General features: G+C 41.5%; 2 protein-coding genes and 1 pseudogene across 8 annotated transcripts; all 3 read right to left on the reverse strand.

Moving 5' to 3' along the window:
* Positions 1-3985: 3985 nt before the first annotated feature.
* On the reverse strand, positions 3986-376181 carry LOC124789885 (6-phosphofructo-2-kinase/fructose-2,6-bisphosphatase 2). Of its 4 annotated transcripts, XM_047257404.1 has the most exons (11): positions 98132-98272; positions 80306-80757; positions 60664-60789; positions 47154-47314; positions 44817-44951; positions 38997-39150; positions 37904-38007; positions 37184-37402; positions 31292-31526; positions 29567-29694; positions 3986-5471 (listed from the first exon to the last, which is right to left on the reverse strand). In XM_047257404.1, exons 2-11 carry the CDS (start codon positions 80394-80396, stop codon positions 5385-5387), a joined length of 1440 nt encoding a protein of 479 aa, XP_047113360.1. In that variant the 5' UTR covers positions 80397-80757; positions 98132-98272; the 3' UTR covers positions 3986-5384. The 4 variants fall into 4 exon arrangements, with proteins under 4 accessions (XP_047113360.1, XP_047113359.1, XP_047113362.1 ...); XM_047257403.1 differs by lacking the exons at positions 80306-80757; positions 98132-98272 and adding an exon at positions 375953-376181; XM_047257406.1 differs by lacking the exons at positions 80306-80757; positions 98132-98272 and adding an exon at positions 296947-296989.
* LOC124790937 lies at positions 304923-305039 on the reverse strand (annotated as a pseudogene).
* A 4714-nt stretch (positions 376182-380895) lies between the features above and the next one.
* Positions 380896-557711, reverse strand: LOC124789884 (chromodomain-helicase-DNA-binding protein Mi-2 homolog). 4 transcript variants are annotated; one of them, XR_007016183.1, is made up of 39 exons: positions 557541-557711; positions 556887-556990; positions 554601-554729; positions 554017-554146; positions 543174-543319; positions 542044-542196; positions 533314-533469; positions 516238-516504; positions 482755-482951; positions 481206-481329; positions 478281-478478; positions 469339-469499; positions 468992-469166; positions 462178-462299; positions 458576-458745; positions 458411-458496; positions 458007-458315; positions 457647-457886; positions 457359-457481; positions 447696-447883; positions 447342-447518; positions 442142-442265; positions 441839-442027; positions 440259-440411; positions 436463-436606; positions 433579-433672; positions 424380-424421; positions 424064-424158; positions 423736-423827; positions 417290-417488; positions 417028-417207; positions 413920-414369; positions 413457-413677; positions 405165-405330; positions 395572-395766; positions 395296-395491; positions 390795-390923; positions 383013-383147; positions 380896-381761 (listed from the first exon to the last, which is right to left on the reverse strand). XR_007016183.1 is itself a non-coding variant. In XM_047257401.1 (38 exons), exons 1-38 carry the CDS (start codon positions 557575-557577, stop codon positions 381754-381756), a joined length of 6072 nt encoding a protein of 2023 aa, XP_047113357.1. In that variant the 5' UTR covers positions 557578-557711; the 3' UTR covers positions 380898-381753. The 4 variants fall into 4 exon arrangements, 1 of the variants encoding a protein (XP_047113357.1); XR_007016184.1 differs by having other exon boundaries at positions 417290-417476; positions 554601-554732; XR_007016182.1 differs by having other exon boundaries at positions 554601-554732.
* Between the last annotated feature and the right edge of the window lie 19005 nt (positions 557712-576716).

Raw genomic sequence — 576716 nt, forward strand, 5'->3', positions numbered from 1 at the left:
TTCACAGTTAATTCTCTATCAATAATCCGCAGCAAAACCAATTACATTCATTTCCAGTCACAGAAGCCCACAGGATATAAACATTGCACCTGAGAGCGAGCAGATACAGAGGATAAATTGTTTGAAATTCTTTGGCTTACATATAGATAACAGGCTTAACTGGTAACACCACATCCAGGAAACCCTGAAATGGCTTAATTCAGCAACAATGTCTCAAAATCTGCTTACTTTGGCTACTTCCATTCAATTATGTGTTATGGAGTAATCTTCTGGGTCAATTCATCACTATCAAAAAATGACTTTACAAGTCAGAAAAAGGCTGTCCAAATTTTGTGGGGAGTGCCTCCAACAACCTCATGTCACAACCTTTTTAAGCAAATAGGAATACTAACCACTACTACACAATATCTCTTTTCATACATGACATTCATGCTTCACAATCCTTCTCAATATGAACAAAATGAAACATACCATCATCATAACACAAGAAGGAAATGTGACATACACTGTGACCTGAAAAATTTGTCTCTGTTGCAAAAAGATGTACAACATACAAGCACAAAAATCTTCAGTGCACTTCCAAGTAATATTACATGTCTACAAAATAATAATGTGCTATTTAAAAATAAGCTCGCGTTCTTGCTTGAAAAAAGTGTCTGTTCTCTAGAAGAATTCCATAGCAGAGATAGCTAAGACCATTTACCATGCCATGTATTATCGAGAATTTAATATACCTTGCAGCTTTAATTAGATTAATTGGTGATCTGTAAGTCCAGAAAATGGGAAAATGGTCACTTTTACTCTGGACTCTGGGGGGGGGGGGGGGGGGGGAAGAGAGAGAGAGAGAGAGAGAGAGAGAGAGAGAGAGAGAGAGAGGAGGAGGAGGAGATGATATGTCTAGATACAACCTGAAAATTGTATTTTAACCTTTGTTTGCGAGTGTGATTAGAACTTACTGATTGTGTTACTTTATTATTATTATTATTATTATTATTTTCAATTTTTATTCTTAATCTTTGTTTATTGCCCTGATGGAAACAAATGCAATAATGAATTAAATGTTTTGCTCATTCCACATCCATGCGTTACTGCGCAAAAATGGATCTATGGAATATGTATTGCAATAAAATAAAAAAATAAACACACTTTCCTTTCTAGCCTTAGCCACAAAACATTGAAACTATGGAAGATAACTAAGCTGAAGCTGTTAGAATTGGTGCATCTCCAGCAACTTTTCACTCATTTGGAAGGGTTAACTGCAATCTAGTCTTCTGATGTAGCCTTACCATTAGTAATGCAAATTGCAGCTTGCAACTTATATGTTGCAGCCAGATGCCAGTCAGTGATGTATGGATATACAACATCTGGATCAGCATGCAGTTCCAATCTGTAATTTTATTATTGGCTAAGGACACTTTTAGCATGTTTTCCAACAATTGCTTCCCACTACTAACAGGTACAATCCCTGTGTTTTAATCACCACTGTGTCACCTCACTTGGTGTCGAGCCCGGTGGTCTAGCGGTAAAGCAGGTGCCTGGAAACGGAGTGGTAATGAGATCATATCCCTGTCAGACCACATTTTTTTCAGTCCGTGTCTTACCTAGCCTTCACCTATCAACGATGTGATGTGTCTCCAGAAACTACATGTGATTTGGATCCTACATTCAACAGTATGTCCCCTTCTCCCCAGTTGGATAGCTGGGTTTGGTTAGGGCCACATAAGTCACCAAAGTGGCCTCCAACTGAAACACTTGCAACCAATCATTGACACACACAAAATCATTTTCATTATTATTATTTTTATTATTAGTTCATCTTAGTAGGTTCTTTATGTACTCACAGCAGTGAGTGTCAGGCAACATGAAAAAAAGAATTACGATAATTTTATGGTGCCAAGACAAATTGTTTCCAAAGAAACAATGGTTTCTTGAAGTTTTCCTGGCAGGCCTCATTCACCCATTCACCCCACAGTGTAAAATGCTTTAAAAATCTTGTAAGTGACTCACCTTGAGAATGGCTGAAAGTTTGTCAGTCAAAATATTGGTACACGAGTTGATAATGTCCTGGATGCACTCCCAAAAAATGATGGAACAAAAGAGTGTTTGTTGATACTGTAAAAGCAACTGAAGACTACTATATTGCAACTGAATACTTCTCTTTTGAGCACTGATGAATGTGCCACAAGTCCAGTGAATCAGAGCAAATAAACCAATCTTTTATTTAACCAGCAGCTTCAAGAAAATTAAAAAATAAACTTACCCAATCTTCTGATAAGTATTTTGGTCCAAAATAATGTTAGTGTGTCTTTTTGTGTTTGTGTCTGTGAACGTGTTCTTGAGCAAAGGACATTATTTCAGTGGCAGGGAAGTGATGCATTTCCGAACAATGCAACGTGTACATCAATCTCATTTTTATGCAAATAGCTGTCAGTTTGAAGAAAAGAAGGGATGAGGAGGCAGAGACGTTAACACTGAGGTCTCTAAAACATAGGATGTATCTCTGCAGATGCTGTCCATCATATTTGCAATAATATTGATCACAACTGAAAATGTATGAAATTGAGTGCACTGCATTTTCATTTGTTTCATTATCTTATACTAATTCATCTTACATAATACAATTAAAATATAAACTCTTATTATTATTTTCTGTTAAGAAAGACATTAAATGCTACATCCTAGCAGTAGTCAACAGGAAAGGATGAGGTTAGCGAGGACATGAAAGAAAAACCATAAACTTATTTCATACAGTTGAAAAAGACTTTTTCTGTTATGTATATGAATACATTAACAACCATGACAAACATATTTTACAAAGATATCATTCAGAAGTTATAACATTTGGAAACTCAAGAGGATTCTAGCTATTAAAATATCACAAAATAGCTTCTGCTTCCACTGTTTCTTGTTTTGGCACATACCAGGCTTTTAAATCATCTCATAACCTTAAAAAAAGACACTTAACACTGTTTTGAAATTTTTATTTTTGTAAATATATAACAAGACCAGTAAAATTTATAATTACAAAACAATAAATAGAATATGTAATGTAGCCTTTAGATGTTCAACCTTTGGTTGTATAAAACTGTTGTAATGTTCAAAGAGTTTTACTTTGACTGTTAGGATCAATATCCATCCAAAATGCAAAATGTAATTCCACAGATGATTCCAGTCATATAAGACTGAAAAATAAAAGTGATACAATTAACTGAGACACAATTTCAGATAACCAAAATTCATATCCTTACAAAATATATCTTATTTTCTTTCTGAAAATATTACAAATTTACATAGATATATTATTTCATACTATCTTTCATAGTATAAAAGTGTTTTTCCCTGCTATGCCTCATTTCATTCGGGAACTAACTCAACTCAGTGTATTAGTCCAGCATTCACAGTGTCCAGAACTCCAAGTCAAGTTATGTGTCTGAATAACAAATGGTAATTAGATTTAACTGTATTGTTCATGATTAAACCCACCAATTTAATTATCTCTTGAAATTAAGCTCTGAAACCTTCATTATTCAATTTGGCATTAACTGCTGGAGGGAAGAATAGGACATTCATTCAGCACCATCAGTGAAAGACACCTCAACTCACTTCTTGCTAAAGCGCCTCCTACATCCCAGAAAGTGCAAATTATTTTACATAATGACTTAACAACAATAACTTCATTATCTAAGATGCTCTACGATCAGTAGAGATAAACAATATGTCCAATAAAAGAAATCACATCAATTAACACAAGGCATAAATAAGTTAAAACATGCAAACAATATTTTGTATAGTTGATATCACACAGTTTCTACTTACATACTATAAACAAAGAAGTCAAATATTAAAGTCTTAAATATTACCATACAGAACAAAACATATTCTTTAAAGTTCATTAAATAAATAACAGTCCCTTGAAACTACACGATATGTTACTGATATTCATTCTACACTCTGATATGGCTTTTTACTGTAATATAACTATACTGTAATATAACTAAAACATGGATTTACAAACCCATTAGTCATAGAAACAATGAAAAAAGCTGTAGTCAGCTCCTGGATCTTTCTTTTTACACCCACAATATCATTACTTTGGAACTAAAGAAAACTTCAGCAAAGCTTTACACAACAAAACATTTCATGTTTGTCACAAAAAGAGTTCTTTTTTCTATGCAGTACAGGTTCTATGCTGCAGGCAAAGTTACAGAAACAAGAAAAGTCTACCTTGCTTCACAGAGTTCAAACAGTTGCCACTGTGACAGTATTTTTAGGCTTTCTGGCAGTAACTCTATGTTACCAAACCTATGCAGACATACTGCATGCTGGATAACAGAGTAGAAAGCTTACAACTGAAGTGACCTGTCAGTAATCTGGTTGGTAATTGCCACAATCATACAAAAAGTTAATGCTGTTGACTGTGACAGTGTTGATTTCATAGTGTCTTCCACCAGTCATTAAGTTATTTAAGAGTGAAAATTAATTATTTTTCTTTACTGTAGTAGTCCCGCTACTGCAGTATCATTCAGCACATGGGCATGTCATGATCATTCTTTACTCATCCAAATGACTGAACACAATATAATCACTTACTTGAGTAGCACCCATCAAACCAACTTCCTTTTGTCTTACACAGCACAAAATACATAAGTGCACCTTAAATTGGCCACATACACTGTAACATGTACACACACTCACACTTGTGAACCACACATTAATGAGGCTATTAATCATCCTAATAAAAAAATTATGACAAAATATTCATACACACTTCACAAAGATATTTTAAATTTGTCATATAAAAACAAAGATACATTAACATCTACAAATCGTATCATTACTGTAGTCACAAAGTGATTTTATTTTCTAAAAGGATGAGACAGAGTAAGTGTTCAAATATGTAACCAATATCTTTAAAACTAACAACTATCAGGATTGTCAGACCTTGCACTGAGTTAAATGTATTGCATAGAGCAATCAATCAAATAATACTGTAACTGTCAAATACAGTTTTTTTAATACAAGCAAATGACAAAATTTAAAGCATATCACATATAAATTGAACTAATCTTTTAGTAATTAGGAAGGGGTTGAATTTTGTAAATCTTGCAAATAAAATCAACATTTAGGTACACATGCTGACAATCCTAGAAAAATCAACAAGAGACCATCAGTTTCAACCATTATCAATAGATAAGGGTATAAAAGTCTCTCAGTGTTTACTTATCCGTAATTAAACATCTGGAATCAGAATACCAATGACTGTGTTATACCTGTTAACACACTTTTAATTACTTGTTATGAAATCACATTTATATTTTGTAGAGTCAGTTACAATACTGGTCCATATGTGAAGCCATTTCTGGAGCTAGTTCTTCCATCAAGCATCAAGATGCGTCAGAGTTGACCATCACAGAGGGCACAATACGTCCAAAATTTGCTCGCTTGAACCTGTCCTCTAGCGTCCCAGGAATCTGATAAACCAAAATGTTAACATTACAGTCCTCTGCGGATTTGCAGTTAAACTGTATGTTTTATGTGATGGAGCTCATGTACATAGTATTATTTGAGTTTCTTGTCAGTTACTTAAATATTCAAATGTTACTTTTGTAATACACATACAGTAAAAAAAATATCAAATGATAAATGATAGTTACATTGCTAACACTGCTTTAATGAATATTTATCTTTATAAGAATCCTTATAGGAACATCAAAATTAGTTGAAGTACTGCCGTTCAAAGATCTTCTTATGTCAAATCAATATCACAGTACTGACTTTCTAAGTGTTATGTGTCTCTCAGTCCTTCATTATAGAGTTGCCAAAGTGCATGATAAGTTTATAGAGCAAAATATTTTCTTGATACATGTTATTTTAGCAGTATCACTTTTAAATCTTTTCTCCCCTAGTAGACTTGTCCTATACGAATTTCCTTTGCGTGATTTTTAACCATACAACTGATGTCATATGTTTCTGAATATATTACTACTGCAATGCTCTTTTGATGTATGTACCCAGGAATGAAATCTAACAGCACATACAAATCTTTCCTTACGAGTCAACAACAAGTTAACAGATATGTACAAAAGTCATCACATGTACTAGCTGTTTGAATCCTGACAAAAATGGGAGTAAAGTGGCAAGGGGAAGGGATAATTAAAAATTGGAAAATAATTTTTGCCAAAATCTTAAGCTTTCTTTTTTTTTTGGGGGGGGGGGGGGAGGGAGGGTGGGGGGGAGGGAGGGATGACGTAGGAAGAAGAGGGAAATTACGAATTTAATACCAGCAAGAAATAAACCTTGACAAATGTGAGCAGTTGTAAGTGTTAGAGGTAAACAATAGAGAGATTAAGAATAGAAGAGAACGCAAAACAAAAATGGGGCAAACAGAGGTTACATGAAGGACAGAATAGTGAAGGGGAATAATTAAATCAAAGAGAATAATTGACACCAAAATGAACTGTAAGATGCAGAAGAGTGACAGGAAGTAAAATTTTATTAGGGTTGGAACTTTAATAGTGGCAACTATTTATTTACAGCTCGTACAAAATAGAGATGTGTTTCATAGTTTTACTGACCTTCAGAGTATTCACCAGCATTGTGATAACCCATTGCCAGCGATGTGGAAGTCATACGATACTATTAGCAGTGCCAGTGGTGTTGACAGTTCGAGCGGCACGGTCTATTGCCTGATGAATTTGTATCAGTTCTGAAGCAAATGCTGTGAAGTGTTTCCTTCAGTTTAGAAATCGAGTTGAACTCATGAGGGCTTAAGTCAGGGGAGTGCAGTAGGTGGTATAGCACTTAGCAGCCCCATCAGTCCAGCAAATCAGTAACAGCTTGCACTGTATGTGCTTGAGCATTGTCCTGCAAAATGATGGTCAGGTCCTGCAGAAAGTGTCATCACTTCTGTCTCTAAGCCGGTTGTAGGTTGTGTTCCAAAAATGAACAGCATAGAGACAGAGGAGATGACACTTTCTGCAGGACCTGACCATCATTTTGCAGGAGAATGCTCAAGCACATACAATGCAAGCTGTTACTGATTTGTTTGACTGTTGGGGCTGCTAAGTGCTATACCACCTACTGCACTCCCCTAACCCCTCATAAGTTCATCTTGATTTCTAAACTGAAGGAAACACTTCACAGCATTCACTTCAGAACTGCTACAAATTCGTCAGGCAATAGACCACGCCACTCGAACTGTCAACGCAACTGGCACTGCAAAGAGTATCCTACAACTTCCACATCACTGGCAATGGGTTATACACAATGCTGGTGACTACTTTGAAGGGCAGTAAAACTTTGAAAAATGTATCTATTTTGTACGAGCTGTAAATAAATAGTTTCCACTATTAAAGTTCTAACCCTCGTATAAACTAATTCTTGAGGAAATAAAGAGCTGGTACCATCAAGTGTGTTGTTCCCCACCCCACAAACACACCTACAAAATCTGTCACACCGAAAGCTCTCTGGCTTCAAAGCCTGCAAGTTTCTTAAACAATTATCTACCTGTTGCAATCCGATGGCAAACTGACATTTATTCTTGTATTCTTAGTGCAGGTTTGATTTAGGCTATTACTTTTATTAGAAACATAGCTTTCATTCCATGCATTTTAAAGTTAATTACTTTTTTTATTTTGAGCCTGAAGTAGTTTCTCAAGTGGGGAAATTACATGATGTAATGCAACAATAATATTGTGGAATTTTCAATCATGAAAATGAACATCTAATTCTCATCTGATTATCTAGGCTTATATTTTATCCATTTAATTAAATTGCACAATAGGATTGCAAAAATGATTATCTTAGAAAGAGGGATGGAGGGTTCTTTCTTCCATTCATGTCAAAACTGAGACACTACAAACCTCCAATAACTTTGTTGACAACAGGATATTAAATTTCTCTGACATGATTTTGAGTACCAACATTCAATTTTTAACAATGCACAACAGTAATTTCACTTCTGAATGCAAAAAATTTTAATGGTAAGAAGCTAATCCACAACAAATGCATCTCTGTGTATGGTGAAAGGTGAATACTGTAGTCTCACTGCTCTGAAGAGAACTGCTCGAGTTTGTAGAAACCTCAGCTTCTGTCTGACAGTAGCTATTTAGTTTTACAGAATGACATGTCCTAATGCCCAGAATGATTTTACTCAGATTCAGTTCTAGTATTTGCATGGCTTCCCTAAGTTACTTGAAGTGAATGTCTGGACAGTTCATTTACAAGGCCATTGGTAATTTCTCTCCCATACTTGTCAGATCAGGCGAGAACTGTTTCTTTCCTTTCCTTCAACCCCCCCCCCCCCCATCTCACCTTCTTCCTTTCTAATATCCTCCATTTTCAGTCCTAATCTTTTCTTCTAATTGAAAGTTATGTTTCCTTACAATTTAAGAAACCCTAAACCGAGCGTGTCAACAGCATAGATGACTGAAAACAGAATACAACCAGTCTTTATAGGAAAAATACATTTTCAACACTCACATTTTATCTTTATGGGGAAATGCGTCAACAGCACTCTAAAACCTGTGAAACACTGGTCAGATGCAGAGAGGAATAAATATTTTCTACTAAGTCAGCTATATGAATTTTCAATGCTGCTAAGTTTGTTTATGGTAGTGCTTTCCCATTAATGATGGTACACAACATTTTGTCATCTTGAAGTTTTCTTCAATTGTCAGTAACTTTAGCATTGATGCAGGAAACTGGATAGACCCAAGTTCCAGTCTTCTTCAACAATAAAATTTCAGTTTACATTTATCTCCTTATGCCAAAGAGAAATATATACTCTGCTTTAAATGCCTTACGATTTCTTTCCAATTCTCCTTCCATTTGTTCTAGATGATTTATGTGGTGCTTATATTTAGTTTTAGAAAACCTACTAACCTATATAAACATATGCATCACTGTGGTTGATAAAATTTATTCAGGGGCACATGTATATTCATAATTTCAAGATAAATACTGGTACAAACTTCAAAACCATGTTCCTAGGACCAGGTGGAGAAGGAAAGTCTGTGTAACCATAGGCTTAAAACATTTATTTTTGTGATGCTGGAGCTTTGAATATCTGTGACATGGCACTGACATTATGACAGAAACCCTGACACAATTGTGCCTACAAGAATTCAGGCGAAGAAGACACATCAATATGCTCAGCTTCGTCATCACTGCTATGCCACTGTGAGGCAGTGTCAGGCTGGTAGTAAATCATTTGAAACACAGACAGTGTGACAGACACATGTAGTTCAAAATAAGGAAAAGTCAGCCACTCACCTATAGCGGACTAATGTGTGGACCACAGAAAACATAATATAAAACAATGTTCACATTAACTTTCAAGCTCTTGCTCTTTTTCTGCTAAAAGTACATGCATTCACACATGGAAACATACAGTACCACAGCCATGGTTCTGTACATTTGTGTGTGTGTGGGTACTTTTATTAGAAAAAGAGCAAGAGCTCAAAAGCTCATGTAAATACCGTTATCCATTACACGTTTCTATGCTCCACACATATCAGTTTGTAATATATGAGGGGTTGCCTTTCTCTTATTTTACATATTGTTCCTTGCAGGAATTTCCATTAGTTTACTTAGCCTGCTCATAACAAAGTCATGACACTAAATTTATCAATATGGTATAATGTAGTTTATGCATGATGGGTCAACAGCCCAATTCCTTTTTCATGTGAAATGACATATAGAAGGTGTTTCCAACCACTCTCTAGACCTCATCCCAATTGACTTTTTCTTGAGGGACAATACAAACTATTTGGTTTTTGCTAGTCCAAAGAATAGTGTTTCACCAGATCCAGTTATTGAAGCACCTGAGAAGGTCTGTGATGTATCTCAAACATTATTAATGGGAACAACAATGTGTTGAAAAGACAGATTCCTACTTACCCTAAAGAAGATACATTAAGCTGCAACTTAAAATGTTTTCTTTATGGTAAGTAGCAATCTATCTTTTCCTACATTGTTGATATTCCTACCTGGAGCTTCCAGTGTTTGATCATTAATAGAAAGAAAGTCAATGTTGCTCAGTTTCAAAGCTTTCAGTGAAATGGCTAATATATATTGTAACAATGAGTATGAGAGAAGTACATGAACAGCATGTTTCAAACATTTCATCTTGAAACAGTGAGGTTTGGATTTATATATTTATTTAGATTTCTGTTCTTCTCCTTGTCTCATGAACATCCTTCCATAGTCATACCATCATTTATTTTACACTCCTGTATACTGGCATAGCAACTTCACTATATTAATTAACAATCAGTAATATTTCAAGTAAATCAGAGATTCACAGAGTTTTCTTTGTGGTTAATTACTTAATCCAATTCTGCCTTAACAAAAAGGTACGTAACATTTTAAGTACCTAGATAGTTTGCAGTTAATGTTGGGATAAAAATTTAAATAATGCTAAAGCTATCTTTGAAAAATAAACTATCACTAGACTCTTTTTTCGACGCTACAAAGTAAGTTTTTTGTTCCCCCCACCTCTCTCCTTTTATGTGTTCTTTTTCTTATTGCTCCTCTACAAGAAGTTTTGCTTTACAAATTGTGTCTTAGGTGCATGCTTTAACATTGAAGTAGTATAATATTTAATTAATACCGGTCATGACATTCAAATGAAGACACATGTATATTACTTTTCTGGTTAATGTTAGAGCAATAATTTTTGCACTGAAAATCACTTTCAAATTCATTTGAAGAGTGGAGTTAATCAGCATACAGATTCTTGTAAATATGGTTGAATGAGTCATTTCCTTTTCAGCAAACACCTTACAGCCCCATCACACTCATATAAGAATAACACCCAGAGAGTTACATACCTATTTGCAATACTGGCATGAAATTTCACACTCACTGGTGCACACTCAGTTACATGCTCAGTATAACAACAAAACACTGGAACAACTACCCAATCCTAATGAAGTCAATAAAGTCAGTTAAATGTTTAGAGAGCTGTAATCATGTGTAGTTATAATTATAGCACTCATATAGACTGAACTAGGACAGCTCTAAATAACATTACTAATGAGTGCTTCCTCCCTCTCCCCCCCCCCCCCCCACCACCTTCCGTCCATACAAGTGATACAAGGAAAGTATGGCAGCCAACAAAAGAAGGGAAAGAAAGAATCTAGCTCCTTTCCTAGATAAAAAGCAAGTCAACATCAGAAAACTGAAATGCTATAATATCTGTGGCAGCAGAATGTAAGAAAAAGAAATTCAGTTATGTAAAACTGACATAATTGAAATTTAACCTCGTAAGATAAAATGACAGTTAAAGATGTGAGTCTGAAATGGAATGAGGAGTAATGGAGACACACGACACCAATCCAGAATGACGTAAAAATAATAATAAACCTTTACTTGGATCAAACTGCTGAATTCTGAACTGGAAAAACAAGTTTCTGAAACAAAGATTCTGAGGGATGTTCTCCAAGAGAGTAAATTGTCTTCTCTGTGTTTCAACCTGTATTCTGATTACATATTTAAAGAAAATCTTGTTAATTCTAAAGCTAGTGTGTGATTCTAAGGGCTCAAAATTAGTTCATTGAGGTATGCAGACCACTACAACTGTGGCTGATGATCTTGGTGGACTGAAAGCTTTGCTGACTAAAAATATAACGGCAGTGAAACAGTGGCTTAACATCAGCAATTGATTAATTATTGTGCAAAGATATCCTTCACTGTCTTCAGCAACATTAAATAAGTCTCATTACAGTTGAATGGTCAAGTGACTGAGAAGAAGGGATATTTTAATCTATATTGATTTAATGACTTGATGGTTTTTAAAATCAAATTAATCAAAAAATACTTTAATCGTTGTGAACTTGAAGGCTAAAGCAAGCAAAGTTTACAACAAAGTGATGAAGCAGCACAAATAATTTTCTTTAATCAAGCAGAAAAACCTGAGTCATTTAGACATATTATGAGAAGATACAAATGCTACTACAGTTAGTGCAAGAAAAAATGGAGGCAATATTTTGTGTTAAATGCAAAAGGAATATCATGGACACACAACATACAAGAGTAGACAGGGGTTTAAGTTTTCAATGGTTATCCCAGTTACCAATGGTTATTCCAGCTACCAAAATAAACTAGCTTCTCCTCTGCAACTGTTGATGTTTGGAAACCACAGATTGAAGCTGATAATTTCATCAGTCTGGCATAAAAAAGGCCCATTGTTTTCAGGGATTACTCAAAATACATAAAGGCCTTGAAAATACCTTTATTGGCAAATAGTTGGCTAGAGAAGCAGAAAGGACATACAGTTAAACCCCAAACTAATGAACCAGCTTTTACAGAAGTCCCGCCTTTTAGAAATGCTTCCATTGCTCCTGCTGAAACTCACATAAGAACAATGTTATAATGAACTCTGCTTTAAGAAAAGGTCCCCTTTAAGGAACTGAACATTAGAAAATTTAAATCTTGTTTTTACCAAAGTTGGTAAGTTCCTGATTTCTTTCAGTTTCACACTACATGAATGCAGTAAATGGTAATTGATTCTTTCATTCTATACCTACTTAGATCACAGCTGTTTGGTCAATAACTCTACCTCTCTTGTAGCGTTATGGCTAGATGTGCTGAACGAGTCGGAAATTTAATTCCACCTTGACTACAGTGCAACTTCGGTCACATGATCTGATGTCACAGTCACTTGATCTACAAAGGACAAGGAAGTGTATTTGTTTGTTAAAGAAGAGTCAAAGTTTTACTTTTGTGGAGTTATGGCCTGCAAACACAGATAGCTTACAATTCTGACAATCATCCACTATGTCAAAGATAATCTTAATATAAAACTTTCTAACATGGTGAAGAAATATGATTTAGCACTATCTACACCACTGGTATACTCCAAATAAGGAAGCATTAAATACTGAAGCCAACAATTCCTCTGGATCCAAATGGGAGAACATTCATATTTCATCATACACTGTAGTGGAAAATGTTCTCTTACAATGATTCCAATAAGTGGAAACATGCTCATGAAACCATCCTGAAGACTGGTGCTGAAAATTTCAGTGCAGTGAATGGCTGGTTGGATCATTTTAAAAGAGTTACAATCTGTCATTTCAAAATATAAGTGAAGAAAGTCAGACTGTGGACTCAGAAAGTGTAAACTATTGGAAGAACATTACGCTGCCACAACTGACACAAGATTTTAAGTCTAGAGATATTTTCTAGCCTGGTGAAATTGGCATCTGTTATAATTTACTTTTGGCATAAACATATACCATTAATGGAGAGAAATGCTATCACGGTAAAAGAAATAAAGAAAGAATGAAAATGGTATTGGGTGTAAGTAAACAGAGACGGAAGTGGAAAGTAACCTCTACTAATAACAGAAAATTTTAAAATTCCCAAGAGTTCAAAAACTTAACTGTCCTTACAGTTACAACAGAAATGTCTGAATGATATCAGATTCCTTAGGTATTTAGGCGTCAAGATGGGTGCAGCATGAAGGAAAATTATTATTGACCAGCACCATGTAGATCCCAAGGAAGCGTAACTTCTGAGGAGTGTAAGTGTTCCTCTCTCTGAACTATAGAAGTCATCTGCATCCACTAGACCTGTGCATAATACACCCTGTTAAAGCCAAGTACAAGGTAGCAGCTTACAGAAGTCACTTTCATTCCCTGAGAGGAAAGAAGTGATGATATTCCTTGTTCTACAGGCTACTCGTACGTTTACTGCTGCCGCCAATTCTGTACCACAACAGGCTGTATTAAACTGTAACACAAAAGCTGGCTGTGGAACATCAGTTGCTGCTGAAGATGACATTATTCCAGAAGAAGAATGGGATAGGATTACTGATAAGTCTCAAAATGTGACATTCCAGGATTTAGTTTGCCATGATGATGTCCTTACTTCCACACATGAAATGGGTGCAAGTGAATGTCTGAAATGCTTGTGAAGGAATGCTGTGAAGCAGGAACTTGTGTTAGCAATGATGATTATGAAGAAGAAGGAGAAGAAAAGAGAAGACAACTGCTCCAAGTTTCGTTGATGCTGTGCAAGGAACTGATATTGTCAGCAATTTCTTTTCCTCTTTTAATGTACATGAATCAATTTTAACTAATATCAATAAATTGGAGCAACAACTTCTTTACTCCAATATGTTGGAAGGACAACACAAACAACTCATCTTGATTTTTTTTTAAAAAAGTGTGTTCTGTGAAAAGTGTAATAACTATATATGTGTATTGTATTTAAATTTGAGTAGAGGATAATTAAATGCTTTAATTATGATTCTGGGTCACTCCTTCAGTACACTCAGGTGAAATTCCTGTTTAAGGAAAACTATTTGGGTCCCCAGAGGTCTGTTAAAAAAGGGTTTTACTGTAGCATCCTGCTGGACTACAATGCAGGGTTACTAGTATCTATTTAGTTTGAGTCTTTCCGAGAGTCATGTGACATTATTCTCTGATTATTCTAGATGACCTAATTTCTTTCACACGTTGTCTAATTTAAGATTCACAGAAATCACCATCAATTTTTAAGTTTAATACACAAAAACAAAATACTTAAACGGTAATAATTGGCAAATTAATGTAGTAGTATAAACTCCCAAATATGTACACTAAATTTTTTAAACATATCTTCATACCAAGAAACCAGATTTTCTTTGTTCAAAATACAATACTATTTACTGCTTTTTCGTTGTTTCCAAATAGCTTCAAGTTCCAAGGTACAGCTGTACAATTGTGTTTCAGTCCGGAGTGTCATCAAATAAACACCTAGTTGAACAAGATCACTTTCATTGAGGGATTTAATGGAATAGTATGAAGTTTGGAATGAGCATAGATATAGGATTTGCTAAGCAAGGCATGCAGTTAGCATCAGTATTCCACTATAAACATGCTTACAAGTGGGCAAGAAATGAATGGAACAGCACAACCTTCTGTCATACATTAGTGTATTTATTCACAAAAGATCACAAAGACCAAGTATAAGTAGATTATCTGAGTCAACTGTTCTAATTCATTCCCAATACTAACATTGTCAAAACTGAAGATTACAGAAAGCTATCAAATTAATAAGATCATTTAACATTTCACTGGTGTTCCAATGACGACATCCTGAGATTACCGCTCCACTTCCTGAAAAATAACAACAGGACCAGGTCCCACAGCATTTTTGTCAGTCATTAGTTGCTTAGATAATTTAGCACACAAGAAGGTGCAGAATACAAAGTCATCTGTGAGTTAATAATAATATTAAGGCTAATTCTACATATTACAGTCTCAAATAATGAAGCAGATCAGAATGAGCAATAATTCTTTTCTACCAGCCTGGGAATAGAAGTATCAGAGCTTTCTAACCTAATCCATTCAAACAATGAAACATTTATTGTCTTTGACTCAAACCTTAAAAACTTGGTCTACCTCACCAAATGACTGCAATGACCGCACATTTGTTAAATAAAAATATATGTCTGTCTCACAATATGTTACAGTTAGAACTATTTGTTTCCTCTTCTTTTTACATTCAAGTGTTGTCTATTATTATTACTCATGTCATGGCTAGTGTTCTGTAACATGAAACACATGCATGCATTCAGCAGAAGACACGAAACACAGAAGTTGGACAGAAATATGGAAACACTAAAAACAAAATGCATTATCATGTCCAATATGGTGTATGAAACCATTGGCATTTGAAACAGCTTCTAGTCATCTAAGAATGGATAAATACAGGGCTTGTATGGTTTTCAAGGCACTATTATACCACTCTTCCTGCAAAATACTGGCAAGTTCAGGTAATGATGGTGGAGATGGATAGCAACCACGCACCCTTCTCTTCAAAGTAGAACACAAAGGCTCATTGATATTGAGATCTTGGGACTGTGGTGACCAAGGGAAATGTGACAATTCATCCTCCCACCCACATAACCAGTCCTGGACAAGACGAACTGTGAACAAGAGTCCTATCATCTTGGAACACAATATCACCATTGGGGAACAAACATTGCACCATAGGGTGGACCTGATCAGCCAAAGTGGTCACATAATCCTTGGCAGTAATGATACCTTGCACAGTAAGCATGATGCTAATGGAATGCCATGACATTGTTGCCCGAATCATCGCAGAACTCCCACCATGTTTACTCTTGGGACATAAATGTTGCCAGGAGTTGACAACAATATAACACAAGCCTCATGACATTCTGCCATTGTTCTACAGTCCAGGTTTTATGGCTTCAGTGCCATGCTTTCTTGTTAAGGTATTTGGAACGCTCATGAGAGGTTTTGGAAGTCCAGCTTGCCCTGCAATTCCCAGCTTATGGAGCTCTCTTCATGTTGTTTTGGTGCTGACAGGATTCACAAGTGTGCGGCATTCCATTCTGCAGTGACTTTTGCAGCTATTGTCCTCTCTATTTTTCATCCCAATCCTCTTCCATGACCATCAGCCTCAATCATTAAATAACTGCTTTTGTCCACATTGTAACTTAGCACATGATTTTTTTTCCACTTTCCCCGCATGCAGTATAAATCTTCGATACGGTGCCTCTTTACGCATCAAACATTTCGACTACTCTGATTATGGGTGCAACCATCACATGTGCACCAACAATTTCATTATGTTCAAATTCACTTAGCTCCAACACAATGCACTCAAAACTACACAGAACATTTGTTTCGACCATGACTGACACTTGCAATGTATTGAAGACATTGCACAGGTGCCGTTCGTGGTCAAATACAACAACACATCCTGCAGGTTTGGATAATATCTGCATTTATATTGAAAAACGGATTTCTTGCTATGTTTACATATTTTTTTCCAACCCCTTGTATTTGAATATTTCATAACATATTCTTCCCTTTTCAATTGCCCCCTTTCTAAGTTTAACCTTGTATGAACTGTGATGTTATTAAAAGGGCTTGGCATCTGAACATGAAAAGTCAGTCATGGTTAGGAAGAGGGAATCATCTTATATACAAGGGTTGAATGAGAAGTAATGCCCCCACCTTCATTAATTTGGTTTGGATTGGAATATTTTAATAAATCAAATGCAGAAATAATCCTTAGAATGTGATGTTCAATTACCGATATTCACTTTTCCACATAATCACCAGACAATTGGATACATTTCTGCCAACAATGAACAAGTTTTCTGAAGCCGTCACAGAAGAAGTCAACACTCTGTTTTCACAACCACAGTGTCACAGTTCTCTCAATGTCTTCATCAGAAGCATAACAATGTCCCCACGGATCGTTTTCATTATCGGGTACAGATGGAAGTCAGACTGTGCTAAATCTGGACTGTATGGAAGATGCTGTACGGTGGTGAGATTCAATCTCTGAAGTTCTGCTGTGTTGGCAAGTGAAGTGTGTGGTTTGGCATTGTTATGCTGCAGGAAAACATTTCCCTTTCCTTTCGGAACCTTGCTAGCTGCCGTTTCAGAGTTTGCAGTGTTGTGATGTAATGCTCTGCATTAATTGTTGTTCCATGATCAAGGAAATCAACATGGATAACACCATCTGCATCCCAGAACACTGTGGCCATGATTTTCCAGCTGAGGGCTGCGTCTTTAATTTCTTTTTCTGGGCAAGTCTTTGTGGCGATATTCCATAGACTGATGTTTCATCTCTGGGTCATAATGGTGTACCCATGATTCGTCTCCTGTCACAATTGAATGGAGAACGTTCTCATAATGTGAGAGGAGTTCCTGGCATTTCTCTGTGAGTGGTACGACACAATCATCCTGAATCAATCTGTCACCATTTTGCTTGTGAAACTCGGTGGTTGATGTCAAGGGACGTCCAACTCTGTTTGTCACGCAGGTCAGATGTTCCCGCCTCAGCATCTTTAAACTGACTTGCCCAATGACGCAAAGTACTCACATCAACACAATCTCCATAAACTGCTTTCATTCTCTGATGAATGTCCTTTGGGGTGACAACTTCTGCTGTCAAGAATTCAATGACTGCACATTGCTTAAATTACATTGACCAACTGTCTGGGCAGGGTTCCATACTTTACACTGTAACAACACAACCGTTCAATGCTAAGGTTTCCTGCCAACTGGAGCTGTAGAGAAGAGGCTACAGAACAAGCCAGTACCTGCCACATACCAATACTGCCAACTGTTGAAGAGTTACTAAGGTGGAGGCATTACTTTTCAGTCAACCCTTGTATTTCCTTGACATTATCAAAATCAAATAAAATTCTTATTCAGTCATTTAACTGTTAAAACATTTTCTCCTATTAAAATTTTACCACTGAGACAGCACCAGTTCAAGTCACTCCATGGTATCATGAAAATAAAGCATGATGTTTAACCACTGATACAGCTGTCTTAAAAATTTGCAGTGAATTGATTTGTACAACTATTTGTAGGGAAAATAACTATGCAAGTGCCAGATAATCTGAATCACGCAACCTGCAAAGGCCATCCAACAACTAGACTTTAAAATGGAATTCTTTCTTTAAAAATCGTACATCTCAGCTGAACGCCACATTGATAAATTTACTGTTGTTGTTCGCATTATAATAATGTGTAGGGTCTACACATCATAACGTCTTATCATATATTACATAGGTCATTAAAGTAAACAATTTTTCATCATGAGAATAAAAATACATTTTGTCTTATTTCTGAGGCTAGCAGTATGGACTACCTCACAGTTAATATATTCACTCATTTACATGTTGCAAAAAAGTTCATGTTTTTGACTTTAATCTTTTTCCACAGACATCAGTGGGGCAGTGAAGCAGTATTTCGTGTTTATTGAGATAATGATTCCTCAGGTAATACAAGGCTATCATAAGAAATGGCTTTTCAACACACATTAAAACTTTTTAGCTTCCACTGTTTCACCTCAAATGGGCATTCAACTAACTAATGGATTGACCTCTCCAATGATTACTTGAAAGCTGCAAGGTGTTTGCCAGGTAATAATATAAGGTTATCACATAAAACAAGAATAATTTCAGTACCCAATTCTCAGAAAATTAAAAAATGTATTTTTTTTTCATCAAAAGAAAGCCAAAAACACAAAACAAACTGCTGAAGCTGAATACTTATTTGAAAACGGTGAAATTATTTTTTAAAACATGGCACTTTTGTAGGTATGCAGTACTTGTATTAAGATGAAATGGTAAGCCATAAGCAGTTCGTAATCTGCACACAAAAAAGATTCTTATAAATATGATCTAATAGGGATTTTGTCTGTAGGCTTCTGACAAAATGAGCTTCAGCTGTTAATAGTTGTGGGTTCTCTGGCTGTAAGTCTGGGCAAATTTCCACCAGCCAGTACCACTGTAACAAACTACTAGACGGAACCCAGTTCTATCCCCAATTTGTGAAGAGATCAAATATAACTTCAAAATACTGAAAACCAATATCCTGTTGAAAACTCTGTAATAGTGTAACTATGGAAATGCACTTCTAAGAAGCAATAAATATGGTGAAAAGACCGTCTTGTACCTACAGAAGCAAGCACAGCCATAAGAAGACCAGGAAAGGGGAGAACGTCGTGGGGAGGACGACACTCAGATTGAAAACAACTACTGTGGCACCTCTCATTGCTCTCAATAACACACGAAATCTTATTACTGTCTATTCTAAACTGACCGGAAGTAAAACCCAAAATAAATTTGCGAATACCAATGAGGTTTCCAGAAAAGCCTCTCATTAGCAAAACAAATAACTGGAGTGAAAATGATGTCACATATTGAAATAACAAACAAAAATTCATGTACATATTCTCTCTCTCTCTCTCTCTCTCTCTCTCTCTCTCTCTCTCTCTCTCTGTCTCTCTCTCTCTAGCAGACTTCTAGAAGCCATCTTCAGCAACTATTGTGCATTATTCAACACTCTTATAATAATGGGAATTCACAAAAACTGTTAACAGTAATAAAACCATGACTGACTAGCGTGATGTGCAAACTGAAATTCAAAGAATGCTTATCTTATTCCTTTGGAACCAAACACTTTGGCGAAAATCTAAATATAAATGAACAAGACAAATGGGATTTTGCAGCAAGAGCCATGGAGATGATGATAAATGCATATCAGAGCACCCAAGACATACCTAAAGTAGTCCTTAAATTATGTTCAGCAGCCTGTCTAAGGTTTAAAAGCAACATTATATCATTTCTGTGAGTAGTTTCGGCAACATATCATTATATGGAGCACATAAAACAAACTGCTTACAATGACATAAAAATTATTAAATCATGATACAATACATTTTGAGGTGGCTGCTATGCATTTGCATACATGTAGCCATGAATTTGATAGTTGAGATGTACCAAAGTTTGCATAACACATTTCAACATGCATGTAAGCTATAGCACTGAATCTTCTCACATGCATTACTCAAAGAGCACTGCACCTAATAACCTAATAATTTTTCCACCATCCCAAGCTATATGTGCATTAAATTTTCCAGGTGATGATTTTTGCTGCAAGTAGTTGCAGAAAGAGATGTTCAATCATACATAGCAAGCATAATTTTGTTCTTAAATACAAGAACAGTGCTTTTCTATAAATACAGAAATGAATGAATATAACATTGTCATCCAGACAAGATCTCTTAACATGTGCAAAAGACTGATCTTATACTGTGTTGCTTGCTTAACTGGAACTGAAAGAGGGAAAGATCTTGCCCAACATATGTGACACAAACTACGAAAACAAAATCTACATAAGAAAGCTCTCAATCCCTTTTTCTCCACGACAGAGAAGATTACAAACACAATGAACAGCTGCAGACCTATCTTACATGTTCATATATGATTGATAGACAGTGTCCAGTGGATTATAAACTTCTTTGGTGTATTTTATTCAAAGTCAGAAGCAACACTTTGCTGGTACATTCTTCATTTTGTCATCTACATTTACACTGGTGTCCAAAATTAAAGCAACAAACTGCTATTTCCCCGTCCTGCATTTAATTCACAATATAGCCATACGAACTGTCAACTGATGTCATTATGATCATGTTCTGCGCAGAAGATGGCATTCTGATCAATGGACAACCACGTCAGCAATGACGTCAGGACTTCTATCAAGCAGTGTAGTGTTTGCAGGGTAGTCCCACACCCACAATCGCTATATACAGTTACAGGCTGTGCAGTATGACACAGAGAAGATGCCTGCTGACTCTTGTTGTGGGGGACCATAAAAAGAATGGATGCAGGGGAGTCACAAACTGATGTAGCTCGGTGGTTTAATGCGAATCATTCTGTTGTTTCTCGGATGAGACGACAATTTATAGAAACCAAAACTGTATTCCGGAGACCAGAACAGGGCCGACCATGTGTGACATCAGAAAGAGTGGGCCATTATTTGGCTGTAAGGGCAAAAAGGTACTGCCTTACTACTGCACTGCAACTGGCATCTGACCTCACAGTATTCCCTAACTCGTATTGAGATATATGGTGTACAGAAGGCTTCAGCAGAGTGGCCTTTACTGTTGGAGACCTGGTGTCTGTTTACCTCTGGCATTTCTTCACAGCAGGGAATGTCTAGAATGGAGCCGTCATCATTCCACCTGGAAGGTTGAATGGTGGGCCAATGTTCTTTTCATAGATGAGTCCCGATTTGGTCTGGAGAGTGATTCTCGATGGATTCATATCTGGAGGGCATGTGGAACTCGATTTCAGCACCCAAACATTGTGGAAAGAGACCAATATTGAGGAACATCCCTAATGGTGCAAGCAGGGATTATTTTGACCACTCGAACACCTCTTCATGAAATTGTACAGGTGAATCAGCAAGATTTAACTGCTGTCAGGTGCCACAAGGAAATCTAGGGATCTCATGCATGGTTGTTGCGAGGTGCTGTGAGCCCAGACTTTTTACTGATGAATGATCTCATGCGTGGTTGTTGCGAGGTGCTGTGAGCCCAGACTTTGTACTGATGAATGATAATGCTCGGCCCCATAGAGCATGGGTGGTCTATTTTTTTTTTTGGAAATGGATGACATTGCACGCATGGCATCGCCTGCTCACTCTCCCGATTTGAATCACACAGAGCCTGTCTGGAACGCACTAGGAAGATGGGTTGCATCACATAGCATCCACCAACCACCAACCACTCTCAAAGACTTGTGAGCACCTCTGCAGAAAGAATGGACATTATTGCCTCAACATGAGATTGATGATATCGTTCACAGCATGTCCTACCATTTTCAGGCCTATATTGGGGCCAGAGGTGGTCACATCCCATACTGAGCACATTAACCAGATGTCAGAATGTGTGTGCAAATTTGCTAAGGTGGAAAAAAACTGAATAATACTTTTGTCTACGCATGCTGTTTTGTGGTGAAATAAACACAACCTAGCAAAATTTCCATTTTTTGCTTTAATTTTGGACACCAGTGTATATCCATACTCCACAAACAACTCTAACACTCTTGGTAGAGGAAGTTCCTATTGCACCAGCTGCATCCGTCATGAAATGTCTCTAAGACATTAGACATTCACCAGATAACATGCACAGTTAAAATCCTGCAGGATAATTATCATAACTTTTGTGGCTTCCCAAGTAGAGAAATTGTCAACTAATGTGAACTGGCATATGTATGCCATTTAAACATAGTGTAGATGACTGATTAATGAGTAACAATCAAGAGAAGGCTTGAATAAATGATGATATGAGATCATAACCAATGGAGTGCACAGAAAAATAATGCCAAGTCTGAAGTGCCAAGAAATGAAGTCTTCTGATCTACCCATACAACTACCAGATTCAAGTGATTGGAACTTCACTATTTAAAATACATTCTGTATTTTGCCATCTACATCCACACCCTGAAAACCACTGTGAAGTGGTGCACTGAATCAGTTATTATAGCTTCTTCCTGTTCCAGTCACAAATGGAGCATATGAAGAATAACTGTTTAAACACCTCTGTGCACACTGTTAATCTAGTCTTGTCCTTGCAATTCCTCTGGGAGTGATACTTTGAAGGCTGTGATATATTCCTACATTTCTCACTTAAAGCTGGCTCTTGAGACATATAAGAAGAGTTTCACAGGATGTGTACTCATGGAGAATGAAAATTCAGCCATAAAACACTGACTACACCACTTACTTATTATTTCTCTCCAGGCACAATCACAGCTTTTTATCTGATGGAGAAAAACATCACCTATGTTTGCTGATTAAGAAACTACATAAATGGAAAAGGCCTGCACAAACATAAGACAGTAGTTCTAAAAATAACAAACTTTCTTAATTTCTTGTAAGCTATCTGATGGGTCAGTGTTGATATGTTCCTGAACAAAACCATATTACCTTCATCTTAGCTGAACAGCTAGATTATAAGATCCGTGGACAGCAATGGCAGTTAGCTAACATTAACCCCTTGTTTTTTAATAATCAAACTGAAAGAACTGTAGACAATAATGGTAATCAGAATTCCACTACTGCCAGTCCCAAGTCTAGGGTGTCATCGTGCAAGTGACAAGGAAGGAGGAAGGAGAGGAGTAACACCTCGTAAATAAACCCGGGTCCATCTGGCTCTGTATGGTTGCTCCCGGTAGTGGCCCCTGTCTAGGTTTACTAGGTGAAACCTGGTCAATGGTTCCAAAGGTGTAAGAGGAAACTCAGGTTCCCAATGATGACAGAGCGGAAGAACTACCTTCAGAAATCACAATCTCATTTTCTTGTGACCCTCGGGCTACTCCCAAAACAACTTTTTTCAATCATGGAAGTGTGAGATGTAAACTATTTTACCCCTGGTGAACGATCCACGTGTACATCAGTAGACGACATTCAGATTCTGTGGAGTCTGCAACAATGCTCAAAGACATGTCGGAGCGTCTTGGAACCTCATCTAAATTTCAACATAAACAACCAAAGTACTCAGCAACTTTTAATGTTAACTCATGCTGAAGACCGGAAAACTAAAAGATCTTACGAATATGCAAAAGAATCACAACATACTCATAGCAGCCATTCAAGAAACATGATACATGCGATACAGGTACCTTCGACTCCAAAGGTTTTACAATATACAATGGGAGAGTGGGACATATAGTGATGAAAAATGTACCACATCTTAGAACAGCCTTTATAAAAATCTTGAACTCAGTATTTGACTGATTCCCCATCACCAAAACTCTCAAGTCTTGCATTCACAAGCACAAACAAAATCTACACAATCATCGATGCCGATGCCCCTATAAATGAAGATAACAAGAAAACCAAAGAAAAAGTAGAAGCCCTGTGGAATCAACTAGATGACATTAGTCAGAAAATTCCAGAAAAAACATCATCATTTCTCTTGGAGACTTACTTATATATAAGAAAATTACTGGAAATTATCTTGGCCATGAAAGGACAAACAGAAATGGCACCAGGCTAATAGAACTTTGCCAAGTGCATCACCTAATTCTTAAATCTACAGCTTTCAAAAAAAACTACCACCAAAACAAAAGACATAAACATCCCCAAATTCCAACCTAGGGGAATTACAACTTGATAATATAGCAATCAAGAAAATTTCTCACAAAGAAATCATGAATGTTACAGGACTCAGGGGTACAAACTTGGATTCAAACCACTACCTCTCTAAAATTAAGTTCAAAGTCATCCCAAACAGAAAATGCAGCATGAAACAAACCAAAGATAAAAAATACAGCACTGAAAAAATATTAAAATCAGATGAATTCACAAAAGCAACAGAAACAATTCAGACCCAAAGATGCGAGGATATCAAGGAAAACATTACTATGGCCGAATGGATAGCACCGATCATAAAAAGCAAAAAACATGCCTGGTGGTCACTAGAATGTGCTGCTCTCACTGAAACAAGAAAACAGGCATGGCAAAATTGGCAGTCACAGAAAACATAAGAAAGCAGATTAAGTTTCATTAGAGTTACAAAAGTGGTAGATAAATGTATAAAAGGATTACGAAGATTGATGGAAGCAAAACTCTTCTCCAAATTCGTGAAGAATTTACTAAAAACAGCACAAGAAGCTTTTACAGAACGGCCAAACAAAGGTTATCAAGATACAAGGCTCCCACTCTCCAATTTTGAAACATAAATGGGACCATCACTCGCAATAACACGAAAAACGGCAAGATATTATCAGTCTACTTTGAGAAGCTCCTGAATTGTGAACCCATCCTTGAAAAATCTGAATCCATCCCAAATAACAGTGAGAGGCCGGATACAGAACCATCAATGACTGAAGAACTACAAAAGGTAATTTCAGAACTGAAGAACAACAAAGCGTCCAGAGAAAACCAAATAGTGGCCGAACTGTGGAGAAAAAATGCTGACAAAAATGCAGTTACATCCCTTCAATGTGTTGTTGATAAAATCTGGAAAAAAAGAAGAGATCCCTGCAGAATGAAGAAAAGCTCTCATCCACCCTATCCACCAGAAAGACTTGAAGACAGACCCAACAAATATAGAGGAATATCACTGCTGGATGTAACATACAAGATTCTTTCTAAAGTCCTTCCAAACATTGGATCTGCTAATCAGGGAATACCATAGAGGATTTAGAAAGGGCAGATCATGCTCGGAACAAACACAAAACCTCAAAAACATTATGACATACCAAAAATCAAGGACAAAGACATATGTCATCTTTTTCATTGATTTCAAAAAAGCATATGATTTGATTGACATAGACTCTCTATTAGCAGCCCTGGAAGAAATGAGTTTGGATAAGAAAACAACTAATATCATAAAAGTGACACTTACAAATACATTTTCAAAAGTTAAAGTCATAGGTGAACTATCAGATCCCTTCCAAAGAAAAATGGGGATGACACAGGGGGATGGCCTCTCACCATTGCTGTTCAATTATGTGCTTGAGAAAGCAGTCAGAGAATAGAACACAAATATAAAGAGTGGTATAAGATTAGGTTGCAAAAACAAGAACCTTAAAGTAAACTGCATTGCCTTTGCAGATGATCATGACAAACATCAAGAATTCAAGTAAACACCATAAAGTCCAAGAACAAAAGATTGAAATAGTAAAATAATTTAAATATCTAAGACAATGGATTAGTTGGATTGCCGGGGAAAGCAAAGCAATGAAATCCACAAAAAAAAAAAACTTGAACTGCCCTTCCAACTAACAAAAGATACATACAACACAAAATTCCTTTCATGGGGGTCCAAAATTACACATTACAACACAGTAACTGAGCCAGAATCACTGAATGTAGCAGACACACTAAACATGAACTTCAAAGGCCAAATGGAGAAACTTGAGATAAAGGAAAGAAAAATTTTAAGAACAATCATAGGACCGAAATTCCAAGATATAATAAAATAGTATACATAAAAAATGAAACTCTCTACAAGGAAATCGGAAAACTTTCAGATCTTTTTGGAATGAACTCTAACAGATAAAACAAACAAATCTTTGACTTTTTCCATGACCACAAAACAAAAGCCAACTAGTTTAATAAACTCAAAAAGACCTAGTAGAACTAAAGATTTCAGAAAAGTCACTAATCAATTGAACAGCTAAATTAATTACTAAAGATGAAAATATAAAGTTCCTAGACAAATCTACACAAAAATCCAAACACATCTCGAAAAAAGAGAGGAAAAGAAGAGCGGAAATAATGAAGAAATACTGGCCACTGAGACGAAAAACACACAAAAAAGAAAATAACAACACACAAACAAATGTTTGATCCACTATTCCCCAAAGAGGGTGAAACAAAAGAAGAGAATGGTAATTAGCTAGTAATACCAAACCATCTTATATGTATCATTTTTGTTAGCTTTGACAGTCCGCTAACAACCAACAAACTGGATGATTAATCTCCTTGCTAATTATGATCTCTGACAGATCAATTCCACCGTTCATCTAAATCAGGCTGGTTGGGACTATTTAATAGTACACTACCCCATTCAATTAATTTTTCCACTGTTCACATGACTACATGTATGCACTACTTTACCACCACCCAAATAAAGAATAAATGGGATAAATAATGTAGTTTCACTGGAGAATATGTATTATTGCTTACAGTGTTTGTGCCCTATCAGTTCAGTGTAGGAACAATCATCTAAAAAAATGCTGAACACAATGTTTCCTTCTCTGAACATTTTTCATCTAAGTTTTGTTCTTGCACCATTTTCATCTGGCATATGACTTTTTCTCTTCTTTGTCTTTCATTTTGTCAATTAACTTAAATTCATATGTCCCTCCGTACCCAAGGTCACAAATTCACACCTGTGCTTTGTTGCTTGACGCTAAACAGCTAGGTCAATTCTTGGAGGTGGAAGAAGATAGTTTCACAGCCAATCTGTGGCAAACATGGAAAGGGTGACAAAGTTGTTAATCACCAGACTTTACACCAAAGTCCTTGACCAAATACCAGACCACAATTTCTCATACAATGAGAACATTCTATACTGTTGATGGTGACCCTTCTAACCTATGGGCCCACTAAGCTAGTTGACCCCTTCAGTGCTATAGGAAACAAACAGGGTATGTGGTTGCACAGGATCCCATACTCTCCCTTCCTTTTCCATCACAAACAACACAAACACTACACTCCATGCACTGTCATTATGGTAACTATATTAAACAATCACATTGAAGGCATAACATATGTCACAAAAGAAAAGTGGCATAAGTTTGCAAAGGGCAATACACACACTCACTTTCAGGCTTATACTGGTAAGGTTTGTCATGAGTGTTATGAGAACTAAGTTGGCAGACTAGCAGCTGATTTCTCAGCATCAGAAAGTTCCTAATACAATTACAGCTTCAAATTAATAACAAATCATATTGTCAGGGAAAATATGTCATTATCTGGAACAGTTACACATATACACACGGGGAATAAGATATCATTCTATGTGGGTAGCTCATAGTGATCTTTAGTGTGCACAATTCTAACAATTCATATTTATGACAATGTAGGGAAAGATAGATTGCTACTTACTATAAAGAAGACAAGTTAAGTTGCAGGCAGTCACAATTAAAAGACACTTCCGTAAAGCTTTTGGCCACAGCCTTCATCAGCAAGGAAAACATGCACCATTCATACACACAAGCAAGCACCACCTCATACACACAGCTCGGAACGGAATGCAGCTATTATGCCGGATGCAAGCAGCAATCTGGAGGGGGTGGCGAAGGGAAAGGGATAGTGGTGAACAGGTGGGTGGAGGGATGAACGCTGTCTGGAGGTGCATGCAGGGACAAGAATGCCAACAGGTGCGGTGTCAGAAGATTGTGGGGCAATGAGATGGGGAAAAACGGAGTGGAGGAAATATGGGCAGGCGCATTGGCAGAGGGTGGCAAGCAAAGAGGGTGGAAGACAGGAGTGGGGAGGAGATCGGCCCCACCAGAAAGACTTTGTCTATCCTTTCCCCTTCCCCTCCAGATTGCTGCTTGCATCCCACATGATAGCTGCATTCTGCTCCGAGTGCTGGAGTTGGCAGTCATACACGTATGAGGTGTGCTTACTTGTGTGTATGAATGGTGTATGTTTACCCTTTGATGATGAAGGTTGTGGCTGAAAGCTTTATGTATGTGTCTTTTAATTCTGCCTGTCTGCAATTAACATGCCTTCGTTACAGTAGGTAGCACTGTATCTTCATCTACATTACTAACATACCTACCTGGAGTTTCCATTGTTTAATTCATATTTACAATTTGTTCACCTGTTTGTGGCTAATAATTTTATCGGCTTCTCAACTAATATACACTTCAGACTATGGTACTGATCAGTCTGTCATCCCAACAATGACTTCATATACACATACAATTCTATATTCACATTTTTTTGGCTTTGGTAACTCACAATCAAACTGCCACCTAACCTAACCTAAATGTTGTGCAGTCCTATGATTCAGTCTGCCACCATAACCAACATTTCGTATTTCATTTATAACTATTTACCCATAACAAGCACAAAAGTAGTGTATACTTGACTAACAAAATCAAAATATGAGGCAAACACATAAAAGCAGCAATTCTTATTTCCCGGCATAGGGGCATGAACAATATGATCTGTAATGTGCAGAGGAATGTATGGTTGCTCCTTCATAAATTTTAGCTACAAAAGCTATACAATTAATATGAGTAAAGGAAGACTCCCTGATTTAGGTGGCTGAACCCTACAGGATATCCTAGCTAACAATGCCACATGAATTTCAACTTGGAATTTCACATGCTTCTTAATTGCTCATCCTTCCCCCCCCCTCCCCGCCCCCCCCCCTCTCTCTCTCTCTCTCTCTCTCTCTCTCTCTCTCTCTCTCTCTCTCTCAAAAAAACTCTTCACCTAAGATATTTTATTTCACCCTTCACTTTACACTCTTACAGTCTGCAATTTCCGTACCAGTTAACTTGTACATTTTTCAGGCAGTACATTGATCATTGCCAATTTATTTTCAAAGTAAGTGGTGATGTATGTTGTTTTTAAACGTGGCAATGAAAAATGGTTATTTCCATAAATTAAATATCAAATGAAGAGATCATATAACATATCATCTAAACTTAATGAGAAAGGTTCTGCCTAAGAACTCTCTGGAGGAGAGATTATTATTAATAGTCAATGACCATAATGCAATGGAAGTCACAAATGAAAATAGTAATACTAATGCTTACCTTCGGTTTAGGACGATGTGTGTCAACTGCATCAATAGGAAGCTTTATGTGCTCAACTTTGCATCCATATGCCACTGGTGTTAGCTTAATGATTGTATGTAGAGGAACTTGCAGGTACGGTAGCTCATCTGTTGGAATGAGATTACTGATTTAATCATTCACAAATATGGTTTGCTGGACAAAACTATAACAGAATCTTTTAACACTTTAAGATAAAAAATTACAGTGAACGATGAAAAATTCAAGTTTGTCAAAGAGATGACACCTATTAAACTAAAGATTTCTGCATGCCATTTTTTCCTGACTGAACTTTTGTTTTTATGCTGGCAATATTTGACTTTTGGAGTGAATCTTTCTCTCTGCAGTACAGTATGCACTGGTTTGAAACTTCCTGTCACATTAAAATTGTATGCCAGGGCAGGGTTTAAAGCCAAAACAATGCAATTTTCAGACAGTGCTCTTATCAACAAAGCTATCCTTGCATGACACGATATGCCCACACAGCTTCAATATTATTAATAATCTCTTTCCTACTTTGCACAGTTCACAGAAGATCTTTGCATACATAGTTAGACCCTCTTTAGTTTTTAACGTAGTACATTTTGTACCAAGTTTCACTATATGTTGTATCGTTCACTTGAATTGATCTGTGATCTTGAAACAAAATTTTTCATGTCCACTGCATTGGAATTTTAAAATATAATCACCCAGAATAGATGAAGAGTTGCCCTGTTACAAATTTAGGGGCTAAAGGCATGTGACAGCAATGACATCTTCACTAGGACAGACAAAGCAACTACCTTTGACTTTACAAGAATGAGACATATTCTAGCTGGCATGTTCATCAGCCAGTTTTGAGCTTTATTCCCAAGTTTGAAGGCTGACATTATTTTTACAGGGGCTCTATTAAATCCTTGTGAAATAGTGTGATCATTTATACAGTTTCTGACTGTGGAATTTCTATCAAATATTTTATTTGTTTATTGAATTCTTCCCTTCAGTGCAGTTTATCAAGCTAGTGTTTTCTTTCTGTATTTTCTTCAGCTATCTTACACTGTTATTGTTTTGTATGGTAAGCATAATCTTTATTTTATTACCTTCTAACGTTTTTTGTGTTAGCAATCCCATGTGATGATATTAGATTAGCTACACACTATGAGATGGCAGAAAATGTTGAAAGTGTGGTAAGAAAACAGGAAGGAAGGACAATACCCACAGACAATACGTCCTAGAGTGTCAAAGGATACCAGCAGCAGTATAGCATTATAACTATTGAGATATTCATGTTAGATAAAATATCTTGAAACAAAATTATTACATGCAAAGCTTTGAAGTGAATCAAATCTACTGTTTTGTTGACTGGTTGCTTTAAGGTTTTGGTCACTTTCAAAAGAACATATCAATATTTCACTTACACCGCTACCTATCACTTACACCGCTACCTACATCAAACTGAGGCTGCAGATGATAATGCAGCAGCTAGAAACTAAATTAAATACTGTAGTACAGGAACAGCATAAGCTGAAACACTTTGATTACATCTACAATAGATAAAGAAAACTGAATTATTCAACATTTGATAAGACCAAGAACACACTTAAAAAGGAAGTATGTGTTGTCAGTTACTCAAAGATGTCAGTTTCTTAAAGAGAATTTAAGCAAAATTAACATAATTGTTACATGAATATGCTGAAAAGCGAATTTTCTTCTATGCTGAGAACATACCTGCTGACTTGTCAAGGAAATAAGCAAGCAAACAGCGTAACACAGCTTGATGACTGACAACCAAGACATTGCCCTGACGTTCCAATTCCATGATGACCGGTTCCAGCCGTGCCACCAGATCTTCATAAGATTCTCCCCTTGGGTAGCGATAACTAAATTTGTTTTGGTCACGGGCAGCAAAGTCTTCAGGGTATTTCTCAGCTATTTCTTCATATGTCATCTCTTCACAAATTCCCTGCACAACAGGTGACATAAGTTTATCATTTTCCTTTACAATTGTTCAAAAAAAATTTTTCTGTCGAATACCTGTATGAAAAATGATCACTACAATGGAACTGCAATGAAATATAGAAGATTTTTTTCGTTAGTCAACAAGCTGGAGAGAAAACTGACTTGACCACTTATATCATCTGTCACTATAATTCCACTACACAATTAAAAAGACTTGAATAAGCTTCTGAAGTTTATTACTCCACTTAAGCTACACATGCCCACCTTTTAGCTTCTTCCAAAGATGTACAAAGCTAAGCATTCTGTTAATTTTCATGCAGACTTGTCTCCTTATCTATGGTTTAGAATGGAGTTATGTAAGAAGTTGTGAATCTACCAATTCAAAAAAATAACAGATAAATAAATAAATAAATAAATAAATAAATAATAAAAACCTAGCTCAAGAGCCACTTATTTTGAAAGATATCTAAATATTTAGATTCACGGACTGAAAAGTAACAGCGTGGACTGGTGTGTACTGGGGGCCTCATTGTAAAGCTGTGTGACTAGTAGTAATGTACTGTACTACATAAAACTCATTTTTTAAAAGAATACCATTGTAATCAAGTAATACTAAGCTACCAACAGCAGAAAAATGGCAGCTACTGGCACTTGACAAAAATATGAAAACATGTCAAGAAATGCATGCCTGAACACAAATACAAATGCTAACCAAACCTGCAGGTTGCTATGTTGTATTACACCCAAAACGGAACCTATACAGTATCTTCAATACATTGCAAGTGTCTGTTGTGGTCGGAACTGTGTTCTGCGTGCATTGTGTTTGCACTAAGGGAATTTAAACATAGGCAAATTGTTGGACCTTGTATGATGGGAGCTTCAGTAGCCAAGGTAGACCAAGCGGTTGATGTTTTAAGAGGCACTGTATCAAAGATTTACACGGCATATAGGGAAAGCTGAAAAACATCATCTGCCAAGTCACAATTTGGACAAAAGTGTTGTTGACTGATTGAGATGGATGGTCATGGAAGATGATTGCAGCAAAAAATAAGAGGACAACAGCTGCAAAAGTCACTTCACAACCGAATGTCATACTTGCGAACCCTGCCAGCATCAAAACAATAGAAAGTGCCAGCATCAAAACAATAGAAAGTGAACTATGTAAGTGGAGAATTGTAGAGTGAGCTGAAATTCCAAAACCTCTCATAAGTGATGCAAATGTCCATAATTGGAAAATGTTATGCCAGTGCCATAAAACCTGGAATATTGAGCAATGGTACAATGCCATTTGGTAGGATAAGTCTTGTTTCATGTTGTCTCCAACTTCTGACCAAGTTTGCATCCCAAGAGTGGAAGATGATCTTGGTTAGGTGATGATTTGGGTAGCCATACTGTGGTATTCCATGGGCCCTATAGTTACACTGCAAGGTCTCATTACCGAGCAGTTCCATCCCCGGGTACAATGTTTGTTCCCCAATGGTGATGCTGTGTTTGAAGACAACAGAACCCTTCTGCACAGAGCTGGCATTGTTCAGGTCAAGTTTTGCAAGCACGAGGATGAATTGTCACATCTCCTTGGCCTACACAGTCACATACCTCAATATTATTGAGCCTTCATGGTGTACTTAGGAAAGGAGGATGCATGTTCGCTATCCACATCCATCGTTGTTACCTGAAGTTGCCTATATTTTGCAGGAAGAATGGTATAGGATTCCCTTGGAAACCATATAGAAACTGTTTTTATCCATTCTGAGATGACTGGAAGCTGTTTTGAATGTCAACAGTCTTCCTACACCGTATTAGCCATGGTAATGTGTTGTGTTTGTGGTGTTTCCATATTTCTGCCCAACCCCTGTAAATGGTATGACTGAAGAGGCAGCAGCTATTTTCAAAGTGGCATCTTTCTTCCTAATTTACAGGATTAACTTTATCTGTCATGAGCATGAATAGCATAACAATACTACTGTTAACACAGCATAGAGATGAAATTTATATCATTGCCTTGTCTTCTGTTAGGGTGTACCTTCACTCATTCAACACACCTCATTGTTCTCCTTCTTGATGGGATCTGCTTTAGTTGATCAGTATTTGCAACCAGTTCTCCAAAGCTTCATTCAAATACCAAAGACTATAAGATATTCCATAATCTATGCTTCTCCCACTTTTACTTTTTGCCTACTGGCCACCCAATATAACAGACTTCTCTCTACATCAATATTTCCCAGTGTACGAATAAGAAAGGATAGAGTGCTACTAACCACACAGAGCAGGCATTGAGTCACATACAGGCACAATGAAAAAGAATGCTTGAAAAGTTCAGCTTTTGGACTACATCTTTCATCAAATGTAGAAAGAAAACACACAGGGCAACTGCTGTATCCAGGCACTTAGCACCTTGGTGACCGGATACGACAGTGTCTGCAGAGTGAAAATCTCATTCTGCAAACATCCCCCAGGCTGTGGCTAAGCCATGTCTCCACAATATCCTTTCTTTCAGGAGTGCTAGTTCTGCAAGGTTCGCAGAAGAGCTTCTGTAAAGTTTGGAAGGTAGGAGACGAGGTACTGGCAGAAGTAACGCTGTAAGGATGGGGCGTGAGTCGTGCTTGGGTAGCTCAGTTGGTAGAGCACTTGCCCGCGAAAGGCAAAGGTCCCGAGTTTGAGTCTCGGTCTGGCACACAGTTTTAATCTGCCAGGAAGTTTCATGACAGTGTCTGTGTTCCTGTGTGTGTTTCTCTACTTCTGATGAAGGGTGTAATCTGAAAGCTGAATATTTCTACCATTATTTTTCATTGTGCCTGTATACGATTCGATGCCTCCTCTATGTGGTGTGTAGCAGCCTATCATTTCCATACTGCAGTTATTTCATCCAGGACTTTCCATTGTTTGATTTCCCAAAGTACATGGTTAATCTCTAGCTGAACATCTCTTGACCTTTAACCACATGAAAGGAATTCTGTGACATCCTTACTTCTCACCTTCATAAATTTCAAACCTGTCAGAACTCTTTTGTTTTGGTTTTGAGGGGTAGATATACTGAATAAATGGATATAGTGTAGGTCATAGGAGCCACTTGAAAGTCCTCTTTTGCCAACTTTTCCATGGATCAATTGGAGAAGACAGTCTTAGAAACTCTCTACATTTCCTCTGGTTGCAAGAACCTGACAATATTTTCACCATGTAAACTCTTAATTTGCTTTCACAGAGGATTAATCTGTACATTTAATCTTCTAAATGACATCCCATCTTCTTTGATACTGACATCAATCTAACCAACTGCTGTACACATATTGAAATAAACTAACTTTTATGCCAGGCATATAACTTTCTACAGTCATATCCTAAATTGAAATACATGTCACCCACTACACCTCTCCTCCAACTTTGTGTTGGGTTGTTTTGGGAGAGGAGACCAAACTGCGAGGTCATCGGTCTCATCAGATTAGGGAAGGATGGTTAAGGAAGTCAGCCGTGCCCTTCTCAAAGGGACCATCCTGGCATTTGCTTGAAGAGATTTAGGGAAATCACAGAAAACTTAAATCAGGATGGCCGGACGCGGGATTGAACCGTCGTCCTCCTGAATTCGAGTCCAGTATGCTAACCCCTGCGCCACCTCGCTCGGTCAACTTTGTGTTAGCCAAACCAATTTTAATCAATTCATATACTCTTCCTGAATCTATTCCTTGTCTCATTTTTCTAATTCTCGTAAAAAAAACATTGAGAGAGTTAAGAGTTGTGCATCTAGAAAGGAATAAGATTAGAGTTTCATGTGGCATCAGAAATGAGATTCCTAAAGGCAGAGAACATATTGGACTGGGGAATAACAGGAAAGGAAATTGGCTATGCTCTTTCAAAGGGATTAACCTGTATTTGCCTTAAGCAATTTAGGGAGATAATACAAAACCTAAATGTGGATAAACAGGGATTTGAAATGCTGTTCTCCCAAATATGAGTCCAGTGTCTTACCACAGCATCACCATGCTCAGTGTGCACGCAACCGGAATTTAGATTTTTATTCCAGCATAATCACCACTAAAATCTCAATGAAAATGATTTGAAACAGAACCTACTTTTAACATTTAGTAGCCTAAGGTACAATATATCTTTTAAAATAAGGTGCATGATCGTGGCACCCATTTCCTTGCTTAAGCCACCCAATTGCAGAATCTTACTTCATTAGCTCCTGACATTATCTATCCAATCCTTTCCATTCAGTCCCCCCCCCTTCCCTCTCTCCCCAAAAAATCATACTTTGTCTATTTTTCGTCCACTGTTTATTTATACCTTTACTTTTTTAAGCTTTTATTTATTTTTGTTTTTATAGGTCATTTTTCATCTTTTTCTTCCATTAAGAGACACTTGTTGCCTACTCTTTCCATCATTGATAATTTCATCTGTTCTTTTTCTTTAAAAAAGTCCTGTTTATTGCTATTATGTCACTATTCATTTTCTCTTTCAACTTGTCCTGGTGCTGCTTCTTTGACCCACAGCTCTGAACTACTTTGTAATAAATCCCTAACTGAATTTTCTCCAACTCTTTCCAATCTTTTGCAAGATGAAGACTATTACTTTGTGTGACTCCTACTCGTTGGTGAACACAAACTTTTGATACAGAGGTACAAGTTACAAATGCCGTTGGCGGCTAACCACAAATTTTAATATGCATAATGAGTAGGATGTAAAAAATGTGCAGCAGGTACCCACATTATTCTACAAAAAATTACTTAAGAACCTTTTCCCGTCCCTCTCTCTCCGTTCCTCTACATAATTACGGTAATCTATTCCGCTGTCATCAGTAGGCACTTCTACAAGACTACAGAATCAGTAAGTTGTTCACATAAGTTTAAAAGAACTGTGCTTATGTGATTGTTCCAGATTATATCCCCACAAACTATTACACCTAGGTATCTGTACAGGCTGACTGATTCCAACTGTGGCTCACTGATATTGTAATCGTAGGATGCTTCTTTTTTGCATTCTGTGAAGACCAGAGTTTTAAATTTCTGAACATCGAAAGCAAGTTTCCAATCTCTGCACCACTTTGAAATCTTGTGATGGTCTGGCTGAATATTTGTGCAGATTTTTTCAGACATTTCTTCCTTGTAGATATCTGCATCATCTGCAAAAAGTCTAGGGTTGCTACTAATATTGTCTGCCAGGTTTTTAATATACAACATGAACAGTAATAGTCCCAACACATTTCCTGGCGTCACACCTGAGATTACTTCTACATTTGTTGATGACACTCCATCCGAAATAATGTGCTGGATTGCATGATCCCTACCAAGAAATCCTCAATCCAGTCTGAATTCAGAGTTTTTATTCATTACAGTATCCTCATACACTTGCAGAACCAAGTGGATAACCAACAACTCTCTGAGGTACAGTGCTTTTTGAGGCACTTATAAAATGCACTTCTTGTGGCATGACATGTTTCAAAACTGACCGACTCATTTATGTACACAATGGCAATTATTTGAGAGTTTTGTCCCCTCCCCAGTAAATTTCTGCAGGTGCCCATATTCCCGAGTCAAATGCTTCTTCAGAGTTAAAAAATGCTGCATCCATGTGATTGCCTTCTTGCCTTGATCCATGGGTTCATTCAGTTCAAACAAAGGTGAAAACATACAACTCTAGAAAAAACAAAATACATGAAATACTTACAGCGTCTATTTCATTAAGAGCTTTCCACCTTTCCTGTGGAGCAGGTATATTGGCAACTGTCTGTATGGTTCTCTTAAGCCAAGAAGTCCAAACACGAAGGCCAGGTATATCTTGCTGCTGAATGTATGCAGACAGTGCAGCTCCATACTGGTGCCCCCTATAGGAAAGCTCAGAGTCTCCACCAATTCGTCCTTCTAAATTCTGCTCACTCTCACCATGCTGAAATATTACAAAATAACAAATATTTATCATCTAATGAGTGTACACACTTTTCTCATAGTTTTCAAGTAGCAATGTTTCTAAAGCACTGTAACAGAAATTCCAACTAATGTTACTATTTAACTTTTGTTACAACATATAAGAAAATTCTTTCTATTGCACTTACTTCATCACTCCTATAAGTGTATAATAAAAGTAATTTTTATAATGAAAGCAAACTAAGAAAATAATTTAATTCAATAGAAAAGTGTGGATGTACAGAGGTGAAAATCAGACTGAAGTTGAGATACAATTCCCCTGATTAAATCTGTAATTCACGGTGGCAATGATAACAGATGCACTAACTGCAGTGAGCCAAATTCTAAAGACCAAGAAAACAATGTTTTGATTTTTCAGCCACAATGAGGAAATAAATGTTACATGATGAATGACATTTAGTTCAAATTATAGTTTCATTCATAAAAATGGGTGTTACTAGATTTGTAGCATCAAAAAACTTACCCTTGTGAGATAAATAGTACGAGGTGTTATATGTATGTTCATTAGGTAGTAAACAATTCGACTCTGTATATGTCCCTCATGTTTATGTACTACCACCTTTTCACCTGTAACACAAAATTGAAATTCATGATTTTCAAACGCAGTTTCACTTAAAATGGTCACAAAAAATAATTTAAAGACTGTGTTTTGCGTATTGGTACTAAAATATTTGTAAAGCCATAAACACTAACCAAAAAATAAAGCTTTCAATTATTTTCTCTTTTAAATGAAACATCTGATAACTTTCTGAATGAATGCTTAAGATAAAATGTACAAAGTTGTTACAACTATAACACACTATTGTCTTGCTTCTATTTGGTTTCAACCCCTTTCCTTACTGTAATACAAAATTTGTATCATTAACACTCATTTGGTGTCTTGCACAATCCACAGCAGCAAGGTTAGTGCACAGAGCACCTTTCTCAGCTGACATGCAAAAAATGCACAGCTGTCTGTATTGGTTCAGCCTGCAAAAATAACTGCCTAAAGGGATGTATAGGCATATGGAAACATTCCTTACCAGCAGTGCAAAGCACTATAGTCCACATTTCTGTGCATTCACAGAGCTTACTGTATAACTGATATGAAGTACCTAGGCACTTGCAACATTACTTCTCATTTAGTCTCTCCTTAACAATGTCTCTTTTCTAATAATCTACAAATGACCATTTTCCATAGAAAAAGTTTCTTGATACATACTGTGAACAATATTTCACAATTCCTTCTCATTCCTTTCCAACTGTTAAATTCTATCTAAATGTTTTAATTTTCTGTTCTACATCTCAAACATTCTATCCAATCACAGTTCTTGTAGATACCTTTGTTTCCATGATCTCACTTAACCATCCCCATGATTTCATCTTCATACCTCTATCTCTTACAGTCCCCCCTCCTGCTTCTTTTGCACCTATAGTTCTTCATATCTTGATCTCATCCCATGCCTTTGACTTTTGGCTTTCATACTATCCATCATTGTCCAAAATAAAACACACACACACACACACACACACACACACACACACACACACACACACAAAACATGAAAGAGTTTTACCTGTATTGTATATTTTCATGAAACTAAGGTTGGATTCATATTTCTCATCCAAGGGCTGATATCTTTCCTGGTAATGTTCTATACGTTTCAGAAAATCTTTCAATGCCATTTCCTTATTCATGTTCTGATAGTCTGGGCTGCTTACTTTCACTTCCTGTGTTGAAGAAGAAATGGTTTGAATATTATTATTACATAAAAACCTTTTTAAGAAAATATTACATACTAAATATTGAGCAAGCAGTAAAGGAAACAAAAGAAAAATTCGGAGTAGGTATTAAAGTCCATGCAGAAGAAATAAAAATGTTGAGGTTCACCGATGACATTGTAATTCTGTCAGAGACAGCAAAGGACTTGAAAGAGCAGTTGAATGGAATGGACAGTGTCTTGAAAGGAGGATATAAGATGAACATCAGCAAAAGCAAAACGAGGATAATGGAACGTAGTCGGGTGATGCTGAGGGAATTAGATTAGGAAATGAGGCACTTAAAGTAGTAAACGAGTTTTGCTATTTGGGGAGCAAAATAACTGATGATGGTCGAAGTAGAGAGGATATAATAGGAAGACTGGCAATGGCAAGGAAAGCGTTTCTGAAGAAGAGAAATTTGTTAACATCGAGTATAGATTTAAGTGCCAGGAAGTCGTTTCTGAAAGTATATGTATGGAGTGTAGCCATGTATGGAAGTGAAACATGGGCGATAAATAGTTTGGACAAGAAGAGAATAGAAGCTTTTGAAGTGGGGTGCAACAGAAGCATGCTGAAGATTAGATGGGTAGATCACATAACTAATGAGGAGGTATTAAATAGAATTGGAGAGAAGAGGAGTTTGTGGCACAACTTGACTATAAGAAGGGACTGGTTGGTAGGACATGTTCTGAGGCATCAAGGGATCACAAATTTAGCATTGGAGGGCAGCGTGGAGGGTAAAAATCATAGAGAGAGACCAAGAGATGAATACACTAAGCAGATTCAGAAGGACATAGGTTGCAGTAGGTACTGGGAGATGAAGAAGCTTGCACAGTAGACTTGGCTACTGTTTCTATGTTTCGATACAGTGTATCGATACGTGGAACTGTTTCAGTGTTTCGGAATGGCTACGGTTCACTGTTTTGAATCAGTGGTGTTTCATTCCGCCCCTGTCTCGGATAACTGGACCAGATTCGATCTCGAGCCAGACACAGAAACTGTATCGTTGTTTCAAAATAAGGCTGTTTCAGTCCACCTGTGCTTGGAACGGACTAATTGTATTGAAACAGTGATCTTTCATTCCGTGTCAGACGAGATTCGGGCTCGGCACAGGTACTGAAACACATTTTACATACCACTTCATGAAACATTTTCAAGAGTGTAGAAATCTTTTTGCGATGCAATAGCATGAAGCTTAAGATATCCGAAAATAAAGCTTCGTTTCTAGCTAACTGTCATATTCCGAAATGGCATAACATCTGCTTTATAAACACTAACCAAACAATAAAACAATGCATACTATTCACATTCAAAATCATAAATATGTGAAAAACATTCAGTTAAATTACACTTTTTGATAACATACGCTTCTCTGTTCATTTACAGTAATCATATTAAAAAACGCAAGTAAGCCTACAACATTTTGAATATAAAAAGGCGTAGCGTGACAGTTATTAGACATTGGTACACATAAATTTGATGTAGGTATAACTGCAAGAAATCTGTTTGACATATCATTGATAGTGTAATGGTGAACGGGAACGGCTAGGAAGCATGGTGAATTTATAGTAACAGTTCGAAGCACCTTGAAAGACAATTTTTTTCTGCTATATTTTGTTATTTATTCGAATTATTTGGCGTTATTTATGAGTCTATAGTCACTGTGCCTATTATCCACAATGATTCCCTTTGTGTGCATGGATATTAGCAGGCTGGGTATATTACCCATACTAACGGAATGTGGGAATCCCAGTAGCATATCCGTTGTTTCTGCAGTTTGCTCCCACCTCCAGTTCCGTTCGTGGTGGCTCTTCTGTCTTCAGCTATGGCTGTCCTCAGCCAATTGAAAAGTATGAAAGTCACACGACATGAAAGCAGTGCATTTGCTGCAGGAAATACAAAACTGCCAAGTGATAATTTCATACTTTCTGCGATATGATTAGCGCTCTGGCACCTCATTTGTGTTTCTGTGGACATACTTATACAGTAGACAATCAAGATAATACAATGTGTAGGTTTATTAGATTACAAAACACAAACTGTTTCACTGCTTCGAAACAGCGTATCGAAACATTACATTGCACTGTCTCATTTGTTTCGAAACAGTTACGTGTTTCAGTTTGCCCATCTCTATTGCACAGGATAGAGTAGCATGGAGAGCTGCATCAAACCAGTCTCAGGGCTGAAGACCACAACAACAACAACAACAACAACAACAACAAATCCAATGTAAATTGAGAAAGGCCTTTTGCTTAATGAACTGTGTATATTGTGGCAGAACCCTATACGGACTTTCATGTATTAAATTGTGTTATTTTTTGCAACACAGGTGGATACTTTTTCTACGCTGTTGATGGTTTTGCAAATAGTGATATAAGTGATATAGCAATTTAATTATAAACAAATTGCTGCTATCATTATTATCTACTAATTTAAGAATGAAGAAAACAGCTTCCATCCTTATTATTCTTAAGAGAGTGTGTAGAACAGCTTCACACAGGTAGTGCAACTAAATTTAGCCTTGCATTATTACAAAGTTATGCAACTCTGTACTATGCAAGACAGCATGTGTTTCAAAATGCATAACATGTATATACATAATTGTGGCTGGTGTCTTATGCAGCTTGGCAGCTGCCTTGTGGATTACTGAATAAATAAATATGATGCAATTAATTATGATAAAAGCTTTATGGACATTCACAAAATATGTGAAGTCATTTTCATTGTCTAATGAATCCATGTACTCAATAAATAAGCTGACTGACAAATATGAATACCCCACATTGTAGTCATACAAAGATACTTGGCAGAAGTGGTTCATTGATCCCTTTCCTTCAAGTGTTGGATTGTGAGGCAGATTTTTATTCCATGCAATTAAAATAATTAAGGCCCATGGATTAAAGTGTTGTGTTACAGATGCGTACAGAAATGGAAGGAAAACAGACTGTGAAACATATTCACACAATTGACTGATCACAATCAACAGTGTCTTGCACTCTCAGTTCTGAAAATGCTGCAGACACCTGTGGAATTCAACTAGGGCATTGATGTATAATTTGATGTTAAGGACTGTAAACATGTCAGCTGCCTTTGATGGCTGAACATAGACAGTTGATCCTTATTCCACAGACAGAATACAAAACAGTTAACTCTGGACCAATTACATTAATACGCTTCTGTAATTTCATCCATGAAGTCATGATCTTCTCCACATAACAAAGGCCTAGAAATATAAACAACCTTACCAGAAAAAGTGTGGAAGCTTAAAAGCTAGCATGACTTTATGATTTGTTACACAGGTAGATGCACTACCCATTATTCACTTGTAAGTAACAGGTTGTCTTTTCTATTTTTTATTACCAATCTTTCTACTTCCACAAACACTGTATATCCACAATCTATTTGCTCAATTCTTTTGTAGCTGTTAGACATTATACATGGTGAACTCAAACACCACTGATAAAACATTGGAGGCTATTCAGAGATATTTTCTGAGTAATTTGTGGCAGAAGGGACCCGTGGTTACCAGCGAGTCTTTATGGAGTAAAGATGTAATTGTGATTTATTCAGTTTGCTACTGCAGTTTTCTTTGTTTCTGTGAAAATACCAACATAACAGTGATACCTTCAGAACAGCAAAAAAAAGCCTGTAATATTCAGTCATCAAAACGTAGTGACAGGCTTGATGGTCTTGTGGTAAAGCATGTACCTGAAAACCGAGAGGTTGTGGAATCGAATCCCAGTTGGACAATGGAAATTTTCTGTCTGCCTTTAATCTAACATTCGCCTCTCATCGATGTTAGGAGTCACCCGTGATTTGGATTCCATGTTAAACTGTAGGTCCCCTTTCCCTTGTCGGATAACTAGGATACGTCAGGGACATGGAAGTCATGAGATTGGCATCCAATTGAAATACTTGCATACAACCACTGAGCCCCACACAGTTAAAGTGCTACTGTAAATGATTCATTCTTTCAGAGCTCTATATTTTCCAAAGTATTACATGTGTAAGTACAATGGAAGCATGAATAGAACCGTAAACTCTACAAGTTTGCATTTTGTACTCCACAAATGTTCTATGAGTGCCCCTCTAGTCACTCGTAGTCAAGTCCATTCCATACATTATGTAGCCACATCCTCTCCATGGTCTTTACAGTAACATTGATTTTTTGTCTACTGTTCCAGTGTTCTGAAATTGGCATATGTGAATAAAGTCCTTAATGTGGCCCAAAAGAAAAAAATTCTTGGAATCACTAGTCAGTTGTGGAAACAACCAAAACTGCAACATATCAAAGCAATGCATACTTGGCACAGTCTTCCCATAGAAGGGATATGGCCCATACAGCTTCGTCTGTGACAGTGCACAGAAAACATTGACCTTTGGTGAATCTCATTCATTCACCATGATTTCATAAGGATTTTCAGTGACTTACACACTAACACTGTGGCTAATAACTTCTCAAGATAAATGGAAGGTTGCTCAGTTGCTGAATATCATCTTATAGGTGAAACGTTCAATTTTTTGTTTTGTTTCCATTTTGTCAAGGCATTGACACACGAAGCCAGTTGGTGGACACAATGCAAATTCAGTAACTTTACAGTTCTATTCCATGCATCAATCATATTTCTACATATAATCTTTTGGGAAAAAGAAATTAGAAATGAATGACTCATTTATAGTAATCCTGTATTATCAAAACAAAACACACAAACTATACATATTTACTTATGCAAAGTTACTGTGATGTGATTACCATCGCTGTCAGAACAGCTCAGCATAGTGTTGTGATGTTCTTTGACATTCAGTTAACCCATACATGAACTGCATATCAACCAACTCTTCATTGGTAAACCTATCCATACTTCTATGCTTCACTGTTATCATACAACTAACACTTTGTGAAAAACAAACCTGAGAGAGAACTGAGTGTATTGAATTCAAGCTTCAAGGCAGAGTGTAAAGTGGGCATTACTGTTGTCGATGACAAGTACTATGAATGGCTGGATCAAGTTTGCTGTCAATAAGACACACAGAACATTCCAACAACATTTGTATTGCTGTGCAGATATTTTTAGTGCTATACACAAAGATAAAGGGGGAAAAGAAATCAAACAAAATGCAATCACTCTATAATAAACTAACAGAGACCATGGAACCCTTATATCAAAATATTCAGAAAGTATTCCTGGACAATCTTCAAAATGTTGTTGGTGTGTTTAGGTTCATGCTGTATAATAAAGAAGTAGGTAATGCCAACAGCAACATTTATTGAGCAACATTTAACATTCAACTTTCAGAAATTACATTTTCATTAACAGTTCAAGAGAGGACTGAAGAAAAAGATATAACTGAAGAATGTTTCTCCAAGATTTGGAGAGAGGAAAGGCAGGAAAAAGCTATAACAATATAATTAATATTTGAAAATAAACATGTAGAGAAAGAAAGAAGGTGCTCATGAGAAAATGACTGAGTTTGAAGAATTTAATTTATCACGAGATACCACAAACTGAGAGCTTGTACATTGATAAAATAAATGGTTTCTTAAAGTCCTCAAACTAAATATTTCAAACTAAGTCAATGACACATAGTGATCATATATACCCTTTACATAAAACAAAGAATACTTTTATACATACCATTATATTTTGCTCTATTATCTGAGGATCATCACACACAGATTCCACAAAGAATAATTTGAAACCCATCTTATTTACAACTATTTCATGTATCATTCTTCGACGGTCAGCTGTGGAATTTGTTGCATCAAATACCTGAAACAAGTATTTTATTCACAACCAGTTTCTACAACATAAATAGCTAATAAGTGACATTTAAATTTTAGGCTTCTTTCTTTTGATACCACTTTGATACACAATTACTTGTGAGGAAAATAAAAGTCTACAAGAAATTTTTCTTCAACATATTTTGACTTGAGAGGTAGAAATCTTTAGAACTCTCTCAGTGTGTGTTAAACATACGTATACAATTGTTGTAAAGTAACACATGATATACTAAACCTTTAGGATCAAAATTATACAGACAACTGAAGATCATAGACTACTTTGTGATGAGGAAGAAATTCTCAGAAATGAATATTTAAGGCAGTGTAAGCTCCTGCTAATGTTTCTGCAGTGATGTCCCAACCTCACAAAACAACACACTATCATCTGTGGTTTGTCCACAGAGCAGTTTATCATTGTTTATTGTTCTTGACCTTGTGCTTAAGATGGAACAAAACTTGTTCAGGAACTCTTAGACATAAATTTATTGCATGGTGCACAAGGATGTAATACTCACAAAACTGAATGAATGTACAAAGAAAAGTTGTGCAGCAGGTATAATTATAATAGGTAGTCATTTAGAAATTTCTAACAAACTGGGTGACTCAAGTTATAGAAATATGTCCAGAGTCCTTAAAACAATTATTTGCCCAGTAAAACTTGAGAAGATGGCATCAAATACTGTACAAGAAGAATGATCAATAAACACAGTGTGAAGAGTACTAGTGGGACAACACTTACACTCCCATCATAAACAACATGTGCAAGTAATTAGGCCAAATGAGCTCTGAGTTCAGTTCGGTCAATTGATTATCCACCACAGAACTTCGATGCCAAACTAATTACAGTTTGTACCATCCACGGATCGGGACTATTTCAACTATGATAGTGTTTTCAACTGTTGCAACAGCCTTTTCTGGAGTGGTAAAAATCAATATGCCTCACTCACCTCTAATCATCAGCAAATGATCTTCATCGACTTGTGGCACAGAATTGTACAATATCGACTAATAGGACCTTATTTGCTGCTGCCCCATTTTAACAGTGCATGTAACATCACGTTCATTCAAGATGTGCAGCCACAGTTGGTGGAGACTGTAAATCTTGTTGTACATGAGAGCCTGTGGTATCAGTGTGACAATGCATCATTCCAATTCAATATTAATGCTAATAAGCACCTCTCAACAGCAGAGAAGCTCATCACTGAATTTGAAGACAATGTTCTATTCCATGCCCAGCATTATTGCCAAATCTCTCACCCACAGATTTCCTGCTACGGGGTAACCTGAAGCAGCTGGTATTATGAAATCCCAGTAGAAACTGAAGATGAACTCACAGGCAGCATTTTTCCTTCTATTCCATTGATCAACAGACAGTGATAATGTTTATGGAGTGTGATGACACATTATGTGCTATTGTAATGTGTGTGTTCTGACTGGCAGTCATCCCTTTAATACCTGTAGCTGCAGTACTCTCAAGTTTTTGCTACAAGATGTATATACATGTATTGATTTCTGAACATTAGTTAATTGTCTTGCAGATCACAGTTTAGAATTCTCCACCTCCTGTATAATTATGATCCTAAAAGTTTGGGTCACACTGAGTGAAACAACAACAACAGGAAAGCATCTATTAGAAGAATTACATATTTAATCAGGCCAGATTGTGGCACATTGGAAGTAGACGATTTACCTAGGTAAAAAAAAAAAAAAAAAAAAAAAAAAAAAAGCAACCAGACACTTTTTTGGATTTTAGATATGATATATTGAACCATCGTCTAATTTCAAGCCACTGCTGGTTCATCGTCACATGGAGGTGTTGCAGGAACATTATATTGTGGACCAACTGTAGCTAGGCTCTGTGGTGATGGGACTGGTGAAAATCACTGCAGCATCTAGCTGCACTTAGCTCACAATAAAATTTTCCTGTAACACCTCCACTGATGATGAGCCTGCAGTGGCTTGAAAACTGGTTGCATATTTATACCCAGAAAAATTGCCCATTGAGGTCACAGTTGCAGTTTGTATCCATAATGGATATACTGAAATGACACTGGAAATAATTTATGAAAGTATATTTGAAAACGTAAATACTGAATTATTGATTTGTAATAACTATAACTTGAGAAATGTGATTACATATTTTTATACAAGCAAAGGCAGTTAATAAATCAATAATTGTAAAACAGCTCACCGCCACTTCTCCACCACACTCCAGCCAGGAGCACACATCTTGCAATGCGTCAATTGCACATTGTGTGCGTATGGCCATTGCCTCTTTATTGTCTGGTCTAAAGAATTCATGACTTTTGTAGGCTGTCGTTGCATGGCGACGGTATTCTCCTAAATTGAAAACTGTGAAAAAGGTAAGTAATTGGTCACTCTGACATGTACAGCAAAGAGATATTTGTATATTGTAAAGTGATGATGAAGGCTTTAATTAACATCTAAGTGAGACTAAAGTAACTACTTTCTACACTCTATAAATATATACTAGTAGGGGCCTTAGGAGTTGTTAAGACTGTGAAATTTAGCCTGTTATAAAACAACTAACTCACAATAACAAATCTAAAAATAAATAAATAAATAAATAAATAATAACTTTAATGCTATAGACATTGGAACAATGTATGAATTATGACCCTACGATTTATTGTAAGATTTTACATAGTCTATCATTAACTGCCAAAAACCACTAATGTCTAATAAAAGACAAAAGCAAATTAATCTCACCTATGTGATACTGTTATGGGAATTATAGTTGAGATTACTGCTCATTTTGTAGAAGATGGAGGAGCACTCACTGAAGAGATATTTACTGAATAAACAATTTAGAGCTGATTGACAAAGATAGTTTTTAAAGTTGTTTCCTTGAGAGATATCCCCTTGACCCAATGCATGTATCAGTCCAGGTAGATTTAGGGATTCCATTTCCTACATTCAACAAGGCCTCCAATTTCTTCAAAATATTCTCTTATGATGAAAAGACATACAGTAGAAGTTCCATTTAGGATAAGAGGGACAAAACAAGGCATATGGACACAAATGGGGGTGTTGTGGAACAGAGGTGTGTGTGGGACACAGAACAAATCCACTGTTATTACTAGAAAAATAGAGGATTTCTTAACATGGTCACTAACATAGGGCTGTGCATTGCTGCGGTACAGATGCAGTATCCATTGGAGTATTGCCACTGGACATTTTTATGCAAGATCTTCAAAACTACCTCTGGTAACTATTATACCTGCATTTTGGGGGAGATCTTCCAGTCGATAAAGCATTCCACAGAAGATGGCAAAAAATCAGCAGTACCATCCCTACAGCCCAAACAGACTTTTCGATGTCCTCCATCAGTCCTACCAGATGCCAATCCAATACGGTGCAGCGATACTCCAGATGGACAAGTGTAGTGTAAGCAGTCTCCTTAGTAGACCTGTTGCATCTTTTAATTATTCTGCCAATATATCACAGTCTTGGTTATCTGTCTTCACAAATTATCTATGTGATCACTCCAGTTTAAGTTATTTGTAATTGTAATCCCTAAGTCTTAAGTTGAATTCACAGCTTCTTAGGTTTGTGTGATTTATCGTGTAATTGAAATTTGGCTGATTCTCTTCACTACTCATGTGGATGCCTTCATATTTCTTATTATTTACAGTTAATTACAACTCTTTGCACCACACAGATATCTTGTCTAAATCATTTTGCAAGTGGTTTTGATCATCTGATGACGTTATAAGATGATAAATGACACCATCAACTGCAATCAATCTTCGAGAGCTGCTCAGTGTGCCTCAAACTGTTTATATAGATTAGAAACAGCAGAGGGCTTATAACACGTTCTTGGGGAACACGAGATCTCACTACTCTTTTGCTCAATGACCTTCTGTCAGCTACTACGAATGTGACTTTTCTGACAAGACATCATGAATTCAGTCACACAACTGAGATGATACTCCATAGGCACATGGTTTGATTAGAAGTTTCTTGTGAGAAACAGTGTCAAAAACCTTCCGAAAATGTGGAATCTATTTTGAGATCCCCTGTTGATAGCAGTCATTACTTTGTGTGAAAAGAAGGCTATGTCTGCCGGCTGCGGTGGTCTAGCAGTTCTGGCGCTGCAGTCCGGAACCACGGGACTGCTACGGTCACAGGTTCGAATCCTGCCTCAGGCATGGGTGTGTGTGATGTCCTTAGGATAGTTAGGTTTAAGTAGTTCTAAGTTCTAGGGGACTTATGACCTAAGATGTTGAGTCCCATAGTGCTCAGAGCCATTTGAACCATTTTTGAAGGCTATGTCTGTTTGACAAGAATGATATTTTCTGAATATGTGCTGACTATTTGCCATACATTGTTTTCTTCAAGGTAATTCATAACATTTGAACACAGTATATGTTCTGGATTCCTACTGCAAATCAATGTTAGTGTTATGGGTCTGTAATTCAGTGGATTACTCCCATTTTCTTTCTTGAGCATTGGTGTGACCTGCACGACTTCCCAGTCTTCACGCATGGATCTTCTGTCGAACATTCAATTATATACAATTGCTAAGTACGGAGATACTGTATCAGCTTACTCTGAAAGGAACCTAACTGATATATATGCTTCTAAGTTACTCATGTTGGCATCTGTTCTTGATTATTTAGTATTTTACTGATTGATTTCGCAAAACAAATTCTGGTTTACTATTAGCTCTTCACAATTTCAGCACAATGTCTTATTCACATCTTCTACCACACTAGTGAGTTTATGTTCTTGCCAAGATGTCACACCATAAACATTAAATTTCAATTATCTGGAAACACAGTTTTGTCTTCTCAACTTTATGAGCGAAATGACAAATGCCTTCACTGAAGAAAAGGCATACACAACACTAAGAAGCCAATTTAAGAGAGATACATTTCAGTTGAGAAATTAAAAGGTGATTGGTGGAAAATATTTGAAACAAGCAAAATTAAGACAGACATTTTGCGAAATGACTTGTTCCCTGTGCAGAAACAAAAGTTTTGGTCTTCAGCACAGGACAATTCCACTGCATTGCTCTAAGGGGCCACTGTATCAGTTGACTGTCACCTGCCCACCTGCAGCATAGATTATTCTCACTGCTACCTCCTACCTATATAGCATGGCACTGCAGTCTTCACACTCCAAAGGCACAGGGAAAGTTCTTCATAAACACAGGTGTGTGTATAAAATCCATTAAATTATGTTGGAAGAATCACATGACGAAGCAAAAAGATCATTAAAAAGTGGGCCTGAGAGCACTGCAGGACCACTAGCTATCCCAACTGCACAATAAAGGTAATAAAGGGGAAAATATAGCTACAACTACTTTGCTATACTTCACTAATCAGGGAAGATGCAGAAGAAGGGGAAGAAAATATATTGAGGTAATACTGACACTAACTGGCTGTCAGGGAAAGCACACAAAATTTCCATAACACTTATTCCTTATTTTACACTGTCAGTATCACTGTACATGATGTTGTCCACCTTGCTTCACTTTAACCCATTTTCTTGTTTCATGAAATTTTCTTCTGGTAGTGGGTGGTTGGATTTGCTTTGCTTCAGTTGATCTTTTGTTTTTGTGACTATTTCTTGTTTGAATGAGAAACTATTGACTCTGAATCTCTATAGCTACATCTCCCCTAAGGCTGCGTTCACACTGCCGGCCGGGCCGAGCCGGGCTGACGCGTACTGGCTCGGCTCGTGCCTAGCCAGCTTAGGCCGACGAGTAGTGCATTCACATTGCGCGCCGCGCCGAGCCGGGACGGCGAAATGGGGGAAAATCCACTTCTCCGATTTTCACGTTTTAAAAATTCTTAGCGGTATATAAGACTTCGCCACATCGTTTTATGAACTTTTTTTTCCTTAAAAGCGTTACTTACGTCGTGAAAAAAGAAAAAGTCTACTTTTCGTTTCGCGTGATTTCTTAGTTTCGTAACGCTTCCCAACCGATTTTGAAGAAAGTATGCGGCTAAAGAATCTGATTTTTGTACACGTGGTAGTGCAACATCTTAGCTTCGTATTGAATCATTTATCTTTCCACATTTCTTAACAGTCGTTGTGAAATGATGCTATTTGTCAACGTTGTGCACTTGATTTACAAATCTTGTAGTGAAAAAGTTATGTAGCGGTTAGCGTACTGTTAGATCCGTTTTAGACCATACATTGTTGGGAATGAAATGTAGCTAAAAGTACCAAAAAGTTTTTGAAATGATAATGATACTGATATCTGTCTCTGGTCTCAAGTAATGCGAGCTATTCAGTGGCGTCAGTGCCGCGTCCGCAAGCCACGGAGTTCGCGCGGTTACAGCTTGGTTTGTGTAGTCATATAATGCAGCACAGAAAAAAAAACTAATTACTAGTGATCAGCGCAGACCTAGTGCCGGTCCCTCTTATTATTTTAATGGTCTCATTCTCTAGATAAATCCAAATGTATAAGAATTTTTCCCTCGGCTACTGGACTGCTATGCATCACAAAAGACAAACAGTTATTTGTCATCAACATCCTACAATTAGTATGATGTACTCGTACATTTCGTATTTCGAACTAAAAGATAACTGAAGCGCAATTCTGTAGTCTCGTTGTCTACTTTGACAGAAAAAATAATGGAGAGTTAATGGAACTACTGTAGATCGGCACAGATGTGCGTTTTATTGTTCTTAATTTTTTTTTTTTCTTCCTTGGCGGGCTGCGCTGCACTGTCAAGGTAATCCCCACTCTTTGGCTAAATGGCTGGCGGGAGGCCAAATAAATAAATTTAAAAAGATCTCCACCCTTCGCCAGCTGACAAGCAAGTCAGTAGAAAACGCAGCTGCAGTCAACAGTTGCTCGCCTTTAGCTAGTCTGTGCTGTCGTGTAGAACAATGTCTTCACTCTTTTATTGGTATTGTTTTGACTCTGCAGTAACTCGTCGAGTTTTGAAGTACAGAAGAACTAGGAGGTTATGGATTCATCCTATGAATAGCGACAGACATTTAGGAGAGTTTTTTCTTTATATGAAGAACTTAAAAACTATCCTGAAAAATTTTATTCAAATTGCAGAATTAATCATAATACATTTCAGTATGTGCTGCAGAACATTCAAGACAAAATTTCTAAACAGAACACAAATTTTCGCAGAAGTATAACAGCAGAAGAAAAATTGTGTATAACGATAAGGTAAGATTCGTTAGTACACACTTTTTGGTTTGCAGTAGAACTTTGTACAGCATTCGCTACCTCCAGTTAATTGTAGTCATGCTTTTGTATTTTAAATTTCACAAACGCTAACCTCTGAGGGGAAGAGAGTTTATGGGACTCTTGAGAATCATTAGGAAGTAATTAGCTTCGTCATTTTGGGTAATGTCTTGCTGTGCCTTCAACGAAGAATCGCAGAAATACTCCTTCAGAATTTTCCAACTTTTTTTCTTCTTTTTTCTTCATGATGCAGCGCTTGGCAGTGGTGATGGTTCATCATGTGGAGCCACTGATGACCTCACAGAATTCTTTTCATTACCTTGTAAGATAGACAGATTGATAGGCGAAGAGTTTTGAGATAATGCCCTTTGACTCAGTGGTTCTATTTCCACTGATAAGGAACTGCCACAGCATGACTTTACAATGCATTATCATCTGGTAGGGACACATTTCCGTCCCTCAGTGACACTCATATCTGTCTCCGTTTACAAGTAAATGCGAACTATTCAGTGGCGGCAATGCCGCGATCGCTGGCAAGCTATTGTTGTAAATGCATGTAAATACGGTAGATTGAATAAATGAAATAAAAGTAATTTCGCATGTATCATCATCATAAACGTAATTTTTCCTCACTGATTGTGAAATGTGAGGTAACATCTTAAAATAAAAGACGTGTGCACTCACACTTGTGAAGAAAGCAGAAGGGAGACGTGTGATGCGCGTACTGCAGAAGCTGTTGTGCTGCTCCACAGGCTCGCGCCTGCGGTCGGCTCGCGCCGGCAATATTAAACACTCGGGATATCGTCGGCTCGGCTCCGGGAGGCTCACGCCGTGTCGGCGCGGCCCGGCCGCCAGTGTGAACACCGCGATTCAAAACCAAGTGTTTGATATCGAAGCGGGCGGCGGCCCGGCCAGGCTCGGCTCGGCCCGGCCGGCAGTGTGAACGCAGCCTAACTCTTGGTAGACATTACCCACAACTCAGCCCATACCACTGATGTTGTCCATTCCCTACTGTGAGGTCTACGCAGGTAAAGGCCACATTATTTTACATGTACTATAATATCACACTCCACACTACAACCTGTTGAAGAAAGAAGCGCACTGAAGAAAACTAGTATCTACACCACCCTAGATCAAGATAGATGTAAGAATCTTTCCTGAGAAATGCAATGAAATTGCAGAAAGAACCAGTTACACTTCATTAACTGTATCTGTGATAAGACTGATAAAACAGATCATCATCATATTCACAGTCAAGTGCTTGATTTCTTCAAGAAACTCAACAACATCATCAGTAAATTTAATCCTCGTACATGGGTGATAGATGAAGAGAATGGCAACCTTATAGGAGAGAGAGAAGATGCTGACTGCACTGACCCACGCTACCCGTACAAAGAACAAAAGGGAGACGACGTCTCAGGTAGGAGCCCAACAAATTATTTCCAAGCCCCCAGCAGGTTGCAGATATGTTTCTGTCCACACACTAAGATTCTGCATAAATTTCTGAGTCAATGTCTGTGTGTGCAATAAATCATCACAAATCTTGTGCGTCACATGACAGTTTCAATCTACTAACAACCAATCATTTGTCTGTCTGTCTGTCTGTCTGGGAAGGAACTTACAGTGCCAAGAAGCTACTCTCTCATGAATATTTTATACTCAGTCTAGGATAGTTATTTGTAATGAAGGGACTTCCTTCCGTGACCAATGTCGCAACCTGACTGGTGGTGGAGAGGGGCAAGCAATGAGGTCATCGGTCCCACTGAATTAGGGAAGGATGCAGAAGGAAGTCAGCCATACCCTTTCAAAGGAACCATCTGCATTTGCCTGAAGAGATTTAGGGAAATCACATAAAACCTGAATCAGGATGGCCGGACACAGGTTTGAACCGTCATCCTCCCGAATGCGAAACCAGTGTGCTAACCACTGTGCCACCTCACTTAGTGTAAGATGATGTTGCGAGGTAGAAACAGTGCTGCGAGAAGTTGTATTTTGGATTTAACAACAGTACAGAAAGTCCAGGAGTTGAACTACTTTCACTGGACTCTACAATTTTACACAGCAAAATAGACATCACAATTCAACATGTGAAGAGCTTTAGATTCCCTGCTCTAGACAGCATATCTGATGAGCTGATCAGCAAGGTGGGGCATAAAGGTGTTGACATGCTGCATTCAATATGTAAAAGACGAAGGGAAGTTGGGAAAGATTGGTGAAGTCTCTCTTCATCCCCCAACACAATAAAGGGACAGAAACTGCTCCATCTGCTAAAGTACTGCTCTCATATCCCACAAAAGCACAATTTTGCTCTACTCCGTAAACCAGCATTTGAAGCCATACATTTGGCCTCAAATATCCACAGAGCTAGCGGGTTTTGTTGAAGGAAAAGGAAATGAGAAGATTCTCAATGTATGACAAATAATGAAGAAATCATGAGAGTTGTGTGTTCCTGTCTTCGTCTGCTTCCTTGTCTATAGGAATGCCTTTGATTGTGTTGTCTGGGAAAAGTTGTGGCAGATACTTGCAGAGTTTGGAGTCCTACCACAATTGCCAGCAGTGATCAGAGGTCTATGCAATAATGACCTCACAGCTGTGATGTAAGCAATGACACACCTGATTTCTTCACTGCATCAAAAGTTATAACAGAGTGTTAGGCTCTATCCTCCCCCCCCCCCCCCTTTCAACTGTACAACATATATACTGAACATGTCATTAGGAAAGCTCTTAATGTCAAATTTGGGGATAGCCATCCTTTAGATTATAAAAGCAAAGTTCCTCAAATGGGATAATGTAGTCAACACCGTTTGGGATAATAAAGCCACTGCTGAAATTAGTAGTGAATTTGCTTGAAGATTCTCCATTAGAACAGATCCAAATACCACTGCAACTGTACATTTCCTGGGAGTCGGAAAGGGTGGAAGTGCTTGATACATCTCGTAACACTGAACTTTGCAGACCAACAATATATGGACATAAAAAGAATGCTATTTGCATTCAGAAACTGAGTACATGAAATATGAAAGTGGGTCATCCCAGTGCCCAAGACCATGGCTTCACTTTAGTCAGTTTTCATGGTATCTTTTCAGTCATCACAGAACACAAAACTCAAAACAACCAAGAATGTGTCCTTTTATGACTTTTGACAAGAATCAGCATACAACAGTGAAATACGAAATGTAGTAAGCATTGAGTATTTGAGACTACAGATAGATCATAACCTTAATTGAAAAACCCACTATCAAGCATCTTATCCTCTCCATGTCCCATCCAAATGACACCACTGGCAGAGGATGACAAGAATTGGCTGGTCCCGGTTGGTACGCATGTGCCACTGCCAGAACGCCTCTTCATCTCCGAATAACTACTGCAACCTAAATCCATCTGAAAACTTCCTTGGCATCCCTCTACAATTTTTACCCCCCCCCCCCCCCCCCACACACACACACACTACCCATCAATACTAAATTGGTGAATCCCTGATGTTTCATAATGTGTCCTACCAATCAATTCCCTCTTCTATTCAGGTTGTGTCACAAATTTCTTTTCTTCCCAGATCTATTCCATACCTCCTCATTAGTTACACGATTTGTCCATCTAACTTTCAGCTTTCTTCTACAGCACCACATTGCAAAAGCTTCTATTTTCTTCTTGTCTAAACTGTTTATTACCCATGTTTCACCTGAGTTTCCATTGTTTGATATTGCTCTCAAGTTCATCTCCCTTGCATAGGCTCTCTGTATACTCCTTCCACCTTTCAGCTTCCTCTTCTTTGCTTAGGACTGGTTCTCCATCTGAGCTCTTCATATTCATACAGCTACTTCTCTTTTCTCCAAAGGCCTCTTTAATTTTACTGAAAATAGTATCTATCTTTCCTTAGTGGTATATGCTTCTAAATCATTACATTTGTCCTTTAGCAATTCCTGCTTAGCCATTTTGCACTTCCTGTCTATCTCACTTTTTAGACATTTGCATTCTCTTTCAGCTGTTTCATTTGCTGCATTATTATATTTTCTTCTTTCATCATTCAAATTCAACATATTCTGTGTTATCCACAAATTGCTACTAGGTCTTGTCTTCTTACCCATTTGATACTCTGTTGTCTTCACTATTTCATCTCTCAGACCTACCCATTCATCTTTTACTGTATACCTTTCTTCTGTTCTAGTCAATCATTGCCTAATGCTCCCTCTGAAACTCTCACCAACCTCTGGTTCTTTCAACTTACCCAGGTCCCAACCCCTTAATTTCCTACCTTCGGTTTTAATCTACAGTTCATAACCAATAAATTGTGGTCAGACTCCACATCTTCCTGTGGAAATGTCTTACAATATAAATCTGGTTCCAAAATCTTTGTCTTAACATTATACAGTCAATCGGAAACCTTCCAGAGTCTCCAGGCTTCTTTCACATACATAACCTGCTTTCAAGATTCTTAAACCTGTTTGCCATGATTAAATTATACTCTATGCAAAATTCTACCAGGCAGCTTCCTCTTTCCCACAGTCCATATTCACCTACAATTTTACCTTCTCTTTCTTTTCTACTAACAAATTTAAGTCCCTCATCAGCATTAAATTTTCACCACCCTTAACTATCTGAATAATTTCTGTTACCTCATCCAGTGGTGGTTGCTGTGTAAGAACACAAAAGCATGTGAACACCCTAACTTTCAACACCTTGTGGATTTATTGGTTACTTTTCTTTGAATGCTGTTAACGTAACATAGATGCTGCACTTAAATCTACCATGCTACTGCTCCTCTAGACTCCATTAAACTTGGCATCAGGGTTGCGAGCACACCTTCAGTTGTGCACATTTTAGGAGTTTTCACACACCTGCAACTTGCATGACGTAATTGCCGTATGGACCAAATACATACAGATTTGATAAACAATATGCACGGCTCACGATGTGGACAGCTAGCCCTTGCCACTCAACTAGAAGTTTATGTCTGTGCTGTGCCACAATGTGGCAGACTTTTATCCCCGTTCGCTCGGCATAAATCCTGCTAGGTGACAGCACATTCCTCAGATATGCTAATTCACTCACTATATACTAAAATTAGATTGGACATTAGTATGTGTTGTACTGACAGTAAACCTATTTTGTGGGTTAATGAATTTCATCACACAGTAATCAACTGGAGGTGAGAATCGTAAAGGTATAAAGCACATCACCGTCAATTGTGAGATTGTAGTATTTATTCATGCTTCTGATATCTGTAGATCTTATGGTAAGTCAGGTTTATCTGTGCCGTAGGCCCACATTGTATAAATGAAAATTCACAAAAAACTGTATCACTGGTTTCTCTGATACTCACTTAAATGTGGGATCAACGGCAGTGTGGTTTAGACTCTTACAGAGCCTCAACTGTATTCTAGTCAAGTGACCATGTTGCCAGACATTAGTGCTCGATTTTAATCGTTTCCACAAATGGCAGTTTGTGTTTGGAGTTGGTTGGTTACTGTGGAGGACTTGGCTTTTGTGTGAAGTGTAAACATGAATTATGTTGAATCTATTTCAAATGCTAATACAAAAATAGTGCTGTGAGGACGCATCATGAGTCGTGCTTGAGTACCTCAGCTGAGGTAGTGAAAAGCAAAGGTCCCGAGTTGGAGTCTTGGTCCGGCACACAGCTTTAACCTGCCAGGATGTTTTTTCATGTCAGCACACATTCTGCTGCAGAGTGAAAATCTCATTCTGGGAACAGAAATTAAATTACCAGGAAAAGCAGGTAGAGCACTTGCCCGCGAAAGGCAAAGGTCCCGAGTTCGAGTCTCGGTCCGGCACACAGTTTTAATCTGCCAGGAAGTTCCTTACCAGGAAAACAGACGCAAAGGAAGTAGGGTTCTGAGAACAGATCCTTTGATTGAGACAGTGACGAAACCAAATAAGCGTGACTACAAGCGAACATTTAACAAAGGAAGCGTACAGCTAGCACAAGTTGTTGTGTAGGTGCAGCAGAAGTAAATTAGTGAACTAATAAATCTGTTAGGGATCTTGTACATTTGTCCGAAAAAAATGGAACAGCACAAAAACTCCCACTCACACAAAAATGTGACACGGAGAGTTGCAAAAGCTTACACATTATTTTGTTATTCCCTAAACTGTACTTCATTATGTGTTGTTGTTGTTGTTGTTGTTGGGGTCTTCAGTCCAGAGATTGGTTTGATGCAGCTCTCCATGCTACTCTATCCTTTGCAAGCTTCTTCATCTCCCCGTACCTACTGCAACCTACATCCTTCTGAATCTGTTTAGCATATTCATCTCTTGGTCTCCCTCTACGATTTTTACCCTCCACACTGGCTTCCAATACTAAATTGGTGATCCTTTGATGCCTCAGAATATGCCCTACCAACCGATACCCTCTTCTAGTAAAGTTGTGCCACAAATTTCTCTTCTCCCCAATTCTATTCAATACCTCCTCATTAGTTATGTGATCTACCCATCTAATCTTCTGCATTCTTCTGTAGCACCACATTTCGAAAGCTTCTACTCTCATCTCGTCCAATCTGTTTATTGTCCACTCCATACAAATACTTTCAGAAACGACTTCCTCACACTTAAATCTATAGTCAATGTTAACAAATTTCTCTTCTTCAGAAATTCTTTCCTTGCCATTTCCAGTTTACATTTTATATCCTCTCTACTTCAACCATCATCAGTTATTTTGCTCCCCAAATAGCAAAACTCATTTACTACTTTAAGCATCTCATTTCCTGATCTAATACCCTCAGCATCACCCGATTTAATTCGACTACATTCCATTATCCTCGTTTTGCTTTTGTCGATGTTCATCTTATATCCTCCTTTCAAGACACTGTCCATTCCATTCAGCTGCTCTTCCAGGTCCTTTGCTGTTTCTGACAGAATTACAATGTCATCGGCGAACCTCAAAGTTTTTATTTCTTTTCCATGGATTTTAATTCCTACTCCAATTTTTTCTTTTGTTTCCTTTACTGCTTGATTAATATACACATTGAATAACATCGGGGATAGGCTACAACCCTGTCTCACTCCCTTCCCAACCACTGCTTCCCTTTCATGTCCCTCGACTCTTATAACTGCCTTTCTGGTTTCTGTACAAATTGTAAATAGCCTTTTGCTCCCTGTATTTTACCCCTACCACCTTCAGAATTTGAAAGAGAGTATTCCAGTCAACATTGTCAAAAGCTTTCTCTAAGTCTACAAATACTAGAAATGTAGGTTTGCCTTTCCTTAATCTATTTTCTGAAGATAAGTCGTACGGTCAGTATTGCCTCACGTGTTCCAAAATTTCTAAGGAATCCAAACTGATCTCCCCGAGGCCGGCTTCTACCAGTTTTTCCATTCGTCTTTAAAGAATCCGTGTTAGTATTTTGCAGCTGTGAATTATTAAACTGATAGTTTGGTAATTTTTATATCTGTCAACACCTGCTTTCTTTGGGACTGGAATTATTATATTCTTCTTGAACAAAACAATAAAATTCCACAAAACAATTCTTTCTTTTGTCAGATAAGTTATGCATATTATTATTGGAAGTGGCTGTAGTTGTATAAAATTGTTGATAAGTGTACCTGTTGTACAGTAGATGTTATTAATTTCACACTCCCAAATTTATCTGAATCTAAAAATTTGTGAACTCAAAATGTATACTCATGTGCCGCCACTGATCTCATTATATATTTCTTCAATCTCTTCATCATCTATGGAGCTAGTTGGCATATAAATTTGTACAACCGTGTTCATAGTAGCTTACCAGCTCGTCTATTTTCTTTTTCATTATTATACCTACTCCTGAATTACCCAATTTGATTTTGTATCCCGCCAGCCACTGAATGTCACTAATTCCCACTCTAACTTTGACCTATCCATTTCCCTTTTTAAATTTTCTAACCTATTATAGGTGATTTAAAAGTGAAAAAACTATTCTGCATATTTCTATTCACTAATGAGTTATTGAACAATTTTTTGAGGAACTTATACTGACAGCAATATCATTTTCAGAAGGGTGTTGTAGTAATTCTATCACATGTTAATTCTAGAATATCTTGCAAAGATATCTTGAAACAGTTGGTATTGTTTGGCAGAACATTCTCCATTAGATCAGATTCAAGTATTTGTACATTTTCTGGCAGGTGGACAAGGGGAGGTATTTTAACTACTTTTTGGGAAAAGAATAGTACTAGCAATGACAAAGGACATGATGTGCACACCTTGCAAACCTTATGTTTTACTGTGGATAAATGAATCATATAAATTATGTTACAATATCCAGAATAGTTATTTGCTCACTAGCCAATTTTTACTTCTGCTAAACCTCAGTATGAAACCTGTCTCTTGTAGTTAGCTCTAAGAGCTTTCTCAGTGACGAGACAGAGTGATCAACACACATTAAATGGGTGTCACCAATAACACATTATTTTCAGCAGACATTGTCATTATAGCAATGAAATTTTCTACAAATAAAATCAAATAATCACTGACAGGGAAAATAAATAAGTTTCAAGTTCTTTCAGTTAACTTATTCCTTCAACTTACCTTTAGTGTTGATGCCAATCCAGTTCAGGTATCGTGAAAGCTTTTTGGAGATGTATGTTTTGCCTCTGGCAGGCAGCCCAACCATAGCAATGACATGAGGACTGTTGACATAGTTGGCACGCTCTCCTAAAACAAAAGAAAACACCCACAGGCATTAAGCCTTGAACTATCTCTCTGGGTCTGTCATGGCACTAAGTGCCAAGAATATAAGTAGCAAGAAGCATTGAAGCAAGTCATTTGAGATGTCCGAGTGGTGCTGAAAAGTTATTCCCCTCTAGTTTGCAAATATTTTTAATGTAATCTTGATTCTCAGTCAACAAAACAGGATAACATCTTTAACACATAAATAATTAAAATAATAATTTGTAAACTTCTCAGAAAATATTACATAGTACCATCACCTTTTAATCTATGCTGTACTAACAAAAAAGGGCAAAGGAAGCTTTCTATGGAGTTAGGAGGAAAAACAGCTATATTTAAGCTATAGATTATCATACTATAAATAATATGAATTCTAGAGAATTGATGGGAAGTTCATTTAGAATTTTACAAAATTTAACTCTTGAAAATTGAAAATAATCCAGTACCGACAGCCTTCTCTTTCTACATAAAAGATGTTTGCAAGCAACATTTTCACACCACTGAACAAAGTATAATAGTAGAAGAAGAAAAGATAAAGATAACTGAACATGTAGATAATAATACAGTCTTATTAAAGTCAGAGGAAGACATACAATTTATGATGTATTTTGGCTAAGATTACAGAATGGAGATAAATGTAGGAAAAACCAAAATGGTAAGTGTCAGTAAACATGAAAGATCTGGGAAAAAAAGAAAAAAAAAAGATTGGGATGAGAATCCTTATAACAAGTGAAACCTTTTAGGTATTCAGGAAGTATAGTGGTGGAAAGTGGAACTTGCATGGAAGAAATAAGAAGCACAATATATACGGATAAACAAGATTGTGAAGAGGAGAAAGGTCTGTTGGTAGCAGAAAGAATTTAGGTAGAGCTATGAAAGACATTTGCAAAGTAATATATCTGACGTGCATTAGATGGCAGCGAACTGGGGACAAACAAAATGAAAGAAGAAAAATACTTTGATAGTTTTGAAATGGGGTTGTGGAGAAAAATGCTTTAAGTTATGTGGATGGATAGAATGAGAAATGAAAATATACATAAAAACAGCAAAGATGTGTCTAAAGGAAATGATCAGAATGAGGAACACGCCATGGCTGGGTCATTCAGAGTGAGGAAACTGCCTCTTCCAAAGAACCATCACAGGAAAGACAGCAGGAAATAGAGGGAGAGGAAGATGAAGGCTTGGAATGCTGCAAGACAACAAATGGACAATGTTACCAGAAGATTAAAAAGGAAGCATATCAGACAGATATAAGAGGAGAAAATTCAGTTGATGCCTGTTCTGAGAGAGAAATACCAAAGAAGAAAACTTGCACAATTGTATTGAGATATGTGTGTTATCAAATAATTTAAATGCCAGGCTAACCACTAATCAGAAGAAATACTGAGTACAGAAAGCATACTCTGCCTCTGAGGATACCAGCGATAATGTAATACAAACATACGGAAAATGGAGTGTTAAAAAGGCTAACATAACGTCTATTGAGAGGTGCAACAACTACCAGAAATTTATGACTGATGATTTGTTACAGTCATAGTTGCTATATAACACAGTTGAGTAACAGTTTCAAGCAGTGTAATGTATACATATTAAAGAGGGAGAGAAGATACAGGAAGGTGTCTCTATTGGCATCACACTATAGCTCAAATAAAATAACTTTGTGACTCACAGATTACAGTGATGTGGCAATGTTGTTAGCAAGCACCCAGCCACACATGACAAGTCTCTACACTGCCTACAAAACAGGCAGCACAGTGAAAATGTGAGCTTGAGAAAGGATTACTTAATTGAAATCTGTGATTGTTGCTTTTGAAAGATTCAAGTGTTTATTTTAAAGCTCCTTCGGCTTGTGATACGTTCTCAAATATTTGCCACATCAGTATACTGTTTCTTCACCCTTAGTGTTGGGCATCATTTTATGGCACAATTGATTTGGTATCTGGTCTCCCAATCATTAATAGTATTAGAAGCAAGACTTTAAAACATGTATAAATGAGCAATATATTTAGCATATCTTTGGAACAGGATTTAATTTCAAAGGGAAAAAGATTACTGTCATGAGAGGGCTTGTGTAGGAGACCTATGACTAATTTGCAAGTAAACTCTCTCAATTGTGGTGATACATGATTTTAAGATTATTAAGGAAACCAACAGATATAGCAAATCACTTGACTGCACAATCATAACCAAGGCTATCAGCAGTCAGACATGTCATTCAGACATAAAAGATAAAGCAATCTTATCAGTCATGTAACAGTAAGCATAAATGGCTTGCAATGCTTCACAGAGTGACTTCTGTCACACTCTGTATCACAATCAGAAAGGAATATCCACAAAAAAATTTGTACAATGTTTCACACTTCTGAAACATTTACAAAAACTGATAGTATGAATAAATATAACGCAAACAGTAAGATGAGACTGATCACATCCATCCGTCCATTTGCTGAATTCCAAGTACCAATTCCAAATGTGAACATATTTTACAACTCTGTCTTTGCAGCTCAAAAATAAAAATGTATACTTGCAAACTCAGTCTTTAATTACCTCAATGCTGGTGGGATCTTCCTTCCTTCCTTCCTTCCTTACAAATAAACTAACAAGTTCATTCAAGAAATGAATGGAAGAAGTAACTAACAGATAATAAATCATATTGCAGCACAATAGATGCTTTAAAGGAAGACTGCAGAACAGTTGGTGAAAAATGTATGAGTTTTTAACTGATAGTTTGGGAATACAAAACAAAGTAAAACCAAATTCTGCCTGTGTTTTCTTATCAATCTACTGCTCATTAAAGCAGATATGAATCACTTTGTCACAGCATAAAAGATCTCAACAACAGCTTCTTATTTCCATTATTTTATCTTCAAATATCACTACTTAGTTCAGGGGAGTGTATCACATTTTTCCTACACAAAACTGGACATGACACAGGTAATTTTGTATCTTTAAGTAAGACAATGTCACAGAGGTAAGGAAACAGAGAGAAACCTCAGAAAACCATATATTATATCGGAAAGAGGCACTGCCCTGCGATTTTAAACTCGCCAAACTGATTTATTACATAAAATCAGGATACCACTATTCTAAGATTATTAAATGAACATGTGTTCCATTTCACTGACTGGATTTTATCACCGTTCATGTTTCTAAAATTCACCACCTATATCCACACCACGTCTCAAATTCAGTTTCTGGCAACTGTGCATTTCCTCTTTTACAGAATTCATAGTCCTTGAAAAATTCTCACAATAGGGGAATAAAGCAGTATATTTTTCTATACAAAATATTGCTTTCTCTGTGGCAATGAGGCGAGAATGGACCGTAATAGCGGCCACTTTGTCTCCAACCAAATTGTTTCAAACTGGCTATCGAGTAGCCGATATTCGTGCTGTTGTGTGAATTATGCCTCAAAGAACTAAGAGATATCTACAGGTCACTGAAGGGAATTGTTTCCTGATACGTTCATAATGCAATGGTAAAGAGCAACAAGTCACTGAATGTAAAAATTTTTCACGTACGATACATGACCCCAAAAGCATTACCATGTCTTAACTGTGTGCTGCGCAGCAGGTGGGGGCGGGGGCATTGTCGTGAAGCAAAAACACCACCTCTGACAACCTCCTGAGACGCTTCATCTTAGGATCTTCCCTTAACCTCATCATGAAACTATTTTGCAACGTCCTTGGTTTACGGTGCACTATGCAGTGTTCTTCAAGCATGCACACAAAAAATGTATTCGCAATTTTTAATATGAGTAGCTTCAGCTACACATATTGGCCACATATGAGATTTGTGCTGGACGGACTCGAACCTGGATTTCCAGTTTTACGCGAGTAGTCGCCTTAAACACTTCAGCTATCCGAGCACGCCTCCTGGACCGACTTAAAAATTACGCTCCTGTACATTATCTGTTAGCACCACACCATCATTTAAAAAAACCAGCGCCACATTGCCAGACGACGGCCCTTTTACCGCGGTGGCGAATCCACTTGCTCTGTTCCTTTATCTCGGAGTCATACTGATATACCCAGCACTCGGCCATGGTGATTAAGCGGACAAAGAAGCCATCTGTAGCATTTCCTGTGCTGCCTCAGTACCACGGGCTTTCTCAATGGACGAGAGCAGTCGTGGAACCTGGCAGACGATCTTTGTCATGTTCAAAATAGAGTACAAGATCTCGAAAACTGATCCATGACTTATTTCTCGCTTTTCCCACTATCATCTCGGTTGTGTTAATGCGGTCTTTGAGCACCAGGGTCTCATCACTTGTGTGACCCATGGTTATTACCACGCCATACTCCACTTTTAATCAGTGGGCTGCGCTATTTTGTTTCGGCTCCTCTAGATGTAACGGGGAGATTTCAGTGTGTACGAGGAGTACAGGCAAATATAGCAAATAAATAAATAATATATTATGTAACTTAGCCAATAAATAAAACTTTATTGCTATCCCTCGTACTTTCCGATTAGGGGGTTCTGTTCGTACGCGTTAATGCGAACTGGTACGATGCTTCTTTTGACGAAAAGCTTGCACAGTATTTCCTCTCTGTAAACCACAATAATTCGTCACAGTTTTCTAATCATAACTTTTCAAGCTGGTGACCACATAAAGCGACTGAAATCGGTACCCTTGTAAAAAACTGTAGCAGTCTAGACGTTTGAAAAAGTTTTATCCATAACACGGAGGCAGCGTTTTCCTCAAGTTAACCATGCTAAATATCACAAATGTGTATGGTTGCGCGTGTATTCAAACTCATTGCTCCACTGTCTCATCCACTGCGCCACATAGCTCAGTTACACAATGTCCTGTTTCAATTGTCACTTAGGTCTAACTCGCAGGGATGACTTGGCACCGTGACTGTTTTGTCACTCTTGTCCAGTGTGAGGATAGATGTCACTCTTGTACAAACAAAAAATGTTCAAATTTGTGTGAATTCCTAAGGGACCAAACTGCTGAGGTCATCGGTCCCTAGACTTACACACTACTCACTCTAACTTACTCTAACTTACAATTAAACTAATTTACGCTAAGGACAACACACGCCCATGCCCGAGGGAGGACTCGAACCTCCGGCGGGAGGGGCCGCCTCAAACCACGCTGCACTTATCCAGTCTGTGGAAATACGCGTAGCAGGGCTGTTGACAAAATATCGGTATCGAAATGGCAATATCGAGGCCAGACTTTTTTATATTTTTTAGCCATTTTTCCTAAGTATTTGAAATTGTTCTTTAGAAATTGTAGTAGAACGTAATTTTACCTTCAGTGTGAAGGAGTCTACTATGTTTTGAAATTCGAATGAATGGGGGTGCGAGGGAGGGAGGGGGGGGGGGGGCGGTGTGAATGGAATAACAAGATAACCGATTTGAAGAAAAAGCAAACCACTTGCTTAGAAAAATTACGCAAAATTTTTATTTCTTCACATCGGCATTCTTCAAAAACAGTTGCTGAAAATGATGAGCAAAAATCTAAATGACAGGGGCGGAGAAGTGTGAGGGGAAATGCTGATGTAGTCTGTGCTCGACGCTACCAACAGAAACTGCAACGTTTAACTTCACTATGCAATTACATTACAAAATTTCTTTTGATATTTTCGAAGTTCTTGAAACATTGTGTAAAACTTTCCACTTATTAGCCAGTCACTCCAAATGGGGTGTACACAGCACCCTTTTTATCGTATTTTAAGTCTCATGAATTCTCAAATAATGACCCTCTCTTCTAAAGCCATATAGACAAATGACGCTTGGATTTAAAAAAAAAAGTTAAGTTCAGTGACTGTCACCTTTCGCGGGCGCACGCCAAATTTAAGAAATGACGCGACAATAACTCTTTGTCACCGTGACAAAAATCACCCGTGCGCGCTAGGCCTTACTACGACCACCGAGGTTTCGATTTATCTTAGGGTTTTCTTTTTGTGCGCTACTCCTTAGTACGAGACCGAAGTTTCGATTTACCTCTCTTTTAAAATCACTTCGAACGTTTGCTGGCATGTTTCTTTCAATAATGCCTTGGCCGATTTGCTCCCCTCTCCTTGTCAATCTGAACTAGTACTCAGTGTCTATCTCAACGTTGACGCGAAATACTCAGAACTAGCGAAGAGGCTACTTGAATCACAATGCAACGTGAGGAGAAATGTTAGTTGCAACAATCCCATCTTGCCAGGACTTATCTCCTTCCATTTTAATCAGCCTCATGGTTTCGATTTGCAAAGGAGAATCTAGACATCACAAAGGAAGCGTTCGAACCAGCCAGAAGAGATGCAACTTGCGATTCCACATACGAGAAAGACATTTCCATCCCCTAATGTGAGTGTGATAACAAATAGGTTACAAATAGACACAGTAAAAGTTAAATTGTCTCAATGTGTTGGATGTTAAACGATGACCAATTAGTGATACTGGCGTCCAATTGACGTTTCTTTTTTATTTTTTTCCTGTGTCAATACGTAGCACGAAATTGTTAGTGTAGAAGTATAGCAAGAGCGACAGTAATAACTGTGTACTACGGAAATCAAATTAAAGAGTAGTAATTTTCTATTGGCAACGGCCTTGCCGCAGTGGATACAGCGGTTCCCGTGAGATCACCGAAGTTAAGCGCTGTTGGGGGTGGCCGGCCCTTGGATGGGTGACCATCCAGCCGCCATGAGCTGTTGCCATTTTTCGGGGTGCACTCAGCCTCGTGATGCCAATTGAGGAGCTAGTCGACCGAATAGTAGCGGCTCCGATCAAGAATACCATCATAACGACCGGGAGATTGGTGTGCTGACCCCACGTCCCTCCTATCCGCATCCTCCTCTGAGGATGACACGGCGGTCGGATGGTCCCGGTAGGCCAATCGTGATCTGATGACGGAGTGCTTTTTTTAAATTTTGTATTAAAACGTCACACTAATTTAAAATTAGAGATGATAAACAAAGAAGGGGGATCTCCCCAGATGTTCATTGCGGTTCAAAACCTCAGATTCACCGCTGGAAGATGCAGATTGTCTAGATGATCATGAAAATAGCGTCAAATGAAATAAATCGAGTCTGCACATAGTGAACGTCAGTTTCGTACAAATGGCTCTGAGCACTATGGGACTTAACTTCTAAGGTCATCAGTCGCCTAGAACTTAGAACTAATTAAACCTAACTAACCTAAGGAGGCAGGATTCGAACCTGCGACCGTGGCGGTCGCGCGGTTCCAGACTGGCGCCGCCAGTTATGGACCCAGCAATACAAGGGAACATATCAGGAGCTCTGAACCCAGTCTGCTGACGCGCGAATAAGATGGGAAAGGAGACGGGGAGGGGGGGAGAGAGGGGGGGATGCTAGTTAACACAGAAGTAATTAGGTTAATATAAGATAATCCAAATTTTAAAGTTCTTTACTAGCAGTTACCAAATATACCCTGTTAGTCCAAAATGTTTCGAGACTGGATTAATAAAAAAAATAGAGAAACGTTTAGATGATACTTTTAATGTTTCAGATGTTGTACATAGTTATCTATCACTTCAGTACAACACACAAAACGTTCATATAACGATGTGATACCGTTATTTCAACTCGAGCGTCACATTGCCATGAATGTCGGCTTATGTCGGTGATGGCCCTACGTGAGAATTTCTGCATTTTGTCGTACTGACAACACCAAGTCTCAGATTTTTTTCTGAAAAGAATTGTCCTCATTCTGGAAAATGTTTTCAACACCCGGTTTAGAGATGTTGCTCCATTGCGATTTGTGACGCAGCAACGTCATGGCTGCTCACAGCTGATTGGTCGAATGCACATCTGTTGTTTATGGTTTTTGGTTCAAGCTGCTACCGTAGTTACTGCGTTGAAGTCGCTCATACGTCAGGAATAGATCATCAGTTTCGGAATTATATGGACGGACGGTGTAAGTTGGATAATAACTTTAAAACACACAAAATTTAATTTTTCTGCCAGCACTGGTGGTAGAATCAACGTTACATACAACACAGCGTGGGTACAAGTTCTGATGCGGGGCTCACTAGGATAACACACAGCGCAAACTGAGCGAAACTGCAGTACGATGTGGTGGTGTTCATAGGGATCACGTTGATCATCTACAATGCAAAACTGTAATCTGAAGATAAGGTTGGGCTCCTAGAAGTGCCATAGCTAGTAAATATAAATTCGGTAAGTTTTGACCGGTTTTTTTCGTTGCTTTAGCAATGTAACGTACCTTTGCGCACAAGTTATTCACAAATATGGTTATGTGGAAAAACTAAAACGGTTACTAACTAGATGGCGATAAGTACACGCAAAATCCGTGCTTGCTCAATGACATTATTTGACAGATAATTTGTCTGACGCTTGCTTTTAATTTGATTAACGTTTGGCAGCGAAGTCAACAACTTACGCTCTACCTACACTGCAGGGAGCTAAGGGGTCGTAGACTTTATGATAGACGGTATCAGGAATGGCAAAGGCGGGTAATTACTTTCTATTTTTTGAACGAGTGGCCTTTAACCAATACCAAGGAGGGGGGCGAGTGTAATTTACGTTCATCTTTTGAAAATACTGAAATCTGGATAATACTTCATATTTTAAAATTTTGTGAAAAATATTAATTGTTTTTAATTAAGTCTTCTACCAGATTCCATAAATGTTTTATATTTTTCACTTAAACTCAATCAAAAATTTAAATGTTAATAGTAGCTGTGACTTTTCAGAACGAATGCCGTATTCTATATTTTCAGGTGCAGGATTCTACTTACACATCAATACGCCTTCAAAAGTCTGTTATGAGTAAAAGTCAACAAAAATAAACTAAATTTGTATTTTAAATTTTTTGTTGTGGTTGGGAAGTAGTCCCCTGATACTACACGTAATTTAAAGTGCACTGTTATTGCTAAGAGTATGCTAAGAGATATTTTGAGGTTCTTGACCATATGTACCGATCAGTACCTCTCTAAAATGTACGTTTTAATGTAAGTCCACAACAATTAACAAATATTGTTTTCTTCTATTTTTTAGGGTAGGTATAAAGTATCCCCCCACCCTTCCCCTGGTAATGTGTGTTACTGAAAATGCGTTGGTTTTGCTAGGATCAAATCCCGTGGTGCTACGAAACTCTGAAAGAAGAATATTAGAAATGGTGTAACAGTAACGCGGTCGAGGCAAGTCTTTGCTGTGAGTCATTTCATCGCGTTTCTTCCCTAGACTCTTCAGTCATGGACTGCTTCATTAGCTCCCTTTCTTCTCTAATCTCTCCATTTCCCCTTGTTGTTCAACGTCAGGCATTCTGAACTACAGAGTGCGGCATTTTCACTATTTTAGTACAATGCTTCATCTCTACTTTGTAGGAGATAAGTTTTCTGTAAAATCTATTTTGCGCTGACCTATACGCTAGTTCTATCTTCTTAGCTCTCTCTTAGTTTGCTTCTTCATAAAGACCAATTGGATGAATCCATACACCAAGAAAATGGATACAATAGGAAGACGATCTCTTCAAAAGCGAAGCTAGGGCGGTGTACTCATTGCTGACGACATAAACACTCCATGAATCAGAACGCCTAACATCGAACAAGAAAGGGGAAATGGAGAACATAGAAATGAAAAGACGACGAAATATAAAGAACAGTCAAATGAAAACGAGATACTTGGAAAGGAGTAAGTAAACTGTTTATCATTTCAAAAGTATCGCCATAACTTAATACATTTATCCCACTGTGAGATAAGACGCTTAATGCCTTCATAGAGAAATGTTTGCCGTTGCCTACGGAACCATGATTGTACTCCGGCGTGCACCTCTTCGTCCGAAGCAAATCGACGGTCAGGGACGTTTGTCTTTACTTCAGGCCTCCAAAAATAGGTGAATCGCATGTGGAGACATCCGTACTGTTATGATGTGTAAGGGCCCGCCTGTTGCGAAGGTTGTTTCGGCTACACTGCGGAAGTTTCGCTAGGAATCCCTTGCACATCCGCCATGCAGTCCCGATCTCTCCCCAGACTATTTCCATATTTTTGGAACCCTAAGACAGACATTCAGACTTGGGGGTACGGAGTATTTTTAGTATTTGGAAGTCGAATTACAACTTGTAACTAGCCATTAAAAGTTTTCAGGTCTGATCATATTAAAAATCTGCGTAATACTGATTTTTAAATCGTTTTCTTGGAAGAAAAACTCCTGAATACACTATATTTTTCCCCTTTCCCTGAGAACTGGGGGAAGGCAGGGGGCTTGCCAATAGGTATGGACGCTCTTGTAAATCGGTGCTACACACTAATCATTTGATTATTTATTGTTATAAGTTTGAAACGCTTTCAAGATCTTGTTCTCATGGCGCCTGTATTTTTATAAGCAAGAGAAGCTCCGTTCTACTATTTTTAATCTTTAAAAAGGCATTAGAGCATTATATATGCTATGATACGTTATCTTCACGTGATTATTAATATATAGGTGCCATTTCTTTTATTTCTGTTTCTTGTTTAAGAACTTAACTTATCGCGGAGCGCAATATAGTTATAGTAACCCGTCTCATAATGCTCAACGGACTTACGAAAGCCAAAGAGAATGCTCACATGTATGAAGTCAGATCAGATGTCACTCATATAGAACAGGAAACAGAAAATTCCTGAGCTTTCCATGGATATGATTGAATTAAAACAATATCTCAGCGTTGGCAAAACTTTTTTCAACAATATACAGCATGGTAGCTACTAGGGAACGGCATGAAAATAAATTTTAAATTGCAGTTGAATCTTGGGTACAAGAAAAAGCTTTCTGTAAAACAAATGACTTTATAGACAATGAAAAGAATTATAATATATTAGAAATATGACTATGGACACATCAAGTTGTTGTTTTGGTTACACAAATGGTATCATCATCATTTGTATGATTATGTTGGCATTGGCGATTCTTTTAAAACATCATAGTTCTGAAGATGATGACGACTTGGTAAAAAGCGGAAACCGGTTATTACATCATTTATATTGATGTGGTTGTCGGGTGGTTCAAAAAAATGGCTCTGAACACTATGAGACTTAACTTATGAAGTCATCAGTCCCCTAGAACATAGAACTACTTAAACGTAACTAACCTAAGGACATCACACACATCCATGCCCAGGCCACGCCTAGAACCGCTCGGCCACTTCGGCCGGCTGTCGTATGGTATGGCGGGCGACAGCCAGGTTCGTATCTCACTGCTGTCCTGGATGTCTCCAGACACATCTTCCGCATGGAATCTTATTGACTGGAGTAGTATTGTTTTCTAAATGAGCCCTGGTGATCTGCGAAGATCTGTGTAGAGACGCCCCGGAGCCTGGCAACCAGGAGTGGTGGTCTGGGGTGCAATTTTTTTCACGGCAGGATCCCTTTGGTTGTCGTCCGCGGCAACCTTACAGCACAGCGGTACGCCGACGATATTCTATGCCCCGTTTTGTTGCCTTTCATGACAAGCCGCCCTGGGTTTCGTTTCAGCAAGATAACGCCCGCCCGTAAACACGAGAATTTCTACTGTTTGTCGTTGTGCTTGCCAAACCTTGCCTTGGCCAGCAAGGTCGCCGTATCTCTCCCCAGTGGAGAACGTTGGAGCAGCTGGACAGGGCCCTCCAGACATCTCGTGATTTTGACGATCTAACTTGCCAACTGGACAGAATTCGGTACAATATCCCTCAGGATGACATCAAATAACTCGCGTCAATCAATGCCAAACAGAATAACTGCTTGCGTATGGGCCAGAGGTGGACCAACGCGTTAATGACGTTTTCAGTGTGTGAAGATCTTTCTCTTGAAAAAAAATCATCCAGTTTTTTGGAAATTGCATTCATATGCTTGTCTGCCGATTTCCATCCCATTCGTATAACTACTTCGTGGTGAATCGTTTTTATTTGTCTTACAGTGTATATCTGAATTTGAAACTGAAAATGAATGCAAAAGGTTGTAATCGGTAATGACAATGCATCATAATTGTTTTAACTGTTGTATCAGTGTAATCGTCGTTAGCTGATTGTTTATCACACGGCCAATCCAGTTAGGATTGTCATACGTCCGGTCCTAGTTTTGAGGGCATACGAGAGCGTCCACGGAGGAGGGGTGTGTTATACATCAACGAGGAGTAAATCCGGACCTTTTTGTGTCTGGAGAAATTCGACTGACTGTTAATATATTTTAATAAATCTCAGTTACATTTCATTACTAAGAACTGAGGCTTATGTAGTCCCGTTAGTTCCATATTAAAAAAAAAACAGTGCCAAGCACGCGTAGACGCTGTGCTATACATACATTTTCCATACTTCTTCACTATGGACAATGAGAAGCCGACGACAATCGACTATCGCATTCGACGCCCCTCCCGCCAGACAGCTGTGCGCAGCAAACCCAACTGCACCCCCACATGTCCGCCCTCCCAGACATACCGTAGCATCTCGATACTGCAGAACTTCGACTTACAGACATCTGTATCATTTATAATTGCTAAGATTATTTTAACTCGTCATGATTTTGTTTGTATCAAAATGGTTCAAATGGCTCTGAGCACTATGGGACTTAACATCTATGGTCATCAGTCCCCTAGAACTTAGAACTACTTAAACCTAACTAACATAAGGACATCACACAACACCCAGCCATCACGAGGCAGAGAAAATCCCTGACCCCGCCGGGAATCGAACCCGGGAACCCGGGCGTGGGAAGCGTGAACGCTACCGCACGACCACGAGATGCGGGCTGTTTGTATCAGCCAACTTTCAAATGTGTGTGAATTCCTATGGGACCAAACTGCTGAGGTCATCGGTCCCTGGACTTACACACTACTTAAAGTAACTTATGCTAAGAACAACACACACACACACCCATGCCCCAGGGAGGACTCGAACCTCCGGCGGGAGTGGCCACCCGACTCGTGACATGGCGCCTCTGACCGCGCGGGCCAACTTAATTGTTCACAGACTGTAAGTGCCGGGGAAATAATCGAATTTGACCCATATGGGCGCAGTTTTCGAAGTTTCTGCCCGGGATCAACAATTCGAAAGATAGCAGGCCTACCATCAGCATGTCCATCTGTCAGCGACAGTTTAACACCACGCAATACGTACTCATATGCAGAGTGTGACAAATAGGTATGGGCAAACTCTAGGAAACATTACTCACACGTAGAGGAAGAATATGTATTACATGGACATGGGTCCGAAATGCTTTGCTTTCATGTTAGAGCTCATTTTCTACACACAGCAACAGAACGTACCATCGTTATATGAAACGTTTTCTTACATCAAATATTCAACGTACCCTTTGGTTATAGTATGAAATACTTTCCGAAACGAGGTATTCACAATGTCCCCCATTTGCAAGGATACATGCATCAACTCGCCGTCGCACAGAATCCCTGGATGCGCTGGTGTATCCCTGGGAAATTGCCTACATAGCCTCCCACAATACGGGCACGAAAACTCTGTACATCGTGTGCCGGGGTCCCGTACAAATGAGCTTTCGAATTTCCCACCTGCCCAAATGCCTGCTGGGTTCAGGTCCGGATAGGGTGAAGACAAAGGAATTGGCCACCTCTACTTATCCATCTATCACAGAGTATGTTATTTAGAAGCCTACGAACATTAAGCGAAACGACGAGCCGCTCTACCGTGCATTAAGTACATGTTTTATCGCACTCGTAAGGTACATGTTCTAGCAGAACCGGTCGAGTATTCTCATTTGTAAGTTTCTCCGTTGAGCCTGAGTGGAAGAATATGGCGCCCCAACAGTCATAAATAATGCCGGTCGAAACGTTGACAGACAAACCTTGTTGATCACGTTATTCTCCAGGAATGGATCAGAGCACGAGGGATCCAATGCGACTGCGGGTTGATGCATGTATACTTCTAAAGAAAGGCATTTTGAAAATTTAATTTAGGAAAGCGTTTCATACATTAATCAAGAGAGAATTTTGAACATTTCAGTAAGAAAACGTTTCCTGTAATGCTGTTAAGTTCTGTTCGTGTGTTTTTACAATGATTAATGTGATTATGAAGAGAAGCAGAAAATGAGCTCCAATGTGAAAATAATGCGCGTCCGATTGGTTCAAATGGCTCTGAGCACTATGGGACTCAACTGCTGTGGTCATCAGTCCCCTAGAACTTAGAACTACTTAAACCTAACTAACCTAAGGACATCACACACATCCATGCCCGAGGCAGGATTCGAACCTGCGACCGTAGCAGTCGCACGGTAATGCGCGTCCGTATCTATGTCCACATAACATTTTCTTGCGCTACTTGTGAGGACCTTTTTCCGAAAGTTTGGCCATCACTTTTTGTAACACCCTGTATATTTTCAGATTAATTATTTTACTTCCATAGATGTGTGGAGGTAACGCATACTGTAGCTCGAATTTTCGGCAAACAGGACTGACAATTGCCCGCCCTCGCAGGCGCTGTCTTGTGGAACCTGTTTCGAATTTGATTATAAATGATTAAGCTCTCATTAAAAAGTGTAATGCGTCGCCAAACAACATCATAAAGTTTAGAACTGAGGATAAAACAAATCAAGACATGTCCCATGCCATACAAGTGGAATTACGCCGCTTGGGAAAGAGTGATACACGTTGTGCTTCGCGGTGGAATCTTGAAACCTAACAGTGAAATTTTCGGCAGGAGAGAATGAGAAAACTGGCATATTTGAATGGGTCAAACATTAAATCATGAATGAAAATTTTAGAGGAATGCGTCGAAACATAGTAGACAGCAGTAAATGGGTTCAAATGGCTGTGAACACTATGGGACTTAACATCTGAGGTCATCAGGCCCCTAGAACTTAGAACTACTTAAACCTAACTAACCTAAGGACATCGCACACATCCATGCCCGATGTAGGATTCCAACCTGCGACCGTAGCGGTCGCGCGGTTCAAGACTGAAGCGCCTAGAGCCGCTCGTCCACACCGGCCGGCTCATAAATACATTTGTACGGAGATGGCACTAGCTAATGCGCTCAGTGTGTCTCGATTGTTAAGTGAAAATGGTAATTACGCTACAACAGCGCGCTCCATGTGTCATACGGTATGTGAAATTTTCGACTGTCGTATAGGCCCAGCGAGCTTTCATACGTCAGCACAACGTTACGGGCCTATTCTTTTTTTGTGGAGGAGCTGACTGGCACCATTATCCATCAACAGCACGAAGCTCCACCGCATTGGGCACTCATAGTGCTGGAACAATGGAACTGGTGCTGGTGCGACCGTGGTGGACCTATCATATGGCTTCCTAATAGTCTCGGAATAATGCCTACTTTTTTGTTTTATTTGGGACTGTGTAAAAGTTAACAGTGTATTCACAAAGACCACAGAATCTGGCCAACCTGCGGACGTAAATTACGGCGGCCTTTCAGCGAATCACTCCAGAAATGCTACACGTCATGTGGCGCAACATGGACGCGAGGTATATGATGTGTGCCGCATTCGCAATGGCGACGAGTTGAGTGCTACTGTGCTGTGACGGAAATTTCAGGCGCAAACTCCAGACTCTCCTCCGCTTGTATGTACCATTAACAAGCAATAAATTTGAATAGCTTCTTGTATACAGTGTTTTAGTTTACTGACATCTCAAACGGATCATCCAATATCTTGAATAAGGTACCGATAGTACACAATGAAAACTTCAATTTGTTAAATATTACAGAAGAAGCAAATACTGTTTCTTAAAAAAAATATATAAAGTGATACAGACAGTGTTGCTACATGTGTAACTTTATAGTAGAAACCTAGTGATTTACACATTATAGAAATCCACATACTTCCAAATCTCCCTTTGATAATGGAGTTACTGCTTACTGGAATTACGAGGTTTTCACAGACAGATCGAGTTTCGAGGTTTGCACTGCCTACCATCGATACTCCATATGAAATTATTATTAGAACAGCGTAATGTAATCTCCTCATTACACTGTACTGTCCATAAAGCTACGCTTACTCTGTCGTTTTAGCGTAACTCAAAGTCTTATGTTAATCCTCTACAGTTATAACTACTGCTGACTGTGTACTCAGTGTTGCTTCAAGCCAAAATAAATAAATAAATAAATTTTAAAAAATCATTAATAATTTCAAGGACATAAGCTCAAATGACAATATTGTGCCTCAGGTTCGTAAAACTGCACAGCAGACCATAGTAGAGCACGACAGGAAAATAAAACGCTCCTTCCAAATTGTAATACGTAAAATGTGGTTTAATAGATTAGAATTGCGTCGAATGTATTCTTTACGTTCTATCAAATACATGCAATTTTTATGTATGATCTCTTATTTCCAGAGCTTTAATTAGGCAGTTTAGTAGGGGGCCCCCTGAAAGTGCGCGGCTCATCATCTGACTGGTAGTCAAACTGGTCCCTACCACCCACTACAGCTTTCATGGTGGACGGAAGGATTTTAGAAACGTTTTCATTAGTTTATTATTTTATTCATGGCTGTAATTTTCAGTAACTGTAATAAATATTTTTCACAATAAAATTTGGTCGTCAGTCGCAAATATATTTTTATTATGCTTCACCAGTTTCGACAAATTAAAGTGTCATCTTCAGAAACCTACGAAATTAGGGATACTGTAAATCTTTAGATCTTAGCTGTATATTTATGTGAAATATAAGAACTATATTACAGAAACTTACTTAGTACTTGTTTAGGAAATGTCAATATCTTCTTCATAGATGCATAATGTCATGATACGTCCAGAAATGTACATATTGTACGTGATTATTTTAAATACAGGTTGAACCTTTTAATTTGAAATATATAAACAATTTCACCTAAATTCAAGAGTTGTTAAATGATCAACTTGCATTAAAAAGCAGACACTATTTTGATTGCATATATGTAATATAAAGGAGTTGTATATAACACATTTGAGGGAAAAAACAGTGCTACGACATTCACATCAGAGCAGTTCTAATATATAAAAGGAATGAGTTAATTTTCACATTTTATAATACATAATATGCAATCAAAATAATGTCTGCTTTTTAATGCAAGTTGATCATTTAACAACTATTCTAAATTTAGATGAAACAGTTTAAAGATTTCAAATTTTTCTAATAGGTACATTTTTTAGACCTAGTCAAATGTATGCAAAATTTCTATATTCAGCAGAGATGGAGGATTGACTTATGAAGTCTCGCCGATCGAATGAAACAACCAAGTTTACTGTTACCAGTCACCGTTTATTTAAATCCAAAACGCATTTGGAAGGTTTAAACGTCCATCATCGGGTGGATTTACATGCTTTAGTATGCCCTATGTGTGTGTTGTGTTACGATTTGGGGGTAACTTGTGGCACTGTCTGGTGGAGAAACAAAAGCACTATTTAAGAACATTGTTTTGAGGAGGTTTTTTGACTAAGAGTATATTTAAAGGTGAAAAGAAACAAGTAAAATAGAATAACTCCAGTGGTGACAGGCTACTTTCTCTGCCGTAACACATCACATGTAAACTGTCATATTTTGTAAAGAAAAATGGTGTCTGAAAATTGCTAGGTGCAAAGAACATACAGTAAAACAAAAACACTATCTCCAAGTACAAAGAATATATATCAACATTATTTGGAGTAAGTTTTAAAGAATTGTTGAGTTCTTAGTTTGAGTTGCTGAATATTTTAAGGGATAAACAAATCCTTTTCTGTCAAATTTATATGTCTTAAATTTCATACTCGTTTATATAATCAGGTACATGTTGCAAACTTCAAGTAAATACTTACGTTGGCAACAGTGGTAAATTATACATAAATAACAATTTTGGCTGGGATTCACGGACAGGACTGAAAGGATGGAATGGAGACAGAGACAGAGAGAGAGAGAGAGAGAGAGAGAGAGAGAGAGAGAGAGAGAAACTTTTCAGGAGCAGGGGTTCTTAAGGTTATATCTGTTACATGTAATGACTAAGTAAGGTTGTAATTCTAGCCGTCTTTGTTGAGTAAGTGTTCACGAATGCGGATCTTAACTTTCCACTCTGTCTGACCTATATAATAAATCTGATATGTATTATTCTGTAGCTTATAAGCTCCATTAAATTTTGGCAAAGTTTTTGCTAAGTAATTATTAGTATATGTTTTAACTTAGTGTAACTCTGCTTAATAAATTCTACAAAGTAAAGTAAATTCCCTAGTATATAAATCATCATTAATTTGGAACCGGTGAGAGGTTAGAATATGTTACTAGTAATATAGAAAAGTAAGCGGTAGGTAAAGAAGATTGACTATCCCTGAGTTATACGAATAAAAGGCCTCCGACAACTGTTGTCAAAGTAGCTTTAACCTAGATACGGCTGTTATCCTTCAGAGAGGATTTTTGCAAAGAAGCCTAAAATTTATTTTACTACTTCATTATTCTACCTTCAAACAGATGACTTTAGTATATATTTTATCCAACCTATGCATACCATTGTTTAAAAAAGCATTTGGCTCTCACTGTTGAGTCAACAAAATTCTGTGTGTATGAGACAACTAGGTTTGTTGAAAATGGATAATCTGCCTATCCTTCTAGTTGATGAGTAAGTATAACTTCTCTGTGGACGTATATATTACAGAAATAAATCTTCACATATTCTCTCAGACAGTCATATCAATACAGTTAAAGATAATATGAGTATTTGCATGCCCAATATCCTTCAGTGACTCTCTCTTCAAATACATCCTTTTAGACGGACATTAGCTTTATGCATACAAAATCAGGTACATTGTGCCTTTCTGTGTTTTGCTGTAACGTAAGTACACACGTGAAATCAGATAAGTCAGTATACTAGTGGCTTCATGGTGTGACAACAGCGTGCTGAGGGTGGCAACAGTCTTTGATACTATACATGTAATGTGGCATTACATCAGCAGAAAAGACTAACAGTAATTCAACAGCCAAGAGTCATTTATCACTACAAGTTTATGGGTGAAACTGATAGAGCTAATCAAAATGTTTCACTCTACAGAGTATGGTATTTCCCCATTATTGCACATTTTTGTCGATGTAGTCGAGGACAGCTCATGATAGCTATGGTAGCTATGGTGCATTTCGTCGAATTGTCACTGGAGTTCTAGAATTAAACTGCCTTGTTGCTATGCAACGGGCATGACCATCTAAAAATCACAAAAATTTATTCTAGACACAAGCTGGAACATTATGTTGCAGACTTGCCACCGGATCCTGATTCGAGAAAGGCGAAACAGCTTCACTGTCGCCAATCTCAGAAAACAATCTACAAGACAATGTAGTGTACCACTTCATGTACCTTATTTCATACTGTTCCACACAAAAATAATAGGACAACATTGATCTGACGCTTGAATAGCAACACTGTATTAAGTGCGTGTACATACAGCAGAAGTTCTTCGATAAGGGTGGTGTATTTTTCAAAAAACTATGCAAATAAAAAGGTAAAACTATTATATAGACATAATTTTTACTATAATTAAGAGATTGATTAAAGTTTTTGATAAAATGGAAACAAAAAATAATTCAGCCTTAGCATGCAGCACCAAAAGGCTACCAGCAACAAGGCAAGAAAAGCGGCGCATGCGCAGAGCTCACCTATGCGGATGGAGACCTTGCGTTGAAACTGGGAATTCCTCCTCTGCATCATGCCCGGGGGGAGCAGCAGGTTCAGGTTAAGACACTCCATGGCGCGAAGGCGGCGCGTATCTCGCACTGGTCGCTACTAGAGATGCGGCGGGCGCACCGCCGTCCGCACACGCTACGGGTTCGCAAAGCATTGCGATCGCGACCGCCTGAACGCTTATAGCAGCTTGGCCCCTACCCAGAGCTTTGTGCACACAAACGCGCGGCCGCCGCCACCACCACCTTCGTCCGTGACCTTCGAACTCCCCGGAGTCAAAATCTGGGGGGCGAGGAGGTATCTGGCGGGAGTCCTTCGCAAGGGTGCGCCGGATCTGCACCGGCCCTCGCCGATGCCTCCGTGGCCTCTACTTCGCCTTGATCTCTATCGCAGCTTTCAGTCGCACTAGGCCCGACGTGACGGAGGGCTGCAATGAATAACACTTCGCTTAACGAGAGCACACACCGCCGGCTCGTTCAAGGAGATGCTGGTGAGTCAACGACGAAAACCTTGGCAGGCGTATTTTATAACGCCGTGGCCTCTGCTCTAACTGGTACTCGGTTATGTCAACTGGTCAATAAACAACTATGTACTATAGTAACCACTCGCTTACAGCAAACTGCACGCATTGCCCTATCACACAACTTATTTTCTGTCTTTGCCATCTATTGACTACCTACACAGAGCGATTAAAAACGACTTTCCGACTCTAGCCCCTTAATGCCGTGTGTTCCAAATTCGCATTATACCAAAGCGACGCTATCAAATTAAAGGTTAATTGTTTTGAGCGTCAGTGTCGGCAGGTGCAGATTGTACACGAAGCTACCAATGCCTCTGACACGTGCTGCCATTTTCTGAATGTTCTGGATACTTTTGGAGCGACTTGCTGCTCGCGTCTTTATTTATGACACATTCTCATCATTCTTTGGAGAATTATAGCTAGACACAGAGGTAAGTTCAGTCCTGAAAGTGTGACTGAAATCACATTTTAATGTCGAACTATTTTCACGTGGAACATTAAGGTATTAAGGGGCTGAACTCATAGTCGGTGACCCTCGTATGGGTTGTCAACTGTCTTTTATTGAGGGTGTTTTCAATTTTACGCTTCTTCTGTGTAGGTGGTGTCAGTGCAAACGTGTAGAGCGCTAATTGCATGTTCCGTGCGGGCCTACAGTCAACAGAAGAAGTCATTTTGATTCTCATTGAAATTAAATACCACTAAGGAGACTCATTAGTAACGCAGCCAAAAAATTAGGCTGCTGCGACATTAAGTCCAAGGAAGTTTATTTACATTGACATCCAAACGCGTAGAACGGATTCCGTATTTCCAACAGCAAATATTGTAGCTGCTGTGTGACGAGACTGAAGATAGTGCTGACTGGCTATCCTTTATGAAGAAGGGTAAAGCCTAATTTCAACACAGGAGACGCTTATATCCTTCTGCCTGCAGGTGAGTTTTATTTGTGCATACTAACCACAAATGCAAAAATTCCCTGGGTAAAGTATTCAATAGGCTTATAGATTTTTGCTGTAATGAGTTTGTCACTATCCTCCCTAAGAGAGTTGCACAAACACATTTTTCCTGTTTCTAGACTAACACTATTTTGCCCGAAAAAGTGCGGATTATTTTTCATGACTTTTGCCAACGTCCGTAAACATCATTTAAAGCAATATCGTACGAAACTAATTCGAGCCTGATATACCGAATATAAATGCATAAGGAACAAAGATTTGGGTTCAACAATCAGTCGACGATGCGTTATCTGCTTCTGCATTGTGATATACATTCACAAATCTTGTGTGTGTACTATTTAACATTTTTGGTACTTATGCGTAATTTCCTGTCTGAGTTGTTGACCAAGATAGTTGATAGCGTAAAACAGTTTCGCGCGTATTACTTGGTGTGAATAATATTTTTTTTAACATCTCTTCTTGTACAGGCTCCTCCTCTTCCAACTGACATCCGTAAGAAAATCGTACTCTTGTCTATACGAAAAGCATTAGTAAAGTACTACTTTGTGCTATCGAAAACGAAATAGCTGATTTACAGACACCATTAAACAACCAACACCGATATTTCATGGTGGTAACAAAATCGGTTCAGGTCTCCTACGTAAATATGGGAGAGAAACAATATTCCGTAAACTGTGTCGTCCGCGTACGTGCGTGTGCGTGAGAGAGAGAGAGAGAGAGAGAGAGAGCACGACACGTGCCGGAAGCAGTTCTATTTCTTTGAGAAAATATCGGTAAAAGAGAACTGTGAGTACATTTTGTAGCGTGGAAATGTCAGAGCGCAGATAGCTCGACAAACGGAGAGGAAGAGAAGGAAGGCGTTTTGGCACTAACGGCCAAGACCAGGCTGTAGAGTAAGCCTTCCGCAATCGCTTGGCGCCTTTCCCAGTGAACTGCGAGACTGTGTCTCAAGCTCAATTACTCTAGCACACGTCTGTGATGAGCAAGTGTAACGTGTAGTTATATCTGTGCTGCTGGTGAAGTTAAGGAAAAGGGAGAGAGTGAAATCTGGTTCTGGCTAACTGCCTGAGCTGAAGCAGTCCTCGCACTGAGGGCTGTTTGAATCCCACCGGTGTGGTACTTCTAGTGGAGGCATTATGACCTTGCCTTCTGCCAACCTGAGAAGGGCTCTTAGCGCACCATTTATACGCCTACAGTTTAACGCGTAGTTCAGGCCACAGTACATCTCACCTTTTCACATATCAAGAGTTTTGCTGTCGGTGAAATACGTGTGAAACACAGAAAAAGAGACCTAGGCCCAACCGGGGCAGGAACATAGGACATTTACTCGCTTAGCCAAAAAGCCAGCACACTGCCTACACTTGTCCCAAAGCATGGGAAAGGCAACCAGTCTTAAAGAATTCAAGAATAATCCACGACAAAAAGGAAATAAAGACATTAGCTGCCAGTGGGCGCAGATTTATATCAATGGGATAAGTTGAAAATTTGTGCCGAACCGGGATTAGAACCCGTATCTTCTGCTTACTAGGCAGATGCGCTGTCCACTACGTCATCCGGACAAAGTGAGCACCACAACCGCATGGACTGTCCTAGAACGCCTCCCATCAGACCCAAATTCGCAACTTATACGACAAACTTCTGATGTAGTGCCCCTGTTCGTAAGCCTTATCCTCATTACTCGCGGCATCTCGCCAATTCCCGCAAGAGTTCGAGCATGGTGTGATTCTGCAGTGAAGGGACCATTGCCCGTCATCGCCCTAATTATATATGTGATGTCTGTTCTTTTAGACTTGGAATTAAGCAAATTAGCTGCCATTGGGCACTGATTTATATCAATGGGGCAAGTTGAAAACTTGTGCCGGACCGCGATACGTGATTCATTGTGGCTGCAGGATCAAAATGGTGTCTGTTCTTTCATACATGTCCGTGAGAGCAGACAGCATCCACATATCTAAGGCGATAAAGAACAATATCCCTTTAGTGCAGATGCACAGCAAGCTCGAACTATTACGAGAACTGGCGACATGTCGCGAGTAATGAGGCTTATTAGCAGGGGCACTGCATCAGTGTGTGGTATCAGTTGAGAATTTGACGGGAGGCGTACAAGGCAGAACGTGCGATTGTGGTGACGCGTCTGGATGGCGTAGCTGTCAGCAACATCAGGAGACCCAGGTTCTAGTCCCAGTCTGGCACAAAGTTTCAACCTGCTCTATTGATATTGATCAATGCCCACTGGCAGCTAAAGTCTTTAATTCCTTTGTGAATTGATGCATAGCGGCTGCAGCGTCAAAATGGAGTCTTAATTTGGATATGTCCGAGAGAACACACATATAATCACCCATGGTCAGCATGGTACGGCACTGCGCAAGATGAGGGATTGTGTACCATCTGCTGAGTAGGAACTGTGAGTGTCTGTCTTAAAAACTTGATCGATGATACCGATTGTCACTTACAATCTTGGCTCCAGAGGGCAGACCGGGAAGCCATCACCTCCACGGTCAGGGCAAAAAGTTACGAGCCTGAATTAATAAAAATGGGAAAAAGTTAAGATGGTGGTTTTAATGCTTCAGGAATTCTACAGTCTCTCTACCCCCCCCCCCCCCCCCCCCCCCGCACCCGCTCTTCCCGCCTGATTACAACGCACAGCTATGTGAAACTGCCATATAAGTTCTCCTTTGGAAAGTCGTTAAACTCGCAAGTCACATTCCCGTGAATGTCATCAAAGCGATGACCATTCATGCGAATTTCTGCGCTTTGTCGTTTTGTGGCAAGTTCGTACTGGTAACTCTAAGTCTCGTCACCCGTGATGATTTTTTCCAGAAAAGAACTGTCTGCGTCTTGGAGAACGTATGGAACACCTAATTTGGAAATATTGTTCCACTGCCATTTGTCACTCAACAACGTTAACCAAGTACAGCCAAACGTCCTCTACTTAACACTGCCTGCCCACAACTGACAGGACGAATGCATGTACATCTGTTGACGTCGCTTGTACGTCAGGATTAAAATCAGTCTCGGAACTTTTTCGAAGGACGATGCATACTGTTTGGAGGATTACGATGAAAGGACGAATACGAGTGTGTAGCGTCCCGTCGACGACCAAGTCGTTAAGGACGGAGCGCGAGCACAGATTGGAAGAACGAAATCGGTCCTGCACTTTTTAAACGAAATGTCTCGCCTTTTGCCTTAAGCAATGTAGGGAAACCACGGGAAACCTAAATCTAGATGGCCAGATGCAAATGTGTACCGCCGTCCTCCAGAATGCGAGTCCAATGGTTGACCAGTGCGTGGCCTTGCTTGTACAGTTATAGCACAGGAAATGTACATCGTGTGAAACTAATTCTGATCTACAACATGCTTTCTGCACTAATAAAAAATGCTGTCATTAATGTGTGGCAACAGAACAAACAGAAAGGCATCCAAACAAATCGGCAACAGGCCATCATCATTTTTACAGGCTACGGAAAAACTCCCTATAGTAGGGCGCGCTGGCCGCTAGGCTGTAAGACCTTCAATGGAAGAACCGTTACAGACTCTGTATAATGCCAGGTATGAACTAAACGATGAAAATGATGACGAAAGAACTAAGTGTCTCTTTACATCAACGTCACTCCTTTCTGAAGTGAATATTATAATTAATCACTACTGTAGTATAATGATGATCGTGATCAAAGTCATACCACGTATCAAAGATAGGCCTTCGCCAGTCTTAGTGAACAAATACGAACAGAACATTACGTGCAACATCCCAAAAATGTTAACTACTACATACAGAAGACTTGGGAGCGTGTATCACAGTAGGAAAGACGCTGAATCAAACGTTCGATCAATCGCTAATGTTATAACGACTGAAACAACACGAAACAAAGTCAGGTTGCATTTCATCTTTCATTTTTCAAGGGAGCTGGAGTGTATCCAATAAGAAGAAAAAAAGGCAGATATATTTTAAAAAAGCGACTTATATCTGTGTCGTCCATTGCTGGAGGAATGCAGAGGGCATTCCCTGCTCCGAGGGCACGACTTACTCAGCGATAAACAACTTCTCCGTAGATACCGAAACGGACTTTGAAAACAATGATACTGAGAAACACAGAGTAGTCTCTCTGTTGACATTACGAAAGAGAAACGTTAAGAGCGCAGGAAAACACACGTTTCTCAGTTCACTGACAGACAGTCACAGTTACTTACATACCAGTAAAGAACGCTTTAATATGTATGTATGTTGGTATGCTTGATGTGTTGATTATTTTGTAGAAAGATAAACTAAATATGATGGAGGAAGGCTTAATCATTATACACGGAGTTCAAGCTCAAACTGTGTAAGGAAATCGATGGCGTCCCTCTAAAAGGAACAATCCTGGCATTCCCCTTCGTCTAAGGAAACCACAGGAAACAGATTTTTTGTTTGTTTGTTTGTTTAGGGCGCTCAACTACTAAGGCCATTAGCGCCCAGTCACAAACGTTAGTGCACTAATAGCGTAGAAAAACGCAAGGGGGCAACACCAGAAAGTACTTACAAAGACGCAGATAAACAAAATAAAAGAGTTAGATCTTTTTGGACAAGTCCGTCAATGTAATAAAACTAAGGATACGAGCAGCTGCTCGAGCGTAATCAGCTAAAAGTTCCTGTAAGGTAGACGGCAGACACAGGACAACACGAGAGTGAATAAAACGGGGACAAGACAATAAAATATGGCGCACCGTCAATAGATGACCACAGCGGCACTGCGGGGCGGGGTCACCGGACAACAGGTAGCGGTGGCTAAATCGGAAATGCCCAACCCGCAACCTGGCCAAAATGACCTCCTGTCGCCGGGAATGGCGTGAGGAGGTAGGTCGAGCCGTCGGGATCGGTTTGATGGCCCTAAGCTTATTTTCATGGAGAGAGGACCAAGCCTCATGCCACAATGATGAAACGCGCCGACAAAGAACCCCACTACCATCAGTTGATGGGACACGAAAGGAAGCTGTCCGAGGCAGGAGGACAGCAGCCTTGGCCGCAGCATCAGCAGCTTCGTTCCCAGGCACACCAACGTGGCCAGGAATCCACAAAAAAAGGACACGAGCGCCGGTATCAGCTAGCGACTGAAGGGACCGTTGAATTCGTTGCACGAGAGGGTGGTCCGAACGTGGGTCACGGAGACTCTGAATGATGCCCAAAGAATCAGAGCAGATGGCATAGGGAGAATGACGATGGCGGTGGATATGCTGAACAGCCTGATAGAGAGCAGAGAACTCAGCTGTAAAGCTTGAACACTGGTCAAGGAGCCGGTATTGAAAGGTATCATCCCCACCGACAAAGGCACATCCGACGCCACCAGTAGTCTTGGAGCCATCCGTGTAAATAAAGACGTTATTAGCGAGCCTCGAACGAAGTTCGACAAACCTCGAGCGGTATATCGAATCCTCGGTCCTCTCCTTTGGAAGCGACCTGAGTTCAAGGTGAACGCGAACCTGCGCCTGGAGCCAAGGTGGCGTCAGGCTCTGAAAACCAAATTGGGATGACCGCACGGGTATCCGAAGCGCTGTCCTTCCGAATATGAGTCACGCATCTTACCACTGCGGCACCTACCTCGATAAACTAAAGACATTATGTACAGGGGTTGGACAAAAATATGAAAACACCACAGACACGACACATTATCATGCCTAATAAGGCATTCGAAACAGCTTCCATTCGTCTCAGAATGGATACATAGGCTCTGTATAGTTTTCAAGGCAGTCTCATATCATTCTTCATGTAAAATAGTGACAAGTTCAGGTAACGATGATGGAGGTTGATAGCGGTAGCCACTCTTCTTTCCAAAGTAGACGACAAAGGCTCAATATTATTGAGACCCTGTGACCTTGGTGGCCAGACGAGATGCGACAATTCATCCTCGTGCCCATAAAACCAGCCCTGGACGGTGCTACCTGTGTGAGCAGGGGTCCTGTCTTCTTGGAACACAGCATCACCATTGGGGAACAAACACTGTAGCATGGAATGCACCTGATCAGCCAAAATGGTCGCATAATCCTTATCAGTACTGCGACTGTGCAGAGTAACCACGGAGACCGTGGAATATGACAATATGGCTGTTCAAATTATTACCGAACCCTCGTCATGTGTCCCTTTTGGGACATAAACTGAGCCAGAAGTTGGAAACTGTGTGAAGCAAGACTCATCCGAGCAACTGACTTTCTTCCATTGCTCCACAGTCCAGGTTTTATGGCTTCGGCACACGTTTCCCTGCCAGTTACGGGCATCTGCGTTACTGATGAGTGGTTTTGGAATCCCAGCCCGCCCTGTAATTCGCTGCTTACGGAGCTCCCTTCCCGTTCTTTTGGTGCTACATTCAATTCTGCAACGACTTTTGGGCTGTCGTCCTCTTATTTTCCGTCACAATCCTCTTTAATGACCGTGTCTCACAATCATTCAGGACACAGTTTTGCCCGCGTTGTTACTTAGTGGATGATGTTTTTCGTCTTTCCTGTATGCGGTAGAAATATTCGATACGGTGCCTATTGAGACGACAAGCCTTCAGTTCCCTTGGTTACAGAAGCACCCACGATAAGAGCACCAACAGTTTACCACGTTCGAATTCACTTACCTTCGACCCAATGCACACTCAAAACTACACAGAACACTGTTCTGTCCATGACTGACACTTGGAATATACTGAGGACATTGCACGGTACCGTTCGTGGTCAGATACAGCACCACAATCTGCAGGCTTGGCCAGCGTCTACATTCATATCCAAGCGTGCATTTCTCGAAGTGTTCCCATATTTTTGTTCAACCCCTGTATGAGAAATTACCAGATGTGCTCGTAATATCTACAAACAAATGGTGAACTTTTACTTTCGTTTCTAAGTGTAACATACTAGAGGCAGACGATATTAAAGCTGAAAGACTGCTCGCAGACAACATCTGTGTTTCGAGTGAGGTGTGACGGGGAAAAAACTAATTCTAGAAGGAATTTCCATTTACTGTAAATTTATTACTCTGTACATTGGTCACATCGCTACAACTGCATGCAATATGATTTTATCTGACCTATCTGAGATTGGGGAAATCTGATCTGACCGCTATGTGAAGTACGTGTATTGTGAGCGGTTATTCGGCTATATATATATATTTCTTATCTGGGCGGAGAGAGAGCAAGTCAGCAGAAGTGATCCAGATGGCAGATTCCCACGGCACACCGTTTACAAGATAAAAATGAACTGCTTTATCACATTCACGAGAGGTCGCTCGCTTTGAATGTAGGAAGAAGTAGTCTACAGTGTATCGTAGCTGACAGATCACGTTAATGACTACGAGAAACCAGATGATGTCGACGTGGTTACTGGCTGACTTCGGCCACATACTTAGCAAATTTCACAGCTATTTTTGTAAATACTGATAAAGCTTTAGTTACTGTGCTCCGGTTGTAGAGAGATATTGTATCTGATGTATGAAGATAGTAACTGTTCTCGAAAGAACAGGTACCACTAATGACCGTGCAGCTTCTCTAGAATAAATGATAATTAATTGAAACCCTCAGCTGCCGAGAGGTGGTGTTGATAAAGCTCGATGGGGACAGCTGAAAATTTGAGCCCCGACCGGAACTCGAACCCGGGATCTAAGTGGATGGGCAAACATCTTTAGGTACATTTCGTATGTAGATTGTGGACAGTTGGGAATGTGGGTCTCACGGGAAGCGTGCAAGGGATAAGTCCCTGCAGTCGCGCTATTCATCTGTGTCCTCGGTGGCCTATATGGATAGAGCGTCTGCCATGTAAGCAGGAGATCCCGGCTTCGAGTTCCGGTCGGGGCACACCTTTTCAGCTGTCCCCATCGAGGTATATCAACAACACCTGACGGCAACTGAAGGTTTCAATTAATTATCATTGTGTCTTATGAATATATTATATCATGCAGTGGGAGAAAAGGGGCGTCGTCATTATCTCGGCAAATAAACGAATGGATACACACAGTTTAACCATGCAGCGAATAGCACTCCTATTGCATACTATCGCTTTCTGTTCCATCTGCTTCGAAATGGGTAAAGACTGGAATAACAGTGTCAAGATATGCACTGAATACTGCAGATCATCGTCAGAGAACTAGTTATATGTTCCCGTAGAGTAAAGAATTGCAATAGTGCAAGAGATGGTTTGAGCGTTGTGAAAGAGAAGACCTTTCTACAAGACATCAATAGGCTTATAAGGCGAATAGTAAAGCAACGGTCGGTTCGAAAAGCAAAGGTTTCAAACAATTTGGTATCTAAGGGCTGTTAAAGTTCAACAAAATAACCAGTGACTGTCATCAAACTTATACCTGCTAGTGCAGTGGCGTTCTTACAAGGAGGTGGCTACTTGGAATCCTGTTAGTGCAAGAAATTTTCAGCATCAATATTTAGTCACACCTATGTGCCCATACACTGTTATTAAATCCCCCCTCCCTCTCTCTTTCTCTCTCTCTCTCTCTCTCTCTCTAAAAATATCTAACAAACATTGACTCTAAAGTGTATACCATAAGACCTGTGAGCACTCCTTTCATCTTCGATGCCGTGAAGCACGTCTCTTCCACTGCAAACTGTTTGCTTTCCAAATCTTGAAAGAAGGCAGTATCGCTCAAAATAAGAAAAAAAGTACAGTAAACATAGACTCTAAAACGCTTACCTTAAGATCAATGAGCCCTTGTTTACTAGAAGAGATGTGTTTCACAGTAGTGCAGATAAACAAGTGCTCATAGCCCTGAAGGTATGCATTTTTGAGCCCACGTTTACTAGACATTTTTTCCTTGTTTTGGTCCATGTTAATCATCCCTGAAAGTTTGTCGGTGCAGTTCTGGTTAACAGAGGGGGGCTGTCAATGTTCGATTGTCGTGTTAAACTACTGCCTGCACACGGCTTTACCCTCCCCTTTATCAACAGCAAACACGCAACACTACAACTGACACGTACGCTTCACTGGTCTACACTGAACAGTAACATTTAAAGGTGGTCGAAACTAATACTGCGGTTATCACAGCCAATAACTTCTATTACCCTCATTCCGCGTAAGTATCATCCGTTCAACGTCCGTAGTATGTTACAGCCACGGATATTTACAACCCTAGAATAGAAATTTATGTGCCTTAGAACTACACAGGAAAGGAAGGAAGGAAGGAGATTTGTTTCACACTAGCGAAGATGAACAAGTGCTTTTAGCTATTAAGGTATGCATTTGAGAGACCATGTTTACTGGACATTTTTTCCTGTTTTGGCCTATAGTATCACCTCCGAAAGTTGCATGCGCTACATTCTTAGCAACAACGGTACCGGAATGTGTATTCCACCGTCAGCGGTATCAGAATTACTTTCGCTAGTTAACTTCGGACTTGTTCGTTTCCGAACCAGGAAACCTTACCTCAAATTGATACGTTTATACGTCTCCATCATCTTGTATATACATCCAATTATACGCACCGGCGCCTGTAACTTTTACGCTATGTAGCGTCGTTGGCCGACGTTTCCGGACATGGGTTCCCATGTAAAACTTGATCTACTAAGTCCCCTCTACAATCTCTCGAATTGTGCAACATGGATTGTGAAGCACCTGCAGCAAACAAGCCATAAGTGAACAGATTAATGAATATACTTCAAAGAAGATCATGTTCTTCAAGAGATCTCTATTTCGAAGTGATAGACGGGTATCTAGTTACCATTTGTTTCTGTTCAGTTTCAATAAGGCATCCAAACACATACATGAACGTGTGTGGCAGTAATTAAGTTACAATTAATCGTCTATGAAATGTCGGCTGACAATCTACGCCACACCACGCAGATGCTGCGGCTCCACTGTGGCGCTCAGGCATGTTGTTGTCAGTGTGCCAGAGAGGAGAGTGGTGCGACGTGGGGTCCCTCGACCCAGATTCAGCCTGCGGCTACCGGCTGTCGAGTTGTTACCCACGCGGGAAGCCCACCGGTTAGAGCGGACTACTGCCTCATTGCTCAACACCTCCGGCGCCCGTTAAACCGTTATCTGCCGTGATAAACATGAACTACTGCCCACCAGAATTGCAACACCGTGTCGCAATTCTACAGCGGCACCGTCGTCGCCTGTCCAGAATTCAGATTATAGTTCCACGATATTGCTGCTCTCCCTGGTCAGTGTCCCACGACTGTCGTGCGAATATGGAATCGACGGGTTCGGAAGGGCTGTACTCAACGCCATGCAAGATCTCAGCAGCCTCACGCGACTAGCGCCCGAGAGGACAAACATGCTGTTCGCTCGGCTGTGCACGATCGTACAGTCATGTCATCTATCTTGAGTCAGATGTTGGATTGTTTGCAGCAACTCAAGTATCCTCACGAACACTACGACGACGTCTCATACATCACCTAAAAATTTAATCATGCGTTCATCCTATTCTACAGCATCAGCACAATAAGTAAAATTCCGTTATTTGTTACCCTTTTTGATGCTGAAGTTTTAATGGCTACTGGTGTATATACTCCCCTTGTCAGAAAAGTTCCTGGACAAGCATTTTTTTTTTTTTAATTTATGAGTTTGCAATATTAAAAAGAAACAAGTGTTATTTTGCCTGGTATTTGTGCATCCTTGAAATGACCTTAGCCACCAACTCACTAAGTGGCAGGGCTGTGCTTAGCAACACACTGTTCGGGTTTATGAGACATTAGTTGCAGTGACACAACTGATGCTGACTGTAAGCAAAGAGTGAACATTAAGTTCTGCAATAAGCTCGGGAAATCCCCTACTGAAATGTGGACAACGATTAAGCGAGCAAATGCAAACGAGGCACTTTTTTAAGAAGTCGTGTTTTCGAATGGCACAAAACATTTCCTGAAGGCAGAGATCCAGTGCAAGGCGATCCCAGATCTGATCGCCAGTCTACAGCACATACAGATGCAAGCGCGGAGCGTATAAGGCAGCTACAACAAGAAGACCGTCATGTAACTGTGCGTGCGATATGAGAAAACCTTAATTTGAATCATGATGTGCGTCATTAGATCTTATGCGAAAATGTAGGAAAACGGAAACATAAGGCAAAACCCGTCCATCACAAACTAACAGACGAACAGAAAGAGGAAGAATTTCTACTGAACTACTGGATAGAGCCAGACGTGATCGCACAGTTTGTGTCAAAGATCATTGCTGGAGATGAAAGTCGGTGCTACCACTAAGACCTTCACACGACGCGTCAAAGTGCTGAACTGCAGAGTCCTGGATCACCAGCCTCGAAAAATGTCAAGCGACAACTTCCGAGAACAAAGACCATGTGGATCGCATTCTTTGACAGTAAAGGATTAGTTCACCATGATTATGTTCCTCCAGGTCAAACAGTGAACCAAACTCATTACATCGAAGTCTTGAAACGTTTGCTACAAGCAATTCGACGTCGCCGCCCTGATTTGAGCCAATCGCAGGATTGGTTCCTACTGCACGACAATGCAAGACCCATACTGCTTTATTTGTTACCGACTATCTGGCCACATACACTTTTATTGCCATCCCACATACGCCGTATTCGCTCGACATCTTGCCTTGCGATTTTTTCTCGTTTCCGTGAGTGAAAAGGCAACTGAAAGGAAAGCTTCATCAAGATGTCGCAGACATCTAACGGGCTGTGACAAATGACGTTACAAGCGTCGCAATTGAAAATTTCCCTGCTAGCTTCCAAGATATTCAGAAACGTTGGCAACTGTGTATAGACAGCACAGGGGACTATTTCTAGAGGAGCTAGGATCATTGCTTTCTAAGTGCAATCTGCTATTTTTTAGAAACCTCTCCTAGAACTTTTCTGACAAGGGGAGCCTCTATAGCATGTATCAGATAAGGCGGTTTTTTCTATAACTTACGAAGTAATAAATAAAACGAAAATTTATTCAGATAACGAAACGCAAGAAACGTTACTTTATGCTGAGATATGAATATAGTTTATTTGGTTATTTCCCAGAGACTTACAGCAATGAGTTATAATTTTTTAAATAGAACATTATTTTTATTATCTAGCTAATGTATTTAAACCAACTGTATACAATCAGTTAAAATCTAATTTCTAATAATTTTAGTTGGGGAGCTAGAAACGTTCAAAGTCTTAGGGGTAGATGCAGCTTACTGTGCTTTACTGGTTGTGTAGTGGTTGACGTTCTGGTGTGCATTGTTCATTTAAGTGAGGTTTTTAAAAGACTGACCATGTGCCTGAATGCATAACTCAGAGCAACTTCAAAATGACCTACAGACTAGATGCAAATTTGCTGGTGTCACGGAGCGACTAGCATCCTCGATACGCTGTTTGAAGTACCTGGAGTTTGTGTATTCTAGGTCAATATCTGTGGCAGACCACACCTAGTTTGTCTGTGCAAGAATATGTTGTACAATCTAACCAAAGCGAACCGGGGAATCTTGTCGCTCCGCGACGCCAGCAAACTTTACATCTTGTGCGCAGCTCGTTTAGAGGGCGCGCAAATTGTGCTCTCAGGAAGTTTCAGCCCTCTCTTAAACGAACATTCCGCCACCAGAACATAATCAATTGTGTACAGCAAGTTGCATTCACCACCAAAACTTTCAACGTTTGTAGTTCCCAAACTAAAATTGAAACAGTATCAACTGACCTCTATCGACGGCATGTTCAACTCTAAACGTCCTTCCTTCCTAAAATTGAAGTAATTTGATTTAAATTGATTTGTACACTGCCGGGTTAGATATGTATCAGCTACAGGCTAGACAAGAAATATTCTATTTAATAAATTATAACTTGTTGTTATAATTCTATAGAAAATAACTAAATGAACTATGTTCACAACTCCGGAGAAAGAGTATTGTTTCTTAAGTTTACCCATGTAAATAAACATTCCTTTCACTAATTATTTTGTAAGTTATAGAGAAATACACTTTATCTGAACCACCCCGTATATGATTTGGCGTATGCTCCCTGATAATCTACAGTCTCTTCGTCACTTATACTGCCGAAAGTAGTCAGGCATACCAGCGGTATTTTGAAGGGGAGGGAGGGAGAGGGAGGGAGGGAGGGAGGGAGGGAGGGAGAGAAAGAGAGAGAGAGAGAGAGAGAGAGAAGAGTCGGAAAGAGAGCGCGCATGTATACTGTCTTCTTACTCATTCCTAAAACGTTCCGTCAAAAGTGGTGCCGGTTCTTCGAAATATACAAGCTCACCAGCTCCGTCTTCACAAACACGTCAGTTTCTGTTGGGCAGCCACCACAAATAACAACATCCTCTCGCCATTATTACGACTTGTCCATTACTTTCCACCATCCTCTTAAGCACGTCACATATGAACGAGGTACCCCACCTGCGTTTTACAAGTAACGTGTTATATCTGTTTAGTGACTGCGTGGGTGATGGACAACAAATCTACAGGTTGAGGGTTCGATTTCCAGCTATTTCAACTCTGTATTGTGTTGAATGGTGTTGAACGGTAATTCGGATTCTTAGTTGCATTTTGGAACTCCCTCATAACTCGCTATGTGTGTGCCGATTCGCATGTCAGTTTAAGGAAAGAGCAGATCATGGACCAGCAGAATCGAGTCCAGTAAAGCTATGTTCTTCAAAACAACTTTGGTGTTGATAGCTGCTTCACTATTATTACAACTTGCGTAAGTTGAAAGAGCGAGTCCAATGTTGCCAGTCTGTAATAGCAACAAATTGCATTTCACGCGAAGAGGAATGTTTCGGATACTACAGATTCATCGGTTCCCAACACCATCAATTCGCGGTGAGTCCGAGACGCCCAGAGAACTGACTCGTTTGTAGACATTGAGAACGTCTGTAACAACTGAACTTCACGGTGACAAAAGTAAAAACGTTCCAACAGTTTTATCAGTTACGGTGCGCTAACCGCAGACACAACACGAACGCCCCCTAGAGATTACGTCTGTTTCCACAGCGATAACAGTCCAGAAAAACAACCTGTTCACCTTCTACATTGCTATGTACCGTGTACATAGGTATTAAAGCGGAAACACACAACAGGAATTAGGTAAGGTAGGCAAGCTTTAGCAAGTCAATGATCTAATCTGCATGATAAACAGTGAAATTTTCCGCAGCTCTTACGCGTTCGCTGCTGCACATGTGCGTGTGCTATATAATGAAGGAGGGCGGCAGCAGTTACACTCAATAACAAACACTAGGCTCAGGCAGGAAAAGTAGGATGCATCTCAAATTCACAATTACGTATCAGCAAGTTTGGCTCTGTTGCCGCCGGCCGGAGTGGCCGTGAGGTTCTGGGCGCTACAGTCTGGAGCCGAGCGACCGCAACGGTCGCAGGTTCGAATCCTGCCTCGGGCATGGATGTGTGTGATGTCCTTAGGTTAGTTAGGTTTAATTAGTTCTCAGTTCTAGGCGACTGATGACCTTAGACGTTAAGTCGCATAGTGCTCAGAGCCATTTGAGCTCTGTTGCCTAAGTAGAGTTGCTCGGTTTTCGCAAGCAGGCTTCTAATGTTGTCTGGCTGTTAAATGTTTTCTGCTAGATACGTGCACTGAAATGAAGTATTTACACACTAAATGATACTTCGTTGGAAGGCAACGATTGTGCAGTCATGAAGAAGCTTCAAAAACAGAAAAAAACAACAAGGGTAAGAACCAATAAGAAGAAACTATTATCACTTTCCGAGAGAGAGCGCTATAACATTTTTTTATTATAGTCAAAGTAACGGGAAATAATTGCAGAATGATCTGTGACATCAAATTCCGTTCTCTGTAAGCGAAAGTGCCTGTACGTACAAATAAATGAAATGAAAGCGTTATCTCGACCGGACAATCGTGCAGGTGACTGAGCTCTTAGGCGGGAAGGGAAACTTTTTGTAAGTAGCTTTGTTGTAATAATGTTGTTGTTTATAATGTATGACTGATGTGCCATTTTATGGTAATAGGTAACAAATAAGTTACTATTTGTAGCGAAACGAATGACAATACAGACAACTGGCTACACCCGAAAACAGAAAATTTCAAATGTAATCCACTGATCTATCTGAAACTAAGGGAGTAAGCCCCCGAAATTTGCCGTGGGAGGATGTAAGCGACTGACAGAGGTAATTGTTTTAATTTATATCTTGTTACAGTTGCGAGAAATACTATAAACTTCAGAGATGAGCAATGTAAATACATATGTACCATCTGGTTGGAGGTTCCGGCTTGTAAAAATGGTTCAAACGGCTCTGAGTACTAGGGGACTTAACTGCTGAGGCCATCAGTACCCTAGAACATAGAACTACTTAAACCTAACTAACCCAAGGACATCACACACAGCCATGCCCGAGGCAGGATTCGAACCTTAGACCGTAGCGGTAGCGCGGTTCCAGACTGTAGCGCCTAGAACCGCTCGGCCGCCTCCGGCTTGCCACTGATTATGACGACAGGACGGACGATTGCGAAAATACCTGTGGCTGGCTGCGAATGTTTCTCATTAATACAATGTAGCCTACGGAGAAACTGATACCTTCGAACATGTGAGGCGTACTCCGGATGTAGATAAGAGCAAATCATCTGAAAATTCCTCCTAAAGACGACGACTTAGTGATATGGGAAAGACGGCGTTCATTTCTGTACTGACCATATAACTAGCATTTTATCCGTCACTTTCTTTTAATATTAGACAAGTCAGAAGCGCAGAAATCACTATCTGAAGCGCCAAAGAGATGGTATCAGTAAGACAGACGTAGAAAGAAAGCTTAGATATTCTGCGTACGTAAGTAACTGCCCACTTTCTTTAAAGCATATAGGTCTACTATATCTTGTAATAGTTGCTGGCAACAAACGAAAAGTGACAGGTGAGCGGTTTAAATACATATGTATCATCTGACTATGACGACAAAGGTGGAATATTTCGAAAGCTCAGCAGTAAAATGCTAGCCTACGGATTCAAAGCGCACGAGTTCAATCCCTGGTCGGTAGTAGGATTTACATCTGTCGTTGATAACTTGTTTCATCTCTGTCAATGCTTTTTAATGTGAGATGTTGCGCCGTGTTTCAGACTCCAAGGTAAACTTTAGGTTACCCCATAACTGGTTGGCCAAGTCAGTTCGAAGACCGGAACAATGGAACAGCATACCAACTCTGAGTACACGTAGTGAAACACTGCGGTGTTACACCAACCCTACTAATGCCGTTGATAATTAATTTTTGTCATTAATAAACTACATCACGCGGGAGACGGATATCACGCATGTGAAGTGCCTAGCTTTGTTTGTACGCGAGTCACACACTCTTGTGCAAGGTACGAGCAAATCATGTGAAAGAAGCTTTCGAAAGAACGACGTCGTTCAGACACGGTAAGGACGCAACTGCCCACAAACAAGTACGCAGCACAGAGGGAAGACGAGTTGAGCGACGGACTCACGCGGCAGGTGTGGCGGTGGCTGTGAGGAGCGGAGCGGAGCAGGTACTCGCTATCGACACGCCGGCGGTCCGCACGCTACTGCTACTGCCGCCGCCGCAGCTCCAGCTGCCTCGGCGGCCATAGCGCGTCACGCTCGGAGGGCGTACCCCGCGCCTGGCGCCGGCCGGCAGCATCCGCCACCTCTCCCGACGCATCCACGGGCTAAATCTGATGCGTTGCGTAAAAACCGACGCACGCCGCAGCTGCTTTTGCTGCGGTCGGATTGAGTCAGTAAAAACTTGCGCCGCGTCCCATGTGTGTGTGTGTGTGTGTGTGTGTGTGTGAAAGCGAGGCCGCGCGCGCGAGCGAGCGACAGAGAGAGAGAGAGAGAGAGAGAGAGAGAGAGAGAGAGAGAGAGAGAGACTACCTGATGAAAAGTATCCAGATACTTAGTAGTGTGCAATAGTATGGGTTGTGTTCACCCTTCGCTTTTACACTGTTGTTGTTGTGGTCTTCAGTCCTGAGACTGGTTTGATGCAGCTCTCCATGCTACTCTATCCTGTGGAAGCTTCTTCATCTCCCAGTACCTACTGCAACCTACATCCTTCTGAATCTGCTTAGTGTATTCATCTCTTGGTCTCCCTCTACGATTTTTACCCTCCACGCTGCCCTCCAATGCTAAATTTGTGATCCCTTGATGCCTCAAAACATATCCTACCAACCGTTCTCTTCTTCTAGTCAAGTTGTGCCACAAACTTCTCTTCTCCTCAATCCTATTCAATACCCCCTCATTAGTTGCGTGATCTACCCACCTTATCTTCAGCATTCTTCTGTAGCACCACATTTCGAAAGCTTCTATTCTCTTCTTGTCCAAAATGGTTATCCTCCATGTTTCACTTCCATACATGGCTACACTCCATACAAATACTTTCAGAAACGACTTCCTGACACTTAAATCTATACTCGATGTTAACAAATTTCTCTTCTTCAGAAACAATTTCCTTGCCATTGCCAATCTACATTTTATATCCTCTCTACTTCGACCATCATCAGTTATTTTACTCCCTAAATAGCAAAACTCCTTTACTACTTTAAGTGTCTCATTTCCTAATCTAATCCCCTCAGCATCACCCGATTTAATTTGACTACATTCCATTATCCTCGTTTTGCTTTTGTTGATGTTCATCTTATATCCTCCTTTCAAGACACTGTCCATTCCGTTCAACTGCTCTTCCAACTCCTTTGCTGTCTCTGACAGAATTACAATGTCATCGGCGAACCTCAAAGTTTTTATTTCTTCTCCATGGATTTTAATACCTACTCCGAATTTTTGTTTTGTTTCCTTTACTGCTTGCTCAATATACAGATTGAATAACATCGGGGAGAGGCTACAACCCTGTCTCACTCCTTTTGCAACCACTGCTTCCCTTTCATGCGCCTCGACTCTTGTAACTGCCATCTGGTTTCTGTACAAATTGTAAATAGCCTTTCGCTCCCTGTATTTTACCCCTGCCACCTACAGAATTTGAAAGAGAGTATTCCAGTAAACGTTGTCAAAAGCTTTCTCTAAGTCTACAAATGCTAGAAACGTAGGTTTGCCTTTTCTTAATCTTTCTTCTAAGATAAGTCGTAAGGTTAGTATTGCCTCACGTGTGCCAACATTTCTACGAAATCCAAACTGATCTTCCCCGATGTCCGCTTCTACCAGTTTTTCCATTCGTCTGTAAAGAATTCGCGTTAGTATTTTGCAGCCGTGACTTATTAAACTGATAGTTCGGTAATTTTCACATCTGTCAACACCTGCTTTCTTTGGGATTGCAATTATCGTATTCTTCTTGAAGTCTGAGGGTATTTCGCCTGTCTCATACATCTTGCTCACCAGATGGTAGAGTTTTGTCAGGACTGGCTCTCCCAAAGCCGTCAGTAGTTCTAATGGAATGTTGTCTACTCCCGGGGCCTTGTTTCGACTCAGGTCTTTCAGTGCTCTGGCAAACTCTTCACGCAGTATCATATCTCCAATTTCATCTTCATCTACATCCTCTTCCATTTCCGTAATATTGTCCTCAAGTACATCGCCCTTGTATAAACCCTCTATATACTCCTTCCACCTTTCTGCCTTCCCTTCTTTGCTTAGAACTGGGTTGCCATCTGAGCTCTTGATATTCATACAAGTGGTTCTCTTCTCTCCAAAGGTCTCTTTAATTTTCCTGTAGGCAGTATCTATCTTACCCCTAGTGAGACAAGCCTCTACATCCTTACATTTGTCCTCTAGCCATCCCTGCTTAGCCATTTTGCACTTCCTGTCGATCTCATTTTTGAGACTTTTACACTACTGGCCATTAAAATTGTTACACCACGAAGATGACGTGCTACAGACGCGAAATTTAACCGTCAGGAAGAAGATGCTGTGATATGCAAATGATTAGCTTTTCAGAGCAGTCACACAAGGTTGGCGTCGGTGGCGACACCTACAACGTGCTGACATGAGGAAAGTTTCCAACCGATTTCTCATACACAAACAGAAGTTGACCGGCGTTGCCTGGTGAAACGTTGTTGTGATGCCTCGTTTAAGGAGGAGAAATGCGTACCATCACGTTTCCGACTTTGACAAAGGTCAGCTTGTAGCCTATCCCGATTGCGGTTTATGGTATCGCGATGTTCCTGCTCGCGTTGGTCGAGATCCAATGACTGTTAGCAGAATATGGAATCGGTGGGTTCAGGAGGGTAATACGGAACGCCGTGCTGGATCCCAACGGCCTCGTATCACTAACAGTCAAGATGTCAGGCATCTTATCCGCATGGCTGTAACGGATCGTACAGCCACGTCTCGATCCCCGAGTCAACAGATGGGGACGTTTGCAAGACAACAACCATCTGCACGAACAGTTCGACGACGTTTGCAGCAGCGCGGACTATCAGCTCGGACACCATGCCGCCGTTACCCTTGACACTGCGTCACAGACAGGAGCACCTGCGATAGTGTACTCAACGACGAACTTGGGTGCACGAATGACAAATTGTCATTTTTTCGGATGAATCCAGGTTCTGTTTACAGCATCATGATGGTCGCATCCGCGTTTGGCGACATCGCGGTGAGCGCACATTGGAAGCGTGTATTCGTCATCGCCATACTGGCTTTTCACCCGGCGTGATGGTACGGCGTGCCATTGCTTACACGTCTCGGTCACATCTTGTTCGCATTGACGGCACTTTGAACAGTGGACGCTGTATTTCAGATGTGTTACGACCCGTGGCTCTACCCTTCATACGATCCCTGCGAAAACCTACATTTCACCATGATAATGCACGACCGCATGTTGCAGGTCCTGTACGGACCTTTCTGGATACAGAAAATGTTCGACTGCTGCCCTGGCCAGCAGATTCTCCAGATCTCTCACCAATTGAAAACGTCTGGTCAATGGTGGCCGAGCAACTGGCTTGTCACAATACGCCAGTCACTACTCTCGATGAACTGTGGTATCGTGTTGAAGCTGCATGAGCAGCTGTACCTGTACACGTCATCCAAGCTCTGTTTGACTCAATGCCCAGGCGTATCAAGGCCGTTATTACGGCCAGAGGTGGTTGTTCTGGGTACTGATTTCTCAGGATCTACGCACCCAAATTGCGTGAAAATGAAATCACATGTCAGTTCTAGTACAATATATTTGTCCAATGAATACCCGTTTATCAACTGCCTTTCTTCTTGGTGCAGCTATTTTAATGGCCAGTAGTGTATGATGGCGGGGACTCTGCTAGGAACTTTCAGTGTTGGGTCTGAATGTGAGTGGAGGAATGGCAACCTCCTCATGAGCCGAAACCGGAGTAGGTAGTGATGGACTCTGGGGTCTGGAGCGAAGTCAGTGTTCCAACTCATTAACAAAGGTGTTCCACTGGGTGTAGGTTGGGACCCTGAGCCCAAGAGCAATGTTATTGTCCACAAACCATTGCCTCGTAGATGCTACTTTATGACAGGGTTGCATTGTCATGATAAACAATCATTGTCTCCCGACTCTTCCTCTACTGCATACAGTACACAATGCTGTAAAATGTCTTCATATCCCTCCGCCTTTGGCATAGACAATAAAGTGGCCACACCAGAACCACGAAGACGATCCCCATGCCGAAACACCAGCTGCTACGCATTTCACACTTGGCACCGCACATGGTGACAGGTAACGTTTCCTGGCACTCGCCAAACCGAAACCCTTCCACTGCATTTTCACAGGGTAAAGCGTGATTCGTTTCTCGAAATCACTCGTTTACCGTCATCCACAATCCAGTGGCGGTGCTCTTTACAACCATATCAAGCGTCACTTAGCATTTTCTTCAGAAATGAATTGCTTATGAGAAGTTGCTAGACCATTATACGGCCGGCCGGTGTGGCCGAGCGGTTCCAGGCGCTTCAGTTTGGAAACGCGCGACTGCTACGGTCGCAGGTTCGAATCCTGCCTCGGGCATGGATGTGTGTGATGTCCTTAGGTTAGTTAGGTTTAAGTAGTTCTAAGTTCTAGGGGACTGATGACCTCAGATGTTAAGTCCCATAGTGCTCAGAGCCATTTGAACCATTTTAGACCATTATACGTTGTTGTTTGTATTTCCCTACGCACTGTCACTGCGCTAGCTGAACTGCCGGCAGCATTTTGGAACTCACGAGTGATTCCTTTCGATTGATTTCGTGCGAAAACGGTTTTGTTGTTATCTCTGAACTTTAATTCCCTTCGCAGAAATCTTCTTAGTTCCCTTTATTGTTTGGTCGGCGCACAGATTTAATAACATGGGGAATAGGTTTGAACCCTATTGCTCTTCGACTCTTAGAACTGCAGTTTGGTTTTTGTATGTAAGTTCCGCTTTCTCTATGTTATTCGTCGAACTTTAGAATCCCAAAAAGGCCCTTGAAGTTTTAATTGTCTTGAAAATAGTTTATAAAATGAATGTCAACAAAAGTAAAACACGGCGGAAGGTCTCTCTCGAATTAAACATGTGGTGACGAAGGAATCGGGAAACGAGACACTAAAAGTAGTAAGCGAGATTTGCTACCTGGGCAGCAAAATAAGTGACGATCCCGGAAGTAAAGAGGATATAAATGCAAACTGACAATAGCACGAATAGCTTTACCGAAAAAAGGCATACAATTTTAAGTGTTACAATGTCTTTCCTGAGAATTTGGCTGGAGTGCGCTTTGAACGAAGCATAGACGTTAAACAGTTCAGTAAACAATCAAGAGATACCGAAACGAGTTTAGGAGACTTAACTAAAAGCAGGAATTGGTTGCTAGGACACATCATGAGGACTGATGCAATAGTTTAATGCTGTAATGATGGAGGGACATTGGTGGGGGGGGGGGGGGGGGCGGAGGGAGAGGTAAAAAACTGTAAGCAGGTTCAAATGAATGCAAGCCATAGTTACTGTGCTGAGATGAAGATGTTTACGCAACATAGACTGGCTGCAAGCCGCATCAACCCAGCCTTTGGACGAAATACCACGACAGCGATATTAAAGACGTAGTTAGTAATGTAGACGCCAACTGGCTTACCGAGTGCTAACATCGGTTAGCGTCACATCACCGAAGTTCGGCGCTGTCGGGCTTGGCGAGCATTGGGATGGGTGACAGTCCGGGGCTACCGAGCGCTGTTGGCAAGCGAGATGCACTCTAGCCCTTGTGAGGTCAATCGAGGAGCTACTTGCTTGAGAAGTAGCGGCACCGGTCACGAAAACTGACAACGGCCGGGAGAGCTGTGTGCTGGTAACGTGCCCCTCCATTGTCGCATCCTATGTCGCCCATCTGTGGAGGATGACTCGGCGGTCGGTCGGTACCGTTTCGCCTTCCGAGGCCCGTTCGGACGGAGCTTATAGTAATACACGCAATATGACGCGTATAGTTTGGCTGGCTTACTCGCATGGTCGAGACAAGCACGAGAAATGACTCTCAAGATAATCAATGCGAGTAATTTCCGCGCTCTTAAATAAAAAGTAATAGTAGTGTTAAAAGGTAGCTATACTGCTCGACGTGATAGATATGAACGTCGGCATAAGACCACGTCCGACATGCATTTTTCCTGTACTTAAGTCAACAATTTAGACAACTGCGTGACTGTACATGTACACTTAGCCTACATTATCACGATTTACCTTAGAAAAATAGACATAAAACTTTCCGACTTGGAAAGATCTCAATAATTACTAAGAAACGGACATGTACACAGAAACTGACTGTGTCACCACCAACGCTGATTTAACTAATCGGGCCACAAATGAATCGCTATTTCCGCGAGATAGGTGTGAAATAATAGGCGACTAGGGTAAGTGGGTGGAAAATAAAGGAAGATTAGTATATATTAAGCACATGAGATCCCTAGGGACGAAGCTATCCCTATAAAGTTTCAAGAACCTGTATTAAGCTAGGAATGTGGCACATACAACTCCCTACCTAACGCTCCAGTAGGTACTCATAGAAGTGCTTAGACTATTATTACAAAGCGCGAAGAAGCATTTAAGCGGGCACCTTCCTCGCGCTCCGTATGCAAATGGAACGAGAAGAAAGTCTTCAATGTGAGTACCCTCTGCTATGCACTTCACAGTGGGTTACAGAGTCTAGATGTAGATGTATTTTTCAGTGTAATATCATACCAAACAATGAACGCTATTTGATATTTTGATGATCCTAATATTGTAGAGGTTCTGTTTTGATGCTGTTGTAAACGTTTGGTAAGACTGAGAGCAAACGTCAGTGCCAGATGTCGGAGCATAGACCCACAGACTTTACGCGTGCGTACTGCACTGTCTGCCTTGCTAATTTTGTTTGTGTGTGTGTGTGTGTGTGTGTGTGTTTTGTTTATTTCCATCAGCTACATTCCTATATACACTTGCCAGGGACACAACATTGTTAAATATTATGATTGACATTGCGCATAATCACCACCAGCGTAATAGCGGATGTAAGCTAGGAGCGTTTCGCAACTTGGATACTGGTACTCTTGCGTCACGAATTCTTTGTAGAGACGCAGTTGCTCGGTGCTGAACAGTCCTACGCTGAAACAGCGGAGCCAAGTCGGAGCTTGTTTACCCCGTCCCGGAATGCCTATTCAGGTATGCTTGCGGAGCGTGCGTAACCTACGTTGGGTCTGCACGTGAATGCTGAACAGTTTAGCCACGCCAGTGCAGCCAGGAAAGCTGCTCTTGGAAGTGACTGTACGACGATACGAGCAGAATTTTTCACAGGATTGAGGCAACAGTAAAATCACACATGATCCGAATTTAAGTTACGGCAAACAGCGTAAGTACGTTCTGACATCAACATCTCATCTCATATACTTGTACAAGGCGCAGTCAAATGAAAACCGAACACCCGTCACAAGGGAACGATGGAATGGCTCCACTCAAAAGCAGTCTCCATACGCGTTAAGACATTTATCCCACTGGGAGGCCAGCCGTTGTGGACGAGCGGTTCTAGGCGCTTCAGTACGGAACCGCGCTCCTGCTACGGCCGCAGGTTCGAATCCTTCCTCGTGCATGGATGTGTGTGATGTCCTTAGGTTAGTTAGGTTTAAGTAGTTACTAAGTCTGTGGGACTCATAGTGCTTAGAGCCATTTGAGCCATTTGAACCCACTGGGAGGCGAGACCATCAATTACTGTTTCGTAGAACGCGATCGGCCACTGACGGACCCACAACCATAACCATTCTCACACTTTCGCGTCCTACACAAAACTGAGGTCCACCCATGACTTCCTTAGGTCGCCAACGATGTGAAAATCACACGGAGGAAGATGTGGACTGTACAGTGGGTGTTGCAGTGTTTACCAAACAAAAAGCTGAAGTGTAATCTTCGTCCGAGTGGCAGTGTGGGTGCGGGCGTTATCGAGCAAGAAGATGCTTCAGCCCGATAGCATCACTGGGAGTTTTGACTTTACGGCGTATCGCAATCTCTGTATAGTGTCTTCATAACGCTACGCGCTGATTGTGGTTCCAAACCCGAGTAACTCGTCGAGCAGAGGGCCTCCAGTCTGAGATGAAAGTCATTACGACTTTACAAGAACTTGTCTGAATTTTTTTGATTTCTTTGGCGGTGGAAGTGTGGGATGCTCCCACTACTAGATTTGTCGTTTGTCCTCGGGCTGTCGGAATGATGCCGGACGGAAGCATCCTGTTGCATGATAACGCCCGCCCCCACACCGCCAAAAGAGCGAAGGCTACGCTTCAACAATTTGGTTGGGAAACACTGCAAAATCTTCCGTTCAGCCTGGATCTTTCACCGCGTTGTTTTCACGTCGCTGGCGACCTGAAGAAAGACCTGCGTGGACGTCGATTTTAGTCGGACGAGGAACTGCAAGAGACGGTACGGTTGTGGATCCGTCGGCGGCCGACCGCGTTCTACGAAACAGAAACTGATCGTCTCTTCTTCTAGTGAGATAAATGTCTTAACGCGTATGGTGAGTAATTTTGTATGGAAACACTCCATGGTCCCGTTGTGGTGGGTATTCGGTTTTCATTTGACTGCCCCTCATATAACACGCTATTAAATTTTAAAATTTGGTAAATAATTTATCTACAACGTACTGAAAGCAACGCATTACGTAGCAAATTGAAAGAGCTACCTCATCCATGTTAAGAGGCGAGCAAATATTTGGCTACCAGCGCTGTTGTAACATGTGTGGGTATTATCGTTTACTTTCCCTTCCAAGTGTTTACAGATGTCTGAACTTCAAGTATAATGCTGCCTATAGCTACTCTTGGTTGTAAATTACACATGCGTTCGTAACTCCACCCACGGTCGTTCGTCTGCAGCCAAAGCTACTTGAAGCAAGCAGTCTGGTGCCAAGGTCAGTGGAGTTCTACTTCTCACCGGATTTCGCAGTAAACAGATTTCTAATCGAAAGAATAAGATTTGACTGCTCTATTAATAAATTTCCTCTTAAACTCTACAATGGCACAATATCAAACATTTCGAACAAATTGTTCCACTTCAATGTAAGCATTTGCGATAGCTTTTCCTGAAAAGGAAATATATTAAAGATAAAACAATAAGTTTTAAACCGCAATGAAAACAGTGGAACACCAAGAGCTATGATAATGTCCAGCGAAAGTTAAGCTCGCATACGACATTATTTATGATTACGATTACAATGAATGAACTTTCGGCGCACTCAACGACGTTTCGAAATTATGACAAAACAATGCAGGAATACCGAACTGCTCTCTTATTTTCATTCACGTTAACTCCTTCACACACTACTAAACTATTCCCAAATGAGTACACTGACACAAGTTTTAAAATGTAGTATTGAAATACAGTCGTAAGAATATGGTGAAACACCAAAATCAGACGATCCAATCATTATGGTGATACTCAAAACGACAATCTAATACGTTAGACACGAAGTCAGGCAACAGAGAAAATAATAAAAAGACTGCTCATGGAAGATTATCTGAGAACTTGATATCCTTTCACAATATAAAATTTAGTCAGGAAAATACGGAATAAGAACCAGCAGGGGTAAAGAGCACCATAGCTTTATACTAAATTTTCTTTTTTCTTTGAAATCAAGGCCAATTTCAGGCAGCTGTCGACGTTCAAGTAAGCACACACACATTAAAAGATATACAGATATATAACTTGGTTTCTTCTTACACTGAGCGTAAAAAAAAAGTTAAAACTTTCAAGCTGTGCACATTATTCCACCTAGCGTACGCAATTATTGTACTATGCTGGCGTTTCGCTTAGGGGAAAACACTTTTGAACAATAGCAAGCAACTGACTGACTAGAAACAGTGAGTGCAATGGTACTTTCAGTCCTTTAAAGTAGAAGAAGCTACTTGGAGTCATGTAAGGGGAACAATAGAGAACAGCTACGATTTTGTTGCCCAGGCTCGAACAAATGAAGAAGCCGCTTGGAACCATGTACGGGAAATATTAGAGAATGGCTACGATTTTGTTGCCCAACTCGAACAAGTGAACATACTTGTTAGTCGGAGGGTCTCGTTATGGATGAATCGAACACTTTTTGTTAACGTCCTCGCTTCTTTAGTTCGACCTACTGCCTCGAGAAATCTGAACATTGGGCAGCCACGTAATTCGATTTCAAAACTATTTACCTGACTTCAAAAAAATATTCAAGCACCATGATCAACAATTTAAACAGATAAACAGTAGCTACCCCGACGTGTACTTTCGACAAAGCCCTGGACTTGCACCCAATGACCTTTTCGCAAGCAGCAGTACCTCGAAAAAAGCTTCAAAGTGTTACCAACAGACGCCCCCGGCTACAGATTTATGTCGTAAGCGGATACTGGTGTCAAGCGCAGTTCACAGACTATGGACTGCTTTGGTGTTGCTGGCAGATAACCCGTCGACTTTTACTCCTTACTCTGTGAAGAAACCACACACTGTAGGGCGACGTTCACCTCATTACAGCGTGGAAAAAGAATGTTTTTCGATATGAACGATTCTGGCACGCAGTTAATTAAAACAAAAACAGAGCTCTGCGCCTAAGTTCAGAGTTACGTTTCGGTCCCAGAACAAAAAATTACTCCCATTTTTCGAATTCGTTTCTTTCTGTAAGGACCTTTGAACATCCTCTGCACGACGTTCACGGAACCACCTCTCCGCTTGCAACAGTGTAACCTAATCAGACGTTGCTCTTTACACTTCAAAGAACGATAAAAAAGACCATTTTACACTGATGAGCCAAAACAATAGGATCATCTGCTTCACAGTGTGTTGGTCCACCTTAGCTACGCAATACAGCTGTGATTCCGCGTGACGTGGATTCGCGTCTGGTCCTAAGCAGTTTTCGGGAGATATGTGGCAGCAGATATCTACACAAATCTCGTAAATTATCGGCCGGTGGTTTGCAGGCATGGACCAGGCTCCCCAAAAATGTCCCAGATGTGTGCCATCGGGTCAAGCCGATCAGGCGAATTTGGCGGCCAAGGGATCAACGTGAATTCACTATCACGCTCCTTAAATTACTGTGACAAGATTTTGGTCTCGTGACATGGACAGTTATGCTTGTGAAAGATGACATCACCGTTGGGAAAGACATCAAGTATGAAGTGATGAACGTGGTCCGCAATGAAGTTCACATAGTCCACAGCCGTCGTCGTGCCTTCGATTACCACTCTAGGTCCCATGGAAGCCCACGTGAATGTCCCCCATAGCATTATACTGCTACCACCGGCCTGTGTATGTGGTGGTGTTCATGTTTCGAGCGCACATTCGCCTGGATGGCAGACAATCCGCGCAAACTAAGACCACCTGCAACAAAAAAAAGCGAGAGTCATACCAGGCACACGTTTCCATTGATCCACCATCCGATCTTGATGATTCTATGCCCACTGCAGTCTTAACTGACGATCAAGTTGGGTCAACATAGGAACACATGCGATCTTCTAAAGCGGACACTCATATTCAACAGTGCGCTCTGGAACGCTTGCGCTTGCAGCAACACTGTACTCTGTCATCACATCTGCCACAGATCGTCGCCTATCCTGCTCTACAGAGCGTTCAGTCCTCCGACCTCCACGTTCTGTGATGGGATGTGGACGTCCAATAGCTTATCGCCTACGTCTTGTTTCAACCGTCCTTCATCCACGTTCCACAGATGATCACGACTATACCATGCGAACAGCCGACCACCGTAAATGCTTCCGATGTGCTCTTTTCAAGGCGCTAGTCCATAACAATCCACCTTCGTGAAAGCCGCTTTTGTCAGTGGATTTCCTCATTTGCGGCCTGCCACTAGAGTGATTCTCCATTCTTCACTTCTTCAATTATACACTTTAGTTAACGCGGCAGGTGCCCGCAACGCCACCAGACGTCATTCAGTTTGGCGGTGGGCAGTTGTGATAACGTTCTGACTCTTCAGTGTAATTTCCCGTTGATTTGATCAATATTGGGGGCTTGCGCATACCAGTCCCGAAAAGAAGCACCTTTGAGGCAACAGTTTACGGACGACTGCATTCCTGAACTGGATTGGCCTGCCCACAATCCTGATCTAATCCCAATGTAACACCTTTGGGATTAATTAGGACGCTGACTTCGCTCCAGATCCCAGCCTCCAACATCATTACCTTCACTAGTTTCGGCTCTCGAGGAAAATGGGCTGCCATTCCTTCACAGACATTCAGACACCGCATTGAAAGCGTCCCCAACAAGGTTCCATCCGCTATAAAGGAGGAGGATTCCCCAAGGTAGTGTTATAGGCCCTCTGCTATTCCTGATCTCATGAACGATTTAGGAGGCGATCTGAGTAGCCCTCATAGATTGTTTGCAACTGATGTTCTCTTTTATTGTCTTGTAAAGTCATCAGATGATCAAAACAAATTGCAAAATGATTTAGATAAGATAACTGTATGGTGCGAAAAGTGGCAATTGACTCCTAAATAATGAAAAGTACGTGTCATCCACATGAGTACTAAAAAGGATCCGCTAAATTTAGGTTACGCGATAAATAACATCTAAGGGCTGTAAATTCAACAAAATACTTAGGAATTACAGTTACGAATAACTTGAACTCGAACGATCACACAGATAATGTTGTGGGGACACCAAATCAAAGATTGCGATTTATGGGCAGAACACTTAGAAAATGCAACAGACCTGCTAAAGAGACAGTTTACACTGTGCTTGTACGGCCTCTTCTAGAGTATTGCTGTAAAGTGTGGGATTCGCGTGAGATAGGAGTGACGGAGGACATCGAAGAAGTCAAAAGAAAGGCAGCTCATTTTATTATTATACGAAATGGAGGAGAGAGCACCCCGGATATGATACGCGAACTGGGGTGGCAGTCATCAAAAAAAGGCGTTTTTCGTTGCGATAGGATCTTCTCGTGAAATTTTACTTAGCGACTTTCAGTTCCAGGGTGTGAAAATATTTTGTTGGTGCCCAACAATATAGGGAGAAATGATTATCTTCAAAAATCAAGAGAAATCAGAGATCACTCGGAACACGTGAAGTGTTCGTTTTTCCCGCGCGCTGTTCGAGGATGGAACAGTAGAGAAATAGATTGAAGGTGGTTCGGTGAACCCTTTGTCAGGCACTTGATTATGAAATGCAGAGTAACCACACAGATGTAAATGTACCCCACATTAATGTTCACTATAAGACAACTGGATACTTTTGATCAGGTAGTGCACATAGGAAAGGTATGGATTAACAATAAGCGATTTAGCCGAGACGTCTTTCTTGAACTCTCCAGTTTTTATTGTTGATGTTTTGGTTCCGAGTTTTATAATTTTGTTTATCAATATCAATGACGTATATATGCAGACTAAAGCGACGAATGAAAATTTGTACCATGGCCTGGAGGCTGTCCTAGGGTGGCATAGTGGTTAGCGCATCTGCCTGGCGAGCAGGAGACACGGGTTCGAATTCCGACCTCGGCACAAATTTTCATTCGTTGGTTCCGTCTGCACATATACATCATAGGAGTCTGAGACTTGTAAATGTCTCTGGAACCATAGAGTTTCATTTGATTTATCAATATCACTGGAAAATTTTCTGCGTTCCTACATATAAATCTGCTTAACTCAACGACAGAGAAAGAAATCATACATTCATATACTATTTATTTGTTTCGTCAGATACTGCTTTAAGACAGCGACATCAGTTTGCCTGCATAAATAATTATGCAGTTGATCAAGTGATCGAATCTATCTCTGAACGATGCGTAAATATATCCTCCTAAAATGACAATAATGAGCGGGAGGCAACAATCTATCCGTGTGATTTACAGCGAATCGGTGTGTTGAGCATAGAAACACCTAGCAGGAAACAGCATTCACACCAGCTTTCGAAGATTAGCTCTCTTTCTAGCGTAAGTACACACATTCACACAACCACACAGAAAGGCAGGTTGTGTGGTTGTGTGTGTGACTGAGTGTGCTTCTGCTAGAAAAAAGAGCTAAAGCTCGGAAGCTGGTGTAAAACGTGTTTTCCGTTACGTGTTTCTGAGCTCAAAGCATCGATTCGCTGTGTGTGGGTGGTCGCCTTTCTCTTGCTTTACATATCGCTCCATCCACGAACATCCATTATTGTTATCCGTATGATTTCAGTGCAGGCGTTGTCATGTTTTACTCCTTTTTGCAACAACTTTATCTCTTACTTTAGAATGATGATTACACCATTTCTTTTTTTCTGTATAATTTTAAAGAGCACATTAAACCATACGTTTCCTTTTTGTAAGTAAACATGCAACAGCCCCGGGTGCGGTCTAACGCACTCCTTTCCGGGCGGGAAGGCATGCCGGTCCCCGGCACGAATCCGCCCGACGGATTGCTGCTCGACAAGTATTTATATTTACGTGCTTGATGGAACGTCTTCTTGGCAAAATTTTCCAATTTTGCAGGAGACTGCACATTCGTGACACCATAGAATGAAACATAGACTACATTTAAATAAGTATTGTTTAAGTGAAGGATTGTTTTAGGATAAAATATTTTTCTATTTTTCTGATTTCTTTTCTGGTGGTTTTTTAGAACGCGGTGGTATTCTCCACACTCTGCAGCTGCTAGTGGCTGTGAAACGCGGTCGGAAAACCAGTGAAAGGCTGAAAATTGTTGCTGTGACATTTATAGTTTTATAATGGGTGCGTTAGGATCTTTACTTGGTGGCCCAGCGATTTGCAACATGGATCAAATGGTTCAAATGACTCTCAGCACTATGGGACTCAACATCTGAGGTCATCAGCCCCCTAGAACTTAGAACTACTTAAACCTAACTAACCTAAGGACATCACACACATCCATGCCCGAGGCAGGATTCGAACCTGCGACCGTAGCGGTCACGCGGTTCCAGACTGTAGCGCCTAGAACCGCAGGGCCACACCGGTCGGCGCGACATGGATCCTCGACCAAATTATTTACTATTAGTTCCTAACTTTCCTATATTTACAGATAACTGGCTTGGTGACTTGGTTCAAACGGCAGAGGAATTCAAGGTATACCAGCAGCTGAACAACTGTGCATTGTACAAATCATTGCTTGGATGTATGTTTTGCTGTATTCTCTTCGGTACGACGTTTCCACTCACGTAGCTCTTCTTATCATCAACCTTATGGCTCCGTGCCTGAGTGGCTGCCTGTCTGACAACTAATCTAGATATTTAGGTTTTAATCCCCCGCCAGTCCTATGATTTTAATGCAGACACCGTTTCTTTTAACCCTGCCTTGCACTTCGTTTGTGGCGGTACCTATCTGTGTGATTTCCGAGCTGTTCAGAAGCGTGGCTCCATTCTGCTCTGTCATTGACCATGCCGAACAAAGCACTGCCGCGGTCAAACCAGCCTTCTGGTCGAGGACAGGTTCCACTTAGGGATCATTTATATCAGCAACGTTTTATTGGCTGTACACAAGGGCAATGACTTCAGCCTTAGCACAAGAGCTCTACTGACATTAACAATGAGCACCAGTTAGCGGGTATCTCTGAAGGGAGCCGCAGCTGTACAGGGGAGGCCGTGGGCTGACAAGCAGGAGGGCGACGTGTGTTGGCGGGGACGCGTGGTTAACGACGGGCACCGCTGCACGACGTGTCGCCTTGGCCCGCTCCACTTGTCAAGTCCTCGCTGCAAAAATTGGAACGCCCTCTCCAGCAACGGCCCAATTCGCACACGTGACTCCACGTTGTTGCAGGAGCCCATTTCTCGCCTCCATGTTCGTACACCTTGCTGTAACAGCGCCGGTTGACAAGGGAGCAGTACTACCAATACGGGCAATGCTGCCTCAGCTCTGAGGCCGAGACGCGTAGAGAATATCTGCTATCTTGAACGGACAGTTCTACATCTACATACATTCTCCGCAAGCCACCGTATGGTACGTGGCGGAGTGTACCCTGTACCACTACTAATCATTCTCTTTCCCGTTACACTACCGGAGAAACGACTATCTACATGCCTCCGTACGGGTTTAATCTCTCTTTTCTTACCTTGGTGATCCTTTCGCGGAATATAAGTTGACGGCAGTAGAATCGTTCTGCAACCAGCTTCAAATGCCAGTGCTCTAAATTTTCTCAACAGTTTTCCTCGAAAAGAACATCGCCTTCCCTCTAGAGATTCCCATTTGAGTCCCAGAAGCATTTCCGTAATACTTGCGTATCGTCCGAACCTACCGGTAACAAACCTAGCAGCCCGCCTCTGAATTGCTTCGACGTCTTCTTCGTGCGGATCCCAAACACTAGAATAGTATTCAACAATGTGTCCTATAAGCGGTCTCCTATAGAGATGAAACACATTTTCCCCTATAAACCGAACTCGACCATTCGCCTTCTCCACAACAATCCTCATATGATCCTTCCATTTGCTATCGATTTGCAACGTTTCGCCCAGATACTTTAATGATGTGACTGTGTCAAATAGCACACTACTACTGCTATACTTGGACATTACGAGTTTGTTTTTCCTACTCATCTGCATTAACTTACATTTTTCTACATTTATAGCTAGCTCTCATATATCACACACTAGAAATTTGATCTAAGTCGTCTCGTATCCTCCTGCAGCCATCCAACATCGTCACCTTCTCGTACACCACAGCAAACAGTCGCAGACTGCTGCTTACCCTGTCCGTAGATCTTTTGTGTATATAGAAAATAACAGCGATCCTACCACACTTACCTGGGGCACTCAAGACGATACCCGTGCCTTTTGTTCCCGAGCAACTCGCGTATGTGGTAACATATTCCATATGCTCATACCCTCGTGAATAGCCTGCAGTTGAGCACAGTGTCAAATCCTTCCTGGAGATGTAGAAATATGGAATCTGCCTCTTGCCTTTCGTCCATAGTTCGCAGTACATCACGTGAGAAAAGCGCAAGCTGGGTTTCGCACGAGCGGCTTTCTGAAATCGTGCTGATTTGTGGACAAAAGCTTTTCCCTCGCAAGAAAATTTATTATATTCGAAAGGAGAATATTTTCAAGGATTCTGCAGCAAACCGATGTTAAGAATATTGGCCTGTAATTTTGTGGGTCCGTTCTTTTACCCTGTGCCCTTTTTGTCCCAGTCGCTTGGCACTTCACGCTGGGCGACAGATTGCTATTAAATGCTATAACTAAGGCAGTAGTAGCGTCCGAGAATGATGAAAGTGATTTGAAAACGGGAAGCTAGTTTAGCATTGCCACAAATCCACCAAAAAATCGCCTTTCCAACCTAGAGGCAAATAACGGATTCGATTAGCGCTGGAGTACGATTTGTGATATACAGGGTGATTCAAAAAGAATACCACAACTTTAAAAATGTGTATTTAATGAAAGAAACATAATATAACCTTCTGTTATACATCATTACAAAGAGTATTTAAAAAGGTTTTTTTTCACTCAAAAACAAGTTCAGAGATGTTCAATATGGCCCCCTCCAGACACTCGAGCAATATCAACCCGATACTCCAACTCGTTCCACACTCTCTGTAGCATATCAGGCGTAACAGTTTGGATAGCTGCTGTTATTTCTCGTTTCAAATCATCAATGGTGGCTGGGAGAGGTGGCCGAAACACCATATCCTTAACATACCCCCATAAGAAAAAATCTCAGGGGGTAAGATCTGGGCTTCTTGGAGGCCAGTGATGAAGTGCTGTGTCACGGGCTGCCTGGCGGCCGATCCATCGCCTCGGGTAGTTGACGTTCAGGTTTCATAACTAACCTTTTTCGTAGGACTCTCCATACAGTTGATTGTGGAATTTGCAGCTCCTGCTAGCTCTGCGAGTCGATTTTCCTGGGCTGCGAACAAATGCTTGCTGGATGCGTGCTACATTTTCATCACTCGTTCTCAGCCGTCCAGAACTTTTCCCTTTGCACAAACACCCATTCTCTGTAAACTGTTTATACCAACGTTTAATACACCACCTATCAGGAGGTTTAACACCATACTTCGTTCGAAATGCACGCTGAACAACTGTCGTCGATTCACTTCTGCCGTACTCAATAACACAAAAAGCTTTCTGTTGAGCGGTCGCCATCTTAGCATCAACTGACGCTGACGCCTAGTCAGCAGCACCTCAAGCGAACAAATGTACAACTAAATGAAACTTTATAGCTCCCTAAATTCGCCGACAGATAGTGCTTAGCTCTGCCTTTTGTCGTTGCAGAGTTTTAAATTCCTAAAGTTGTGGTATTCTTTTTGAATCACCCTGTATATACACCATCCCCATCAGTGACGGTAGAGTTTCCATTTAGTTTCACGGGAGGTTATGTTGCTTCATGATTATCTTTTTTCGGGTACGATGCTCTCTCTGAGCAGTCCTATCGCTTGGTGCCTTTTCTTCTCTTGTGTGATGGAGATGAGATAGGCGTCTTTCGTTTTCTGGTCCCGTACAAGATGGACACAAATATATTTCGAGGAGGTCCTCCGCCACATATCGAACCATAACTTTACCTCTCAATAAAAAGGTGAACCAAAAGTGTATGGCTTGGTTGCCTGGTCCGGGAGACCCTGAATGGCAGGTTCAGCGGCCTAATTTTCCTATCCTTCGCGCACAATGGCATCTTTCCTTAGTGAAGTGTAACAGTTGTATATCTAAGTGTATCTGGTAAGTGTGGGTGACTAAGATGGGTGTGTCGGTAGTGTGGTGTCATGTTTGTGATGGACGATGGTGAGACAAAGGAGATGGTAAAACCCCGATGCCGGTACATAGGCTACTTCTCTCGAGTAGCACCAAGGGGCCGCCGACCTTAACGCCCCCATCTGACTGACGGATCACCATCAACAGTGCCATATGCACTCACTTCACGAGAAACCGCGGAGAGGTTTGAAATTTAATCCACGACATACCGCGAACACTGGTGATCACGGATTTTACGCACCACGCCTCCTCTCCTTTGCTGTAAAAAGTTAACAGCACGCATCGTACTTAAGCAGTTACTCATCCAAATACTGACTACACCTGACGTTGCTTAACTTCGATGATCTGAAGAGAATCGGTGTATTCCACTAGGCACAGCCGTCTGCATAAATACGTGAGTTCTCCAAATGGCTCTAAGCACTATGGGATAACATCTGAGGTCATCAGTCCCCTAGACTTAGAACTACTTAAACCTAACTAACATAAGGACATCACACACATTCATGGCCGAGGCAGTATTCGAACCTGCTACCGTAGCAGCAGCGCGGTTTCGGACTGAAGCGCCTAGAACCGCTCGGCCACAACGACCGGCAATATAAATACCGCCTTCCGCATTGCCTACTTGTGTTAACGAGACGCTGCACATTTCTCTGTTGTACAAAAATATACCGCTGTACCTATAATATTTGCTTCGCGACTAACCAGTTTCCTGAGCAATACCAAACATAATCTGGCGACGACGTTTCAGAGTAAAAAAATAGTGTTATAATCTGAAAGATAGGGAAGGAAGGTTCACGTACAAATAGGTAAAAGTACATATATAAATAATTACAGCTTGAATTTTGACCAGTGTAATCGTGGACAGGGTACTGCTTCTTACCCAAGGAAGATTATATTCATTTCTGTTCATGCTCAAAATCTGGAAGAAATTGGAAATTTGTGGTAAGTTCCTATGGAACCAAACTGCTGAGGTCATCGGTCCCTAGGCTTACACACTACTTAATCTAACTTAAACGTACGCTAAGGACAGCACACACACACACACACACACACACACACACACACACACACACACACACACACACACACACACACACACACATCGCGCGCGCGTGCGCGCGCGATAAGTAAAATAGATGCATTTTTCCGGATGTGGGCGCGAGTTATCTAATGCATCACATCCAGCAATATGTCAAATGACATCCACCAGCGTTCGTACGTCGGTATTAGGGAACTGCCACACACATTTTGGTCACTGGACGGATAAATTAATCACTATCGCCCTTGACGGGACGTAACTTATTATTAAATAAAAAGTTAATGTCCACATAAACTGTTTAATCGCTCTGTCGGTGTAGAGTGACAAGTAATTATCAGCAAACTATAAATATTTCTTGGCTTATAGCTGCTCCTCAATCCAAGCCAGTGCAAACTAATATAACCGTTAAGGAGTTTATTTGGGCATTGACTGAAGCATACTTTATCCGAGTGGCATTCAATAAGTAACGACACTTTTTTTGAGCAGGTTGGTTTTATTTAGCATTGCAATATGCCATATCATTCCCCATTCTTTTGGGTACAAAACTATGTTCAACATGATTTCCATTCAATGCGACAGCCTTACGCCACCTTACTGGCAGTGCCTGTATGCTCGCTTGGTACCACTCTACTGGTCGACGTAGGAGCCAACATCGCCCTGCGTCAATAACCACCCCATCATTCACATACTACGGCTTCCAGCGGAGTGCATCGTTCACTGGGCCAAACAGATGGAAGTCGGAAGGTACGAGACCGGGGCTGTAGGGTAGATGGGGAAGAACAGTCCCATGAAGTTTCATGAGCTGCTCTCGGGTGCGCAGACCTGTGTGACGCTTTGCTTTGTCATGGAGAAGGGGAAGTTTGTTTGCATCATCTCGAATGAGAGTGTCCGCACGTTCCAACATTGCAGGAGTACAGCTGCGTGCGGCAGGCTGGCACGCGGGAGATCGGACAGGTTTGCGCGACCTTGCTGCGATGATGACATACCTCTCGCCCGACGACTCACCGTGCTTTTGTTCACTTCCAGGTCTCCGCAGACAATCTGCAAGTGCTTTATGAGTATCTGTGATGCTCTGGTTTCCCGCCTAAAGAAACTCAATGGCAGCTCCCTGCTTGGAACGCATCTCCGTTACAGACGCAATTTTGAAGGTTATGTATAACGCCGCCACCTAAAGTTCATGAAAGTATATAGGCTGAAGCGGGAATATTCCACATTGTCCCACAATATTCCGTATTGTAAACCGAAGCTGGCGGAGAAAAAAAATATGTTGAGTGTGCCGCGTGCGCGTTCCATCAGGTGGCCGGCGGCTGAAGGTCGGCGAGCAACAGGTTCGCGAACTGACCAAGCCACTCCGCTAAGGCCAGTGTGCTCTGCTAACGGATGAATGGCCAACGTCCCACTACCACCATTCAACGACCGCGCTCGCCATCAATCTTCCTATCAGCCCTTTCACTTTGCCATTAAGAGGGTTAAGTTTTATTAGGCCAAACAGAACACCTACCTGCTTGGCACAGACAAGCCACCGACATAAATTACTTGCTTTTATCATATTGGTACAGGTTTCGTAATAACGTTAAGTCAATCCGATCTGCGAAATTGTACTAGGGTTTTTTAAAAGTCGTCATCTAGGTATTTAGTTCAATTGGTTAAACTGGAATGTCAAGACTTAACGCTATGTAATGAAAGGTTTATCGCCACCAGAAGCTGAACAGAAGTTAGTAATGGTTTATAAGACGTCTGCTCCTTCATTTTCAACAGTATGCAGGGTGTTACAAAAAGGTACGGCCAAACTTTCAGGAAACATTCCTCACACACAAAGAAAGAAAATATGTTATGTGGACATGTGTCCGGAAACGCTTCTTTTCCATGTTAGAGCTCATTTTATTACTTCTCTTCAAATCACATTAATCATGGAATGGAAACACATAGCAACAGAACGTACCAGCGTGACATCAAACACTTTGTTGCAGGAAATGTTCAAAATGTCCTCCGTTAGCGAGGATACATGCATCCACCCTCCGTCGCATGGAATCCCTGATGCGCTGATGCAGCCCTGGAGAATGGCGTATTGTATCACAGCCGTCCGCAATACGAGCACGAAGAGTCTCTACATTTGGTACCGGGGTTGCGTAGACAAGAGCTTTCAAATGCCCCCATAAATGAAAGTCAAGAGGGTTGAGGTCAGGAGAGCGTGGAGGCCATGGAATTGGTCCGCCTCTACCAATCCATCGTTCACCGAATCTGTTGTTGAGAAGCGAACGAACACTTCGACTGAAATGTGCAGGAGCTCCACCGTGCATGAACCACATGTTGTGTCGTACTTGTAAAGGCACATGTTCTAGCAGCACAGGTAGAGTATCCCGCATGAAATCATGATAACGTGCTCCATTGAGCGTAGGTGGACGAAACTAAAATGAGCTCTAACATAGAAATTAAGCGTTTCCGGACACATGTCCACATATCTTTTCTTTATTTGTGTGTGAGGAATGTTTCCTGAAAGTTTTGCCGTTCCTTTTTGTAACACCTTGTATATGTATATATGCGGACTGAAGCGACGAATGAAAATTTGTACCAAGGCCGAGATTTGGACGCGGGCTTCCTGCTCACTAGGCAGATGATCTAACCACTATGCCACTCTGCCACAGAGGCTTTGCACAACTGCACGGACTACCGTAGCACGTCTCCCTCAATCCAAATTCCCATTCACGCCTCAACCCCCCTAAACTCGAACAGCATTGCGGAGGCTCTCCCAACTGTATTGGAATATGGATGGCGCAGTGGTTGAGCATCTGTCTAGTGAGCAGGAGACCCAGGTTCTAATCCCAGCCGGCCGAAGTGGCCGTGCGGTTAAAAGCGCTGCAGTCTGGAACCGCAAGACCGCTACGGTCGCAGGTTCGAATCCTGCCTCGGGCATGGATGTTTGTGATGTCCTTAGGTTAGTTAGGTTTACCTAGTTCTAAGTTCTAGGGGACGAATGACCTCAGAAGTTGAGTCCCATAGTGCTCAGAGCCATTTGAACCATTTTTCTAATCCCATCCTCGGAACAAAATTGCATTCGTCGCTTCAGTCTGCATACATACGTCATAGATGTTTGAGACTTGGAAAGGTCTCTGGAACGATATAGTTTCATTTGAATTAAGAAATAGGTGGCTCGATTCAAATCTGGCCGTACTTCTCTTACAAATGATCCTGTCAAGCACGTTTTACAATTGCAGCCACTGATGAACTATCGAAAAAATACAAAATGTCATTTTGGACACTTGCCGATTAAACATGTAAGATGAACCTAATGCAAAAGCACGATACACAAAAATGTGACTATAAGACAGGTAATTGGAAATTGGGCGCTCCATTAGTTGAATACTGTCGAGAAGCATGTGCGAAAAAGAGTGTTCTCGGCAGCGTTTGGCTCGTTCTGAAATCAATCCATCAGTCCGCAATTTTGCTATCGTGGATAAAAAGTGTATGTCCAGTCCACTCCATAAAGTAAATAGGAAACAACCGTATAGAAAAAAGAGGCGAAAACCATTTCATCTGCTGGGAGGGTTACTGATACGTTTTTGTGGAATGCTATGGAGATCTTCTTACTATGTAACATTCAAAGGTTAAAACAATATCTAATGAATACTACGCTAGTCTGTGTCCTCTGAGTCTTTCGCGTTGTTGTTGTTGTTGTTGTTGTGGTCTTCAGTCCTGAGACTGGTTTGATGCAGCTCTCCATGCTACTCTATCCTGTGCAAGCTTTTTCATCTCCCAGTACCTACTGCAACCTACATCCTTCTGAATCTGCTTAGTGTATTCATCTCTTGGTCTCCCTCTACGATTTTTACCCTCCACGCTGCCCTCCAATACTAAATTGGTGATCCCTTGATGCCTCAGAACATGTCCTACCAACCGATCCCTTCTTCTGGTCAAGTTGTGCCACAAACTTCTCTTCTCCCCAATCCTATTCAATACTTCCTCATTAGTTACGTGATCTACCCATCTAATCTTCAGCATTCTTCTGTAGCACCACATTTCGAAAGCTTCTATTCTCTTCTTGTTCAAACTATTTATCGTCCATGTTTCACTTCCATACATGGCTACACTCCATACGAATACTTTCAGAAACGACTTCCTGACACTTAAATCAATACTGGATGTTAACAAATTTCTCTTCTTCAGAAACGCTTTCCTTGCCATTGCCAGCCTACATTTTATATCCTCTCTACTTCGACCATCATCAGTTATTTTGCTCCCCAAATAGCAAAACTCCTTTACTACTTTAAGCGCCTCATTTCCTAATCTTATTCCCTCAGCATCACCCGACTTAATTAGACTACATTCCATTATCCTTGTTTTGCTTTTGTTGATGTTCATCGTATATCCTCCTTTCAAGACACTGTCCATTCCATTCAACTGCTCTTCCAAGTCCTTTGCTGTCTCTGACAGAATTACAATGTCATCGGCGAACCTCAAAGTTTTTATTTCTTCTCCATGAATTTTAATACCTACTCCGAATTTTTCTTTTGTTTCCTTTACTGCTTGCTCAATATACAGATTGAACAACATCGGGGAGAGGCTACAACCCTGTCTTACTCACTTCCCAACCACTGCTTCCCTTTCATGTCCCTCGACTCTTATAACTGCCATCTGGCTTCTGTACAAATTGTAAATAGCCTTTCGCTCCCTGTATTTTACCCCTGCCACCTTTAGAATTTGAAAGAGAGTATTCCAGTCAACATTGTCAAAAGCTTTCTCTAAGTCTACAAAATGCGTTAGCATTCCTGAATTAAACCTTCATGGTTTTCAGCTCGCGTTATTTCGAAGAAAATCTCGAGCTTCCGATAGCTGTCTCCACCCCTTTGGAGTTTTTTTTATACTTCTGATGACGTCAGCGGGGATGACTACTGAAAGATCGAGTGTTTCATCCGAAGTGACGCTACTTAAAAACCAAGAAGATTTTACTCTGGACCAATTGGATGGAAAAATGGCCTGGTTCCCAAAAAGATAAACGAAACAGCCTTTTCTTAGAGGAACTAGAACTCGACTCGCCATGCCATCCAGATTTGGCGCCACCCTCTTCCACCTGATTTGTGACTGGAAAACTTTTTTGGGTCGAAGGAAGGAAAGAAGTTAGGGTTAAAGGTATTGTCAACAACGAGATAATTAGAAAAGTAGTACACGCTCAGTATGAAGACCGCGTCCTTTTCAAACGATCCATCCCAGAATTCGTGACATACGATGTAGGGAACCACGGAAAATTTTAACCAGGGTGGCCGGACAGCGATCTGAAACCTGTTCCTCCTTAAAGCGCATCCAGTGATCTCAGCCAATTTTTGAGCATTTATGCAGCCACAGACGACAGAACTATGACGTGTTTTCCGTAACAGCACTCCAGAGTGATATCTGCTCATTGAAAAATGTTGGATAAGATGCATTCACCTAAGAGGAGCCTACACCGAAAAATGCCTTTCTTATTTAAAAATCTTTTAGTCTACACACAAAAAAAGTTCTTGCTTTCTCATTTTCCTCGTTCTACCTTGCAACAAATCTTAAGAAGTCAACTAACCATACTGACTGATTTTCAAGGCAGCATATTATTCATACTTGTCGTTATCAGCCGAGTGCTAATATGTTCTACAACCTTTTCTCCCCCCACCGCCCTCGACCCCCTCCCACTTCTCCCATTACCAAATTGTCATTTACTTGGTGCTTGGTGTCTCGTGATGCGTCCTATCAAACGATCCCTTCTTTTAGTCAAGTTGAGCCACACATTTCCTTTTTAACCGATTCGATTCAACGCCTGTTTATTAGCTATCCGTAAGATAGCTTTCAATTCTCCCCTTGTTTGTAATGTTTACATTCACGTTTCAAAAAATGGTTCAAATGGCTCTGAGCACTATGGGACTTAACTTCTGAGGTCATCAGTCGCCTAGAACGTAGAACTACTTAAATCTAACTAACCTAAGGACATCACACACATCCATGTCCGAGGCAGGATTCGAACCTGCGACCGTAGCAATCTCGCGGTTCCGGACTGAAGCGCCTAGAACCGCAAGGCCACCGCGGCCGGCATTTACGTTTCACATGCATATATGTTTACATCCCAAATACCTTCAGTCAATATTTCCTACATGGTACGGCAACAAATTTCTGTTCTTCAGAACTGTGATAGAATGGGATATCGCTTGGATAGGGTTGGATTTGTAGATATTTTTGTACAAGTTCAAGATAAATCTAGGATGATTTGAACGTAAATTAAGGTCTAAATCCGCCCCTGCTACGAGACTATCTTCAAATAATATAGCGTTAAGGATCACGCACGTTGTTGATGTAAGAGCCACGCTGTATTTAATATTCAAAAAGTAAGCGACAGTAAATGGGACACGCAAAGACATAAAGAAGTAACTGTATCACAAAATTTACTATAAAATAGGTTCAAGGACGTAAGTAACTTACGGGAAACGATGTAAAAACTTCTCTATCAATATCCCAAAGTAATCGTTTGCGCAGTGTATAATTGTGATGACATAAAAATTGCAAAATTTGTTTACCACGTCGCTTGAAGGTTACGGAATACAATTGAAAATCACTTCTATTTTCGCTGAATCTGTAAAAAATCAGAATTAAGTTCCTCACTTATAACACAAGTGAATTAAAACGTGGACATTTACTTCGCCGTAGTACATTAGAACATTACATGGTCACTAGCCCAACTTTCTGAGCGTCATTGCCGGCCGGAGTGGCCGTGCGGTTCTAGGCGCTACAGATGGAACCGAGCGACCGCTACGGTATCAGGTTCGAATCCTGCCTCGGGCATGGATGTGTGTGTCCTTAGGTTAGTTAGGTTTAATTAGTTCTAAGTTCTAGGTGACTGATGACCGCAGAAGTTAAGTTGGATAGTGCTCAGAGCCATTTGAACCTTTTTTTGAGCGTCATTTCCAATTGACGAGTATGTCTCTAGGCAGGAAAAGGAGAAGAATACAGCAAAGTCGTCCACAAATTTGTTGCACCACACAGGAATCCTAACTATGGACGTTATATTGCTAATTTCAATAGCTAATTGATGGTACATAGCACGCAACGTTAACAGATACCTGTCTTTTGTTCAAACACGCCTGAAGGAAGCCCACTAACTTAAAATTCAACTACGAAAAGAACAGTACGGACATGGACAGATGTTGCAGTAAACCACATTCGCGGAGATGTCTTGGTCTATAATTCCAACTCCCATCGCAGGTCTTGTCAACATCGATAACGAGTTTTTGTAAATAATGTGTGCACAGGGCAGCCTACTGCACATCTGCCGTTGCAAGGTCAGGTTATCAACAGTGAACCTCCTAAACCCATGGTGGAACTGATTAAGTAGCATCTACAATCGAAACAGGACGACAGTTAATTAACCGCTTTGCGATTTCCCACGGATCTAGGGACGACAAGACCTCGGTGACTAGTTGGGTCAGTACAGTACTTCGCAGGCGGGGGTGTACACAGCATACTCATCATGTACACAGAAAATGTTGAAATAAACGTTTTGTCTCATCTTAATAGAAACCTCAATGAGTGGGGCTTAGTCGTACCAAGAAAAACACCCCAAAAACATCATAGAACCACCTCTTGACGGAATTACACGCTCCAGACTTTGCGGGATAAACGCCTCATTGAATTACAGGTGCACTCGGCGGCCTGCATTATTTGGAGAAAAAAAAAAAATCTCGACACGTCAGATCACTCTACACGCTTTCAGCCACCTAAAGTCTGGTTTCTGTGTTATTTGGGCCTTTGAAGATTTGCCCTTGTGAGTAATGACCATTTGCGAGGTACCCGAGTCCAAATGCCCACTGCATGTAGTTCCCTTCGAAATGTTCGCTGTGAAACTGTTTGAGGTGTATCTGAATTCGTTGACAACACCAATTTCTGTCGGGGTTGAAACCGATTGTCGGTAACAACGAGTGAAACTCGTCTCCGATCCCTGTCGCTTAGAATCTATATACGATCACTGTTATTACGACGTGTTACACTGCGGCGAGTGGTTTACGTTGGACAGTCCGCGTTGATACAGAAACAAATTGGCGAACCTCGTTCACAGTGTACTTATGGCACGTCCAGACGTGACAGCCCCTTTCTGCCGCCACGGGCATGTCGATTCATGTTACCGTACAAATTCCAGATACCTGTCTGGCACATACACACCACATCACTGCCATGACTTACGTCAGCGGTAAAGGGTCACATGACCGCCTGGAACTAGTCCACACTGTTAACAGCATTCCATGTCGCAAAGTGTGCTCCTTTAAATGGATGCCGAACATTTATGCTCTGAGCTTACATACATCATCTCTTATTAGGTTTCACTGGCTTTGTGTTTTATGAGCCAACACTTCCAACTATTTGGTAAAGTTGGAGCATCTCTATAAGAAATGAAGCACGATTAATGTCCATCGACGACAAGATTATTAGAAGTACGGCTCAAGTTCGAATTGGAGAAAGAAATCGGACATCACCTTTCAAAGGAACCATCCCCGCATTTGCCTCAATCGATTTGGGGAAACGACATCTGTTTGGTCGGATGGACGTTTGTTCCATTGCCATCCCGAATATGAGTTCCGTGTGCTAACTGCATTGCCTCGCTCGGTGTGTTCTAGACGTAATCCCATTCTTTATTTATCCTTCAGTGTAAAACTTCTTGATGCAATCATGTCGCACATTATCTCACACAGATCTGCACAGAATAATGGAAAAAATGATTTTACCACCAAGAGGAGTCCAGCTTGACACTTACTTTGGAACGGTTAAGAAAACTATCACCAAATTGACAGACATGTATCCTTGTGACGCCGAGTGTAAAGCCCAAGGGACAGAACGGAGAACCGAGTGAACTAGGGGCGACACATAGCAAGAGAGTAGTACACCTAGCCAAACAAACAATTACACACACACACACACACACACACACACACACACACACACAAAACAATCATAGGATTAGGTAATACAGTGTTTGTTACCTTAAAAAGTTGGTTTCGTCAATTAGATTTCAGTTTTGACAGCACTTGGTCACAAGTCAAGATTAAGTATTTTGTGTATGATAAATTTATTAAAAGTGCATAACTATGTTTCATTCTGATAGGGTAGTAATTCTGTAAAAATTAGCAATTCCGCTTCACTGTAATGTACTCACATATTTCGACAATCTCCTGACAAATGATCAGGGTGGTAAGTATTGTATTCAGATGTTTTATGTTTGTTTTTATTTTAGATTTTCTAACTTGTTCCACATCCACGAGGATCAACTCATTTTTGGATCTATGGAACGAAAACTTAGTCTGATCTAATCTAATTTAATACAAGAGAGACGCACAGAACGAAAGGGAATATCGTGAAGGGGTCAATGTGTAAGATTATATCAAACAATTTCTGTGTCTCTCTGTGTCTCAACACGATAATAGGACAATGTATCACCAAGACGCAAGTATGAAGCGACTCCCTGCGTTTACAGTGGTACGCTTGATTGGATGATTGCTCTTACTTTTCTTGGCGCGTTAACTCTCTCCAGGCGAAGACGTCACTCCAAACATAACAAGACCGACGTATATGTCCATTAATCCACATTTAGGACCTCAAAATAATGTAAACAGCTGAAAGATGATAATGGGTGCGGCGTTGTAACAGCTTTATCCTAATCCTTGGAATTTGTTGCAGAGTGACTGCCGAACGTAAATGAATCATAGGCAATGCTACTGGAGATGGTGTCACTTTGCCTACATCCGACCTGTGATCCGGAGCACCCCATCAGGAATAAAGAAGACTTTTTGTTCAATCTGTAAATCCCATCCTTGTGCAACATAGCATCTTTTAGACACGCAAAGCGCTGTCAGTGGCGACAGTAGTGTTACTGGTATGTACTAAAAAAAAAGAAAAGAAAAATACTACGACCCCATAAGAACTGAAACGTAGACTTTAAGTCATAAAGTATCAAAGAAGTCATACACCTTAGGAAATAGTTCCAAATGTATAGCGGCAATCAGCTGCGCTAGTAATGAAGGGAGAGAAAATGTGTGTTCGATTCTCTTCTAAAACCGAGCACAATTGCTCTTCAGTGCTGAAGTCGCCATCGCACTAACCCTGAACACACCGACAAACGTAAAATGGGTGGGGCACTGTTTTCTTGGCAGAGGCGATCTTATGATGGTAGATGTCATATAATCACTAACTGTTCCTTGGAAAGCAACAACCAAACTTTGAAAACAAGGTTCCGGAAGAGCTGTCTTCAAATCACGTTCTGGCCATCCTGACTTAGTCTATTAGTGGTTTTCTTAAACCACTTCCTCCATCCTTCTCCAACGGAGCTATTAGCGTCTGTTATTACTTTAGTTTCTAATCTTCCATCCTTTGCTTATCACAGCAAAACCATCCTCAACTGTAGGACGCAGGTCGTCCGAAACCCATTCTTGTTGTACATTTCACCGTACACAAAGTTGACGCGTTTCTATTAGAATGACTTCTAACTGTACACTGACAGACAGTTCTAAATATTCCTGCGCATACTAATACACGTGTGGCGGAAATGTAAACAGCTGTGTAAGTGTAATATTTGGGTACCTATTTCGGAATTATCCTTCGTGTTGTTTGTGATTATGTGTGTTTTTTATTATTTATTTTTAACGTTGTTTGCGCGCCAACCATTACTCCACATTTAGCACCTCAAATGTCGAGAGATTTCCCTTAAATAATAGTAAAATTTAATAAATAAAAATTAAAGGCACGTGGTCACGTAATTTAAATTTCGATATGCTATTTAGTTAAGATTCAAAGAACTATATGACCAAAGAACTCTTTTTCGTATACAAACTGACAGGCAAGTTTAGCCAGTGTTGGCGAGCAGAGGAAATCAGGCATTTCTCTATGCATTAGGCCATGATTTACGGAACATTAATTTTACCAACCACGTCGCAATTTTATTACTTCGTAATTCACAGCCACTGTAGCTGCTGCAACGCCAGATCCTCCCGCCAACTTCCAGATTCCACAGCCAAGTCAGGTAAAGATAATATGTTGGAAGTTCGGTTCTCCACATTAACTGTCATCCTCACTACAGTTGCCCTTGCTCTTTCCTACACTTACCAATACTTCTGACCTCGGTATTAATCTAAAAGAGTGTTCGTCACGTCAGTGGTCCACTATGGTCAGAAGCAATGATTGTTGTGCTCATCACCTTAGGGACAGATCTTATTTTCAATTTATGATTAAAATTTCTGTTTAGAATTCCCATCAATCCGTAAGATATAGTACCAGTTTTGGCTGTAAACGGTACTCTATTTCGTCATTGTTTCCTTTCTGGATGAGTCTCACTTTTTATTGAAGAATACAGCCGTGTTGTTTCTCAAATCTCTCTCTAGTTATTGTCTGTGCCCTTACTGTGGTGCTTTGTTGAACCCACTATCCTCAAGCCCCTTTATTTTTTCAGCTTCCATTAACTTCTGGTTTGCTGGTGTGTTATTATCTTTGTAGACGTACTTGATAATGTTAAACTAGGCAGTAGTGATTAACAAAGAACTATTTTAAAATAACGATATGGTAGCAACGATGCCGTTCTTTAATTTGTTCCTATCAAACAAAGTGGAAAATAATTCATCATAGTGTTTTATTCCAATCAGCCCTAGTCTGGGCTATATCTGCTGGTGGTGATCAGAGGATTGGAGAGTGGCATCTAATCGTGCACGTTTACTTCCTGCAGCTCAGCTCATGCCGAACTGTCATCTAGATATCAGCTTTTGGACATGCTAATCCGAGTCTGAGGTTTCGCATGTGCTGATCGTTCTTTGTGGCAATTGATACTCTGGTAACGTCCGCCCCTGGTAGCTGAGTGGTCAGCGCGACGGAATGTCATACCTAACGGCCCGGATTCGATTCTCGGCTGGGTCGGAGATTTTCTCCTCTGAGGGTCCGGGTGTTGTGTTGTCCTTATCATCATTTCATCCCCATCGACATGCAAGTCGTCGAAATGGCTTCAACTCGAAAGACTTGCACCAGGCGAACGGTCTACCCGACGGGAGGCCCTAGCCATACGGCATTTCCATTCTGGTAACCAGGCAGCTATCATTCAATTACTAGTTTTGTTCAGTGATGATGTCCTGTAAACACTTGCGTATGCCATCTACAGTGACGATAATTATTTCTCTTATCGCGTCGAAGGTAAACAACAGTTTAACAGAATCACAACAAATCTGCATTAAAAAAAGTGAATGTCCTGCTGGTTCACCGACTCATCATCGCCCAACCAAAACCGCTAAGAATAGAAACCTGAAATTTTGAGAGGGTGTTGGTCTTCTTACACTGTAGGCATCCTTTAAAAAAGGATTTTTTCGAAATTCCACCCCTAAGGCGCTGAAAGCGCGGATGAAAGATTTTTTGAAAAACAAATCATTATTAAAGAACTATAACGCACTTTTAAAGCTACATCTGTGAAAATTGGTATCTGAGTTATCGGCAATTAGGAAAAAAATGTATATACAGGGTGGTCCATTGATCGTAACCGGGCCAAATATCTCACTAAATAAGCGTCAAATGAAAAAACTACAAAGAACGAAATTGTCTAGCTTGAAGGGGGAGACCAGATGGCGCTATGGTTGGCTCGCTATATGCCGCTGCCATAGGTTAAACGGATATCAACTTTTTTTAAAAAAAATAGGAACCCCCATTTTTTATTACATGTTCGTGTAGTATGTAAAGAGACATGAATGTTTTAGTTGAACCATTTTTTTCGCTTTGTGGTATATGGCGCTGTAATAGTCACAAACATATAAGTATGTGGTATGCGGTAGCCAGTGCGGACGGTATTTGCTTCGTGATACATTGCCTGTGTTAAAATGGACCGTTTACCAATTGCGGAAAAGGTCGATATCGTGTTGATGTATGTCTATTGTGATCAAAATGCCCAACGGGCGTGTGCTGCTCGGTATCCTGGACGACATCATCCAAGTGTTCAAAATGGTTCAAATGGCTCTGAGCACTATGGGACTTAACATCTTAGGTCATCAGTCCCCTAGAACTTAGAACTACTTAAACCTAACTAACCTAAAGACATCACACACATCCATGCCCGAGGCAGGATTCGAACCTGCGACCGTAGCAGTCCCGCGGTTCCGGACTGCAGCGCCTAGAACCGCACGGCCATCATCCTAGTGTCCGGACCGTTCGCCGAATAGTTACGTTATTTAAGGAATCAGGAAGTGTTCAGCCACATCTGAAACGTCAACCACGACCTGCAACAAATGATGATGCCCAAGTAGGTGTTTTAGCTGCTGTCGCGGCTAATCCGCACATCAGTAGCAGACAAACTGCACGAGAATCGGGAATCTCAAAAACGTCGGTGTTGAGAATGCTACATCAACATCGATTGCACCCGTACCATATTTCTATGCACCAGGAATTGCATTTCGACGACTTTGAACGTCGTGTACAGTTCTGCCACTGGGCACAAGAGAAATTACGGGACGATGACAGATTTTTTGCACGCGTTCTACTTAGCGACGAAGCGTCATTCACCAACAGCGGTAACGTAAACCGGCATAATATGCACTGTTGGGCAACGGAAAATCCACGATGGCTGCGACAAGTGGAACATCAGCGACCTTGGCGTGTTAATGTATGGTGCGGCATTATGTGAGGAAGGATAATTGGCCCCCATTTTATCGATGGCAATCTAAATCATACAATGTATGCTGATTTCAAATGTTCAAATGCGTGTGAAATCTTATGGGACTTAACTGCTAAGGCCATCAGTCCCTAAGCTTACACACTACTTAACCTAAATTATCCTAAGGACAAACACACCCACCCATGCCCGAGGGAGGACTCGAACCTCCGCCGGGACTATTGTTTGGTGTGCTGGGTTCTGGCGCCATATGTCAGTGTAAATATCGTATGGTATTGCTGGCTGGAATATCCCATGCGGTGGGTTCAGCCGAAAGTCGGAAAGGATGGTGTTCTTCCGCGCACTTCGGCCCATTTCCATATGGATGTGTAATTGTACATAGTAGCCGAGTGTAATGGATGCGTGTATAGTACACTGTTGTCTGTGTTGTATGATGATGATGATGATGATGATGATGTAAGAAGTGAGAGAGAGAAACCCGGTACCAGCACATAACCTACTTCTCTCCAATAGGACAAAGGAGCCCGCCGAGCATGACGTCCCCATCCGACTGACGGATCGCCATCAACGGTAGCACATGTCGTTACTTCATGAGACATTGCGAGGAGGCTGGTAATTTAATCCAGAACATTGGCGCAAAGATTATTTGGTGATCAGGAACATTAAGTTACCACTCCTCCTCCCTCTTCCCGCCAAAAACTGACGATGAAAATTTCTACCACCATCAGTATTCAAACAGGCTTATCTCCGAATCGAACGCCACCGCACAGGCGAGCTTTACAGACGTCGTCTACGGAGGCGGATCGGGACCACGTGAAGTGCCAATACATGAATAGTCTTCTATACCCTTGCTCCAACTGACCGTACACCAAGGATACGGCCTAGTAGAAAGTGGAAGACGTTTCCCAGTAGTCCTCACACCACAGCCTGACAGTTACTAGGGAGAAAGACTTGACACACCCAGAGTCGAATCGAACTAAGCACCGCATTGGCGGCTGCTGGTCTGATGCAACAGCCAGAGTGAATGTGGTTTTTTGGCATTATTATACCTTTGTCCAGGAAATTTCGTGCTGTGCCTCAGTAGGAAAATAACAGAAAAAAACCGAAACGCACGTAATCTTACGTCGTTCACATGCAGATGGCGTACACGGCTTTCCTCCTAGGCGTTTGTGGCTGCATGACGGGCATCTGTCGAGAGAATTACAATGAAACCAATTTCCCTTTGGTGGCTAGGTTATTTCCCGTCGGTAGCAGGCACTATCACAAGAAAGACAAAACACTGAAGCAAAAGGATGGGATCACTCTGAAGGTTAGGTTCCTTCAGAAGAATGGAAATTTTATTTAGCAGCGCATGAATGATCTGTATTACCGACTGTAAAAAAAATGCTGAGGTACTAAAAATATATCCATAATTTTAATAATCGCTGAGCCTCTTTTCTGTACATGAATTACGCAATTTCAGCGTCCGTCAAACTCAACATTACACAGCAGCTGGACTCCTCGTACATATGTACTTGATAAAAATGCAGCTATTACAATTATTTACGCACGGAGAGAAGAAAACTAAAACGGACTTGGCATCATGGAACGTCGGGTTGATGTGGGAACACGGTGCAGACGCAACCTAAGAACTATTGCTATCGTTGCTGACGTAATCACGCTTAGGTATCGCGCTGTCGCCACCAACCTTGCGTCAGCGAAGGTCTTTGCAAAAAGAATCGTCGTAAACAAGACCGCCTTCACCCACAACGCTTGCGCTCAAGTTACTTTTGCAGCTTATTCTCGGACTAGTAAGTACATCTGGTTGTTATAATAAGTTAATCTGTGTGTGTAGAAAGACAGATAGTATAGGTATTGCATCCTTCTAATAGCTAGGGCAAAGAATCACACGATACATATCAAGAAATTCTATTATAAAAGAGCTGTCTTGGCCAATTTGTGCTCTTGAAGTTTTTCCGCACTGTAGCAGCATACGTTGCACTCACAGCTTGGATCTTCCTTCGTATAAGGAAAAACGACACTTGTTTATCATTCGATGTTGACATATCGACATGTAATCCCTCTCAGTTACGAAGTATGTGAGCCACCTTCAGTAATTTCTGACGTACGTAAGCCTATATGGGATCAACTTTGGCCATTTTTCAACAGCGCCTCTATCGCTTCCAAGCTTGTCAAGGAGACATTATTCTAACAGGGCGTGTTCACACTTCTAATACAATCAGACGTTTCCCTTTTCAATGACGGAAAATTGTCACGTTTTCGCAGATGAAATTTCTCCTCCTTATACGAATAGTTAGTGGTACAGCGCATGAGGCACCGAACTGCAAATACAACAAGCTCACGACTATCCTGATTAAAGCGGACACAACACTACGCGGAAACTGATATTTACTGTAATTACAAAACACGCTATGTGCCACATTTGAAAGCCTACTGGATTAGTTACGTTGTAATCGCCGGAAACTGACAACTTATTTACAGGTAACACACGTAAACACACTGCATTTCGAATTACTAGCTTTCAGTTCACTATCGGGACAGAATCGTCCATTCTTTTCTGTTTCCGTTTTTTTTTCCACTTTCTTCTTTACGACAGTCTCATTCTCTGCAGTGCAATCATCAGTATCGAGAGATAAATTTCAACCTGCTTGCTGTAATAACAGATCCATTTCGGTGACTCGGTGTGCCTGATAACATCGTCCTGTCGCTACTCCTCTAATAGCCACGGGGGATTAGGCTGGTTGGTTAATGTGAGAGAAGACCAAACAGCGAGGTCATTGGTCCCAGCGGATTAGGGAAGGATGGGGAAGGAAGTCGGCCGTGCCCTTTCAGAGGGACCATCCCGGCATTTGCCGGAAGCGGTTTAGGAAAATCACGGGAAACATAAATCAAGATGGCCGGACTCGTGTTTGAACTGTCGTCCTCCCGAATGAGAGTCCAGTGTGCTAACCACAGCGCTACCTGGCTCGGTCCTATTCCACTACTGAACACTTAGCTTACTATATCCGCGTCAATCAGCTACTCTAATGTCACTTGAGAGATGTCACTAATCAACCAGTCGCGGGTATTTTTATGCTCTGCATCTTCATGACGTGAAATTTGTATTCCTAATCACAATATTCGTTCTAATTACAACAGAATACCTGAGGATTCGCTCTTTATTTTGTCAAAAATCGCCAGGCTATGCAAGGATAATCCGCAGCCGGAAAATTCACAGTTGTATGCGACATTATCATTACTAGGAAAGAACACTGTAATTCAAAGTATAGTTTATCATTAGCGACGAAGTCAAAGCTGCACAGCGTAGTACCAAACACAGCACCTTAAAACAACTGTAGTAACAGGTAGTCACTGTTTACACTTGCACACTTTTCCATACGACATCGTCTTATAGGCACACTTCACTCTGTACTGTATTTCGACCGCTGCAGTGCGAGCGCGGTTACTTTACGTCGAAGCGAACCGCGTGGAGAGAGCTTGGCAGAAACAGTCCAGTTCCGAGAAAACGAGGCTCGAATACTCTGAAAAGCGGTCTTTTTGCGGCTGTTCCAGACCGAGTGAGAAGGCGGCCAACGGCTGGCTCCTTACCTGTGCCGAAGGTCTCCTTGTTGAGGTGCTTCCAGCCGAGAGAGACCTTGGTTTCCATGGCAGCGGCGGCGGCGACGGCAGCGGCAGGGGACGCCTCGCAACGAAGAGCGGCGCTGGCAAAGTCTGCGGCAGCGAATGGTGGTGGTGGTGGCGCGACCTCGGCTAACCTAAGCCGCCGACTCTATCAAGCGGGCATGCAGCGGCCAGGCGCCGACCTCCGCCACACACAGAGCGCAGCACGCGCTCGACACATATCTGCCCACTGACCGGCACACAATTGCTCTCCTCACAAATCACAATCTTTCCCAATTTACCGTCGACTCTGTCGCGAAGCTCACGCTTCAGCTCCGACAGACGCGCACATACTCAGCTAATAGCTCCACACCTCGTTACACTCAGCTGCCACTGTAGAGAGTCGGAAGGTACAACTACTTCCTTAAGTTCAATTCACGAATTGAGCGTGAGAAAGTGCTACCAGTCTTTAGTTACTTTCATTGTCCTTGCAGGAAACTACGTGACGTAAGAAGCTGAAGAACTTTTTCTTTGGGACTTTTTAAAACTATTAAATGATATTTCATCTACAGGTCATCATTACCGGTGGCATCATTACCGGTTTCGATCTTATTACCAAATCGTTGTCAGATGAAGAGTGGAAATGTCAACACTGTAAGTGCCATTTCTCCACAAAATGCGTTTTCAAATTTGTTACGTTTTCCGTGCTCTGTAGCACGTCCCTAGACTCGTTTCAAGTTCCAAATCATGGAGAAGATGTTGCGAACGTTTGTCACTAGATGGCGCATGGTCTTTGTACGAAGCAGTGCTTCCCTCTGGCGTTCGAAGTATCAACGTATCCTCCAATTCCACGCACAGTTTGTGTGGTAATCAGAGTGCATGTAAACTGTTCTTTGTATCAGTAAAACATCTTTGTAATGGAAAGACATACTTTGGGTTTCAAAAATAGTAAAAAAGTTAGAGAATGAACACACAAAACAACGTGTGTCTGGAAAATGTTAAGAAAGCCATTTCTTCCTTAGCAGTGCTGGAAGTTCAACAGTGAACTTTACATCTCATCTCAAGTTGGCAGTGTGTAAGAAACATTCATCAATACTGAAAGTTTTTTTTCCCCTCGAATTTACTTTTCGCACTTTCTTGAAAAAAATGTAAAAAATGTGAAAAATGGTTTTTGTAACTAGGGTTCTACTAGTTAAAACATTACTGCTCTATCCCTGTACTTGTATTATCACAAATAAAACTTAGTGCTTCATTATTAATGGCACTTGAGACAAGACTTTCTTATTGGCACTTAGAACCAATCAGTTCCCTGGTATTGTACCTAGAACGTTCTTAATAAAATATTTATTTTCTAATTTGCCTATTTTATGCAGTGCTGAGGTGAGGAGCATAGTTCTATGGTATCAGAATACTTCAATTTTCTGGATACAAATAAGTTATATACTAAAACAGATACATTGTTTCTTGTTTCATGAGAGACTTGACACTTTGAACGTTTGACATATACACTATTCAGAAGACTTGTTCAAAAAGAAAGAAAAGGGGGGAACCGTTGAATATTAGGAAACTAAATTACAAATGAAACCGACTTCTATACACACAAGCACCTAAATACGTTACAACTGAAGAGGACCAGAGACGCGCACGCGATGAAAAGATAATTGCGTTGTGCTTGTTAGAACTTAAGGCTACAGTTGTCTAAGTAATTATATAAAGTTAATAACTCTTAATGCGCAGTTATTAGATTCGTAATATCGCAATTATTGGATCCGTAATATTCGCAATACAAAACTGAATGAGAGAGAAAGCCTTCTCATAGTGAAACACACACTTTTTAACTACTGATATATGGAAACTAGGCTATTATTTCTTCAACAACTACGCTGTTGGGGATGTCGTTCTTCATGTCCTAGTCAGTTCATACTTCTCAGCGCCTCTGTTACACTGTCCCGGGAGTCATACAAGCATTTCACTATGTTTTCCCTTGGGTGGGCTTCTAGCTCGCAGTTCGTTTACATGAAATAATATTTTCATCACACTTTCGAGCATTTTTTTCAGCTGCAGATGGCTGCATTGCATTTACTCATCAGCTGTTGAATATTAACAATGCCGTGATGCTAATTAAAAAAATGTCCTCGTTGTTTCTGGAAACTTGCATTTTCCGTATAGCACAAAATATGCCTGGTGCACTTATCACAGATGTTTCCCATTAGCACTTGCACACTGAGTAATCTGTTGTTACATTAACAACGTGTGTTTTCACGTCTCGCACAATATACTTTACCATACAACCACGGAACACTCAATATGTCATATACTGAGAAAATAGCTTTCGTTGGTCAGTTTTATTGCACGCAAGTCATTTTCAAATGTTTTTAGGTTCCTTACAACACGTCATAACATGAAGTCATACGACGTGCTGTATGTAATTTTGACATCGTCACAGTACACATCTGTAGGTTCGTTGATCGAACGAAGCATGTGATGCAACCTTATTCGCAATGTGGACTATGTGTTACAGCTCATAGTGGTATAGCTTAGGGCTATGACATACGTTAAATCACCCCAAAACGACTTAAACATTGCTTGTGTAGACCTGTCTGATGATAATGTCAAACTATAAGGATGTAAATATTCCAGATGCTCTTCTTTGTGTACCCTCGACGTCTCTAAGTCCAACAAGATACAAGCACCACTCACTGGAATAGTATTCCAGAATAATCCCTTACAAATATTTTACAAGCACTGTCTCCCGTACACAGATTACTGTTTCCTGGTGTCAAATAGAAGACCCGACCCCTGCCATTCGCAATACCTACTACTGAGCGCATTTCCATTTCATATCCCTCACCGAGCGGGACGAGGGATTTTACAATACAATCGCTCTGTACGTCTGTCGTCCACCGAAAGCACTCTGCACTTTTCTCAGAACAGCTTTACGGAACAGGCAGTTTCCTATCTCGAGCGATTGTGGTTGTGTTGCTCGCGGTGGAATGTATAGGACGCTCAAGAGCGAGATCATCAGCACCTGTACTCAGTTGATGGGAGACGAATGTGACTTCTTTTCGTGAAAAATATACAACAGATGGTACCATATAAAATGTAATCTCAGCCACCCTGGGAGACACTCTCACACACAGACTATACTTACACAATATCTAAAATGTCTAACATGGTTTAACAGGGGACTGTGCCTACTTGAGCAGTTGGAAGATAAACAGGCGAAGAAACCACCCTGCAAACACATTAAAATCCCTACTACCTAAGAGGCCACTGAGAAGGCCAGATATCGCAACCACTCAGCTATCGTCTAAATGATAATACTTTCAAATGGTTCAAATGGCTCTGAGCACTATGGGACTTAACATCTGTGGTCATCAGTCCCCTAGAACTCAGAACTACTTAAACCTAACTAACCTAAGGACATCACACACATCCATGCCATAGGCAGGATTCGAACCTGCGACCGTAGCAGCCTCGCGGTTCCGGACCGAGCGCCTAGAACCGCTAGACCACCGCGGCTGCCAGATAATACTTTCACCTGATTCATTTTATTTCCTCTGAATACACTATTGCAGATTTTTCCCCATTTTCAAATGATTCATTACTGTATTTTCGAAATTAGTTACACTGCTTGTTGCAGCTGTGTGGTTTCACTGTGTTTGAAACGAAGTGGCCGATGTCTAGCATTACAGATCCTCAGGTAGACAGCGGCAAACTTAATGGCCTGCACGTTCGTCCTGTCTGCACAACTAAAATAATTAGTTTATCATAAGTCGTATGACTTAGTCGGCTTATCAGCCACACTTCGCGAACTTTCTGCTCCGCGCTGGGCCCACGGGTTCAAATGGTTCAAATGGCTCTGAGCACTATGGGACTTAACTTCTGAGGTCACCAGTCCCCTAGAACTTAGAACTACTTAAACCTAACTAACCTAAGAACATCACACACACCCATGCCCGAGGCAGGATTCGAACCTGCGACCGTAGCGGGTCCCACGGGAAATCAACATTTCAATCAAAAGGTACCCATGAAGGTCGTGGGTCTCGGATCTAACGAACAGAAGCGCTGAGTATTCATTACGGCGTCACATCTTTCAGTGTCTCCCTTAGCTCATCCGAATATGGTCGTTGTTGTGTGACTTTGGCGCTCTTTCATTGTGAGATTTTAACCACACGTTAGTTTTTGTAGTAAGGATAAACGAAATACACCGAAATTACTTGTCAGCCTTTAAAATTATCATATGCACGCATCAAAAAACGTTTTGCGTCACCCCGGTTCCCAGAACTCCTGAAGAAAGACGTTTACTGTGAATATTGTATCACAGACACAGTCCCTCTGACTGTTCAGAGATGTCACTAAACCCACCCAAAGATGTAAACAACCACGCATGAGCAGCGTCTATTAGACGGAGAAGGTCCGACAGCCAACCAGTTCCAGTCATTCCACCAGGAAGGAGGTACACGGCTCGTGTTGTCTGTAGTTTAACCATGCCTAGACGGTCAATATCGCGGAGGAACTCTGACAGCAACGCCACCATGTTGAATAATGCTTTTCGTGCAGCCACAGGACGTCGTGTTACGACTCAAACTGTGCGCAATAGGCTGCATGATGCGCAACTTCACTCCCGACGTTCATGGCGAGGTCCATCTTTGCAAACACGACACCATACAGCGTGGTACAGATGGGCCCAACAACATGTCGAATGGACCGCTCAGGTTGGCATCACGTTTTCTTCGCCGATGACTGTCGCATATGCCTTCAACCAATCGTGGGAGGCGTGTTTGTAGCAGCAAGGTGGAGAGTTTTGGGGTGGCATTATGTGGGGCCAACGTACGCCACTGGTGGTCATGGATGGCGCCATAACGGATGTACGATACGTGAATGCCATCCTCCGACCGAAGGTGCAACCATATCGGCGGCATACTGGCGAGGCATTCGTCATTCGTCTTCATGGACGACAATTCGCGCCCCCAACGTGCACATCTTGTGAATGACTTCCTTCAGGATAACGACGTCGCTCGACTAGAGTGGCCAACATGTTCTCCAGACATGGACCCAATCGAATATGCCTGGGATAGACTGAAAAGAGCTGTCTGTGGACGACGTGACCCACAAACCGCACTGAGAGATCTACGCCGAATCGCCGTTGAGGAGTGGGATAATCTGGACTAACAGTGCTTTGATGAACCTGTGGATAGTATGCCACGACGAATACAGGCATGCATCAATGCAAGAGGACGTGCTATTGGGCATTAGAGGTACCGGTGTGTACAGCAATCTGGACCACCACCTCTGTAGGTCTCGCTGTATGGTGATACAACATGCAATGTGTGGTTTTCACGAGCAATAAAAAGGTCGAAAATGATGTTAACGTTGATCTCTATTCCAATTTTCTGCACAGGTTCCGGAACTCTCAGAACCGAGGTGATGCAAAACTTTTTTTGATATGTGTATATTTCAACACTGATGCGAGTAAGTTGTGGATACATCACATTGCACAAGTATACATAGCTTAGAGGCTATATGAAATGAGAAAGTAAAATAGGGAAGACGAATACAAAACTTGGATTTGTTCCAAGGGTTCTGGGAAGGTGCAGAGCACCTGCATAGAACACTTTGTACAAGACGTTAGTGCGAACAGTTCTAGAGGAATGTTTCACTGTTTCTCGTCCTTATCAAGTAAGCATGACAACAAACATCGAAAGAATTCACAGATGTGTTGGTAGGATTATAACACATCGGTATAGTCCAGCCACGAATGGAAAATGGTGTATCATGATACCCTCCTCCCACCACCCTATAAACACTTTAGTAAAAGCGTTTATATCTTTATATTTATTAATTTCCAAGTTTCACAGTTAATGTTGAGAGAATAACGTGGGATCAAAACTAGGAGCCTCGAAAATAGTAAAGAATTCTAGTTCTGTGTTTAACTAACTACTTTTTAGTTTCCTGACTGCCTGCGGAGATCATTCCACCCAGGTAAAAGCAGCTATTCTCACCTTGACCATACCTGATGCCGACAACAAAACAGATACGGCTCTGATTCCACAGGTGTTATCGGTAATCACGGGAAGGTAGTAAAGCAGTCGCTCCCATATGGATCGCGAAGACAATACTAATTACAGCGCACACAAAGGCGTTTAAGCAATAGTTCTTCCAGCGCTCCATACGCTGGGAGAAACCCTAACAACTGTTTCATTGGGAAGTAACCCCTGCCATGCACTTCACGGCGGTTTGCAGAGTATGAATGTAGACGTAGATAGAAAGAAAAATACTCTCCACTACGAAAAAAATAATGACTGACTCCCCCAATCAAAGCTGGGAATGACTTAAATGAGCTAGTTTCTCACACTCAAATAGCATGCATACCTCTGTTCACAATCATAGCCTTAAGTTAAACACTGATAATAGTGAGTACTGTAGTATCCATCACTATTTCCAGGGGAATTTTGCTTCATTATATTATCTCTGTTATAACAGATATTAAAACGCTGGTGTAGATCTTCTTCAAGCATTTGTTTTATCCCTCGAATCTGTTAACGAAAACTCTCTTGTCTGGACGTGCTGGTGAGCATTATGTAATTTTTGCTGCTGTTGTAATTGCTCTGCATTGTTTATTGGATTGCCGACCCAGGGCCTATTCCACTTCATGATAATGAATAATATGTATATAAAAAGCAGTTTGAAAGTATTTATGCCCAGGATCTCCTCCCAAGCCCTTGGATCATTATCGTCCAAATTTGGCACACAAATGGCAAACTTCATGAGTATCAGCACTGCAGGATTTGTAACCTCTTAGCTCCAAAAGGAGCAGAGGTAAGAGCAAAACCTGTTTTTCCAGCCGTGTCACAGGCTGTCCTGCTCAACATGTATTGCCTGCCATATCAACCTGCTTTGCAGAGCAGCCTACACATCAGCAGCAAGAAAGGTTTTCCAGCCCCTGATATATACTCAGTCTTTCACTACAAACATTTTGTGCTTGAGCAGTACTGGCCTGTCTTATACACATGGCAGCCTCTATGTCATAGGCAAAAAAAGGTGTTGAACCCCATTATGTATAGGCTTCCCTGCATGTCAGGTCTTTTGTGGGAGAACTGTGGACTTCTTCTGTAGGGGTCACATGTACTGATGGACCGGGCTAGGGGGAAGGTTGAGATGGGTACAGGAGGGGATGTACCGAGAGATGAGGGGAGAAGGGGATGAATAGGGAGAGAGGGGTGCGGCAGGGGTTGGACAGAGAGGGTGCTGCAAAACGGCAGGGGCAGAGAGAGGGGATGGATGGGAGAGAAATAGAGAGGGGAGGAGAAATTGGACAGAAACAGTAGAGGTGGAGTGGGGGATATGGATGAGGGCAGGAGGAGGTAGAGAGAGAGGAAGGAGGAGATGGACAGAGAGAGAGGGAGGATCAGGGGAGAGAGAGGAGGAGATGGGCAGAGAGGTGGGGAGGAGGACATGGCTAAAGAGAGGGGGCAGCAGGAGAGGGGGGGAGAACAGAAGATGGATCAGGAGAGAGGAGAGGAGATGGACAGAGAAAGGGGAAGAGAACATGGGCAGGGAGAGGACATGGGCAGAGAGGGGGAGGAGATAGGATGAGGGCAGGTGGAAGAGGTATAAATGTGTGGTGCACAGGTGGAAGAGCAGGGAGGAGATGACTGGTAGATGCAATAGGAAGGAAGAGATGAAGACAATGAGAAAGTAAGGGTGAAAGGTGCTATACATGAGAGTAAAACAGAAGTAAACTCACAGAAGGGCTAAAAGTAAAGCACAGGAAAATGTGATTAGCTGACCACTTACAAAAAACGTGAGTGAGCCAGCCACCCTGTTAACATATTAAAACCATCTCCATAAAATTTGCGGAAACAAGTTGGATAGCTCACAAAATCTTAAAACTGCTCTTGCGTAACCACAAGTGCAGGAACGAAGACGAAGAACGCAAGGCCAGAGAAGGCGGTGAAACGACGTTGGCCAATGGTGCACGGAATAGCACCGCACCACGACAGGAGCGCCCTCAGGCCCAAGTAAATATAAGCGCCGCTCCTCCCAGCCTCAGCTGCTCAGATCGGCTCAATACACGGTCATTGGTGCAACGTATTCTGGAGCATAACATGGCCTAGAAGAGAGTGCTACGAGAACAGTTAGTTGAGATTCACAAACTGTGTAAAAGACTTGCCTGAACATTGCATATGTCACAGGACTCTGATTTACGTTGCATGTCGCCCATCGCTTGCGACACCTTTGTAAATTTAACTATTATCAATCTGCTTTATAGAAATAAAACTACTAATGTTATTTGCTTGAACTGTTGTATAGAATTTCCAGAACGCAACATCCCTTACGCACCCTATACGAGACAGTGGACAAGATACAACAAAAGAACCAGCGACCGCAACGGCTCCAGCGACCTACAGAATGCAGTAAACAAATGAGGATACATTTCTTTGTCCATGGATACAGCATGCAGTGAACATCTCTTTTAATGTAGTTACTAAAATCGTATTCACAGTTCTGGGCAAGTGCAGCCTATACTTGAGCTTTAAGGAAACTAGTTTGTGTGTGGTACGTTTGTAGAATGCTTTTACAGCGATGTTCTACCTTTCTGCTTACAAGTATAATGGAAGCCTATTATTTCACATAGAAAATGGCAGATACGATCTGTTAATGTCCGGAAAATGGAAACAACCGTCGAGCCCAAGTCCTATATTACATTACAAGCTCTGCTCTTCACAGAAACAATTGTTTACTGTGTTCTGGAGGTCGTTCATTAATACGAAAGAGCTTGCTGTAGACGTGTTTCACAACAGTGAAGATGAACGAGTGCTCATTGCTCTTAAGGTATGTATTTTGGAGCCCATGTTTATTAGAATCTTGTTTTGGTCTATCCTACCACCTCTCAAAAGATTGAATATTTTTAATATCTCGTATATTTGACACCTACAATTCGCTTTCGGCGTTAATAAATGTGATGTTATTCTTTTGTTTACAAATAATTGTACTCGTTTTGGTTATCTGCAATAGTGGTTGAATATTTATGCTGGTAACGGCCATAATGAATAAAAATCACATGAATACGGACGTTTGGTCAGAGCTGCTTCATCGTGCTTCTTTTCTCACATTTTTGTGAAGGTTAAACGCACGGCGCTGCTTTCACTCAGTTTTGTTTACTGCGTTCATTAGTCAGTCTCCCTTCTTATTTACCTCTGAAGACGGATGGAGACAGAGGACGTGCCTTTTAAGTATTTCTGAGGAGCCAAGTTTAGCAACGCTTGGCAACGTCGCCTCAGCTGATACCGGCCACGTGACGGCGAGAAACCCGCCAATGACCTTGCACAATGGAAGAACAGCTAACGTCATACGAACGGCTGCCAAAGGCGATGTTCTACGCGTCAGCCGACAGTTCGCTCGCGGCTGATAGACTGATGGCGTATTCGGCTTCCATCACTTCGCTCAGCACGGCCAACGTCTTTCTACCACAGCCAAAAGATACATTTTCCGCTCAACTGTTAACGTGTTCATGATACTGTCAACTCGTAAACCTTACTGTCGCTGTGATAGATTTACGATAATTTCGGTAGTCTGCTGCGAGGAGAACAGAGCGATCTTTTCGTAACTGAAATAGCTTGTACTAGTGAACACATTCAGTAACGGACGTATTGTGGTCGTCATTTAATATGAATAGGTTTAGTAACAGGGTTGTGTATGTCACTTCTTGTTCTAGTACTACGTGTACGTAAATACTCTGTAAACCATCGAGAAGCGCATGACAGAGGGTACTCGGCACCACGCCGCATGATATAGTTACTTCCTGTTGCAATAGCGCACCGAGCGTGGGAAAAATTACTGCTTTAACACTGGGAAGGATACGTGAAGTAGACACTCGTGAATGGATACATCGAGTACTTGGTTACCCCAAAGGAATTTTAATATCTAAGGAGGTCAGAAACAGCCTGAAAAGCTTGCAAGGGTGTTGCAGAATGGGTTGTGCTGAGAAATAATTGTTAAGAAAAAAATTCGAAACGTTGCACCGTTTCCGAGTTAATTACCATCGAAACTGGCTAATCAGGCCGTTGCGCGCGCAAATTCAAGCGGCCTGCCAGAGACGGTGTAGCCAAACGTGTTCTTCGTTTGGTTTCCTAAAACCGAACAAGAGAGCGATACAGAAATTGGACATGGGACGGCAGTAAGGATCGAACCTGGCCCAAATGCTGAGCAGTCTCATGCGTTGTCATCTACGCTATGAGACAAACTGATACTAATTGTATGTGGCGGGCCAGTTGGATTGGCGCGTGCAACGGCCCGATTGGCTAATTTCAATGCTAATTAACTCGGAAACGGCTCAACGAATCGAATTTCTTCCATTAACAATTATTTCTCGGCACAACCTACCCCGCGACACCCTTACAAGCTGTTCAGACTGTTCATGACCATCCTGTAATTAATTGGATCACTCTAGTAATGAATTTGTTTTAGCATTTGTTTTTACTTGACAATTTAGCGTTTTTACATAAGAACATACACACACCTCTTAGTACACACGCTTCTTACATTTCGAGCAAACAACATATTATACATATTAAGCACATCTGCTTCCGTACTGACTCTTTGATTCTCGAAAGATCTTGAATGTTTGACGTACCATAAGAATTTCAAAGAGCGTATTTCAGTCAAGACTTTCAAAAACATTCTCGAAATCTTCAAACGCTATAAGCGTTAAGCGTGTCGCTTCATTCTAACTTCTAAAATTTGTAGTATCAGTATTGCCTTGAGTATTACCTACTAGGTTATTTACTTATCATGTGACTACATGCGTCCTTATAACACTATCTTTGAGTACTCTCTAAGCTTCCTTCAAATCTAACATTCTTCCTCACGACGCCGCTCTCAGCTCTAGTTCCGTTTGTTCGCCAGTCGTGAATACAATCGCAGAATTGGTTTTATATTCCTTAACTTCGTATTCCAATCTTTTCCTGATCGCTGGTTTACTGCTGATTTTAATACTTTTTTTTAAGCTTGTGATAATCTTAAATAATGTTGCGTGGTTCGAGCGATGGTCGGCATTTCTTTTCGTAAGTATGGTAACTGTTGCACTTCTTGTGAAATCTGCTGGTTGTACTCCATTTTCAGCGGGATATTGTATCTTTCTCAACAGAGCGTAAGCATCAGAGAAGATGAAAGGTCGAAAACAACATACGCACCGTTAGTAGTGGAAGTAGTGGATTTCGACTGCAGCTTGGGAAAATCACCAGGTGGCGAAGGTCGAAGCGACTTACAACGCACTTAACTTCGCTAATTACGTAGTTATGCAGGGTTGCTACGCAGTAACTATATAGCCTTAATGGAGAGTTGGGGGGAAACTTCCTGGCAGATTAAAACTGTGTGCCCGACCGAGACTCGAACTCGGGACCTTTGCCTTTCGCGGGCAAGTGCTCTACCATCTGAGCTACCGAAGCACGACTCACGCCCGGTCCTCACAGCTTTACTTCTGCCAGTATCTCGTCTCCTACCTTCCAAACTTTACAGAAGCTCTTCTGCGAACCTTGCAGAACTAGCACTCCTGAAAGAAAGAATACTGCGGAGACATGGCTTAGCCACAGCCTGGGGGATGTTTCCAGAATGAGATTTTCACTCTGCAGCGGAGTGTGCGCTGATATGAAACTTCCTGACAGATTAAAACTGTGTGCCCGACCGAGACTCGAACTCCGGACGAGATACTGGCAGAAGTAAAGCTGTGAGCACCGGGCGTGGGTCGTGCTTCGGTAGCCCAGATGGTAGAGCACTTGCCCGCGAAAGGCAAAGGTCCCGAGTTCGAGTCTCGGTCGGGCACACAGTTTTAATCTGCCAGGAAGTTTCATATCAGCGCACACTCCGCTGCAGAGTGAAAATCTCATCCTGGAGAGTTTGGGTGTTTCCCGTTCACCTATCTCTTTCATTAATACGATGTCGTTACTCGCTTGATAATCCGAGACGATACGGAAGAAGGCTGCACACGCCATACAACAAGACAAAATGGTTCAAATGGCTCTGAGCACTATGGGACTTAACATCTATGGTCATCAGTCCCCTAGAACTTAGAACTACTTAAACCTAACTAACCTAAGGACATCACACAACACCCAGTCATCACGAGGCAGAGAAAAATCCCCGACCCCGCCGGGAATCGAACCCGGGAACCCGGGCGTGGGAAGCGAGAACGCTACCGCTACAACAAGACAAATGAAGTGCCTGGATGCAGACTGTCCAATCATAACAATATAAATAAAAAGAGGCAAATAATAATTTTCTTGATGACATAACAAGAGCTAAAAATACTGGCGCGTGAGGAATGTCCAATACTAAATTTTGAGACATATTGACATTTTCTTTAACTCTTTGGATGTGGGCGGAACGTTACTGCATCTCCCGAAACTCCTAAAATTGCTACAAAGTTTAACTAGTAGATTGTGGAGAGACGCAAGGTACCAGCAGTCCGCTTTTAATTGCAGAGACCCCAGGAAGAGAATCTCTCAAGGGACTCTGGATAATAGTGGGAACAACCGGTTACTCGGACAGGAACAGACACAAGAAATTAACGCACGAAGAACACCGCTGGTAGCCTACGGAAAGTGCATGATTCCACGAAAAGAAATATTTCGGCATGTGTTGTCTGCAGGACTGTGTTACTGCCACGTGCTAATAGTAAAACAGGTTGTTTGGTCTATAGGCATCTCGCTGTGGCGATCAAAAGGGTTTTCTAAGGTTCTTACAGGTTGATGCCTGCGCTGCAAGAAATGAATAATACGTTCGTTCTCTCTCGTACAGGGGGATGGAACTGGATTTAATAACGAACATGGGCAAATTGTCGGTAAAATGTCGAAAGTTACTTTCCTCAGTCTGGTGGAAGTAAATGGATGGCCAATAGAAAACCATGTCACTAGGTACTTTGTCTCCTCTGATTGTGTAAGTGCAGGGGGAATTAAAAAGCTATTGAATGGTATGCGCCGTCAAAGAAGCTAAACGAATCGACGGAGTCTCGCGGAATTACAGATGATTCTCCCTCGCACAGAGGAAAACGTAGGGGTGAAACTAGATTAATAATAATGAGTAAATCGCAAATATAAAACATATTTTATCTATAACCTGGATGATGAATAATGTGCTGGCACACATTTTTTAAACACAAACACATTCAAAAATAATTTTGTACCGTCTCCAAGGCGTAAAGCCATGCGGCCCTCTTGATGCTATTCGCGAATAAAATATTATGCCCAAGAGATTCGCCCACTTTCATAATAGCTCATAGCAACATAAACATAACACTACGAAGCACAAGCGCACATCACAACATTCATATAACAGTCACACTACTGCAAAGAAAGAAGGGGATCCTATCTCAGTATTTAACTGCTTTCCCCGAACATACACTGCACCGTGCACTTCATGGTGCATCACAAAATGCAGTACTACCACGTCATGGTAACCGTGAACACGCATTAAAACCTTCACATAGGAACTAATACGCACAATGCCACTGTATGAGCATAATGGGAATGTGTAAATTCATTGACAAGCCATCGATAAATCCAGTTGGCTACAAGTAAATCTTAATAAGTAACAAACTTCAGTAACAACAAATGTGAAAAATAATAAGCTAATGGTTTTACAAGGGAAGCAAGGAAGATAAAACTGAAAAAAATGGATGAGTTAGTGGAAGAAGTTGGTATCTTTAGGTACCTAGGATGCAAATAATCAATAACATGATATATATTAAACCAAGGGCAACATTTCAAAAGAAATGGTTTAGAAGGCATCTTTTCTGTGGTCCATTAAATAAACAGTTATTTAAGCTAAGACTAGCGTAGTGGTTTGTATGAGCGTTGCCCTGTAAAGGGCAGAAACATAAGACACTAAGAAATTCATTAAGGCCCTTGTGCTGCGGAAATGGATAAGAATGGATGTGCGAAATGCATAGATAAAATAAAGCCATTAGATTGTGTTACACAAGTTGAATGAGAAAAAACAACTCCTGGAAACAATAAAGGGGAGGAAAATAAATTGGCTAGGACACTAGATTAGAAAAGACTGCGCCATATAGAGTGTACTACAAGAATGGTGACTGGGAAGAGGAGCAGATGAAGTAGAAGATGCCAACAAATTGACAGCATCAAGATAAATGTATCGTACGCAGCTAAGATGAGGTTCGCGGAATACTAGAAGGACGTGAGAGAATGGTAAACTTGCAATGAACGCGTAGAATACAACACCATCATCAAACTAGTTAGTCGCATTATTTTAGCATTGCGTATCCTAGATAATGTCTCAATGACATTTTAAACGAAAGGGATGACACACACACAGAGAGAGAGAGAGAGAGACAGGTAATTACCCTGTTTTTCTCTAGTTCTGCCTCGGCAGAAAGGTTTTAAAGATTTCGAACAGTATATTTAACAATATCTTCTGTGCATTATCAACAACGATAGCATCGCTGATGGACGCCGTCTTTCGGTTGTCGTACTATATTTCGCGCGTTTTGAGCGGAAGGTGGGTGATACATCATTTTCTTATCTACAGTAGGCATCAATATGGACGCGAATAAACAAATTTAGTAACAAACGGCGTACGAAATGCACGGTGTCTCTCAACCATCATGTAGTTCAACGCTCCACTGCAGATTGCGCGCCGCGCATGACATGCTGCGTGCGCCATCTATCGCCGAATGTGCGTACTACGATAGGCTACGTCGAACAGCGCAGTTCAGGAGAAGCAGAGGGTGTTTCACAAGAAACTTCATAATTTTTACAGTGTTTATTGAAAGACCAAATCCCTGTTCTGTAACACTGCTAGTTTGTAACTTGTTAGTGTTAAGTATGAGACTTCCAGAATGAGATATTCACTCTGCAGCGGAGTATGCGCTGATATGAAACTTCCTGGCAGATTAAAACTGTGTGCCGGACCGAGACTCGAACTCGAGTTCCAGTCTCGGTCCGGCACACAGTTTTAATCTGCCAGGAAATTTCAAGTATGAGACTTCTTTACTTTTGTCAACAATGAACTTTCCGCAGAGAATTCTCTATTGACAATTACTTTATGGTCACACTGTTTCCGCTATAGTGAATAACTGCATATGTTACTTTTGTCAACAATGAACATTCCGCAGTGAATTCTCCTAATGACGATTACTTTATGGTCACACTGCTTCCATTATAATGAATAACTGCATATACTGGAGTCATAATAGCATCTCCGCACAAAAGCATTTTATCTTATGAGTACCGGTATAAAAACCGCAGTTTCCCTATTGCTATGAATAAAACCCTCTCATAAGGAGTTGGCTACATAATCATCGCAAATTGAATTACACTTACAAAAAATGTTAGTAAGATGGGTACATACGAGATCTGTTCAATAAATTCCGGAACATTCGTAATTTCGCGCCAATTGTGTAGTGGAGCGAAATGCGGTTGGCATCCCTGCATACGCCTGTGTTTAATGTATAACTGCCGGAAATTTCATTGTTGTATGTCTGTTAGTTATTGTTCAATGCAGTATTGAGTAGAACGTTGTGTCACAAGGTTTGCAAATTTCGAGATGGCATCGTTAGACGAGCAACGCGTCTGATTAAATTTTGCGTGAAGCTCAAGGAAACCTTTGCAGAGACAAACCAAATGATGCAGGAAGCCCACGGAGGTGAGTACTTAAACTATACTCGGTGTTAAGAATGGCTCATACGATTTAAAAATGGTCAGAGAGAAGTTAAAGACGACCTTCGTTCAAGCCGCCCTTCGACATCTATCGACAACGCTCATGTCTGGAACGGCAACGAAATTTTGCGTGCCAATCGAAGACTGACTGTCCAAGAGATTGCAGAAGAACGTAACATTTCAGTTGGATCATGTCATGAAATCCTGACACACCTCAATTCAGGATTTGCATCGTGTTGCCGCCAAGTTCGTCACACGGCTCATGAGTCAATACCAGAAAGACTTCCACCTCGCAATCTGTGAAGAGCTTTTGTATCGCGCAAATGAGAACGAGATGTTCCTTAAGAGAATCATAACTGGTGATGAGGCATGGGTCTACAGTTGTGTTGTTGAGACCAAGGTTCAGTCTTCACTATGGGTCGGGGAATGTTCTCCAAGACCAACAAAAGGTCGTCAGGTCAGGTCGAATGTCAAAGCCATGCTGATAGTTTTCTTTGACTTGAAAGGATTAGTTCATCATGTATTCGTGCCACAGTGACAAACTGTTATTGATCGGGACGTGTTGCGACGACTGCTAGAAAATGTGAGAAGGAAACGACCTGAAATGTGGCGAGACAAATCATGGCTCTTGCACCACGATAACGCACTCATACATTCATTCCCGTTGGTGCGTGACTATTGCACAAAAAATCAAATCATGCTGCTTCATCCTGCGTACTATCTGCGGACTTCCTTTTAATTCCAAAGTTGAAAACCCCGTTGAAAGGAAGATTTGCAACGATAGACGAGATAAAAGAAAATTCGCAGATGGAGCTTCGCGCGATCCAGAACAAGGCGTACCAAGACTGCTTCCGGAGATGGAACCGACGTTGAAAGCAGTGTACCAATTGTGGAGGAGATAGTTTCAAAGGAGACCATGCACAATAAGTAAAAGGTATGCGTAGAAAAATTTAGTGGATAAAGTTCAGGAATTTTGGGACAGACATATAAACATTATGAGAATATTCCGTGCTCCACAACACAATGAAATGGAATGAGTTGTATTCAATCAACAAATAAAATGTTCGTATTTAGACAATATTTAAGAGCTGCTTTCGGTGTTTGTCTACAAATGTAGTTTCAGCAAATTGTAGCTTATCTCAAACGGGCTAATCACATAGGCAGTGTATGAAAATATTTTGCTAATGTTTGAAGTAAAAGTAAAAAGTAACACAATAAATAGTACTGAGCATTGTATAACAGCATGTTGAATGTTTCATACAAGGTAACCAGTGCAGTATGTGTCTTAAGATCTTTCTTTTCAGTTTAAACAGTGGTACCGGTATTATCACAGACTTTGGAAGGAAACGTTTACATTGCGATTTGCAAATACTTACTCTACTTTTTGACCATAGAGTTGAAACGTGATGAAAAACAACAACGCGTACGCATGTACGCTTTCTATTGGCAGTCCGGCTGAACAATTTCGATTCTAGAAAGCGAAGTTTCTATAAAATCGCGTTAGTGACATCTGCAAATCATCAATAGTGAACCGGATGGCGTGAACGGACTGACGTGAATGTGCTAACATATGACGCGATGGTGGCTCATGGACAATCGATACCGAGTCTGGTCATTGACATCGCGTGCCGTCTGCTATCCAATCGGTAGTTTCCGGAGCGAGGAACGAATCCCGCCTTTCTGTGATCTGCTTACCTGTTACTGTACTCAGTGACCACATTTCGGGAAATCTGGCAGTTGCCGAACATACGACACACTCTACAATACGGCAGTTCACCAATCACGCCTGAATTTCAAGGCGGAGATAACGGGGGAAAAGCACACGCCCACGCCAATTCCAAAGACCTGAAAGTTGAATGCTATTTCTATAGTTTACAATAGCCTCATTAATAAACGAACGTGTGTAACAAGTTCTTACAGAAAGCTATTCGGGTGCTAATGTCTTTTCAGCTATAAATAAGTTACCAGCATAGTAAACTTCATACACTGCTAAAACCGAACCCATATTAACATCACTGATGCATTAAATCTGCTTAAGTTATTAAACATGATTTCTGACTGTTTCAGCCTGAAACATTCCAGCGGTTTTCGAATTCTTGTTTTTAAACCGAAAGGATACAAAATTTCATAATTACTTCACAGGAAGCGAAACTGTTATTGCGACAATAGTCTCTGAAGAAAGAAAGCAGTAAACTGAAGTGTGTGTGTGTAACACAACTGCTAGATGGTTATGCGATTTCAGATTAACGCCAAATTTAAAAAAAAAATTGGAGCACACACTGGAACATCGTCAGAAGACATATGAGGGTAATAAAATTGGACTTTAACGGACATAGTATGCATCGAAAAATAATTTACGTAACTGCAAACAACAACTTTTGATTTTTATATGAGGATAGGGTATGCATCATAAAAGAAAGGAAAGTAGGATTTAAACGTTAAAACAACTAGAACCAGTGTAGTATGCATAAGTAAGGTGCCATATTTTAGAACATTATTTCGACCACTGATGGCGCTCTTCTTCCGGTAGCAGGATGTTTGTTTTGGTTGAAGTTTGTTTGTGTCGACGCGGCTCAGGCAGGGCGACCTGCAGCTCACGGCGGGCATACGGAGCGTTTCCGGTACACGAGGACTCTCAGGGTGTAGGTAGGCCGTCTCTCACTGAATACTGACGAAGAATGTTGTTGTTGTTGTGGTCTTCAGTCCTGAGACTGGTTTGATGCAGCTCTCCATGTTACTCTATCCCAGTACTTATTGCCACCTACATTCTTCTGAATCTGCTTAGTGTTCAAATGGCTCTGAGCACTATCTCAGGTCATCAGCCCCCTATAACTTAGAACTACTTAAACCTCACTAACCTAAGGACATCACACACATCCATGCCCGAGGCAGGATTCGAACCTGCGACCGTAGCGGTCGCGCGGTTCCAGACTGAAGCGCCTAGAACCGCTCGGCCATTTGCTTAGTGTATTCATCTCTTGGTCTCCCCCTACGATTTTTACCCTCCACGTTGCCCTCCCAATGCTAAATTTGTGATCCCTTGATGCCTCAGAACATATTCTACCAACCGGTCCCTTCTTCTTGTCAAGTTGTGCCACAAACTACTCTTCTCCCCAATTCTATTCAATACCTCCTCATTAGTTATGTGATCTACCCATTTAATCTTCAGCATTCTTCTGTAGCACCACATTTCGAAAGCTTCCATTCTCTTCTTGTCCAAACTATTTATCGTCCATGTTTCTCTTTGTTGTCTCTGACAGAATTAGAATGTAATCGGCGAACCTCAAAGCTTAATTTCTTCTCCATGGATTTTAATACCTACTCCGCATTTTTCTTTTGTTTCCTTTACTGCTTGCTCAATACACAGATTGAATAACATCGGGGAGAGGCTACAAGCCTGTCTCACTCCCTTCCCAACTACTGCTTCCCTTTCATGTCCCTCGACTCTTACAACGGCCATCTGGTTTCTGTACAAATTGTAAATAGCCTTTCGCTCCCTGTATTTTACCCCTGCCACCTTCAGAATTTGAAAAAGAGTATTCCAGTCAACGTTGTCAAAAGCTTTCTCTAAGTCTACAAATGCTACAAACGTAGGTTTGCCTTTCCTTAATCTATTTTCTAAGATAAGATTATTGCCTCACGTGTTCCAACATTTCTACGGAATCCGAACTGATCTTCCCCGAGGTCGGCTTCCACCAGTTTTTCCATTCGTTTGTAAAGAATTCGTGTTAGTATTTTGCAGCTGTGACTTATTAAACTGATAGTTCGGTAACTTTCACATCTGTCAACACCTGCTTTCTTTGGGATTGGAATTATTATATTCTTCTTGAAGTCTGAGGGTATTTCTCCTGTCTCATACATCTTGCTCACCAGATGGTAGAGTTTTGTCAGGACTGGCTCTCCCAAGGTCGTCAGTAGTTCCAATGGAATGTTGTCTACTCCCGGGGCCTTGTTTCGACTCAGGTCTTTCAGTGCTCTGTCAAACATCACGCAATATCGTATCTTCATCTACATCCTCCTCCATTTCCATAATAATGTCCTCAAGTACATCGCCCTTGTATAGACCCCCTATATACTCCTTCCACCTTTCTGCTTTCCCTTCTTTGCTTAGAACTGGGTTCCCATCTGAGCTCTTGATATTCATACAAGTGACTCTCTTTTCTCCAAAGGTCTCTTTAATTTTCCTGTAGGCAGTACCTATCTTACCCCTCGTGAGATAAGCCTCTACATCCTTACATTTGTCCTCTAGCCATGCCTGCTTAGCCATTTTGCACTTCCTGTCGATCTCATTTTTGAGATGTTTGTATTCCTTTTAGCCTGCTTCATTTACTGCGTTTTTATATTCTCTCCTTTCATCAACTAAATTCAATATTTCTTCTGTTACCGAAGTGTTTCTACTAGCCCTCGTTTTTTTACCTACTTGATCCTCTGCTGCCTTCACTACTTCATCCCTCAGATCTACCCATTCTTCTTTTACTGTTTTTTTTCCCCCATTCCTGTCAATTGTTCCCTTATGCTCTCCCTGAAACTCTGTACAAACTCTGGTTTAGTCAGTTTATCCAGGTCCCATCTCCTTAAATACTGACCGCGAATTTCACACACTTTTGAATAGGCGCATATTCTACTGGACACAGTTTTCATATATCCTTGTAAAATAGCCTGCCACGTGGGTATATACAAACGAAGTAAATTGTTGGTGAAATGAGAGTGAGAGTACCGGTACATGCGACAGTCTAGTCCAATTTGGTGTTAAGCGAGAAAGCATGTTAGTCTCTAACGGATATCTATTTTTGTGGCACATCCAGTAGCCACGTAAAAATTTATCGCCACCATTTCTTTCCTCTGATACTCACACGATATAATGCTATACTTTCGCCCATTCGGTCATACCCCTCCATATTTTCGTATTCTCCAATAGCCCAGCTACACGGATTCTTTTCTTATCTTGTCTGGAGTGTCTCTTCCAAGACATAGCATCTTTTGGTATACTTACAGCCAACTAATACGATTACACATTGCGAGATCCACAATTAGGAGATAAAATATGGCAGAGGACCGTTGCACAGGGAACTCCTTCATCATGATCATAACGGACCCGTCCAGATATCTTATCAGGCATGGACTTCTTGGGCGACAGGAAATGTTCTCAAACTGTTCGTATCCGAGAACTCCGCTAATCAACAGATGAATTTTCGCTAAAGAAAGCAAAATAGGACGATGTTACTATAAGACGAAGCACGCGCTCGCTTTGGAGTAGGGTATTGGCCGCATCTTTACCAAGGAAACCATCCAGGAATCTGACCCGAGCGATTAGACCATTTCTGTCTATCGTAACATGTGTGTCCTGCAACAATCTGGTACAGTTTTCTCTTATTGGCAACAAGGCATCCATTTGAAATGCCTATTGTTGTATGTCTCTCAGATAAAAACGCTCCATAATTGATATTTATGCGGGTTTCTGCCAGGAGTAAGCAGGGAGAAGTTAGTGAATGTCGCTACAGTCACTGAAGGCTTTTTTCGAACACATTATGTCTTGGAGTAAGTGTTATTTTCTATCGCAATATATTACACAATTTTTTCGACTTTGGATTGATTATAATGATAAATGTACTACAATTTATGATACATGATACCTACAAAACGGAATTCATTGCTATGGTTCTTAATCAAGTTTTTAATTGTTATGTTACGCTAGGCTGAACAGTCAATCTAATGATTGCTTCTTTTTGCAGATGCCTATGCATGACATCCTGTCTGTTCTTGAGGAGGAGGAAGCAGATGCAACAGAACTATTTATTGGGCCTCCTCGATGTATATCGAACGACCACTCTGGTGAAGAAGATGGAGGCGGAAGGACAGATAATCTAGGACCAAGGCAATTTCAGGCTAGAGCAGGGCGGTTTTGATTAAAAAAAAAAAAAAAAAAAAAAAAAAAAAAAAAAAAAAAAAAAAAAAAAAGAAAAAATAGGGTCGGCTTTGAACCTGAGAATGCTGATAAACCAGAAGATATCAATTCAGATGTAACAGAAAAGCTACATATCTTACAAACCGTAATACGGGAGTGGAGAAGGGAGGATCTGCAGTGTTGACGATTTCCTGAAAAAGATCGTAGTAAATACAGAAGCTGTTCTCCAGATCTGTGCTTTTAATTGTTTAGGAATGATGGAATAATTAAATTTCTCATCACTGAATCAACAAAATATGTTTTGTTCAAGAACTGCACAAATACCGGCCGGCCGGAGTGGCCGTGCGGTTCTGGGCGCTACAGTCTGGAACCGAGCGACCGCTACGGTCGCAGGTTCGAATCCTGCCTCGGGCATGGATGTGTGTGATGTCCTTAGGCTAGTTAGGTTTAATTAGTTCTAGGTTCTAGGCGACTGATGACCTCAGAAGTTAAGTCGCATAGTGCTCAGAGCCATTTGAACCATTTTTTGCACAAATACCAAAATAACACGAAGAGTTAAAATGTGTTTTAGGAAAACTAAATCTCTCAGTCTATAATCCTCCAGCTAGCAAAAGATGTCACTGGGTTTGGGGTTGGAGTGGCGAAATGAAACGGTGCACATCACGGGAAGAGATGGATGTGAAATAACTATAAGATTCATTCAGTCATGTGATAACACGAAAATCAGTGTATATAATAAAATGTGGAAAATTCGTTCATTAATAAATATGCTAATAGAAGAGTTTTCTCTTCACTTTCAGCCTGAGCAACATTTTGATTATGATGGGAGCATGATTCAGCATTGTGGCAGGCATATATGTAAACAATATCTGAAAGGTGAACCCATTACATTTGGGTGCGAAACACAGACATGAGTTATCTAGTGGGTTATCAAATATACAGAGGAGCTGATGCACAAAGGAAGTACGAGAGAGCATTTCGAAATTAGATTCACTTCCTAGAAAAAGTAAAAGTCTGCCCTACAAGTTTTATTTTGACAATTTGTTTACATCACAAATATTGTTTGTATGGTGCAACTGGGACTATGCATGTGAATCGTTAGCCTGAAGAATGTACAAAAGGAATGAGACGAGATTTTGATTACAAGAGCAAAGGAAGGTGGAATGACCATTACCAGGTGGCTACATACTACTTCAACCAGCCATGCCATCAATCGAGTCAGCTCTGCGGGCCGATACGCCGGACAGGAGAAGAAAAGAATTCTTGTAGCTGGGCTATTGGAAACTATAACAGAAATATGGAGGTAACTGACCGAATAGGCGAAAGTATAGCGTTATATAATGTATAGAGAAAAGAAATGATGGCGGTAAACTGGATGTGTCTATACATAATGGTTGGCTTCTCTACAGGAAGACGGGAATGAATGTATCACAACCGCAGTTTCCGCGCTACAATGTGAAATGTTACCTAACTTCCAATGCAACAATCCATACAAGTCCTGCTCGCCTTGGAGGTAATCGTTGCTTGGTAACTACGGTGCCACAGAAAAAAAAAAGAGTGCGCAGCAGAAAACTACTGAGGCACTTCAGGAACAATGTGCTGAAAAATGTGATATTTGTTTGTTTACAGAGTACTTGTAGAATGTTTTCCTGATGACAATAGAAATATGAATATTTAATATGTAAAATTCAACAGTGAAAATTAAGTCAGGCAGAAAGAGATTAAGGGAAACTATGGAAAACCTAAAACTGTGTGTTGAAATGACTCCCCGTCTTCCCGAATGCGCGTCCATTGTGTCACCACTGGACCAACCCATTCGGCCCAAAGTAAAGTCACGCAATTTGTTCAGAATAGTACAGGAAGGATTTCGACACTTGAAGCACTTCCTTGAACTCTCCAAAATGCGTAAGAATTAATTGTGTTATAAAATACTTAGGACGAAAAATACAATGACGAATTTCAAGGGATAAATGGGAAGTTAAACTAATACTACGAGCAGAAATCGGGTAGAGAAATGAAAATGTTACCGAGTCACTGTGTGATGAAGACAGATGCCGTGTACAGAAATCCTACGGTAACAACCCGTCCAAAAAATGGAAATAAAGCCTTTTTCGTTTAGATATATGGAATCACCTGAATATTTAGATACGTTGCGTATCAGGAGAAAAAATTTTCTGTTAGTTCTGTTGCTTTTTTCTACTGCAGCTACGTCATCGATTCGTCTCCTTAGGAGGCACAAAAGAGATTATCCAAGGCACATTCCAGAGGCCATGGGCTCTTCAGTCTTACTTTCCACTGTTCTCCCTTAGTAACCCATTGTTTAGACTGTTGTTTGGTCTCAGGAGTATAGTAATGTACCCATGTTTCATCCACAGTGACGAAACGAAGATTAAAGTCCTGCGGATTCTTCTTGAACAGCTGCAAACCATCCTTATAACACTCACACGATTCCGTTGTTGGTCAAGCGTGAGCAATCGTGGAACGCATCTTGCGGATGGCATTCCCATGTCTAAGTGTTTATGCAAAATATTATGTAACCGTTCATTCGAGATGCCCACAGCACTAGCAATCTCACGCACCGTAACTCTTCTGTCATCAATCACCATATCACGGATTTTATCAATGATTTCTGGAGTCGTAACCTCCACAGGGCGTCCAGAACGTTCAGCATCACTTGTGCCCATATGGCCAGTCCGAAATTTTGAAACCACTTATAAACTGTTCTAATCGAAGGTTCAGAGTCACCACAATGTTTATCAAGCTTCTCTTTAGTCTCATGAGGCGTTTTACCTTTCATAAAGTAATGTTTAATCACCACACGAAATTCTTTTTCGTGCATTTTTTGACAATCACTCGACTTACTTGATCCACACGAATGCCAAACACAAAGAAATAGACCAATATGGCTCAAACTTTGTGTGCGTTCTTTCCAAAGATGCTACTAATTAAACATGACCTCGATGTTGCCGGTAATGCAGTCCCTCGGACTTTGCACGGACTTTTCAAACGCCCCTCGTATATGAAAACTGTTAAAGCTTTTTAAATAAAACAAACGGTATTTCCATTCTACATCTTTATTCTTCGTGTCTAAATATTTATTTCTCAACATAGTCACCCTCGCGACGAGCACATTTCTTCCAACGAGAGAGCAGTTTGTTGATGTTGATACCGTCACTGTAGAATGTTTCACTTCGTTGACGGAGCCATAGCCTCATTGCTTGCACCACTTCATTGCTATCAACGCGAAGGTGAGGTGTTTGGTCTTAAGTTATACTTTCTGATCGTATATTAATTGCTGTTGTAATAAAGTTTACTGCACCAAGAATGTTGGAAAAGATGAAAATCAGATGGGGCCAAGTTGGGACTTTATGTAGGATGATCGATGACAGCGAACCCAAGGCGTCGGATTGTTGCAATGTCACGGTGCTCGTGTGTGGCCTGTAGTTGTCATGTTGTAGGAGAGGGTGCTTCGTGTGTGGACGAACTCTTCGAATTCGATTACAGCATGCAGTTTCTCACGCGCCGACATAGTTAAAGTTACACATCGCCATATTAAGGGACTACAATGAAGAGCCCTCTAGCGGCAGAAGGCTGCAAATCAAGACGGAGAACGTTAATCGTTTGTTTTATTCAAAAAGTTTTAATTGTTTTTTGTAAATAATTCGGAGACGTTACTTTGCAGCACGCCCTCGCATAACAGTTGACACAAAGGTAGACAAAATGTTTGAGAAGCTAGGAGTGGGCGTAGGCCTTCATTAAATCGACACGGAGAGAGTAGCAAATGCTGCACTTCAGACTGAAGATATCACACACGAAGCCAGAAAAAATGCGCTGCTGATTACTAAGCACCTACAATGTAGCAATAAAACGATAGGAATCCAGTTCTCACCTTAAACTTTCATTTTCGTCATTTAAAAGTAACAATGGGCAATATTCAGCGTAACTATTTCAACACGACTGTTCCTATGTCATGCTTATTAAGCAAATAACACGTTCCGCAGTGGGTCTTACTGAAATTTTGATAGGGTAAGATTCACGAATATAAAAGCGAGTTTTCACCATTATCTTCGCTTTTTGATACCAATAACTATTATTTAGCTTTTATTATAGTTCTTTTCTTCTCGCTATTAAAGGTGTAGGGATTTTAAACAAATAAATACCATTCGTGGCTTGTCACTGTAATAGGCAATCTCTGAGCTTCGTCTCACAACCTGTTACCCATCCAACGTATCTGATACGTGCGTGGTTCCGTGGTGGCTCTTTAAATTGTTGTATCTTCTGATGTGAAGTTATTAGCGCTAATAGTGAGAAATCCGTGATTCAGTTTGCTTAGTCCTTTGCACAAAGTGAGTTGTTAGTAGCGATAATGCTCATTCGAAAATAATACTGTTGTACGGTCTTCCTGTGCAAGCCTCTCCACCTACGAACGACTACTGCAACCTACATCTATTTGGGCTTGTTTACTGTAGCGAAACCTTGGTTTACCTCCACAAATTATTGTTACACCCACACTTCCCTCCATTACCAAACTGAGTAGTCCTTAATGCCCCAAGATGTGCCCTTTCAACAGGTCTCTTCATTTAACCAGGTTGGGCCATAAACTTCTCCCTCCACCCTCATCCAGTTCCATTTAGTACCTCCTCATTAGCTTCTTGATCTACTAATCTAATCGTCAGCATTCTTCAGTAGCATCACATTTTAAAAGCTTCTAGTCTCTTATTGTCTGAACTTTTTATCTTTAACGTTTCTCTTCAATACAGCGCTACACTCCAGACAAATACATTCACAGAAATTTATATTCCATGTTTACAAATTTCTCTTTTTCAGAAATGCTTTTCCTGCTGTTGCCAGTTGCATTTTATATTCACTCTAGTCCTGCCATCATCACGTATTTTGCTGCCCAAACAACAAAACTCAACTACTGTTTTTAATGTATAATTTCGCAAACTAATTGACTCGCCATCGTTTGATTTAAATGGACTACATTCCAATATTATGCTGCTGTTCAAATTTTCAAGACACTATCCATTTCCTTCAGCTACCCTTCCAAATATTTTGCCCTCTTCGACAAAATTATAATGTCATCGGAAAACCTTAAAATTTTTGTTTCTTCTCCTTTACATTTAATTCTCTCCTCAAATTTCTCAATTGTTTCCTTTACTGCTTGGTCAATGCACAGACTCGGTAACATCGGGGATATGCTACAAACGTGGCTCCCTCCCTTCTCCTGCTTCCCAAGGGCGCCCATACCCAGGAACACCCCCCCCCCCCCCCCCAGCTGTCGGGGAAAAATTTAATGTAATCAGGTGTTTTCCTTTGAATAAAATGATTTAAAAGTCGGTGTTAACGCAGGTTTTTAACACGGGCCGAAATGGAACCTTTTCATTGCTACTTACAAGTCGCCATTAGTCTTCCAAACTATTGAAAATACTTCATACCCGGATGTTGTTGCTTCCCCTTGCATTTCCTTCGACTCTAGTAACTGCAGCCTAGTTCCTGTACATGGATAACCTTTCGCTCCATGTATTTTTTACCTGCAAACCTCAGAATTTCGAAACGTTTAGTACAGTCTACGTTGTCAAAAAGCTTTATCTAAATCTGCAAATGATATAAAAGGAGGTTTGCCTTTCTTCAACCTATCCTCTAAGTAAAGTCTTAGGATCAGTATTACCTCGGATGTTCCTATATTTCTCTGGAATCCAAGCAGGTGTTTTGCTGTTCGTTTGCAATTCGTGACAGTATTTTACAATCGTGACTAATTAAACTGAAAGTTCGATGATACACTATCTGATACAAAGTATCTGGAGATCTATTAGCGGGCATTAGCATGGGGTGCGTCAACCTGTCGCCTTTATGACGGTTTGAACTCGGTAGGAAACACTATCAATGAGGTGTGTGAATGGCTGTGGAAGATCGGCAACCCATTCTTCCTCAAGACCCGAAACCAGAGAAGGTAATGATGTTGGACGCTGGGATCCAGAGCGAAATTGACGTTCTCACTCATCGCCAAAGGCGTTGCATTTGTTTCATGCCGGGATTGGGGGACGGATGAGGCATCCGTCAAAACCAAACCCTTGCGTCGGATTGCCACAGGGTATATCGAGATTCACCATTCCAGATCACTCGTTTCTAACACCCACTGTCCCGAAGTCGCTCCTTACACCACCTCAAGCATCGCTTAGCACTGACTACACAAGTATGTGGTTTATGCGGACCTGCTCGACAATTTAACTGAATTCCTTTTAGGTTCCTACGCACAGTCTGAGCTACCAGGGCTACTGGCCGCAGTTTGGAACTCATGAGTGATTCCTTCCGTTGATTTCATGTGATTTTTTTACAGCCACCCTCCACAATGTTCCACGGTCTCTGTCCGTCTGTCCATGAGGTCTGCCTGGTCTTCGTTTAGCTGTGGTCGTTCCTTCGCGTTTCTACATTAACGTCACGTCACCAACAGTCGACTAAGGCAGCTTTAGAATTATTGAAATATCTCTGACAGATTTTTTACCCATGTGACATCTAATGAATAATTCACATTCGAAGTCACTGAGCTCTCTTGCCAGTCCCAATCTGTTGTTACAGCTTCTCCACTGACAACACAATACTCCCCACCTCCTTTTATACAAACGTGTCCGCCTCAAACGGTCAGTTAACCATCACCTAGAGGTGTCCAGATACCTTTGTTCAGAGAGGATATTAATACCTGACTTCTGTGAAATTCTAATGAAAGTAATATATCACTTGAACCGTCATTTGCACGCATACGTTGGGGAGTCTCTGAGGCAAATCATGTGGAGGTGACTTGAGTAGTTGCCGTTAGCCACAGCCATCTGGGAGGAGCAGGTTGATTAGAGTACTGGCAGCGTCCCGTTGTTTCCTCCCTTTCCTCTTTCCGCACGTTGTATTACACTCTCCCGCTAAAATTGGGGCTGTGGTTGGATGAATTGAAACCGGAGATAAGCTGGTTTGGTCGTTGCTTGTTACGTCCTTCGCGAGGAGGTATGTGCACTAATTGTGTTGGTGCCCTGGTACACAGAGAAGATGCACCGAAGCTCAGTGACATTATGCGCAATGTTCATAAGATGAACGTCATTGTTGCTCCGTATTGCTGAGGTGTTGAGAGCCGAAGAATAAATGTGTCAGATGTGGTCACGATCTCTTTCAGAGGTTAACTGAGTATTAGCCCTGGTGTTGATGATCCTAAGGAGGCGCACATACTTGTCGCCCTAGCTGCGGACGACACCAGCATACGTACCAGGATGCATCTAAAAGTAATGCCACCTCTGTCACAAAATATTTAATAATGAACTTGCAACAGAGGAATTAGTACAGATTATAGCCTGAGCTGTCATCTTCAGAACACTACCGTTTAACATGGTCACCATGGATTTGTACACATTTGCCAGGCATCAAGTCCAGTTTGGAAAACCTCAAGAGTTTTTTCTTGACCCGTTTTTTAAGCGGTTGATTGTGAACTTCTACGTGCCTGTCTGCTCGGATCACATCATCAGCACGTCTTCATTTGGCATCTGCGACAGATGTCTGCCGGCCCGTGCGCGGTTTATCTACAATGTCCGTTTCTCCGTCACCAAACTACTTCGCCCAACGCTGCATATTGCTGATGTCCGTGACCATGTTCCCCCACACACTTTCTTCATGGATGAGGTTACAAGAATTTCAAAATAATTGGTCAAGGAAACAAAGCCCTGATTTTTTCCAGTCTGGTTTTGGTGCCTGGATTCAAAGATGGCGCAAATGTGTACAAAAATGCATGGTGACTTTGTCGAACGGTAGTATTGTGTAGAAGACCCTTAAGGCTATGATCTGCACTCTTTCTCTGATATATGTTGGCTAATAAATTTTTACAACACAGAAGGCAGTATTTTTTGATGTACCCTCGTACTAACGCTTGGGCCGCCGCATCGGACGAGCATCCTTAGCGATAGCATCACAAATTTGAACCTACATTTCACCCAGAGCGCCAGCTAAAACCATCGGAAGGTTTTTTTTCTTCAAGGAATATGAATTTGGCGCCCCTGATATTGTTCTTGTCAATAGTAGTTCCGTACACCGTTAGCATTTAATATGAAACACACTTATTTCTTGCAACGACTATAGGCACTGTTATTGGTTGCAGAAATAAAGTTGACGGTTAAAGTTCGCAATTACTCTATTCATAAAACATTTTTTGGGAGCAGTAAAAGCGATAAAATTACTACACACAATACTTACTTTGATACCAATCGATCTTTAGTATACTGAAATCGCGTAATCGAAAATAATATAGAAATTCTGAACATTAATGGATGTACGCGTTAAATGCTATTCGAATTTACATATGCTATCTGTTCGATTCCAACAGAGCCAGCCGCTATCGCCCGCATCGCGTGCGACAATCGAGATCCGTACGGCTGCTTTCGTGCCATCTGTCGGCGCCGTAGCGCAACTGGTGGTCCGGGCTCGGATGTGAAGGCAGCGCAAAGACTGGCGGTGTTACCACGTATCGACTTGCAGCAGCGAGATGCGCGCGCAGCCTGGAGCATAGGTTCAGCTCTGGAATTTTCCAGTGTGCTTTCGCAGACGTAGCTCACTGACACCGAGCGGTCGATAGCACTATGCTCTTCTCTGTTGTCGCATGTGACACACATACTGATGCATTGCATCTTTTGTCAGACGTCTCCTGTGATCGCACTCTCTTCTGCCAACGAACTATCAGCTGTAATTAGATTTGGCAATAACAATGTACATAAGTTCCGGGTCGCGTACCGATAAACGATATAATTACGGAGCAGTTACTGCTACTACAGTTTATTTCAGGTAGCTTCCGATAGTATTTCTTTCTATTACTTAAACGGCTAACGTAATTACGTGTCTTAAAATATTAAGCGAAGACTATAAATACACACTTAGAACAACTAAAGAAGCCTTTATAGAAAGACATTTTAGACAAGCATTGAAAGGTATCCGTACTCCGGAGATGACAGTTTAATATGGCTAGTCTATGTTTTTAAACGACAATACTAAAATCGTAAACAACTCTATTAAAATAACGTTATGAGGGCGATACTACCGTTCGCAACCCCCCGCCCCCACCCATTCGTCCAACCTCATGGTTTTAGTTAACAAAATGGCTAGAGCGTAGCTCGCTAGAAAACAGATGAATACTTCTTGTGCTGTCTGCTAAAAATTCTAAACAAATCTTTATCGAAGATATAATATTGCTGCTACTACACCGAAAGCATACCACACGTACAACTGTATTCGGAACACGACAATGTAGTGTGCAGCAATGGGAACTTTGTTTTCCTGGATCGATTCCCCCGTACCTGTTTGCACACTTTCGTATGTCTGAATTCCTTTAACTTTACTATTGTGATAGCTTCCACGATGTTTATGGGCAATGTTCAGCGTGTTCTACTGGCAGCTTCAGTTCAGGTTTCGAGGGGACTAGAAGTCTGTTTCGAATCACCACCTTCTCTGTAAGGTTTGTTTGATAATAGCCTGAAGGAGACGAGCAATATTCACGAATGCTAAAAGAGTTGTCAGCGGTCTCCTTCCTCCGAAATGAACTTCATGCGATAGGACTGTTCTGCTTTAATCTGTCCGCAGCAAGCGAGCCGGGAAGGATCTCCCTTTGTGTTTCCAACGGGCGATATTTAAGTGAGCGTTTCAGTACTTAAGCCATTTTAATTAATTAAGCGATGTGGTTTTAGACAACGGTTTGCTTGCACTTCAGAGACGCGCCAGACTGTTGTCGTAGATCAGGTGGCCGCACGACGCACGGCGCCACACAGCGACACAGAAGCGAACTACGTCGCCGCGCGCCAGTCAGCCGGTACAGCAGGCGCCTGCGCTGCCGGTAGCTTATTAGCTGCACGCTAGTCTCGTCTCGTCTAGTCTGCTATTTTCACGGCCGCTGCCGTCTGGGCGGTGTGGAGCGCCAAGACAATCACGCCACCAGCGCAACTATATAGCGTTTCGACGCCACAAGTTGCCTGTCTTGGCAGCCACAAGCGACTGTCGCAACTGCGCGGAAATATGCATCGCAGGCGCCATCCAGCGCGCTTTTTCTTCCAACAGCAATGCACGGGATTCTGGAAGGCGTAATGACACACCTCCCCCAGCCTAGAATTAAATCTTTCCGTCTAACAGCGTGATATTTATTATCCTCATTTTTACTGGTATATTTCTTCCTTTCATTCAATCGATTAGAAAGCTCTTTGGACTTGCAATCTGTAATTCCTAAATCACTTTCAAATGTCATGCTAAGAGGAAGAAAAAGACACTGGAATGGCACTGATTCATTTCTAAAAATTAACAGTCCACAAAATATTCAGTATTTTTGTCCCTATGCATTAGCCGTTAACTGCCTGTGGATTAAATTCAACAGTGAGCCGCACGTTCGAATAGTTTTGCCTCCAGGATAAGAAAAGTTATGAAAATGTTAGAATTCGGTACTCATATATCTACAGAAATAATTGGTTATTTGCACGGAAGTAGAAATACTGTGCGACCAGTGTGGTCACTTCGGTAAACAAATGGCGAATAATATTGTCTGCAAATACGCAATAAACTGTTACATTAGTTGTTGTCATATCTACCGCAGGCTGTATTTCCAACAAGTAAAATATTGTGCCATGACATTATCGTTTGTGGTGGGTGTCGATGACCTTTCCTCCCGATCAGCATCACCCAAGTCTGTGCGGCCTTGGTCAAATTATTGGCACCGTTTTCACTATGGCTAGACGCGACACTGCATTAGGCCTACATGCCGCTACAATTTCATGGTAAATCTGTATGAAATTTAGACGTTTTGCCCATAATAACGTACCGTCCCGTGTACTTCAACTTTTGAGTGCGTTTGAAATTGCCGCGCCATTCACTCGTACTCGTTCAGCAACAGAATTGTGTCTGCAGGAAAACCGGAACATAATATTTGTGTACAGTATAGTCTCTCAATATTGTTGCGCAACGGTCTTAGCAGGGGCGAAGTATGGAACTTCATTCTTGAAGTCCTGAGGTAATTTCCGTCTGCTTCAAATGACAGAATTTAACCGCTGGCTACGAAGTTAAAAAACTGTGCAGTTCATCGTAGGAAAATGGGTATGATGCGATATGGCAGAGCGGTGCGACACTGGACATTCAGTCGGTAGGACGGCGGTTTAATTTAATCCAGTTTAGTTGTCTGCATGTTCCACTGATGTTAGATTCGCCCTCTCGCTACGACGTGGGCCTCGCCCCGCGGTCTAGAACCTTTTCTTTTTAATTAATTAAGTGGCTCGCAGACAAAGATTCCAACGAAGTGAAACTACGTTGCAAACGCTAAGATACAGCTTGTCAGCAGAGCTGGCGATTATTCGTAACACATCTAGAATGGGATGACTGAAACATCGTTGTAACTGAAAGGCAGAATCAGTTCCCTTGCAGCCTGTTCCCTTTACTTTATAAACAAACACGTTTAGCCACAGAACATATTCCTAACGTTGTTATTCTCCAAACGGAGAATATTTTATAGTAATAATTCATTAAGCTACGAATTACAAGAAGCTCTTACGTGACTTTAAAACTAGTCGCAGCGAAGCAGTGAGGCGAAAGCCGAACGTGGGTAGGCAATGTATTCCTTTCGTCGACATTCCGCTGCGCAGCACACATAAACGCCACACATGCCGTCAGCTAAAGCGTAATAGCCCAGGAAAAGTATAGCAGCTACAAGGCAAAATTAACTTCCATTTGTCGAGATCCTATGATAGTTTCTTGCCTTCTCCTAAGCGAAAAAAAAGTGACGAAGTAATCTTTGGTGGCTTATGTAGGTACGATATGCAGTCAGCCGCTGTTTTTAATTTAATGCTATTCATAGTAGCGTTAACGAGTTATCCCTTTCAGACCTGAAATTTTTCTAGATGAAGCAAAATTTTTATTTATGTGGTAATGCTCTGAAGTAATTTTTTAATGATTTTAGATGCAAGATTTATACAAAAATATGTACCCGTTTTCAAAACATATTTGTGCAGTTGGCTTAATTTTATGAACTAAAATAACTAATTACTGAATATTCTCTATTGTAATAAACAGGAAAATTATCATTAAATAATTAGTATGCAAAATAACAATAATAATATTCACTTATTCAGTGGAATACAGCGAACCAACCACATGCGTGCATTCTGGTGGTCACGAGCTGCTGTGGAATTTCACGAGCTGCTGCACATTGCTGCATTGACTTGCTGAATTTCTGCATAGTGATGAACACTTGTTGGCAGCACTTGCGCACGATGGACGGCTCAACATTCAAAAATGTGTACTTCAGGTTACCATTGGGAAAAAATACTTCGGTTGCAGTTAAGACGCAGTAAAATTCAGTGTACACCATTGTAGCAAGAGGGTCTGAAAGGATTTATTGAGCTGTTGCACATTACAAACAAAGATCGTTATGTTTTTGTATACTTAAATTAGACCCACTCACCCTCCCACCCAGCCACTCACACACACACACACACACACACACACACACAGTATTCGGGTGCACTTGATTCTACAGCAAAGAAATACTGAACGTAAATTAAGAAAGAGTATGAGGATGCTGGATATTACGCGTTGCCACATCCCAATGTTTGAGATGAATACTTTAAATTGTTGTTGTTGTTGTTGTCTCTCTATGCCATACAGTAAAGCTGCATGCCCTCGGGAAAAATTACGGCTGTAGTTTCCCCTTGCTTTCAGCCGTTCGCAGTACCACAACAGCAAGGCCGTTTTGGTTAGTGTTACAGGGACAGACCAATCAATCATCCAGACTGTTGCCCCTGCAACTACTCAAAAGGCTGCTGCCCCTCTCTAGGAACCACACGTTTGTCTGGCTCACAACAGATACCCCTCCGTTGTGGTTGCACCTACGGTACGGCTATCTGTATCACTGAGGCACGCAAGCTTCCCCACCAACGGCAAGGTCCATGGTTCATTCATATTTACAAGCATTGATAATGGACGCAACTGAACACTGCCAGCTGTAAGTGTATCCATACATTGGCAATACACGTGTAAAAAAAAAAAAAACAGATAAAGAGTTCCACATAAGCATCTTTTCGTTTCATCATTTCGTTAACTTTCAGCTATTTTAGCCAGCACCACTACAGTAGTTTCTAGCTGTACCTGTCCAGATAATAACCTTCCTGTAATAACTCTATTTGATGATGAGGCTACAGTCGTTCGAAAAGCAGTCAGTGGTGCAGTAAATCATGTTAAATTTAGAAAGGGAGTGACTGCATATTATATCTACACACTCCGCCAATTTAAACCACAGTTGCATTTTGCCCTCCAAAAGGGTCATAATGGACAAAGTACTCTATAGCAGCGAGTCGCCGGCCGGTGTGACCGAGCGGTTCTAGGCGCCTCAGTCTGGAACCGCGCGACAGCTACGGTAGCAGGTTCGAATCCTGCCTCGGTCATGGATGTGTGTGATGTTCTTAGGTTAGTTAGGTTAAGTAGTTCTAAGTTCTAGGGGACTGATGACCTCAGATGTTAAGTCCCATAGTGCTCAGAGCCATTAGTACCATTTTTGAACCAAGCAGCGAGTCTACACCTTCATTTCTCCAAAAATCCCTCCCTTCACACCACCCGCGGATGATTCCGTCAGACAATGAAAAATACTCACTGAACCGTATTCAAACAGCCTTTCAGAGGACTAAATTAGCGGAAAAGTGTAATATCGATATCTATGCAACGCAAGCCATCGACTATGTTGTTCAGAAAACATACATGGTAGCCATGCGGTCTAACGCGCCTTGCAACAGTTCCCACGGCTCCCCCCCCTCCCCCCCCCCCCCTCGTCGGAGATTTGCGTCCTCCCTCGGGCATGGGTGTGTGTGTATTGTCATTAGCGTAAGTTAGTTTAAGTTAGATTAAATAGCGTGTAAGCTTAGGGACCGATGGCCTCAGCAGTTTGGTCCCGAAGGAACTTATACAAATTTCCATAAACTTTGTTTTTTCCCGCTGCACGTAGCCCTCAACGCCTTTAATCGAACTACCAAAGCAAGAAGTATTTCGAAGTACTCTTATTTTCTCACAGTTCGTTCGGTCGTGCGAGCCAAAGGTACTCGCTCATTTAACAAATCACTAAATAACTCAGACTGCTGAAAAAGAAACAAAAATAAGGATTAAAAAATTAGGATAGTATACGCAAACCAGAGAAGCACCTCACTTTCCCAGATTTTTTAAAGAACAGAACACACCTGCCTAAGACAGCTACGTTTTAAGAAAACATAGTCTTTCATACACCTCAGTGTCTATGACGTCATATCTTCTGAACTACGCGCCGTACAGTGATATAGTTCTCCAGGCGCATACAGAGGTATAAGGGGTGTTTCAAAAAGATTGACCTATTTTGGAAGATAATACAGGTAGTTAAGAAATATGGGAAGTACCAGCAAGGAAATGTGTGTTGTTCGAATCGGCGTGGCCTAGAGTTTCAGAAAATCGCCGTTCGATATCACGCGCATCTTCGTGGTTTGCAGTCAGTCAGGAGTAAGCTCGACAGAAGGCGTTTTAAGCTCTGCATTTGCAAAGATTGTGTCAGTGATTTCGTTCCAGCATGCTTTTTGTCGGCGTTTTGGCATTGATCCTTGTGCACCCAAAAACATTCGTCGTTGCCTATTGCTAATTTGAAGAGACAGGATACTTGTGCAGAGTACAGTTCGACCTCGCACTTCTGATGACATAGTTGAAAGAATTCCGCCAAGTCTTTGAGCGGAGTCCACAGAAGTCTACTTGCTGCGCAAGCACAGAACTGGCAATGCTTCGTACGACTGTCTGCCGAATGTTACGCCGTCGTTTGGTCTATCAACCATAAAGACTACAAGTAGTGCAAGGTCTTCGGGTTGGTGATAAAAGGAAACCGTTTGACTTGAGCAATGCTCTGATAGAAGGCGTGAAAGACGATACATTTTTACCACGGTTAATTTTCAGTGATGAAGCAACATTTCATGTTAGCGGTAAAGTAAACAGACATAACGTGTGCTGTTGCTGTTGGTAGAAACATACAGCATTTATAATAGCACAGCTAAAACTTGAATATTTCGTGAGTATTTTACAATTCATCCCATGTTTGTAGTATGTTTTTGTCAATGAATGTGGAGTTTTGAAATCAACTCATTTTTTAAACACTCCTTACAGAACTCTCATGACATTACTGAGCACGAAAGAGACTCAGCTAAAGTGAACATTTTTTGTGCCATTTCTCGTGAAAAAATGTACGGTCTCTTCTTTTTTGAGGAACACTGTGACTGGAATGAGCTACCTCAAATGCTGCAGAACACACTGTATATGGATACTGTCTGCGAAATGTGCTGCGAATAGAGTTAGTTAGTAAAGACGCAATAAAATTAATACGCCACGTCTGTTGCTGAATTTTTACTGTATGAACTGCGAAGATGCAGTAAGCAATAAACTTTTCTCCTTCATAAACGTTTCTCCTTTCACGATTTTGTGGGGGTTTTAGAGAGAAAAAGTTTCGAAAGGGTTTGAAATTAGGTGTAAAGGTTGTTGGAATTTACTAAGTGTTCTGATTCTGAAACACTACATGAATATAGTCTGGATAATTTGCGCGTCGTGACTTACTCTGCCCCGAAACATATACACGGTTTCTAACTGTAATACTTGTCTTACTGTGTTAAACCCCTGATATACACTTGTATCTTTTAATGAGTAGATTATGACAGCGACTTAAGTTTTTAAATTAGATTAATAACTGTATAAAATGTTTAAAATTAGTTGTTGTTACTCCTCGAAGCTGTTAGATAGCGAACCTGCAGTTGGGACCATGCGTCCAGTTTAGCCGTTTAGTAATACACAAACGCAGCAACCGACGGGCTCTAAGCTACTACAACGTATTTGAGAAAAAAGCCTTTCAAGTTATATTTATCACTCACAATTTTCAGTTCAACTGGAAGCCTATTCAAAGTGGGGGAGTGAGAAGGAAGATTACGGTTTAACGTCTCGTCGACGACAACGTCCCTAGTGACGCAACATAAGCTCGAATAGGAGTCCTTTTCGAAGGTATCACGCCATCATTTGCGACTTACGGAAACCAGGGAGAAACTAAATATGGATGGCCGGACGGGGATTTGAACCGTCGTCCTCCCGAAAGCGAGTCCTATGTGCTAACCAATACGCCACTTCGTTAAGCTTTACGGGGTTGAATGAAGAAGTAAATTAGCAGCAGTCATGATCTTGCAAACTACTTTACACTGCGACATAGCAACGCAGTCGTTTATGAAATTATACAACAAGTCAGTAGGCTACAAAATCAGCAAAAAGAAGTGACATTAATCTGGGTCGAAGGCCATAGTGACATCCGCGGCAACCATCAGGGCCGACCCACTGGCTAACTGTATCAGCAAAGCCATGTCATCCAAAGCTATCACAACCAGACTTCATATATACACTCCTGGAAATTGAAATAAGAACACCGTGAATTCATTGTCCCAGGAAGGGGAAACTTTATTGACACATTCCTGGGGTCAGATACATCACATGATCACACTGACAGAACCACAGGCACATAGACACAGGCAACAGAGCATGCACAATGTCGGCACTAGTACAGTATATATCCACCTTTCGCAGCAATGCAGGCTGCTATTCTCCCATGGAGACGATCGTAGAGATGCTGGATGTAGTCCTGTGGAACGGCTTGCCATGCCATTTCCACCTGGCGCCTCAGTTGGACCAGCGTTCGTGCTGGACGTGCAGACCGCATGAGACGACGCTTCACCCAGTCCCAAACATGCTCAATGGGGGACAGATCCGGAGATCTTGCTGGCCAGGGTAGTTGACTTACACCTTCTAGAGCACGTTGGGTGGCACAGGATACATGCGGACGTGCATTGTCCTGCTGGAACAGCAAGTTCCCTTGCCGGTCTAGGAATGGTAGAACGATGGGTTCGATGACGGTTTGGATGTACCGTGCACTATTCAGTGTCCCCTCGACGATCACCAGTGGTGTACGGCCAGTGTAGGAGATCGCTCCCCACACCATGATGCCGGGTGTTGGCCATGTGTGCCTCGGTCGTATGCAGTCCTGATTGTGGCGCTCACCTGCACGGCGCCAAACACGCATACGACCATCATTGGCACCAAGGCAGAAGCGACTCTCATCGCTGAAGACGACACGTCTCCATTCGTCCCTCCATTCACGCCTGTCGCGACACCACTGGAGGCGGGCTGCACGATGTTGGGGCGTGAGCGGAAGACGGCCTAACGGTGTGCGGGACCGTAGCCCAGCTTCATGGAGACGGTTGCGAATGGTCCTCGCCGATACCCCAGGAGCAACAGTGTCCCTAATTTGCTGGGAAGTGGCGGTGCGGTCCCCTACGGCACTGCGTAGGATCCTACGGTCTTGGCGTGCATCCGTGCGTCGCTGCGGTCCGGTCCCAGGTCGACGGGCACGTGCACCTTCCGCCGACCACTGGCGACAACATCGATGTACTGTGGAGACCTCACGCCCCACGTGTTGAGCAATTCGGCGGTACGTCCACCCGGCCTCCCGCATGCCCACTATACGCCCTCGCTCAAAGTCCGTCAACCGCACATATGGTTCACGTCCACGCTGTCGCGGCATGCTACCAGTGTTAAAGACTGCGATGGAGCTCCGTATGCCACGGCAAACTGGCTGACACTGACGGCGGCGGCGCACAAATGCTGCGCAGCTAGCGCCATTCGACGGCCAACACCGCGGTTCCTGGTGTGTCCGCTGTGCCGTGCGTGTGATCATTGCTTGTACAGCCCTCTCGCAGTGTCCGGAGCAAGTATGGTGGGTCTGACACACCGGTGTCAATGTGTTCTTTTTTCCATTTCCAGGAGTGTATACTTAAAAGGGCGATGCGTATGAAGGTGGGACGAGGAATGAAGAAGAACCACCGACAAGCGGAAACAATATAAGGCGATGCGCCCTGTGATCTCATAAACGTATTTGGTAATGCTGTAAACGGTGTCAAGAGGATTTTATACAACCACTGCGTGAATGAAAATCGATCACGGTAGTTTTAAAAAACACATCACTTTGTACTAATAGAGAAAAAGAAGGCATGAACCACACAATATTAGGATGTAGCAAAAAGACAGGCAGGACAGATCGGAACTAAATCTACTGAGAGCTGGCGGGTTACGATACCACTCATTTGGGAATAACAGATGTTGAGGTTTACGAACTCACATACACAACTCTCGAGGAATTACGAGTGTTCATATAAGCTGCCACGGCGAAATTTCGATCCTGTGAGTGCGGCAAAAGATTTGTTTGTTTCTTTGATTGTTTTTTACTACCCACGGAAACGGAGCCGAAACGAAGAATCGCGCTGCCTGGGGGACGGACCCCAATTACCAATATATCAGAAGCTAAACTCAACACAAAGTGTAGTTTATACGCACAGTGCGATTGAAAAATCGCGCACAGTAACATACATGTTTCTATAAATGGGAGTTGCATTGCATTCATTCGATCAGCCACCGCAGCTATTGCCGACAACAAAGACACTAATGTAATAAGTACAAGTCATGTTACGTCTCTTGTATTGCGCAGTTTATTGCTTGGTAAACACGTCGTTTACCAAGAGCAACGAGTTTTTATTGTTGAACAATATTTTGTCAGCATGTGTTGTAGACGCATTTTGTGAGAGATGTCCATATGCTCCAGCGTCAAACAATTCAACAGATCAGTTGCAGCCAAGAGGAGAATCGGGAGGTGACGGACTTCTGAACTGGCTGAGATAAGGGGTGTTCCCCCGCAAGTTTGAGGAGACTGTCCTGTCTCGTACATTGGATGGTAGTGCTCAGACAGCGATGTAAAGGTTCAAATTTCGTGCAATCATGTTTGTAGTGTGCAGGAACTGAAATTACCAGAAAAGCATCTAACGTAACTGAAATGGGTTCCGTCATTTATGGACATCCATGGAATAGTAGAACAGGACCCTGTTTTCTTCATCGCTGAGGCATGCTTTTTCCTTCGCGAATACATTAACAGTCGAAACACAAGACTTTTGTTAACCTAAAATGCCCATTTGTTCCAAGAAACACTTTGCGCTGTCAGGAACTTTGAGTGTGATATGCCATATCCCGTCGTTGAATACTGGGCCCTACTATTTTTGAAGCTAGAGTGAACAGTGTTGTGTACCAAGATATCGTTACACAGTCCACGCCGCTGCTTAATCCTTTCGGTCATGGCGTCCTCCATATAAGGACACACTAAATAAATGCTTAGTACATTAAAATTCGTTAAATTTTACCATTTGTGATTTTTGCCCTCATATTGTCACATGCAGAGAGTTTAGTTGAGAACAGTGTCGGCATCTCCTGTCAACCTGTGGTAGTGCAAAACAAAACTGAATGTGCGCAGTCACATGGACGCTTGCCAATAATCTTTGTACCTCCCATCAGCCGGTTAATATCTCTGAGTTTAGGTAAAAAATTATTTGTGCGTAGAAAGGTGTTTTCTTGAAGGTGAAAACTAAAGGTGTCTTTCAGAACGAAAGGTAAGTGACATATTTATAACTTCATACATGTCTACAAATGAGGACGTTGTGATTGAAAGGTTGTAATAGCATAGAAATTTAGGAAATTATTTCGCTGTCTTTTTAGTCATCTTACGGTGATTTCACATTGTCCCGAGCCCAAGATAGACGAAGGCCGCTTACAGAAGAAGTAGTTATAGAGCTCCTTAATTCATCTGAAACTGACGATCTATCCGATGATCCTGGCGATGATTTTGAACAGGGGGGTAATGATGAAGGTAATGTTAGACGTTTTACATCACACGATATATTGAAAGCTGAGTAGCCTAGACGCAAAGCCCGCTAACTGCATGATAAGTGACGCAGATAATCACGAAACACTAGTCCCATCCAAAGGACAATGCATTGCCAGCGAGAATGTTATTGTTGCGTACGAATTTGTTACAGCGCAGCCAACCTAAAGCTCAGTAAGAAAAATATCTATTCTAATAGCAACAAACTGAAAGATAGCTTTGAATGTCCAGATCGGTAAGTCCGATTTCTGTTCTCGTGCTTTTCATCCGGACATGGCAGGGCGACAGCCACGCCTATTGGGCATTTAGCGAGCTTTGCACCCGAAGACAACACGCAGTTAGTTGCTTTTGAAACCGAACACTATTTTCGACAGCCATTTTCGACGGTTTATAGCCGGTTTTGCAACCTGAAACACATTCCACCACGTAGGCGCTGAAAAAATTATACATCCGTATGCCCACTTCAAAATCGACATAAAATGAATTTTTTATTGTCAACAAACTTCACCAACAGGCGTATAGTTTAAGATATTTTATTTTACTCTGAAATGAACCCGTTTCGGCAATTCATTTTGCGATCTTCAGGCTCCATACCCTTTTATCCAAATAAACGAACTTATTGTATAGTGCCATAAAACACTCGATATCGTGAATTCAAATCCTTGTGCAAATGCTTCATTTGTGTAATTTATGTATTTCGGTGAAATAAAATCAAACAAAATACTTCGACTTTTCGACTTATACCGCACCCACTTTAACACAATGTCCTCATTTGGGGACACGGGATATTTTATACATCTGAAAAATCATAATTTAATTCGAAGAAAATGGCACTGAGTACTATGGGACTTAACTTCTGAGGTCATCAGTCCTTTAGAACTTACAACTACTTAAACTCAACTAACCGAAGGACATCACACACATCTATGCCCGAGGCGCGGTTCCAGACTAGCGCCTAGACCGCTCTACCACCACGACCGGCTAATTCGAAGAACTGGACAGCAAAGCCGTGATTTTTTTCAGGAGAAAAATAATTCGTGACCGAAAGGGCTAAGTCTGAAGGATGTTGTTGGTTGCAGCAGGACGCTGCCAACTGCCACACATTTAATGACACAATTCACTTCTTTAGCGGAATTTTTGGTGGTGGAATCATGCATAAAGGATTATGGTGCCCACGTTCTTCCGATTTAACGTCGCCAGGCTTCTTCCTGTGATCTAGCGGTTCTAGGCGCTCAGTCCGGAGCCGCGCGATGGATGTGTGTGATGTCCTTAGGTTCGTTAGGTTTAAGTAGTTCTAAGTTCTAGGGGACTGATGACCATAGATGTTAAGTCCCATAGTGCTCAGAACCATTTGAACTTCTTCCTGTAGGTTTATCTTAGAGGAAGGTTCAAATGGTTCAAACGGCTCTGAGCACTATGGGACTTAACATCTGAGGTCATCAGTCCCCTAGAACTTAACTAATTAAACCTAACTAACCTAAGGACATCACACACATCCATGCCCTTGGCAGGATTCGAACCTGCGACCGTAGCGGTCGCGCGATCCCAGACTGAAGCGCCTAGAACCACTCGGCCACATCGACCGGCTTAGAGGAAGGATCCATTAAAACAGACCGCACACGCTGGTGGAACTGAAGATTAAAAAAGGGCTAACAACGGAGAGTAACAACATGAGTCAACGTGCTCCGCAAAGTTGCATCAAACACAACAAAACGAGTTCGTGAATGCATGACTGGGCAGGTCAACCATTTTTTAGCGTATGTTTCAAATAATGGGGTTAAGGTTATGGAATAAAATATATACTGTAAGCACACACAAACGCACTCACACTTTTAGATGTGTGCGACTTTACGATCATTCTGTATGTTTCTTTAGTTGGAAAATAATACGTCCTCTGTTGTAATTGAGTTTAATTTAATTTTTGTACATCAATAAGCACAGTGTACCAGTACACATACAACTTTTATAAAAATTACTGACGAACCTGGCGTTGCCCAGATTTTGATTTTGCCAATTTTCTATTAGAAACGGAAAGAAATGAACTATGTTTGTAGTGTAATACCGAAAAAATTTGATTTACATATATTCAGGAAAACACCTTTGAAATTATGAAACAGTCGTACAAAGAAATATGCATAATGTGCAAATGTTTCAGTACAGCTGCTTCGCATGTCTACAACACGATTTTGTAGTCTACAACAAGATTTTGTAAACGTCTCTACGGCAACGCCTCTTCATAGATCTACAGGTGGCTATTGTTTTCGCATACAGCCGTTCGCGCTTCGCAGTTCAAAGGTATCACAAATGCTGCCAGGTGTCAGGGACTTCATTAAGCCAAGTCGAGGAGTGTCTTGGTAGTAAAGAATAAATCTAGTAAAACTTCATGCATGATGAGGTACTTTTTCATGCATCTCAATGTCGTCACATCCCTTAAACGACGTGTCGTACAATGATGTATTTGTCTAGATGCATTCAGGGGGATATGTGGATTCCTTCTGGGAAATATGTTGCGAACAGAGTTAGTAACAAGGAAGCAAGAAATTTAAACGTCATACATGATGCGGCAGTTTTTGACACATTTCATTGTTTATGACGTCATATCTGCTGCTCTACGGTAGGTAGATGGTTTTTACCTCGACAGCGATAATTGGCTGATATGTGTACACACAACCCCCCCCCCCCCCCCCCACACACACACACACACATTTTCCTAATACAGGGTGGGGCAAAAGTCACTGGATTTAAACAAAAATTGAATTTATGTTTCATTACAAATGCAAACAATCCTTACAATTATTTTTTACGTTCGAACTGTTTTACTTCATTATTATATCTTTGAAGTTTTTTATTGGAACACTGTTACAGACACTATGGCATACCGTAGTACCACAGTCCAAATCATGAAGTGCGTCGAGGATGTAGTCGTTTAGTTCAGCAACGGTTAGATGCTTTTAAGATAAACAGAGTCCTTGACGACGCCCCATAGGAAAAATCCATGGGCGTGATATTTGGTGAACGAGGAAGCATGTCAATATCTGTCCTTCTATCAATCACTTTTCTTTCGAAAGTTTCGTTTAAATAATCGTGGACGGCAGTGGCATAATGTGGTGGAGCACCATAGTGTTGAAAGTAAATTTCTTGAAAGTTTTCAGTATACGCCATCCCTGATACCAAATAATTTTGAAGCACATTCAAATAGTTCTCCTGTCACTGTTCCTTCAAAACAAATATGGTCCAAGAACCCCAGATTTGCCGCTCCCCCCCCCCCCCCCCGCCCCCCCGCCCCGCCCAGCCACCCAGTGACTTTTGCGCTACCTTGTATCCATGGATACCTCTTTTGCTATCAATAGATGTAACTGTTTTCATAGATAACTGACATTGTTACTAATATGAATAAATTATGGTTAGCTGCATGGTGATGAAACCAAAAGCCAATAAATCACAAAAAAACATTTTTCTCTGCTAAAAAAGCGGGTCGTGCCAAGACTAGCTCGTTATTTCATTTTTTTTTTAAATTCCATTCATGTACAACACAAGATCTTTGCGGCAATTTCGTCGACAGGTGGACGACAGTTCAGCGACGGCACACGCTGGTACCTTTCTGGTCGCCTGTGTAAAAATGTTACATAAGGACGTTCGCGTACGAATCTGACGGTAAAGGCGCGTGCTGGTGACGGAACGTGCGGGCCAGGGGCGCAAGGCAGGTGCGTCAGCACTCGCCACACGGCGGACACGCGCCCACCGAGTGATCCGAACCGTGACGCGGTTTGCACCTCGCCGGCTTCGTGGCTCGCACCCGTCTCCAGACTCGTGGACTCTCCACCCACGAGAGATGACTGTGGAACGCTCCTACAGCTTATAGCCGCAGCTCCACCGTAAACGGGTCAAACAAAGTGTATCGAAAATGTTCGGTGAATGGTAGAAATGGAAACAGAAGATCCATACAAAGTACAATACCACATCATAAAGTTACCTCAATCGGACGCAGTATACGTTATTCCATGTTTATACACTGAAGCGCCAAAGAAACTGGTACAGGCACGCGTATTCAAATACAGAGCCGCGCGAAATGGCTGCGCGGTTTGAGGCGCCATGTCACGGATTCCGCAGCCCCTCCCGCCGCCGGAGGTTCGAGTTCTCCCTCGGGCATAGGTGTGCGTGTTGTTCTTACCATAAGTGCAAGTCTAGGGTCCGATGACCTCGGCAGTTTGGTCCCTTAGGAATTCACAAACATTTGAACATTTTGAAATACAGATATATCTAAACAGGCAGAATACAGCGCCGCGGTCGGCAACGATTATATAAGACTACATGTGTGTGGCGCAATTGTTAGATCGGATACAGATGTACAATTGCAGGATATCAAGATTTAACTGAGTTTGAACGTGGTGTTACAGTCGGCGCACGAGCGATGGGACACAGAATCTCCGAGGTAGCGATGGAGTGGAGATTTTCCCGTACGCCCATTTCACGACTATACCGTGAATATCAGGAATCCGGTAAAACATCAAATCTCCGACATCATTGCGGCCGGGAAAAGATCCTACAAGAACTGGACAAACGACGTCTGAAGAGCCTCGATGAACGTGACAAGTGCAATCCTTCCGCAAATTGCTGCAGATTTCAATGCTGGTCCATCAACTAATGTCACCGTTCGAATCATTCAACGAAACATAATCGATATGGGCTTTCGGATCGGAAGGCCCACTCGTGTACCCTTGACGACTGCACGAAACAAAGCTTTACGCCTCGCCTGGGCCCGTCAACACCGACATTGGACTGCTGCCGACTGGAAAAATGTTGCCTGGTCGGACGAGTTTCGTTTCAAATTGTATCGAGCGGATGGGCGTGTGCGGGTATGGAGACAACCTCATGAATCCATGAACGTTGCATGCCAGCAGAAGATTGTTCAAGCTGGTGGAAGCTCTGGAATGGTGTGGGGCGTGTGCAGTGATACGTCTAGATACAACTCTGATCAGGTGACGCATACGTAAGGATCCTGCCTTATCACCTGCATCCATTCAAGTCCATTGTCCATCCCGACGGACTTTGGCAGTTCCAGCAGGACAATGCGAAACCCCATGCGTCCACAATTGCTACAGAGTGTCTCCAGGAACACTCTTCTGAGCTTAAACATTTCCGCAGGCCACCAAACTCACCAGACATGAACCTTCTTGAGCATATCTGGGATGCCTTGGAACGTGCTGTTCAGAAGAGATCTCCACGCCCTCGTACTCTTACAGGTTCATGGACAGCCCTGCACAACTCATGGTCTCAATTCAATCCATCGCTACTTCAGACATTAGTCGAGTCCATGCCACGTCGTGTTGCTGCACTTCTGCGTGCTCGCGGGGGGCTACGCGATATTAGAGAGGTGTACCAGTTTATTTGTCACTTCAGTGTAAAATTTTCAGCGAAGGGCTCTTTAAAAGACATCGAAGTATTCTATGGAAAAGTCGTTGTACGTTCATGGAAAAGTAGCGTAGCTGGGCACACAGAATGTGGTAACTGCCTACCCAACTCGGCCTAGAACTGGTTGCTTCAGTTGTCCTCCACTGCGATTACCGTGAACAACTGGATCCCGGTCACATTCGTCTGTGAAGCATCCAGCGGTTTTCACACGTCTTGCCCTGTTTACCAGACAATTTACCCATCACACATCGGGAGTATATCTGCTCCTCACCAAAATTTTTGTGAATGAAGATGTTAGCATAGTCCTTACCATTCGTATATTACAACTATACAAGAGTTTCATTTCCTGGCACGATAATTTCCACGTTTTCACAGGTTACCAGTTTCGAATACCACTGATTATATTCAGGATATGATACATCTAGTTCCTTCATGATAATGTTCTAAAAATGCCGATTCATGGTCCACATCGGTTAGTGTCAATGTTCAATAAAACTGTTGAAACATTATGTAAATCACGACGCCTCTCTTGACAATATGTCATTTTCTCCAAAATGTTTTATTATTAGAAATGTTTCACGAACAGGTATCACATACTCTATGGATTACTTTTCAATACAGTCATGTTGGGGTATGGAATGGGGAGCTATGTTCGTGATGGGACCGTACACAACGTGGTCAGGAACAGTCTGAAAAGCTTGTAACGGTGTTGCAGGTTAGGTTTTTCTGAGAAATACTTGCTAAGAAAAAAATTCGATACGTTGCGCCGTTTTCGGTCTAATTACCATTTGAAGTTAGCCAATAAGGTGGTTGTGCGCACATATACAAGCAGCCTGTCAGCGGCGCAAAACGTATTCTTCGTTTGGTTTCCCGAATAAATGTAGCTTTTGCTCACCACTTCCCAAAAAGGCACATTTTAACTGGTAATGAGCATTTCAACAAGAGGTAGTCACAGCCCCATAGATTCCTGTACTTACAGCATTTAGCGCGTGCAACTGCTTGAATTTGCGCACGCAATGATCTGTTTAGCTAATTTCGATGTTAATTGAATCGGGAACGGCGAAACGTATCAGATTTTATCCTTGACAATTATTTGTCAGCACAAACTACACAGCACGCCCTTACATGTTTTTGACACTGTTCCTGAGCACACTGTATACTTGTATGGATTTCGTTCTATGACGGTAGTAATGGGTGTGATTTTTAATGAGTCCCACTATTCGCAATTTGTAAATGATGCCATATGACTAGTATAGCTGTGACGCCAAATGAACTATTACACATCAAGACTGTAACAGACTCGCATAGGCTACATTTTGTTATTGATACCATAGTATTATTTTTGTCTGCTGGGTTCAAACTTTATGTTAGCTTTGCAATTGAACTGGCAGTAACGGTAAATATCTTTTTTTGCTCAACCAGCAGCTTATCATGATGTGAAGGTTAACGCTGTTTTTCTAAATCACTTAACCCCAATCCCAGGTAAAAGTTCCAACCAGACCATACTTATACTCTTACATCTGAAGAGGCTTTCCGACCCGAATAATCTTCTCGTGGATTACATTTTCAACCCCAATCATCCACCTTTTCTGTATTTGTTTTCTCCACAGCACCGGTGCTTCCCTCATTATTTTGACGTTAGTTGAAATTTTATAGAAATTACATTAAGAATACTTAAGTGTTACATCTTTTTTTAACATATATATCAAGAGTGTAAAGAGGTATTTATGTTCCTGGCGTCCTGGGACACACGAATTCGCTAGTGGTGATAAGTAATTAAAGGATCAAGGCTCCTTCTGAATAGAACGTATTTCACTACTTGCCATACATCTGCACTGAAACGTCGGTGTAACTTCCTCCTGGCTGGCTGGCACACCAAAGAGCGGCAATGCTGCGTGACTTTGTAACGCCCACAATATCGGGCAAGACGACACTAGTATAAAATGCTATTTCCCTATAGAAAGAGTGAATAAGAATTTGTAAAACACTTCACCTCCAGCTCGATCCTAACACGAAATCCGTCTGTTTCCCGAGAAAGATTTTGCTACGTAGTACTAGTGTCGCTGAAGCAGCTGCTCACGGGAAAAAAGCTTGCGACAGTCCAAGGGCAACTTTCCACTCGAGGGTGACCGAAGGAAAAATAGCTCGGCGTTACGAAAGTGAGCCCTCGTTAACCACCAGTCCTAAAACTGTCCACGGCCCGTTTATTTTGGCGCCGAAACAAATCTCCGGCGCACTTTGTCTACGGTAGCCGTCAACAACCTCCTGACGTCTTCGATGGGAGATTGGGAGTGTCATCAGACGGTTCCCTGGTGTCCACCTGCTCTCGTTAAAAACTATAGGCAGCGGCAGTGTTTACTGCGACATACCTGCACAATTCTTAAGCAGAATACTCACGAAAGGGTACATGTTACTTGGCTCTCAGTACAATCGAGATACAGTGCCACAGGAAAACGGAACGTCGCTACCATAAAACCACAGAGACAAAAAAATTAAAATTTAACATCAGAGAAAGAAAACGTGCAATGTAAACAACGACCGATGCTTTTATACTCTGAGAATGACAGAAGTAGAAGCAAAAGGCTTATTATTTAATTTGCGACTCGCTGATTTGCAAACAGTTGGCGATCTGTTAGTTACTAGGGGTAGCCATTTAATCATCACCTGGAAAAAATAAAGTGGAGTATAATGCGTTAATTCATTTTCTGCGTTTGAAAGGGGACATGTGTCGCAGTGAAGGGTGAATATGTGGAGGCGGACTAATACGGTTACCAAGTTACACAGTTGCATCTTAATTTTTTTCGAGGTGGTAATTAAATCTTTATGACTATCTTTCACACTTCTGCTCCTCATTCTTTCAAGAAATTCAGTATATTGTGTAGACCGTTTGACCAAAATAATCTACAGAAGATTACAAGGAATATTTTGCAGCGCAAAACTCCAGTACGAAACGTTTCAACTTTTTGTGCGCGTTCAAAGCTATCCATATCGGTAATGCGATTAAGGTATATCAGATTTTGTCACCGAGTAACTTCGGCCTACAGAACCCTATCGACCCAGGGTGACCACTTTTAAAATCCTGATTACTAAACCCTCGTGAAGTCTACGATTCCGGTTGGTATTTCTTAGCAGTTTCCGCCAATCTGGACACTTGAGCGATACGTGTTCTTGAGTAGCTTCAAGGCAAAAATTATCGTTAGCAATGTCTGAATTATTTACGGCCCGACTCCAGCGGTTTGTTGACAACTGTGCTTTTCTTGTAACTATTACGAATGTTTAGTAACAGTGTGCCTGTTTTCTAACAGTCGGCATATTTGTTTAATCGCTTAGAACGACAAGTGTGGCATCTTAGCTGAAGAATCAATCTGCCGGTCAGAAGAGTACTAGTTTATATCACAATGGTCCTCTCCAGTGCTAATTTTTTGCTACTGAAATTAGCACAATACGGATGGAGCTGAGTTTGATTTTGACACTAACGTACTGGGTGATTTGATTGCAGAAGCTGATGAAGACAACGGAGTATTTAGTAAAGAGGAAGATTTTCTTGAACAAGATAAAGTTGTGTCCATATGTGATTGTGTAGACCCAGACATGAGGAAAACAATGTGAAGAAGAAACCTTGGGTGACTGTGGAAATCGAGCTAGGTCTAGCTTAGATTGTAATAATTGGGTCTAAAGCAGAAGATACTCTATTCATACTCCTGGAGTTATAATATTCATAATAATTTGTAACTAGTGCGTAACATAAATGACTTCTTTTCCAATAACATTATGAGCAGTAAAACCGCCATTGCAGGGTATAAAAAAGAACGTTTTGTATTCATTTTGCACATAACACACCTTTGGAGTTCTCGTGCATAACCTATAACTCAGTGGTTCCCATAACCCATAACTCAGTGGTCCGGGAGCTATGCCAGAGTGGTCCGCACGATGCTATTAGAATAAAAAATATATTAAATATATTTCGTATGATAAGGATATTTCGTATGATGAGGATACTTTTAAGGAGTTTGTTATACTAAATTGAACACAAAGATTTTGAGCAATAATCAGAAATTTAACAATAACAGTGATGGCTAAACTGAAATAGGTTTATGCTCAATATTTTTTAATAATGAATATGTCAATGTTTTTTCTAAGTACCAAAAATAGAAAACCTATAAAAAGGCTTTTTTAGGTACTTGATACTGTGATATGACAAGGTAGCAATCATGCACGATGAGGGGGTCCTCGAGAAAATTTTGTTGGAAACCCCTGCTATAACTTATGAATTACTTGAGTAAAATTTGGAGTTGTAACATTTACGATGGTCCAAGTAGCAACATCCCCTCTCTCCTCTCCCTCATTTAGTGCTCTAGGGTTAAGGCGGCCGCTATGGTCTCGGAACTGTCATGTACAACGGCGGCTGCGGGTTCGATTCCCTCCTAGGAAATGGCTGTGGGTTTTAAACGTGCAGTTAGTATGTGTTTTTATGTCCAGGTCGAGACAGAATCAATAATCTTTCTTCTTCTTATTCTATTTATTGTGTCTACGTCCCGCATCGGTGCAAAGTAGGCATGGTTATTAACGGATTTGGCATGGTTATTCTAAGGGGTGGGTGGCCGAACGTCACCGCGTTACCCCCCCCCCCCCCCCCCCCCCCTAGGACGTAATATGTGTACCTCAGCTGTCTGCATGATAGTGCTACTCATGGGGAAGCGAGTGAAAGTTTCCTAAAGGTTTGACAATCGCGCAACTGAGGGAGGATTTGGGAACCAGCCCGGTAATCACCTAGTGGGACGTGGGAACCACCTAAAAACGACAGTCCGCCCGGCCGGCACACCGGCCCCCGTCGTTAATCCACCTGGCGGATTCGAACCAGGGTCGGCGCACCTCCCAGTCCCCGAAGCGGCTCTTTACAACGCAAGGCTATACGGGCGGATAGGTACGATCAGTAATGACAGAAATAAATTTTGCTTCTTCCTCACACGTTCTAGAGCACGAATGAGTGAGTGATTGCATTCAATTGAACAACTGTCTTAAGATGAAACTAGCAGTCTTCAAACATTTGAGCTGGATGAATGGCCGTGTAGGTCGGTGTGTGTTACCCGACTACTCTACACAGAAATCCCTGGAATTACCAGCACGTAGTTACTGCAATGGTTGACAAGAAGCAAATATCGCCATATCCTGCGTAAGAAAATACTTGATATAGAGAGGTACATTCCACTATGTGACTAACACCGGTGGAGAAGACGAAATCCAGTTACACAACACCGATATTCAAATTACCTAGCAAAGCAAGAGGTTTGCATCTTGTGTTTGAAGAAGAATAGACATATTCAGATAACGCAATTGCGAGCGTACAGCTCCCGGCAGACAAGAGATCCGCGACCCGTTTTCGCAGATATGCACTCTTAATTCTGTTAATCTTTGTGTCGCAGAACCTGTAGAATATTCTAACTGCTTTTACCAGCACTGCCTCATTAGCATATTCCCCGTTTCCGAAGACATACGCGTTTCTTAGCTTTCCAACCATATACAAGCCGGATAATTCACCTGAGAATTCTATGTCTTCCAAGGCCTCAAGTTTTATAGTTAAGGAAGATATCAGGAAATGCAGACTGAAGTGAAATGCCGAAATTTCTGAAGCTGCTCATGAGATCCAGAATGCTGTTTGTTATTGTGCCAAATAGGACAAGTAAAATATCCGGAAAAAACAGATATCTGCGTCGTCTCCATTGGTATCTCTTAGTATATCTGGGATGCACGAAGTTTGTACATAGGACGACAGAACAATCCTCTGGAGTGAATGTAGCCGAACTAATTCAAGCGCATGTATTTCAAAGGTCTCGGTTTTTACGTGTGTAAAATTTGCACTTAAAGAAGTGCGACAGATTGAAATTCGACGGCATGACGTCCGAGAGTCGCATGCTCTTTCTGACAGTCGAAGTTTTTTCTTATATCACAGTCTTAAAACATTTTAAGCGAATGTCTCTACCTGACTGGTGGCAATTGGAATGTAGAAGAGTACTGTTGGAGACCGAAATGCCGCTGTATGTGTTCCAACCGAAGTAAGGTATACATATTCTGAACGTTCATGTTATGGGAGACGCGTGGCTGAAGTTTCCTTTGTTCCCTTTTATGCTCTATGCGTCACAGTCTGTCTTAGTACACATATTGCCAAAACTTCCGCAGTAGTTTCACAGTATAGAGAGTTCGAAAACCAGAGACGAAATTTGAATCCTGTGAGTGGCGGAGGGGTAGGTTGAACGGGAGGGTGGGAGTGGGGGCGGGGCCTTAAAAGGTTGTGCGTAAAGGATACAAAAATAAAAAGCTATAAGAGAGGGACAGATTACAATTTTAATATAGTAAAGCAAAAAGGACGATCAGTTATACAGAGCCTATAAAAAGGTCATCACTCATTCTTTATTTGTGTCTCACTATAGCCGACATATTCGTCGCAAGTGTATGCAGCAACTATGTTATTTTTTAAAACATATATCGTTTATTTTTCCGTCTCAGTTGCACATTTTTACGATATTATTGGTTTCGATGACACTATCGTCATCTGTAGTTGCGGAAGCAAACCGCCGTGTCTACACAGGAACTACACATCAGAATACAGATGAGTAGTTGCTGCTTAGATGTGACGTGTTGCAAACGGAACTGCATAGCTCTCAAGATGATCGAATGTCATCGAGCTAGCCATATGGTAAAAATGTGCAAGGAGCCGGAAAAATAAATGATATAAAATTTATTAATTATTTATGCCTGCCACTTCTTAGTCGTCACAGTTTCTGATGACAGTCCTTTATTATTGCGAAGGCTAAGGATAAGTCGCCTCTTTTTAAATTATTAGGTAGTTCTCTTCAGTGACAAACATCTCTCACTTAACGTAGAATTCGTTTACTGGTGCACGGAACAAATCTGCCAACATATCATTCCTTGTCATCTGCACAATTTTTCAGAAATCTGCTTCTCTGAACATCATGACCAGCACTGGTATACGTGCATAAAGTTTTACTGGATTTAGGCTAGCATCTTACTTCGGTAGAGCAGAAATGGAGAAAGGAGGGACTACCATATTCATCAGGAATTGTTATATTTAATTATATAAACATTAATAAATTTTGCTTGAGGCAGCAAATGGAAACATGTTCGACAGAAGTAAAATAATGTAACGAATCACAGTGCTGCAAAACATGTTCATATCCTTCCACATTTTGCATTTTCTTAAGCGCAATAAGGGGAGTGCATCCTAACTACGATAAACATCGCTATACAGGAACACCACCTCCTCCGTACTTCGCTGTTGCCACTACCATTGCCATCATTGATGGCATGTTACTGGCATTCGTCAAACCCAGATCCCAACAACGAATTGCTATAGGATATAGCGTGATTCATCATACCAAATCACTCTTACCAGTAATTCAGTGTTCCGTGGCGTCGCTCTTTGCACCAACTCAAGCGTCACTTAACAATGAACATGTGGTTTATGACTCGACCACTGTACCCCCATCCTTTTAAATTCCTGCGCACAGTCATTAAGCTATTTGGACTGTTGGTAGCACGTTGTAACCGAGTCATTCCTTTTGCTGATTTCATGCGATTCTGTACAACCACTTTCCGCAACACTATATGGTCCTTTTCCGTCTGTACATGAGTTATACACTGAAAAGGCAAATGAAGTGCAACACCTGCCCAATATCGTGTAGGGCCCCCGCGATCTCGCAGAAGTGCCGCAACACGAGGTGGGATTAACTCGACTAACGTCTGAAATAGTGCTGAAGGGAACTGACACCATGAATCCTGCAGGCCTGTCCATAAATCCGTAAGAGTACGAGGGTTTGGAGATCTCTTCTGGACAGCACGTTGCAAGGCACCCCAGATATGCTCGTTGTTGTTGTTGTGGTCTTCAGTCCTGAGACTGGTTTGATGCAGCTCTCCATGCTACTCTATCCTGTGCAAGCTTCTTCATCTCCCAGTACCTACTGCAACCTACATCCTTCTGAATCTGCTTAGTGTATTCATCTCTTGGTCTCCCTCTACGATTTTTACCCTCCACGCTGCCCTCCAATACTAAATTGGTGATCCCTTGATGCCTCAGAACATGTCCTACCAACCGATCCCTTCTTCTGGTCAAGTTGTGCCACAAACTTCTCTTCTCCCCAATCCTATTCAATACTTCCTCATTAGTTATGTGATCTACCCATCTAATCTTCAGCATTCTTCTGTAGCACCACATTTCGAAAGCTTCTATTCTCTTCTTGTCCAAACTATTTATCGTCCATGTTTCGCTTCCATACATGGCTACACTCCATACAAATACTTTCAGAAATGACTTCCTGACACTTAAATCTATACTCGATGTTAGCAAATTTCTCTTCTTCAGAAACGCTTTCCTTGCCATTGCCAGTCTACATTTTATATCCTCTCTACTTCGACCATCATCAGTTATTTTGCTCCCCAAATAGCAAATCTCCTTTACTTCTTTAAGTGTCTCATTTCCTAATCTAATTCCCTCAGCATCACCCGACTTAATTCGACTACATTCCATTATCCTCGTTTTGCTTTTGTTGATGTTCATCTTATATCCTCCTTTCAAGACACTGTCCATTCCATCCAACTGCTCTTCCAAGTCCTTTGCTGTCTCTGACAGAATTACAATGTCATCGGCGAACCTCAAAGTTTTTATTTCTTCTCCATGGATTTTAATATCTATTCCGAATTTTTCTTTTGTTTCCTTTACTGCTTGCTCAATATATGCTCAATAATGTTCATCTCTGGGGAGTCTGCTGCCCAGCGGAAGTGTTTAAACTTAGAAGAGTGTCCTGGAGCCATTCCGTTGGAATGCACAATGGACATGAATGAATGCAGGTGATCAGATAGGATCCTTACGTACGTGTCACGTGTCAAAGTCGTATCTAGATGTATCAAGAATCCCATATCACTCCAACTGCACATGCCTCACACCATTACAGAGCCTCCACAAGCTGGAACAGTCCCCTGCTGACATGCAGGGTCCGTGGATTCGTGAGGTTGTCTCATACCCGTATACGTCCATATGCTCGATAAAATTTGAAACGAGACTCGTCGACAAGGCAACAGGTTTCCAGTCGTCAACAGTCCAACGTTGTTGTTGAAGGGCCCAGGCAAAGCGTAAAGCTTTGTATCGTCAGTTATTAAGGTTACACGAGAGGGCCTTCGGCTCCAAAAGCCCATATCGGCGATGTTTCGTTGACTGGTTCGCACGTTGACACTTGTTGATAGCCCAGCATTGAAATCTGCAGCAATTTGAGTAAGTGTTGCACTTCTGTCACGTTCAACGATTCTCTTCAGTCGTCGTTTGTCCTGTTGTTGCAGGATCTTTTTCCGGCAGCAGCGATGTCGGAGAGTTGATGTTTTACCGGATTTTCGCTACACTCGTAAAATGGGCGTACGGGAAAATACCCACTTCATCGGTATCTCGGAGATGCTGTGTCTCATCACCCGTGCGCCGACTATAACGCCACGTTCAAACTCAAATATTGATTAAATATTTATTGTAGCAGCAGTACCCGATCTAACAACTGCGTCAGACACTTGTTGTCTTATATAGGTGTTGCCTGTTTACATATCTCTGTATTTGAATACGCATGCCTATACCAGTTTCTTTGGCGCTTCAGTGTAGTCTTGGTTTGCCTGTGGTTGTTCCTTGGCGTTTCCACTTCACAATCACATCACTGGAACAGTCGACTTGGGCAGCTTTAGAAGGGTTGAAACAGATCTGATTGACACCCAGTGACTAGGCCACGTTCGAAGTCAGTGAGCTTTCCTGACCGACCTATTCCGCTGTTTTTATTTTTCCGCTGGTAACACCTCCCCGCAACCTCTTATACTGGCGGGTCCGCCTCTAGTGGTATCCAGTGACCAATTCCGCGTATAATAGGGGCGTCCGGCTACTTTTGGTCACGCAGTGTATCTGTTTAGCTAGGAGACTTACGTTATCTCTTACGAGGGTATGTCAGCAAGTAGTTTTTAAGCGTACATTTGTTAAGAATATAAGGTAACTGATCTCTGACAACAATACCGTAACGGAAGTACGCAGTCATCACATGCAGATTAGAGTAAATGAAACATCTGTACCTATTTTTAATACTTACGATGTTGTTTAATAAAGTACCATTACGACGAATGTATTCTTGAAGTGTTCGCAAAAACACACTTTTATATTACTGATTCATTACTTCCGCTAGTGCACTGTTATAAGCACGTAATACTATTGTTATTTGTAAATCATAATCGATAACGGCAATTTTCACCTGAAAAAAAAACGGCAGTCCTGCTGCGGTATCCGTAGCATACGGTCAAGGGTAACCGCCTCTAGTTTAAAGCCATGTTGTGCATCCTTCAATATCTCTTCACTGTAGGTCTACATAACAAAGACGTACATCTAATTTTATATTGGTGCAAGGATTGTCAGTTCGCTCCTGAGTACCGTGTTTCGTTAAAAATACATGTCAAGGTGACGTGAATGAGTGCGAAATACAAACACTGCTCGCTCCACAGCAGAACACTATGCGGCTGCGCAGGCGCAAGATAATTACAAAGTGCGGTCACACCAGTGTGGCATCTTATTTAAGCACGACAAAGGTATCTAACATCCTTACAAATACAGGCCGAATCCGAGTGGGTACATTTCCACAGCTGACGGCAGTTTCCAGACATACTTAGTCTGCTTCTATGTCAACGCGAGGGGATGCGAGGAGGGGTCGAGTTCGTATCTGCCCAAGGTGGCATCGACTTATCTAATTCCATTCATTTGTTTTGAGGTGGCCTTTGGTCGCCTTCTCGGCTAGTCTACCTTCTCTTCGGCCAGCAAACGCTCCCCTTGTCCCTTCGTTCGTGACGAGCGAGATAGCGCAGTGATAACACAGTGGACTCTAATTCGAGAAGACGACCATTCAAATCGCCATCTGGCCTTCCAGATTTATGTTTTCCGTGGTTTCCTAGGTCGCTTAACGCAGACGTCGGGGTGGTTTCTTTGGAAAGTGCACGCCCAATTTCCAACCCCGTCTTTCCCGGTATAGCGCTATGTCAGTAATGACCTCATCGTCGACGAGGCGTTAAATCCCACTCTTTCCCCCTTCGTTAGCTTGTCAGATCTCATTAACATGGGCAGTCTGTATTTACGTGTTTTGCTTTTATTTTTCTCTTCGTTCAGGATCTGTTATTAACACGAACGTACCTAATTTTTATTGGATACAGGAAAAATGTATGGGGCGGAAAAAGGAAAGGATGTCTCAACGAAGTCGGCGTCATTAGAGACTGGTGGACAATGATGGTGAAGGAAATAGTAGTGGTATTCAGCTGAGGTGATTTAGTGAAACCACGCTAAACTTCAATCGGGTAGCGGATTTGCACGCAACTCCTCCCGAACACAAGTCTTGCCTCCAACCACAATGCCACATCGCTGAGTATACTTGGAAATAACATCGAGAAACGCGTTAAAGACCTGATGAGGCAGCATCAACTTACAAACTGTTGCACGAATTAGGAGCCAGCTGCAAATACATATAAATAAATACATGGTGTCCCAGGAGAAATAGCCAGTACTCAAGGACAGGAAGGATCATTTGAATCATAAAAGCCGTCAACATGGGCTCTAAAGTGGATATTTTAAGAGCTGTGAGGACCACTTCGATAACGTGACACACATCTCTTCTACTGCACACACTTTGTTTTCCACATTTTGGGAAGAAGTAGTACGGACCAAAACAAGAAAAAATTGTCTAGTAAACATGTGCTATAAAATGCTTTGAGCATTTGTTTACTAGAAGACGTGTTTTACGGCAGAGAATACTAGGAAATATTCATCTTTTACGGTGTGCACTTTCTAATCCCACATTCAGTGGACTTCCTTTCTTGCTTTGGTCCATACTAACACCTATGAAAACAATGGACGCAGAGAGCTTGAGATTTGTTTGAAAGAGGTCATTGCTCTTAAGGTATGCACTTTAGAGACCATGTTTACTGGACTCTTTTGCTTCGAATGATCGTTCTTGTTACGCCTCTGAATATGGACCACCCCCCCCCCCCCCTGAGACAACCTGTATAATAAAGAAAATAACTGCGCGTGTCACTTCGAATGTTTATTATAGAAACCAGGTCCGATCTTTGTTACAGACTATCCTCAGATGCTACAGCTAATAAAATAAGAAAAAGGGCTACGACAAGCTGATCTAATGCGACATTTAAAAAATGAGAGCGCTGGCGTGTGCTCTCAGCTAACAATATATCACGTTATACAAACTCTGACAAAAAAGTAAAGCACGCACAAGACAAGGAGTCGGATGTCAAGGTAACTTCGTATATACAGGGTGTTTCAAAAATGACCGGTATATTTGAAACGGCAATAAAAACTAAACGAGCAGCGATAGAAATACACCGTTTGTTGCAATATGCTTGGGACAACAGTACATTTTCAGGCAGACAAACTTTCGAAATTACAGTAGTTACAACTTTCAACAACAGATGGCGCTGCGGTCTGGGAAACTCTATAGTACGATATTTTCCACATATCCACCATGCGTAGCAATAATACGGCGTAGTCTCTGAATGAAATTTCCCGAAACCTTTGACAACGTGTCTGGCGGAATGGCTTCACATGCAGATGAGATGTACTGCTTCAGCTGTTATATTGTTTCTGGATTCTGGCGGTACACCTGGTCTTTCAAGTGTCCCCACAGAAAGAAGTCACAGGGGTTCATGTCTGGCGAATAGGGAGGCCAATCCACGCCGCCTCCTGTATGTTTCGGATAGCCCAAAGCAATCACACGATCATCGAAATATTCATTCAGGAAATTAAAGACGTCGGCCGTGCGATGTGGCCGGGCACCATCTTGCATAAACCACGAGGTGTTCGCAGTGTCGTCTAAGGCAGTTTGTACCGCCACAAATTCACGAAGAATGTCCAGATAGCGTGATGCAGTAATCGTTTCGGATCTGAAAAATGGGCCAATGATTCCTTTGGAAGAAATGGCGGCCCAGACCAGTACTTTTTGAGGATGCAGGGACGATGGGACTGCAACATGGGGCTTTTCGGTTCCCCATATGCGCCAGTTCTGTTTATTGACGAAGCCGTCCAGGTAAAAATAAGCTTCGTCAGTAAACCAAATGCTGCCCACATGCATATCGCCGTCATCAATCTTGTGCACTATATCGTTAGCGAATGTCTGTCGTGCAGCAATGGTAGCGGCGCTGAGGGGTTGCCGCGTTTGAATTTTGTATGGATAGAGGTGTAAACTCTGGCGCATGAGACGATACGTGGACGTTGGCGTCATTTGGACCGCAGCTGCAACACGGCGAACGGAAACCCGAGGCCGCTGTTGAATCACCTGCTGCACTAGCTGCACGTTGCCCTCTCTGGTTGCCGTACGCGGTCGCCCTACCTTTCCAGCACGTTCATCCGTCACGTTCCCAGTCCGTTGAAATTTTTCAAACAGATCCTTTATTGTATCGCTTTTCGGTCCTTTGGTTACATTAAACCTCCGTTGAAAACTTCGTCTTGTTGCAACAACACTGTGTTCTAGGCGGTGGAATTCCAACACCAGAAAAATCCTCTGTTCTAAGGAATAAACCATGTTGTCTACAGCACACTTGCACATTGTGAACAGCACACGCTTACAGCAGAAAGACGACGTACAGAATGGCGCACCCACAAACTGCGTTGTCTTCTATATCTTTCACATCACTTGCAGCGCCATCTGTTGTTGAAAATTGTAACTACTGTAATTTCGAAAGTTTGTCCGCCTGAAAATGTACTGTTGTCCCAAGCATATTGCAACAAACGGTGTATTTCTATCGCTGCTCGTTTAGTTTTTATTGCCGTTTCAAATATACCGGTCATTTTTGAAACACCCTGTACGTACATCATGTGGGGAGTTGCAATTCTCTGTGACAGGTAGAACGGCCATCACTGTGCGTTACTACTGTTCCTGTTTAGTGTTGTACATAGTGTGACAGGCACGGTAGATAAGGCGAGTAAACAGCGTCAGACTGGGTGAAGAACACGAAGATGCCGCGCACTCTAGTGAGGCAGTGATCAGCACCTGAGTGAATTGAGAGGGGTCGCACTGTGGGTCCCCATTTGGTCAGCTGGTCGAATCGTGCTATATCAGGTTTGTAAACAATACAACAATTGCACTGTAAACAATACAATATTTCCCTATCAGCCACCACGTATCTGAAGTAGTGAGTGACTTCGGGATCCATCATCATGTCAAGATCGGCCAATAGATAGGAAACAAATGGACTAAACAATGGAAATAATTGTCTTGCGGAGGCGTTGACAAGAATTCGCTTGGCGTGATGTACAAAAGTGCTGGATGGTTCAAATGGCTCTGAGCACTATGGGACTTAACATCTGAGGTCATCAGTCCCCTAGAACTTAGAACTACTTAAACCTAACTAACCCAAGGACATCACACACATCCATGCCCGAGGCAGGATTCGAACCTGCGACCGTAGCGGTCGCGCGGTTCCAGACTGAAGCGCCTAGAACCGCTCGGCAACAGCGGCCGGCAGTGCTGGATTGACCGAAGGCAATTTGCAACACATTCTCTAACATAGGCTCATACTAGCTGCAGCACTTCCTTACACAATTGAATACACAACATAAAATTGTTCATCTACGTGCATACTAATAAGAAGTCTTCAATAAATGCTCCTACAAATTAGCCTCACTCCCGGAGGTACAATATACTACGCATATTCTACCAATGTTAATTCTGTACAGTTTATAGAACGCGCGCGCGCGCGCACACACACACACACACACACACACACACACACACACACACAAAGAGAGAGAGAGAGAGAGAGAGAGAGAGAGAGAGAGAGAGAGAGAGAGGTGTATAAAATTATCGACTGACGTCATGTTTCTTTTAATTCCGCAGATTTAATACATCGGTAAAGATCAGCTGATTTCGGACTGTACGTCCATTATGAAGTGATTATTACATATACTTAGCATGTAGAAATGGATGTTAGAACCAAATTACATCGGCATCTGTAGAAAACTGCATCAGTTGCCAGCACACACACTGAAATTTATTTACCAGTAAACTGGGCATTTCCTTATTCTGTAACTTAGACATAGAGATGGCGAAGAAGTAGCGTTCAGACCGCGGCCACTGCCGTAATATAATTAGTATATTACACTCTTTTTGCGAACTATCTGTCTCAACTGACCAATGGATCATGATCGCCGGCCGGAGTGGCCGAGCGGTTCTGGGCGATACAGTCTGGAACCGCGAGACCGCCACGGTCGCAGGTTCGAATCCTGCCTCGGGCACGGATGTGTATGCTGTCGTTAGATTAGTTAGGTTTAAGTAGTTTTAAGTTCTAGGGGACTGATGACCACTGCAGTTAAGTCCCATAGTGCTCAGAGCCATCTGAACCATTTGGATCATGATCGTAGAGGCTGTGACAGTTGCATATATTTTTATCTAATAAATACAAATTAACGGAAAAATTACACCACTTAATAATTTTATGCAGGTTGTGGTCCCTAGTGCCAGGATATTATTAAAAAACATGCATGTAAATTTGAGTTGACAGTAAAGTTGCGTCTAACGACTCAGATATGCGACTGCGCCGTTCCCTTTGTTCTCCAAATAACCGAATGCATGATGAGCGGGGTGCTGCCACATTGCATTTAGCGTATTTCTCGCGCGACGCGGTGATTATTCTACGACCTTGCGAAGCACTGCGTAAGCGGACGTGAATCAACGAAGTGGACCAGCAACGTTGCTTCTCTTGATGTATGCATGAATTCTGACACGTTTGTTCGCTTATGTTAATAGTACGGAAGACGATAGCAAAGTGCGTACAAAACCATTAACAAACGGGTGCACTAGGTATTACTATTCCGCTACACGACGAGGAGCATAAATGACCAGTATGACGTTAAATGCCAATTTCACGAGCTCACAATTGGTAAAAACGAAAAGAGGAGGAAGAAACACGGAGGGCAGCATTTCCTGTGGAGATAACTCCCTGGACTACGATGTAGCGAAACGAAATTTGTGGTCATTGGAGCGTGAGGGGGTTTTATCTGTCGACAACAAGCGCTCTCTCTATGGCAGGTTTCAAAGCTTGATCACATCGAACAACAGTCATAAATTTTATCAGTAATGATTTAGTTAGTTTTCTCAACCTAACATCCCGGAGAACACAAAATTTGACAGTCAGAAACCACTGACCTGGTACAACGTTAGGAAAGATTAGCTGTAATATTCAGAGAATATGATTCTCTGCTAGGATCATTCAGCCTGGGCGGTTTGATGCGATCTGTTATCACGTACCTGAAAGAAAAAAGAAATGATACCATTAGTTACCTTTCAAAAACAGATTACACCAGTGTTATGTCAAATACTAATTATAATACGTGTCGTATAACACATAGGAAGAAACAGCTTCATTACACTAACAGCAGTGGTATGCTGACAAGCAAAAGTTTCAAACGGCAGAATGACTTCTACTACAGTAACATTTCAAAACCCGATGCGTGCTGCAGGAAGATGATCGCCATCAAATGATAATTATTATTATAGTCGATAACATGAATTTTTATTGAAATGAAACACCCCAATTGTCAAATACGTTCCACTTCTATTCACACAATGGGCTCAGACTCAATTACGATTCATTTTTAGGTGTTAAGTACTTATGCCGAAGACGTGTCGGTTATAGAGTAAAATATTTAATATCGGATGAGCCAGAACTCCACCAACAAACTTTCAGAGGTGGCGATGTGGACCAAACAGGAAAAAATGTCTAGTAAACATGGTCTCTACACTCGAGTGTCCGGCCTTAAGTACACCCACTTGAAGGTGGACAGAGACAAATGTCGTCCGAAATTATGTTTATGCGTATTTAAGGCACTCAAAGGTGAAATTTTAGCGTCTGTAATATGTTCGCGTCCTTCACAGCTGACTGAAGAGAAGCGGAAAATTTATTTTCGAACTAGTTCAATGGTGTGCTCATGAATGAACCAAGCAGGCGACAATCGATGCGAGAGATAACGTGTAGATAATAACTGCTATATAGTTGTTGCCAATTATCGATTACAATCACGGGGCACTGATTAACAGTCAGTAAATTTCCCAGCTTCCTGGCAATCTACGAGAAAGTAGTGTGAGAGGTAAGTGCACTCACGAGCAACTAAAAGTAGGAAGGAGAAGGAAGATTAGCTTGCAACGTCCCGTCGTCGAGCAGACGATGAGGGGCGGAATACACATTCAAATCAGGAAAGAACGGGCAAAAAGTCAACTATGTATTTCTCAAAGGATCCGTTCCGTTACCCCGCGATACAGGTAATCCGCGGAGAAGCTAAATCTGAATGGCCAGTTCACTGTACAGCCGCTGCACCGCCACACTTGGTCAAATGACAGAGAGGCGGTTTACTGACGAGAAAACGCTCCAGTAGTGACGGTGAATGTGAAACAGGCCGGTGTGTCACGCGACGGCCGGCCGGAGTAGCCGAGCGGTTAAAGGCGCTACAGTCTGGAACCGCACGACCGCTACGGTCGCAGATTCGAATCCTGCCTCGGGCATGGATGTGTGTGATGTCCTTAGATTAGTTAGGTTTAAGTAGTTCTAAGTTCTAGGGGACTTACGACCACAGCAGTTGAGTCCCATAGAGCTCAGAGCCATTTGAACCATTTTGTCACGCGACTGGACTGTCGTCAGACCACGTGCTGCCCATCGGAATGGCAACTGAGCGCAAGGTGGGCGACATCAGCCCGCCTTATTTCGGTCACACTGTGGATACCCTCCACATGTGACTTTGTACGTTCCAAGCCGTACACGTACTGGGCATTTCACGTGTAGTCTCTCAGGAGTTATAGTCAGTACCTCGCTCAGGATGAAACCGCAGCTGTTGTACTTCAACACAGCTACATATATACCTCACTAACCACTTTATGGTGTGTCTGTGTATCAATGTCACTCTCCCCCCCCCCCCCCCCCATCCCCTCTTTTTCTTGTTCCAGTCGAGAACGGTTTGTGGGAAGAACGATTGCTGGTAAGCCTCCGTGTGAGCTCGAACCTCTTTAATTTTACCTTCTTGGTCTTTTCGCGAGATATTCGTAAGAGGAAGCACTGTACTGGTCGAATCTTCTAGAAATGCAAGCTCTCGGAATTTTAACAGATCACCTCGTGACACAGAATGTCTCGGTTGCAGCAGGAGTTGACTGAGCGTCTCCGCGACGCTTTTCGCTTACTTTAACGAAACGCGCTGCTTTTCTTTCGATCTTCTCTCTTTCCTCTCTCAGTCCGCTTTGACACGGATCCCAGACTGACAAGCACAATTCACGGATTTGTCGAACGGTGGTTTTGTTGGTGGACTACATTGCCTGAGTATTCCTCCAATGAATCTCAGTATGGCGTCTGCTGTACCTGTGATGAGTTTTATGTGATCGCCTCACTTTAAATGGCTCCATACGCATACTCACAGATATTTTATGGATGTTAACTGCTTTCAGTTATTGCTCTATAATCGTATAATCATACACCAATGGGTCTTTCTGCGAAATACGTGACGTTAGTTTATGTTGAGGGTTAACAGCCAATCCCTGGACAATAGATCGATCCTCTGAATGTCTTCCTCCATTTCACTGCAGTTTTCTAGCGTTGCGACTTCTCTGTGCTCAACAGATTCATCTGCAAAAAGCCTCATGGATCTTCCAACGTTATCCACCGTCATTTGTATTGTGAAAAGTAATGGCCATATAACACTCCCTTGGGCTACCCCCGAAGTTCCGAAAACAACGATCGCAAGAATCTTAGCTCGCTATGTTCATTCTTGAGAGACAGAAAGTAGCGGTCACGGGCAGCAAGGTTAATACCGTGTTCCTTGATTCGGAAGGCATTTGATACAGTTCTGCCGCCTAATAAATAAAATATGAGAGTTCGGTATGATTGTACGGAAGCGTTTCTAGCAATCATAAACCAGCATTTCATTCTCAACACAGAGAATCTGTATGGGTCTAGGAAAAATTATTTGATACTTTTAGTGCGATTGCGAAATGTGGTACGTTAAAAACTTATTTTTTATTTAAATAGTTATTTTCTGCTCTTTAGTCTTGCGTCTGTGAAAGTTTTCAATAAAAGTTAAAGATTACATGTGTTGCATTTCAGGTTTGGTTCAATGTATTTTCACCTGATAATATCTCAAACAGAAAAGTGTTATAACTTACTACTAATAGCACAGGGTGATTCAGCTGCTCCTGCCGGCCGGTGTGGCCGAGCGGTTCTAGGCGCTTCAGTCTGGAACCGCGCGACCACTACGGTCGCAGGTTCGAATCCTGCCTCGGGCATGGATGTGTATGATGTCCTTTCGTTAGTTAGGTTTAAGTAGTTCTGAGTTCTAGGGGACTGATGATCTCAGATGTTTAAGTCCCATAGCGCTCATAGCCATTTGAACCATTTGAATCAGCTGCCCCTGCCGCTGTCGTTTCATTCAACCCGTAAAGCTACTGGCGGCTTTCAAAAAGAACACGCGGGGTTCTCATATTCTCTTGCTCGATACGCGCTTACTAGCCGTCCCACAGAAAAAATGAACAGAACTTGTTTTGTAGGAAATTTAATGCACTTAAATACGTTTACGCTAGAGGCTCGAGTTATTCCCGAAAAACATGCAAAAGTGACCTTGCAATGCACCTCCACTCATCCCTTACCAATCGCTATTGTTCATGGTACTCCCTCCTACCACTGTACAAAACTTTCCGACACCACCTGCTCCCGATATTCAACCTTTTTGGTCTCTACTGACTGGGCTATTATCCCGCCGGTATAGTTGACTATTTCATTAACGTTATTAATTTGAAAGTGCCCGTGAGGGTAATGAAAAAAATGACCTTTGTAAACGTATACAGAAATATAAATACGTTGACAATACGTTCCGAACTTAACATTTGTTTATTTCATGCTCTCAAAATTTACAAAACTGTTAGGTAAAATTTACACAAACGTCAGTTTCATAATTTGCAAGTGATCGGCTAAGCCGGTGGCGTAATAAGAACAGCCAATGAATATTAAAAAAAAGGTCGAATGAGGGACATAATTCGTCCAGTCGCAAATTTTTGCACAGTGATGGGAGTGCCCTGAACAACATACTAGAAATCCTGTCCGGTGGGGGCTGAGAGTGGGGGAAGGGGTGCGTTTGAAGATCACTTCTGTAGGCTTTTCTTGAATAACTGGAAAACTACGGCATCTACCGAAAACGTATTGCAGTACAAAATATAACAACATTAAATTTACTATAAAGAGTCCTCTTCATTTCTTCTGTAAGACTAATAATTTGCACGTACCGAGTTGGTTTTTGGTCAGATATAACTTCACGAGTTGCATAAAACGCCATCGGTAGGGGCAGCTGAATCATCCTGTATATTAATCTGTTTGTTATTTTCCTAAAAAAATTGTATATGATTTTTTATAAGAAGTTTATTGGTAAACTAGCTTCAAAAGTGCAGCTTCGACCTTACAAGCATTTGTCACATGTATTACACAGATCTCCTCCTCCCCCATCTTTCTGTCCATCCCCTCCTACCCCCTCTGTCCAGTTCCTCTTCCCCGTTTCTCTGTCCACCACCTCCTCCCCCTGTCTTTGCCCATCTTCACCTCGCACCTTTCCTCCTGTCACCTTATCTGCTCATCTCCTCCTCCTCCTGTCTCTGTCCATCTCATCCTCTACCTTTCACTGTCCATTTCCTCTTCCTCCCCCTTTCTATATCCCTCTTCCTCCCACTCCCTGATCAGCCATGCGTGTCTGCGCGTATATCCCCATAAACACATTGTGGTACTATCTGCACAACACTCCAGTCACGCAGGGTAGCCAGTACAGAAGTTACAAACTTTCTTGACCCCAACCTTCAACCCTACCGAATAGACTGACAAGAAAGCGAGTTAATATTGCTTCGTCATCTAGTTCCGAGCTATGTTTAAAATTTGAAGTCTCTAGGTAATCGGGAAGTTAATTTAAAATGAAGTGCAAAATTTGTCAATGCAACACACACACACACACACACACACACACACACACACACACACACACACACACACTTCTCTTTCTCTCTCTTTGGAAATTTATGGTAAGTTCCTATTGGACCAAACTGCTAAGGCCATCGGTCCCTAGGCTTACACACTATTTAATCTAACTTAAACTTACGCTAAGGACAGCACACACACCCATGCCCGAGGCAGGACTCGAATCTCCGACGGGGGAGCTACATATACTGTATGTATTATAAGTTACACGCTCTGTTTCTTATCTCAAGTTTCTACATGGAGTTAATAGATGTCCTTAAACCAATCATTCACTCCTAACTTGCCTCACAGTGTGACTTTGGAACGACAGGTGTGACCAACAGCACTTCACCTCTCTTTTATCATACATGGTAAATACATTTATCTTCGAAATAATTTAGCTTTGAATTAGGGAAAGGTTTAGGTGGCACAAGAGATATGTATCGTTTTCATATAGCACAATTAATTTCTATACGAAACATGAGTATTCCGAACTCCAACGCTGCACATACGCGTCCAGTGGTGCATATTTTCTTGTATTGTCTCTACGGCCGCGCGGGATTAGCCGAGCGGTCTGAGGCGATGCAGTCATGGACTGTGCAGCTGATCACGGCGGAGGTTCGAGTCCTTCCTCGGACATGGGTGTGTGTGTTTGTCCTTAGTATAATTTAGGTTAAGTAGTGTATAAGCTTAGGGACTGATGACCTTAGCAGTTAAGTCCCATAAGATTTCACACACTTTTTTTTTTGTCTCTGTGAACTTCGTGGGTTAGAATATCATTCTTCTTGTAAAGGTACAGCGCAACTTGTGTGACGAGAAAGATGAAAGACACCAGGCTTTACAGTTCACTATTGTTATAAAATGTTAAACTCACAGCTGTTCGCTTCGTTAAGATTTTTTGTTACTAGTTAATTTATTACAGAGGCAGTTCTGCGCTGTGTTAAGAGGCGTGTAACGAACGGAAATGGCGTGATATTTTGTCCCAACCATCCAACTCACATTTCAATTTCAGAACACACGATGATTAAAATTCATGCAGGATTTTCATATTCAATGGGGCGATAGCTCCTCTGCACGGAAACCTCTTGAGCAGCAACGCGGTGGAGTGTACCTGACTGGTTATCACATACTGCACAAGAATTATTTTACAGAGAACTGTGTGAAATATTGCGAGTACAATTTATAAGTGATACTTTTTACCAAAACATGTGTTTATATTAGCTTCTTGTCTTACTAACTGTAAAACGATTTTGAATAACGTGACGCAGTACTGCACCGCCATCTGCGCTGATACAAATTAAGTCACAGTAATATCAATATCGGATTCTGACGACCAAGAAAGGCAAATACTACGAGATTACAATAAGTAGCCCTCGGACTGAACAGATTCAGTAGTTAATTCACTGGACTATAGTGTTTGGGGAGACCCGATTCAAAATCAAAATCGATAGATTATTCGTGGTTACCTGAATAACTGGAGCTGTCCCGCAATGATTTGTTAGACAAGTCAAGGCTTCTTCCTTTCCCAAATGAGTGCGATTGAGCTGCTCTGTTATCTACAAGGACTATGACGCCGACAAAACGCTGATCACATCTTTCTTCCTTACTTTATCACTCACTGCATCTTACACTCGAATGTATAAGAATTCTTTTTTTTTAAAATATTGCTGGTGACAAATAGGAAAGTTAAACTTTTAATTTTTTCATTAAGCAAGATGGGTTTGGAAAGGTAAGAGTGCCAGAGAGGCAGTACAGACACTGCGATTGATAATGGCAGCACCATTCAAGAAAAATCAAGACACGTTCATAGGATTTGTCGACCTTGGAAAACGCGTTCAACTACGCAAAATAGTGTAATATGTTCGAAACGCTGAGAACAATAAATATCAACTGTATGGAAAGGCGTGTTATATACAAAATATACAAGAACCAAGAAGGAACAATAAGAATGGAAGAGCAAGAAGGAAGAGCTAGGATTAAAAAATGTGTAAGACAGGAATGTAGTTTTTTGTCCCTGCTGGTCGTTCTGCAAATCGAAGAAGCAGAAAGGCCAACTCTCTCTCTGTCCTAACAGGCCTCAGAAGTTGCAACGGTACTTTCCCGCCGCCATGTCATCCTCACCCGACAGGCGTCACTGGATGCTGGTATGGAGGGGCATGTGATCAGCACAACGCTCTCCCGGCCGTTGTCTGTTTCCGTGACCGGAGACGCTACTTCTCAATCAAGATTGTTCTCAGTTGGCCTCACAAGGGCTGAGTGCAACGCCCTTCGGTGATCTGACGGGAACCGGTGTCACCACTGCAGCATGGTCGTTGGCAAAAGAAAGGTCAATGAATTGTATTAAAATCAAGGGCGAAAGTGTATAACGATTAAATTTGCTGATGCTGTAGCTAACCTCAGTAAAAGCGAAGAATTACGGGACGTGTTGAATGGAATGAATAGTCGAATGAGTACAGAATATGGATTGAAAGTAAACCGAAGAAAGACTAAAGCAATGAGGAGTAGTAGAAATGAGGTTAATGCTAAACTTAACTTCAAAATTTGGGACCACGGTGTAGACGGAGTTAAAGAATTATGCTGCCTTAGAGGAAGAACAACACATGACGGACGAATCAAGGAGGATGTAAGAGGCAGATTAGTACAAGCAAAGAGAGAATTCCTGGCCAAGAGAAATCTGCTAATATCAAACATCAGCCTTCATCTGAGTAAGTAATCTGAGAGAATGTACGTTTGGAGCACAGCACTGTATGGCAGTGAATCATGGACAGTTTGGAAGCCGGAACAGAAGAGAATCGAAGCGTTTTAGAGGTGGTATTAAAGAAAAATTTTGAAAATCTGGTGTACTGATAACGTAAGGAATGAGGAAGTTCTCCACAGAATCGACGAAGAAAGGAATATATGCAAAACGCTGAGGACAAGAAGGGACAGAATGATAAGACGGATGTTAAGATATCAGGGAATAGCTTCCATGGTATTAGAGGGAGCTGTAGAGGGTAAAAACTGTATAGAAGACAGCGATTGGAATGCGTCCAACTGACAACTCAGGACAGGGCGCAAGTGCTACTCGAAGCTGAAGGGGCTGACACAAGAGAGAAATTCGGGGCGGGCAGCATCGAACCAGTCACAAGATTGATGGCTTAATACTCCTGCTACCCGGATATTTTTGTTTCACTGAGTACCACTGAGGTCAAAAAGAACCCTAATAACTTACTCAGGATATATCGGAAGTATTTTAATGAACTAACATAAAAACATACATTAAGCTGTTCAACGTAACTGCCATCACTCTATTTTCTGAAATGTTAATTCAATTAACAGACAATTTAAAGTGGGGTCATACTGATGCCAGTTGTATTCAGCGCAAAACCTTCAAGAAATTTTAATGTGTAGTAAATATAAAAGTGAATTAAACATCATTAGATACATTAGACGCAGAGGGAGAATTCTTATATTTTGAAACTAATAGTTTTGTAAACAAGGAAGAAATATATTTCGATGTGCCTATGGGGCCATACTGACTCCAGTAGCATAAGGAGGGTTAAATAAGGAAAGACTATGTTGGGAGGGCGCAAAAGAATCGCTGGCAGGTTTACTTCTTTGACAGTTAAATCGCAACCATTCTCATCGGACCCAGTGAATTCTGATACATGGAGTACAGTTACATGATAAAATTAGGTTGAAAATAATTCTTTCGATCCCGAGTGCATTATGGAAAGGCCGGAACCTGTCAACTACCACAGATGCCACTACAGGCGACATAAAAGCCGATTGCCCTTGCTAGTAAACGGGTTTTTCTTCTTCTTTTACGGTACTTTAGGTTCTACTCTCGCATCTTAAAACTACATATGAAGTTCCAAGAAGTATCCTGCAGTCCTCTATAAACACCCAGGTGGTTTAAAGCGTTGAATCTGACTCAAACGTTACAGAAATGCAAAGTCATTAAGGCCATGCGCACCAACACAGTTCTTTCTGACAATGGATTATTTTTTGGTGCCTAGCGTATCAACGGCCGCTGAACGAGTTCGCGGTGGATTCCACTGTGCTTAACAAATGCGCCGCAGTCGCCTGAAACGCGTTAAGTGCGCTAAGCTAATGAACGGAGTGTGGACCGACGTTCATTATTCTAGCCGTGACGATGTGGTACCAATCAATAGAGAATTAATGTCTCTCATGAGTGTTCTCTCATGAGTGTTCTTCCGGCGGTTTTGTACAGCCCGCCTGGTAGGCAACTGTGAAAGAACGTATAATACCGTATCTCAGCTGGTCTAAACATCGATGATACGTTAGCTTTAACTGCATTGTCACACCATCTCATCCGTGAAACACTTGCGCCAGGTGCGCCTCCTACTCTTTTTATTTTCTTATCTACAATACAATTGCTATAAATATTCCTTCACCGGTTTGCAAAACATATACTTCACACGCATTGCTGCTTTATTGCCAGCGATATACATATTGGCACAATTTTGAAATACGAATGGATGGTTTAAGATGGGCAAGTCTAGAAGATATCTGTTTAGGACACATATTTGGGGGATACCACTTATATTTGTTTAGAGACTACCTATGTCACAAATCGATGGCGCTAGAAGTGCGTGTCCCTTAATAACATTAGAGAGACAGGTCAGGCATTTAGAAACGAATTTCTGTACACCGAAGACACTGAAATCCATTGGAAGGAACACAATACAGAAACCGATACTGTTTAAAAACGGAGGGGGAGAAATTATTTTCAACAGACACACAGCTTGTTTGAAGCTAACAATTGGTAGGCGCTTTAAAATCACAATTTTAAAAAAGCTCTCGTCGTTTAACGGTGTGAACTTTCCTTGCAAAAGCTATGAACGTTCTCCCTTTTCGACAAATGTGTCGCCGTAGTAAATAGTTCTTAAACTAACAACAACGTCGTACACGAAAATATCTAACGCTCCTTTTGCACGGAAAAACAATTTTTTTTATTTATGTACAAAAGCTTTCCGACCTCCGCGACTGCGTCTGTTCGCCAGCCAGGAGCTCCTCTAGACAAACAAGCGGCCACAAGAGAAATACAGTGAGACGTAGCAGTCTTGGTACAGGATAACGCTGCCCCAGAATACAAGTTGCCGATTCGATGTTTCCTGCAGACCACCTGGCTAGAGTGGTATAGGCAGGAGCTTATTGCAAAACCGCCACTCCAGAGGCATTTTAACTTCGAACGGTACAATGACGTCAAGACTGTCGGCTGTTGTTTGGCAACCGAAATAGGGCCGTAAATAGAGATGGCCAGAAATCAGTAGTGTAGTCGCCCTGAAGAGAACCGCCGCGAAGCGGGTCGAAACGTCTGTTTAATAGTGAGTTTTACTATCAAAGTAACAGGGTCTAATACCCAAGAGGATTTTATTCAAATTTATTTGTCGTTTCGCTGTAAAAGTTAACGCCTTTCCACTCTTAGATTTCCTTAAATATAAGCATCTGTTACGGTATCCAAGGTAACTGCCATTTGCCAAATAAACGGCAGCTAGACGAGCTGGAAGTGCTGAAAGGTCAGCCCCATGTATATTGTTACATTCCGTCTACAGTGCTTCCCTCAGCTTATGAAGACAGTAAGCAGAGGATTGACACAACGAATATGACGGTCGGGATGGGCTCATATTGGGGTAATATCCGAGGAATCTGAAGCCTTGATTATGTCATTCCGGGTAATTACGTATACTTCTGGCCACTTATCGCCACAAAAACTCCTCGTCCACAGGGTAGACAATCATCATGTACAGATGAAAATTCACCTCTGAGAATTGATTAGCAACCAAAAAGTGCCTTTCGTGTAAATTAATTCATCGGGCCATTACGCAGCGCCTTGTCTTCATCAAGCCACTGTTATAATTACGGGGTGACAAAAGTCGTGGACTCAACAAGACGGTGTAAGTCCTCTGCAGAAATATCATATTCGGCCATGCTGCCTATACAGCCGTCCATAATTGCGGAGCAGGATTTTGTGCACAAACATACCTCTCGATTATGTCCCATAAATATTTGATGGAATTCACGTCGGGTGATCTGGGTGGCGAAATCATTCGTCCGCACTGTCCAGTATGTTCTTCAAACCAACCACGAACAATCGTGGCCTGGTGACATGACGCATTGCCATCCATAAAAATTCCATCACAGTCTGGGAACATGAAGTCCATGAATGGCTGCAAATGGTCACCATGTAGATAAACATCAGTTCCAGTCAAAGAGAGTTTCAGTTGGATCAGAGGACCCTGCCCAGTCCATATAAACACAACATTATGGAGCTTGCACAGTGCCTTGTCGACTACTTGGGTCCATGGCTTCGTGGGTTCTGCGCTACATTCGAACCCTGCCATCAGCTGTTACCAACTGAAATTGGCACTCATTTGACCGGCCCACAATTTTCCAGTCGGCTATGGTTCAACCGATATGGTCACGAGCCCAGGAAAGGCGCTACAGGCGATGTACTCTTAACAAAGGCACTCGCGTCGGTCTTCTGCTATCACACCCCATTAACGCCAAACTTCGCCACGCTGTCCTAATGTATACGTTCGTCATACGTCCAACACTAATTTCTGTGGTTATTTGAGACATTGTTGCTTGTCTGTTAGCACTCAACACAAACTAAGCCGCTCTCAAGTCGTTGAGTGAAAGCCGTCGGCCACTGCGTTGTCTGTGGTGAGAGGTAATGCCTGAAACGTGATATTCTCGGCACCCTCCTGACACTGTGGATTTCGGAATATTGAATTCCCAAACGATTTCCGAAATTGAATGTCTCATGCCTCTAGCTCCAACCACCATTCCTCCTTCAGAGTCAGTTAATTCCTGCCGTGCGACCATAATCACGTCAGATACCTTTTCCACGTTAATAACCAGAGGATAAATGACATCTCCGTCAACGCAGTGCCCTTTCGTACCTCGAGTACGTGGTATTAGTAACCTGCGTATGTGCAATAGCTGTCCCATGACTTTTGTCACCTCAGTGTAAGTTCTCAGACGTTTCTCGCAGGACACGCCCAAGTTCACTATGAAGCGAAAGCAAAATTCAACCCAGAACAGTATCCTTTGCTAATTTTCGATAGCGCCAAGCGAATTCAAGTCTTTTTCACTTATGCACCATTGTTAATATTTTGGAAGCCCGTCCGTGGCAGTGGTCGCTGAACCATTGTGGTAGATATGAGTCTGGTTGCCTTCTGATTTATTTGGAACAAGTTTTTTTCCGTCGCAGTTGGCCTTCGCACGTCGGTAATCGCTGACATTAGGTCTAACAGCACGTATAATTCGGCAGTTGTAAGACGCGTATCAATAATGACGTCATTAGTTCACTCACAGTTTCATTACAAGGTACGGGGACTTCGTTAAACAAGGCCGCTTTAGTAATAGTGCGTCTCGGTGACCCGAAAAGTGGTAGTCCCGTTCAGCGCTCTTTAGCTGTGACAGTAGCGGGACGCTTTATGTACCTCTTTCGCCAGTGCACTTATGAGCCAAGCACTGATGCTGCGTCAAAGCATTATGACCATCGCCCACCGTGAGATTGAATGCGGTCTGTTGACATTGTGGGCACGTGATACGGTAAGGGAAGTATACAAGCGGAACATTAATAAAACCAACGAACTGCAGCGAGGATTCCTGACTGGAAATGGACGAAAGAAGGTCCTATGGACATGTGTCCGGAATGCATCGTTGCCACGGTAGATGGCGCTTATGAATGAAAGTTCCCCTGAGACCCCGTGCAGTGTGTACCTTGCGTGATTTACGCACCGTACTGTAAGCAACAGAGGATGCATATACTCGTACTTTGTCTTACACCATGTTGGCAGGCCACTCGCCTGGAGCTTGTACTAGGGTTCGTCTCAATATTCTGTGGAACCCGGTCCTCCAAATCTGGTGTACACACAGTCCACCGCCTTCCTGCACGTTCGTCTATCTGAAAGGCCCCGTGATCACACAAATGCCAAAAAAGGGCTTTGAATATTGTGTGATATGGTTGGTGTCTTTGAAAGTACTTGATTTGGTATACCCATCTGCTTGGCCGTACACAAACATCATCTCGGCTTGTTCCCGACGTGAATACCGGACCACTCTGCTGCTTAGAGTTCGCTGCGCCAATCACACAGCCTGCAACACACAAGGAACACTCGGCACGTGGTCAGAGGAACCTTCATTTCTCAGCGCCATTTACCAAGGCAACGATCCATTTCCGGACACATGTTCATAGGTCGCTTTTTTCCTGCATTTCCAATCAGGAATCCGTCGCTGCAGTTTGTCGATTTTACTAACGTGCACGCTGTCTAAGCGGAAAAGACACGAATTCGGATTCGTTTCAGCGACTATGCGGATCGTAAATGGGGAAATCCACGGACATAATCGGCTTTGACAAAGGGCAAAGCGTTATGGCCCGGCGCCTGGCACAGAGCATCTCGTAAACGGCGAAGCCACGGCCAATAAGGAAGACTCCGGAGGCCGACGAGCAAGCCGGAGGTAACCGTGTGCGAGGAACGAACATTATAACAATTCAGTGGTATTCTTCACCTTTCCTTTCACGATTCCACAACCGATTATTTCCAAAGCAGGATCTCATACTAATTTGTAACTAAATGACATAGAACATATCATGCCGTCAACAAACTGGTGAACTCCCCTTAGGGTCTCGCAGCATTGCACAAGTCCTTCAGAATTCCCCGAGATTTCCTCGTAGAGTTCTACAAGGCTTTCGATGCCGTTCATTACAAGCTGCTCCTTATCAAGTGCGTGTGTGTGGAGTATCGTCTCAGCTGTGTTACTGGATTCACGATTTCCTGCGAGAAAAGATTACAATCCGTAGTAACTGGGAAGTCGCCTGGAGAAATCGATGTTATACCTGAGATTCCCCAAGAAGGCGTTGAAGGCCCTCTGCTGTTGTTAATCCAAGCAAACCATTAAGGAGACAATCTGAACAATCCTCGTAGACTGTGTCGTTTACTATGTAGTAAAGTCGTCAGAAGATCAAAACTAATTTCAAACTAATTTCATGACAAGATATCTGCATCCTGTGTAACATGGCAAGTGACCCAGAACAAAAGTGTGATGTTCTTTACGTGAGTGCTAAAGAAAATGCGTTACTTTTCAGTTAGACGAAATTTAAAGATTGTCGATTCAACTCAATATCTACGGGTTACGAACAATTTAAACTGAACCCATGACACAGAAAATGCTGTGGGATAAGGCGAACCAAAGACAGTTTTCTTGGCAGAGCGCCTAGGAGATGCGACAAATCTACTAGAATGTCTACACTACTTTTGTCCGCGGTTTCCTGAAGTATCGCTGCTCGGTATGGGATCCTGACGGAGGATATCGAGAAGCTCAGAGACGGCCAGCTCGTTTTATACTATGACGAAGTACGGGAGAGGGTGTGTCACGGAAATGACATCCGAGCTAGGGCTACTATCATTAAAACAGCACCAACTCTCTTCTCCGAATGCGAAAAAAAATTTGTTGGCTCCCACCCACATAAGGAGAAATGGCCAACGTGGTGACAGACAATTCAGTGTTCGCATGGACAGATGTAGGCGTTCATTTTACATTTTACTCGTGTGCTATTCGAGAATGGAACAGTTCAGAAATAGTCTGAAAGTGGACTCCATTGACAAACACTTTAGTGGGAAATGCAGAACATTCATTAAGATGCAAATATTTCCCGTGCAAGTGACCAGCTGGCGTACGAAAAGAGAATGAATTCCAGAGAGCCTGCATCAAGAGGGGCGGTGAAAAATTCGCGACTGTGCGGGGTTAGCGGAAGAGATTGCCTCGTCTGGCAGCAGCAGGAGGAAGCCGCGCAAGTGCGCCGCGTCGGCAGTTGGGCGGTAATTGGATGACGGCGGAGTGGGGGCGGCGCGGCGCGGCGCGGCGCAGCTGCCTTCCGCAAGCGGCGCCTCCGTGCCCCGGGCCCCGGGCACCGGGCACTGGCCTAGGGTCGCCCTCGCCCAGCTGTGACCGCCCGGCTGGGCTGCGCGGGGCCCCCACTGCGCACGCTCCACTCCACCTGATGGATCCTCCCGCAGCGCTTTCACTGACGTCGCCGGCGCTCCACTCTGTATGCTTCCTCAAGCGTCAGGGCGTTGTGAAGGTTACCGTGTTGCCTCCTCATCTCTCGCGGTGCCTGTGGACGTGCTTCTCTTTCGGTATTTTACTTCTGATTTTCTTCATAGCTGCTATTTTTCCAAAATAAAATCGGTCGTCAGCTGCACTAGTGAAACATTTTATTGTACTTCACCAGTTTCGGCGGCATTAATCTGTCGTCTCTGGAAGTCAACAAAATTTATGAAAATACAAATAATACTGAAAGACCTAAATCGAAACAAGGCCCCGGAAGTAGACAACATTCCATTAGAACTACTGACAGCCTTGGGAGAGCTAGTCCTGACAAAACTCTACATCTGGTGAGCAAGATGTATGAGACGGGCGAAATACCCTCAGACTTCAAGCAGAATATAATAATTCCTATCCCAAAGAAAGCAGGCGTTGACAGATGTGAAAATTACCAAACTATCAGTTTAATAAGTCACGGTTGCAAAATATTAACGCGAATTCTTTACAGACGAATGGAAAAACTGGTAGAAGCCGACCTCGGGGAAGATCAGTTTGGATTCCGTAGAAATATGGGAACACGTGAGGCAATACTGACCCTACGACTTATTTTAGAAGCTAGATTAAGAAAAGGCAAACCTACATTTCTAGCATTTGTAGACTTAGAGAAAGCTTTCGACAATGTTGACTGGAATACTCTCTTTCAAATTCTGAAGGTGGCAGGTGTAAAAAACAGGGAGCGAAAGGCTGTTTACAATTTGTACAGAAACCAGATAGCAGTTGTAAGTGTCGAGTGGCACGAAAGGGAAGCAGTAGTTGGGAAGGGAGTGAGACAGGGTTGTAGCCTCTCCCCGATGTTATTCAATCTGTATATTGACCAAGCAATAAAAGAAACAAAAGAAAAATTCGAAGTAGGTATTAAAATCCATGGAGAAGAAATAAAAACTTTAAGGTTCGCCGAGACATTGTAATTCTGTCAGCGACAGCAATGGACTTGGAAGAGCAGTTGAACGGAATGGACAGTGTCTTGAAAGGAGGATATAAGATGAACACCAACAAAAGCAAAACGAGGATAATGGAATGTAGTCTAATTAAGTCGGGTGATGCTGAGGGAATTAGATTGGGAAATGAGACACTTAAAGTAGTAAAGGAGTTTTGCTATTTGGGGAGCAAAATAACTGATGATGGTCGAAGTAGAGAGGATATAAAATGTAGAATGGCAATGGCAAGGAAAGCGTTTCCGAAGAAGAGAAATTTGTTTAACATTGAGTATAGATTTAAGTGTCAGGAAGTCATTTCTGAAAGTATTTGGAGTGTAGCCATGTATGGAAGTGAAACATGGACGATAAATAGTTTGGACAAGAAGAGAATAGAAGCTTTCGAAGTGTGGTGCTACAGAAGAATGCTGAAGATTAGATGGGTAGATCACATGACTAATGAGGAGGTACTGAATAGGATTGGGGAGAAGAGGAGTTTGTGGCACAACTTGACTAGAAGAAGGGATCGGTTGGTAGGACATGTTCTGAGGCATCAAGGGATCACCAATTTATTACTGGAGGACAGCGTGGAGGGTAAAAATCGTAGAGGGGGACCAAGAGATGAATACACTAAGCAGATTCAGAAGGATGTAGGCTGCAGTACGTACTGGGAGATGAAGAAGCTTGCACAGGATAGAGTAGCATGGAGAGCTGCATCAAACCAGTCTCAGGACTGAAGACCACAACAACAATATTATTGGCATAGGGGAAACGTTACGGAATAAAAACAAATTTATCGAAGATTTTACCAATAGATGGTGCTGCAAGCTTCAGAATATGCACACCAACGGTACACAGTTGTTCCTCAGCTTGCGTCCGAGACGCCCAACATGACTCTCCACGAAGAATCACAGTAGTCCCGCAGAAGCCGTGGGCACTTAAAGACATATGGTCTGATGTCTGTTAACGATCTGGAGACAATGATTACAAAATTCTAGAAGACAGTTTCTTTTGAAGTGCAATATGGCAGAGGGAGGAAAGCAGTTGATCCGACGTCTGTCGGAGATGTGCACAGCATTCTAGGAGGGGTCGAGCGGTGGTGTGCAACCGTACAGCGCACGGGGAATTGCCAGAACGTTGAACGTGGCTGCGAGCGCGGTGCACAAAATCCTATCCTGCTTTGTTATCTATACAAAATCACCCATACAACTGAATAGGCTTCCGCGGCCAGAGTCAGTTGACATAAATTAGTAACACAAAAAATAACTGTACTGGAAAAACAACTTTTCGGCCACGCTTAGTGGCCTTCTTCTGGGTCTTACATAGAAAACCTTCATGTCAAAATCACCCGTGTTCATTAGTTGCTTCCTGCTGACCTGCCACGAAGACAAAGGTCCGTTCTGGAATTCCCTGTTCGCTAGTGGACAAGGACTGGCCATTGAACATTCCCTGAACAGACGAAGCCCATCTCGAAGGACATGTCAATATGCAGAATTGCAGAATATGGGCAACGGAAAATCCGGACGCACATCAACCAGTACCATTTCATTCTGCAAAGGTCACACTGTGTGGTGCGGGTTGACGGGTTTGTTTACCGTAAAAGATGAGTCCCGCGGATCCTGTTACCTGAACCGTCACTAGTAATCGCTATGAGTGTCTTTTGCGCACCAACGTCATTCCAACCCTTCAATAGCGTGGATGTGTGTGTAGGATCATTTTTATGCAAGATAGCACTCCTCTGCACACTGCATAACCAGTGAAGCGGCTGCTGCAGGAGCCCTTCGGGAATGCTAGAATTATCGCCTATCATTTCCCTACAGCCCGACCGTCCACATCATCTGATCTCAAACCGTGTGACTACTACTGGTTGTGGGGTTATATTAAAGATGTTGAGTTCAGTGCTCCAGGAACCTGACCCCCGAGACACATGTTCTTTCTCGATTTCAACTTGTCACAGGAAACGCTGGACAGCATATGGAACATGCTGTGCGTCAGTCTCACAACAATAAGAAACCAACGTCATTTTGATTTTTATGCGACTTTTGGCCCCAGGGTAATTAAAAATCGTTGACATTTTGCTTTTGATGCGGGTTTTGGCCCCAGGACGATTAACAACCGATTTTTCCCATCCGATGTGGGACGACCTTGCCGTGGTGGATGGGCAATGTCTCAACTACTGATTTCCGAATTTGTGCACACATGCACATTGAACAGCACGGAAAGTCTGATGTGCCACAGCCATCGTATTGCCATTCATCAGTCATTTGTAGCCGACCCCATTTACATTAAGACGCTCACAGCCCATCTATTGGTACAAGTTTTCAATTTTTTTTCCATGACGTGTCTCCCTGCGTCATAATATGCTGTTCAAATATGACATCATTCTGAGCAATATTTCTCTTTATACAGCATTTTGAAACTGGAACTCATGACAAGAGAATATTATTGAAAGACACTTTCAAAGGAGGTCTGGGTCAGCTAAGTTCCTATAAATTCGCTTAATGGCTCCATAACAACTTTAGAAACAGAGGTCTTGAGTCCACAACACACTCCTGAAACTTCAGCCTGCCGGCCGGAGTGGCCGAGCGGTTCTAGGCGCTTCAATCTAGAACCGCGCGACCGCTACGGTGGCAGGTTCGAATCCTGCCTCAGGCACGGACGTGTGTGATGTCCTTAGGTTAGTTAGGTTTAAGTAGTTCTAAGTTCTAGGGGACTGATGACCTCAGAAGTTGAAAAAAATGGCTCTGAGCACTATGGGACTCAACATCTTAGGTCATAAGTCCCCTAGAACTTAGAACTACTTACACCTAACTAACCTAAGGACATCACACACACCCATGCCCGAGGCAGGATTCGAACCTGCGACCGTAGCAGTCCCGCGGTTCCGGACTGCAGCGCCAGAACCGCTAGACCACCGCGGCCGGCCTCAGAAGTTGAGTCCCATAGTGGTTAGAGCCATTTGAACTTCAGCCTTCTGGAATTTAAACCATCATTCAGGTCCAGGTGCGCAAAGGGAATGTAGCGGTTTTCTGTCAGTTTGTAGAAGTATGAGGCCAAGACTGCTTTCTTCATGCATTCTAAATCATTCCCGTTATTCCTGATAGCCATTTCATATTACTGCTAGAGCTGAACTATTGTATCAGTCAGTCGACTCCTCAGTGGCTTGCTGTCTGACAACGTTGTTGTGTGATGAGTTTTTTTTTTCTTTAATTTTCTGAGACATGGGCCCATTCTCTTTTGTACAGGTCCATCACATTCCAGTTTCTTCATCTCCTCATTTTCCTATGGATTTTAACCAGCTACACATTTAAAGGCTTTAGAATCGCATATAAAGAGACGCACGTCCGAGATTCTGTAGTTTCAGAAATAGAGACCTATTGCAATAAAAATAAAGTACTTCTAAGCGTCACACAAAGATGAGTTGCATACCATTTTGTGCAGGAAACGGTGAAGAATACTGTAGGACTTGTTTTGTAAAAGTGTCAGAAATTTTTATTTTTTGCTGCAAACTCCTGAGCGTCAGCTTGCATAACACTAACGACCCTCGCCAAACAAAGTGCTTTGCTAGCTGATATGCCTCCAATGTTTAAGTTCACTATCGACAATTTTGTTGCGAGAAAGATCTTGCGCTTTTTCTATCGCACATAGCAACGCTTCTGTAGTAGAAAGATCTGCCAGTTGAGGGTAATTTCAAGCGTATGTGCTAATTTTATATATTTAGTCTGCTTCTCTTCTTTGTCAATTTTTTATGCAACGCTTTTGACACGAATAAATAAATGCACAAAGAGGTCGTGACCGATGTATGTTGCGATGATGAACTACTCACATCACTTCTACTTTACGCAGAGTGCTCCATGCGAGAAGGCGGCATCTAATATTTAACAACAAGCACGTAACCATTGCAAAGAAATGCATATAGACTTTGGCAGTATTTCCTCAAAGTGTGCAGGATGGCAGGTCTCTTCAAATGTGGACAGATAAAGGTAATGTCCACAGCAAAAAGAGAGTAACTGATAGTCTCCGATAACAACATTAGTGCAAAACATGTGAAAAACGTTACATAGCTTTAAACATCTAAGAGTGATACTGTACAGTTCAATTTATAAGTTCAGGAAGCCAATGAACTGTGGAAGGAATGACGTACACTATTAACAGTTTTGTGCCCTACTGAATTCGCGTATGGTGAGACGGAAAACTGATATCTACATGCACTCTCTCTCATATTCTTACCGTCCCTAAGTAACGTTTGACGGAGTCAGCACAATTGCAGCACACTCCTCCTCGGATTTACCTAATATGGATCCACGTGGACAATGTCGTCTTTCTTTCATGGATTGCCATTTTAGTTACCCTAGTATGCTTGACACCATTTCCTATGTGCTAGTGCTCTCCTCTCTCTGTTACGACTTAGCAGCGCGCCTTTGAGTTTGTTCGATGTCCGCTGTAATGTCTACCTTGTAAGGACTCCTAACCCTGTAACTGTCTTTTTATTAAGAGCAGCATCTTGCATTATCTGTCCGAGATTGGCGCCACGGCCTAGCATTATCTCCAGTCACGCAAGTAAACATTGCGTAACGGGGATGAAACTGCAGTGTGCCGACTGCCTTGACCGCCTCTCGTAGCAGATTTCCAGGCTATCTTGTGAATAGCAAGTAATCTTCTTCCTTTCAGTGCTGTTCATTCTCGGATCTGCGTCTTTCAACTGGACGCACTGGGGGAGTCTTGAGTGTCTGATGTGTACCCACTCTGGTATTTTAAATAAATGAGGATACAATTAGGTAAAGGATGCTTGCAATAACAAGGATATTTAATGTCTGTTGGATATATATCTGTTGTATATATACCCATATGAGTTCCACGACAGGAGCCATATTCGTACCATGCAGTACCACAACAACGTTTTGTCCACTAAAGTTTCTTATGTGGGGATCGGGCGAATAGAATGGCATTTAGCATGGAAACGATGTATCTCCGTGTGTATCAACTTCAGTCACGATCAAGGATTAAACCATTACTAGTTTGTTCCGCCCACAGCAGTCTGGGTCCAGCTGCCGCCCACCGTTCCTTGATTACCGTTGTGTCTTGTTGTGTGACTCTGGTCATTAAAACATACGGAGTAGGTTCCTAGATATGTGAGTGGCTCGAAGGTTTCAAGTAATAGACCTCAGTCATCGAAGACAACGGCATCGTCAAGAGTGCCCTAGGTAAGTGTCACAGGACCGTTCTTGTTCTCTATATACGTAAAAGATCTGACTGACAGGACGAGCAGCAACCTGTAACTGTTGGCTGACGACGCTGCAGCATACGAGACAGTACGTAGTTGAGCGACTGTAGAAGTATACAGGATTACTTCGTCAGAATCTCTGTATGGTGAGCTGAATAGCAGCTTGTTCTAAATGTAGACAAATGTAATGTAGCTGAATACGAAAAAAATCCTGTAATAATCGAATTCCAGTATTATTGGGGTACTGCTTGACACAGCCACGTTGATTAAATTTCTAGGTGTAACGTAGCGAAGCGACACAAAATGGAAGGAGCACGTGCGGATGGTAGTAGGGAGCGCATATGGTAGACTTAGGTTTATGGGGAAGATTTTAGGAAAGTGTAGCTCATCTATAAACGACACTGCGTATAGAATATTAGTGCGAACCAGTCTCGAGTACTGTTCGAGTGTTTGGAATTCTCACCAGGTCTGATTAAAGAAAGACATCGAACCAATTCAGAGGGGTGCTGCTAGATTTGTTACCGAAAGGTTCGATCAACAGGCGAGTATTACGAAGATGCTTCGAGAATTCAAGTGGGAAGACGACGTTCTCTTCGCGAAACACTATTGAGAAAACCCACAGAACCGTCATTTGTAGTTGGCGGCGGAACGATTCAACTGCCGCATAAGGACCACGAAGACAATGACAAAACAGGGCTCGTACGGAGACAGCAGTTTTTCCCACGCTCCATTTACGAGCAGAACAGGAAGGAAATGACTGTTAGTGGTACACTCCGTCATGCACCATACAGTGGCTTGCGGAATATGCATGTAGATGAAGATAAAGGAAGTGACTAACGAAATCACGACGCACTTGCAGCAAATAAACCATTCCTTATGTGACAGACAATGTCATCCGATACGTCATGCTCACAACCGGTGACACTACGAAGAGCGTTTTTATTTCAATGCAATCTGATGATAAGGAAATGACCACTACCAGGCTTTCTTATCATCCGTGTCATCTACCAATGACGTAAATACCTCGAGCTTCCTATGTGTAAGCTAACGGTATTACTAAATCAAGCGTGCTTTCCGAAGTCGTCGACTTGTTTAGCACACGATTTCTGCACTTGCATGGGAGTTCGTGATACACTCATTCCTCTGCATTCACCATTGTCTCGCCAATGACAGGTGACCCTTCCGATGTTCCTCGTGAGTGTTTTCCTTCCATCGCTAGCCTCTGTTCTTCGCTGAATTTACATTACTGTGCAAGCCGCTCTGGCAGTTGTTAACGTCCTGTCGCGACGACATTCCCAATTACCTTGCTGGTACTTGAAAACGAACAAAAAAAAAACGTCAAAACACCATCAGTTTGTTGCTTAAGAATTGTCTTCAAGAATTTCTGACAGTGACCATTCGCGATACTTGGCTTGCTGTACGTATTGAAAGATATATAGTTTTCTCGATTTTATTCACATTTTTTCAGTCTGTTTATCACGCACCTGTCACAAAACATACATTGCGCAGAAGTCAAGGTAGGATGTCACCGTAACTTCGCACACGTATACGCGATTGGTGGATATGTAAACGATTAGAGTTGCAAATCTCTGTGACAAGTAGAATGGCATTACTGTTGTTTGTGTTTAGTGTTCACTGTGAGGGACACGGAGGTGCCGCACACTTGACTGAGACAGCGTCGTGTTGGCCCTGACGGAGTTACAAGGGGACTCGCCGTGCTATTCCATTTGGCCTGCTGGTCTAATCGTACACCGTCCATATTTGTAACGCATTCGGCTGTGACAGTAGCCCGATGTTGGACTCACGGGAACGTGAGGGGAGAAATACTCGTCGTCAAGGTTCCGGTCGACCAAATATGACCACCACAAAGGAAGATGTGCACCAAGCACATTGTAACCCCTTCACATCTGCACTTACCATCCGAGAACAAGTAATGGCTTCCCTCCAACATTCTGTGTCATCACACACCATTGGTCGGAGACCAGAAGCAGCCACACTAGCGAATTACCGTCCCACGCATATCCAGCCGCTAATCGCAACACGAACAGCTGGTGGTGTTACTGGTAAACATGGACTGTTGATGAATGGCGTCGCATTGTGGTCAGCGATGAATCACGGTTCAGCACTATCCCGAATGACCATCCTGCGACTTGGGAAAAAGTCCCAGTCTTCCAATCTTTTGGAGAGGCACAGTCGTGTCACTCCAGGCGTCATGGGGTGCGGGGGCTACTGGGTATAACTTTACTCGCTGGATAACAGTGACTGGGGGAACTCCAACGCCACTACCGTACGTCACGAACATCCTGTGTCCTAATGTGTTACCTCTCACGTGACAGTATCGTGGTGCCATTTTTCAAGAGGATAATGCTCATGCACACATGGTACGTATCTCTATGATCTGCCTTCGTTACGTGAGATACAGCAAGATACTCATATCTGTACCTCATAGAACAGGTGTGGAATTAGCTCGGACGTCAACCCCGTCCCAGTGCCAGTATCCTGGGTATTAAGTATCATTCACAACAGCTGAAGGCCAGTGCCTCAGAAGAGGATACAATGACTTTATGAGACCTTTCCCACCGAATCAGTTAATCCACGACAGAGAAGGTGCAATGTCACAATGATTAGAAACTCTTACTGCCGAGTTCTTCGTGAATTTCACTCGATTTTGTAATCATTGAAATAACAGCACACGCTCAACCTGTGCAGTTCACTTCGCATCCTCCTCTGCTTCTGGGTCCTTCGCTTTTTTTATCAGGCATGTATGATCGAAAGTATAAGTCATATGCACATTCCTTTCAAAGAAGATTATCATGTTTTATTCTTTATAATGGTTAAAACTAGGGTACACGCGACTGGTGCAAATGAAATAAGCAATATGTTGATTAGGGGGTTACGTCCTGATGAACTGGTCAGTTGGCTGGTACACTGATGCGGACAGTTTTGTACGAGAATGCTGACAGCTGCGCAGCACTGCGCGACTCTGCTGATAAAAAGAGCGCATAAAGAGCAAGCCGAACACAGCCTCGGCGCTGCCATTAGTTGTCTGCATCGGGTGACGTAAGACTGGCATCAAGAGCGTTACAGAATCAGAGCACTACGTGATCATCTTCTAAGGTGTTTTCTTACGCCATTCAACGACAAGATTCAGACGAACTGTGTGTGACAACACAAGACACGAACTATCTATAAATATTTTTTTTCTGAAGGATAAACGCAATTTTGCGAAACGGCAGCTCTCACCAGCTCTCCATGAGTTCTAAGAAACACGTACTTTGGTATAAAGCAAACGATAGTAACAGGAAAGAATAAGACCAATAAGTGCAAACCGAACTACCATATCATTGTGTCGGTTCCAGAATAATGGAAGCAATGCGAAGGAGTTTTCTGATGCTTTACAAAGTATGTAAAAGCCCATAATGACAGTCATCTCATGGAAAAAAGATAGTGTCTCTCTTTTAATTTCGCCTTTGTCCTAAAGTCAAGGCCGAACGCCGCGCGGGTTAGCCGTGAGGTCAAGGCGCCTTGCCACGGTTCGCGCGGCTCCCCCGTCGGAGGTTCGAGTCCTCCCTTGGGCATGTGCATGCGTGTGTGTGTGTGTGTGTGTGTGTGTGTGTGTGTGTGTGTGTGTGTGTGTGTGTGTGTGTCTGTGTGTGTATGTGTGTTTTGTCCTTAGCGTAAGTTAGTTTAAGTAGCGTCTGAGCCTAGGGACCGATGACCTCATCAGTTTGGTCTCACAGAACCACAAATTTCCAAAAATTTCAAGGTCGAACGTAATCACCATTAATCTGACTGATAGATCTTTCCTTATTCGATCTCGTTTGCTGATACACATTCTGTGACCGTTTGTGGACACATGAAACGTTCCCAGACGGGACAGGGATGAAAAAGTGGAAGGATCGATGGCCATGGTAAAGAAACCAAAGGGCGCGGAACACCGGAATAAAGGGGATAACAGGTAAGCTGTTGCCAAGTGCTCTCATTCTCAAATACTGGATCAATATAGTCTGGATAATTTGAGCGTTGTTACACTGCCTCAACACATATATACAGTTACTAACAGTAATACTTGACTTATTGTTTTAAGCGTTTAACATTATATTATAGCTTTTAATGAATACAGCATTTTAATTCAGTCAGTAACTGTATGAAATATTAAAAATCAATTTTCTTTGTCACTGGCAGCTGTTGAATAGGCAACCTGCAACTGGGACTATATCCCTGGTTATCCGTTTAGTAATACAGATGTCTCATCGAGGACGACATCACTAAACGGAGTACGGACTCAGACTGGACAAGAATACAGAAGATTTCTGGTTTTGTCCTTTAGAAAGGTACCTCCCGATATTCATCATAAAAACAACGGAAAACTTATACCAGGAGTAAAAGTTGAACACCTTTCCTGCCGAATACGATGTCATTGTCAAAATCATTAATCCACCTCGCACGGAAGCTGTACTTTAGGGTTGATCATTACTCCTAACAATGAGGAGACATGCCATGTGTGCAAGCATGCCCACAAAATTGCCAAATCAGGGTTTCTATAGCGCAAAATGTAACATAGAACACATGGTAAAAAAGGTGTGAGCGATTCTTTATCGCTTTCCGTTCTTTAGTTGACAAACTTTTCTAAATCGAATCATTAGGATTCTGTCCAAACTGGCTCACAGTCAGTCTTAAAGTTATGATATAGGCCTACTAGGTAAATGAACGGGATATTTTGCGTGAAAATTTTCTGAATAGTTTAGTCATTATCGAAAAGGAAGTATGGCACTAAAGTGACAGTGAACTAAGGCGTTTAGAAGGACAGAAGTTCGTCTTCGAGGAATGTCGAATGTTGTACGTTTCCGTCGTAACATGCTAGTACGTCTAAAGTCTGCGGGATCATTTCCTTCGAATGTCAACATTGCGTGATGTCAACAAGGTGGTTGTTTACAAGTGCAAACATTCAAATATACGAATACACATACCCAGTGTAGCAGGACGTCACGGCATACAAACATAAAAGCATAGTGGCTATATAGTACTCCGTTGTATGTAATCGAGAACAGCGGCTTAGCAAATGAAGCGATTATTATTACCGTAGCATTCATACGGACCACGCAAACTAACGTGGGGAGGCCGGCATACCGCAACCTAAGCTGTCGTACAAAATATGCGGGTAGTCGTTACACGCATGCCGTTCCCGAATAGTCACGCGACAAAGGAACATGAAACAATTTAAAGCCAGTCACACATTCAGTCACGAACTGGCATGTAGTATAAATTTTCTTATAACTAACAATTACTGTTGTACATGCTAAGAACAGATGGTTAACGACTTTTATTTTTAATTTGGCTATTGGCAACACACACATCTCATTACTCTTGATATCTCAATCTTTTTCCTCTTTACAAATTGTAAACATACACTGAAATTACTATTACATTTTATTTATCTATTTTTAATGTGCGCCGGCCGGGGTGGCCGAGCGGTTCTAGGCGCTACAGTCTGGAACCGCGCGGCCGCTACGGTCGCAGGTTCGAATCCTGCCTCGGGCATGGATGTGTGTGGTGTCCTTAGGTTAGTTAGGTTTAAGTAGTTCTAAGTTCTAGGGGACTGATGACCTCAGAAGTTAAGTTCCACAGTGTTCAGAGCCAATTGAAATTTAATGTGCATTTCGTACCTCACATTAACATCGAAGTCAATACAGATTATACTAATATGCACTATTTGATCAAAAGTATTTGGATAGTTCTCAGTGGACATTAATAGATGGCGTGTCCAACTTTTGCTTTTATAATGGTTTGAACTCTGCTGGGGCACTTTCAATCTGCGTCTGAATGCCTATCGCAGAATGGCGGCTCATTCTTCCCCAAGATCCGAAACCCGAAACGGTAGTGATGTCAACAACATGCTGGGGTCTGGAGCGAAATCGACGTTCTTACTGCTCCCAAAGGCGGACCGCTGGGTACAAGTCGCACCTCTGGGCGGGCTACTGTATTTCAGGAACGTTATTGTCCACACGCCGTTGCCTCACAAATGCTCCTTTGCGTCAGGATGCAGTCTCCTGCTCATACAATCACTCATTGTCTCTGGACTGTTTCTCTGTTGTACGCGTTACACAATGCTGTAAAATGTGATCATATCCTTCCACATTTAGCTTTTTCTTAAGCGGAAAAAGGGGATTACAACACCAACTGTGACATACTTCACTATTGGCACTAAACTTGACGGTAGTTAACGTTCTCCAGACCATGCTACATTATGCCTTTCAACATCATATCACCTGGACCATCGAAACGATCATATTCCACGATGCTGGACGTAGCCTCATATGGCGAGAGGTGGGAACACACAATGCATTCAGCAACACTGGCGAAAGTGGTCTTTTTGGTGGTCTAGGTATTTTTATGTAGGGAGGCATAATGTTGAATGGGCGTACCACTGGCCATCATTACTGACACGGTACCCCTTCAACATGTGCGTCTTTTCAGGGGTACATTCGGCCCTGACTTCAGTTGTATTGATGACTACATGCGACCACAACGAACAGCGCAGGTTGAAGAGCTCATGGAACGAGAGGATAATCGGCAAGTGAACTGGTCTGCCTGTTCCCCCGACTTAAACTCAATCGAGCACGTTTGGGACGTGTTGGGGAGATGCACTGCAGCACCTGGTTCTGAAACGCTCTAGTGGAGAAATGGAACGCCCTACATCCTTACCTCCCATGAGGCCAACATGTGAGCACATTGCAGTGCATGTACTACCGTCCATGATCATCACACACCCTATTAACAACCATGCCCCGCCGTTTCTAATGTCCAGCGGATCATCATAAATCGCGGTAACTTCAGTGTAGTTATTGTCTTTGAATAAAAGTGACATTTGCGTTCATCTCATTGCGTATTTCTTCCAGTTATCTTCTGTACTACACTGTAGCAGTTCTTTCTATGTAGTATGATCCAAGTTTCGTCGACCTATGTTACTTGCTAGAGACACACAAGTTTTCCACACTAACGCTATTGCCTACAGTCAGTGACACACGGAAACTGATTTACTGCCGTAGTTTCGTTTCTTGACGGCGTGCAGGATAATATTTTGGGGTGACTAAATGGTTCAAATGGCTCTGAGTACTATGGGACTTAACATCTTAGGTCATCAGCCCCTAGAACTCAGAACTACTTAAACCTAACTAACCTAAGGACATCATACACGTCCATGCCCGAGGCAGGATTCGAATCTGCGACCGGAGCAGTCCCGCGGTTCCGGACTGCAGCGCCTAGAACCGCACGGCCACAACGGCCGGCGAGGTGACTAAGTTCATGGTCAATTTATGTTTTTAGTGTACACACGAGTTATCCAGTGATGTGTGGTGTTAATTTTTCGAAGCTCATTTATGTGCCTATTTAACGAGCTGCATTTTCTTACACCGACGGCGCATTACATCTAATCGTTTATGAAACTGTGCTTCGTAACATGAACTTGTTTAAATGGAGCATCAGCACCAATTCAGTGAACAAAAGACAAAATAACGAACTTTATGTTACAAACACCTATCTACTGTCCAAGAAGTTTATAGCACTCTGCAAAATAATCCAACAGTCTCAGTCTGAAGGCTGTTAATGACAAACTGCAGTCTTCAACTCGAGTTGAAAGCTTATCTTCTTATAAACTACTCCTCTTGCCTGCATGAATACTTAATTTCGGGAGTTTATTTCGCTGAAATGAAATGAAGCTAATGTGAGAAATAATATGAGTAATTTAGTCTTGCTTTACCAAACCACAGATTAGGTAAACCACAGAACAGTAAGAAAGTTGTTTTTATAAAAGAGGATACAGGTTTGTTCATCTGAATTAGTCCTCATGATTTGAGTTTTTCAAAATGTCCCTGCTGCACGCGAAATGATTCCTACTAATAGGACATGATATATATAGACAATAGGAAAACAGAATAATAAAACATGCAATTAATAAAAGTCAGAACTGAAATGTTACTTTCTTTGCACAGTATCAAACAAAAAAATCTACTTCTATGTTTTATTGTTCTCTGCTTTTATGACATAGTGTCACCGACAGAGATGTTCAGGGTTATAAAAATGGAGAGCATCGTTTTAGGCTTTCGGAAAAGACCAATTTAGTACGATGATAACGCGCCTAAGCACAGATTATCCAATTTGAATAGTTTATTTCAGAAACCACCTAAGTGACACTTTTAACAAAATGGAAATTTTGATGGGATGTTACTATTTCGAGATAAATACATCGTTTATTGCAGGAACAGCGTACATTCCATGTAAGGATTGCTATTAGGCAGCTGTATACTCGTAAATAATGTTTTTATTTCAGATAGAATCCAAGCACCTTCACTTAGGTTCTTTCTGCGGTAAATTCATTTCTCCACTGATGACGGTTGGTGGGCCTTCTTTTGTTTTTACGGAGTCTGTTGTTGTTATGGTAATAAACACGGAGTGATCGGGTGTGTGTCTGTAGTGGAAATATAGATGTATTTAGTGATTATCAATTAGTGCGCAGTCCTTAAACCATGTCTGACAGTTCAGACGATGAACCTAATCCTAAGCGTAAGCATGGAGTGAGACATGAAGAAAAATACAAGCGGAACGTTGTCCGGAAAGCTTGAGTGCAAGGACTGAGGTATGTGTACCACAAGGAAGCCCCATCGAACACTGTAAACTGGAAGTGTAGCCATGAAAGTCATCAGAACTTACTGAAGAATCTATACAGGCACTCTGGAATAACTTTTATTCTTTGGAGAGTAAAAACACACAAGACAACTACTTGCAAACATTGGTTGAGGCTATGTCAGTAAAACGTAGGCATAAAAAACCTAACGTAGAGGAACAAGGTCAGGATGAGATTCAAGAAAACGCTGACATGCCTATTGATGAATTATGTAACAACAAAAAATCACACTCTTATAAATACAATTTAAAACTGAATGGTGTTCTAGCTCCAGTTTGAAGAAATGTTTTCCTGCAAGTTTCTGTCATTTCAGAGAACAAAAATTGTTCAAATGGCTCTGAGCACTATGAGACTTAACATCGGAGGTCATCATTCCCCTAGAACTTAGAACTACTTAAACCTAACTAACCTAAGGATATCACACACATCCATGTCCGAGGCAGGATTCGAACCTGCGACCGTAGCAGGTGCGCGGTTCCGGACTGAAGCGCCTAGAACCGCTCGGCTACAGCGGTCGGCTGTGGATCTCGCTGGGCACAGGAGTACCTCAATATCACCCAGACAGTTTACAGTGATACGTGCCATGTGTGGACGGATTTTTGGTTTTAGGTTCCAATCAACAAAAAGAAACTTTATGACCTCATAAAATTAATGGACTACACTGTTGGTTATGAAGAATTTTATAACAGTGTCATTCAATGTCCAACAACCGAGAAGGAAATTATGACATGTCAGAGGCTGAATAAAGTCAGAAAGGAGTTTACTGTACAAATTTGGATTTTGAGGTTCACTAATGTATGCCTGTTACATTTTTATAAATAAAATGGTGTTATTTACTTCATACTTCATCTTAAAACATGAAAAGATTTAATCAATTTACCTATCTGTTTCTATATTATTGCTACAGAAATTAACAGGAAAAGTGGTTTATTTGAAAAACAACCTAAGTGCAATGTTTTTTAAAAAATGTTTATAGCATAGTAAATTTCTTTAAAATTATTTCGCGTCTCGTGCACATTTCTAGCACCTTAAAGTTTCGTTCAAAAATATTACAAGGGGATCAGACTTCAACTTACAGTGCTACACAGTTGTTGTTTTTTTTAAATTTCCTAACATCCTGGAAAAGGGTACTTAGGTGGTTGCTGCAATAATCGATTCATTTAAAGCTTACGTCGAAGATAAAATGAACAAGAGAGAGTAGCCGAAGAGAAGCTCAACTGTACGCAAAAAAACTAAATCAACATTAATAGACATCAATAAAAATCGACGGAAAAAAACAGCTGAATAATACTATAGGCTATCGTGGCCAATACCAATGAATGTAAAAAATTTAGATGATCAGGCCGTGGCATTTTCATCTTCTGTTTGTTCAAGAGTCCAACGTTTTCACCTATTTACTGGGATCTTCTTCCACAGTATTCCGTCACTTACGGACGGCATAAGAATGCTGAAGACGACTTTAGCAGAGTGTTTGGAACCATGAACTATTGAATACGTAGCCTGATCATCTATATTCTAGAAAATTTTAGTTTTAACTGAATCAGACCCGATAGGCAACAACTTCCGAAATTACCCGTGCAGTCACGAGAGTATCAAACGCTCTAAAAAAGATTGCAGCGTAAAATTAGGAAAGACAGATCTTTAACACTGCTAGGCAGTCACGTTTTTATTCCGTAATCATATAAGAACAGTGTGTCGCATGTAATCATAACAGAAGTTATACTGTTACCATAAAATTATTATGTGGAAATGAATTATTTAATATCATGAACCGCAGTAAAACTCTACCCCGCCATAACTTTTTGGTAAGCCGCGATATTATTCGTTACGAAGACCGTCTACGGCTTCATCCAATGTGAGGGCTGTAGGGATATCTAAATGTAACTGATGCTTGTCTGTTCGTAATAGTTATGAATGCTTCCAACAAGGTGAAAGTAAGTTCAATTAAGAGGCATCGCCTATAGGTTCAGGCCAATTTCGGAAACAGTTTTGTCGGAATGCTGTCAATTTTACTGTTAATGATGTTGGAGTAGCTTTAAGCTTTTTCCGGCTACTCTGATCACTGAAGGTTGAATACCGCGCACTATCACTGTTCGCTGATGATGTCTTCCGCAAGCTACGCATGTCGACAATTAGAAATAACAGCTCCTCGGAGGACATGCTCGAACTAAGAACGCAGATACAGGAAGGGAAGATAGAGACCTGAAATTTATAACATGCTAAGTTATCGATTACATTAGACAGGAAGAAAGAGTTCATCGGGATTCTCTTCGTTGTACTGATATATACGACTGTCGTGTCACACAGACGATTAATGTGCACATCATCACAAAAATATGCATTGCAAGTACTTAGTCGGCAACAGGAGCAGAGGTGGTGGCATAGCTCCTGATCATCAGACTATTTGCCAAGGTACTGCATTTCAAACCTCTCTGCAGTGTCTCACTGGCTGAACACATGTGACGTGACACTACGGTACTGAAGGCGATCCATCCGACGGATGAGGAAGTTAAGCTCGATATCTCCTTTTTTCGATAGGAGTACGCTAAGAGCCAGCACCTTTCATTCCTCTTGCATCTTGGCCAACACAAACATGTCACTACAGTTCCACGTGCACTCATACTCAAGACGTAAGTAGCTAGTCTGGTCTGTGGGTAGACCAGTGTGACTGTGGCGGTGTGATGTTCTGCTGCCTATCACCTATCGCTATCAGGCAAGAAGTTACACTCACCTGCTGATATGTTGTCCCTGGACCGTAAGGACTTCGGACTTCTGTTTCGTAGCCTGACTGAAAACTTCATTTAATACCTATGGAACAGTGGAAGAGTTACGGAAGATGCTAAGCTGTAAAATGATAAAATTAGGTATACATTCTGCAACAGGACACGTGAATAATCGAAAAGATTTGGCACGAAGCCACCTTACTGTAGAACGAGAAAAAATACATGAAATCACATAAACAGCACCTTATGTTTAACGATAATACCTTCAGTCCCAAGACAGCGAGGAACTGTTGAACGAGAGAATGATAAGGTCCTAGCCATGGGATTCGACTCACGGAAACAGGCGCAGAAACCGAACGGCAAACCTTACCTCACTGCGTTTTGCGAGGTCGCGATCCGACGCCGGAGCGTGGCTTTCGATCCTATTTGTAATCCCGTGCATCGAACCGCAGTATGCGTCCGCAGTTAACAAGTAGGTCCCCGCAGCCAACGTGACACGGGACGAGTCTCTCAGGTTGGGACACCTGTTTGTATTACCGAATTAGAGTGAAGTGGTAATTCTACGCCACCGTGTGGCTTCAGCTAACATTCAAATGTAACGGCCAAGAACTCCAAAGGAAATTGGCCATTTTGAGTATTTTCTACATTAAACAAATGGAGAATGTGAAAATTACTCCGCCTCCTCCACTTTGAAGTCTTCCGTATAGGCAGTCCCTTGGTGATACAAACTGGCTGGGGAAAATTAATCTAATGGCAAAAAGTGATTGATTTAGTTTGGTGAATTGCTTATTGATAATCCGACCGGTCCCAGATTATTAGCAATGAGTGGTTGAAATTTTCAAATAAATTTTCTGTTGACATTTTTCTTTAAGTTCTGGTACAGCCGATGTCGGCGCGCCATGTACGTTGTATGTTCTCAAAAAGTCTCTGCGTTACATGTATATTTACGACAGAACATTTGTATTTCGCGAAGAAAAGGGGCCACATTTCCGATTAATAAGCTGAACCTGCCCTTTGTAGCTCCCAGCCAACAATGCCACCCGACTTCGCAAAGCTGTCATATCTTTTAACACAGTTATTTTCCTCAATTATACAATCATCTGTGATTGTATGAATCTTGTTTCGATCCACCACAACGTTTTATCCAGGGAAGATCTTTCAAACATTTCCGGCGATGAGAGATGCTCTTGATTCGTTTATAAGCCATCATCTTTTGCGCTTCAGCCACGTGGAGCCCATTTTTCAAAAATTATTACATAATATTCTTCTCATTAATGAGAATGTTCTCTTCGAAATCTGACTACACGGCCTTGTGGAATAGTGGCCAGCAGCTAAACCACCTCAGTTTTTTCCTTGAATGGGAAGGTCTGATACGACTCCATCCAGGCTCTCGAGGTTAAATAAGAAGCTGTTTGAAATAATAAAAAGCGATATTGATAGGCAAGTCGCCGAACTGACGTCAACCCAAAGAGTGTGACCCACATGACATTTATTTATTCACAAACAGCCTCATAATGCCGGCAGTGGGAAGGACAGCAATGAATCGATAAATGCAAGATAATGTCCAGAATTTTTGAGCCTTGGTTGGTAACATGAGGAAAAGAAATTCCTTGTAGTGATATAACAGCCGATTAATTGTGGTGACTTAACGTTAATGAGATATATTACACGAATTTCTTTGTAGTTGACAACAAAGCAAGTTAGAGCGTTTGCGAAGTGACTCAAATTAACAAAGGACTTGGCAGAATGAGCCCACTAGCAGTTACGACGTAGCATTCCCTCTGACGTGGATGCATCCACTCATTCCGTTGCAGAGGGGTGTCAATCCCGTTACATCCTCTCCTGAGGCAAGCTGGCCCATAACTGTTTCACCTGGTCCTTGATATCGTCGGTACTTGCACCTGGACGGAGTTTCCGTCCAAGCTGGTACCACACAAATTCTACCGGTGACAGATCTGTGGATCTCGGTTCAGATGGTTCAGTTGGCTCTAAGTACTATGGGAGTTAACATCTGAGGTCATCAGTCCCCTAGACATAGAACTACTTAAACCTAACTAACCTAAGGACATCACACACATCCATGCCCGAGGCAGGATTCGAACCTGCGACCGTAGCGGTCTCGTGGTTCCAGACTGCAGCGCCTAGAACCGCATGGCCACTACGGCCGGCTGTGGATCTCACTGGGAACAGAAGTACCTCAGCATCACCCAGACAGTTCATAGTGATACGTGCCATGTGTGGACGGATATTGTTCTCTTGAAAAATGTCATGACATTGGCACATGAGACGCAACACACGAGGACGTAGCATGTCGGTGAGGTACCGCTGTCCTGTGAGAGCCCCCTCAGCAACTAACAACTGTGACCTGAAGTCATAGCCGACGGCTCCTCACACCATGACGTCAGAAGCAACTCTGCTGTGTGTTTCCAACCCACACCCTGGAAGAATGAGACCTCTCCGCGCAGATCCCCGCCAAACCCGCCCACGGTAGTCATCCGGGCAGTGCGGAACTGCGATTTATCGCTGAACACAACGCAACGGCATCCATCAGCAGTCCATGTTGCCCGATCACGGCACTACTCTAAATGTAGCCCATTATGTTGTGGTCTTAACTCTTTAACTGCTAGCGACATATACAGGCTGATACAGCTTGGTTTACGCAACCTGCAATGCCTTCAAATACCACCTGCAAGATTTTAATATTCTCTCGTTCGCTATGCGCAAACTATCAATCCTACAGAAAAAAATGAACAAATCTTTTCGCAGGAAATTTAATATAGTTAAATTTTGTACTGGGAAACATTTTTTCTAAAGGCCATATTTTTCGAATTACTCAAGAAAAACGTACAAAAGTGACTTTCAAAAACGTTTTCCTTGAATAACTCAAAAACCGTGGCTGGCAGCGAAAACTTATCGCAATACAAAATTTAACTACATTAAATTTCCTACAGAACGGTCCTGTTCATTTTTTCTGTAGGACTAGTATGAAAATTCGCACGTGCTTATGAAGGGTAGAAATAATATTGCAGTTCGCATAAAACGATATCGGGGACGCAACTGACTCACCCTGTATATCCGTGCACAGTCATAGTGCCTCCTGTGTTAACTATGTATATATGCGACACGAGCTGAGCAAGCCTGCAGTACTCATGTTCGATGTAAACACTTTGAGGTTTTCTTAGTAAACGCTTGCTAGAAAACAAATGCTTGTATGTGGGCAATTGATATTCAAATTCATCTCTCTTCCACTACTTGCATGAAAGAAGAACAGACGCAGTAGGTACAGCTCGTATGAACAGGAAAGGTACGCGAAAATTTGAAGCCAAATTACAAAGAGGTGAGATGGAATTTAGGCCAAAAGACACTGATATCTTTGAGGGGACATGACAAAAGAGGCATGTACATTGATGTTATGCTATACTGCTATAATCAATTCAGCTGAGAAAATAAATCACCCAACTAATACCGAAGAATTTAAACCGAAATGGGTGCAGTAGACAAATGCGACTTGCTACTTAGCTCGACGGAATGTGTTCGTAAAATATTGAGATGTTACAAAGGGCTCATTTATTGCTCCTCAGACATGTGCGTGCTAAATTCCCATGTATTTACAAAGTCCATAGCGGAAAGAATACTCCAGTCACTAGTTTTCATCTCAGCCTCATTATTGGGACATTATAGACATACCACGAAGAAAGGAAAGCATCGGGATGTTCTGAATCACATGAGAAAAATCCATTGCGGCTTCGGGAAACGCACTTTCCAAGTGTCATAAAATCGTCAGAAAAGCTACACGGACCTTTTAAGTTGATGCATAATATGCAGCTAGGACAAGAAAGGAGAACAAAGAAATCACGCTATGTAGTAAGTGGGGCTATATTGTACCTTGTTTCAAAATATATCAGGCAAAAAAGCCCCTTTCTGCAATATGTTTCTTTGTAATGTTATCTAGTCTTACGGACTTCAACAGTAAAGTATATTCTAAGCAAAATTTATTTTAAGAACTTATCGCTGAGAAGAAATATGTAAGGGCCTGCAATGATGTCGACTCAGCGCAGCAGCGCTCAGCACCGTACCGCAAGGGGGTATTCCACAGAACGTTTTATCACGTGTTTTCCCCACGGGGAAGCTGGCAGGGAACCCGCGCGAGAAAATGTCAAGACCGATTTCGCGTGGCTTCTCGCGCGGTGAGTTAAGCGTTTTGCCCTGAGTGAAACAGCAAAGCACATCTTTCCCTTAAGTTTTGCTTTACTGCGCATACCCAATATAACAGCAGTGAAGTATTATTAACTGCACATCTTTCAATGAGAAAATATCACATCTTTCAATGAGAAAATATCTTGTGCAGTGCGAGTGACGCGCGGCACAGAGTTCATAACAGATATCATTGAAATGCATAAGAGCTTTCCTTGTCTGTGGAAAATTAAATGTGCTTCTTATAGAGACAGACAGTTAGAGGACACTACTTACGCAGTACTAGTAAAAAAGTTCCAAGAAATGGATCCCAGCGCAGACGAGCAGGTTGTGATCAAGAAATCTGCAACTTGGAGGAACTCGCGAAAGAAAGAATATAAAAAGGTTACAGATTCCCTTAAGCCTGGTACTGGTACAGAAGACGTTTATCAGCCTATTCTGTAGTACTTTCAACTTTTCAGTTTACTCACAGATCAATATATTCCACGTCACTATTTCCACCCAAGGTGATTAGGTAAGTGACTATTTACATCTTCAATTTTTTGGTCCTGTCCTCCTCAGTTGCGCGTAATACTACGGTATGTTGATGATTTTCACTTATGGACCGTCTGACAGCAACTGAATAAAACACAATTTTAGTGCCATACGCGTTTCGCCTTTATTTTCTGCAAGGCATCATCAGTGGCCTGTAATATGTACATATGTTAGCTATTTTATTTACATTTTTTGTCACTGTGCCTATAGGTTATAAACAGTTCTGGTGGTTGGTATTTCCTATTAAGTAGTAATGTTTTGAACTCTACTTACAGGTTGCGTAGACAGTTTCTTACATATTATGCTCCTGTTGCATTTTTGGTCTTGTTCTTCTTCCTATGAGCGCCAATTTGCTGTTTTTTCTGCATTCCACAGCACTATGCACTGAACGCTTTTTTTAATGCAATGTTTTGGTTTCTGTTGCCGACTGTCAAATGTTTTTGCCAAAGATCGAATATTACTGCCAAACTTATGAGTGTAACTATCGAAGTATCAGTGGTCTGTTCGTGTAAGCATTTGTGTGTGCGCTTGTGTGTGTGTGTGTGTGTGTGTGTGTGTGTGTGTGTGTTTTGGTGTCATATTTGTATTTTGGTGTTATATACTTTTTTTATGTTATCATTTCCTTTATTAAGTGTAGTAAGGAGCCTGTGCTGATGTGTGTTTGTTCATTTATCACATGTTTGTTTTCTGCTATGGCTTTCTGGATGTGGAAGTTCTCTTGCGTTTGTATAAGATGTTTGTCATGGTTGCTTATTCTCATTATTTTCATTTCTTGTTCCATGTTTGTAGGATGATGGTTGTAGTGTTTTAAATGCTCTGCAAATGTGGAATGGTTTGTTTCATATTTCCAACATCTGATATGTTCTTTGTATCTTGTTTCAAAATTCCTGCATGTCATGCCTATGTATACTGCATCACAACTTTGATGTGATGCAGTATACATAGGCATGACATGCAGGAATTTTGAAACAAGATACAAAGAACATATCAGATGTTGGAAATATGAAACAAACCATTCCACATTTGCAGAGCATTTAAAACACTACAACCATCATCCTACAAACATGGAACAAGAAATGAAAATAATGAGAATAAGCAACCATGACAAACATCTTATACAAACGCAAGAGAACTTCCACATCCAGAAAGCCATAGCAGAAAACAAACATGTGATAAATGAACAAACACACATCAGCACAGGCTCCTTACTACACTTAATAAAGGAAATGATAACATAAAAAAAGTATATAACACCAAAATACAAATATGACACCAAAACACACACACACACACACACACACACACACACACACACACACACACACACACAAGCGCACACACAAATGCTTACACGAACAGACCACTGATACTTCGATAGTTACACTCATAAGTTTGGCAGTAATATTCGATCTTTGGCAAAAACATTTGACAGTCGGCAACAGAAACCAAAACATTGCATTAAAAAAAGCGTTCAGTGCATAGTGCTGTGGAATGCAGAAAAAACAGCAAATTGGCGCTCATAGGAAGAAGAACAAGACCAAAAATGCAACAGGAGCATAATATGTAAGAAACTGTCTACGCAACCTGTAAGTAGAGTTCAAAACATTACTACTTAATAGGAAATACCAACCACCAGAACAATTTATAACCTATAGGCACAGTGACAAAAAATGTAAATAAAATAGCTAACATATGTACATATTACAGGCCACTGATGATGCCTTGCAGAAAATAAAGGCGAAACGCGTATGGCACTAAAATTGTGTTTTATTCAGTTGCTGTCAGACGGTCCATAAGTGAAAATCATCAACATACCGAAGTGACTATTTGTTTATGCGTTTTCATTTTATTAATTTACAAAAGTTAATAAATAATGTTGATGAAGTTCAAGCATAATTACGCACCGGCTGTTCAAATCTGTAGTTTTATACTCACGTCTGTAGTTTTATTTTAAAAGCACGATATGTTTCGTGGGCTGGAATCGATTTTTTTCGTGTTCTTGAAAGCTTTATACAATTACGTGAAAAAATTGGTAAACTGTCTATCGCTGTTGTCAAAGACGTAAAGAATTACATGGTTTATGTCATGATGGTACACGCACATAGCAGTTGCGCGTAACTGTTTCAAAGAAATGTGTCCGACAGACGATAACTGAAAATCCTTCTCTCACGATTTAGTACCTTCCGACTGTAGGGCTTCATAAAATCATGCCTTAAGGTGAAGCCTTCATCGTCTACAAAAACATATAGCAGTTTCTGACTCATAACACAAGATGCACACGGTATTTTTAACTTATTTTTCTTCAGTTTGTCGTAAAATATCATTTGTCGATAATACCATAATAAACTCGTAATTTGCGTTTACTATCCCAAGCAACACCATGTTACGGTAGAGCCGGCCGCGGTGGTCTCGCGGTTCTAGGCGCTCAGTCCGGAACCGCGCGACTGCTACGGTCGCGGGTTCGAATCCTGCCTCGGGCATGGATGTGTGTGATGTCCTTAGGTTAGTTAGGTTTAAGTAGTTCTAAGTTCTAGGGGACTGATGACCTCAGATGTTAAGTCCCATAGTGCTCAGAGCCATTTGAACCATTTTGTTATGGTAGCCTTTACACTTTTAAAGCCGCGCGGAGTGGCCGCGCGGTTTGAGGCGCCATGTCACGGACTGCGCGGCCCCTCCCGCCGGAGGTTGGAGTCCTCTCTCAGGCATGGGTGTGTGTGTTGTCCTTAGCATAAGTACGTTTAAGTTAGTTTAAATAGTGTGTACGTCTAGGGATCGATGACCCCTGCAATTTGGTCCCTTAGGAATTCACTCACATTTGAACACTTTTAATAATACGAACCTAACTAACTTAAGGACATCATACACATCCATGCCCGAGGGAGGATTCGACCTGCGACCGTAGCGGTCGCGCGGTTCCTGACTGAAGCCCCTAGAACCGCTCGGCTTTCGCGGCCGGCCAGACAATCCACAAATTGCCACTTTTCTTCTAACTGTTTTGCAATGGAAATCCATTCCTTTCCAAACGTGGAAACTGAAAAATGAAAAAGAAAAAATACAGCTACAAAGAACCACAAGCCTTGAATAATTAGTTTGAATTTTTTTTTTTTTAAATTTGCAAGTTACCTTCATATATTCGTTTCTCAAAGATATGAAAATTGCGCCACAAGTTTCTGGTATAATTTTCGAGAGACTTGGTTGCGAAATAGGTACGCTATTCTGGAGATCAGTGTATGTACGCCCAGTAGCCAACGCTGCTGCTTATTTCTGATGCAGTGACATAGCTGTCCTCATCAGTGTCTCTTGTCTTTGTGATACAGGGCTGACAAGTGCTGGTATGTTCCATCATCATCATCATCATCATCATCATCATCATCATCATCATCTTCTTCTTCTTCTTCAAACGGACAACAATTTTGAGAGAACTCCTCGCTTCTTTGCAGCCATTTCTTCATCCAAAACTTTGGTCTCCTACTCTCCTTTTTCTCAAGCAGCCATATAGTTTCACAGGCGAAAGTACACACAACGACATAAAATAACAACGTTATCGTCCATCCCGTCCGACTTTACATAGCAGACTGGTAGTCTGTGCGGGAACAGCTACGATTGAAGAGTTTCCCCGCCGAGAAATTGCGCATTTTCCCCAGGGAGAAAATGTCCTGTGGCATAGCGATTCACGCGATTTGCGCCCAACGAACTGCGCATTCCCTCCACCGCCGCGGCAAAATGTTGTGTCGAATAGCAACGACGCAAGAGGGATGATACTGAGCGGTAAAACGTGCTGTGGAATACCTCGTTAGTCCTGATAACGCTGTCTCCTTAGCAAAGAGAACTGTTGTTAGAATTTCTGACAGCAGATTCTCTTGCATCACGATTCCTGAGGAGATGGTGTAAATGGGTTAGTGAAGGAAATGGTTCATCTGCTTAGCACCACACGCAAGGGACACATCTTGCTTATTGCAGAGTCCCGGTTACAGCATGGTAGTTTTATTGTTCGTATTATTTTGTAGAAATTGGAATTACTCTACTACTTTCCCATGTGGTCTTTGTGCGATATATTTGTTGCAAATAGTAATATGTTTACGGAAATTGTATCGGAACATGACCTCTCAGAATTCCAAAATAACGCTCTCCACTCTTTCGTTGCAGTTTGATGCGACTTAACTTCTGAGGTCATCAGTCGCCTAGAACTTAGAACTAATTAAACATAACTAACCTAAGGACATCACACACATCCATGCCCGAGGCAGGATTCGAACCTGCGACCGTAGCGGTCACTCAGTTCCAGACTGTAGCGCCTAGAACCGCACGGCCACTCCGGCCGGCTCGTTGCAGTTTGTTGGTCATTTATGCGTAAATCTCGGAATGACTGTACAAACTCTTAATTTCTTCTTTAAATCTTTTCTACGTCTTCCATCAATCCACCTTGCCAATGATCCCACAACAACGAACAATTATCAACAATTCGCAGAACATATACTGGTATCTAGTCTGGCAATGTCTGTTAATTCAGAGCCAACGATCTGGGTCGAGAGGCAAAGCGTAAGTCGCTTGCTGTGATTTTTGCTTCCCTAGCTAGTAGTTTTCGGCAGACGGCAGATTTAAATGGAGGGCAGTGCCAGTGGACGCGATAAGTTTTCCTAATGTGTTAGCTGGGCATCAGCCGACCGTGAAGGCGCGAAGTGCGCAGCTCCCGGCCGGTTTTCGTCTATTTGCAGCAGCGCGTCGTGGCGGGCGCATGGTTGCGTCACTGGGGCCTTTGGCGGTTATTACTCGCGCCGGCAAATCGTTTAGCCGGGAGGCGAACATGCGCCGCCGGACTAAGTACCGATGCGCCGTCGTACCAGCCGGCTATTTGTTCGCTGAAGGCCGCCTATTGCCTAGTCTAAAATACGTTTCAAATGGCTCTAAGCACTACGGGCCGTAACATCTGAGGTCATCAGTCCCCTAGAACTTAGAACTGCTTAAAGTTAACTAACCTAAGGACATCACACACATCCATGCCCGAGACAGGATTCGAACCTGCGACCGTAGCGGTCGCGCAGTTCCGGACTGTAGCCCCTAGAACCGCTCGGCCTCCCCAGTCTCTCCACGGAATAGAGCACGAGGCACGGCTCGGTAACAAAAATTTTATCGAGTTACCCTATCGTCAGTGACGCTGAGTACTGTTAAGGAGATCCGGTACGCACTGTAAATCAACAAGAAAAATTAGGACTTAACGTCCCGCCAATGCCATTAGACAGAGAGAAATAGTGCAAAAAATCGGCTACGCATTTTTGAAGGAAACTAAACAGTAATTTGCCTTCATGCTAATTTATGGGCGGAGCAGTAAGCCTCGCGAACAGTTTCAACTGCAAAAGTGAGTGTGGACATATCATCGTTGTACGTACGGGCCGACTGTGAAGCCACTCTATCCCTACTAAAGTCATACAATTGAGGAAACAAAAAGTTTTTCAAAAAAAATGGTTCAAATGGCTCTGAGCACTATGGGACTCAACTGCTGTGGTCATAAGTCCCCTAGAACTTAGAGCTACTTAAACCTAACTAACCTAAGGACAGCACACAACACCCAGCCATCACGAGGCAGAGAAAATCTCTGACCCCGCCGGGAATCGAACCCGGGAACCCGGGCGTGGGAAGCGAGAACGCTACCGCACGACCACGAGATGCGGGCAAAAGTTTTTCGGTCCCACTTAAATGACCATCATCATGGCCTTTACTACGCCACACAATTGACTGTAGGGAATATTCAAGTCCCATTTCACTCGACGATGGAACAAAACTAAAGAAGAATTGTCCAAAGTGTTGAGGAAGCCTTTCGAAGCGATAATCCTGATGTGTTTGCAAGATCCCTGTGTAATGCATAATGATGAATATAGAGATCCGCTGGATAGATATACTGTCTTACCAAAAGTATCCGCACACCCCTATGCAATGCGGAATTGGCCACGAAACGTGACGAGAAGCGGACCCGCCAGCACAAAAGGAAGCGGGTAGCATTGGTTGGTGCATGGAAGGCGCCGTAACGGCGGTACGATACATGAATGCCATCCTCCGACCACAATCTCGATCAACAGTGCCTTGATGAACTTGTGGTTAGTATACCAAAACGAATACAGGCATGCATCGACGCAAGAGGACGTGCTACTGGGTATTAGAGGTACAGGTGTGTACAGCAATATGGACCACCATCCCTGGAGGTCTCCCTTTATGGTGGTACAACATGCAATGTTTATATTGATCTCTATTCCAATTTTCTGTACAGGTTCCGGAACTCTCGGAACAGAGGTGATGCAAAACTTCTGTGGATGTGTTTATTTCCTTTTATGAGCTGTCAGCGATTTCGACTGCTACACGGATGACCCCAGTCCGACTTTCAGAGCTGTCTACGAAGTTTCATCGGTAGGGCGATTGCAACGTTCCCACGGACAGTAAAGGAGATACATGAAGGAGAAGTAGTGGCTGTAATTCGGCAAGCAAGCATTAACGCCGGGAGACTGGTGTACTAACTACATGCTCCTCCTGCACCGTCGTCAAAGCATGCCTCTCACAAAGGACTGTCTTGAGTCATAAGGTCTTCCTGGGGGGGGGGGGGGGGGGGGGTGACAAACAGTTCAACAATGTAAAAGGTAGGAGACGAGATACTGGCAGAAGTAAAGCTGTGAGGACCGGGCGTGAGTCGTGGTTCGGTAGCTCAGATGGTAGAGAGCACTTGCCCGTGAAAGGCAAAGGTCCCGAGTTCGAGTCTCGGTCGGGCACACAGTTTTAATCTGCCAGGAAGTTTCATATCAGCGCACACTCCGCTGCAGAGTGAAAATCTCATTCTGGAGTTCAACAAAGTGTTGGTTCAAATGGCTCTGAGCACTATGAGACTTGACATCTGAGGTCAAAGTCCCCTAGAACTTAGAATTACTTAAACCTAACTAACCTCAGGACACCACACACATCCATGCCCGAGGCAGGATTCTAACCTGCGACCGTAGCAGTCGCGTGGTTCCGGAATGAAGCGCCTAGAACCGCTCGGCCACAACGGCCGGAAACAATGTGTTGAAATAGTCAAGATTATTATTCGGTACTGATATCATGGATGAAGCAAAGCAACCCACTTCTCGTTGAAAGCCTTCGTCGAAATAACAGTTGCCAGAAATACTGCATTAAATTATAAGGCTCTGAGCACTATGGGACTTAACAGCTGTGGTCATCAGTCCCCTAGAACTTAGAATTACTTAAACCTAACTAACCTAAGGACATCACACACATTCATGCCCGAGGCAGGATTCGAACCTGCGACCGTAGCAGTCGCGCGGTTCCGGACTGCGTGCCTAGAACCGCGAGACCACCGCGGCCGGCATTAAATTATAAGCATCTGATACTTTTAGCACAATTATATTTGACAAATATGCCATGAAACTATAAAAAATAATAAAATGTGATAAACTGGATGACTGTTTCATCCACTTACGACGTTCCATATATTCAGATAACGACGATTTCCCTCCTCTGCCTAGCAGTCATTTTTAATTGCTGCTGTTCTGTTTTCGCCAGCCGGAGTGGCCGTGCGGTTCTAGCGTTGCAGTCTGGAGCCGGGCGACCGCTACTGTCACAGGTTCGAATCCTGCCTCGGGCATGGATGTGTGTGATGTCCTTAGGTTAGTTAGGTTTAATTAGTTCTAAGTTCTAGGCGACTGATGACCTGAGAAGTTAAGTCGCATAGTGCTCAGAGCCATTTGAACCATTTTTTTGCTGTTCTGTTTGTTTGGATATATACGTCGTCCTGAGCTGCAGCCATTTACCTTACATGATATCTGAATTTGCATAGCTTTGAAGAAACGTGACCCACTTGCTTATACCTATTCACTTTCATCTGCAACGAACCCTATTTTCGTGCGGTGTTACCTTCCACAAGCAACATACTTAAGTACTTACATCTGTGGCATGCACTGATTGAAATGAAAATATTTCGGTAGGATGAGCATCCACGCCTTTCACAGAATTTATACAGTCAAAGCATTTTTCCACACTACAACCGGAAGCAGTTTCACAATATCGAGTTCCATTAACAGACATCTCCGCAGCAAAAAACCTCAGCGCAACGTAGGTATATACATACGCTGCCTATGAGACACAAATCACTCACCGTGATAATGGCCATGGGCCTACGATTAGGACTCCTTTGACTCAGCGAGAGCGACACACCAGAGCGCGAAGCTGCTCACCGGCTGTGGATGACGGGACGGCAGCCAAGTCGACGCGTTGCCAGGACCAAGGCTGCAGATGACTGCACTGCGGTACTTCGAGGAAGCCGGCAGCGCCGGTGTGCGGGAACCAACCAGCGACAAGCAGGTCACGGGTTATCTGCGTTTTCACTATTTCTTAGATCGTAGCTCTGCGGCACATTCCAACTCAAGAGCCCTCTCCACTGTTTCACGATACTGTATTTGTTTCTTCTTTTTTTTTCTTTTTGGTTTGTTTGTTTCCCTGGTACTTTCTGTTTTGACGATCTTCGGGGCAGCACTTAGAATAATTATTCAATTTGTAGTACTACAATTTTTTTTGTGAACTGTGTATAAAACACTATCACTTCAGTTCGAGGCGAGCCTTCTGACGTCCTTTCTCGGTTTGGATGTCCAGTACTTCTTTCTTAACTAGTGCCTTATGCTGACACACTGTGATATGCAATACTTTGATCTAATGAAACAGCACCTGGAACACGTCCAGCACACCGACATGACGAGGCTGCAGAATCTTAAAGCAGATTTCTCCTATGCACGCAGCTCAACCTTACTATACTGATGTTTCTAATATTTGGTCTAGAATTTGTGACCGTATTGAAAAGGAACAGGCACCAGTGCCATCGTGGTTTGCCGACGTGGTAGTAACTAATGAGAGCTCTAGCCACATTATCATCTGAAAGACCTGTAGACGTTGAGATAATTGGAGCTCTGCCTGAGATGCAAGAGGACGAAGAAGGATATTCACTAGTTTATGAATCACTTGCTCAGTTTGCAGTCCTGAAAATTTCCGCTGTATACCACTTGCCAGTTTTGGCATACATAACAACACTGTCGATGAGTTCCCTCCCCATGTACTTCGCCTATAGTCAGAGAAATACTCCAAACAAAACGTGTAGCAACAAAGATATGCAACACCACATTCATCCTAGTTATCAGTACTCCCTGGTTCCTCGTTTTCTGTTTGATAACTATTGTTTTAACGAGAATCCTAGTCAGTTGGCATCAAATTACAGCATACATCAACAATCATCGCATTTTTTTACATCAGATGCAGATTTGCTGTAATAAAATGATTGGGCACGTATAATGCATACGTGCTAAAACAACAAAAAGACCACTTACAAAATATTTGTAATGTTGAATGTCTAATGACGGACATAACATTCGAAATTATTAACCTCCCCTCACATACTTCCTCCCAACTGCTAACGAAATTTTCCGAACTTGAAAATACTGGTGGAAACACATACAGAATGAATGTCTCTTCTTCACAAAGAGCCATTCAATCTTAAAATCACGCTTAAAGCGCCTAGAGGTGTATGAAATTTTATATTGTCCGGTAGTTAAATATACTTGTTATAGACTGGGAAATATTCGGTAATTGGATTAGATAGTACGTATCACTCGTGTTCTACATACCCTAGTAGACTGGTCTGCTCAGATCAACTTCGCTTTCGCGTAACTAACCGGCAATCAGTGCTATAACAGTTATCAGTAAGTTTACAAGAAACGTGTATTGTACTGCAGTATCTGACTGCCGTAAGCGCAAGTTGTTGCAGAGTTGAATGTCATGTTACACCTTACCAACCATGACAATATGGGCTATGGCTACCTGCGCTTCCAGTTGCACTGGTTGACATAATCGAATGTGGCGTAATCTGATTCCTGACGGATTTGTTTTGTTAGCCTCAAAGCATCGCAGGATATTCTAAAGCTGGAAAGAAGAAATATTTCTTCCTGACAAACACATTTTGCATATTGACACAATGATTAACTTTCGATTAAAACAAACAAACAATGAAAAACAGTGTGTTTTATGAATGATGAAATTTGATTTCACCTTTCTGCCCACATGAATAGCCATACTAATCGCTACTGGCTACCGAAAAGCCTCACGTAGCCGATCGAATGCCTCTTCCCAATAAAAAATTGGAGTTTGGTGCGAGTTTTCTGGTAGACGAATTATTGGCCCGGGATTCTTCGAGATACATAAGTTTATTTCAAATTTTCGATAAGTTCTACTCTGTCACTATCAGAAAACATAAAATACAGTTCTGCTTTTCCCACACAAAAAAATGAATGTACGTGTCACACCTCTCGTCATTCGCTTCTCATATTCATAACGCCTTCACAAAACAGCGCACATTAAAGAGGTTTGTGGCTGACTCGTTTGCAGGTATATCTGACTGATTTTATATCCACGAGGATCTTTAACAGAAAAAGTGTACGAAAGGAAACATAGAACAGTAGACCAATTAAACGAAAACATGGAACACTGTATGAAACAGACTATGTTACGGTTCTGAGCAAAATGAGTTTGCATGCCATTTTACGACCGCAAAAATGTCGATCTTTTTAGACTGGACATAATTTAGTAAATGGTCGTAATATTTACGAGAAATTCCTGTCAGAATTGTGTCCCAAGACGTAGATGGCTAAGTGGTCATTAATAAAAATACAAGCTGTATCTTTCGAAAGAAGGAAGAATAAAATATTTTAGTGTGCCGACGACGACGACGACCATGTAATTAGAGACGAACACAAAATCTGATTCAACAAGAATGGGGAAGGAAATCAACTGTGTCTTTTTACATCCCGGCTTTCAGTGCCATTCGATGCACACCGGGTGGTGACCTGCTAGATAGGGATGTAAGATTTATTTATTTCCAGTTTTCGTTCTATACTCCAAGAAGTAGAGCACGCTGCATGATATCCTGCCGACTGTGGAGTCTCGGTTGTTTTCCGTTAATTAGTAGTAGTGGGGCAGATGGGTTCCCATTTGGGAATAAATGAGAGAGAATTCCCTGTTCTGGGATTCGCCTGACAAATCTTAATTGCAAATGGGGCATAGAAACTATTAATTTGTTTCTGGCACAATATTGCCCCCTGTCCTAGAGAAAAATAAAGTTTTATGTCTATGCATGTATACATGTTTGCATATATGTATGGGTGCATGCATGCATGCTTGCGTGCTGCGTGAATGTGATATAAACCAGCGACAAAACTGATGACCATGCATGGCTGCTGTCAAAACAGAGGGCTCATACAGCAGCGAGATACTACGGTTGACAACGCTACGGGGCCAGATTTAGAACGTGCGCGCCGCACACGGAGGGTTGACCACTAGTCGAGGCTGAAGGAGAACAGGCTGGCTCCCTGCCGGCACACAATTAGTACTGCCCACGGCCCTGACACTGCCCTCGCACAGTCTCCCGTTTAGCGGCGACTCCAGCTTCGAACCCAGGACTATCCGCAGTAACGCAGCCTCCAACATGGTCCTTATAACGTAACGAAATCAATACCACATCGTAATTACAGCCGTTGGCAAAATAATATTACCAACGAATTTTTTGACTATATTTTCGTCAGCATCATGTCACGCAAATTTGATTTTTCGGGATTCTAAATCTGAAAAATAAAGTTAAAAAATTGTTCACAACGACTGTCAATGTGTTCCACTTAAGGGAGCGTGCCTTGTCAGTGTAAACATGACCACCAGCAAACTTTGGCGTGAAATACAAAATTTTGGCGAGAAGTGTAAACAAATTCTGAGTGGTGACAAATGAGATTTTTGCCGTTTCTCATGAATCAGTCTGCTTCAATTTCGTAACAGGTGTTGGAGGACAGTAGTGTGCCCTAAGTTGTTTTACCAACACAAACCACAATGGTATGACAGTATTTAAGTTCATCGGTTGTGAAGGCCATCTGAGCTATCCAAGCACGACTCACGCCCCGTCCTCACAGCTTCAGTTGTGCAAGTACCTCGTCACCTACCTTCCAAACTTCACGGAAGCTCTCCTGCGAACCTTTCGGAACCACTGGAAGAAAGGATATTGCGGAGACATGGATTAGCCACAGCCTGGGGGATGTTTCCAAAATGAGATTTTCACTCTGCAGGACACTCATTCACACACCCCATCAACCACATAAACAAATAGCAGTTCGTATTCACCCGTTTGGGTTTCTTCGGCTCAGCTCCTATAGCTCTGTCCCCTTTTGTGTGCGGGAAAGTTTTTTATTTCTTTTTATGTGAAAGAGATTCCCCTGGCAGGGACATCACGTACACTATGCATGCACTCAAAAATCTACTTACGATTCGATCGGAAATAGATCGTGTTCTTTCGAGGGAACCATCACGGCATTTGCCCTAGGAGAATTAAGGAAACCAGTCGAAAACTTAGCTCTGTATACTTGGTGGTTTTTGTTTTGTGGTTTCTCCAAGGCATATTTCTCTGCCTAACGTTTCGTCTCCCGGTGGTGGAGACATCAGATTCTATAAAGACTCAGACAGCAGCTTCAGACTTAAACAACCTCAGCACGTTTCCTTGCAGCGGCCGGTTCTTGACCTCAACAATTCACCTGGCTGAAGTAACCTGCGAAGCACATTACCTGGACGAGTTCTATCAACTAAGAACTCCTTTCAGATGAAACGGTTACACCGACAAAGTGATAAACAGATTTGGATTCAACAAAACTTTCGGATCATCCTGTATTATTTCCTAACCACGCTCACAATCCACAAACCTTGTCATATCTTAATAATTATTTAACGAGATCGCATCGATAATATGTTACAAGCTGTTTTGCACATTGTGCCTGAAGTAATGTGCAACAGTTGAAATTAAAAAAAGGGTGACGATTAGGATTTGATGTTGCACCGCGGAGGAGTTTTTTTACAGATCGAGCACAAGTTCAGATCGGGGAAGTATGAGGAATGAATCCGCCAATGTTCTTTTAGAGGAACCGCCAAGGCACACGCATAAAGCAATTTAGGAAAACCGCGGGAAAGCTAAAGCTGCGTGGCCGCACAGGTATTGGAGTTGCCGGTATCCAGAACGCGAGTCCAGCATATTATTACCACTGCACCATGTCGCTCGGTTTTACTGAAGCCGCGGAAAATGTAGACTATGTGGCGGGCACAGCACAATTTCGCGCTCATTATACATAATTTATGCGGTAACTGAAGTGAAATTGTGACGGTTAACAGTCTTTGTTTTAATAATTCAAGACAAATCTCGTCTCTGTTCCGTAAAGAGTCAACTAAAGGTTAGCAGGCATCTGCATCTACAGCTACACTCTGCGAACGACTGGGAAGAGCATGGCAGAAGGTAAGTCCCACTTCATCGGTTATTAGGGCTTTATGCCATTGCAGTCACCTACAGTGCACGGGAAATATGATTTTTTTAAATGTCTCCAATCTTACCCTCACGATCCCTATGAGAGCGACATGTATGGAGTTTTAGTATATTCCTAGAGTCATCATTTAACGCCGGTTTTTGGAAGTTTGTCGGTAGACTTCTTCGGGATAGTTTTCGTCTATCTACAAGAGTCTGGCCAGTTCATTTCTTTCAACATCTCAGTGACCTTCCACCCGCGGGTTAAAAAACAAAACAAACTAACTGACCATTCGTGCTATCCTCCTCTGTATGCAAAATTGGAAATCTGTGATAAGTCCTATGGGACCAAACTGCTGAGGTCATCGGTCCATAAGCTTACACACTACTTAATCTAACTTACGGTGAAGATAACACACACATCAAACACACACACACACACACACACACACACACGAACCTCTGACAGGGGCAGCCGCGCGAACCGTGACAAGGCGCCCAAGACCGCACGGCTACCTCGCGCGGCTCTCTGTAAGCGTTCACTATCCCTTGACAGTACTATTTGATATGGGTGCCACACACTTGGGCAAGATTCTAGGATGGGTCGCACGAGCGATTTGTAAGGAAACGCCTTTGTCGACTAATTCCATTTCCCTAGTATTTCCTGGTAAAGGAAAGCACGCAGGTAACAAGAACCAAAATACGAGTATAAGTGACATAAGAAAAAACGCTAGTTCACCTTTAATTTGCTTTTCTTGAAAATTACGTTTTTTAAAGTTTTTGTACGTGTTTCTCAGAAGCTACGAAGGATAGATTTATGAAATTGTGCACCCTTATTTCTATAAACACAATAAATGCTTTCTCAAGAGTAAATATTGAAATTCTGAGTGTAAGCTGAGATATGGAGCAAAGTACTTTGAATTTTTCATGAATTACAGAATTATAATTAAAAATTATTAAGTTTCTCCTAATCCATTTCCCGATAAACCGAAGTCTGCTACCTGCTGTACCCAATGAGCCTATCTGATCGTTACAGATCATGTCCCTACTAAGTGCTACACCCGAGTATTTGCGTGAGTTCACAGATTTCAGATGTGACTCAGTAATATTATATTCACAGGATGCTATGTTTTTCTGTGAAACGTACAATTTCACATTTTTGAACACTTAAAGCGAGCTGCCAATCATTGCACCACTTTGAAATCTTACCAGGGTCTTACTGAATATTTGTACAGTTCCGTTAAGACTATATTTCGTTGTAGGTTACTGCATGATCTGCGAAAAGTCTGACATTACTATTAATATTGCCGGCAAGGTCATTAATATAGAACATGAATAGGAAGGGTCCCAACATGCTTTCCTGGGACACACCCGACAATACTTCTACATGTGTCGCTGGCTCCCACCCACAATAACATGTTGTGTCCTCTCTACCCAGAAATCCTCAGTTCACTCCCATAATTCGTCTGATAACCCATACGATCTTACTTTCGATAATACGCCTAGGTGTGGTACTGAGTCAAGTGCTTTTCGAAAATTGAGAAATACTGCATCTACCTAACTTGATCCATGGCTTTCAGGATGTCAAATGAGAAAAGTGCGAGTTGGGTTTAATATGATCTATTTTTCGAAATCGATGCTGGTTGCCACAAGAGGTGGTTCTGTTCGAGATACCTCAGATTATGTTCTAAGATTCTATAATAAATGGATGTGAAGGATATTGGACGGTAGTTTTTGCGACTAACTTCCACTACGCCTCAAGTAAACAACTGTGACCTGTGCTTTCTTCCAACTGCTGGGCACTTTTTTGTTCGAGATATCTACAATAGATCATAAACTGAAGCGCCAAAGAAACTGGTACAGGCATGCATATTCAAATGCAAAGATATGTAAACAGACAGAACACGCCGCTAGGTCGGCAACGCTTATGTAAGACAACAAGTGTCTGGCGCAGTTGTTATATCGGTTACTGCTGCTACAACGGCTACAAGTGAGTCTGAACGAGGTCTTATAGTCGACACACGGGCGATGGGACACAGCATCTCCGACGTAGCGATTAAATGGGGATTTTCCCGTAAGACCATTCACGAGTGTATCGTGAATATCAGGCATCCGGTGAAACATTAAATCTCCGGCATCACTGCGGCCGGAAGAACGGAACCAACGGCGACTGAAGAGAACCGTTCAAAGTGACAGAAGTGCAATCATTCCGCATACTGCTGCAGATTTCAATGCTGGGCTACCAACAACTATGAACAAGTGTCAGCTCGCGAACTATTGAACGAAACATCATCGATATGGGCTTTCGGAGCCGAAGGCCTACTCGTGTACCCTTGATGACTGCACGACACAAAGCTTTACGACCCCTTCCGCCCGTCAACACTGACATTGGATTGCTGATGACTGGAAACATCTTGCCTCGTCAGACGAGTCCCGTTTCAAACTGTATCGAGCGGATGGACGTGTACGGGTATGAAGAACCTCTTGAATCCATGGACCCTGCATGTCAGCAGGAGACTGTTCAAGCTGGTGGAATCTCTGTAATGGTGTGAGGCGTGTGCAGTTAAGGGTGATGTGGGACCCCTGATACGTCTAGATACGACTCTGACAGGTGACACGTACGTAAGCATCCTGTCTGATCACTGCGTCCATTCATGTCCATCGTGCATTCCTACGGACTTGGGCAATTCCAGCAGGACATTGCGACACCCCACACGTCCAGAACTGCTACAGAGCGGCTCCATTTTAAACACTTCCGCTGGCTAATAAACTCCCCAGACATGAACATTATTGAGCATATCTAGGATGCCTTACAACGTGCTGTTCAGCTGAGATCTCCACCCCTTCATACTATTACGGATTTATGGACATCCCTGCAGGATTCATGGTGTCAGTTGTCTCCAGCACTACTTCAGACATTAGTCGAGTGCATGCCACGTCATGCTGTGGCACTTCTGCGTGCTCCCGGTGCCCCTACACATTATTAGGCAGGTGTACCAGTTTCTTTGGCTCTTCAGATTAGTTAACAGAGGGTATAACTCAGCTGTGGATTAGGTATAGAACCCGAATGGGATGCCATCAGGCACTAGAGATTTGTTCAGTTTTAACGATTTCAGCTGTTTCTCAATGCCACTGACACTCATCATTATGCATAAACATACTTCTGTTTTAAAGAGGTTTCGGACAGTGAGGAAAAAATCATTGTTCCCGTTAAAATTCATATTCCTACATACCTCTAGGAAAAAAAACATAAAAGTTTAACAATACGGGAAAATAGTGTCGGTTTTCGTACGATTTCTAGCCGTACACCTTGTTTCGATAAGCGAAACCATTTATGAAATATATGGACTGCCCGCGCTATAGGGGCGCGGTGTACATTCACCTCCCATCGCGGACAGAACGTTCGCACAGATGTCTTGAGACCCGGATGTAGCCCAAGGAACCGAAGAGTCGGTCTTCAGATTACTGTTGCTGAGCGTGGCGCGGCAGAACGTGCCCCGTGGTCCGCGTGGCAGCCGTCGGGAATGCCGTGTAACGCCAGTATTTCTGGCGGGGGGCTTGGCCTGCCGTCCACCAGGGAGCGCTCTGCCAACCCGCCTCGTCGTCAAGGACAGGCCGCGATAAAACGAGACCCCAGAGGCGCCGGTCGGCCATTGAGTAACCGACGCCCGGCCCTAATCGCTAATGTCGGTGGCACCCGTACTCCAGTTGTCCCTATCAATTCAAATCGTTAAGTAAAGATTTCCTGTGCCTTAAACTGCAATTTCAACACCCCAAAGAACGCTCTTCAAACAGTCGAATCGTTTGCTCTTAAGTTATTACTAGATTTCAAACTAGCCAAGAGAAACAGGTTAAAAATTCCCGTAGGCTAATTTTTCTATCGTTTCCCGGAAACCACATATTACGAAAGTTCGAGGGTGGCTCCCTAAAGCTGACACAGTCGATTCCTATCCTTGTTCTTTTACAATCGGAGGTAATGCTCCATCTTTAACTACGGCAAAGGAACATTAAACGATAACCTTCCTTGAAGGCCTGATGAATCCTTCGACCTACTTTGATCCCTAACATCTAACTTCCACCTCAGACAGTAAGTCTCAATTTCAAAAATTGCTCTTTGGCGTGTAAGAGGAGAAATGATGATGGCTTAAAGTTCAAACCCAACAGAAAGTGCGTCAACATTATGGGTTATGTATCAAAATTTTCTACTCAGTTTCGAGGAGTGAGGGCGTCTGACTATGGAACTGAGCGAGGCGGCGCAGTCGTCAAGGGAGGACGATCATAAAATTGACCGAAAATGTCAGTTTTCAATTCATTTTTTATTTATTCTTGCAAGTCATCGACAATAAGTTCCTAAAGTTTCAGTAAGATCGCATCCGAAGTGCCTCAAAAATAAATGTTTGACGCGACCTTCCCGTCACGCCCACTTTTTGACGCAACACTTCAATACTAACACGGTGGACAACGATTCCGTGGATTATTTTGAAGGAAACTTGCACGGGACATATCTAGAAGGCTGTGATGATATATGTACTCTTTCGTTTCGTAGATTATCTGTGACTGTTCCATGTCTTAGAAATAATAACAAACCAGCCGCTTTGCTTATGAAGAAGCAATTCTTGTTTTGCACACATTTTCATCTGCTACAGTCGTCAGAATTGCAACTTATGATGTAGTTTTCGTATTTAATTATGGGAATGTAGAGAGGATCAAGGTATTAGAGTGAATGGAAGGGAACGAAGACGCAAAGTACAAATCTGGGGCCTTCTGAAGAAGTGACATACGAAAAAACGCTAGCTTCACCTTTAATTTGCTTTTCGTGAAAATTATGTTTTTTAAGTTTTATATATGTCTTTTTCAGAATCTATGAAGGCTTGAATTATGAAAATTTGTACACTTATTTCTGTAAACCCAATAAATGTTGTCTGAAGAGCAAATTTTGAAATTGCGAGTGCAAGCTGAGATATGGAGCAAAGTGCTTCGAATTTTGCATGAATTTTGTATTATACTTACAGAGTTATAACTAAAAATTATTAAACTTCTTCTATTCGACATGTTGAAAAAAAACTCACGAGTGAAAATTTTGTAGAAATCTCTTGAATAGTTTCTGACCTAAAGGTACACATATTTTTAAAAAATTCTAAATTACATAAAAAAGTTAAATATATATAATCCAAGGAACATATAAGGAAATGCGTTAATTTCATGTAAAGCATGGTAGAAAACTTCATTGCCGTGTCTTCAAAACTGCGGATTTGGCGCATCTTTTAAATAGTGAGTGTTTTTCATGAACGTCCTCCCCTCCCCCCCCCCCCCCCCCCCCCCCCCCCCCGCCCTTAAGACGCTGAAACCGCATCCGTGAGGAGCGGTGGGTGTGATTTCTCGACCGTTATTTGTGGCCTTGTAATGTTTGTTTCATGGGCTTTAGGCCATCGTTCAACGCATATTTGTATATCTAAAAAAATCAACAGCAGCTGTAAAGACTCGGACAACCCTTTCAGACTTAAACAGGCTCCGCAAGCGGAACTGTTTATACGCATCCACACAACGTTCGGCTCGTGACGTCATCAGAACGTTGCCTAGGATCGCAGACTCGCGTCGGAGAGTGTAATGAAGCTTTTAGTGTCGATGGGTAGAGGTTGTTTGCTTTGTCTAGCACTAAGACGCACAGCTTGTGTAGTTTCAGTTCTCCTTCTTTTCTGTAACAGTCGTTTTAGTGCTTTTGAGTACTTGTCCTCGGCGATCGAACTTCCCCGAATGGGGGACTCTCGGCCCACAATGCCGTATGATCATTTCCATTTTAGTGCTTTTGAATTCCAGTGGCCTCTCCTAGCACAGAACGAATTTCGAGGTTTCCTGGTCTCAGTGCATGAACTGCAACTACCGACGGCAACTTATACATGTCTCCAAGACAACTGCTCTCGGGTTCTTTAAGTCGGGCGTTAATGCTTCACTATTATTTTATCCATTATAGTTGGAGAACACCGCAGCTGCTTTAGTAAATAACACTAGAAAATACAACCAGCCCCATGTTTTTCTCGAAATAATTTTATTACACCGTTACTTGTATCGGGCCTGAGCCCATCATCAGATGGTAGCATTCACTTCTTGTAAGTTTTACGTTTTTGCATCTTCCTGAAAAGCTCTCCTTTATATAATACAAGCCAGACGTTAGGTTCTTGTTCTTAGTTCAGTTTATGAATCAGTGTGGATTGTAAAAGAAAACCAAACCTCTGGCTTATAACATGTGAAGGAGGGCTTTTCAGGTAGACACAAACGAAAAACTTGCAGGAAGTGAATGCTACCATCTGATGGTATAATAAAATAATTTCAAGAGGCCTTGGGCTGATTGTAGTATTTCCTACAGTGTAAGTTGATGCTTCATTCTGAAGTTTCTACGTACGCTTGACGGCGGATACAAGGTATTTTATATACTCCTACTGTAGCAAGCCACAGGCATAGGTCCTTTGCAGTGTTCACATATTCGCGCATCTTTCTTGTGGTTTAAAAACTGTGCCAATACCGTGTATTCTCAATATTGTGCTGATGCGATCTGTGACTGTTTTTCTAATGGGGGGAAAACTTTCCCTTTAGTTGATTCTTTTTCATTAAAGGCTTCAGAGGTCCTTGTTGCACCCAAATTTTGTGTGAACGTAAGATTTGCAATATGCAAATGCATCTGTTTATGTGTATTGTGCATCTATTTTACTTTCTCGTTTCAGGTCCATTTTGTAACTGAACGAAGATAAGATATCCAACGCCAAGTCAAGAACCGTGATGAATGATGCGACAAGTGCCAAGATCTGTCCAGGAACGTTTAGGCTACTGCTCGTCAACGAGTTGTGCGTTTAAGGCATTAAAGAAGAAAATTAGCTCAGAGTTACTTGCAGTCTTCATAGAACTTAGCATTGTGGGAAAGTCTTCTTCTCTGATGAATCTGCTATTTATACGAGTGATCGTAAAAGGAACGCTCACAGGACTAGAGAAATACCTATTGTCGTAAGCAGTTGCCCTCCCCATTCCCCGCGCGCACACGTGCCATTGTTTGACCTTTAATGTTAATGAAGTACGTGTCAGCTCCATTCATGTTTTAATTGTCAATCAGCATATCTGTCTAAAAACAGTTAGTTCAAATTAAGGAGTTAATCTGTCAGCCGAACGTAAGTGCACAATACGATTCTGCAACCGTCCTTCTATTATATAAAGCATTTAATTTGATGCAACTACTTAAAACATCGCTAGGCGTGATCACGACATATAATGCAATGTCGTAATACTCCAGAATACCAGGAGACTGTGGGGTAACCTTATATGGAAGTGAAACGTGGATGATAAATACAATCGACAAGAAGAGCATAGAAACTTTTGAAATGTTGTGTTACAGAAGAGTGCCGAAACTCAGATGATAAAATGCAATTTGCATGAAAAAGCTGTGAGACGAGGCGGTTGTTTGGATGCACTTTTGGTAGCTTTCCTTATGTCTTGACCACAGTGTTTGGGATGAACACTACAGGCAAGAAATGAACAAAAGTTTTTGAAACGTCGTGCTACAGTAGAATGCTGAAGATTGATGGGTAGATCGGTTAACTAACGAAAAGGTACTGATTCGAATCGGGAAAGAAACGAGTTTTATGGCACAATCTGACCATAAAAAGAGATATGTAGAACGGTCTCATCAAGTAACATGAAAGAATAGTTAATTTAGTTACGGAGGTAAGCGTGTGCTTAAAAATTAAAAAGGAGAATCAATGATTGAATAAACTATGAAGGTTCAAATGTATGTCGGCCGCAGTAGTCATTAAGAGATGGAAAGACTGGTGCAAGATACACTATTGTGGAGAACTGTATCAAACCACACTTCGGACTAAAGACAACTAATCTTGGATGTTTCTCAGTAGAGCCCACATCAACACTGTAGCGATAAACTTTCAATTGAATACCTGTTGTGACAACTGGAAATTTGAGTCAGACCGGAACACATTTTCAAGAGTCTTGATCGAAAGGCAAAGGTCCCGAGTTCGAGTCTCGGTCCGGCACACAGTTTTAATCTGCCAGGAAGTTTCATATCAGCGCACACTCCGCTGTAGAGTGAAAATTTCATTCTAGAAATATCACTGTAATTATAAACGTTGACTGATCCTTTGATTTGAATGTTTTTTTAACTAATTTCAATTGTGCTATATCACTAGTCAAATGCTGCCATTGCTGGAAGTGTAATCGAAAAGGAAGCCACAACGATTATTCAGCACTATGGTTCACCTTTCTTTCTTTTTTATTGTACTGGATGCTGAAGTCATTACGCACAAAACCGTAAATCTAATTGAAATAATATATCTATCAATGAGAAGGTTGTTCCTCTAGAAGAAGTAGTTTTTAAACTCTAGCCAAATGCACACAGTTTCAAATGAAATAATTGTCCATTGTATTGATTGGCGACTCCATGGAGTGTCCTGTGCAGCACGACCAGATAATGGGTATACTTGGAAGGAGAGACAGCACTGGTCGTATTTTTTTGTTTTATTAACCGCAAAATCGATTTACGGTCACTTAGTGACCATCTTCAGTGCTGTAATATATAATTTAAATTGGTAGGCACTGGTGTCAACAAGCTTACAGTGATCACATCATGTGATCGCTGTAAGCTTGTTGACACCACTGCCTACCAATTTAAATTGGCTAACCAGGGATGGTTAGAGGACAAATGTAAGGATGTAGAGGCTTTTCTCACTAGGGGTAAGGTAGATAATGCCTACAGGAAAATTAAAGAGACCTTTGGAGAAAAGAGAGCCACTTGTATGAATATCAAGAGCTCAGATGGAAACCCAGTTCTAAGCAAAGAAGGGAAAGCAGAAAGGTGGAAGGAGTATATAGAGGGTCTATACAAGGGCGATGTACTTGAAGACAATATTATGGAAATGGAAGAGAATGTAGATGAAGATGAAATGGGAGATACGATACTGCGAGAAGAGTTTGATAGGGCACTGAAAGACCTGAGGCGAAACAAGCCCCCGGGAGTAGACAACATTCCATTGGAACTACTGACGGCCTTGGGAGAGCCAGTTCTGACAAAACTCTACCATCTGGTGAGCAAGACGTATGAGAAAGGCGAAATACCCTCAGACTTCAAGAAGAATATTCCAATCCCAAAGAAAGCAGGTGTTGACAGATGTGAAAATTACCGAACTATCAGTTTAATAAATCACAGCTGCAAAATACTAACGCGAATTCTTTACAGACGAATGGACAAACTGGTAGAAGCCGACCTCGGCGAAGATCAGCTTGGTTTCCGCAGAAATGTTGGAACACGCCAGGCAATACTGACCCTACGACTTATCTTAGAAAATAGATTAAGGAAAGGCAAACCTACATTTCTAGCATTTGTGGACTTAGAGAAAGATTTTGACAATGTTGACTGGAATACTCTCTTTCAAATTCTAAAGGTGGCACAGGAAGCGAAAGGCTATTTACAATTTGTACAGAAACCAGATGGCAGTTATAAGAGTCGAGGGGCATGAAAGGAAGCAGTGGTTGGGAAGGGAGTGAGACAGGGTTGTAGCCTGTCGCCGACGTTATTCAATCTTTATATTGAGCAAGCAGTAAAGGAAACAAATGAAAAATTCGGAGTAGGTATTAAAGTCCATGGAGAAGAAATAAAAACGTTGAGGTTCGCCGATGACATTGTAATTCTGTCAGAGACAGCAAAGGACTTGGAAGAGCAGTTGAACGGAATGGACAGCGTCTTGAAAGGAGGATATAAGATAAGCATCATCAAAAGCAAAACGAGGCTAATGGAATGTAGTCGAATTAAGTCGGGTGATGCTGAGGGAATTAGATTAGGAAATGAGACACTTAAAGTAGTAGGAGTTTTGCTATTTGGGGAGCAAAATAACTGATGATGGTCGAAGTAGAGAGGATATAAAATGTAGACTGGCAATGGCAAGGAAAGCGTTTCTGAAGAAGAGAAATTTGTTAACATCGAGTATAGATTTAAGTGTCAGGAAGTCGTTTCTGAAAGTATTTGTATGGAGTGTAGCCATGTATGGAAGTGAAACATGGACGATAAATAGTTGGGACAAGAAGAGAATAGAAGCTTTCGAAATGTGGTGCTACAGAAGAATGCTGAAGATTAGATGGGTAGACCACATAACTAATGAGGAAGTATTGAATAGGATTGGGGAGAAGAGAAGTTAGTGGCACAACTTGACCAGAAGAAGGGATCGGTTGGTAGGACATGTTCTGAGGCATCAAGGGATCACAAATTTAGCACTAGAGGGCAGCGTGGAGAGTAAAAATCGTAGAGGGAGACCAAGAGATGAATACACTAAGCAGATTCAGAAGGATGTAGGTTGCAGTAAGTACTGGGAGATGAAGAAGCTTGCACAGGATAGAGTAGCATGGAGAGCTGCATCAACCAGTCTCAGGACTGAAGACAACAACAAAACAAAAACAACAGGAGGGCTTTGGGAATTCTCAACGATGACCGATGTTCAGGCTGCAAGGGGTCCCTCCATCTGGTGCAGCCCTTACAGGAACGTCCGATGTGGACACACAAATGATTTCTTGAAGACAAAAATATAAGGAACAAAATTATATCATAAAACGTAGCATTACTTTTTATATCACATAAAAATAAAATTGGCCAGATGCGAGTAGGATTCGCGTACTGGGAGTTCCGTCCAGACTTCATTGTGTACATAGACAGTTCATGAATCGAGAATCTCGACGTTTTTTTACCCGTTACCGACATTGATACTAGCAAATTATCTGTCGCAGGGAGTCCAAGACTTTCGAGAATACTTCAGTTACAAGTTTGAAATCGGATAATAAATGGAAACAGAAATATTTTTTTCATATGATGTAATTGTAAATTAACAATTTTCTGATTTTTTTCCCGTTTACTTGTACCGTGAGACCTTGCTTACTGCCAAATTTCATGATTCAACGTCAACGGCAAGGACCCAACAGGTTTTAATGAGTGAGTTTGCGAGTGTCAAAATATGGGGCCTAAATTGCCGTAGCTTTTGATTGCATTGACTTATAAGCTTAATGTTTTTACACTACCAAAGGACCACAGACCTCATTGTGTGACATTAATTTCAACCTTGTACGTCTACCAATTTATGAGAAAGAGAGGTCTTAAGGGGTGGAGTGCCAGACAGAAAGTCGAGTGAAAAAATGACAAAAAATTTTGTGTAATACAATTACAAATTAACAATTTCGGATTTTTCCCTTTACTTGTGCTGTGAAACTTTTCTTCTTGCCAAATTTCATTATTCTAGACCAACAGGAAGTATCATTTAGGTTTTGATGCGGAGTTTGCGAGTGTCAAAATACACTCCTGGAAATTGAAATAAGAACAGCGTGAATTCATTGTCCCAGGAAGGGGAAACTTTATTGACACATTCCTGGGATCAGATACATCACATGATCACACTGACAGAACCACAGGCACATAGACACAGGCAACAGAGCATGCACAATGTCGGCACTAGTACAGTGTATATCCACCTTTCGCAGCAATGCAGGCTGCTATTCTCCCATGGAGACGATCGTAGAGATACTGGATGTAGTCCTGTGGAACGGCTTGCCATGCCATTTCCACCTGGCGCCTCAGTTGGACCAGCGTTCGTGCTGGACGTGCAGACCGCGTGAGACGACGCTTCATCCAGTCCCAAACATGCTCAATGGGGGACAGATCCGGAGATCTTGCTGGCCAGGGTAGTTGACTTACACCTTCTAGAGCACGTTGGGTGGCACGGGATACATGCGGACGTGCATTGTCCTGTTGGAACAGCAAGTTCCCTTGCCGGTCTAGGAATGGTAGAACGATGGGTTCGATGACGGTTTGGATGTACCGTGCACTATTCAGTGTCCCCTCGACGATCACCAGTGGTGTACGGCCAGTGTAGGAGATTGCTCCCCACACCATGATGCCGGGTGTTGGCCCTGTGTGCCTCGGTCGTATGCAGTCCTGATTGGGGCGCTCACCTGCACGGCGCCAAACACGCATACGACCATCATTGGCACCAAGGCAGAAGCGACTCTCATCGCTGAAGACGACACGTCTCCATTCGTCCCTCCATTCACGCCTGTCGCGACACCACTGGAGGCGGGCTGCACGATGTTGGTGCGTGAGCGGAAGACGGCCTAACGGTGTGCGGGACCGTAGCCCAGCTTCATGGAGATGGTTGCGAATGGTCCTCGCCGATACCCCAGGAGCAACAGTGTCCCTAATTTGCTGGGAAGTGGCGGTGCGGTCCCCTACGGCACTGCGTAGGATCCTACGGTCTTGGCGTGCATCCGTGCGTCGCTGCGGTCCGGTCCCAGGTCGACGGGCACGTGCACCTTCCGCCGACCACTGGCGACAACATCGATGTACTGTGGAGACCTCACGCCCCACGTGTTGAGCAATTCGGCGGTACGTCCACCCGGCCTCCCGCATGCCCACTATACGCCCTCGCTCAAAGTCCGTCAACTGCACATACGGTTCACGTCCACGCTGTCGCGGCATGCTACCAATGTTAAAGACTGCGGTGGAGCTCCGTATGCCACGGCAAACTGGCTGACACTGACGGCGGCGGTGCACAAATGCTGCGCAGCTAGCGCCATTCGACGGCCAACACCGCGGTTCCTGGTGTGTCCGCCGTGCCGTGCGTGTGATCATTGCTTGTACAGCCCTCTCGCAGTGTCCGGAGCAAGTATGGTGGGTCTGACACACCGGTGTCAATGTGTTCTTTTTTCTATTTCCAGGAGTGTATGTTACATAATTGGTCGTATCTTTAGATTCTATTGAACTTGGAAGGTTCAAAATTTTACACTCCCCAGGGACCGTAGACCACAGTGTGTGACATAAATTTTAATTTTATACGTCTACCCCTTACTGTGAGAAAGGTTTTATAACAGTCGGACGGACAGACATACAGACAGAGAGATAGACGGACGGACAACAAACTGATCTTATCATAAGCGTTTCATTTTACCGACCGAGGTACGGAACCCTGATAAATCACGAAATTCACCTATTTTTTAAGCTTTCAAAGACGGTACCCCCTTAAGAGTATGCAGATTCTGGCCGGGGCCGCTATTCGGATTTTTGAATGGCGCCACGGTAGCTTCGATGATAGACCAGAGGAACGATTCAATATGTGCATGGTGGCGAGAACAACGAAACAAACTGGGCCAAGCTACTTCAGTTAAACAAGATCCTACAAGCTCTAAGCATTAAGTAGTTCAGATTTCAATAATAAGACCACGAATGTGTTAAAACATGTCTGAATAAAACAACAGCGTGAGAATAATTTCGTGGTTTGCATGAAAAAGCGGAAGCCATCCCGCAGTTTGCTACGGTATATTTAATCACAGAGGCAGCGAGACAGTGATGGAACGGCGGCCGGTATACGGAGCCAGGGAGGTGGAGGATAGGACAAAGACGACGCTACCAATACCAACACCCGCGCACCGCCCGGCCCATTCACGGACTTGCCTGAGCTGCACAGCGGGCGGCGGCGCACGTGCCGGTCGCGTGCGCCTCACGTGGCGGCGGCGTGGTCGCGCGCGCTCGGCGCTCGTCGGCTCCGTTCGGCAGGCGCCGGGCCGCCGTCGCCGTCCGCGAGCACCGAGCACCAGGCCAGACCGCCGCCCCCTGCACAGTCACCACGTGTCAGCGCGCCGCCTCCGTTCTGTCCGGCCCTCACTAGACACACACAACTCATCATTGCTGTCCAACGACTGCATGTACACTACAATGGCTTCCGTAAAGTAGGGAAATAAAATCACTAAAATGGCAATATTGGACACATCACTAGCCACACTGCGTTAAGTAAACATTCTGTCCGTCTTTTAATTTTTTTTTTATTATATGGGGTGAAATACAGGGAGCGAAAGGTTATTTAAAACTTCTATAGAAACCAGACGGCCGTTATAAGAGCGGCGTGAAATGGACGCAATGGTTGAGATGGGAGTGAGACAGGGTTGTAGCTTGTCCTCGATATTATTCAGTTTGTGCATTGAGCAAGCAGTAAAGGAAAGCAAACAAAATTTTGGAGTAGAAATTCAAGTTTAGGGTGAAGAAATAAAAGCTTTGAGGTTTGTCGATAACACTATAACTCTGCCAGAGACAGCCAAGGACCGAAAAGAGGTCGAACGGAAAGGACATTGTCTTGCAAGGAGAACGTAAGATGAACATCAACAAAAGCAAAACAAAGATAATGGAATGTTGTCAAAATAAATCAAGTGATGCTGAGGGAATTATATTAGGAAACGCGACTCTCAATGTAATAGATGCGTTTTGCTTTTTGGGCGGCAAAATAACTGATGATAGCTGAAGTAGAGAGGATATAAAATGTATACTGGCAATGGAAAGAAAAGCATTTGTGAAGAAGAGAAATTTGTTAGCATCGAATACAGAATAAGGAAGCTTTTTCTGAAGGTATTTACCGGGAGTGTAGCCATGTACTCAAGTGATACATGGGCTACAAACAGTATAGACAAAAAGAGAATAGGTTTTGAAATGTGGTACTGCAGAAGAATGCTGAAGAATTGATGGTTAGGTCACGTAAGTAAAGAGGTGGTACTAAACAGAAGTGGGGAGAAGAAGCCGGCCATGGTGGCCGAGCGGTTCTAGGTGCTTCAGTCTGGAAACGCGCGACTGCTACGGTCGCAGGTTCGAATCCCGCTTCGGGCATGGATGTGTGTGATGTCTCTGGGTTAGTTAGGTTTAAGTAATTCTAAGTTCTAGAGGACTGATGACCTCAGAAGTTAAGTCCCATAGTGCTCAGAGCCATTTGAACCATTTGGGGAGAAGAGGAATTTGTGGCACAGCTTGACTAAAAGAAGAAGGGATCGGTTGGTAGGGCATGTTCTAAGGCAACCTGATAAGAAGTGGGGATCAGGGGAGGGGGGTACATTCTGAGACATCAAGGGATCACCAATTTAGTATTGGAGGGAAGTGTGTATATGTGTGTGGGAGGGGATCAGGGGAGGGGGGTACATTCTGAGACATCAAGGGATCAGCAATTTAGTATTGGAGGGAAGTGTGTATATGTGTGTGGGAGGGGATAAAAAATCGTAAAGGGAGACGAAGAGATGAACACGGAAAGGAAATTCAGAAGGATGTAAGTTACAGTAGTTATTCGAAGATGAAGAGCCTTACACAAGGATAGAGTAGAATGGAGAGCTGCATCAAGCCAGTCTTCAGATCAAAGACAACAATAACAACAACAACGGGGTGTCTTTACTATTGGTACAACCGAAAGAAGCATTTAGGACAATGAAAGGAGCAACTAATCCTCAGAAACATAGGTCCGCTAACCACTGGCTCCCCAATGCAATGTGTGCACAACTACAGTCAGCGCACTGTTACATTATTATTAATATCTGTACAGACAGCTTCAGACATGAAGTTTTTATTGCCTTCATCGTATGTACCTGCCATTCTTCTCACTTGTAATCCTTTATATCCCTATGTACTTAATTTGCATATAGCCCCCATACAGCTAGCAAATGTCATGGTATCTCTCTGTAAATTATTATAATATCACATCTCGATAATCACGCTGTTCATTTGTTACCTAGATATCGAGTGACGTCGCGCAGTCACCGAAAAAAAAAAAAAAAACGCCAATTGAAAATTATATCCCATTATTTGGTTCAAATGGTTCAAATGGCTCTGAGCACTATGGGACTCAACTGCTGTGGTCATAAGTCCCCTAGAACTTAGAACTACTTAAACCTAACTAACCTAAGGACAGCACACAACACCCAGCCATCACGAGGCAGAGAAAATCCCTGACCCCGCCGGGAATCGAACCCGGGAACCCGGGCGTGGGAATATCCCATTATTTCCTTGCTCTAGGTCTCATATTATTATCACTGCATAATAAAATGTGCAAGTATGCACTCGTTTTGAAATATGTAGATGTCCACATTACATCAGTAACCTAGACGTCGGGTTATGCCACGTCCATATATCCGTTATTGTAATATGCAAAGATGCTATCACTTCTATGCCCATGTTTTGTGTATCGATGTATACATTACAATTAAATAATTACGTAAAACAGTACTATAACTGGAAATTTCGTAAGACGTCTGCTGTGAAACGAAAAATATAATGCATGACATTAGAATTTGTTAAAGTAGACATTCTGCCATAATCCTATAAAGTGATCCTCATACTGTTACTTATAGTGTCTCCCATTTGATGTGGTTCCTTCAGTCTTTAAAATATGTTTAATGTTAACTGTCTTATTAGAAATAATCTTCCGATTTAAAAATTGACGTAATATTATTAGCTTTTATATTTTCCATTTAGTATGACTGGCGTTGTACTGTTTCCCATTTCAAATTATTCACTTTGTGTTCCCTCAGATACTGTTACATGTACTTATGCATTGTTAAAAAACCTAGAAATTATTTATTATTATTCATATAATTGCTACCATCTGGTGGTACTCTTGTATTATTCTGGTAGGCCAACTGGTATCTGGCAGAATTTAGCCGGCAGTTACTTCTTAATGTGCCACACCTGTATGACTCCGTGCTGCCACGAGGACAAAGTTTTATTTTTTAATGTCTTGCTCTTTTTTGACCATGAGGAAATGTTATCTTAGTATAGCTTTACTTTAAAAGAAATGTTATCATTTTCTTTTTTTCCAATTCACAGACCGTTACCATGGTACAAAAACAATGTGCGGTTTATCGCAAAGCATAACTTCATAAACTATACGCTAAATGTATGTCAAAAAAGAACTTATACGAAATCATTAATTTACGATCACATCCACAACAGTGCAATATTTTTGTAATTTTTTGTAAGTGTAAATTTTTGCTTCCTAAGCATGTCATCGAGCGTTGTGACATACTTCCGAGAATTTTCATGGGACATACTGAAACAATGAGACAACGTACGTCTTCTTTCTTCAGTATAGCGTGGTGTTTGTTTTTATCGTATGATTAATGAGCACAGGTGCTGTGTGACCAAACTCTGATTTCAATATTTAGACGGAATACTTACCTTAAGCCACCCTCCAACTCTTTGTAGGAATTCCTTTCAGAAGTTTACCAACTGTAAACAATTACGTGGAGTAATATCTCGAACAAAAAATCTTAACTGAAGCAACTTGTATGATTAAATGTACTCTCTGCTTAACGAGTAACTCGATAATGCATGGCCACGTGCTAAAAACAGAATGTACATTTACTCTGAGATACACACAATACTAATACTACAATGTTTTCGTATGGCGTCTTTACTCGATCCATAACTAGAAATCTTTGATTTTGTTCGTGAAGGTAAATGTGCAAGGATAGTAGATTAGAGGCAATATTACGCAGAGAACACGAAAACATCAGTACAAAAACATATAATCATAATTCGTTGCAGACGGAGTTGTTAATGAAGATATGAGAACGATCGGAAAAGGGCGCAGTTGGAGTCATATGTGAGAAGATTTAAGGTATGCAATGTCATGTCCGCAACATAGTTACTGTTAAGAGCTTAGGGGAGCTGCAGTAAGGAACAGTTTAAATTAAAGTGAAAATCAGTAAAGAAAAGTGTTTGTTCCTGTCTTCATTGTGTTTCAATGTCTTTCACGCATTCCTCCTTTTTTTTTCCAAACAGTTTACAGACCTGTTACGGCATCGGAAGTTCAATGTGCCAAATTTCATATCGCTTCTTGCTATATCCCTCGACCAATACCATTGTCGTTTTAATGGCAAAGGTCGTATCTAGAAACCACTGAAGGTACTTGATAGTTCACTGAACGCAGAGACGGTGTTAAGCTGTACGGAAAGCCCTACTCGGAGCGCGTATCTTTATTTAACTTACGAAACAGGAAAAAAGGGCAGAGAGATCAGCTGACGTATTTGAAGCAGGAAAGGAGCGTTGTCAGGGGCCGATAACACGGCGTGTGCCACATTTTTCGGGCTTATCTAACGCGGTAGCACCAACACTCAACGCCGAACGCTCTCCCATATGTCGTGCACGTGCGCAGGGTTCCCAGTAATACTTGCCATCTACCGCAGTCGTGCTTGTGGTGTATCTTAGACATTTACCGCGATCTTCGCTGTTTCCGGTATCAACTATGCTACGAAATTACACTCACGACTGTAACAAATTATTATGGCGACGAAAGGTTTTTGTGTTTCGTTTTCGGAGTATATTAATATTGACGGGACCCTGTCAATGCATGAAGGGTTGTCAAAACAACAGAAACCTCCTTTTTAGAGCTCCGTACCTCAATCATCCTTATAGGATGACTTCGTTGTCTGTCCGTCCGACAGTTCAAATCCATTTATTCAGTAACGGGTATACGTATCACGCTGAAATTTATGTCACATTTTAAGGTCTACGGTCCCTTGGCGATATAAAAAAGTGAAGCTTCTAAGTCAATGTAATCGAAAGATACGGCCATTTATGTCACATGTTTTGATACATGCAAACACTCTCATAAAAACTTAAAGGGCACTTCCAGATGACCAGGAATCACTAAATTAGCCTATAAGCAAGGTTTCACAGTACAACCAAAGGAAAAAATCCAAAATTATTAATTTTTAATTATATCATTCGAAAAATGCATTTTTGTCATTTGCTATCAGACAGTGTGTCCGTTCGATCGTCTCTTAAAACACCTTCTTCTCAGTAACGTAGACGTAAGAAGTTGAAATTTATGTCACATCCTGAAGTCTATAGTTCTTTGGTGGCATGAAAAGGTTAAGCTCCTAAGTCAACGCAATCAAAAGATACGGCCATTTATGCCCCATATTTTGATACTAGCCGAATCACTCGTTAAAACCTATAGGGTACTACTTCCCCTTGACGTAGAATCACGAAATTTGCTAAGGAGAAAGGTTTCTCAGTAATAGTAAAGGAAAAAAATGAAAATTATTAATATGTAATTATATCACACGAGCAAAAAATTTCTCTTGTCATTTGTTATTCGACTGAAAAATTGAAATTGAAACATTCTTGAAAGTCTTGGAATCCCTAGGATCGATGTCCTCGCAGTATCAATGTCGATGATAGGCAAAACTCGTCGAGAGCCTCGACTCCCGGAATGGATGAACTGTCTATATACATAATTTTGTACGGAACCTCAGTGCGCGACTCCTACTCGCACTTGGCCAGTTTATCTTTCTTCATTATGTCGTAGATTTCATGGTCCGTTGTAGCTTCAGCATACGCTGATTCAAGAGGAAGGGGGGAAGGAAGATTGAGGCTCATAATTCCTAAAAAATATTAAAGCGTTTATAATTACAAATATCGGAGAATACAACAGAATGAAATTAACAGTAGCAAGGAATTCTCGAAGCTACACGCTACGTTTCACACAGGATACTTTTCAGTAACTTCCCCACATCGATACACTTGCGTCTTGACTCACTGAGGAGACCACCTGCTAGCAAACAACAAATCCGACGTGGTTCGACAGTCTACAGACAGAACCAGAAAACCACAGGAGTTTGAGTAAGGAAAGACAGAAAGGAAAAGACCCTCCATTAATTATAACAGAAAGGCCGGCTACTCGAATGTAGGCGGAAACGGCTGAAAGAAACAGAATTTCCGTCATTTACTCTCTCAAATAGTCACAATCTACAGACCTGTGATCACAATCTTAGTGCTACATGAAATACTGGCATGGTAAGTGAACACTTCGATTTTATGTTATGTAAATTATGGCGGTGTGAAAGTTGTCATCATTTGTTGTTATTATTGGTTTTAATCAACTGCACGGCTCGTTTTTTCCTCAAATTTTCAGCCGAAAGCTTCTCAAATGCTCTGCTTCTTCGGATTGCAGTTTATTGGAAGCTACGCTAAAGCAATGAACTAAACAATGATATAAACAAATTATTAATACACAAAACATTGTATTTAAAATATTGTTATTATTATTAAAATCGTGAGCTTCTAGGGCACGTTAAAAGCAGGGGCGGTCGCAGATTATATTTGGGGAAAGGGAAAGCGTGGGGGTTGAGAGTAACAAACTGCGACCTCCAGAACCCAACCCTAGGTCCACGCCTAGATGTCAGTATACAGCGTTATTCGTAACTATCATAAGTACGGGGGCCTACAGGCTGGTATGCTCTCAAATGTCCCACTCAATGCCGAATAGGCAGGGGCAACAAAACCCTTGGCAACGCCTCTGCGATCTTTGTTAGCAGCTCTACCCTCAAATTCTACACCCACGTTTAAGGAGATGTAAACCCATAGCCCCCGGGCAATGCACTTCGTTACAAGGAGTGAAGCAAATGGGAGAGGATGAAAGGCGAGTTCTCCGCGCCTTAGCTGGGACTTTCGGCTATGGAAAAAAAAAAAAAAAAAAAAAAAAGAGAGGCAGGTCAGGAGGCCTTCAGATGTCAGCCCTGTCACCGGACTACTCTGCCAAGATAGTTTGGTAACCTCTTTTATATGAAAGTGGAGAGTACTCGTAAGCCTCAACGGAATAGCCTCGGAACAAAAACACAGACGAAACATAAAATGACAACAGGATTACGTACCAGGAAAAACTATACCTGGAATACACATGATATCAGCAAATGGATGAGTTATTACAAATAATAACACAAAGGAGAACAATTGCTGCTGCCGTTACGGAAACTAACAAGAAACTTAAAGACTAAAGATTTAGCAAATTACCGTATGACATGCAGCAAAGTGGACATGGAGACTAGAGCACAGCAAAGTGCAGCACTGCTGATACATACTAAACTGAAAGGAAAATTATTGTCCTATAACGTTAGTAACGAAAGGATAGTATCAGCAAGATCTGAAACGGAGAGTGGTCATATGACTATTTGCAGTACACGCACCAGAGGAAGGAATGAAGGAAGGAGCAGACAATTGTTTTATGATACACGTCAGAAACAGCTGGATAAATTGAACAGGAATGACTGCCTTGTTATAAGTGGAGATTTAAGTGATGGAGTTGGCAATAAACCAATAAGGAACGTAGCTGGACCCTTGGGGAAGTTATGAGAACAACGCAAGAGAGTTCAGATTTCCATCAGCTAAAAATAACGAACACCTTTCACAGGAAAAATGACATCGTTAAGTACACACGGAGTGCAAGAAGACTGAGATCGTTAATACACATGTAACTGCAAAACGGAAAATATTCATCTCTCATTATACGTAAACATGTGAACAGTAGATGTGATATCTCTTCAGACCTTTTCATTGTTGAATCGACAATCATTGTGTGGACAAAATGCAGAAAGGCACAAAACTAAGCACAATAAGACAATCTGGAAACCCTCTTTATGGCAAGAGGACAGTGTTAGGAGGCGTTATCAAAACAGACTGTCGCAATATCCATTACAAGTAGAAAAAGTGGACGATACAGAGGAGGCCAGCAAGAGAAGCCGTAGGGGAAACTATTACAAAATCGAAAAAGAATAGGTTGCAAACAAAAGAACCAAGCTTACCACTGCAGTCTAGAGAAAAACTAAGAACAGTAACGGCACTGAATAGAGAAACTCGTACAAATATGAGGGATAATATTATCAGCAGTTTGTATATAAGGTGATGAAACACCTAAACACAACGGGAAGAGATAGAAGACTTCGTTAAGTACTGAGAAGAATTATTATATGATGAAACAGAACAAGAGCGTGATTTTGTACACGAAAATTTAGCTTTGACTTAATATCACGGAAAGAATTAAAACAAAAGTCTGAAAACCAGTAGAAACCGGAAAGCGGATGGGGAGGGGGGGAGGGGCACATAAGATTAACATAGAGCTTACGAAATTTGGTAAAGGCGCTTCATTTCCAATGGACTAGAGTGTAAATTCGTAGCGTTTTTCTGCAAGCTTAATAAACACAATAGATACACATAATAGACACTTGAGCCGGCCGGAATCGCTGGCTCTGAGCACTATGGGACTTAATATCTGTGGTCATCAGTCCCCTAGAACTTAGAACTAATTAAACCTAACTAACCTAAGGACATCACACACATCCATGCCCGAGGCAGGATTCGAACCTGTGACCGTAGCAGACGCGCGATTCCGGACTCCGGCCGGAGTGGCCGAGCGGTTAAAGGCGCTACAGTCTGGAACCGCACGACCGCTACGGTCGCAGGTTCGAATCCTGCCTCGGGCATGGATGTCTGTGATGTCCTTAGGTTAGTTAGGTTTAAGTAGTTCTAAGTTCTAGGGGACTGATGACCACAGATGTTAAGTCCCATAGTGCTCAGAGCCATTTGAACCATTTTGAATAGACACTTGAGTCATCAATAATATATTTTCCTTCACTGTTTACAAGCCTGACAACGCTGCGGTGAATTTTCGATCCCGCGACTCTAGAAACCACGTGGTTTTGAGCCGTAGAACTCGTCGGGTCATGTTTGGAGCGCATTTTCATACGGAAAGAAAGTTCCTTGAAGGGCGGGAAAAATGAAAATCTGAGGGCGAAAGATCAGGTGAATAAGATGGTTGCGGATTGACTTTCTAACCCAAGAGATGTATAGTGCTTTTTGGCATCTAGCAGGATGCGGGCGGGAGTCATCGTGGAATAGCATCACTTCACGCAGTCCTCCAGGTTTTTATTCTCTGACTGCGTATGCAAGACGTCTCAGTTATTGGCAATAAATGTTAGCAGTGATGGATATACCTCGGGGAAGCAATTCGTAGCACACCACACTGTCACTCTTCCACCAGATAGCGTTATTTCCTGAACATTTCGGTATAAGAGACCCGGGTTCTCCAGTGGTTTGTTACAGAGAAATAATGTGACATTGATTTATGGGGCTTGTTACCCCAATTACTTTTGTTGTAGTGAAAATATCTGGTCAACAGTGAAATAGACCGTAATATGCAAGCAGTATAAATTACAAAACGCAAGGGTAGTGCAATGACCCTCAGATCCAAAAACTAATATGAGGTGTTTGCCATCGCTGCGGAAACAATTCAACCGCCTTTTCCCTTGCATTTAGAGAATCTATACCCGTGCTATCTCTTCATCAGTAAACCAATTCATACCGCTGTTTATCACTATTACTTACACATAACGAGACCAGAAAAATAAACACGAGACAGAAACTAGCAGTACCATCGAAACTTGAGGGAGAAAAGTACAGTGAGCATTACTGCTGTCAACAAGTATCTTGAGAGAATGGAACAAGTATTTTTCCAAACAAGACAGAGATCAACAAGACATGCAGAGCATATCGTCGACATCTGCACCGTAGTGGAGATATTTTCTGTGAAATACAAATATAAAGATAGAAGAGGAAGAGATAACGAATTGCAGTTACTCTGTAATGAGCCATCAGAGACCAGGGGTCCCTTGTACATTTCAGTATAAGGGACCCCTGGTCGCTGAAAAAGCTCCGAAATTTTGTCAGTTTAGCTGTATAATCTGTCGGTAAACTGAAGAGCGAGCGAGCGAGTCCCCACTCTACCAACTCAACTACGTCACAAGGCGCTTCTACAGGCTGTTTCACTACATAGTACCGGCCCTGCCGCGGCGAGCGCTTCAAATATGTGGCGAAGCCATGTACAGATACATCTCGGCTGCGTTTATTTTAGACAAATGCATTAAGACCATAAGGAATACAAGAAACGATAGCTTCTTCCGAAACACAACATTACAGAGTAAATAATAACATAAGAACGGAAGTCAGGATCCTACTACAAACATAGAACCGAATGCCTGTTCACGTGAATATATGTTACTCTATTGCTATTCGTAAAATGAACCCCATATAATGCAATGAGTCTGTAGAATTTAAGGCTTGTTCTTATTTTGTGTTTCTACTAAAAGATAGAAGTTTTCTTTGAAACTTAACAATTCATGCAACACAAAGAGTGTTTAAAATGTAAGCAAAAATTTATAATTTTGTGTGTTTTATCAGTCCGTTTTGCACTACTTTTTTATCACTGTCTTCGTAAACACGCCTCAAAAGTATGTGTTCAATGTTATGCATATTGGGTATTTACTCTGTTGTCAGCTGTCAGAAAGGTTACATGTGTTTTTGTAGCATCAACGATTATTTGTTTTGTATAAAAATAAATTACAGAATTTGTATTAAATTTTGTTATAAGAATGGAATAAAGTGTATGAAATGTTTAGAAATGGTAAATTTTGCTTTTGGTGAGCCTGTTATGAATAAACCAAGGGCAGACAATTGGTATAAACATTTCAAAGCAGGCCTTAAAGGACAGCGGTTTTACAAGCATGGATGAGATTAAAAATGCACAGTTAAGAGACCTATAAACCATACCGAAGAAACAGTTCCTAAAGTGTTTCGGGAATTGGAAAAAGCACTGGTATAAGTGTATAGTATGTAATGGGGAATATTTTGAAGAGGATAACATTGCTGTAGATTAACAAATAAAGTTCTTACCAAAAAATAAAAATTAATATGTGAAAGCACCCCGTATGTCAGGCTTTTTGCTTAGAAGTCCAGAATCGGCGTACACGTTTTGCAGGAAATTTCAGCAGTGTTTAGAATAGCTACTGCGCAAAGGTTTTAAGCAATATGTCTTAAAATCAAGTGAATAGTGACCGAGATAGAGATTTAGTGTTCCATTAGCATCAAAGGTTTTACGTGATTTTGAAACTGTCTATAACGATGGGTTTCCTCCCAAAACTATTACCTTTCCTTCGTGGCGATTCCAATAAACCATGCAGCTTATTCTTCCATTCCTTACTTATGCGTCCTACTAGGTGAGGCTGACGTTTGTGTAAATTGCAGCCCTTTGATTGGGACTGGTAATATTAGCCAACAGTTCTTTTGGGGTCGCCTCTTAAATACACCCTGTAATAACATTAGAGACGATAGAACGCTCGTCCGCAGCTCGTGGTCGTGCGGTAGCGTTCTCGCTTCCCACGCCCGGGTTCCCGGGTTCGATTCCCGGCGGGGTCAGGGATTTTCTCTGCCTCGTGATGGCTGGGTGTTGTGTGCTGTCCTTAGGTTAGTTAGGTTTCAGTAGTTCTACGTTCTAGGGGACTGATGACCATAGATGTTAAGTCCCATAGTGCTCATAGCCATTTGATAGAACGCTCGTTACTCCCCAAATGCCTCCTCTTCGTTGTATTTTGCACATTTTCTTGCAATGCTAGATGATTATCAATCACTCCCGCATATCGAAGTACATCAGTAAGTATACAAAGTTAATTCACTGGCACTGGCAACTAATATCCAACGAACAGAAACGACGTATACCACTGAACGCCGATCTACACTGCTAGACAGATATCGGGCAACAGATTTTGGGTGCCCCTGTAGGCCGGTGGAAGCGTTCTTCCGGGAAAGGCCACTTCCCCCACCGAAAGCGCTGGTCGCTCTTGAGTTTACCGACAGTCTATAGTCCACCTTGCACATTCTTCCGTCTAACAACAGATTAGAATAACCGGACAACGCCGAGTAATAGTAGCTACTCACACGTGCGACCATGTTTTGTTTGTCACCAGTAAATTTTACGCTAAAAAAATGTTGCGAAACAGACAAGTGGATTACATCACGCTCGTCAGCGTAGCAGGCGCCTCCCTCGCGTGACGGGAGGAAGCAGCGAACCGATGCAGAGGCGGGAGCGGAAGCGAAGAGCCAGCCTAGTCCTGTGAGTCACAGTCGACGCATGCAGGTCCTTACGCAACGGCCAGACTGTTCAGGAACTGTGGTCACAGTCAAGGCCGTCAGGCTAGTGCTCCGGGAGCAGGGAGTAAGGCCGACTGCTGGAGTGTATTGCGTGTTAGTAGCAACGTATCTTTCGCATTTACAGCGCGCGAAGGTTGGTACAGCCAAATCAACGACTGACAAACTGCCTGTTTGTTTTTGTATCGCATTCTTAGGCCGGCGTATGTTTGATGCTTTTTCTGACGTTTCACCAGCACGGGTGGTTGGCATTGTCATAGTTTCACCCTCCATTGCTGATGACGGACTGGAAACGAGCAACTAGAGGCACAGAGCATATCGACGTCATTTGCACTGTAGTGCGAGCTCGACTCCAGTCCACTACCAGCAATGAAAGGTGCAGATTTTACAATGTCATCCACTCGTGCTGGTGAAACGCCAGAAAAAGATTCAAACAAACTATAAAATTATACGTTGTCCTGTTGGAAGTCAGATCTGGAAGCTGGAGAGATCTGTAGAGATTTAATAAGCGTTCTTTCCACCAACCTGTCGTCTTCTAAAGTTGTGTCCCCAGCGCAGAAGACAGCTCGTCGATCGTGGGATCTTCTTCGGCTGAGGTCGCTATGTTGTCAACTCGAACGTGAACCTGTGATTGAGCTTATGGGATGCCACTTGCCAAGGTTAGTCTCTGTATCTGAGTGCAGCAAGATCTATAGTACTGACAATGATGGTAGGTGACATCTCTCATTTATGTATCCTGTTTGTTTATATTTTACATAATCACTTTTTACACTGTCTTCTACAACACTTGACATAGCTTTCTAAGTAGTACGGTAACTTTTCTCACAACTTCCGATGTAGAGTACGACATGTCCGTCCGAAAGACAGATACACGCCCGGCTCTGAAGAACACCCGAAACAGTGACTTCGTCTCCCAGGCGCGTCAAACCGACCCGACGGTGTCCGAAGCACTTCAGGTGCAATATCATTACTCTTATGTTTCTCAAAACTAGTGAAATTTAATAAACAGAAACGGTAGACTCGTAGGGTAACAATGAAAGATTGTCATACTGAAAAATGAGTTAAATGCAATGAAAAGTATACGACTAATTAATAAGAGAAGTTAGGCGTTTTGGTGCCTAATATCCGAGATGCAAGTTCAGTACAATTGGCGGACTCTCCCACGGGAATGGTACATATTGTACCATCTGCTGCTTGTACCTCACTCCATTTTTGTGTCATATGCTACTTCACGTGTATCAAGCTGCATCAAGGCTAGCTTCTAGCAAGATAAAATACTGGCGGCCACAGCCAGGAATACCACAAAACGTCACCCTAAGAAGCCGAGACAGAAGGCAACAGGCAGTATGTCAACAAGTCGCCGCGAAAGCCTTAACAAACAAAAAAAATCAAATGGCTCTGAGCACTATGGTACTTAACATCTGCGGTCATCAGTCCCCTAGAACTTAGAACTACTTAAACCTAACTAACCTAAGTACATCACACACATCCATGCCCGAGGCAGGATTCGAACCTGCGGAGTGGTCGCGCGGTTCCAGACTGAAGCACCTAGAACCGCTCGGCCACTCCGGCCGGCGAAAGCCTTAACAAACGAACGATTACCATCGTTATAGCACGCTTCTACGACTTCTAACTCGTTTTCTCCTTTACTGCTCTTGGACATAATATTGCATGACTCGTAAAAATGTGCGTAATACGCATTTTGGATGTAGCTGAGTGGCTTGGCGCAGCGATGAGCAGGAGACGTTAATATGCGACACAAGTTATGGACGATTAAAATTGGATTTAGGTTCACAGTTTACTCATTTTGCTAGCCCGATCAACTGTGTGTTTTTCCGGGTGTAGATTGTAAATCAGCTGCTCCAATTTCGCCAGCACAACGAAGTTTGAAACTTCCTGGCAAATTAAAACTGTGTGCCCGACCGAGGCTCGAACTCGGGACCTTTGCCTTTCGCGGGCAAGTGCTCTACCGCTTGCCCGCGAAAGGCAAAGGTCCCGAGTTCGAGTCTCGGTCGGGCACACAGTTTTAATCTGCCAGGAAGTTTCATATCAGCGCACACTCCGCTGCAGAGTGAAAATCTCATTCTGGACAACGAAGTTTGGTTATCAGTATCATCGTAATACTTTGATAAAGCAGGAGTACGATTTTATTAAGGAAATCGTGAAATATTTATGTAGGAGAAAGTTGTGTCAAGAGAAGATGTTTAAAAACGTAATACACGCCAATAAATACGGGTGAAACTGCGCCAATAAATAAGTGTGTAACTGTTTTATTACTCCTGCGTAAATCACGAGCGTTGTGAAAGAAAGCAGCAACTGACCACTGGTTGAATATTATATCAGCCCAATATTTTGGAGACTTGGAATGGCTATGAAAGTTCCGTTTGAGTAAATACACATTCCTATTCCAGTGCTCAGGACACATGTCCAATTACCATACACATTTAGTAGTTGCGGAGCATAGCCAGGTTTGCTAGTTTCCAATAAATGACCGTACGCTGCACTGGACTTCTAGACGGGAAGCTTATTCTTGCCTTTCCTGTAAGGCAGTTATCACTTCTTACGCGAAGGCTCTTTCCCTAACACAAGCTATGCTCGCGCTTCAGTTTACCGACAGACCATAATATCTGCAACTGGTTAGACGTGGACCGCCACGATTTCATCACCTTTGCTAATTTCTTCATCTCATCATCAGTTTTTTGCTCTATCGCTATATTTCTCCACAATTTTTGTTTCTCTACGGCTGCCTCTTGCACCAGTGAAGCTATTCGTCGATGTCACAGATGTACTCATATTTTAGTGACATAGCCAACAAACAAGCAATATTCCGCAGGAACAGCTCAAAACTAACCCCACTTAAACCTCAGTAACATAACAAGACAGTCCCCCCCGGAAATGAGCGACTAAAAACAGTCTAGACGTGCCATGGAACTTATAAATAGTAGCGAAGGCATTATGTTGTCAGATTATTCAGAAGCCAGCTGTCTCATCTATTCCACAGCCAACTACGAGTCTGATGAATCGTTACGATTTTCCCGGAAACGAGGCATACATTAGATACTTACGAAGCAAACTGTATCGGCTGTCAGGGATGGGGAAAGACGGCGTCCTGTGCTGGCAACAGCTCTTGAGTAACGACTTCCGATAGCCGCCAGCCATTTGTCATACGGGACTGTCCCGCTTCCAAGAAGAAACGAGTCGTCCGACGATAAAGACTGCAGCTCATGCTTTTGCTGGTCGCTGCATATAATATTCGAACGCTTAGATGAGTGCCAATCGTTAACCAGACTGAAGGTTGAGTTCGAAGAAATTCTCTTAACTATGGCGACGCCTTTCCTCCACTTGCCAGCAAGTACTGTAACGAAGCAATCTTATGTGATTCGCAAATGTTTTTAAAAGCAGATGATCACCGATTCGTTAAATGTAAAGGTCTCACACATTCTCAAATCCTGCATTATGAAAATACCCGTTCAGAATCGGGATGCTTGGATTACGTTACAGTAAGTTGCATGTGCTATTAAGACCATGAAACTGAGGTCAAAAACGTGCTCTTAGCTATAATTAAAGCAAAGATGACGCACCACACACATAACCACGCCAGACGAAGAATGAATCGTTCCCACGAAACATGACGCTAACACCAATTAACATCGCATCTACACTGAAGCGCCAAAGAAACTGGTATAGGGATGCATATTTAAATGCAGAGAGATGGAAACAGCCAGAATACGGCGCTCCGTTCGCCAACGCATTTATAAGACAAGTGTCTGACGCAGTAGTTAGATCGGTCACTGCTGCTACAATGGTAGGTTATCAAGATTTAAGTGAGCTACAACGCGGTGTTATAGTCGACGCACGAGCGATGGGAAACAGTATGGTTCAAATGGCTCTGAACACTATGGGACTTAACATCTGAGGCCATCAGTCCCCTAGAACTTAGAACTACTTAAACCTAACTAACCTAAGGACATCACACACATCCATGCCCGAGCCAGAATTCGAGCCTGCGACCGTAGCGGACGGCAGGACACAGTATCTCCGAGGTGGCATGACGTGGGGATTTTCCCATACGCCCATTTCACGAGTGTACTGTGGATATGAGGATCTCCGACATCGCTGCGGAAAAAGACCCTGCAAGAACAGAACCAACGACGACTGAAGAGAATCGTTCAACGTGAAGAAAGGACAACTCTTCCGCAAATTGCTGCAGATTTGAATGCTGGGAGAACCATTCAACGAAAAATCATTGATATGGGCTTTCGGAGCCGAAGGCCCACTCGTGTACCCTTGATGATTGCGCGACACAAAGCATTACGCCTCGCCTGGCCCCGTCAACACCGACATTGGACTGTTGACACTGGAAACATGTTGCCTGTCTGGAAGAGTCTCGTTTCAAATTGTATCGATCGGATGGACGTGTTCGGGTAGAGACAACCTCATGAATCCATGGACCCTGCATCACAGCAGGGGACTATCCAAGCTGGTGGATGCTCTGTAATGGTGTTGGGCGTGTGTATTTGGATTGATATGGGACCCCTGATCCGTCTAGATACGACTCTGACAAGTGACACGTACGTAAGCATCCTGCCTCATCACCTGCATCCATTCATGTCCATTGTGCACTCCGACGGACTTGGGCAATTCCATCACGACAATGCGTCACCCCATACGTCCTGAATTGCTGCAGAGTGGCTCCAGAAACACACTTCCGCTGGCCATGAAACTCCCCAGAAGTGAGCACTGTTGAGCATATCTGGGATGCCTTGTAACGTGCTGATCTCCACCGCCTCGGACTTATGAACAGCCCTACAGGAGTCATGACGTCAATTTCCTCCAGCACTTCTTCAGTCGAGTCCGTGGCACGTCGTGTTGCGGCACTTCTGCGTGCTCGCGGGGGCCCTACACGTTATTAAGCAGGTACACCAGTTTTTTTGGCTATTCAGTGTAGCTTTGTTAAGACTCATTTCGGCGAGTAAGGGTGTTCACAATTTTCTATCAGTATATAAATCATATGCAACGTAATACACTCACTGACAGATCGCGCAGAATCACACAATTGTGGGAAGTTGACTGCTACGTTTCACACGCTGTCCAAACATTCCAGATGCTTTATACGGGTCATTTAGCGGGTCAGTCCAGGTGCGTTAACCTACAGCGGTTGTATGAAAACATGGAAATACCGCGCGAGAAATGCACGCTTGAACGTAAATGTAGATGTCAGCCAAGCCCGCAGGTTGCGCTATTGTATTTTGACTGCGAACGGCACCTGTGCAATGCCCTGAAAAGGTTGCACGTGTCACTCGCAGTCAGACCAGTGTTCTGTGTAGTTGTGGGTGTATCAGTTCGGAGCTAGGCGGATGGGTACGTGGGCAAATTGTTGGTGCTCGTACAGTAGGAGCTTCCGTAAGCAAGAGAGCTGAAGTGTTTGGTGTTTCAAAAGGCAGCGTATCGAAGATTTACACAGTATTTAGGGAAAGCGGAGAAGCATCATCTACTAAGTCACAACGCGGACAAAAGTGTGAGTTTGAATGATCGTTACGGGCGAAAAATAAGAGAACGACAGAACTGAATGTCGCACTCGCGAACCCTGTCAGCATCAAAATAACAGGAAGGGAGATCCATAAGCAGGGGGCTGCAAGGCGGGCTGAAATTCGAAAACCAGTCATCAGTGATGCAAGTGCCAGTAACAGGAAAACGCGGTGCCGAAGCCTTAAAACATGGACTACGGAGCAATGAAAGAAAGTCGTTTGTTCGGATGAGTCTTGTTGCACACAGTTTCAACTTCTGGCCAATATTAAGTCCCAAAACGGACGGGAGTTTAGTGATGACTCGGCAGCCATACCGTGGTATTTCATGGGTTCCATTGGTACTCTGTAATGTCGGATTACTGCTAAGGATTATGTGGGCATTTTGGCTTATGTAAGTTCCATCCCATGGTACAATGTTTTTTTCGCCAGTGGTGCTGCTGTGTTCCAAGACGACATGCCCCAGTTCACAGATCTCGCATCATGTAGGGCTGGTTTGTGAACACGAGAATGAATTGTTGCATTTCTCCTGGATACCACAGCCATCAGATCTCAATATTATTGAGCGTTTGTGGTCTACTTCGGAGAGAAGAATGCGTGATCGCTAGCCACCTCCGTCATCGTTACATGATCTTGCCACTATTTGCAGCTGTGGGTACCGGACGTGAGTCGTGCTTCGGTAGCTCAGTTGGTAGAGCACTTGCCCGCGAAAGGCAAAGGTTCCGAGTTCGAGTCTCGGTCGGGCACACAGTTTTAATCTGCCAGGAAGTTTCATATCAGCGCACACTCCGCTGCAGAGTGAAAATCTCATTCTGACTGGAAGGTGTTTTGAATACGGACGCGTTTCCTACACCGTATAAGGCATGGTAATGTGTTGCGTTTTTCGTGTTTCCATATTTTTGACCAACGCCTGTATGAATGTAATTGTGCAGCCCTGTGAACACGGTTGCTGCCACCTTGGAAGACGAGAGCGTCCACTCAGTACCCATCATGAAGAAGTAGAAGAAAGGGCAAGATTCGGTCACCGAGACTTGTGAATTACGCAACTTGCTTCATGCTCCGGTAACTTGAATGAGCTGACACCATTCCAGTTATGAAAAAAACCTCAAGACATCACAGACCTCCAACCTGGCTAGACACTCCATACACTCAGCAGTATGCACGATTTGAAGAGAGGCAAAATCGCGACTCACCGAATCACACTACAGGCCTACAGTTACCAACTGTACAGTTTCTGTGTTGTTTGGCCTAGTGAAGACGTGCAGCTTGACGTGTGTCTGTGACGAATGGCTTTTGATACCCGACTCCAAATGTCCAGTGCACGCATTGCCCTTCGCAATGGTCGCACGGAAACGACCAGCATTCGCTGATGACAACAATTCCTGTGCAGTTTGAAACCAGATACCCCCGGTCCCTGTAGGATATTACACAAATTCTATTGTTGTTTGTGTGCGAGTTTACACCATTCCCTGAAAGCACTTTGAACGGTCCGTGTCGATACGCCAACAAATCGGGCAACTTCAGTGTCACCATTTGCACATCTAAACACGATAGCTCCTTTCTGCCACTGAGCCACCTTGGCACGTCGACGCATCTTACTGTACTGATTATATATAATCTATTTCCGTTTACACATGACTTCACCGCCATGGCTTATGTCAGTGGTGGAGGATCACATGACCGATGGTACCTGTTCTATGCTGTCTACTGCGGTCAAAAGCGACCAGTGTGCGCTCTTTCAAGGGAGTGACTAATCTTTTGTCGGCTGAGTTTACCTGTAAAATAATATTCCGGCTGTCCTTTCACATAGGTCCTTTACGATTCGCAGTCTCCACGACACGCGTGCAGTTGTTATGGTACCATTATACCTCCCGTAAGCTTAACAGCGACTGGAATTGGTGGTATTTCTGTCTCATCATATTTGACTGGCGCGAAATAGCTGCGAACGGTAAGAGTATGTTGTTGTTGTTGTTGTTGTTGTTGTGGTCTTGAGTCCAAAGACTGGTTTGATGCAACTCTGATCAACAATATCCGGACACCTGGCTGGAAATAACTTACAAGTTCGTGGCGCCCTCCACCGGTAATACTGGAATTCATTGTCATGTTGGCCCGCCTAACACCATCGTCTCCGAATTTTACTGTTGGCACTACACACGCTGGTAGATGACTTTCACCGTGTTTTCCCCATACCCACACCCTGTCATCGGATCGCCACATTGTGCACCGTGATTCGCCATTCCACACGTTTTTCCACTGTTCAAACGTCCAATATTTACGCTCCTTACACCAAGCGAGTCGTCGTTTGACGTTTACCGGCCATGTGTGGCTCGACCATGAAATCCAAGTTTTCTCACCTCCCGCCTAACTGTCATAGTACTTGCAGTGGATCCTGATGCAGTTTGAAATTCCTGTGTGATGGTCTGGAGAGACGTCTGTCTATTACACATTACGACCCTCTTCAACTGTTGGCGGTCTCTTGTCAGTCAACAGACGAGGTCGGCCTGTACGCTTCTGTGCTGTACGTGTCCCCTTCGCGTTTCCACTTCACCATCACATCGGAAACAGTGGACCTAGGGATGTTTAGGAGTGTGGAAATCTCGCGTACAGATGTATGGCACAAGTGACAGCCAATCACCTGACCACGTTCGAAGTCCGTGAGTTCCGCGGAGCTCCCCATTCTGCTCTCTCACGATGGCTGATGTCAACTGAGGTCGCTCATATGGAGTACCTGGCAGTAGGTGGCAGCACAATGCACATAATATGAAAAACGTATGTTTTGGGGGGTGTCCGGTTGCTTTTGATCACATAGTGTCTCTCTTAGTCTCCCTCTACGATTTTTAGCCCCCCTCCCCCTCCCCCCGCGTCCCTCCAATACTACATGTAAAAAGTAACATTTAGTTTTGTTAAAACTGAGTAAGATAACTAAAAGAACACGCTATGGAATATACAATTTTCTCTGGCAATGGGAGTATACATGTTCGAATGCGATGGTACTCTAATAAAATTCAATAATGTTGCCCGCAAAGAATAGTGGAATGTACGAGGAGTCTCTTGAGACGCACTGCGCGGTAGAAGTATTGTGGTGCGACTTTGGCGATTTCTCTCAGCAAACAATCCTTTCATTAACAGTATATACTGCAAGACTTTAACATCGTGTAAATATTGCTAGGAGCTAACAGGTATCGACCCTGCGCCGTCTTGGTGGCAAGTCTGAAAATATACGGATGTAGAAAGTGTGTAATTCTTGCCTACATGATTCAAAGTTTAATAGGTGGGTATTTGCAGCCGTGGAATAGTTCAGAAACTGGCAAAGCAACCATAATTACTGTCTCCTACAGAAAGAATGGTGGCCTGAGTAGTTCAAATGGCTTCGTTCCTGCATTCAGTTTTAATGCATTTCTTAGGGACATTTCCTCGTTCCTCAAGAAGAGCAATTTCCAGCTTTGGGGTAGTGTGAGGGTTGATCGTCTTGCCATATGCGCCCCTCCCCCTTCTCCAAACAATTCCCTTTGTGTTTTCAATAGAATTCACATCCTGCAGTTACTTTCTAGCAGATAAAATTGTGTGCTGGACCGCGTCTCGAGCCAGGAAGCTTACCAACTCAGCTATCAAGGTACGACTTTTCTTATCGCAGCTTTTCTTTCATAGAATTTCGCGCAAGTTCTCCTGTATGTCCTCCTCAGTCTCCTTTTTTTAGCTCAGTGAGTAAATTAACCTCTCTCTGCCTGATTGTAGCATATACTTGATGTGCTTTCTGTGTGTCACTTGTTCGTTTTTGCAGGTTCCTAGTAAGTGGCAGTATCTCCTTGATGAAAGCTTTTTATCACACTGTCAGGCAGTCTTCGAGAAATAAAGGTAATTTCTCGTTTGTTTTTAGTAACTTTGAACTATATTGTGCTTAGAATATGTTTTAATGTGCTAATATAACCTATAATATAGACAACTGATTGCTGTCTACAGCGAACACACATACAGCATACTTATTTCCATGTAGCAATGGGTCTACATTCGGCAACGACCTATAGTTTCACTTTATGGTGGTACTATTTTCATAATTTTAGGTGCTAATATTAAGTTTTCTGAGCACTGTATATATTTCAGTTATTGTTTAACATAAACGGTATTCACTATGAACATTGTTTAAAATTTTGGTGAATCATAACATTTTTTTTAAAAAAATTAGTATTTTACCCTTATTTTGTACCAGAATACTGCGCTGATAACCAATATATACACGTATATTTAATTCATAAAATACTGTGTGGTTATAAAGCCTCGATCAATTAGTAAGAAATAATTGATGCATTTAAACAATACATAATTATAATCCATTTCTATCATAGCGTGGGCCTATTGTTTTTTTCCAGAATGATCAAGAAGAATGCTTAATATAGGCGAACCTGTGGCTGTTATTATTGTGAGATTGCGCGCTTTATCTTATCTGGAGGTGCAACAGGGGTTCATATGGAAATTTCACAATGGGAAACATCTGGTTGCTTGTCAGTAAGTTCCAAAGAACTGGAAACGCTACCGATGAATCACATGCAGGAAGACCTCCTATACCACAAGAGGCAGTTCAGGGAAACAGAGAAGGAATCGAAAGAAGTGCGATTGCATCAAATTGTCGTAGCTACTAGCTACATGTGTGAAAATCAACGACTTTGTAAGTTTTACACTTTACACTAAAGAAAAAAGCGTACCATATTCAGTTGCTTCACAAATTAGACCACGAAGATTACACAGCTCGCCCAGCTGCGCATTTCGACTTGACAGTAACTGCACACAATGAACACCTCATGGATCACATTTCGTTTACTGATGAGTTACATTTCGCTCCTGCGGAAGGCTAAGAAATATCACTGTTGCATATGGGGTAACGAGCCACCTCGCGTTATCACCGAAAGGCAAAGAGACATACGATAAGTGAAAGAACGGCTTGGATTCACAACGACTACAGTTTACGGACCCTCATTTTTGCAGGAGAGAAATTATGGGAAACATTTATCCTGATATACTGGAGTAATTTGTGGCACTGCTGTGTTCCAACAGGATGGAGCACCCTCTCATTTTGGTCTCAAGGTAAAGGATTACCTAAATCGAACTTTCGCCAACAGATGGATAAGTAAAGGTGCAGAAAGAACGTGCCATCATATTCATCTGATTTGACATCGTTGGATTTCTTTGCTCCGGGTAAAGACATCCAAGATCTAAGAGCTTGAATCCGGCATGCAGCATCGGCCAGTTCACAAGATACGCTTCAGGATGTATTCAGGTCTGCTCTTCAACGATTGGAGTATTGCTTCAAAACGGATGGAGGCAATGTTGAAGTTTAATGAAAACGCACACATACATTGACAATAAACGTACAACATTGACAATAAACGTACATCTGTATTATATAAGTGCATTCATTATTTCGCAAGAATAGATCAAGACGTTATGACCATCCTGTGCAAGCTGATGACTGAGGAGGATACTGACATTCATAAGTATGGAGCAGAATTGCTGTGACGTTTGCAATATCGGAGTACTGGATGAAGTCTAGTCCTGTCTGAAATGCTCAGTTAAAAGCATTGCCAGCGAAAGACAAGCTTCTTCGTTCGCGTCCTGGCCCGGCACACAGTGCCAGTCTGCCAGGAGGTGACATGCGAAAGGCACTTAGAAACAGAAAATAACTACAAGAGTGTTTGCGTGATCATCAATCGCAGCAAGCCGGCCGGTGTGGCCACACGGTTCTAGGCGCTTCAGTCTAGAACCGCGCGACCGCTACGGTTGCAGGTTCGAATCCTGCCTCGGGCATGGATGTGCGTGATGTCCTTAGGTTAGTTAGGTTTAAGTAGTTCTAAGTTCTAGGGGACTGGGGACCTCAGATGTTAAGTCCCATAGTGCTCAGAGCCATTTGAACCATCAATCGCAGCAAGCGAAGAAATATTAGATTTGTAAACGCCTTTTCTTGCTGCAATGTATTTTATTTCTCCCAGACACATTTCGCCTTTTCCTTTACAGCTTTTCCAGTGGAATAGTTTTTCGCGTTTTAGGTAGGCATCTGCGATTCTTCTCATCCAGGCACACGTTGGAGGTGGCACTATTACTTTACTCACCAAACATACGCACGTTTTCACGTTACGAATTGTATTCACAATTTTCATATTGTTTGCGCTAATTGCTGTGCTGACAGGAAGAGACAAAGTGAACACAGAGTTTTCGGCAAAATATCTAGAACCAGTGACAGAAGACTAATAGTGCTCCAAATATTTATTTTTCGACATGGCCCGACGAGGATCATTTGGCTCTCTCTTACATCGGAACAGCGTTTCACACATGCAGTACCCTTTTTTACATCATAGTTACTAAGAAATGACAATGTTAATATGACAACAAGTATTAAAATGATCTGAGTGTCCATAGTGACAATGTGAGTAAATAATACTATCAACTAATAAAGTTAATACAGGCAGTACCTGTACTACTGCATTTGCTGCCACTAATAGTGATAATAATAATAATACTAACAGATATAAAAGAATTTATAGGTGTACAAGATAGATATTTTCTGATATTGTGAGTACTGGGGAAAAAATTAAAGAACGTAAGCATGGTCCCTGGTTGGCTGTAATGTGATTTTTATTTAATCTTGCGATTAGCTAATTTCGACTACTTGACACTGTCAAGCACCTATAAAACCAACATGGAAAAGCACTATACTGTCTGCATACATCGCAGTGTGGTGCTTTTCCATGTTCTTTTTAAAGGTGTTTGGTAATGACAAGTAGTCGAAATTAGCTAATCGTACGATTAAATAAAAATCACATTACAGCCTACTACGGACCATGTTTACATTTATTAAATATGGATGACTGTGGATCTCCACTAATACAAAATTTTAAGAAATTAAGGAGACAGCACCAGCTAAAAATAGTAGATACATTATTAACGGTCTTCTAAAGCTGGAGATGTTATTCAGTTCTCTAATATGTGGGAAATTATTCCAGAGTCGGGTTCCTACTACTTAAAAAGACTTCGAAAATTTCGAAATTTGTGCTAAGTTCCTATGGGACCCAACTGCTGAGGTTATCGGTCCCTGGGCTTACACACTACTTGATCTAACTTAAACTAACTTCCGCTAAGGACAAAACACGCACGCGCGCGCACACATACAATATATATATATATATATATATATATATATATATATATATATATATATATATATATATATATCCGAGAGAGGACTCGAACCTCCGACGGGGGAAGCCGCGCAAAAAAGGATTTCGAGTAAGTGGTTGAACGATGGAATGGGACACAAATGATTTTGCTCTAATGGGAACGGGTGTTTCTGCTATGTTGTTCGGACAAGAGCATTCAGGTTGAGGACAGATATGAGGGACGGTCTTCGTTTATAAGACAGTACAGAAGACAGCGAGTATGGAAATCATTGCCCTTGTTTGCACATAGCCAGAATAGTTGATGATATCCGATGGGAATGCTGGAGAAATGTGTTTTATGTGTACAGCAGGTAGGGTTCTCGTGTTTCATACCGGCATTAATGTAATATTTTTTGTGTACTTTTCCGTAGGCTGCAGAACAAGATACGAGCTTTGCAGCTGAATGCCTCAACTGCGTAATGTATTGTAACAGCAGTTTCGTGCTCTTCCGTTCATTTAGAAGCTGTATACCCGTAACACGGAGGCTGTGTCTCGTACAGGAAGTCTAGTAAACACATTGCTAATTGATACCTGTAGGCACTGTATAAAAGGCTGCGGCAGTAGGCATCTTCCAAAGCGTGCATCACATTGCAGTGCAGCAAGGTCGCACCTGCAAGCGTGTAACTTCTGATTAACAGTGTCGCGGCGACTTCAAGGTTGCTCAAAGTGGCGTGACATAACCACAGCCTCACACTCCAGTGCCTCGGTCGGTGCGCCGCCTGATACACTGAAAGAGTGACGCGTGAATGGCCTACAGAAAGAGAAAAGGCGAGTCGTCAAGCTTTACCTCCGCTGTATTACTCTAACTACAACGACTCTAACGACCGATGGGAAGCAGTAATCGTGTCGACTAAGAGCCGCTGTTCTCCTTGCAGTCACGATTCAGTTTTGTTTGGCTGATTCGGGCACGCGCGCCCATGCGCGCGCGCTTTGTGTGTGTGTGCGTGTGCGTGTGCGTGTGTGTGTGTGTGTGTGTGTGTGTCATTCACGGGAGCGTCAGTCTTACGAAATTGGTTCTCGTGTTTCGCAACATGTGATGGCTTAGATTTCAAAAATACTTGTTACGGAAACTGCCGGCGTTAATGGGTGTCATTATGAGCAGTTACTGCACAGGATGTATAGAAAATGCTTGGAGGAACTTTGGACAGAATCCTCCAAACAAAACAATGGGAAAACTCCCTACTAGAATATCTACATTCAGAAATGTTTCGTATTTGTGCAAGGACGTCTCATGTGATGTTACGGATAAAAATGAAGATGCCGAGGAACTTAACCAGCCTTACTATAGAACATGCCCTTGGTAATAAGAATAATGGTGTTTATTAATAATGTGGTTCTGCTACCTTTTAATCCCATCGTTCGTGTTGCACCGGATGATGTCTATATACAACGACAGGTGGATGGGTAGAGCAAGAAAAGTTCCGAGGTCTACACATTCCCGACCTATCGGGACACGAAGTAGGAACAGTTTATGCAACGGGCATTCTATAAGCAGAGGCGGTTAATATCATTCTGTTTTGGATACCTGCGAAATATTTTAATGTCTTTTTTTTTTGGATACCTGCGAAATATTTTAATGTTTTTTTTTTTTTAAAGGATGGAACAAGATATCGAACGTGTCCATTCCGATCTTTGCAGTAATTTTGAGTAAACCACTGGAAATACCCACCTGGGTTACCGAACAGGGTTTGAACGCCGCTCCTCCAGCATTCCGGTCCAGTGTCTTAAAGTGCAATATCGCCCAGGCTAAAGTCTTTCAGTAACAAAAAGAAGGCCTTTCGAAGATAACTACAAGGCTAACTATTTCCGAACATCTGTTCACCTGACATTACGCCTTCTTCTGGTGCGAGGAACCCGTCTCGAAATTTGCACTTGTGGGTTTGATGTATCTTGTGTAGATTCACTTCTTGCAGCGTTCTATTTCGGACAGATATGTATTGGGTGTAGCCTGGCTTTTTTCTCCCAAGGTAATCCCGCAGCTGTGTGGGGTGTGATGTGGAACAGTTCCACACCAGTGTTTAGCTCGACGTCCACCTGCCCTCGGCAACAGTTAACAGTTTCTCCACAGTGCGCGCTGCCTACTATCTGTTCCGCATTTAGTTCTGGTTCCCCCGTGGCTTATCAGTGGCGCCCAGAGGAGTCAGGATAGCGCGAGACTTTTATTTCATTATGGCTGGCAGGATAGTGCGGGTGCTAACGCATATCTGCAGTTGTGATAAAGTAAACACATATTCTAGTAAAGGCCCTAAAAAAAACCTTTTTTTTGCTATCTGAAATTTTATTCCTGAAACAAAGCAGTTTCACCATATCGAGACAATCTGTGAACTGAGGAGAAAACGCATGTTCTATCTCACTCTCATGACAGGTCCGCTGCTTGTGGAATACACCAGCATGTCTTTGCTTCTGCGACATATTTTATTAAATTTTTGAAACTCTATGGCCAGAACACGAAAAGAGTGGCTGTAGTGACCAAGGAAGTCGACAAAAATCAGTACTACTTTTCATAATACAATAACAGACGTAATTGAGCCATCAAGGCAGCTTAAAACGACGTGTACTGCTTCAAGCTGAAGCCAATTATTTGCTTAGCTTTCCCCACAACCTCTACTATCTCCGCCGTCCGTAAATATTTCCTGGCCTGATTCAAAATTTTAAAGCTTCAGTCTGCAAGTGCCTCATTACTACTTGTCTCAACTACACAAGGGTCCCTCCACTTAGCATGCTTCTTGCTGCATGGCTTCGACTCCCATCCAGACACTTCTAACCCAGCAAGAAACTTCTTGTGTATACTGATAGTTACTTCAGGAACACTGGAAACTATTGTATCGGTATATCACAGTACTTAAAAAAAAGTTGTCACAAATATGTTCTTGATTATCAACGATATTTTTGGTAACTTCCTTAATGATATCCGACAGTAAATGCCACTAAAGTGCGACGGAAGGAAGATTTTGCGACAACGTATCACCATGTGAACTAAAAGTTGTTCACTATTACACTAAACCACTAGGGAAAACAGCAAGAATTGAATTTTCGTACGGTGTTGAATAGTCTCTAGTTGTTATCAAATTTGACATGCAGCTCGGCGCAACACTCATCACTTTTAGAGACGACATTTCGAACAGGATAACATTTTTTCTCTTAATGTATGAGCCACATACGTCCCTTCACCACGAAGGGCGCATATCCAGCTACCCGCAGACGTTACGTCAGGCATCGTAAAGTTTACAAACAGTCCTGGACCATCTTCTTCTCGTGTGCAAGTCACGAATACTACAGCGTGAATACGTCAACGTAGACTGTTAGCTCTGACTGGACCAGGACGAGATAACGAATAGACAACGGCATTTTAAAAGGAAATATCTCGACATTCACCTTAAGGGATGTAGCCTACTTCCCGATGACCGGACGTGTATTTGAATCCTCTTCGTGCGGAATACGAGTCCCCACCTGTATTGGTTGAGCTCGCAGTGAGGCATCTACCTCTAAACTTCACATTTCCAAATCAATAGTCATAGAAGGGCTATTAAGGCATTGTAGTCAGATTAGCAATAATAATTTCGTGTGCATTAATGGGCGGGTGCAAGCCTTTCAACTGGACGCCATATCGGCGTCTTGTGTGTCCCTAATTCACCCCAGTTCTCGAACGGACAAAAGGGACCTACAGTTTAACGTGGAATCCGAACCACATGTCCTTCCTGGCGACTTCTCACATCGTTCAAAATTGGAGGTTAGGTTAAAGGTTGACTGAAATTTTCCGTGGTCCGATTGGAATTCGATCCCGCGCCCTAAGTACGCGCTTTACCGCTAGGCCACCAGGCATAATAAAATATTACTTTTAATTCTATCATACGACGTTACGTAGAATGGGCTACACTGTTGAGCTTTTTAAGAAAGATGTCTCATTCGTATGGGCAGATTTTGGGTAATCGAAAGTTTTCGTTATATTAGAGTTGAATGTTGTGGTACTCTAATCGTAATTTCCTGGTTCAGTGGCTGGAGTCGTTTTCAAGTGGGCTTGAGAGCATACATCGATGGAACTGCGAGATACGCTGGAAGGATCGCCAGGTCGGTTAGTCCATACGAAAGTAAGGGAAATCCTCTCGAAAATTTGGGTAAGTTCAAAGGACCTGTAATCGAGGTAGACTGCAAACATATAGTACGCGTCACACAGTGATCATGAGGATAAGATACGAAGGATTAGAGTGCGTGCGGATGCACACCGACAGTATTTTTCCCTTGCTCCATCCAGAAACCGAATAGAGCAGGGTGTGGCTTATTGTCGCACAACGTACTCTCCACAAAGCACTGTATAGAGGATTACAGAATACATAATTCGACGAAGATTTATAAGAATATCACATGTCGAAGTTTAACTGTACTTTTAAATCAAATATTACATTATTTACTTACATATTAAGACTAAGCGTGGCCTTTTGACACGCATGATGCAAATGAACTACCACTTGAAGAAAATTGCGCAAACATCCGGTCAGATCTTATAATAATTGAAGGTGGTGTAAATATTGGCGACTTACTTTAAATGTTCATAAATGTAAAATTTTGCTTCACAAAAGACAAACAGGTAGTATCGTAAGACAACAATGTTAATGATCATCACAACGGGAATCAACGCATAGAAATACTTAGGTGTAATAATTTGTGGAGATATGAAATGGAATGATCACGCTGGCTAAGTCGTAGGTAAATCATGTGATAGATTTCGATTCATTGGCAGGATACTGGGAAGATGCAGTTAGTCTAGAAAGGAGTTTGCTTAGAAAACACTTGTGTGACCCATCTTAGAATATTGCTCAAGAGTGTGTGTGTGTGTGTGTGTGTGTGTGTGTAAGGGGTGAGGGCATACCAAATAAGACTAAACGGTATATTGTACTTATTCAAAGAATGGCAGCAGGAATTGTCATTATTTGTTTAACTCACGGAAGAGCTTCACGGAAGTACTGAAAAATCTGAATTGGCAGATACTTGAAGCTAGACGCAACCTATACAGCAAAAGCCTACTCGCAAAGTTTCATGAATCTGTACTGAGCGCGGAATCAATGAAGTTAGTTCAGCCCTGAACGTATATCTCCTGAAAGGACCGCGAAGACAAGACTATTTACAGCGTACTTAAAGGCATTTAAACAGTGATTCTTCTCGCGCTCCGGCCATGAATAGAACAGGATTAAACTCTTAATAACACGTACAATGGGGAGTACTCTCCGTTATGCATTTCATAGTGTTTTGCAAAAGATGGAGGCAGATATTAGATTACTGTTGCTAAGATGAAACCTTACAGCAGATTTAAGATGCCAATTAATCGCTGCACATATTTATAATTATTATATTTATACTAAAATAATATGTGATATGAGTTAGTTTTGTGTTTGTTGAAGCCACGTTAAAAATCATTGTTCCACCGGTTTTTAAGCTTCTGTCGAAATCAAAAAGTAAGAAAAAAAAACGAGTGACACTTGTCCGTGTTCGCCTCAGTTCTGCGTAATTTCCGCTAGAATAAGAAGCTATTGCAAAATATCAGTAATGACAAAAGAAACGGTTACTTCAGTGATACTCGTTTCCCTTTGCAACTAACTTGTTTACTCGTAAAATAACCAGCGAACCGCACATACAAGCTATTATGAACATTTTGTACCTTCCGGAAGATTTGCTCCCTGGTCAGTAAATGTATTGTGAATCTTTAATAAAATAACAATTTATTCCATACCTCGTATTCTAGTATAACGTTCGAGTACAATGCCTTATAACTGGTGGACCCGGAGTAACCGTCTGCACTCTTATGTTACCGAATAAATCCGGCGTCTGCTGTCATAAATCATTGACGCCAAATTGCACCGCACTGTCCTGACGGATACATTCGTCGTACGTCCCATATTGATTTCTGCGGGTGTTTCAGGCATTTCTGCGGGTGTTTCAGGCACTGTTTCTTGTCTGTTAGCACTGACAACTCTATGCAAATGCCGCTGCTCTCTGTCGTTAAGTGAAGGCCGGAGGCCAATGCGTTATCTGTGGTGAGAGGTAATGCCTGAAATTTGGTATTCTCGGCAGACTCTTGACACTGTGGGTCTCGGAATATAGAATTCCGAAACTGCCTGTCCCATGCGTCTAGCTCCAACTACCATTCTGTGTTCAGAGTCTGTTAATTTCCGTCGTGCGACCATAATCATATCGGAAACCTTTTCATATGAATCACCTGAGTACAAATGACAGCTCCGCCAATATCCTGACCTTTTGTACCTTGTCTACGCGATGCTACCGCTATCTGTATACGTGCACATCGCTATCCCACGACTTTTCTCATCTCAGTGTACACACCGCTGACAGTCCACACACCTCTTCCAACTAGCTACTAACATCTCTCACCAATAATCACAACGACAACACAACACAGCACAACACAACATGGATATGGTTCCAAGTCAATAGGGAAAGAGTCACACGAAAATATCATTCTCAAATCTGTACGAAAACAAATTCAATTTATTGACACGACTTCATCTCAGCCAAGTCCCTCCCTTTTATCTAACACAATCCACAGGTAGCTAATGGTTCATCGCTCTGCTTTGAGGCCTTTTTTTTTTTAGCGAACAAATCAACAATAACACGCATCACTCTCCTGGAAGAACAGCAAAGTGCCCATTAAATGTGCATATAGCATTACTGGCAGGGAGACCGCATGTGGCATGTATTTTTCTTTGACGCCTCATTGGCGACTTGCGCGTCGATGATGATGGAATGACAACAACAACAACAACAACACACACACACACACACAAACACACACACACACAGTTCCGAGCAGAGAAACCTCCCTCCCTCCGGGAATCGAACTCGGGGCTTCGTGATCGAGTGGCGGCAACGCTACCACAAAACCACACGCTGCTGACGGAAAGTGACGAAGCACCATTCGAGCCCACGCACAGAAACGTACTTCGAATGCCTTGTAGGCTTTCCGTATCGGAAAAGTAACCTTGTGGTTACGAAGGATCACTTCCTATCTTTAACACACAAACCTGACACTTCAACCCCACGAGGGCTGATGGCCGATCCCTCGATTTCGCGAACACCAAACCGCTCCACGAAACGTTCAGGCCTTACAACCGATACGAATCGGGAGCAGATAAGTAGACGTTCTCACTGGTCATCTACTGTTTCCACTTACAGCAGGATGAATATGCGAACAAGAGAAAAAATTCCTGGATTTTCCCTGGTTGAAAATACATTTATTTCCCGGATGAAAATTCACTTTTTCACGAGTGAAAAAACACTAGACACCGATGAAAGTACGTTTTTTCTGCGTTAAGTGGCAGTATACTTTCCCTTGGAACTGTAAAACTGACCTATTATTAGAATACCAATCATTTGAATGGTAAAGGTTTTATACACCGGCATACAGGCGACCGGTGTGGCCGAGCGGCTCTAGGCGCTTAGTCTGGAACCGCGCGACCGCTACGGTCGCAGGTTCGAATACTGCCTCGGGCATGGATGTGTGTGATGTCCTTAGGTTGGTTAGGTTTAAGTAGTTCTAAGTTCTAGGGGATTGATGGCCTCAGATGTTGAGTCCCATAGTGGTCAGAGCCATTTTTGAACCGGCATACGACTTCCTGGTACTTTAGGAAATGAAATCCAGCAAAAAAAAACAACACTTTTTGGAAAGCTATATGAACACTGCATTTTTTCGTACTAAGAAAGTACAAATACGAATTCCACCAAATACAACACGGCGACTTCCGAAGCACTGAAATCGAGAGTGCGCTGCGCGATGCGCTTCTGTCAGCGAATCCTAGTTCATGACACCTGATCTCACCAGCCTATGACAGCAGATATTCAGATCATAGGACACGTGATATGGTCGGCCAATAGCAACATAACTTATGTAGCGCGAACACACAAATAGGAGAAGTTAATCCTTTAAATTAGTATACATACAGAAGAGGTACTATAAAAGCTAAGCTTTCATATACAACAATGGTCGTCAAATATTTTAGCTGTTTTTTCCGAGGGTGTGGTTAGGCAACATCCTAAGAGCACAGCTTAAATTGCAGCTACTTAATATTTCTGAGAAGTATGATTTTAAATTTCACTGCTGTGCACCGAACATTTCACGTGTTAGCTGGGTGAATACATGTCCCGTTGAGCACTTTGACTTTTTCGTTCAAAAGCCAGTTACGTGTGAAATTGCTCAAGAGCTCACATCGCACTTTCTTTTGAACGATAATTATACCTTTTGCCATAGTTACTGCATAATTTGAATCTATGAACGAAATAAAATAAATATGCAAAACTAATCTTGAAGTAGGTCTTTTTCTAGTGTGAGTTACGCTTTAAGACATATCAAACATAAACGTGTCACTAAAATTTTACATAACTTCGTAAGTGTCTCGTCTTCTGAGCTCGAAATTTTTGTATGTGGCTGGTCCTCAAAGCATTACATTCTCTTCAGACTTCAAGTTTCTGTCCTTAGCGGTTTGGGCTGGGCGATGATGAGTCAGTGAATCAGTCGACACCATTTCAACCCCAAAGGGGCTGAATTTCCAAAAACAGTGACATGCATATGTTTTATTTCTAACACAGAAGTCAAATACAAATTTTCATAGATTTAGTTTCAAAAATGCTTGCACAGTGAAATATTTCCATAAAAACTTTATTCCCTCATTTCACCCCCATAGGGCTTGAATTCGTAGCACATTCTCACGCTTAACATAATTCACCTTGCGCTAGAGGAAATGTAACGCTTCTCAAACCACCACTATGCAATATTTTCCCGCGATCTGTTAGAAATGTGAACAGTTGTGACGTCACGCTCTTCGAAATCAATTTGTTGTTATGAAGTGCTGCACAGTCTTCGTCCTAAAGACTTTGACGCATTTTGCTGTCAGCGGACGCTTACGTGTGGACTGCGTTTTATTTTTGTAAATGGCGTACTTTCTTTGCAACTAAAGTTTTATTTTGGTGGTATTCTCTCTCTTATTGCTGCAGTATTATTCTCTAGTAGCTGGCTACACTAAAATTCTTTGTCAAAATAACAAAAATTTAACTGAAATCTAAAACAATGAAAATTTCCCGGAATTCTAAAAATTCCCAGATTTTTTTCCCGGATGAAAAAATTTCGGCTTTTTTCCCCAATTTCCCGGGCGTATACATCCTGACAGCGCTCCTGTAAGGTGCTGCTTCCCGCGGGTACTTCCACAAGTTTCTCTGCAATGGATATTGTTAACACCCTTCGGCTCTGGCAAATTACTCGGCCTTGAGCCACCTCTTATGCCCAGACCGCTACCCGTCTAGGAGGATTTGGGGAAGGCCAGACCATGAACTCCAGGTTGCAAAATACCTCCTTCCCCCAGAAACCGACCCTGTCGTAGACAACAGATGTACAATAGAAGATGGAGAGGGGAGAAATGAAAGGAAAGGGACTATTGATGTTAGCTGCATTGGGACCTCAGAATCAGCGGCGACGAGTGAAAATGTGTGCCGCACTGGGATTCGAACTAGGGATCTCCTGCTTACTAGGCAGTTGCGTTAACCACTGCGCCACCCGGACACTTGTTTATCGTAACTGCGCGGACCATCTCGAAACGCCTCGCAGCCGATGCACTTTCCCACCTATCTGCAGTACTCGTCCATTTCCTCCACTCTCGCTAGTTGAGATTCCCACAGGTGATCGGACGTAATTCTACATCCGCGCTGAGGGTGATGGATTCATTGCTCATCGAAGCGAAACATATAAACGCGTGGTGTCTCTTCTTTCGAAGATGTCCGAAAGAACAAACACCACGCATTCATACAGTAGGCAACAGCCACGGGTAGAGCGAACAGGCATCGCTAGAAAATGAAGTGTTGCGACCTATGACGAATCACGCTGCTCTTCTTTGGATCTTCTCTATTTCTTCTATCAATCCTATCAACTATCCCCATAACGACGACAGCGTTATCGGTTTGAACTTCTACCTCTTCCTCCAGAAAGCTCACTGACAGTGGGGCGCTTTCGGCGGACCTTCCTCGGGACAGTGGCCTCTTTAGCTGCGCCGATAAGCAGTGCAGCGAGTGACACACGCGGCGGGCTTGCGCAACAGCCGGCGCGGCGCGCTACTCACCGTGGACGACCGTCCTAAAGACGACCATGCTGCCAGCTTCCCAGCGCAGCGATTACGAGGCTCAGCGATGCGAGGCGTAGCGCCGCTGACGACGACCGGCACGCAACTGCCGCGCGCCGCGCTCGCTGCTCTTTATGTCAGCCGAGGAGCCGCGTCGCATCGGCCAGCGAGACTGCGGCCACTGTTGCAAGACTTGCTCCGCGTGGCCCCACCCCGCGGACGTGATTGCCCACCTCCACCAAAAGGAGCCGCTCACTCGACAGATGTTATCTACTACTCGTGAAGAGTTCAGCGAAAACTGGGCAAGACGTGGGCTTTGCTGTCACGCTATGCGCGTCCCATCCCATTTTCATTCATTTAGGCGTCTACGAGGGGTAGTCGTAAGTTTCGGTTACCGCCTCGAAAATATAAAGTAACGTAATTAGTTTTTTGTTTGCAGGTACATGTCTCCACTCTTGGTACACACCGAAATCCCAGCGCAACAGAACCATAGCATGCCGCTAGAGGAGAAAAAACAAAATGGTGCAGCATATCGATAAAGTGGAGTATCGTACATTAATTCGCTTTCTCCATTTGAAGGAGAAGAACGCTGCAACAATCCATGCTGAGTTGGTGCACGTGTACGCAACAATGCACCATCGTATGCGACACCGGCTGGGTGGCGCACATTCTCCGAGTGTCTGGCCACAAAATGAAGCGCCCAGAAGGAAAGGAGGAAATGAAACGGGTTGATAGGGTAAGGGAAGCTATTTCAGAGAATTACAATGTCGAGTCAAATTTAAAAAGAACTTGCCAGTATGAGCCCACATATCAGTATGCAATCCCTCTGGCCCAGGCCCCATATACAGGCACTGGTTCGGGCGGGATGCATGTTGTCATACGGCGTTTCATCATCTCCTGAGGAAAACTCGCCCACAACTGATACTGCTGGTCCTTGATATCCTGGATACTGCCACTGGGATGAAGTTGACGTCCGAGGTGAGCCCACACATGTTTCATCGGGGACAGACTGGGCAGTGTTTGTATATAATTTATTACGCCTCGATCGCTTACATACAGAAAAAATATCCACATTACCGGTTTACGCAAGTAGATGCTACCTTCAGACGTGAAATCCACTAAAAGCCTTCGCGTAGATACAGAACGAGGTGACAAAAGTCATCGGACAGCGATATGCACGTGTACAGATGGCGGTAGTATCGCGTACGCATCTTAAAAAAGGGGAGTGCATTGGCGGAGCTGACATTTGTACTCAGGTCATTCATGTGAAAAGGTTTCAGACGTCATTATGGCCACACGACGGGAATTAACAGACTTTGAACGCGGAATGGTAGTTGGAGCTGGACGCATGGGACATTCCATTTGGGAAATACTGGTAGTTAGGGAATTCAGTATTCCAAGGTCCACAGTATCAAGAATCTGCTAAGAATACCGAATTTTCTCCATGTTTTCACACCACGGACAACACAGTGGCCGACGTTTTTCACTTGACGACCAAGAGCAGTGGCATTTGCGTAGAGTTGCCAGTGTTAACAGACAAGCAACAATGCCTGAAACACCTGAAGAAATTAATATGGGATGTACGACGAGCGTATCTGTTCGGAGAGTGCGGCAAAATTTGGCGTTAACGGTCTATGGCAGCAGACGACCGAGCAACTGAACCGATAATTGACTAGAAATGGTTATGTTCGGCTAGTTGGAGACCATTTGCAGTCATTCATGGACTTTATGTTCCCAAACAACGATGGATTTTTATGAATGACAATGCGCCATGTCACCGGACCACAATTGTTCGCGACTGGTTCGAGAAACATTCTGGACAGTTCGAGCGAATGATATGGCCACCCTGATCGCCTGACAACAATCCCATCGAATATTCATGGGACACAATCGACAGGTCAGTTCGTGTACAAAATCTTTCACCGGGAACACTTTCGCAATTATGAACGGTTATAGACGCAGCATGACTCACTATATCTGCAGGGCGATGTGGATGGCCATATCATTCGCTCGAACTGTCTAGAGTGTTCAAAGTAATCGCAAACAATTGTGGCCCGGTGACATGACATTGTCGTTTGGGAACATGAAATTCATGAATCGCTGCAAATGGTCTCCAAGTAGCCGAACGTAACCATTTACAGTCAGTGATAGGTTCAGTTGAACCAGAGGACGCAGTCTATTCGATGTAAACGCAGCCCACACAGTAAAGGAGCCACCGCCAGCTTGCACAGTGCCTTGTTGACAACTTGGGTCCATGGCTTCGTGGAGTCTGCGCCACACTCGAACCCTACCATCATCGGGCCACGGTTTTCCAGTCGTCTAGGCTCCAACCGATATGGACGCGAGCCAGGAAAGGCGCTGCCGGCGATGTTGTGCTATTAGCGTCGGTCGTCTCCCGCCACAGCCCATTAACACCAATTTTAGCAGCACTGTCCTAACGGATATGTTCGTCGTTCGTCCCACATTAATTTCTGTGGTTGTTTCACGCAGTGTTGTTTGTTAGCAGTAACAAGTCTTCGAAAACGGCGCTGTTCTCGGTCGTTAAGTGAAGGCTGTCGGCCACTGCGTTTTTAATGGTGAGAGCTAATGCCTAAAATTTGGTATTCTTGGCACATTCTTGACACTCTGGACATCGTAATATTGAATTCCGTAACTATTTCCGAAACGGAATGTCCCAAGCGTCTGGCTCCAAATTCCATTCCGCATTCTGAGTCTGTTAATTCCTGTCTTGCCGCCACAATCACGTCGGAAACCTATCCACGTGAATCACCTGAATACAAATGACAGCTCCGCCAATGCACTGCCCTTTTTTACCTTGCGTATGCGATATTACCGCCATTTGCATATGTGCATATCGCTATCCCAAGACACTTTGTCACCTCAGTGCAATTGCTGGACTGTATGCACTACCATAAACAGTAAATGAAGCACTGGTTTTACATGACTATTTCATAATGTGGCCAGGGATGACAAACAGGCAATGCTTGTGGCGATCGACTTGCCAAATTAGATACCTTGATAGAAGTGTATTATGAATGAGCCAACCAGGTTTGGTGTGTATGTGGCAGAAGCAGCTCATTACCTTCTACAAAACGTAGCACAAGTCCTATCAAACTGTACGCTGTTAATTTGTGAAATCCGCAAGAAACTGAAATTTTTTTTGCGTGTATTGGTCATACATCATAGCACCGGTTGTAGCAACTAGTAGCTTGGTTAAGCATATGGTGTGTAATACACAATGGTCAAGATCATTGCGCTGAAAACAGCTTGAAGGCAGATGGTTCCGCATAAGTGTGCACAATGGCGTGGGCTAGGTTCACTGATCTCCCTCACATGTAATGTAATCTCGGCCATTATGCATCTGTTACAAGACGCACGAGCAGATGAACTACAGTCTAGACAGCAACTGAACTATATAGTTTGGTCAGAAACAGTCTGAAACGCTCGTAAGGGCGCTGCAGGGTAGACTGTGCTGAGAAATAATTGTTAAGCAAAACTTCGGTACGTTGCCCCGTTTCCGACTTAATTGGCACTGAAGTTCACCAATCGGGCCATTGCGGCCTGCCAGATACAAGTATTGTCATTTGTTCCTCTAGAGTAGATAACAGCCCACGAGACTGCTCAGCCTATGGCTCGGGTTCGGTCCTTACTACCGTCCCATGTCCAATTTTTGTATCGCGCTCTTGTTCGGTTTTAGACCAAACGAAGAACTCGTCTGGCGACACTGTTTCTGGCGAGCCGCTTCAATTTCCGCGCGCAATGGCCTGAGAGCCTAACTTCAATGCTAACAACTCGAAAGCGGCGCAGTGTCTGGTATTTTTTTCTTAATAATTATTTCTCAGCACAGTCTACCCTGCAACACCATTACAAGCTTTTCGGACTGTTCCTGACCACCCCTTGTACAAGCATGTCAATAGACAACGCAGATACTTAGAAGGATTGATGAACGGCTGCTTGTAGACGCTCCATGTAACTCACGGGGGATTGTCACAACCATGACATATTGTAGCGGCAGGATTTGCGCGCACGCCATGCGACAAGAGAACTTCGTCAGCAGTCAATCTGATGAATTTCATACAGTAACCAGGTCATATCGTTCGTCGTCAAAGTATGTTGCACATTAGAGGAACTTCCTTCTGATCCCTTTACTACAAAAAGCAAAGATCTGGGGGCATATCCTACAATGGTGAGTCTCCCTGCCTTTTTAGTACGAACAACAGCGAGCTGTTGTATTACAATGACCTGGAGGAGCCTGGAGCCGGTTATCTGTACCATGAGTTGATACGCCGTCCGTATAAATACACCGGTAACGATACTTTTTACTGAAGAGGCACCATTTAGTACAAACCGCCACACTCTACTAGGACAGAGCTGTTGTTAAGAGTGTGATCTCGCCAATCAGCACCTTTTTCTCTGAACTCCTTGCTACAAGTACCACGAGTACATCGAAATAAAAGCTTCACATCGAGAAATAAAGGGATATCAAAACAGAACTTTCTTTGGAAATGTCCATTAACTCTCTTTAGAAACATCTTGCTCCGGATGTCTGCAAATGAAGCAATTCATAAAATCAATGAATCTTCAGTGCACGAAAGGAATACTTGCTATATATTAGTGCGCACTTCTCTCGTCCCTTACATATGAGCGAGGGAAGTTTGAACTGATGTGTTGCAGTAAGGTTGGTTTTATTGTTATTTGCACAGTGAACATTTACAGACAATTACCTTCTCGATTTCCCACTGAAAATTATCTGTGCATTGATGCTATACCCACATAACGAACTATATTTTATCTGCCCAGACTGTTGCAAAACAGCAGAGCTTAGAAGGAGCCAAACCTGTACAGAACGCCCCAATATTAGTGGATCTACAATTTCTTACGCTGTTCGTAAAATGTGAGACGCCTTTTGGGAACTGCAGTGCCCGTGTTGTCCAGCGCCATAGCAAAATGTGCGTATAATTGTGTTTACGGAAGCGTAAAATGAAGTCGCCAGAGGACGTCCGAGGCTGGACGTGTCTCATGCATATAAAGTGAAGCTTAACAGTGTTATAATCACAGCAAGAGTGCTTCATTTGCAGAAAATTTGCTCAGCACACATCGAAGGCAGCATGCCACTGCACGCTCACAGCCCCTTCGCGCGATTTTACTCTGGAAATATAATAAACATTTTGTCTGCTCCTTTGTCATCAGAATGTCTTTTACTCTTGCAAGAGACCGAAAGAGGTTATTGTTTCGTTTGATGGAAAGCGTATGTAGATGTATATAAACGTTACGTGTGATGATGTCTGAAGGGTAGTCAAAGTTAATCTACTCGATTTCTTTAGTGGTATGGATTGATCTGACACAGTCTCAATATTTCAGCTGCTTCCGAAAACGAATTACCGCACGATACTCCACATTAATAGGCTGCAACATTTCGTTGTAGAATCCCTTGCGCTGTGGTACTGTACTTTGGCGCGGGAATTTTAAAATGCATCAACACTGCAACCAAACAAAAATAGGTACATAACTTCATTTTTTCGAGGTGGTAAATAAAACCTCTGTAGTGCTTGTCTCAGATTAAAGAAGGATTATTCTCATAAAGAAGCATGAAGTAGCAAATTAGATACAGCACATTAATTTCGATTACTAATAAATTTATAAACGGTTACTGAAAGTCTTTGTTGTGTTTTCAGTTTGACATACGGTCTTGGTTTCAGAAATATCACCGAGCGAGGCGGCGCAGTGGTACGACGCTGGCCTCACTTTCTGAGAGATGGCGGTTCAGCTATCCAGATTTAGGTTTCCCCAAATCTATAATGGCTAATACAATGTTAGTTTCTTTGTAGACGACATTCATTCTGAATATACCTGTTAAAAATATTTATTGCGTTTGCAATTTCGTCATTTTGTCATTCTCGGGCATTCTGAAACCTGCCTTCAAACCCACTTAACTGAGTCGCTAAAACCCACTGTATGAAGTTAAGTCGTGACACGCTGAAACACAGTTACCAGCAGTCTAACTCGAAATACACTCCTGGAAATTGAAATAAGAACACCGTGAATTCATTGTCCCAGGAAGGGGAAACTTTATTGACACATTCCTGGGGTCAGATACATCACATGATCACACTGACAGAACCACAGGCACATAGACACAGGCAACAGAGCATGCACAATGTCGGCACTAGTACAGTGTATATCCACCTTTCGCAGCAATGCAGGCTGCTATTCTCCCATGGAGACGATCGTAGAGATGCTGGATGTAGTCCTGTGGAACGGCTTGCCATGCCATTTCCACCTGGCGCCTCAGTTGGACCAGCGTTCGTGCTGGACGTGCAGACCGCGTGAGACGACGCTTCATCCAGTCCCAAACGTGCTCAATGGGGGACAGATCCGGAGATCTTGCTGGCCAGGGTAGTTGACTTACACCTTCTAGAGCACGTTGGGTGGCACGGGATACATGCGGACGTGCATTGTCCTGCTGGAACAGCAAGTTCCCTTGCCGGTCTAGGAATGGTAGAACGATGGGTTCGATGACGGTTTGGATGTACCGTGCACTATTCAGTGTCCCCTCGACGATCACCAGTGGTGTACGGCCAGTGTAGGAGATCGCTCCCCACACCATGATGCCGGGTGTTGGCCCTGTGTGCCTCGGTCGTATGCAGTCCTGATTGTGGCGCTCACCTGCACGGCGCCAAACACGCATACGACCATCATTGGCACCAAGGCAGAAACGACTCTCATCGCTGAAGACGACACGTCTCCATTCGTCCCTCCATTCACGCCTGTCGCGACACCACTGGAGGCGGGCTGCACGATGTTGGGGCGTGAGCGGAAGACGGCCTAACGGTGTGCGGGACCGTAGCCCAGCTTCATGGAGACGGTTGCGAATGGTCCTCGCCGATACCCCAGGAGCAACAGTGTCCCTAATTTGCTGGAAAGTGGCGGTGCGGTCCCCTACGGCACTGCGTAGGATCCTACGGTCTTGGCGTGCATCCGTGCGTCGCTGCGGTCCGGTCCCAGGTCGACGGGCACGTGCACCTTCCGCCGACCACTGGCGACAACATCGATGTACTGTGGAGACCCCACGCCCCACGTGTTGAGCAATTCGGCGGTACGTCCACCCGGCCTCCCGCATGCCCACTATACGCCCTCGCTCAAAGTCCGTCAACTGCACATACGGTTCACGTCCACGCTGTCGCGGCATGCTACCAGTGTTAAAGACTGCGATGGAGCTCCGTATGCCACGGCAAACTGGCTGACACTGACGGCGGCGGTGCACAAATGCTGCGCAGCTAGCGCCATTCGACGGCCAACACCGCGGTTCCTGGTGTGTCCGCTGTGCCGTGCGTGTGATCATTGCTTGTACAGCCCTCTCGCAGTGTCCGGAGCAAGTATGGTGGGTCTGACACACCGGTGTCAATGTGTTCTTTTTTCCATTTCCAGGAGTGTACGTGTAGTGGCGTAAGTATACCCGCTCTCCCACACCACGTGTGCACGAGCGATGCCGCAACCACTACAGCAGCAATTGGTATGCATAAAAATAAAAAGCTACATCCACAACACACACCGAAACGAATCGCTCATGTCGCCAACGTGGCGGGGTGGATTTCAACAGCGGTAAAATAAAAGAGTTGTAAATGAATAGCGTGTGAGGTTTAGAAAGCAAAGGTATTAGTAAGTGGAGTCGATATCATATGATATGTACACAATTTAAATGTTAGAGAGGACTTTGTTAATACTGATAATATTTGCAGCCATTTACCTCAGTTGATAACTTCAACTGTTTTATCATAAAAAACCACACCGTCTACAGGCCACAAGTAGCCCATCGGGACCATCCGACCGCCGTATCATCCTCAGAGGAGGATGCGGATAGGATGTGCGTTTGGGTCAGCACACCGCTCTCCCGGTCGTAATGATGGTATTCTTGACCGAAGCCGCTACTATTCGGTCCTCAATTGGCATCACGAGGCTGAGTGCACCCCGAAAAATGGCAACAGCGCATGGCTGCTGGATGGTCACCCATCCAAGTGCCGACCACGCCCGACAGCGCTTAACTTCAGTGATCTCACGGGAACCGGTGTATCCACTGCGGCAAGGCCGTTGCCACTGTTTTATCATAAAGACAAGAAAACTTTAATCTTTTGCAACTGAAATTTATTCTTGTGTACAATACATGTTTGACCATCATGTTAGGCATCTTCAATGGTATGCATTTTGTGTCTTGCAATTGCAACCATTTGTTGTTCTATTTGTGCTAAATGCACACAATAGCTAGAGGTTTCTTCCAGTAAATATTTCTTTGCACATAACCTATACTGTAGTATACAGTACATACTTGCACTCCCTTTATAATAAAACTAATTCGGTTTATTTTATTTGGCGACTGTTTGCTTTCAAAATACTGACAATGACAAAATGTCGATATTGCAATCATGATAATTATTTTTAGCAGCCACATTCGGAAAGACTACTTTCAGTAATTACATTAAGGACGTGAAACTAGTGCTCCGCTAAGAACTTAATTATAGCTCGACATGATAGGACAATAGTTTGTCGCCTCTTGGACAAGACAGCGTTTGGTGCGCTCGGAGCTTGTCACCGGTAACTGGCCAGAGGAGGAGGGAATTCCCACGACTGCGTTGGCGGCGTGTCTGGAGAGAGGGCTGGGAAGGGAAGGACAGGGAGTAGAGTGGAGTGGAGCACGTGACTGGAAACACGCGCCTCATGGCAGACGTGCCGGCGCTCGGCGCGGACCAGGTGGTGTTCCGGGACGTGCGTGCGGCCCGCCGCGTCAACCACTCGCAGGCCGTGACCGCGAGAGCTCGTATCGGCGCTCCCTTTTCACACTTCATAATCCTCGGGACATTTACTGCGAAATCGGCTCGCTTCTCCTCCAGCCGATAGCGTCACGGTGGCGGCTAGGCGTCGCATTTGTCTTCACTCTGCGTCACAGGTGGAACCACAGTGTTCCGAAGAGGTGCTTAAGCTACTAGCTCACCAGTCTTAACTACTGCCGACACTATGCCACCACTCTTCTCTTGTTTCTTCTCTGCCCCGCGGCCCATACGTCAAAGAATACCACACGAGCCTCTACCAAACTTGTAAAATTTAGAGAGAAAACGTGAGCCTTACGCTCACATTTCGATAGGGAGAGCACTGTCAAAGGCAAAAACTCTAGTACGAAAGAAACGCCGAAATGTTCTATTTAAGGACTAATGCGGTACCTTGTTTGCAATATCGATATGTACAACGTCAAATTGTTTTCTATGGATAAGAAACTTTCATTTTCAGAAACTTGAAGTCAGCAAAGAAATCCAGGTGTAGAACACAGGGTTCAACTCTAAGCCAAATTCACGCAGAACTGGCGTGGCGCAGACGCCAGGCGGCGACGAGGCAGGGACGTGGTGCGGACGGGATGTAGGGATGATGGTTATCGCTGAAACAACCGGTTTCAGGTTATATCGATTTTTCCCCCGCGCCAGTTTAACCTGACTCTCAAAACCGCTCAAAATAACAGGTTTCTGAAATAACCAATTTTCGGATTTTTTATTCCTATTATTTCCGGTAATAAACATATAATTCAACAAAGATACAAAAATTCGACTCACTCACAAGGGAACCTCCCCATCGAACCCCCCTCAGATTTAGTTATAAGTTGGCACAGTGGATAGGCCTTGATAAACTGAACACAGATCAATTGAGAAAACAGGAAGAAGTTGTGTGGAACTATGAAAAAATAAGCAAAATATACCAACTGAGTAGTCCATGGGCCACATAAGCAACATAATGGAATATGTGAATTTAGGAGCGCCGTGGTCTCGTGGTAGCGTGAGCGGCTGCTGAACGAGAGGTCATTGGTTCAAGTCTTCCCTCGACTGAAAATTTTACTTTCTTTATTTTTGCATTGTTATTATCTGTCCGTTCGTTCATTGACATCTCTGTTCACTATAATAAGTTTAGTGTCTGTGTTTTGCGACCGCATCGCAAAACCGTGCGATTAGTAGACAAAAGGACGTGCCTCTCCAATGGGAACAGAAAACATTTGAGCGCAAGGTCATAGGTCAACCGATTCCTCCACAGGAAAACACATCTGATATATTCTATACGACACTGGTGACGCCATGTGCGTCACATGACAGGAATATGTTGTCGACCCACCTAACTTGTACACTTGGCGAATGGGTAAAAAGATTCTTCTACCTTGCCCGAATTAGGTTTTCTTGTGGATGTGATAATCACTCCCAAAAAAGTGTTGAAAACATAAGAGTTTGTCACATAAACTGAAAATAAAAATTAAAATTTTTACTCGATGGAAGATTTGAACCAAGGGCCTTTCGTTCCGCAGCTGCTCACATTACCACGAGACCACGGCGCTCTTGCGTTCCAATCGTCCTTAATGTTGCATATCTTCCTTTAAACTACTCAGTTTGTATATTTTGCTTATTTTTTCACAGTTCCACACAACTTCTTCCTGTTTTCTCAATTGATCTGTGTACAGTTTTCAAGGCCTATCCACTGTGCCAACTTATAACTAAATCTGAGGGGGGTGCGATGGGGAGGTTCCCTTGTCAGTTCCAAGATACAGAGAATCAAAATATTAAATTAAATAGGTTAATAAAATGAAATGTGATCCGTTCGCCGTTCGCTGCTTTTATCAAAAAAGTGATAAGTGGTTGAATACTACAAAAAAAAAAAACCAGCATTCCTCTACTGATGCTTAGTTTTGGAAACTGTTCAAAAATCGTGTTGTAATCGGGGATCGTGCCACTATTTGGGCATTAAGAATAGTCAATGCTAGAGGGTGAAAGTTGAGGCGGAAGGAGCCTGTTTTCCAATTTAATTTGTCCGTTTCCAAGGACTAGAAGCACGTCAAAGCATATTATGCTGACACAGGCAGCAGATAGCTTTATTTTTATTGTGTACTACGATTGGATTGTTAACTTCTTAATTTATTATTGTTGCCATAACTTCTTCCTTCTTCTTATTTTTTAACAGAAATCTTTCACAGCTAATGAACCATCGCACTTCCTTGTTATGTCATTTCATAAAAAATATTTGCAGACTAGGGTTGACGCCATTCTGCAATACAACAGACACCTGGCTACGACAGCGATAAATTACCGTATAGTCGAGGCGCGGGCAAGTCCTGCACACTGCACGTACGTGCGTACCTTAAGCCACGACACGCGACAACAGAAACATTGTCTCAGTGATGTTGTACCAATTCTTATGTCAAGTGTTTGTCTCTCGTTCCTGTCGGCATTGTTATTGAATGAGCACTGATCGCTTTTCCCATTTTCAATAATAACGCAATATTTCAAACCAACTCAAATTTTACGAATAAAAATAACTCCTTTTCTAAAAAAAGTTTATTTTTGCTGCTCTGGCTAGCTGACACTTCAGTTTTTTAACTCGGTTATTAGCAAAAAATAAAAAGTACCAGTTATAACAGAGGCTAAACAAATACCCAAAAACACCGGTTATTCAGAACTATCGGTATCGGTTTTAACAGGTCGATTTTTCCCATCCCTAGCGGGATACGTGCAATGCACACTGAAGTGGTGGTGTCAGAGAGACGCAGAATTGTCGTGCAACGGATGGGTCAGAAAATGTCGTCTTCATCAGACGAAGATAGTGATGCACTAGATCTATTGAAATTCGTAAATGTTGAGCAGCGAGGAAGATAACTGCGTACATCTATTACGAAGAATAATGGTACATTCGACGTAACAAAAGAAAGAAACACGTATCGCGACCGTTTCCAGAATTTTTACTGAAATGTCTCTGAAGTGTTTCTGTATTACGATAGGCAAAGTGAAGGACAGCATTCGGAAGAAAGCAACGAAAATGCAATATTTTAATAATAATTCCAATTTTCCATACCATTTTCATTTGAACGTAAGCCTAAATATTGCAGATTTTGCTAACGGTATTCAAAATATTAGGACGATTTTCCAAAATCTGAACATCCTGTACACCAGGAATTCCTCGTTACAGGGCGTAGTTTCCTGACATTTGCCCTTTTAGAGAGGTATAAAATATCCCTTGACCTAGAAAACTGGATTCCAGGCACTGTCAACGCCAAGTGCAATGGATTCCTCCTCTGCAAGATGGAACCAGAGAATTTCAGGATAGCACTAGGGCAAGTGTTCCACAGGGGCTCATTCAGACTAACTGACAACGTCTGGCTAAACATTTCACCTGACGACTCTGCTACACTAAGGGGAAGAAGTAGTCATAACATCCAGATCCAGCAACTGTGGAATTGCCAAAGCGTTATAAAGAAACAGAGGTGTACTGGGAAAAGAAATCTGCCGTTAGATAACATTTTAGTTTTCTCTATTTTGCATGATAAACTTCAGCCAATAAAAAACGCCCAGAATAAAAACCTTATTTGTCATGTGGCATGATATCCCAGTTGAAAAACAGAATTTATATAAGCAAGTACTAAGTTTGCACCTCTGTCTGGTACAACCCATCGATCGAAGATAGAAAATGTAAAGTTGACTATTCACTTTTAGTTCAATTGCGACAGGAATGTTGTTAAATTTGCCCGTATATTCTACTGCAACTAGTGAAGATTTGTATTGAAATAAACATGATGGCCGGCCGTTGTGGCCGAGCGGTTCAAGACGCTTTAGTCTGGAACAGCGCGACCGCTACGTTCGCAGTTTCGAATGCTGTCTCGCGCATGGATGTGTGTGATGTCATTAGGTTAGTTAGGTTTAAGTAGTTCTAAGTTCTAGGGGACTGATGACCTCAGATGTTAAGTCCCATAGTGCTCAGAGCCATTTGAACCAATAAACATGATGCATTTTGACCTGTATTGTACTTTCCCAACCCCAAAATAAGCCTTCTATTTCTACAATAAGTTACACACAAAAATCAGAGTGTTTCAGCAGCACAACGCTGTACTTGCACAGATTCAAAGTTATTCGTCCAGAAAAATAAAAAAATTGCTATTTTTCCAGAGATACCATAAGTAATTCTGTGATAACTGTTACAAAAATATGCAAAATAGCGCTTCACCTCATACACACCGCCAGCCGGTGTGGCCGTGCGGTTCTAGGCGCGTCAATCTGAAACCGCGTGACTGCTACGGTCGCAGGTTCGAATCCTGCCGGGCATGGATGTGTGTGATGTCCTTAGGTTAGTTAGGTTTAAGTAGTTCTAAGTTCTAGGGGACTGATGACCTCAGATGTTAAGTCCCATAGTGCTCAGAGCCATTTGAACCATTTTTTTCATACACACCGCCTGCGTTAAGAAAGTCCAAATCGGTAAGCATAAAACATCCAGAACATAGGTTACTAAAGTAATATCAATAGGAAGATGCCGTTCCACAATCATTGCTCAGTGGAACACACGCCATTTGCAATTCAAGAAAAAGAGGCCTTCTAAAAGCTGGATACTACTGGATAGTGTGAGTGCTGTAATGTTTTCGACTTCAGTCTCTGTTGATACAGAATGAAAACCCTGCTATCGTCACAGCTTGTGAAAAGCAACAGTATGCATAAATCACCATAAATTACGCAATAAAGCAAAAAGCGCTGAAAAAGATCGTAATTTGCAGCCCGCCCAGGACGGAGAAAACATGTTAAGACTTGTTACTAAATACATATCTAAATGTCTTAAGTGTGCGCTTCATTGTTTCATTAACAGTGTGTTTTTTTCTGTCTTTTTTTCTATTTTTCCCTCGGTTAGTGATAGACCAAACATTTGTCTTAAACTTATGCGTTTATTCAGTTTCCTTTCCTGATAAGTTCTAACATATACTATTTTTGTATAGACCTGAGTAGCATGCACATTTAGAACAGAACATGCTTACATGTCATATCTTGAAACCATACTAGACACGTAACAACAAACAGTACGGGCGCTAATGCTCCAAATATTGTGCACCTTAAAAACTCAATAAAGTAAATAAATAAAACCACCAAACGTTGTTAACAACCAAGACCGCTGATATTGTAGCCATATTGGAAGTGATGCCAGTAAAGGAAATTCGCGTTTGAAGAGTCACACGTAAGGAACCTGCTTTTCACGGTTTGATCGTTGCCCAATGAAATTTTTTCGAAGCACCATGTGTCACAAATAGAAATAATAGGTTATTCTCTGCCATTCAGGCTGCGGTAAAAGATTGGAACTTGTCATTTTCAACATAGCAATGCTCTCATCCACAAAGCGAACGCACTGGTGAAAAGTTTTGAGAAAATGATTATTAAAGAAATCGAATGGCTGGCCCACAACCTTATCTCAGACTGATTGAGCATATCGGGGACAAGTTACAGCAGCGCAGAAGAGCCAGATAGTCGCAAAAAAGCTACAGACTTGATCGGCACGTTCCAGAAGATACGGGAGACAAGTGCAACACATGTGAATCACAATTAACAAGTAAGTGCAGAGTCTTCTGAGTGGGTAGAAACTGTGACTGCACCTAAGAATGACCCTGCCACACACTAAAACCAAATAACAATAACCGTAGAACAAGCAGCCATTAGACGCATTATGGAGAGAGTAGTAATTATTTCTGTATTGCAATTATATTTCATTTCAGTTGACTAATCCTTTGTTGTATGCGCAAATGACGTATTACAATTTTAACTTGGCTGTCGACATGATGTTACACGCATAGAGGAAAAAATCTTGAGAAATGCTACAGCCAGCCATTTCAAATATTTGTTTTTATTGCATGTACGTATTTGATGTTATAATTTCCTACATGCGATTGTTGGTCTCAATAATTATTGGAAAAGGAATATATTGGCAATTTAAATAATGGGTGCATAATAAAAACCGATTTGGTTGCAGTAAATTTGTTTTAGGATAGGTTCCGCCTTGAACAGACATAACTTTTTCTTCTTTTCCTCCAAGGCATGTTTCGCTGAACTTACAGCGTTGTTAGGAGTTTCTTTATTTTCTTTCATTTAAATAACTGGAAAATAGCTTTTTACTATCTGTACATATGAAAATTTCAGTTTTTAGGTAAAGTATTAACAAACTTTGGAAACACATCTTTTTATATGCCTTATTAACAGATGCTGTAGTTTTTGTGGCTGCTGTGATTAAATTATTTTATTCTCTGTGAAAGATTGCTTATCTATTAGTCAACTACTCATTGTGGGAAAGCTGAAGTCAAAATATTGCTGGGCAGGAAGTGCAGATAGGAAAGCAGGCTTGCATCACCTGGAGACAGCAACTTTAAGTTTCCACCTGTGTGGCAGGATGCATAAGCCTAGGAACAACTCAATCGTCTCAATGTAGAATTACGGCCTGGAGTTAATCTCGCTTCTTCGGTCTACGATACAGCGCTAGCATTAGAACCACAAGCTGCTCTAGTCCCTTATCCCATCATACTCTCGAAGATATATAAGCAAACAGATCAATAAATTGCTCGTAACCGACTACTTTAGCAGGTGATACGAGCTTATGCACGATTTCCATGTAGCGCATGTGGACAGTGTAAGCTCTCTTACATTTCCTACGCTGTATCTGTTCATAATAAAATCATATAATAAAAGAATTTATTACACTCGGGCAACAACTGGAACATCTCGTATGCTCTCCGCCTTCCATCGTAGCTAGGAATTACGTTCGTAAATTTTTAAGTAAATTGTCAATGCAATAATTCAATGATTAACTTCAATCTGAAATAACATTAAGTCATAAACCTCCTTACTTTTTTGTGTCTTCCCTTCCACAGTGGAAGACGGTAAGTATTAATTTGCCGTCTTTGGAGAGAGCATGTAATGAGCATTCTGTTCCGCCATTAGAGAAAAGCACACATAAATAGTCGATAGTTGCAATTCTAGTAATAAACAGAAATAAGTGCAACTGACAGATATGAATTAAGACTTATCACGTCTATGATACATTTTTGGTCGATCCTTCGAGAAAAAATAAAAACCAAAAAGTATACTGAATATTTCATAAATCATTACTATTAGTATTATCATCACCACTACTAGACGCGATTGGACCCTTTCCGATCACGCAAAGCTACTACGTTTCAGTTTTCGGAGATTCCGCGCAGCTGTCATTTTTTTTACATGGATTCTTTTTCTTCCTTCAGTCCACTTTGTTCCTGGTCTGGTGGTGACTTCAGTCTCTAGCAGTACTTCCCATTTCCTAATATTTTGTCTGTGTAGGTTTCTGTTGAAATATTCCGATGGACTTACATAAGCCTCTCCCACTTAAAGTTATGTTCCTAGATCCTGTGTCAACTCCGCAGTCCAATTTACTTTTTATGAAAGCTGCTCCATATTTTATGGCCTTTGCTGGGGCGCACGGTTCGAAATTTACAACTGCATGTGTGGATATTACACAACATGTTTAATATGTTGAAAGAGTGAAATCAATAACTGTGTCAGCCGTCATGTTGTTAGTTTTCAAAATGATGGTAGAGCACTGCGACAATAGACCACATGAAAGATTTTCTGAAACGAAATTTTTAAAATAAGGAGCGCTTACGAAATCACTTCAGGTAAGATATGTAACTATCGCAAAGAAAGGGTCGGCAGTTACTATGAGTCATGTCTCGCCTTTTCTTGTCGAGCACGAACACTAAAAACGGCTACTTGACCGATTTGGATAACAACAGAACAAGGAAAGATGTGCGTACATAAATGTCATTATCGGTGTGACAGCTTAAGTGTGTCACTAGGAACTGATAACAAATGATATATCAAACACATGCTTATAACGGAACGCATCTCTTCCTCTTAAGTGGCGAAAGGTCGAGCTACGCTACACTGAAATTGATATTTTGTGCTAATTAAAGTTATTTTACGCCAGAAATTTGTAATAAACCTTAACATAGGCAGTCAAACTAGATATCTTTCATTTTTTCGGTGTTTCAGCTTTTTAATGTAATGTCATAATTTGACGTCATTCTACGAACGCCGCAATGCGTTCATTACCTATTACACAAAGGCACGAAGAGTCCATACACGGTCATTCGGTTATCTAAGCTCAGTAGCTAAGTGAACAAGAGTTGTCATTAAAATAACCTAGACATCAAATGTCGTTCTGCTTTCTAGTATCTGTAATTGCTACACGCCGATGTAAAAGTGCTTAAAGCCGTCTTCACATGAGATGAGGCAGGTAACGTTGAAGTGGACACGGACAGGACATCCGACCTTACGAGAGAGAGCGCCATCGGCACACGGGACGAGTTGGTTAACGTGATTTGCGCTCTCAGCGCTCTCCACCGGCCGTTGTCGGCTTTGTTTGGCTCGCAAACCACACAGCTTCTTTATGAAAATGGACGCCTTTAAAACAGCTGCGTTAACGCCATTAGCGATTGCTGAAGAAGAGCACAGAAAATCGCGAAGAAGAGTCTTGACTCTTCAAAGGCCTGAACAGCGAATTCCTGGTAGAAGAACACTACATAGTCTTGTACAATGCTCTGAGATACATACTAGCAGAGGTTATACGTTAACTCAACTGAATTTTCTTCCCACTGTCGGTTTTAAATGAAATGTACTTGAGGTATAGTGCCTAATGCCGGTTTGTGCCTGTATAATATCTGTATTGACTGACAGCACTCTGAAATAACATACTTCATCACATAGATTTAAAACTCAGATTCGTAATTTCATTCGAATGTTAGAGGAGATTTTTTTCGAAGCTGCTCACCATCACTGAGAAAGATGTTCATTACTGGTAAACGATACAAACATGAGCCAGCCTACAAAACAAGAGACAGGTATATACTCGTATATTTTACAGAAAGTTTCGTAACAGCCACTGGAGAAACATTCCGGTCTTTGGCCTCTGCAACACAAATTGCAGCAAATACATTATTTATGATAAGTAAGATCGACTTTTGAGATACTACTTCTATTGAATGAATAAGTAAGATACACAATATTTTAGGAAACGAAAGATGAAAAACAATTTTTGGAAGGAGATGTCGTATAATGATGATAAATACCTTAATAGTTCTTCGATACATTTTGAAATACAGTTCGCTGTTGTTAAAGTCTTTAGTCTGAAGGCCGCTTTCTTGCAGCTCTCCACGTTAGTCTATTCTGAGTAACTACTGCAGCCTACTTATTCTATTCAAGCCTTGGCGTAACTATACAATTGTTATACCTCACACTTCCCTCCACTACAAAGACAATGATTCCTTGATGCCTCAGGATGTGTCCTATCAACTTATCACTTTTTAGTAAGCTGTGCCATCAATTTCTTTTCTCTCCAATTCGATTCAGTGCTTTCTCCATTAGTTATCCAATTTACATCTAATTTTCGGCATTCGTCTGTAGCAAGCTTCTTCTCTGTTTTTACGTATACTGTTCGTCGTTAATGTTTGAATTTTGTACCAGATTACACTTCAGACTAATACTCTCATGAAAGGACTTCGTGACACTCGAATTTCCACTAGATGTTTAAATACAATGTTGTGCAGAACTTAAGAATGAAAGTAACTTTCGCGTGCTGTATCACTGTCAAGTAACACAGCTCCATGATGCTTGGACCATATATCGAAATAAATACTACAGTAGAGTACGGAAGGTAACTGAAAGAAATCTCCATGAAACTTGGATCATATATTGAAAGAAATGCTACAGTAGAGTACGGAAGGTAACAAACAAAAACGCAATCAGACGAACATAAAAGACACTTTTATTTAAATTCTATAATTACACTAACGTCACCGCGATTCAGGATGGTCCCCTGGACATTACAAAAGGAGGGTCCTCGTTCTTAATAGCGCGTGTGTGATCAGCACGACGGCAGTGCATGTTCTACAACATTCTCGCATATTCGACACAAGGTTGGTACGGAGTTTCTTGTAGCAGGGCCTTCCGTTCCTCTGATATCAACAACTGATGGATGATCGTTGCTGCATGTGACCGTGCTGCAATACGACCCTTCAACGCATCTCACACGTGTTCGATAAGATTTAAGTCGGGGTAAGGGCTCTAGTTCACTCTTCCATCCGCGCAGTTTGATGCGGTCGCGCGTTGTCACCCACAACAACGACGTCAGTGTCAAATGCACTCCTGAAACTTTGGAAAGAAGTACAGTGCCACAATAATGTTGACCGATGGCTGTACCGTGGTTAACGAATTGGACATCAGTATGCCCATACAACATTATACGTTCCCACACCATAATACCTGGACCACCAAAACGATAGTGTTCGGCAATGCTGGACGTACTCTCGTATGGCGAAAGGTGGGAACACTTACTGCACCCAGGAACGTTGTACGCCAGCACTGTCCAACATGGTTTTTGATAGTCCAAGTGTTATGTCGTGGGGACGTACAATGTTGCATGGGCATACTGATCTCCAACTCGTTAACCACGGTACAACCATCGGTCAACGTTACTGCGGCACTGTACTTCTTTCCAAAGTGCGTCTTTTCAGGAGTCCTGGCTTCATTTTTATAGAAGACAATGAGCGACCGCATCGATCAACGCAAGTGGGGGCGGCGATATTCAGCGAATGGACTGAACTGCCTGTTCACCCGAGTTAAACCCATCGAACGATTGCAGGATGCGATGAGGAAACAAACTGCAGCACGTCCATACGCACCAGTGACTCTAAAGCAGCAGTCAACCGAGCTGGCGAACTAGTAGATGGCCCTATCACAATATCTACTTACCAACCTTGTGACAAGCGTGGAAGCACATTGCGCAGCATACACTGCCGTCCTTGGTGATCTAGCACCTTGCTAAGATCCATGTACCAACTTTTGTAATGCCCAGGGGACCATCATCAATCGCAGTGTAATTACTGTCTTTGAATAAAAGTGTCATTTGTGTTTGTCAGATTGCGTTTTTCTTTCAGTTAACTTCCGTCTGTTCGTCTCACTGCGTATTTCTTTCAGTTACTTCTCTAATATGCTGTAGCAGTTCTATGTATGGTCTAAGATTCATGGAGATATGTTACTTGGCAGTCATACACTACGCAAAAGATACCTTCGTCCTTGAGTATTTATCTTTTCATATACAGGGTGGTCCATTGATCGTGACAGGGCCAAATATCTCCCGAAATAAGCGTCAAACGAAAAAACTACAAAGAGCGAAACTTGTCTAGCTTGAAGGGGGAAACCAGATGGCGCTATGGTTGGCCCGCTTAGATGGCGCTTCCATAGGTCAAACGAATATCGACAGCGTTTGTTTTTTTAAACAAGAACCCACATTTTTATTACATATTGGTGTAGTACGTAAGGAAATATGAATGTTTTAGTTGGACCACTCTTTTCGCTTTGTGATAGATGGCGCTGTAATAGTCACAAACATATGGCTCACAATTTTAGACGAACAGTTGCTAACAGGTAGGTTTTTTAAATTAAAATGCAGAACGTAGGTACATTTGAACATTTTATTTCGGTTGTCCCAATGTGATACATGTATTTTTGTGAACTTATCATTTCTGAGAACGCATGCTGTTATAGCGTGCTTACCTGTAAATACCACATTATTGCAATAAATACTCAAAATGATGTCCGTCAACCTCAATGCATTCGGCAATACGTGTAACGACATTCCTCTCAACAGCGAGTAGTTCGCCTTCCGTAATGTTCGCACATGCATTGACAATGCGCTGACGCATGTTGTCAGGCGTTGTCGGTGGATCACGATAGCAAATATCCTTCAACTTTCCCGACAGAATGAAAGCCGGGGAAGTCAGATCCGGTGAACGTGCGGGCCATGGTATGGTGCTTCGACGACCAATCCACCTGTCATGAAATATGCTACTCAATACCGCTTCAACCGCACGCGATCTATGTGCCGGACATCCATCATGTTGGAAGTACATCGCCATTCTGTCATGCAGTGAAACATCTTGTAGTAACATCGGTAGAACATTACGTAGGAAATCATCATACATTGCACCATTTAGATTGCCATCGATAAAATGGGGGCCAATTATCCTTCCTCCCATAATGCCGCACCATACATTAACCCGCCAAGGTCGCTGATGATCCACTTGTCGCAGCCATCATGGATATTCCGTTGCCCAATAGTGCATATTATGTTGGTTTACGTTACCGCTGTTGGTGAATGACGCTTCGTCGCTAAATAGAACGCGTGCAAAAAATCTGTCATCGTCCAGTAATTTCTCTTGTGCCCAGTGGCAGAATTGTACACGACGTTCAAAGCCGTCGCCATGCATTTCCTGGTGCATAGAAATATGGTACGGGTGCAATCGATGTTGATGTAGCATTCTCAACACCGGCGTTTTTGAGATTCCCGATTCTCGCGCAATTTGTCTGCTACTGATGTGCGGATTAGCCGCGACAGCAGCTAAAACACCTACTTGGGCATCATCATTTGTTGCATGTCGTGGTTGACGTTACACGTGTGGCTGAACACTTCCTATTTCCTTAAATAACGTAACTATCAGGCGAACGGTCCGGACACTAGGATGATGTCGTCCAGGATACTGAGTAGCATACATAGCACACGCCCGTTGGGCATTTTGTTCACAATAGCCATTACATCAACACGATATCGACCTTTTCCGCAATTGGTAAACGGTCCATTTTAACACGGGTAATGTATCACGAAGCAAATATCGTCCGCACTGGCGGAATGTTACGTGATACCACGTACTTATACGTTTGTGACTATTACAGCGCCATCTATCACAAAGCGAAAAAAGTGGTCCAACTAAAACATTCATATTTCTTAACGTACTACACGAATATGTAATAAAAAAAATAGGGGTTCCTATTAAAGAAAAAAAAAAAGACGCAGTTGACCTATGGCAGCGACATATAGCGGGTCAACCATAGCGCCATCTGGTTTCCCCCTTCAAGCTAGACGAGTTTCGCTCTTTGTAGTTTTTTCGTTTGATGCTTATTTCGCGAGATATTTGGCCCTGTCACTATCAATGGACCACCCTGTATACTTTTCCTGATAGTCCCTGTCTACATTTTTATATGCTCCCTATTTCGCCTATCATGTTATTTTGCTGCCCAAACAGCAGAACTACTAGTGGTACTGTCTCTCCTAAGTCAATTGTTATATTTATTAATGCCAGTGGAAACGTATTTGTCTGTAATTTCTATCGCTGTAATAGCTTTCTAGTCAATGCACTGGAAGAAAGATTCAAGACCGAGAGGAGAAGGAAGACCTACCTGCAATACTCTAGACAAATCAGAGATGATGTAGATGCAGACCCGTTAGTGAAATGAAGTGGGTCACGGGGAGGAAAGGCGAGTAGAGAAGAAGACTGCTGGCAACCAAGCTTCGCATTGAGAATTAATAAGAGTAATTTCTGGTCGAAACTTTTAGAGATACTGGGGTTGTGCTTCCTGTTTCGCTGTTTGGCGACAACAGTATGGTCACCACGGAGACTTATTATCATTCGTAAGAAATGACCGAAGAACTATGTACGCTGCGTTGTGATATGGAAGCGCACAGTAAGCAATTGTCTTGGAAACTATCAAACACATGAGTAACAACTGCCCGGGTGGGGCAGATGACGCCTTCCAGGTAAAGTTCGTGGGTCAGGATTGCGTCATGCTGTCCTGTCAGGCATTCTTTCACGGTTAATCATGGGTAGAAGGTTGGTTAGAGGGGGTACCAACACTAGAAGTAAAATGAGCGTTTCCCAAAATGCGCGGGTCCCACGACTACAACCCTACGAGGATGCGGATGTATTTGTGAACACGGCAGCAAAGATTATTTTGTGTTAAAACATGGTCATTTTCGCTTACGGTTGTGAAAATCTATTTTATTTATTGCGATTAAAGTTGCAAGTATTTCTCATTTTCAGGTAGAAATCTGAACTGCCCTGTTTTGTTTGCAGGAAGGAAGAATGCTTATACGATTACCGAAAGCTGCCAAAAAGCGATATGAAGGCAGTGTGATTCTATGCACGCTGGATTTTGCTGAATTGAATGTCTGTTATTCAGTTACAGATTGTTGAGCGTGACCAATACCAAACATAAAACCTTTAAAACCCTTTACTATTACCATGGACTTTAAGAAAGCTTTATGTTATTACTATGGTCAATTTCGGCTATTATTCACATTTTCCTATAGCTTTAAGCAATATTGGAGCAGATGACACGCTACTTGTACTAAAACTAGCTATCTCAAGACGAATATAATGGCTCCAAACCAGCCATGGCAGTCAAACAAAAGGTTTTAAAAATGTCTGTCACAAGCTGCGGTGTGAAGGATGGACTAGGGCTTTCTATCCATTGGAATCTTCGCCAACGGTCAGAGTTTTAACGTGCCGAACAGGTGAAGGTGAAACTGACGGATTAAAACTGTGTGCCGGACCGAGACTCACATCTGAAACATTTGCTTTTAGGGGGCAAATGCTCTACCAACTGAGTTATCGCGGCACTCCTGGAGCTTTTGCATTGACAGCATGTGTGACTGTTGTGATATTCAGACGAGCCTCACTGTAAAGAGTGCCCTAACAGAAGTTTCCCTGGTCGTGTCAGGAACCTACATGATGCATCGGAAGAAGCGCTTCTCTGAATTCAGTCTTACGAAATCGTGTGTAGTCTGGGCTGTTGAATGTTTGGACATAGTGTAAACGATAACTGTTTACAACGTCACATAGTGGTGTAGGCGAGCAATTTGATACAGCAGACTTGCTGTCTATGAAGCCAGGAAACAATCTCAAATTGGCCAACAAAAGCTACTTAAGCAACGCTGTCTGCGCGACGCAAGAGACTTTCAATATCCTCTCGCTCTCTTACGCTACCGGCGTAGTGGCAGTTTCTTTGCATTATTAATTTAGACTCTCCCCCGGGGTAACAAAACTAAAAGACTTTTGTACATATTATGGAAAAACTAATTTACAATTCGATTTAAACTTATCCCTTGCAAGCACAGTAGTTTCGTAGTAAGAAGGCCAAACAAAATGATTTAGTCGTTAATTTTATGCTGTTAAAATATACAATATTTTGAGGTAAAATTTACACAAACGTCAATTTTACATTTTACAAGTGCAAGAAGACGGGTTTTTAATATTTAGGGACGATTTTGGTCAAAAATCTCACGCAGTGTGCACGAGCTGTAGCTTAGGTGTCTTTTGTAGACCATTTTGAGGCAGTTTCCTGCTTTCATTGACCTCAAGTGTCCCATATCAATTCGTTCGTCTCGAGTTCACCTACACCATTGTGGTACGTTGTAATCATTTATAGTTTACAACTTGTGTAGTGTAAACAGTTGCACTTGTGTATTTTTGGTTAACTATGTATGACGATGTTGTTCTTCAATTGATGCATACGATGGTGATAAAATAACCTGCGACGGTTCCGGGTTCGAACGCCGGTCCGACACACAGTTATACCTGCTACGAAGTTTCGGAATGGCGCACACCCTGCAGCAGAATAACAATTCACTCTGGAAACAATACCCTAGGCTGTGGCTAAGCCATATCTCTGCAATATCCCTTCTTCAAGGAGTGATAGTTCTGCAAGGCAGGCAGGGTAAGCTCTGTAAGTCCGGCAGACTGGAGGGAGGTACTGACAGAAGTAAAGGGCGGTCGTGAGTCGTACCTGGATAGCCCAGAGCATTTGCCCGTGAGAGGCACGTGTTCGAGTGTCGGTCCGGAACACAGTTTTAATCTGCCACGAAGTTTCAAATCAGCACACACTCCGCTGCAGAGTGAAAAATCATTCCAAGTTACAGTGATTAACGGAAGTTTAACATATGCAGATACGATTGCGGATACGAGACTTGTGGCTGCAGTGCGGATAGCACTTGTTTCATCCGCGCAGACCTCTATCAACGACTGACGCAACGATGATGCTTGTGGCGAGGGAAGAGTCCTCCGCTGAACTGGTCCTTCGCTGAACTGGCACGCCCCTGAAGATAGAATGCTCGCGACGGCACAGTCCCTGCCCGCTGTCCACGACAGACGCCCCCGAGTGCTTAGCTGCCTAAGTGGTGGCGAAGGGCGGCAGAACCAGTTCGTGCCGGCTGCAGCCCCCGCCAGCTTGTTACGCCTGCAGAAATACGACGCCCGTGGCGCTGCTTCGTGGGCGTCGTCTCCGCGGGACACGTCCTGTGGCGTCGCGCCTCGCTTCTGCGTCCGAGTGTCGAAATGCGACGCCGCGCCGGGTCGCACTGCGCTGCGTACGCTCTAACCTGCAGTGACGGCTGTCACGCATCGGACGAGAAGATAAGTGTGTACGAGGGGTAGTCGGAAAGTTGTAAGTATCAAAATCAAGTGAAATCACGACCCTTGGTGATGGTCTTAGTCCATCTCTACAAATTCACTCCTAATTGCGACAAATTTTTTCCCAACGATCGACGGCCTGGTGGTTACTTTTGTTGTCTAAGTCTGCATTTTGGGTTTGCAGGAAACACTTCACCTAGAAAATCACCTCATCGTGATTTTGGAAATACCTGCTACGCAATGACGTCTTCACTCAAGAAGAGCGTAAGAGGACACTGCATGAAATGTCAGGAAGATACGAGAAGAAGAGGCAAAATACGACTACTCAAAGAAGCACCATATGTGACTGTTCTATGCAGGATGTCTGGCGTGGTGGAGCAAAAGCACACCTCTCCCCCCTGCCACCCCGCCCCCTCCCCGCCCCGTCCCGTCCCCCAGTCGACAGCTTCCCGCTACCTTATCACAACATTTCGGTAATGAAATGAAATGATCGTATGGCATTTATTGGCCGGAATATCCCCTTTCGGGGTTCGACCGCCATACTGCAAGTCATTTTAGTTGACGACACTGAGGCAACTTGCGTGTCAATGATGATGAAAGATACACATCACCCATTCCCCTGCTGGGAATCGAACCAGGGCCCCCTTGCGTGGTAGGCAGTAACGCTACTACTGACCTACGGAGGCGGACATTTCACTTTTATGCCCTTGTGGTGGTTTGGCCAGGGGAACATTGGGAAGCAGCCAACGAAGGGCAGGGCAGAGAAGGTTTTTTTCTAACTCAAAGGTGTAAATACAAAATCGCAAATTGAAGTACGGGGCAGCACAGGACTTCCGCCTTCACCGCGAAGAGTCCGGGAGACAGTTACTTCGCGAGCGCCACACATGCTCCCGAGAGGTGGTGTCTCAGATTGACGATAATGAAGGTGAAGGTCTTGAAAACACAGTTACGAAGAAATTACGCCTCCAACTGACGGTTCTGCAAAGTTCGACATTTCCTCATTGATGAGGAAATGTCAAATTCTCCGAGGTTGTGAAGAACAACAAAAGAAAATGAAGAAACATTATGTATTCTAGCTTATACAATATTCCATTGTGCAGCGTGAAGAAAGGGAAAAGGAAAGACTAGCTGAATGTAAAAAGACTGAAGACCCCAAATCTGACATTTCTTCGTGTTGTTGTACCAAGCAACTAAAAATATGCCAGCAAGAAGTCAACATTTCATCCGAGGTGCAATATTTAAAGTGATTTCGCAAACTGAGACATGTATCCTACCAATTCACAGTCCTCTAGCTCAAGAACTATATCGGACAATTGCTTCATATCCATCGTAATCGTCGGAAGTCAGCGGTACATCTTTGACACTTCTTCAGAACTCAGTGGACGTCCCCTCCAGTACAGCTGCCGAATCTTAAGCCCAGCTCATGAATAGTAACAACAATTTCCCTAATTAATTTTCCAAAGCAGAATATACGTAACTCTTGTTAATGTCTCTACTTTGTAAGAAACTTCAGTACAACTCATCTCAAGGACACAGCGAGTTTTTCTTCGCTGCCAACTCGTTTTGGGCGTTACTGCCTTCACAAAATATGGATTTTCAGACAAGCTCTTGAATCTCGTGGAACTGTCTCCGCTCTAAACGGAACTAGTTCAAATGGCTCTGAGCACTATGGGACTTAACTTCTGAGGTCATCAGTCTCCTATAACTTAGGACTACTTAAACGTAACTAACCTAAGGACATCACACACATCCATGCCCGAGGCAGGATTCGAACCTGCGACCGTAACGGTCGCGCAGTTCCAGACTGAAGCGCTTAGAACCGCTCGGCCACACCGGCCGGCCAAACGGAACTAGTCAGTGACCCGTTTATTACAAAACTCTTGATGTCAAAGCGAATTCGCCATGAGCATTTCTCCTGTTTAAGTAACAGCTTTTCCATTCTGACTTGTTCCGTATTATCTCTTTTGTTCCTGTATCCGCTTTTCCATTCTAACGTGTTCCCTATTGAAGAGTCAGCATGTCAGCATGTCCTTTTCCTCACAAGAATCAGACTCTGAACTAAGATCCAGCCCCAACTTCACACGGAAAGTCAGCGCATTGGGTCAACAAGGAAAGGCTGCTTAACAAGGCTAAACTGCCTCCAATATGCGCATACACTGTGTCGCAGAGTACTTCCTCCGTCGCGCTGCCCTGCCCTTCGTCGTCTGCATTTCAATGTGAGCCTGGCTTTTATCTCCGACGAGCATAATCTGTTAAAATGGCAGTCCCTCCCTCCCCCCTCCCCCAAAAAAGAATTTAGTATCACCTTCGCTGACGATAGTCAGATCTTCCTGTTTCTCGGTGGTGGTGGCGAATCCCATGTTTCCATTGCTTGCTTTGTCCCTTTGTCTCATGGTCATACATCTATAACCGGCAAACGTCCATCGCATCTGGACTGGCCTGAAACAGCTGCAACATTTCCGCTGCTGCCTTGGGCTGGTGGGGTTTTAGGAAGGGCGTGAGCAGTCGCGGAACCAGGTGTGAGGTGGCCTCTGTCATGTTCGAAATTTCGTGCAAGATATTGAAAACTGGTCCACAACTGGTTTTCACATTTTGAACCACTGTCCCGATTGTGGTACACACCGATTCCGTACACCAGGACCTCTACTTCTCTTACGATTCCCTGTTCTCCACCGAGAGATGATCTGTCGCTTCGTTCTACATCATTCAGATTTTTTGACACAGTGAAAGTGCCTGCGCCTTCAAACATCTGTGTCACGTGATTGAGCACTTTTGCATACACTTCCACCAACTCAGCATGGATAGTTGCAGAATTCTTCGCCTTTAAATGCAGAAAACGAGTTACTACACGATACTCTATCAATGGGTTGCAGCATTTTTTTATTTTTTTATTTCTCGTGGCTCCTCTAACGACGTATTACGGTACTGTGGCGCGGGGATTACGGTGTGTACCAGGGCTGCAGACACATACAAATAAGCAAAAAGCTAATTACGTAACTTTATTTTTTCGACTTGATAATTAAGATTGACATCTTTTCCGCCTCAAGTAATTTTTGACTCAAAGATATTTCTAATTCTCTTCACTCAAATAAACAGTATCTAGAAGCTCATGAAACGAAGACAATGCGTTTTCGCACCTTTTACGAACCAGCGGGACAGACCATCAATGGAAACGCAGGACTGCTTAGTGTCAAAATAATAGGTCTGTATGAAACGAATTCTGTGATGCAACTCTTTCGTACGTCTGGCAAGAAATTACGAGCCAAAATCCACTGAATAGGAGGATTTTTATGCTGTAGTTGCGTCTGAGTGGAAGCTTACTCCACTCTCCTGTGACCTTACATTAGTCACGACGTTTGATGATTTTAAATTGGTGGACTTGGAAAGCACACTCAACGTCATGACAAATTTTCGTGTATGCCAACCTCTGAAAAAACCACCACAATCCATAGGTGTGATGAAAGGGTAGCTGTTCATGAAGGGCGCTCTATTATCGGCAGAGGCTGGGATTAGCGGCTAATTTGTAGCAGCGACGAGAAGTAGCGCGTTTGACGCTAACTAAAGAGTGTATCCGGGCTTCTCGTCAACCCTGTAGTCTTTCATTTGAACACAGACCAGTAGCAGCTGCGACCGTTGACTCAGGGACTCGAGCTGCCGAGTAGTGTTTTTTCACACTACAGCTCTTTTACATTGAATGTGGCGACGTTGGCAACTACATGTTAATTTGGACGGTCTTTAACATAGTAAGGTTATAAGAGAAAAGTATTTGTTAAGGGTGACCCAGGGAACATCATTTGCATTTGCAAGTGTATACGTATATTCGGGTATTCGAAGGAAGGAAGAAAGATTGTTAAAGTACCGTCGTCCATGAGGTTATTTCAGAGGGGGCACAAATATTTTGTCCGATCACCTTATACTTCCTTCGTCTCGGAGAGAAGAGGGATGGAATGGGGAAGGTAAGAAAAAAAGGGGGGTTCATCTGTCAGGTGGTTCCTCTCATTTTGGGATTTGAGTGACCTGTCCCTCCTTTCTTCCACTTTTAATGTGACTGTCGCCAGTACTGGAATTTTACTTCATGAAGGTAACTTCATTCTAGCCATTTTATATTTTATAATTTTATAGAGAATGCGACATAGAATCTCGCTGATCTGAATGGGGCTTTGTGAAGGAAAGCCTGCTAGAGCCGGAATGGGGATGGTCTCATTCGAAGTACACTATGTGATCAAAAGTATCTGGACACCTGGCTGAAAATGACTTACAAGCTCATGGCGCCCTCCATCGGTAATGCTGGAATAAAATATGGTGTTGGCCCACCCTTAACCTCGATGACAGCTTCCAGTTTCGCAGGCACGCGTTCAGTCAAATGCTGGTAAGTTTCTTCGGGAATGGCAGCCCACTTTTCACGGAGTGTCCCACTGAGAGGTATCGATGTTGGTCGATGAGGCCTGGCACGAAGTCGACGTTCCAAATTATCCCAGAGGTGTATTAAAGGATTCAGGTCAGGAGTCTGTGCAGCCCAGTCCATTGCAGGGATGTTGTTGTTGTGTAACCACTCCACGACAGGCCGTGGGTTATGAACAGGTGCTCGATCATGTTGAAAGATGCAACCGCCATCCCTGAATTGCTCTTCAACAATGGGAAGCAAGAAGGTGCTTAAAACATCAATGTAGGCCTATGCTATGATAATGTCGCAAAAAACAACAAGGGGTGCAAGTCCCCTCTAAGAAAACACGACCACAACACCACCGCCTCCGAATTATACTGTTGGCACTACACACACTGGCAGATGACGTTCACCAGGCATTCGCCATACCCACACCCTGCCGTCGGATCGCCACATTGCGTACCGTGATTCATCACTCCACATCGCGTGTTTTCATTGTTCAATCGTCCAATGTTTACGCTCCTTACACCAAGCGGGTCATCGTTTGGCATTTACCGGAGTGATGTGTGGCTTATGAGCAGCCGCTCGACCATGAAATCCAAGTTTTCTCACTTCCCGCTTAACTGTCATAGTACTTGCAATGGATCCCGATGCAGTTTGGAATTCCTGTGTGACGTCCTGGAAAGATGTCTGCCTATTAACCATTACGATCCTCTTCAACTGTCGGCGGACTGTGTCAGTCAACAGACGAGGTTGGTCCGTACGCTTTTGTGCTGCACGTGTCCCTTCTCGTTTTCACTTCACTATCACATCGGAAACAGTGGACCTAGGGATGTTTAGGAATGTGGAAATCGCGCGTACAGACGTATGACACAAGTGACACCCATTCACCTGACCACGTTCGAAGTCCGGGAGTTCCGCGGAGAGAGTTCTGCTCTCTCACGATGTCTAATGACTACTGAGGTCGCTGATATGGAGTACCTGGGAGTAGGTGGCATCAAAATGCACCTAATATGAAAAACGAATGTTTTTGGGGGTGTACGGTTACTTTTGATCACATAGTGTAGCTGGTAAAGAAGTTTGTTACCATATGATTCAGCAGCGATAATGGATTGGCCGAAGGTGCAGCGCTCGCTTGTCGTAGAGGCCTACTTTTGTAAGTCCCATTTTACACGGGCGACTTTCTTGTCTCAGTCACCTACTCATGTCAAGTGTTACTAGATTTTATAAAGCCACACTCGCCATGGAGCCCTGACGTTTTATTCATGCACTGAGTCCCGCCTGTAGTCGTTTTCGTTTAGATGCCAGCGTCAAAATTGCGTGTGTTATTAAGAGCTGTGCAGTTTGGCACCTGAACCGTGAACCTGAGGTTATGAGGGGCCAGTCTTTTGTATGAAAAAATCTGAACATAGTAGCAGAATGTAGGAACAAGCAATGATAACAGAGTTTATAATTGACCACAGCAATATTCATAATAGATTTCCTTCACAGGGGACGTATAGTAAATTTCTGCACACTCCTGAGAACTGAATCAATAGGAAGCGTGTCGTTCAAACATTTCAAAAACATCTACATTTATCCGTTTGAAAAAAAAACACCTGCTTAAAAACACGTCGAAAATATTTAGAAGGCAGTAAATAGCATCTTTTTCAAAAATGGTTCAAATGGCTCTGAGCACTATGCGACTTAACTTCTGAGGTCGTCAGTCGCCTAGAACTTAGAACTAATTAAACCTAACTAACTTAATGATAGCATACACATCCATGCCCGAGGCAGCATTCGAACCTGCGACTGTAGCGGTCGCTCGGTTCCAGACTGTAGCGCCTAGAACCGCACGGCCACGGCATCTTTTTACTTTACCCTTTACGGCTTGTTTTTCTAAGTAACTAATAACATCGAAAATTATTTTTATCGTTAAACAGATATGAGTCTTTCACAGTTGAAAACATTTTCTGTAGAAGCGTTTAGCTATTTACAGTATTACTCATGCATAGGATGGGGTTTTTCCACTGTCTGGGTATTGTAAAACTTTAATATCTCTTTGCTTCTAAATATTTCGTCTCTCGTGGGGAAACACTAGTAGTGAAAACACCAGGCCATCGTACAATCTTTGCAGTGTTTCACGTAAACAAAGCAAACAACAAAACAAAGATTAAGAAGACACAAAAGCACCAAACCCGTTATTATGATAGGAGAGAGCTAGGCAATGTCAGCAGATAACGTTACAGTCCCCTTTTTCCGCGCATGCATAGTCTGCTGCATACTCAAGATTTTATAAAGGCATACTCGCCATTGAGCACTGACGTCACTGCCCCACAAATGACGTGGTTAGCTGCTGATTTAGTCGCAAGCACGTGACGTCCACTCAGAATGAGTGATCGATTTTAACCAGGAACTATCTTAAGGGCCGGTCGATCGTCGCTACACAGCGCGCATACATCAATAGTCCCGCCTGTAATCCTGTTCCTGATTCGTCGGTGCATACCTTCAGAGCAACTCTGAACTCTGAGTGGGCAAAGAAGAAGAACCGGCCGCTGAGGCCGAGCGGTGCTAGGCGCTTCAGTCCGGAAACGCGTGACTGCTCCGGTCGCAGGTTCGAATCCTGCCTCGGGCATGGATGTGTGTGATGTCCTTTGGTTAGTAGGTCTACGTTCTAGGGGACTGATGACCTCAGATGGTAAGTCCCATAGGTCTCACAGCCATTTGAACCATTTGAAAGAAGAAGAACGGGGTCAACACGGCCCGTGAAATAGTCACAAAACATGACTACGGTTCTTCCGATCTCATCGGCACTCAGCACGCAAGCACACAGCTGCCCTTCGACTTCCTCATCGTTCTGTGAGGGGACTTCTTTATAATGACAAACACAAGTTGTCTGTGGTGCATGATCTCCGTAAACACGACTGTTGCCCGGCAAAATGCGTGCGAAGATTTCCTTGAAAAGTTGCCTGACGATGCGCTTCTTCACGCCGGTACTGACAAACAAATTAGATCGAATATCCATGATTTTTTTTATAAACATCTTTGACGTGGCGGAAAAAGAAGTATTGCAGTGTCATCAAATTTTTCGTCATACTTCCTTCAGAATGGCTGCCACGTAGTGAATGAAGAGCCGCATGATATCAACTGAGAAATTGCTATTTTTATTGCTGTTAGTTTCATAATTCCCAGTCAATGACTACATAATTTAATTAAACTAATACCTTATATTCTGCCAATATTATCATGCTATAATAAAATCTGGGAGCAATGTAATGTATACAGTTCACATTAGCCGCGTTCTAATCGTATCATCGACAGCATGAATTGTGACCTGAAGTGTTTATGTTCAAAAAGAACTTTGGTAGATCCGCATGATTGTCAAGCATTTTTTGATGCTTTACATCAATTGCAGTTCGTTTCGCGAATTTGTTTACAAACTGCAGATTCATTTGGGTATTAGCTGCTATTTATTCTTATAAGAGACGTTTTGGCCTTGGTTTTTGATTCTATGCCTTGCATGTCCCTATCAATTTTATCTTTCTCGGCTGTAACATTTAGTCCTCTAGCATGTCTGCCTACGACGTTTTCTTGTTTATGTGCAGTTCTTAGCCTAGAACTACCATATGTTCCATTCATTTTGCACAAAATTCAGTTCCTATATACTGTTCTCTCAGCTACTACTGCTGCATTACCAATGATCGCAATGTGCTAATTTTCTGTCTTTGACAAAAAAACATCTTTAATTTCCTTCTCACTGAACAAATAAACACCACTGGTGACAATGAACGTGTCTTACTTCTCTCCTTGTTTTACTTTTTATACAAATTTCACTGCAGACTGTTCTTTGAAGGAAGCGAGTCAGTTTCCATTTCTCTCCCTAAAAAAAGGCAAACATTATTTCATCCCAGATTATAAAACGTCATTCCATGTTTATAGCGCCACAAAAAACTCCGAAATACGACCTCCTTTGAATTTTGAATGTGCTTCTCCACTCCATATACACAGCACACAATCGTTTCGCATAGTGTTTATACATGCTAGCTGCTTGTAGTAAACAAAAGACGATAACTTTCTTTGATCAAATCTACGGCGAGGCGCTAGATTTGATCAAATACATTTCACGAAAGGCAACATCTGACAAACTTCTCTATCACACTACGTCAAATACATTAGACACACCAATTTTGTCAAAGAAATTCGAGACTGTAACAATGGCCTTAATGACGAGGCGCACTTTCACTTGTCTAGGTGTGTGAATAAACAAAACATGCTCTACTGGAGTGCAAATAGTCCCGGAGAAATTCATAACAGGCTGCTTCATTCATGACGTGTAACCATTTTATGGTGCACTGTCGATAGTAGAGATGACTGGCCCTTACTTTTTGGAAGAAAGGAGGGTGCAGTAACTGAATTCATAACGTTTTATCAAACTGATGTTGGGTATTTATGGTTATAGCACGATGGCCCCACGGTACACGTAGCGCGTTTTCTGGAAAAATTTACCTGCAGTTTATCTGCTCGAGGGGCGATCTTCTGTGACCGACTTTCATTATGGGGATATCTAAAATCCATTATCCGATGACCTTCGCACACAGGATCGAAATCATTCGCCAAGCAGTAGTCATCATACCCACCGCTACGTACAGAAACGTCGACTGGAACTTCAGAATTCGAATACATTAGTGTATTGACAATGACATTTGCCGGATACCACTTTGAAAAAAATGTGTTATGAAAATCACAACAAAAGGAATTAAAACGATAAGCACATTCTGTCTGTTTTATTGCCCTTTCAAATCGGCAATTCTCGCCCCAGCCTGTACTATATAGTGAGACATTCAACTGTATTTATAGTGCAAACTTCCGCACTGTGGTCGCCACGGTTGTGGCCAACGCCTACGCGACCATCACAGTAGGATAGGTTGAAGTGAAACTCGTCTGCAGACACTAACCTTTACCACACAGCACTTGTGCCGCGCACGGTAGCCCCGCCGTCTAGGGGTATTGCCACAGATCGCGCGGCTCCCCTCGTCGGAGGTTCGAGTCCTCTATCGAGCATGGCTATGTGTGTTGTTCTTAGCGTAAGTTTAAGTTGGATTAAGTAGTGTGTAAGCCTACGGACCGATGACCACAGCAGTTTGGCCCCATAGGAGCTCACCACCACCACACAGCACTCCAGCTAGGTCGTTTACGAGCGTGCGGACATTAACAATTGTCATCCCGTGCTGTGGTCAAATTCCGTGATCAAATGGCGTTGACCAATACCCGCTCGTCGCTGCGTACAACCCTCTTGTACCTACGAGTTCCAATCTTTTATCGTGTTGCTGCAGTATGACCTGTTTTAGCTCTCAAATAATGAATGCGGATTGAGAGGAGGAGGAGGAGGAGGAGGAGGAGGAGGAGAAGAAGAAGAAAAAGAAAACACGCGTGTCAAACATCTCGTAAAGAGCATGCACAGATCCACAGGTAGACTACCTTACTAAATTTCCGAAAGCCAATCGACACCGTACCACATAGACGACTACTAAGCAAGATACGACCACGTGGATCTTCGCGGAAGATGTGATTTTCTCGATGATTATCTGATTACTAGAAGCAAGTGATCCACAGTAATCAAAATAACGTTGATTATGCCCGAAGAATGCGTAATAGGACCTCTAATGTTCTCAATATAAAACAACTACTTAGTAAATGGTTCAAATGGCTCTGAGCACTATGGGACTTAACATCTATGGTCATCAGTCCCCTAGAACTTAGAACTACTTAAACCTAACTAACCTAAGGACAACACACACATCCATGCCCGAGGCAGGATTCGAAGCTGCGACCGTAGCGGTCACGCGGTTCCAGACTGAAGCGCCTAGAACCGCACGGCCACACTGGCCGGCCAACTACTTAGCAGATGGGATCAGTAGCACTATCACTTTGGTCACAAAATATGTACCACACTGTTCGCTGATGTTGCAGTAACGTACATGTAAGTATCGTCGTTGAAGGATATTAAAGAAATGCAGGCTTTCGTAATATTTCAATGTGGTGTAAGGAATTGCAGCGCTCTAGACAACGTGAATAAATGCAAGATAATTCCTAAAACGAATAAGAACCCGACAGTAATATTTGTGGTGACATTTGTATCACTTTTGTGCAAAGTTAAGGACGAAAATAACTTTCGCATGATTTGTAACTGCCAAGTAACATAACTCGATGAAACTTGGATCACAAATAGAAAGAACTGCTACGGTATAGTACAAAAGGCAACTGAAAGAAATATGAAATGATACGAACAAAAATTACACTTTTATTGAAAGATAGTAATGACACTGAAGTCACTGCAGTCTATACTGGTCCCCCGGACTTTACAAAAGGCGGAACGCGCTTCTTAATGTGGGAGTGTGATCATCATCGACGGAAATGGGTGCTCTGCAACTTCCTACCATGCTGGCTACAAGATTGCTACCGAGTTCTTGTGGCAGAGCGTTCCATTGCACCACCGGTGCTGTTAAAAATTGCTGGGTGGTCATCGGTGCGAGCGGACGTGCTACAATACGTGTCCCTAAGACATCCCACACGTGCTCGATGATATTTAAGTCGGGGGACGGCCAGGACACTCAATGCGCCGAATACCCTCTCGCTCCAAGAGTTCCTCCACCTGCACTGTTCGATGCGGTCGCGCATTGTTATCCATGAAAATAAAGTCTGGGGCCAATGCACTCCTGAAAAGACGCACTTTGCAAAGAAGTACAGAGCCACAATAACGTTGACTGGTGAGTGCAGAGTCTTGCAGATTTTGGAGGTCAGTACGCCCGTGCAACATTATGTCTCCCCACATCATAAGAAATCAATTTGAACAGTGTTCCTGGCTGCATTACGTGTTCCCACCCCTCGCCTAAATCTGCTCTTATCCGACAAAGACACAAGAAAGAACTCTTGGTCGGTCCAGTCGCTACGATCTAGACAGCATCGTAGATGGTGCCGCCGATGTGCTGGTGTTTGGTCGGTCCAGTCGCTACGATCTAGACAGCATCGTAGATGGTGCCGCCGATGTGCTGGTGTGAACGAAACACAATGTACTGGTCGTCGGGCAAAGGGACCACTCACACGCAGTCGCCATGCCACTGAGTTATTGCGTGCACTGCAGTCCTGTTAAATTTAGTTGCAATTGCACCAATGTTTGACGTGCGTCCCTTCTTGCCGATTGCACAACGTAGCGGTTATCTGCTGCTGTACCTGACAGTGGTCGACCACCTCCTCTGCTTCTGGCAGCAGTGCCTGTGGTTCGCAACGCTCCCCATGCACGCGCAAAGACGCTGCGGGCAATACCAAACCCCTGGGCTTGGCTTGTCACACTTCTTCCTGTTTCCGGATGATTCTTCCCCAAGTGAAATCAGCCAAATGTTGCCTCCGAGCCGTGTTGCAATGAAGAACACCGCCATGGTGCCACAGTAATTGCTCGCTGATTGACACATAACTGTCTTTCCCCGTTCCTTCAGCTGCTTCGTGTTGCGTGGCCAGCCCAATTTGGCGCTACAGTCACTCTGACCTCACGCCATCCGACACTGAACTTTCTGTGCGCGCCTGGGAGACTTCCGGCAATATGCTCAAGCACTTACACTCATTTCCACCACGTTATTAATATGTTACGTTACTTTATCTCTCTTGTCCTAAACTTTGGTAGAGCAGCGCATTCAAGGGTAGTGTGAGGTGCAGTCAAATGAAACTGAACGCCTGTCGCAACGGGATCATAGAATGGTTCCATTCAAAAGTAATCATCACACACGATAAGGCATTTATCCCACTGTTTCTATGAACGCGGTCGGCCGTTGACGGATCCACAACCGCACCCACTCTCACACATCACCGTCCAACTGAAACCGATTTCCATGTCTTTCTTCAGATAGCCAAAGATGTAAAAACCACACGGTGAAAAATCTGGGGAGTATGGAAGACGTGCAGTGTTTCCCACCCAAACTGCTGAAGCGTAACCTTTGTCCGATTGTGGTTCCATGCACGAGAAACTTTGGGTTCATGTAATCGCCGGAGTCCGTGTAGCGGGCAGGCGGGGAATGCAGACCACGCCCGTTACACAGCTGTCTGAAGGATAGTCGGGTCGTAGGCGCTAACCGCAAGATTCGATGACAGCTGGACGACCACATTAGACCAGTCCGTCAATAAATAAGGTCATATCCCAACAACTGCGTGCATCTGCGATGTGGCACTATGTCAATCCCCTGCCACAGCTGCGACAGTATCGAAACGTAACAACAGCGGGCCGCCTGTCGCGGGGACTGTGTGTTACGGCGGGTGTTCGGTTTCCATTTGGCTGCCTCTTATACGAACATGCGATATGAAACGGGACACACACGAAAAATCAGCATCAGAAGAGATGAATGTGAGATTTAGGTTTGTTGAAATGATTCTGAGAAAGCGCTGTGGATTACTAATGGAAACCGCATACAAAACGCTAGTGCGACCAATTGTAAATTGGACGTAGTTATGCAATTGGGAACCAACAACCATTTCTCAGGTGAAACTTCCTGGCAGATTAAAACTGTGTGCCAGACCGAGACTCAAACTCGGGACCTTTGCCTTTGCGGACAAGTGCTCTACCATCTGAGCTACCCAAGAACGACTCACGCCCCGTCCACACAGCTTTACTTCTGCCAGTACCTCATCTCCTACCTTCCAAACTTTACAGAAGCTCTCCTGCGAATCTAGCAGAACTAGCACTCCTGAAAGAAAGGATATTGCGGAGACATGCTTCGAGTCTCGGTCCGGCACACAATTTTAATCTGCCAGGAAGTTTCATATCAGCGCACACTCCGCTGCAGAGTGAAAATCTCATTCTGGAATCATTTCTCGGGTTTCTGGTTCTCTGTTGCAAGCTGTGATGGAATATGTGTAGTACGGAACGCAAAATAGAACTAATGCCTTTCCATTATGTACTGTTCTCCAGAAAGGTCTGATCCAACTACCAGTTGCTATAACCATGTGCCAGCGATTTGTAATATGCAATCAAATCCACGTAAGAGTGTCACATGCTTTGCTGTTAACGTATTGGAATTGAAACGTTAAGTAATTAATTGGTAATTACGAGGGATGTATTTTCTTTTATGTTATTGTTTAAATAGACATACGTTGTCACAGAGATGTTATCCACAGGAATGTCCTTGGTGTCCCTTGCGTTTGGCAGAAAATACTGAAAGTATTCATTTTGCCGTTAGTATGTCTATGTTGTACCTTAAACATGTAATGGTTATTAGAGGCTGTAGTACACAACATTTTAATTATTAAAATTAATCACTAAATTCTCTTAAAACTGTAAATAAACACACTGAAGCGCCAAAGAAACTGGTATAGGCATGCCTATTCAAATATGTAAACAGGCAGAATAAGGCACTGCGGTCGGCAACGCCCATATAAGACAGGTGTCTGGTGCAGATGTTAGATCGGTTTTACTTCTCAATGGCAGTTTATCAAGATTTAAGTGAGTTTGAACGTGGTGTTATAGTCGGCGCACGAGCGACGGGACACAGCATCTTCGAGGTAGCGATGAAGCAAGAATTTTCCCGTACGACCATTTCATGAGTGCACCGTGAATACCAGGAATTCGGTAAAACATCAAATCTCCGACGTCGCTGCGGCCGGAAAAAGATCCTGCAAGACCGGGACCAATGAAGATTGAAGAGAATCGTTCAACGTGACAGAAGTGGAACCCTTCCGAAAATTACTGCAGATTTCAATGCTGGCCCATCAGCAAGTGTCAGCGTGTGAACCATTCAACGAAACATCATCGATATGGGCTTTCGGAGCCGAAGGCTTACTCGTGTACCATTGATGACTGCACGACATAAAGCTTTACGCCTCGCCTGGGCCCGTCAACGCCGACATTGGATTTTTGATGACTGGAAACGTGTTGCCTGGTCTGACGAGTCTCGTTTCAAATTGTATCGAGCGGATGGACGTGTACGGGTATGGAGACAACCTCATGAATTCATGGCCCCTGCATGTCAGCAGGGTACTGTTCAAGCTGGTGGAGGCTCTGTAATTGTGTGGGGCATGCACAATTGGAGTGGTATGGGACCCCTGATACGTCTAGATACGACTCTGAAAGGTGATACATACGTAAGCATCCTGTCTGATCGCCTGCATGCATTTGTGTCCATTGTGCATTCGACGGACTTGGGCAATTTCAGCACGATAATGCGACACCTCACACGCCCAGAATTGCTACAGAGTGGATCCAGGAATACTCTTCTAAGTTTAAACACTTCCACTGGCCACCACACTCCTCACACATGAACATTGTTGAGCACATCTGGGATGCCTTGCAAGGGCTGTTCAGAAGAGATCTCCACCCCCTTTTACTCTTGTGGATCTATGGACAGCCCTGCAGGATTCATGGTGTCAGTTCCCTTCAGCATTACTTCAGACGTTAGTCGAGTCCATGCCACGTCGTGTCGTGTCGCGGCACTTCTGCATGCTCGCGGGGATCCTACACGATATTAGGTAGGTGTACCAGTTTCTTTGGCTCTTCAGTGTAATTATAAGCCATAGAATGTTTTTATATGTGTGCCTGCGTCATTATAATTGTTGTCTTTTCAGTTGAGACTAATATGACATTACCATGCAGTTGTGACCCCAACTGTGAACATTAAACTGTACATACAAATTCCAAGATAGTTAATAAAGCCACATCAAATGGTATGAGTAATATGTTTGTGTCAACTTTATCTCATTCTTAAGTAATTTTATTAATATGTTGACTTCAAATGATTTATTATTTAAAAATTTGCTTTATATCGTTATGCAATTTCATTTCAGGTACCTTTAGCCGAGGACGGGGATTCCGCTTCAGTTCTAATAATTTCTGTTTCCAAGAATGGTGACATAAACTTGTTAGGCCTGTCTCAGTGTGACAAAGGTGCTGTTTCACGTATTGAGCACAATACAGACAATTAAGAGTGAAAATAGTGTTGTTAGTGACCTTGGAGAGAAAGGGAGACCGAAGAAAGCAAGGAAGAAGTAGTTAAGAGGATTATCTAGACAAGAATGAAAAAAGAGAAGAAATACCAACAAGAACTATATGAATGAGACGAAGCAAGCTGTTGAACCAAAGATGTACCCAGATTATATACGTAATCGCAGAAAAAATGCAATGAGAAAATAAACACTGAACAAAGATTGGATTGGATTGTTTGAGGGAAGAGACCAAACAGCGAGGTCATCGGTCTCATCGGATTAGGGAAGGAAGTCGGCCGTGCCCTTTCAAAGGAACCATCCCGGCATTTGCCGGGAGCGATTCAGGGAAATCACGGAAAACCTAAATCAGGATGGCCGGACGCGGGATTGAAACGTCGTCCTCCCGAATGCGGGTCCAGTATGCTAACCACTGCGCCACCTCGCTCGGTGTACTGAACGAAAAAAAAGACTGTTTTAATAAATTTTAGAACCCTGTGATTATAACGTCTAAACATCAATGTGATGCAGTATAGTTCAACAACGTGCAGTCAGTCGACACGGAGGTTACGACAATGCTAAGCAGAGTCACAGCACAGTATAAAATTCAATGAAACTAAAATTCGTAGAGACTTCTCCAATCAAACGTTGCGAATTTCGAAGAAAAGCATGAATACTGCATCGGTGAGGCACCGTTCAGAACTATCATTTTTAGACCAAAGGAAAATAATGGTGGGCATAACAAAATAACAGATCGGCAGACTCAGGATGTAACTGAACATATAGAAAAGTTCCCGGAGTATGTAAGCCACTACAATAGGAACAATAGAGATTCAAAATACCTTCCATCAGACTTGCCCATGAATAAGATGTATGACTCGTATAAAAAAGAATATGATAACACAGTTTCTTTCTCCAAATACAAAGATATTTTTCTCGGAAATTTCAGTCTCAGAAGGAAATGAATAAAGAAGGAAACTTGCAACGCTTGCGACAGACTTAATACAGAAATCCACTCCACAAATACTGAAGTTGGTAGTGAATAGCTCAAGGCGGATCATAGTATACATGTAGAGAAAGCACAAAAATTACTGAAACAGGATATGATAACAATTGAAAAAAATGAAATCGTCACATTTGGCTTGGAAAATACTTTACCCTACTATAATTTTTTCATACACGGCGACTCTGGTTGTATAACTGCGGAATCCACTTGCTGCTCGTGGAGCTCAAGAAGTAGGATCTTGTCTGAGGAGAGATATTATTAGCAATACTGGTGAACAAGTCAAGTCGCTAATTTTGTGGTCTGATTCTTGTGGAGGACAGAACATATAAATGATTTTTATGTTGAAGAATGTTCTACAGAAATATGCCACCCTTAAAACGATTATCCTAAACTTATTTCCGGTCATTCATACTTATCGAATGACAGCGACTTTGGTGATATCGAAAGTGCACTAAAATGCAAAGAAAAAGATTACGTCACTGTCATGCAACAAGCCAGAGGAAAACACCCTGTTCAAAATGCACGGGATGGCAAGGGAACACTTTTGGATTACTTCTTCGTTAGAAAAAAACTTAGTCAACAGAAAATATGACAGACACAACAAAAAAATTTCACTGGCTCGAACTCCGTCAAACAAGAATAACCAAGGAGAAACCTTATTCAGTATTCACGAACAAGAATTTCGAAGAGAATTTTGTTGAAGTAAATATTCAGAGACGTGCTGCAGGCCGCCCAAAGTCTTCGCCACACCTGACAACGTTCATGGTGCCTTTTTGGCCAAATGATAAAATAGTATCACTGCCAAAATTGGACGACATATAATGACAATGCATTCATCCAGAGGATGCCACACAATTTCATGAAAACTTCAAACCCTGACATCGTGTATGATGACGATGATGATGATGACATTGATGGTACACCTGATTTCAATTTGGAGTAGTGTATCTACTTTCATAAAATTATATAAAAACAATAAGATAGTAGTGAATTTGATATAATGTTTCAACTATTTTTGTGTTTACTTCCTCATTTTGCTACTCTTACAATGACATTGTGAAGAAAATTGTTCAAACAGGAATTCTGAAGTTAAATTATTTTAGTTATATAGAGTTGCCTCATTTTCCTTCTTTCCAACTACAAACCACAAGAATCGATTCCCGGAGCTAAATTTTAAGCTAAGCAATAAGGAACAAACTCCAGTTTCGGTCCCATACAGTCGGTGGATCAATAAACGTTGAGACATATAGTATTAATTTGATAGGCCATTAGAAAATGTTTATAATGCAACAATTGCTTTTGGGACATTCTCACATTTTAATTTTATTTGTAAAGTTGAGCTAAAACAGCTCTAGCCCAAAATGTAGATTTTAGAGTCGATTCCATATTGCGTAACCGTGTCCAATTATTATTACAGTGTTTGGAACCCTTATCATGTAGCGTGACTTCAGACATCGAATGAATTCAGAGATGCTCTGCTAATATTATAACTGCTTCGCATAGACCACGCAAAAGTGTAACAGAAACGATCGAGAATTATTGCCCGAAAGGCAATGCAGTTCTCACAACAATCTGTCAGGTAAATTTAGCAAACCTATATTCGAAGTAAGCCATTCTGCTGCCACTATTTTACATTTGTCGTAGGGATTATACAAATAAGGTAAGACAGAGTAGGGGGTAGAGCGGCACACGGTCGTTTCTCCCACGCTCAGTACGCGAATACAATGGAAAAGAAAATCGCTGATGTTGGTGCGAAGTACACTCCGTCTAATGTTGCACAGAGGCCTGCGAAGCGTATATGTAAATGTAGAAGCTGAAATGCTACAGCAAGTCAAACTCATTTCTTGGAACCAATCATTCAGCACCGACCGTACTCCTTTCCACGAAAATATTTCGCCTTTCGACACTGACGAAGCATAACGCACTTGCATTCATGGTTTCCGCTTCATTTGACGGCTCCACACTCATTACAAGTGGGCGTAACCTTTGAGCAGGCAGCAACCGCCAATTACAAACACAAAAAGTCAAAATCCCTAAAGCTGCCAACAACGTTTCCGATGACGCAGTATTTAAGCCTAGTTAGAACAATGAACTCACAATCCTAAGTAGCAAAATTCAAATCTTCGTCCGATCACACATTCTCACGTTTTTCACGATTTCTCTTTTATCACTTAAAGGTGTGTAATTTTCACCCACGCCATGTCTAGCTGAGCTCTTGTGCCTTTACGAGTAATGCCTCGGAGTCGACAGGTTATAAAACAACGCTGCAGACGACACTTGCATCACAAGAAAGGATAGCAACTAACGAAAATATACTTGCTTGCAACACCAGGAAGGACAGCAGTTAAGGAAATCAGTATACAACAGAGCAGTGTGAAATTTAGTACACAGAGCAGCCACCTCTGGCAGCAATAATGGCTCTAACCCGGCTGGGCATCGAGTTGTTGAGCTTGGATGACAAAGTCGAGTACGTCATTCCAGGCTGCTCCGATTCTATGACATAGTTCATGAAAAGTAATAGCTGGCGAGTTCTTTCACGTCAGTCTCTCGGTAACCCATGACCACATGTTTCCATCGGGTGAGACCTGGAGGTTGGTCAGCGCAACAATCGAACCCCATATGTAGCGAGATACCTCAGGATAGCATGGGCACCGTGCGGTCTTGCGTTATATTGTTGAAAGATGAAGTCACGGAGACCTCGAAAGTCGGGCGTCACGGAGACCTCGGAAGTCGGGCACAGCCATCACCCTTAACAAGTCAGAATTTAACAGCTGTTGTCCAAAACACCGGCTATGAGAACCAAAAGTGATCATGTCGTGTACCGAATGGTCCGTATGACAAAGCCGAAAACAGTCTGGCATCGTTCGTTCTTCTCGGAGCCACCATACACGGAACTTTCCATCGTGATGCTATACACAAAATCAAGACCTGACTTGCCGCCATTCCTGTGCCCAATTTTGCCGACGGGCATACCACAGTCGGCCCACGTCTCTTGCTGCTGCAGCAAGGAAAGCTGCAACAATGAGCATCGTGCTGACAGTCCTCCTAGTTCTCCGTTGTCTGCGTGGACACTTTATTTGCTGCAGACAAGCCCATTACCTGCAGCTGATATTATAATCATTTGCATATCCAGAAATGTAGTACACACACTTGCTGCCATCTGACGTCTGTTTCATGCCACCTTGATGGTGGTTTCCGATTTTAATGGAAAGTAGTGTATAGCCTCCTTTTCTCTGATCCGGAAACTGGTTCAGAAATCGTGGCCGGCGAAGAGCGCGCGTGGGCAGGAATGCTATCCATGGGAAACTGGTGAAAGGCAAGGGTTGAGTCAGCGGCCGACGGAATGTGTTCCTGGTGGCAGCCGCAGGGCCGCTAGCCGCTTACTCTGGCTCTGCCGTCGCTTGCCTCAGCCGATACCTGCTCTGCGTCACCGCCACAAAATAAACCGCCCCTCCATCATCGCCTTTACTGGAAAATTCTGCCGCTCCCGGACTCAGGCGCAGTTTTACAGCCCATGCGCTTCGATTTGAATATGATGCAACAACTGGGAAACTAGTGACAGCCCATTAACCACTTCTGCCACAACATCAAACTAGATGCTGGTCCCAGCGCTAAACCGGAAGAGACTGGTGCGAGGGTGGGAGTCAAGTCGGCAGTCTTCAACATGGTATCTGCTACGACCTCGTTTTCCCCTTACAACCATTCGCGATTACGGCAGACGTTAAACTGGTTCTTCTGTAGTAACCGGACTTTTGCTAACATGCAACGTTATGCAAGACGCAATACTAAAACTAACAGCCATTATGCAATCTTGTTCCTGATTTACCATGTGCTTCCCTGTGCTCGGCCAAGTTGTTGGTTCCATGGTTATGCACTATATTTCGATGATCGAATCAGCCTCCGTCATTTAGTGCTGCGAGCTGATTTGTTACGCGTACTCGCTGCCTGGACTGCATCACGACAGCTCACACCAATTGGGAACGTTTCAGCACGCCAATTTCGACAATACTTAATTCCCGAGGCAGCCATCAAACAAGCTACCGCTTCCTTCAAGGACATCTTCATAGAGGGCAGCAAACGAGCAAACACTACCATCACTCATCTCACCCGCGACGTTCTTTCCGAAAAATGACGTTTTGCTCACGCTCGCAAAGCTATCGCAACCCGACGGACCGCTGCCAAATTCATCGCCTTAGTCGGCAAATCAACGAGCAGCTTCAGTAACACAAGCCCCACTGTTCATCGGTGTATATTCACGAAGCTGAGCACAATCGGGGCAAATTTTGGAGGATCATCAGGGCGAGGAAAAGTTATCCCGCTCCCACCAAACCACTTCGTGGGCCAAACAAGCTTGTTTACGACTCCCAATGAAAAGCAGAAGCTATGGCAGACAATATAGAACTTCCGTGACAAAAAATAAAACATCTACAGCCGTCCTTATGATTTCATTTTATTTTGTCGCTACCAGTTTCGACGCTTCATTGCGTCATCTTCAGGCTGTTTTGATGAGGTACAGGTTGATACGGTCCTCATGCATAACTCATCAATTGCCAGCATTACTGGATTCGCAGATAATCTGAAATTTACGTGTCAGCACTGCAACCATCAACTGTCAACCATCAGTTGACAAAATAAAATAAAATCATAAGGACGGCTGTAGGTGTTTTATTTTTTGTCACGATAGTAAACGGCCGTCGTCCCAGAAACGTCTTGCTAAAAGGATGAACATACAAAAATTTAAAACTTCAGTTCACTACCTCTACTTCAGACGACTAAGAAAACGACGACCAGAAGTAATGTTTGTCTCGCGCCGCTATTTATAGCTAAATTCGAATCCCGGCATCAGCTACGTTCTTTGATACAAATTTCTTTTCAGAGGCCACATAGTTATTCTACGCAACGCCCATTCTCTCAGCGTTTTTCAGCTCTGGTGAACGGAGATGGCTGCCAAAAAAGTACTACATTCCATGCTGATTTGGCATTGGACAGACTATTTGAAGTGTCGAGAAGAGGTGCAAGGAACATCGGCGACACAACCGACTAAAACAACCATACAAATTAGCAGGCCTCGTGCACCTCCCCGAATATAATCATGACATTAAACACGAAGATGCCAAAATCCAGGCTTCTAAGACAGTGTAATTAAGGAGACTGTCGAAATACAGATCGTAAACCTAGTGTTTCCGTTTAATGAAGGCTTGTAGCTTGTCGCTCAATTTCTTACGATCTCGGCGGCCATCTCAGTCACAAGAGCTGGAAAAATCTGAGAGTGGGCATTTCACGGAATAACAATCTGACAAACACCACGCAAGAGCACAGGCCAGCATCCTCCACACTACCGCTCTTACCCTAGTTGGTTGGTTGATTAGGAAAAAGGGACAAACAGCGAAGTCATGGGTCCTCTTGCTCTATTTCTCTCTGTTACATAGTACGCCGCTCCAATCTGGAGGAACAATGCGAATGCTCATAAAGCAGATGTGGCTCTTCTAGAGATAAGCCGCATAGTCATAGTGTGCCTAAGGACAACTCCAGTCAACATGATCTTTCTACTCTTGGGAGTATCACGTCCACATATAAGAAGACAGACAGCAGCAGAGATTGAAAACAAGAAGTGAGAAGCAAATACAAGGCAACCCCTGTTTGGAACTCAGGCTTATCCATCGCGACTGAAATTCAGAAAAAGCTTTCTCCTTGTAAGAGCACCAATACCAACTTCAACAGATAACGAAGTCCCCTAGAGGATTATGGACAGCAAAAGAGAAGCCACCATCAGACTTCCATCTCAGATACGGAATTTGAAAGAACTGGGGCATCAGTGATGATGAATTTTGTGAATATGGACTAAGACTTAGTTTGCAGTAATGTGAGCGAACACTAGCATGGAAGACTTGTCTACAACGAATAACTGTGCAGTTGTAACTGCTGAATATTGCATTTTGTTAATTCATTAATATTAGATTGTAGCTCTACTAGTCTTTTTTGGACTCGGATACATAAATAACTAAACAGAATAACAGTGCTTGCTCTGAAAAACAAAAGACTATCAAAATCTGAGAGTCTAGCGGAAAATGGGAGTCGAACTCGGCTGTTAAAAAGTCCAGGCACCGAGCACGCGTAAAAACACAGCTCACTTGCTTCTAGTTCCTTTGACAGCCCACAGCAATTGAAACAGCGAGTGGGTCGGTCGTAAATATCGGGCATAAACGTGGAATCTATAACTCAGCTTAACATCTGGATGTACCCGTCAGTTACTTAGCCTTGTAATTAATTGCTTCTGTGTGTGAATAATTAAAAATAAAAAATTATTTGATGTGATGATTTCGGAAAGTAATACCCATCATTTGCAACTTACTATCTTGATAGAGAATATTATGCTCTCAGTAGATGGATGTCGAGGGTCATCATCAAATGACAGTTGGGGACATCAAAGATGATTTCTAATGGGACTGAGGAGAAGTGGTGCAAGAAGTATACACATTCTGGCATACAACAGACCACTCATAACGAATATACATAGGAAAAGAACCATCGCTACAGCAAGCAGAAACAATGTTCAACAATTTATCCTTTTCTACAGAGCATCAAACTAAAATTCATTTGGCGCCTTGTGTAACTCCTAGGATTGGCTCTGACTATAAGTATTTGAGCGCAGTGGAACAGTAAGGTTTTTAGAACCCTCTTTCTTTCATTGTAGCTGTACGTATTTTAGATGTATAATACAAACATTTCTACTTGTTAGTACTTCGTTTTATTTAATCATAAAAAAGGGGATAAACGAAAGAACTAAAATTCACAAAGTGTCACAATTATGAAGAAAGGGAGAAAGGTAAGTGTCAACAATGCCTGTCCTTACATTTAGGTTATCAGATTTTTAAAGTAATGCATTCTTCTTCTTTTTAATTAATGGCGTTTTCCGTATACACCGTGCAGGTACCTGGTCGCAACAACAATGCCTGTGAATGACAATGATGGTTTATGCCGTAAACCCAAATTGGCGTAATCTTGTTGGTTACATCCCAAAATTTGGCGCCCCCCCCATCCCCAATACTGGTTGCCCACGCGTGTAGTCCACCTGTAGAAATGCAACTTCGTTTACTACCATATACTTTTGAAACCAACGTAAAAGTTGTAGTCAATACAGGATTTTGGGCGAACCACATCACGGAATAAAACAGACTGTCAAATCACAATACAGGGTGTTACAAAAAGGTACGGCCAAACTTTCAGGAAACATTCCTCACACACAAATAAAGAAAAGATGTTATGTGGACATGTGTCAGGAAACGCTTACTTTCCATGTTTCGTCAGTACGTACTGTACTTCCTCGATTCACCGCCAGTTGGCCCAATTGAAGGAAGGTAATGTTGACTTCGGTGCTTGTGTTGACATGTGACTCATTGCTCTACAGTACTAGCATCAACCACATCAGTACGTAGCATCAACAGGTTAGTTTTCATCACGAACGTGGTTTCGCAGTCAGTGCAATGTTTACAAATGCGGAGTTGGCAGATGCCCATTTGATGTATGGATTAGCACGGGGCAATAGCCGTGGCGCGGTACGTTTGTATCGAGACAGATTTCCAGAACGAAGGTGTCCAGACAGGAAGACGTTCGAAGAAATTGATCGGCGTCTTAGGGAGCACTGAACATTCCAGCCTATGACTCGCGACTGGGGAAGCCCTAGAACGACGAGGACACCTGCAATGGACGAGGCAATTCTTCGTGCAGTTGACGATAACCCTAATGTCAGCGTCAGAGAAGTTGCTGCTGTACAAGCTAACGTTGACCACGTCACTGTATGGAGAGTGCTACGGGAGAACCAGTTGTTTCCGTACCATGTACAGCGTGTGCAGGCACTATCAGCAGCTGATTGGCCTCCACGGGTACACTTCTGCGAATGGTTCATCCAACAATGTGTCAATCCTCATTTCAGTGCAAATGTTTTCTTTACGGATGAGGCTTCATTCCAACGTGATCAAATTGAAAATTTTAACAATCAACATGTGTGGGCAGACGAGAATCCGCACGCAATTGTGCAATCACGTCATCAACACAGATTTTCTCTGAACGTTTGGGCAGGCATTGTTGGTGATGTCTTGATTGGGCCCCATGTTCTTCCGCCTACGCTAAATGGAGCACGTTATCATTATTTCATACGGGATACTCAACCTGTGCTGATAGAACATGTGCCTTTACAAGTACGACACAACATGTGGTTCATGCACGATGGAGCTCCTGCACATTTCAGTAGAAGTGTTCGTACGCTTCTCAACAACAGATTCGGTGACTGATGGATTGCTAGAGGCGGACCAATTCCATGGCCTCCACGCTCTCCTGACCTCAACCCTCTTGACTTTCATTTATGGGGGCATTTGAAAGCTCTTGTCTACGCAACCCCGGCACCAAATGTAGAGACTCTTCGTGTTCGTATTGTGGACGGCTGTGATACAATACGCCATTCTCCAGGGCTGCATCAGCGCATCAGGTGTTCCATGCGACGGAGGGTGGATGCATGTATCCTCGCTAACGGAGGACATTTTGAACATTTCCTGTAACAAAGTGTTTGAAGTCACGCTGGTACGTTCTGTTGCTGTGTGTTTCCATTCCATGATTAATGTGATTTGAAGAGAAGTAATAAAATGAGCTCTAAAATGGAAAGTAAGCGTTTCCGGACACATGTCCACATAACATATTTTCTTTCTTTGTGTGTGAGGAATGTTTCCTGAAAGTTTGGCCGTACCTTTTTGTAACAACCTGTATATCAAAGAATGTCATTCAGCAAACTTAACACATCAATTAACACACAGGCTCCGACAACTTTAATGCCAGGTTCTCATTCAAGATGGTCGGAAGTTCGATTTTTAATTGCATGTTTTACAGGTATATGTGTCTAGAATGTTGGGACGAACAGCTTTTTTAATACGTGCGTTACAAAAATTTCTTCAGTCCACTGTTCGAAGCAGTGTCACGACCGCCGTGGGACGCTCTCAGCCGGAGGCGCCCGGCTCTGGTAGAAAACTTGTGCCGTGACGCGCGTTCACAAAATGATTTATATTGCAGTATGTATGCAAACATATCAACTGAAAAAGCTGACGAACAAGTGTGCAGGCTGCCGAATGGAGATTATCCAGCTCAACCAGATCCGATTTTCTCGCGAAGAAGAACGAGAGAGGCCGGCCGTTGTGGCCGAGCGGTTCTAGGCGCTTCAGTCCGGATACGCGGGACCGCTACGGTCGCGGGTTGGAATCCTGCCTGGGGCATGGATGTGTGTGATGTCCTTAGGTTGGTTAGGTTTAAGTAGTTCTAAGTTCTAGGGGACTGATGACCTCAGATGTTAAATCTCATAGTGCTCAGAGCCATCAGAAGGAGGGAATTGCTCTTCAGAACAATTCGAGTTAGAGGGAGGCTTGATCTATGGTCCTGGAATTGCAGACTTAACGTAAGTAACGAAAACACACTATTTTGGTCACAATTGGTCTAAACATAATTTTTGGTCCGCCATATTGGATTCACCATTCTGAACTTTGAAAATCTAACTTCCGATTTGGGCTCAGCTACGTCCTAAATATATACTAACATCTAGTTTTTATGCAAGTTGAACTAACAACAAATGTAAAATATCCCCTACACTTTCAACAAGTTTTTTTCGAGGAACGATTTATCAAAACTGTATGCAGTAAAAACTAAAAACGGTTCAACCTATTAGCTTCTACCTTTGACCCCCAAAAAGTAAACACTTTTCTTGGAAGCTTATACCTACAATATATGAAAGTTGCTGACATTAACTATTTTTAGTAAAGCCATAAAGAGTGAACAAAGCCACAAAAAGTTCGAGTTAACAGCGTATCGTCAAACTTAAGGTTATTTCATTGTGGTTAGATTTAAGCTCCCATAAATTTAATGTAGTATCAACTGATGCTATCTATTTCTGATTCCAGATAACTCCTGAGGGGCTACATTGCACATAGTCTGCGTACTTTAGACTCGCTTGCCCTTGATCAAACAATAATTACCTGTGCCATTTTTTTTGTATAAATCTAAAATGAGATTCAAAGTATGATCAGTCATAATCCCCAAACAGGTCATTTGTATGACTTTTCATTATCTAAAAAAAAATTCCAAACTTTGCCTATTTTTTGCTCATTTGAATGACAATCTGGCATCAATGGTTACGGAAAATATTCACTATAAGTCGGGAATCCGGGTCCCCAAGCTGACACAAAGTATTAAATTTTACCACTTACAAGGGAACCTCCCCATCACACACCCCTCAGATTTAGTTATAAGTTGGCACAGTGGATAGGCCTTGAAAAACTGATCACAGATCAATCGAGAAAATAGGAAGCAGTTTTGTGGAACTAAGAAAAAAATAAGTAAAATATACAAACTGAGTAGTCCATGTGCAAGATATGCAACAAGAAGGAGCAGATGAGCTCAGGAACGTCGTGGTCCCGTGGTTAGCGTGAGCAGTTCCGGAACGAGAGGTTATTGGTTCAAGTATTCCCTCGAGCGAATATTTTAATTTTTTTTCAGGCAATCATCAAAGTTAAGGCATTCACACATAATCAACTTCGCTCTCTAAAATTCCAGGACATGTTCAGATTTGCTTGGACATACGCAGGATTTGACGGTCTACACACGGAAAAATTTGAAAACGTTAAAAACATGTTTTGACAGAGCACGGAGAAAACTGTGAGACTGTGAAATTGTTGCATTCATTTGTTGCAGTTTATGTCACAAACTTTTATGTTTTCATTACTTTTTTGGGAATGATTATCACATCCACAAGAAAACCTAAATCGGGCAAGGTAGAAGAATCTTTTTACCAATTCGCCAAGTGCACAAGTTAGGTGGGTCAACAATATATTCCTGTCATGTGACTCACATGCCGTCACCAATGTCGTATTGAATACATCAGACTTGGTTTCCTGTGGAGGAATCGGTTGACCTATGACCTTGCGATCAAATGCTTTCGGTTCCCATTGGAGAGACACGTCATTTCGTCTACTAATCGCACGGTTTTGCGGTGCGGTCGCAAAACATAGACACTAAACTTATTACAGTGAACAGAGACGTCACTGAACGAGCGGACAGATCATAACTTTGCGAAAATAAAAAAAAGTAAACTTTTCAGTTGAGAGAAGAGTTGAACGAAGGACCTCTCGTTCCGCAGCTGCTCACGCTAACCACGGGACCACAGCGCTCCTAAGCGCACATTGTCCTTGATATTGCCTATGTTGCGCATGGACTACTCAGTTTGTATATTTTGCTTATTTTTTTCATAGTTCCATACAACTTCTTCCTGTTTTCTCGATTGATCTATGTTCAGTTTTTCAAGGACTATCCACTGTGCCAGCTTATAACTAAATCTGAGGGGGGTGCGATGGGGAGGTTCCCTTGTTAGATGAAATCTTCTCCGATTATCAGCCGAGAAGATTTTATCAATGAAATTCGCGGGGAAAGCTTGCATCCGTAGAGGCCACATATTGATACAACACCCGGTCAAAAGTATCCGCTATTGTGTCGTCAGTAGGGAAGCAGTAATAGCAGAAGGGTCGGCCAGGAGCGTTCATTGACAGAACGTGGACTCATCGCCTGAGTAACAAACCCATCACGGACATTTCAGCCTTCTAAAGCTGCCAAAGTCGACTGTTGGTGACCTGATTATGAAGTGGAAACTCGATGGAACAACCTCAGGTAAACCTAGTCCAGGCAGACCTCACGTAATGATGGACAGGGATCGTCAACCGTTGCGGAGAGTGATCGTAAAAAAAAATTGCATAACTCAGCGGAAGGAATCACTCATGTGTTCCAAAGTGCTACCAGCAATTGTAATAGAGCATTATGAAAGAGAACTCACAGCCTTCTACGGTCTGAGAGTATGTCAAAAATTGTAACCTGTATGTAAACTTTTCGTTGTGTTTTTGTCTCAAAACTGGGACTGGCTCAGCTTCATGTAGGCTATCTTTTGCTTTCCAGCCTCACTCATGTCTGTATGGAAAGCAGAAGGTGAGTGTTAAGGTTAATTATGTCTGGTTCATATTAAAAAATCTTCGCGAAGCATTATTATTACTCCTTGTTCCAATTTGGATTTTGAACGTTTTTACAGCCTCATAATAGTGAGCAACGAACGAAGTTGGGAACTGCTAATAGGGTGATGCTATTGATCGGCCGCCATTCCTGCAGCCTGGAACGCTTACTGCATGGTTAATGGAATAACCTGCATTTATTCTGGATTAATTGTTAGAAGTCCGTTGGCTTTTCAAAGAATCATTGCAATACAACGCAAATACCGCCATTGAAATACATATATTGCTTCCCACGGTCACGTGTCATCCTGTTAGTAACGAACCAATAATTCCTGATTACGCTGATTCCCTTCACTACTCCCGTGATTAAAATATTCTCTTTCTCTTCTCATAGCCAGTTAAAACAAATAACATTTAATCTTCCGCTAAAGAGAAGGAGGAAATATACAGTCCAGCTAGCATAATGACTTTGCTTAGGAATTTAAAAGGAATGGGGTACAATGGTCGAGTCATAAGCCACATACTTCTGTATTCACAGCTAAGCGAGGCTTGAAGTGATCTAAAGAGCTACACCACTGGACAGTGGATGACTGGAAAAAGTGATTTGGTGTGATGAATCACTCTATACCCCTTGGGAAACCGATGGAAGAGACTAGATTTGGCGAATGTCTCGAGAACGTAAATGAGTGTGTAGCGCTGGCAGTGAAGAACATAATGACGGGGTGTTACGATGTGGAGGTCGTTTTCGTGATTAGGGTATAGTCATCTTAATGTGCTCAGATAACGCTTAATGCGGAAGGATATTAACATGTTTTACGGCACGGTGTAATACTTGCAGTACAGGAACAGTTCGGAGACGATGGTTGGTAGCATCAGGACTACAATGCACCCTGCCGCGTGGGATTAGCCGAGCGGTCTTAGGCGCTGCAGTCATGGACTGTGCGGCTGGTCCCGGCGGAGGTTCGAGTCCTCCCTCGAGCATGGGTGTGTGCGTTTGTCCTTAGGATAATTTAGGTTAAGTAGTGTGTAAGCTTAGGGACTGATGACCTTAGCAGTTAAGTCTCATAAGATTTCACACACATTTGGACATACAATGCACCCTGTCAGAAAGTAGCATAAATGAGGCACTGGTTTGCGGGCAATAATATTTCTGAAACAGACTGGTTTGTCCTGGGTCCATATCTGAACCCAAAGGAACACCTTTGAACGCTGACTTCAGTTCAGATCCCGGCGTCCAACACCAAAACCTTTTTCTGATTTTGGCTCTTTGAGGAACAATGGGCCGCCATTCCTCCACAAACATTTAGACATATCAATATCTTACTGAAAGTGCCACAAGCAGAGGCCAAGCAGTCATAGAGAAGAAGGGTGGATAGGTCTTAATGCCCACTAAAAGGTGTCCGGATACTTTTGATCAAATAGCGTAATATACTTATTTTTGCACAAAGCGAATTTATGAAACAATAATTTCATCTTCAAGGCTCACCAATTACAAGCATACATAATCAAACCGCTTTTAGGAGAAGTGGGTTGAAGGACATTAGCATTGTAGAGAATATACAGGAGTAAAGTGTTTCCACTGTGAAGAGAGGAAAGAGCCCTGAGCCGCACCTGCTGTATCAAGTCATCCGTAACTAATTTGAATCATTCCACGAGCGACTTCACTCAAGGTTAGGTAAAGGACGAACTACGAACATTCAGTTCAGATCCGGCAAACGCAGAAATATTATGGTTACGGCTGAAAGACATTATAAAACCGCTTTTTAGATAAAGTAATAAAAAGACGCTAAAGACCCGCCTTAGTCTAATGGTACCATTCGGAGAATGTTGCGAAAACAGAGATTATTACATTCTCGCTACAAAAGAGACTGCAGGGGAACTGACAAGAAAAAATAGCCACGCGTGAACCCTACAATTATTCACACACCGATGTTGGCGAACAGTAAGCAGAAATATTAAATTCAACATTTAAAAATGTATTTACTCAAGATGTTACTACCGCATGAATATATACGTCGCACAGCCGCCCTGACACACAAAGAAGATATACTGACACTAGCCCCACCAGATACTGAAAAACGCTTACGTACCAGGCCATTACGGAATTACATATAAGTGTTAACACTGACTACACTGCAGAATTACCTACTATTTGTCGTGAACAGCCACGCGTGGCTAAAAAAGTAGCGCACACCACTCCCGTTTACAAACACGGTATAAGATCGGACACACAGAATTACAGACCAATATCACTGACGTCCGCCTGTTGCAGCATCATACTAGCATACTATACGCACAACTATTATGACGTATCTGGAAGAAAACAAGGATGCCTAAAAGAATGAGCAAGCCAGGAAGAGAGAACCGTGTGAAACACAGCCTGCTTTATTCTTACACATCTTGCAAATAATAGACGAAGGTGAACAGGTACATTCAGACCTCACAGATTTCTGCAAGGTGTTCGACATTGTACCAAATCTTCGACTACTGAAAGAGATACTATTATATGTCGTACTTTCACAGCTCGTTTAAATGCAACTGGGAGCGTTACATTCGACGGCGAATATTCTACGGAAACGAAAGTAACATCGGGTTTGTCCCAACACCACCTTCTTTTCTTCTTCTCATTCTTCTTTTTCTTCTTCTTCTTCTTCTCCGGAGCCTACATTTGGCCCTTCATCGTTTTGCTGGCCTTCCAAGCATCTTATACCTTGTGGAATATACTGCCAAAAATTTAGTGGTCATCTCCTCCTCCATAGAGGGGACAGATATCCAGTTTTGCCTATTTTCTTCAACCTTTTCATTAACCTAAAGTATTTTCATGTTCATTCCTAATGTCTATACAAGGTGTCCCACTCAATCCTCCCTGATTTCAAAGATCCAGGAAAAAAAACACAGTAGATACGACAGTGAAAAATGGACCACATTGTAGAGCATCTCACAGAATTTATTTATTTATCATCAATACACCTCTACATGTGAACCATTTGTAGCACGAAGAATATCGAGTCTATATTCAATTTCTTGCCAAGTTCTTTGTAACATTTCCTCTCTTATTGTTGCAATCGCATTAGTGATACGATGTCGCAACGTAGGAATATCGTTCACTTTGGTCGCATACACGCGGTCCTTCACGAATCCCCACATGAAGAAATCAAGCGGCGTAATGTTGCGTGAACGTGGTCACCAGGCAATAGGTCCTCCGCGTCCGATCCAACGATTGGTCAATTTTCTATCCAGGAACTTGCGAACAGCCGTTGACCAATGCGGCGGAGCTCCATCTTGCTGAAAAATTATGTTGGGTTGCAAGTCTGGTATCTGAGGGTACACAAACTGCTCCAACATGTCCAGATACACTGACCCAATCACTGTTTGTTCCGCAAAGAAGAGCGGTCCAACAATCCTGTCGTGCATTAGCCCACACCAGACGTTTAGTTTAGGGCTATCACGAACATGTTCAATGACAATGTGCGGATTTTGCGAACCACAAATCCGAATATCATGCCTATTAACCCTTCCCTACAGATGAAAGGTTGCCTCATCTGAGAATTAACATCTTTCCAGGAAGCTGGCATCTATATCAATACGCTACAGCATGTTCGCAGCAAATTGTTGTCGGCGTGGTTTGTCGTTCGGCGTCAGATGTTGCAGAATTTTCACTTTGTAAGCACACATACGACGAGGCTGGAGAACTACATGATGCAATGTTGATCGAGGTACATCAAGTTGCCTAGATGCTTGACGAATTGACTTAGTGGGCTTCAGGGGCGATTCTAGAAGTCGGTCAAGGGGGCGGGGTCTAATGGGGGGGGGGGGGGGAGGGAGGTTTGGGGGAATGGAATATCGCATAAAAAAAGGAGAGTTGGGGTCCTTCACCGCCAAATTGGTAAAATTTGGTGTTGCTTTAAAGTAGTTTTTGGTAACTGTTTTGGAGTTCAGGGTAAAAAAATGTGCATTAATAAATAATAGACGCCCATTTTAAGTTAAATGATATTTATTGGTTTAGATAGTAAGCTATTTGCCGCTCTTATTCTTTTTTTAAAATGTGTTAGAAATACATTGCAACCTATATTGCTACATAATTGTTAAAAATGATTGAATCTTTTGAAATAATATATTCGCTGATTTCTGAAGTCATTTTATCTAGCGTAACATGATATTCCATTGGGGGGCCGGGGCGTGCTATAGCCCTCCACCCCCCTTGCTACAGCCTCTGGTGGGCTTTTGAGAAACGTTTGTCTGATGTCCTCCACTGTCTCTTCCGAAACTTCGTAACGTGTACCGCCAGAATTTTGCACAGGAAAGTATCGTCATTGGACTATCGAAAGGCAGTGCACGAGGACTCAGTCAAAATTTCCATTGGTGTAACGAATGGCAGCTGTCTTTAACTGTAGGTAATGGAAGATAGTGTCTGTAAGAAAGGGAAAGGACCCGACAGTATCCGAAAGCAAAATGGCGATGATCTTATAACATCAGTATTAGGGAAAGCCAAAGGGAGACAGTTTTGTTACAACTGTTCTGGAAAGCAAATTGCTTAAAAGTGCTAGTGCAATCAGTTCAAGAGTACTGTTCCAGCGTTTCGAAAGCTTATCAAGTAGGCACGGCAACAGCCATCGGACGAATTCAGAGACATGGTGCTAAGATCATAACAGGTCGGTGTAATATATACGAAAGTGTAACAGATGTACTCGAGAAACTTAAATGGGAAGAACCTGTACTCGAAGAAGACTGAGCAACGATTACGTTGCCACGATCGCACACCTCGCTAACTGAAATTAGAACCTGTATGAACATGTCGTACGCGAGTTGCTTTCGAGTGTTACGACTCAACAACATATGATGTTCTAACTTTTTATGATTACACTAAAATAGCAATGAACTAACAAATCGGAGAAAATGCAGGATTTCATTTTCTTCTTTTACTTGCTACTCAGCTGTAGTAGAGTTACAAAATGCAATGTGTTCGGCGTTGCTTCGTTTTTTTTACGCATCGATTGGTCCGAACGCACTGATAACGCCAACATTAATTACCAGCTGTTATGTCACCGACTGCGTTGATACTGGTGCGATAAGAATGGAAACGTGATGATATTTACTTCCATATCTGGTGCTCTTTAGGTCATATCGCTTCCCATTTATAGCTTTCTCCTCTGCTCACTTATACTGCCATAATCCCAACACGATTCGTCAAAAATGTCTCGTTTATCGCTTCTGCGCTTCATGCCAGCGATCACTCCAGAGCTGAATGAACATTTCATTCACGGCGCGGGTTCGCATCGGAAGAGTTAGCATCTGTTACCGTAAACTTAGCTTATATCCTTAACACGGCCCCGGTAACCACCGCTAAACAGGCTGTGCAAAGCTGAAAACGCTACTTTTTCTCGCGATAACAGGCGGTTCATAATGCATGGGTGTCTTCCATCTTTCATGAAGGTATTTTTGATCCGTCGTTGCAACTACAGAAATGCGTGATTTTTTTCACCAGACGCGTTTAGCTTTATTGAGGTAAAGCATCATCACTGGTGGTTATTTTTCAGCTGTCTAACACAGAAAAACAACGATGTGCTAGCAGATGGCATTTCCCGATATAAGCGAAAAAGCAGCCGAAAAATCACCACCACTGTTGATGCTTTACCTCAATAAAGCGAAACGCGCCTGGTGAAAGAATCGCGCGTTTTTGTAGTTGCAACGACGGATCAAAAATACCCCCATGAATTATAAAGCAACTACTGACACTGTGGCCACACAAATGAAGAATGTAATGTCTTCCATCTCGCCGACTGTATCCATGCGGCGTAGTTCTTCTACTTGATACTGATCCTGCAAAAATCAGAAAACAAAGCAGTAATGTGTATTATTTCATAATTACGACCGAAATATGGCACTGATCGCGAAAGGGTAACGCGTGCGACAGAGAGAAACTCAGCGCATCAACAATACCGAAGGGTTGTGAGCCGAACTGTTCGTGTGATATGTCATAGGACCCCTGTTTGTCTGGAAGGATCGCATCTATTTAGATCCACGCCTTCAATCTAATAATTGGGGTTACGAAAATGACATTATGATAAGGTGATGAGTGCCGGCCGGTGTGGCCGAGCGGTTCTAGGCGCTACAGTCGCAGGTTCGAATCCTGCCTCAGGCATGGATGTGTGTGATGTCCTTAGGTTAGTTAGGTTTCAGTAGTTCTAAGTTCTAGGGGACTGGTGACCTCAGAAGTTAAGTCCCATAGTGCTCAGTGCCATTTGAACCATTTAAGGTGATGAGTGTTACTTGTTGAGTAGCTGAATGGGTGATTTACGGAATGCGATGGATTCTGGGTGTCGTCATATTGGGAAATTTTGTTCTGGGGTCAGGTTGATTCATTCCTACGTTTCGGATAAGGGTATAGGGCGATAATGGTATTTAGTTGAAAAATGTTTGTGCCTTAGCCTAACTGATCTACGTGATTTTATCGATGTTTTGGTTGGTACCGGCTAGCATCCGTGACAGTTCTTATGTATCTGTTTTGAATTCGCTGGATCTTGGAGGTGTTTGCGTCGGAGGCGGGTATACAGCTCTGCCTTAATTAGTTGAGCAGTACACCGACAGGAGTCCGGCATTGCCGGCTCCCATTCCGCTGCACAAAACACTGTCTCTGCAAATTCTTAAATGGGAAATATTCCCGGATGCAAAAATTTCGCCCGTTTCAAGAAAAATAACCTAACTCGAGACCTAATTAAAATTTCTGGCATACTGATAGAGACTACAGAGATCTATGCTATACGTGAATTTGGTAGGAGATAAAGACCAACTGCTCGTACTTCTTACGTAAAAACATTGGCAAGACTATAAAGAAAATGCCACTTTACGGAGCTTATGCATAGCAAACGCAGTGCGATACGAAACACTATAGGTATCCAAACCATGCGTGAATTAACAGAGTTTTACGAAACTTCTGTTGCTTGAGATGATTTTCTGTTGTCACGGAGAGCTGAACGCCGTGGCGGCAGCCAGCAGACAGTCCCTGACGCTACGAGCACTGTGTCCACGTCCACTAGATAAGGATCTCCAAACACTGAAAGAATAGAATCGATCGCACTAGCCTCACGTATACGATTTCCTTCATCTACCGTCAGCCCTTTCCAGAAATCTAAGTCTTCCATTCGCCTTCCCTGATGCTAATTTTACGTGATCGTTGCAATTTAATATCGCTTCTTAGTATACCCCAAAGGACTTACGCGATATCATGTGCTCCGTATGTTCAACGCTAGCCTTTTAATTGGATACTGTCGGCTTCTTTCCCATTGTTCCAGGTATTACTTTGCTTTTATTCGCATTCAAAGAGCTGCATCTCATTACAGGAAGTGGAAATGTTGTCCAAGCACATGGATTTCCTCACGATCGTTCAACGACGAAACTTTCCTGTAGACAACACCATCGTCTGCGAAAATTCTTATAATGTTGCTGATTATATCTCATAAATTGTTTTTATGCTGAGAATATTAGGTGTCCCGTTACTTTCGTTTCTGTAGAACACTCACCGTCCAGTACAACATGTTGCGTCCGATTAGTCAAATACTAATTAAGCCAATTCCGTACTTGCGAATATATTTCGCATGTCATTATTCGGCGACGTGGTTCAACGTCGAATGCCGTTCGGAAATCTAGGAAGACGAAATCTACCTGTTCACAGGCGTCTGTTATCTGCAAGATGATGTGTACTGAGAAAATCTCTATACATAAAAGGCGATATCCTGACTGACTCATTACCGCCCAGCCAAAATCGCTACGGATAGAAACTTGAGAGGTTGTTGTCTTATACTGAAGACGTCGTTTAAGAAGAGACGTTTCGTAATTGCATCTTCTAAGGGGGAGAAACATGGATGAAAGGTTGAAAATATGTCGCTATTAAGGCAATTTTGAAGTGAGACCTACGAAAATTGGCATTTGATTTTTACGTCAGACATGAAGAAGTGTTTCAGCATTTTTAGAAATTTAAGCCCGATGGGGGTAAAAAGTTGGTGAAAACTGTTTTTAAATAAATCATTATTAAAAAACTACTAATGTGTTTTTACAATTACATCTAGGAAAATTTCAGTTTCACATAAAAAATACGAGTTTCACTGTTTTCGTAAATTTAACATGCTAAGAGAATGAAATAGGGCACAAAAAGTTTTATCAAGTTATTTCATTATGGAAGCATTTTCAAAGCTAACTCGACGAAAATTGGTATTTGCTTCTTTGTTAGGAATAAAAAAAATATGTTTCACTTTTTTTTTGGTAACTGTACCCCTAACGGGATGAAATAGGGGATGAAAACTTTTAAGAAAATATTTCGTTGTATTAAAAAATGTTTAAAGCTAAACTATAAAAATTGGTATTTCACTTTTGGGTATATGTAAAGAAGTATGTGTTAGGGGTGAAAATTTCTATGGAAATATTACCAGAAGAACGCAAAAGACATGATTAACAAAAACCAAGGACTCCAGCTACCAGAATCACTTTTTGGTCAGAAGTACATTCGGAAAAGACCAAGATTCAATGGTCTTAATGAGTGTGAAAAGTTTAGAAGGTGTCGCAGTTTGTGAACAACATAAAAATTCGAATAAAGAAAAACAAAACAAAAAAATCTTTGTAGACCATACCGTCCACGCAGGCGAAGAAGCGGGCGCTAAGCTAGTTTACTACAACTGTGAGAGGACATGGAAACAAAGTTGCGATGAGGAAACTTGGGCAGAGTACACTTCAACCGTGTCAATCGATCTCTGAAGAGGATGCTGCTGCGGTTACGAAACCGGTGGGGGAAAAATTACTGCATGTCACGCCACAATATTCAGACCTGTCTGCGTCTGTATTCCCCGCCGCTCTTCAAGAACACGTTGGACGGGGAACAATCTGTTCTTCTGGCTTTCACAAGACAGAGCAGTGGCAGGCGGCGCACTGGGATTCGTGGCGCGATGGAATTCGAAATATTCGTTAAGGGGTGGCACTTGAAAGAATATTGACACTAAGAAATGGTACGCAGAACAGTGCCTACCTGAAGTCTTAGTGGCTTTTAAACCCTTGCGTCTTATTTCGAGACCCAACAGTTGATTAGTTTATCACAATGCCCGAGCACATGGGGTAAATGCTTTTGACGGCCATATAGCTGCAGTAGACTTCCTGTAACTCTGCTTTTACCCTCCATTAATTCCCCTGTAATCGCAAGTGAAGACTCGTCTGAAAGTGTGACTATTTCCTATGGACGAAGAACTCCGGTGGGAATGAAATTACGTATAGATGCCAAGCTGCTAGACGAAAGTCGGGAAATATTTTATCCATGGTTGCAAACAATGATGAGAATACTGTCTATAGTGTGAAACGTAGATGTGAAAAAAATAAAATAATAAAAAGGAACACCACTTCTATATCCGTGATTTGTGTGAAGCACTGATGGGCTGAAATAAAGGCAATTACTGTCCGCTTGCTTAGCTGGATGGTAACGTGCTCACCTCACATGCGAGTGGGCCCGGGTTCGATTCCCGGCCGGGTTGGAGATTTTCTCCGCTCGGAGACTGAGTGTTGTGTTGTCATCATCATTTCATCCTCATCACTGGCGCGCAAGTCGCCCAATGTGGCGTCAACTAAAATAAGACTTGTACTTCGCGGCCGAACTTCCCCGGAAGGGGCCTCCCGGCCAATGATGCCATACGCTCATTTCATTTCAAGGCAATTACTCAAAGACTTAAGCAGTGGATGTAGGGCGAATCATGAACTGTGAACATGCTGGGGTTCTTAACAGAGATACTTGACTTTTTTCGTTCGGAAATTCATACCGGGTTATTAAACGTAGTTAACGTCCTAGGAATGTAGACCTGAGCACCGACAAAATTCCGGAGTTTGTTCACGCATTTTTTCTGAGTATTTTGCCATAAGGGACGCGTTGTCTCCGGTGGCTCGATTTCTTACCCCGCATTTATCTTTGTATCTGGTGTACCACTATCAGCAGCGTTATATGGGTTAACAACTTCTTTTCACTAGAGTTTGCCTCATCTAGGAGACACTTCATTACATTCAAGTTTGGGCAAATTTATTTTAACTTCGCGGCCGGAAGCCGTTTCTGTCGCCGCAGCCGTCAATAATTTAAGGGAGAGGGAAAGTCGTGTGCGCCACCTGTCTGTGCATTGTGCAAACTTATTCTGTGTGTGATCATATTTTAACTGTTTCGGGTATAGTAATTTCCGAGACAGGAAACGGGGACCAGCTCAGCATCTGCCTAAAAAGAGCGTGGGAAACCGCCTAAAAACCACACTGAGGCTGGCCGGTGCACTAGCCACGATCGTTAATCCGCCACGTGGACTCGATCCTTTTCTGGCTCTCAACACAGCGTAACAACACTGGCCCTTAAAATGACCCTGACCGAGAGGATAAATGGCAACAGACTAAAACTACCAACAGGCCGAACTTTGGGATTGCACCCCTCCACTATTCTCTACAACTACAAAACCCTGATCAACTCATCCTCTACTACGCAAATGTTACATGGATCTCCGATCCCTCAAATTTCTATAAGCCCCTCCAAATCCTAAAACGTAATGCACTCCGTCTCACTGTCCGCATCCGTTTATCTTCCCCTACATGGATCATCTACCATCTCATCAGATTCATACCCTTCTCACCCGTATCGAACACCCCGCGTTTCCTATAATACATGCGCAAACCAGATTCCAATAACTCAACTGTCTCCCCTCTGATCCTGCTATGCTGCCGCGCCTTCACAAAGACATCCATTCCGTCCCTACGCCTACACACACTCCGTATTCTATCCCAACGCAACCAACTCCTCCTCCCATACAATGAGATCCGTCCCGATATTTATCGCTGCTACCAACTTTAACTCTTCCCTACCTATCCCACTCCACATCAGGACTCCTCTCTCCTTTTCCCCCTCCATCCATCCCTATCACTTTCCTCCTTTAACAGCTACCCTACCCACACACCACACTACTCCTCACCCTCTGTCTTTATCACCACAATTCCTACCTATCATCTCCATAGTTTTCCCTTCCTAATAAATCCCTATCTTATTACCCACACGCTTCAACTCTGTGGAACATATCCTCTCCTCCCATAATACTTTTTGTTGCGTACAACTTCGTATACAATGGTAAAGAGAGGTGGGCTACGAGTGGTGCGGCAACTGTCGCGTAGGAAAGCTGGACAGGACCAGAACTGAATAGTGACCAAATTAACACAATAAACAGATTTACTTAACTTTTATTTATCCAAGTGTGCGTTCAAATGGTTCAAATGGCTCTGAGCAATATGGGACTTAACATCGGAGGTCATCAGTCCCCTAGAACTTAGAACTACTTAAACCTAACTAACCTAAGGACATCACACACATCCGTGCCCGAGGGAGGATTCGAACCTGCGACCGTGACGGTCGCGCGGTTCCAGACTGAAGCGCCTAGAACCGCTAGGCCACTGCGGCCGGCTCCAAGTGTACGAAAACTTGTTACAAATACTGGAGCAAGAATTAGAGTCCAGCTCATACAACAGTAACAAGGAGGAGGCTCTCTGAACTAAGGCACGAACTATGGTGTCAGAGCCGCGACTAGGCGGCGTCGGCGTAGCATCACGTAGTGAAGTGGCTCTGAGCGCGTGGGCCGTCTGGCTGCCGTCGGCCGTCCTACTATATTGCGGCTGCAGAGGACGCTCGTAGTTCGGAGTCGTGGCCTGGCGAGCACGCACCATTGGGTCTGCCTGGCCCGCGAGACCGCCATCGGCGTCTGATGGAAACCTGCAATTCCGCTGCCGACTTAAAGACACCACTTGGTCTCGATACGTGATACCACACTTCTTACCCAGTGCAAGTCCTTCAGATTTTAAGTGAAAGTACAGTGCTCCAGTGTATTTTATCAGAAAAATTTCTCCATTCTGTATTTTTTTATAATACATATACTCTCGTTCTTTAATTGTCCACTTTTGATTTTTAATTTAAATAGAAAAACAGCCCTAATGCTTGTTTCTCATTCTAAATTTTTAATTCGCTTGGCTGAAGAGCGGAGTACTGTGCCGCTGACAACCCACCCCTCCCCCATACTGGACGAGGGAGATGAAATAATAATAAACGAATAAATGATAAATGGTTTTAAACTCAATAGGACTGTCTTCTCTCACTACATGCACGTCCATCTCAACCAGTTTGCGACCAAAGAATGCGAAGGGAACTGCACTCGTTTAACATTTGGAGTCTGATACATAGCGAAAAACCACTGCTCAAAGCGTCACATACAGCTGTACGTCACCAGTGGACCGGACAACACAGAAAGTGGACAGTGGCTGACCGGAGGCGTTTCGCGAAATGTCCTCCTTTCGAAGAATGGCTCTGAGCACTATGGGACTTAACATCGGAGGTCATCAGTCCCCTAGAACTTAGAACTACTTAAACCTAACTAACCTAAGGACAGCACACAACACCCAGCCATCACGAGTCAGAGAAAATCCCTGACCCCGCCGGGAATCGAACCCGGGAACCCGGGCGTGGGAAGCGAGAACGCTACCGCACGACCACGAGATGCGGGCTCCTTTCGAAGAACACGAGGCTCACGTGCTTCGCCAACGTAAAGAGACGTCTAACCCTCACTGTGTGAAGGGCGTACTTCAGGTCGGAGATGGTTCTGTGACATTCGAGGTTTATCCTTTATATCTTGGATTGGGCCCACTCATTCAGGTACCGTCAACCATGATGTCTATACAAACATTTTCGATGACCAAGTGCTACCCTTACTTCGCATATACATGATGAGTATGCGGTGCACCCAGCCACGATGACGACAGTCACGTTCACAGGGCTGCGCCCATACGTTGCTGGTTGGAAGAACTCTCAGGACCCTATTGCAACTCTACCGCCACGCTGAATCACCCGATCTTAATCCCATAGAAAACGTATGGGACTATATGTCATAGTCGTCTATAAGTGGCTTCTGGTGGATGTGACTTGTGGATCCTGTTCCTCGTCGAACTGAGACCATTGTCAATGTTACAGGCGGTGTTGGCGTGCTGGGGGACACTAAGCTCTTTTCCGCTGTGTTTATTTGCAATTAATGTCCAACACTATCTCTTAAGACGACATCCGACACCTCTTTCATCGTCTGCATGAACAACTGCAGCATTAAATTGGTAGCTAAGGATGCCATGCAACCTGTTCCCACACTATCTGATCAAAAGTATGCGGATGCCTATTAGTGGACATTAATAAGGGTGTGTGTCCACCCTTCTCCATTATGAAGGCTTGATCTGTGAATGAGGAGAAATGGCAGCCCATTCTTCCACAAGAGCTTAAGGCAGAGAAGGTAGTTATGTTGAACGCTGGAGTCTCAACAGTAGTCGACTGTCTACCTCATCCTAAAGGCTTTTCATTGGGCTCATGTTGGGATCCTAGGTGTGCCAGTCCATTTCAGAAATCTTATTGTTCACAAACCATTGTCTCACAGATGCTGGTTTATGACAGGGTGCATTGTCACACTGATGTAAACGATCACTGTCTCCCAACTGTGTCTTTCCTGCACGCAGTATGCAATGCTGTAAAATATGTTCGTATCCTTATGTATTTAACGTTTTCCTAAGCACGAAAGACACCTCCATACCACCTTCTCCGTACTTCACTGTTGGCACTACACATGATGGCAGGTAACGTTCTCCAGGCATTCGTCAAACTCAAACCCTTCAATCGGCAAGGGTATAGTGTGATCCTTCACTCGAAATCACTCGTTTCCAGTTGACCGCTGTCCATCGGCGTCGCTCTTTACACCACCTGAACCATAGCTTACCACTGACTACGGAAACATCTGGCTTACGAGTAGCCGCCCACCATTGTACCCCAGTCTTTATAACTCACTGCGCACAGTCACTGTGTTAGCTGGACCGCTTTTAGCACTCTGTAACTCACGAGTGTGTCCTTTCGTTCATTTCATACGATTTGTTATAACCACCCTCCGCAATGCTCGATGACTGCATGAGGTCTGCCTGATAAGGGTTTACCTACAGCTGTGCCTTAGCGTTTGCGCATCATAATCGCATCACCAACAGTTGACTTGAGCTGCTTTAGAAGTGTTGAAATGTCCCTGGCTGACTCGGTAACACAGGTGACTTCCAAGACTAGTCCAAGTTCGAAGTCACTGACGTGTCCGGAACGACTCACTCTGGTGTTACTGCTTCTCCACTAATAACATAATACTCTCCGCCTATTTCTGTATTGGCGGGTCTACCTTTTCGAGAAATCCAGGGGGCAATTTCACATTAAACATGTGTGTCCGGATACATTTAGATAGTAATCTCTTCATGTACAGGTCCACAGCCTCAATGTGCAGTCTAAATCAAGCAACCATTTTAACCAGCAAAATCACAAGTGCTAGCATGCTCCTTGATTGATGCATGTTTCGCGCAGTTTGTAATGGTCACGCGTATGTATGAGAGCTGCTAAACAGATCTGCAAGGGCCAGTAAGCTACCTGTTAGGAGGGGTTTTGCCCACATGACGTGTTGTAAAAGTAGTTGCTGTAAGGTGATTGGTATGTGCAAGCCCATATGTGTAATATTCGACGTGTGTATATGTAGGAACGTGTCTGTCCCGATATACCATCAGTAATTTAACAACAATTGTAATGCGCAAGTGTAATGATATCCTCTAAAATGTCTTACCTTTTTACTGTACTTTTGGTATTATTTGCAGACATTTCATACCTAAGGCCAAAACTAACCAGTAATGTAATTTATATGCATGGTCCATTAAATGAGTAAAACTGGCAGCCTACGGTGGTTAAAATGGTTCCATCTTTGAGATAGTATATGTACATGACCTTATGATAACGATATGTATTAGTACCTGAAGAAAATTTCATTGATGTGGGACCACTACATAAGGGTGTCAATTTTTCATTTTCCACTAATGTATTATCAACAGTAATGGAAATTTATCCTACACGTAACCTAGGATTCATTAGGAATCTTTTCATACGATGGCAGTTTGGCCACGGATACGCTGCCCCGCTTCTGGTCCACAGCGTTTTCAGACCACCGGCAGCCACATTGTTCCCGTCATCGCACACGCGAGATATATTATGTAGGCAGTAAAACTGTTCCACAGACTCCATAAATGTACCCAATAGTTTTGAAGAACATCGTTGTTCTTACAAAGATTCCTATTTCAGTACCCCGAGAACCTCAATACACTTCCGTACTACACCGTCCTGTTACAACCCAAGCAATGCATCTCCAAAGTCCTTCGACGTCTGCCGTGAATCCTGTACTAAAGGACGGCTCTGATATTTAAACAATTAATCGCTAATCCTGCAATCGCATACTGCCTAGTTACTTCCCTTGTTTATGAGCAATATCCGACATTTATCCACATTTAAAGAGAGCTGCCAGTCAGCGCACCAAAGCCGTTCTACATTTCCATATGATCACAGAGCAACAACACTTTTACGTAGACAACGGCACCTAGGTAAATAATGTCAGTGTTTTTGTACTGTAAACATAAACGATCCTACTATGCTTCCTTGTGGCGTACCCGATATTGCTTTCTATTGAACAGTACCGCCCAGTATAAGGTATTCTGTCAGCCAAAAATTCTACGATATAATCCAGAGCCATATCCAGGATTTTGGTCTTGAGGGGGGGGGGGGGTTAGAATTACTATACAGTCTTCAAATTCTCTACAGTGAGCGAAAGTGTTTAAAATCTATTATAATACCAACCGCAATAGCGAGAAAATCTTCGAGACTTAAGTGTGAAAGCTATATTGCAAATACTTACACATATTTTTTAATCAAGAGGAAACAAGTTTAGTTCTGGTAGGAGGGGGTCTGCAGACCCATGGCCGTCCGGCTCCGAGCCCCAACGTTTGCATCTATTTGTGAAGAGGTTTCGGATGATTGTATATACAAGGGCTTGCTGAAAAGTAATGTTCTCAGTATCGGTTGGGGTATTACATGCCATGCGTTTTACTCGGTCGACTTTCTCGTTTCGACTAATGCAGCCTTCTGCTGCTAGAGGGCTTCTAACTGTAGCATGTAACATGGCTGTGTGTAACGTAACTATGTCGGTGCTTGAAGAACAGCGTACTGTAATCGAGTGTCTAACGACAGAGAACTTCGTCCACACATGGAGCAGCCTCTCCTTAGGGATGACAATGCCAGATCACACACGAGCGCTGCGACATCTACAACAGTCCGACGCCTTGGGTTCACCATCATCATTCTCCATACAGTCCCGACTTGCCCTCATCCGATTTTCATCTCCTTTAAAAATTTGAAGAAAACCTTCAAGTCCTTCACTTTGACAGTGCTGAAGCGATGCCAGCAGAGGTGAGGTTGTGGCTCCGTCAACAAAGTCAAACATTCTATAGTAACGGTTAAACAGGTCTGTCGTCGGGAGAAATGTGTACGTCGCGAGGGTGACTACGTAGAGAAATAAATACATAGCAAAGATGTAGAATGCTAATAAAGTGTGTTTTATGTAAAAAGCTTTAAGAGTTTTCGCATAAAAATTCGGTGGCATTACTTTTCAGCACGTCCTCATACGTTATCGGTCAAGACTGAGGTGCAAATTTTCGGAAATTTAGCAAGGCGGATTCGACTCGTTCGCCTGATGAGACGAAAGGCAGGCTGTAGTATCGCGCGCACACAAGGTGCAAATGAGCAGTGAATTGGCGGAGCTGTCATTTGTACTAAGGTGATTCATATGAAATGGTTACCGATGTGATTATTAACTGACTTTAAACACGGAATGACAGTCGGAGCTAGAGGCATGGGACATTCCATTTCGGAAATCGTTAGCGAATTCAATATTCCGAGATCCACAGCGTCAAGAGTTTGCCGAGAATACCAAATTTCGGACAACGCAGTGGCTGAAGGTCTTCACTTAACGACGGAGAGGAGCGGCGTTTGCGTAGAGTTGTCGGTGCTAACAGACAAACAACGCCGCGAAAAATAACCGTAGATACCGATTTGTGACGCACGATGAATGTGAGAAGCATAATGAACGTATCCGTTAGGACAATGCGGAGAAATTTGGCATTAATGGGTTATGGCAGCAGACAAACGAGATGTGTGCCTTTGGTAAGAGCACGATATCGCCTGCAGCGCCTCTCCTGGGCTCGTGGCCATATCGACTGGACCCCAGAGGACTGGAAAACCGTGGCCTGGTTAGAGGAGTTCCGGTTTCCGTGAGAGCTGGTGATAGGGTTAGTGCGAGGCACAGATCCCACGAAGCCACGGATCCAAGCTGTCAACAAGGCGCTGTACAGGTTGGTGGTGGCTCCATAATGGTATGGGCTGTGTTTACATGGAATGGACTGGGTCTTCTGATCAAACTGAACCGATTACTGATTGGAAATGGTTATGTTCAATTAACTGGAGACCATTAGCAGCCATTCATGGACTCCAATGCGCCATAATTGCTTGCGATTGGTTTGAAGGACACCCTGGACAGTTCGAGCGAATGACTTGGCCACACAGATCGCCCACCATGAATCCAATCGAACATTTGTGGGGCGTAATCGAGAGGTCAGTTCACGGTCAAACTCTGTATCAGCAACACTTTCGCAATTATGGCCGGCTATAGGGGCGGCATGGCTCAATATTTCTGCAGGGGACTTGCAATGATTTGTTGAGTCCATGCCACGTCGAGCTGTTGCACTATGGCGGGCAAAAGGATGTCCGACACGATATGAGGAGGTAGGTATCCCATGACTTTTGTCACCTCAGTGTACGCCTACATACATACTCCGCATATCACTTTAATCTGCGTGGTAGCAAGTAGTTAGGTTTATACAATATATGATATGATTTGTTCCAGTTCTGTAGGGAGCGCGTAAAGAATGATTGCTTAAATGCCTCTGTGCGCGCTGTAATCTTGTACTCTCTTAGGCTTCCGCGGCCAGAGTCAGTTGACACAAGAGTTTCCTTGAGCACCGTTTCGCGTCATAATGTAAAAACCTATACTGGAGAAACCAAAGTTTCGGACACACTTACATTGGCTTTCCTCTAGGGCTACTGAAGACCCAGAAGAAGACCTGGTCACCGTGGCATAAACTTTGGTTTCTCCAGTATAGTTATTTATACTAGTCAACTCTCGCCTTCGCGGTCTTCGCACCACTTTCGTATCTTATCGAGAGTTCGCACAGCTTTTTTCGGACAATGACTTACTTGACTTAATTCCTTTGGCCCCTATGGGGACATAGGGCATCCAGGAGAACTCGCCATCCGCCTGTCTTTGGCCATTTGCCTCAATTCTGCCTAGGTCTTGCCAACTCTTTTTGCTTCCCCTTCCACTGTTCTCTTCCATGTGCCCCTTGGTCTTCCTCTCTTCCTAGTTCCCTGGGGATTCCATTTCAATGCTTTTTTTCTCGATGGCTCCATCTGGTTTTCTCAAGGTGTGCCCCAACCAGCCCCACTTTCTCTCTCGTATCTGGTCTTCTATAGGTATCTGGTTTGTTATTCACCAGAGCTCGTCATTACATATTTTTTCTGGCCACCAGATATTCATGATGCGTCGAAGACATCTATTTATGAAGCTTTGTAACTGGGATGTTATCTTTTTATCCATTTTCCAGCTTTCACTGGCGTACAGAAGGACAGCCTTCACATTTATATTAAAAATACAGATTTTTGTTTTGTACGTGCTATTTCTATTTTTCCATATTGGATACAATTGTATGAAGGCAGCATTTGCATTTGTAATGCGATTTTTCACGTCATCTCCAGCTCCACCATCTTCCGCCACTATACTCGTACTACCCAGATACAGGAATGAGTTGACAGTCTCCACCTGCTGCTCACCTATTAACAGTGGCACCTCCATGTTCCCTGAATTTACTCTCATTTCCTTTGTTTTGCCTGTATTTACCTTAAGGCCAGCAGTCTCTGCTTCTTCTTTCAGCAAGTTTAATTTAGCATGCATATCAGTCAGCCTTGGAGCTAATAACACTACGTCGTCTGCAAAATCCAAATCCTCCAGACGTTCGTGGACCCCCACTGGATTCCTCGTCTCCTGCCTGCTGTGACTCTTCTCATAACACAGTCTAGAACAATACTTGATTATAAATATCTGCAACTTCTGCAAAATTTCCGATGTTACTGTTAACATTGTCTGACAGGTCATTAACATACAACATGAACAGCACGGGTCACAACACACTTCCCTGAGGCAAGCCTGTTGTTACTTTTGTGTCTCTCGATGACTCTCCACCCAAGATGACTAAATGCACCCTCCCTACAAAAATAAGCCTCAATCCAGTCACTAATTCTGTTTGATACACCCACTTGACCGACTCTCGTTAATAAACACTGATATCGTACCGATTCAAGTGCTTTTCGGAAATCAAAAAAACAGCTGCATTCGCCTGATTGCCTTGTCCATGGCTTTCATGATATCGTGTGACAGAAGTGGGAGTTGATTTTCACATGACGGATGTTATCGGAATCCATGCTAGCTGGAATGAAGGAAGTAATTCTGTTCTGAGATACCTGCATGTACTATTTTCGTTACACCTAGTGTCAAAAAGCTGAGCCGTTGCGTTCGTGAATCAGTGTTCATTATTTGATAGCTTCTTTTGCGGCAGGAATGTAGAAAGTTCGAGTTTAAAATATCCTCTACAGTCCTATAAAATACAGACGTCAGTGATACAGGTTTCCATTTCTAAGTGTCCATTATTTTGCCAGCTACAGCTTCATCAAACCAATCTTCCGACTGAAAACAACAACTACAACAACAGAAAGTGGCGAGACCTGCGCTCTTTTCTGGTCACGCGGAATAGGACGTTGGGCGGGAAATTCTCGATAAATGTAGGAGGGTCTGGTTCCGCAGCGAATTCAGTGCATTACTGCCTCTCTACAGGGTGCTAACGCAGTCTCTGCCCCCTCCGTCTCATTTCTCTGCACCACATATATGCATTTCTTCTCACCACGCAACACAGGACACTGAAGTGATATGCTAGTACTCACCGATACAGGATACAAGTGTTTCGAAAGCGGGTACAGAAGGTTTAATCTGGTTGCCAGCAGGACATTGCTGAAGCAGGTGGTTGAGGTGTTCCCGTGTGAGAGAGGTTTACACATCATCGAAATGGGGCCCCAAGTACGTCTGCCATAGTCTATAATTAGAAAATGATACCAGAACCTTCTGATAACAGCTTCTTTGGGAACAGTATACCGTAAGCAACCTGTACCTTTAGCGAGATGATTACTTCCGAATGGTTTAAGAAACCCCCGCCCGCTAGGCCACCTGACATTAATCCTATCGAGCAGGTTTTGAACGTAACCGAGACGTGTGCGACGTGGATCAATCTTTGGTTGTGAGTGGCAGAAGAGCGACAATGAAAGAGGATAGCGCACCTACACAACTCTGAGTCCACGCTACGACGCATTGCCGTCATCTTCGAGCGAAGGAGGGGTGCTACACGGTTCTAAGTTGGTGTGTGTCATTTAGCTATTATCTGGCGTTTAATGTCTGAAGTTGCGACGGTGTCGCTACAAGTACTGTCTCCTAGTTGCCACCACAGAGTTCCACTCTTGGGAAAAAGAAATCTATTTTAACGTCTTTATCATGGGCATCCGCCCCCAAGTTGTGGGTCAAGCCTCTAAAACTGCAATTTTATGCAGCAACTAGCGACCCGCCCCAGTTTCGCCCAGGCAGTCTCAGCCATCACGCGTGTACAGACAAACGCGGTGGGAGGACTTTATAATATGTATGGACTACTAAGACCATGGTACTGTCTCTTTGGGAAAAGCCACGTATTGCTGCTATTGGCTAAATTAGAGGGTCAGCGGAATCACAGAAAATCATTTCCAGAAATGTATGAAAGATTCCGAAGTGAACAAAAATGCTGCTGCAAATTTCAGGGGACGGAGGGAGGGCACAAGAGGCCGCCTCGCAGACGAATTTCATTTATAGTACAGATCTGTAAAGTGCACGTAAACGCGTCAAATATCTGTCCTTAAATTTAAATAGGGCCGTAGTTTTATAACTCTTTAAAATAAACTGAAAATTTTCCATTGCAGTAAATGGTTTAAAAGTTGCCGTAGCTCGAAAGTACCGATTTCATAGAAATACATTTTTTCACCACGACAACGGATCATTCCGAAATTTAAAGAACGTCCGAATTTCTGTATCGCATTACTTATGCTGTATGTATAAACTTCGGGAAACAGTATTTTTGTTAATACGTAACTATTGAGAAATATGAAAATTAAAGTCTGCATCTACAACAAAAATCTCGTAAAAATTCTGAAATTAGCTTGTGGTATAGATCTCTATACAGACTCTAGGAATGTAACAAATTGTTCTTAATTTTAATTAGTACACACACATATACATTACTAATACTTATTTATGGTTGTACCGCAGTGCTTGAAAAAAAAAAAGTATTTCCATTACTTTAACCATCCCAGGGGTATTTTTTTATTAATTTAGACGTCTTAAAACGTGATTTTAAGCTTTTTTCGTTAGAGGTACCGACCGGTACGTCGTACCGTCTCAAATCAAGCACTGTTCGCACCACGCAGCGTCTGGCAATGTGCTTTTTGTTTATGACTCCGTATCTCCTGAACTGTGTGTCGTATAATGATATAATTCTGTAAATACATTCAGCGGCATGTGTGGATACTGTCTGCACAATGTGTTGCGAATGCAATTAGCAGCAACGAAGTAATAAATTTAAACGTCACGCACGATGTGGCAGTTTTTCGGGCATCTCATTGTTTATGAGGTCATATCTCCTGAACCATGTGTCGTACAATGACATAATTTTGCGATTCCATTCAGTGTTATACGAGTATACTGTCTGCAAATTTTTTCGTGAATACCGTTAGTAGAAAAGGAGTAATAAATTATAGCGTCATGCGGTACTTTTATTGTAGAATAACCAATAAATTTTCCTTTCATCATTTTGTAGGGGACTGTCAGCGAGAAAAAAAAATCGAAAAGTTTGAAATTATATGTGATATTCGTTACAAGTCACTAAGTACTCTCTGGTGGTTTTTACCGCCGTAGCGAACGTCGCCTAACAGGTATATGTGTACCTGCTTGAAACCGGTCCAATGGTTTACGCTTTTATAGTATGTATGATACGCACACGAAATTTTTCCTTCAGGAATAATTTGAGGAATGGCAGGAACAGAACACTGCTTTGAGCAGCAGAAGTGGTAACGCACTGGGAGCAGTCAGGCATCCATTCATGTACTGCCAGCGAGAGCAATCCCGGACGCTCGCTGCTGCCTAATTTAAGTCAAATACTTGTATAAACAAAACAGTTTCTGAGGCTTCCCAGATGTACATCTCAGCAGATAATTCGTTATTCCCCACAATATTTCAGAGACTCACCTACTAGTAATTTCTGTCAGGTTTATGTTCCAATCAAAATGTACAGTAATTACGAAAGACTCCGCATTTGGTTGAATGCCGATGAAATTTCCCATGTGCGTCTATTCTCTGATAACAATTTTCCGATTCTCAAACGGAGTGGAATAATTATTTTCACAATTTTACGTTTAGTTTCTGTTGCCTCTGTCAAACACATGCGAAGAACTTGACTTTTTAAAAGACTCAATTCATTCAGCATTTTATTTCTCTAAGCTTCTGTCCGTGAACGAGCAGTTTTAAGCGACATACTACTGACAGATCCTTTCGCCAACATTATTCGGTATTTGATAACACTATTTGCAGAAAGTAACGTCTGGTGTGACTACATCCTAGCAGAAATTTCAAATGTGTGAAAGATGCTACGTAACACATTTTCCTTTCAAAAGATGTGGACACCTTAAAGCCTGTCAGTCTCTTGTGAGATGTTCCAACGCTGCACCTTGAAACGTATCGACAAACGGCATCCTCCCCAACAAGAGATTTCTCTCTCTCCAAAATGGTTAACTCTCAGATCTAGAGTCAACAGGCATAATGTTCAAATGTGTGTGAAAACTTATGGGACTTAACTGCTAAGGTCATCATTCCCTAAGCTTACACACTACTTAACATGAATTATCCTAAACACACACACACACACACACACACACACACACACACACACACACACACACACGCGCCCGAGGGAGGACTCGAACCTCCGCCGGGACCAGCCGCACAGTCCATGACTGCAGCGCCTAGGCCGCGCGGCTAACCCCGCGCGGCAAATCGCTCTTGTTAATATATACGACGATCCTCTAAAAAAGTGTTCGAAACCAAATTTGGTTGGCATCTGTAATATAACTATCTTAAGACGATCGCAAACTTCTTAATTATTAAGAACCATCAATTGCTCAGTAACCATTGTTATGGAGGCGTAGGCAACTGGTGAATGTTATATAGTAATAAACCTGGAAACGCCTCTACCGCCAACATGATCACATGTTCTTCATGTGATTGCGACCGTAAGATGATGTTCATCGCAAAATTTTCGCCTGCCACAGATTATAGATGATGTTAAAAAACTACGAAACTAATACAGCGTCTGATAAGTTTCGAAAATGGTTTACCAAAAATGTAGCTTTTTAGCTGCTTAAGACAAAAGTGTATAAGCTCCTATACCACTTTATAAAAGAGCGTCAAACTAATATAGGAAACAAGAATTTTTTACATTTTAATATAATAAATATGTTAATTTGCTTAAATCCTTTACTTAAGTCCGCTTTAATTGGATGTAACAGATAATTTTTTTAAAGTTTCTGGGGCTGCCTGTATGGATGTTACCTGCAAACAATTACTAAATTACATAGAAATGAAATATTACTGCTAACTTGTTAGCTGTTTAACAACGCATCTAGTAATTCTCTTCGGTACATTGGGGGGCAGTGAAATTCTAGCTTAGCAAGACGCATCACATTCTTATTTTCTTGCGGCCTATATTTGGTGTCAGGACGGGAAAAATAACGAGAAATAGTGACTGGTGAGCTATGATTTTAACTAATGATCATCAAACCAACCGCAGCAGCAGCAGAGCCAGACCAGCCACAAATAATTTGACATTGGTTTTTCCAACATTTTTATCATGTTTTCTTTCAATCTGTTAGACGACTGGAAATTTAATCTCTCCCACGAAAAAGAAAATTTCTGGGCTGAACATTTAAAATATATGTCTAAACTGCGCTGCGACGCGAAGGTGCAGACTAAATCAGAACAACCATCTAATAGCTGAATTACGGTGTGATATAACTAGGCATTTTCTGCTGCTAAAATTTCACACACACACACACACACACACACACACACACACACAGAGAGAGAGAGAGAGAGAGAGAGAGAGAGAGAGAGAGAGGAGGGGGGGGGAGAGAGAGAGAGAGAGAGAGAGAGAGAGAGAGAGAGAGAGAGAGAGAGAGAGTGTTGCTGCTCTGCGATCATTAACCTCTTGCATAAATTAAATACGAAATGTCGTCAAAATGTTATGCAATTAACTTAGATAATTTAAGAAATTTACCAATGATCTGGCAAGTAATTTTCTGTGTCGCGAGAGTAAAAGTTTGTGTGTGGTGTCGAATGCAATCGTTAAAAATTATCTAGTGGTACCGTTCAACCTTCAATTACAATTTTGTTAGGCTCTCTTACTCTGACACGTAAACGAATTTTTACTGTGGAGTATTCAGTCTTTTTTTTTGCCGCAACGAGCAAAAAACTACGAATAACGAAGTGCTGCCTCTCACATATTACAGGTTACTCATTTGTCACCTACGCTATCCCCTCCCCTCCGCCAAACTCAAGCGCGCTTTGGTTTAAATGGACGTGCGTCTGGAAGGCTTTCAACTCTTTTAAATTGAAGAGTATTCCACAATGACACTACCTGAATACATATAACTGTGAAACATATACAATGAAATGAATTGTGTAAACTGTCATTTAACTAAAGCGTTGCTGACTAAAACACCACAGGCTGTTTATACTTCGAAGTCTCATGCGTTCAAGCGATCAGGGGTGTTTCTACACTTTGAGTCTACTATTCATTTGTTCGTTATTGTAGTTACGCTGTTTCCACGACAACCAGTGTGCGCATCGACGTGTTCTCAACGAAGAAGTTATATGTTTAACATCATGTAGCATCAGTAGAAGCCTATTGGAAAGATGTGAAAAAGCAAACGATGGTCTCAGCAAAGTGTTTACTCACTTCTATGTTAATGTCTACAGAAAAGCCTTTAACAATACTGGAATGCATATCTGTGGAAGAATTAATGGTATGTAATCTCTTTCACAAAATTTTTTTTAATATCAACTATACCGATCGTTCGCGTTATTAATGTTTATAATGCAACAAAGCAAGTAAAATATCAGAGTCGTTAACGTCTTCTGCCATGAAAGAAAATACAAATGCGGCCAGTATTTACATGACAATACGACATTCGAATGACTGTAATTTAAATGCTGTTTCAGCACACACAATTAGTGAAACAAGTCATACGAATGAACAGTTTAATAAAACGGGGGATAGCTTTGACAATCCGAAAGCGTCTTGCTCATTTGAATTAAGTGTGTCTGTCTATATTTCTGGGTTACTAGAAGAAGCAAGTGATCGGAAACTGCTGCAGCTGCGTCATTATATCGCTTATTACTTACCTCTGACAGGGAAAGGTTTCGTCTGTATTGTCTCCGTTGGTGGCGGTATGCTTTTTCTAGTTTCTGGTGACATGGAATAACTTTCAGGGTATAACCTTACCCCTTTCTCTTTAAAATAATCGCACACGCAAACTGACCCACTCAGATCCATTATAACCTCATGTTTAGCTTGACACAAGTCGCACCACCCGCAATTCGCCAATCACTAACGCGAGAGGCGGAGTTTGCCACGGCTTTTGAGCCAATTGAAAACAGACTTCTCCAACTCCCGTCATGCAGCGGATTTCAGATAGAGAAGCGATGTCCAGTGTAGCCAACTACTAAAAGTCACCAACATGACACATGTTAGCGGGCAAGAAACAGTGTACACGGTTACTGAATTAGTACGTGGGGACAGCCGTGCAATAGCGTTGTAGTCTAGCGACTAACTAAAAGTGAGGTTACTTAACATGCCAGAAAACTTCATTTGTTTACATATTGGAATGTACGAAGACATGTAATTAAGTACTAGGATTATTTATCCCACGCATTAGTGATTTGACCAGTCGGTACCTCACCGGCAATATCCCAAATAGTACGTGTGTTATATGATACAGAAGGCGCAATCGCATCACTGAGTTAATAGTACGACTAAAAACACACAGCCACGACTATCTTCATTTACTTTGTATCCGTGTGGAATGCTCGCTTTTCTACCCATATAATGAATAATACTTCATTCGCCGAACGCATAATAAGTAACAGCTTGTCACTTTTCGGTGATGACGTTAGGTTATTAATCGAAAAAAAAAACAACATTAGATCCAAATTATATTACCGAATTGGAAAGGTTTGAGGTGGCGCATTAAACCGGTTTCCTCAACCGAATGTGCTGCAGATATGGCGATGTGCTTTCCAGTCCTCACATAAATATAACTATTACGTCTTATTAACGATTTGTGCATAATTACTGACATCTATAATGATAGTTTTATTACAAAATGGTAGTGGATGGCTTGTATTTTGTAATTGTCTAAGTCTATAGATTAGTTTTCTTTATTTTGCTGCATTTTTCTATCAGTTGTATCACTTGCAAATTTCCCTAAGTATACTAACTTTTGAGGATGAAAATAAGCTTACCTTTTTAATTCAGTGTAGGATTTTTTTAAATTACCACTGTGTTGTGATCTCTCTCTCTCTCTCTCTCTCTCTCTCTCTCTCTCTCTGACACACACACACACACACACACACACACACAGAGAGAGAGAGAGAGAGAGAGAGAGAGAGAGAGAGAGAGACGCAATGCTGATTTTTTTTCCCTGGTGCCATTAAAAATTAAAACAGTTTAAAAAACTTAAGGACTAGGGCAGAATATAAAGAAAGTAATAAGTAAGGAAAATGCAGTAAGACAATACACTGCATGAAAAAGAATGTTGTAATGGGCTCTTATTTATGAGTAGCGAGATGTTTTCGTACACGATGGAAGCAAACTTAGTGTTCCAATTAAGCTAAAAACTCTGTCCTGCTGATTAAATTATCCATTAGTCTTGAAATGCAGGTGTCTTATAGTTGTCCCACATTCGTATGGTATATGGTTTTTATTTTATTTTATTTTTTTCTTGGGGGGGGGGGGGGGGGGGACTGTAGATGACATTTTGCTGTTATCTGTGGGGAAAGATAATATAGAGCTTTGAGAAATGGGTGTGTACTATATACTGTGGTATGTCATATATTTAACAAACTGTAAGAATCAGTCTCTCTTCCTCATCCTGTCCAATAAGTCTCCCCTGACAGGTTCTGGACAACTTTTCCGAAACTGTACCACTTTTCCTAAACTTCTCCAGTCCTTTTTCTTCACCCTCTTCCTTCCCCTTCAAACCTTGTGCCGGAAGGAACCAATGGCTCAGAGGACTTGCATAAGTTAAATCTTTTCTTTGTGTGTGTGCTCTCCTGCTGCTGCTTGGTGAGTAGATTTTTTGATCAATCCAATTACATTAAACTATGAGAACTGTTAAATTTGTGAAGAAAAATGTTACATGTGGCTGAAGCAGCCATGGATTGACACTGCACTTTGCCTCACTTTTGAGCATGAAATTTTGGTGCAGGTAATGGATTTTTGGGCAGGAACAAAGATTTTAGCTGAAGTAAAACATGGGATCCAGCACTCATTTTTCTTAAATCGTGTCGGAACACACGTCAATGTCCCATTGCTCATAAGAGCCTAATATAAGACACTAAGTAAAGGGTACTGTCTTACAATGTTTTCCTTTCTTATATTTTTTAACTTTTGGCTTAGCTTTTCTATTTTTTTATTTATATCAGCTGTTTTATTGTTTAACAATTCCAGGAAACAAATGCTAGGGCAGCACTTTGGCATGTACTAGCACTCAGCGTGTACCATGCAGTTTGGTTGGACTCCAAACAGTGGACAATGAAATCTGCTCTTGGCACCTGATGAAAGCAGCTAGAGAATCCAAGTTGTCAAAATATCACGCAAACAGAGAAGCAACTTGACCACAAACACAAGATTTGTGAAGTAGTAATGATGTGGTTGACAAGTACTATTTAAAAAAATTTCCTACCAATTTCAACTTATGATACAGAGTGTATAATTTTAGTGTTGATACATTACCGTAGACAACAAAATTCACCTGAATATTATGCATAAATATTTGGATAGCCCATAATTTCAACAAAAGATTTTTTTAGCCTTGTACAACAAAGATACCCGAGATGTTGCCTGGAGCAAAATGATGTGTAAACTAGAATATTATGGATATGGAGCAAAACGTAACAATTCTATTCCAAAGTAGACAGTAACTTGGATAGCTGTTTCACACTTGTTTGGCCGCTACTTACAGTGCCAAAAACAGATTTCTAGCCCTAGTAAATGGTTCAAAATAACGCATGGGTTTCTGGAGTTCGACATTTAAATGAAGATGATCTGTTAAAATTTACTGTCGAGGACATTACAAACATCTTGTTTATACTTACATCTTTATTTCCATTAGTGAAGAGCCACAACAAAAAATAATTTTAATTTTTCAATTCTGGGATATCAGCTCTATAAAATACTCCATTGTGGTAAAAGTCAACATCAGCGAACACTAATTTCATATATCTCCTACAATGAGCCTAATAACTTTCCTTAATCATGAAGAATGTGCAGGATACATTTTTATTGCAAAATTAAGTAACTTTTCTGATATGTAATACTCTGCAACCGATAAGTCTATTTTGTTGTCTATGACTTCAACAATTTCATTTTGTTTCCAGTTCCTATTTAAAACTTAAGACTGCTTATATGGATGATGAGTCTTCTGGAACATGAGTGTGATTGGGGTTTTTTCATGTAATTACAACTTATACTTCTTACAATACTGCTGACTGATGATTCACATGAAAATTCATTGTTATCAAAACTCATCCAATCCAACCAAAGTGTTAAAGATTGTTGACTCAATATAGAGCGAGATTAATACTTTTTCTTCAGCAAAATGTCAATAAGTGCAGCTTTTAACCAAAAATATTTAAGCTAAAGCAATATATGTAAACACCACACTCAAACACGTTATATATGAAAGCTCTTTGTTCTCCTTTATTAAGTTTCCAGCATTTGTGGAAAGTATGGTAAGCTTTTGGTTATTACTTCATGTTACGTCCCACAGATGGCATACTGGCAGTATCGGTATATTTTTTGGAACAGCTTTCGCGTGATAGACATGACACATTAGAGTTTCTCTAAATATTAAACAGTAACAATTAAATAATAATTACAGAAAATGCAGTATGTTCACTGTCTGAGAAAGCTGTCTGCAGGTATTACGCACAGATTTTTTTTGATTCCATGGAGAGGGAAGATTCTAAATGACTACTACGAATTATATGAAGTAAACAATATGTGGTGACACTCAAAATTACACTGTATGGCCGTTGAACTTAAAGCGCATAGATGAAGGAAGAGTTACCAATCAGTTATTTCTCATTCTTAGATATGTAATTATGCCCCTCTATACCTTGATACTCTCCCACAAAAAACTGTCCTTCTCCCAAAGTTAAATGTTACACTGCCATGGGGTGTACATAAAGTCCGGGAACAGTTTCAATTATTTATTGCAGAAGAACTAAACACTGTACAGATGTCATACATATTACATTTTGAAGAAAAACTCTGAAAGTTTTCTTTTTCACAAACATTCGATTTGTGAACCACAAGTGACCCAGCAGTTGTCATTACAGTACTCTAATTCATGCTATACCCGTTCCAGCATGGCATTATCGACTGTGGCAGCCGCTTTCCTTATCCTCTCCCGGAGCTCTGCTACGTCAATCTGTAGACGTGGTACATACACCAGATCTTTAATGTGTCCCCAAAGGAAAGAGTCACACGGAGTGAGATCTAGTGATTGGGGAGACCATTTCATGAAACAGCTGTCCCCTTCTGTAGCATGGCAGCCGCAAAGTGTTACCAGACTTTATGTACACCCTGTGTGACGCGCGCGCGCGCTCACACACACACACACACACACACACACACACACACACACACACACCATTGGTGATAATTGACAAATAGATCTGACAGTCCTCACATAACAACATTACAGTGAGTGAATCACATAGGGAACTCAAATTAGAATAATTACAGCATGCACAGAGCCACTCAATCTTCCATCCTGTGCTCCATGTGCGAAAAACAGGAGGAAACCATAAAAATTGGTACAATGGGATGTATCCTGTGCCATGCACTTCACTGTGGTTAGAAAAATATGGATGGAGATGTAGAATACTCCAACTGTTGATAAGGTTTTGAACTTTTATGTAATAAGAACCGTATCACAGGCTTAAAATGAGGAAAAAAATTCATAATACTGATGTGTCATCTTTCCATTTCAATCATACAAATCTAAAATTCTTATTTATTCAGCGATTCCATAGGATCTTACACCTTTATTACTGTATTTTATAAATTTAAAAAATATGGACAGATCTAACAGAATGCAATAAAGCCAAAGAAAGTGACACTTCACTAATACTGCAATGTATGTTACAAACTCATTCAAACAAGGAATGTTTATTTCAAAAGAAGCCACCAAAATTCACAAATTTATTTTTAATAATTTAACACAATGGCAGTATCTAAAACCTATTGTGAAAAAAAATCAGTAATACTATAAACACAACCCTAAACTGAATAAGTAACATAGGAAATACCGAAGTATATAGTCCTGCAGAAAATGCAAGAAATACATGGCAGACTTCAACCATTTTGATGAAGTTACAGATACATTCACATAAGAGAATGAGTATGCACAAAGTAAATGAGTCAACACTCCATCAGCCTATCCTCCTCATTTGTATAATTCAGCATACAATATTTACAGCAAAATTGCTAATCAGTCATGAATTAAAAAATAAAGTGCTATTATTTAAATAATTTACGCGTCAATTACTCTGACACTTTACGTTCAAAAATGACATTTTCCCCAACTTGCTGCTTACATGCTACAGATCTGGTTACAATGGTCCTACAGTATGAAGTGTTAAGAAATTCCACGTATTGCCTAAAAAATGCTGTACTGTGTTTGCACCCAGAAGAAATGACACAGCTTACAGGAAGAAACCTAAATAAAAGATGAAAAAAGATCACATTGCTACTACTTTGTAGCAGTCAGAAGGAAGCACAATCATTCTTCCTTGTTGACATGAGATCGATGAAGGTTCAACTCACTTTCAGAGCACAGATCACACAAATGTTCCGCAAAATACTGTCAGTCACAGTTTTGAACACTAATGGGCCCAACTTTTCCAAACGATCACCTTCAGTTCACTGTAACAAAGACAACCATGGAAATATTAAGTCCTTTAAATTGCTATTACATAATTTTAATACTGAGAAACTAAAGCTACAATGACAAATAATACAAACATGCTCATAACACATTTAGTAACTTGGCATACTAAAACATTACATGCCTGTGGTATTCGAAAAGTAATTTAAACAAAAGCACTGCTCACGCATAATGATATTCATACTATGGAGGAAAACACTTGCTGATTCTATAAAACTTGGTAACAATGCCACTACATCGAAGAAGTGATCAACAGGAAAGGAAGCTCAAAAATGTTCAAAAAATTACTTGATTCCACAAATGGAATACTTTTAATTTCACCTTTTAGAAAAGTTGCATCAACACTGTATCCCACTGCAAAATAATACTTATGTTATTAGAGGCAAGACAGTGCTAGGCCTAAATTGTTTGGAAAATTATGAGTTAAACAGAAAAGCCTGTCATCAGCAGACAAACACCATATTGCAGTTTATGAGGTACGCAAGCAGCATCACAAGGGAAACACCCTATTTCATATATTTTTGAGAGACATCAGCTACCAACGGCTCACACCCGTGTTTCTTTCAGCACAAGGCCATGCCTCAGAGGAACAACTTAACAAGAAACAAGACCAGAAGCAATTGAATGCAATGCAACATTTAAATCATGCAAATGTAAAAAGCTGTGAGGGTATTTACCATCATGCTCCTGAAAAATTGCTAAAAATGGAGTGCACACATTGCAATTAATTGGATGGCAATGCGAGGTGCATGCTTTTAAATCTCTTGACTGGTAGCATGGGAAAATAAACATTTATTTTCTTTAAATAATGGTGCACAACTGCATGCCACAATAGCACATCATACCTATTGCATATCTGAAATTCCTTTATTGCTTTAATACAAATTTGTACTCTTACAGCATGTCAGAAATATAACACATTACATCATGAATTAAGATATGTAGCATGAACAGTCCAGCCACATGCTAATGACTCTGCACAAGAACATGACACCTGGGACAATGACAAATGTTACTTCATGGCCCAAGTCAATGCAAAAATACACAAAAAATACAAAGCAATTTCTCCTGCTAGCATACTTATCGGAAAGGACATATTAATAACAAATGCACATTTTAGTAGCCAGATGACATTCTGACAATCCCGATTCTTCGAAACTCAAAAAAGTAACGGAAGCAGCCAAAAGTAACAACAAAGCAATAATATCTAAAAGAAATGTCCACCAGACCTGAGTAGGTGATTTAACTGAGCATTATTTATAACATTTCCCCTAAAAGCTAGGGCCATGACATCTACCATGACTCCCTCCAGTTGCCATCATGAAACAAGGGAACTCGAGAGACATCGATGTCTGGCGACGTCTCTGGAAATATAACAAGCCTGTCTTCCAACCAGAGCTTTAAAATTTCAGTAATCACATATATCATGTTACTATACCCTGAAGTCCAAGTAAAAGAGAAGTTGAAATACAAAAACAAACAAATTGGAATAAAACTTGGCCAAAACACAAATCACAACACAGACGTATTCATGAGCATTAGAAATACAATAATCCAAACATGACACATCAACGTTCGATTAAGCAAATTCCACTTTCAACACACACACACACACACACACACACACACACACACACACACACACACACAGAGAGAGAGAGAGAGAGAGAGAGAGAGAGATATTACCTTGCTGATCACCACCACCACCAGGTATGTACTGACTTGCACAACGTGCAACTGTAGCAAACTGTTTTTCCTGTGGGTATGTGGCTCATCTTCTCCAACCACATTTTGAATTCTTTATTTCTTGTCCACAATTGGGGAAAATTCTACTCTTAATGCACTCACCCTTACACCTCTTTCAGTCAAGGCTGATTTTCTTGTCCTGTGTACCAGTTGTAATATTCTAATTTTTTTTCCGTGTAGGTAAGACCCTCCCCATCCCTGTTAGCTACGGCATTACATGCAAACTTCTTTCTATGAACAATATTTTACACCACTGGTGTCCTCAAGTTGAGACTCGCGTGCTTCAATAAACAGTGTTTTGGTTGGGGTTGAGCATGGGTAACTGCTAGATGAGTACATAATGAAATACTTCAGATACAACTCTTATACAGCACAGTAATCGTCAGGTCTTCCACATAACTTTATCCTTCTTCATTATCTTTGCTGTACTACTCTCATTTTACCATTGAAAAAACAAATCCTTATGAGTTTTTTTTTTTTTAACAATTCTGGCAGAAGGTGCTCTGTCTTATCAGACATCTCTTACACATGATTCCTGAAATGATCCTTATCCAAGTTCTTACATGCTCCAGCACCTCTATTGAACAGCTGACATTTAAGCACGTGGAAACATTTTTCCTTCGGCAGGTCAATGGCATTTAACTGAACATTTGTAACAAACAGGTATAAGAAGCAGCATATCATTCACACTTAGAAAGCAAAATTTAAAATATCTATAAAACAGGTTGGTTTTTCACATGGTCATCCACTGGCTGCTTTTCCGAAGTACTTTCAGGACATCGTTAACAAAATTGAGAGAGGAACATGCTAAATTTATTAAGTTCAACAAGAGTACACTATTATTTGATGATCTGACATACTGGATAAATGCCACAATGTGAGGTGATGAGATCATAATATGTAGGCTGGACATGCAGTCACATCTAACACTGACATATCTTTGAAGCCCCCCATGAACCATGGACCTTGCCGTTGGTGGGGAGGCTTGCGTGCCTCAGTGATACAGATAGCCGTACCGTAGGTGCAACCACAACGGAGGGGTATCTGTTGAGAGGCCAGACAAAGATGTGGTTCCTGAAGAGGGGCAGCAGCCTTTTCAGTAGTTGCAGGGGCAACAGTCTGGATGATTGACTGATCTGGCCTTGTAACATTAACCAAAACGGCCTTGCTGTGCTGGTACTGAGAACAGCTGAAAGCAAGGGGAAACTACAGCCATAATTTTTCCCGAGGGCATGCAGCTTTACTGTATGATTAAATGATGATGGCGTCCTCTTGCGTAAAATATTCCGGAGGTAAAATAGTCCCCCATTCGGATCTCCGGGCGGGGACTACTCAAGAGGACATCGTTATCAGGAGAACGAAAACTGGCGTTCTACGGATCGGAGCGTGGAATGTCAGATCCCTTAATCGGGCAGGTAGGTTAGAAAATTTAAAAAGGGAAATGGATAGGTTAAAGTTAGATATAGTGGGAATTAGTGAATTTCGGTGGCAGGAGGAACAAGACTTTTGGTCAGGTGATTACAGGGTTATAAATACAAAATCAAATAGGGGTAATGCAGGAGTAGGTTTAATAAAATGAATAAAAAAATAGGAGTGCGGGTTAGCTACTACAAACAGCATAGTGAACGCATTATTGTGGCCAAGATAGACACAAAGCCCATGCCTACTACAGTAGTACAAGTTTATATGCCAACTAGCTCTGCAGATGATGAAGAAATTGATGAAATGTATGAAGAGATAAAAGAAATTATTCAGGTAGTGAAGGGAGACGAAAATTTAATAGTCATGGGTGACTGGAATTCGTCAGTAGGAAAAGGGAGAGAAGGAAACGTAGTAGGTGAATATGGATTGGGGGGAAGAAATGAAAGAGGAAGCCGCCTTGTAGAATTTTGCACAGAGCATAACTTAATCATAGCTAACACTTGGTTCAAGAATCATAAAAGAAGGTTGTATACCTGGAAGAATCCTGGAGATACTAAAAGGTATCAGATAGATTATATAATGGTAAGACAAAGATTTAGGAACCAGGTTTTAAATTGTAAGACATTTCCAGGGGCAGATGTGATTCTGACCACAATCTATTGGTAATGAACTGCAGATTGAAACTGAAGAAACCGCAAAAAGGTGGGAATTTAAGGAGATGGGACCTCGATAAACTGAAAGAACCAGAGGTTGTAGAGAGTTTCAGGGAGAGCATAAGGGAACAATTGACAGGAATGGGGGAAAGAAATACAGTAGAAGAAGAATGGGTAGCTCTGAGGGATGAAGTAGTGAAGGCAGCAGACGATCAAGTAGGTAAAAAGACGAGGGCTAGTAGAAATCCTTGGGTAACAGAAGAAATATTGAATTTAATTGATGAAAGGAGAAAATATAAAAATGCAGTAAATGAAGCAGGTAAAAAGGAATACAAACGTCTCAAAAATGAGATCGACAGGAAGTGCAAAATGGCTAAGCAGGTATGGCTAGAGGACAAATGTAAGGATGTACAGGCTTGTCTCACTTGGGGTAAGATAAATACTGCCTACAGGAAAATTAAAGAGACCTTTGGAGAGAAGAGAACCACTTGTATGAATATCAAGAGCTCAGATGGCAACCCAGTTCTAAGCAAAGAAGAGAAGGCAGAAAGGTGGAAGGAGTATATAGAGGGTTTATACAAGGGCGATGTACTTGAGGACAATATTATGGAAATGGAATAGGGTGTAGAGGAAGACGAAATGGGAGATAAGATACTGCGTGAAGAGTTTGACAGAGCACTGAAAGACCCGAGTCAAAACAAGGCCCCGGGAGTAGACAACATTCCATTGGAACTACTGACGGCCTTGGGAGAGCCAGTCCTGACAAAACTCTACCATCTGGTGAGCAAGATGTATGAAACAGGTGAAATACCCTCAGACTTCAAGAAGAATATAATAATTCCAATCCCAAAGAAAGCAGGTGTTGACAGATGTGAAAATTACCGAACTATCAGTTTAATAAGTCACAGCTGCAAAATACTAACGCGAATTCTTTACAGACGAATGGAAAATCTGGTAGAAGCCGACCTCGGGGAAGATCAGTTTGGATTCCGTAGAAATGTTGGAACACGTGAGGCAATACTAACCTTACGACTTATCTTAGAAGAAAGATTAAGAAAGGGCAAACCTACGTTTCTAGCAGTTGTAGACTTAGAGAAAGCTTTTGACAATGTTAACTGGAATACTCTCTTTCAAATTCTATAGGTGGCAGGGGTAAAATACAGGGAGCGAAAGGCTATTTACAATTTGTACAGAAACCAGATGGCGGTTATAAGAGTCGAGGGGCATGAAAGGGAAGCAGTGGTTGGGAAAGGAGTGAGACAGGGTTGTAGTCTATCCCCGATGTTATTCAATCTGTATATTGAGCAAGCAGTAAAGGAAACAAAAGAAAAATTCGGAGTAGGTATTAAAATCCATGGAGAAGAAATAAAAACTTTGAGGTTCGCCGATGACATTGTAATTCTGTCAGAGACAGCAAAGGACTTGGAAGAGCAGTTGAACAGAATGGACAGTGTCTTGAAAGGAGGATATAAGATGAACATCAACAAAAGCAAAACGAGGATAATGGAATGTAGTCGAATTAAGTCTGGTGATGCTGAGGGAATTGGATTAGGAAATGAGACACTTAAAGTAGTAAAGGAGTTTTGCTATTTAGGGAGTAAAATAACTGATGATGGTCGAAGTAGAGAGGATATAAAATGTAGACTGGCAATGGCAAGGAAATCGTTTCTGAAGAAGAGGAAGTTGTTAACATCGAGTATAGATTTAAGTGTCAGGAAGTCGTTTCTGAAAGTATTTGTATGGAGTGTAGCCATATATGGAAGTGAAACATGGACGATAAATAGTTTGGACAAGAAGAGAATAGAAGCTTTCGAAATGTGGTGCTACAGAAGAATGCTGAAGATAAGGTGGGTAGATCACGTAACTAATGAGGAGGTATTGAATAGGATTGGGAAGAAGAGAAGTTTGTGGCACAACTTGACTAGAAGAAGGGATCGGTTGGTAGGACATGTTTTGAGGTATCAAGGGATCACAAATTTAGCATTGGAGGGCAGCGTGGAGGGAGACCAAGAGATGAATACACTAAGCAGATTCAGAAGGATGTAGGTTGCAGTAGGTACTGGGAGATGAAGAAGCTTGCACAGGATAGAGTAGCATAAAACCAGTCTCAGGACTGAAGACAACAACAACAACAACAACAACAACAACAACAACATCTTTGAAGAAGCAGGAGGTAGCAATGTCTTTCGAACTCCAAGCTAACACCAGCTATTCTCTTTCTATTGTTCACACATTATTTATCATTACAAGTGTGAACCAGCGATTATGACACTGACAAAGGTAGCTTTCTGAGTGGCCCTCTCTGGTTTTATTTGGATTTTTTAAGATGCGAAGGTCAGCACCTGGATACCAGTTTCCGAAAGTAGTATGCTGCAATGCTCAAAAGAACTTGGTGGCGGCGATGGTGGTGGTGGTGGTGGTGGTACTGTCTTTGAAGATTAGAAGATTTTTGAGCACTTTTAAGTATATAACTTTCTTTAGCTTATTAACAAATTCGTCATGAGCTCAGATGCAGAATAATTGAATTGTGATCAGTGTAGCTGTGATAGCAATTACTACTCTTCTATTCCATATTCGCTTTCACCTGGAAATTTTAAGTAACAAATATGGAATCTTTGTTTTTAATACAAATAACCTCTTTTTACTTTTAATTACTATTCACATAGGATTATAACTATTCACAGTATATTAAAACTTGGTACAAAAAGGCGAAACATTAAACAGAAAATCAACTGTGTTTTATTATTAGGGATTGAACAGCATCATTTAAATGCAAATTTTTCATTTAACATAATGGCATTTTGTGGCTCTACGAAATTTTAATTTATTTCTGTACGACCAGTAATTAAACATAAAGAAGATATTAATTTTAATACAATTATGACTCAATGTAATTTATTAGCAGTCAAATTTGTTAGTGAGTGTGGTATTCCAACAGAAGCACAAACGTGTGGTACTAGCAAGACTTGAACTACGGAGTATGATAAAATCCAACTGCGCTATATGCTGAGCTACCAATGAATTTGTTTATCATCTACAAATGTTTCATACTTAACAGCAACCAGAAATCTTCTAACTTTCAAAGGTGAATTTTTGAGAATCGTGTCTTACTGCTTTAAGAAATATATGTCAAGGCACTGACTTTCACTCCTATAAGTAATGAAGAAAATTGGAGGAGGTCTTCAAATGTTTTGCTACATGAGAAACCAAAATGTCGTTGCTTAGTAATGAAAATGCTGTTGAAACGAATAGTACCAAAGATAGGTGCAGTTTCTCAATTTGATTACATCTATTTTGTCACTGTCTGTTACACAAAATGAAATACGTCTTCCTAATATTGCAGCAATTTTGACAAAGGCCAAATATGCGAGACTGCTTCGGCACAAATGGTCATTTTTATGTAGCTCGTTTACATAAAAACACAACAGAATATAATTCATGAAGTAGCAATATCAAATGCCAATTAGGCCTACCACAAGCAAAAAGTTTTAAGTTAGGAAATAGTTTTACACTTCATTCATATGCTCCAGTTTTTCAAGCACGAGATCAGAAAATAGTAGTAGTACATATTTTTATATAAATTTGGAATTTTTAAATCTTGTCCTTCCTCGTTCTAACAAACAATCTCGTCATCACTAATTCTGTATCTTTCCTGCCAGTGTTAACAATTATTCTCCGTTTAACTTCACTAACCCTGCCAGAATCACAGGTTTAGTTATCCCGCACTTATTCTCTGGTTACGCTTTATTACATGTTCAAACTGGGGACTGTAAATCTGGCCCTTAGTAGTGTAACGATGTGGCCAGAATTTTATCAAAACTTCATTTTCTTGGGCACACTGAGAAGATACTAAGCAATCTTCCTTACCTGTTACTTTTGTTAATTGTTTACTTTCACTTTGGTAGTCCGAATCTATGGATTTCGCCAATAATAAAAGTAGTAGTAGTAGTTTTTTTTTTTTTTTTTTTTAGGGGCAATGGGGATTCCCTTGGTAAATACATCATGTACACTATCTAAGCATTGAAAAATCAACTTATGATTCGTTCGGAAATCAACTTGGAACATGTTCATAAATGTCGAAGAACCAAAAGGGATAGGTTTCAAAATCATATGAATAAACAATAGACCAATGTGCGCTGGATATGAGGTGCTTTGTGAAACAAGATTTTTTTTCCTTCAAGAATATGATTTTGGCATCCCCTGAAATTGCCACCCAGTGCAGACACCCCGGTTTGCTCTCTGTAAAGCCAGGCCTGTTGTGGTATCAAGTACAACAGAAACCAGCAACCTTCACAGATAAGTATTTCTGGCATGTTGATATTGTAACGAATCTGCATCTGGTGATGAACGAGAGCTTCAAAATGTACATTATTGAAGTTAAAATGCTACCGAAATGACATAGGTGCAACACACAACTTCCCCTTACAGGAGAGAGGTACTGGCACAATGTAGGCTAAACTTCAAAAAGATCATCTGCACACAATACATGTCCAGAATTGGACACTGTTTCAGACACAGTATTGATCTGGAGGCTAGCAACGCCCAAAGTCTAACATGATTGATAAGTACTGAAAATACACTTCTCTAAAACTTGATCAACATGATATGCAATAGATTGAACATGTCAGAGTAACATGTTAACATCAGTTATATGATGAGTAAAATCAACCACTCTTACTATTTTAACTATCTAATTTCACACTTTAGTTTATTCTCAACAGTGCCGTTGTTTTCCAGTTACCTCTGTGGCATTTAACCCTTTTAGAACAAAATATGAGCAGCAAATTGTGACAAATTTCTGCGAATCATCACCATATTTTTGCAAGTGAAAGTAAATGTTTCAGTACACACCTGTTAGGCACACAATTAGCATGAAGAATTGATTTTCAATGACAAGATCTTGCATTGTTCAAGTCACAAATGCACATCAGAAGGTGATGATAATAGAGATCCCATCTAAATAGCTATTACATTTTAGGACTCAATGTTTTGCTGTTAGTTTATTTTATTATTAAACATGAAAAGCACACGGAACCCATGATACACCAGAAATAACTGGATGCATGAATTTTTATTTATATTTGTGCTTACACAAAAGAAATAAGGTTGGGTAAGTAGATTATTATACAAATTATTGAAAGTCTTGGTAACAACAGAGTTTGTCAAAAGGAAGAAGAAAAAATGTCTTACCTGGAAAACCTTGTGGTGGTTGACCGGGCACAGAATACTGTGGTCTGAAGTTTGCAAAATTCGCTGCAGAGAAAGCAGCTGGCAACTGTGCAGCTTGGAATGCTCCTGGGAACTGTGAGCTCAGGAGTGCTGCAAGGCATCGTCACATATTTAAAGTCAGTATTCCAAAACCACACAGAAGCAAGCAACAGAGGCTATATTTAACATGATGGAAATAGGAATTACATGTCAACCTCACTTTAAATGCTTAATAATTATTGTGCCTGATGCTTAGATAATAAGTGTAAAGTCTATAAAAACTACACCCCTTAGGTAATGCATCTTTACAAATAGCTTGATGACCAAAAAGATCCTGCTGCACTGCACTGTTCTGTTATGTTGGTTGGATGGTTTCTTAACAAACAACACAAGAATTGCCATACACCCCCGTCTCTTTCGAGTATGCCGCACTGACACCTGTATCGGGAAAATGTCAGATGAGGTCGCTTCTGGACTTCAAGTTCACATTCTGGAGGGAACTTGACAGAATTAATCTACAGTAATTATATCAAAAGGAAAATTCAACGCTATCCTAACTTTTGGAACTATTAAAGCCTCCCTCATGGAAGAGAGGAGGATAGGTTGTGGAAGGTTAAAAAAAAAAAAAAAAAAAGAAAGGGCATGTCACCATGTTTCCTTGGCACACTGCTGCTATTCTATAAATGAGTCCCATCAGTAGCTGAGAAGCTCTGTGTAACATTTATTTGTATACTCTCTTGCAATTTTTAAGGGTTTCATTAATTCTTTAACTCTTTTGTTTATAAGTTTTCTAATCAGCATTCTATAAAGTATCTATTGATTTGATCCATAACTTGCTAGCTTTGATCTGCATGGTCCCATAGAACCTGGTAAATAAATAATTGTTTAAATAATTTTTAAATCAATACTTTTTATATTGGACTAAAAAGTACAAAATAAATTCTCATAGTGCTATACACATTCCTAACCTCATACAGATAATTCTGCAAACTTGTGAATGTGGTACTTTAATAGCTATGAGAATACTTATAAGATTTCGTGTGCCCCATGTTTTTCATTATAAAACTTATCTACATGTGATTAGGAATCTGCATGGGTCTTTATACTTTTTAGTAGAGCTAAAAACTGTTATATTTAAAATCTTTTTATTTAAATAATTATTTTCTGTCTTTTGCGTGTGTGAAATTTCAATGGATTTTATGTCTTTTTAGTATTGCGTGTGTGAAATTTCAATGGATTTTAAACATTTTGATGCAATTACTTTTTAAAAATAATTATAGAGCTTTTACTTGTGGTTTCACTCATGTAAGAATGTGTCAGTATATATTTGTGGTGTCTGTCCTTTTGGACATGTTGGAAAGAAAGACACCTTTTTGATCCAGCAGCTATTATGGATTAATATACAAAGGAATTACAGACATTGGCTGCAAGTGGGCACTGACTGAAATCAACAGTGAAAATTGAAAATTTATGCCAGGTTTGAATTTGGTCCTGCACAAATTCTCAACTTTTCAACTTTCCCCACTGAATTCAGTCAATACCCACTTGCAGCCAATGCCTGTAATCCCTTTGAATCATATTTCAGAATGTCACATATACTGCACACAATCCCTTCCTCCCCCCCTGTGTCCATTTCCCATCCCCCATCCCCCCTCCCCCTGCTTAGCTGTATCCAACCACTCGCAAACTGCACAGAACACATTTCAATATTAGCCAAGCAACCCACTGGTCCTGCACGGCAACTGAGATGTGTGGTGTTATCTATCTTTTTTGCCCTCATCCACGATCCATCTTTTTTGCCCTCACCCACGATAAGAGAAAGTGAGTTAATATTGCATTGGCATCCATTTCTGGAGGGAAATTAGTTTAAAATCGACAGCAAAATTTGTACCAAACAGGCAGATAGACATAAAAGTGACTCAATAAAAATGAGTTAAGAAAACAATAAGGGACATGGAGAGGATTCCATAATTGCACTACACATGAAATATTTGAATAATAAATTTCTGGACAAGCTAAATGAAATCATCCAAAATATCTGGTTAACAGGAGAGGTTATGAAGACTGGAAGGCAGCTTGTATCCACCCACTGCACAGAGCAGGTGGTTGATAATTGATGTGAACAACCACAATGAGATTTATCTTGTAACTGTCTGTGACTCAATGTCTGCTCTGTATGGTGAGTAACAATCTATCCTTTTCATAATATTATTGTTAGTTACCTGGGAGCTTTTGATAAATACAAATGCAATAATGGAAGCACTGGAAATCACAGAAAAGAGTATATTAAGAAAAATTTCGGGACCAGTTAAACGGCAAACACAATATAGAATATGCCATAATAGTTTACATTATAAATGTACTGAAAAAATTCCAGATATGATTATAAAAAGATAAAGCTTTCTGTGGCAACATCCAAAGGATGAACCCCCTGTTCACATACTTTGGTACATTAAGAATGGGTAACACATGATGCAAAGATACTTGAAGTTACATGGACAAACTCCAAATTGCTCCATGGATACTGAGTAATTACTGCCACTCAGAAAGAAACTATAATATTCTAAGGTTTCCACAAAAAACCCAAGAAGAAGACAAGAGCCACTTTGACAGAAGAAAAGAGGAACATGGAGAAACAATGAGAGACATGTGGAAGAAAGGAGAGGAGAAACAGTTGAAATAACCATAGTCTGCAGTTGTTCATAGGCAAAAGAAGGAGAAATAGGAGACTTTACAATGAAGAGAAACAAAAAAAGGCGAGTCCCTCTCACCCTGAGGTATATCCTCTCTGAGGAAGGCGCACGACAGTAGACACAAACAGAGTGTGGCACCTACATTCCTGATGGACTGTGTGTCTTTGTAAGATGTAATTTTCATTTTAGTATCATTAATATCACAGAGGCCAGAGAAGTATGCTTCCTGTCTGCATTCAAATTTAATTCCCCGTTTCCACCCTGTGCTGCCCCCCTTTTTTTTTACTTCTGTTTGTGTTTATTGGCAGTACTTAATATTTAGTCTCTTGAAAGTAAGCATTGCACAGCAATTCAGCCCAGTGAACGTGATGTTCATCTGAAGCAATGTGCTGTTAGAGTGTTGTTCTGTTATGAAAACAGTCGTGACAAACTTTCAGAAGAGGTTGCAGAAGCTGTATGGGATGACAACATTGATCACAGTACACTTAGTCAAAGAGTAAGCAGATAATGAGAAGGTGGCAGATTGTGCAATGCTCAGACTCCTAACAATGTGTGCAGCAAATTCTTAACAAATTATAGAGATCAAAGTGTCAATGCAAGTGGGAGTTTGAGAAGTGGAGTGTGTGCAGAATATTGAGACAGTTGACGTTGAAAAAATTCCGTGTCAACAATATTGAAGAATAGACTGCACTCACAACATATAGGAGGCACTGAGTTGCAGACAGATAATTAAAACTTTTTCATTGTGCCTGTCTGTGACTCAACGCCACCTATGTGATCAGTAGCAATCTATCCTTTTCATATTATTGTTATTCTATCCTGGACTTTCTACTGTTTGATTTTGAAAAATGAACACTGAAATTACAAAGCTTGGATGGACAACATGCGACACCCCACACGTCCACAATTGCTACAGTATGGCTCCATGAAAACTCTTCTGAGTTTAAACACTTCCGCTGGCCACCAGAACTCCCCAGACATGAACATGTTTAGCGTATCTGGAATGCCTTGCAATGTGCTGTTCAGAAGAGAGATATCTCCACCCACTTATGGATTTATGGACAGCCTTGAGGGGTTCATGGTGTCAATTCCCTCCAGCACTACTTCTGACATTAATCGAGTTCATGCCATGTCGTGTTGCAGCACTTCTGCATACTCATGTGGGCCCCGCACGATATTAGGCAGATGTACCAGTTTCTTTGGGTCTTCAGTGTAAGTTGGTAGTTTAAATATTAGGTATCAACTGAATCAGAACAGCTAAACATCCAGAAATATGTCATCAATTACACTGGAAAAATCCTGAATAATCACTACAGTCAAATTCTGGCTTGAAAGTCTAAGGCTTTGCAAATCTATGGCGTTCAACATTATTTCGCTTAAACACATGCTGTAAAAACGCACAGAATTGTTACACCTCTTTACATAGTTAATGAAGATGCTTTTATAATACTATATAAATATTGTAGCTCAGTGGCTATGTGTTAGTGTCAGATCAGTATTGATTGCTTCTTTCACCTGCAATGTGCTGTATATGTGAAAATGTGAAATTTGAACCATGGGGGTCTCACAAACTGTAGATACTCACAGCAACTGGCTGGGGCAAGTCAGTTCGAAGGTCTGAAGAAGGAAAGGGCATACCACCTTCAATAGGACCGTGCCTGGTGAAGCGGTATTCAAACCGGATATCAAATCTGGGACTGGTTTAGTTTTATATAGGTATTATGCTGAATGAAGGACCACATTCTCACACATTTGTATGAAAAATAGTTTCAAATCTAAGCTCTGTTTACCGGCAGCTCCTTGCTGTGATGTTGTTGGAGTTGTAGCCGTACTGCCCGAGGTGGTTGTTGCAGCTAACCTCGAAAGTATGGACCGCTCCGACATTTGCAAACGTTGTGCCACAGGAGGTATCCTTGCTAAAGTAGCTGGTAACCTACTCACATCAGATTTCATATCTGATAACAGTTCTTCCAACTGATTCAGCACCTGCAACATAAAATAATACAATATTATTATCATGAATAGCAACAGTCAAACTGCTGGTAATGTATCATAATGTCACTAACCTTATGGAGTACAGCATTTGCTGGTTTATTTCCAGCAAGAGACTCTTTAGAGAGATGCTGATGTGATTCAGCAAGACACTCTACTTCTGCAAAACGCGCATTTAGTGACATTGCTGGATGATTAGGATCCTGTGTGAGGTTCAGGTAAGCTGCTCTGCGCAGTTGCTCTTCAATTACAAGTGCCTGTTCCAAAAGCTGTAAGATGAACAACAACAAAAATTGGTGTTGTGAAACAAAGACCAACGATAACAACTTCATAAAGTTTTATATTGCAACAGGCTCAAAAACATCACTTGAAATAACAAATGAAAGTCCCAGCCACAGCAGGAATTAGCTTTGTCATGACTATGTACAGCCCATTTCATTTCAAGGCAGAGCACACGGGATGAGTGTTACCTCTAACAATTATACCTTAAGATACACAGACAGCTGACTGTATAAACCCTGCTGACTGAAGATCAGTTCTGACCCTACTTTGACCAAATATATTAGTGCATTGTAGATACACAACAATTACTGAAGGGGTCTTGTAAAGATGGAGGAAGAACAAACTTCTCCACAGTTTAAAAAAGATTTATTGCTGATTGTATTATTAGGCCAGCAAAAGATACAACAGAAGGCAAAAAACCAACGAAGTTACTACTGCCAACAAAGGAAAGGTGTGAAAGATATTACCAAAGACTTTTATTCACAAAAATAGGGACAAACTGTGACTGAAAAAGTTGAAAAATGTGTTATGGCAATATAACGAAAATGACCAAGAATGGAGTCCTATACCAGAAAGTACAATTTAAAATACATTTTGTATTTATTAAATTTAATCTTTATGTAATTACATGCATCACAAACTCTAGCAGAAACAGTGTCAAAATTTTTCGCAGTTGAAATGTATAAAACTAAAGACTATAATTTTGTCAGGCTTGCTGTTACAGAAAGTGGACATAAGCTAATTGCAGACCCAAAGTCACAATTTATTCAAATTTCCACACCTATAATAACAATAAGCATGCAGCCCTCAGTTTCCACACACTGTATCACATGGTACACACTCGATGGCTAAGGAAAGAGGGTTTGTACAGCTTCATAACACCGAGGCGCTAATAGGCCTAGCGCACATTTAATGCATTAAGGATTTTAATTTCCTTTTAGTTGTCAATTTTGTATGTTTTCTAAGCAAAATGTCTATGCCGTTTGCTTTTGATTTACGAAGTATTACCACAGCAATTGAGTATGTTCATGTATAATGAAAAGTAACCCTTTGGCGGGTAATTTTCACTGCAGTGGACAGCTTTTGAATTGTCACGTCTTTGGCATTTTGATTTAGTTGTGAGACTGCAACAGCATGAAAGGCACAACACCAGTTGGGAGTGCCCACTGCAGTGTACAGTGTGTATCTGCAGCCTCACAACTAAATCGTGTTTGTTCCCTTCGCTCAGTGTGGTTTCTGATTGAGAAATAACTTATTAACCCTTTTGGCTGCTACAGACAAGCTCTTTGCATTCTGTGCTGACAGTGCTTTTGTTACAGCTGTACCACTTGCCAAATACTGGTGCCTGTGCTGAAAGACACTGTTCCAACTGATATGAAATACTTATCATCCTATTTTCCGAAAATTATTAGTTGAAAGACAATTAATTTTTACACATCTTACAGTCTGATACATTCCCTTGATAAGAACTGAATTTCTTTTTGTTATCCATTGTACTTAGTGCACTGCCTTAAGTAAAACACTGCACAAAAATTGCAGAGGTAAAAATGCGTTAACTTTTGTGTATGTTTAATTTTAGCTTAGAGATTTCAATGGATAAAATGTAGACAGATATCAAAATTTTATTTGGAATTGAGAGCAGAAGGATATTGCATTTCATTCTTGAGCTATTGGGTTTTGTATCTGGAGGACGGTAGTCAGAGACACGCCCATTCACGTCCTTGCATTGTGAATCGTGGTCAAAACAATTGTCACGTGTCAAACACTTCAAGATAACGAAAATAGGGTTTTCTGCAGATGACAGCATGTAATGAGGCACGTGTGTTATATGATAAATACTTTAAACTTTTTTATTCATCAAGATATGGAAGTAACTCTTTCGCAGCAGTAATAGGTTGGCAGCTAAGGAAGCATTCAAACATCCATAGCACTGTAGGAAAATCAAAGAGATGCATGTATAAATGCCCACAACAACTGAGGATTGGCGTACCACGATGTGTATACACAGAAGGATTAATTGACTGCACATAAATATGCCTGGATGGCTCAATAGGTTTTAGGTTCAATCCACATTGGTTCTACAATTTTTTCTGTTACTCACCACACTTTTCCTCTCGGAGGGGTGGGGGTGGGGCGTAGCCAAATCAAGTTACAATGTGTTTTGGTGTACATGTTGAACTGTAGGTCCCCTTCTAACTAGCTGTGTAAGTCATTTCAGAGGTAGGGGGAAGCCAGGAGCACACAACCATGCTTAGCAAAGCACCACAGTGTTCAAATCAACCTTTGGGCTGAGCACCATTGTACTTGCTTAACAGCGTACCAAATGCAACACAAAAATACTTCATTAAGAGGAAGAATAGAAGCAAGCCACTTGATTATATCCTTTGCACTGCAATCATTCACCCAGGAATTTTTAAGAGACTTTGCTATGTCCTGAAGTGATATTTCATCCTCTGCCACTTTTCTTTATTACTCTCCCTTTTCACGATTCTTCTTTTAATCTTCATCTTTCTGTATTTCTTCTTTGGCTGAAATCCTTTCAATTTATTATAAGCTCTTTTTAATGTGGTTGTCTTCACCAAATTCCACGGTACTGCCACCTGTCTTTTAAACTAAATTTTTGGTGACGAGTCAAATGTCTTCTTCATTTCCATCTTCTATCAAAAACCTTCAACAGTTTTCTTCTGTAATTTTGCTTCATATTCTGCTAAGTGACTGGTCCATTGGCTGCTGCACACTCATTATGTTTGGTGGCAGGAAGATTATTTTGAAATGTCCATCTGCTCTATCAAGAAGGCTTTCTGCGGGTGGGTTCATTGTCCACAATTATCACCACTTTACTGCTTGCTTTCCCTATGGTCTTCTAGTTTCCTCCCCCCCCCCCCCCCCCCCTCTCCTTTCCTTGCTTCAAATACGAAAACTGAACCGTACCATGCACAAAACAAAGCAGCAGTCATCCAGGCCTTTGGTTGATCCTTGTAGAAGATGGAAAATTTTCACATTTTTGAAAGCCCGTGGTTTTTTTGATTTTCCTATTAACAGAAGGGGTATTTTGTGACATTCTGTAGTTAGCACGGTAACACGGCCTTTTCTGCCCTTAGGGTCTATTAGAAGCTAAAGTTGTATCACACAAAGATACACAAAAATTCAGGGTCATAAGATTCTGTTTCAATTTTGAATTTTTCAATAAAATTTTCTGCTGCTTTTTGATCTGCTAATAGTTTTAAACCACTTAAACTCAACTTACAAATACCATTGCTTGCCTTGAAATTCTGTAGTCAGTGATTGCTAACTTTAAATGAAGGCAAATTGTGATTTTACTGGCTAAAAGCATTGCTCCTTTGCAAACAGTCGGCCCTGAAAGCGGGTTTCCCAATGCTCGACCACTGAAATACAGCCTCTTCGAGCTGTTTTCTGCTGTTTTCATTGCTTTTCTCAATCAAATCCAATCTTCAGTTTCAAGGACAGAGACAGAGTTTAAAATTTTTGACCTGTTTTTATGTCTGAAATTGTTTATCTTCCCATGCTAAACATCTGAGCAAACTTCTTACCACTCAGACCTTTGTCTTATTGTTCAAGGACTTTTATTTTGTCTGCCAGTGATAAGACAACATGTTTCCTTTTAGAAGACATGCCGTACAGTAAATCAAAACAAAACAAAAGACACAGAAGATGGAACATACAGGGACAAATTGGTGTATACACTCAAGTCAGGGGGCAGACTGATGCAGGTCACACTGAATGATGAGCGGGGGGGACAGTGTGTGTACTGTAGACTGTAGACATTATTCACTGGAAGATTTTGTCGTAATACAGTCGCCTCAGATTGCTTTTAGAGCAATGCCGTATACTGTAATATCTATCAAACAAAACCAACACTCCACCCCCAAAGCAATCCGTACAATTGGGATACAGATAGTTGGAGTTAGGATAATTGGGGTTCTACTGTATGTTGAAGATCTTCTCCATATGAAATACCGATTTTGCAAAAAGATTAGAATGCGTACAGTATGAACATAAAATGAAACTACAGTGCATGCTCATGGAATATGAAATAAGAATGGCAACACTGGAAATAGATAGACAAATTATAGGACTACAACTGGAAGAAATACAAGAATCATGTTTTCAAACTGTCACTTTGTAAATTTCTTCTAATTTGTTGACTTTTTTTTAGTAGGTACTGGAATGTTCTTTTTGGACTGTTCTCGCAACAAATACAATGTCATCTGTTTCAGGTGACTCATCCAATACATTGACAGGTATATCGTGCAAGACAAATGCTATGACTCTAATAACTGCTACGCAGTTTAGTTTAAGCCCAAGTCCCATTAACAACTCAGCATTTTGCACATTAGCAAACATTGCCATTATGTGTGTGTGTGTGTGTGTGTGTGTGTGTGTGTGTGTGTGTGTGTGTGTGTGTGTGTGATAACGACTAATAAGTACCACTTAGCTGACTGACTTACACATGCTTACTACTATTTCTGTACATTGATGTGCGTGCAGTTGTCTCATTTTAAGCACATGTTCAGTAGTTAAAAATTTAATATAAATTCTCAAGTTATTGCTATCCAAGCCAGAGCATTTCTGTAAGAAGTGTCCAGTCGTTATTGGCTGCTGTTGAATTCTATGTACTTCACTGTCTACTGCAAATATTTCACATTTCCTTTTCTTATTCTGCCACTGTGTGTGTGTAAAATACCTTTGAACTAATCCATTAAATACAAGTCGTCTCCCAGAATTGTGATGGAGATCAGTTATTATCTGTGCTCATTACTTACATACAAGGAAACTCCAGGAATGAATGTAACTATATAATGAAAAGAAAGATGATGAAACTTACCAAACAAAAGCGCTGGCAGGTCGATAGACACACAAACAAACACAAACATACACACAAAATTCTAGCTTTCGCAACCTATGGTTGCCTCGTCAGGAAAGAGGGAAGGAGAAGGAAAGACAAAAGGACATGGGTTTTAAGGGAGAGGGTAAGGAGTCATTCCAATCCCGGGAGTGGAAAGACTTACCTTAGGGGGAAAAAAGGACAGGTATACACTCGCACACACACACATATCCATCCACACATACACAGACACAAGCAGACATTTGGCCTTTACAAATGTCTGCTTGTGTCTGTGTATGTGTGGATGGATATGTGTGTGTGTGCGAGTGTATACCTGTCCTTTTTTCCCCCTAAGGTAAGTCTTTCCGCTCCCGGGATTCGAATGACTCCTTACCCTCTCCCTTAAAACCCATATCCTTTTGTCTTTCCTTCTCCTTCCCTCTTTCCTGACGAGGCAACCATAGGTTGCGAAAGCTAGAATTTTGTGTGTATGTTTGTGTTTGTTTGTGTGTCTATCGACCTGCCAGCGCTTTTGTTTGGTAAGTTTCATCATCTTTCTTTTTAGATATATTTTTCCCACGTGGAATGTTTCCCTCTATTATATTCATATCATTAATTTGAAGCCAACAATCACGTTTGTTATTGTTATCGTTATTGTTATTGTCACTGTTACATTTCGAAGTCTTTTCTGTCGTCTTATTTCCTCCTCCTGTTTTTGCCAGCAGTTTCACTTTCTATTCACCTTCTCCTTTTTTACCGTAATCCAGTACACAATTTCATCCCGTCGATATACACTCAATAATACGTAATAATACGTAAATCACTTCGAAACCATAACCAAAAAAATTTTTTTTCCGCTTTGCTGCTATAAAATCCACCGTTTCCAGTCCACAAACAGTTCCTTTTAGCTATTAAACAACCCTTTTGGCAGTTTTAATAACTTTTGCTTTATTTCCATTTCCGTTTTTCTCACATCACCGATCATTTTTAGCCGCTTCCCACAGGTTTTAACGTCATTATTTCTTCATCAAACAATTGTTAGCTTCATTTCCATAATCTGCCACCACCAAACCACTCCTTTTAATACATCCTCACGTAGTTTTTTCGAAATTTTCCCGAATTTCTCCACCCTTTAACGTGTTTTGGCGGCAACACAACCACCTAACCTTTATGCACATCATTATCTACCTACACAAGTTCACCACAGGATCAACATAGCCCAGCCCTAACCAACCCTTTTTCGCCTTTTTTCACACCAGATCTCCATTTGCTTTCTAATTTTACCTTTATCTCTCCCCATATATTTTTTCATATTTATTTTCATTTTCTTCCCGGTCATAGATACACTTTTTTTCTGGGTGAAAATGCTCTATGCACCAAGTGAAAGTACATTTTTCCATGTTAAGTGATAATATACTTTCCCTCAATGCAGTAAAACATAACAATCCTTTAAATGGTACACCAAAATGTAAGAAGTTACAATACCCATGTTACGTTATGGAAACAAGAGATGATAGTAGCATTCTTGAGTTGCCTGGCAGTGAACTCCAAATTCAAGAAAATATGGGGGCAATAACATGTATGCTTGCTTTGCGAAATACGACTACTAGATGATATTTTTCCATCAAGAAAAGTTAAGCTTTCACATACAATAATGGTCATCACAAATTTTTGCTGTTTTTTCCGAGGGCATGGTCAGGCAGGATCCTAAGAGCACAGCATAAAATGCAGCAGCCAAATATTTCTGACAAGCATGACTGTAAATTCTGCTGCTGTGCACCAAACATTTCGTGGGTTACCTGGGCGAATACATGTTCCAACGAGCACTTCAGCTTCACCATAGAAATGCGGATTATATGTGAAATGCTCACGAACCAACCTTGCACATTTTTCCATCGTTACTACATAATGTGTAATCTATGAACACACTGTGATTCAAGAAAGTCACCGTACATTCTCACTCTTTTTGCCAATGTCACACCCATCAAAAGCAATCTGTTGTTACACAGTATTGCGTTGTCTTCGTCCTATATCCCTTGACACATTTTGCTGTCGGTAGATGCTTCTATGTGCATTTTGTTTCATTGTTGTGAACAGGGAATTTTCTTTGCAACTAAAGTTTTACTTTGGTGGTGTTATCCCGTTTATGCTTTATGCTGGAATATTATTCTGCAGTAGATGGCTAAAGTCAAATTCTTTGTTAGAGTATCAGTTCTTACCAGTCAAAATTACTGAAGTTTAAATATCAACTAAAATAATGAAAAAATTCCCAAAATCAAAATCCTAGGTGAAAAAATTCCCAGGTTTTACCTGGGGCATATACACCCGGATTTAGTGTACAAAAATTTAAGACCATTTTATTGGTAAAATATTGGTATTTTTACTCTGTATTATGGCATCTTTTAGATCAAAATTTGATTTTGAAGCTGTTAACGGCCCCAAAACCACCTAAATTTTGAATTCATAAAGCCCCCCAGAAGTACATTCTGTGATCCCGTATTTTACAGTGGCCAAAGGATTATTTCCATCAATGCCCATTTTGCAATGTAAACTGCCTTTATGGGTAACACTGAACTCAAAGTGGATATGTTTAATTATGTGAGGCACTATGTTTGCATTAGTATTCTTTGAAGCATTTAGCCAATTGTTTGTATTCACAGCAACTTCACCTTTTTCATTTCTAGTAGCAATAGCACTGTTAACATGTGTTGTAGGTGTAGGTTTTTGCTGCTGCAGTAATGCCACCTGTCAGCTGGTATTTTCGGGCCACCAGCTGCAAATTGGTAACACCTGGTAGGCATTTATAACTCTCACATAAAAAGGGACCACTTACTTGACTTGTTTGGCATTATTGTAATCACGAAATGTCCTTTTATACTCTGAGCTCCTTAAAATGCCTATAAAATTTAGGAGATACTATTTTGTGACACATTGCATATGCAGCTGTGATATTTAGAAAGGGCGCCTCTTTTTGGGCCTTTACCCCAATAATGACAAGATGTCCTTTTTTGAAGACTGACACGAATGTGACTCCTGTTGGATTCACACAACTTTCGAATCAGAATGAAATTAATTACTAAAAATCAAAATTTGAATTTAAGACATTACCAAAAGTTTTTGCTTGTACTGAAAATTTTACTTCTCCAACAAGAGGTCTCTTTTTCACTTTTAGTTGCACATTTTGAATTTCAGCAGCATGGGAGTGGCAAATTTACGTATTTACCTAACTTTTGTGCTAATAACAATTTCTTTATTATTTACTTCTACCCAACTTGCATTTGCACAAAGCAAAAGCGGTGTTTTGTAATGTCACTAGCTTCAGAACTGACGACTGCAGTGCAACTCTAAATTTAAATCTTCCGTAAACAAGTACTTTCGTTATTTAAAAAAGTTTCATTTCTGCACATTTCACAAAATGAACTTTCACTGAACATCAATAAACATGTTCATTCCGTTTTGTATTTCTGGAGACTATGTACCACAGTTCGCTGGAAATGTAGGAAATGAGGCAGCAGATGAAGATACCCCTGCAGAAACACTGTAGAACAATGTGTTGTCTGCCCAAATGCTATCACCTTACTACTGAGCGAAAAGATCTTTAAATTTACACAACTGATTAGTGATGAATTGCAGCTGGAAACCTTTTCTTTGAACACAAAAACTTTTCGTTTCATTTCGAGCTCTGACCTTGTAGTGATGAACACCTCCATATTTTAACTATTTCGAAGCGCAACTTCACAAGTTATCTCTCTGTAGAGGCAGCATTTGAAAGTTTTGATAGTCACTTCTATAACGACGTGGAATTTAATCTGCACAGGCTATTTACACACCAATGAGAGTTCTTGTTCCCTCATGTACTAAATCACCACCCTCGCACTTAAAAATATTAAGCCTTCATAAAATAACACCACAATGAGTAAAATATATGCCAACTATAAAAATTGCTTGCTATGGAATAAGCATTGGAAACTTAGTGCCTACAACAGAAATCCAATTTATTTATCTGCCAGTGGATGATATGCTTACACGCACTACTGCATTGCTTTTTAAATTGTGACAATTATTACTTTCTTCTTCGAGTCACAATATTAGCTTACATTTCAATTTAATCATTGGAAGTTATTTTTCTCCTCTTTATTGGTTCGTAGTAGGTGCAGAAGCCTGCAAGTGTGCTTATGGAAAAACTATATATAAGAAATAAACAATAATTAAACACTATGTTCTTGTTTCAGTTATTAAGCATATACTTTAACGTGACAGCTTTAAGTAGGGGGGTCTGAAATGTGGTCGTTTCAGATACCACAAGATGTCTGGTCCGATTTACCACATTTACAACAATGGCGACTTAAGCCAAAAACTGTGTAGTAACCATTACTGAACGCTTTATGTACTCCACTTTGTTGTGGTTTGTGCATTACTCGTTTTGTTTTCTTAATTGAAAATTATTGAAGAGACTAAACCTAGTCTATCATAAGGTTTGAGTATGATTAATATAACACCAGAAGCGATAATTAGAAGCTGTAAAGTAAATTAAATTACCTTAAATCTCCTAGCCAAAAACTTGTTTTTGATCTCTAGGAAGTTGCCTTTGCCAACATCCATCTTGAAGGGCTCGTTGATAATGGCAAACCGAATGTCATTCTGGATATCTTGCCATCTTCCATAGCCATGTGTTACAATCCCAGCCAACAGCCAATAATCATGTCTGGAAAGGGAATATTTGTAAGATGTTCTTCACAAAATGGTGAGAGAAAAAAAAATGCATTTTGTCTCAACATGAAGAAAATCTTAGGTCTTGCTATTATAGCGTATTTCAAAAAGAGAGCAGCTAATAATTTGTTATATACTAGCTTTTAAAACATAAAACATTTGAAACAATCTCATATGTCAGTAGTTTGAATGAAACCCAGGGCTTCCCCAGATACATCCACACATTAGCCCTGCCACAGGGATCTATTCTAGAAGTTCAGGAAGATCTCTAGTCCCTTCTCAAATCCTTAGGTCAATCCCAGAACCCCCCCCCCCCCCCCCCAATATCTCTCTCTCTCTCTCTCTCTCTCTCTCTCTCTCTCTCTCTCTCTCCCCACCCCACCCTTTTCCTCAATCATTTGAACTCCCTGTGCTGCTGCCTTCAACATGCTTACTGAGGTAAATAAACCCAACCACCCAGGACACCTTATTGTGGCTAGTTACTGTGCCACCACAGAATCTCTGCCCTTGTGGACCAACACCTTCTGCCTATCCTCCTGTATAAAAGACATAAAACATTTCCTCCATTGCGTCTCTACAGTCCCTGTTCCTTTACTACCCTGTGCTTTGCTTGTCACTGTCAAGGACCAAGGCCTTGTTGCTACTGAACACTACCTTTCTCAACATCTGACTGACTTCAGACTTACAATCTCCTTCCCAGTCACTAACAAGCTATATCCCAACCCACAATTACTTCTGCTTTGAAGGCATCACCTACAAAAAAAAAACTGTGATAAATAATATGTGCCTGCATGGCACCATCCTATGCAAACTTATTCATGGGCCATCTAGGGAAACCTTCCTAACAACCCAGAACCCCAAACCTCTTACCTGGCTAAGATTTACTGATGTCATCTACATGACCTGGCCTAAGGTTGAGGATACCCTATCCCTGCTTCCCATTTGTTTCGCCTGATCCTTCCCAACCCAACAAGCCACCTTCTTTGATGTTGACCTCCACTGCAGGATGGCCACATTAATACCTCTGTCCACGTCAATCAACGTACCTTCACTGATAGTTGCCAGGAGTTCCATATCAAGAAATCCTTTCTACACAGCCTAGCCAGTTGCGGTCTTTGCATCTGTAGTGATGAGCAGTGTCTCTCCACATATGCCAAGCATTTCACTGGAGATCTTCACAGATCGAAATTACCTTCCCAACCTTGTTCAGAAACAGATTTCCATTGCCTTCTCTCTCCAGTCACCTACTATCCACCACATATCTATTGTCTGGCCACAAAGGAGTAATCTTCTTGTGAATCTGTACCACTCAGGACTGGAGCAATGATATCACATTCTCTGCCGAAGAATTGATTACCTCCCTTTGTGCTCTGATATGAGAAATATCCTCCCCTATCCTATCACAGTGGTATAGTGTCGCCCATCCTAACCAAGGCACAAAAATGACTTTTCAATGTGCACCACATGTTTTGATTTTTAGCATACAAAAACAAATACACAGTACACTATATTCTCCGCCAGTGTTTTGACTGGCTTTCATCCTGCCCTGAAATGAGAAATGTCCTATCCACTATCCTGCCCATAGTTATATTCTGCCACCCATCGAACCTACACATTATCCTCGTCTGCCCATACACAACCCCTGTTCCCAACTCCTTGCCTCATGATTCATATCCCTGTAATAGACCTAGATGCAAGACCTGTGCCGAACATCCTCCCACCACCACCACCACCACCACCACCACCACCACCACCTACACCAGTCTGGTCACGATCATCAACTATCCCATAAAATGCAGGGCTACCTGTGAAACTAGTCATGTGATCTGCAAGATAAGCTGTAACCACTGTGCTCCATTCTATATGGGCATGAAATGAAATGTCGTGTGACGAGGGCCTCCCGTCGGGTAGACCGCTCGTCTGGTGCAAGTCTTTCGATTTGACGCCACTTCGGCGACTTGCGCGTCAATGAGAATGAAATGATGGTTAGGACAACACAACACCCAGTCCCTGAGCGGAGAAAATTTCCGACCCAGCCGGGAATCGAACCCGGGCCCTTAGGATTGACAGTCTGTCGCGCTGACACTCAGCTACCGGGGGCGGACTATATGGGCATGACAACCAATGAACTGTCTGTCCGCATGAATGGCCACCGGCAAACTGCAGCCTACAAACCATTGGACCACACTGTTGCAGAGCATGTCGTCCAACAAGATGTCCTTTATTTCAATGACGGCTTCACAGCCTGTGCCATATGGATCCTTCCCACCAACACCAGTTTTTCTGAAATGTGCAGATGTGTAATGTGTAATTTTTTCCACTATGTGTGTGTATTTTTTTCACATTGATAGAGTTGTCTTAAAAAAATCCCTGGGGAGCAATATGTTCTCATTACTTAATCTTACAATTCGAGAAATTGTTTCGGACTTCAGCAGTGTGGGAATATTAACAATTTATTTATTATTAATTGTGTCTTTTTAACTTGCATTTGTGCAAAATGAAATACTTTCTTCTAGTAAGTCACTAGGTCATGAATTGACAATGCAACTGAACTTAACTTGGTGCGCAAAATGTTTCTGAGTCAATGCTCATCTTAGTTCATGCCGAAAAGATCCAAGATCAATATTTATACAAGGCAGATTTGTGTGTTCAGCTTGATATTAGATTTATGCTAATCGAAGATTGATTACTTTACACAAAGGATCCTAAGTATATTTTGTTAATATTCAAACAATGGAAAATCCAGGATGGAATGTAACAGTACCGAGCATCTCCGCTATACGGTTTTGTTAATATTCTTCAGAGTGATAAATGCAAACCTCTGCAAGTTATGAAAAGATAAGCTACACTATGACAAGCTGAAAGTTTACGTTAAGGACTCCTCCCCCCCACCCCAATACCGTTCAAATATTGTATCAGTCATTCCCTGAACTGTCAGACTTACTTGTTTGTTCGTTCAAGTGTACCTCTCAGCATAGGAGTGTTTATGTTGTACACATTACCCACACAATTTTTCTTTGCTGGTTACAAAGTGTGGGATCATCCAAGCAGATAGAATAGTTTTGTTGCTAAGAGTTGTGTGGGACAACAAGAATAGTCTATCATCACTCACTGCTGGATAAAAAAACCTCTACACTTCACCATACATTACTGTCTTACACTATGCATATCCCTTGTTTTCAAAAGTAATCTACCCACCGTCCATCAGACATTATCTTGCTTAATTATTACTGGGAATTCATTTATGATATATTCACCAGACTATATGCCCTACCCATTTCCATTTCATTTTCCGTCTTCTGGTTGTCAGCCACACTTCGATAGTTTAGCTTCCTGGAAAGCAAAGGTCTCTGGCCGAGACCTGGTCCGGCACACAGTTTTGCTCTACCAACAAGTTTTTTTTATTCACTTGTTTGTTTTCCTGTCTCTCCAAATAATTTCCATAATGCATTTCTCCTTCCAAAAGTTTACCCAGGATCTGAGCTTGGGAAGGAGGATAGGAGAGGGGGATGTGTGGGATGAGAGGGTGGAGGGAAGAGAGATGCAGTGGCAATACACATTAGTTTTGCACTCAATGGTAAAATAGTTTCGAGATTTCACAGCAAATGGATCTTGACAAACTTGCCACTAGTCAGTATCCTTTCCATAATCTGCTTGTCTTCAAAGCTACTCTGAACTGATGCATGTCTCTGTGACAGGGCAGGATTGAGAGTTCACTTTGCAAACATACCCACATCACCTCCACTAACTGAGCCACTCTCACATTCTCAATGGTCTTGTCCATCACTCTCACTGACTTGCTGACAAGAGAAATAACCCCTAGCTTTGTGCAGAAGATTTGCAAAATGTTAAGCCAAACATGCTGAGCTAATAATTGCTGAAATTTTCCTCATGAATTAAGGGGTAAACGGGTGGATGGCATGCATATGACCAAGAGGACTATCTAATCACACACTGAATAATAATACTAAGGCTATACACATATGCATTTTCCCTCCAAACTATAATTCCTGTACTAACTGTGCTTACACGCAACTTGAGAAGTCTGATGCCACCTGTTGACTATTTATGTAACTCGTCGAAATACATAAGTTTAAGTTTTTGTAAATATTATCATATTAAAATTTTGTTAAATGATTATACGTATGGAATAATTTGTCATCAAAGTACAGTAACAAAATGAATGCTTTTGTATTGGAAAATCTTTGTAAACAACACTTATTTTGTGAATGTCAACAGGGTGTTGTAGCACATTCGACGTAACTGTTGTGTGATTGGCATGCTGCAGTTGGAAGGCGGTTAGCTATGGATACAAGTGGATATGTGATGAAATGCTGAGCACAAGCAATGGGCAATATCAAGAGCACTGTCTGGTATAGAATATGCCCACACCATTACTCCAAGAGATCCAATACGATTAATAAAACATGGACTTGCTCAATGACAAAGCTGGAGGCACTACTAACATCTTTCTATGTATCAACAGCTTCAATACCATGTTGAACAACTTTTATACCTCAGTTTCGCACCACACAGTTTTGTAGACTCACCGCTCATGAACTACATACACATTAAAATTGAGAATATAATATATAATGCTTTAAATGAACTTCGGCTGTGTTTTATCCATGTGGAATGTTTCATCCCGAACTAGAATCTGTTGTTCTGCCCTGAATTAATCATGAGACGGTTATTTCAGTAATTAATCACTGGAAGAATCAGTAGAAAATCCATTCACATAGTGGATGGCTTATAACTATGTAAGGAGAATAGTTATGTTTTATTGCACTTGGGATCTCTTACAGTAGAAGCATGTTTTTTTTGGCACTACACTGCACCTACGTAGGCGGCATAGTTGAAATTATTATGCGCAATGCAGTGCTATTGTGATCATATGAATACAATGTGACTGTGCTGACAATTTTATGAGTGAATTCATTTCTGCTACATTTCCTTGGTACTGCTGTGCTGTGCTGTGCTGTGAGTAAATCGGCATTGCAAATACTTGTGCTTACTTAAATTCTTATGAAAAGTGTTTTATGAAATCAAACAATGGAAAATCCAGGAAGAGATGTAACAATATTATGAAAAGGAAAGTTGCTACTTACCATACAGCAGAGATGCTGAGTCGCAGATAGGCATAACAGGAAGAGTGTCACAAATAAGATTTTGGTCAGTGAGGCCTTCGCCAAAAATAGACAACAAATGTCGCTCCCCCCCACAACTGCAGTCTGTGTGTGTGTGTGTGTGTGTGTGTGTGTGTGTGTGTGTGTGTGTGTGTGTGTGTGTGTGTGTGCGCGCGCGCGCGCTTGCGCGCGTGCGTGCGCACCGTCTATTTTTTAATAAGGGCCTTGCTGGCCGAAAACTTATTTGTGTCAGTCTTTCTGTTGTGCCTATATGTGACTCAGCATCTCCCCTATATGGTGAGTGGCAACTTTTCTTTCCATAATATAGTTTTTTATGAAATTTGTTTTTAAATGTTATTGTGTGCATTCTTTTGGAAGGGATAATAATTTCATCCAACTTTTATGTATTGCTGTGTAAATACATACTGTAAAGTCATGATCATGACCAGTCCAGGTTTGAGTGAGGTATAGAATTAAATGTGTGTCTGTACGGCAATAATTGGAATTTTTGACATATGAGTGGAGGGAAGAGCTAAAAATTTTAATTTTGAGACAAATACTAATTTTGAAACATTTTGGCATTACTTTAAGAGTCTTTTCTTATGCTAACTATATGCTTCAATAGACATTTCAAAATTATTAATACATATAGTATTTTATATACTGTCAGAGACCTGTTCCCCTAAAATGGATCAACTAAGCTTCTAGATTCTGATGGTGCACATGGGAACTAGCCACAAGTCAAAGCTGGTCATGCAATGTATGTTCCAATAGCGTAACTGGCACTGAAATGGTCTGAGATTGAAATGTTAACCAACATTCATAATGGCATATGATCCAGTAATCTTAAATACAGGATGTTTCCTTTATCTGATGACCACCTGCCTGCAGTATTGCAGGCCGGCCACAGAAGCTGCGCCTGCCGGTCGAATGGGTCCCGCGTGACTGTACTGCAGCCCCCTTTTTTGGGTTTTAGCCTGAAGGCTGTACAAACATACGTGCCTTGCCGGCCAGTGTCATTCGAGCAGAGAGCAGGCATCATGAAAGTAACAATGAAGTTTGCGAACGCAACAATGGCAACAGTGAATTATTCAATTCCACAATGAGTGTTTATTTAAGATTCCTATGTGCATACAGAGTCCACTCATACTGTTCAGAGACCGTTTGAACCCAAATTTCCAGGTGTTCGAGTCCCGAGTCATGATACAGTTCACAAATTAGTGAATAAATTTTGTGAAATGGGAAGTGTTCAAGACAAGAAGTGTAAATGAGAAAGTACAATGCTCACAGGAGCTCCCCCAAAAAGTCAAACATCTTTCACAGCAAACACAAAAATTGTGCACCTCTGTACGAAGAGGTGCTAAGCTGCTTGGGCTAAGGCTCTATAAAGTATCAATAGTAAAAGGACTTCGACCTGGTGATCCTGGCACAGGGTAAAGTTTTGCGAATTGGTTTTAAAACAACTGCATGACTGTGAAATGGAGCATCATCTCATTCTGTTTTCTAGGTTCCATTTATATGGGTGTGTAAATTCCCAAAACTGTCAACAATGGAGTGCAGATAGACCTGTTGTGCTTCATGAGGAACTCCTTCATGATTAGAAAATAGAGGTGTGGTGTGCAGTTATTGTTGACAGAATAATAGGCCCAATTTTTTTTAATGACACAGTTACAAGTGAAACAATATTACGAGAAGGAAAGGTGCTAACCACATAGCAGAGATGCTGACTCAGATAGGCACAACAAGAAGATTTTCACACTTAAAGCTTTCGGTCAATGGCCTTTGTCAACAATAGGCACGCACGCAGTCTCAGGCAACTGAAACCACACTGAGTAGCAGCGCCAGTGCATGATGGGAGTGGTGACTGGGTGGGGGAGGGATTGTATGGTGAGGATGGCAGACAGTGAAGCGCTGCAGACTCGGTGGCGGGCAGGGGAGAGTTGGAGGGTGGGGCGTTTGGGGGGGGGGGGGGAAGCATTGGAAAGTAAAGAAATAGGGAGAAAAAGAGAGTAATAGATGAAAAATAAATAAGTAAAAGACTGGATGTGGTGGTGGTGGAATTACTATCCCTCCCCCTCCCCACCCCAGCCTCCTCCTCCATTCCCCCACCAAGTCGCCACTCCCATCATGCACTGGTGCTGGTGCTGCTGCTCGCAGTGTGGTTTCAGTTGCCTGAGAATGCAGTAGCGTGTGCGCGCGTGCGCGCTCATGTATTGTTGACAAAGGCTATTGGCCGAAAGCTTTAAGTATGAAAATCTTTCTGTTGTGCCTATCTGTGACTCAGCATCTTCATTATATGGAGAGTAGCAACTTTCCTTCTCATAATATTGTTACATTCCACCCTGGATTTTCCATAGTTACAAGTGAAAAATGTGCGCAAAACATTTTGCAACCGTTGTTTAATGAACTGAGTGAAAGAGAATAAAGCTTCACATTTTTTCAACAGGGCTCAGCAAGAGCTCATACGGACAGTTTCTTTGCACACAATTCACGATATGTTCGATTAAAGAGTGATTGGTAACAATTGTTTGGCCTGCTAGAAGTCCTGATTTAACACTGTATGGTTTTTACTTGTTGGGTGCACTGAAGGACAAAGTGTACACAACGATTCCTCACACCACAGAGGAACTCGAGGATAATATCCGAGAGTCAATTAATTCAATAGCTCTGAGATAATTACATCATGTGATTAAAACCCTGTATATGTCCTTTGTCATTACCTGCAGGGGTTGAAATATTTGGTTCTAAGCAAGTAAATGTTCATAAATGGAAAAAATCCATGCATTTACATCAACCTTGTACTGTCCCAGTCCTAAGGAATCTATCTTCTAACATGATTAACTTGCAAGTCTTTTGACAAAACAAGTAAGTTCCAGGTTGTCATATTTGGAGCATTCTGAGTCCCATTAATTGATCCTATATGAATTTCTCTATTTGCAGACAGTGTAATACCAACATAGAACTCTAACCTGCTTAATCCAAACATTTGACTTACCTACGATGCCATATTTCATATTCTCGACCAGGAACAGCAGCTTTCTCTTCATTAAGCCACAGGGTATGTAATTCTGTAAACCCTCCATCTGCAATATTGAACATGAACTTCCTCTTTGGTTTATCTGGACCAGTGAGATCTTCAACCAATTTCATGTCTTCCACAATTTTTACACTCTCTTCCTTCCTCATCTCATCTTTGACTAACAGCTCCTTCTTTTCCTAAAAGAAAGGAAGAGATTCTGTCAAAGGAAAAACCATCCTCCACATGTGATAATACTGATAATGCACATAAATTATAATCCACAATTATCTCTCTACTAGCATGAAGCAGCAAAAATCTAATTGTGATCCACACAACAATGCAAAAGCCTCATTTTTTAATCCTCCAGAAACACTGCGTCTTTTTGAGGTACAAAATGGCGTGAAAAAAAATTCAGACTAAAGATTTCAAATATACTTACTTCCACAGGCCTCTTCTCATCATCATCTTTGACAACCATAACATCATCATCGTCCTTCTTAACTAATGTTTGTGACAGAGTAGTGCCAGGTTCTTCCTTTACTTTAATTTCAGAGCTGAGAGTGGCATCTTGCTGTTCTGAGCTTTTTTCTGCTTCTGTGTCATCACGGACGACCCCTGATGGGGCTCCTGTTTCTACATCCATTTTGCGCTCCTCTGGAACGCCATTTGATCCAGTGGAATCTGGCTCCATTTTTACTTCTCCCAAGTTTTCTACTGGAGCTGGCACACCAGCAGGTTCTGGCTTGTCAACAGAAGGACTTGTCCTTTCAGGATCATCCGTAGATGGTTTTTGGTCTGCTGTTAAGGGAAGCTCATCTTTCTTCTCGTTGTCTTCTTTGGTGGTACTCAAGTCCTTATCCTTATCTTCACGCCCAGACAGATCTTCTGCCTGAAATGTTATTTCAAATTCTCATATACATGTAACAAATGTTACTAAGCAACATTTTTAACGGGGTACATACTGTGGCCCCTAGACGATCAACAAAACTGTGCAATATTTCCTGATGCTCAGTAATATAGACTAGATAGGAGCGAATGACAGGTTGCTCCATAATATTGAAAGCATCAAAACCTTTGGGGATATACTGCACTACCTGGAAATATTGTGCCACCTGTGGACAGTACTGACAATGTCCTTGAGAGTCTCTCACATGTGACACAGACCAAGGAGTTAGGTTAGGATTTTTGTTAAGTGGAAAAGGAGTTCAAAACAAGATGAAAGAGCATTATTATTGGAGTGCATCAACATGTATAAATCACTACTGATAGGAGAAACCACATATGGATCAGCTGTATTTTATTTTACATTGTTTTATCAAAACGTGGATTTCCTACAGAAACTTTTATGTTTTGTCCCACATTCAGGGGACAAATAAGAAACATTAGCTGAGGCATTAATAAATTAACTAAGGCAATGTGATTATGCAGGGGTGACTCATATTACAATGCAAGCGATGTGGCTAAGTGGCCTTATTTTTCCATTTGTTGCAACAAATTTACACTTTCTTCTTTGCTTCAACAAGCTGTCGGAATATTTTGCAAGAAAAATTAAGTATTTCAGTCTCCGTAGAACAACCTACAGAAACACGCTGGTCAGGGAGTAATGATGTCTGCTATAGTCCAAATATAAACTGCGCAGAAACAGTATTAGCTTTGGAAGTTATTTATAATGATGAAACTCAAAAGGTTTCTCTCAGATGCAAAGAAATTGGAATTCTGAGCGGTGTGCGGATTATGAAAACTGTGCTAATGACAACTTTTTGGTCAGCAGTACTGAACAGATCTAACGCTACAAAAAAATTGTTGCAAACTGTTGATACAGATACTGGGACTGCAATAAAGTTGTACAATTCTTTACTTGAATACGTCCGAGAAAATAGTTCGAGCTTGAATACTACTTTTGAAGCAAGGGAAGGTTTCCAGGTGAATACATTTTTAGTTACTACAGAGAGACTGCTACCCGATTTGGAGAAATGAAAAAAACTCTTTGGAAGAGTTTTATAGCAATTTTGAGTTCCAAAGAAATTTTTCTGGATGAGATGACACTGAACTATTTAGATGTGCTAGAAAACTGCAACAGTGTTACAAAGACAACATTGAAGAATTTTTGAGGGATGAGGTGATTCATTTTAAAGAATACATGAAGAGCAACCAGTTTTCCATAGAGTTCTCTTTCTCACTCCTCAAAAGATTCGATAATTATTTGTGGCCATCCATGTCAAAGGATAGAGTCACTGGTCTTGCTGTCCTCTCCATAAATCCTGACAGACCACAGCCTATTAAAATTTGACTGACGAATTTGAAAGAACACCGTAAACAGTTTTGCCTGACTTGAGTTTGGTGAGTTCAATATTCATATATTTATTATTATTATTTGCAGCACTCATGGTACTCAGTTACATACAGATGTAAGTTAACTGGTGGTGCATGTATGATGAAACAAGGAGCGAAAGTATCTTTCCCCGCCGAGGAGCAGCAAATAGCTAAATATGCCCCTGCGCCATATGCGAGACCATTTAGAGATGAGTACAATGTCAAAATGGTAAAAGAAGTTGACCTGTTCCTGTTTAAAGGGACCATCCAGGTCAGAATCCTCCCGCAAATACAAGCTTGGATACGATGGCTGCGGTTACCCTTGGTTGTTTAACTCAAATGTCCTACTATGATGGGGTTTAAATAGAATGCGATGGAAGGCCAATGTCACCTATAAAATCTCAAATATGTAACACTTCTAGGACTACCATCTAAGATTAGCTGCAACAACTTCTGAACAAGCTGCCTTCTTACCGAAACTGAGTCACCTCACTTGGTAGCTGTAAAAACGTGTGTGTGTGTGTGTGTGTGTGTGTGTGTGTGTGTGTGTGTGTGTGTGCACGCCCAGTTAACATTACTTGGCACAACTGACTGTGCTTATAGTTCACAGTAAAGCTCCATTTCAGAATGTGCTTTTGTTGGACCAAGCACACACTTCTCCTAGCTAGGATTTAATTTTAAGCATGAAGGAAGATAATAGGGAATGTTTGTGAGCAATTTAACAGGAGAACAGAGGCCAAGACCATGGTCCGCCGCAGCATGCAAAACTTCATGCAGGCACGATGTTCTGCATTCACGGAGTCTACGACTCACCCAGTCTCACTTCCACTTGTCATGTGTGTGCTTCGTCAGTCCTTCTCAGAACTACTCAGTACAGCACAACATTTCATTTAACAGTGTGATGGGTTACTGTTTTCAACTGAAGTATTTAGACATAGATTCATAAGCGGACATTCTTAAAAATGTAACCCCTGCGCGCGCGCGCATGCACGCACACATACGCGCGCGCTGAAACAGTCTTAAGACAACTTTACATTGACAAGTATAATGTGGGATAGTTCTACTTGCTGGGGAAAAGGGGTTGGATCAAAGAGGTACTGAAAAGAATCCTAAGCTTTTTAATATCTCCCTTACCAGAAGCCAGGAGAGTAAGGCAAAGGAAACTGAAGGCAGGAGTTTTCTGCGAGGTGAAAGGAGTGGGTCATTCAAAATCCAAGACTGAATAGCTAGTTACCTTATCATCTTGACTATTTAGAGTCGGTGCTGGGCTTGGAGCTGCACTGGTAGCTGGAGTAGCACTTGTGCTAGTCGTGGTACTTCTTGGTGTTTCACTGCTCTCCTTCACAGGGTCCACAGGTTTTCGTATAAGTTCAGGCATACTGTAGTAACCGTTTATGTGCTCAAATTCCTGGACCTGTCACAGAATGAGACACTCATAATATAAATTTACTGAATAGAGGATTAATATTAACTATCAATCTCTTCTTGATTTGTACCTTTTTGCGAATGAGTGACATCACCCCTATTCTTGTTAACACATGCTGCCGACTAAGCCCCTCCCGGGGAACGCCATCAGCAAATGTTTCAGCATTATCAGCACCAGGTTCACACAAATGGCGCATGAAGAGAGAAACATAAGCTTTGAAGTTCTTCTCTGACTTGCCACGCAAGTCGCGCACCAACCTGCCAAGAAACCTTCGGGAATTAAACAGCATTCATACTATACAAACACACAGATATATCTGAATGGGACTACATGTTCATGGTGATATAATAACTGGCATGCTCTAAAACAACTATTAATATTTTTTCAACTTAAAATCAACGTCTTGTACCCGAGAGCCAGGTAATTACCAGTATGCTTTTTCAGGGTTTAAGATCCTGACAATTAACCACACAAGATGATGATTTTGTTTCATGAATGTATTAAAATGAATGACGTTAGCAACACAGATTTTCTACAGAGTTTATTGAATTTTTGTACTTCATCTGCTACCGCAAAATGTCACAGCACGTTTTATTATCAATTTGTATGGTGATGTGAATGTTTTTCATTGCAGACCAATTGCATGTTGTTGTTATTTTGTAAACTGACATTTGAAATTAACTAATATACTACGGAATATCCACACAATTGAGGAACAATAACATAAACACAGATGTACACTATCTAAATTATGATACATATTCTTAAATAGCTGATGACATTAAAAAGTTACAGAAAATTTTAGAAAATGTACAGAAAAGTGAACTATAAAAGACTATTTAAAAAATACAAAATGTTGCTAGCAAACCAGTGAAAAATTAATATCAAACTTTCCAATCAAAATTCTTTGCTGAAAATTGAATGTGAAGATGCTGGAACAGTCGCAGAGATGTATGTTAAATGTGTTATAGGAAGTACGCAAGTGCTGCAGCAATGTAATGACAAATAGTGTTCCTCTATCTCTCTTGCACTGTCGATGTTTTAGTCTTTTGTGTTTGCAGAAAACTCTTTCACTACGAACTAAAAAGACAATAGGCCAGCCTGTCCTCTTTATATTGCCAACAATTAAAACGATTTTCCTGCATATGAATAATAGTCATTCTGCTTTTGTTCACCACCTGTGACAGGTATCCATAAATGAATTTTAGCACCACTGTGTCCTGTGATCTTACACTTCACAATTCTCACTACAAATCACTGCTGTTTGAGCTATTTAGTTCCACATTAATACAAAATCTTTGTAATCACCCTAATCCAACATAACATCATGGTTGTTTAACTCAAATGTCCTACTATGATGGGGTTTAAATAGAATGTGGTGGAAGGCCAATGTCACCTATAAAATCTCAAATATGTACCACTTCTAGGACTACCATCTAAGATTAGCTGCAATAACTTCTGAACAAGCTGCCTTCTTACCGAAACTTGAAATTTAATAGTTTTCTACTAAGTACGATCATCAGTCTTTTTATGGTAAGTGCTAAGCTCTCATCTAAGAGTGAATGGCATGGATGCCTGGTAGGAAGGCGAATTGATACTCCATGGTTGTTTTCAGACGCCTTCCTGAAATACAGCATAACCTCAGTTTTACGTTCCCAGAATTAATGTTTTCCCAGCATTTATGACATTTTTTTCCGACCACATCAAATTTCCTATGCCCACAATGTTAATTTGCACCTGATTTTGCGTCAAAATATTTATAATTTTCCTGCAATTTATGCATCACGAAAAACTGTTTGCAGAGAAAAAATGACACTGGCATGATGTTGGCATACAGTAGTGTTTACAAATATTATGCAGTTAAGTTTCTTGACACCAAGGTGTTCTACTCAGCGAATTTGAACTGGTAAAAGTTGGAACAAATCATGCCATATCTCCCGCTGCTGCCAAGCTCTACTTAGTGTTGTGGCTGATGGGAGTAACTAGGTTCGTTCGAATGAAAATATCATGACCAATCACAACCGTTTCCAACTGTCTCTACGGCGCAAAAACAGTTTCGTGATTGTTGTCAGCATCATGACACCTTTGTCGAACCATATTTAGCGTGTTTCGACGTATGGCCACTTGTAGTACTAGTTGACACCGTGATTCACTTTGCGTTGCTGAAATGCTTTTAGTTTTAACACAGTGCTGGTTATGAATTTTATTCATGCTGAACAAAACATGTTTTGAGAATTTATTCTTGCTGTCAAGAGTAGTATTTATGTATATGTTTTTTGTGATGTTACAAAATCAATCAATGTGAGTGATAGAATGTGTGTGTGTGTGTGTGTGTGTGTGTGTGTGTGTGTGTGTGTGTGTGTGTGTGTGTGTGTGTGTGTGTGTGTGTAGGGGGGGGGGGGTGGTGGTTCCTACATAACTGATGAGGCACAGTACCTGATAACCTCAAACAGACAACTAAAGTGCAAGAGATGCAGAATAACACATATTCAAACACCATACAAACTACTTATTTACATATTTGCACTTGACAATGAGAAAAAAATTCTCGAAATGCGTCGCGCTAAGCATGAAAAAATACGTAACTAGTGCAGTATTTCATTATTTAAATAATGAAAGACACCTGCAGGCTTTCAAAGACATCGATTATGACATACGAAATAGAGTCAAACATTCTTACTTCCCAGACAGTCGTCAGTTCCAGTTACATCAGCGGTTTCTATTAGCTAATAAAGCTTCATTAGACAATAAAGAAGTCCCTGACAAGTCTTTTGATACCTGTTATGTACAAATATCATATATTAAGTGCAAGGGGATATCCTACACAAAACTTTTACAGCTTAAAACGTTATTTTCCACATTTTACATTTTCCTGCATTTTACACCATTTTAAGTCCCTTGAAAAGTGTAAAAGTGGGGTTTCACTGTATAAAAGTTATTTCCTGTTGGTGAAATTACATCTGAGTCATGCCTCAGCTGTCAGGAGGGGGACTGATATTCACGAAAGATGTGCATGCACTAGTTGTGGAGTTCCAATGTTGGGAAGATGATAAAGCACTTCAAGGAAACTGATTTCATGATATATAGATAAGATATTCAGCAATCACAGGCCCTGCAGACCACGCGCTGCTTCCAGAAACTGCCTCCATTCCTTCCTGTTTTGTGCCCCCGTTTCCTCCAGGTGTCTTCAATTCCCAAGGGTGCTAGGTCCTTCGCCAGGTCGTTCATCCAGCACTGCCTTGGTCGTCCAATGGGGCATTTGTTGTTTGGTTTCCCCGCTAGTGCCATCTTCGCCTGTCTTCCATCTGGCATACAGGCTACATGGCCCACCCATTGTATTATTTTGCTCTTTATCTTCTGTAGGATAGTCGGTTGTCGCATCAGAAGGTAGATTCACTAATTTTTCCTCCTCCTCCATTCTCCGTTATCTAAAAATTGGTCCCCATATCTTCCTCATTATTCTTCTTTCAAATATTAATAGTTTTTCCCTTTCTCGCTTGGTCATGCTCCATGTTTCTGAACCGTACATTAATGCTGGGCATATCACTGTGTTGTCAATTTTCATATTAGTGTTCACCGAGATCAATTCAGAGCCAAGTGTCTGTCTGAGGGAATGCATACATTTCATTCCCACTGCTATTCTTCCCTTTATGTCCAGTTTTATGTTGTTGCCCGTGGTAAACCAAGATCCCAAGTATTTGAACTGGTCTACTCTCTTGAACCTCTTGCCATCTATCTCAAGAAATTCTTCCTGCTCTTGTCTTCTTCCTAATTGCATGAACTCAGTTTTGTTTCTATTCACTTTGAGCCCTAGCTTCTACGCATAATTGTCCATTTTCTAGTACATTTATTTCAACTTGTGCTCTGATTCACTTGGTAGTACTATGTCATCTGCATATACCAGACAACTGAAGTTACCATCCATCGCTGCTCCAGCCCACTTCTGTTGCCTACACACTTATTATTTTCTCTAAGATGACATTGAACAGAACACATGAGAGAGCATACCCTTGTCTGAGGCCTGTCTCAATCTCGAATGTTTCTGATGTGGCTCCTCGGAAACGTACTGCTGCCTTTGACTCTTCCATACAAGCTTACACCATTCTCACTAGATTCTCAGGGTTTCGGAAGTCACACATTGCATTGTATAGAGTATTCCTGTGGATGCTGTCATATGCACCGTTGAAAATCGACGAACAGATTGTAGATATCTTTATCATATTCCCAATGTTTTTCAAACAATTGTCTTGGTGTGAAAACGTGATCTATTGTCCAATCTGTTTGGTCGAAAGCCAGCTTGGTACTCCTGCAAGTTGTTCTCTATGAATTGTAGCAATTTTCTGAGGATAATGATGGACAGCACCTTATACATTGCATTCAACATGCTAATTCCTCTGTAGTTACCGCATTCCATGTTGCTTCCCTTCTTGTATATTAGGCATATTATAGCAAATTTCCATTCTTTTGGCAGTCTCTCCTCCTCTCATATCAACTGAATCAGTTAATATAACTAAGTGCAAGCTCTCATCTCCCTTCTTGATTAATTCTGATGTTATTCTGTCCTCCACTGGAGCTTTGTTGTTTCTGAGTCCTTTGATTGTGATCTTCACATCTTCTTCACTAACTTCCCATTCTTCTTCATCTTTCCTTTCCTCCGCAGTGTTTGCATGTAATATATCATCTTGGTCTGGGCGATCATATCGTGATATGATATCTAATGTGCACTATATTGGTGTGGTGGGAGCTTGAACTGATTTTGTCCAAGATGTGTAGAAGGCACAAATAGCTATGTTAGCAGCAATGACAGCGTGGAGGCCAATCTCAATCAAAGGGTGGAAGCACAGCTTGTTCATTCCCAGAACTAATCACAGTCTTCTGGTTTGGACTCAAGGTGAGAGATTAAACCAGAGGGTCAGACAGTTCTGGATGAAATTTATGACACTCTTCCCCCACATGTATCAGGCATGCACCATACACAGAGGAAGTGGTTATTCTAATAGAGAGTATGCCCTGCACATGTAGGTTTTCAGATTAGGAGACTCTTCCATAGGCATGATAGCAAACTGTGATTAACACTTTGAAAGAAGAGAGTTAATTATGTTCATTATAGAGAGGAACACACAGCCTCACATTGCAGAAAGAGAAAGTGTTAACCTGGTATTAGAAACATATATGGTGAAGTCATAGTAATTGTCTCACTTACTGAATCTACGCCCACATACTAATAGAATAAGAAAGATGTCTGAATCAAGGAACAAGTAACAGTGAAATCTTCAAACAGGATGCATCAGATTCTATGGTGAGGTCATATTTGTTGCTGTGAAGAGTCATCTCTAACAAACATGTTACCAATTCTTAATCCACATTTGAAAGAAAGCAAATATTAAGGTGGATAAAATTCAGTTGCTTTTACAGTCCATCAGTATCAGGTGCCGTAGTGACGAGATGCTTCAAATGTGAACTGAGAAAAATGTAGAGTGTAAATTTCCTGATCATGGTATAATAAAAAGTACAGACTTGGAAACAAAAAAAAAAAAAAAAAAAAAAAAATTGCATTTCACAAAATGTGTGAAATAAAATGTGAATTCTGCCTCGAAATGCGAAATCATGAAATTACTTAATAGAAACTATTTTGTAGCGAACTATAATTACATGAACTATTTTATCAAGAGAAGTTGAAATAGCTTTATTTTCTGCATATAAATATCGAAAACTTAGCTGAATGGTCTATTTGAGATATAAATGCTGCGTAGTAGAAGAATTTTGCAACCAAAAAAAAAAAAAAAAAAAAAAAAAAAAAAAAAAGTATTTGTTCGTTAGCTAAAGCTCAAAAGATGGTATAATGCATGCACTATTATTGTGGAAAATTTGGTGCTGGTATTTCGAACTGTGGATGCATACCACTAGAAGTCAGGCCTGAACTATGTCATTAGCAACACTGCTAACATCAACACGCTACTGCGTGCTAACTGTTCTCAAGTGCTTTGCATTGCACGTTGCGCGTTTTCTTTTCTTATTTTGAAATAAGCGAAGTAACTAATCACGGTCCATCACTTATTTCTGTTACAACCCTTACTTGTTATTTCCATACAGAGGGACCAGAAGACTTTTTCTAAAGTAGACGCGCACGCACGCATGCACACACACATACACACACACACACACATACACACACACACACGCGCGCGCGCGCGCGCGCGCGTGTGACCACTGTCTCTAGCAACTAAGGCTGGACTCAACATCTCCTCAATATGATGAGATGATTAGTTATCTATCCTTTTTCTGTTCAGTTCTGGTTTAACCCTTGGCAACACTGGCTATTACTTCGAGCCCTGACTTCCATTAGTATGAAAGTTTTATATGTTTTACAGTAAAACAGGCACTTCTTTTGTTTCAATAGACTGCTACAATTTTATCTAACCAGAGTGCAACTCTCAAGTATTCAGAAAGAATTATTTCCTTTTTCGAAGTATGGACTGAACATTCAAATATTTAGTTTACTTTTCTTATACTCACCACTGAGAGTTGAAAGCATCCTGTGGTGGCATGCCATAACGCATTATCGCATTCAAGAATGCTTTACGCTGCCGGGCATTGAAACCTAATACCTGTTCAAAATAAAGGAATTTGATCAGTAGGACTCACTTCTTACACAATAGTGGTAATTCAGTTGTAAATACTAGTTTCTGCACAGGTACTGCTGACTGAATAATTGATTTCAAACATGAGTTTATGACATTTCTGAAAGAATTAATTCCCATCAATATTTATGCCAATTCCTATGATGTAAAATAAATATACTATTTGGGGGGTGGGGGGGTGGGGGGGAAGGTCATGTAGATACCTCAATGTTTCCACCAACACGAGCAAGAAGGGGCGGTAGTGGTCTGTCACGCTCCTCTTTCCTTTCTGGTCGCCTACGACTACGGCGACTGGCATCTGTAAATTAGAAATTTAAGAAATTGCTTATTGATATAGAAATAAAGCAATAAAACTGGAAAAAAAAATTAAATAAACAACACCAAGAACTACTTACATATAACAAACTCTTAGATATCAATTACAATCTGTTTCTGAGGGTCTGATAATGATTTCGTCTGTGATCGGCAGCTTTGTTTATTAATAGATATGTGATATGGCTATGGAAGAAAACAACTTACCATCATTCTTCTCATCAAAGTCATCATCTTCTTTATCATCATCTGAAACAGAAAAACATTTAGTGAAATATAGCCTGCAATGTGAGGAGTGAGAGCCAACAGAAATGTGGCAGCACAAATTTTAAAGCCCCACACAAATAATATTGCTCAAATCTATATGGTAACTTTATATTGTCTCACTAAGAGGTTCTAATGTTCTCTTTTGTAATAAATTTCACCCTAACATTAAACCATACATTTTACTTAATGATGACAGCTATTCCATCTAAATTTAAATGACCTTGAAACATACAGATTTCACAAAAACAATTTACTGCAAATTTCAAGAAGACATCATTGTCAGTTGGACAAAATTTTTAGTTTTGCTCATTGGCTCATCAATTCATCTCTGGAGCTCTGCCATTTTAATTTTTTGAAACAAAGGTCATAATTTATCTAATATGATTTACTGTGATGGAAACTTTAAATCCTTGTCCTACTCAGTCAATGAGTTCTTACCGCATTTACTCTAATCTAAACCGCACTTTTTTCCAGTTTTTGTAATCCAAAAAACCGCCTGCGGCTTAGAATCGAGTGCAAAGCAAGCGGAAGTTCTGAAAAATGTTGGTAGGTGCCGCCACAACTAACTTCTGCCGTCGAATATATGTAGCGCTACACTGGCGTGCTTTGTAGGCACAAAGATGAATACTGGCACCAAAACCTCTACGTCAGTAAAAAAAAGGGGTGGAAGACGAGCTTTTTTCTCCGCGCTGAGTTTCGACCACTGCATTTTCATACATTATCCAACGAAGTAAATACAAATTCCGTATTGTTCATCTTCGAATGTAGCAGAATTTCAGTGTACTACGAAAATACGACTGGCAAGACTGTTTGGGATATTTGTCAATATGGCCAACTCTACGTTCTGAATTTTTTCGTACCTGTGAGAAGAGATAGTTGCTAATAGGAACCTGATGAAATGTGAATCACATGCAGTATTCTCTTCACTATAAGAATAATACGAATATAAACATTTTGCCATGTATTCTTTCGTGTTTGCTGTTACCTCATTTAAATCCTGTCTCCCTAATAAACTACGAAACTAGAGTGAGACAACAGCAAATGCGGAAGAATATACATATCGTGTCATGTTTATATTCGTATTATTCTTATGCCTAATAGTGATACAGTCAGAAATGAAGCACGGCAAATGACTAGATTTTTAAATCTAAGATGACTAATTTCTGTGCACAATTTGATGTACTAAAGAAGCGGCCGCAAAGATTTTCAAACGGAGAAATATGTTCACCTAACTCTCGTTAAGAACATGTTCTATCATATGCAGTCTATTATTTGGTTCTTGTTGATCATTATCAAATAAAGCAGCAGTGTAAGTAACAACTAATAGCAGTCTCTTGCCATTGTTTTGCTAATGAGACGATTCCTCTCTTTTTTTTAAAAAGAGTAAGTGGCAGTAGCGCGCACAAAAGCAAGCCATGCCGAGCGGCGACAGGCCGTAAACACGCACTAACAGAACGCGACAAACAATGCACGACACTGTACAGTAATGTATTTTCAGCTTAGAGTGACGTAAACACCTATAACAAAGAAAACGGCACGTATCAGATCAAAGCAAAATAAGCAATCGATTCAAACCAGACGAAGCACGTGAAAAAGGAAGGGTACCCGTATAAATACGGACGGAGCGCCTGACGCATAGCAATGGCTACCTGGTAAAGCTTAACTGCTAAGCTTACGACTCGAACCAAACTACTGTAGCTGTATCGTCATTCATTCAACCTAAATTGTGTCTCATATTACAATGGACCAACTTTGTTTCGATTTGGAGGTGCAGCCTAAAACTTTTCTATCCCCTTGAATTTCGAGTCTTCAAATTTCACGTGCGGCTTAGATTCGGGAATTTTTTTTCCCCCCTTTATTTCGAGTCTCATTTTCAGGTGCGGCTTAGATTCGAGTAAATACGGTAAATTCGAATTAGGTGTTACACTGAGAAATGGGATATCATTTAATTTTTCTAACTTGCCAGCCGCAGCATAGTAAATATCAGTGTTGGAGGGAGAAACCAGTATCAAAGGCAAACAAACTTCTCAGTGGCCAAACTCTAGGAACAATAAATTAATGAGAATTCATTTCTATTAGATTGCATGCATCTATTAAAAGGCAAGCAATTTATAACGTTTGTCCCAGAAATTTTCTGATATGCTCCAAGTTATCTTCAATTTTTCATATCGCTATATGTCTTCACTTTGCACGTGCGCAATACACACATCAATTCTGCACTAGATATTCTTATCAGCAAGCACTACATTTGTGCACTTCAGAAAAAGATATGATTACTACTGTGAGTATAATGACAAAACTGGACACTGCTAAAATCTGAATTTTAGTAAAGGGTCACTTGTATCTAAAGATGTACTTTACTGCTTACTGAAATATAAAACATTTCAAATTTTATGCGGCTATGGGTGTTACGTTGTTATGATTCTCTTAATAATCAAACTCTTAAAATACTGGAGAAAATCTACACTGACTGATTCTGGAAAAAGATTTTAAAAAGGCACCAGACACAATTAACCTCTTGATGATGCAGCAGATCTGCTATTTGCATTCTGTGCTGAGCCCAGCTTTGTTGCCACTGTACTGCTTGTCTAATGCTGCTATGAAATACTTATCATCCTATTTTAAGGAAACCATTTCTTTAAAAAAAATTGATGTGTAAACATCTTACAGCCTGAGACATTTGTTCAATAAAGGACTGCATTTCTTTGTGTTATTCATCATAGTAATTGAACTGGATCAAATAAAATAAAGCACTGCATAAAATTTTAAATAGTTTGCAGAGGAAAAAACTGCATTGTGTATACTATGCACATGGTTGATTATAGCTCCTACGATGTTGTGTACAAAATGAGGAAGTTAGCACCACATCTGCACACGGAAGTCACCGAATTCCTGTAAATTCCAGGGAGGAGAGCGATGAGCTCTGATGCCACGTTCGTCCACATCGCAGATGTGTTTCATCGGGTTCATATCTGGCAAGTGAGGGGGGGCATATCAATTAGAACTCACCACTGCATTCCTCTAACCACTCCATCCCACTCCTGGATTTTTGACAGCGCGTTATGTTGAAAAAGGCTACTGCCATCAGGAAACAAGATCATCATGAAGGAGTGTATGTGGTCTGCAATCAGTGTACAATACTCCTTGGCTGTCATGGTGCCTTCCACAAACTGCACTGGAGCCATGGATGCCCACCTGAATGTTCCTCAGAGCATAATGGAGCTGTTGCCATCTTGTCTTTGCCCCACAGCACAGGTGTCAAGGAGCTGTTCCCTGGAAGATGATTAATTCGTACCTTCCCATCAGCATGAATAAGACGGTATCAGAATTCATCAGACTATGCAGCACTCTGCCACTGTTCACTGCTGATGATCATGTGACCATTTCAGTTATAATTGCTAATGTGTTAGTAACACTGGCACATGCATGGGTTGTTGGCTGTGGAGGCCAGTCATTATGAGTGATACACTTTGTGTCCACACACACTTTTATTCACCCAGCAGTTTTAAGTCTGATGTTAGTTCCACCACAGTTCACCACCTATCCTGTTTTACCAGTTTGTCAAGCCTACAATGTCCAGCAATTTTAATAAGGGGTGGCTGTCTAACCCCATGATGTTTGGACTTGGTTTCACCATGAGTTGACTCGTCACAGCACTCCTCTGACACCTGACAAGTTGTGCAGTTTCCAAAACACTCGTCAAGCCTCCAGGCTATTAAAATCTGTCCTCGGTCAAACTCAATGGATCGTGCACCTTCCCTACTGTACACACAGATAGCAGTCTCACCGATACTATATGCACTGTGTGTGTGTCTGACAAGTAGTAATTCCTCACCAGGTGACACTGCTATTTACTGGACAAGTTTATATTGATAGTAGGTCGGTATTAACAGCGTTCTGGCTATCAGTGCATGTTGTATAATAAATAATATAAAACTTTTTTTATTTGCTGAGATACGGAATTAAGTTATCCACAGCAGTGAGAGGGTAGGGGAACGGGACACACAAATGCGTTGCTAGTGCTTAAGGAAAGCCCAGAGGCCATGTTTAACCATGTCCACAAGTACCATTCAAGCGGTGGAGTGTTGCGAGTTATGCTGTGCACGGCAGTCAAAGGGTCAAGTGCAGCAAAGCACAGAATAATGGCAAGAAATACCAGAATGTTACAATTACTGTAATTTTACAGTAGCTCAGTATGAAAGATAACAAAATGAAATGTGATAAGTATTGCTGTGTTGGATTTATTTATGAACTTACACAAACTCTTAATTGGTGCCTAAATTATACTGGTACAGAATTCACACTTCCACAGAGCAAAAACATCACAGTCCTTATTAAATGTATTAGGCCACTGAAAAGGGCATGCCTGTGGTATCTTCAGCACTTACTTAACTTGTCTACAGCTTCACTTCCACACTTACAAAAAGGAAATCTCACATCAGCAATACATCTTTTCGTTTTCTGCCACCACCTTACATATTAAAAAATGTTACTGATGACTGACAAACAAGTTTGTTGTCTACGTAAGTTTTGTCTCTGTAAATACAATTTTGATAGAATATGGGACTTGTGTATTTGAAGGGAGGAAGATAAGGAATTAATGTCTTCTTGGTGAAAAAGTATTTACAGAATATGTGCAAATTCCAATTAGTCAGGGATGAAAATGAAAAATCAGCCACTGCACCAGCAGGAACATTAAACAATTTACAGAAGACAAACTGTCAATATGAATAACTGCTGCATATATTTGGGGCAAAACAGACATTATATCGACCACTCTTTCCTGGCTGAAACTCTTACAGTCATGCACATTCTACTGTTTTAAAGGTTTTGAGACAACCAACAGTTGCCAATTTGCAGGATGGTTCAGCAAGTGTCAGACTTTGCTACAAGGAATAGGACAGTTATCTGAGTATGGCATTTGTGTCACATGAACTATATGGTTTTCGAGACAGTCCTCTAACATTCAGTGTTTCTTTTCACTGAGGGCTGGTCTTATTCCTGTCTAACTGTGTGTTATGACTCATCGATCTTTCAAAGTGCTGCCTTGCAGTTACATGCGTCCTCTACATGCAGTGCTGTCTGCCAGCCAAGCAGCAGCAGCGCCACCTAAGTGGCCAGCCAGGCAGCGGCCGCTAGACTCGTACTCAGTTTTGATTTGACTGTTAAAGTGTACATATGTCTTACTTTGTTTACTTGATCTGTGACTTACATGTACTGTGTCGTCCTTGAAATATATTTGTTCAACTTCACGTTATAACAATTGGCGACGAGGTAGTGAATTTTTCTTTTTCATCATTGACCCACAGGTTTCCAAGGCTACTTTAGAGCAACTGTTGCAAGGTCTCATTGAACAGCAAACGCTTCTCACAACTGCGATTCATGATTTCGTTGCGGCATCAAATGCAGGACGTCTCTCGTCGTTGTCTCTTCCTCCTTTTCCTCCTTACGACGAGACTGCGGAAGACTGGTCTGATTACGAAAAACGTCTTCGACAGCACTTCTTGGCATTTCATGTCGCTGACGAACAAACATGTAAGTCTCTGTTCCTTTCATGGATTCCACCTCAAATGTATCGGTTGTTGTCGCAATTGGCTCCTTTGAAAGATCCTGCGTCTTTGTCCTTTGCTGAAATGTGCTCCCTTCTGTACGTATATTTTCAAAAGCATACGCATATTAAGGCCTCTCGTGTCACCTTTTATCGTTGTCAAAAACAACCGAATCAATCCTATCGCGCTTGGGCTGCTGAACTTCACGGCCTCAGTCAAAGGTGTTAATTTGTTACTGATGTTCACAAAGAATCCTACGCCAATTCCATAGTACAGGATGCCATATCTGGTCGGCAACGTGCCCTTCAGTTGGCACATCCGACTCTAAATGAAGTCCTGTCCATCGCTCAGTCTTTTGAAATTTCTCGCACCCCTGGAGTGCAAATAGAGGCAGGGGGTGACGTCGGGGACGTACAACCTCTGTGCGCTGTTGACAAAGCGTGTGGTGTGCCCCGCCAGCAGACGTGGCTGCAGTACGCTCCCAAGCGCAGCCTCAGCCTAACCGTAAACAAACCTCTAAGAAACTGCAGCAAACCCCACGGCAACTTCCTTCATGTCCGCGGTGTTTTACAAAACATTCACGAGAGGACTGTCCCCAATGTTGGGCCGTGTGTCAAAAATGCAAAAAGAAGGGTCATGTGTCAACCGTTTGCAAATCCGACCGCATACCTGATGTTCATGCACACGACGCTGATTCTGCTTCTGTGTTGTCTGTCAATTGTACTTCTTCCCTTTCAGGGAAGTTATTCCTCACTGTCCAAATACTTGGTCAGGATGTTTGCATGAAGGTGGATACTGATTCTGCTGCCACTATCATCAATTTTCAGACGTATATTCAGTTGGGTTCTCCAATCCTGTCACCTGCCACTAGGCAATTACGGACTTACAATAAACAGACGATTTCTCTCTTGGGACAATTTGATGCTGAGGTATCTTACAAATCTGTCGTTCGCATTGTTCCCATATTTGTGGTCGACCATAGTAACGCGGAGAACATTTTTGGTTTCGATGCCTTTCGCATTTTTGGGTTCTCCATAGATGATTCTTCAATATCGTCTCTGATGCTATTCCTTATGCTCAAATGGATTCCTCGTCGACGACATTTTCGTCCCTTTTTTCTCCTGGGTTAGGCTGTGCAAACGACTGAAGCTCAAATCACGCTCAAACCCACGGCTCGGGCTAAGTTTCTTCGGGCTCGGCCCATTCCTGTGGCCCTTCGTGATCGGGTAAAATGAGAGCTGGATCGTCTCACTGCTTCAGGGGTCTTGCTTCCTGTCACTTCCAGTGAGTGGTCCTCTCCTGTCATTGTTGTTGACAAGCCCAATGGTGATATTCGTCTCTGTGGCGATTTCAAAGCCACTGTAAATGCTCAATGCCTCATCGACACTTACCCTATGCCTCGACCTGAAGAATTGTTCACTAAACTTGCTGGAGGCCAGTATTTTTCTAAACTTGACCAGTCAGAAGCTTATCATCAACTGCCTCTCGACACTGCTTCCCGGCCGTTTCTGGTCCTTAACACGCCTTTCGGCCTGTATCAATACCAACAATTGCCATTCGGGGTTGTCAGCGGCCCTGCTCTCTTTCAGCGATTCTTGGAACAATTACTGCTCACTGTCCCTGGGTGTATAAATTACTTTGACGACATTGTTGTCACTGGCTCCACCACTGCAGAACATCTTCAGAATTCCGCACACTTCTTTATGTCTTACAGACTGCCGGTCTTAAGTGTAATCTTCACAAATCAAAATTTTTTCAGGCATCTATCACGTACTTGGCATTTCAACTCTCTCGGGATGGTATTCGTCCGCTTCGGCAAACTGTTGCAGCGATCGATGCCCTCCCTCGCCCTACATCTGTTAAGGAACTGCAGGCTTTCTTGGGGAAAATAGAGTACTATCACAGGTTTTTACCATCTGCTGCTTCGGTGGCTCAGCCGTTGCATCGCCTGTTGCATAAAAACGTGCCTTTTCACTGGTCCACGTCATGCGATGCGGCTCTCCAGAAATTGAAGACTATGCTGAAACCGGCCCCGTGCCTGGCTACTTATCGACCTAGCCAACCTCTTGTTCTTGCCACGAACACCTCTCAATACGGGGTTGGTGCAGTCCTTGCACATCGTTTTTCTGACGGTTCTGAACAACCCATTGCTTATGCGTCCAAAACGCTCACGGATGCCCAACGAAAGTATTCTTAAATTGAAAAAGAAGCTTTGGCCATTATTTATGCTCTTCATAAATTTGGCGTTTTTCTCTATGGATCCAAATTTCATCTTGTTACGAATCACAAACCACTTGCTTCCTTGTTTCATCCATCAACGTCACTTCCCGACAAGGCTGTACACCGCCTCCAGCGTTGGGCTCTTTACTTGTCTCGTTTCAATTATGAGATTCATTTCTGGCCGACGGCTCAACATGCGAATGCTTATGAACTGTCTCGCTTTCCCATGGGCCCTGATCTGGCATTCGATAGGGACGAACTTTTGTGTTTCCACCTGGATGTTGCCGAGCAGCGGGTTGTGGATGGGTTCCCCATCACTGGGGACCGGCTGGCGGCTGCTACGGGTTCTGATCCTACCCTCTCCCAGGTTTTACGCTGTATTCAAAAGGGTTGGCCAGATTGTCCGTCGTCCGCTAAGACTTCTGATCTGTTGTGGAACTACTACACTTTGCGTTACCGCCTCACGGCTAGGGATGGTGTTATCCTCCTTTCAACCGACAATGCTTCGCCACGTGTTGTGGTACCTGCGTCTTTGCGTGCTTCGGTCTTGCGCCTCCTTCACCAAGGGCACTGGGGTGTGTCTCGCACAAAATCTCTGGCGCGCCGTCATGTGTACTGGCCCAGCATCGACTCTGAAATCGCACACATGGTCACTGCCTGCGGGCCTTGTGTCACAGCCCGCCGCCCCGAAGTCATCTTTGTCACCGTGGCCTTCGCCTGAAGCCCTGGGAGCGTATTCACGCTTTCACGGGACCTTTTTTTAGGTACTTATTGGCTTCTCGTTATTGACGCCTACTCTAACTTTCCTTTCATTGTCCGTTGCACGTCGCCTACCACTGCGGCCACCAGAAATGCTCTAGCTCCCCTTTCCCCTTTGGAAGGCCTTCCCTCTACTCTTGTTACTGATAATGGTCCAAAATTTGCCTCTTCCGATTTTGCGGATTTTTGTGCCTGTCATGGCGTCATGCAGGGACCAGATGACCATCGTCTGTCGGAGCAACTCTACTCGCCTCCTCCTACTACGGACGTGGACACATCGCCCATGTCTCCTGTTATAACAACCAGACTTGTCGCAACGGACTACTTTGCCGCCTATCTTTCCCACATTCTATATGGCAAAAGCAGGTAGCACATTGTGCTGTGTACAACAAACTTAATTTGTACAATGTACTATGCCATAACAGCCATAGCATGTGAATGACATGTTAACCTCTCTCAAATAAACTGTGTTCCATGTAAGAGATGTTCAAGTTAATTTGAAGATCATTTGCACAGCATTCAGTTTTCTTTGTGTAAATAAACTAGTAAGGTCAAATAATCTGTAGCACAAAATCTCAGTGTGCCAGGTAGTTCGATTTCTGTACACTCACCAGAAGGAGCGGAGAAGTCAGAATTATAGTCTGAGAGATTTTCTTGCCATGTAGCATCGTCACGTCCTTCTACAGTACCATCATTGTAATTAACCTGAAAGGATACAATTTCATAATTCATTATTTATAAAATAAACCTATTCACAGTAAAACTGTTAAAAATACTGTTAAAATGCAATTGTTATTGTGTATGTTTACACTAAAAATTAAAGAGCCAGCAAAACAGCATGGTGGTGGTATCGGGAGGGAGGGGGGGGGGGGGGGGGGGGACTTCTACGAGACTCCTTAGCCATTACTAGCAGCTTCTCATTAAACCGTCTTCCATAGTTTTTGGCAATCAGCACAAAGACAATTTCTTCTCCTGCTTTTTTACTACAAGGTGGTTACACATTAAACAAAATACCCTGCATTTTAACCCCATGTGTGAAACTTTAAGGCATATAGATGGACAATAAACTGAGGTGGCACCACAACTAAATAAGGAAAAGCTCAGTTTTGCTTGCTTTGTTATCATTATGTTGACCTACAGACAGAACTGCTAACATATTTTTGTGTCAATACTGTCCTATAGCATAAGCTCCTGCACTCATGCACCTTGGTGAGCAAAGCATTTCTTCTAGTGAAGTATGTGGTAAGATTATTGTCCGAAGTCATTAACTGAGCACCTTACAGAAATCTCTTGAAGCATCTTTGTGGCATTCTCACTTATCTACCAATACATATACTTCCTGATGGTTATTAATAAGGGTGAATTTAGAATGAACTGTTGAATACACACCTTTAATTCCACATGTGAAAATAATTTCCATATCGAATATGCATTGCTCTCTAGGGTTCTAGGGTTGACCTACAGACAGAACTGCTAACATATTTTTGTGTCAATACTGTCCTATAGCATAAGCTCCTGCACTCATGCACCTTGGTGAGCAAAGCATTTCTTCTAGTGAAGTGTGTGGTAAGATGGAATTCCGTATGATGGTGCAAAAACCTTAATACGAGGGTTGAATGAAAAGTAATGCCCTCACCTTTGTTAACTGGGTTTGGATGGGAATATTTTAATAAATGAAATGCAGAAATAATTCTTAGAGTGTGATCTTTAATTACCAATAATCAGTTTTCCACATAATCACCAGCCAACTGGATACATTTCTGCCAATGATGAACAAGTTTTCTGAAGAAGTCGACACACTGTTTCTGCAACCACAGTCTCACAGTTCTCTCAAAGTCTTCATCAAAAGCATAATGATATCACCGCAGATCGTCTTTCATCATTGGGAACAGATGGAAGTCAGATGGTGCTAAATCTGGACTGTATGGAGGATGTCATACAGTGGTGAGATTCAGTCTCTGAAGTTCTGATGTGGTGGCATGTGAAGAGAGTGGTTTGCCAAGCAAAGCAATAATGTGTCCCACACGTTCTTGTGAAATGCTGATTGTGTTTGCAATTTCTCACTGAGTGATACGACGATTGTCCTGAATCAATCTGTTCACATTCTGCTTATGAAACTCTGTGGTTGGTGTCAAAGGACGTCCAACTCTTCGTTTGTCACGCAGGTCAGATGTTCCCACCTCAACATCTTTAAACTTGTAACTCTTCAGGCTTTCCCGGCGATCTAATGACATCTTGGGTTGTCGGGTGTTCTGCCGGATATCAGCGTCGTACTTGCACGATATTTCGGTCACGTAACTCGTGACCGAAATATCGTGCAAGTACGACGCTGATATCCGGCAGAACACCCGACAACCCAAGATGTCATCTTTAAACTTACTCACCCAACGACGCACAGAACCCACATCAACATGATCACCATAAACTGCTTTCACTCTGATGAATCTCCTTTGGGGTGACACCTTCTGCTGTCAAGAATTCAATGACTGCACATTGCTTAAATCGCATTGATCAACCGTCTGCGCAGGCTTCCATACTTTACACTGTAACAACACAACCGTTCAATGCTAAGGCTTCCCACCAACTGGAGCTGTAGAGAAGAGGCTATGAAACAAGCCAGTACCTGCCGCATACCAATGCTGCCAACTGTTGAAGAGTTACTAAGGTGGAGGCATTACTTTTCAGTCAACCCTTGTATACTGGCAGCAGACATCAGAAAGGATTTTACAGTTTATCAGAATATTTGGATTCCGGATTACAACATGTCAACACTAATGTTCACATTAAAAAGGTTTTAAATTTTGCAGCATAGAGACAGAAGTGTTCTGTGTAAATGATTAAACTAAAGTGCTAGATAAAATAGTAAGAATAACGCTGCACTTTTCTCAAAGCAATCACTTTTCTGGTACTATAGTAATAAATTTCCATAATTATCAATGTTACCATGTAAGCACTGGTGATAATTAGTTAATAGCATACTTTGCTGAAGTACGCTGCAATCATCTGTTCTGGTAACTAATGTATAAGTCACTTATAGCTCAGAAAGCTCTCCTCCTCCATGACATATACGGAACAAGATGTGAATAAATGAAATGTGGAAGTGTTACGTGTGTACCTCAAACAACACTCATTAACTTTTGAGCTCTCATGTACCAACTACAGTTATTGCAGGAACTGGGATTCAACCAATAGTAACAGAAATGTGAATTTAAGTGGGGTGGTGTTTCATCAGAAGCATCAGGACAACAACAGTGGAAACAATGTAAAAATTTGATGGCTAGACCATCTGAACTCACATGGGAACTTGAGGTTTGAGTACCCTTGACTACTTTAATTCAGTATCCTTTTTTTTAAATACACATTTCAAATAATGAATGAGTTTTGATTATGTTTATGTATGACACAAGACATGTATTCTATTACACTTACATAATTTTAGTGCCCATGCGAGTAAGCATCCAAAAAAGGTAAAACACCAAAAATAACATAACTAACCTGTTTGCGAACTCTTTTGCCTTTGCCCAGAGTTCTTGCCATGTCTTCTTGCTGCTGTTCATAATGGTGCCTGAGAAGCTTAACCCAGTATGCAGGATCAGTGTTCTCAGCTTCCTGCTTAATAATTTCTGTTGGTTCTTCCTCCTGCCAAATAGAATGTCATGTTATACAATGAATATCGTACTTTTGTTTGGACAACTTTTTAGATATTGTTTAACTAAGACAAAAAAAATTGAATGCAGAACTAATGAACTGTTGTAATTTTAGCCTTTACACTGATGTTTATTCTTAAATGGCGATTTTTAACATATACACACACACAATTTCACATCTGAGAAAACCTGAAGCAACTACTTGGCATTTTAAACCTCAAAATACTGCATGGGCTGAAAACAGTCCTTGATTACACATTCAGCCATTTGCTTCACTGTTGACATTCTGCCATTCAGCATCAAGTGTTTTGTCTTAACACAGATTATGATGTTGGTAATGTTTTCAAAACTTGTGGAAACTGCCTAACCTTTTCAAACTTACTGACAAGAAATTTTGGATCTTTCCCAGCTTTTTCCTGACACTCTTCTGATACTGCAGGAAATACTTTGACTACTTATTTGAGTTATACTGTACAACTATAGCTAATCAAACCTGTATGTTCCCAATTAAAGTTAAAATTAAGTACTATCTGAATTAACTTAGCCATTCAGATCCTTCTGTCTCCAAACTCTCATTTAAATTTTAATGCTCTGTTGTTGTAATTTTCAGTTTGAAGAATGATTTGACACGGCTCTCTACATTACTCCCTTCTGTGCAAGCTTCATCATCTCTGTTAATTACTGCAATCTACATCCACTCTAACCTGCTTGCTAACTGTAGTCAAGTACTAATCTCCCTTTACAATTTTTAATCTCCCACTCCACCCCCCCCTCAAATTTCCCCATTGATGCCTCAGTTGTGTCAAATTTCATTTCTTAGAGATTCGATTCATATCACTGCATTCATATCAGATCAACCATCCTAGTCTTTGGCATGAGCGTTCAAATGCTTCACTTCTCCTTTGAACTGTTTACCGTCTACATTCTACAGAAAAAAAATAATAATAAAAAAACCTGCATAACAGGTAAATAGTTTAAGAGAAGACTACCCAACATCATTGCTGCCCAAAAACCAAAACTCACTTTGTATTTTTAATCTCATTCATGAGTGTTGTCTGATTTAGACTTGCCCTCTTCGAGAGTTTCACTGTCATTGAGAAACCTCAAAGTTTTTATTTCTTCTCCAAAAACTTTAATTCCCTTTCTGAATTTCTCTTTGTTTCCCTCACAGATTGCTCAATGTTAAGAGCAAATAAAATTGGGGACACCCTACAGTCCTGTCTTGTACTTTTCTCAACTAGTGCTTCTCTTCAAGTCTTACAACTGCAGTCTGCTTTCTGTGTACACTGTAGACAATCTCTTGTTCCCAACAGTTTATCCCTACGACCTTTACAATTTAAGTGAGTGTATTCCAATAAACACAGTTAAAAGTTTTCTATAAATCTACAAATGTATGTTTACCTTTCTCCACCCTATCTTCTACGGCACTGTCTTACTGTCGATACTACTATACTGCCTCACTGGCTGTATTGTCTCATGTTTGCCTACATATCTCCAGAATACAAACTGACTGTCTCTTAGGCCTTATTCTACTAATATTTCCATTCTTATATAGTTAATTCACGTTAGTATCTTGCAATCATGACTGATGATTCTGCAAATATTGGCACGTTTAAGTGGGTTAGTTATCTGTAATCGAGATTATTACATTATTCCTGAAATCTCTGGATATCCTGGCTGTCCCAAGTATATCTTACATACCAGGTGGAATAGTTTTGCATGGTTTGTTGTCCCAAACGTCTTAATAATTATGATGGAATGTAATTTACTCCAAATGTCTTGTTGACGTGGATCTTTCAATGATCTATTATCAAATTCTTCTCTCAGTACCACATCTCCAATCTATCTTCATCTGCTTCATCTTCCTTTTCCTTTATTTTGGCTTTAAGTTTTGTTCTTTAGTATAACACTTCTACACATTCCTTTCATCATCCAGTATTCTCTTTTTTTACATAGTACTGGCTTGGCATCTGTTCCACATCCATACAGGTGCTTCTCTTTCCTTTGAAGTTGCCTTTTTTTTGTCCTATCTTTGTAGTAACCACAAAGGCATATAAAAGCTTTGAATTTCTCTTCTAACCATGCTGGATTTCCTACTGGTAGGTTCGATCAACAGCCAAGAATTACAGAGATGCTTTGTAAATTAAAATGGGAATCTCTGGAGAGAAGAGGATGTTCTTTTCGTGCAACACTATTGATAAAATTTAGGGAACTGGCTTTTGAAACTGCTGCATAATGATTCTACTGCCACTAACGTGCATTTCATATAAGGACCACAAGGATAAGATGAAATAAATTAGGGCTGCTACGGAGGCTATAGACAGTCTTTTTTCCCCTCGCTCTATTTGCTTGTGGAAACAAAAAGAAATGACTAAGGGGTACATGGTACCTTCCACTACATCCCATATGGTGGCTTCCTGAGTATGTAAGCAGATGCAGAAGTAAACCATTCCTGCTTTGACAATGTACACTTTCTGTCAATTTCGTTTTTTACATCTCTATATTCTCTTTTGCCTGTTTTGTTTGCTGTATATTTGTATTTTCTTCTTTCACCAATTAAATTCAATGCTTCATGTGTACCTTATGAGTTCCTACTGGGTCCTGTCTTTTTGTCAAGTTATTCATCTGCTGCATTTACTATTCTCATCTCTCAGCTCTACCCATTCATTTTCTACTGTGTTCCTTTCCCATACGCCTGTCAGAAGCTTTTCTCTTACCATTTCATAATCTACTTTAAACTGCCCAGTGTCTCTAGGTCTCTTCCACCTATACGACTTCTCTCATGGTTCCTAAACAAAGTTTTAGCAATGATCAAACTGTACTCTGTGCGAAAACTTTTCAATCCTTTCCCCCAATTTATGGTTTATTATATTTCCTTCTCTTCCTATACCTACTATCTAATTCCAGCCCCCTGTAAAAATTACATTTTGTCCCACTTGGTGAACTGAATAAAGTAATTATCTCTAAATAAATTCTGTCACATCATTATCACCATCACTATCATCTGTGGAGCTAGTAACCATATGTGCCTACAGTAGTATGATGGACCTCTATCTTGGTTTTGCTAAAAGCGTTCACTGTGCTGTTCATAATAGTTTTAGGCACTGCATCGAATTTTAACAGTAAAAGACTTCCCCCTCCCTATGCAAAAATACCAGGCAGTAAATCAATACCACCCAGGACAGAAGTATCATCACCCACACAGAAAACTATCCCTGGGAACAAATCTGAAAACATTTCGAACTGTTCCACTTCTCGATATTTCCTCTACATGGTGAGTGATCAGCATTTATATTTAGAATTTTTTTATTTTATTTTCTTCAGATCTTGAAAATTATTCCCTTGACTTTCAAAAACATTAACGGAGAAATATGTGAGTATGTGCATTTATGTATCTCACGTGAACGCTTTTTAATGATGGTGTATTTCTACAAATGTGTTAAATCAACAATGCTTGTTGAAAGTTATCACATTAAAACATATGACCATCACTTTTTGAGAAGTCAGCAGCCATCAAAAGAAGGTTAATATCAGAAAAAAATTCACAATATCTTACACTGGGACTTGAAAAACCGAATGGTACAGCAGTTATTGCGTAAAATGTAAGTACTAAAATCTAAAAGAGCTTGGGTTGTACCACTTACCTCCTCACCCTCCTTCGTGACATAACTTGCAACTTTGAAAGAAGACAGGTATTCATTTGCCCAGTTTTCTTTTTGTTCAATACCTTCTTTGGAACGATCCAGCAATTCATCTATGGCTTTATCGTCATAGTGAATTGCCTCATCTTCTTTACCCTGAAAAAGGACAGGCACTTAGCAATAGAAAATAAAAATTTAGCACAAAGGAGATTAATAAACTGGCAAATTAAATTCTAAGTACAATACAATGGCCTAACAATAATTTTATGTACATAGTTCACAAATTTGGCGACTGACAGTAACTCGTTAACGGAGTCTCACGCAAATTTTTATGGAAGTATCAATAGCATTTTTATTCCTTCCCTCTCCACTAACTCACTAAATAATAATAATAAAAAAATAATAATAATAATGAGGCTGAAGCAAGGGAGTGCACTATACCCCATTACTTTTAACCGCCATTATAAATGACATGATGGCAGGAGTCTCAGCATAAATAGTGATGAAAATAAGAAAGCAATGGTGTTTCCAGATGATTTAATCATGTGGGGAAACAGAGATGAAGAGGTACAAGAAAGGCTACATGTATGGGAGCAAATGGTGGGATAGTATGGATTGATATTCAATGCGAAGTAATGTGAAGCGATGGTGACAATGAGGAATAAGATGAGTAGCAATGGATGTATTAGAGGGCATGTACTAAAGAAAGTGGCTCTGAAATACCTGGGGAGTATAGCAGAAGACAGCAGGAAAAACCACGAGAAGTTTAGAGGAATCCATGGATTTGCCTTCCCCTTTCACTAGAGTATAAAAAGCTAGATACGAAGCAAGGCTGTGTCACCCAAAAACAAGCAGCTGTTATACCTAAAATATTATGCTCCTGTACTTATGCATGAGTCAGAAACGTAGGTAATGTAGAAAGAGCAGGTGAGCACGATAAAACTTGAAAGATAAAATTTCAAAATAAGCAGGACAGAATTTACTAGAATGGACAGAATAAGAAATGACACAGTGAGAGAAATAGTGAAAGAAGCCCAGGGAAGAGACCATACAGAAACAAGTCTAAGGGGGTATAGATATTTTGAAAGAATGGTAAACTAATTACAATAGGAGGCAAGAGATTGAGAGGAGGAGCGAGACACAGAGGTATTGTTGGAGTGAAGAAAATGTGTGAAGGAGAGATAAGACCACAGAGTTGAGAAAGAAACATGGTGGGAGAACAGAAAAATATGGAGACGCTTATGTTCCAAACAGACCCAGTCAGGGACTAGAAACTGGAGGAGGAGGAGCAGGAGGAGGAGGAGGAGGAGAAGAAGATTATCATCGGCATCATTAAAATCTTAACTATTCTTATAACAACAAGGAAGCAAGTTAAAAAATTTAATCTAATGCAAACTACCAATAAGCACTTTTCTTATCTTTTTTATGAAGATCTGTTTGTGAATGATTACTGCAGATAAAAGTGAGTCAATTTGAACTTTTTCTCCCTCACCAGCAAAGCTTTCTGTGCTAACATGTTTATGGCCTTGTGAATGCTCTTTAATATTTATCAAATGAAAGAATATTGGTGAAAGGAATATTACCTCTTCTTCCTTAAACAATTCCTCAGTTCCAAATCTGAGGATATCATCAAGTTCCTGCTTAGAGAATGTTGCTCCACGTCCACCCATTCCTGGTCTTACAACCAAGTGAGTTAACATCATCTTCCGCTTTGCTACTTGGGTAACACGTTCTTCTACAGAGTTACGTGTAACAAATCGATATATCATCACCTGAAAGAAGTAACTTCAATGCTACAGGTATGCAATGGAAATCTTTTAACTCACCTTTATTACACACACAAAAATAATTTGGTGTTGAAGTAAACAACACTATAGTCACAATACCTTGTTAGCCTGTCCAATACGATGAGCTCGAGAGAATGCCTGAATATCATTATGTGGATTCCAATCTGAATCGTAGATAATAACGGTGTCAGCTGTTGCTAAGTTTATTCCAAGCCCACCAGCCCTGAAAGACAGTTGGCCATTTTACAACAATCTACAAGTCATATGTGAACAGCTGTTGAGTCATTAAATTTAATAACCTGTTTACGCAAAATGAATTACCAGTATCAGAAATTTATTTATTTATTTTTTTGGGTGGGGCGGGGTGGGTGGGTGGGGGGGGGGGGGGGGGGATGGGTGTGGCTGCCTGTGAACACGATAAAATGAACAGTGTAGACATCTGAAACTGCGTCACACATAAAGAACTTCGATGACTGTGAGTTACCACCAGCACCAGCAACATTTTTACCAGTGCTGCCGCTGAGACTCTTCTACATAATGACTTGTGAAACTAACAAATTTTCATAAACACAAATGATATAGTGCAATAGTTATGCTCTTATCCACCAAGAAAGAAATAAAAAAATCCCTATGAATTAACAAACAAGAAGCATGGGTTCCACAGAGCAGCAATTTATTTCATTATCATGAGATTTATTCTCAATGCATGTACTTCATAGTACTAGGTTTTTTTGCTGCAAGTTTCCGTAAAGCTGTCCAAAGTTGTCTCATGGGGCTTGAGACTTTATCATCATGGTCTTGCACTCCAAGTGACACTAACTAGTTTTTATGCCTCCTCATTACCTACAGTGTTGCTATATGACTTCAGTCATATGAGTAATCTTTATTTCCATTAATGTCCAGTCTTCTGATAACTCTCAAAACATTCAACGTAGAAGGGTTATTATGATTGAATTTTATCTTTTTAGTAGAAAAAAAGGCTGACAAATTCTGACATCATTACAATATCATATCCTGACATTTCCTCAAGATTGTTACAAGTTTTGCTGTCATTGTTGTGGCCAGTGTAATTTGTACAATACAAATTATATTTTTGTTGCATCCATGTAAGCACTTGTGGTTACTTCATCAAATTCTGAGGTGTAACTGCATAAATCTCACTGTTCGGCAGCTGAGGTTTCGATGAGGTGGTTTATTTCAATATATTCATGGGTTATTGATGGAAGTTACTTCTAAACCCAGTAGAAGGTCGTTGGGCACTGTATAGGTGTGCAATCTGAACTGCTTGAATGAGGCAACTATTAATCAAATGGACATATTTGATCTCAAATTTATTTGATAGGTATCTGAGGCATATAGAAAACTGTAATTCAAATGCTTCCAGCAAAGGGGATTGATAAGTGCCTACTTCATCATTCCAACACATACCTAGCACTTTACATACAGTAGTTTATCAATTTGTTCAATTAGCATTTTTGATGTCGATTCTTAGCATTCACAGTCACATTCAAAGTATGATTCAATCACTGTTCTGTACATCAAATCCGTGATACACAGTCAATCTTCATTTGAACCCAAACATGGTTCATATTCAGCCATTATTGGATTCTTTAGTTTATAATGACGTAATTGATAGTTCTGGTGGTAATGGAAAAATTGTCTTCATTCTGACTCCTCTTTGTACTAATGCTACACCCTGTTAAAGTCTTTGATCCTAATATTGCAATCATGCAAAAATACAGAAGATTAGGGATTTAATGTGCAGCCGACAAAAATGTCATTAAACACAGTTCATGCCTGTAACAGACAAGGAAGGAAGGAATTTGCTGTGGTGTGTGTGTTTTTTTTTTGCCCCCAATGAAACATCTCAGCATTTGCTGCAAGTGATTTAGGTAAACCACAAAAAATTTGCATCATTTTAGCCTGATCTGGATTTGAACCTCGCCACTACTGAATGGGAGAGCAGTGTTTAAAAACTATGCCACCTCACCAGCTTTGAGAAGAGAGAAATACTGGTCTCTTCACAACACAAATTTATTGTTTTCTTTGTTGCTGCCCAGTTTATTCAAAGAAATTCCTGTATAACTGTCAATATAATTACCAAAAAATGATTCAGAACCTCATTAGTGAAATAAAATAGGCAAAATTTGTTCCATATAAAATTGCCTCCAGCAATAACTCTACTGCATATGTAGCTAAACTAAGGCACTACATGAAGCCTAGAGTGTGGGTTTTCCTATTCGTTGTGATCCATTAGTAGTCCCAAAAATGAACACGGTATACTTTTTGTATTTGAATGCTTGAATATACTATTGCTACAGACTCTGCAGTTCAATGAAAAAAATCACTAAATTAAACAAACTAAGTTTTGAAAAATTTGATCATCTACTGATATTTATTAGTTGTATTTGCAGTAAGAGGACAAACTATTTGTGACAGTCCACCAGGACCTAACACAACATAACAAAAATTTGAGAGGTTCAGAACCAAGATTACTCTCTTTACCACTCTAGCGCAGTATAATAGACAACTTAACATTTCTCAGTAATTCTGATGTCTTGCACAATGCTGCAATGTATTACAAGTTATCCAAACCCTACAAACCAAAAATGCAACCACCTTCTCTATTCACTGCAACATTCTTCACAGAAAGGATTTCTACCACTGCCTTTCAATCGTGCCAGTCATTAAAGGCATCCCATTGTCTGGTTTACACACAGCTCAGAAACTACAAGTAGTATCAGAGAGACAATCCTGCCCTACTCCCAAATTTTCATGATGATCTCAACATATGCCAAATGAAGGAAAAGGAAGATGAAAATTCAATGCCCCACTGACATTTTGGGCATTATATAATGGAGAATAAGCTCAGCTGGACATTTAAGCCTCAATGCATCTAACAGAGTGTCCAGTGTTTTAACGACAATATTATTGGTCTTTAAATATGTCTGCTTGTGTCTGTATATGTGTGGATGGATGTGTGTGTGTGCGCGCGCGCGCGTTTATACCCGTCCTTTTTTCCCCCCTAAGGTAAGTCTTTCCGCTCCTGGGATTGGAATGACTCCTTACCCTCTCCCTTAAAACCTACATCCTTTCGTCTTTCCCTCTCCTTCCCTCTTTCCTGATGAGGCAACAGTTTGTTGCGAAAGCTTGAATTTTGTGTGTATGTTTGTGTGTGTATCGACCTGCCAGCGCTTTCGTTTGGTAAGTCACATCATCTTTGTTTTTAGATATATTTTTCCCACGTGGAATGTTTCCCTCTATTATATTAATATTATTTTACACAGTGAGACATGTTCACCTAAGTTCCTCTCACCCTTCATTTTCCAGCAAGTAAAAGTTCCACTTGTTGTTTTGTTTCATTCATTTGATGTCCCAACTGGCGAAGCTCTCCAGTAATCTACCTCCCGAGTCGTTGGACCAAAAAGTTTTAATGCTTTGTGAAAACCCTAAAATGTCTTTTCTTTGGAGATCAATATAACAATTAAAAAATAAAAACAATCATGCAGTAAAGATAGAATTACACAAAACCTATATCTGCATGCATACACAACTGCAGATTCTAAGAGATCCCAGACACACACACATTTAATGTAAGATTTGCAATACAAGGCGACTGTTCTATCAATACACAAAGGACTGTCAGAGGTGGAAGCTACATCAAGTTCCAGAAACTTACCTAGATCAACAGTAGAGGGGCATTTTGACACTTATTCAGGGAGCAATCGCTCCATATGACGAAGCTTGTAACCATGTATCTACCGCCTATCATCATACACACAAAAATATATTTCTGTACTTCACTGCTGCTTGTTCAACGTATAGTAGTTAATTATGTGGGCAGGGCCAGAATGTTGATAGCAACAAGCAGTGTTATGTGGAATGCACGTTGTCAAGCTTAGTGTCACCTGTAAAGCAACTACATATACAGTAAAATCCTGTTTTTAAGTTCCTGTATTTTACGTCCATTTCTGTTGGTCCCAACGGAAGTCCTATTCTCTCAATACGATGCTTTCCCATCGTTAATGATGCCGTGTTACAAAATTCCCCACAATTTACGTTTTCTTTGACATTATCACAATCCTTAACATTGAGTTTTATATAGATTTCTGCAAAAAGTGCATTGTATTCCTGCTGAAGGTCAGCCTTTGTACAAAGCAGGAAACACAGACTATACAAAGTTACTGATCATGTACTGTAGCGTTAAGACGGTAATTAAGATTTTCACTGTTGGGTCACGGCCACCTGAATTCTAGGTTTGCAGTGTTTGGATGGTCTTAGTGACTCAAGTAGCAACCTTCCCTCTGCTCATTGCATTGTATTACAACAGTCTTAATTTAATTTCACAGTTGTTTATGTAAATATACACTGCCTTTGAAGATAGTTGTCTCTTAATGGGCTTTCCAAATCGTCGTTACTTCCCTGTGAAATACACTAATCCGTACCAGGCATGCAGCCTTAGGTTGGTACAACAGTATGTTAGACGTAAACATTCCTACTGAAGATGTTAGGTAACATGACAATTTCTGCTCTCTTTCTCACCCTGAACCAAGTGACCCTGTTGGCAACAAGCTGTAGATTTTGTGCTTATTGTTCTCTGTTTATGAAGACTGCAAACTTTAGTGTTTTAACCAATATTGTGTAAGACGTTTTATTTATCATAATTTTATGATTCTCAGTAGTAAGTCTCACATTAGAACATGGGTATCTTTTTAAAGTGGTTTCACGAAAGACTTTTGCTTCCATATTTTATTTTCACGATCGGACTTTATCAAAACAAAGAGGGAAACCCATGCACTTGTTTGTGTGTCAGCACTCTGCCACTGCCACTGTGATTATCACAAAGGCAGTGGCTGAGTGCTAACACACACCAACATGTGTTTCCTTTTTATTCTGATCATGTCCAATAGTGTAAATAAAACACGGAAGGAAAAGTCTTTCATGGAACAACATTAAAAAAAATGTTCATGTTCAAATGTGAGACTTTTTATTGACAATCATAATAAAATTACAGTAAATAAAAATTGTAATGCAATATTGGTTAAAATACTACAGTTGGCAGTATTTGTAAAAGACAATAGGCACAAAATCTACAGCCTGTTGTGTTTGCCATTTTACGCTTTCCTACATTTTACACTTTTTTGGGTAAGTCTGCTGAAATGTGTAAAAAGGGATTTATACCAGTTTTCTTGGATGCAATATGATCTTTCAATATTTCTGTTGTATTGTTTGAAAAACTTCATTAGCAATTTTTTCACAATTCCATATTTACTGGCCAATACTACAGTAAAAATCTTACCTGGTTGACAGCAAAAAAACGAACTGCTGAGCTCCTGGAGCATTGAACCTGTCAATGGCCTCTTGCCTTACTGAGCCAGTAATGTTACCATCAATACGTTCATATTTATATCCTTCACCTTCCAAATAGTCTTCTAGTATGTCCAGCATTTTCGTCATTTGTGAGAAGATGAGGACTCTGCAACAATAAAGCGTAACACTTAAAGAGAAAAATAAATACAATATAGATTTCTGCACATTAGGTGCTCAAAATTTACAAACTGCTGGTTAATCAATATACCAATGGTATTTTGCACAGTGTTGGTACTATTTTACATAAGATCAGATTGTAATAATCTGAGTGAAAGTCAGTCACCTGTGACCCTGTTCCTTAAGCTTACGCAGCATTGTTGACAGCAATACTAGCTTCCCTGAAGCTTTGATGAGTGCTGATGTTTCATATGTGCCACTAAGAGTAGTTGGCGCTTCCTGTGCTGCTGCAGGGAAAAGGTAAGGGTGATTGCAGCACTTCTTCAGATCCATCATAATATTCAGCAAAGAAACCTATAAATTCAGATTACGTTCATCACAAAAGAGTATCTATTCTCCTTGATAATTAAAATGATACCCGATCACAGATAAAAAAAGAAGTGTGTGTGTGTGTGTGTGTGTGTGTGTGTGTGTGTGTGTGTGTGCGCGCGCGCGCGCATGCGCGCCACATAACTAGCTTAACAGGTACGATTTTCCAACATACAAATGCACGTTACCTGGGCAATTAGGGTAGGCTAAACATTGGATGGTCACCACTCAAGTTTGAATTTTGTATCTGATGAACTATGCTGGTGCAATTCAGGTAAGTGTGATTACAGGAAGGGTCAAGGAAACGGAGGGGATAGAATGCTTAATCATGATATTTCTGCAGCACAGTGTAACATTATATGCAAGCAAATTAGGTGACACGCATTTATTCGGCTGCATTATACAACTAGATTTGGAGATTTTTACTTTCCTCACTGTGTTCAACGGTGACCTAATTGTGGCTTTTCAGATAACTGAACGGGGACACTTCTTTGCTCATTCATTATGTTGGTTTTTAATTTAATACCTAACAACAAAAGGGCACATTTTTGCTGAAGAAGTCGAATTTCTCTTCTCGTATCTAACTGTTTGCTTTCAGGCCACTGCCAACCTTAGCAAACAGATAACACTGTATTTAATATACTTACCATGTCAATAAATAGGACAATTTCAAATAACATCATTTGGATAATCTTAACTTCTGTTTTTGTGGGTAGACATGCACAAGACAATATGCTGCCTGTATGTTTAGGTTAGTGACAATCAGCATTTTTACAATACTGGTCAATGTTACTCAACTTTCACTGATTCAGATATCATAATGGCCATTTAGCTGAGCATTAACTTAAAGAGCAAGTGTGCAGTATATCCTCATAATGTAACAATCAGAATAACTGCCACATAATAACTCTTATGAGTGACTGACTAACTGCTTGAGGTACTCCCAAATTTTACAGTCCGTGTAACTTCCTCGGAGTAATTATAGCACGATTCTACGAAGGTGGTCAGTAATAAAAAAAGGAATCAGTTTTCATTACTCTAAAAACCTCAAAAGAAAAAAAAAATTATCTTATTTGGGAAAGTTTTTCAACATAGTATCAAATTAAGATGGCAGATTTTCATGTCTGTAGGATTTCCAGGACAGTGCCCTTACTCTCTTAGGTATACATGAAGAAATTGCTCAAGGTGAAAAAACATTGGATTGTATTTCAGTAGCTGGTCACTAAATCAATGAATCAACGTGTGGCATGAAGAAAGCAATTGTCACCACTTTATGATCAACACTATCATTGGGTCATCACTAAAACTATGAGTAAAATACATGTAAACATGTAGGTAACTAACTAACTTTATTCTCAATCTACGTTACTTGCGAATTACAGAGGTGACCTTGATTAAATCAAGAATGAAGTTCAGCACCTTGGGAAATGAAGAAGACTGACACACACGGAAAGGTAGTTATTTAATAAGGGTGCTTAGCAAAAAAGAAAAAGTTGTTACAAAAATAGAACAAGGTAATTATTAAAAAGAAGAAGAGTGTTTGAAGGAAATGGTAATAACATTTTAAAAAAATCGCGAATCCTACAGAACTACTTGGAAATGCCTTTAAAGGGATACGAGAAGCTAGATGATAATTTGGCAATAGAAGCACATGAAAACAGCAAGAGTATGAAAACAGTAAGCCATACTTTTGTTGAGTAGACATCACATTTCATCAGTTAAGACAGCAGGCAGCAAAAATGAAAAACTACTGGCATCTGGCATTCAAAGATTTCTTACAGTATTTTTATAGTTTAAGAGCTAAATCAAAAGAATGATAATGAACGCAAATATGTTCTGGAAGCAATGCCAATGACTTATAAAAATTCATTAGAGGTATGAAGAAGCAAAAGGCACTGGGACGTGACAGTGTACCAACAGAAATGAGTGAACTGAAGGGAAAGAAATAAAAAAGAAACTTGCAAAATTATTTGCATGTATATGGAAGAAAAAAAAAATCAAGTTACACTGCAATTTGGAAACTATGTTAAACTGCGGGTCACCTTATAACTGACTGGGTATGTCAGGATAAGTGTTGAAGGAAAGAAAAAAACTGCTAGGTAAAGTAGTACCTTAAACATCAGAGGATGTGTAATACTACACTCGATTCCTATCGGTTTTTCAATAATAAGCTAGTAAAAACTGATACTATAGTACACCCATTAAGTATAAGAGCAACAAAAATCCCCAGAACATACATTTGTAGAGACAGTATAACTTTTTATTGGTTCTATGAGTTACACAATTTAGGACTGAAAAAAGTGAGGTGTGCATGAAAGCAGTTAATGAGAATATACCAAACACTCTCGATTATTCATGTGCACATTGTCCAGTTTGTATGTCATTTATGCATTTAAAAGAAATGTACAATAGTTTCCTGTAGCAATAAACAACCCACCACCTGACAATAAGGGCCATTTCCATTGCTATCTGCTAACCTGTTCCGTGTAAATCAAAAACAAACTCAGTTTTCCGATGTTAATTGGCATGTAAGAGTCAATGAACCAAGTTAAAACAAATCTGAAAAAGAGATGACGGAGATACAAAATAAGGATGTTTACATTAAAAACAAACATTAGAATTGACTGAAATTGCAGATTATGGTATTGGAATGCAGACTGCTGGGACACTAAAAAGAATAAATAGAAAATACAAGATTCTGTCAGAAAATGCAATTCTAGTTCTGGACCATTTGCACAAAAAACCAGGAAGAGATCTTCATCTGATGAATTTGATGCTACTCTTTTGCAATGTTTTAACCAAAAACGAGCATAAGATGCCACTGTTTCAGGAACGATGTGTGCCAAAAAAGGCAATTCTTTCCACAAAGCTCTAGAGTTCGAAGGAGAATTTAATGCCTCATCTGGGTGGCCAACCAGAGTCAGACAATGTCAGGGGATTCGCAGACTTACTGTGCAAGGAGAGTGGTTTAGTTCAAATGTCGTAGCAGAGTTCCAGAAATTTGTGGTAGAAGAGAATTTCACACAAGATGATTTATAACGCAGATGCAAGTGGCCTGTATTGGAAATTTCTACCAACCAGTATCGCTCCTTTTAAGAGTGAAGCTTGTGCTCCTGGATATAACTTGTCTAAAGGACACACTACAATTTTGTGCACTGCTAATGCTTCTAGAAACCATGAAGTGAAACTACTAGTGATTGGGAAATCAAAGAAATCTCCAAACATTCAAGGGCAATGCAGCTAAGGATCTCCCTGTGCATTATTATGACAAAAAGGAACATGGATGGATAGTTAAATTTTTAAAAACTGGCTCCACACACATTTTGTAACAGAAGTTCAGCAATTTTTAGCAGAGAAAGGATTGCCACAAAGGGCTGGTCTATTGCTGAATAATATCCCTTTACATCCCCATGAGAGGATTCTCGTATCAGATGATGGTCTCATCACAACTAAGTTTTTAAGTCCTAACGTGACTGTCACAATACAGCCAACAGACAAAGGCATAATGGCATTGGTAAAACAGCATTACTGTGCTGGTCTACTGAGAATGCTGACTGAGGAAAGGATGATTTGGTGGTGGTCTGGAAGTAGCTGACAGTTCTGAATGCCACATTCAGAATTTCTGATGCCTAGCAGAAACTCTAGGCACATCACTAGTTTAATCATGGAAGAAAATTCTGCCAGATACAGAAGAAAGTGATTTTCAAGGTTTCAGTAACGAAGAAATTGCAAGTGCACAAATAATGAATCTGGCTAAGGGTTGAAATGCCTTTGAAGACTGCTATGAAGGAAACTGTGACCTCTGCCTGCATGTGCATGCACCCACACACAGAGGCAAGCAGGGAGGGAGGGAGGGAGGAGAAGGAGAGAGAGGGGGGGGAGAGAGGGGGGGGGGCAGTGAATGTGAAAGTTGGGATGAAGAGAGTGACCTTGTCGACACTGCAATGTGTTGGTACTCTTCTAGATTATGTGAGCCAGAGGGGGTGCAGTACAGTTGACATTATTGCTGCAAGAAAACTTCCAAGTGTCGTGAAGAAAAATTTTAACTCCTCAGAAGCAGAACAACACCACAGACTATTTTAAGAAATAAACAGTCTTTCAGTACCTACACAGTGAACTTGGATACACTTCAGAAGAAAAAAAATACATGCTTCAAAATATATTGTGTGTGTGTGTGTGTGTTTTTTTTTCCCCAATTTCTGTGCATCTTCTTCCCTACATTACCCTGAATAATTAGGAGTAAACAGTATTTGACTCTAAATTGTTCAGCAGTATAATCTGTTTCTCTTCTGAAGTTACTAGCTGGAGAACATCTACACGCACTATCTTACTGGTAAACACAGGAAAATCAGTGGAGCAAAAAATGGCTGTGTGCTGATATCTCAGAACTTTCTTCTCTATTCCACAATTAGTACACTTGGTTAAACACGATAAAACAAAATGCCGTCTATAAATATTGATGGTAGGCAATGAAAACCTCTTAACTCCATTTTGTTAAATTTTGCAGGTGAAGCAAAAACGGTTTCTCAAAAAATTAATATAAAGTGATGTGGAAAGTTGCTACATGTGTAACTGTATAGTAGAAGCCTAGTTATTGACAGATTAGAGAAATCCATGCTCTTTCAACTCTGATTTCAGAGTTACTGGTTACTGCAATTATGAGTTTTCAGAGACAGATAGAGTTACAAGGTTTTCATTACCTACCATCTATATAGTTCCTTTCCCTTCAAATTATAGAAGAACAGCCATAAACTTGTCCATGATTAATATCTGCTCCAGTTGAAATGATGTGTTTTATTAGGCGTGGTTGATTTCTACTATTACTTTATTAGGAAGCAGAAAGATTAGGCTCCAAGATGTTAGTTATATTCGTAGCAGACACTGCAGTTTCAATATACTAACTTTGTGATTGACATACTGAACGGTGGGAGGCAGTGTTGCCAGTGGCAACCAGCCTTGCTAGACACATCTCAGCATGTGCCTACGAAACAGTAACACAGTAAGCACGTGGTGCTGCAGAACTATATACTATTGGCTGGCCGCTGACCCCTACCACTTGACTCGCTGAAATATCAGTCACAAAGTTCTTTAATCAGAGAACAATTTAGTACATTTCAGTTACAATTAATACATTTTATTTTATGAGTTTGTTTTTATGTCCTTTGTTTTGATTTGAATGTTCTATTGCACATTGACTGTCCTGCCCTTCTTCAGATGAACATTGTATTTTAATCCTTATAAACAGAGGGTACAATGAAGTAAGCCCACACATCAGGAAGAGGGTGCCATACCCTTGTGTATGTAAGCGATGCAGCGTTTAAGAGGAATGATAAGAGTGCCACACTACAAGTCAGGGATCTGACATTTGATAGGAGAGAGAAACAACTTAAGGGGGGTAAAAAATGAATTATTGATGCAGCCAGAGAATACTTCAGTACGAAACCAATTAAGACCTTACACACATTCCAACAAAACGAAAAACTAAGGACTTTTAATACTTTTAATGATGTTATACAGGACCAATTCATTGAGAACTACAAACACAGATGATGAGAACTATAAGTCGAAGTGAAAAAATGTACGCTTTTTGACCTAATTCTTGATAGAGATTACTGGACAATATGGATGAACCAAAAACTATAATTGCTCAACATCTAACATTGCCCAAAAAAACGAAGAGCCAGAACACATATGCCAGTCAGGTAGCAGTAGCCAACCGAGACAGACCCAGCAACAGGCAAGTAACCGCATTTGTCTTTTACAAGTTCCTAACCAGGAGCAAATTTTATCATCTGTGTGCTTTAATAGTTCAGTTTCTTGAGTTTATGCATGTAAATTTAATATCTAATAGCCACAGTTGTAGCATTTTTCATTTGCGTGGGAAAGTAAACCGATTTTGTGATATATTACAAGTTCCAAATCAGGGTCAAATTATATAGTTTCACCCGAGTGCTTCGGTAGTTAGGTTTTTGAATATCTGTGTATTACTAAAAAACAGTTCTCCAGCATGTGCCGATAGTCCATTTATCTGCATAGTCTAGTTTTCCACGGTCTTTAATATGGACAGGGACTGTTGATTGTTGTGTGCGGATGCGAGCCGAGTTGGTGACACTTCGCTCTGGGGCTTCAGGCTGCGATTGCTTCGGTAACACAGCTTGAGGCTGCAGTAGATGGGCACCACTGTTGTGGCCGGCCGTGGGGATCCAACGGACGTACAGCACTTCAAGAGTCCTCTGATCAGTCCTCACCAGTGGCCTACCCAGTTACTGCTCACACTGAGTCCGACCCCTCACCTGTGGTCGAGTGGGAGGTTGCCACGGGGCGAAGCAGGCGGTGAAAGACTTTCCAGGCGTCCGTATGTAACGCCTCCCCAGTTTGTCTGACAAACAGGTTCCAGGTGCTGTCTGTGGCTGACACTGTCGCTGAGCCAGATGCTGTCGCCTGTCCTGTTTTAGAGGAAACCATTCAGCCTGCAAGATCCGGGCAGTCACAGAGGGTGGGATTATTGGTAGTTGGGAACTCCAACGTTAGGCGCGTTATGGGGCCCCTTCAGGACTTGGCTGACAAGAAGGGTAAGAAATCCAATGTGCACTCCGTGTGCATACTGGGTGGAGTCATTCCAGATGTGAAAAGAGTCCTCATAGTCCTCATGGATGCCATGAAGAGCACACAGTGCAGCAAACTGCAGGTGGTGGCTCATGTCGGTACCAATGATGTGTGTCACTTTGGATCAGAAGAGATTCTCTCTGGTTTCGAGCGGCTAACAGAAGTGGCAAAGGCTGCCAGTCTTGCTTGCAAGATGAAAGCACAGCTGACCATTTGCAGCATAGTTGACAGGACCGATTGCGGACCTCTGGTACAGAGCTTAGTGGCAGGTCTGAATCAGAGGCTCAGACGGTTCTGCAACCGTGTAGGCTGCAGATTCCTTGACTTGCGCCAAAGGATGGTTGGGTATCAGGCTCCGCTGAATAGGTCAGGTGTCCACTATATGCAGGAGGCAGCTACACAGGTAGCAGGGTCTGTGTGGTGTGGACTGAGCAGTTTTTTTTGGTTAGAGGGCGAGACGCCTATAACAGTTTCCACAACAAAACTTTGTCTCGAAACCTGGCAGAACATCTAAAGAGATTCTGGTCGTATGTGAAGTATGTTAGCGGCAAGAAACAATCAATGCCTTCTCTGCACGATAGCCATGGAGATACTACCGAAGACAGTGCTGCCAAAGCAGAGTTACTACACACAACCTTCCGAAATGCCTTCACAAAAGAAGATGAAGTAAATATTCCAGAATTTGAATCGAGAACAGCTGCCAAGAAGAGTAACGTAGAAGTAAATATTCTCGGAGTAGTGAAGCAACTCTAATCACTTAATAAAAGCAAATCATCTGGTCCAGACTGTATAACAATTAGGTTCCTTTCCGAGTATGCTTATGCATTAGCTCCATACGCAGCAGGATTTTGGAACATATATTGTGTTCAAACATTATGAATTACCCCAAAGAAAACGGTCTATTGACACACAGTCAACAGGGGTTTAGAAAACATTGTTCTTGCGACACACAACTAGCTCTTTATTGAGATGAAGTGTTTAGTATTATTGACAAGGGATATCTGATCTATTCCGTATTTCTGGATTTCCAGAAGGCTTTTGACACTGTGACACACAAGTGGCTCGTAGTGAAATTGCGTGCTTATGGAATATCGTCTCAGTTATGTGACTGGATTTGTGATTTCGTCAGAGAGGTCACAGTTCGTAGTAATTGACGGAAAGTCATTGAGTAAAACAGAAGTGATTTCTGGTGTTCCCCAAGGTAGTGTTACAGGTCCTTTGCTGTTCCTTATCTACATAAACGATTTGGGAGAAAAATCTGAGCAGCCGTCTTCAGTTGTTTGCACATGACACTGTCGTTTATCAACTAATAAAATCATCAGAAGATCAAAACAAACTGTACAATGATTTAAAAGAAATATCGGAATGGCGCGAAAAGTGGCAGTTAACCTTAAATAATTAAAAGTGTGAGGTCATCCACATCAGTGCTAAAAGGAACTCGTTAAACATCGGTTACATGATAAATAAGTCTAATCTAAAAGCCGTAAATTCAACTAAATACCTAGGTATTACAATTAAAAACAGCTTAAATTGGAAGGAACACACAGAAAATGTTGTGGGGAAGGCTAACCAAAGACTGTGTTTTATTGGCAGGACACTTAGAAAATGTAACAGACCTACTAAGGAGACTGCCTACAATACGCTTATCCGTCCTCTTTTAGAATACTGCTGCGCGGTGTGGGATCCTTACCAGATAGGACTGATGGAGTACATTGAAAAAGTTCAAAGAAAGGCAGCACGTTTTGTATTACTGTGAAATATGGGAGTGTGTGTCACAGAAATGATACAGGATTTGGGATGGACGTCATTAAAAGAAAGGAGTTTTTCGTCGTGACGGAATCTTCTCACGAAGTTCCAATCACCAACTTTCTCCTCCGGATGCGAAAATATTTTGTTGACACCAACTTACATAGGGAGAAGCAATCAGCAAGATAAAATAAGGTAAATCAGAGCTCGAATGGAAAGATATAGGTGGTAATTCTTTCCGCGTGCTATACGAGATTAGAATAAGAGAGAATTGTGAAGGTGGTTCGATGAACCCTCTGCCAGGCACTTAAATGTGATTTGCAGAGTATTGATGTAGATGTAGAAAAAGCCCAAAGGAATTCCTAGAGTAGGGAAAGAAGTAACTGGTGGATGAAGTAGTTTAGATCATAGCACCTCTGTCTCTTAAGATTTCTGGAGGCAAAAAAACAGTCGTTATAAAGAAGAAGAAGAACCACAACAAACCCTTGTACTTGGATTGGCCACAATGTCCACTCTTTTGTACTCTAATTTGCTGTTGGTTGTTTTCTGTCAAGTTGCTGATGTAGTGTGCGTCTTCAATTTATTTAGGCTTGTTACAAGTAGCGAAGCCCATCTGTTACAAGAGATAGATGGCGACCTTAAGGTTGAAACCAATAAAACAAATTATTGCACACTGTCATGATATTTGTCCTTCATAATAAGTAATGACAATTACAGCATCAAGCATATGGGATTGTTATTGTTGCCAAAGCAGTAGGATGCCATGTCTGGAGAAATATTTAATGAAAGACTTAACTTCAGTCTCTCACTCCAATAACTCCAGCACGAGAGGTGCCATCACTGTTTATGTTCCAAGAGCTTGTTACAACATTTCACAGCTCACTGGAAATGTGTGATCTTACTGCATCTTGGACATCTATTGTTGCCCTGCAGATGTATGAGTGGGTGAGGGGAAAATCTTCATCTATAGAGGCCTCAAAATGCTTTGTGTATATTTCAAGCTTGTAGTCCCAATGGAAGCATCTTAGGTTCTCAATAATTCTTCTTATCCCTTTTTCTAACATTTTTACATTCATATGAAATTAAATATGAAAAGCTGTCAAATTACCTGTTGTCCACCACCTTTTGGATTTAACGCTTCAAAATTTCTTGTTAATATAAATTTGTAATACTTCTTCTGCATAGGTGACAATTCAACTCTAACAATGAATTCTGATTTTGAAGGCATACTCTGAAACACAATAACAATTATTACTGTGAAAGAAAGAACAGCCTGAACAATGGAATAAATCAAATTGTTGAGCTTAACTTCTTTTTATGTGTTATTTAGTTTCTTTTGACATCTCTAAAAACAATGGCTAAACTTTTAACAGTGTACAATAGTAGTGATACTTACTTTAAGGACATCAGCCTTTAGTCTTCTCAGCATATGAGGTCCCAGCAATTCGTGAAGTTTCTTCACCTGATCCTCCTTTGAAATATCCGCAAATTCATTTTGAAATGATGCCAAATCATTAAATTTCTCACGGCACAGGAAATTTAACAAGTGAAAAAGTTCTTCCAGGTTGTTCTGCAGTGGTGTTCCAGTCAACAATAATTTGTACTGAATGTTGTAACTTGCGAGAAGCCGAAAAAACTGTAAACATGTAACAGTAGGTTAACACTGTTAAGCTTCCTTACATAGCAACAAAACAAAACCTCCTTCATATCAGTTATTTATTGAAGCAAATATGTAATTTACATGGAGAGTACAAACCTTTGACTGGTTGCTTTTAAGCCTGTGTGCTTCATCAACAACGAGCACAGCCCAGTCTATGGATCCCAGACAAGCAGCATCTATCGAGATGAGCTCATAGCTAGTTAGCAAAACATTGAACTTTATAGTTGACGCCCTTATTCTAGAGACCCGACCACCTCTCACTGCTCCTTCTTCAAATGAAAGTTCATTCTCCCTAATAACAGCACGTGAATCTTTGTCTCCAACGTAAGTTACTACATAGAAATCTGGGGCCCAGGTTTCAAATTCACGTTCCCAGTTTATTATTGTAGAAAGCGGGACACTTAGCTGTCAACAAAAGAAAGTGGTTTAATAGATGCCACATGTGCACCTTCATTTTTCAGCGTTTCATTCTGTAAGTTTTTATTCTTGTTTTTACTTACCAGAAAAGGTCCTTTACAGTGTCCCTCCTTGTATAAGGAGTACAAGAATGTGATAGTCTGAATAGTTTTTCCCAGCCCCATTTCATCTGAAACATTGAAATAATTCTTTATAGATCAGGAAAAAGGAGGAAAAGTGGGGAGGGAGGGGGAGAGGTGTACACTTACCAGCGAGGATGGTGTCTGTGCCTTGCCCCCACGAATATCTTAACCAGTTAAGACCTTCAAGTTGATACGGATGAAGCTGCATCCCTGTCTGGTCAATGTATTCTGGTTGCTTGTCTAACTTCTTCTTAAGATCAGTCAGTGGCTTATCAGGAGGTGGAGTATATCGTCGCCTGGTGAAAGAACATACCATAGCAGTCTCTTATGACGTGGAATTCTTATGAGATAATGTCCTGGAACACTTACATTTGTACATAATACATTTTAAGTAACCTAACTCAATTTTGGACCCACAACTCCGTGTTCTTCAAACAAACAATACTTAAACATATAATTTTGAAACAGTCAACTGTAATATGAAACAAGACTTCCTTGTTGTATAACCTATAAAAACTATTATTTATATCTGTTGTCCTCTAATCCTTACTGTGATTTTTCTATATAAAAGGCAAAAAGAATTGACAGATTTCAAACCTGCCATGATCTATATTTCTTAATCTTCCAGTCTTACTGTTCTCATCGAATTGTTGCAAATACCATAAATTCCTCATCGGTCTATATTATGCCACCATTAGCCTTGTAGCTGTAACTGCGTAGTTCACATTACATTATCATAGGTATGCTATACACAAATGAATGTCACAAAGGTCAGCACTATTTTTTTAAAATTCTTTCTTGCTTTAGTTAATGCAACACCAGAATTACCCCTCAAACACTTTGATCTTTTCTAAACTGATCTACATCCAGTATTTATTCATTTCTTTGCAGACCTCCACTATATTATAGTTAACAACACAGTTACACAAGATTTACAACAAACTGTGCAGTAGTTTTCACATTTAGCCCTGAATAGCCTTTTCATCATTGTGATGATTTTCCATGAATTTGTGAGTGAAATCTTATGTATCTTAGTTTATGGCATCAAGATATGTGATTATTTCACAAGTCTTCCTCACTGATTCTCCAGGTCATGTAACACTCAAATCGATCGTCTTTAGGATAATCAAGCAACGACAATAGTTTTTCCTTCTGTGTGTCACAGAATTGGCAATATCTGTTTTTCAGTGCAATTCGATCAAGGTTTTTTGCCTATTAGCAGGAGGCGGCCTCAGCTAGAGCCACACATGCTCAATCTGTTTGTCCCACAGCAGACTGCGGCTGATGACAGGCTGTGCAGATGACACAAGCTGCCAAAGAGGCCCATAGGACCACCACAACATGAAGAAGATGGAGAAGAACCTACTTTTGGCTCTGAAAGAATTGTTGTATGGTCCGGGGATTAATGATTGGAGGAATGTTTACAAAAACTTTAAACATGTTTTTCTCCGAAATATTGTTTTTCAAATTGGCAGGAAACATAACTTGAGAATGGTGAATATGATTTTGATCAGAATTTGATGCCAGTATTCTACACTGAATTTTCTATCAGTATACATAGCCATTTTGCCATATCTTCAGAAGACCATTTTCGGTACAAGCTTTTGTCTGGATGAAGAAAATGACATTTGTTTAAGGAGTCATCCATACATGCTGATACAAAATAGATTCACGAAATCCCACCAGCTGCAAGGGGGCCTTCCACCTGGTGCAGCAGATACGAGAAGTGTCCAATGTAGAAAAAAAAAAAAAAAAAAAAAAAAAAAAAAAAAAAAAAAAAAAAAAAAAAAAAAAAAATAATCTGTTAAAGGCAGAGGTGTAAGGAATAAAGCTCTATCACCAGATCTAGCATTAATTTTTAATTTGCTTGGAGGAGGAGAAAGGGCGAGGGGGAGGGAAAATTCATAAAAATCACCTATTTTTCATATTCTCTAAGAGGACTACCCTCTCAAATTCTGGGAATATGGTCTTTAGTGCGAGGCTATTTTAGGAGTGGTTAACTCCGAGTGAATTAACATTGGCCCAAACTGCACTTTCCCACGTGTCAAAACAACATTCATGGCATGATTCAGCACTAGCAGAAAAGAGTATTTGTCTGCTGTTTTATGTGTGAATTATTTTATGTTGATTATTGGTAATTAACAGTCTGTTTTTAAGATTTCTGTTCGAATTTAAAGAGGAGTCAGCAAAAGACATCAACCAAATTATGTGCGAAATTTTGGAATTATGCTAAAGAACGCTGAATTCAATGTGAAGTGGACTACCTCCACGTGTTTCACGCTTACGTACAAATTCAGACATATGCATTCCGATTTCGTTACACCATTTTGCTCGATTTGTCAAAAACAGCACACAAAATAATACTGTAATCAATAATGAAGATTTACATTGCAGTTTTAACTATTGTTGTCACCGAGTGAAGCCTGCATGATAATTATTACTGCAAAAACAATTTAAAAAAATATGCCGTGTTCAGAGGGTTGGCACTCTATGCTTGTTCTCTTCCTTTCCCTCTAGTGTTAACCCTTCTTCATAGGTACAAATGTATGGTGGTGAACACTGGCAAATTGTCTGTTAATGCTCATTCACTTGTGTTTGCTTCCATTCATTGTAAAGTAAACAAGGCTTTACAATCATTCACTCACATTTGCTTCCATTCACTTTAATATAAAACAGGCTCTAGAACATGGAAATGGTATCATATGATGATTTTTCCTTGGTTGGCGTCCTCAGTTGTAATACTTCTTAAATGAAACAATTGCAGCCATCTGACCAATTTTTATTATTCATTATTTTCAGTATTGCAATTTTGGCTGTAGAGTTGTATTCAAACACAAGATGGAAACAGAAGTAACATTCTTTAAACGATGTTTATCAAATGGTATCTCACTATGCCTTTTGCACTTGAGAACGGCTCTACAGCTGAAATGGCAATAGTGAAATAAATAAAAATTCAGTCAAGTGGCGAGAATGGTTTCATTGAAAAATCATTTAATATGGTTTCTGAGAAAGAAGCACAGCTACCGCATTATATTTATAGCCACGTGCATAAAATTTAGGGAGTGCTTAAGAGTTCTTCACTAATTCATGCTCATAACTTTATGGCTTTATTCAGTAGCAATGCTATCTCAGAAACAGCTTTTTTCACAGACACCTGACACTGGCAAGTGATTTGGGGCTGCTTGTGCTTAGGCAATACTGCCACATATTCCACTGAATCACGTGCCATCTAGTCAATGGTGCTACAAGGAAGCATGCGATGCTGTTGCCACCTGGTGGCCATTCCTCATGAGGGTCGTCCGTCTGAGGAAATGGACGGTCAATCTATTTCTTACATGACCTAGACTAATTCCAAAGGTATGTAGTCCAAATGTGTGTATTTCTAAGAATGTGTTTCAGTTCAAAACACTCAGTTTTCTGCCCAGCTCTGATCACAATATGGAATAAACCATTTTCCCGAAAGTCTGTCAGCACTGTTACTCTCACATTTGTGAATTTGAAACATCTTGTGTGTGCACCTGTGCATCCCCATAACAATACTTAGCTTATGTAATTCTAAAGTTTTCTAAACCTAAACAGATGAGACTTTTTGGCAATAACCCTACAGTTTCACTGACAAACCACTAGTAAAACAAATTGTGTACTATCTGATGCTAGAGGGAGTAGTGAGTAACAACATAAACAAGAAGATATCAGTTTTGTTCTTTATTTCTAAAGGAAGTACTTACGGCTGGTTCTTATCACTGTTGGCTGCTTCTTCATCTAATAATTCTTTCGTTTTTGTTTTCTTGCCTTTGCCTTTTTTGCCTTTCTTACAGCTGCTGTCCATATTGTAAGATGCCCTCAAATCCTGTTCAGAACACAATGTTAACAGTTACTATGTGTGTCAAAACATGGTGTTAATTTCCAACGATTCTCGAAACTGCTTAAATTAAATACTTAATTACAGCAAACCTTACTAAATATCCTTACAGAAATGAAGCATCACCCTCCAACAATTATGAAACACATGTTTTCTGCACATCCCTGCAGCACAACAAATGAAAATCCCAGAACAGAAAAAATAGGACTGACAGCCTTTTAACCACCAAGAAAGTACATGTCAAAACATGTGGATACCACCAGTGCCACCACTTCCTACGTATCTCTGGCCATTTAGCTAACACCTCTAAGTTTTTAAATGTAGTCAGCTCAGTAACTGAAGTGTCACACGGTCCTGTACTCACTTTCTTTGTCTATTACACTGCACAGATACAATTCTTTTCAAGATTCTTTTTTTCTTGTATTATCTTTGCCACAACATCCTTTAACAGCTCTTATTCTTGCTGACTGGACTCTCATAGTTCCTCGTTTTGTAAGTTTCCAGGTTATGCTTCCACATATTAATGTTGGGACAGCTGTTGCTTCCCTTTGTGTCATATCCTTCAGGAATTTTTCTATTTCTATCATGACAGCCAATCTATCCACATGTAAACTGTACTCAAGATATTTGGAGTCCAACACTCGTTCTTAAAATACTATTAAAAGAAGACCAGACACACCATTGCTTTTATTTTATTTGAGATATTACTAGTCCACAATCTTGATGTAATAGGTGTAGTTGAGATATTATTCTGTAGAATTCTTTTTAGTTTTCTGTATCACCAGGACATTGGTATAGTTTTAACTGTAATCCATCAGGGCCGGCCAGTGTGGCCACGCGGTTAAAGGCGCTTCAGTCTGGAACCGCGCGACCGCTACGGCCTCAGGTTCGAATCCTGCTCGGGCGTGGATGTGTGTGATGTCCTTAGGTTAGTTAGGTTTAAGTAGTCTTAAGTTCTAGGGGACTGATGACCTCAGATGTTAAGTCCCATAGTGCTCAGAGCCATTTGAACCATAATCCATCAGGTTCCATATGACCATGTTGGGTCAAAGCTTCTTTATCGTGAAACAAGTTGCTACATAACTCACTGAAAGCTGATAAATTTGTAGATAACGTAGAGAAGTATATAGGTGGTCATGTAACCCTTAATCCCTGACCTAAGTAATGACAATGGGAGGGGGGCGTGTGTGTGTGTGTGTGTGTGTGTGTGTGTGTGTGTGTGTGTGTGAGAGAGAGAGAGAGAGAGAGAGAGAGAGAGAGTTGGCTGTCTGATGGGTCAACATGTAGATGTGACAGAATGGTAGAAACAAATTAATGTGTTTGATGCATCCATGACCACACCTTGAATAATCTGCCCAATCTGTTGGTGTATCAATGCAGACTGTCCAACACACTTACAAAGAACGATGTACCAATCACAGCCATCATAGAATGATCCTGACTGACATGGACTGGAGACAAGTAGCACACTTTGTCAATGACTACTGGTGTCAAACCAGACTGGAATTACTGCCGACAGTGAATTACGGTACATGTCAGTCCTTTTCTGAGTGAAACTTGTGAACAGAAGTGAATGCTATGGACTTTTGGAGCTGGGTACATCGCAAAATGTCAATGCTCTAACTGGCACATAAAGCTGCACTTCAATGGGAGGAACAACACAGAAATTGGATAGTAGCTGAGCTGACTGGTGGTGACTGGTGTGGCCAGGTGGGTTGCGAAATGAGCTAGAGCACTGAATACATCTATGGTTCAATGTGGTGTTTAAACTACAGTGTGTGTGTGTGTGTGTGTGTGTGTGTGTGTGTGTGTGTGTGTGTGTGTAAGGTCTAATTCAGGCCAGAACTGTGTTCTGTGGTGTTTTAGTGCTTTTTTTCCCACACACCACAATTTGGGCCCAATGATTCAGTTTACTGTGAACCTGAAGCAGGAGGCTTATTCAAACATTCTTGGTGACCAAGTTTGGTCCTTTCCTATCTTCATGACAATCTTCCAATCTAACAACAACCATGTTCACAGGAATGCACAATTCGTTCCTGGTTTGAAAACTCTCAGGCACCCTGTTGCACCTCAACTAGTGCACTAAATCACCCGATCTTAATCCAATAGAAAATGTCTGATGATTTGGCGCAGCAGCTGAACTGAAGCAATCAACTGTAAGTGTAATTTTGTAGCTTTGAAGACTCTAATAATCATTCGGTGGCTTCAGCTGGATACAACATACCTGAAGACAGTCTGAGGGTCAATGTGGAGGCTGGCCTCGCCCGTTCATCCTGTCAGTGGGCAGGTGGCTGCTCCTTCAGCAGGGCCTGAGCAGGCACACAGGGACAAAGGCTTGCTGGTTATTGGGAGCTCCAACGTTAGGCGCGTGATGGAGCCCCTTAGGGAAATAGCGTACAGGGCTGGAAAGAATTCCAACATGCACTCTGTTTGTCTGCCGGGGGGCCTCATCCAAGATGTGGAGGCAGCCTTGCCTGCGGCTATCGAGCGTACGGGGTGCAGTCGTCTGCAAGTAGTTGCTCACGTCGGAACCAATGATGCCTGTCACTTGGGTTCTGAGGCAATCCTCAGTTCGTACAGACATCTGGCAGATTTGGTGAAGACAGCTGGCCTCACACGCGGGGTGCAAGCAGAGCTCTCTATTTGCAGCATCGTTCCCAGAGTTGATTGGGGTCCTTTGGTTTGGAGCCGAGTGGAGGATCTCAACCAGAGGCTTCATCGACTGACGGTCTTGGCTGCAGATTTCTCGACTCTAGCTATTGGGTGGGGAATTGCAGGACACCCCTAGATAGGTCAGGGGTGCACTACACAAAGGAAGCGGCTACTCAGGTAGCAGAGTACTTGTGGCGTGCACATGGGTTTTTTTTAGGCTAGGCAGCAGTGCGATGTATCCTGATGAACACTTACCAGTCGACGTGCAGGCAGGGAAATCAGGACACGCTCAGTATAAAGACACTTCAGCTATCAAGATATTAGGAGTAAATTTTCAGAGTGTTCGGAATGAAGTTCCTGAATTTACTGCCCTCCAGGAAGCGTGTGGCACGCAAATTATTCTCGGGACTGAGACCTGGCTGAACCCTGAGATAGGAAGTTCTGAAGTATTCAGTGAGGGTTGGAACGTGTATCAGAAACACAGATTAGATACCGTTAGGAGGTGGTGTCTTCATTGCAGTTGACAAAAATATTGTGTCTACTGAGGTTGAAGTAGAGTGTGATTGTGAAGTTATCTGGACATGTCTAACGGGGCTAGGAGAAATAAAGTTAAATTTTGGGTGTTATTACCGGCCACAATGTTTCACCGTGACAGTTCTAGAATCATTCAAAGGGTGTCTACACTCTGTATCTCAGAAGTACCCGGATCATGCTATATTAGTCGGAGGCGACTTCAACCTACCTAGTATAGACTGGGATGTCTACGGATTCATTACAGGTGGTATAGACAAGCTGTCATGTGAATTACTTTTGAACACATTATTCGAAAACTGTCTCGAGCAGCTAAATCGACAGCCAACGCGTAATGGAAATATTTCAGATCTGGTAGCCACGAACAGACCAGACCTCATCGACGGCGTCCGTGTTGAGACAGGGATTAGTGATCATGATGTCATTACGACTATGGTTACGAAAGTTAAAAAGTCGGTCATGAAGGCTTGGAGAGTATTCTTACTAGAAAGAGCAGATAAACAGTTGTTAGCACCCCACTTAGTAAATGAATGGACTTCATTTACTTCCGGTACAATGGATGTGGAAGAATTATGGGCAAATTTGAAACACATTGTAAATGATGCATTGGAGAAGTATGTGATGAAAAAGTGGGTTACGCATGGAAAAGACCCACCGTGGTTTAACAGCGCAGTTTGGAGAATGCTTAGGAGGCAAAGACAGTTGCACTCGAGTACAAGAAAGATCGGGAGAATGAGGACAGGCAGAAGTTAGTAGAGATTCGTGCTGCTGTAAAAAAGATCGATGCGCGAAGCATACAACCACTACCACCGTCATACCTCCGCAAAAGATCTTACTGAAAACCCAAGGAAATTCTGGTCTTACGTAAAATCGGTAAGCGGGTCAAAGGCTTCCATCCAGTCACTCACTGATCAGTCTGGCCTGGCAACGGAAGACAGCAAAACGAAAGCTGAAATTTTAAATTTAGCATTTGAGAAATCTTTCACGTAGGAGGATCATACAAACATACCGCCGTTTGAGTCTCGTACAGATTCCCGTGTGGAGGACATAGTGATAGACATCCCTGGGGTTGTGAAGCAGCTGAATGGGTTGAAAATCAATGAATCGCCAGGTCCTGATGGGTTACCAATTCGGTTTTACAGAGAGTACTCTATTGCATTGGCTCCTTAATTAGCTTGCATTTATCGCGAATCTCTTGCCCAATGTAAAGTCCCGAGCGACTGGAAAAAAAGAAGGACGGATGCTCAAAATTACAGACAAATATCCTTAACATCGGTTTGTTGCAGGATTCTTGAACATATTCTCAGTTCGAATATAATGAATTTCCTTGAGACAGAGAAGTTGCTGTCCATGCATCAGCATGGCTTTAGAAAATATCGCTCATGTGAAACGAAACTCGCCCTTTTTTTCACATGATATCTTGCGAACCATGGATGAAAGGTATCAGACGGATGCCATATTCCTTGACTTCCGGAAAGCGTTTGACTCGGTGCCCCACTGCAGACTCCTAACTAAGGTACGAGCATATGGGATTGGTTCCCAAATATGTGAGTGGCTCGAAGACTTCTTAAGTAATAGAACACAGTACATTGTCCTTGATGGTGAGAGTTCATCGGAGGTGAGGGTATCATCTGGAGTGCCCCAGAGAAGTGTGGTAGGTCCGCTGTTGTTTTCTACCTATATAAATGATCTTTTGGATAGGGTGGATAGCAATGTGCGGCTGTTTGCTGATGATGCTGTGGTATACGGGAAGGTGTCATCGTTGAGTGACTGCAGGAGGATACAAGATGACTTGGACAGGATTTGTTATTGGTGTAAAGAATGGCAGGTAACTCTAAATATAGATAAGTGTAAATTAATGCAGATGAATAGGAAAAAGAATCCAGTAATGTTTGAATACTCCATTAGTAGTGTAGCACTTGACACATTGATTAAATATTTGGGTGTAACATTGCAGAGCGATATGAAGTGGGACAAGCATGTAATGGCAGTTGTGGGGAAGGCGGATAGTCGTTTTCGGTTCATTGGTAGAATTTTGGGAAGATGTGGTTCATCTGTAAAGGAGACCGCTTATAAAACACTAATACGACCTATTTTTGAGTACTGCTTGAGCATTGGGGATCCCTATCAGGTCGGATTGATGGAGGACATAGAAGCAATTCAGAGGCGGGCTGCTAGATTTGTCACTGGTAGGTTTGATCATCACGCGAGTGTTACGGAAATGCTTCAGGAACTCGGGTGGGAGTCTCTAGAGGAAAGAAAGCATTCTTTTTGTGAATAGCTACTGAGGAAATTTAGAGAACCAGCATTTGAGGCTGACTGCAGGACAATTTTACTGCCGCCAACTTATATTTCGCAGAAAGACCACAAAGATAAGATAAGAGAGATTAGGGCTCGTACAGAGGCGTGTAGGCAGTCATTTTTCCCTCGTTCCGTTTGGGAGTGGAACAGGGAGAGAAGATGCTAGTTGTGGTACGAGGTACCCTCCGCCATGCACCGTATGGTGGATTGCGGAGTAGGTATGTAGATGTAGATGAAGAAATTTGTAACTCTCTTCCTTGCCATATTGAGGCCATTACCAAGGGTGGTTACAGTATAGTTTGATGTCACATGGAGAGAGAAATTTTTTATCTAGTGTGCTCATTCTACACAGCATAAAGCTCTAAAATATTGTGAGGAACTCTTGTTCAGAACAAAAGTTGTGTACTGCAAGGTAATCTCTCAATTTATATTTGAATATTATATTAATATCAGAATAAAGTTTTCCAGCACTGCTTGATGCCTATTGAAAATGAAACCTGCAGAATAATGCACATCTTACTATACAAGAAGTCATTCATGATGTAACTGTAATCAGCATTTACACCGAACAGATTCATACCACATGTGGTAGAATCTGTTCACAGATTAAAGTGTTAAGTGCAAAATGTTTTTCTGTCTAGTGTTCACAGAATGAATATGGCAGTTCCCTTTGAATGAGTCCATATTATTAATGTTAGCTGTAAATTATTTTGTGAAGTGATAATTCAAAACTGATACTTTGGATGTGCATGACAATAATTTTTAAGTGCTGTAACAGTTTGCCTGGGATACCGATTCTTCGAGAAATGCCACTGTGACTTCGTGCGAAGCAAATCCTGTCATCATGACTATGACGATGGAAGCAATCTATGTGACTTGCAAGCAGTGTACTCTTTTGAGGGAGCAGCAAATGGGTCAATGTGACAGGTGGGTCACTGATATCCTAAAGAGCAGAACCCCAAACACAAAAACCAGAGATCCTCCAAGGAAATGGTATAGCAGTGAGTACAAACTTAAGATGACAAAAATAACCTCAGATGCCTAATAACAACACAAGACCATGCACATGCAAAAACATATGAGTACACAGCTTGCGATTAAAGACTGACACTGTTGATGTTCAAATGCATAAATTAAAGCATATTTGTTAAATACCTGACAAATATTGCAAAATCTATGAGAACAGGCGGACTTACATTGTAATATTCTATTGCTTGCTTCAGACCCAAGATATTCTCATTCTCATCTTCCCACGTTGCCTGATCGTAAGACAAGTCCCGCCATTTTACCAAGTAAAGTGTCCGGCCATCACGCATGACACGGTGGTTGATTATACGGTGTACAATCATCCATTCAGGCTTAATACCATACCTACAACATAAGAATTACATCTTAAAAAAGAGGTGGTACAATATGACCTGAACTTGTGAACTTCAGCAATCATGTGTAAGATGTACAAGCTACTATATCCCTAAATTTTTGTTAGAAAGTGACTCTGTATGAAAGAGCAAAATAAAAATAGATTTATACTATATGGTCTCACCTGTAGTACTTATCTTCAAGCATCTGGTCATCTGCATTTGCTTCCTTAATGCGCTTCATACGATTATCCATTTCATCCAATGGTTCATCCAATTTTGGTGGTTCATCCATATCATACTTACGCATGTAACTCCGTATCATAAGTGGGTGAAATACATCCATCTAGCAATAAAACAGTTACATGGCAAGTTAAGTCTGAGAAAATAATATAAATGAAGTGTATATTTAGATACTTTATAAAGGTCATACAAGGGTTTAAATCAAAGTTACATCAAATGAATCTCATTCAAAGTTCCATGACATGACCAAGAGTTTCTTTTTAAGTAAGGATTGGTTTTACTGTGGAGGTTGACTAATAGAACAGAAAATCTTTTAAATGGACAAAAATACTGGACATAGTCAAATGCCTTCAACATATATCTAAAATATCAGGGGGAAGTGAAACAAATCAAATTAAACTTTGAGCTACATTTAATTTTTCTTTATTTTGAGCTTGTCAATTTGATATTCAGCCACTTACACAAACTACCTCAATGCTTGTCAAATATTCGACAATATGATAGCCTCATAGGAAGATTTATTTTTGCACTCATGACATCTAATTTGTATATACGATATCTCATTTTTTCTGTGAAGCGGAAAGCTTTTTTTTTCTTCTTCACACTAGCTAAGGCAGCCAATGAAATCTGTTGTGAAACACAGTGTGCACTTGCTAATATGTAGGTTCTTGGAAATAGTGTGTCCAAACTTACAAAGGCTGCTTACAGGTACTGAGAGGACACCAAGATTGTCACCTGGCCAACAGTCAAAGGTAATGTCACAGAATTCTTACTTGCAAATATTTTACATACAGAAACTGCTGAACTACTTATCACCTACAATGCTACGAGTCAACCGAACAAAAATAAATAGAAAAACAATTGCTTTTCTCAACTCTTCCTTTATGTTGCTATGCTCCTACATAAAATAGATGGTTCCAGGAATGCAAGGACCAAGATCAGCCTATTATTAGTAATATCAGGGCACTTGTGTGCAAAACCTCTCACTGAGAATGTTATAATTTCATAGATAACTGTTACCATGCGAAATTCCACAGATTTTGGCACTCTCCTACAAATGGTTCCACATTAGTGACACTGGTCATATCACTTTTGTATCATTTTGTTCACACAGTTTATTTGTCAGAAACTTCTACACGAAGTAGTTAAAAAGCTACCCTTTTAATCACATACTGACTTCATATTTGCTTCACATGAAAACACTAGAAATAATGGATGTCATCACGGGAATCTAAGCAACTGCAACGAAAGTTTTCATAGAGGACTTCTAAGACAAGGCTCTGAGGTTTTCAGATTTGATATGTTAGGGTGTATGTGTGTACAGGAGATAGAATTACCTCCTAGCTAAAAAGGGAGAAAATTTTATTAAGGTTTTTGTCAGCTGCGTCCTCTACAACATGGTATTACATTCTGCAACATGATTCTCATTCAGAAGTTTACGACATATGGAACAGTTACTGTGAAGCGAAGAAGTGCAGGTTCGCCTTGTGTGTTGCTCACATCCTGTTCTCCATGAGGAAGAATTAAGAGGAGATAGAATGGATTTTTTTTCACATTTTAGGATTTTTATCTTATTATAAAACTTGCAATTTTCCGAATATATCACTCTCATGGGAAGTATTTTATTTCTTAAAAATATAATCTACACCGGTTGAAAATGTTAGAATTTTTACTTGCATTTCTTCAGGATCTAATAAAATTGGTGATTTTTTTATATAGAAGGCTGTGGATTGCTGTATTATAAAGGTCATGTCCAGAAGAGGATGGGCACCAGGTTGAGGAAGTTGAAGTTTGAGAGACAAGAAACTTTCTGATGGTAAAACCACAAGAGGCAAGCTGACAGACAAAATGATTGATGAACTACAGCAGTATTATGGGATGGCCACTAGAAATAATACTGAGGATTTGTTGAAAATGAAGCAGGCAGTATGGACTACCTTCTTCCAGACTGTCAGCTGATGAAAAACCAGTACACCACGCCCTCCTGGACCTGATTCATGGTGCAATTACCACAATGCCCAGCACTCAAACAGTTCATACGGCCATAAACATTCCATCCCAGCAGCAGTCATGGATATCATAAAACCTATTTACAGAAAAGTGTCTGCATGGTCAGACTCAAAATCCCAATGAATCATTCAAGAATCATATGGACTCACTCACCAAAAAATGTTTTTGTTGGAATGAAGACCCTAAAGGAGGGGGGGGGGGGGGGTCAGCGATGCTTTATTACTTTTAATGATAGCAACATTGGTAGGGTGAAAGTGCTACAGCATATGGGAATTAATCCTGGAGCAAACTGCATTGGAGAACTTTAATGGATGGACAAGGTTCGCATTGATGAAGAAGAGTATGCAGCACAGTTGGCCACTCAGGAGTCCGGAAAGAAGAAAACAAAAGAAAACTGGGAAAAAAATAAAGAGGATGATATACAGTATGGTGCAGGGTGCTTCTGAGTGACTAAAAATAAAAAATTAACGACATATTAAGTGAGTTACAGTCTCTTGAAACTTTAGAAGCTGTTACTTATAATTTACATTTTCTGTTTTATTTTTTGCTAAACCTCAGAAACCACTTCGAGTAGAGTATTCAAACTTTCCAGGAGTAATAACATACATAGCCTAAATCTACTGAACTAAAAGAAGAACATAATGTTATTGTATAATTAAAATTATTTAGGATAAAGTACAAAAAAGTAACAAAATTTTAACCATGTAATTAAAAAATTGTTTCCAAAAGCAGTGGCTGAAATGCAATGATTGTAGTTCAGTGGACTAAGAATATATAGTTTAATGTCCTGTAAAAGTTTCGTGTCAATGGCTACAGTGGTTCCTGAAATACAGGGAAGCCAAGTCACTAAATTTAACATTGTCAGGATAGGGTGCTCCAGCTCCCCTTAATGATTTTTAACTGGACAGTTTTCACACCACAGGAGAAAGTACACCGAGTACTAAAAAGGTGCATTCCAATAGATTCATACAATGCTGGAAGGAGGTGAGGGAATGTAGTTATAAAATATAAGATGAAGTTTTTTTATTCACATACACATCATACAACTACCTTTTATAGGTCTTTTTCCAAAAAAAATGGTAGAACTTCTCAACATGAAACTGACAGTAAACATTAAACAACATATTCCCTGGGAATTGCGATAAAATGCACAGCAAGTTAATGAGAAAATCTCAAGCACTCTCATCAGCAGAAAATGTAAGAACACACATCTTGATATTGGTCTAGAAGTTGTTGGAAGACTCGTCTTCACCTACAAATTACAACTAAATAACAGAACTGGCACCTTTTTAAGATGAAATAAATTTATGCATAAACAAAAATTCATAAATCGAACAGTGCTATGCCGAATAGGTCACTTGGTAGAATGTCATCAGTTCATGAATGAATAACTTTAATACTATGAGTTTTGGGATAGCTCATCTTCTGAGATCTGTGAAACACAGGACAAAACAGACATGTAATAAAGGCAACATGAATGGACTCATCACAAAAATATACACAAGGAACAAGTAAAAGACACACATCCTTAAGTTACAAGGAAAAGATACATGCATGTTCATGTACTGTTCCAATTACGAGGTGCGGTCGAGAAGTTTCTAGCCCGAGATAGTTACCTTAATGACTCGCACAAACAACACTGCCTACTTTTATGGTGTCCCTTTGTATCTATGCAAGTCAAATTTCACGGCTCCAGTTTTGTTATTTTTGCCACTGGGATGTGTTGTATATTGTAGTGTAAGCAAAATGGCAAATCTCAAATCACGAACCGTGCTGCGCTTGATTATCTTCATTTGAAGAGAATGACTCCAAAGGAAATTGCGGAGGACATGCGGAATACACTTGAGGACAGTGCTCTGTCTTATGCAACAGTGAAAAACTGGGTGTTCAACTTCGAACATGGAAGAACGAGTGTGGAAAATGCACCAAGGAGCAGGCCTATCACTGCTGCCACTGAGTAAACAGTGACTGCAATTCACGATACAATAGTGCAGGATCGTCGAACAATGTTGCAGAACATTGAAACCACATTTGGAACCTCTCATCGTTGCGCCCATGACACTGTTGCAGATATTTTGGGAATGCGGAAAGTTTCATCTCTGTGAGTCTCTAAAGATTTGAATGCATATCAGAGATGGGAGCATGTACAGTGTTGTGAAGAAATCTTCCGCAAATTTGAAATGGGTCAACACAGCTTTCTTGCAAGGTGTTTGACAATGGATGAAACGTGGGTTTACCACTTTGATCCTGAGACAAAACAGAAGTCACAACAATAGAAACATCCTTTCATCCTCTACCCCAAAAAAATTCCAGGAGCAAAAATCAGCCAGTCAGGTGATGGCATCGGTCTTCTGGGCTGCAGAAGGGGTAATTATGGTGGATTACTTGCCAAAGTACGTTAACTACCAATACATCTTACTACTGCACCCTCCTCTGCTGTGTGTGTGTGAAGAAGTTATCTGAGCGTGCCACCAAGTGTATCGCATTGAAAAATAAACTGGTATTCTAAAATTTGTCATTCTTTAGTTGTTAGGCTAGAAATTTTTCAACTACCCCTCGCATATAACATTTTTGTATGCTTGCCCCATCTCCAAAAAATCCACGTTATAAAACTTTATAATACAAATTAACGTGAAAAATCAAAAAATGGAAAATTCTGTAGGAAATAATGACAAATTAACATGAAAAGTATTTCTAGATAGCTAACCAACACATGGAACTGCATATTCTGCTGTACTTACTGCAGGGTAGGAGTTTTACATCCATGGGAATGTTCCAAGCAGAAGTAGCACATTACAGGATCAGGCACTGAACCGCAAAGTCAATTTTACGCCACAAGATGCAACAAATTTTGACGCAAATCAGAATTAGTTCAATTATGCTGGGATCAATATCATTTGTGACCTACAATAACCACCAAGTATGAGGAGGAATAACTTGGAGACAAATTTTGGAAGGAAAGTTTTGCATTCTTCTTGAAATTTGAGCAATTCTACTGACTGCTTTTTTTGAGCTCCTTAATGCTATGAAAATCCAAACAAAGTTTGCAAGCAGTAAATTACCACCATTTTTAAGTTTTTGAAGTGTTACCAATGCATACAATTAATGCTCCAAAAACTGCTGACATTTAACTAAAATAGAGGACAATTTTTTCAAAACTTGCTTTCTGCAAAAACAGGGCCAAAATTAGTTTTTAGATATGAATAATGCCATTTTTGATGTTTATGTTGGTGACATTTGTGGAAGTGACAAAATGGCCTTCTGGCATTTGCTTTCTGTGTATCTGAATTATTGTCAGGTCATTGTCAGCTGCAAAGCTGCCTGTCTAAGATGACAAATGTGTCACATGTGTTCTTAGCCTGTGTGTATTTTTAATAAAATGGTAGACAAATACTCTGAACCAGCAACAGAAGTTGAAAGGGGAAGGAAGAGAAGGAGAGTGATAGAAAAGAACCAATAGAAGGTATCGTGAAGAAAGAGCATGGCAGTTAGATGCCAGATGTGGTCATCTTTGAAGCGACTATGTTCATAGGAGGGTACTAGGGCTATTATGCTACTGACTTAACCTACAATGAAATGGATGGCAAGTAATTTCCAAGTTCACACTTCTGTTAATTATACACACTGTGGGGAGTCAACTGCAATAGAGATCCTCGATAAAGGGCAGAAATCCTTCAGAACCATGGGCACAGCAGAGAAAGATGTAAAAGATGAATCACGCCAATAAAGAAGAGAGACCAGATATGGCAAAACTGACGTAGTTTGTTAAAATATCCAATAATGCGATCTAGTTACACGGAAATATATTGAGAGAGAACTGGGTGGGAGACTGGACTGTAAACTTGATAATTCGATTGACTTAAAATATTTAAATGTTTGTCTTGATGTAATTATGGCAGTCTAAATCAGTAATACATAAAGTTATATGTAATGTATTTGTTTATTGAGTAAATGGGTGATAAGAAAAAGTTGTACATCAATATGTTATGCATAAAGCAAAGTCTTCAAATAAGTTGCTATTTTCATAGTCTTTTTGAAATATATGTACGTGCATTGCTCTTTTGATTTATGGATTTATCAATTACTGCTTTGAAATTAATACATTACATGTGAAGTTTTGCAAAATTTTTATCCATATACAAATCCCTAAACAGTCGCTTGCATTTCTTAAAAATTACAATTTTGAAGAAAGTCAGTTTTGAAAAAACTGATCCTCAGTTCTTGGAGGAATATGCCCACATTAGGGTGTATTGCAGCCTATATTTGGAAAAGCTGCAGTAATAATGACAATGTAGCACGAGAGAGATTTCTCAAAAAATATAGTGGCAGCTCTTAATTATGCTGTATGATTCTAATGTTTTTTCCCATTCTGACCGACCGAATTATTGACATCACAGGGAGAGGAACATTTTTTTAAACACACGTTTTTTACATGTACTGATGGAGAATTTACTGACTAGGTATAATTACCTCGATACCAAAACAGTGAAAATTAAGCAACAGTTTACATTTCCACACTTGCCACCCCTAGAAAGCCCATACTGTTACCACTGCCTGTTACAGTTCCATGCACGCGAAGTCAGCATGCAAAAACCTTACGTTTTAATTAATTCTCACAAGAACGTACTTCAAACTGCTATCATTGTAATGTAGTATTTATTGCCGTGATAACATCAACAAACCAAGTTTCAGGAATATTTTTCACTTCAGTCATGACACTGCTCGGAAGTAAGCAACACACTAACTTGAACTATGAATAATATTAAGGAGAAGAAAGGTGATAAGCAAAATGTAAATAACTACAGAGGTATATCTTTGTTGCCAGTGGGTTATAAAATATTTTTTCAACAATACTACTAAACAAGGTAGAAGCAACACTTGATAGCCATTTGGGATAATATCAGACTGGATTTAGAAAGGGTAAATCTTGCTCTCAACAAATTTTCAACATAAAATCCATAATTCGTCACAGACTTACAAACTCTGAAGATATGGTTGTAACATTTATAGATTTTAAAAAGGTATTCGAGTTGGTTGATAGGGAAACGCTAGATAAAGTAATCAGAGACTTTGGCATCAAATCTAAATTAGCAAACCTTATTCGTGAAACACTCACAGACACGAAATCAAAAGTAGAGTTTCGGGGTGAACTATCGAAGGCATTCAACATAAAAACAGGTGTAAGGCAAGGTGATGGCCTGTCTCCACTCCTCCTTAATTGCGTACTAGAGAAAATAGTGAGAATGGAAACAAAAACTAAAAGAACAGAAGCTGTCACCAATCAGACGGGGAACTAAAAACAAAGATACTGAAACCCACTGTTTAGCATTTGCGGATGATTTTGCCATTCTTTCCGAAAACCCAACAAATGCTGGAATACAAATCAATCTCTTAGAAGAAATAGCCAACAAAGCAGGTTTAAAAATATCTGTAGAAAAACAAAATTTATGACAAATATAAAAAATGCTCCGGAATCCCTAGCAACAGATACTGCCCAGATAAAAAAGGGTAAATAAATTTAAATATTTGGGAGATATTATCCAAGAAAATGGCTCAGAAAAATTCGCTGTAGAAAGAAGAATACATGAAATGGAGAGAGCTTAGGGAATAACAAGGAATGTCTACAACAAAAGGTATCTGTCTAAAAATTTGTAGATACAGCACTACAACACAGTAGTAAAACCAGAATGTCTTAATGCAAGTGAATGTTTAGGCATGGACATTTAGAAACAATGAAGAAGTTTATCGCAACATAGAAAGCATAAATTAAACACTAGGAAAGAGGCGACTGCTATTTTTTGGACACTTCTACAGAATGAACAGCAACAGGTTAACCAAACAGATTTTTAAATATCTTTGGCACAAGAAGCCAACAATAGCCTGGATCAAGAAGTTAGCAAAGAAACAACATCAATGAAACAGATGCAACAGAAAGAGATTTTCAAGAGGAAAGTGTTAAAAATGAAATGATTCCAAGGCAGGAGGGAGTAGAAGACAGGGTCAAAATGGTCAGAGGAGAGAAAAAGGATACATAGTGAAAAGATGAAAGATACTGGAGGAAAAAGAAAGAACAACAAGGAAGAAAGCACTGAAATTGGTGCGTAGTCCTTAGATGACCCGCAAGACGATGATGATGAAGAAGAAGAAGAAGAAAGCAGTCTAAATGTTCAATACTTATCAAGGAACATGTACTCCAAAATATTTATAAAACAGTGATTGTAGAAGAAATTAAAGTGATGTTAAAAATTCTAACACATAAATTGCACTTGCTGTCAGACAATGAAAAGTGGACATGACAATTCAACTTCCAGCTAACAAAAAACTCCCAAGTCCAGTGAGCGCACTGGAGGAGATCGTAACTGAGCAACAAACATAAAATTACTGAGTCCATTCAGTCAATTAAGAGTTGAAATTTCTTGGAGTCTTTCAGAATTTACCATGATCTCTCTAACTTGTTTAGGCAAAATGAATTTTCCTTGTAAGTCCAGGTTATCGAGACAAATCACCACCTGTCCTGATGAATTTTCCATTTTCAAATGGATATTGTTAAATATATTTGTGCTTTGAATCAACGACCCAGCAGGACACCTAAAAACACACTACCTATGGTAATGTTTGTCTCAGTTAGAGGAGAACCATGATTCAAGGTTTCTGTTACAAAAATATTACACAGTTTGAATCATTCAGCTTTTAATACAGAATGTGTGGCATAATAAAATATAATCAAGAGGCCAGACTTTTGAAGGAGGTGTGTCTAATGCAACAGCTTATAGGAATGTCAAATTAACGTTTTTGCATATTTAAATATTCCTGAAAAAATTTGAAACCTGTTTTTCCAACATCTCACTACTTCATTAAGAATAAAATGTCTTACCTGTATTTCTGACACCCAGTCACAATGCCAGTATGATTTTTCATGCCACTTGACAAAGAATTCCCTGAAACGAGGTGGTTTTCGCTGTCCTTTGCTACTCGATGGTTCATCAGACTGCTTTTCATCTCCATCTTTGCCTTTGACCTCTGACCAACGCCACGTTAATATCTTTGACACTTTACCAGGAAGTGGTTTGCACTGCAAGTAAAGCAGAATTCTCATTGTACTAGATATGAAACAAGGTAGAACATAGGAGATATAAGACAACCAGACATAGCAACAAGAACTGAATAAATAATCCATTTTTGGGCTTACAGGGACCAGGAAAGGCAGCGTAATGGAGCTTGACCCTGTGGAAAAATTACCTGTTGCTTTATTGTTATAATACATACAACAATGCAGACTAAATACTGTCAACTTTGTCAATATATTAAATTTAGACATCACTGGCACTCTGCTATCTTGGTTGCATACAACTGCCATAAACGAGTCTACTCAATCTTCTCAACTTAATGTCTCCTCCCTCTACCCTCCTACTAGTAACAGAATGTCAACAGACAACCTATGTCTTTATTGATTTAACACGGTACACTACTACTCCCTAACACATAGAAAGGCAGTTACCAATGGCTCCTGAAGCCTTACAAAGTTAGACTATACTGACCACAACTATCTACGAAGATGCTGATGGGACCTGACATTCAATGACTCACTGGTAACTGCATCAGAAATATACGGCAGTCAGTCAACACACACCTTGCAGCATCATACGAACACTACCAACTAATGTGGCCTTTCGTTACATTAGAATTGGTATGAGAATGTTCCATGTGTGCATGATGTGGCAGACATGATCTGTTTGTCATGTAACAAAACAGTGATGAAAGTTCAAGTTTCTGATGGAGCTAAATCCAGGGTGGAGATCATTCTGCTAAACCATGGTACCCCAATGAATACAATAATGTACCAAGGAAAATTCCTTAATTTAGTTCAACATCATATCAATCAACACTAAATGTATCATTACATGATGACTGCTTACTAACAATTGGACATAGTGATGCTTTAATAAAACACGGATGGACACTGTTGAAAAGCGAAGTACTTGCAACACCAGACTGCCAGCCAGTGAATCAGTAACTTTTAAACCAGTGTAGCAGTGCACATTACTGAAATGCTGCAATTTAGGGCCTACAGCACATGCTTAAGACGTCCTCTCACAGGACAGAAAAATGCACACGAACAAGGAGCTGGCGACACCAAAGTGTGGAATTCCGCATTCCACTACACTGCGGAACATGGAATAAAGAACCTGGCATGGCATATTTTTGTCTCCTGGAGAGCAACATGGCAAATGACATGTTTTAGGTCGCAAGCAGCACAGAGGAGCCCCAATATTGTACAGCATTAAACATTTTCTTTCTCACAGAGTACATGGTACGAATATAAATTGTTTCAAAGCATCAGGAAATTGACGATCTCTAAAAAACATGTTGTTTTAGCTATGATTTGTTATAATAAAACAACAGGAAACTACTTTTAAGTAGGTGAAGGCTTCCTGTAGTTCATGTTTTTAGTGTTATAACATGTGTGCTACGAAAGTATACTGTATCAATGCTAAGGTACAGCTTGCATGTCAGATATCAAATAATGGCATCTGGAGATTGTGTATACCATATACAAAGGCCCAGACGCTATGTCGAATTTGTAGCGAAGTTGGTAGTGTTATGAGCTTTGAGTAGCAAAGCTCAATGGAGCGGGTCCATGTCCACCTGCTCTCAAATATTTTTTTTTCCCTTCATATCTGTTTTCTAAAAGATTCTAGGTCTTTTTATTCATTATCATCTTGAAAGTCGATGTTATTTATTATAAATAATGAATTTGTTGCAAAGGCCAATGACTGTCCAGAGATCTTAACATGACTGCCAGTCTATGTCAAAGTAAACCCAAGTTACACACAGGAAGTTTTTGTTGTTATGAAACTATCTGTACAATACATATACTTATCTCCGAGTTTATGGACTCACTCATGTTTGTATTCTGCCAGTGAAAATCTTTTCAAGTGAAGGTGAGCTGCTTCAAAAAAACTTGTCTCTCACATCCAAATGAAATTACGAAATGAATCTTGATCTCAAAATTATGTGATGAAGTACATTCTTTCAGTGTGATGAGTGTCAATGCTACATAGAGAATATAGATATTATGTAAGTGCGGACTGATGTTAGACACACTACCTTAACTATATTCAATTTAAAACCCAAAATGGGATAAAAATTCAACTCAGCCAACAATAACTTCTAGCAGTACGTAGCTCAACTCTGTTTACACCATTATGTGGTATTTCTCTACAAGTAATTCACTATTCAAGCCACTGATGAATCCAAAATCTGCTTTGTGGTTTTCTCTACTCTCCAACAGAGTTAACATAGCTATTTTACGCACATCCATTCTCATAAAGAAAACTGTGTGGTCTTTGGGCCAGATAAAGCCCACAATGGATGCAGGAGAGAGCAAAGCACATTAACCAGGTCATCCCATGTGCCGACAGCAATGCCTCAAGTTAGATCAGATGCCTTTCCATGTCAATATTAGCTGTCTTACCCAATGAAGGATAGTTTCAGGGCAACGCTCCAGAGTCTCTACAAATACCGGCAACTTTCTTTTGAATGTTTCCTTCTCTTTACTTTTATAGCTGCTCTGACTAATTTTTTATCTCCTGTACTGTTGTAGTTGGCACACTGATTATCCAGGATGTCATCCTATTTGTCGAACTAGCTTGTGCCTTATACCTATGAAGTGTTTCCCAAAAGATTCACCACCCAACACAATCATTAAGGCATAATACTGATTAATTTCATACTTAATATTTCAACTAATCATTAAAACACTACACAGCTGCAGACTCTTCTGTAATATTAAACTTACTGAGCAACGTGGACACTTCCAATCTCCGTCAGGGATGTCCTTAAGTGGTGGATTTAAACAAAACGTGTGATATGCTGAAGGACAAGAGTCACAGCACAAAAGCTCACCACCATCTTTGCAAACTCTGTAACATTTTAACAGTTATTTCAGTCATCCATGAACAACAATGTTAGGAAGAATAATAATTACAGTGACAATCAATAACTGAACAAAAAATAACAACTGACATGGCTGCTTCTATACAATAGCAGTTGTGTAATATTTATGCTGGACTGGTAAATATTACATATCCAATACACGTTTGGTAGTTCGTATTGTATTCTCCTTAGTACTATTGACATATGGTACTATAATGTACTAGTAGTTAATTAACAGTAAGCAATTGTCATACTATCAGATATGCTCCAAAATAGATGTTAATATAAAATTAAACATGGTATGTGAATAACTGCAATTCTTCATAACAGAAAGGCTTGGCAGACTCATTTGTTACAACAAGAAACCCCACGTAACAACACTTAAAACATCAGATCACTGTGTCATTCATTGTTAAAAACTTTTGGATCCACAACAAAACTTTACCTCATGTAGAATCCAGGATGGAAAAGTAACAATATTATGAGAAAGAAAGTTGCCACTTACCATATAGCAGAGATGCTGAGTCGCAGATAGGCACAACAAAGGCCCCAGGGCCCAATTAAAGCTTTTGGCCATTGGTCTTTGGCGACAATAGACACCACACATATGCCCCCCCCCCCCCCCACACACACACACACACACACACACACACACACACACACACACACACACACCACTCACATTGGTGACCTCCCTCACTCTAAAAACAGGAAAATCTCTTAAAGCATACTGACAATGGGCCTTAAAACAGGGGTGCCATTCATAAAAAGAACCAGTAAAAGTGTTATAAAAATCTTAACAAAAGAAGGTATGAAATCAAATTTGACCTGACATACCCTTTTGGTTCAGAAATGAAGGTACATTACAAGAGGTGTGGGAAGTGACCTCCCTCTACTTGTATTCGCAGTTCAACACAATGCTGGATATTCGTGAATGCTACTGCCTGGGTATTGGGCACAACAGCCTGGATTTAAAGGTGAATGTTCTCACGTAATTCATTGATGGTACATAGTTTGTTCTTGTCACTTGATCTTTGAGGTGACTTCACAGAAAAGAAGTCAGCAGTGGTGAAGTGAGGTGAGGTGAGCTTGGAGGGACCACAAACATATGAAAATCACTTTGTCAGTAAAACATGTTTCCACCACAGCCATACTCACTTTAGACACATGGCTTGTTGCTCTATCTTGCTGGTACCAGACAACTGTCAGTTTCATGTCATTCAACTGGCTCTTCCACTGAATATCAAAATATTGTCAGAATCAAACAGCAGTGGAAGAAGCAAGTCACACGGAAGACCACAAACAGTAAGCCATGTAACATTGTTTAACTTCAGTAACTTGGAACTACCAAGCTGAAACAACTAAATTGGCGAGGTTCTCAAATTAGAATCAAAACAAATTTTAACTCTTACCTGCAAAACTCCATGTGCTCATCATCATCCTGTTCCTGAACCCCTTCCCCCTCACAATGTGGGCATGACCATTTGCCTTCTGGAGTCTCTTCTAACTCTGGATCAAGACAGACAAGATGATATGCTCGAGGACACGTATCACAGAGTATTATTTCACCACCTTGCTGGCACACTTCACAGTAGTCCTGGTGATCAGTCTGGAAGAGAGCAATAAAATTCTTAGTAATGATCGTCCTCCCCCCTCCCCCTATGGCTTCCAGTTTAGTACTTTTTACACTCAGATATTTGCAATTTTAAGCATGCAGCCTTCTTCAAAGTAAAATTGTGTAATTGTTGTAGTAGCCCTGTTTCACGTGCATTGCAGATGTGTTTATGTTTACATATGATTTGCAATTCAAAAAAAGCATGCTGAGAGGGGAGGAGGCAGGGAGGAACAATGACATGCGGGGTGGCGCGCTGGGGGAGGGGGCTGCGGAGGAGTGGGAAGGGCGAAGGAAATTTGTCATAATAAGATGCAGTGAATAATTTCTTACATCAAACAGTCCAACTTTAAGTGCATTGATATGTAAAGTATACACTACACTTTTATTTGGAAATGAGTTAGACGAAAAAGAGTGAAGTAAAATAGGATAGGACTTTTAAATACGAAGGGAAGAGAAATACATGGTTGGAATTGGAGGGAGTAGAGGGGAAGAAGCAGGAAGGAAAATGCAATGAACAAAGGAGCAGCAAAAAGTTACCTTAGAAGCTATGGCCTTATCAACAATATAGGTTAATTATCATAACACAAAAAATTGGCAATGCAACCTTTTGGAACATAGTAAACAGTGATGCCAATTAACTTCTTTGCTGCTACAGCCATGCTTTCTGCAATTTTTGCTGAAGGCGGTCTTTGATATAGCTGTACTGCTCACCAAATGCTGGTCTTGTGCCAAGAGATGGCATTTTGGCAGTTTGAGAATACTCATCAACTGAGGTTTTGAAAACTATCAGGATAAAAAAATTGATTCTTGCACATCTTAGTCACAGATCTTCACTTGACAAGGAACTCAATTTCTTTTTGTTATTTGTCATACTACTGCACTGAATCAAATTAAGTAAAACACGGCATTCAATTTTAAAGAGCTCGCAGAGGTAGAAACGCACTGCATAAACTTTTTGTATGGTTGATTTTAGCTTATATCCCAGGGGATGAAATGTGCACAAGAAATCAAAATTCTACTTTAAAATTGACAGCAGAACAGTATCTAATTTCTTTCACAAATTACTGGATTCTGTATCTGACAGTCACACTTGATGCATCCATTCACATCCTTCTGCACTGCGAATCATGTGGTCATAAATAAGGTACGTATGCTGATTTATAAATACTCTGAACTTTTTTATTTGCTGAGACACGGAAGTAATGTGTACACAGCAGTGAGAAGTCGGCGACAAATAGGAAAACCCAAGTGGCATATGCATACACATCAACAGCACCTGAGGAAATGGTGCAGCAGGGCGTGTATACACATCCACACAATGAATGGATGGGTTAAGGCAGTACTTTCAATCAATTTTGATTACTCATTTCATCAGTTATATTAATCTTCCTTTCTCACACTTATCTACCCTCCCCTACCACTACCAGTCATGGATCAAGCTGTGTTCTTTCTTGACAGAAACAAATTAACTTTGGAACATATCTGTACACTCCTGCAACTACTTACTATCAAAACTTTTGCACAAGTTATTTTTTGTCAGTAGGCACCTGTGTGAATTAGCTGCCCCTTTTCCTTAAGAATATCTAAAAAACATATGATATGAATGTCAGAACATTAATTTTTTTTTCCTCCAATGAAGGACTCCATTACATTTCACTCAAAATGTACTTGTTTTTACTATGATAGCTGATAAGAACTACTTATAACAGAACTGGTTTTTTTTTTTAATTTTTTGCTATAAAATCTGATAAACCTCATATACGTTACTGTTAAACAATTCACAACTGCTTTTCTTACACTACATGCTATTTAATATTCCCTACACAAGCATTGCTGGATCATATGCAACCCTTTACTGAGAGCTACAGCTTCAGTCAATGAAAGCACACAAAATACACTGTACACAGAATATATCCACATGCTAGGAAATACATGCTACCTTTATCAACACAGTCTTTCTGTATCAGTCACCACTGCAAAGGCAACAAGAACTTAAGAGCTTGATGAGCAATTTAAAATGCCCTAACTCAATCTTTTTCTCATTCTCTCCCATTGTCATTAAACATTACATTTACACTGAGCACATCAGACAGATTGTTCTGACCGTATCTTCTTTAATGTCATCCACTAAGTCTACTCAAATTGCTCAAACTTCAAATTTTTGTCTAATTCTGTAACACACTGAATCTGTTAGGACATTTAAGGGGCCAACCAATATACAAAACGTGATATTTACAGGCACTGCCCACTTTACACTTAGATATTTTACTGCGCCTTTTGCATAAATTTCTGCAGTGGTAACATGTTACACAACAATAACCTGACTGTCACTACTAAGTACTGGTAGACCTCCACAAAAACTATTAGCAACAGTAATATTGTTAGTTGACAATTTAAATATATACGCACAACAATGTTGTAAACACATTTGGAACAGTGAGAACACCGATGACCAAACTGTTTATGTAATTACATTTTCCTTTAGCACCACGTGCAAATTTTTACTTCAAGAAAGTAGTAAAAATTGAATATTAGGTGCATAAACATATTATGTACGTCTTACAATTCATAATACAGCTTCATGGTGATGGTTGAGGTGTTGGTATTGGTGGTGGTAAGGACAGACTCCCATTCAGTGTAGGAAGAATTTACTATTTGGTCCAGGAAATAAACGTTCCAACAATCTTGTCCAAATTTATTAGTCACATCTCTACACACAAATAACTGTGAGCAACAGAGTATGGTAATTTTTATCTACTTCTTTCTCATCACCAAAGATTTCTCAAGACAAAATTCGATGGGCTCTCAACTGTATTTTTCTCTTAAGGTAGCCTATTCACATCATTATACGTTCTCTCATTTTCAATGCCATCTAAATGCTCTTATGTCTTTCCTATAGCATTTCTTTTATCAGAGATATAGGTTATCTTTAGTGGTATCATAAAATGTCTGATCATGCTGCTGCTTCTCCTGAGAGTACTTCTAAGAATCCCTCCAGGGTTGCCAGAAGTTTCCCGAAGTGAAATTCCCCAACTTCCAGACACAGTTTTAGCATCTTTTCCTGACGAAGTTTGAGGTCTGAAGGCTAAGTAAAGAGGTAAGTCAACAAAAAGATGTAAGGACTTCTGTATTTCTCAACTTGTTTTTAATTGTAATTTTGAATGAGCAGCAAGTTATTGTCTCCTTTGCAAGATTTATAATCTGAAAGCTAAGTACACAGGTACATTGTATAAATAAAAAACCATTTTTAGTCAAAGGATTTCAGTGTTTATTAATGAGTCAACTGCAACTTTGAATTATCAGCATGTTTTTTCCTGCACAAACTTTATGAACTTTCCAGGCGTGATAACGATTCAGATCAGACAAACATGAAATGAATATATTGTACAAAATAATATTAAAGTTTCAGAAATATGAACAGCAGCTCTGAAATGCATATAGTGACATTTTCTCTGATAAATAATACTCAGTGTATTGTCAAACAATATATAATAAAATTAAACAATGGAAACCACTCAAAAACTCCTATGTGAGAAAAGTGATCTCTTCATTAATTCCACTCAGTTCAGTGGCCCTATTTGCCAGTATCCATGGCTTCTTGGCCTTCAGTTGGTCATTGTGCTGGACATTGGAGCTCTTCTGCTCAGCTCGCTTGGCTGCTTCATCTATTTCACGTTGCTTCTGCTTTAAAGCCTTGCCATACTGAGCTCCAGCATTGCAGTAGTCCAGAATCACTGTCTTGCTAATGTCAATCTTAAAGACACTGCCAGTCGATTTCAGGTCTCATATACTTGATGTAGGGCTACAATGACTTGGTTCGTTGGTTGATTATCGTACATACTTTATTAATGGAAAAACCTTACACTACGAAAGCTTGATCATGACTCAGCATGATAACCTTTTGAAGTATCACCATCCAGTAAGTCTCTCCAGAAGTGATCTATTCTCGTCGCACTTCTCTTGTAGCTTGAAAAGAGATCCAAAAATTCTTGCTTACAAAGAAGCTGCATGAATTCTTTCTCAACTTTATCACAGTCCTTAGCAATCATCCAATTCTGTAAAGATTTCTACTATTGCTACCGCTTGAGCTGTTATATGCATCACAAAATCTCATGTATCTACAAACGCAATGTTTCAAAAATGACTTTGCAAGGAAGTATGAACACATTTTGAACAGAAAGTCCCAGCACTTGGTCCTGAAAGTTAAAATATCTTTGGCAGGCACTTTTACCTTTCTCAGCTAGACCATACAGCATGACTTAAGTTAATTTCTTTGGCAGGAACAAGACTAGCTTCATCTTCAAGTTTTACATCACATACCACTTTCACAGAAGACAACACAGACGTGTTCAAATTATTAGACTAAACGATTATTTTTGATACTCTTAAGGTTTTTGGTGAAAAAATAGGATTTGTTTTAATGGTTTGATTGATATCACAAAATTTCCCTTCCAAGCAACTCGCAGATCGCGGAATTTTTCACAGTTGGTAATATTTCTCACTTTCCCTCCAAATCGTGTGTGTCCATGTACAAGTTTTGGAACTGTATTTTACGTTTCTGTGGTGAAACTGTATTTTACATTTCTGTGATGTACTTCAGCTTGTTATTTATTCTATCAAGTTCTTGCTACATTAACAAGACATTATACAGCTTGCGAACTTGTGCCTGTTTTTAGCTACAGGAATAAATCACAGAGTTTCCATAGAAAGCGAGGTTACGGGGAAGACAAAAGATGTTTCACCTTGGGAAGTTTCGGCTGTGCTAGCACTTCTTGCTGAAAATCGTTATGAGTAGCAAGAAATTGCTGACAGAATGAGAATATTACACAAAACTGTCAGCAGAATCAAACTTTCAGTGCAGAAAGGTGGTGAATACAAGCCAAACAGGAAAGGAAAATGTGGATGTAAAAGAAAATCTGTCCTAGAACAATGAGAAGACTTGCAAACACAGCAACAGTGAACCGTAAACTTACTTCTACAGACATGAACCATCAGCTGAAAGGTTGAAGTTTCACCTGTGGCAGTGAGGAGAAGGCTGTCTCAATGAGGTTTTTTTAAAAAAATTGCACCTGCCATGAAAACCAGAAGATTGCAGTGCCCTAAATAACTTCAAGAGTGGACAAGTGACGACTGGGCTAAGGTATGTGCAACGATATGGTAAATTATGTGGGTCTGATCTCTAAAGTTAGGAGTTTTAGCTTGAAACTATGATGCTTTATTGATACTGAAAAAATGCACATCTGAATTTTGGGACTGTTGAGGTCTCCTATGCTACTATTCCCAACTTTTCTAACTTGCAATTTTGTACACATGCTTCAGGTATGCTTCAGTGTTGAATCTATATTCACTTTGATGGAAGAAAACAGCCAATATGTTCATCGCAGACCTGGAGAACAATTCAAAGCTGAGTGTGTGCAACAATGTGTGAAGCATTCAACTTCCGTTACTGTCTGGAGTGTGATGTCTGTGAAAGGTCCTGGCAGGTTACACATTGTCAAAGGGGCAATGAGGCAAGAACAATATAAAGAAATCTTTGAAAAGGAACTTTTTCCCCCAAATAAATGAGTGGTTTCTTAATAAAGATGCCATTTTTATGCACGATAAGGCACCTTGCCACAAAGCCAAAAGTGTTTCCAAGTACTTGGAAAAAAAGCAACTGAAAGTGTTGCCTTGGTCAGGGAATAGCCCTGATATGAACCCAATTGAAAATTTATGGGCTATTGTGACACATAGGATAAGGAAATTTACAATAACCAACGAACAAGATCTCATTGAGAAACTAGAGGAAATCTGGCACCATGACAATGATATTAAAATGTCACGTGAAAAGTTAATAAAAACTATGCCAAACAGGATAAAGATGTTGATTAAGAACAAAGGCATGCATAGGAAGTATTGAATGTACAAATATAATCTGTATGTGGATGTGTGTGATAAATGTAAAGTTTTAGAAAAAATGTCTTTTTGAAGTTGAACAAGCTGTACATCAGATTAATTACTATGGACATTACATCAGCAAGAATAGAAGACAAAGCATTATACAGGAAAGGTGCCACGAGGCTACACAGTGGAATTCCCTCAAAAAGGGTGTGATCTGCACTGAACAAAGCCTAAAACAAGATGTTTTAGCTGGCAGCACATTACCTTTGAAGTACTTCACCACCACAATCAAATGAACCCAGCCTGTGGGCATGCTGGAGAGGCTAGATCTAATGGATGGAGCCTGCACATTAGTGAGAAACGATGGGCCCGATCCATCAGACATACCTACGGAACTGGCCCACTGCAGAAATCCACTCGTGTTTGGCCAGCTACTCACAGTCATGGTCACAAGTTACTGACACTGTGTTGATGAACAGAGACTATGGTGATCAAGCCATGCAAATCCTCTCGAGATCTGAACAGACCACTCCTCACGCCTACTGTTGTCATCGTCGGCAGCTGCTCAGCTAGTGGCAAGCAGCTCATCCGTTGCATCAGAAACAAGACTTTCTAGTCCCCCCCCCCCCCCCTTTTCTTCCTGGATTTCTCAAATATGTTTGAAATTCCCTACTTCCAGAAAATGTGGCAATCCTGCCCCATTCCCAATTTTTAATACATCTGTTGTCAATTATCCCCAAAATACCTTCAGCTTCCCCAACACCATTTCATCTTAAAAACATTCAGTATTACTTCACATCACTGTTTTTGTTTCTTGTCAAATAACTTGTTTCATCTTGGCTATTTCAGTTTTAATGTGTTCTGTACTTCTGAATTACGTAGTACATCATCTGCGTGTAAGTTATCTGTGAAATGAATAATTTTTTAACATGTGCTGTAGCTTTAACTCAATTTATGCTGATTTTTGAGAAGTACCTCGAGGTACATATAACACGAAGTGTGATCAAGAAGTTAACAGGAAATTTTTAATTTCATGGGCTTTATACATTCGATTTTTAAAATTTCTTTTATCTTGTTGGTAAACATGTTTCTGATGTATGTTCGCATTTTCAGCTGTTTTGAGTATTTACTGTTGACAGTCAAAAAGGTTAGAGATGTTTTTGAGGTCTCAGCAAATTTTTCCTTTTGAAGAAGATAAATCAAAGAATTTGCATTAAGTTTTGTTTGAAAAATGGAATAAAGGGCAGCATCACATTCTAAATGTTGCCAGTGTTTTTTGGTGAATTTACTATGAGCAAGACTAGTGTAAACATTTCAAAGAGGGTCAAGAAGATGTTGAAGACATGACACCCTGGACGCCTTAGCACATCAATTACTGAGGACAGTGTGGAAGAAGAAAAGTAAATGGTTCTGGAAAATCGCTGGAACACCAACAGAGAGCTCATTTATGAGGTCGGCATATCCTTTGGCTCATGCCAACAATTTGTTCCAGTGTTTTAAGTTAGACAACGTGTGAAGCTTCTCCTCACCGTTTTCTTTGATTACAATGGGATACCTGTGTCAATATGTTTGTGCCTTATGGTCAGACGGTCAATAAGGAAGTCATGCACAGTTCGCAAAAAGCAGTCAATAGAAATGACCAGAACTGTGGCAAAACCACTCACGGCAATTGCATCATGATAATGCTCCCTCTCACACCTCAATGCTTGTTCGTGAGTTTTTGTTCACAAACACAACTGCTATCTTCCCTCAACCACTGTATTCACCAGACATAACCCTGTGACTTCTTTCTATTACCGAGGCTGGGTAGAACGACACTGAAGAGCGGAAGAAACTGGTACACCTGTCCAATATCGCGTAGGGCCCCTGCGAACATGCAGAAGTGCCACAGCATGACGTGGCATGGACTTGACTAATGTCTGACATAGTGCTGGAGGGAACTGACACCATGAATCCGTAAGAGTACGAGGGGATGGAGATCTCTCCTGAACACCATGTTGCAAAGCAGCCTAGTGTGATGGATCTGGGAGATGTGTTATTTTCTACCGGATCTGTCGATACCAAATCTAATGAGGGAGGTTGTAAATGATTTTTGTCAGTATATTTTTTATGAATTGTAATTAGCCTTATTTTATGCTAATTTGTTTATATGTTCGAGAGTGACAGCATATTGATTAATATTAGTGGATGTGACAAAGAATATCAAAGAGACTGGTTGCAAGTGGAAGATTGTGGGTTGCGTGAAACGTCTTTGATGCTGGAGTCGTCTTTGACCGTAGTCAGTCAGCAGTGAACTCTCGGTGTGTGATGGTGGAACAATGTACAGGTCCCCGTTATAATAATTTGCAAGAGACCAGCAAAAATGAGTTATTCTACGACTTTTTTATATAAACACCAAGAAGGAAGCACATTCGGAAAACTGGTATTTGAAGCGCCAAAAATGAGGAAAACGCATTGAACCAGGAGATTTCCGCAGCCGACGAAACAGCATTATGGAATCATACTTTCACTAGATGACTGAAGCCAACACAAAAAAGATCAAATATCATCTTATAAACATTTCACGGAAAAGTGAGTACTGTCACGAAATACGCTAAATTCAAGTATATAAAAATAGTGAGCATATTTCACCAGGTATGCTCAATCATGTTCATGTCTGGGGAATTTGGTGGCCAGCGGAAGTGTTTAAACTCAGAAGTGTGTTCCTGGAGCCACTCTGTAGCAATTCTGGATGTGTGGGGTGTCGCATTGTCCTGCTGGAATTGTTCAAGTCCATAATGGACATGAATGAATGAATGAATGGGTGGGTGCAGGTGATCAGACAGGATGCTTACGTACGTGTCACCTGTCAGTCATATCTATGTGTATCAATGGTCCCATATCTCTCCAACTGCACATGCCTGACATTGTAGTGTGTCCACCAGCTTGATCAGTCTCCTGCTGACATGCAGCGTCCAGGAATTCAAGAGGCTGTCTCCATAGCCGTACATGTCCATCCGCGTGACAGAATTTAAAACGAGACTCATCCAACAAGGCGACATGTTTCCTGTCACCAGCAGTCCAAAGTCGGTGTTAACAGGTCCAGGCAAGGCGTAAAGCTTTGTGTCATGTAGTCATCCAGGTACACGAGTGGGCCTGCGGCTCCGAAAGACCATATTGATGTTGTTTCTTTGAATGGTTTGCACGCTGACACTTCATGGCCCAGCATTGAAATCTGCAGCAAGTTGCAGAAGGGTGACACTTCTGTCATGTTGAGCGATTCCTTTCAGTCGTCCTTTGTCCCATTCTTGCAGGATCTTTTTCTGGCTGCAGCGATGCGTGTGATTTGATGTTTTACCAAATTCCTGACAGTCATGTACACTCGTGAAATGGTCATACAGGAAAAATTCCCAATTCACTGCTATTTTGGAGATGCTGTCTACCATCACTTGGACGCCGACATACCACCACTTTCAAACTCACTCAAATCTTCATAGGCTGCCATTGTAGCAGCAGTAACCAATCTAATAACTGTACCAGACACTTGTCTTGTATAGGCGTTGCCAACCGTAGCATAGTATTCTGCCTGTTTACAGATCTCTGTATTTGAATACATTTACCCATACCAATTTCTTTGGTGTTTCAGTGTATACCACCACTGATGTGATAAAAACAGCATCACTAAAGAGCTGAACACCAAAACAAAAAATGAGTTCCAGAAGTGTTTCCAATATTGGAAAAAGTGCTGGCACAAGTGTATTACGCATAATCGCATAATCCGTATCGGTTCAGGCAGGTTTCTTTTTTAAATAATTTATGGAAACAAAATTTTTTCAAAAATGACAATCCAGAAATGTTAGATTTTTTTCTGTTGATTAGTACCATGTAGTACTATATCATAAAGGAGAGATTCCACTTTTAAGTTGGACAGGTGTTATTTTTTAAAAAAATCATTTTTTTAACTTATGTGTCTTCACTGAAGTTGTTTCTTACTAATTTCTTTGTTACAATGTTTATTTCTATTGCCTTCATTGCAGTTATTTCTTTTCACATTGTTGTAGTTTCTTGTCAGTTTCTTTGTCATGGTTGTTCATCATTGCATGTACACTACTTGCCATTAAAATTGCAACACCACGAAGAAATGCACATGATAAACGGGTATTCATTGGACGAATATATTATACTAGAACTGACATGTGATTACATTTACACGCAATTTGGGTGCATAGATCCTGAGAAATCAGTACCCAGAACAACAACCTCTGGCCGTAATAACTACCTTGATATGCCTGAGCATTGCGTCAAACAGAGCTTGGATGGCGTGTACAAGTACAGCTGCCCATGCAGCTTCAACATGATACCACAATTCATCGGCCACCATTGACCAGATGTTTTCAATTGGTGAGAGATCTGGAGAATGTACTGGCCAGGGCAGCAGTCGAACATGTTCTGCATCCAGAAAAGCCCGTACAGGACCCACAACATGTGGTTGTGTATTATCCTGCTGAAATGTAGGGTTTCGCAGGGATCGAATGAAGGGTAGAGCCACGGGTCGTAACACATCTGAAGTGTAACGTCCACTGCTCAAAGTGCCGTCAATGCGAACAAGAGGTGACCGGGACGTGTAACCAATGGCACCCAATACCATCATGCCGGATGATACGCCAGTATGGCGATGACAAATACACACTTCCAATATGCGTTCACCGCGATGTTGCCAAAAATGGATGCGACCATCATGATGCTATAAACCAAACCTGGATTCATCTGAAAAAATGACGTTCTGCCACTCGTGCACCCAGGTTCGTCGTTGAGTACACCATCGCAGGCGCTCCTGTCTGTGATGCAGCGTCAAGGGTAACAGCAGCCATGGTCTCCGAGCTGATAGTCCTTGCTGCTGCAAATGTCTTAGAACTGTTCATGCAGATGGTTGTTGTCTTGCAAACGTCCCCATCTGTTGACTCAGGGACAAAGACGTGGCTGCACGATCCGTTACAGCCATCCGGATAAGATGCCTGTCATACCGACTGCAAGTGATACGAGGCCGTTGGGATCCAGCACGACGTTCCGTATTACCCTCCTGAACCCACCGATTCCATACTCTGCTAACAGTCATTGGATCTTGACCAACGCGAGCGGCAATGTCGCGATACGATAAACCGCAATCGCGATAGGCTACAATCCGACCATTATCAAAGTCGGAAACATGATGGTACGCACCTCTCCTCTTTACACAGGGAATCAAAACAACGTTTCACCAGGCAATGCCGGTCAACTGCTGTTTGTGTATGAGAAATCTGTTGGAAACTTTCCTCATCTCAGCACATTGTAGGTGTCGCTACTGGCGCCAACCTTGGGTGAATGCTCTGAAAAGCTAATCATTTGCATATCACAGCATCTTCTTCCTGTCGGTTAAATTTTGTGACTGTAACACGTCATCTTCGTGGTGTAGCAATTTTAATGGCCAGTAGTGTATCTGTATTTTAGTTGTTCAGTGGTAATTTGTTCACTGAAGAGGCTTCTAAGAAATCTAAGACCGTCCAGTGAGTTCTGTGTTTTCATGAGGAATATGCCGGTTAACACAGTTGCAGTGTGTTTTGTGAAAATGACTGTTTGAAATGTCTTCTGACTGAGCCACAGGAGAGTGAAGTGTGCTGACTATTTGCATATCCATAAAAGAGTGATATGTAAGACAAACAAAAAAACAAACTGTGTTGAGGTTGAGGAATGATCCTCCGAATGACTATCTGAACAAGATGAAGCCTCCCATGGTGCAGATGATTCAGATTTTGCATCAATAGAGGAAGAATTAAATATACCCTTTATCAGTCACCAACAGAGACAGGTTTTAGTCCTGTTAAGAAACCGTGGTCAGTGAAGTCGAGTCATAAGCTCTATGCATCAAGAAAGAGCAGAGAAATTACTAAAGCTATGGATGAATACACTACAGCAAAATTAACCACACTCTTCAAAGTACAAATTCCATCTTCAGAAGAAAATGAACCAAAGCACTCTTGCACCTCTTGCCAGGAATTTTTCAAATACTGTGCATCCTACAGTGAAAGGGTGCAACTTTTAACTATTATTCTAAGAGACATTTTCAAAGAAAACAATTCTGAACCACGTTCCATCTGTATCAAAGCAAATGGTAGAAAAATCAAGAAATGTGATGTCTGTAGAAGGAGTCTTTACAAGACCAGATCCCTATTACGGTCATTCTGTAGAAACAGCCTAAGTTCAAATAGTGCACTCATTTTACCTAGGAGGTAAATGGGACTGCACTTGTCAGAGTGCCAAAATAAACAGATAAAAAAAGTTTTCCATCACCCTGGTTCCCAGAACTCCTGAAGATAGACGTTGACTGGATATTGTATCACAGACACAGTCCCTTTGACTGTTCAGAGATGTCACTAAGCCCGCCCAAAGATGTAAACAACCCTGCATGAGCAGCACTTATTAGACGGAGGGGGTCCGGCAGCCTATCAGTTCCAGTCATTCCACCAGGAAGGAGGTACACGGCTCGTGTTGTCTGTAGTTCAACCACGCCTAGACGGTCAATACCGCAGTTCAAACGTGTCCACACTGCTACTTTGTGCCAGGAAGAACTCTCAACGAGGGAAGTGTCCAGGCATCTCTGAGTGAACCAAAGCGATGTTGTTTGGACATGGAGGAGATACAGAGAGTTAGGAACTGTCGATGACATGCCTCACTCAGGCCGACCGAGGGCTACTACTGCAGTGGATGACCGCCATCTATGGATTGTGGCTCAGAGGAACCCTGACAGCAATGCCACCATGCTGAATAATGCTTTTCGTGCAGCCACAGGACGTAGTGTTACAGCTCAAACTGTGCACAATAGGTTGCATGATGCACAACTTCCTCCCGCCATCCATGGCGAGGTCCATTTTTGCAACCACAACAGCATGCAGCCCAGTACAGACGGGCCCAACAACATGCCGAATGGACCACTCAGGATTGGCATAATGTTTTACGTGTTTGGAGGCAAACCGGTCCGCCTGAATGCCTCTGACACACTGTCCAGCGAGTGCAGCTAGGTGGAGGTTCTCTGCTGTTTTGGGGTGGCATTATGTGGGGGCCAACATACACTGCTGCTAGTCATGGAAGGTGCTGTAACGGCTGTACAATACATGCATGCCATCCTCCGACTGATTGAACATGCCTGCGATAGATTGAAAAGGACTGTTTCTGGACAAAATGACCCACCAACCATTCTGAGGGATCTACACTGAATCGCCATTGAGGAGTGGGGCAATCTGCACCAACAGTGCCTCGATGTGGATAGTACCCCACGACAAATACAGGCATGCATCAATTCAAGAGGATGTGCTACTGGGTATTAGAGGTACCAGTGCGTCCAGCAATATGGACCACCACCTCTGGTCTTGGTCTTGCTGTATGTTGGTACAACATGCAATGTGTGGTTTTCACGAGCAACGAAAAGGGCGGAAATGATATTTATGTTGATCTTTATTCCAGTTTTCTGTACAGGTTCCGGAACTCTCGGAACTGAGGTGATGCAAAACTTTTTTTTGATGTGTGTAGAAGACACTATAACTGTAACAGTTGAAGGTCAGAAAGTTGTGAAAGTAGAGAGGTACATGACTCAGTATTAAAGAAGCTTTTGCAATTTGTAAGAGCAACTATATAACTTCACATATTCGAAGATCAAAAATGTATGCACTACAACTTAAGTAAGTAGGTAGTTCCACACCCACCTAGAGTTGTCTGTTTATGCGTGTGCTGTGCAAATTTTGAACTTTGTGTGGTAACTTTGAAGAACTTACTGGAGCAAGTAACATATGACACCTTGCTTGGACGTGTGAAGTCATTAGTAGTCTGTGACGGAAAGTGAGAGACTTGTTTCTTTCAAGAATGTGGTGACTGCCTGGAAAGGGAGAACCATCTTTACAGACACTTGGCCTGGAAGACGTAGTAGATAACTCTGCAGAAATTACATGTGTGACATGGGAGGAAAATGAACAAATTAAGAAAATGGTTACCTTTGACAGTTTCATTGATGAACTTGGTAAATGGTCAGTGATAGTAGTAACACACCAGCATCTGAAGAAATTTCAGCAACAACACATTGCAGAAGTGAAAGGGCGTGTACGGGCTGAAGAACTATGTTCAGTGCTTCACTGTGATTTTGCTGACAACTGGTCTGTAATGCTCCCATAAGAAGCACAAGGGTATCATAGGAGTAATGACCAGGTTTCACATTTTACAGCAGTGACATATTTTCAAAACAAGACCACAAGTGTTGCAGTTATAAGTGATGACGCAGGACGTAACTCAGCACATGCTTTGCTGGCAATCCATAAAATTTTCTTCAACCGCAAACAAGGGTAGAGAAGATTATCATTTTTTCTGTGGTGCTCCTACTCATTTTAAAAATCATTACCAGCTGTTAGAATTCAGTAAGTCGCTTGTGCCAACTGACAGGGTATACAGTGCCACTGGTCACGGGAAGGGGCCTTTGATGGTGTAGGAGGCCTGCTGAAGCACCATGCTACGAAACTATCTTTCCAGACCAAATACAGCTGTGGTTCAGAATGCTGAGGATTTTACGAGACTCGTGAAATCTTACACATCCACAGCACTCATTCTTTTGTCCAAAGAAAAAAATCGAAGAATTCCCTGAGCAAAAAGTAAGAATGGTCCAAACAAACTACTCCTGTGAAAGGAATTCGAAAGACACATTTCTGGACTCAAAGTGATGGGCCAACTCATATTGCACGCACTTTAGAGAGCTGGAAAGAAGAAATTTCGTTTGTTCAGCGAACACCTTAGCAACAGAGGATAATATTCACATTCACAACCAGAGAAAGGGGATGTTTGTGGCGCGTGTGTATGACTGTGACTGGTGGATTGTAGAGATTATCGACACCAGGTGCTAGTTAAACGAAATTGTAGTGAACTTTATGCTACCACATGGACCAGCTGCTGGATATAGGTTTCCAGCTGAAGGACAGCAACAATGCCATCAGTGTTTACTTCCTGTTCACAATGTTTTGAAGACTAAGTGCTCCAGTCCCTACCAGTTCAATAGGAAGGCATCACACTGTATCAAACGAAGATACTGATGCAGTTGAACACATTTTTAGTTCATTGACTGGCTAATTTCAATACAAAGAAAGAGTGTACAGAAGTTGTATTAATTGATACCATTTAAGTCTTTGGACCTTTCACATACATTTTGGAACCATTTCAAATACTTGGAAAATGAGTCTGTTACTCATCTTTCAAAACTAAAATTGTGTTATGCTAGGTTTTGATTTTTATGAGCCTGGTATGTAATAATGTGGTAATAAAACAGATTTAATGTACAGTAAAAATTTCAATTGTGTATAAAACCTGGAAGCTCTCATTCTCCGGGAATTTAGAACTATATGGTACTAATCAACAGAATAAAAAAGAAAAAAAATTATTAAACTGTTCCAGAGATACAGCATTTTGAATTTTTTTTTACAAAATTCACATCTTCAAAAACATATGCTAATTCAATAACATCCAAGACTAATGAAGGTAAGATTTTTTCCTGTTGTTGTTGTGGTCTTCAGTCCTGAGACTGGTTTGATGCAGCTCTCCATGTTACTCCATGCAAGCTGCTTCATCTCCCAGTACCTACTGCAACCTACATCCTTCTGAATCTGTTTAGTGTATTCATCTCTTGGTCTCCCTCTACGACTTTTACCTTCCAAGCTGCTCTCCAATATTAAATTGGTGACCCCTTGATGCCTCAAAATATGCCCTAGCAACAGATCCCTTTTTCTAGTCAAGTTGTGCCACAAATTTCTCTTCTCCCCAATACTATTCAATACCTCCTCATTAGTTATGTGACCTACCCATCTAATCTTCAGCATTCTTCTGCAGTACCACATTTCGAAAGCTTCTATTCTCTTCTTGTCCAGCCTATTTATTGTCCACGTTTCACTTCCATACATGGCTACACTCCATACAAATATTTTCAGAAATGACTTCTTGACACTTAAAGCTATACTTGATGTTAACAAATTTCTCTTCTTCAGAAACGCTTTCCTTGCCATTGCCAGTCTACATTTTATATCCTCTCTACTTCGACCATCATCAGTTATTCTGCTCCCCAAATAGCAAAACTCATTTACTACTTTAAGTGTCTCATTTCCTAATCCAATTCCCGCAGCATCACCCGATTTAATTCGACTACATTCCATTATCCTCGTTTTGCTTTTGTTGATGTTCATCTTGTATCTTCCTTTCAAGACACTTTCCATTCCGTTCAGCTGCTCTTCCAGGTCCTTTGCTGTCTCTGACACAATTACAATCTCATCGGCGAATCTCAAAGTTTTTATTTCTTCTCCATGGATTTTAATTCCTACTCAGAATTTTTCTTTTGTTTCCTTCACTGCTTGCTCAATATACAGATTGAATAACATCGGGGAGAGGCTACAACCCTGTCTCACTCCCTTCCCAATCACTGCTTCCCTTTCATGCCCCTCGACTCATAACTGCCATTTGGTTTCTGTACAGTTTGTAAATAGCCTTTCGCTCCCTGTATTTTACCCCTGCCACCTTCAGAATTTGAAAGAAAGTATTTCAGTCAACATTGTCAAAAGCTTTCTCTAAGTCTACAAGTGCTAGAAAAGTAGGTTTGCCTTTCCTTAATCTATTTTCCAAGATACGTCGTAGGGTCAGTATTGCCTCACGTGTTCCAACATTTCTACGGAATCATAGCTGATCTTCCCCAAGGTCAGCTTCTACAAGTTTTTTCATTCGTCTGTATAGAATTCGTGCTAGTATTTTACAACTGTGGCTTAATAAACTGGTAGTTTGATAATTTTCACATCTGTCAACACCTGCTTTCTTTGGGATTGGAATTATTATGTTCTTCTTGAAGTCTGGGGGTATTTCGCCTGTATCATACATTTTGCTCACCAGATGGTACAGTTTTGTCAGGACTGGCTCTCCCAACGCTGTCAGTAGTTCTAATGGAATGTTGCTACTCCCAGGGCCTTGTTTCGACTTAGGTCTTTCAGTTCTCTGTCAAACTCTTCACACAGTATCATATCTCCTATTTCATCTTCATCTACATTCTCTTCCATTTCTATAATATTGTCCTCAAGAACATTGCCCTTGTGTAGACCCTCTATATACTCCTTCCACCTTTCTGCTTTCTGTTCTTTGCTTAGAAATGGGTTGCCATCTGAGCTCTTGATATTCAAGCAAGTGGTTCTCTTTTCTCCAAAGGTCTCTTTAATTTTCCTGTAGGCAGCATCTATCTTACCCCTAGTGATATACGCCTCTACATCCTTACATTTGTCCTCTAGCCATCCCTGCTTAGCCAATTTTGCACTTCCTGTCAATCTCATTTTTGAGACGTTTCTATTCCTTTTTGCCTGCCTGCTTCATTTACAGCATTTTTATATTTTCTCCTTTCACCAATTAAATTCAACATCTCTTCTGTTACCCAAGGATTTCTATTAGCCCTCATCTTTTTACCTACTTGATCCTCTACAACCTTCACAATTTCATGTCTCAAAGCTACCCATTCTTCTTCTACTGGTTGGTTGGTTGGTTTGGGGGATGAAAGGGACCAGACTGCCATGGTCATCGGTCCCTTTTTCCAAAGACAAAGAACACCCACAGAGAATAAAAAAAGAGGAACAGAAGAGATCACAGACGATACAGAACAAGAGAGACGGAGACAAGGACAAGACAAAACGAACTAAAACCACACAGAGTGTGACGGTGGTTGGCCGACCATAGAAATAAATAAGGAAAAGCCAACCACTTAGAAACACATTAAAAAACCAGTGGAAAATCATAGGCCAAAGGCCAGAGTCAACACAAAACAATAAAATAAAACAGAAACACTCAGAGTAAATGATAAAATCCCCCTGCCCGAAGAAAACGTAAAACTAAGTCAGCCATAGTGGAGTCGTCTGTTAAAAGGGCAGGGAGCGTAGCAGGCAGCGCAAATGTCTGCCTGACCACTGCTAAAAGGGGGCAGGCCAGCAAAATGTGGGCCACTGTCAAAGCTGCCCCACAGCGACAGAGAGGAGGGTCCTCCCGGCGCAGTAAATAACTGTGTGTCAGCCGGGAGTGGCCAATGCGGAGCCGGCAAAGAACTACTGAGTCCCTGCGAGTGGCTCGCAGGGATGACCGCCACACAGCCGTCGTCTCCTTGACAGCACGGAGTTTATTGCGCATTGGCAGTTCGCGCCATTCATCGTCCCATAGCGCCAAGATTTTGCGGCGGAAGACTGCCCGCAAATCAGTCTCTGGGAGGCCAACGTCCAGAGATGGCTGACTGGTGGCCTCTTTCGCCAGGCGGTCAACATGTTCGTTACCCGGGATACCGACATGACCGGGGGTCCACACAAAGACCACAGAGCGGCCGCAACAGGCGAGAGTATGCAGAGACTCGTGGATAGCCATTACCAAACGAGAACGAGGGAAACACTGGTCGAGAGCTCGTAAACCGCTCAGGGAATCGCTACAGATAACGAAGGACTCGCCTGAGCAGGAGCGGATATACTCTAGGGCACGAAAGATGGCGACCAGTTCAGCAGTGTAAACGCTGCAGCCATCTGGCAAGGAACGTTGGACGGAAAGGTCCCCTAGAGTGAGCGCATATCCGACACGACCAGCAACCATCGAACCGTCAGTGTAAACAACACCAGAGCCCTGATACGTGGCCAGGATAGAATAAAAGCGGCGGCGGAAGGCCTCTGGAGGGACTGAGTCCTTAGGGCCCTGTGCCAAGTCGAGCCGAAGGCTAGGGCGACGAACACACCATGGGGGTGTATGCAAAGTAGCCCGGAAAGGAGGTGGAACAGTGAAACCCTGGAGCCCAGAGAGAAGCTCCTTGACGCGGACCGCTATTGTACAACCAGACCGGGGCCGACGTTCTGGCATACGGACGACCGACCGCGGGAACAGGAGACGATAGTTTGGATGCCCGGGCGAGCTTAGAACATGGGCAGCATAAGCGGCCAGCAAACGTTGGCGTCGGAACCGCAGCGGAGGTACACCTGCCTCCACTAGTACGCTGTCCACAGGGCTGGTGCGGAAAGCACCAGTGGCAAGGCGTATCCCGCTGTGGAGAATCGGGTCCAGCACCCGTAACGCAGATGGGGATGCTGAGCCATAAGCCAGGCTCCCATAATCCAGACGGGACTGGATTAACGTCTGGTAGAGCCGCAACAGTGTAGAGCGGTCGGCGCCCCAGTGGGTGTTGCTCAAGCATCGCAGAGCGTTTAGATGCCGCCAACACGTCTGTTTCAGCTGCCGGATATGAGGCAGCCAAGTCAACCGGGCATCGAAAACCACCCCCAAAAACCTGCGGGTCTCCACCACAGCAAGGAGTTCGTCGGCAAGATAAAGCCGCGGCTCAGGATGGACTGTTCGGCACCGGCAGAAATGCATAACGCAGGTCTTGGCGGCCGAAAACTGAAACCCATGCGCTACAGCCCAAGACTGCGCCTTACGGATAGCGCCCTGTAGCTGACGTTCAACAGCTGCAATGCCAGTAGAGCTGTAATAAAGGCAGAAGTCGTCAGCATACAGGGAAGCGGAGACAGAATTTCCCACGGCCGCAGCAAGCCCGTTAATGGCTATTAAAAACAGACAGACACTTAAAACAGAGCCCTGTGGCACACCGTTCTCCTGGACGTGGGAGGAACTATACGAGGCCGCGACTTGCACGCGGAAGGTACGACACGACAGAAAATTGCGGAGAAAAATCGGCAGAGGACCCCGAAGACCCCATCCATGGAGCGTAGAAAGAATGTGATGACGCCACGTCGTATCGTACGCCTTCCGCATGTCGAAAAAGACAGCGACCAGGTGCTGACGGCGGGAAAAGGCAGTACGGATGGCCGACTCCAGGCTCACCAGATTGTCGGTGGCGGAGCGGCCTTTACGGAACCCACCCTGAGACGGAGCCAGAAGGCCCCGAGACTCCAGTACCCAATGCAAGCGCCGGCTCACCATACGTTCAAGCAACTTGCAAAGAACGTTGGTGAGGCTAATGGGACGGTAGCTGTCCACCTCCAGAGGGTTCTTTCCAGGTTTCAAAACGGGGATGACAATGCCTTCCCGCCATTGCGACGGAAACTCCCCCTCGACCCAAAGACGGTTGTAAAGATCGAGAAGGCGCCGCTGGCAGTCCACTGAAAGGTGTTTCAGCATCTGACAGTGGATGCCATCTGGCCCAGGAGCGGTATCAGGGCAAGCAGCGAGGGCACTGCGAAATTCCCACTCACTAAATGGAGCATTGTAAGATTCTGGGTGGTTGGTGCGAAACGAAAGGCTCCGACGTTCCATCCGCTCTTTAATGGAGCGGAAGGCCTGGGGGTAATTCGCAGAAGCGGAACTCATAGCAAAATGCTCTGCTAAGCGATTGGCAATGACGTCGGAGTCAGTACAAACTGCTCCATTCAGTGAGAGCGCAGGGACGCTGGCAGGTGGCCGATAGCCGTAGACGCGTCGAATCTTGGCCCAGACCTGCGAGGGAGTGACATGGAGGCCAATGGTGGACACATACCGCTCCCAGCACTCCTTCTTGCCTTGGCGGATAAGGAGGCGGGCCCGCGCACGCAGCCGTTTGAAGGCGATAAGGTGGTCGAAGGAGGGGTGTCGCTTGTGACGCTGGAGCGCCCGCCGGCGATCTTTAATCGCTTCAGCGATCTCAGGCGACCACCAAGGCACAGCCTTCCGCCGAGGGGACCCACAGGAATGGGGAATGGCAGATTCGGCGGCAGTAACGATGCCGGTGGTGACCGATTGAACCACCGCATCAATGTCATCGGTAGAGAGAGGCTCAAAAGCGGCAGTGGAGGAGAACAAGTCCCAGTCAGCCTTATTCATAGCCCATCTGCTAGGGCGCCCAGAAAAGTGGCGCTGTGGTAGTGACAAAAAGATCGGAAAATGGTCACTACCACACAGGTCGTCATGCACACTCCATTGGACAGACGGTAAGAGGCTATGGCTACAGATTGAAAGGTCAATGGCGGAGTAGGTGCCATGCGCCACACTGAAGTGTGTGAAGGCACCATCATTTAACAGCGAGAGATCGAGCTGCGACAATAAATGCTCAATGATGGCGCCTCGACCTGTTGCCACTGACCCACCCCACAGAGGGTTATGAGCGTTGAAGTCGCCCAATAGCAAGAAAGGTGGCGGCAAGTGGGCGACCAGTGCAGCCAGGACATGCTGCGAGACATCACCATCCGGTGGAATGTAAAGACTGCAGACGGTAACAGCCTGTGGCGTCCACACGCGTACAGCGACAGCCTCTAAAGGTGTCTGGAGAGGGACAGACTCGCTGTGCAGAGTGTGAAGGACATAAATGCAGACGCCACCAGACACCCTTTCATAAGCTGCTCGGTTCTTGTAATAACCCCAATAGCCACGGAGGGCGGGGGTTCGCATCGCCGGAAACCAAGTTTCCTGGAGAGCAATGCAGAAGAAAGGGCGAAGGCTGAGAAGTTGGCGGAGCTCAGCTAAATGGTGGAAAAAACCGCCGCAGTTCCACTGGAGGATGGTATTGTCCATGGCTGAGAAAGGCGTGAAAGGACTGGGAAGGCAATTTACGCCGCTTGGTCACTCACTGCCACCGATTCAGTACCCGGACGAGAGGCATCCATGGCGTCTGAGGGACCAGCGAGATCAAGGTCCTCAGCGGACGCTAGAATCTCGACTTCATCCTCAGACGCAGAGCGCGAAAGGTGCAGTGGGGTTGGTGCCACCGGAAGTTCTTTAGCCTTAGAGGTCTTTCTCTTGGACTTCTCTCGCTGAACCTTGGGTTTCACCGGCTGGGAAGGCTTCACCGATTCAGTCTCAGGGACAGAGGAGGATCGTGAAGCCCTACGCCCGGCTGCTGGTGAGGACTTATGCCACTGGTGGCCGTCATCCTTCCCGCTGGGGGAACCCTGGGAAGGGAGCATCCCAAGGGAACTCTTTCGGGCGAGAGTAGCCGAAGAAGTTAGGCGCTTCTCCGGCTGAGAAGCGGGGACGGACGTCCCCGACGGGTGGGAGGAGGTTGCTCCTGAGGTAGGTGGTGCAGGAGCAATCGGTTGGGGAGAGCCCCCCACGGGCAAGGGGGCAGAAGGAGTCGTACTGCTTATCGAGCTGGCTGGAAGTCTCGCAACTGATGGAGCTAGCACAGTAGTTGTAGCAGCTGCATACGAAGATGTCATTCTCACAGGATGGAGTCTGTCATATTTCCGTTTGGCCTCAGTATAGGTCAGCCGGTCCAGGGTCTTATATTCCATGATTTTGCGCTCTTTCTGAAAGACTGTGCAGTCAGGCGAGCAAAGTGAATGGTGCTCCCCGCAGTTGACGCAGATGGGAGGCGGGGCACATGGAGTATCGGGATGAGACGGGCGTCCGCAATCTCGACATGTGAGGCTGGAAGTGCAGCGGGAAGACATATGGCCGAACTTCCAGCACTTGAAGCACCGCATCGGGGGAGGGATATAGGGCTTGACGTCACATCGGTAGACCATCACCTTGACCTTTTCCGGTAACGTATCACCCTCGAAGGCCAAGATGAAGGCACCGGTAGCAACCTGATTGTCCCTCGGACCCCGATGAACGCGCCGGACGAAATGAACACCTCTACGTTCTAAGTTGGCGCGCAGCTCGTCATCAGACTGCAAAAGGAGATCCCTATGGAAAATAACACCCTGGACCATATTTAAACTCTTATGTGGCGTAATAGAAACGTTAACATCCCCCAACTTGTCACAAGCAAGTAACCTGCGGGACTGGGCGGAGGATGCCGTTTGTATCAGTACTGACCCAGAGCGCATTTTAGACAAGCCCTCCACCTCCCCAAACTTGTCCTCTAAATGCTCTACAAAGAACTGAGGCTTCACGGACATAAAAGATTCCCCGTCAGCTCTGGTACAGACGAGATACCGGGGCGAGTATCTTTCGCTCTCATTCATAGCCCTTCGTTCCTCCCATGGTGTGGCCAGGGAGGGGAACGATTTGGGGTCATACACATTAGCCTTGAATTGAGCCTTGGAACGCTTAGAGACTGCTGACGGCTGGCCGCCAGCAAGAGATGATGTACCACGCTTCATTGCGGGTCATCCGCCCTGATGCCACCTACTCCGACCAAGGGCCCTCCCCACGGGCGCCACCCAGCCACAGCAAAGGCCACCTGGCAGGATGGCCATCGCCGGGAGTCCCGATGCCCCAGGGAGATGGGCATCTACTCCTTGGCATACGTGGGGAGTGAACGGCGCAGGCATCAGTAGAGCGATCCCTGTGTTGTCAGGGGGCTACAACCAAGAGGGTACATGGCGACCCCACCACAACGGACTGGCTACCGTGCTGGATCTTAGGTGCAAAAATGGCCAAGGTCGTCGTCACAGTTAAAAGAAACACTGCAGAGTGCAGCGTGGTAATCGCCCATGAGATCGAAAACGAGCGGGACACCATCGCAACGACGAGAAAGACGGCAATAGGTCTAATTGCACGAAGGATACAGTGCACCATGTAAGGTGCCCTTCCCCAATTGGCTCGCTCTTCGGAATAATTTGGATAGATGGAGGTCAAACCCGAGAGGGGACCATCACATAAGGCCGAAACGTTTGAGACTCCTTTTAGTCGCCTCTTACGACAGGCAGGAATACCGCGGGCCTATTCTAACCCCCGAACCCGCAGGGGGATTCTTCTACTGTATTTCTTTCCCCCATTCTTGTCAACTGTTCCCTAATGCTCTCCCTGAAGCTCTCTACAACCTCTGGTTCTTTCAGTTTATCCAGGTCTCATCTCCTTAAATTCCCAGCATTTTGCAGTTTCTTCAGTTTTAATCTACAGTTCATAACCAATAGATTGTGCTCAGAGACCACATCTGCCCCTGGAAATGTCTTACCATTATATAAGCTATCTGATACCTTCTAGTATCTCCAGGCTTCTTCCATGTATACAACCTTCTTCCATGATTCTTGAACCCAGTTATGCTCTGTGCAAATTTCTACCAGACGGCTTCCTCTTTCACTTCTTCCAGCCAATCCATATTCACCTACTACGTTTCCTTCTCTCCCTCTTTGTACTATCGAATTCGAGTCACCAATGACTGTTAAATTTTTGTCTCCCTTCACTATCTGAATAATTTCTTTTATCTCATCATACATTTCATCAATCTCTTCGTCATCTGCAGAGCTAGTTGGCATACAAACTTGTACAACTGTAGTAGACGTGGGCTTTGTATCTATCTTGGCCACAATAATGCATTCACTATGCTGTTTGTAGTAGCTTACCTGCATTCCTATTTTCCTATTCATTATTAAACCTACTTCTGCATTACCCCCATCTGATTTTGTATTTATAACCCTGTATTCACCTGACCAAAAGTCTTGTTCCTCCTGCCACTAATTCCGACTATATCTAACTTTAACCTATCCATTTAAATTTTCTAAGCTACCTGCCCGATTAAGGGATCTGACATTCCACACTTCAATCCGTAGAACGGTAGTTTTCTTTCTCCTGAGAACAATGTCCTCCTGAGTAGTCCCCACTCGGAGATCCGAATGGGGGACTACTTTACCTCCGGAATATTTTACCCAAGAGGACGCCATCATCATTTAACCATACAGTATTGCTGCATGCCCTTGAAAAAAAAATTATGGTTGTAGTTTCCCCTTGCTTTTAGCCGTTGGTTGGTTGGTTGAGGTTTAAGGGACCAAACAGCAAGGTCATCAGTCCCTTGTTTCAAATATGCTCCATTCCGCTAATGGGACATCTCAGGAAAGTCAGAAACATAAAACGGAAAAAGGTAAAAATGTAAAAGGGCAGTCATGTTGTTATTGGTAAAAACAAAATGAGGGAAGTCGGCAAGAGAACGAACCCAACGCTATGCTGAAGCAGCGTAGGCAAGACCACTTGTGACCTAAAAGGTGCAACCGCTTGAATGTAGAAATACGTATGGGGAAAGGAGACTAACCAGTCCTTTAAAAAAAAAAAAAGGGGAGGTAAAAACAGAGTAAAAGGGGAAGAAAAGAGGATCTCGGTCAGGGAGGTGAATCAGGAATCTCCAAACACAGCTTACAGTGGGAGACACCCAAACACTCACCGCCCTGCCCCAACACCAGAGAGAGATTAAAAACCTTAAAACTGAGAATAAAAACCACTTTCCCGGAGGAAACCGAGAACCAGAGAGACCATCCGGGAATCGTCAGCCAACATCAAAGGTAAAGTGTGGGGGAGTCTATACTTAGCACGCAGAGCCAAAAGAAGGGGGCATTCAACCAAAATGTGGGCTACTGACTGGAAGGCTCCACAACCACAAAGTGGGGGTGGCTCATCACGCAAAAGAAAACCATGGGTCAGCCTGGTATGGCCAATGCATAGACGACACACGACTCCTTTCGGGAGAGGTGAAAGGAAGAACGCCACGGGCCTGGTGTCACCGTAATCGCATGAAGTTTATTAGACAGGGGAGTAGCCTCCCAAGAATTGGCCCGTGACTGTGCCAAGTGGGATTTGATGTGAAGCCGTAAATCCGCTGCAGGAGGGGTTACAGAATACGGGGGGTAAGTGACTGCTCCCCCAGCCAAACGATCAGCAAGCTCATTACCCGGGATACCCACATGGCCAGGGACCCAAAGGAAGTCAATGGAACAAGCAGCATGGTGAATATCAGCAAGATGGTCATGGATGGCAGAGACCAAGGGATGGCGCGAAAAACACCGGTCAATAGCAAGAAGGCCACTCATTGAGTCTGTACATAACAAAACGCGGTTGTGTTGGGACTGTTTAATAAAGGTAAGGGCCTGGGAAATTGGCAACAATTCCGCAGTAAACACCCCACATGTAGGTGGCAGCAGATGATTTTCCGTTCCAACAGAGGACGTGAAGGCATACCCAACATGATCAGCAGATTTAGAGCCATCAGTGTAAAAAACAACAGCATCCCGAAACTCCCATAAAATTTGGTGGAAAAAGGAACGGAACACCACCGGGGGATGGAATCTTTCGGACCTCGGCGGAGATCCATCCGAATTCGAGGCCGAGGAACTAACCAAGGAGGGGTGGAGGGGAGGGAGCGAGGAAGACAGGACAAAGAAGGAAGCTGAAAATCACGGCAAAGAGACGCAAAGCAGAGCCCAACCGGTAAACCCGCCCGAGGGAGTCGGGTGGGCGACGTCCATGGTCTGGGAACAGGATAGAGTAGGAAGGATGAGTGGGAGAGGAACGGATAGTGAGTGCATAAGACACCAGAAGCTAGGACTGCCGAACAGAAAGGGAGGGGGGGGGGGGGGATCCCAGCTTCAACCAGGAGACTATCAACAGGGCTAGTAGGGAAGGCACCGGTGGCCAAATGGATTCCACGATGGTGGACTGGATCCAGCACGTGCAGTGTGGAAGGAGCAGCTGAACCATAAACTTGACAACCATAGTCCAAGCGAGACAGAACTAGAGCACGATAAAGACGGAGAAGGAGGGAACGGTCCGCACCCCAAGAGGAGTGGGCAAGGAATCGAAGCACACTGAGTTTACGGAAACATCCTACCTTCAGCAGTCTGATATGGGGCAGCCAAGTGAGCTTGATGTCGAAAAGAAGATCCAGGAAACGAAACTGTGGGACCACAGGCAATCGTCGTGCAGCGAGATAGAGCTCTGGATCAGGGTGGATCGTAGTACGGCGACAGAAGTGGACCACCCGCGATTTTAAAGGAGAGAATTGAAACCTGTGTGAGAGGGTCCATGCAGAGGCACGCCGTATAGCTACCTGGAGCTGCCATTCTGCAGATGCCATCGAGGAGGAACTAACTCGAATGCAGAAATCATTGACATACAGGGCAGGGGCGACCTAGGAACCGACAGAGGCCCCAAGTCCATCGATAGCAATGAGGAAAAGAAGGACACTCAAGACAGAACCCTGTGGGATGCCCGTCTCCTGGGTCCGTGGAGAACTAAAAGCAGTACCAACTCGAACTCTGAATGACCGATTGATCAGGAACTGGCGGATAAAAATCTGGAGTGGGCCCCGAAGACCCCACTGATGAAGGGCAAGTAAGGTGTGATGGCGCCAGGCCGTGTCATAGGCCTTGCGAAGGTCAAAAAACACTGCAACCAAATGGTGGCGCTGGGAAAAAGCCTGCCGAACTGCGGATTCCAAGCGAAGTAAATGATCGATTGGAGACCGTCCCTCTCGAAAGCCACACTGGTAAGGGGACAATAGATCCCGAGATTCGAGGACCCAATTGAGCTGACGGGCTACCATCCGTTCAAGTAACTTACAAACAACATTGGTCAAACTAATTGGCCGATAGCCGTCAACAGATAGGGGGTTCTTACCAGGCTTAAGGACAGGAACCACAATGCTATCCCTCCACTGAGAAGGGAAGTCACCCGGTTAAACACCCGAAGAAGATGTTGCCGTTGTGGAGCACTGAGATGTTGAAGCAGTTGGTTATGAATGGAATCTGGGCCAGGGGCCGTATCATGAGAAGAAGATAGAGCAGAAAGAAATTCCCATTCAGAAAAAGGTTCGTTGTAAGATTCTGACTCACAAGGGGTGAAACATAACGTGGAAGCTTCAGCCCGCTGTTTTTGGTGAAGGAAAGCAGCTGGATAGAAGGCTGACGATGATGCCACTGCAAAATGGGTCGCAAGATGTTCTGCAAGAACTAATGGGTCCGTACAAATGCCATCTGGGAGGTGAAGGCCTGGGAGGGTGGACTGCCGATGGCAACCTTGGAGAGAGCGAAGTGTAGCCCATACCCGTGACAGAGGAACAGTAGAACCAAGGGAAAAAACGAATCGTTCCCAACATATCCGCTTGCTCTGTTTGATTAAATAACGGGCTTTAGCACGGAGGCGTTTAAAGGTAGTAAGGCTGGTTACGGATGGGTGCCTCTTAAAGTGTTGCAAAGCTCGACGGCGATCACAGATGGCAATGGCAATGGCCGTACTCCACCATGGGACTTGCCGGCGACGAAATGGTCCAGATGAGCGCGGGATAGCAAGGCTAGCAGCGCGAACAATCGCGTCAGACACGTCACGTAGGACGTCGTGTTTTCTCCCTCTTTGTCGGGTTGTATTGATGACCTGTGCAGTGTATAGAGGCCAATCGGCGCGTTGGAAAGACCAACGAGGTAACCTGTCCATCGGGGAGCGGGAAGGGAGCGTGATAATCAACGGGAAATGGTCACTATCACAAAGGTCGTCGTGTGGCGACCAGTGTAATGAAGGGAGGAGAGAGGGAGAAGAAAGAGAAAGATCAATGGCAGAAAAGGTACCATGACCAGCAATGATATGAGTAGGGGAGCCATCATTAAGAAGGCACAGGTCATGGTCTGCAATAAATTGGTCTATAAGAAGACCTAGTCTAGATGGAAAGGCACTGCCCCACAAAGGATGATGAGCATTAAAATCCCCAAGGAGGAGGAAGGGAGGAGGAAGTTGCTGAAGAAGGGTGGTTAAGGCAGCAGGTGTAAGAGTCCTGTCAGGATGGAGCTAAAGATTGCAAACTGTGACCGCAGAGTCTAAGTGGACCCTAACAGCAACCGCTTCCAATGTAGTTTGAAGAGGAATCCACGTGCTAGCAATGTCTGTACGGACCAACGTACAAACGCCACCAGAAGCCTGCAGGGGTCCGACCCGATTTCAACATAAAACATGGAACCCACGGGGGGTCGGTGAGTGAGCATCAGTAAAATGAGATTCCTGGAGAACCACACAAGCTGCAGAGTAGGACGAAAGAAGGGACTGCAATTCCGGAAGGTGACGATAGTATCCATTACAATTCCATTGGAGAACCACAGAACGATGGTTTAAATGGGGGCTGAACAGGCTAAATCCAGTCATACCGCCAGGTCCCCACCCGTCACCGACAAGGAGGGGGCGACATCCATGTACGAGAGGTCAGAATCCGGTTGTGAAGTCGGGGAAGGGACCTCCGGTGACACCAGAGGCTCTTTGTCCTGGGACTTATGCTTCTTCTTCTTTTCAGGCTGAGATCGAGGAGGGCTGTGTGGCATAAAGGAGCCAGCTGCAGCAAGATCAGGAACAGAAAGAGACCGGGCGACCTGGGGGCCGACAGACCGCGGCTCTCGCAGTCGTCGCGCGGCAGCAGACCTTTGGCCTGGAAGGTGCCGGGAAGGGGCATCCCGGGAGAGGCGCCCTTGACCGGCAGACGCCGAAGGAGTGGGACACTTCTCCGGCTGGGGAGGGGGAGCAGCGCCCAGAGGAGAAGGTGTGGGAGCCGCAGGGGAGGGGGGGAGGAGAGGGGTCCGGGATGGGGGTAAGGAAGGGGGAGGAAGGGTTGTAGATGTAACCAAGGCGTAACTAGATGTCATGGACACAGGGTGAAGTCGTGTATATTTCTTACGGGCCTCTGTGTAGGTTAAACGATCGAGGGACTTATACTCCTGTATCTTTTTTTCCTTCTTATATACTGGGCAATCTGGTGAACATGGAGAATGACTACCATGACAATTTACACACACAGGAGGGGGAACACAGGGACTCCCCTCATGGAGTGGATGTCCACAGTCACCACAGAGAGGGGCCTGTGAACAGTGGGAAGACGTGTCCAAAACGCAAGCACTTAAAACACCGCATAGGAGGTGGGATGTACGGCTTCACATCACAGCGATAGACCATAATCTTAACTTTCTCAGGGAGTGTATCCTCTTCAAAGGCCAGGATAAAGGCACCAGTATCAATACGATTGTCTTTAGGACCCTTCTGAACACGCCGAACAAAGTGAACACCCCGCCGTCCGAGATTATCCCGAAGTTCCTCATCAGTTTGAAGGATGAGGTCCCCGTGAAAAATCACACCTTGTACCATATTTAGAGACTGGTGGGGGGTAATGGACACAGGAATTGTGCCAAGTTGGGTACAGGCACGAAGGGCCGCAGATCGGGCAGCTGAAGCAGTTTTTATCAGCAACGAACCCAACCGCATCTTGCTCAGGGAGTCCACTTCGCCAAACTTGTCTTCAATGTGTTCCACAAAGAATAAACGTTTGGTATTGGTGAAAGTATCTCCATCAGTCCTGGTGCAAACTAGAAAACGGGGGAAAGGTTTTGCCCCTAGCCGACGGGCCTGACCCTCTTCCCAGGGGGTAGCCATGGAAGGGAAGGCCGAAGGGGCAAGAGAAGCAGCACTTGAGGAATCAGTTCCACGCAGAGAGACGGCCGCAGAACAGCCAGAGTTCTGGACCCGTATGCGTTTCATTTGCGTAGCGTCCGCCCTGATACCACCCACTCCGATCAGGGGCTCTCCTCACGGGCGCCACCCAGCCACAGCAAGGGCCGTCTGGCACGGCGGCCATTGCTGGGAGTTCCGATGCTCCAGGATGACAAGCAACCACTCCAAGGTATGCATGAGGAGGTCACAGCTCAGGTATCAGAAGTGTGATCCCTGTGTGTTCAGGGGGCTCAACCAAAAGGGTACATAGCGACCCCACGACACGGGCTGGCTACCGTGCTGGCTATGCACCCTAGTATCAGACAACGACGTGAAAGAAAAGGTGGAATGTACTAGGAGGGCGCACGTCGGAGACACTAGGTAAGGTGCTGTTCCCCAAATGGCTCATACTATGGAGGAGAAATTTTGTAATGGAGGTCAAACCCCAGAGGGGGACCAAGGAATGCCAAAAGGAGGAGATGATTATGCAACAAAGCCGAATTGTTAAACCAACAGAACCAGGAGGATAGCGGGGGCCAACATGAGGGAGAGGGAGCAAGGAGGGGAAAGGAGGGGAAGGGAAAGGAAATGCAGCCCTGGAGAGAAAGAAGGCTGCAATGGTTCGGGGCCCCGTGCTCACCATGCACGTATCCATGAAAGAGTTGTGGACCCCCTGTGGGGCTTTCAGCCGTTCGCAGTACCAGCACAGCAAGGCCGTTTTGGTTAGTGTTACAAGGCCAGATCAGTCAATCATCCAGACTGTTACCCCTGCAACTACTGAAAAGACTGCTGCCCCTCTGCAGGAACCACACGTTTGTCTGGCCTCTCAACAGATACCCCTCCGTTGTGGTTGCACCTACGGTATGGCTATCTGTATCGCTGAGGCACGCAAGCCTCCCCACCAATGACAAAGTACATGGTTCATGGGGGGGGGGATTTCCCCCCCCCCCCCTTAGCCTGCCTGAAGTGATATGGACTATGCCACTATAACTGTGGGAGATTCCTTAGAAAGTGACAAAGTTGATATTGATGAATGAATAAAGATTCTTGAAGACAAACAAAAATTCCATTACTTGTTGATCACACCTTGCATAGAGGGTTAATCCAAACTACTACTATAAGATTTTGGAGGTTGTCTGGGAATACTGTGAGTATTTTGGTATGAAGGACCCATGGCTTGTTACAAATTATGATTAATTTTGTTTGTTGCCCCCATTTACCTTTGTCACAACAATCAAAAAACCTTTATAATAATAACAAACTATCAAAATGAACAACATAATATACTGAGTACTGCAAGAACTCTCAGATGCTGTCATGCTTCATGCTGCTGACAATACTTCGAGAGCTGCTCCCCACAGCATCATCATGCTGCTCTTCAACTGCTTTCAGCAATGACAAACACGATGGGGGTGAGGGGGGTGGGGGTGGTGTACTGCCAACTCTTCATCAGTAAATCTATCCATATCATTGTCGATCACTGTTAATGTACAATGAACACTGCAAAAAATTCAAGACAGAACTGAGCAGAACTGAATGCGAAGTTGAGGAGTATAATGGTCATTACTATTGTCGACATCAAGTACCCAAACAAGACACCCAGCACATACTGCAGATATTTGGACTACTGTATACACATTTTCAGTTCAATGACTACAGGCACTCAGAATATATCACTGAACAATCTCCAAAATTCTGTCAGCTCGTAGAAATTGAATGATAATAACGAGTTTCAAATTCCCTGTCTGACACCTTTGAATATTTTTGCCTGCACTTCATTCTGTGCATTCTAACAATATGATTTTCATACAGGTTTCAAATAATGTCGCTGAAACATTTTGAACAGTGACGACACTGGTGCATACACTGTTTATACAATTGCATTTTCTTTAGCACCATGTGCAAATTTTTACATCAAGAAAGAAGTAAAAATTGAATATATGGTGCATAAACACATTTAACCTGCCTTACAACTTTTTATGAATAATAAACAGTAGTTATGATAATACAATACGACCACAGACAAATGATTTGTGCTTTGACAAACACGTAGTGGTTGAACATTCTCATTGGTCACTTCTCTATACGACTACAGTACTGATACTTAGACACATTTACAAAGTACGTTGATCACTGTAACTTTTAAACTAGGCCCTCATGTTGCAGTAACATTTCGAACAGTGAGAATACCAGTAGATACACTGTTTATATTACTGCATTCCTTTAGCACCATGTGCAAATTTTTACTCTATTAAAGCGATAAAAATTGAATATAAGGTGCAGCAATGAATTTTTACTGTTCTAACAGTTCATGATATGTTTTCTTTATTAAATGTTACTCAAGTACTACGAGATACTTGTAATTTTGTTACTGAAACAAATGTGTGAGAATGCAATTTCTATGAAGTCCGTTAGAGGGCTACGCTCAATGCATTCTGAGTAAGGGAAAATAACACTACCATGAAATATTTTCTTAGGTGGATGCTTCAGGGAACTGTTACACTGATCGATGAGCATTCTGGAGTCGTGTACCATTTGTAAACATTTATGTAATAGCATAAAAACCAAAGATATTAGGAGAACTACAAAATATAAGTCTGCTAGAACTAATATTTTAATCTTTCTGCATAACATCTGAAGGGATTTTGCCAACTGCCAAAACTAGTGACGCATTTTTTGATCATGTTCGGGTGGGGGAAGGGGGGTGATCACGCCTGCCTCTCACAGTGCAAACGTCTTCACATGTGCTGAAAATCTTACGTGCAGATACATTTAATGAAGCTCCTAATTCTGAAAATTATGTACATTTACAGCAAGGAAAGAAAATTGTATGAAACAGATTTAAGTACAACAAAGTAACACTGGAGACAACAATGGCTACAGTACTGTCAGCTAGGTAACGTTGGCTGCAACCAAAAACAAATGGCTATGATTTAGGACTAGAAAACTGAATGGGCATTTCACAATGAACAAGCACCAATATTGATACCATAGCAAAATGAAACATAAGTTTTAAACTTTTATAAAATATTCAAGCAATGATAATTTTATCATTTTATAATCATCAGTGCTTATTAATCATAGATGACCTTACATTGTAAAACACATACAAAACCCACAAGTTCATAATTTATCGAAACAGAAATTAATAAGAATGTTTATGAGCGACCACAAAGTATGCATTTCAAATTTAGGTATACAAGACACATTTCAGGATCACTGCCACCCACTACTATCTGTAAATAGCGAATATGGAACTTACTTCATAACCATCTTCACCCTCACCACTGGGGAACTTTGATGTTGTTTTAGTCTTCTTCTTTTTCTTGCTTTTATTACCAATTTTCGTTTTTGCTTTCCGCCGAGGAGCTGCTGCTTGACTGCTATTAGCATCACCACTGCCAGATTCTGCTTCTTCATCTGCACCATCTTCTGGTGTTTTCGAACCTTCCTCTGCTTCCTGTAGCATTTGTTCAAACTCTGCATCTGAGTCACGATCTGAACCTCCACTGCCTTCACCCTCCTCCTCCTGCAGATAGCGAACAATGGGAATTACCAAAAACACACATTCAAATAAATCATTAAATTAACTTAATATCTAAAACGTTCTGTACTTTATGCAAGTCCGCAGGCTTTTGCGCTCACTGGCACAAAAGTAAAATAATCTGGACCAACTAAGGCACATCATATTCCTCTTAAAACTCCCCTGCTGAGGTCTTCTGAAGAAGTCATGCTAAAATCAGGTACTGAGGCATTCTCTTCCATCTTTATGGAACTTACTGCTATGAATATCACAATCACAGCACAATGACTGGTTATTAATTTTAATAACCTAAGTAAAATACTCAATAACCGGAAGCAAAATGAATGCCAGCTTAACAACATGTGCCAAATGTAAGCATGGTACACAGATGATCTACTTCAGCACAATGTCGATTTGTAATGGAGAAGCCCATAGCACTCACAGCGAAGTGAAGTTTCTGCCCTCATAGAGGATGCAACAGTTCAGTCACGGCACTTGACCACACTGCTAGACTTTTCAATTCTTTGCACAAGTAACATTCATATATAGAAAACCATTAAACCTGCATGGAAACATGAGAAAGGTGAAAGTCCTCTGTCTGGTAAGGGGACGTTGTTGAATACAATGAATTATTCTTTTTAAAGCTAGTGTACATTTCGCAATAACATTACTTACTTAATTTGGCGCAATTAGAGCCACCAAGTGCTCTTATGTCTAGTCAGACACATTCTACATACACTGACGGAGAAAAATCACAACACTACAAAGGAGTTGTGCGCCTCACATGAAAGCTGGTAGGCACGTTTCTATATCTGAAAGACAATGTATTCAAATTTTGCACCAGTTGCATACATGTGACGCTAGTAGTGCTGCAATGGTCATGAATGTTAATTACCTTTGAGATTGGACATGCAGAGTTCATGTTAGTCAAGAATGCCTTTAAAGTGACGAAGACTATTATCAACACCGCAGAGTTTGAATGGGATTGTGTACTAGGGCTATGAGAAGATGGTTGCTGTTCCTGTGATACTGCAAGAAAATGTTTAGGAATGCAGCCACTGTACACGATTGCTGGCATTTGTGGTCACAAGAATGTATGGTTGCAAGAAGACCAGGCTCTGGACAGCCACATGGCACTACCAAGAGTACAGACCAGGGTGTTTGGCATATGGTTCTGGCGCATTGTATTGTATTGCATTTTCAGCAGCAATTTGAACAGCAGTCGGCAATACAGTGACACAATAAACTGTTGCAAATTGGTTACTTCCTGGACAGCTCCGAGTCAGGTACAGCCTAGCGTGCATTCCACCGATCGCAAAGCACTGCCACATGCAACTTCAATGGCGTCCATTAAGAGCTCAATGGAGGGCAATATTCCTGCAAGACCAGGAGTATTGCATCATATGCTGAGAGTTCTGGAGCCAAGATTTGACCTCTCTTTCTCACTTTGTCCATCTTTCCCATTACTATTAAATCTATGAAAGTGACTGTGCATTGTGAGGGTTTTAATGGAAAATTGCTTGTGGCATTTGTTGCCCCATCTGAATAATCTCCTTACATTTATTGAGGAAGGACCCTCTCATCTCCCTCTCACACCCCCCCCCCCCCCTCCCATCAACAAGTTACGAGGGTAGTTTGAAAAGTTCTCAGAATCACTATGAGAGGTCAGCACTAGCGCAACAAGTTGTTCATGTGATATTCATTGGAATGTTGCCTGTAAATACATGCCACATCAGTGCTCTTGGAAGAGAGCTGTGGCAGTGACATGGTTCTGTTGTTCCTGTGTAGGGATTTGCAAAGATAGGGGAAAGGAAAAAATAAAAATACAAAAAAAATTAAAAAATAAATAAAAAATTTCCACAATACACTGGGAGACTCTGCTCCTTCATATTCAACTGCTGCCAAGTGGACAACCTTGCAAAAGTGCACTAAATGGTCATGGAGGATTGCCCGATTGAAAATGCGTGCAATTTCATCAAAATTTGAAAAATGAGACTTAAAATTTATATCTAAGGCAGTTTCAGTTGCGAAACTGACGCAAAATGCGTTCTTTGAATGCTGACTGAATGACTGACACATAATGAAATGTGTGAAACATTTTTGTTCAACTGAGACTGAAGCAAAACTATTTTTTGTCGAAAGTATTTTATATGAGTGTACAAACAGGCAGTAGTTGCTTTTCTTTGTGTAAATATAAATGACGGTTATCCATATGTTTAGTTAAATCTGTTTAAAATGATAACTTCCATCATCACTCAGTGTTTTGTAACTCATCTAGAGGATGATTCATTCATTCAAGAAAATTTTGATTGTTGTGCGGAGCTCAAAAAATCGCATCGGATCTTTTCCAGTGCTAAGCCAGTGTACTGCTGAATAATATGCCAAGTCATTTTCTTCAAACTGTCCAATACACTAGCAGAACTGATGATGCTTGAGAACATGTGATCTTACATAATTAACAGTTGACATTACCGGCTTTGAAACTTTTGAGATATCCAAGCATTTTCCGCACAAAGACTGTTGATAAATGATGCAAGGTACGATTAATGGTTTTGATCCATCATTATTTTCTACCACCTTTAACACAAGAGCAGACACTACTTTACTCCCCCCCCCCCCCCCCCCAAAAAAAAAAAAAAAACACACACACACACACACACACACACACACACACACACACACACACGTACGTTTTTGCCACCATCAGCTGTGACACACATTAAGTTTTTCCACTATAGATTGTTTTTCTGAACAGCATTTTCTACTCTTTCACAACTTTCTTGTCCCACGGCCACGCCATGAAAGATGCGAACATCAAGAAGCTCTTCATACACTTCATAATTTTTGTTTACCCGTCGAATAAAAATTAACACCTGTGCCGTAACCTGAAACATTGTTGATTCATCCACAGCCAAAGAGAACCACGCTAAATGCTGAGCTTTTTCAGACACTTTAGTTACTATACTTTTAGCAATATCATTTACTCTTCGAGTCACAGTGTTTGCTGACAAATTTATGTTTTTTAAATAAATTAGCTCTTTCTGGACACATTTCTTCAATTGCTACAATCATGCAATCCCTTATTAATTCACCATCAGTAAATGGTTTCCATCTTTTTCTATTGAGTGAGTCAAGTAGAAACCAACATGATTTCCTGCTTCTTGGTCAGCATTTACTTTCTTAAACAAAATTTTCTGAGATTTTCAAAGACTCATATTTCTAACCATTTGATTCCAGTGAATTTGAAATAAATCTGAGAAGGTTTAGTCTCATAACATTTTATTCTCATAATGACGTTTTATATTGTGTTCTTCGAGAACTGATACTGTTTCTCTGTGAATTATCTGCAAATCACGAAATATTAATGTCCCCATTGCTTTTTAAAATTTCTGCGAACACTATCTATCTTCCACTTCTTTTCCATATTTACACAAGTCTACACAAGGGACGTAACTGTTAATTGAACTGGTGCCAATCAGTAGTATCAGGCGCAAGGGTTCTGAGTAAAGAACTGCACTGGATTTATCTTTAAGGCAATCTTAATTAAATTAAATACTCACTGTTAAGCGCACTATATCATAACTAAGAAACTGCACTCAGAAAACACAATAGTCAAACTATAATATGCTCTTCAGATTGCACAAGTTGCTGCTCTCCTTTTACAGTTATCATTGTTGGAAGTAGTCTTAACAGAAGTGCAGCACACACAATGGCTATCACCACAGCAATGGAAGGACCTGGTCACTTGCCCGTAAGCGCCAAAAGAAATTACAAAATTGAGTCAACCCCCCCTTCCCTTTCCCCTGCCATAGGTATCTCAATCATCGTCTAGTCCTCAAATGAAAATTTGCATGTAATCTAACACTAAGTATGTTGGTATGATGCAATATAGTCAGTCCAACTTTTCTTGGGCCATGCCAGCAGTCATCGCTAGGCACTAAGAGGTAACCACTACCAGTGCCACATGGTAAGGAATGTTGGGACGGGAAGATACCCAACAGTGCTGATATCTCAATACCTCGTGCTATGTTCTGACCACTTGCTGTAATGTTAATGATGCACGGAAGTAACAAGGTTTCTGAAAGCAAATTACAATGACCTTCCCAAGTTATTTATTTGTAGAAATGTGTATGAAGTGAAATTATGGCCACAGCTCTATGCCAAACAATAAGCAATTCACTGTGTAATGACTGTAGTTCTGCTCAGTGTCATCTTATAAATGCTGGCAACAGTGATAACCATAACGAAAACTCTTATTTGTACTGAGAAGTTTTGAGCTGTACAAAGGTATCAAGCTTCAAGAAAGCTTAGACTGCAGCTAGATCTTGGCCCTTGGAACTTAGTGGAAGAGCCCTTATGCTAAAATGTCTAGAGACTACTGGTTTACATTGTTGTTCCTAATGGATGTCTAGCAGCTGAATTTATCATTTGTATATGGCGGTGTACTGTTTGGTTCACAATGCTTTCCTAGTTGTCTCCAAAAAGGCAGCAATCTTCTTGCATTCTAGTCAGTGTAACTATGAACCGTAATTTGCAGGTAGCTATCAACAGCTGATATTTTTGACTGTTTGCCAATCATTACAACGGCTGCTCAAATGCGACAGAAAAAGTAAATGAAAATAAAATTCCTTGAAAATTCCAGGTTGATTATGCCATAAACAGCTCCTGATAAGGAAATGAGATGGAGGGAGGGGGGGAGGGGGAAGGGGAATGACCTCACATTACAGAAAAACACCTTTTCTTTCCTCACATCTGAGACAGATATACTAGCCAATGAGCAGTAGTTTAACCACCATTTTAAACATCAATAATGTTTATGGAATAATACATATAATTAACACACTCTGAAATACACTCCTGGAAATTGAAATAAGAACACCGTGAATTCATTGTCCCAGGAAGGGGAAACTTTATTGACACATTCCTGGGGTCAGATACATCACATGATCACACTGACAGAACCACAGGCACATAGACACAGGCAACAGAGCATGCACAATGTCGGCACTAGTACAGTGTATATCCATCTTTCGCAGCAATGCAGGCTGCTATTCTCCCATGGAGACGATCGTAGAGATGCTGGATGTAGTCCTGTGGAACGGCTTGCCATGCCATTTCCACCTGGCGCCTCAGTTGGACCAGCGTTCGTGCTGGACGTGCAGACCGCGTGAGACGACGCTTCATCCAGTCCCAAACATGCTCAATGGGGGACAGATCCGGAGATCTTGCTGGCCAGGGTAGTTGACTTAACCTTCTAGAGCACGTTGGGTGGCACGGGATACATGCGGACGTGCATTGTCCTGTTGGAACAGCAAGTTCCCTTGCCGGTCTAGGAATGGTAGAACGATGGGTTCGATGACGGTTTGGATGTACCGTGCACTATTCAGTGTCCCCTCGACGATCACCAGTGGTGTACGGCCAGTGTAGGAGATCGCTCCCCACACCATGATGCCGGGTGTTGGCCCTGTGTGCCTCGGTCGTACGCAGTCCTGATTGTGGCGCTCACCTGCACGGCGCCAAACACGCATACGACTGAAGACGACACGTCTCCATTCGTCCCTCCATTCACGCCTGTCGCGACACCACTGGAGGCGGGCTGCACGATGTTGGGGCTTGAGCGGAAGACGGCCTAACGGTGTGCGGGACCGTAGCCCAGCTTCATGGAGACGGTTGCGAATGGTCCTCGCCGATACCCCAGGAGCAACAGTGTCCCTAATTTGCTGGGAAGTGGCGGTGCGGTCCCCTACGGCACTGCGTAGGATCCTACGGTCTTGGCGTGCATCCGTGCGTCGCTGCGGTCCGGTCCCAGGTCGACGAGCACGTGCACCTTCCGACCACTGGCGACAACATCGATGTACTGTGGAGACCTCACGCCCCACGTGTTGAGCAATTCGGCGGTACGTCCACCCGGCCTCCCGCATGCCCACTATACGCCCTCGCTCAAAGTCCGTCAACTGCACATACGGTTCACGTCCACGCTGTCGCGGCATGCTACCAGTGTTAAAGACTGCGATGGAGCTCCGTATGCCACGGCAAACTGGCTGACACTGACGGCGGCGGTGCACAAATGCTGCGCAGCTAGCGCCATTCGACGGCCAATACCGCAGTTCCTGGTGTGTCCGCTGTGCCGTGCGTGTGATCATTGCTTGTACAGCCCCCTCGCAGTGTCCGGAGCAAGTATGGTGGGTCTGACACACCGGTGTCAATGTGTTCTTTTTTCCATTTCCAGGAGTGTATTAAATATTTTAAAATTTTTTATTTATAAAGCTCAGAAAAATGAAATTGCAATGCCAGGTTAAAAACCTGATTCCCTGAGATTTTTAAGAAATTCCCAGTTATTTCCGGATTTTTCCACGTAAAATTATTTCCCAGAGAACTCATCACCCTGGCTATTATTATGAGGCAGACCATCAACAGTTTTTATCTTATAATAGCAGTCAGATGTTCGAATAACGTGGCTGTGGTGTATGCAAATTTGGCATGCAATTTCCCACACTGATAACCCCTCATGCCAGTAGATGACTACGCATTGCCCTAAGCTTGAAACAACTATCCAAGGCATGATGATGGATTGAACAATGTACACAAGCCACTTTGTCCTATGAAAGACTGGAAACAAAGCTGTCTATTGGACTTCATTAAGAATGTGCGTACACAGTTATTTCTTGTGGTGAAAATAGTACTGAGAAAGATTTTCGATTAAAAAATACTTATGCAAACCATAAGGGTGGCATGGAACTTTGACCAGCAGTTAACTGGAAACAAATTCAATGATATTAACGACCACTAGAAATAGGACACCTCACTCTTTTCAATAATGGTAGAATATGTCAATGTATATGACAAAAAAGTCAAGTCCAGTTGGGAGAAATATGTAGATACGGACAGTGAAGTGCTGCCGGGGCCCACACAGGGACGAAGTGGAGAAAGGTTAGGGCAGCTATGTGCAGTTGGGAGGTTAGACAGAGGGTGGGGGAGGTGGATACGCGGGAGGGGGTAGCGAATTGGTTGGCTGGTTTGGGGTATAAAGGGACCAAATTACAGTGTCATCAGTCCCTTTTTCCTCAAGCAAGCAAATCTCAAGGTAGAGCAATTAAAAACAAAGGAGTTGGGGGAACTGAAGGCAGTAAAACTAGTGGGGAACCAAACCAAAAGAGAAAATGAAAGACACGGACCAAAAGGGGAAACGTACACTAAAAGGAAAGGTAGAGGAAGGTATTAAAATCATATAGCAGATGGCTTGGGTTGGCTGATCACAGGGATTAAAAAGGATGAGCCAGCCACTCCGCAACATACTAAAACTGCCAGCCCTAAAGACAAGGCGAAAAGAACACACACAGAGAAAAGGCAAACAACAAGGCATACAAAATGCAAAGCAAGAGCAATGAAGAGGTAAAAGGGTGAGAGGGTGGAGGCCTGAGAGGGAAGGCCAGATGCCCAAGCTTAGATGGTACGATAACCCCCCCTCAGAAATAAAACATAAAACTAAATCGGACGTTGCGGCATTGTCGCCCAACACCGCAGGTAGTGTGCTGGAAAGTTTAAAAGTCTGCCACAGAGCAACTAAAATTGGGCAGTCCAACAAGAGGTGGACGACAGTTATATGGGAGCCACAGCAACACCGAAAGGGGACCTCGCGACAGAGATGGTGTCCATGTGCCAGCCGAGTATGGTCGCTGCCAAGCTGGCAAAGGACAACAGAGTACGAGGTCTGTCTAAAAAGTATCCAACCTTTCATTTTTATGTGCAAAATAGAGACGGTAACATGGCGCCACTGTACACCATAAAGGAAGAGACCTTTATGCGCATGCGTGAATTTTGTCCCCGTCGTCCTGACTGTTGGTCGCTGAGTGAGGTGCTAAACAACGTGTTTGAGTACAGTTTCTCTCAAGATGACTGAACGTGTTGAGCAAATATATTGCATCAAATTTTGACAAAAGCTTGGTGATTCTCAAAGCGAAACAATTTGTAAGATTCAGCAGGCGTTTGGAGAAGATGTAATGGGTGTAACACAAATTAAGGAGTGGTTCAACAGATTCAAATACGACCACACATCAGTGGAGAGTGACCAGCATTCAGGCAGGCCCCAAACTGCTCGGAGTGCAGCTGTTCCGTCCATTTTACATCTTGTGGGCTCATATCAGGACTGAGTGGTGGGTGGGGAAGTATTCCCTATCCATACCTGTGTAACGTTTCTCTCACTGGCAGGGTAATATGAGGTCTTGCATTATATTGCAAAATGAGGACACCACCTGCAAGCATAACAAGCCTTCTTTGATGAATTTTCATGTGCAAAACATTTTACAGAAACAGCTTGTCACAGACATCCCCCGGGCACAATTCATAGCTACGACTCCATTCACGTCGTATGCAAAGATCATAATCAGTTTCACTTTTGATTGTTAACAGTGGAATTCTTTCAGGCATGGAGATTCGGAACTTTTCGATGTGACGACTTCAGTTCTGGCTCAAAATTTTGTATCCAAATTTGATCAAATGCAACAATTCTTTTCAGAAACTATTCTCTTTCTGTTCGATATATTTAAGTAGTTCTTCTGCGATTCTTTTGTGACCTGATTTCTGCTCTTCACTTGGATTATGCAGAACCCATCTGGCAGCTACTTTTCTCATCTTTAACTTTTCAGTTATTATTCTGTGAACTGAAGTGACAGACATTCTGGACTCATACGCAATTTCCTCAAATGTCTTTCATCGATCCTCTCTACTACTACATGTAATGTGACCTGACTGTTTCGGCTTCCATTTTAAAACTGAATTACTCATGACACAGCCACACCAATCAGCAAACACATACACGACTGTCACCCCTGTAGTCTCATTCAGAACTTACAGGAATTTCAACTTATTCACACCACCATGAATTTAGCACATGTGGAGTGTGTAGGACTTTTGAAATGACTCTCATATTACCACTCATTACGAATTCAGACTGTAAGCTCCTCATACGAATATGTATACAATATCTTAAACAACATACTCCATAAAAATAAATAGAGTATGCAATGGGAGCCACGTTTTTAGTGCTTATTCGAAAGATATTTAATGGAGGACATTTTGAAATTAATGAATTTACTCTGACTATAAGATGAGCACCTCCTTTATAAGAGGCTGCTAGAGGAATTTTTATGTCTAACATATAATTAAAATTACAAACTGTTTCACTGACATAAAATAACTGCCTAAAAAGTTAACACAGTTCCTATTCGAAACATACCATTTCTCGATTGTCAATGTTTTGATAAAACAAGGAGAGGTACAATAAACAAGAAGAAATGACCATTAACTTTTTTCTTCAATTCCTTTTCTTGCTTACTATCTACACCAGCTGACTGTGCTATCTTTACTACTACTACTACTAATAATAATAATAATAATAATAATAATGATGATGATCACTGGTATTATCTTCTTCGTTTGTAAAACTACTGGTATTTCTTTTCTTCTGATACTCTTCCACTTTTTAAGCCGCCGTCTAAGCTACCCACAGCATTAGATATGCAGCACTTTTTGAATCTATTCATAACAGATTCGTTTGAGATTCTGCCCCAGCATGGATTTGAGTGTTTCCTGAACTTCCCCCTTTGAGTGAGACCTTGTCTCCCTGAAGGAACCACTCACTACAGCTGTCACAGGTGAGCTGTAAAAGGTCTATTCGTAACAACATTCATTACCTGAACTTGAGAGTACATGCTACCACGAATAATTATCAGGTCTGTGTTGTTATGTGCTAACAGATTCAAGCCTTCCGGGATGACGTGTTCCGTGAAAGAATCCAGCACCACATTTTCCTTCTGTTAAGCAAGAAACCTGGGATTCTGTTCCAAACAATATTCAAATTCTGTTCTGAACAACCTCCAACCAACATAGCATCAGGTCATTTGCCATCCATCCACTGTCGTGGTATGCTGTGAGAAGTCACTGAACTAGCACTGGTTTGTGTCATGATGTAAGCCCCACCATCATCTTCCTCACCCATCAGCCAGTACTTTCTTTGAATTCCATGACATGCGCATTTGGAAAATAATTCTTTACCTCCAGTGTCTTCATTCTGACAGTTTCAGTAATTGAGAAAGCTTCATTGCATTTCTGTATCACATACTAAATAACCCACTGCTCCAATTTGTGAAACATTTCCTGCTTTGGTCTCCTGAAAGTTTGGAATGTAGGCCTGGCGGTCTTTAATTTACTCTTTATCTGCCACTACCCACAAACATTGGCTTCTGCGACACCAAATGTTCTTCCTGCTGCACAGCTGTTTATCGCTGCATCTTCACGATTCACCATTTACTTGAAATTAGTATCCTATTGCCTGCGTATCAACAGGGGACAGCGAACTCTTAGACCCACATGTCTCAACAGTCACAGCTGTAATTGGCACCCATTACTGACTGTTACAATTTACAGTCCTTACAGCACTGACAATATAAGCTAACTGAATGACAACATACTTTGTGCTCTTGGCTCCCTGTGGCTGAATAGGTAGAAGTCTTACCACTTCTAGTTACCAGCACACCCAACCTTGAAAATCATCAGTGCTGCAGAACAGTAGTAGCATTAGAGAAATTGTTGAAACTCAGTTTCCTTTGTTCTGTATTAGTATTAGTCTTTCTTAAGGGCGTGTAGATTGGGGCCAGTGCCAGTCACAGTGGTGTGTGTCTAATTGGTCATGAGTTGCTAACACAGCAGTTGTGTGTAACGGATGGGAGGATAGTTTCACCTAGCTAATGATAGACAAGAAAAGGGGTAATTTATTTCTAGCAGCACTGATGAAATTTATGACCTTGGTTGTCACAAATATTTGACTGTTTCAACTAAGTGTGTGGCAATTTCCGAAGATCGTGGTTAGAATGGGATCTAAGAACACAGTTCTATTATCCATATATATATATATATATATATAGCAGACTTCTTGTTTCCATACATAATGAAAAATGACCTCAGCAGCAATAGTTTAATCTGCATACGTGAGACATTCCTGTATTTTTCAAATGACTAACCCGGGGGAAAAACCTGATCTTCTAGTCAGCTAAGTAACCTCATCTTAGTGTCAGCTAAATACGGTATGTACTGAAAAAGTTGAGCATAAACTGAAGACGTGGCAGTATGTGGTGTCACGCTTATAGAATAACAAGAAAAAAGTAAACTGATGAATGAGAAAGTGATGATAAACGCTATTTATAGTCAGGGACTATCACACAGCCTAGAATAAAATTCCAATTATGTTCCTCTAAATCATTTTAAATTGACAGTTTACTCTTGCTGCTCTTGTTCAGCTGCATTTTGGAAAAAATTGTACAAGAATGGCACAAAGATTTAGAACTTTGGATCCTGCTAAAACGTACAAGGATTGCAACTAAGAAGAATGGTACAGAAATAGACTGCTTAGGTTTTGCAGATGATATAATGACTTTTTCAATAGCAACAGATCAAATTAATGTACTGAAAAAGTAGCAGAACAAACTAACTTCCAATCAAACAAGATATACAGAGCAGCAGCTTTAAATATCTGGGCGAATTGAGTACAATCAATGGGCAGGATAAAGATGCCTTGAAAGCATGAGACAGAAAAATGGAAACAGCTTTCTAAACCTCGTGAAACATTTATGGAAAAGTACATTTCCCTAAATAACACAATCCATCATTACAGCTCTCACACGAACAGTTCATTTCTATGCATCATGCTGTCTTATACTCCTTGGGAGATGTTTACCAGTATAACTAAAACAAAAAGATAGAAAGATCTTATTCAATGCAATACAAACAAGACCCATATAAAAATTTTAAACAAGACATGTAACAAAATAATCCACGCTGGAATGCAACAATATTATGAAAAGGATAGTTGCTACTCACCACATAGCCGAGACGCTGAGTCGCATATAGGTACAATGAAAAGACTGTTGGAAAGTGAGCTTTTGGGCAATAAGGCTTTTGTCAAAAATAGATAACGTATACACACTCACGCAAACACAACTCATACAAACATGACCGCAGTCTCTGGTGTGTGTGTGTGTGTGTGTGTGTGTGTGTGTGTGTGTGTGTGTTTTCAATAAAGGCCTTATTGGCAGAAAGCTCACTTTCTGTCATCTTTTGTTGTACCTATCTGCGAGTCTGCATCTCCACTATATGGTGAGTACCACCTATCCTTTTCATAACAATAAAACAAGAAATATATTAGGAAATAGAAAAAAATAAAGAACGCACAAATGCATTAATTATTCCAAGAGGACAAAATGCACCTTCAACAGCTTTTCACTTGAAACCACAAACAAGAATGTCTTGCTGCGTGAACGTAAAAACATATTTTCAAGAAATTGGTAGTTATACAACCAGAACACAAGCAAAACCGAGACCTCTGCAAAACAGCTGTGTGGCATAGATGACTTTCAGAGACAAGAAACAAACAATGGTGGCAAATGGTCAGGTGATCAACTTGCTTGTCACAGTGCATTAATGAAAACATCTGGCTTCAACAAAAAAGAATGAACTGAGAACAACTGTCATAATATGCAAACTTACTGTGGTCCTCAGATGACTGACTAGCAAGATAAAAAAAATAGAAACATAAAAATGTTTATCAGTTATGAAACCCATTATGCATGCAACAAAAATGCTGATGCAGGGCTTTTTAGGTACCCTCACAAAACATTACTGGCTCATTTGCATAGTAAATTGAAGCAGAAGCACCCCAGATTAGTTCATAAAAAACTCCTCTTAGTATATGAAAATGTACTTTATCACATATAGGGCACTGCAAAGCTAGAGATTTATGGGCCAGCCGGAAGAAACTCCCTACCTACGCACCCAACTTTCCACATTTGGTCATCTTTTGACTTTCTAACCTGAAGAAGAAGAAGCTTTCCTGGAGGGAGCAAGAGAATGAAGGAAGGATGGGCTTTGATGCCCCACCAATGGCAAGGTCATTAGAGTCAAGTTTGTATAGAGGATGTACAGAGGAGGAAATCAAGTGAGTCCTTTCTAAGGAGCCATTACAGCATTTGCCTTACATGGTTTAGGGAATCACTGTACATCCGAATCTGGATGGCCCAATGGGGATTTGAACAATTGTCCTGAACCAAAGCCCACAGTTGTACCACTGTGCCCTCTTGCTCAGTAGTTGGGTGTGAAGAATGTTTCTTCAAACAAAGAGCTATAATCGAAAATAATATTGTTCAGAGATGAAAAAGAATTTATTATCTGGAGGAATAGAAACATTCCAGTCGTCAGTACCAAATGTGTTCCACCCAATAGAAAATAGTAGAAAAACAAATTTAAATTTTTGCAAAACCAAGTAGAGCAAAACCCCTATTTTACGTTTTTGTGGGGTCCAGGCTTAAGAACCGCAAGACGGAGGAAAATGCAGAATTAAGAACAACGTTAAAACCCCAAAATATCAGCAAAAAGGTGTAATTGTCATATATATATATATATATCTAAAAAGAAAGATGATGAAACTTACCAAACAAAAGCGCTGGCAGGTCGATAGACCTGTTTGTTTGTCTGTGTGTCTATCGACCTGCCAGCGCTTTTGTTTGGTAAGTTTCTTCATCTTTCTTTTTACATATATTTTTCCCACGTGGAATGTTTCCCTCTATATATATATATATATATATATATATATATATATTTTATTAAAAAATCATAATGCTACTAATATATTCTATAAAATCAGTATACGTGAAGGAAATTAAATGTAAAATACAATGTTTAGTGCAGTAGTTTATGGTAATGAATTTCATCAGTTCTTTAAAAAAAAAAAAAATCACAGATGCGTAACAGCAAGTAAAAATCTTCATAAAATGGATACTGTTATGTGGGTACAAGGTAATCAAGCTATTTTCTCAAACATGCTACGACCCCAAATTATACTTGAAAACACACATCTTTGTGACATCTTTCCGTTGTGTTAACCGTAAAAAAAAGCAATAATCGATGAACATGATGATTTAACTGAATACTGAAGTACGGTGAAAGGCTTCAGAATCTAACGTACGTACGTGCGTGTGTGCGGTAGCCAATGGCAGTTTATTTGGGTCGAGTAGATTTCAGGCTATGTACACGCTAAGCTTGAAACAGGTTTCTGGATACTTTATGTGGACACCATTTCGAAACATGGAAACATCTATCCATAGTGATGTCTGTACAGATCAAAGGAAACAATATTTCATGCCAGCTACCGTATGTCAATGCTGCACGGCACAAGTGTGCGTTTAAATGTCACAGTGTGTTGTCTGTTGTATAGAGTAGTTAGACGTTTTGTTTTCTCTTGCCGTATTAAGTTTTTCCGAGGGGGTGGGGGAAGGGGTGTGAATGCAGTGGATGAGGCAGCAGACTGTTGAGTTGTTGTTGTTGTTCCAGGCCGACAGCTGCTTGTGGAGAATATGGAGCAAGCACCACAAGAACAGCAATAAAACAAGAGGCTCTGCAGAAAACTGTTACTACATTTGGGAGAATATTGAGGAAGACTGCATAGAAAAGAAAGTATGGTTGTTTGTCATAGCTTGCTTCGAAACGTGAAATAAATACTCAGGGCTCTGGAATGACACCTTCTTCTTCTTTTTCTCTTTTTTCCTCCCCCTTTTCTTTTCTTTTTTAAAGAAACAGTGATACCATATTTGCCAGAAATTCAAAATTGTTAGGTGATACCCAAGTGAAATTATAGAAACTAAAGCTGTCTTCCATGCTCAGTTCCTAAAAAATGGAAGTTTTTCTCTAGTATGTTTTTGCTCACCAAAGATGACGACTGCATGCAAACCAAAAATTGATTCATACAACTAATCTGATTTTATCAACCATTACAACTACTATTCAAACTCTCCATCAAAATAATATTGCAATTTCAAAATGAATTACAAAATTTTTTGATAAATGCAACCTTATTCTGTAAAACTACGAAACACAGAGACGCTTGTGGTCTTCAGGTAGCAATTCACGATGAAAAAAAGAATGAACGACGACAACGATGTCTCATTTTGTTTGCCTGAACCTTCGAGTATTAATAATGCAGCAGCACATATTAGTTTCCTTGTCTCTAGATATGACGTAGCAGACAACAGGAAAAGAACACAACAAATAGCATTGCAAATTATGCGATACACTGAGAAATGTTTGTTGCTAGTGTGGATAGCAACAGAGACAAGAAACAAAGTCGTAAACAGATGCAAAACATTGTAGGAAATAATGTTTCCAACTGAAACGTTTTCAGTGGCAGTGTGGACATGGCTTCACACTACTTTTTCCAGTGCTAATGTCACTAGCGGGCTTTTGACTATAGACTTTCGATAGCACTTGTGAACAACCCCTGTGTGCATCTCTATTATTAATTTCTCTCTTCATGTGTGGTGTATGTGCGCAGTATGCCGTTTCAAAGCAATAGTGCATTGAAAGTACCATATCACAAATACATCACACTTACTAAATGTCAATTAATAAAGCATCAACAATGCAGTGCCTCAAGAGATTTTATGGTAACTAATGCACAAGACAAGATTCAGAGTAATCTGTAGCCTAATGGATAATGTTATGGTTAGCTGAGTTAGAGGTTTGTAACTTGGTGCATGCCAATATTTCTTTTTTTCAACTTAGCGTTGTTACCACATTTGTTATGCTCGTAATACTGTCCTCCAATATTCGCTGTTGTTAAACATTTCTGTCTGGTTAGAGAACAAAGGATGAAATAAATATTTGCCTGTTTATTTCCGAATGTGTGGTCATTCCCGAGTGTGATATCGGGCAGAAACCTTAGACAATAGCTTACATTTATGATAGTGAAATGAGCAGCAATAAAATTTATATTGCTCCTTGTCACAAATACTTTGCTGTTTATTCCCAAATCTGTGGCCATTTCCTAGAGTGTGGTTAGGCAGGAACCTAAGAGGACAGCTTAAACTGCTGCAAATGAAACAATGAGCAATAATTATCACATTTTTCTTGGCACAAATATTTTGTTCATTGTGCAACCACTTATCATAAAGATTTCTTGCTACAGCTGAGATTCTGCTGTCACTAACACATCCACAAACATAAATTTGACGCTATCGCAACTGACAAATCAACAGCCTCAGTCCTGGTTGCCTTCACAGTGCCACCACATTATGATTACATCAGTTCTTGCAAGAAGGAATGGGAAATGTACTTATTGCATGGTGTAGCCAAATATTGAAAAATTGTGTTGGCAATGCCAATCGTGGATTAGATCAGCATTTCCTCTCTCACATCTATCCTCTCCGCAATGGCCTAAAATATTCCCTTAACTCTGCCATCACTCATGGAGCGAACTGTGTCTTTTGTGCCACTTATAACTCGGTCAGTCACCTCAAATGTCAATAAGAAGGAAACGAGACTACGTCACATGAGGCATTGAGTAAGAACGTAGAAGGTAGTAAACGTTACTAGGAAGAAATGTAAAACAGGGAATTTTTAGCATTGATCTTACGGGTTTTGCAGAGTGGCTACGAATTTATGGTGCAAAAAGGAAACCAGAGAACATACAATTGAAGTTCTACTGCAGTGTGTTTTTTATTCAAATTATCAGCCCACCCACTTAAACACTGCATCACAATGTGTACATTTAATTTTTTTTCTAGCGCCTTAACTTCTTTTGTTTTCGATGTATCTATTCCCCCCCTCCCCCCCCCCCCCCCCCAATCTAGGGCCTAAATATACTATTCAATTCATGCAATTACCTTTTGCTTCAGCAAAGGATATACTATCACATTTTGTTACTGCTTTGAACTCTGAAATTTGCAATTTTATATACATAATAAACCAACAGCATGGTATTTCATTACTTACCGAACTTCCACGTTTGCGTTTGCCTAGTTTTATTTTGAGTGTGGGAACTTTGGTGTTCTTTTTGCTTGACTTTTTGTTACTTCGATTACTTCGTTTCTTCTTATTCTTCTCTTCCCGATCCTCCTCCTCATCATCATCCATTCCTCCATCTTCACCCTTAAAAATGGAAGTAAATTATTTCATGTTCTGCACTAGCTTGCTACAATTAATTACTCTTGTTACTTTGTAAAATGGCAATGAAACAATGCAAGGGCATAAAAAATTTATAGGTACTAGTGTTTAAACTATTTTTAAGCTAGTACTTCTCTTTTATAATCTTTTAAGCCAACACCTCCACTCAATACTGTTAACTGTATTCAGTTGTAGTTCAATGATTTTAGAATGTCATACACGTATATCAAAACAGTTACAGGAAGATATGAATCTTTTAATAAATGCTTCCTAACTGCAATAGAGTCTTACTAAATGGAACCACTTGGAAGTGCAGCACCTGAATACCAAGTGTGATAGACAAGAAACATGAATCACAGGAGTATTCATTGACCTACCGGAAGTTTTTAATGTGGCCGAACATATGATTCTGCTGTCAAAGCTTGTGAAGTACGTTATCCATGGCCTGTCCAACAACTGCGTCAATTGCTTCGTCAGCAACCTTAAGCGAGCATGAGTATCAAGCACATTATGCCACTTTAAAACTATGAAGAAAGAAGATGGTTCTGCTGTTAGGCAGTTCTCGTGACAGACATGTAGGCCAACACTTTCAGGAAACGTTGGGGAGTGAGTATCAAGTCACCAGCAATGTGAAGCCTAGTACAGGGTTGGTGCAGGTGACTGATAACATATGGAGTTATGTAAGAATTTTACAACAGAAGATCAGATAGTGATGTGAGTGAAGCTGGGAATAGTCTTCACAGGGAGACAGATAACTACTGAAATTGGTGGCACAAATGTGCACCTCGTACAGCTGTTCCAGCATCTTGATTGGCCTCACCATAATACAGCTGTTAGGTGTAACTTTTAGAATGTCAACTTCATAATCTACCATTACTTGCCTGCCTGTGGCAGTACAGTCAGAGTGCTGATTCCTCAGTTCTCTGTTTAGTTACAAAATGGCTCTGAGCACTATGAGACTTAACATCTGAGGTCATCAGTCCCCTAGAACTTAGAACTACTTAAACCTCACTAACCTAAGGACAAAACACACATCCATGCCCGAGGCAGGTTTCGTACCTGCAACCGTAGCAGTCGTGCGGTTCCAGACTGAAGCACCTAGAGCTTGGCCACAATCGCCAGCTTCTGTTTAGTTTCACTTAGCTTATAAAATTCACCGCTACATGTAGCTAGCGTGCTCAGTATCTACGCTCAACATTTTGATTAACGTGTACATCGATAGTTATCAACTTTTGAGTGGTGTTGCACTGAAATACCGACTATCGAAAACTCTGCTACTCAATTGTTTGTTTGTTGACACAGTGCTTCACAATATTTTTTAATATTTAGTGTTTTCATTCGATATTTTCATGCATTATTGTTATTTAATATTGCTATTTTTATTTTGGTTAATGTTTTCAGTTTGTTTATTTAATTCACTTTCCCATTTTTTTTTTTTTAAAAATACATGCTTAACAATGAAATTTTCGAGTTATTGAAAAAAACTAGTGAAACAGAATATTTTAGTGAAAGTAGCAGCAATTCAGCAGGTGACAAAGATGTTCTTGCTGGTACACTGGCTGGAAGTGAAGACAGAATGGAAAATACACATACATGGAAATAATTGAACCTGAAACACTACAATTTCATGAGGTACCAAACCAAAGCATATGATCCCATAAGGATATTCTGCAATTGAATATTTGCATTAAGTCCTCAATGCAGAGTTACTTTAGCTCACTGTCACGGAAACAATTACTTAGATAAGTGATTTATTAGTAAACATGTTGCTACTTTGTCAGTCTATATATTTATAGCAAGCTTACTAAGTAAGGGGTTCAATGAAAGACCTACATTGTTTTCATAATGGAGCACAGTACCATCTAAGGCATTTTGAAAGTTTGGTAAAATATATTCTGCTCCAAAACAGAAGTGTTAGGTGACACAACTTCATACATTTGATAGGCTGTAATGTGCAGTCCAATTTCAATTATTCTCTCAGTATACAATAATAAAAATTTCCTTTTTCCATATGCAATTTTACTATGAAATTTGTATAGATTTTAGGGACATTAGTGAGACCTCTTTTGATAGGCGCAGTGTTAATTGTATGGAAACAAAATTAAATTTATATTTAAAAAAAGAAATTTTTACTTCGTTGCTTGAAAAGAATTCAAAGTGAAGAAGTATGACAATCTGAGTATACCATAATAAACTATAAAGTTTTTGGGGTAAATGGAGTTTTTTCCACATTTTTAAATTGAATGCAGCATCATATACGACAATTTAAACATGACAGCATTAAAAAATATGACGTTTTTAGCCTTCACCACTCAATGGCTGACTGCAAAATGATTACCGTGGGGCTTGAGAAAGAACTGATGACAGAGGCTATAGTTCACATTGCAGTGGTGCCAGTTGAGTCTATTGACAGATCAAGCCTCACTGTAGTCTGTGACTACATTAATGGCCTCTGGCTATTCAGCCCACAACAAATGCTGCGGTGGCAACTCAGCTGGGAGTATACAGACAGCAACTACAGAACATTCCTGCATCTTGGCAATGTCACAGACTGGTTCACCAGAATCTGCCTCACATTTGAAGAGCAAGTCCACTTTAAAAATAAGATCCCTTGCCTGTTTGTGCACTACTTGGCCCTCCTAGGTGTTTCCGCCATTATGAGAAAACTCACAAACACACAGAATACAACAGAAATCGGTCACTTGCTGTTTCACATATGTAAAACATGACAGAACACTCAAACAAGAAGGGAGTTTACATAGTATGGTATGCGGAAACAGACTAAATGCTAACTGGCTAGCTGTGAAGCTGTCTATTGCGCTTTTCCAACCCAGAGGCCATAAATGCTGTCGCAGAATATAGGAGTAGCCTGCATGTCAATGGAAAGGGGATGCTGGCAAACCTTATGGATGATAGTGTAGTAAACAGCTGCACATTTTTTAGGGTTGAAGTCAGCTGAAGGTACCGTATTTACTCGAATCTGAGCCACACTTTTTTTCCGGTTTTTGTAATCCAAAAAACCGCCTGCAGCTTAGAATCGAGTGCAAAGTAAGCGGAAGTTTTGAAAAATGTTGGTAGGTGCCGCCACAACTAACTTCTGCTGTCGAATATATGTAGCACCACACAGGCATGCTTTGCAGGCACAAAGATAAATACTGGCGCCAAAACGTCTGCATCAGTAAATAAATTTAAAAAAAAGTTGGAAGACGAACTTTTTTTCCTCTGCCCCGAGTTTCGACCACTGCGTTTTCATACATTATCCATCGAAGTAGATACAAATTCCTTATTGTTCATCTTCGAATGTTGCAGCGTTTCAATGTACTACGAAAATCCGATTGGCGAGACTGTTCAGGGATGTTTGTCAATACGGCCAACTCCACGTTCTGAGTTTTTTCCTACCTATGAGCAGAGATGTTTGCTAATAGGAACTTTTATGAATTGTGAATCACATGCAGTATTCTCTTCACCATAAGAATAATACGAATATAAACATTTTGCCATGTATTCTTTTGTGTTTGCTGCATCTCATTTAAATCCTTTCTGCCTAATAAACTACGAAACTAGAGTGAGACAACAGCAAACGCGGAAGATTATATATATCATGTCATGTTTATATTCGTATTATTCTTATGCCTAATAGTGATACAGTCAGAAATGAAGCACGGCAATTGACTAGATTTTTAAATCTAAGACGACTCTAATTTTTGTGGAGAATGTAATGTACTAAAGAGGCGTCTGCAAAGATTTTCAAACGGAGAAAAATTTTCGCTAAACTCTCGTTCAGAACATCTTCTATCATACGCAGTCTATTGTTTGGTTCTTGTTGATCATTATCAAAGAAAGCAGCAGTGTAAGTAACAATAAATAGCAGTCTCGTGCCATTGTTTCGCTAATGAGACGATTCCACTTTTTTTTTTTTTTAATTGTAAGTGGCAGTAGCACACACAAAACCAAGCCATGCCGCGAGCGGCGATAGGCCGTGAACACTCATTATCAGAATGCGACAAACAACGCATGACACAGTACAGTAATGCATCTTCAGCTTAGAGTGACGTCAACACCTATAACACCTTCACATATCAGATCAAAGAAAAATAAGCAGTCAATTCAAACCAGACGGAGCGCCTGACACATAGCAATTGCTACCTGGTAAAGTTTAACTGCTAAGCTTATGACTCGAACCAAACTACTGTAGCTGTATCATCATTCATTCGACCTAAATTGTGTCTCATATTACAATGGACCAACTTTGTTTCGATTTGGAGGTGCGGCCGAAAACTTTTCTCTCCCCTTGAATTTCGAGTCTAAAATTTCAGGTGCGGCTTAGATTCGGGAAAATTTTTTTTCCTGGATTTCGAGTCTCATTTTTCAGGTGCGGCTTAGATTAGAGTGCGGCTTAGATTCGAGTAAATACGGTATTGCTGACTAAAGGAAGTGTGTCTAAAGAAGTAACCACCTATAAAAAAAAATCAGGCAACGAAGTAATGAAGGAATAGCACATTTTATAAAAATGTAAGATGTGTCAGAGATGAAGTTAGTGAACTGCTTCGTGATATTGACTGATATTATTGATATATCAGAGCACCAAATAAACAATGTGACAATTCAAGGCTTCCTATACCAGGACACAGATTAACTGGCTATTTTTCAATGGGCTCTTTGCAGATTTGGGGAATGGCCATGTACATGAAAAATGGTATTTCATTTGAATCTATTGAAGTATCAAAGCACAGCAATGAACAGATAATTATCTACATATCCCCTAACTCCAATTTCAGGACATTTCTGCTTAAGCTAAACAGTTCTTTGTTCACTTTATAGAAACTACCAGAAGTTAGTTGTGTGTGGTGACTAATATTAGTTTTAAAGGCAATTGTGCATGGAAAAGAATGTTGGAAGATCTTGCAGATTCATATCATCTGATGCAGACACTATTCTTTCCAACCAGCAACTATAGACAACATTTTCATTCTTTCTTCATTACTAGAGGCACATTCTGTTAGTAAAAGAGTAAATGGCCTTTCATACCATAATGCACAAATTTTAACATCAAAAAGAATTTGAGCACACACAGATACTAAATACAACCATGCAATATTTAAAAATGTTAATCCAGTGGCAACAGAGACTTCTTTAAATCTCATTAAAGAGAAAGAGTGGCAGGAAGTTTACAGTGTAGGTAACATAGAAGACAAACATAATGCATAATTCTCATGCTTTATGAAACCTGCTTTCCATTAGAATGTTTAAAACAGGATACTGTCACTAACGGGCAACCTTGATTGCTGACTAACGGGGTAAGGATATCGGGTAAAACAAAGTGGGAATTGTATCGAAATATGAGGGAGAGAAACAACTGAGCTCCGGTAGTCCATTACACAGAGTACTATCAGGCGCTTAAAAATGTTTTTCATTTTGTATGCAAATGGAACAACTAATCGTGAGAATAAAATTAATTCCACATGCTTAGTCATGAAGGAAGTGTCTGGCCAACAGTCAGATACATGAACAGTATTTAACAATCACTTTCTGAATTAGCAGAAGAATTAAATAAAAACTTACTTTCTACAAGCAATTATAGAACTCTTATAAATGGCTTTCCACGACTTATCTAAAATAAAATTCAGCCAGATGGACAAGGGGGAGACTGAGTCAACGTTTAAATTGCTGAAGACTCCTAGGTGTAATGGGGTATCTAGCAGGACAGTTCTGTGCTGCATTTGTTAGCCCACTACTTTGCAATTTTTCCTTTAGGAAAGGTAAGTTTCCTGAATGATTAAAGAACTTCACAGTAAAACTGCTTTATACAAAGGAAAAAGGGATAATACACAAAATTTTGGACCTATTTCTATGTGATCAGTGTTTGCAAATGTTACTGAAAAGGCTCGACTCGTAAGGGTAACTGAAGATTCTAATAGACATAATATGCTGCCGCATGTACACTTTTTAGTTCAGAAGAGGCTTTGTAGTGAAGGATATGCGCAAAACAGGCAATATATCAAATACTGCTGTTCAAGACGTAAGTTCATGGCTTGCAGAAAATAAATTGATGCTAAATCACAGTAAGCCAGTCAGCAGTTTCTAGTAAACAATGCAACTAAAACTCACCGGTTACACAGAACGGGCATATAATTACAGAGTCGGAACAGTTGAAATTTCTGGCTGGTCAGAGAGATAATAAACTGTCACCGAAAGGCCATGTTCGGAACCTGTTAAAAACTGATAGCTACTATGTTTACTATTACAACAGTATTTGTAATTTGTGAGCGTCCAACCAAAAATTAGTGTACTTTGCATATTTTTATTCAGTTATGACATACAGCACTATATTCTGATGCAACTCTTCTGTTCACAAAGAGTATTACTGGGTCACAAATGGGCAACTCGAGCAGTATACAGTGTAAGTCAGTTAACTTTTTGTTGACCCTTGTTCAGGAGTCTGGGAATCCTGCACTGCAAATCTCTGGTTACATCTACCAGGAGTGAGACAGGCTAAGCAGCGAAGCTGCTGTTCCTGTGTGGACCTCAAGAACTATTTTTTGGCCTCACGGTTAGGATTGGCCTATGGGAGCGGCCGCGTGGGGCGGACGCTTCGTCAAAAGTGTCATTAGGGGATAGGAATCCTGACATTAACCTTTCGATATTTATTTTCTTTTATGTGCTTTGTTGTTAACATTATGAGTTTGTTCCCAAGAATTAGTGGCTTTCACTCAATTAATACTTTGAATAAATCCAATATGCATTTGGGTCACACTTCTGCGACTGGTGCAGGAAGATGTGCAGTATTCTGGTGCATCAATTTTCAATAAGCTACCACAAGAATTAAAAAAATAGCAGTAATTGTAAAACATTCGTCTATGCTGGATAATTTCCTTGGTAATATATACTCGCAGCTTGTCATCTGCACAAGATTAGTCTAGGGAGATTTGCTCCTCAACTTTGTTCTATTGAATGAGAAGTTTAACATAAAATAAATGAATAAACTAGAATTTCACAATGCTCTGAACAATGATATGGACCTCCCACTTCTCTCTATGAACAATGAACTAGTTAATAACAATACATAAACAACATTCTTCGGATTAAGGCTATAAACCAATGTAAAATGGAATAAGCACTCAAACAAAATTGAGCAAGGCTTGCTAATCTACTCAATAAAATTCTGCCATAGCGAGAAAACAGCACAAAGAGCATATAATGACTACTTTATTTTCATTTTGAATATGGGGTCACGTTTTGAGGAAACTGCCAAACACCTAACAGCATACTCAAATTGCAAAATGGAGCCATTAGAATCACGTCTAAACGCAAACACAGGGACTCCTGTAAGGCCCCACTTATTTACGTTACGGAAACCCTTATATTCTAAAAACCAATCTAATAAGTAGTGACAGTAGACTGCAAAAATTGTGGTATTCATGAGCACTTTATCAGGCAAAACAAAAACTTACCTGTGATTCAAATGAACACATCCCTATGCCAATATTGTACTTTCGACATGGGAGTCAAACTTTTTAACAAACTCCCCAAATAAAAAGCAAACACTGTTGTCAAAGCCATTAATTTTTCAAAGCTGCAGTTTTTACTCTGCTGGAGAATATTTAATGTAGGATGCGTACTTACAAATATTTAAATGTATGAAGTATATTATTTGTAGTTCTACATGAAAATCATTTCCATCTTTATAAATATGAAATTACTTTCTCAATGTCTTATGCATAAGCTGCTTTTGTAGACAGCAGGACCAATAAAAATTAAATACAATACAAAGTAAATGCATGTTAACTGATTTCTTTTCACCAAATGGTGCAATTTTATTTATCACCATTTGTCAGTTCCTGCAGTGCTAACAACAGCTGTAGGTCAATACCTATAAAGGAGAGGGAAGGGGAAAAAATGGGGGAAGAATTGGAAAACACTTCACACTACAACACACTTGATGCAACAATGTCTGAAGATCTCAAAGAAAAATGACAAACTAGCAGTAGTCAACAAATATTTTATTATGACTTCCTACAGATAAACTGCCCTGATGAGAAGAAGCAAGTAAGAAGAATATCACTATTTTCCTATTTTGACTGCATCTATCCATCAGCCCAAAACAGCTTAGCCTGACACACAACCTAAGAGCATTATATGATGCCCCTTTTTCACCTTAACAACTGTGATATAATCACTGTAGTAAATGTGTGGGAATAGATACTATATGCACCACTGAAGCCTACATTACTCCCTGCCTTTATTTATTTATTTTCTTAAAAGAATGTTGAAATGAGAAGCCTAGGTACTAGACAACGATGAGCTGAAAAAGAAATGCTAGAATCAAGAGGCAGGCTACAGTGACAAGAGGAATGTTGTGTGTACTTCGGAATCACACTATTAGATGATGCAAGTTTCGATATATGTTTAATGCTGCAGTGGCCCAAGATCCACCAGGCATACTCACAATACACACTAAAATCACCATGCTCACCAATTTTTACTCTTTAATTACTTTTCATCTGGTGACAGCTATAAAATACTCTTCAGGACTAAATTACATGGGTCATAAAAACTAACCTTTGACGTTTCCTTAGACGTTCTCGAACGGCTTGGTTTCCGGCTGTAGCTTTCATCCGACACAGATTCCTGTTCCTGTTCTGTGTTGGGATTAATGTTTGTAAAATCTCTCCACTTCGCTGCAACCAACATCATTAATTTGGACATTGGCACCTGAAATTTGACCAATAATGAAGTAACTACAAAATGTATTCACAACAACAATTTCAAATGTAATACACACACAAAAAGTATCAAGATATCCAAGTAACTTTCCCGTTGCTGCTACAACTACTAAAGTGGAATCACGAATGATGGCGGTCGAATTTGGGTTTGTTCCGCACACCTATGCCACGCATTGACCTACAGCCAATGAGCGCTCGAAAGTGTACTCAGTACTCTGCTGTAAATGTTGTATGCTGTCTGACTATTTCACTTGAGCTTATAGAGTTATTTAGTGAATTTTTATTCCATTTGTTGGGAGTTGTCATGATTGATGGTAGTGGTACGTAATTAATTCTACACAAGCAAGCAAGGGACATAATTTGTGGGATACATGCTTTTACAATGCGCAAAGCACGTGTTTGTGCGTACTGCAACTGTCGCTTGGAACTGGCAACAACGCAATCCCCATCCTTGTCTTTACCTGCGCCAACTGGCATCATTTGAGGCTCTGACTGTACCACCACCGCCACCACCCTATTTGTTCACTGGAAGTATTATTCAATTCTTCTTTAAATGTACTACAGGAGGGAAGAGGAATTTAGAAACCGGATAAAATTTATAATGGCTGCCATAATTTGAAAGATTAACTGAATTTATTGTTTGTTGACAGAGTTATGTTGACTAACAGCGAACATTATCATTGAATAACTTTTTGTTCTGGATATAGTGCATATTCTATGCAAGATTAAATGACATTAACATTATCCATACTGTCTGGCAATGCTGCTACCCCTCAATCACAGTTCTCAGTCACAAACTTATTCAGTAACTCCATGATTGAGTAAATGACTGACTGAGGAACTGGTTTTCCATCATTTCATTTCCACATTATCTGCAGTACGCAAAACAGAATTTAATAATCCATTAGAATTGCATATGCCTGACATAAGAAAAAAAAAAGACTGACAATTCACAAGAAATTTTACCTTGGGATTTTCCTTCGTAAGTAACGGCCGCACATGCTGCTGGAACAACTTATAAGTAGTCAGATTCTGGAAATCTGCCTCTGTGTATTCTACATCAACGTCTGTCAAACCAAATGTTTCACACACTTCCTCCACAGTAGGCATTCCTGTAACAGTTGATTTAAGTACCACAGGGTTTTAAAAGGCTCCTCAATCCTCCCAAAAAAAGTGACACCATTATTACATATTCCCTGCACAGATATGAGTGTTGCTGAAAGAAACATTGATTATTTTTATTACTATTTTGGACTGCAGATGTGCATACTGTGTATCCAATACACAAAACTAGCCCGCAGTGCCAAAAAGCTAGCTTGCAGTACTAAAAACTTATTGAAACATGGAAAAAAGGGTGTTTAGGGAGTAACTATGATATACTGATGGTTCCTGCATGGGAAAGACCAAAAGAAACTCAAAGAAAGACTAACATTTTTACTTGAAATGCAATGACACTTTACAAATGGATAAGATGATTCGAAAACCCAATTCTGAATGTATCAACATTTTTCATTGCCTGGCTCATAGTCACTGTCCTATTTTCATGCTCTTAACTCAATACAAGGAATTACTACCATCTTCCAGGGGATATTCATTCCGTGTCAATAATACAAACAAAATTCCAACTGCAGTCATCCCTAACAATAGCCTTTTCAATGCAGCTATTGACCTGGCAAGTTTGCATGTGATACCTGTGTTAAAAATATAGGGTGATTCATCCAACTTTCAAGAATACAAGCACTGGAAACTCTTTACAGACCAAAAGATGTAATAGGAGTGGTGTGTTTACATACCAAAAAGCTAGTACCAATTCTGTATGGCACTCTTAATTCAGTATTGGAAAGAAAAAAAAAAGCTCTTAAAATTTTCACAGACATTGAACAACATGGACATTATAACAGGAAGTTAGTGCACCGATCAGGAAAAGTTATTGCATAACTAGGCTCTGCCCACTGAAAGTGACTTTGTAAAAGTACATTTACCAAGAGTACACTCAAATATACATTGGTTGGCAAAACAAGTGATGCACCCAGAAGGTAAGAAGAAAATGAAATGGAACGTCACTGGCAAAGAATTTGGCAAATGTAAGCCTATTTATAAGTACGACATTGTACCCACCCTGTTTGGGATGGTTGGGAAGGGTGTCAAAGCCAGTGAATCCTCTCCTGAGGCAAGCTGGCCTTCAACTGCTGCAGCTGCTCCTTTCTATCATGGATATTGGTACTGGGACAGAGCTGATGTCCAAGCTGGTCACACACGTGTTCTACTTTAGCACAGATGTGAAGATCTTGCTGGCCACAGGAGTACCTCAACATCACACACAGTTCATTGAGACATCTGCCACATGTGGTCACAAATTTTCCTGTTGACAAACAGTACCACGATACTGTTGCATGAAACTTAACACAAGAGCATGCAAGATGTCCGTGAAGAGCTGCTGTGCCATCACAGTTTCCTCAACGACCTGAAGTAATATCTGATGGTTCCCCACACCTTAATGCCAAGAGTTAAATTGTTGTGCTTCTCCAAGACATTAGGTGAATGGCACCTCTCCTCAGGTCACTCCCATGCTCACTGGTCATGGTCACCTGTAGAATGCAGAACGGAGATTCATTGCTTCATACAGCGCAGCACCATTCACAAGCAGTCCGTGCTTTCCGATCACAGAATCATACCAAGTGCAGCGTTAGTGTAGTATTGTTAATAGCAGCCTACACTTGGGTTAGTAATTCCCCAATTCAACTGCTGTCAGTCTGGTGTGGGGTGACAACAGAATTTCGTGGGGACTACATTACTTATTTTCAGATGGCAGGTGCGCATGTGAAGGGTTTACAATGTGCCTGGTGCACCAAATGGCAATCCTCCCATGTAGTGCTCAAACATGGTAAACCACAGCTTTGACAATTAGTATGCCTGCCCTCACATTCCCATGCAGTCCACCATTGAGACAGATGCCGCACACATCTGGATATTGCACAATTCATTAAGCCAGCCACATGGAGATTCACAATGAGGCCTCCTTAAAGTTGATAACACTGTCGTGAGTATGTGGCATAGCTGTGTCCTTCACAGTGCTCATTCAACTTTTAACATAACACACCAGGTCTGGTAACAACACTAAACATCAATAACACTCATGAACTCTGGTGGCTATTCTGTCATTGACAATTGCAACTCTTAATCATGTCTTCTCAGTGCTTCACTTTTTCTGTCAGGCAGTTTAGTTTAGTGGACAGAGCTCTAACATAAAGGTAGTGAGAAACACGAAGTTATTGTCTCTCTTCATTTTATCATCACTTTCAGCCATTGGTATGATGAGGTTATGAACTCTTTTAGAGCTGCATGTAACATTGTGTGGACAATATGATACACTCCCAAACCTCCCCCACACAGCAGATTAGTAGGGCCAGTAATGAACTGTTTAAGAAGCTCAGGGTTTGTCAGCTGCTGTATATTCATCAGCTCCTATTGTAATTAATGTGGGAGAGTGAATTTTCAGAAAACCTTTTTGAAATCCAAAATCTCCGATGACTGATATGATCTCTCCTTTGACCTGACTGTTTTCACATTCCAAAGATTCAGCTTATTCAATGCTGTTTCATCACTTCCCTCCTTACGCTAACGAGCTTTCATTCTTGGTCTGCTCTGTCCCTCTTCTAAGACTAGGGACCTATTAGGTAGCATCACAGTATGGTCGAGTGTGTTACATCAAATATAAAAAGTACCAGAATCATCAAACAGATCCTATGCCACTTTATAATGGTGCACAGTATCTAGTGACAGTACAACTTTGCCAATTGCTGCTAATTTTATCATCAGGCTTACGAAGATTTTTAAGCACTTAGATCTTACCCAAGACTACTGGGAATATAGCTCTACCTAAATGTTTAGTGAAGCTGTTCAGTGCTCAGTGGCCTAGAGGACCACAAATATAGTTTCAGAGATCCCACTGCCATATGCGACTTCCTCCAGTTGGCTACACACATGATCCTAGCCCAAGGCCTATCAAACAGTTGATTATATTTCTGTCACCAATAGATGTTGAGGTAGGAATCGTGGAAAAGGCCCTTTTACACTCGCGGCATTTTGGAATATATTGGTAGTGCATGCTATTGCACGCATACTGATGTTTTATGTCGTCAAATTATAGGGCACTATTCGACCCATGGTATAATTCAATAAATCATAGCACGCATACTGATGTTTTATGTCGTCAAATTATAGGGCACTATTCGACCCATGGTATAATTCAATAAATCACACTCAACAGTGTGTGGAGTGCTGCTTTGGGTGTAAATTTTATGCGCAGGAGAAATTTGGTCCAAGCTGTAAAATTATTTTTGCGTTGTTTCAATTTCACATAAGTAAACTATCAAAATTTACTGACCCATAAAATTCTTTCCAAATGAGTGACATAACCTGCTGTGGCAGAGGAAAGAAGGAAACCATCGGAATAATGTTATCAGAGCACAAAAAACTGTGAATAACCTTCTGTTTAAAATAGAAGACTGCTTGAAAAGTGGGCTATTAGCTGCCTCATATTACATTCCTCTGCATCTTCAAAAAAATTTCCCATATACTTTATCGTGTGAACAAATTTGGGTCCTTTTATGCTGCAACAGATGGAGACAGTGGCAGTGGGAAAGAGATGGAAAAGTAATAAATGTTGTAAGATATTAGACACTGGTTGTGGTATAGAAAGAGCGAAGGAGACAACGGCAGTGTGACAACAGATTGGTTGGTTGATTTGGGGGGAGGGGACCAAACAGCAAGGCATTGGTCCCATTGGATTAGGGAAGGATGGCAGCCATGCCTTTTTGAAGGAATCATCCCAGCACTTGCCTGAAGCGATCTAGGGAAATCATGGAAAACCTGAATCAGAATGGCTGGACGCAGGTTTGAACTGTCGTCATCCCGAAATCCAGTGGTGAAAGGTGAAGATGGAGACCGCGGCAGGGGAACATAGTTGACAGTGTTAGGGAAAGAGATGGAGAAAGTGCCAGTGGGAGAAGAAGCAGAAAGTGGATGTCGGTTGAGATCCAGGAATGAGAGAGAGAGACTTAAAGATGACAATGAGTTAGGCTCAATGAGTGAGTGAGGTTGGGCAAGCAGGAATGGATGAGTGTGAGTGACTTGTAGCAAAGGACTAGCAGGTGTGAACGAGTTACAGTTTAAGGAACTTGTGCAAGAGAGGTGAGTTGGATGTTAACATGATTATGAAACTGTTCAAGTCTCAAAATTGTTGGGAAAATTTATTGAAGGTGCTGAGGAATGTAGAATGTTGCTCCCAATTGCTATCTGTTATGAAATTGTAGGTCAGTAGGAAATGACAATGTTTTAGTACCACAAACAAAAATAAATTATTGCAATACACTTTTGCAAAGGCACAATAACTATTTATTGGAGTACAACAGTTATATAAAATTGACTGAAATGTGCTGGAAGGCCTTTAATGAGAATACATTACAAGTATTTCATTCTAAATCTTCCAGCGAAATAATCACTTTCTTTCTCTTCCAAAGTTACGAGGTGGAGAGCATAACTTCAGCACCAACCACCATCAGTAGTAAACCTTGGTTCTAGATATTAATCACCTCACATGACATTAACCACAGCAAAATCACTACAGTAAATATGTTGGGGCAAGACTGCCCATGGCTGTCTTCTCATTTCAATAATTTGTATCTTCTGTTGTGTACTACAATATTTTACTGAAAAAATTTGTGGTGAATGTCCACTCCAGTTGCAGTTATCTCTCTTATTGTATTGGGAAGTACTAAGAGTTGGCTTCAACACATTAAGTATGTTTATTACCGATAGTCAGTGACAATAAGCACTGGTATGCCCTTTTAAGTTTCCTTTCAATTATCCTGTTTCTATGAGAATGTTTATTGAACAGTGTTTATGACGTCAGTTTGCAGCTGAACAATGTATTGTTACTGCAATGAATCTTTCGCTTTGCAGAGGAATGTGTACAGATTTCAAAGCTTCCTGTTGGATTAAAACCATGTCCTGATGCAACACAGTTTTAATCTGCCCTGGAGCTTCAAATGAATTGTTAACCTTTAAAAAGAAATTTCACATGGACCACACGATGCACGGTCCACAAGATGACTCTGCACCTCAATGTGTCATTGTGAATAGACAGTGATGGTGCAGCTTCTTACAGTGCTCTACTGGTATATGGGGGATTACAGTGAGCCTCGCAAAGACAGCATACAGCAATCCGATTCTTTTATTTTTTATGTAACTTTTTATATTTATGATAAATGAACTTCAGAAGTCAAATATTGACCTCTGTAAGTAGTTTGACGCAACATCAAAAAATCTACACAAATATTCTGAGTGGTGTCAATAATGTAAAGCAAATTCAATTATTCGACAGGCCATGTGGCTCTAGGGTAGAAGGCTCGCCAGACGAGCAGTTTGGCTTCAATTCCTGGCTGATCCAAATTTTTAAAGTGCACGTTCTGCAAGCTTTTACATGAAGCCTAAAATACATGTCAAACTTCTCTGGAGCAGTCTGAGATAAAGGCAGACAGATTAGTGTTACAGAAATTGCTCTTAGAGAGAATACGAAATTAAAAATGGAAAGAGAAGTCACGCTACAAGCTTCACTATTCTTGGTATCTCTTGAGATACTTTTCTAATCTCTGAGATGTTAAAATAATGACAGTATGTGTATGCGTAAACACAACATATCCAAATCTCTTTCCACTGATGACGCTGTTATTAGCTTAAATGCAGACGAAGTTTTCCATTTGGTATACAGTGTAACCACACTTTTATGTTCCGATGTTAATGTTTTCCCCACTGATTAAGGAATGTTTTCGCTCTTTGTCCACAATGTCAATTCACACCTGATTGTGTGTTAACATTAGTAATTTTCCTGTGATTTACATATTATGAAACAATGTTTGTGGAGAAAAGAAACTGATTTAACTGATACAGAATGACCCTGGCATTGCACTTACTTTCAAGTAATATTTACACACATTACACAATTAAGTTTCTTGTCACTAGGGCACTCTACTCAAAAGATATGAATCGCTAGAAGTCTGAACAATTTGTGCTCTTTCTCCTGCTGCCACCAAGCTCTACTCAACGTGGCAACTTATGAGAAGAACTACGTTTTGAATAATGACTGATCACAACAGTATTGAAACTGTCTCTACTGCAGAAGCGTAACTTCGTGAACATGACACCTCGAAAGCATATTTTACAAGTTACATTGTTTGGCCACTTGTAGTACTAGTTGACACCTTCGCACTATTTGTGTGGCTCAAACATTTCTATTTTAAATAACGAAACAATGCACCAGTTACCTATTTTTTCATTCTTAGCAAAATGTGTTTCGAGAATTTATATTCATGTAAGTATGTAACATGAGTGATGGTTCGCATGCATGCATCTCTCTCTCTCTGTCTGTGTGTGTGTGTGTGTGTGTGTGTGTGTGTGTGTGTGTGTGTGTGTGTGTGTGTGTGTGAGACGCAGGGGGGGGGGGGGGGGTCATGCATAATGGGGGAGGCACAATACCTTATGACCTTAAAAAGATAAAAAGATGACTTCAGTGCAAGGGCAATGTGAACACACAAAATATTATGTAAATAATTGCACTTGGCAATTCTTGAAAAGTGTTGTGCTACGGATGACAAAATATGTAGCTGGTGCAGTGTTGTCATCCTTAAATAATTAATGACACGACTGCAGGCTTTCAAAAACATCAATTATGATGAATGAAATTAAGTCCAATGTTTCTGCTTTCCAGGCAGTTACCAGTTCCAATACAAAATTCAGATAACGTTTACTGGACAATAAAGAAGACCCTGATGAGTATTTTGATGCCTGTTATGCACAAATACAGTACATAAACCACACAAATGGAAAGACAGATCATACACTCAACTTTTACTGCTTCAAGAAAACTATTTCTCACATTTTACTCCATTTTTGAGGCATCTTGAAAAGTGTAAAAGTGGGGTTTCACTGTAATAATTTTATAGTAAAATAATACACACCAAGCATATCAAAAAGAATGCGGTACAAAATAATTATATAGTCACAGAATCAGTTTATGAGTTTTTTTAATGCAGGCCAGTTGAAGGCAATGAGTGGATAAACAGCAAAGAAACTTTTAAAGCAAAAACTGTTTTAAAACGAAGGGGTGCTGTGTGAGCACTATGTACGTGCAATAACTACAGTGAAACCCCGCTTTTACACTTTTCAAGGGACTTAAAAAAAATGGTCTAAAAAGCAGGAAATAATGTTTTAAGCTGTAAAAGTTACGTATAAGATAACCCCTCACATTTTCACACTTCATGTATAATATATGTACATAATAGGCACCAAAATACTTGTCAGGGACTTTTTCATTAAATGTTTATTATTTAATACAAACCACTGATGATACTGGAACTGATAACTGTCTGGGAAGTAGCAACGTTTGACTCAATTTCATACGTCATAATCGATGTTTTTGAATGCCTGCAGCTGTCATTCACTATTTAAATAATGAAATACTGCACATGTTACATGCTTTTTCATGCTTAGCATGACGTGTTTCAAGAATATTTTCCTCGTTGTCAAGTGCAAATATGTATATAAGTATTTTGTGTGGTGTTTGAAGATGTGTTATTCCGAGTCTCTTGCACTGTAGTCATCTTTTTGAGTTTATCAAGTACTACGCCTCCCCAGTTAAGTGGAAAACCACACACATGCAAAGTATCACTCACATTGTTTCTGTAACACCACAAAAAATACATATGTAAATATTGCACTTGAGAACAAGAATAAACTCTTGTAACATGTTTTCCTCAGCATGAAAAAAAGAAATACATAACTAGTACTGTGCTTAAACTAAAAACATTTGAGCAACACGAAGAGAATGAGGGTGTCAACCAGTGCTACAACTGGCCAAACGCTGAAACAAGCTAAATATGGTTCGACAGACTTGTTAAGATGATCACAACAATCAAGAAATGGTGTATGCACAGTAGAGACAGTCTGGAAAATGGTTGCAATTGATCATGATATCTTTATTCGAATGAATGTAGTTACTCCCATCAGCCACCACACCAAGTAGAGCTGGGCAGCGGCAAGAGATACAGCACAAATTGTTTTTAACTTTTACGCATTTACCAGGTTAAATCCCCTGAGTAGAATGCCCTAGTATCAAGAAACTTAAGCACATAATATTTGTAAACATTACTGGATGGCCAACATCATGCCCGAGTCACATTTTTATGTAACACATAAATTGCAGGAAAATTATAAATATGTAGGTGCAAAAACAGGTGCTAATTAACATTGTGGACATAGGAAATTTGATGGGTACAATAAAAAAATACTATAAATGGTGGGAAAATGTAAATTCTGGAAACGTAAAAGCAGGGTTATACGGTATAAGATAAATGGGAAAAAACCAAATGGATCAGACTGTACTAAAAGCCACTACTGAAATCCCTTTTACATGATCTCAATTGACTATGCGGAACAACTGCATCTACTGCAGCAACCCTGGCATTTTATTCCTGTACTGAGTCTCATCTGGTTTGAGTAGTGGTATCAAAACTGCCACTGTTGAGAGAGCTATCTGCTGTACAGTTTGGCATCTGAATGGTGGAAGTGAGATGAGGGACTATTCTTTTTCTGGAAAAAGTCAGCACAGTCTATAGATCATTGACATCATACATACACCCACATCATTGTTGGTTGCTAATTTACACGCAAACGCGAAAGGTACACGAACTTTGAGTAGTCAATTTTGAGCAGGACGCCACTCATGTAAAATGGGCTTCAGATGCTTGATAATGAAATGAAGGTGGCCAGGACCTCTACCAAAGCAAATGGACGGTAGACGAATTAATATGTACTGTGCTAGATCCCAAGGTATAAGAAAAAGACAGAAAGCAGCGTAATGGACAATGTTATACAGGGGAAAGGAAGAAGGCGGTAGGTGCTGCAAAAAATATTGCTGCTCCACTTCGAGCTTCCTCTACCGCTTCATTCTGTTTGCTAAAGAGGAACATACAACACTCAAGGAATGGCTGTATATAAGCTTTCTTTATGGCTCACTTACATTCCTACTAAATTTCTCAATGAATATAAGCCATATGCTTGATTTCGCAGCAATTAAGTTTGTAAGTCCACTCCAGTTTAAGTAATTGTGGAAAATAATCCCTAACTGTTTGACTGCTGTGATTGAGCATCATCTTACTGAATTTGTTAACCATTTTGATGCAACAGAAAGACTCTTTGCTTTCTGTGCCGAGGCTGCTTTTATTATGGTTGTACGGCCTGCCAAATGCTGGTGCCTGTGCTGAGAGCCGGCATTCTGGCCGAAATGGAATACTTACCATTCAAATTTCTGAAAACTACTATGTGAACAAATTTGCTTTTTGCATATCTTACAGTCTGATATCTGCACTCGATAAAGCACTGAATTTCTTTTCGTTATCCGCCCTGCTTACTGTGCAGCAACAAATTAAGTAAAACATTGCACAAAATTTTAAAGAGTTCGCAGCAGTAAAAACGCACTGTGTGAAGTTTGCATATGGTTTGTTTCAGCTTATACATTACAGTGAATGAAATAAGGCAAGATAACACAATTTTACTTACAACTATTTGATTTCAATCCCGAGCTATATATCCGAAGGACGGTAGTATGTGATGTGCTCATTCACGTCCTTGCATCATCTTATCTCAAATGATTAAAGATATGTAAGCGAGGTTTTCTTCAAATGATAGCATGCAATGAGGCATATACGTTGTATGATACGCACTCCGAACTTTTTTATTCAGTGAAATACAAAAGTAGCTCATCCACAGCAGTGAGAGGTTGGCAGCTCAAGACGCATTCAAATGCCCACAGCAGAGTACCAAACTCCAAGCAGTGCACATAGTGTATCATGTAAACACATCCACAGAAGCGACAGGGTTAATGAGGCAGTTAGAAAAGGTAGTTACAACCAAAAAGTTTAACTAAACTGAATTACTAGCAGTAGCAGGTAAGAAGTAAAAAAACATTCATTCGAATGTTTACTGATATGCATAGTAGAGAAAAAATTACATTGAAATAACCAAGTCATACTTCGATATTTGAGTGACATGCCCAGCAGCTGTTTCATCTATTGAGGTAATGGAGTATACAACATTTCGCAAGCTATTCCAGTTTATGATGGAAATCCCCAGGCAATGGAAGACTGCCAACATAGAATGTAGTTTTGAGGTATGGAAAGTAGTAAAGTTATGGAAAGTAGTAAAGTTAATGCAGGAGTCAATCTTGTTTCCATATTCCTGACGTATTCTCAGCAAGTTACTTCACAATCAATGACACTTGTAAACAACCACAGCATAAAATGTATAATAAATAACTTGCAAATCATGCAGAAAATATAGAAATATTGAGGTAACTGATAGCAGTATTTTTCTACCACAATATTTTAGCACAAAGTCCTTCCCCTGAATATAAAAAATACACCTAAAGATGGCCAGAGGACTTTCAGGTACCTTCCTACGTCATCGCTTCAGTGCAGTAAGTATTTCACCCATTATTTCATCGAAGTCAAATGAGTTTTACACACACCTACCACTAGAAGGTTTATAGTATAATTACCAGATTTTAAACATCACATAACAGTTGTGTAGACATTAGTTTAGCACGCAAACAATTTGTTTTTGAATATGTAACTGCTTAAACTAGTTAATGTTAGATAATTTTTAAGACTGTTTAATATATGGAATAGAAGTTAGCTTCAAAAACAACAATCTTACTTTTCATGAGGAAATTCCTTACAGAATTATGTCTTACCAGAATTAGAGTCCTGGACGAGAGGAGTGGGAGTATGTTTCGGCGTGCTACGAGATTTACGTGACTTGCGGTTACCACTGAAATCAGAGTCATTGCCACCACCTTCTTCATCATATCCATAGTCACTTTCCTGTGAAAAGAAAAAGGAAATGATTTTTTCAAACACTATAAAATTTGTCTAGAAACCTTCTGAATTATTAAGGCTGAGTTCTTAAATCGCAGTGACTCAATACTGCCCTCTCATTTTAAAGAAAATGTGCTCCAGGTTTTTTTTTCTTTTTAACATATTCATGACAACCATTTCATTTACTGTGTAGTCTTGTTTTTCTGACACATTACACATACTAGAAGACGCCCTTCAATATGAATCTATTGGAACACAGATCACATTTAATCTAATCCAGTGCTAGAAGTTGTCTATGAAATGAATCTTATGAACTGTTCTACTGTTTAAATCAGCCAATACTTGGGTCCAGCCTTTCCAAACTCCAAGAATGGAACTTATTCTTGAAATTCCTGGGGGGAAGGGAGGGGGTGGTAGGAGTAGGAAGGGCGTTAAATTAGATAACATATTTTAATAATACCTCGCCACTATCAGCTTTTTTCTTCTTTTTCTTTTTCTTCCCCTTCTTGTCTTCTCCTTTGGCTTTTCTCTTCTTTCCTTTCTTTCGTTTATTGCGACCATCTTCTGGCTCATACTCATCGTCTTCTTCCTGCTTTGGATCATACAGATGGACACAAAACATTAAATAAATAAAAACTAAGCACTCACAATAACAGAAAAGTGACAATACTACAAAGCAAGCATTTAACAGAAGTAACTGGCTTGTTACCACCATAGCAAAATGAGCAGGGCCTATGAGGAATAAGTGTTAGTTGTTTAAATGAATACATCTAATATTAAACTAAATAGCTAAATGCATAATTTCATTACAAACCAGTAGCAATACTTCTGGTGATAACAGTAAAATACAAATGACAGGGGAGTCTATCTTCTGTAGTTTCTGTGCCCAATTCACTAATGATAACTATTAGCTCATTATTAGGGTTAACTTTCAATTAAGAAAGACGTTTAGCTAGTCCCATTAATGGGAAGAGTGAAACTGTTGAAAATTTTGTTAGCTAGAGCATGATACATGTGTGTACCAACCAATTCATACGTAACTAACTATGTCAAATGATGACTCAAAACTACCCATTTAGACATACATCTAGAATGACCGACGTAACAACTTTTGGGTCAAGTTAAGGTCTCACAAATTATAAAACTAGCCTCACACTGGAATGAGAACAAAACTACACCCTTATAACAGTTTCGAGCTGTGTCATTTGATTATCAGAGAAAATTTATTAAACTTTAAAAATATACCCAACAATAATACATTACCACAGACAAATTATTCCAAAGTAATATGTTATTAATTCCAACAATTAGTGGTGAGTGCAGGCAGCAGTCTTATCAGTTTAAAGAGTGGGAACCAAATGTTCACAACTGGCTATTTTTAACATCACAATTCTTTCAACACCATGTTTAAAGTACTTCTTTTCATCTATGTACATACTCCACAAGCCACTGTGGAGTGCATGGCAGGAAGTACTTTGCACCACTGACAGTCATTTCCACTTCACAAATAACATCAGCAATTCTCATATGGCAATTTATTAATTCCTTGGCTAACACTGGAATGCCATATAGGCCCTAGTTCTGGATATGTGGTCCTTCACACAGCTTGCATATCTAATGTGTGTTACACAATATCAATATTCAAATGTCAGAAAACGAATATGCAGACACACCCATACCACAATGTGATGTTCAGAAGAATGGTATAATACTTCTTTCTCTGTGTGGTCACAGACACACAAACAGTTCACACGAGATGCATTTTCACATATGGACAGGACGATGGTACATTATGCCAAGATACTTTTCTTAACATTTTCTTGACAAACATGAAATGGCACAGATGCTAATACAACTGTTGACACCTAAACAAAGACGTCTTCATGCATGCCAATGGAAGACTTTTCTATAGAAAAAAGTGATTCTTTGATTAGAACTGTGAGTGAAAGAGCTACAACCCACATACTAATTTATCAAATTAAGAAATTTCTTACAGATTTCCATCATGCTGTACTAAGACAAATCTCTTGACAACTGTACTCTACCACCTTGCAGTCAGTCTTATACCAGTATCTGTATACTCTAATCACCAAAGGTCTATCACATGATGCAACTGGACATAAAATTCTTGTGACACATGGTGGTTTTCTATTTCCCCCACAATATAAGCTGCACCATGCTACACTATTGTGTAAGAACAGTTATTAAATACCTAGTGAATATGAAGGGGAAATATACCCTTCCAGAAATTATTTCTATAATATTTACAAGTATTTTTCACATACACATTTAACAATACCTAACACTGATATTTATAGGAGAACTATTAACTTACAGCTGTAAAATTTTAATTAATCTAGCTACATAGCATCATGTTTTATGCAACTGGATTTCTTATTTCCTCTGTGTTGGGCCTGATATGAGAGTAGTTTACTATTTATACAACTGGAAAACAAACAGGGAGCAACAATGCCAACTTTGTTTAAGGGTAAGTGGTGATTCAGGAAAGAAGGAATATTTTACAACTACTTATGTTCAGTCCACAAACTCTACAACTATGCAATGATGGGCTTAGTCTTCCGAAATAGTGTATGAAAGTTCTGTTGTGGCAATTTCTTTCCACTGATCAAGTTAATTTCACAGAATTTGAAAAGTAAATATGTTCTACTGAAGTGACATGCCATGTTAACAGATGAACATATTCGAACTGTCCAAGTAATAAGTAAAATAAACATGCTGTCCTTACCCCTCCTTGTGGTCCTTCCTCTGATTCTGGTGAGTTTTCCTCAGTTGTACCTTCAGGGCGTGAGGTACTTGCACTTGCTTCCTCCCCAACTTCGTCATCACCGCCTAGATTAAAGAACAACAAATGCCCTTTTCGAAACAGTAACGAAATTCATAATCGCAATGTAGTTAAACATATTCTTGTCCAACTGTGAAACACACAACACTTTTTATACACTCTAGAAGACTACATGACTTCAAGCTCTTTCGTATGAAAAGTTATTAATTTTTTTGGAAACTGTTAGAATTCCTTTCTACAAGTAAAAATAAAAATGTTTTCATATTTTGCGAAAATAGTTTATTAATTTCTTTGATAGCCTCCATTTTGTTAAGGACGCAACAGAAGCCCGCGCGGCTGTCAGAAAAATAATGTCCCCCTCCCCCTAACTTGATCACACATTTTACATTCTTCTCTGTCACTTAATAACTTCAATGTAAGCATGCATCTGAAGCATTACGAGATGTCAACAGACAATTTGCGAACGCAATGCCGTCCTTTCTAGCAGTATTATCATCAAGTCGAACGATAACCTCACAACATGATTTTGTAGTCCCGCTTCCGAGTCCTATGTCGACGATGCGATCTCCCAAAACACAAAAGCGTGACAAAACTTACCGGCGAAAGACTCGTCTTCAACTTCATCTGATGCCATGTTCAACCTAATACGAACTAGAAACCGGAGTTATGTGCTTTTATTATCACAATTTTCGAAAAATACGAGGCATACAGTCATTTAAACAAATTTATCTGTGTACCACCGACACCACGCTTCAGCACCTTGAAGAAGCGAAGTATCGACTGTTCTGCGCATGCGCAGATAACCTCCGTTCTCGCCACAGAATTTGAGAATCCGTCAGCGCGGGAGAGACTCAGATTCGAAGCGTTTCAACACACAGTTTTATCACGTAGTATGTTATTTAACAGAGGGATTTAAGTTCCTAAAATGAAAATTGTATTTCGACCGTTAATTTTTTCACTGTAACGTGGTGTAGCATTTAGCTGTTAATTATATACATTATTCAAATTAAACTGCACACGTCGCTCACCCCAATTCACCCCCCGCCCGTTCCCCGCCGTCCGCGGCTACTCTTTTGCCTGGGCTAGGTCAAATATTGATTGATTTTGAGACAAAGTTGTTCACTGGCAATCCTTTGCCTGTTTGCGCTGCGCAGGTTGTCAGCAATAACAATAGCATATACAAAGAAGGACTACCCGTACAGCAGGCCCGCAAACTATGACTTCCCCAAAATGTTGTAAAGACATTTTTCCAAAGCGATTGCATAAGATTTTGAACTGGGTAAATAAAGAATTGCGTGTTTCAAGACATCCGTACCATCGTTTTTGTTTATATTTTGATCATACCATAAATTATATACCGGTGGAGGTAAAAAAGTCACGTGTGTTTTCGTAAATACCCACTTGTCTCCATGAACCATTGCCATCCACTCGCTGTTGTGGTAGGCAGATACCCCTTTTTCCTCCATTGATGATGGAGCTCCGTTGCGTTGGCTGTTGTCCTTGGGTGACGAAAACGTAGAAGATGGATTCTCTCTCTTTTTGTAATACACTGTTGTCCTATAAGAAGAACGAGAATGCTTCAAATGTCTTGGGCAGTGGCGTGTGTTGAGTAGCAGAGGTGTGCGAGCGAGACAAGTTACGCGGAAGATGTTCAAGCAAGCAGAATTTTTTTTTAGGAATGGTCCCGAACCGCAAACTGTAAACGGTATGTTCTACCTATTTTTATCCTCTAAGTTATATAACGCGAAACTCTGAGCGTGTACAGCAGTACGGTATTAATTTAGAAATAAACAGAAAAGATAGTTTGTCAATAATATGCCAAACTTGAGAATGTTTGCACAGTCTCAAACACAAAAACGAAGAAAACATGGCGGAACAAAATCGAAGAATGACAAAGACGACTTACTGCAATCGAAGGAATGCAATGATTAAGCTAAGGACGACGATGATAGATGTCATAGCAGAGGTACCTCGACAGAAAATATTTCATCAGAAGTTTTACGATGCTGCTCAAGTTATCCCTAGAACGCTTAGCAAAAAAGTGCAGTAACGTAATATTGTGCAATATTTAGTATGGTTCAAAATATTGGACGATCAAGACGTTGCTGGTCTACTTGGGAAAACTATAACAAGCGTCAACATTTCACATTTCACTCATGAAGATTTGAATTGAGGTCGCAAGACATAAATGACTATCAGAATTGTTCATATACTGATGACGAAACAGTCTCTGCGTTGCTGGAAACAGTTGCTCGTGTCAACGAAAACAAAACATTACACTGGAAGATGCATCTTGTATTTATTTGAAATTCAAAATGCACACGCAAAACTATTGTAAGCGAGAACTCTTAAGAATCATTCCAAATTTTATGTTTCCTTTCTGTTCATCTGCCCGAAGATCCTATAATACCGTCAATGATTTGTACATTTCGATTCACTCTGATATAAATGGTCAGCCTTCTTGTTCTAAATTCATTTTAGTGGGTAAAATCAACACTGAACACAAAGAAGCCAAAGACTGTACTTCACACAAGCACGTGAGACAAGGATACTGCCCATAGATGGCACAATATTTCTCAGTCAGTGCGATACATTTCAGACTTTTTTGATCTGTTACGTATCACTGCAAGACCTCTCAAAATAACCCGTACACATTCAATATTATTGCACATCCGGAAATACTGAGCAATAATATTGACCGCCTAGGCGGCACATTGGAGTAAGTTCAAATCGAAACAAAGAACACGACCAACAAAAACCGAAAAGGAAAGAAATAGAATATGAATGAAAACTCTTCTCGGAAATTAACAAGTCTGAAAGCAGGGGCTTCTGTCTGGAACCTGAGGCGTTCCATTATGACCCCATGAAAGAATGCAGACCAAGGTCTGCATGTGGACCGTGACGCAGACAACGTGAAAGTGTCGCCATCTGAAAATTGGACAAGTCATGTGCATTCTGTGGCGTTAAGATATTCAAAGGCAAGACACGGTGCACGTGTCGCTCGAGTGTAAAAGACGGCTTGCCAGCGGAAAAAGTGCCGTCACATATAGCTTAAGTAACTTCAAATTCGATCAAATTGCTGTTGTAGGTCTAAGCAATAGCAGTACCCAGTACATGCGACAAAAAAATTGTAAATTTAAAGGAATCGTGCTTTTTCACGTGGCAATAATACGTAGGGGTGATCACGAGTTGGCTGGCCCGAAACTTTATTCTGTTACAGCCCGCACAACAATACTCCCGATATACACTCCTGGAAATGGAAAAAAGAACACATTGACACCGGTGTGTCAGACCCACCATACTTGCTCCGGACACTACGAGAGGGCTGTACAAGCAATGATCACACGCACGGCACAGCGGACACACCAGGAACCGCGGTGTTGGCCGTCGAATGGCGCTAGCTGCGCAGCATTTGTGCACCGCCGCTGTCAGTGTCAGCCAGTTTTCCGTGGCATACGGAGCTCCATCGCAGTCTTTAACACTGGTAGCATGCCGCGACATCGTGGACGTGAACCGTATGTGCAGTTGACGGACTTTGAGCGAGGGCGTATAGTGGGCATGCGGGAGGCCGGGTGGACGTACCGCCGAATTGCTCAACACGTGGGGCGTGAGGTCTCCACAGTACATCGATGTTGTCGCCAGTGGTCGGCGGAAGGTGCACGTGCCCGTCGACCTGGGACCGGACCGCAGCGACGCACGGATGCACGCCAAGACCGTAGGATCCTACGCAGTGCCGTAGGGGACCGCACCGCCACTTCCCAGCAAATTAGGGACACTGTTGCTCCTGGGGTATCGGCGAGGACCATTCGCAACCGTCTCCATGAAGCTGGGCTACGGTCCCGCACACCGTTAGGCCGTCTTCCGCTCACGCCCCAACATCGTGCAGCCCGCCTCCAGTGGTGTCGCGACAGGCGTGAATGGAGGGACGAATGGAGACGTGTCGTCTTCAGCGATGAGAGTCGCTTCTGCCTTGGTGCCAATGATGGTCGTATGCGTGTTTGGCGCCGTGCAGGTGAGCGCCACAATCAGGACTGCATACGACCGAGGCACACAGGGCCAACACCCGGCATCATGGTGTGGGGAGCGATCTCCTACACTGGCCGTACACCACTGGTGATCGTCGAGGGGACACTGAATAGTGCACGGTACATCCAAACCGTCATCGAACCCATCGTTCTACCATTCCTAGACCGGCAAGGGAACTTGCTGTTCCAACAGGACAATGCACGTCCGCATGTATCCCGTGCCACCCAACGTGCTCTAGAAGGTGTAAGTCAACTACCCTGGCCAGCAAGATCTCCGGATCTGTCCCCCATTGAGCATGTTTGGGACTGGATGAAGCGTCGTCTCACGCGGTCTGCACGTCCAGCACGAACGCTGGTCCAACTGAGGCGCCAGGTGGAAATGGCATGGCAAGCCGTTCCACAGGACTACATCCAGCATCTCTACGATCGTCTCCATGGGAGAATAGCAGCCTGCATTGCTGCGAAAGGTGGATATACACTGTACTAGTGCCGACATTGTGCATGCTCTGTTGCCTGTGTCTATGTGCCTGTGGTTCTGTCAGTGTGATCATGTGATGTATCTGACCCCAGGAATGTGTCAATAAAGTTTCCCCTTCCTGGGACAATGAATTCACGGTGTTCTTATTTCAATTTCCAGGAGTGTAGTATATACGCAAGTGTTTTAAAGAAACCGTATGAAGAGTGACTGATGAAGAAAATATTTAACATTAACTAAAAAAGTTAACCTTTAATTCTGTCCAGGTGAAAATTGGTAAAGCAAAGAGTTATTTCACATCAGACAAATCATCAGGTTTTAGTTCGTCCTTTTTCGAGAACAAGTCCTGAACTTCTCATTTTGGGGCTAAAGTTCCCACATGGTGCAAGAAGGTAACACACTGAAGGTTCTCAATTCCTTGTGCTAGACTTTGATGAGAATATTTTGTGTAAAATAATACTACGTGAAAAATCGTCTTTTAAATGTCTATTGGACTATCGATGCTGCCGTACCATGCAGACACATACATAGGGCCTTTTTTGTGATGCTGTTTTCACAGTAACAATGTGTTCATTATTGCCTAGGGCCCAAAATAATATCGCTCTACAGCAGGATGTGCACTGAAATAAACCGTTTTGGGAGATTAATATGGTGTGCTGACTCGGAAACTGTATTTCTATCTTTGCCTTGTAAATACACTTAATCTGACGTCCATACTGAATAACTGAGATAAGAGAAGAACAAATAGTATATCATTGGGGACAGGACCTAATAATAGCAACATCTTGTGCGAGGTGCTGTAGGGAAGAGCGCTAGGGCTTTCTTCAAACCAGTCTCATCCTAAGAAACACGTTTCTTCTGATTTTCTCGCGCATGGTTATTGACAGATTTGGCATGATTAAAGTGAGCGTTTTCTAAAAGAATTTCGAATCGTGTAACCGAGGCGGGACTTTGATACCAGCACAGTATTCACCCAGTGAGATTTGGGAATTCGCCTAAAAACGACATCCAAGCTGACCCATACACGGGCCCTCGTTAACCTTTAACTAACGTAGAGGCAAACATGGGACACTAACAACGTGGTGCGGTCAATCTGACCTCTTACTTATAGGTGGGTGTAATGTTAACAATTTGAATCCCTCTTAAATTCTGTGTTCCGCGTATGGCAAAGTCTTTAATACAATGTAAATCAACATGAAAATACAAAACATTAACATTAAATAGTTATTAAGAAATTGGCATTCAGATATGTTTACTGCACAGAAACTAATACATTTGTGTGTTTTCCATAAGCTAATAACGAAATTAATGCTTCGATAAATTTTGTATTTCTTCTTGAACTGATGGAACAAACACGTTTTTAACCTGAAAAAATACTTCATGAAAAAATCAGAGTTCTCTAAATCAATTTTTCACAACAGTGCCGGCCGCGGTGGCCGAGCGGTTCTAGGCGCTTCAGTCCGAAACCGCGCGACTGCTACGGTCGCAGGTTCGAATCCTGCCTCGGGCATGGATGTGTGTGATGTTCTTAGGTTAGTTAGGTTTAAGTAGTTTTTAAGTTCTAGGGGACTGATGACCTCAGATGTTAAGTCCCATAGTGCTCAGAGCCATTTGAACCACAACAGTGCTTGCAGACCTGGGAATAGCACTGCATGCATATTAGTCTCTTGCAGGGTAGCAAACATGCGAAGTCTTCCTTTCCTTGCTGGCTGGGCAGATTCTGCACGTTTTCCTATTCCCAGGACCTAATTCTGCTTCCACTGCTTCTTCTGTTGGAGCATCGGGGCCTAAAATCCATCGGGTCATTTATTCGTAATTCCTTCGGAAGTCGTGGGTTCTGAGCTCGCTTTTGTTTATGTTTCAGCAGAAGACTACAGGCCAGCTCTTTCAGGAAGATACCTCTGTAGACAGGAGCTTCATCTGATCCACTCTTCTGAAGAACATACGCATTTACTGTTCTGATGTCCAATAAACGATAGAATAAACACATCGGCCAACGTCGAGTTCTTCGACTGAAGGAGTATATGGAGTCCTTTTTGTCCAGTTCATCGACACCTCCTTTAGCGGCGTTTTAGTACGATATTATGTCTGGTTTCTGAGAAATCCTCAGTGGGGCTATGCTGCATGGAAGAGACAAGAAGAACCGCTCTGTTTGTCTTTGGTACATGCGACAACAGAGTGGTGCCTTGCGTAAAACCGTACAAAGACGAACCAACTGGCCTATGATTATTTGGTTGGAAGGCTTGCGGAATCTCTCTTATTATTTTTTTAGAGTTGCAACAAAAGTCAATCCTCTTTTCCGGAACTCTTCTACAGCCTGTATTGAGCGGAACCAATTGTCAGCAGTAATGTTGCGATTACTGTCGTAGATTGGTTTACACAATCGCGACAGACTGTGTTGTTTCTTATCATTGTCCAGCGAAGTATCGCCACCAGAGCCTTTTCCAGTGTACATACACGCATTATAAAAGTAACTGGTCCTTGTATCACAGAAGGACATTATTTTTAAATCGAATTTACCAGGCTTCTTTAGCATGTAGACCACAAATGAGCATTTACCATGGAAGGTAACGAATTGCTAATCTACAGTAGCACATGTGCCTAAATTGAAATATTGTTGGGAATTTTCCACAATTTTTCTAAAGAGAAAAGAGGCTGCTGCCATTTTGCCAACTTTGAGACACTTTTCTAGTTCGAAAGTCATCTACCGTGAGCAGTTCAACAACATTAGGAAACGGTTCCTAGATATGACAAACTTTAAAATTTCCCGGCCTGAACCATCAATTACAAATATATAATTTACATTTTCGTGGTTGGATTTAAAGACAGAAGAATATATCAGAAGTCATAAAAAACCAAAAGTTTATCAAATGCAGGATCTGAAGTTCAGCTTTGCTTTAGTCAGAGCACTTCTGCCGGACGCAATCTATTTTAGCATTTGTCCATAGTAGAATGTGATCGAGTACTTAGTCATCAAAATAGAGATGCCATAATGAAAATGGGTCTTTTGGATCTCCTGTAGTCATCATGGTGGATTGAAATTTCATGATGATGATGTGCGAGGAGTTCTAACAGCTCGCATCGGAGGTGCTTTGGCCTATTTGTACTGATTCTTGCCATAGAAGTAATTGCTTCTCCGTTGCTCCTCACATGGATCACTACTTTCATCAGAGTAATTTTCGGTTGCACTTTGTTCTGACAAAGTGTCATGTTCACTCACAATGGGTTCAGTTTCTTCACGTTTATCGTCACAGTCACTATCGTCTGATTCCTACAGCCATCTGCTCACAGTTCTCTCAAAGTGTCGGTCTGAAGTGTTCTCATGTTGTCTGCTACTTGTATCAGATCCTTTACCTGTATAATTACTGGGTTCCGCCATATTTCAAAAGCTGTGAAATGGAAAGTATCGAGAATACGTAAGGAAAGTAATTTCAGAAAAAAATCACACAAACGTAGTGCCGTCAAAATGACCGCGAGCGATTTTCAGAAGGACATCACTCACATTATAGAAGATCTGGAATAACACCACAGGCGTTGCCGGTCCACTCAACTAAACTCCAAGGTAAACGAGCCGACGGCGGCAATAATGGGTAGGGAAGTGGCTAAATCGCAATTGTTGACGAAAGGGAGCAAAGAGACTGTACCACGTTAGTTCAAGGTTAATCCTTCGAGCAGACGATCAGGGGACGGCGCACCTCCGCACCCCTGAAACAGCGCTTTAACAAATGGTTCAAATGGCTCGAAGCACTATGGGACTTAACGTCTGAGGTCATCAGTCCGCTAGGCTTAGAACTACTTAAACCTAACTAACCTAAGGACATCACACACATCCATGCCCAAGGTAGGATTCGAACCTGCGACCGTAGCAGCCGCATGATTCCGGACTGAAGCGCCTAGAACCGCTCGGTCACAACGGCCGGCGGCGCTTTAACATGCACTGCTATCCGAGTGGGTACGCGGACAGAGACGTTTCGCCATGCATTTCTACATTTAATTATTAGAATTTTGGCTGTTTGCTTTATTTTTTCTCTGCGCCACTTATATAGTGTATCGCTAACTTCGGCACTTCGCCGCGTGGTTACATTTTAGGCCTCATTGTAATTTATTCACATAGTTCGTCTACTGTAACGCTCATTCAATTTGCCACAACTTCGTTATCTGTTTGTTCGCACTTTTATTCGAAATTACGAAATTGTAGTCCTGTGTAAATAGCTACCTTTCTTAAATATTTCGACTTTTCCTGTAGGGAGCCCACTGTTCCGTGTTTGGTGCTAGCACGGGATGTATGGAGCGACCCTTCCGTATTTCATAGTCAAGCTATGGATAAATGATCACTTTCTCTGAATTATAATCCTGTAACAATTGCCATTATTTTGATAATTTATAATCGACAAGGAAACTTTTTTAAATGTTTTTTATTCCAGTCTTTAATCACAATATCAATTCTTTTGACGATGACCAATCTCAGTCCATGATGACCATCCTCAGATCGTTTCTACACCATATGAGGATGGTCATCATGGACTGAAACCGGTCATCGTCAAAAGAATTGATATTGTGATCGAAGACTGGAATAAAACCATTTGACAGTACTGGATCACTGTTCGCATAAGCAACTATGTCGCAGCTGGTGAAACTTTTTTTTTTTGTTTATTTCATGTTTCCACCTGCTGACTGATCTTTTTACTGACGTCCGTGCATTAACGAATGAGTACGGGTATCTTGGTAACGCTGTTTCAGGTTGCCACCATTACTTTAAGGTTAGTGTGTCGCACTGAATTCATGGGTTACTTCTTGTCTGTGGATTCACCTACGGGTTATAAGCTATCTACACACACAATAACTGAAATGCTTCTCTTTTACCTGTAGCTAGTTAACACTTCCTTGTTCTGATTCTATTATGATCGTTCATAGCACTAATGCCTATGTGGTTGAATTATTGATGATATGTAGTACTGGCTGATTTGCTTTACAATTTTGTGTTTACTAGCCATTACGGTTATTTTTCCAATAGGTTATTAATCTGTTATATCTAACATTTCCATCATTTCTTAGAATTTTACGTTGAATATCTGACGCTATTCTTCATGTTTATTCCTCGCATAAAAATTGTTCCTTGTCGCTTATACCCTCACATATTTATAGACAAGGAATGTTATGACTGATGTTTGCATTACATTGATACTACTGTTTTATAATAGTTTCTGTTAAGAGATTGACGTTTTTGCATTATTTATGCATGTCATGTTGTACGGTCAAAATATGTATTTCATTATGCCCCGAATATCGGACTTCATTACTAGTTTCTTTCAGTTATATAAATTAATATGTATAATTTGTTTCGTTTATGCAATACTGTGTGTGACATCCTATTGTGTGTTTATCTGCTATCTTAACTTTATTGTACAGGTTTGGAGATGACGTGATTGGAACGTCAAAACTGGTTTCCTTAAAAAGCAATATTAAAATAACTGCTGTTGGTACAGTATTATTACGGTTTTGGAAGGATGATTGTTTCCACGTTCATAAAAAGGTCACCCTCCCATACTTTAGAACAAATGTTTGACTGTTTAATAGGAGCGGAAGAAAGACATCACATAAAAGTTAGCTTCAGGGTGCATCTTAAAACAAGTCATCTATACAGACGCCTAATCTAATCTGTGCAAAGCAAGCCAGCAAACATATTCGAGTATTGTCACGGTGCCAGCAAACAATACATTAAAACACGTATTTAAAACGATATTAGACGTGGAATGACAACGTCTTAAAATTTAGTTGTACGAAAGTTCTAGAAGCACACCTTTCTTTCGTTTAAACTGCGAAGTTCTGTTTGTAGGTGTGCGTAATGCGCAAAAATAGATTTCCAATATGTCCTCATTAAATGCATTCATGTTAATTTTTGTGGAAAATGTAACGAAAAGCAATCGTACGCGATCAAGGGTATGGTATTTTATGAAAAAATTATGGTCTTGCTAATACCTACCTATATTCTGTCATGCAACATAAACGTATCAATTCAGAATCAGATTGAAGACAGTCAGAATGTGTAATGGGCAATGACTAGTAGCAAATTTACCCAGAAACTTTTGTCGTAAAACGTCGAAACTATTCCGCTATTCGTGGCTTTTCTCCTAACAACTGAAAATGCCAGATGGCTCCTGGTTCTAAGAGCTTCCTGTACCGTTGTACCAGCGTTTTTAAAATTTTTTATCGTGTAACCAGCCATTGTCAAATTTAACTGAAGTATGAATACATAACTCCTTCGCCTGTAACAAAACTATCTAGCTGACAGCAAAATTAAGTACACAAACTTCATACAAATGGTACACACACTGTTAAGTAGGTTATAGGTACCCGTTATAAAGCGGCAACATTGGTTATGTTTGGTGATTAGCAAATACAGCTTTCAACAGCTTTGAGTTTTCTTTTGTAAGAAATTGTGCTTCGCTACCTCAACTCATTCCTTCTAAGGGACCAATACGAGTTGCTCTCGCTCTCTCTCTCTTCCACCTTCCGTTTCCCCTCCCCAATTTCTCCCCGCCACAAAATCAGTTCAGATACAAGATACGTTCTCTTACGTGACTAACAATAAATGCTAAGGATTAACAATAAATGCTAAGGATTAACAATAAATGCTAAGGATTAGCAATAAATGCTAAGGATTAACAATAAATGCTAAGGATTAACAATAAATGCTAAGGATTAACAACATATGAGTATGAAAGGTGAGATATCTGCAAAGACGTCACATTGAACTTTTTTTGCCCTATTAAAATTTGGAACCACCACTGTGGTCTGGGAACATTACGTCGTCAAATAGGGATCACCACTTCCTTAACTCTCATTCATTTGAAATTCGCCGTATTTGATACCTTGCCAATATGGGCAATGGAATTCTATGGTGCAGCGAGCGCAGCTGTACAACCAACAACACTTTACAGAACGCAGAAATTGTGATACATTACAAGCAGGGCGAGAAGGACTGAACTAGCACAAACACGCCATTTCTGTGTCTCTTCGTCAATATTAGCTAAGACTGCTGAATATATGACGTGTTTCAAGATGCTCTTCAGAGCCAACCAAATTGGTAGGTGGTGTGGTGGTTTTTTACGCTCTTATGTGAACACTCAATCGTTTTCGAAACGTGATGGTTGTCAAGTTCCGTCTCGTTTGAAAAAAGCGAACGAGAAACATTACACTACGAAGAAGTTATTTTCCTGTACAGAACTGATGAGAAACTATCTGATCAAATTGGAAAACAGCTATTTCGGTCTCCGGAGGGCATTTGTGTGAAGCATCTGACAATAGGTAATCCGCTGTTTGACCAGACTAGTTAAATCTACTCGCAACTTAACTGAACACGACACGAAATTTTCTTTCGACTTCCGGAAGTTCTATCGCTGCTTAACGTAGCAATAGTACGGAAGCGCTCTGTAACGCAGTCATCTCTGGAATTACGTCACAGCCAAATTAAGTCACGCCGTAGTTTCAGTTACTTGCTTAACGGAACTTCCTTTCAAACTGATATTGCCTGCTCTCTCTCTCTCTCTCTCTCTCTCTCTCTCTCTGTGTGTATCCTACACGTCGTGTCCAAAGCACGTAAGACACAAAGATGGACCTAAGAAGGCAGAAAGCAATGTGTTCGACACCATGCGATTACAAGCACACATCTTTGAGTGCAAGCTTCTTACGCAATTTGTTGACAATCAGAGTACTGGTCTCCTCTCGGGTGCTCTGACACCCAAACCTACAGATGTCAGACACTAGGAGCGGTACCAAACGTTGCATGGAAGTAAAGTACCAACCAAAACTCCGATATATTTCGTACTAAGTGCTGTCGTCCAGCAGAACGGGCGTAAACGTTAATTAAAAGTAACACCAGAACTACGGAGCAGGTCAAAAGCATAACTGTAACGTGTGTTGCTTCCATGGGGAAGTTTGTAGAAAGTAAGATTCTTGTACCAAGTGTTTTAGGTCCAAATCCCTATGACGACAGTTCTTTTCCTATAATATGCGTGAAAGTGTTACATGGAACATGTTTATGACATGTAAAAGGGATGTTTGGATTTCACAGCAATGTTCTCTTGGCATTCTGCTTTCGTTTCGTTGCTTTAAGGTAGTAAACCTATAGTGTACATTTTTAGTTTCACAGAATATACAATCAGAACAGAGAAATCAAGGAACAATTGCATCACACGTGCGGAAGTAATTGTAATAATAATAATAATAATAATAATTGTTAATAATAAACAAAATAACAAGATCAATAATAAGCACAAAGTTCAGCTAAAGAAGCGAAAGCAAACTGCCGAAAGAACATTGCTACAAACTCAAGGAAATCCTTCTACATGTCAGCAAAATGTTCTCCCATATAAAAGTTACACGCGTAATCAGTTGAGAAAATCGTCATCAATGGGGTTTGAACGCTCTACCTTCCACCCACACGAGATCAACAATGCAATTATCCACAGATACGCTTTTCCTGTGCTCCGAAGCTATGGTGATACTTTTAATTGCCGTTACGCATGTTCTACTGCGCGACAGCACACAGCACGAACTAAATCGCTCTTTTGGTTCATAGTCTATCGACATACAAAGTAGGGTATCGATCTGAGTTTCCGACATCTGAAATTCTGCAGTCACGAGATTCTTCTCCGACTAGGTCCACTTTCGCTCATTTCGTTTCTGCAATGAGTAAATTGTGTTCTACTTCCCGCCCCAGAAGATGTGCTTTCGTTCGTTTAGTATCACTTCCTATCACATGTCACACAGAGCTGAAGCCAGGGAATAGCAAGATAGGCCCCGGCAAGGGCGCAGGCGCTGAGGGCACAAGAACACCAGGAAAAGACAGTTGAACAATTAATCTGGAGAGGGTATATGATTTATCCTACCTCTCGTGTTCCTACTTTCTGCCTACGACAATAAGCTTTTCACTTGGCCCACGATTGTAAACGCATGCTGTTCTGACAATGTTATTTTCCCGAGGAACATCATAAAGCAACGCAGCGAATAGATGTCCATCTAGTCCAGTAACGCCTTCACAAGAACGGAGATTTGTTTGCAAAATGTGAGGCAGAAGATTTTATTTTATCATGTGTATATAGTTGAAAGTACATAGAATCCAAATTTTTAACCTTCAGAACCCTCGGGACAACTTTGTGGCACAAAAAGGGCTCTTCTTCAGATTTCCGTCTATTACTTGGAAACTATGTACCACGGTGAAAATGTTATAATTACTTAAACGAAAGCCGGCCGAAGTGGCCGTGCGGTTCTGGGCGCTGCAGTCTGGAACCGCGAGACTGCTACGGTCGCAGGTTCGAATCCTGCCTCGGGCATGGATGTGTGTGATGTCCTTAGGTTAGTTAGGTTTAAGTAGTTCTAAGTTCTAGGGGACTAATGACCTCAGAAGTTGTGTCCCATAGTGCTCAGAGCCATTTGAACCATTTTGAACTAAAACGAAAGAGCATTAAAAGTGAATTATTGTTCGTAAAAGATGAAACTTGAATTAAGTATTGGAACGTGTTCGTGATGGGGACTTGTGTGTCAAAGATGCTCAGTATCACAGGCTTTGTCAAAGGGATTTTTACCGGCCAATCAGAGGTGGAGGAAAACAAAGAAGTCTTGGATCCACGCAGACAGGTGAAGCAATGGAAATGATTTCTTCCTGCATCGAAGACTCAGAAGAGTGCCACTCTACTTAGCAGGCGTTAAAGCACAAAATCACAAGTGGCTGGGAGGCAGATGTTAGGATCATAAAAGCCAGACTGTTCCGGAGATATGAAGAAGAAATAATGACTGTTGACAGCCATAAAAAGAGCACAAAAGTGTGTTTCAAAATTACGGGCTATAAGATACTGTATGACAGTTTCTATCACAGCAAGATATCAGATCCACAAGAAGAGCATCTGAGTATTGTACGACCTGCTGCAGTTATACTTCGTGAGGATGACGTGCACAGGTCTATGATACACCGCAATACTCCCCCACCTGATGATTTCTTGTCATTTGTCCAGTCAGTGATCCCTGGATCATTGATCCATTTCTTTGATTAGTTGATTTTGTAAAACAAATGATTAACTCAAGATAAATGGAAAAGTGTGTTGCTTTGTCATATGCAGTGTTTTCTGCAGTAAGGCCACGGTCATTTCTATTTTCACTATTGACTGGGCTCAGTACATTCACATACAAAAGATTCGGATCAAGACTTACTGTCGACGGTCTTAGAGCATATGTATCACCGGCCATTTGACCATCTTCTTCTGTGCGGACGCACAAACAGTGCCCTAACTCTTAAGGGAATCGGCAACAACGCCGCGAGTAATGAGTATCAGGGCAGGGGCACTATGAATATAGTGCGGGACAATAAGTTGCGAATGTGGGTCTCACGGGAGGCGTGCCAGATAAGTCCCTGCAGTCGTACTATCCTCTGTGTCCTCGGTGGCTCAAATGGATAGAGCGTCTGCCATGTAAGCAGGAGATCCCGGTTTCGAATCCCGGTCGGGGCGCACATTTTCAACTGTTCCTGTTGACGTATATCAACGCCTGAATGCAGCTAAGGGTATTCATTTCGTTGTAATTTCTCCAACTATTCCCAACAAACATCTCTCCATCCGTCGTTTAACAACGTTCAGTTTCTGAATAGTTTTCACTTTAAGAGTCCATGTTTCACTGTATTAAGTGACAGCCTCGGCAGCTGAATGATCAGCTCAACAAAATTCCACGCGAGGGGCCCGCCTTCGATTCCCGCCCAGTTCGGGTCTTTCTCCTCTCGCGGACTGCACGTTGTCTTTATCATCATTCCATTTCGATGCCAGTCGTCGAAGTGACTCCATCTAAAAAGACTTGCACTGGATGAGTGGTCGATTCGACCAGAGGCCCGAGCCACACGCATGTATCATTTCACTGTCTTAATTCAAAACTGGTATTACAGGCTGTTTGTAAGCTTTCCTGTCCGCACTCAAGGGAAGTTTAATTTACTAAAATAACTCAAGATCATTTTTCTGTTCATTTGGCTTGTTGTCCGTCGTCACTGTTTACATCTGACGTAAGTACGAAAGCTCGTTAACTGATTCTACGGTTTCATTATTAACTTGTACTATCTTCTTTTCGATATGTGCGACGTACAATATGTTCATCTTCTCGTAATTGACTGTCAGACTTGTTTTCGAACTTACTGGATTAAGTCCTTACATTTGCCGTTACGTTTATCAGAACTAGCTGCGCACAGTGGAACGTAATAAGCGAATATTAAGCGGCTCAGGTGTGCGCCGTTAAAAATCATTCTTTTTTAGCTTCCTAGCTGAAGAAACTTTGAATTTCCTCTGTCGGTGCTGAAATAGTTTCAGCCCTATGGAATATTCTAGGCTGACTCCTCATTCAAATTAGAATTTGTCATTATCCTGATGAACAGGCGTTACTCCATTGCGTCTGTTCGGACAAAGAATAAATACGAGTAACTGCCTCTAACTTTCGTAGCAACCCTACAGTTACCTGAACTTGTCGGTTCTGTAGCAGGCGATCTATATTTATCAGTACTGTCACCTTCTTGTGGAACACTTTGTTGGCCAAGATAGTAAATACACTGAAGAGCCAAAGAAACTGGCACACCTCACAATACCGTGTAGGGTCGCCGCGAGCACGCAGAAGAGCCGCAACACGACGTGGCATGGACTCTATTAATGTCTGAAGTAGTGCTGGAGGGAATTGACTCCATGAATCCTGCCGGGCTGTCCATAAATCCCTAAGAATACGAGGGAGTGGAGATCTCTTCTGAACAGTACTTTGCAAGGCATCCCAAATATGCTCAATAGTGTTCATGTCTGGGAAGTTTGGTGGCCAGCGGAAGTGTTCAAACTCACAGTGTTCCTGGAGCCAATCTGTAGGAATTCTGGACGTGTGGGGTGTCGCATTGTCCTGCTGAAATTGCCCAAATCCGTCGCAATGCACAATGGACATGAATGGATGCAGGTGATCAGACATAATTTGCAGATGACACGGTTGTCTACAAGAAAGTAGCAACATCAGAAGACTCGTACGTACTCCAGGAGGACCTGCAGAGGATTAATGCATGGTGCGACAGCTGGCAGCTTTCCCTAAACGTAGATAAATGTAATATAATGCGCATACATAGGGGCAGAAATCCATTCCAGTACGATTATGCCATAGGTGGTAAATCATTGGAAGCGGTAACGACCGTAAAATACTTAGGAGTTACTATCCGGAGCGATCTGAAGTGGAATGATCACATAAAACAAATAGTGGGAAAAGCAGGCGCCAGGTTGAGATTCATAGGAAGAATTCTAAGAAAATGTGACTCATCGACGAAAGAAGTAGCTTACAAAACGCTTGTTCGTCCGATTCTTGAGTATTGCTCATCAGTATGGGACCCTTACCAGGTTGGATTAATAGAAGAGATAGACATGATCCAGCGAAAAGCAGCGCGATTCGTCATGGGGACATTTAGTCAGCGCGAGAGCGTTACGGAGATGCTGAACAAGCTCCAGTGGCGGACACTTCAAGAAAGGCGTTACGCAATACGGAGAGGTTTATTATCGAAATTACGAGAGAGCACATTCCGGGAAGAGATGGGCAACATATTACTACCGCCCACATATATCTCGCGTAATGATCACAACGAAAAGATCCGAGAAATTAGAGCAAATACGGAGACTTACAAGCAGTCGTTCTTCCCACGCACAATTCGTGAATGGAACAGGGAAGGGGGGGATCAGATAGTGGTACAATAAGTACCCTCCGCCACATACCGTAAGGTGGCTCGCGGAGTATAGATGTAGATGTAGAATGATTATTTACGTGACACTTTTCAGAGTCGTATCTAGACGTATCAAGGGTGCCTTATCACTCCAACTGCACACGCCCCACACCATTACAAAGCCTGCACCAGCTTGAGCAGTCCCCTGCTGACATGCAGGGTCCATGGATTCATGAGGTTGTCTCTATACACGTACACGTCTATGCGCTGGATAAAATTTGAAACGAGACACTTCCGAGCAGACAACATGTTTCCGGTCATCAACAGTCCAGGTGTTGAGGGGCCCATGTGATGCGTAAAGCTTTGTGTCGTGCAGTCATCAAGGGTACACGAGTGGGCCTTCGGCGCCGAAAACCCATATCGATGTTGTTTCGTTGAATGGTTCGCACGTTGACACTTGTTAATGGCCCAGCACTGAAATCTGCAGCAATTTGCGGAAGGGTTGCACTACTGTCACGGTGAACGATTCTCTTCTGTCGTCGTTGGTCCCGTTCTTGTAGGATCTTTTTCCGGCCACAGCGATGTCGGAGATTTGATGTTTTACCGGATCCCTGATATTCCCGGTACACTCGTGAAATGGTCTTACGGGAAAATCCCCACTCCATCGCTCCCTCGGAAATGCTGTGTCCCATCACTCGTGCGCCGACTATAACACTTCGTTCAAACTCACTTAAATCTTGATAGCCTGTCATTGTAGCAGCAGTAATCGATCTAACAACTGCGCCAGACACTTGTCATATACAGGCGTTGCCGACTGTAGCGCCCTATTCTGCCTGTTTACTTGTCTCTGCATTTGAATAGGGATGCCCATACCAGTTTTCTTGGTGTTTCAGTGTATTTATACATTGATAACTAGTTTCAGCAAGGTAAATTGCCATCTTCAGATCACTTACTACAATGTAGAAGTGTCTACATCGATCTTTGAATTAGGCATTTATCATAATAGTGTTTTTGAGTCAGTCACAGTCAAGGCTTCATTATGTTGCGTCCCATAACATTTCGTAATGCAACAGGTACGTCAGAATTTTACAGTAAGCAGGTATCAAAACACATTTCTTCTGAAAAATGTCGAAAGCTGTGTCCCAGCTGACATCTAGAGGTAGCTACCTGTTCATTGTACCATTTTGATGTACCTGTCGCTTTATGAAATACCATGGGGCGTGACATGATGATGTCTTTACTGAGAGTAAAATTGTGGAACACAGTTTTGACTAGTGTCTTACTTGAAAGATCGATGTAGTCACTACTACTTTGTACTAGGTGATCCAAAGATCGTAGTTTAATTTGATGGAACTAGTTATCAACGTGCAAATATTTACAGGAAGCCTGCAACATTATACGGTTTCTGTTTTAGGTATTCAAAATTTTAATAATATCAAATTTCCACCAGTGAATGCTCTAATATTTATATTTTGTGTACTACTTTACCAAGTACTTGTTTAACTCTAGGATTCGACAATTTAATTAGAGTTTACAAATAATCTAAACCATCTTTTAAGAGCTGTTTAACCTGCAACCAGAATAAAACACGAAGAAAAATAACGGACTGGCCATTACCGACCATTATCACGCATTAGAATGTGTAGAATGAAGTGCTGTACAAAAAGAGTTTTCATGATGAACTCTTTATATGCTCCTAAATAAAAAGAAAGCAGTACCACCGAAAGTTACATTGCCACAATCACAGTATGGAGGGACCAAGTTTATTCGGTGGAAATGAAAAGGAAGGGGGGTGGGGGGGGGTGCGAAGATTGGAAGGATTTAACTTGATACTGTTGATAATTATGATTATTTTACTTGCCCCAATTTTATCTAATCATGACCGACATGGGATATTCTGCTCAGTACTGATATACTAGCGCCAAACTTTCAGAAACTCTGCAGATATCCGTTTAGGTTGCCTTGCCGCCTTCCTACCCCCTTTTTCTCAGCTGACTATTAACCTGAAGACTTTTTTCTTTTGTTCCGACTCCTACTAAAACTGCTTTCTTTTGCTCGTTCATCACAGCTCGTTAAGGAAGATTTCCATGTGCAATAGTATCGAAATGCAGCGAGTAACATTGATTTGTTGACTAGTAAAGTCTTATTTGAGAATATGAAGAGCAACTTGCTCAATCGATCTCACTAAAATTAGTAAGTGCTGCCAAGACCCAATCAGGATGGGTGACAGATTTCGCATCCTTGCTTGTCTATTGATCACATCGAAGTGCCGCTCAAATGGCTCTGAGCACTATGGGACTTAACATCTGAGGTCATCAGTCCCTTAGAACTTAGAACTACTTAAACCTAACTAACCTAAGGACATCACACACATCCATGCCCGAGGCAGGATTCGAAACTGCGACCGTAGCAGTCGCGCGGTTCCGGACTGAATCGCCTAGAACCGCTCGGCACCGCGGCCAGCCGAAGTGCCGCATGAGGACCGATAAACGGACAGATCCGCTGTCCTTTTCACAATGTGAATAGAGTAGTCTTATCGGCAGGGCGACAGTAGTGGCTTA

Source organism: Schistocerca piceifrons, chromosome 3 (assembly GCF_021461385.2).
Source record: "Schistocerca piceifrons isolate TAMUIC-IGC-003096 chromosome 3, iqSchPice1.1, whole genome shotgun sequence".
Classification (NCBI taxonomy): domain Eukaryota; kingdom Metazoa; phylum Arthropoda; class Insecta; order Orthoptera; family Acrididae; genus Schistocerca; species Schistocerca piceifrons.

Coding starts and splice junctions, on each gene's coding strand:
- LOC124789884 (XM_047257401.1), bottom strand. CDS start 557,577: ATGGCATCAGATGAAGTTGAAGACGAGTCTTTCGCCG. Junction 533,470..542,043: donor CGTCTAAGGAAACGTCAAAG/GTTAGTTTTTAT, acceptor TCCATTTTTAAG/GGTGAAGATGGAGGAATGGA. Junction 469,167..469,338: donor CTTGAAGATAAGTACTACAG/GTGAGACCATAT, acceptor CTTATGTTGTAG/GTATGGTATTAAGCCTGAAT.
- LOC124789885 (XM_047257403.1), bottom strand. CDS start 376,103: ATGGATCTGAGTGGGTCAGTTTGCGTGTGCGATTATTTTAAAGAGAAA. Junction 39,151..44,816: donor TAATAGAGCAAAATATAATG/GTATGTATAAAA, acceptor TCTTCAACACAG/GAAGTGAAAGTAAGCAGCCC. Junction 31,527..37,183: donor CTCTTAATGAAATAGACGCT/GTAAGTATTTCA, acceptor CCTGTTGTGCAG/GGAATTTGTGAAGAGATGAC.